Source organism: Anastrepha ludens, chromosome 3 (genome assembly GCF_028408465.1).
Source record: "Anastrepha ludens isolate Willacy chromosome 3, idAnaLude1.1, whole genome shotgun sequence".
NCBI classification, from domain to species: Eukaryota; Metazoa; Arthropoda; class Insecta; order Diptera; family Tephritidae; genus Anastrepha; species Anastrepha ludens.
In genome coordinates, this window is record NC_071499.1 from 68149647 (window position 1) to 68726362 (window position 576716).

Consider the following 576716-nt stretch of genomic DNA (forward strand, 5'->3'; position numbering starts at 1 on the left):
AAGCTTTGCGAATTGAGGAATGCGCGAAAAGTAATATGAGCTCGTTTACTTTTTCATCTATTAAAATTCAATTGCTCTAAGTGGAAGCAGGTTGTTGTTGTTGGTGTAGAAAAGAGGCTTTTTTAATTCAAGCTTCAAATAACTTGTATAGAAATTATTTAAAAAGGCGAATGAAATAAATAACGCAGCTCGCTTAGGCTTAGACACTCACTAATATTTGGATGGTGACTGAACACCGGCATTGAAATAATTTCATGATAATTTTTAATATTCTTTGAATAACAGAGTTTCAACATTTAGCGCTCTTTCTCTCAAACATTTTGAACTGCAGATACGCAAAGAGCATAAAAGTCGGGCAAGTAAGAACAGACGTTCCTTCGACATAACAAATGTTCCTGCGTTACCGGAACGACCCAAACTTGTATCCGACCAAATTAAGTTACTCCAGGAGCATTCCTTAAGCATTTAAGGGGAATGCGAATATTGTTGCTACAACAACAACAAAAACTGAAACAAAATATTTATCAATTATAAATGACTTTCTCGCATATCGGAACGAGCGCTTTTGGTTTTGGCAGGCAATTGAGAAACTGAAGCGTAAATCGACACTTTGAAGTTAGTATTAGTAAATCTCACACCTTTTTGGAGTGTTTAAATTTTTTTCGACAGATTTCTCACGGACTCGTGGTAGTATACGATAGATTCAACGATATAACTTATATTGGGACTATGACAATAAAAGCGTGCAAATTTCAAAAAGTTCGGCCAAAGATTTATCCCAAGATATACATATATACAAAATTTCCAACAATTATACACATGTGTGCATGTATAATATAATGGTGGGACTAGACTCTGCTAACAGACGAAAATACAGATAAATATGACGGAATAATAACTCTATTACGACATTGATTATTTAACCAATTTAAATAAAGATGTTGCAAATTCTTTGATTTGTTATATCACAACCAGAAAATTATAAAAATTTGTCCATGCTAATGTGTATTTATTATACATACATTTTCTATAAAATAACTTAGAAAAGAAATTCACTGGATCAGCACAACAAAAGTACCCGCAATAGCTTGTGTGAAGGGCAGTGCGTAGGTTATAAAACATAGCTACAAAGCTATTAGATTAATTTAAATCCCCACATACACATGTATATGTACATATATTAGGTAAGTTTAAGCATGTGTGTGTGTTTATATAGTTATAGGAAAAATGGCATTCGAATTGTAAGTTGTAAATTTGGCGGTTTCAATTAATACATGTCCGCAGAATGTATCAATATGCAGGCATATGTGCGTACGTACGTATACATATCTGGATATAGTATTTGTGTTGGATGTTCATACTACATATGAACAGTTCTTTTTTAATGCCTATCGTTTTTGACGTACTTTAGCTATATGAGCATATACATACATATGCGTTGTATGAAAAATTATGCAATGCGATCTTTCATAGGTACATTTAAATTTTGATGTATTTTAAAACCGAATTTTTCAATAATTTTGAATTTTGTATTTTAAAATTGAAATTTTTAATAATTTAAATTTTGCTGTATTTTAAAATTGAATTTTTCAATAATTTAAATTTTGTATTATAAAATTTAAATTTTTAAACATTTAAATTTTGCTGTATTTTAAAATTCAAATTTTTAATAATTTAAATTTTGTTGTATTTTAATACTTGAACTTTTTTTCGTATGGAAACTATTAAGCAGGAATAATGTTTCGAAAACTTAATGCCCAGCGAACACTTTGCTGCTAGAAGGAAAACATGTATATTTCACGCCAGCCACATACATATGTATGCATACAGTCCCATATATGGATGTGTGTAAGCGAGCATTCGTGCGGACGCATGACAGATTTTTTTTATGATATTTTGTAATCTACATGCATGTATATATTTCTTTAAGCGGCTATTATACTGCATTATATAAAAAATTAACGCCCCTATTTGCAGCTAGCTTTTTACGCCTATTTTCGATTATTTTATTCCAAGCTTTCCAAGGCTTAAGGAATTTTTCACTAATGCAAATTTATTTCATTTTAGTTACCGTCTTTTATATCTGCTTTTGTTTTTCTCTATGTCGCTGTTATTAATTTTCGATTGTATTTTTTTTAATTTTTTTTTTTTAGTTTTAATTAGTTTATTAACTTAATTATAAATATAACTCGCGTCAACTGCTAATATTATTATTTATGTTTGTGTTATTATTTTATCTTCAATAAATTGCATCTTTTTGTTTACTTTTATTAATTTATTTTAGTTTTCCTTTTATTTTTACTCACATGCGTATTGTTCATACTTTTTCCTTCTTTAATGTATTTTTGCTTTAAATTTTGAATTTTTAAGTTTTTGCTTTTAGTTTTTTTTTTACATTGAAGAGAGCGACACCTGATTTAATCGATTTACTTCAATGTCGTCTTTTAATTGGTTTTTACCATCATCACTAGAATTACGAAATCGTTTCTTTGTTATTGAAATTATGTTAGTGTTATTAAAATTGCCATTATTACACTTATTTACGTTTCTATGCTATAGGGAGCCAGCCGGAAAACTTGTAGAGCTATTACTATGCGCTAAACTGATCATGGACCCCGATAAGCTACCCTCCTCGTCAGGGTATGTTTCGCGCGACACCTCGCTGAGAGATAGGGCGCTAAAAATTGAAGAAAAAAGAAAACCAAATACGTATTAGAATATTACTAAGTTATAATTCATATAATATAACAACATAAATCTGTATCAATATGTTCAAAATTGTAGTGCTGTGCCATATGCTAGGTGGACTTGTCCTTATACTTTCAATTACAATCTGCATGGCAAGATATTGAAGAAAAAAAAATTAGATAAAAGACTTGGGTCTGGAGCATGTAGTCTGTAAGAACCTCAGTAGACGAATTAGTATATAAATACATGCTGATTCATTCAAATAAAATTATCTTATTAAACATTTTTGTTTTTATATTTTACAAAAACAAATTATGGGGACTATTATCTGTCGATTGACTTCTCCACGTTTTCAATTTCTGCGGCCTAAGGTTTCGTATATTTGTTAGCGGCTGTTGGAGGTGAGACAGAAGATTAAGGCGATTTCCCCGAAATGCGCAATATTTATACTAAAATATGCAAGAAAACGAAAGCATTCAGATTGCAACGTGCAAAGCTACAATAAAATAAAAACAACAAAGAACTGAAAATATGATTGTCGTTCGGTGCTGTCATTGCATGGCATGCGAAAGTCTGTAATTCGTATAATCCGCGCAAGGGTCGTACTAGTAAAGGGACTTTCAAAAGTTACACCTAGATGTCAGTAGATAATAATGCCTATCCAGTAGCCAGATGTACAATTTTTCACGATGGAACAGCGCATTAAAGTCATTGAAACTTATTATGAAAATCAACGATCTTTAAGAACAAACAGATCGCAAAATTCGTGATTTTTTATTTAATTGTCAGAATAAGTCGACAATTAAAGTTGGGTGAAAAAATTTAAAGAAACTGGTTCTGTCTAGGATAGAAAAAGGAGTGGCAAGCAAAAAACTGGACGTTCTGTTGAGAATATTGCTGCTGTAGCGCAAAGTGTTGCTGAACAACCTTCATGAAATGACGAATAGCCGATCTATTTTACTATATTACACATTCTTTTACCGTGACATTCTAATGCAAAAAACGTTGTTGTTGGTCTAATACAACCACCTTTAATAGATTCGCCTTCGTTTTGTTTTATTTTTGTGTATGTACTATGAGCGTTAAAATAAAATGCACACCACATATTAATAAGTTTCTAAATCGTATTTTTTTAAGTTTCTAAATTAAATTTTTCTAAAATTTTCATCAAAATTACCAACTTTTTACTCAGAATTTTTAGAAAATTTTCGAGAATGTTGTTTTATATATCTTTGAATTTTGGCATAATAAAGTGCCACCTTAGACGAATGGATTGGTGCGTGACTACCATTCGGAAGTGCGTAGGTTCGAATCTCCGTACATGAAACACCAAAATGATAGAAAGAACAATTTTTTATAACGGCAGTCAATGGCAAAGTTCCGAGTGTATGTCTGACATGAAAAAGCTACTCTTAAAAAACAATCCAATTTGTGAAACATCATCAAGACGCACACCACAAATAGAAGGGTAAGCTCGACCATATATTGTATATTATAATATATATACATATGTATATATATTTAAGTGCAAATTTCAAGTGGTTCAAAAATTGCATGCATTTTTGGAAATTTTTTTTGGGTTTTCTTTTATATGAAAAAAAAATAGAGTAGACGTTAAATTCTATAAAATCAGCGTAACTTGCACTCTATTATACCATAACGCAATGATCTATAAAACTGCATACTTGAAGTTTTATCAAAATTTCAGAAAAATTTAATTTAGAAACTTAAAAAAATCAAATTTAGAAAGAAAATTTCCGAATTTTTATAAATTTGATTAAAATAATTGAAATTAAAAAGTAAATAAATAAAAAGTCCAAGCGTGTCAATATATGGTGTACACTTTTTTGGACATTGATTGTATAGTGTACAATGTATACATATCTAAACTTTAGACGCCGGCTGCCAAACAAATTGTCTGTTAGTGATAATTGTCATTATTTAAATATTTCTATAGGCTGTGTGAATTTACGTTTTCTTGTCTCCAAATTGATTTACAGTAAAATTTAAAATATTTAATGTTATCATTATTTATCTTATTTATAGGCCAAATAATCCTAAATTATATTTTAAAACAGAATAAAGATAGCAGTTATTTCTTGCACAAACACCGCTTTCACATTCACGAATTACAAAATTCCACTTTAAAACTTGTTAGCAGGCATCCAATATTGTAACCGTAAGGTTGAATATAGACATTTTAACTTGTTGGAGGTTTTTTCTTTGAAATCAAAAATAGAAATTTTTGTATGGAACTTAGAACAGTTTTAAGAGTTAAAATAGTACGATTCTCTTGAATTTAATATTATCAAAAATAGTTCACACACACATCCACCCATAAGTCAGTGGAACCTTATCAATAAAAGAGTGAAATTCTGTGTGATTTGTGGAAGTTATTAAAAATCTAAATTAAGTTACCCTATTTTACCTTTTCTTAACTAACACTCATTTTTTTGGCAGTATTTTATTATGGCATCTGCTAATGAAAATGTTTCTTCCCAATGTTTCATTCCGATATCGATTAAAGATTTTTGCTTTCTTCTAAGAACAATTGGAATTGATAAGCTATGGTCTCAAATAAAAATTATTGCTCCACATTGTAACTTTCGCAAAATTTAAAAAATTATTCTTCGCACTTAAATTCCAAACATTATTTATCAACTCATCAACATTAAATATTGTTATTAAAACTAAATAAATATTTCAGAACTAAAAAAGCCTTACGCCTTACTTGGTTTATATTTATAGGAATTTAGCAGCCAAGAACCATTTCTTAGAGTTAAGCTTTTAAAGATAGGGTCACAAGTGGATATAACAAAGTTTGCTAAAACTCTAAATTTGTAAATCTTGAATACCCTTACCTGAAACCTAATGCAAGTGACTCCTGATCGAAAGCTTCCAGCTCTCTAGAATGCTTTTCTTGTTTAATGCGTAAACGTTCAGCACGTTCTTGATTGAATTGCTGCAATTCCGCATTCATCTGTATAAAATAAAGCATACAAAATATGTTTAACAAAAACAATGGAGATGTAGCGCCACATTACCTTGCTCTCCAGTAAACCTCTTCGCACGTTTACACGATTTTCCAACTCCTTGCGCTCACGATCACGCTGCTCCTGAGCTTGTTTCTTGTTTTTATTTTGATAGGCAGTGAGTACTTCAAGTTCGTACTCCAACTGTTCGTTGGTACGATGGCACTCAATCACTTGGGTCTCATCCAATTTATAGCTCTGACTTTGGAACATGTCAGCAATACTTTGTTCATACTGCAGTTGCAAATGTAAATTCAAAGTGAGTGATTCTGAGGAGGAGACAAAAATTACTAAATTACCTGTTCGCCGAGAAGTGTTAATTTTCGATGCTTCTCTTCTTTCAACTGCTTAATAACTTCCTTCTGCTGCTCCTTCGGTGTTGTTTGGAGAATTTGTGCCTTATACCGTTTGTATTGTTTTGTTTGAGTTTTGCACGTTTCGCGGAATTGTTTACGGATTTGCAATTCTTTTTGCTAAACAATAAAAAAAAATAACGAAAGGATTGTGAGAAAGTATAATACGAGTCTAAATGCAAACTCGGGTATTAATCATATAGTGGTTGACTTCTAAAATGTAATTTGCCGCAGAACAAAATATTTACAACATTTTTTTTACATGTAGAGCATTTCGAAAGACTTGCTGAAAGCAATAAAAACACGTTACCATATCAATCAGCGCATCAGTAAATAATAATACATGCAATTCAATGGTACGTTTTAGAAGTCATCGATTAGGAATACAAATTGTCCAAATGTGTCCAGAACGTAAAATATGTAATAATTTTGGATGCCACTAGAATAGTAGCAATTATGGTAACGTATACCCGATCAGTTGTTGTTGTCGTTACAACATAAACATTCGCCATAAATGTTTGGAGAATACTGCTGGAGTGACAGCCGGATCGTTCCGATAACCTAGACCCGAACCGTCCTCTTGTCATTTTCGAGCATTTCAATCCCTGGCTGATATTTATCAAATGCTACTATGATGCACACATTTATACACACCTTTAAACTTTTAGGATGTTGTCTGATTTCTAGCGCGTGCTTTCGCAGAAGCTCCTTCTTAACTCGCTCCATATAGTCCTTTTGGTTCTTCAATTCCGTGTCGTGCTGAGTATTTATCTGAGCAGAAATCATAAATATAATAATATAGTAGTAAAAAATTAACTATGAATGCAAGAAAAAAGTTCACAAATTCTTATACCTGCTCCTCTCGAAGTTGATGTACGCTTTTCTGTTGTCGATACTCCAGTTCTTGCGTTTTTTCGTGATGTTTTAGCAGCATAGCATGCGCCTGTTCAAGTTGGTGTTGCTTTTTGCTTAATTCCTAGATATATACAAGTTCTCATAAAAAAATAAAAAGCAACTATGCGTTAACATCTCATCACTCACATCACGCAACAATTGATCTTCGAGTTCGTGAAGAGATATTAGACGCCTTCTTTTGAACTTGCGCATCTCCAATTCAATATACTGCTTTTGTACTCTGAGCAAACGCTGTTCTTCCTGCGCTTCCGCTTGCTTCAAATTGTCTTTCTGCGATTGCAACGTTAAATCACGTTGACGTTTAGGTGTCGATTCATCCATGGAAAGTTCACGTTTCCAACGCTCCTTATTCGCCTTGTATTCTTTTTTGCGGTTCAAATCAAAGGCTTTGCGGTCGCTTTCCTGTTTTAGCGAAATCTCTTTAAATAGTTTCTTTTCAGCCGCAGATGTTTGCTTTTGTCGGCGTTCCAAATCCTGCTGATGTTTCGCCTGAAAACGCATACAAAATTAAGCATAGCTTAAAAAACAAAAACACAAAAAGTATGCATCAACGACGAACGCACCTCTAGCCGTTCCAGTTCCCTTGTAAAGTTATGCAGTAGATTATCGTATTCCTTGTCTAATCCGCCCTTGTGGGCCTCCATTTCCAATTTACACTTCTCCTCGAGCTTCACTAACGCAGCCTGATGTTCGCGGCGCATTCGTTTATAGCCCGACATTTGTTCATGCATTTCCTCCTGTACAAAATGGGGACAACACATTATTAGATTGTTTAGCTGTATCTTTTTTTTTTAAATATATATATTTTTCTTTAAGTATTTTAACAGTTCTTTTTCTATAAACAAATTACTATCCAACTAAATCTATCCAATTCCTCACGAAACGAAATAATTAAAAGTCATTGTGAAACAACAACACTTTTAAGGTTACAAACACTTCAATGCTAAATTAAGCACAAGATGATATGCAACTGTCACGCAAAACTAATGCAAAAGTATTCGAAATAATAAAAATCTAAATTAGATACAAAATATTGCTTATTGCTAGCCACCTAAATAAAACTAATCCTTTGACATTTATTTTCATTAATTTTCATATATTTAATCGAATCGAATTTAAAGATATCATAAAGGACACCACAACGGTTGCCGTTATATGACCACAGAGAATTACTGATTAGATTAGATTAGATTTTCTACGAGGTTTGCACTTCTTATTAAGGCATCTTTTGGGTCTAGAATTTCGAAAAAATCGATTTTATTTTTGTTTTCATGTTATGATAGTTTATACTTTCAAAAAAATACTTGCACAAATTTTTATATTGAAATTCGTTGTAGTTTAGAGGTTACAGTCCTTTAAAACGATACCAGTTTGGAGTACGACGCCCAGGTATAAGCGCGTCAACCGTGTTTTTCTCGAAACTATTTTTTCCGAGTTGGCGTTGGTAATTTCTCAAAAAGTACTGAACCGATTGATTTGAATTTTTAATATGTTATTGAGTAGACTTGTGGCTCTCGCGGGTAGTAGAATTATAATTTTATAATCAACTTTTCTTTTTTTTAAGAGCGAGAACGTGAAAAAAATCCTTTTTTTTTTTGTTTTTCCAATAAACAGATAAAATATTTAGAAATTTTTTTTTTCAATATGCTACCCACATGGCGGCATATCTCCTGATCAATAATCGACCGTACCTGAGGAGGTCAATCAATTATGTCAATGGCATGTGTTACGTCAAGGGAAGCAATTTTTTTATTATTGTCATTGAATTTTTTTTTTTTTGTAAATAAAGAATTGATCTAATGAATAAAAACGATTTTCAATAGATACCGATTGTTTTTCTTCAATTTTCAACACCTTCAATTTTCACGTCTCTAGGCCAGAAAGGTGCTTTAAACTCAGGATAGAGCTTGGTTGGATTGATCGTCTGTGCCTTTCTTCTGACTGCTGTTGGCCGAGATGTCTCAACTTTCTCCTCGCTATAGCGCTACATTCAAGGAGAAGGTGCATTGGAGTCTACTGAAGTTGGTCGCAGAAGCGACTAGAGTCAGAAAATTACAAAATAGGCGTTGAAATAATTTCCAACACCATTTTTTCCCGTTCACTTTTTTAAAAAATGCTTGAATTGTGCAAGATTAGTCCAGCAACAAACTATTTCTAATCCGTAAAAAGTAGGGAAAATAGTACTGCACTCAAAGTTCACTAAGTCGCGTTGAAGAAGTTAACAGATTTTTAAGAAATTAAATTTAAAACCCCATTTTTAAATATACTATAAAAGTATCTGAGCCGGCAAAAAACCAAAAAGCCATCCGTTTGTGTGGAAAAACTTATTTTGTTCTTTAATATAGTATATTCTCTCACAATTCTTTTTTTTGTTTTTTTTTTTTAGCAAAAATTAAATTTTTGAAATGGATTAATTATTGGATAATTGGACTAATTAAAAAAAGTTTGGGATTGCGATTAAAATGTTTAGGTTTTCAAAAATAAATATTAGAAATAATAATTCACTCAAATAATCAAACAGCTGTCGGGAACTGAAAATGTTTAAATCCTCCTTCGATTGAAAATTAATAATTAATAAAGCGTTATTCTCAAGAAAGGCACATTATTTTTAATATGACACGATTCGTTTTTACTGCGGACGTATTTTTTAGGGCAATATAAATTAAAAGACGTAAGCGCTTATGTGTTTTACTACAAAAAAACTTTCATTAAAAATTAAAAAAATAACCAAAAATCTCATTATTAATGATATCATCAAATGTTTATGCACTAAAAATTTGTAGGTATGTGTGTATACAATGACTAATGTAATTCTTAGTTTTTTCATCAAAATGGACTTCAAAATACAGTTGGAACTGGATACAGTAAGTTTGCCAAATATAGACAAAAATATTCTACATAATATATAATTTATATATTTTGGTTTCAGACAATTAACGAAAAAACAGTAATAAAACATTCCTTAAAATCACAGACAATGTTTGAATGAAAAGGCAGAACAACTAGCCTTTATGATTTCGATTTGATAAGTGTGTAAAGCCAGCACCAGTTGTATTTGATCTAAGCCCCAACACATAGCGATTGAAGCGTAATAAATGAAATAGATTAAACGTAATTTCATATCTCATTTTAGATGGAATGAAAGCAAAATTTAAAGAAATCGGCAGTGTTGTTACTCAAACAGAATGCGTGTGACTTTTTGTTTTATTGCGGCCATCAGGTGTTTTAAATTATCCCATTCGCTCGTATTGCACATCCTAATTAGTTATGAGATTATACAATTGCCACTTTCGCCGCATTTGGATGGGCACAGGACATAAGAGTACGATTCCTAGCGGGAGTAAGGTGGAATTAATTTTCAGGATATATATTTTTTTACAAATAAACATGATGCATGTGAAAAATGCTTCAATGAAACAAGTTATTGTAAGAGATTCTTTGTTACAATTACTTCAGAGTAGTTTAATGTCAAGTACATTTATTTCAACCCAACCGGCTACAGCCAAAATATTTCAAATTTAATTATTAGTTCCAGATGGCATATTAAGTGAAGAATTGAAAAGAGATTGAAAACAAAACTGCCTCTAACCAACGCTAAATTATAATAGAAGAACTATATAATTTGTTATTATTATATTCAAACATTATTATTCTTGCAAATCGTTAGAAAATGATTGTTTTAGCAAACAAACGAAAAACTTCCCGCTCAAACAAGTCACGAAGCATTTGAAAATAAAAGCTGTTTACTATACAGGACAAAATATTCGTTGGGAAACAAGTTTTCGGCACCGAAAAAAACAACCGCTCACACATGGCATTTAGGAGAAACTTTTAAATAAATATATTAGTGGGAAAACTGTTCGTTTAACATAAAAGAGGAAACGTAAAAAAAAATTCGTTGTGATGCAGTAGTTATGTAACCAAAAAACACTTCATAACTTTTCTTTCTAAAACATTAATTACTCTAAGTAAAGTCGTTATTCTTATTTTACTATACTGGATAGCCAAATTTATTTGACCCCAAAATCTAAGGCGATAGTTATTATAACAGTCACGCAATTTATCGCCTAAAGTAACACAATTTTAAAATTCTGAACTCTTGTTCTAGTGCAAAATTTTAAGTAATATCGCAAAATTTATTCACGTGTTCTATTAACATCAAATAGAATTTCAACAATTGACAACAAACATAAAATGTTCAATCGTGAGAATAATGTGCTTAAAAAATGTATATAGAAACAAAAAACGTTTAAGATGCATATCGAAAATTGAATGACCGCAAACTCTCGAAATATTCAAATTTTTTACCTGCATATGTTCCTTTTGTTGTTTTGTTACAATGCTTGTAGTTCGAATTGTTGCAAAATTGTTCGGTCCATGCTCATTTACAGCGTTTGAGATGGCTTGCTGTGAAGATGCTGCGTATACGGCGGCAGCGGCAGCTGGTGATGATAAATAGCGCGGCATACGATCACCACCGCCGCCAGCACTTCCAACGCCAACACCAATAGCCTGCGACAACATGCCAGTGCTCATATTTGCTGTTGCTGCAGGGGAGCCTCCGCCACCAACTGGATGACCTGTGACCGACACCGGCATTATAGGCGCTGGTACGACCGAAGTTGAGTTCGTAGGTGTAACATTATTATTCATATTGTGCATTATATTAGGTAATGGTGGCAGATTCCGCTGGCGTGAAGAATTTCGTGCTGCAGCTCCACTCACAGCCGCTGCTTGGGCTGCTGCCGCCGCCGCGGCTGCAGCTGCTTGTTGCTGATAATTTACAGCAATATGCTGCTGTTGCGTCAATATGTGGTTTTGAGCGGTGGGAATAGAGTTCGACGAAGAGCTCTACAAAAAGAAAGACATTAGTTGGGCACATTTGTACTAAGACATAGGTTTGAGATGGCTGTACTACTTGACTACTGGCCGCCGACACACCCACCGAATGTATGGAGTGTTCTGAAGTAATACTATTACTTTTGCTGCTATCGCCACCGGCGTGTTCGTCTTGTGTATCATCCGTATCGCCAATGGCGCTCTCAGTCTCGCAGGTGTCTACCATAAGAATTTTCTTCATTTTACGGTAGTTCAAATTATCTAGTTCACGCACAGCCGCCTTTGTACGGGCGATCAGCTCCAACAGTACAATATCTGAACGTGGCTGCGTCAAAAATGTATGTTTTAGCAGTTTCGATGACGAGGGACGCTCCACGGGCATTTTTTTAAGACACAACTCGACGAAATTGCAAAACGTATCCGACCATTCGTTTTTCTGCAAATAATATATATTTTTTATTCGTTATACAAGTCTATAAAATATGCAATCTTACCGATAAGGTTGGAGAATCATTTTGAGCAATGTGATAAAGAGCAGACATTGCGTTCATATTAAAATATGGAGGTTTTCGTTCAGCCAATTCAATGCAAGTAATACCTAATGACCACACATCTACCTTGCCGTCATACTGCCCTTCATCCATAGCCAGAATTACCTCTGGCGCCATCCAGTACGGCGTGCCGACAAAACTATTAGCCGGACATTTAATGGCAGCACTACCAAAATCTGCTAATTTGACAATACCATTATCCGTGAGAAGGATATTCCCTGCTTTTATGTCTCTATGTATGCGCCCTAAGCTGTGTAAGTAACTTAGACCATTCAAAACGCCATCACAAATTGCTGCAATTTCATTCTCATGTAATGGCTTCTTGTGCACTTCAATAATATCTGAAGCCGAACCGACACAATATTCCATCACCAGCCACGCCGTAGATTCACGTAAATAACAACCCTTATACTCAATGGTGTTCGGATGATTCAATTGACGCAGAAATCTAAAATTAAATTATTATCAATTGACAATTTGCTATAAAGAAATTAAAATAACATTTAACCTGATTTCTTTAAGAATGTCCTGCCATTTTTCAAGGCTTTGTTTGCCCAAATAGGACATCTTCTTGATGGCCACGATTTCTTTGGTAAGATTGCATCGCGCATAATAAACGGCGCCAAACGAGCCATGGCCAATCTCGCGCAGATCCTCGAATATTTTTTCGGGATCATGTTTGTTGAAAAGATCGGCAATTTCCGGATCCTTAAGACTTCCAGGACGTGCTGGTGGCATCGTTGCTCATGTTATTTGCTTCTGTGAAGGTGCTTACGAATCCTAGTTTTTCTTGTAAAGGTGCTTAAAATACACCCTTAGCTTCCTTTAAGTAAATTAATTAAAAAATATCGAGATAAAATATATGTATATCCAATATCTTAATAGCAATAAAAATAAATAGGGTCATATATCGTTAAAATGTATTTATATTATTCCAATAAAATTATATAGCATTGAGTTTTAATGCCTCCCATATACTCCGAACTTTCAATCGAAAAAACAAGCCACATTGTTTGTTGTTTTCCAAAACCAATTAAATGTTTTCTTCTTGTTTTACTTTGGGTGCGACAACGTCGGCGCCGTCGCTTCTTACCATTGACGTCGAATCTCTTCTTACTTGAGAATTGATAAAAAGTTCTGCAATATTAAATGAAAAATTGTACTCCAATGGAAATTGAGCATTTGAAACATAGCAAGTGCTACACCTTTGGCCAAATCAAAAAATGGTCTCGATAACGACAGCAACCCCATAGGCCAAAATATTTTATTCGCCTTTGCAGCTTATGTAAACATATTCAAATTATCTCTATAATACCAAAACAAGCAATTCTTATATAAATATATTTGATTTGCGGATAAAATAGTTATTTCTCCACATACTTAAAAAACTAAATTGACTGAATACACCTTAATCCATTATATCCCCAACGCACTGCTTTATACACAAACCTACATACACAACCACAACTATATTCGTCATTCATCACATACTCTACTTGAGTTTTCTTATCGCTCGAACTACCCTAATATCATTTTTTATATAACTTACATTCCCAATTACTTATTTGCACTATTTCTTTTAAAATATTTTATTTTCCGATTAGATTCAAGTATTTAAACAGAAATCACAATTCTGATTAGCTCTAACGTCGTCAACTGTCGTCCGTCGACGATAGTCGAAAAAATTTATCAACGCCTTTTCTACCACACTAGATACGAAGACGTCTACTAATTCGCTCCCTGTGTTCTGCTTTAATTTCTAAAACTGTCTGGAATACAATCCATACCTTTCGATTAAGATCAATCACAAATCATTTCGAAAGTCATATCACTATTAATCATAAAACTTTATCTTTCACTTTCTTCAAAATTCTCTCCAATTTTAAATCCAATCTGAAATTTGAAGCAGATTTGTCTCGCCTTCTTAAAATTTTCTATGCACCCAAGTGGTGAAAAATGCAAAACAAAATGGCGAGTAACTTCACAGCATTGCCAGTTTCTAATTATATATTCTTGATTAAAATATTGCAATGAGTATGATTTTCAATAATAATAATAAAAAAGATATTAGGTTTTAATTATACTAATCTTTTTTAATTCTCAAACTTTTAAACAAGTTGTACTATTCGTCAGAGCTATTAAGTAATATTCAAAAAGTTCTTTCCATAACTCAGAAAGAAGAAACTCAGGAAATCAGAAGAATAGAGATGAGCGTTTCCTATAAATACATTCTCATGTATATTTTCAACTGAGATTAAGATTTGAGCTACAAAATTTTGCATATATCGACCTTTATTGGCCTTATTAAAAATCGGGAGAAACGAACTTAATCTTATTAAATGCTTTTAAAAACGAAAAATTCAGATCTTTATTGAACGATAATTTGGTATTTAGAGATGAAACAAGCATTAATGTCAAAAGGGGCAATGACATCCAGAACGCATATAAAGTAGTTCTGTAAATCCTCTGAAACTCAAGGCGAATTTATTACAGGTGACAGCAAACACATATAAGTAAAACCCTACATGTATTTGTTGTTGCGTTTGGTGCAAGCATCATGTCAAAATCAGCAAGCAAATGTAAACATACGAATGTAAACATACCAATACATACAAACAAAGCATATCATTTTGACGTAAGCCATACCTACGGCGAAAAATTCAGCTGGGTGAATGCTGTCACCTTATTAAATCCACCTTGTCTGAAACTGCACAACTACTATCAAGGCGAACATATACAAGGTGGTGAAGCCAGAGCAACAACGAAATTCACATATATTTTGTTTTTGAAATTTGGTACTTTGAATGTGAAAATCTGAGAATCCAAACAAATAAAAAAAAAAAAACACAACAGCTAAGCTTGCCCCTTTGACGTAGCAAATCGCAATAAAAAAAATCAGCTACTCTACCATATCACCATATATAGATTTGCTTCCACTACGGCCCCAACTCAACTACCATCGCGATGTCAAGCTTGACAAAGTAAAAATCAGCTGTTAGAAGTCAAGTTGAGCCAGACTAACAAAAAGACTACACGGCATCCGGAATTAAGGTGTCCTCAAACATATACAATACTACCTGCATGGTTTAAGATCGTATTGGGGGCTGATGTGATAAAACGAAGGCCACTCGAACTGATGAGGTACGGCACGGCCCAAAGAAGGCTTTAGGGATTCAAAGCAATATTGTTACATATACACTTTTTTATATCGCATTTCTTGCTATTTTGTAAACAAATTCTATAATAATTAAGAATTTTGTAAATGAAGAGAAAAAATTTGAATCTCTTACAAGTTCAAATTATCCTGTGAAACAATATATATTTGATTTTAACTTTCTGTTTTGTATTCCTCTTTAGGAACCTCGATATTTCTGGATAAACATTTAAAATTTTAAAAAACCTGGGAAAATAACAATCAAAAATGTGTATGAAAAATTCTTTTTAGAGGAAGATAACCCTGAAAAATCTCTTGTATTTTTCAGTGTGTGATAAAAGTAGAGTGGTTAAAACATAATTTACTCACATTTTTGGGGTATCTCTAATGGCTTTACTGTTATATTCTCCCCTTGGTTACGAGGTTATAAAACGATACGTTTCTAAAGACTGCTTCGACAATCTTCATGATTTTCCACATTTAAAGTAGTCTCTCAACTAAAATATCAAATACGCACCCCAAATATTTTACACAAAAAAAAGTACCTTCTTTATTTCCTCATAACTGGGAGAAATATGAGAGATATCTGACCTGAATATTATTAAGTACTATTTTATAAAAAATTAGCTGTATTAGAAAATGGTCATGTGTTGAACGTTTTTCTATGTAATACCGTAATAAACCACTAAGGTGAGCTCTTCAGTGCTAGTCTTATATGTAAAATATTAGGTTTATGCATGCATCTATGCAATCTCATATAAGAAAATTAAAGTTTGCGTATTTCCCTCCTCTGTGTAAATGTAACATACATCCGATTGCGATGATATCTCGTTAAATTGTTCTACGCACACGCGAATAGGATTTTAAAATGGCCAAAGAATTGTAGCCTTCGGAGCCAAATAAGTTGGTGCTTGACAATAATTTGGAAGTCCACTCTTCGAAATCCAGGGCACGAAACGCCAATTGATAAAACAAGTTTTTTTTAATAACAGTCGCTCCTCGGCAAATGCAAAATTTTTTATTATTATACATCCTTGAAAAAGCTCTTCATATAAAAATATTTGCCGTTCGGAGTCGGCGTAAATTTGTGGGTCCCACCAATTGTGGAAACATCAAGACGCACACCCGAAAATAGGAGGAGGAGCTCGGCCAAATACTCAAAAAAGGATGTAAGCGCCAATTATATATATATTTATATATAAAAGTTTATAACTTTAAATTCCGGTCTGTGCAACTCAAATGAGCCGTTTATACATAGCATAACACTTCTCTTCTTCGTGAAAATCATTCTGGCAACGTAAATAGAAATAAACGAACAAGATTTGCCAAACCATTTGGATTTCACCTCAGTTGAAATTTTTCAAGCAAATAGAAATGACGAAATATAATTTTTTGCTTAGTGCTGCAGCGCTATTTTTACTAATTCTTTGTAATATTAATTCGGGAACAGCAAGTAAATTTGATGGAAGTAAGTGTATTATACAAGTTTTCAATAAACAGTTAGTTTTGATCCAATAAGAGATAATTAACAGTGAAAATGTTAAGAAATATGATGTGTGATTGTGAGAATAAGGCGAATGAAGAAACAACGATGACCAATGAATAATAAGATAATACAGGGGTAAAAAGCAAAATGACAAGTTACAAAAGATTTTCTCGATTTTTAATTTTTTGGGGTGCTTTTGGTTGCGAATTCATTGTATTAGAGGTTTTTGTGGTCGCAGTTCGTTTAGTTAAACATGGTATAATTTAACTACCAAAGATTGAAAGGTAAAAGTGACAGTGATCTAAATCTAAACGCGTAGAAATATCTTTTTTTTTAGAAATGTGAAATCAAATATGATTTCCACAAGGGTTTGTTCTTGATTAACCTATAATGCAACTACGCACAAGAACTGCTAGTTTTGATCGGAGTGCACTGACTAGAAACGTGCATCTATTGAAACAGCAAAATACGTGAAGCTGTCGCGAGAAACGTGAATCATTTGCTTTGGTAAAAATAAAAAGAAAATTTAATAATATTTAAAACAGGTGACGTTGCTGGCTACTTCGTGTCTTGATACATCAACATTCGTTACTTTGCGCGGCGTTTATATGAAATTATTTATCAAATAACGAACTCTTTCGTTTTATTCGTCTTTATTTTCATTAAACGATTAAATGGTTTTATTGCCATTGCGTGCGCCTCTTTTATTTCATATGTACAATATTTCATCGCAGTTCAAGTTATGCTCCATTTACTCCAACCATATACTTATACTTATGTTCATTCTATACTGCGGTTCATCCATATAAGAAGACTTCGAAGTGTATAGTTTTTCGATTAGATTGCATATCGCATAAGAAGTTATTGCTGGAGTATTAGTTTTTTTAAGTAAAACATAAAATAATATGTACGAGTATAACCGCAGACCTCAAGCCTTGGTTATAGGGAAGGAAAATTTTGATTAAAAATATGGTCGCTTTCATTTTAAAGCGTATTTGAAAAATTGACCATATTATTTTGGCTCCACTAATTACTAAATAGAATATTATATTATGCGACTTCTCGAAGTTAGATTTAATAAATACGTAATTGTGTTATTGGACTAGGCGGTTGTGTTAGATTTAAATGTTTTTTATTGAAATAATTGCATCTATAAAGTAAACATGTAAAGTGTCGTTCAGATATCGAAATTCCAATATTTTAATACAATACATTCAATAAAGTTGCTGCTAAAATTTGGAATTCGGCTAGAAAAATAACTCGGGAATCGGACCCACAAAGGCTATAGAACCGGACCAAACTTTCTGTCAAAAAAACGAATTGCTAATTGCAGTCGGACAAAAATATACTAAATAGTTAATATACGGTATGGGACATTTGCTACTGAAATAAAATAATCTAAATACTCTCGATACCACAGAAATTAAATGCCTGTGAAATTATTATATTTTTATTATAAACAATGGAAACAAATTCCGCAGTTCATATTAAAAAAATGCAACGGCTATATTCAATGAGGGAAATTAATTCCAACATAAAGAAAGCAGTACATTTTATTAAATAAATTTAAAGCAGAACTTTATATTTCGTGGCAAATCCATGGCTCCCAATAAGTGTCATGTACCATCTCTGCAATAAAATTTTCGACGATGGTCTGGGGCATGGCGGTCATATTTGGGTCTGGGTATATTTCTCTAAGCTTCCAGGCATCTTTGGGAAAAATTGGTTAGCATTTGTCACATTACTGCGATCAATTCTCTTTTTTCAATTTCCCAGGCGTTTTCTATAGGGTTAAGGTCATTACGTCCACTTTATTATTCCGAAACTAGGATTTAAGGACCTTTGCCATAGGCTTCGGGTCATTGTCCTGTTGGTGGTAGCATTACGGATTTTATAATGTGTATGTAAACATACTGATTGATTATTTCATTAATGCAATGAAGCGGCAAGGATGATAGAATGCAAGGTTGCGCCTACAAACAGAACAGGATAAGCATCCCCAGACGATAATGTAGTATGATTTTTGAAGACGTTTGCTTCGTGGGCTGCCATTACTTCCTACCAAATTAAATTTGCACTCGTCGCGGGACAGTTTTCCACTTGTTTACAGGTCAGTTTATGTCATCGTTTGCGAACTGCTACCGTTTTTTGCTGGATACATTTACTAAGCGGGGGGTTTCTTTGCGAACCGGTAACTGCACAAGTCAGTCTCGGTCAGGCAACGAGCAACAGTTCTTGAAGAGATTGGTGACTTAAACTCTTTTAAACGAAAGTTTCTTTATCTCTCTTACAATCCCAGCAACAGTTTTTTGTCCGTTTTTTTTTAATCGGCCTACAGGATGTACTACTGCAATAGTTTTGTTTTTTATAAAATTCGAAATAATGAATATTAATTAATTAAATCAGTTTAAAAATATGACTAGTATATTTTATGGAAATGTATTTTTGAGAAGTTCCGTTATTAAAGTCATCAATAAACGCCCGCGCAGTGCTTTACTGAATTTGTTTGGAGCAGTTGCTTACTTTACCATAATTTCTTAAATAAATCGAGTTACCTCGACAAATGTACACAGCAAATATCTCGATAAAAATAAACTCAATACAGTTAGAATGCGAACCGAGGGATTGAATATTTTTACCGTTATATAGTAAAGCAAACAAAGTTGCAATATTTTTGTCGCGCGAGATTGCCATATATTTTAACCTTTTTTTTCGAATATAACTGAAAAAGAAAATAAATCTCAATAATCATTTTAAAATATGTTACCGATACTCTCTACTTTCCGAGACAAGAAATAAGAAACATTTTCAACGAAAACATGGCTTTGTTAGAAAAAAAATGTAAATTAGTTGTCCGATACTGTAAGTAGGAGCGTAATTCACTAAACCTGTTCAAAAGTTATTAACAAAAACCAATTCCGTATTAGTGGTAATTTGTATCATTAATTACTCATTTAATAATGCACCAAACTGCTATATTACACAACTTCAACACTAATTGCACTGTATATTTGATATTTTCAGGAAAATATTTTACTAAAACTATTAATTATTTCAACTAAGTAATGATTTCTGGTATCTGTAAAAATTTCTGGTAATGCCACTTTAGTGAAGTAAAATATTAAATCAATATTATTTATAAAGTGCCTACAATATTGAGAGCCACATTTATAAAAGGGCAAAAACCTATGCCTTACCGTTTTAAAGGAAAGCTTCATACACCTGTATGTTAATCCTTTCTAGGTATAAACTCCCAAAAACACTGAAATACAACAGAAAAAAAAAACGGAACGAATTTGCACTATATTTATCCAATAGATTTTTATATAAAAAAAAAACAACACAAAACAGATAATAAGTACCAACGTTTTTTTTCGTCGTGAAATTTGAGTTTACATTTTAGTTACTTAAATATTGAAATAATTAGCAAAATTTTTTTGCTGAAAATATCAAGAATGCAATTAGTATTCAAATTTGGTGCCTTATTGAATAATTAATTAATAATGCAAAATACCCATTTTACTAAATTGTTTTTTGCTAACTTTTGAACGGTGTATAAAACGACTCTCCATTTTCGTAATATTAATATTGGAACCAAAACACGTTGATATTGACAAGTTTTGAAAAATTTTGGCATCCGGGCTGTAAGCTAGATAATTATCAAAATGTGATTAAACCACCACAGTCGGTTCTACGTTACGGTAACTACTAAAATTTATATCCGGCCAAGAATTATCACTCCAAAAGTGTTTTATTATTGTTTTGTGCGGCAACCAATAAGATTATATAGGTAAACAATAAAAAACTAAGTTTCGGTATTTATGAACTTAAAATTTCCATTGAGGAGGTCTTCATAAAATTTTGGAAGAAACAAACAGTTTGTCTAATAGTAATGACAGAAGGGCCTTGTGAATAAACCAATTCCATAATTTCATTCTAACTTCAGTGAAGTTTACCAACAAATAGAAATTCAGGAAATGTAACTTATCGAGAAGTGCAATTGGTTCAAAAGAAAATACGGTTATAAATTCTTTATTTGAAAGTGTATCTCTTTTAGGGATAAGTACTTGAAGATAACCAAACCTTATTCCCAAACAGTTTTGGTACCGATTCTCTAAGCAAATGAAAACAATGAAATTTGCGGAAATATCCATCCATGTGCATACATACATATATGTATATAACCGTATAACCTCTGAAGGCTTGGAATGTAACTTAACTGTTTACATATTTCACACTGAAAGTTTATTTCTCAATTGTTGAACTCTTACACACCAATACGCGTATATACATATGCATGTACATACACAGCTAATACTCACATACCATACATACACTTATTTCGTATCAGCAACTTTCTCGCTGAAATCTCTTATCAGGTATTATAAATAAATTTACCTGTGGAGTTAATTTTGTATTTCAATTACTTCTAGAAATTGCACAGTAGAAATATGTATATGTTCCATTTGTTGGACGCAACAAACCAACAGTATCTTTTATTTATTGATTTGAGTAAAAGAAATAATTTTTAAATATTAGCTGTATTCTGTTTTAGCCGACCTACAAAAGAACGTTCGAACGCGTTAACTCTTAAAACTCTTGGAACATTTTCTGCCTTGCAAATTAAACTCGTGTACAATGTTTTCTTGGAAGTGTATCAAGTAATTCACGATTTGTTTTATTTCTCAAAAAAAATATAATATAATAAATGCTACGAATCGTGAGAGCGTTCAGAAAAAAATTTGTCTTGATTCGCAACAGTCGCTTATTTGCTTTGATCGATATTCTTCTACTGGATTGTAATTATGTATATGCATATATTCAAGCATAACTCAATTATAATATCGATAACCAGTTTTTCACAATTAATAATTTTTGTTTATAAATATAACTTTTTACATTTATACATTTATTTGCCATCTATTCGAAGAAGAATAATCACAATATGACTAACATTATCACTAACTAGGTGAGGTCAATAATAATATACTTGTATTTTAACCAAACATATGCTTATGTATAATATATATTAACTTTTTAATACGTTGGTTTGTTTATAGTTATTTTCTAAAAGATAGATATCTATATAACTTGTTGTCTTTAAAGCTTAATAATTTCATTGAGAATGCGTAAATTCAAAATGCCGAAAAATAAATTCGAACTAATATTTAATGGGCTATAAAACTGTGTACCTGGATCCCCTCGAATGAAGGGTCGCGATAATATCCCTATTCAACTCGGCGATTTATATCCCCATTTATCGGCATCTGTTGACATTGAACTATCCATTTTCCTGCAGGAAATGATTAGGTTGTCGGCAAATTGTTTGAGTGCTAGACACTCGTCAGTGATACCGCACCACCGCGGTGTAGAGTTCTTTCGCCTTGCTTTTTAAATTCTAAATCTTGAATGTTTTGAAAATTTTGATGAAAATTTGAGGAAATTTATTTAATTTTTTTGAATTTTGAACAAATTTTGTAACTTTGGCTTTGAATTACAAAAATTTAGCTAAAAAAATATTGCGAATATTGTAAAAAGATGCAGTAACTTAATTATAAGTAATATGTATGTACATGAGTAGTATTTTCATATGTATGTACATGAGTAGTATATGCATATACAGTAGGTTCTGTTTTTATGCGGTAGATACGTTCCGCAAGAAACAGCATAAAAAAAGCTACTAGTTCTATAGTAAAACTATAGATACGTTTCAAATGCTAAAACCGCACAAATCTGAAATAATGTAATAAAATCGCATAAAAAAGGGCACTAGTCCCATATTATAACTATAGATACGTTCCATAGACCGCATGAATGAAAATAATTAAATAAAATCGCATAAACAAAATATTGTATTTTTGAAAATTATATCTTTATATTTCTGATGTAATCTGTGATGAGTTTTTGCTTAGCTGGTTTAGAATCTTGTTTATATGTACAATTCCCGATAGGTCGACATGCATTTTGTAATTAAAAAAAAAACCGCACTATTTCAAAACCGCATAAAAACAGAACCTACTGTATAATATATGCATATAATTACGTTTTTCGTCAGCGTTCGGCCATTTCACAACTCAAATCAATTGTTTCAATTAAGGCAAGTTTACGCTACTTCACGCTTACTGAGGGTTAATCGATCTCTTGATGCCTGTATATGCGAGAAGTACATATCAAACGCATTAGGTTGACCTCTTTATTAAACTACAAATAAGTAAGAATACATATGTATGTACATAAATGTAAATAAAAATGTTTTGTTCAAGGGTAGTTTTTTTGATCTCTTTTTTGGCAATACTTCATATTTTAAGAATATTTGGCAAATTACATATGTTTAGTTTTACTATAACAGTTTCTCTCAATTAACAGTTGGGTGTGACCACAAGGAGTTGGATGTTGTGGGAGTTTAAATGATCGCGTGAGAAGGACATAGTACAAAGATCACATTCTTCATGTAGAAGGAACAGTTGTCATATTTACAACTTTCTATTTCTACATATGTATGTATGCATGTATGGGTGTGGTCCTATGAATCATTATGGAGTAAAAGGAATAAATATGTACTCGTACATATGTAAAAATCGACTAAAATGGCCAATCATTTAATTACTTCTTTTTTTCAGTTCGTATAAACTCTCTTTTTGTAGCATTGCATTTTTGAATACTGGCATTAAATTCAACATTTTATATTAAATAATTGGTTATAAAATGACTCCGATTGAGTGGCTAATGAACAATTGTTCACTGCTACAGGTAGTCAACTCTTTATCGATAGACGGTGCCGCTTGCTTAATGCCTGTAAGTCATTCTTCAATTTTGATGATTGATTTTTTTATTATTTTATTTTGAATATTAAATAATTGCAATGTGTGGTACATCATTGTTTAATTTTGTTTACCAAGAAAGTTTGCTATGCCGAATTCGAATCAGGCAATTTAGGGGAAAGTTAAAAAAAAAATAAAAAATTCAGGATAAACAAAAATTTTGGGATTTGAAGCGAATGTTCGCTTGGTTGCTTGCATTTAATTAAATTTTTTTCAAAGGCACTATTAAAGTGCCATAAAAATTCAACGTAAACCTTAAGTTGTAATCAGAGTAAATATAATTAGTAGACCATTGGTAAAACTTCCAATAATGTTCGTGAAATTATCGTGATAAATTGTAATAACTTCGCTTCTCCTATAATTTTTCTTCACGCACCTGTATATTCGCATTTATGGCGCATGCTTTCAACGCCCCATAGATATATTTATGTACACTTTTATTGCATATTGTTATAATATATTGTATATTCAAGATGGCGCAGAATTAATCACCTTATCGAAAGATTAATAATTTTGCAACTGACGCCGTACGTCAATCATATTTTTCACTTGTAAAGTAGACAGCTGCAGTATACAAACAGGCAAGCAATGGAGTGGGTAAAGATCAAAATACATATTTCCATCACTCAAAATCATTTTTTTATTTATTAAAAAAGTTATTCAAAAACAAATTGATGACATTTGGTAAAGCGTTTACCGGTTGGTACTTTTGGGCGCGAAAAAATTGATATTATGTACATATGTATGTATACGTGAAATAACATACAAAATGATGGGTTTTACTTAAGGTGGAATAAAAACAGATTCATTATTTTTGTTTGACATTGAAGGCTTCATTTATCATAGTTAGAATGAGTAAATTTGGGTAAAATATTCAACATTTGGTTTGAAAACTTGTTACACACGTAATTCCATTATTCTTCTTTTATACTAACTCTCGTCCCTATCAGTAAAAACTTTAACAGTCGATTTTTACAAGTCGAGGCGAATGTTCCACCAGCAAAATCATACACTATAGACAGCAACTGGTGGTAATCACTTGGTGTCGGCCGAACTTTAGTATAAGTTGGATGCATAAGAACCTCCAAGCCCGAAATAAGTGAATGGTTGTAGGCAAGCAGTTCGGTAGATTATTTTCTGGACGTCCCGAAAGTTGCAATACTTTTCTTGATCTAAAAGAAAACGACTTTTCCTTAAAAATTACTCACCCTAATGTACCGCATTTGATTTACTAAATTATTATGCCTTCGTAAGTGTTCAATATGTATTGCTTTATTGCATACATATATAAAAATATAAATTGAAAATGAAAACATTGATTTGAAGTGCGCTTTTGAACATGACTGCATGGCACTAACGTGATAGTGTAATAGTAATAGAATGTTCTTATACGCGGATACACCGGTAAAGAGAAGGTCTTTAAGAATTCTTCATGAAGTTTTGTCTTTTTCTGACAAAAAAAAAAGTGTGTTTGCAAAAACCACAAAAACTTAAAAATGCTCATTGCCCATAAAAAGTTGTGTACTCAAATTCACATGGAACAACAGTGTTTGGCCGGAAATAAAGTTCATTCATCCTAATTTTTTTTTTTCAATTGCTGTTTTGAGAATGAACGCAAAAGTTGCAGATTTTGAAAAATAGTATGTATATATCAAAATTCATATATACACTAGTGCTCACATAATTAACGCACTTTATCTTTTTACAATATTCGCAATATTTTTCATGCTAAATTTTTTATAAAAATATAGTTCTTGCATAACAAAAATCTTTCTAAACTTTGTAAAAATTTAACAAAATTCAAATTTGCCAAAATTGTCACCCATTTTTCAACTTTTTATCAAAATCTTTCTGAAAACTTCTGGGTATGCAGTTTTATAGTCCATTCACTTTTAGTATCATAAATTTGGGTTTTAGTCGCGTTCATTTTTGAAAATTTTTTCGCATACAATGTAAATTGTAAAAATATAAACTGATTTATAATTCACACCTCTATGGTTTTAATTCGCATTCAGTAAATTCAAACGCTTTTTAAAATTTGTAAAAAGGTTTTCAATGTTAAGAAGAGTTGAGAGAAGAACATTTAATATTCTTGCATTAACTTAAAGGGAGCAAAAAATTAAATTTGCACTTTCAAAATATCAAACTTTATAAGAATCAAGAAATTTGCATTAGTATTAAAATCTTCTCAGAGTGACCTTTTTTAACCTTCTTTTGTTTAATAATACAGTTTGTTTTTTAACTTACAGTTTCGGTAGCTTTAAATTAAAAACAAAAAGAACAAACACCAAACTTAAAAATTTTCCCATTTTGGGTATATAAAAAAGCACTAAATTTATTGTGAAGAGCAAATCTTTGGCAACACTGCACAACTTGGCAAAAGTGACGTCACGTACTCTCTGATGGGCGCAATTTTATTTCTATCATTCTTGTATTATCTGGCTTTGGCATTTGTATACGGCAAAAATTTATAAGAGAAACCAAAAACCGAGAGACTACAGAATGTGCCTGGAGAAATCACTATGTCAAGTTATTTTTGATGTTTCTTTTTTCGTATTTCTCTTTCAATGTAAGCAAACTATCAGCTGACTGTGAAACTTGCAATTTCTTACTGGTTTTCTGTTTATTTACTGTTTTGAATATTTTTGAAAATCTTTGGCGTCCTTTGATTTGACTGTAAGAAGATGATTTCTAATTATGTGGTGGCCATCAAACACAGCATAACTTTATATAAGATTTTAGTCTATGTGTACGGGTCTGAAATAGTCGATCAATGGAGGTAATATCGTGCCAAAAGTTAGCAAAGGCCGAAAAAATCGCCCAAAAACCCCTGATAAAATGCCCTCCTTAACACCAAATAAAACAAATTGATTGAAATGCAAGAAATTTATTAGCAGCCACATATTGTAATAAGGAATAAAGAAGACATCGTTCAGTCGGTTCTACGTAACCGGAACGATCCGGATTTATATGCGGACAAGGACTGTCACTTCAGCAGCATTCCTCGTATATGCACGGGGAATGTTTGTGCTGCTACAACAACAACAACATCGGGGATAATATTAATATTCTGCCAGTCTGCTTATATAGGCCGCCGTAATAGCGGCATCAAAACTTATGGCAAAGTAAAACTTGCGATCAGATCGAGCTTTTTGTCACTGCAAATAACAAGATGTCTGAACCTCAGAACAACGACAGATTCTCAGATCTCCTGCCGTAAAATTTAAAATGTAAAATTGAGAAAAGAAACACAGAGGAGCAATACTTCCAAAGGTTTGTAAATAAGTTATCTATTCATCGAGTCCAAAAGTATTCTCTATGGAAAGAGAAAAAAACATTAAGCCACCAATGAACACTGTAAAGACACTAAGAAGAGATTGGGTTCGAAGTTTAAAGGTAAAGGCCAATTGCTTTGCAAAATATTTCGAGACGGGATTTCAACCTAGGTTAGGTTAAGTCAGGTTGTATTGGTTATCTACTATGGGATACACTAAGTCTTATAGCCCATTCTTGATGTTTTCAACCTAACAAAAAGAAAAAGTTGCAAAATTGATTTTTTTGATTAAAAATAAATTTGTCTATGATTATGCATATGCCTATTCAAATGTATTAAAAAAAAAACAGACAGCACTCGTTAATACCTTTCCATTAAGCCTAAGGTTAAATAGATACATATTTATGAATTTTATAAGCATCTTTTGAAGGCATGCTAGTGCTCTGTTCATTTTTTTGCTGTTCTACGGTATTATTAAGACCATTATATGGTTAGACTTAGTGGTTTTCCAAAATAATATAATATTTTTTACTGTTTTTCAACAAAATGAATATTCTTGAAATGTTGTGATTTTTTATGAAAAATATGAAATGAAAAATTTTTAAATAATGAGGAAAAATTTAAATCGATCGAGACAAGATCAAAAATGTTCAAAAATTTAGAATTGCAAGGAAAATTGTATTCGACTTTATGTTACATACTTAACAGACCTTCCTATTTCTGCTTCTTCTGAACGGCTTTTATGAAAAGTTTTTTCATGGCAGATGGGTTAAAAACCAAAAAGAAAAAACCTTTCGATTATTCTTTTTGCTATAATTACGTATATACATATACATACATAGTAAAATAAAATGTAATTATATTACCTACACTCATTTAATGCTGAAGAGTTTTTATTTGCCGACTCAATGAATATGTGCGTAATTTTAGAAATAGTTGCCTACAAGCACTAAGCGCAGCACCTAAACGCAAAATATCGATTTTCTATTTTTTGTTCATTATAGTGGTGATTACCAATTACATACACGGTTGACGACGCAACACTCGTCCCATGAAGCCATTGCAATTACAAAGCATATTTGCACATACACACATACTTGTTAGTTTGTCACCTTAATTTCTCTTATTGATGACGATTCTTATGAGATTTATTGTAATTTGCTCATTTATGGCACAACAATAAATTTTCTGCCGCAGTACCAATAATGCCAGATAACCAAGATAAAATATGTGAAACTATTGAAGGGATTCAGAGGAAGTTTGAAGTTTGTGCAAAAAAATTAAAAATTACACTCTAATTAAAATATTATTATATGTGTCCAGGCTTTTTCCTCATATTTTTATTTATTTATTATTATTATTATTTTTTAATTAAAATATATTTAGCAAGCCCTTTCACAAATAATATACCTTTGGCTTTGAATTGATATTTAGTCAAATCAATTCTAATAGAATTCCATAATACATAGTTTTCTTTTTGGGTTTGGAAGCCTCGAGAGTAGATAAACTATTATGGGGATAATTTCTTCGTCCATAATTCTTAAATGCCGCTGCACTGACGGCGCATGAACTCTGACTAAAATGATTGACATCAACTTCAACTTTTCTACGCTGCATACTTTCGCCATCAAACTCCCATGAAGTTGAAAAAACTGTCTTTCTCAATCGAACGATGCCAATTTTGACCTAATTAAGCAAAGTAAAAGTATTTTCCAAGTATTTGTATTTCTTTGTTATAAGAAAAATAAACAAACACATACTAAGAAAATAATCACACTTTGTTTTCATTTTCAGCCGAACTATATAGTGTGTCACCACAGTCGCCATCAGCTGATGACAAGTCAATTTCTTTTGTAAAATTACGGCACAAACGACAGGCGCAGACGATTTATTCAAAAAACCAGTATGAAAGTGTATCACAGAATACCAATACAAATGGCAGTGATGCTCAGAAACCCGTGGAAACGCCAACAACATCGAACATATCATCCATTGTAGTGGCATACAATGCAGCCAACAAACCCCTATTGGGAGTAAATGGTACAGGCCAAAGGCAAGATTCTGGCTTACAACTGTCACAGCCGAAGACCACAGTAGTCTCTGATCCTATTCAGCCGTCTCTTGGTGCTGCGGCTGGTATACTAGCTGCAGGCAACAAGTCCACCTCAGTGCAGGAAAATGGCAGCACTGATCAATCGACTGAAACTCCCGAGGAAAAAGTTATTGATAATGTAGATGTGCCGGATAATGAAACGATTAGTGAAATAGAAAAAACCAACTACACCGTCAACGTTACTAATGTAAACAATGTGTTTGTTAACACGTTTTTAACTTATTAATGATCTTCCATTATTCTATAGGATCATCACATCTACTATAACAGCTCAATATATATCGACAGTGCGGAAGCAGATCAGGTTTGGGAGCAAATCAAGAATACAGCGCACAATTCAATGCTATCGCAGTCCCACCGACGAGCTATGGTATGAAAATAACAAATTTCTAATAAATGATAACTTCTAATATGTCGTATGAACATATACAGTCAACGTCATGAGAAAGTGTGTACCACATCTTGATAAGCTTTGACTATTTATTTATTTAGCTTGTAATTTCAATTACTTTCTTTTATAAAAATATTGTTCATACTACAACAAAGACAATATAAAGTAAAGTTTCGAACTTAATGTAAAAATGCGGTAAATTTGCATCAAAATTTCTAACTTTTAACTCAGAATTTTTAGAAAAATTTCGGCTATTATAGATCATTGAATTGTGGCATAATCAAGTGCAAGTTTCAAGTGGTTCTATTGCGTTGATTTTTGAAACATTTTTGTGCTGGCGGAGTTTTCTTTCATATAAAAAACTAGCAAACCCGGCCCCTTTCGCTGGGCACACTAAAATAGAATAGATATGGTTCAGAACAGAAAATATATGATTTTCATATTACAGTGAAATTCCCCATTACGGACAGTCCTTATAACCGGACAGCTCCAATAACCGGACAAATTTTGGGCACACAGGTTTTTCATTCATTTTTTCATACAAATATCATCCTAATCAACGGACACTCTAATAAGCGGACGCGGACAAAGTATTTCAAACCATTTTCATAAAAAAATTTCTCATAAACGGACAAAATTCAAAAATATCACAAGCAAGCTTTGTTGTTCATTATAAAAATGAAATAGGTGATTCCCCTTTTAACATGTATGCACTCATTCAAGTCCTGTGTTTTAAATTGAGAGTAGTTTTCCATTCAGTTTGTTAAGTCAGTTGCATGCGAATGGTTGCGTTCAAAGGTTTTCTCCAAATGGATCAAAATGCTTTCACTGAGGACAACAATATAGAAGTTGAATTTGACCAACAAGATGATACTATGGACATAAGTGATTCAGAAGATGAATTTTCAGAAGAAATAAGTGAGCCTATAACATCATATGATGAGGCTTTAAAACTTGTTGCGGGCTTGAAACAATATGCAAAAAATGACTATGTAGCTTTTCAGCACATTAAAAATATCGAGAGTCACTTTGAAAATGAACATTTTAAATTAATGCAATCAAGCATTACCTAATTTTTTCAATGAAACTAGTATTGAAATGTAAAGACTTGTACAATGTACTTAATCGCTATATGTACATACATACATATATGTATTTATATGTAATACTAAAGTATGCAAATATTCTTTACTTCCAAAAATTTCTTAAATAAACTATGTACAATACAATTCATATGTGTGGTATATATTTTGTGACTTCATCCCTTATAAGCGGACATCTCCCATAGCCGGACAAAAACACTGTGACGGTGAGTGTCCGGTTATAAGGAATTTCACTGTATTTATTTCTTTATTCTTTATTCAAGCGCTTTGGCATAAACAATATTTTTTGTTTTTCTATTTGTTTTTGAGTAAATATAAAATATAAATTGAAAATCAGGAAAAAAGAAGATTGTTTTTAAATTTCAAATCAACGTATATGAATAAACAATCGTCTTTTTTCCTGATCATCCATGAATTTTTCGTTTCAATTTATATGTTTTATTAAGCATTGGAGCTTTTTTAACCATTATATTTTTCAAAAAAAAAAAAAAAAACGAAAAAAAATTTTTTTTCCACGAACACATAATTTCATTCGGATTTCAATTAAATTCTCAAATTTCGTAAGAAATTATTCACTGTTCCAAAATCCACTCCAAAAAAATTCACAAACAATTTTTACATGTTGCACTTACGTTTTTTCCTTATGGCATCCAAATCAGAAAGAAATATTGACACATTGCAACTCACACTGTCAATTTGACAGTTCAGTTCCGCCCCAAGCGTTAAAAAAGTAAGCAGCATTATGGCTGGTTCAAAAGAACGCTGTACCCGTTGCCAGTGCTCCGAATTACAACCAAACTTTACGAAACCCATTTTCAATACTTAACAATGTGTGTAAGTTTGGTTTAATTCGGTTAAAGACACGGCGGGTCCACGTTTTGGCATATATTTTGAGACCCTAGTCATCAATAGGTATGAAAATTACCCCGTATTAAAGCACTTATCAACAGCTTTCATTTGATATCCATATTGTACAAACACATTCTAGGGTCCACGTTTTGGTCTCTATCTCGAGACCCTAGTCACGGAGCGGATGGAAATACTCTGAAGTAAAGCATTCACCAACAGCTTCCATTTGATACCCATATTGTACATACACATCCGAAAGTTACCCGGGTCCACGTTTTGACCTATATCTCGAGACCCTATCTACCAATAGGTATCCAAACTATACGGAAACCATCTTCAATACCTCCTTAACAATGTGTGTAAGTTTGGTTTAATTCGGTGCAAAGACACGGCGGGTCCACGTTTTGGCATATATTTCCAGACCCTAGTCATCAATAGGTATGAAAATTACCCCGTATTAAAGCACTTATCAACAGCTTTCATTTGATACCCATATTGTACATACACAACCAAAGGTTACCCGGGTCCACGTTTTGACCTATATCTCGAGACCCCAGTCACGGAGCGGCATGAAAAATACTCTGTACTAAAGCATTCACCAACAGCTTCAATTTGATATCCATATTGTACAAACACATTCTAGGGTCCACGTTTTGGTCTCTATCTCGAGACCCTAGTCACGGAGCGGCATGAAAAATACTCTGGACTAAAGCATTCACCTGTATGCCGCTATGTCTGAATTTGGTATCCCCGCAAAACTAATACGGCTATGTAAGATGACGTTGCTCAACACCAGCAGCGCCGTCAGAATTGGGAAGGACCTCTCCGAGCCGTTTGATACCAAACGAGGTTTCAGACAGGGTGACTCGCTGTCGTGTGACTTCTTTAACCTGATGTTGGAGAGCATCGTACGAGCCGCAGAACTTAATCGCTCAGGCACAATATTTTATAAGAGCGTACAATTGTTGGCGTATGCCGATGATATTGACATCATCGGCCTTAACAACCGCGCTGTTAGTTCTGCCTTCTCCAAACTGGATAAAGAGGCAAAGCGAATGGGTTTGGTGGTGAACGAGGACAAAACGAAGTACCTCCTGTCTTCAAACAAACAGTCGGCGCACTCGCGTATCGGCACTCACGTCACTGTAGACAGTTATAGTTTCGAGGTTGTAAAAGACTTCGTTTATTTAGGAACCAGCATTAACACCGATAACAATGTCAGCCTTGAAATCCAACGTAGAATCTCTCTTGCCAACAAGTGCTACTTTGGACTAAGTAGGCAACTGAGCAGTAAAGTCCTCTCTCGACGAACAAAACTAACACTCTACAAGACTCTCATCATGCCCGTCCTAACGTATGGCGCAGAAGCGTGGACGATGACAACATCCGATGAAGCGACGCTTGGAGTGTTCGAGAGAAAGATTCTGCGTAAGATTTTTGGACCTTTGCACGTTGGCAACGGCGAATATCGCAGGCGATGGAACGATGAGCTGTATGAGCTTTACGGCGACATAGACATAGCGCAGCGAATAAAGATCCAGCGGCTTCGTTGGCTGGGTCATGTCGTCCGAATGGATACAAACGCTCCGGCTTTGAAAGTATTCGATGCGGTACCAGCTGGTGGTAGCAGAGGAAGAGGAAGGCCTCCTCTGCGTTGGAAAGATCAGGTGGAGAAGGACTTGGCTTCACTTGGTGTGTCCAACTGGCGCCGGTTAGCACGAGAAAGAAACGACTGGCGCGCTTTGTTAAGCTCGGCCAAAATCGCGTAAGCGGTTATCGCGCCAATTAAGAAGAAGAAGAAAGCATTCACCAACAGCTTCCATTTGATACCCATATTGTACATACACATCCGAAGGTTAGCCGGGTCCACGTTTTGACCTATATCTCGAGCCCTATTTCCAAAATAAAATATAATCCATGTTACTCGTGGATGATGTAGCTTTCGAATGGTGAAAGAATTTTTAAAATCGGTCCAGTAGTTTTTGAGCCTATTCATTACAACCAAACAAACAAACAAAGTTTTCCTCTTTATAATATTAGTATAGATGTGGAGTAGGTACTAAATGCGGAAAATGCACAAGACCGCGTCCGAAAAACTATCAAAATTCCGTTGCACAATCAAAATTGAATGATCTATAAAACTGCATACCTGAAATTTTTCTAAAAATTGTGGGTAAAAAGTTTTAAATTTACAAGTTTTATACCAATTTATATTGTTTTTGTTGTAGTATGAACTATATTTTTATAAAAAAAGTAATTGAAACTACAAAGCTTTTTAATATGATGTGTTCACTCCCTTTTGACGCTCACAGTACATATGCAGCTTATACATATATGGGTTTTCAATAGGATGACAATATTACTTTACGTTTACAAGGCCCATTCAGAGAGGTATTAGTGACACCTCATTTGTATAATTGCCAACATTGTTGTAATTGCTCTACATGTGATCCCCGGTGGTACACAGAGCACGTTTAATAACCCGGATTTATATTCGGTCGAGGACTGTCACTCCAGCAGCATTCCCCGTACATGTATGGGGTATGATTATGCTGCTACAACAACAACAACAGATCGACGATTGGTGACTATACTATACTGGCAGGGCTTGATAAACTGCTGCAACAACAACAAATTGACAAATAGTTCTGAGAACACAACTTCCATCAATTTTGAATACATTTAAACCTATAGTGGAATAGATTTTGCGAAAAATATTGAAGCAATTTGCAAAATATCAAAAATATTTGGAAATTGTAGAAATGTTCTCAGATAACTGCAGATATTAAAGGGATATTTCTATTCAACGTTAATGTATTGTCTACCGAGGAGTTACCGATATTAAAACAACATTATATATCTGTAATGCTTCATATTCATTTTTGGCATGAATCAACCGAGTGGTAATCACGTACAAGGCCACTCGAGTACAGTAGCCGCAACTAATATTGAAAGTCCCCATTCTATATAGCTACTTTTACAACAACTTTTGAACATTCACGGAATATAATGCTATTTTAAGATTACATAGAGATGCAATACTATGATTTAGGCGGATTGCGTGATATCTGCAATTTTTGGGATTGATCTTAAAACATGAACCAGCATTCTTTAACTTCGAAATTGCTCGAAACAATAAGAAATAACAAATTCTTTCTTCCATCTCTTAGACCGTTGAGTTGAGCTTCGATTTTCCTTTCTATGGTCATCCTGTACGGAATGTTACAGTGGCAACAGGTGGTTTCCTCTACACTGGTGATTACGTGCACTCTTGGTTGGCAGCAACACAATACATTGCACCCTTAATGGCTAACTTCGACACAAGTTTATCAAATGAATCCTATGTACGAGTTAAAGACAATGGTAAAAGAAAATAAAGCGCTAAACTCTCAATATTCTAAAAAAAATTGTTTTTAGGCACTGCATTCACAGTGATTTGGGAGAAAGTCTCATTGCAAGATAAACAAGATGTGGGAAAGTTCACGTTTAGCGCGACTTTGCATAAAAACGGTGATATTGTTTTCATCTACTATTATGTTCCAATTGACATTAATGCCATCCAAGATGATAAACATCCCGTCAAAGTAGGTCTCTCCGATGCTTACATAATTGACAAAACTGTGTTCTGTAAGTAAATTATGTATTTAGTAAATAAATCATTTAAACTGTAAATAGAGCGCATAAAACTCAAGCATCATTTAAATTAAATTCCTTTTTTTTTACATATAATATATATTTCATTTGCAGATACACGCAGGAAAACAATTTATGAATATCATCGTATAAATTTATCAAATACCGGCATATCAAACTCAACAATCATTTATTTGAAAGCTTTGCCCAGTTGCCTTGATTACAAAGACTGTGCGGCTTGCAGTAACCACAAGACTTCATTTGATGTAAGTTTAATGTCGATAACATTTGGTGATAATTCACTAGAAACCAACATTTTTAATGTGTAAAATTGAAACTTATTATAGTGCGCTTGGTGTCCTACTTTAAACAGATGTTCGACCGGCACAGACCGCAGGAAACAAGAATGGCAACACAAGGGTGAGATCTTTAAACAAATTAAAAGAAATGAAAACAAATCTTATTCGGTTCCTTTTTTTTTTTTGTCCTTAAAAAAAGGTTGTGATCGCACACAAATTATGGACGCATCTGCGTGCCCCCCTCTGGGCCAGAAGGGAAACAATGCGATTCAAGGAACTAGCAATAGTAGCTCCAACGGCAGCACCAATAACACTACACCAGTAAATTTGCCAAGTGATAGTGTAAACAACAAAAATGACCCCCAGAAAATAAATGAAAACAGTGAGCATGCAAGTGAAACAAATAGTGCCACTGATACGCCGGTGCACGATGACAACCACGCGGCGAAAGTAGTGAACGAAGTTTTAGAAGCACACTCTGAGTCGAAAAGCATGGGGCTTGCTCTTGGCTTCCTGGTGCCTATCTGCCTAGTGCTAACTGTGATTCTATGGGTGTTTTATGCATACAGAAATCCGCACACCAAAAGCGGACAACTCTTAATTCAGGTATGTATGCTTGTGACGCAAAAGTCTCTGTAGGAATTAAGTGTATTTAAATGTCATTATCTAAAGCATCGAAGTCCTAAAGAGAATTGATTTTTTTTGTTGACAATGTTGAAGCTTAAAAGTAATATTCAATTTACACAGCGTAGTTTTTTTTTAATTTGAGACTTTTAAATCCTGTTTCATTATCATTGAAAAATCCTGCCTCTATTTTCAACAAAAATGAGCATTATTTTATTCCATAAAACTATATTCAAGCTTTTATTTATAAAATTTTTTTTATATTATATTTACATGCAGTCCAAGCACTTGCATCAGGTTTGTACAAGTAATTTTTCGCAAGATCTTCACCCATCGCTCACCATTTCATTGTACTTCTTGTTAAACGAACGTAATATTAATTTTGTGAATAGAGTTTTCAAACTAATTCATTTTGTATTGCAAACTGTGTTTTACTGTACACTTACCAATTCTGCGTGTTTATATTTGTTTCCGAATTTATTTTAAAGCTAATAGAACTCATAAATTATTCGTAGAATGTATGTTTCTGATAAACCCTTGAACGATTTAAAAAGTATTTTTTTATTATTATTATCAAACTAAATAAGTCATTAACCCACGTCTGCCTTAAGGGGTTATACGCAGTTATGAAGCAAATAAAAGACGGGTTGTCAAGGATTTATCCTGAAGAAACTTCAGAATATTTTAATTTGAAAATTTTTGGCGGTTATAAAAGCATCCTTCAAGAACGTAACAAAATTTTTTATTTATGAAAATGTTGATTATAGAGCGCGCTGCAGGTGATTTCTGGAACCTCCTTTAAAAAAAGACGATTTACGGTGTACATCGTAACTCAGGATTGGATTATCTGAAATCAAAAAACCAAACAAATTTTGTTAATATATTAGATTATCTAGTAATTAATCGTTCGGCTAATCAAAATAGTGAATTTTCACAAAATGGCAGCTTTTAAAAGAAATGATTTCGATTTTTACGTTAAAATTAGGCCGTAAATTGATTATAAAATGGAAAATAAGTATCAGATCTACAAAAGGAACGATTAATTACTAGAAAATGTATCTTTAAAGATTGAGTTAAAACGGTTGACCGATCAAACAAGCCGTTTTCGAGATATCGTGTACACCGACTTGAAAAATGTCGTTTTGAAAAAAAACACGATTAAAGTTTCAATACCTACCTTAAAACGTGCCGAGGCATCTCTACATATTTAGGTATAACTCCGAAAGTATTGCTTAGATCTACTTCAAATTTCGTGCGTTTACTTTTGAATATACATATGTACATTACAAAAATGCAATAAAAAAAAATCGATTTTTTTTAAAGTCATAACTGCTTATAACCCCTTAAGAAGGCGAAAATTAGTTTAGGCTCGTAATAATTGTTTATCGGGACTCTAATAAGATCCAGTAATATAATGTACTACAGAATTCAAAATTAAGATTTCGCATTTATTTCTCCTCTCAAACAACTAATCATTAACCATAGTACGGTGAAGAAACGTTATTTACAACATATAAGGCAATTGAGTAGCGCAGTATAAGCTGGGCCAATGTGCTCGCCGGACATTCGCATCGTGAAGCACTCAGGAGTTGTCTCGTGAAAACATGTGTAATACTGGTGCAATTATTTTCTGGATACTGCAGATGGTTGAACTTCTATTTGTCGAGAATAGACACCTGACATTAGAGTTCTATGTACAGTCCATATTACTCACGAACTGCTCTAACAAAGTTTCAGCGTTTCCTATTACCCCGAAACCTGATTTGTTAAGTTAATTTGATCCTGAGGGTGTAGCCGTATATATTTATATATATGTATAATAGCTTATTGACCAGAGGGAAATGGGTTTAAAAGGTGTTGTTTAAAGCGGCAAGTGGACAGGTAATTCTTTTAGTGGGGATTCTTTCATAAACTACATTAAGGGCACAGTATTACAATGATTTATTTTATCGCTTTGGTAGAAATGAGCAGAGAAAAAATGATGTTTCACTATGATAACACAACCACATATTGAACCAGAATTTTTGCTACCAATCCACCGTAATGGCGAATTCTTTCCGATTACATAGAAAAAAATACAAAAACTTTCGTGTTTACTACTAACACTGATACTTTTCATCCGATCCCCGTACCGAGGCAAAAATATTTACGTACATATGTATATTTTTTGGGTCACTAATCATAGTCAAAAATATTCGAATAGCTTTCATGATTTGTTCTTGCATTTTCTCTGTCTTGCTATTTTCTCTCCCTTTTATGCACAGTCATTAAATAGCCATAATCATACATCTATTGTACATTAGGGTGCCTCACAAAAAAAAGTTGCATTTTTCCAACGGAGTTATAAAAGTTGTTTACTTTAAGGCTTCCGCCAAAATATTTCGAGAAAATATTAAGATCTACGTGGACTGGACTTATTTGAAAATATTATACCTTAAAAAATCAAGTTTTTTATAAATATTGATATTAATATTTATAAATGAAAAATATAAATAAAAATATTTATTTTTATTTTTTAAAAATATTTAAATATATTTATCTTTATAAGTATATTTATATTATTATTCTCAAAAATATTTTCCCAAAAAATTACCCCGGATGATAGAAGAGTTTAAGCTTAAAAAGTCTGCATGCAAATGTTTAAAAATTTTGTTAACGGTATCAACGGAACGGAGATGTGTTGATATTTGTGAAAAAAATTGGGAGGTGAATGGGTTAATTTTCTAAGAATAATTAAGAATAAATTTCAAGTAATAAAAGCTATATTCCAAAAAAAAAAAATAGCGTAGGCAATCTTATGACTTTGAGTCCGTTGTTAAAATTTTAAAAGTTTTTATGCAAACCTTTTAAACTTAAACTATTTTATCATCTGAGGTGAATTTTAGCAAAAAATATTTTTAAAAACTTGTTTTATTTATTAAAAACTTAAGTCGATCCACTTCACGCTCAATTTCATATTCTTCCGAAATACTTTAGCGGAAGTCTTAAAATATAATAAATTTTATGATTCCGATAGGAAAAGAAGTACCGAGTTTTTGTTATATAGAGAGTAAGGCACCCTAATCTAAATACATATTTACATACATACAACATTATTTACATTCGTATTAATATTTGTAAAAATCATTAAATTGAAAATTGTAATTTCAGTACCGCCCAAGTCAATGGTCATGGCGACGTGGAGAGGCGCGTTACACAGCCGCAACGATTCACATGTAATGTATAAATTTTCCTTTCCCCCCTCCTTCTCCCGCGTCTCTGGATGCCTCGAGTAAATACTTTTAAATTTTGCTGCATTGTTCGGAGCGACTTAGACATTTCGTTAATAATTAAATTTTTATCTTTGTCATTTTATTATTGAAAACGTTATAAAAAAGCCAAAACTATTTAGTAAGCAAATAATAAATCATCTTATATCTGTATATTATTTTTTCGTTATTTACCTACTACAACAATGCGCACTACCCACAAAGGTAATTCCGATGTATGGTAGTGAACACTATAAACTATAACAGAAAGTAAAATGCATATGGAAACAGAAAGAACAGAGAGAGATATTTAATTTTAGCAAATGTAAAAGACAAGTCCTGCATACAAGCAAACAGCAACAACTAAGCTGATGCTGCAGTACATACTCGTATTATGAGAGATGGCAGCCGTAGTCGTTGTTTTGCTTTGCTTAATACTTATATATGTATGTATGTTTGTATGCACATTTGTTTGTGCTTTTTATTATGATTTTTGTATGTATGTACTAAGTAAATATTTTCTTCTCCATATTTTCTTATTTTAAAATTTTAAAAAGTTTAGTTTAAATATCTGTGGACTTTTGGCATAATAACTTATGTGATTTTAATAGGTTTTGCTTTAAGGTCTATAAATTCTGATTTGTAATAGTAAAATTTTGTATTTTATTTAACCTTTATTAAGATTGTGTTACCCAAGCTACGGCTATAAATGATTAATTGATTAAATATTTCGAGAAAAACAAGCAATATTTGGTGCCTGACAGAAAAAAGTGCTAAGCCGACTTAAGTTCTTTTATCAAACGTACACAGGTATATATCATAATGTAAACTAATGTTTGTAATTTTCATTGGCATATTCGCAATATTTATTTATGTTTGTAACTTGTATATCTATATTCATACACTATCTTTATTATTTTTGTGAATTTGATTGCTAGTTCTTAAATAAATTTTATACTATATACATAACATTGGATGTGTAAATTTTTAAAATGATACGGCAACACATGACAGAATTTCGCCTGCATTATTCAATGCAAGAATAAGATGAGATATAAAACGATAAATAAGCTGAAACACTTACAGTTAATATTCCATACTTTGGTGTGTGTGCATTACTCTCAATAGATTTTGAATCACGTTAATCCCATTAGTGAATCACTATATAATAAGTTTAATAAATGTTACTCATGCAATAGCAAAGCAAAGCTCATTTGCTGTACAATAATATTAACTGTTGGTGTAAGCCATGCAATAAACTGTAGGCAGTGCAATAAACTGTATATATGTATGTGCATGTGTGATGCAGGTGTAAGTACAGTTCTACTCAACGATTCTGGATTCGGAAATGTATAGGCAGCCTTAACGAAGTTATCGATGTGCTTTTATTTTCGCAAAATGTTAAATTAGTAAAATTCATAAAAATCAATATGCGCATAATAATCAAATTCAAAACCTAGATCAATATTGAAACTGTGTATTTGTATGTCAATGTTTGCAATGCTTTCATGGCTCTTGGATAGAAAGCAAGATACATTCGAGCATAGGCATTAAATTTGTAATGATAGAGTAACTTGTCATGCAAATGCGTCGAGGATGGCTGATCTTTGGAAATAATTCGTGATGAAGTTTATTCATATATACCTACATACATACATATATACAAATATGGAGGACAAATAGAAAAGCAATTTTCTTTAAAATGTCGTCAAATCCGCGTCACTTATTTTTGTATTAAAACAATTAATAAAAAAGGCATATCATGAAATTTATCTGTCGTGTGGTTAACAGCTGCATTTACAAATGTGTGTGGTTTTGCGTCCAAATATCAAAAATTATATAGTGAGCAAGAAAAAACGATGTTGGGTATTTCTACACTACGACTCTACATACATTTTTTTATATTTGTGATACCGAATAATAAAACGTTATCAACGCCGAATTGGGTTGTATGACGCTGTACTAAATATAAACAAATTTATTTGATAAATTAATTTTCGAAATTATGCACACCATACGTACACGCATTTGAGGTTAAATACACATTTTTTTGATAATTTAAATAAAATAACTACTCACTACGGCCTTTGTGACATTCGGAAGTGCACAGGTTCGAATATCCGTGCGTGAAACACCAAATGACAAAAAAAGTTTTCTAATAGCGGTCACCCCTCGGCGGGCAATGACAAACCTCCTGGTGTATTTCTGCCATGAAAAAGCTCCTCATAAAAATAAAAACACCTGTCGTTCGGAGTCGGCTTAAAACTGTAGATCCCTCCGTTTGTGGAACAACATCAAGACGCACATCACAAATTGGAGGAGGAGCTCGACCAAGCACCCAAAAAGGTTGTAAACGCCAATATAGCTAATCACTCCTCTTAGTAATATATTCGTCCAAACTTCGTCCGTCATTGCTATCAATCCTTAATGCCCACAGAAACCATAAGAACAAGATTTTTATATTTGGATTTTTGGAATTTTATCTAAGCAATTTTCCACCTAGAGTTATCAATTAACGTTTTCATAAAAAAAAATTAGTCAAAGAAAATATTTGAGGTAATGCATATAAAACAAGTGATTACCAAACACCACACACGCCTTATGTACGAGTATATTTGTACATATACATATTATATTATATTGTAACTACGGTTTATATCAGCTTAAAACACCAGTAATTGAAAATCTCATTTTTGTATGCAAAATGCAACAGAACTTTTAAGAACATGAAACAAAAATGGATTATACTAGCAAAAAACCAATTAAAAACAATTTACATATAAATAGTTAAAAAAAAACAAAAAAAAATCGGTGGGTTAGAATGTAAAACATCTGTATATTATAACTAAATATCGGAATTTTTAAATCTAAACATATATTTTAATAATAAGTTAAGTATCTAAGCAAATGATGGTTGCAAATATTTTGAGTAAATCAATATGAATAAAATATTATGATAACGTGAACAAGTATACTTCATCTGGGAAATGGGGGCAATGGTTTTGTTCTATTGAACCTCTCGAAATTGTTCGTAAATTTATCAAAAATTAACCGAAATCATCGTTGAAATTCATGGAATCGGAGTTGAATATCTCCAAAACATCGATTTATCGCATTTTAACTCATGATTTCGACTTACGAAAGGTCTGTGCACGTTTCATTCCGCACAAGTTGACTGAGGACCAAAACTTGCTCTGAATTCAACATTCGAAAGACCTCATTAAAGAGGCGAGAAAACACGATAACTTCCTTTACAATATGGTAACTGGTGATGAAACGTGATGTTTCCAACATGAACCTAACACTAAGCGTCAAAGTACCGAATGGAAGGCCCCAGACGAGCCACCACCCAAAACATCGTGTTTATACCGACATCCTGAAAGACATTCCGGTCAATGACCTGAAACACTCTTTCGAAAAGCTTTTAGATCGCGCAAAACAGTGTATCGAGGCCAGAGGGGACTATTTTGAATAAATTAACTCGAAGTTATGAGAACAAAGCTGTTGTCGTTTCTAAACTCGTTTCGACTAAACTAAAGTCTTGATTATTTTGGATTTCACCTTGTATATCAGGCACGTTACCAGGACAGTAGGTTCTATGTTGCCGGAACGACCCGGATTTATATCTGACCAACATCTGTCACTCCAGCAGCCTTCCCCGCATGGTTTTTGAAGTGCATATATTATATTTACAGTTTTAAAAAATTGTATATAGTAGGTTATGTCCCTTATATCTTTTGGAGTATTTGAGAGAAAGATTATGTGAAAGATTTTTGGAGCTGTATGAGCTTTATTTCGTCATAGACATAGCGTAGCGCCTTCGTTAGCTAGGTCATGTCGTTCAAATGGATATAAACGCTCTGGCTCTGAAAGTATTCGATGCGGTACCAGCTGGTAGTAACAAGGGAAGAAGAAGGCCTCTTCTGCGTTGGAAAGATCAGGTGGAGAAGGACTTGGCTTCACTTGGTGTGTCCAACTGGCAACGGTTAGCACGAGAGAGAAACGACTTAGTTAAACTCGGCCAAAATCGCGTAAGCGGATATCGTGCCAATCAAGAAGAAAAAGAAGGTTATGGCCGATTTAGCCCATACAAACTTACCTTACATCAAGCTCGTTTTTTTTCAAACTCTCCAGATATAATATTTATATGAGCGAAAGCCTTAACTTATTAACTATAAACAAGCAATATCCGAATTTTAAAGAAAAGCTCGCTGTCGGTCAGTTAGTTGCTTGTAAGACAAGACCAATTTAGGATAAAGAACGAATGCTTTCAATTTTTTTTAATAGTAATGAAGACGGCAAAATCTATATGTATATATATATAATTGGCGCGTACACCCTTTTTGGGTGTTTCGCCGAGCTCCTCCTCCTATTTGTGGTGTGCGTCTTGATGTTGTTCCACAAATGGAGGGACCTACAGTTTCAAGCCGACTCCGAATGGCAGCTATTTTTATGAGGAGCTTCTTCATGGCAGAAATACACTCGGAGGTTTGCCGTTGCCTGCCGAGGGGCGACCGCTATTAGAAAAATGTTTTTCTTAATTTGGTGTTTCACCGAGATTCGAACCTAAGTTCTCTCTGTGTAGTTCTCTCCGAATGGTAGTCACGCACCAACCCATTCGGCTACGGCGGCCACCTTAATTAAGTGAACCATCGTAATGTGTAACTATGTGCCCAAAGCCCGCGCGATAGCAACTAATAATAATAAAAATAATCGCAACATAGCCTAGAATGACAACTGGATAGAGAGGCCCAATAGAGGTTTTAAACTATGCTGCGCCCGTCTGGTCGCCTGGAACCAGTTATTCGCAGTGGACGAAGCTACAGACTTGTCAAAATACTGCCATTAGGACTGCGACAGGATGTCTTCTGAGTTCTCCACTTCATCATCTACATCACGAGGCCCATATGCTCCCTGTATAGGAGCATAAAAAACTGCAGAGCAATTCTTGTTAGGGTGTTACCGCAGGACCCATCCATGCAGACACCTGCTTGAGCCAGAGCCGCCTCCCAGGCATGAAACATCCTCAACTACGCGGACAAGATCCAGGACAAAACAGACCGAGCACTACTATATCGGACAGTGTACAGACAGACAATTAACGATATTCATCGGAAGACTCTTACCACCTGCTTAAGCTCCCGACCCCCGAATGCCGTCTTCGGAGTCCAACCACGACCTACAGCAGATGACGAGCTCCAGCTTCCCCGTGAGACCCTCGTAACACTGGCACAATTACATTCTCGATACTGTAGCAGGTTAAACTCCTACTTATCCAGAATCGGCCCCGACATACTAAACATATGTTCGGCATGTGAAGCCACCCCGCACGACACTAACTACCTTTTCACATGCTCCATCAAACCCACTCATCTAACACCTCTCTCCCTCTGGACCCAACCTGTCGAAACAACAAGTTTCCTGGGCCTACCGTTGGATTAGCTAGACGAAGACGACCGGTGATTATACTACACTGACAGGGTAAAGTTACTGTTACAACAACAATAACAACCCAATAGCGCACCCAAATTAATCACAGTACCTCATCCAAATCCAGCTCTTTCAGTTAACCTAACTCCAGAGGGTAGGGCTAATAGAATATGTCTTTCTTTCGACCGCATCCGCAAGATGTCTAATCCTTCCTCGCACTAGAGCATCACATTCCAGAAAAATGAATGTCTAAGTTTCTGGGGATTGGTCGCAGAAAAAACAGTTCAGTTCAGTTAGTGGATCATGTCTCAAGCCTTTGCAGAGTGAGCATTCACAGTTTTTTGCTTGAACCCCTTTTAATTATGCCACTCAGTAAGGACTTCGTCTAGTGTAGCCCCATAGTTTAGTGTCAGCTTACGTCTCGGAAACCTAGCTCACGCTTCTAAGTTCCTCATTGATGGTGTGTTATCCCTTGACATGGGAGCAGTTTAAGGCCTTTCCAGCCAATGCATCCGCTACTTCACCTGAATTTCTTCTCATATTTTATAACCTTAGTGATATCATCTCTGGGTAGCTAGACATGTGGGAGCTCCGCCCTAAACAGTTTTTTGTTCTTAGATGAGAATACTTTTCCCTTACCAAAAAAAAAATATTCAGAATTTTTTGAAAAGACGTTTATGAAGGTCCACTATTTTCGCAGTCGATTTTAAATATTTTTTAATTTCATATGGTTCGCAACCAAAGTTGAACTCATTTAGCAAATTGTGTTATTTAATAACCACCTCCAGCATCAGGCTAATCACCTACCCTGTCAGAAATCAAATAGATTAACGTAACCAACGTAAGACAAATGTCTTGCCGGGGCCCTAAGCTCCAGAGAGGAGTGAACCATGAAAAAAAAAATAACCACCTTCTTACAAAAACATTTCAGACAGAACGTTGCATGCACCCCCGGTTTCAAAACCGAACCGTTTCAATAACGTAGACCCGACTGACATGATAACGTCGTAGATTAAGCTGGTGATGCTTTTGTGTAGACTGAGGGTATATTCAGAAACGCATTATAATGCGCAACGTACTTTTGCAGTGTTGGCAATGCGTTCAGAAATGCAAATATGGCAGTACTGCAAATGCATCGCGTTCCAAAACGCCATTTTTGTATCAAACGTCACGCATTATTTGCAGGAAAAATTTTAATACTGCCGCTGATTACGCTAATATGATGTCTGATGAAAAGTGAGTATAAAACTAATTTTTTTAGCTTTTAATGCAAAGATATATTAAATATACGTTATTAAAACAATATTTTATTACATTTTTCTTGATTTTAGCGATTATCTAAGTACATCGGAAGTAAAGTTGCTTCTCAGAGTCCGACTGAGCATGGAAAGTGAATTTGCTTCAGGGAGGAGGAAAAAGAGTGTTTTGTGGAATAAGGTGGCGGAAGAAATAAAAAAAGTGAAAAAGATTTGAAAATAGACGGGCAAATCGCGCAGCGAAAATTTTCTAATTGTTTCAAAAAAAGATTTTTTTTTTTTTTTTTTTTGAAAATTGGAAAAGTAATGAAGTACAATCACAATAAATTAAAAAGCATTAGCGACTAGGAAAAAAAAATTTATTTTTTGGGAATTTTTCGTTTTAATGAACATCTTACTATATGTGATCTTCTTTTTAGCTTTACACGTCTTTTTTTCTTAAATTTAGCAAAAAACTATCACTTTTTACTTCAAATATATCGTCAACAACTAAACTCAATAATACTTCCATTTTAGTGTAAAACGCGTTCATAAATGCAACAAATCTTTTTGCAAATCGTTAACAAATCTATCAATTGCATCACTTGTCACATTGGCAGTGTTGCCAGCGCTGCAATTACTGCGCATTTATAATGCGTTTCTGAATATACCCTGAGAAAAATAATACTACGCTGGTTTCACTCCTGTTCTCATACTCACCGCGACTTCACCATTTCGCTAACTTGCGTTAGCTAACTGCGTTGCCTGTGCCGATTCAAAGCAGAGTGTTAGATGCGAGAAGCTTGATAAGATAACCGAAACAAACATAAAATATTTGCTTGTGACTGGCTTACAAACAGGGAGGGAAATTCTATGGGTAAATTTGTAAACGGCCTACAACTCGTTGGAAGCCTCCGATATTTGGAAACCATCGACTAAATTAGACTGAAATAGTATAATGATTGAATACCTTTTCGGAACTTCTTTAGCACATGATCTCAAGCTGGCTTATTTTGATTGACTTGTTCCCACCCAAGACATTCATTTATTCTAAAATTTCAATTTTTATGCTCAATTTTTATTAAACTATTTGATCCGATTTTTTAGCTACTTAGCTAAATATTTTCATTAAATATATACATTCAAACAAAATAGTTTTTCTGACTTAGCATTTTGTCATTAACAAAAGCAATATATTTTTATAGAAATATCGTTAATAACACAATTGCCAAATCGCAAAATTCTGTTGCTTTCGGGCCACAGTAGAATACAATAATTGTTAAAGTAAAATACATAAATATGAGCAAAATAATCAATACATCGGGTTGCAGATAGCTTTTAATATGAATAATGAGGACAAAAGGTCAAAAAGCTACTATTTTAATGAAAGTTTGAAACAGCATCGTTTGTGTAGTAGTTTTACGAATTAGGCTATTTATTCAAAACTTTGAGGCAAGTCAAAGTGTTTGAAACATCAAACATTTACATCAATGTAAATTCTTGATGGCAATATTCAGTTTCATTTCACTTAATACGCAAATTCAATGAGCTAAAAGTCGCGTACGCAACTAATATCGACACATTAAACGCATGCATTTCGTAAGTTACAACTAGTTTATCTTAATGTAATTATTTTCGAATATATCTAGTTCATTTTGAATATAGTTGGCCTTGTTGCGCAACAATTTAAGCTGCTTCTGATTCGACTCCAGGACTGACAGTTGTGATTCAAGGCTTTTTAGTTCTTCGTTCATGTCTGTTGTGGCATTATCAACCAAACGACACAGGCGGGCAAATGTACTTGACAATTCCCTGCAAAATTATACATAAATATTATTATATTATTACAATATATATTATCTATTATATTTGCCAAAAGCCAAATACGTAGTTATTAAGTTCATAAAAACTTACTGTTGCACTTGATGGCTGCAATTTGCCGACGTGAGATCGACTATCATTTTTAACTTTTTGGTAGCGTGGCGCACATATTGCGATTTGAAAGTTCGCTCCTTTGCTGAATTTGTCCATGATAGGCGCTCATATAAATATATACAACCATACAGAGCACCAACTCCCAATAGTACACGCCAACCGATTGTTTTCAGCATCTATTGGTCAGCAAAGTATATAGTAAAAGTATTGGCAATATTAAACTCATATAAACCTACAATTCCAGCGACTACGAGCCCACCTACAGTACCCTGCGAACCTATTGAGGCCATTGCAAATCGGGAAATAACCGACAACTGGTCTTGTGTAATGCCTCCAACAGGTCGTGGTATCAGACATAACGGTGTATCGGTGCCAGGTGTTGAAGGTGACAGATTCTGTAATATTATGTAGACAGATTAACAATTATTAACAGTATCGATACAGGTTATATTTTTAGAAAATCAGGTCAGTTACAATTATATCAATTCGGGGGAAAATAAATCCTTTACTTTTGCGCAAGTGGTTTAAAACTGTTTTATGGTCGATCTTTAGCACCTGGGCGATGCTACGACTAATAATATGCTGGTCAATCTCAGTTATGACGGCCGGAATTAAGAGATAACGTAGGTGCGAATCTCTGTGAAAGACCAAAATGAAGAAAAAGTTTTTTCTAATAGCGGTCGCCCCTCGGCATGCAATGGGCGTTCGTGGTTGGCTTGAAACTGTAGGTCCTTCCATTTGTAGAACAACATCAAGACGAACGCCACAAATAGGAGGAGATCGGTCAAAAACCCATAAACACCATTCACAATTTCAGCGACCTTGCTTGCATTGACGACTTAATCAAAAAAACTATAAAATGTTCCGATTTTTCTCTTTGTTGACTTCCATTGTTAATACCCTGCAACTGACAACTGAATGGAACAAACTAAAAATAGCAAAATAATTTTTTTAGCGTGCAATGTCACCTTGACAACGGGCATAAACTTTAAATTGTTTGATCGATACTTTACGAGAAACCGATCACTTTTCACATCTACCGAGAAAATAATGGATTTCTTTTTCCTTCAACATAATTTTCTCTACTTACTCCAACACTGCTTGGTCGATTTAATAGAGCTGGCGCTCCTTTCTTACGACCTTTCACTTTGCCTGTGAAACGTTGAATCATCGCCGTTATACCCCAAGAGAATTTAAACTCCAGGTCTTCCTGAAAGTCAGCGCACAAGTTCTGACAATTTAGTGAATATAGCATTTCAAAAGGCTGTGTGCGTGTGGCTATCTTCGTTTGGACGACGACCTTTTCATTCGGCACTAAAGTGTACATGCGATCTGTAAAGGTAAACAATAAATGTTTGTTTCTTTGGCACTTCTATAATTTCCCATCTTACCCGTCATTTCCCTTTGAGCCGATTCTACATTCATTGCTAATGCCATTGAAAGTCTAGCTCTCAAATTCGATCCCAAACCCGATTCTACATGCGAATTCAGCTCCTTTTTGTAGATGTTCAAGACTAAGGGCTCCGGATGGAATGGCATATTGAATTCGTCGATTAATACACCTAGACGCCAGATTTCCTCATTAAGCGCCTTCGATACCTTTTGTTCCACCTCTTCCACCATATTGTGTATTTTCAGTTTCATATCCCTTGTCACCTGCATCATTTGTGTCTCTGTACCTTGAATACGCTCCGTAAGTAACGTCTTTTGGTCAATTTTTAGGTTTCGGAATATAGTGGTACGTTCATATATGTTATCCAACATTGAGCACATATCTGCTGACAAACTTTTACCTCGCGAACTGTGTTGCTCAAACTTGGTTTTCACGGCGCTCTGTGAGATGCATTCTTCGAATTTCCGCTCAAAATCCTGGAACTCGAAATAACGCACCTGGAAACCTTCCGCTATCGCGCCCAAATGTGGAGGATTTCCTTTTGCCTCCTCAAGACGAGCCTTTAATAAAATGCAAGAAGATTAAGCTTAACAAGATTCGTTCAAAAACAAAAAGACGTTAAATTTTAGGCTTCGTACATTCGGTTTTAAATTTTTTGTTTGTTATATTAATACCCATGAGTCTCCCAAACATGTGGATATTATCAGAAATTTTTAATTTTTAGTTTATATTTGAAAGTTATAAAAGATACCCCGAGTGGGTAACTTGAGGAACGTTGAAGAGCTGTTTGATGACGTTCAGATCTATCCAAAAAGGACATAAAACATGGGTAAATGACGTTGAAATCAAAGTCGAATCGTCCCAATGGAAGAGGCCAGAAGAGCCAAGATCGAAAAAAACATGCGTAGTTTTGTCAAATGCTAAGGCTCACTACTTCACTGGTTCATCTTTACTTCTTGCCAGAACGACGTAAAAGCATAAAACATTCCTTACAATTTTTGGCGAATGCTGTTGAAGTGACAGCCATTGGCCTGAGTTTAATCGAATTTAAAAACTAGGTCGTTCTGGTAACGTAGAACCGACTGTCTTGTTATTGCATCACGACAATGCGCCAGCGTACACGTCACTTCTTATTTCTGATTAGCTGACCAAAAACAACCACCATGTATTCACCGGTAGCAATTTTTCTAATTTACAAAACTTGAAAGACTCACGAAAGGGCGGAAATTTGCCCCAATTGAGTATCTAAAAACCGCTGACCATGTCAAGAAGTGCTTCGAGAACTGGGAAAGATGTTATCATGGTTTAGGTTGAGTGGCTGCAAGCCGACACACTTTGGCCTGAATTGACCCATTGTGATAACACTAGTCCTTTACACTCCTTTCTGAACCAACCTGTGGATTTAATAAATTTTGTTAATTTCGGCAACCCTATTTGAGATACCCCTTCAATGCTGTAAATAAAAGCGAATCCGAGCGTGGAAAGTTTTTCTATATAGAGCAATACATGTACACAGGAGATGTTGCACGATTTCCTCTTCTTCAGTATCTTGACAGCTTCGTTAAAAGTCATTGGCCCCTATTATGAGTTACATTCGATCTTCGATATTCGTTGGTTGTCGAAGATCGAAAATCGAATGTCAATTTGGTATTATGAGCGGTGCAGCCCTGTCGAAATTTTCGTTGAATACCGAATTTAGAGTCGAATGCAATTTTGCTTTCGATTGCGTTGCGTATTGTTGGTAAACTTGTTAAAATGTAAGTTGTTTGCGATTATTTATGGTTTTAGAGTAACCAAATAATAAATATATACTAATGTTGTTAATTTTATGCAGGTCGAAAATCGTAAGTACCAAACAGCAATTAGAAAGGCTAGTTGCATTAATGAAAGAGAATCCACAATTCGCAAAAGGGATTTGCACCAAAGTTCAAGCAGCAAAAAAATGGGAGGAATTTACAACGGAGCTGAATTGCTTGGGACCACCAGTTAGAACGGCAGCAAAATGGATTAAGGTTAATAATTGTTTTTTTTTCAGCCGCCGTAGCCGAATGGGTTGGTGCGTGATTACCATTCGGAATTCACAGAGAGGTCGTTGGTTCGAATCTCGGTGAAAGCAAAATTAATAAAAAAAAAACAAAAACATTTTTCTAATAGCGGTCGCCCCTCGGCAGGCAATGGCAAACCTCTGAGTGTATTTCTGCCATGAAAAAGCTCCTCATAAAAATATCTGCCGTTCGGAATCGGCTTGAATCTGTAGGTCCCTCCATTTGTGGAACAACATCAAGACGCACACCACAAATAGGAGGAGGAGCTCGGCCAAACACCTAACAGAAGTGTACGCGCCAATTATTTATTTTTTTTTTTATAGAAATACATTTTTATTTTCCCTTGGCAGGTATGGGCTGAAATACGTAGAGGAACTGAAATATGTACATATTTTTTTCTAATGACGAATAATTGAATAAAGAAAATTTATAACAAAAATAAAACAGAAACTGTGGCGTAAAGGTTTCTATTTAATACTTTTTAGATTTTTCTATAACATTCTAAGAACTTCATTCCTTATGCTGTATTTGCTATAAAAATGTGCTTTTCTTTGTTGAAGATCAGCCTCTGTACTACTAAATTGTATCCAGCTTTGGCAAATATAATTTTCCAGGACATCTATTTTTTCCGATAGCACAACAGACACAGTGCGTTGAGCAAGTCCTAGCATACCTTCATTACCAATACTCAATTGGTACGATCCCTGAGCATAAAATCGCAGAACTGTGACTAGCTTTAAAATATTTGGAAGATTTGGCTCGGGTGCACTGCTGCAAGTGGTTTTCTGTACTGGACAGTAGGTCCATAAACGCCTCTTTAGATGATCTAAAGTTCTTTAAAAATCTGTAAGGAAATTTATGTCATATTAAGTACGTCAACACATTTTGAAAATTCTAAACGTACTCAGTGGAAGCCATTTCTAAGGGGTTGGATGCGTCCCTCAACTGTTTTCTACTTCTAGCTAGTTCCGCTAATCTTTTATCGTCTGATAAATCATCGAACCACAACTCCGTTGTACTCATTTTCACAAAAAATACTTTTTTTAACTTTTAAAAATGTTGTTAGCAAATTTCAGCGAATTTCAATACAATACAAGCGAATTTCAATACAATCGGTTTTTTCCTTTATTTTGATTTGCTGTATCACCTGAGAAAAAATTATCTATTGTAAATGCGTCGAGCGATCGAAATTCACAATAGTCCTATTTTTCAACGAATGAGCACCATAATACCAAATGAAAATTCGTTCGATCAGCATTTTCGACTATAGTCGAAGATCGAATGTTGCTCATAATAAGGGCCATTATATGGATCCCCCAGTCTATTAGCATGCCTTCCCATTAGGCAATGTCCTTTTAGTACCCCCAAGTTTGGCTGCTTATTTGGCAAAAAGGTGATTGCCTCCAACGAGCATTAGCAGCATTGATATACGAGTAGTGTCTATCATAGGTACATAGGTTCATTGACACATCTAACTGCATTTTCGCCACAAAGAAAAAGTCATAAAAGAATCTGCCGTTCAGATATGGAGGTACCAAAGGATGTGGGCGCCGATAATATATATAATCAATATAATGTGCTTAGCTGCTTCAACACTTCATTCCGCGTTCAAATACACTTGCAAAAATGCAAGTTTGTTATTAAATATATTAATTTAATTGCATATCAGGCTGATTAAATTGTTCGCTTCCGTTTTAAAAAAAATAGTTTACCTCTTGAAGTTAGTTGTGCAATTAACCACACAATACTGTATATATATTTACAAATGTTTTGCATTAATTATTATAAAAAATTTTATTTCTTAAAAGGATACTTTATTATTTTACCTGCAAGGTTTCACGTGCCGATACGAAGAACACTCGTTCAGCTGCTTCTTTTTCATTGCTAACTTTCAATTCTTTCGTCAAAAAGTCAATACATCGCTCTGTATGCTGCGACTTTACCTGAAATTATATAATAATTCAGCCCATATGAACTCATATATGTAGTTCATGCGCAAGAAAATAATGTAATGGAAGAAGCTCATTCGACATGGCATGCCTGTGCATATATGTATGTATATAAAGGCTAGCTAAGGTATGCTAACATGTTTACCTTTTCCAGATCCTGCTTTCGCAGTTAACATCAATAGTGTTTACACATTTAAATGAAAAAAAAATTTTAATTACAAACTACATTACAAACTACATGAACATATAGCATTAACATTACACACAAAGGTTTAAATAATACTACATACCGAATCCTGAAATTCCGGTTCATTGGCCGATGCATCCCAACGATTATTTAGTATAAAAATATTTGGTTTAGATAGTTTCTGTGAAACTGTGTGAAAGAACTGTTTCTCTGCTCGAGTCATAGTTGATTCCGCATTTAAAACAAGCACAAATACATCGGCGTTGATGCAATGATTATCGATCCAATCATCTAAATTCGCTGACACGTCCACTCCAGGAGAGTCAACGAAGACAACATCATCACGCAACAAACTGCAACGTTCTCTAGGCCAAAAAATTCGTACCAATGAACTTTCGCTTAGCTTTTCCTGACAAAGTGCATTTGCTAATTGTTTTATGTTCTAAAAGAAATATGTAGATATGGTAGGTTCTTTAATTTAAATTCCTAACAATTTAAACGTACCACCACGTTGAGTTTTTCGTCTGAACCTTCCTTCATCAAATATGCCTCCTGTCCATCACAGCCTTCAACTTGGCAAAAACAGTTTGTTGTATGGCCAATACCACTAGGGAGAATTTTCTCTCGCAGCATAGCATTAATTACTGAACTCTTGCCATTGGAGGTGCGCCCAAAGAAAGCAACCTTCATGTGATCCCTAGTGAGAACCTCACGTATAGCCGCCACTTTATGTACATAACTTTCAAATAACTCTCGCTCAGCCTTATCCACGATTTCTGCCTCAGCATGTAGAGCTAATTAAAATAAAGATATTGAATATTCTCACCATATAAATAAAGGTCAAAGGAAAATAGTATCTTTGAACTTACCATTAATGAACTGTGTGGTTTCCATAACATACTCTTCAATCTCGCCATATATGTCATTGATCTTTTTCTTAGCTCTCACAAATACCTGCAGCGGTGATTTATCAATTGCGTGTTGCATGGTTCGATTTTCCACCAACAGGTCGTTCGGATTATAGTTGGAAGTCGTTGCGCCCGCATTTGGATGAGCGTTGGCGCCATTTCCAGTCACCATCGAAATAGTGCGATTCAAATAGGCCGCCATTATTACAAAAATAAAATGTTCTTAATATAAACAATGCAATCACGTTTTGATATCCTTCTACTTTTAAACAGCTTTACATGTACACATAAGTAACAAAAGATCAAGGGAAAGCTAGGAAAATCTATATCGAAATAAAATATCTTTATATATTCGTTCGTCAGGCAAAATAATGAAAAATGTGATAATAAAGTTGTCAATGCCGAACAATTTTTCAAAGCTTATAGAACGAACTCGATAGAATATAAATGTTCACTCTTCTAGATTTAAGTGGATGCTGCGCGATAGTGGGAAAACCGAAATTGTGGAAGAAACTCAATTAAAAACCAGCTGAAAACAAAAAATAAAAAGTCATAGAAACACAAAATAAATAATCGTAATAAACATATTAAATAATCATAATTTTACAAATTTGCATATGTGTTAGAGTTGAACAAAAATATATGGTAGTCAGGATGTTATTCTTGTGGTAAGGTATATTCGCGATGACATACAAATGTATGTATATGTATAGGCGACAATAACATTTGTCAAATATCGCAACAGGAATACACGTATTGTATATACCACATGTTGACATATTTTATTGAATTATTTTATAACCGAATGGCTTTCAACACAACTGTAGTGTATGTATTATGTTAAAAATTAGGAAAAAATCTATGCTCTATAAAACTACACTATACCTTTAAAATTTCTTACTTTAATATGTCAATACACGAATATACAAAAAAATTCAGCAAAGAAATATCAAATTAAAGACGCAAAAGAAATTAATTCGAAAGCACGCATACACTAACAACTTTTAATTTAAATATTACGTCGTTAGACATATCCCAAACTAATGTACTTCGTGGAAAACACCAGATTATTATCGTCATTCGCAAAAAAAGACAAGCTAATGATGAACTCAACTAACCTGATTATTTTCGGACATTTTAGGCGCGTCTACCGCTCATTCACCGCTATGGAAGCGAGGCAGACCACCTAAGGCAATTTTTAGTTAAATTTTTCACTTATTTGATTATTATTTGCTGAAATAACACGATTTTCCACAATATTTTCCGGTGTACGTATTAAATGATGTAACCAAAAACCCCGTCGATTTTAATTTGACAGTGGAATTGTCAATTTCAGACAAAATGTGAAATGCGTTTAATAAACTTGGTAATCAATTTATAGAATCACCAAGATGCCAGCCTGAAATTTATATCGGTTTTCTCTGAAGGGAATATAAATATGGCGCCATTCGCAAACCGCTATTTTGCTCTGGGTAAATTTGTCGCCAAATAAAATAACAATTTCCCCAAACGCTTTGCTCTTTTATTTGGTATTACAATTTTACATGCGCATAGCTTTTATAATTTTTTGCAACCTCAATGGCCGCTTTCTTTGGATTTCTTCCAACTGCTTAGTATTGCCGGCCAAAAGGGCATTAGCATATGAATAATACTTATCTACTGGTTATAAATTTACGGGGAGCTGGGACTTATGTATCGTAACCCATTCTTAAAAGGCTATAACGTTATAAACGTAAATTATAAATAATAAACCAATAGTATCATATGGTGAGGTCGCGTGAATATCAAGGATCATGATTCAATTATACAAGGTTAAGTAAAGTTTGACAACTGATTTCGAATGCTACTTAATCCATTGATGCAATTTGGAAGCAAGGGAAAAAAGGGCATAAGTTTATCCCATTTCTGAAAATGTAGTAAAAAATTGAAAAAGGTCGTTGTAAACCATAGAATAATTTTATGCTATTTTATAAGTGGTACTTAATTACAGTGCACTCGCGGTAACTCGAATAGCCGCTAAGTCGAACGACGTGCTAACTCGAACACATTTTTTTCCCTATTGACTTCTTTGTAACTCGAACAATATTAAAGCGCTATAACTCGAACAAAAAAACAAATTTATTTGTACACACATTCTTTTCAAACATGTACATTTTGTACATACATACATATGTAATAGTATATGTATATAAATTATATGTATACTAGTTTATTGTCCATATGAATATGTCGACGTTAATATCCCGTTAGGTTTCTGGGAACAACATCTTGCATTGACCAAATTGCTTTAAATTTGTCATTTGTAGTGTATCAGTGCATGTGAGTAATTGATCGTAAAAGGTTGAAGTGTTTAACATTAAAAGAGAGGGCTGAAGTCCTTAACAAAATTAAACGTGGACGTAGTGTTACTTCTCTAGCGAAGGAATATGGGGTAGCCAAGTCCACCATAAGTCTTATAAAAAAGAAAGATACGGCAATTTATGGCTTGCACTAACGCTACCGGCAACCATAAGCTTAAACTTCTCGTTATTGACAAAGCAAGAAATCCTCGTATTTTCAAAAATTTTAACTGTCCGGTGGAGTACGAAAATTCCAAATCAGCCTGGATGACTTCGGCGATTTTCAAAGACTGGTTTCATAACTCGTTCGTGCCGCAGGTAAAATCCAGATTCATTAAAACAATTTTTTTAACCAAGTTAAATGACTTTAATATTTAGGTAAGAAAAAATTTGAAAGATGGGGGACTACCTGAGAAGGCTCTTCTTCTAATTGATAATGCCCCATCACATCCCAACGAAATCGAATTAAAGTCCGAGGATGGTTTAATTTTAACCATGTTTATGGCGCCGAATGTGACACCATTGATCCAGCCAATGGACCAAAATGTAATTCGTATAACGAAACTATACTACAGAAATTTTCTACTGGCTTCCATTTTCAACAATCGATCGAAAAATCGATATCGATGACTGTTTTTTTAACATAGCACACTCAATTGATAAGTCGAACAAATTCGATAAATCGAACAGCGCCTGTTTTAATTAGTTCGAGTTATCGCGAGTGCACTGTATTTATATTTTTAACTTAACTATTCCCATGGATTTGTGTCATATATATATGTATTTTGACCATGCATCGGATTGGAACCTATATGTGCCACTTGTAAACCTACACTGAAGTAATAAATAAAACAACTTGAGAATAGTGGAAACTCTTAACAATTATCTTATTGAATGCTCATTGTTCTCTTCTTTTGTTTATTGCACCGGTTAAGATTCTTTATTCGAAAGTGTATCCGGCATTTAAAAAAAATTAAAAAAAAAATTGTTCAACATCATCGCGTAAACTCACGTTTTCACTTAATGTGAACAATTTTTGTAAAAATGATATCCCACCGTAAAGCTCCCTGCCGTTGAACTGGTTAAACGCTGATTCCAACATTTTAATTTTGTCCAAAAACTCGGTGCTCGGTTTAACTAATCCGCCCTTAGATAAAGTGAAACCCAAGTAAATGTAGGCTCATTGCAGGAACAATCGGTCAACTTTAATTCGCGTATTATGTAACTGGCAATATATTCAATGGCATCTTCGTGTAAGCTATCAAAGTCAGCGTCCTCATTTAATGAATCGTTGGCGAAGAGAGAGTCGTCTGAAACTATCTCATCTTCCGTTAGCAAACTTTGTAAAGTTTCTAAAGAAGTATCATTGAGACGGAGCCAGTTAGTTTCGTCGGCCTCAGCATTGCCACGATCAACTAATATTGAAGTATTTCGTGCTGTTAATAGAAAGCGTTAAGTTATTCAGAAATGAGTAATATATGCATTCATTCACCTAATAAATATCTTCGTAATCTATATTTAAATTCCACAGGACAAGGATTGTCATACAACCCGCCTTTGGAACGCATCGCCCCGAAAAAATGCTTCAGTATATCCTTATTTAATCGATAAGTCAGAATATACTGAAAGCAGTACTTTTCCTGAACATAACGATATAAGTCCCTGAGGGACTTGTTGCTTAGTTTTCACAGTTTCCGCAGAACTTTCAATAGAATTGAAAGATGCGAAAGTCTAAGCAAAATGGAATAGGCAAAACAGTATTGCCTGCTAACTTTTTCAGCAAAAGTTTTAATTTCTACGCTTTTGAGTACTTTTTCTTTAGAATTTGCTCTGAAATAAAAAGTAGCTTTTCCAAGAGGACAACACGGATTTATTAAGTAGCTTCAAGATGGCTAACACAGGGTGAAAACTAGGCTACTTACATCACCTTTAATTATTGCTTCATGATCAAGGATTGCTTTTCGACCGCACGGAGAGCACTGACTAATCTTCAGCGCCTAGCATGTGTGTGTATCACGGCAGCGGGTCGTATCTACCCTACAACTGCGATGGAGCTGATGCTTAAGCTGGCACCGCCTCATAACTGAACAGAATTGGATGATGAAGTAAGTCGGAATACACCTGCTCCCGAAAGGAAACTCCAAAAATGCACCCTATACTTAATTATATGGCCCCAAAACAAAACGGTCTGTGCCGATGAGAATTTTTCCCAGCTTCTTCCAAGCGGAAGTGTATGTACTTAAGTTGTCCATTGTGGGCGACAGACAGGTGGCATTCGCAAGGTTATAAACCTATGAGGTTAAGTCCTCATTAATCCTTGAGTGAATCGAGAAACAGAATTGGATAGAAATGTACAATCGTATCTGTTCAAATCATTTTATTTAAGTAACTGACTTCAAATTTTGAAAATAGAATGACATGTCAAAGTTACGACAATATGAATTTGTATACATATACATATGTTAGTGTGTATGTTCACAAACAATTTGTATTCTCTCTTTACTACAGAGTCGCATTGGAAACGGATTTATTTTCAACAGCATCCGTCTCATTTGAGTCTCGTAACATAGGAGTATAATTGAGAATGAAATAGCGGTTGCATTGACTAAAGAGGCTGCGACCTGAGCCCTTCCTCGTCATAGGATAAGACGCAATTCATTAATCAAAGAGGAACTTTGAATCGAAGAGCTAAGACACGTGAGCTTGCACCAAGTTATAGAGTTACGTCAGGCGATTGCACAGTCATCTGCACAGGTTTGAATATAATCCACTGACTCCTGCCGTTTCTGCGGCATCTTTCGAAACCTCCCATTGAGAAGAAGATTACGGTTTAACACCAAATACGTGTTTTGAAATATTAATCCTAGGCAACGATATTCTTTTCCACTTAAGCCGTTTATCCAAATGAATGCCTAGGTATTTAGCATTATATCATTGTGGAATTGTGGTAAAGGTTACATATGAAGATTTACTTTCGTTCACTTTCAAGCGCCAGCTCCGAAGCCGTTTGGAAATTTTTTTTATGTCCATTTGGACCTTAGAAGAGGCTTTGAGACAATTATAACAGATCTGATGCATGATCCAAATTTATTAATATGATTATCGTTAGTCGTTTTTTTTTTAATTATTTTATTATGTTTAATTCAAATTCAATACATTAAATATAAAACTATCGCGGGATTGAAACTCGCTATTATGCCAATGGGTAACGTATGTAAATGTCAAATCAACGATTATCTCACGCGTCATTTGCGCCATTTGTAACAATAATCCGTTATAATCGTGTAATTTAGTCAATCGCCAAATTGTATTTCTATTAATTGTTAAAATTTTAAATATTTGTTCGATTGTTGTTATTCATTGCGATTTAATGATGGCAGAAATCGATGATTTAAAACGCCTTGAAGATCAATTATATGTATATTACCCCAGATTGAAGCAAGATAGTGAAGGTTTGAAGTTAGAACGACGTAAGCAGTTGTCTTTGCAGTTAAGGTCAAGTTGCCCTGTGGTGCAATTGCCAACATTCGATGCGGTATCTTCTCTTACAAACATAAAGTATCTTTTAGAAAAGTGTCAGGATTGTATGATCGATCAGCGTGGAAACTATTCAGAAATGGGGGAGGAATCACTCCCTATGTCACTTTTGGAGTTGAGTGGCGATGAGCTCTCAGGGACCCAAAAATTCAGACACCCGTCACGCAAACGAAAGTCTAGTTTTGCATTAATCCATCCCTCTGAAATTGAAGAATCTCGAAATGGTTTTAAGGAGCAGGATTCACCACTCTCACTATCCATATTAATACCTCAAGTAGTAAAGGGCTCAGATAAAATGGAAATTTCGATTGATTTAGGTGGTATTGATGCTTCTCAACGATTATTTAGTAGTCGTGTTGACGGATTATTGCGCAATCGTTCAAATAGTACTAATATGATAGAAGAAAAGCCCAGTTCATGTAACAAAAATAAGAATTTACAATTGTCCGTCGAGGCATCAAATAATATTGAAACTGTTCCAGAAAATAATGAAAAGCAGGAAGACGAAGTGTTATCCCGTTTGATATCCCAAGTGCTGGTAGACAATCAACAGTCTGAGACTTTGCAAGCGACCAGCGTACTTGATAATATAAACGCTAATGAAAGCACAAACTATGATGCTTACGTCCCAGTTCCAATTGAAACATCGAAGGAAGAGACTAAAAAGAAGAAACGACAACGGAAACCGAAAAAAACCATAGTGGAAAAAGGACCATCTAAAAAACGTGGACGAAAACCCAAGAAAATCTCCAGTAAGAAAGGCACCGTAGAAAATGCCGGTATGCCTAAAAGTGATTTGGCTAAATACGTTGAACTTTTTTCCGACACATGCAATATGGCAGGATCAGCAACACCAGCTGCATCTTCGACAATATCTCAACAGTTGGTGACCTCCACGACGCATTACCTAGACTCAAATGAGCAACAACCTATCACGTACTACCTTGAAGGTGATTGGGAGAATGGAGGCAGCTGCCAACTAATACAAACAGAAAGTGCTCAAATCGATAGTGGCCAGGAAGAATTCAACATGGCTGAGTTGGTAAGCAAATTTATACCGGCCAATGTTTACTATATATGCACGTTTTCGGTAATTTTTTCAGTAATAACGGCAACAATCACTTTTTTTGTCAAACTACATGCACCTTAGTAATTTATCACTAATTAAAATTAACGTTTTTAGAGATTTTAAAAGTCCATAATGAAAAACAAAAACCGCTTGTACAATAACTTTAAAATCTACTTAATTAATTCCAGGGAAAAATATTTGTTATCTTTTACAAAATAAAGTAACTAGTTAATGAACTTCCTAAATAATTCAGACTATATATGATAACCGCAGTGCATGGAAAAAGTTAACATCGAAAATGTAAAACCTAACTAACCTTTTCTACTTTGTTGGATTCTACTACATATGTATTTTAAATACAGTTTATTGAGCACGAATTTGTAATTTCTTAGATATGATCTAAACTACATACATATTCACATATGTTACCGTGGGAAAGAATACGAGGAGTGAGACATTTTTAAACATTATGGTTATTAGAGGTTTTGAATCAATTTTCTTCTTTGGTAAGCAACAATAATAGTAGTCCAGTCAAAAGAAGATTTAACTTAGTAATTTTAGGAGTATGCGAGTTTATGGTTTTATTATGTAAAGCCCATCACTGTGAACTTAAGTTTGAGTTTTCGGGGTCGGGGGTTGTGTCCCGCGGCCGCCATCTTGGAAATAAGGGTGCAACTGGTTTTTGCGATTATCTCGTAAATTTCGAATGTTACGAAAATTTTGTTAAATACTTTTTTGTAGATAATAATATTATCTACAACTTTCATTCAAAACTTTTTATTGTAAAATTAATCATAAAGAAGTTATAAACAAAATTACGCGAAAAATTAAGGGATGAATTTTTTTCAAGCGTAATAACTTTTTTTTTTATTGATTTTATGAAAAATATACATCAGAGCTTTTTTATAGAGCATTCTTTTGTGAACATTTTTGTCCATAAGTTTTTTTCGCTATCTTTATTTAGTCTTATGATTTTGAGCTGCTAAGCGGAGCAACCATTACATTAGCGAAGCGCGTAAATGATTACACAGGCCGACAAAATTTAACCAACATTCAGACCCAGAAACCAGACTATATATTTCCGAAGGTTTATGATGCGCTGAATCCAAATCTGGCCTCAGAATTGCTCTATCAGCTCTGGTTTTCGAGATATCCTAACTTAAAAGTGCAAAAACACCGTTTTTGCCCATATTTGAGGTTATGTAGCCTTACAGATGTTTTCTTTCACCAAAATTAAAGAATGGCATCTTTATATAAAAGCCTTCTTTTTTCAAATGGCGTTGAGTTTGCTCAAATATCATTTTTTTTTCGCTGAGATATCGCATTTAGAAATTTTCTTGTTTCTAAATTTTCCTACACCTGAAAATAGATTGAGATAACATAGACATGATATAGTCGATTACTAATTTTCTTGAATTGAGTCTTATTTTTCTTAAAATTTTGTCTCACACCATAAGTGTGCTAACTCACCAAACTCCTACACTATCTAACCCACGGGTACCGAGTCAGACACAGCCTTAACCCCTAGAAACCACCCCTACCATACCGCAAGCAAGTGTAGGGGTGTGGTGAGTCAGTACTTATGGTGTGAGTGTTGTTTTGTGTGTGAGTGTGTGTTTTTGCACTTTTAAGTTAGGATATCTCGAAAACCAGAGCTGATAGAGCAATTCTGAGGCCAGATTTGGATTCAGCGCATCATAAACCTTCGGAAATATATAGTCTGGTTTCTGGGTCTGAATGTTGGTTAAATTTTGTCGGCCTGTGTAATCATGTACGCGCTTCGCTAATGTAATGGTTGCTCCGCTTAGCAGCTCAAAATCATAAGACTAAATAAAGATAGCGAAAAAAACTTATGGACAAAAATGTTCACAAAAGAATGCTCTATAAAAAAGCTCTGATGTATATTTTCCATAAAATCAATAAAAAAAAAGTTATTACGCTTGAAAAAAATTCATCCCTTAATTTTTCGCGTAATTTTGTTTATAACTTCTTTATGATTAATTTTACAATAAAAAGTTTTGAATGAATATTTAACAAAATTTTCGTAACATTCGAAATTTACGAGATAATCGCAAAAACCAGTTGCACACTTATTTCCAAGATGGCGGCAGAGGGACACAACCCCCGACCCCGAAAACTCAAATTTAAGTTCACAGTGATGGGTTTTACATAATAAAACCATAAACTTGCATACTCCTAAAATTACTTAGTTGGCTATTTTTTTTGTCTCTTTTGACTGGACTATAGTACTTACTGGTATTTGGTATTCCTTTTTTAATTTCGTCGAGCATTTGTTTTATGATAGTATCGGATAGAAAATAAAATTTTACATGTGTAAGAAGTTGTCTCGCATTTCATGTTTTAATGACAACATTTAACTATTAAATTCAAAGAACAAGCAGGACTTGGAAGGACAAGCTATGCATTCACTTTTGCATCGCTTTAAACGCCACAAATTGGATAAGAAGTTTATTCTACACTTCATACCTAAGAATAAATACTTTTTTTCTTTCAGTATTGTTTAATTTTGTGGTAATTACAATCATTGCTCATAGCTCAAAATAGTTGGGGTTTTTGTACATTTTTGTATGTTATGCGCACTTTAACAATTTGTATATGCATATAATACATATGAGTTTCCACGGTATGTTGTTGTTTTCGTGACAGCTTAAAACACGTTTTGGTCGTTCGGGTAACAAAGACCCGACTGTCTTTTATGACGCTGCTTACATGTTTATTTCAATTTTACAGTAGTGCGTAATTCGTTAATATATAAATATATGCTTTTTCAATCTTAGGTAAATTACATAGACAACGTAGGAGACACTGCAAATGTTATTGCGCGCGTTCTAGATGGACCAGCTACACACCCCATTACGGTACAAGATTCACAATCACAAAACAATACGGTTGTTCCCCCGCCAGCTCATATATCTGATGTTTTATTAGATTTATCTAAAAAATCCACTATAGCTGCAGATGTTACTAATAAGGCGGTCGTAGTTGCTGATCAAGATTTATTACCTCTAGATTTATCTTTGAAATCGTCTAGGTTAAACGAGTGTTCAATTGCCATTAATAATGGTTTGATGCCTTTGAAAAGTGTCGTTGCTTTAGGAAAGTTGGGGACTGCGACAGAAGAGGTGTTCAATAACAATGATTACGATTCTTTTGGGGCAGCACTGGATATGCCACTTATAGACATTGAGGGCAATATTGATGCATTCATGCAATTGACCGATAGCCCAGTGATTACCTCAGCAACGGAAAAAACTGCTCCTTCGGTAGTTTGCAGTGAGTTTAGTACAATATTATTTGAAAATAGATTTGCTAATAACGATTTCTATAATATAGCTTCATCTATTGGGGCGAACACAAGTAATACATTACCCGACCCTGATTTTGAACTCAATGAAGTTCTTTTAAATATCAATAAAAGGGTAAACTCTACAAAACATGGTCAAAGCGGTAACGATAGTATTACTGAAATTTCCCAAATCGATAAAAGCGCGGAGCATCAACACTCTGATAGCGTCAATGTCCGTGAGGACTCATTTACCTCTATTCATCCTAACGCGAGTTCAACTCAAGAAGTTCCTGTAAGAGAAAGTTATAATAATACAGTTTTGGAGAATACTATTAAGGAAACTAACATCTCACATAATGAGTCGTCGAAATCAGAAGATATTGGAGCTTGTGGAACTTGTAAAGATAAAATAGAAAATCATATTTCTTCGCAATGTGTCGATCATGTTGATGGAGATTCAAGTGATAAGTCTTCTCTTGATGTCCTGTTCGTGGACACTGAATCTCTTTTAGCCAATAAAACGAAAATTTCTTACGATGAATCAGCTATTATTTCAGAACTTGATACCCCCGGGGAACATTTAACTAGGACCAAGCAGGACCGAACTGCTAACGTTGCTGATGAGCCACAAAACTTCCAGGATAATGATGAGATTTCTTGCGATTTGTCCACAGAGTACGATCATTCTAAGAGTATTGATTTGGTAGAGGACAATCAGGAGCATCATGTTAGTGTTCATTTACCAATGCCACAGTTAACTTTGATGGAAAATAATTCCGAAGATTTCAACTCCGATTATGAGTTTGGATTGGAAAACAGTGAAGAAAGGGAGGCTATTTCCGAGCAGGCAGAAAAACAGCAACACGATGAATCCCAACAGGAGATTAGTGATGGAGGGGATGCAAGTAAATTGTATAAAAATGAGGGGACTGGTAAGTAAATAATTCAGTTTAGTTAGAGTAACCATACGTGTCTGATATTTTTAACAGGCAAGGTTTGCAGTGATTCTGGTATAGAATGCTCTCTATTTAGCACTGAGTCAATAACGAAAACTCCATTAATGTTAACCGATGGTGAGCTTATCTTAAATTAATAATTACAATAGTTGATAATGTTTTTTTATGTAAAGTTTCTGGTGCAACTGATATTGAACGTATCGATAAAAACAAAAAGGAGGAAAATACTTTCGAAGAGAAACATGTTACAGAAAGTAAAATGCAAATCGTAACTGTAAAGCTTTCTACTAATCCCTTTTTTTCACCTTTATCAAACTAAATTTGTAGATGAACACAAAGAAACTTCTACTTTTGAGGATTCTACTGTATGTTGCGAGCAAGTATATGGAAATGCGAACAATAAATTGGAAACAGGTGCTTTATTTTGCTTACACTTATTAATAAAAACTGATTTTATGTTCATATATCTTTCGTTGATTCACGGCAAGATCGTAATCGTACATTTATTGCATATCAGTTAAAATTGTGGAAATAATTACTGAAAAAGTGTTTAAATGGTTCTAATAATATTCTGAAAATAGTTAATTCACCCTTTGCCGCTAATAGTGGCTTTTGTTTGGATTTGCTCGATTCGTTTTTTTACTATATTGATTTTGTAGTCAACGAGAGACTTGTATGTTCTTAACAACTTAATTAGAAAGCGATTAATAACACTGATTTGTCAAAAGGAACAGAAGAGCTGAAGCAACGCAATAACCTTGAACGGAACGAAAATATCAACATATCCGGCTATAAAAAATTGTATTTAGAAGGACCTGAAGACGTAATGCAATTAAAGCAGAATTGTGCAGAATCGGATAAGACGCTGTTTAAAACAGCACCGGATACGGTTGATGAAGCTGATCTTCTTTCAGGCTTGTCTGTGTTGGAAATGGACTCAAAACTCGATGATGTATGCCTAGATTTTGACGAAGAAATCGAAGATGACGCACTTTCCTTGGCCACATCCTGTTTTAAGTAAGTAACATTGTGTGTACGTGTATGATTTTCATTTAAACATTACTTTTCTAGTTCCTCAGATGATGAGCGTTGTCCTGATCTTAATAAAACCTCTCTTGAAACCGCTTCAAATAAAATTAACGAAGATAACGATTCAAAGACGATTAGTAGTATGGAAAATAGCGAAAAATTAGACGATATAATTAGGGATATTAAAGTAGAGCCCACTCCGCCGATTGACGCGTCAAGTGATATTTTGAAAAAATTTAAAATACCTAAAATTTCTATGACCACAGCAACGGCGAAGCACGGCAATCCGGCAGCCACTGTGGTAACCGCAGCACCTTTACCCATGGTCATACTGCCCCCAAACGTGTTTAACAGACAGCTCATTAAAACGGTACCGGACACCATTAAACCACCGAACTTCGAAAAGATAACTCGGACTGTCCAAAATGTGTGTGCGGTAACACCCTTAACGCTACAAAATCTGAATGGCCCCGCAACTTTTTCCCAAAATTCTTTTGTCACAGTGCCACCGCTTATTCGGGACATGCTGCAATTAGCACCGTCTATTATCAAAGACGACGAGCAAAAATTAAAATCCTTCAATACAAAGCAAGTACCTTTTAGCCGTGGAGAAATTGCAGGCAATGGAGGCGATGGTACGAATTATGGGCCGCCCACAATCGTCGTTGCTAAAACTTTTGGTGTCACATGTTTGCCCTTCCTGGTAAGAAGGTGTTTTACGTTGACATCCTGTAAGTTCTCGCACTCATTTCTTGACCCGGAATCAGTCAGAAATGTTTTGAACACCTTGTCAGAGGTGGACCTAAATATAGCATATAAATTTGCCTATAAACATGAATTAGTATTTCGCCAATATATACGCGAATTTTGTAGGGTCTATTTTGAACGAAACAATCGAATGAAGTTATTGCACATGGTGCGTGACTGTGAGCGGTATAAAGGCGGCGAAGAGATTTTGATTACAATATTCCACAACCTGCTGTACTGTGGGTTGAATAAGGTCAATGCCTGTCGGCAAATCTTAAGCTATAGTCGCGACAGATCACGATCTACTATAGATGCGTTGCTAAACATAATTTTTGAAGCGGACTGGACTATGTTTTGTGACTACATCGAGAAATTTAGCGATATTCCATCTTACCATTTTCGACTGAATGTCCTACATCAGATGGCATCGACAATTTTGCGGGCGAACGATCAACGAATGACATCGCTATTCTTTAAGTGTCTTGTAAATTTGGATCCTAACGATGTGGGACTCGTTCAGACCTCTCCAATTCTTATGCAATTGTTGGAGTTAATAAAGAATGGACAAGTTTGTAGATAGGTGCGTGAGCGTGTTATGGTACTGAGCTGGATGTACATACATTTATTATTTTTTCTTTACTGTTTTCAAGACTTACCCACCTATAGAGGTATTAAAATTCAAAGGATAAAATTTATTTTCCAGTTTAATAATTATTGCCTCTTGGCGATAAAAATGGATTTACATTGTACTTTATGATAGAAAAATATTTATTTAAAGTATTATTTCATCGAACAGAATTGTTGTAGAAAGCTGAATAAAATAAAACTTATATACATAAATGGGATTTGGAATAATCAATGTATTAAACGGGTTTTAAGTAAGGCGAAGATTAAGAAATATATGCAAGAGCGTTCGCTGTTGTAATATATACAAAAATTATCAACATTGTTGTAGATAGACCGACCCAACAACCAGAGCCAAATCATTTTTGTGGAACACTGATGAAGTGATAAATACGATTCATTCCGGCACCAAAGAAATACTACTGCCGGAATGACCTCTTTTACAAAGTGGTATATTCTTAGCCGTAGAGAAAAGTCCAGGACCGGAGTAAAATATTATATGTGGAAATAAATGCTCTATATTTAAGTGGAAATCTTTAACGAAGTTTTTCGATTTTTTTCAGTTATTTTGCATTTGAATGCAAAAGATATTTTGAATATTTAAAACCTTCTGCCACCACTAGCAGACATCGTGAAAAAATTAAAATTTTTTTCAATAGCTTTATTGATACGATCTCGTTTGTTTGACCCTAATATTGTAGACAGAGGTAGAGTTAATTTGCATTTAATGCCTAAGTGTAAGGAATGCATCGTAACGTTAAATTTAGCGTTCATCCAAAAAGGACAGTCATTTCTGTTGAAAAGATTCAGTTTATTATCGTTTAGGTACAAAATATCTATCTGTCCGTTTTAACGAAAAATGAAAAAAGCAAAGCTTTCAGTGTAGTTTTAGGAAACAAAGTGAAAATTTGTTGTAACATCTAAAAAACGCCCCGAGGAGCTTAGCTTTCTGCTTTTGAAAAAGGCCAAATTGCAGCTGTACAATTAAAAAAAGCCGTCAAGCGCGCGGTATATGCAAGCGCCAATGGGGCTAACAGGAGTTTATTACACGATCCGAAGCTCGTACCGGGATTGCTATTGATATTTCTTGGCTTGAGCAGTTGTAGTGTTGTCAGGCGCCATATAACGTTTTCAGTGGAAAGTTTTTTACCATAAGCGAACTCGGAACGTTTTGATGTGTGAGCCATATTAGTGTTTCTTACAGTGGCTTTAAAAATTCATCACGGCAAAAAAAAAAAAAAAAAAAAAAAAAAAAAAAAAAAAAAAAAAAAAAACAATTCAACTATTAATATTTTTCGTGCAACTAATTTATCACAATTTGCGGCGCGGATTCGCAAGAGAAGAATGCATCGTTGAACCCACTTTCGTTAACTTTTTTCTCTTTGGGAAAGAATTTATTACGCTCTTGATTGAGATTGATGGCTTACTTTATGATCCAATACAACTATTTATTATTTCCCTTATACATATATCACATGAACACGACGAAAAATTTTGTATTTCTTCTTTTAATACCAAACCCAACCCGGCCAACGGTTCAGATTTCAACGCTTCAAGCAAGTAACGACCACTAATAAGATAATGCCACGAAGGGTCGTTGCCGCTACTTATAGTACATGTTGATACTTCAAAGGTTATCTATGCCTCACACATTGGCGAAGTAGTACTAATTACTAATAATTACTTACCCTACACATTTTTTTGCCATCTGTGAATACCACCTTGATCAAAAACTTCCCGGAATATATTCAGAGAATTCAAAATACAAGTTTATTCCTCAATAGCGCTTTTATCGTCTTCAAACTGCAAACTGCAACGGATTTATGCCAGCTCTCGAAACATTTCGGAAACTCTATTTTCGGTACAGCCAGCAGAGTCGACATTGATTTTTGCATTACTTCCTTTCGGCTGTTAATACGCGTTCCCCCGATTCCATCAAACAGAAAAAATCCCAGGGATCCGTATCAGCTTAATGTCTGTTGGATGATATTCGTTTCGTTCTGGGTCAAAAATTCACGGATAGTGATGACACTGTGTGACGGTGCGTTATTATAGTGCAAAATCTACGAGTTGTTTTTCCAAAAACCCTTTATTTTTTTCCCAAATTTCGTCACGTAAACGTCTCATAACGCCCAAACAATAGTCCTTAGTAACTGTCTGACCTTCTGGAAAAATTGTGTAGTATACAATACCCCTTTTTTGACTGAAAACGAAGTCCTTTTTTGAATTGATTCATTCGCAGCTCTCCACTCATTCGCCTGATTTATGTTTGGTGTTTTTCGTACTCATAAACCGACGTCCCGTCTTCAGTAATGATGCGTTTGATGAATGTTGGATTGGATTCAGCCTTAGAAATCATGTCTTAGGTCCTTAGGGATCAACTTAACCCTAATGGTACCAGAATTCACCGACGTAAATGCAAGCCCCTATCAGCTGTTACGATGAAACTAATGAGAGCCCCATGTAAATGAACACAGTTCTGTTCCGTAGTATCGTAGATGGTTCTTTCATCGTGTCAGCTGATACGGGCGTACGTTTACGTTGGTGAACTTGAGCACCATAATCATTAACTGCAATGTCCTGAACGGATTCAATATTCAAGTGTTTGTTGTTGTTGTAGCTGGTAAGAGTCTTCCGATGAATGTCGTTAATTGTATATTTGTACACTATCCGATCCAGTAATTGTCAGTCTGTTTTGTTCTGGATCTCGTCCGCATATTCAAGTGCTCTTCCAGCTCTCTGATGGCTAATTTGAGGTTATTGATCAACTTTTCTTAATTTAAAGGATCACGTTCGGTGTGAAGTTCTGGGAGTTTCGGCAAAAGTGTCGCGTTCTAATTGTCAAAAAATCGGGCAGTTTTGTGCGTAGTCTTTTAAATCGGCATCATAAAACTTTGTTTGCACGATTGCTTCATTCTTACTTACCGTCAATATCGGAATTATCAAGGAAAATAATTTAGAAATTTCCGTTATTTTTATTTACCTATTCACCCTTTTCTATCAATGAAAAATAAAAGCCGAACATCAGAAAAGTATCAGCTTAGCATTCACAACAGGGTTGCAAACGTTTATAGGTGATGCCGCTTTTCCTAGGTGTCTTGAACAAGCGCTTTATCATAAAATAAACAGTAACAGTTATTATTTTTTTTTTTTTTTTATCAAATAGACACCAAACCTACATGATGTTAGTTTTCAGAGGATAAATGGCGAAAGCTGCACTTACTGTTAACGATCTTCTTCGTCGACTTGAGCCACACAAAGTTTATGGTCGTAAAAGGAACATGTCGCTAAATACAAATCCTGATTATCATCTACTTTGCGACACCAATCCGCGCCATAACAAATACTTTTGTGTTCATAAAATTCGCCAATGAGTTCAGGGCCATCCAACAGTCCATCGGCAAGCTGAACAATACTAAAATTGTGGTACATGCATGCAGCTAAAATAAGATTGCGCTTGACTGGATCGTTCTTGAGGCGCCAAATTCCACCTCCTAGATTCAATTCTGCCAATGGACGTTTCATTGAACGTGTGTCAAATGTACGCAAATGCTCATCATAGCTACCAGTCAGCAATAGATGTTCCCGTAATGAATGGCTTAGCAAGCAAGTAACTCCGGCATTGTGCGATTTGTTGGTGAAAATTCGGGAGCACGATCGCAGATCGTAAGCTTGTAGAAGCACATCATCACCACCACTATAAATACGGTTTACATCCCATCTATCGAACGCACATGTCCATGCCTCGAATCCATGCGCAGTAATAACATTGGCTTTTTTGAGTCCACACTCTGGTTCGTAATCGATCAGATTTACACAACCTTTGGAATCTGAGACTAATATTTGAAATCGGCTAGCAGCTAAATTTTCCGAATGCCGCCAATCCAAAGACAATGCCAGTAGATCATCACAGTCGGGATTTAGTTCTAAGCTGCTGATCACTTTTAATACATCATTCTCTAATTCATATAACTGGAGTTCACCGAATGAATTGACAATAGCTAACAGAGGATTTTCACTAAGTTGTCCGATTAACCATTTCATGTCTAGAACAGCAGCTGTTTCCAAACGATAGACTTCAACCAGATCCTTTCTAGACGTACAAAACTTATAGATGTAGACACGACCCTTTCGTTTAACGCGCATAGCAATGTTGTCGCCGGAGATCTCTTCTAATTGATAGGTGCCGCAGGCAAAGTAGGATTGGAAATGTGGATGTGGGCACCATTCTACCGAATCAGCTGAATATTCAGTATCAACTGTGTGTAAAGTGGTGAATTTAAGCTGAAATCAAATAAGTATTAATGAATTAATTTTTTAACATATTTCTCATAGATTTTAATACGACTTATATGTACATGTATGTATGTATGTATTGTAGGTATTTATATTGGTTGTTTTTATTGTAATAGCATAAAACATTATGCATAAGCGGAGTATGCGGCAACCTCTGAAAGGACTGATGTGCAGTTCTAACTCTAGTTAAAAAACCATTTTCGATCTCTGGCTCATCGTTTCTGCTTTTTTTGTTACGATCATAGGTTTAAAAGTATACAAATACAATTCAATTATTTGCTACAAAGTAATAATTTTTCATTGACCTTTATTTTTACGCTCATTTTTCGTTTTGGCCATTAATTGATAACTTTTTTATTAAAATATACAAATTATAATTTTGTTGTTGTTATGATTTATTTAATTTACAGCCTTGTTATTATGCTTAACATTTTACCAATAGAGCAGTACGGTAAGCAAACAGCTGCCAAAGCAACTCTCAGACTCAGACAAAGAGGGCACTCCTCAATTTTAGAACAATTCCCCTTCATTCCCAGCACAACGGATTTCTGTAGGACCAAGGACATCAATTTCGATAAATCCTTTGTCCCAGTATTTCCTTCCAAAGAGGAATGGGATAACGGGCTCATTGTTAAGATAAATGACTTAAACATCTACACAGATGGCTCAAAACTGGACAACCAAGTAGGTGGAGGGGTCTACTCCGACAAACTCGGAGTATGCCAATCATTTCGCTTACCTGATCATTGCAGTGTATTTCAGGCGGAAGTCACTGCCATAGAAGAGGGACTTAAAGAAATAAAAACGAGAGTATTATCCGCAAATGAAGTCTTCATTTACTCGGACAGTCAAGCAGCAATAAAAGCGCTGGAATCAAAAACACACTCCTCAAAAACAGTTCTAGAATGTTTTAAACTACTAGATGACGTATCTAAGCGCTACAAGGTGCACCTAATCTGGGTACTAGGCCACAGGAACATTGCAGGAAATTGTAAGGCGGATGAACTTGCAAGAACCGGTACAACGCTCGATCTCGAACCGGATAAGGCGCTGATACCCATGCCCATAGCCACTTGTAAATTACTTATAGACAGGGAAACCATCAAAAAGGTAAATACAATCTGGCAAAACCTCACAACATGCGAACTAAGCAGACAGACATGGCCGAACTGGAACAGCGGTCGATCGAAGATCTTGCTAAGATTCAACAGAGAATCTATAAGAAAAATGATAGGTGTTTTAACTGGTCATTGTTTAATAGGCAGCCACGCTAGAAGGTTAGGACTCCCTTACTTCGATTTCTGTAGAAGCTGTCTTAAAACAGAAGAAGAGGAAACAGTCAGACACCTTTTATGTGAGTGTGAAAGCCTAGCTATAAGAAGGCTGCGCACTCTCGATACAGCATTTCTAACCGATGTAGCGGACATAGCCCATCTAAAACTAACGAAGCTCTGCTCGTTTATTAAAGCAACCGGATGGTTTGAAAAGGAACACGTAGAGTAAGGATAAGCTCCAGTGGTATCACAATGGACCTGCCGAAGGTCTAAGTGTGTCTTACGACAACCACCCTACCTACCTACCTACCTAGCCTTGTTGTGGAGATGTTGCAGGAGAGATATCAAGAGGCATCACGGGCTGTGCTGATGGCAGAATTCTGACAGGTCTGAATCTTTATCCACCTCGAAGCACTAGTACCAGGTGTCCAGACGGGCGCTGCGCAATTTAGAACCAACCGACCAATTGCTTTAAAAGTCGCCAATAACATTTCTTTGCCTTTGCCACAAGTGCTACCGGCTAGCGATTTGAGGACCTCGTGGCGGTTTTGGTCCTTAGTCGCAATTGCGGTTATATGGGCCGAGAAGAGCAAACTGTCGGAGGAAACCCCCAAAATTTAGGGGTTGCTTATGGTCGTCGACTTTCAGCGTTAATTGCAGTTTGATTTCCCTCGTCCTGGTAAAAAGGGTCGCCATGGAATGAGCGAGGGAAAGCTAGAGACTACTCGCAGAGAAAAGCGAGAAATACTGGCGTGGTAATCGTTCACTTTGGACAAAAAGCCATATATTTCATTACCGGACGTCATTATCAAGCAATCGTCAGCAAGGGAGGCTAATAAATCTCCCTCTGCCTCCCACTCATCAAACACCCTTATCCCTCTGGACCCAACTTATCGAAACAGCATGTTTCTTGGGCCTACCTTTAGATGAGTTATACGAAGACGACGGGGATTGCTACACTACACTGACAGGGATTGTATTGCTGCTACAACAACACCCGTGCAATTGTGCCATCGTCTGGTAACTGTCGGTGGAGGATGTAAATAAATTGCCGGCTCTTCGCGAAATACAACCACCAAAAGTGATTGCCATCCTGTCATTGTGCTTCTTGATTGGCGCCAAATTTCACTCTTTTCACCAAATAATGAGTGAATTTTTGGGGCACCGCATATATAATATTTAAAAGTTAAAATATGTTGGAAGTTTAGATAGTTATTTTATCAAAATACTTACCTTAAACTCATACGATACCTACCTTGATGCGAAAAAATGAAAAACTTACTTATTTTGTTAAAATAAAAAAAGTAAAAAATTCCGCGATGGGCGGAAGAAAGTTGTGCAAAAAACAAAAATTTATTTCAAATTTGAAGAAAAATTCTATCCACCGTCAATGATAAAATGCAAATGTGTGAATTTATCACCAAAAAAGTGAAATTCATACATCAATTTATGCATAGCTACGCACAAGAGTAACCTGAGGTGTTATAGTATGAAAATTACTTTTTAACCATATATTATTCTTTTGCCTTTGAAGTAAGCACATCCAGTAGAATACAACTAACAACTATGTCAGCGACTGGTCCAATATTCCTTACATTTTTCGTAAGTTTGTTAAATTTTTTTTCGAAACGTCGTTGCAAAATCCATGTCCAGCCACCAATTATGATGAATCTCGTGAAATTGAGGTGCATAGAAGGCTACTTTGGATGAAGTACACCTTACTCGGAACTAGTCATAGAACTTCCTTTTCACGAGCTCAGTCTACATCACTTCTCTCCCTCCTTCGAATCTTGTATCGAAGCTGTTGTAACTGCTGAAATAACAGTACTTATATATATATAAGTATATAACTGGTGCTTACACCTTTTATTGTGTGTTTGGCAGAGCTCCTCCTCCTATTTGTGGCGTGCGCTTTATGTTATTCCACAAATGACAGTACTTGGCCAGATATAAATCCAGGTCGTTCCGGTAATGTAAGACCGACTGTCGGCGGAACAATCAAATCGAAGGTCTTCCTTTCGAGTTTCAAACTTTACATTCATTTTTGTTCATTACATTCACTTGGCGAATGTTGGCCCGCAAAAAAGAACACTTTTAATTTTAACGAGTTCGCCAATATGATTGTTTTAGCTATATGCATACCATTTTCCGCAGCTGCGCTAAGGTAAATAAGTACATCAATTTGTGTGTTTAATCTACTTTAAAAAAATTATTGACTTTATTCTTTACTTTACCATGATCATTATTATACTTATTACACAGTAATATTATTATTATGTTTACACGAGCTCTACATACATTGAGTGTTACTAGTGTATATAAATTTGCCATAATTATGTATGTAGTATATGGTATACTGCATGAACATAAAACTTACATATGAATATATGTATATATGTGTATATATATGTATGTACGTATGCAAGTACCCGTCATAGGTATAGTTAATCAAAACTGTTATCATTCCAATTGCTACTGCTACTTTTTTTTTTTCTTTTCATTTCTATAAAGAATTTTATGTTAATTGCTGCTTCTAGCATTTTGTGGTGACTTCGGTGATATATTGTAGTTCAAGCTACCACGTGTTGACATATGATCATGTTTCCGTGGACGTCGTGAAGATGTATTTATCATAAACTGTGTTTTACTGATAGATTATTGTGTATTTTTTGTTTTAATGCGTACTTGCTAAATTTTTATGTAATAGTTAGATTTATTTTGTTTTCATTACGATGATAGGTTCGAGGATCTTAAGCATATCATTATTCTCAGGCTGGGTATTATATTCCTTGCACGGCGGTTTACCGTAGGGGGCGTTGTTAGAGGCTGACATTTGTTGTTGTTGGTTCTGCTGTGGATCTGGCTGTTGAGGTGCTTGCGAATTGGCTAAAGCTAAAAAACGCTGCTGTTGTTGCTGCTGCTGAAGTTGAGCTGCGACCATATTTGAAGAATCATTTGTATGTAACATCTGCTGTTGAAGCGGCTGTTGTTGTTGTTGCTGCTGTTGCTGAAGTATTTCCTGTTGCTGTTCTTGTGGCTGAAGTTTACTGTTAGCGGTGGAGTCATTACCGTCACTAGAAATATCGACATCCTTTTTAAGTTCCTCGTAAAGTTCGCGTGCTCTGTCTTCAGTGCGGCGGCGAGAATGACTTCGTAGACGACGCATTCGTGCGTACTCCGCCTGCTTCGATAAACGTGTTTTTCGTTCTTCTGTCGATTCGGTTGCTCGTATTTCTGCACGTTTCAGACGGGCTCGTTCACATAGCTTTGCTAAACGGACTGCCCGCTGTTCAGGGGTCTCATTCGCCCTCACCTCCCTTTGATGTGCTGCCATTTTGTCCAGTCGTCTTCGTTTGTCTTCATCGGTTTCATATTTGTGCCCGCTGCCCCGGGTCGAGCCGGTGGGCGAGGAATGTTGTTGACCACGTCCGCGGCGCTGTGTCTGCTGTGGTGATGAGAGCATCTGATTGATTTCCTGCTCAAGCAAAGCGCTCACCTTTTGTTGCCGTAGAGCGTCCTCCGGTGATTCAGTGGATCCTGTGGGCAGCAGATAAATGCCGTTTTTTGTGTCTCCCGTGCTGCTCGGAGTAGAGGCGTTGTTGACTGTGCCAGTGCTCGAGAAGATGATTTTTCTAGGGCGACCGCGGACCGGTTTTGGAAAATCCTGTATAGCTTGTTGTTGTGTAGCGGTTGAGGCAACAGCTGCTACGGCTGCAGCAGCAGTTATAGATGTGTTCGCAAGCAAATTGTAAGCTCCGCCAACTGTAGATTGAGCAACTTGTCCAGACGATGGCGATGTCCCGGAGTTGGTCGTATTGCTAGTGAAATGCACGGGCGTGAATGGGGGTGGTACTGTATTCGGTGGAATACTTAGCTGAAATCCATTGTGATACATAGGATAATAGGTAGCTTGTGCAGGTGTGCTAGATGGTGAAGTCACAACGGTCGATCCAGTGTTGGCTGCAGCTGCTGGAAATGTAGCTAAATAAGGAAATTGATTATATAGCGGAGTAGGAGGGTTCTGTATTTGAGGATGTGAACTTTTTAATTTCTGATTCTCACTGTTGGACGTGGATGCTACGATCACCTTTGAATCGTTCTGCAAATTGGAGCCCCCAACAGATCCACTGTTATTCGTTGAATTGTTTGTCTGTAAATGAAAATTATTATAGAACTCCCTCATCCTTTTTAAATGTTGAATATGTATTTGCCTGCCACATACCGCCCGAGGAGCGCAACACCAAAAAAAAAATAAATATTTCTACGACTTGTGGTTTTTGACAAATAAAAAAAATTACAAATGGAAGCGTATAAAAAACCGACTACCATATGAAGGGGTTTTATTTACACAACATGTATGTATCTAGCATTGGAAATTCAATGTTGCCATATCCCAAAAAATTAAAAAAATTGCACATGTGAGTAGCAATTTTAATGTAATATTGAATAAAATTTAAATCTTTCAACTTCTCAACATTAATAAATACAAATATCCCACTTCGTGTTTGAAATTGAAAATCGAATCAAAAAACACGGAAATCAATTAAAGAAAATGATTTTGTAAGTGTCCATTAATAAAATCATTTGTATTTGGAGTTACCTTTCACTAACTATATCTTCACCATTCCCTTATGTGGGGACTTTCTATATTAATTCATAATCTCGACACTCAATTGTTCCTTTTATAACTGCCAAATTTAATTGAATGCGATGGAAATATTTTAAGTGTCTGCATTGCCATATTATGATATCGTCATGTTGAAAAAGTCGTCAAGTAATTTAGTATGTTGTGGCCGCGCTCTTTATTGTTTGATTCATACGATGAATAGGAAAGAATGATCCCGATATACGGGGTAAGTCCTATTTGCAAAGAGGAGAAATGCACTGTCTGGAAAACTGTGAGTGTCAAAAAATAATACCACTTGGCTGGCAAACATGCAAAATGACAGCCTATGGTTTCACAGATGTTGGCAACATAAGACTTAAAATATTTCATGATATGAATTGCCGAATTCATTCAATTTGCTGTCTGGATTGACAATTTCATTGAAAAAAGCCATCACAAATTTAGTGCGGAAATGTCCAGCAACATTTCGTTTTCAAAATGACATCAAGCAAAACAGATCGCTGAGCTCGCACGCAATAAAATGATAACTGAGTTGCCAAACTAAGAAATTACAGTCGATATTAAGTCAGTGATGGTAAGAAATTCGGTAAAACAAATATGTATGTTTTAACATTGGAAATTAGTGTGCTCGAACTGACATTTTTGTGTTAACAGAATTTTTTAACATAATATGTAGCAAGTATTGATGTGGAGTAAATTGCATTCAAGACCAGAAAAATGAATTTAAATATGAATGTATATAAAATAACTGAATGTTATGTAAAATGTAAGCAACTTTGCATTTAATGCAAATATTTAATTTCGATAGAAAAAAAACTTTAAACTTTCATACATTAGTTTCTAATTCACAATATTACTTGAAGATTTCAGACAGGTTTCACTATTAATGCACCGTTGACGAATGGTATAATTGGGTTACTGATATATTATTCCTATATCTGTGAATATCAATGAATATTGAAATATTAATACTAAGTTTTTTTAATATTGTATAATAAATTATTGGGTGGCTCAGACTACAGGCACCAGTAGTCGCAGTTTTTCCAAGTATATGCTTCCTAAAAAAAAATTAAGCAAGCAAGTCATAGTTTTGCTAACTTCACTTGACAAGCGATTAGCAAGTTATTATTTTTTTTTGCCTTTTGCTTTTTAGATGGATGTTGCGTTGACTCTCTCAGCTGGTGTTCGCCATTACAAGCACTTATACATATTCACAAATGCGACAATTCACGACATAATACATAATAACATAGAATCGCCTTTGAAACCTGCTCCGACAAAAAATCATCTGGCAACGCTGCTGAAGTACAAAAAGGAAAAAGCATCATCTTTATTAAAACCGGATTCATTTTCTCCATTTTGCGTATACCAACGTTCGTTTGCAACACGTTTAAATAGGAAGTTGCCAACATTTGCCACTTAATGTTTTTTGTTTTTTTTTTTTTTACAGAACTTTCTACATAAGCTTTATTAATATCATAAAACATTGTAGATTTCGCTCCATTTTTTGAAATTACATACCAACCAAAAATTCCTTTTTTGTTTCACTTTTGCTATGCATCGGAGTTCTGTACCTTCTAGTAGCTGTACTTAATAACGTTATACATACATAAATATATACATACATGTATGCATTTATGTTGCGCCCATTCCCATTGTTTATAAAATTTTAATTTTTAAGCTAGATTTGTTAAAAACTCACGAGTTAATTTTGTTTTATTTATTTAAAAGACAATTTTACTGAACGAATCTTAATTTTTAGAATCTTTACACGCTTAATTTTGGAAAAGAGACACTATGATTAAGGTTAAGTTATTGTAATATTAAGTTTTTAGTTGAACAATGGGGCAGACAAGTAGATATTCGTGTACATTTGGGTATCTATGCACCTATTTAGTATCGTTTATACTTACCTGAAGTTCCTGCTTCTTCATATATTTGTTTTGATAGAATTCAAGGGAACTGGCTATAGTGCTGAATTGTGGTACATGCGCTTGTGGCAACTTAGATGATGTTGTTGCAGTCCCATTACCCGCCCCTGGAGGTTTCTGATCATTGTCATACAGTTGTTGAGGGAACATGCTATTTGATTCAGAATCTAGTATTGTTTGTTGCTGCTGCTGTTGGTGTGTAAAACGTCCTTGCTGCATTGATTGTTGTTGCTGTTGCTGCTGTGCTGTCAATTGCTCCTGTTTAAGTAAAGCGGGTCTCAAAGTTGCCGGACTCATGAACATATTCTGATAGTACTCTATGGGATTGGTCAACGCCGTCTGCTGTGGTTGATAAGGTGCTAGTTGTTCGTCATTGGATTGTTGTGGTTGTTGTTGCTCTAGGTTGCTGTTTGTTGCGACTGTTGATTGCGGGGCTGCCTGGTTCAAATTGATATTTTCATTAGTGGAACTGGCAGCAGTACTTTGCAATTGGCTCGAATTCTGCGAATTCTCACTTTGCTCGTGCTTGGATTTTTTCTTATTTTCTCTGACCTTTTTTGCATATTCGTTTAACTTCCTCAGTCTCTCCTTGCGTTGATCTGAAGATTCACTTGCAATGCGTTGACGTGCTCGTGCTGCCATTTCTGCCAAACGTACTTTTCGCTGATCTGGTGTCTCATTAGCACGGTAGAGGCGCATACGTTCAGCAAGCTTCTGAAGTCGTTTAGCCCGCTGGTCTGGCGATTCCATTGCTCGACGAAGTCTCTGCCTAGCTGCATTACGCACAAGGCGCATTGCTCGTTCCATATCCGACTCATTTTGGCGGCGCAAACGATTCGCCTCAGCGTTTCTTGCGAGACGCTTACGGTACTCCTCTTCATTTTCGCGGTTACGCCTTTCACGCATCCTTTCAGCATTGCGTGCCAACCGACGAGCGCGGGCTTCAGGGCTTTCGTTCCAGCGTTGAGCTGCTGTACGTGAGGAAGTAGACGATGTAACTGATGTAGGACCGTGTGTTGTGGTAACACCCCCGGGTACCGGGGTTGAGGCGGGCTGTTGCTTTAGTGAAAGCGGTTGCGGGTACCCTGGTAATGTGCTTAACTGTAGTTGCTGTTGTTGTAATTGTTGATCATGTTGTTGAAAGTGGTGCTGTTGATGTTGCTGATGTAATTGATGCTGTTGCTGTTGCTGCTGCTGCTGGTGCTGCTGCTGTTGCTGCTGATGAGACAATGGCACCAGCAACGTAGACGGGTGCTCGATGAGAAGCCGTGCATTGTGTCCATTCAATGCTAGTAGATGTGTTGCGTACTGTGAATGCTGCTGCTGTTCTAGTGTAGGCTCTATTTTTATCCCATTGGGATTTGATTCCATTATTTCGAAAACGTCACTCTCAGGAACTGGGAACGTTTGTATAAATCTTCACCTTGCTCTTCCACATTTATTTGCCTTTGGCCCTCACCTCCGCACATGCATTCCCACCATTCACTGTTATTATTCTTTATTAGCTTTTGCGTATTTGCAATTGTTGCAAATATTTACAGAGTTTTTCTTACTGATGTCATTTATTGGCGGCGATTGTCAAACTTTGACATTTTGCACTAAAAGTCTCAAGCAAACAATTCACAGCGTTATATTCCATATATTGGAAAGATGTTGTTTCACACACATTTCCAGCCTAACTTTCCAATCGATTTTTCACATGATTTTCTATGGGGCTCTTCACATATTTTAGCTCGAAACCTCCAATGCACTTACGACACAATCATAATTTCATTCACAAAACAATATCATACTTTTTTTTTGTTTTGTATATTGTTAGTCGCCAATCTCAAATATCTGAATCGTTAAAATTACTCTAGCTTTAAATATAGTTAATGCACCAACTTTTAACTTCAATTCAATTTAACTCACTTTCCACTTTTCTAAACATTTATATTCCATAGAATCAGTTATTAAAGGTTCTTTGCATTAATGCTATTTTTTACTTTAATTTTTTATTTAACCATAAAATTTCCGTAGGCGGTGAGGCCAAAACCAGCAACGGCTTGCGAAAAAAATGTAAATACACGAAATTGCGTTGGAACGAGCCGCTTTGTGGAAAATGGAAGTAACACCAAGAGAAATTTGTTAGTTGTTTTAAAAACTCTTAAATATATAATTAGTTACGGTATATTAAACCATTGTTAAAAGATATATTTTCAAGTGGTTTTTATTTACCTAAGATGTATTTAAAAAATTAAATTTGTTTACGCATTTACAATTCTTAAAAAAATCTACTTTATATATCCAGGTCGATTTCGTCTGCTGATAATTGCCTTGATCTTGTAATATAATTACATATTTATAATTATATTTCAAGTAAATAGATAAATAAATTAATAATACTTCATACATGAATTAATAGATCATTAAATTAAAAAATTTACTTAAGTCTTCTGCAAGTTTTTAACAGAATCTTATTTGTATATACATATTTATTTCGACAAAAATAAACTTGATAGTTTCTAATTTTGACGAATGATTTTTCGTTCTTTGTACCTTTATACTGAGTACTTTTAATTTCGGCTCAAAAAAGGAATTATAGCGTTCTAAATTGGAATAATGTATGTATATACACACATTTTCCAATGAATAGATACGCATCGACACACGAACACCCTCGAACGAGTATTCGTTTAAACGCCTGGAAGTGCAGTGCTACCACACCGTTTCGCAAGAGGACGCACGCTTCATGATTAGGGAATTACTGAGGGTATTATTTAAAGTGAAGTTAACGTCACATATTCACTGGAACTATATAAGCGTACATATAGATACACACGTCAGTATGTCCGCATATGTGTTCTGCATGTGTTACACGCATATGTGGATATTACTAGATACATACATATGTGGTTTTTTGTGTACCCACGAGCTGTAGCTTTCTTTAATATATTTGGCGCAATCAACCAATCCGCTTTCATATGGACGATACATGCGCACACCAAATATGCACCTACATATATGAGATTTTTTTAATTTTCAAGCTTATCATTTACTCAAAAAAATCTAGATACCTGATTTTGTTTTTGTATATTGGAAGCATTTAATTTTTAGCTAAGCTGAGTATTAATTATACCTTTCATGTAATGCACATCGATGACTGTATGTATGAATGTGTGCATGTACACATGATTTAGCTGTTCAGGAATTTCTGTATCACCAAAATCATTTACATCCATGCATACAGAAATAAAATTTGAAGGCTACCGAACATGAATCTTAAATAATAAGGAGTAAAAAAATAATTTTTCTTTACTTATACTGTATATGACTTCCATGGACACTAATTGACACGATGCACATCTATACACACATGCACATACATACATACATGTGCATGTGTGTATTATAACTAAACATTTTAAATGTTGGTATGTGTTGCTTCGAGACTTGATATATACATATGTATCTATATATGTAGATAGTTTTAAGTTTTTCTACTTCTTGGTTGAAAGGCAATATGTATATGGTATTAAATTTGATGTAATGCTTCCAAGTTTGGACTACCAGATGTTACTGGCTTAAGTCAAGCTTATTTAAAATTCTGAGTTATGGAGTCGGTATTTCAGATACGAGGTACTTTCGATAACAAGCATTGTTAGCATTTCTAGTTTAGCGAACACAAATATTTTGTTTGCATGGAAATAAATACCTCTGCAAATAGCATTACGGGGCACGTAGTTTCAAATAAACTGTCCAAGACTATTCAAGGGGTGGTATGAAAACCACAATTGCATCAACAAATTATTCGATGTTTGTTTCCTGAGCCCACACTTTTAGATTTTATTTCCTTCAGAAAGAACCAAGCCTAATTTACTTTAAAAATGTGAATGATGCAACTTTATTCCAGCATAGAGTGTACATATTACATAATGTGAAAATATTTATTAATTACATCAAACAATGAAGATAAAAGTTGAATTTTGACTAGAACTTAAATAAAATTGAAAAAAAAAAATACGTAGGAGTTAACTTGACTATATGTATTGCGTATTTAATAGTAAAACATCTCATTACAGAATCGAATTTTATGTTGAATTATAACTACATGTCATTTACGGAAATGTCTAGAGCATCAGCACAAATGGGAATTTAATTAATTAAGGAGCTTTTTAGCGGGCTTAGATTAATCTGTTGGAGATTTAGATATAACGCTATAGGTGCTACATTGTAGTTATAATAATGCGTTCATTTGTGTTTGTGTGGTTGTGGTACTAATTGGTGTGTTTGTTTGCTTGTTTGTGTGACCGACTACATTTACATATGTACGCTTCTATATATTTGTTATATTATTATTATTATAATTATTACATTTCATTTTATATCAATGTAATGCATGCATTATAAAAATACTTTATTCCATAAACTTAATTAAATTTTCGGATGAGGGGCGTATATGGGTTGCCCCTAATTTGCCTCCTCTACCCTCTGATGATACGATCGCAGTGAAAGCCAAGTAACCAGGACTTATGCCAATGCGTGTGCGACTAAATCCATCCTTCTGTTCAAACCTTTCCCTTTTGCATCTTGTTCTGCCTACTATCCAGCTGATTTGTTGTGTTACTAATTTATTATATTAACGGTTATTATTATAAGTTTGTTGCGTCAATTATAATTGGTTGATGGTTTATAACATCAAAACCATACGTCTTCTGGTCCATGATGAGATAGATCTGATGCTGGCTGCAAACGTATATGTATATATGTATATTTAGTAACCCTTAAGGCGATCCTCCAGTGGTGGCTTATACACTTTTGGTGCATTAGCTCGCGCAGTTCGCATACGTTCAGCAGCTTTAGCTAGTCGCTTTTTGCGTTCATCTTGGGTCTCACTAGCGCGCCGCAGCCGCTGTCTAGCCGCATTTTTCATCAGTCTTAGGGTTCTTTGTACTTCATTTTCATTCTGACGTCGTACACGGTTCGCTTCCGCATTTTTCGCAAGCCGAACCCGATATTCTTCTTCACTTTCTTTGGCTCGTTTTTCGCGCATCCGGGCAGCGTTTCTTGCAAGTCGTCGCTGACGTGCCTCCACTGATTCGTTGCTTCGCCGACGAGCTGCTTTTTGCGCTCTACTTGATGGCGGTGTGCTGACGTGAAGTTGCAACGGGTGCTGTTGGCCTTGCGGCGTTTGCTGCTGGCTCGTAGATGAAGCGGTTTGTTGCTGTTGTTGAGATGACGAAGATGACGATTGCTGTGACTGAGGTTGTTGAAAAGTATTTTCTAAGTTAAGGGCGGCGACAGCTGCAACGGCGTTTGTCGATGTACTGCCGCTATTACTGGCTGCTGCTACTGCAGCACTCGTATAGTTGTTGTAGTCGATTAAGCCCCTGTTACTAGGGTAGAGGTGGTGCATGGGATTTTCATAGTTGAGGTATTCCGGCTTGATGAAAAATGGATCGCGCGCGGAAAGCGGTGTTGATGGCGAATTGAGGAAATATAATCGGCTGTGGTCAGTAGTGATGCTGCTTCCTCCGCCTCCCACTCCAGTGGACATCTGGGGTTGCTTCACGACTGTCTTACCAATCGTGCAGTTCGTCGTCACCTTGGAAAATATCGGAAAGCCGCGGATGTTACACCGTTTTTTAAAGTATTCACGTGATTTTTTAAATCAAATTTTTTTATTTTTCAACACAATTTTAGGAAAATTAACGGGTAAACAACAAAAGCGACATAACTAATCAATATGGAAAAAAACTTCCACGGCAGGCTGGAAGTGATTAATGGAAGTTAATGCGCAAACGTCGCTCACTTCCAGCGTCGGTGGCATTTCCAGAAATTGCCATATCGAAACAATTTTATGCAATTGGAGTTGTCATGCCGCCATGTTTTTTTTGCGATAACTTTGAAAATGCTAACGCAAAATTCGACTAAAAACAATTTCGTGACTATACGACCAAACATCTAATTAATTTGAAGGTGAATACATTCCCAACAAAGATGTTTGCATCTTTTTTACAAATGTCATCAGATCTATTCTACAGATCTTTATATTTATATCATATACCGTCTATACGCGTATACTTGATATGCATTATTATTAAGTTCATTATATGCGAGTATTGAAAATTTGTATATTTTCCTTGTTTCCTCCAGATAGGAAGGACTGTAACAAATTAAATAAAGACCAATGATTGAAAGAGCAGCATCGGCATAAGAAAAAAATGTAATTTGTTTTCTTGGCTCCTGCGTAACAATTATATTTTTTAGACAAGTAATCCTTATCAGTTTTTATTATACTTTTAGCATACTTCATTACAGAGTGATACGAAATAAATAGATGTAAGCCGTTCTTCTTACTAACCAAATGTACAATAATGAACAAATTATTAGTACATGCTTCTGAAAAGTTAGGTAGTATGTACGTATCTTGTGAGTTTTCATAATAAATAAATAGTTATAACCAATTATGTAACCAAGTAATTTGTTTTGTAGCTATAAGTTTTGATTTTCGATTCGGTTCAAGACCAGTTATTTTGCATTTCAGCATCTTTTACAAGCACAGGACGGCAATATTTGCTCTTATATGAAAAGCCCTTATAATATACGGATGTTAAAGTAAAGTAAATATATTCTTTTTCGGATGTCAGTTAAATCGGAATTTTTGTAAAATCGTTTTGGTATTATGTTTACGAGCTCGATAAGAGCGGTAACATACATCCGATTTTATTGTCCGGCTAGTGTTGTTGTCGAATGTGCGATTTGCTATAGAATCAAATGTGTATGAAATTCATAAAAAAAATTTATTTTGAGCTCATAATTGTCGAATTTGTCTACCTACTCTAATTAAGCTACAAGAAAATTGGATGTATGCTGTAAGCTGCAGGACTGAATACGAGGGTCAGTTTCTTTGAAAACTAGAGACCCAGTGTTATTGCAATTAAAAAAATAAGGAAATGCTTGGAAAAGTAGTGTTTCATAATCTGGCAACTTTTGCTTTGCTTCCTGAGCACGAATTGGAAGGCTATTGGTTCTATTCGTTTGAAATCGCGACCAAACGCAAATTACGTATCTTTATTAAAAAATACTACGTACCTTTTGCATTTGATTAGTGTTGTTTAATTTATGCGATGGTACGGAAATCACTTTAATTAATCCAAAAAACACGTAGCTAGGCCGTTTAATGTGGAACCGAATAAGCACTGAACACACCTACACTGAAATTGAGCGACATGTGGGTTTAACCCGTTGGTAGCTACATAAATCTTAACAGCATAATAGAGTACTATAGCCAAGGCACATGCATTAAAGGTGGTGACACTAGACCAACAACACTTAAATACACTTGATTGTCAAAGGAAAGTATTGAGAAACTAGAAAACAAATAATGAATTCGCCTTGTTTCATTCTGAGCTAACAGCCGCATGGACACAGCGAAAGAAAAAAACAACTCGGCTGATTTACCAACACCACCTTTAATAGATTCGCTTTGACAGTGAGTTCTACCTATGTTACTGTTCCATGATAGTGATTTCTATGTTACTGGAACGGTCCGGATTTATATACGACCAAGGACTGCCACTCAGTAGAATCCCTTAAATATATAATGAATAAATAAATGGCGCGTACACTTCTGTTAGATGTTTGGCCGAGCTGTTATTCCAATTTGTTCGTCTGTTCGACAAATGGCTGCTGTAGCCGGACGGTTGGTGCGCGACTACCATTCGGCAGTGCGTATGTTCGAATCTCCGTGCATGAAACCGCAATTGACAGAAAAAGTTTTTCTAATATTCGTTGCCCGTCGGCAAGTAATGGCAAACCTCCGAATTTATTTCTGCCATGAGAAAGCTCCTCCTCAAACGAATATGTTGTCACAACAACAACAACCATATCTTAGATCCAGTGGATTGTGATCATGAGCTTGATAAACAATTTCAATCCAAAATAACCACAATATTTTTATCCAAATATTTCATCCATATACATTTTTGATAATAATTAGTAACACTAACCAACAGAATTTATAAATTCGCCGTAGCCGAATGGGTTGGTGCGTGACTACCATTCGGAATTCAGAGAAAACAGAGGTTCGAATCTCGGTGAAACACCAAAATTGAAAAAGTTTTCTCTAATAGCGGTTGCTCCTCGGCAGGCAATGGCAAACCTCCGAGAATATTTCTGCCATGAAAAAGTTCCTTATAAAAAATATCTGCTGTTCGGAATAGGCTTAAAATTGTAGGTCCTTTCATTTGTCGAACAACATCAAGACGCACGTCACAAATAAGAGGAGGAGATTGGTCAAACACCCAAAATGGGTATATGCGCCAATTATATATATCTATATATGTATATATGGTATGCACAATTTTCAATTTGATTTCTTCGTGGTGATAGAAAACTTTCATGTTGCATATGATCTTGTTAGGGAGTGCTAAGCGTAGTTAATGTTGGTACTAACTTTTATTAAATAATTATCGGTGAAGGGGTTAATAATGTGTTCAAAAATGATTTAAGCAAGTAAATGGCAACTCTTCCTATTGATAAGAGCCAAGAAAGTGGTGAACGACACCGATGCTCTCCGGAAAAATTACACTAAAGAGCGATAAAATTAGTTTTGTCAGTGTTCAATGGCATGGTGTTCAGTCAGTGCTAAAATGAATGGAGCTAAAAATGCATTGTTTCGTACGGAGCTCCTCGAGTGATTATTGTTTATAAATAAACATCTAGTTTCATAATTCGCATTTTAGGGAAGATTCAACGACTATTATTTAGTGTTTTGTTGGTGCAGCATTGCAACCATTGAATGTGTTATAAATTGCTGTGTAAGTTTAAGTTATTTATTAAAGCAACTAAAAATATGAGCAACAAAGTCAGTAGATTAATTAGTGATAAGCACATTTATATAGTTTTCAATTGCGTACTTATGTTTATTAGATCAAAGTGGAGTAGTGTCTTGACATTTTTACATGCGTACAAATATGCGTACATATTTATGTAAATATCTGAATGTATGCGGGCGGTTCTATTCAAAGCAGTTGGACAAGAATTTGACATATGCGAATGCATACATCCCTACACACTTTTTATAATAAGAAAATTTGCATGCGTGTGTTTTTGGTTGTTGGGTTTTAAAGCATTCCAAACAAATATTGATTAATGTTTGTAACTTTATTCTGGTAGATTGCACATCATTCAAGGTACGTTCATAACTTTTATTGAATGGCCAAGTAATACTGCAATAGAAATTAACTTACTGTGTTCTTACCACTAAAAAGTCGAACTAACTTTCTTAGTTGTTAACCGGAAAGTATGGCTTCGTACATATTAACAAGAATTGTTGTTCCAGTACTCTAATACGTAAGAGCTAATCGTATTTACTCGTGTTAAGATTTTATTGTTTTGGTGTGATAATCATAATTCGTCTCCGCTTTTGTGGTTGTTAGTTTTGTTGAAAGTGTGGACGGCGATCGTTAATTTTATTACTCATTTTGCATTTAAGATGCAGTGTACAGTGGCGACTCTTGAATTAAGTAAGACGAACTCAGATTTAAAAATAACGTTAATGAATAATTTTAAGGCCCAAATGTCAGAAGTCGAAAATACATTTGGGCCTGGATATTCAGGGTATATACAGAGAGAGGTAAACTCGCTGTGCAGAGGTAAACTCACAGCGAAATTATTTACTGTAATGCCATTTCCATCGCAGCCTGTTTTGTTTGTGTTTCGTCGGACCCAAAGAGATACGCTAGCTTCTTTTTCAGCCGACAATTCATATTGCATTCGCCGGTAGTAATTCGCCCCTTAGATACTTTCACCAGCGATAAAGTTCAGATAGCCGCCAGGAAGCAAAGGCCCTGGCCCAAAGGGAGTGATGTATCTCACCAAGGTCTTCAATCTGTCCATGACCATTCTTATAATTCATGGTCATTTCCGGCTTTCCACCGTGTTTTGTTACCACAATAACAACAACAACTGTAATGCACTTAAAGCTCTATCATCAGTTGAGGTAACATCCTCATAAGTCCCAGTGCCTCGAGATAGATTAATATCCCAATGACGCATATTCCTATAGATCTGAGCCACAAAAAGATGTAAACGAAAACAGGGAAGGTGATAAAATAGATAGAGAGGCTGCGACAGAGAGGAATCAAGTTGTTCTTTTTCGGCCAAGTCGATGGCTTCGACCTGCACAGTGTATCGTTCCCACGACAGTCGGTTCTACGTAACCGGAACGACCCGGATTTATATTCGGCCGAGGACTCAACAGCATTCCTTGTATATGCACGGGAATGTTTATGCTGCTACAACAACAATCCGCACAGTGTATATATGCATGTATGTATGTATGGCAAACTAAAAAAATAGTGGCGTGTTTATAATTTTGCAACGGGGTGTATATGAGAAAATATCGCTGCCAACACCCAAAAAACTGATCCGGATCGTTCCAGTAGGAATCGATTGAGATACTGGATAACCTAAGAAAACACGCGATTTGTTTATAAAATAATAAATTTGTTTATAAATAATAGTACCTTGCAGTTTTTTTAAACCACTTCATATTTATGTATTTATATACATAAATTTGCCACATCGAACTAAAAAACTGATACCAATTGACCTCACGTTATGAGTGACTTTTTCATTGTAGGGTAGCATCTGCTTACACACAATTTTATCTAATTCGTTTAGTGACGGCCACGAACCATTAAAATCAAATAAATTTTGCTTCTCAGGATAATTAGAACTTGCAAGAGATTAAAGATTTTTTAGCCACTTTTAAGAAATGAATTATAAAAAAATTTACGAACCAATTAGGCAGCAATCTTTTTATATAACTCTATAGCATTTTTTCGTTAATACCTGAGACGGCCAACCGTCCGTATTATGCGGGACCATACCTAAAAGCTGCTATAATCCCGCTGTAAAATAATTTTTAAAATTGTCTCGCAAAAACCCAATACGTCCCGCATATCGCGCATTCTAAACGCGTTTATTGAAGCAAGTTGGAACTTACGTGCGAAGCGTTCGTTGTCTATTCAATATTTATTCTTTTTATATCTCTCAGTGATTGCGAGTGAGAGGAAGCTATTTTTATGAGTTGCAAGTGCTCAAATATCCCTTTCCGGGGCTTAATATTGCTTGAATATTTTCCACAGTAATGCTTTTGTCTTTGCTTTAGCTTTGAAAAGAAAATAGCGAGGTCAATAGCACATACGTACATACATTACTCTGCAGCACGATCAGGAGGCTGTTGCTTTGACTTTCAACAAAATGCATATGACAAGGCTGCAGCACTCTTCGGTTGTTCCAGCTGGCATTTTGAAAAGGAAAAATAGCAACACGTAGCAAGTAGTAAGATATGCTGCACGGCAAATAACAGCAAGAGGTTTTTTAATAATAAATCAGATGAATATTCCGATTATTTACAGAGCCAATATATGTATAGTAAATTATAAATTTGGATGCATGTAATATTTTATATCTTAGCTCCTACACTCTAATTTGACTACGACAAACGCAAAAATATTTTAACATTCTAAAAATGTATGCATTTATTTAAAAAATGAAAACATACTTCGATTTTTTAATTTTCGACAGAACACTATAAAAATCTCGTGCGCCTCAGGGTGTTTAATTTTGTTTAGAATACGTCAGTTGAACGCAATGTTACATTCTTGCTTCGGCTGACGGTCTTCCCACCGCTATAAACGCAGCTGACCATCATTATTATATTTTCATATGTGTCCAAAATTATGTAAAAAAAATTTCAATCGGCATAAAGTAGTTTTACTTTTTAATATATTTTACAAGTTCGCCTGTTCAGCTGACGTATTTTCCCCCCTCTACGGCGCAGCTGACTTTTTTTTTGTATTCTACTAAATGTCAACAAAACACAAAAAAAATTTCAGTCGGTATTAAATGAGTTGTTAAACATTTTTTTCAAAACGTTTCGCAGCATTCCACGCACGTACCCATCGCTACTGGACCAGGTGACGGTTGGTTTCGTCATCCATTGGATGGCGTCTGCCTTCAGTATTAAAATCAGTCGGCATGAAATGATGAGGTCAAAATGACCCCTGGCTCTCGGACTATAAGACCTTCAGAAACATTAAGCTCCCTCGCAAGGGCTCTCATTGATTTTGAGGGGTCCTCGTCAACGATCGCTTGCACTTGTTGAATAATCGGGTGTCAGAGCGTTCCTTGTGTTTTTCGCGTTTTGCAAAAAATTCTGCATCGCCGCCTAATGCTTCCAATTCACTGCGGACCTTATGAACGAATGAACGGGCGCACTTAAGAAAATTAGAGATTTCTAAATCGGTTTGGCGATAATTGCATTTCTCCTAATTGCTTGAGCTAAGTTTTAGTTCTGAAAAAGAGCAAAGAGAAAAAATAGAGATTTCGGGAAGTCATAGCCACCTATATCATCTTAGGATCACAGTCCTTGGTGAACCATAATTTCATTCAAAACCTTTCGCCACCCGTCTCCATCTAAGGCTACTTCAACGTCTTCGAGCCACCTCTTTCTGGGGCGTCTTTGTTTAGGCCTCCAAAAGGGCTCAATTCAACTGCCTTTCGAGTTGTTTTCTCTTTGAGCATTCTAAGCCATTCCAAGCCATCTTATCCTCTAAGATTTTATAAATCTTTCACAGTTTCATTTTTTGCTTAAAGTTCTAGCTCATGATTATATCTTATTCGATAGCCACCTATATGCATGTACTCAAATACTGTATGCACTAGGCCGGGTCGATTTGTGGGGAGGAAAAAATCGCTCATTGCCCTGTAAAAACATATTCTAGGGATCAAAATAAGAAACTTTGCCGAAGGAACCATACCTCTAAAACGAATTCTGTTGTCCCCCAATTTGGGTCGAACTATTTGTTTTAGTTTCTTTTCTCATGTAAAGCCCAAAAATGGTGATATTTTGAAATGATTGTATGGGGAACCCCCCAGGGGAGTTCCAGGGGGTATACCACTGGCATGGGTGGATCGGCCGTCCAAAGTTAGTGGGGGTCGGTCATACATTTGGACTCGATTGGAGCACTCTAAATGGGTCAAAGTGGGATTTTTCGTTCGACCCAAATTGGGGGACATCAGAAGGTTTTAGAGGTATGGTTCCTTCGGCAAAGTTTCTTATTTTGATCCCTAGAATACAATTTTCACAGATCAATGAGGGATTTTTAAATCGACCCGCCCTAGTATGCACCCTGTATGTGTTCTTTTACAGACTCGAAACGTTATCCCAAGAGTATTTGTTTGGTTCGTGTCATAGTTTATTTAGTAAATGAAATTAAGTTTATTTTGTATATTTTTATTCTATATTTGCTTCCAACTAGAAAGATATCTCAGAAAGTTAGTGCATGGCTTGAAATGGCAACGCTATCTGTTATAAATTTCAAGGACTTATTAAACATCATCGTTCATTAAGACTCCCTTTTAACAAGTTACAACAACAACAGCGTGGGTAGTACACAGCGGTTATAAAAGGGAGACAGTCAGGGACGGTACCTATAACTCTTCTATTTTGTACAATTGCATTTAATTTGAAAATATATACAGTGATGGACAAAAGTCTACATACACCCCCTATTTTTTCATTTTGTATGTAGGCTTTTGTCTTTTTATTTCAAAGAAAGGAGTTTTTTTTCAGATTATTGTGATTAAAACAAGGTCTTAAATGAAACTGTAAAATAAAGAAAAATTTTGGACTTTCTAACCAATGGAATGTGGGGTGTATGTAGACTTCTATCCATCACTGTACATATGCATTGGAATTTGAAATTTGAATTGGAAAGAGGGTAGATAGTCAAGGAGGGAAGGAGAAAAGTATCAGAGAAAGAGATAGGAAAGAATAGAGACTGAGACAGAGGTGGTAAGTCCTGTGAGAAATTTCCAGATTCTTTGGTAAATCTGTAAATATCCTCCAGTTTTAAAGAACGAATATTTGTCGTTCTCACGACATCAGAGTACACTGTCTGAGATGCCCAACCTTTCCATGTGCTTCGCCCACAGAAAGTGGTCCGTCATCAGTCCAACCAGCCGTCTGCACTCCCCTCTGCTTAATGACAGAAGGGTTTGCGACAGTCGATCGGACATGACAAATAACATCAGTTTAGTCCATTCAGCCTCTCTCAGCCTGCCAAGCTCGCTTGTGGGTGGTAGTTACCCATTTGCTAACCGTGGCTGTAATGGCCGCAGAAGGGAGGGCCAAAACGGGCTCTGGGCCAAAGAAGTTGGCCTCATCTTAGCTAAGGAGTCAGAGGTCTCGTTACCCGCGATACCCACGTGTCCCGGAACCCATGCTAGCATCAGGCTATTATGTCTACCGACAGCCTGGATTTACAGGACTTGACTACCCCTGATGTGGTTGGGGGGCTGTCTAAGGTCGTAAGCGTAGCTTGGCTGTAGCTGCAGACACATTTAGATCTGACAGGACACTCACAGAGAAAGTGCTCAGTATTATCCTCCTCCTCCGCAAGACAGGCACATTGGGTCCTCAATGATCATATGTTGACCCAATGAGTTCTATCCTGTGATAATACCAACCATAAACCGAACGTCTTTCCTTCCAAGTTTTAGTAGAAAGATTGACAGTTTTCTGTTCGGACTAGTCACAAAACACTGCAATTTTACAACGTTCTAGATCGGACCATCGCTCTTTATGTAAATTGCATACATAATCGCTGATCCAAGTCATGATTCCTGCGGAACTGTTTCCGATTATTGGCTCTGGTCCTTGTGGGGGAACCGCTGATCCACGGTTGGCTAAATCATCGGCAATTTCCGGAGAGTCCTGGAACCCATATAAGTACAAGCCTGTTCTGTCTTGCGACAGAATTAAGCTTCTTCTTACATTCTTGAACAATCTTTGAGGTTTGCTTCGCGTTCTCCAGGGTCTTCAGTGCAGCCTGACTGTCACCAATCTGTTTCCCGCTCTATCTCCACTCGATTATCCATTCGGCTACTTTCAGGATGGCAAAAATTTCCGTTTGGAAAACAGTTGCCATTTTCCCCATAACATAGTGATACTTAATACTACGTTTAAGTACTATCCGGTTCCAGACTCTTGGACCCATCGGTAAAGAAAATATTCGTCAAACCTCTCTGAATGCATTCTGGATTGCTCCATTGTCTGAGCAATCTGACATCAAATTTCCTTCCAAATGAAACTATGGGTATCAGGTCGTCTTTGTGTGCCAAAAACATATGCATCAGTTTAAACGTTTTTTAGAATCTTGATGAAATTGCGTACACTTAAAATTCCATATAAATCAAAGTCAATCTAGTCAAAAAGCTCATGAAGGGATCGAGTGACACACAATGGGCTAATAGACCCTGGATATGAGTGATTTTGCATGAGCCATACTCGTATAGTACTTTTTTTAATTTTTAAAGGCAAATATGAGTACAGAACCATCAGCTTCAGGTATTTTAAGTGTGTACATATGTACATAATTGGTTTTAGAAATATTATTATTATTATTTTTAGTCGATTTTTGTTTCAAAGGCGTATTTATAAAAAGATACTTACATTTTTTGTGGTGTGAGTGCCGTTGATAATTTTTCATTTCTTATCGTCTTTGAACATTAAACTAATATTCTATAAATAATAAAAGTGCCATTTTTCGGAAAAATTCGGGTTTATCTGTTGATGATAAAGTAAAATACGATTTGCTACGCTTAGTTTTTTGTTTAATTAAAAAAGTGTTTTTCCCGATAAAAATGATATTTTTTCTCATAAAGCATTTAACATAAACCTTTTTTCTCACGATAATGCCATATTTTTCTAACAAAAATAATTTAATTGCCTTTGTAACATCGTCTAGAATAAGTTGTATAATGAAATAGACATGAAAAATATATTTTTCAGCTTTAAAAACGGTAATAATTTAATTTTGTTAGTGAAAAACCATACAAAATAGCAAAAATTGTACGACTTAAATAAAAATGAATTCCTTGACTCCGAAGTGAGATACCACAAGTATCCAAAGAATTGCAGAAAAAAAATTAATTAATCGAATTTTACTACATGCGGTTTGCGGTATGCAATGTGTTTTAAAAATCATAACTTTAAATATGTATGTATGTATGGTACGTATAAAAAACCCTATCTATAGGCTAAAAATTCTTTTGGGATATTGTTTTTGACGTGTAAATTTAAAAAAAATTCTTGCACTGCGCTATTATTAATAATAAAAAATATTTATAAGCGTAACAACTAAAGCTTCACTTTATTGATAATATTATGAATTTTTGGTATTTATTTATTTATGGTAATACCATAAAAACCTAAATAAAATTAAAATTTGCGACTATACCATTTTCGGATTTGTTTTTGTTTCTTACTTTGTGTTATTCAAATTAATAAAAATATTTCAAACTAAATGTACGTACAAATGAATTCATCTAATTACAATACAGTTTCAGAATCGATTATCACACTTTGCTATGCCAAGTTATTCCAATAAATACTGCCTCTCATTAAAATATATCCATTATAGTCGAGCGATTATTATAGAACATTTTCATATTTTTCGTTGGTACTCGTGAATGAAAGTTTTCGAATAACTTAAAATTTTTAATATCGGTATTTGCGTGCAGATACACGTATTTAGGTATAATATAATTTGCTACATATAAGTGCAAAATAATGTATAAATATGTACATATACATGCTTGTGTATGTATCAGTAAAGATTTCAATGAACTCGCTAATGAATAACTACTTGGATTCGTTTATTTGCTTCTCAACTACAATTCCATCTAAAGAAATATGGAGAAGGAAATAAGTAATAAAACGAAAAAATCGCACATTTCATAGATTGTTGTATGGTCTACACAGTCGAAGTCACAGTCACAGCAGTAATCTTCATACATTACTTTCAACGATTTTATGTAATTTACGAATACTACAAAAATAAACAATTCCATAATTTTTATCTAAAGCATGCAAACAGAAACTTCGACTTCGGCATCGACAACGGCAACGTTTCGTCAGCACCGCCGTATGTTAAATAAAACCCTCTTTGGCAAAAAATGTATTCAAACTCAAAATCCACTCATTTAGAATAATTATTGCTCTTTTTTTATCCGGTAAAATCAGCTGCCGCAATCGAATGGGTTGTGCATGACTATCATTCGGTAGGACCAGGGTTTGAGACCCACTGTTGGCGCATAACACCAAGTGATAAAAAAGTTTTTCCTAATAGCTGTCGTCCCGTGTCAGGTTCTGGCAAACGTCTGAATGTATTCTTGCCATGAAAAAGCTCATCATAAAAAACCATTTGCTGTTCGGAGTCGGCTTAAAACTGTAGGTCCCTCCATTTGTGCAGCAACATCAAGACACACACAACAAGTTTGAGGAGGAGCTCGCCAAATACCTAACAAGGGACGTGCCAATTACATATGCATTACATTATTTATAAATTATAAATAAAACTAGTTTTTAAAAATACTCTTTTCCAAAAATTCATCTCAAATGAGAATCTTTAAAAATGTTATCAATGGAATCAAAATAATTAAAAGCATGTTTATGAGGGCTAGACAGGGAACGCTGGAGATAGCTTCATCGCAAAACGAGAGGATTGGGGTTCTCTTCAAAACCTGTGGTCTACTCCTGGAAAGATGGGCCTTGCGTCCACTCAGCAAGCACTGAAACAGCAAGAATCCTTCTGGCCACAGGAAGGTCGAGGACGCTTGAGGGCACTTCTAAGGCTAACAAAGCCGTAGCTCTCGAATTTGGTGAGTATCCTTACCGTACATAGTACGTTAGGTGACCATGCGGTGAGACTTGAGGTTGCTTCAAGTCCTTTCTGCAGAAGTTGTCTGAAGGATGAGATGGAATCGTCTCTGCACCTTCTTCTGAGCTGTCTTGTTTTCGTCGGGCAAAGATTTAGACATCTGACCTCTCACTTTTTTGAAACACCTGCGGATATTGCGAGTTTGAATGTCATACACCTGGTGAAATTCCTCAGTAGCATGAAGCGGTTAATACGAACGTAGTTAGTCATTGTTGGTCGCCATCCTTTAAACCAAGCCCCTTTTTCCTTTTTCAACCTGTTTGGTTATTTTTCTTCTGTTTGCCCTGTGTGGTATCATAACCGACGAATTTTGATTATTTGTCCAAGAGGACCCTTATGGGTAAACATTTATCCTATTATGTCTTGTTGCTTATTATAGCTTAAAGCTGTACCACATTTTTCATATACTGTTTGTGATCCTCTGCTGAAGTCTGGAAATATTGGACTGAAATTTTACACTTCTTGATTTGAGTACTCGCTAAAAGGCGTTCTTATATATTATTTAATATATATTATATTGTATGCTACCTAGAATTTAACAAAAATAAATGACTAATAAAAAACTAAGTTTTACATAAACACTTAAAAGTGCTAATTTTTATATACATACATACACATATTTTATTATTTCTTCAATTTAATATGCGCTTTTAATATACAACTTAAAATCGATAAACATTTTTATCTAGCTTAGAGAGATTTTACTCTAAACATATTTGGTAACACTACACCCTTATCAAAATCATTTTGTTGAACCAAAATTGTTGAAGCAGGTTATTTTTTTATTATTCAACAAATCGAAGAAAATACTAGTAGACTAGGATCGATTTCAGAAGCTTGTTAGAACAACAACAAGAGTTGAAACACAGTGGCGAGTTGATAACCTCTTTCTTTGAAGTCGATTAAAAACAGGCTCAGAAGAAAATACACACGAAAAACGCACGCATACGCACACCAATGCATCGTTGTGAAAAAGAAGATTATATGGAAAAATGAGTATGAACGAACATGAAACGAAACGAAATTTGAAATGAAAATATTTGTATTTCATAAAATGTTTTTGTTGTCGTTATTCCTTTTTGCTTCATTACATTGGAGTGCCAGCTATTTAAAAGTGGGAATAACTAGTGAGCAAATAGTGAAGAATGCAGTCCAGCCAAGGGAACAAAGACCAGCTTAAGACTATGTTAGAAGTCGTTGGTGAGGAGAAGATCTAGTCGAAAGCCGGGATAGGCAGATAGACAGCCAATAAGCGAACAAGTACTTTTGAGAAAATTCCTTGGCTCGTTGTTGTTCACTCTTCCGCTCGTATGCTCGGCCATCCGTTAGACGCCTTTGTATGTAGCGCTGGAATAAGTTGCAGATATCCAAGCAAAGGCAATATTGTTTTTGGCCCGACAATGTTACCTGCAATAACTTGTATTGAATTGGTTTGAGTGGATTTAATTTGGTGCGGTGTGGCTCGTTTACATTCGTTTCGGTTCGGCGTTTATTATTTCGCTTATTTGGTTGTTTCAAGCCATGAAACCGCTTGGGATAACTAGTAACTCTGGTTAAATTTATTACTGCATCTTCAACACTTTATTGCATGTATCAATTTCCCTAGGTCACGGCAGAGATGCCAATGGTACGGTAATCTGTGCTGAATTTTGTTGCGTTTGTTGCACTTAATAAATGCAACTGAAGAAAGAATATAACCATTTTGCACTTTCCTAAAGTAATATTTTGAGGGAGCCTGACAATAGTAGTGCACTAATGTTTTATAAGTTTGATCAATTAACGGTTGTTTGTAGCAACTTAATACGAAATACTTGGAATAAATTAATTTTCTAATGAACAAACTTAAGGGGTTATACGCAGTTATGACTTTCAAAAAAATCGATTTTTTTTATTGCATTTTTGTAATGTACATATATTCAAAAGTATACGCACGAAATTTTATTTATTTTTTTTTTTTGTCGTTTATTTGCAATCTATTTTTAAAATAATAAGCAAATTATCTAACTATTAACAATTTGACTTATATTATTGAGCTCCATTGAGGTCAATAATGATATATATGTATACTACGATTAATGTACACTTATATTCAGACTTATGTGTTAGATTTTAATACATTTTAATATTAGATTTATCTATCAGGTTCTGAATGGAATGTCTAATACATGATGTCTTTTAAGTCTATTAATTTCATTAGTTTCATCAAGTAATGCAATTGCTAGCGGGTTATCGTGATAACTTAATCTCTGTAAATATTTTGTGGTAATTTTTTTAATTTCATCTTTTATAAAGGGAATTTTTAGATCAGTATGTATGGCTTTATTTGTGACGAACCAGGGTGCACTTGTGATAAGCCTTAAAGTTTTTGACTGATATCTTTGCAGAATTTCTATGTTAGAATTGCAAGCAGTTCCCCACAGTTGTACTGCGTAGGTCCATACTGGCTTTAGTATAGCCTTATATATTAATATTTTGTTATTTAGATTAAGTGTTGATTTTGGTCCTAGTAGCCAGTAAAGTTTGTTTGTTTTTATCTTTAACTGGGTTTTTTTTGCTTGAATATGGCATTTCCAGGTTAGCCGTTTGTCCAAATGTATGCCAAGGTATTTGACCGTATCATGTTTGGGAATTATATTACCATTTAGATAGAGTGAAGGGCATTCTTTCCGTCTCAATGAAAACAAAACATGCACAGATTTGTTTGTGTTAACTTTTAATTTCCATCGGTCCAGCCACGTCTGTATCTCGTTTAGTTCTATCTGAACTAGATTGGTTGCATCAATTGGGGACGGACTTGAAGCTAGTATAGCGGTGTCATCAGCGTATGTAGCCATTAGGACATTTTCGGTTTCGGGTATGTCAGATGTAAAAATCGTATAAAGTATAGGACCGAGTACGCTACCCTGTGGTACTCCAGCTTTTATGTATCTAATATCAGTTATTTCTTCATTTACCTTAACGTAAAATGATCTTTCGGTGAGGTAAGACTTTAGTGTTAGATAAAATGGTGCAGAAGTATTTTTTTTTAATTTATATAACAGGCCTTGATGCCATACTTTGTCGAATGCCTTTTGTACATCCAAAAATACGGCTGAACAATATTCCCTTCGTTCAAAGGAGTCGGTTATGAAATTAACAACACGGTGACATTGTTCAGGTGTACCATGGTATCGGCGAAAACCAAATTGATGTTCGGGTATGACCTTATTTTCTTTCAGTATTGGGAATACTCTGCGCAAAAATAGTCTTTCGAATATTTTGGAGAATATTGTCAATAAGCTGATTGGTCTGTAAGAGGATATTTGATTTTCAGGTTTTGCCGGTTTAAGGACCATAACTATTTCGGCGCACTTCCACTGTGTAGGAAAATAGTTTAATCTTAATATTGAGTTATATAACAGAGTTAAGAACATAACTCCTTTTTTCGGCAAACACTTGGCTACTTTGGCGTCAATTTTATCATATCCAGGAGATTTGTTGTTACACAGGTTTTTAATTTCAGAGCGAATTTCATTCGGTGTAATATGTTTGATCGGTAGAGATAGTTGACATGGGGTATCGAGAAATGCTAACACATCATCATCGTTGTTGCTTTGGTTTATAAACGGAGAAAACATTGCCTCTAAATATCTAGCATATGCATAAGCCTTACTCTTGTCTGTCCTACACCAAACGTTGCCACAATCTTTTATAGGCGCGTTTCTCTTTTTGGGATGTTTGAGATATTTTGTAGCATTCCAAATCTTATGATCATCAACATTTCTATCGTTTAGGCTGTGTATATAGTCTGATACTGATTTATTTCTAAATTCGTTTAGTTTTTCTTTGACTTCAGTTGTTGCTTTATTTAGAGCAGTTTTGTCTCTTGGATTCCTAGTAGTTTGCCATTTTTTTCGAAGGCGTCTCTTATGCTTAATTAATGCTCTTATCTCTCCACATACATGTATACGGCTACGATATTTGATCTCATTACCTTTTTGGGGAGTAGAAAAAAAGGCCGCTTCATGGATTTTATTTGTGAAATATTCGACTGCATTATCTAGCTCAATTGCTGTTTTAATTGAAATATTAAGTTCCAAATTTTGGGTTAGCCAATCTTGAAAAATTTTTATTTGACTCTTACTAGTTAATGTTTTGTATTTCTGTTGCCGTAGGCTAGTTAGAGTGTCGTAACTGATAATGACTGGAGAGTGATCTGAGCTGAGTTCTTCAGAACTGACAACTTCCAGTAATTGGGCTGGGATACCATTGTATACAGCAAAATCTAATAAATCCGGAATTTTCGACGGCCAGTAGGTAGGCTCCCCCGTCGACGAAATTTGAAGTAGATCTAAGCAATACTTTCGGAGTTATACCTAAATATGTAGAGATGCCTCGGCACGTTTTAAGGTAGGTATTGAAACTTTAATCGTGTTTTTTTCAAAACGGCATTTTTCAAGTCGGTGTACACGATATCTCGAAAACGGCTTGTTTGATCGGTCAACCGTTTTAACTCAATCTTTAAAGATACATTTTCTAGTAATTAATCGTTCCTTTTGTAAATCTGATACTTATTTTCCATTTTATAATCAATTTACGGCCAAATTTTAACGTAAAAATCGAAATCATTTCTTTTAAAAGCTGCCATTTTGTGAAAATTCAATATTTTGATTAGCCGAACGATTAATTACTAGATAATCTAATATATTAACAAAATTTGTTTGGTTTTTTGATTTCAGATAATCCAATCCTGAGTTACGATGTACACCGTAAATCGTCTTTTTTTAAAGGAGGTTCCAGAAATCGCCTGCAGCGCGCTCTATAATCAACATTTTCATAAATAAAAAATTTTGTTACGTTCTTGAAGGATGCTTTTATAACCGCCAAAAATTTTCAAATTAAAATATTCTGAAGTTTCTTCAGGATAAATCCTTGACAACCCGTCTTTTATTTGCTTCATAACTGCGTATAACTCCTTCAGAGTCTATAATTTTTTGTCTGATAGGGTGGCTCTTGGATAGTTGGAGAGAAATATTCTGCGAAATATTTAGTAAGTAAAATAAAGTGTTTTCCAATAAGATGTGTTATTTTGATAAAAGATCAATGGTTTCGTTGCTTGTGTGGCATGTATCGCCGTCTTGTTGAAAATAAATGTTGTCCCGATCAATACCATCCAATTCCGGCCATAAAAAACGTTAATCATCTCTCGATAGCGCAATCCATTCACCGTAACTGTTGCTCCAGCTTCATTTTCGAAAAAGTAAGGTCCGTTGACTCTGCCGGACCATAAATCGCTCCAAACGGTCACACGTTGAGGATAGAGAGGCTTTTTAACAATAACTCTTGGATTTTCTGAGCCCCAGATCCGATAAATTTGCTTGTTGGCGAAGCCACCGAGGTGGAAATGGGCCTCATCACTCAAGATGATTTTTTGATGGAATTCCGGTTCATTTTCATGCATTTCAACGAGCCAATCAGCAAAGACATGACGTTGTTGATGATCGGCCGGCTTGAGTTCTAGTGTTAACTGGACTTTATAAGCCTTAAGACCCAAATCTTAATGCAAATACGGTGTAATGACGTTTGAGGAATGTCTAATTCCAAAGAACGACCAGGAATGGACAAACCTGGGTTTTCTTCAACACTTTCGGCTGCAACAGCAATATTTCCGGCTGTTCTTGAGCGACGTGCACGGGTTTTAATCTTCACAACACTAAGTCTTGTCCCAACAGCTCGAATTTTTTCACCAATTTCTGTATTGCGGTCCGACAAGGTGCTTCACGATGACCCAAAAATGTTCGAGTTTTACGAACCGTCTCTGCCAAATTTCAATGCGTGGTTTAAGCGTGTATCGTTCCATTTTTATTAATGGCGTAGTTCCTACTTGTCAAATATCAAAAAATGACAGCTTCAAAAGAACATCTACCGAAATAGCGGGCTATTCAAAATAACACCTCTTATTGGAAAACGCTTTATAAAATATTCTTTAAAAAAATCATCAGTATTAATTAAATGATGCTTGGTATTGCCACTCTATTGAAATGTAGCAAGAATTGAATTTGTTTGCAAGATTCTAGAGGGCCAGTTACTAAATATTTACTAATGTATTGGCGGTAAAATTATATACAGAGTGTGTACGGCATCTGAGGACAACTTGAGAGTAAAACTAATTAGCTTTGATTTCGAACAAAATTTGATGAACGTTCCTCGTCTTTTTTTGCAACAGATGCTTCCAATTCACGGCAAACCTTATGAACGAATGAACGGCGTTTCCAGGACAGTCGGGTCTTCGTAACCGGAACGACCGGACTTATATCCGGCTAAGGACTGTCACTTCAGCAGCATTCCCCGTATATATATATATATGGGGAGTGTTTATGCTGTTACAACAACAACAACGAATGAACGGAGGCACTTAAGAAAATTAGAGATTTCTAAATAGGTGTGACGATAACTGCATGTTTCTTCATTTCTTGGGCTAAGTTGTAGTACTCCATGTCTTATACGATTAATGGTTTCAGGAAGTTATAACCTGAAGGAAGTTATAGGAAAAAATTTATAGAAATTGTAGAAAAATTATTGACTAAACATGTCTCAAAAAGATTAAAATGTTTTAGTTTTTTTACAATGAATTTCTTAATATGTTGCTTTCATTTCGTATGTGTACGGATACTTTTTCTACCAAGTGTATATATGTATGTATATACGTGTACATTTATGTATGAGGTTGATTAGGAGTGGAAACATATTCTTTGATTTACTGTTTGGTGGATGTGTGCACGGTCTTCCAAGAGGTCGTACTAGGTGCTACCTATTCTTTGGGACACTTAATAGTGTCTCTCGACTGCGGTCCTACACTGGAACAAGAAACATCTGCTTGCTCCCCCTTTCCACACTACCAAACACCCATTGCTCTCGTACATTCTTGCGATTGTATTTTTGGCCAGCCCATTTTTGCTTCATCTACCACCACAAGCCCTTCGCCGCCTAAACGAGTACCGCAATGCATAAGGACTTACCTTATAAATGAGATCCAGTCGCTAGACGTTTAGGAGGCTATGCGTATATCCTTCTGGGCCATTGCAGTTTTAGGATAGTTGGTTGTAGCAAATAGTACGACAAAGCGGCTAGTGTGCTAACCATTTAAGAGGGAGCCCGAAAAAAGGTGTTTGTTCGGCAACTATGCTTGAAACTACAGTGGATTGTTTTCTTCCCCATTCTTTGTACTCGTTTCTGGTATTTTCGTTGTCTTTGGTCAACAACTGACCAGATTAAAATACCTAGGTGATAGGCCAGTAGAGGGCAGATTCGATTTCTTTGCGAATAGGAAGTTTGTGTTGTGTTTCATCAATACAACGTCATGCCGCACGTGTTTTTAACGACGAGTCAGAAGCTCTAAGAGCTCGCATGGGAGGTTTTATCATATCTGGCGTATAGTTCTATAGTCCATGCCTGGGACCAAGCGTTGATCACCTTTTGAAACATTTGCAAAACTCTTGTGTTGGTGGAAAAATGGCCAATTGAGCTGGTCAAGTTTGTTTTTTAGGACTCCAAAATGGACAAAATTCACCCAATGGAACGGCGCATATTTGCTATAAATCGTATGACCTTAAAATGCTCAGAACTAATACATATGTACTGGTATTAAAGACGACAGTGCTAAAACAACAATATCAAAATTGCAGTCTTTTATGAAATTCGGCATCTTAAAAACTCTTCATTAATATACATACTTATTTGTGATATTTATTCGTGAAATGTTGCTTCTGCATTTACTTAAAAGAATATGAGGCCGAGGTACATTCGACAAGTGATTGTAGAAATTTATGGTTAGTTTTCTGTTTCCCCACTCGTGTGGGGAATGAGATAAACTCTTTGTGGTGAAGGCATTGATTATTTCGGTATGAAAATGGAGGATAAAGAAGATTGAAGTCGTAAATTTTTGTCATTACTGGATGAAGGATCCGTACCGGAAGCATTGGGAAATACGTGGCAATTATCCACCAATCAAATAGCGATTGGCTACGAATTGAATTGGAAAGGTGTCGAGCCACAATTTTCACGTGTGCCCATTACGGCAGGCGAGAAAGCGAAAAAAAGTAATGACATCATTTTTATGTCTGTGTATTTTGTGGGATCATCTCGGCTATTATGAACAGTTGCAACCTGAGGCTGCATTGAGTCGCGAGTTAATGGCAAAACGATTACAATACAAGGAAAGACTTGGCATAGCGATTTTCCAAGACTGCAAAGCCTGGTCACATGTTGGTTGTAGTAAAAAGTACGAAGTATGTGACAACAACGGCAAAGCTTTTAAGAACCAGTGAATAGCGTGAACTTGAAACTTTAACTTTAGGCAGCGATTTTTTATTATTTGCACATCCAAAAGCTAATTTATTTTTGCTTAAGTAATTCAAAATTCTTTCGCAAGTGAGGGAATATTTAAAATTCGTTTCCTTTTAACTCAAAATTTCTATTTTATTTAAGCCTATACGTTGGCAACAGTATTTTTAGTTAAGGTTAATACACTGCCACTGAGTTCTATGTACTCCATTCTTCCTCAAGCCAGGCCAAAACTTTGTTATTTGTTTCAACATCTAAGTTGTTAGTTTCATTCGCTGAGGCGAATGTACGGCCATGTGTTGAACGAACAAACGGAACGGAATGAATTTCTAAAGAATTCATAGCGGAAGAAGGAAAATGTCTCATAATATTACAATTAAGGCACTGAATGAGAGATAGAGAGGGAGAGCGCTCGCAAACGCTTATAAGAGAGTTAAATTAATGTTTATAAATGTTCGTATGTAATGTCTTCGCTTATAAAGTAAATGAATCGCTTGCAGAAGAGTAACTTTTCGTGAGCTAGATGTTTGGGGCCGGCCAATATGTGGAACATGCCAAAGTCAGTACTGAGAATCGTATTCGATGAGACCGGCAGGTGAGCGTTCGTTCGCGTTGCTACGAGAGCCAATAAACGCGGCGTGTTGCTGCAATTTCAATTCATTTTCCAATTTATTATGATTTTAGTTTTTCGCATTCCGATTTAATATACAAGTACATGCGGATATTGTATTTATGTGTATGTGTGTATAAATGTTTGTTTATGTTCGTTCATTCCGTTTCATCTCGTTTCGTTGAGGATTTACGTAAATATATACTTATGCATACATTCATATGTATGTATGTATGGTATGTATGAATTTATTTTAAGTAAACCAGTAGGCAACTTTGAGGCCGCCGATTGGCGTCCGTGTGTTCAGGAGCGCGCGGGAATGCTTTAAGGGTATACTCATACATGTACATTTGAGTGTATTTATTACGTATACGTATTTCATATAGTAGTGCTTGTGTGTATGTATGTATGTTTGTGTGTGTGTGGGTACTTAAAGCAAACAGAGCCATTAAATATTAAAAAGAAAATAATACGGAGCAGAAAATTTTTGTGTGAACAGTTGTGGCAACCGCTGCGATTGAGGATGTGATTTAGATGGAGGTAGATTGGTCTTAGATTGGGTTTGGGGTTAGGGGGGCAGTTGGCAAGTAATGAACACATTCACCAGCCTCGGTGAAAAATTATACGCATACAAAGCTGATGTGTAGACATGGAATCAAATCACTATTTTGTAGATTTTCTCAGCGGTATGAAAATGTGTGAGTGCAAGTTAGTTTTTACGTGTGATGTATGTATGTACATATGTTTGTATGTATGTATGTATTTGTAGGGAAATAATATGCTAATCTGTACTTTGTGAATATTATTTAGGACCAAGCCCATTCGAAAATAATTAAAGAAATTAGCATCTTTCAATATTAAGCATTTACAAATATATGTACATATGTATGTATGATCTCTCTCATTGAAAGTCGGACATACATACAATTTACTCGAACTCACGTGAATTTTTTACGGTCAGAATTATTCTTAATCAATTATTTAGTTTCTCATAAGCCACCAGATTGCGATATTCTTTTGGCTTGTCAACTTCTTTTTCACGTAATCTCAAACAATCTACTTTAAACTCGTTATTTACCTCTAGTCAAAAGATAACAGAGAGCGCAAAATTGCCAATTTAACACATTGAGCATCTTATATGTACTTCCTGCGGTGTCACGTGGCCCGAAGGCGTACGACAAGGGTTGTTTCGTACTTGACTTTATTGTGCGCTTTCGTGTGACACTGCAAGGAATTTTTGATATTTTTACAGTAAGTTAAATTGCAAAATCCAATTTGGTCCAATTGTCATAGTCCAATCATGTTCCGCATACGAAAGTCAAGTCGTACAAAAATATGCAACTTAAAAAAACAGGCCCTGAATGGGCAACAAAGCTGGTCGAGAATGGCTTGGGCTCCGGTAAAGATTTTCGTCAAATACTCTTGGCACTAAATGTGTTAATAAGTAAAAGCAAGTGAACGCTGTACGACATAAATAAATATATCCATAAAACTCGCTCCTTGTGTTGCTTGTCCTCTGCCAGCATCTTCTTGTGTTCTCGTTTTTCTCAATGTTGTCGTTGACTGTAGATTACAAACTTACTATTGCTAGGTGTGTGAACACAGCGCGGACTTCCAAAGGGAATTCACAAAGTTCAAATATCAAAATCTGCTCTGTATGAACTCAGTCTAATGAAACTTGCCAAATATAGGGAAAGCCAATTGGTAGCATTGAAAAGAGTTGATTTCGAGGGATGAAGAGGGACAAGAATACACAAGTTCAACGGGAAATTGAAAAGAACTCTATACTTCTGCGTCTAAATTCGTCACAGCTCTAAAAATAATTTTAAGAAATCGTCAGAAGATTAAATAGTAAAGGGTTAATAATTTTAAAAGAAATGCTGGAAACAAAAATTTGTGTTAATGATTTTAATATTCAGAAGGTTCGTTTTATGAGAGTGCGGAGAAGTTGGGCGTTATTGGGAAATTGAAATTGTATCGAAATAAGGACTCAAAGCACAAATTGCTGTTGGTAATGTGTTTAGGTCTCAATAATTGTCTTAAATTGATACCCAGCGACTAATTGAAAAGTTTTGACAATTTTTTTGTTTCTTATTTAATTTTAGTAATTTTCTATGAAAATATAGTTCATTCTCCAACAAAAACCATATAATAATGGTTTCAAAACAAAAACAGTTTTTTAAATTTTATCAAAATTTCCAACTATTTGATCAAAATTTCGAGTATGCAGTTTTATAGCCCATTGAATTTTGGGCTAATAAGGTCTAAGTTTGAAGTGGCACAAAAATCGCGCTGATTTTTCAAATTTGTTTGATTTGTTTGATGGTGGTCTTGTGAGTTTTCTCCATTTAACGAATGCTCGAATTCTTGGTCGAAAAATGTTACTGAAGAATGCATATATATTTGTACAATATAATTCTTGTTTTTGAATAAAATTCACTTTTGAACGCTGTAACACACAACTGAAATACGTTTGAGGCAGCACTGTTGAGAATGTCGGAGCCAAAATACTATATGAACTGGTGTATTGATGTTCAAGAAGATTATACTGAATAATATGCACGAGTATTTTATATCAAAAATTGCAGTTTCCTTTCCGAATCGTAAAACTTATTTAGTAACCTAGTATTAAACAACAACATATTCCTATAACTATAAGTAGATTTTTAGGATACGGGTGCATATTAACCTGCCAATATACTGTCCATTAAGGAAGGGCGGAAGGATTTAAATTTCTTAGATGAATGCAAAATATCTCAAGAATATTATGTCGAAATTTCAAATTGATCGGAACAGAATGAGTTTTTGCGTGTCTGTTGCATACTTACCCGCAAAATTTTAAAGAGTTTTTCTGAAACTTGTTATTTTTGAAGTCCGTATACGCCATAACTAAAAATCGTTTGGAAATTTTGTACGGCACTTTTTCTGTACATAATTCACCAGGTATTCCTTGATTGTTTGTAATTTTAATCTAATCTTATTGATAGCCAATGTTTTTTTTAGCGAAAGTCAGTTTTGTCAAGTTTGTTCTTAGTAGTGGTAAGATTTGTAGGAAACATTGCCATATTATCCCATACATTGCCCCAAAGTTGCAAATCCTGCTTTAAATCAAAATCATGTTAGAGCCCAATCAATACTTGCCTACCTCATTTGTGTTTTTGTTGTTTTTTTTTAGGTGATCGGACACCATTCAGGGGCATTTGTTCTGAAGTCCTTTTTTGATCTTCTTATTGTTGTTGAATTACTGTATAGTATTCGAAACCTTCATTTAGAGTAGTTTTTATATTCTGAATATTTCATATTATTTTTACTCAACAATTGAAATACGCGCGTGTGTCGCAAATGTTAGTCAAATTTAACCTTGCTAACAGAGGTGACTGGCATGTCATTGTTAATTAACTAAGCATAGCTATCCCTGTGATCAGAAAGTACCGGGAATGTTTAAATAAAACAAAACAGACTTAAATTTCAGGGAAATTTATTTTATCTCCTTCAAAATATGACCCGTCTGAAGCAACACACATGTGCCAACGTTTAACCCAGTCCTCCATGCACCCCTGGTAGGCCGACGAAGGGATAACCTTCACCTCCTTCGTCGCATTCTCTTTGATCTCCTCTATCGACTGAAATCTCAAATTGGGAAACAAAAGGAAGTTGCATGGCGCCATATCAGGTAATACGGTACTTGCCCGATGGTATTTACTTGGTGTTTAGTTAAATAATCCAGCACAATTTGGGCTCGGTGCGATGGCGCGTTATCATCATGCAAAATCCAAAAATTGTTTGCCTACTTTCCAGTATCTCTCAAACGCTTCAAAACGGATAAATAAAATTCTTTATTCACTGTCTGGCCCGATGGAAGGTACTCATGGTGCGCTACGCCTTGGCAATCGAAGAAAACAGTCAACATCACCTTTCCGGTACTTTTTGATCATAGGGTATGTCTGTGAGTATTATTTGTTATCCTTCCGTCGTTTCGTAGGTTTTCCCGGTGCACGTCTTCCGTTTGGTTTGGAATCTCTAGCAATTTTTATTATTCTCATACCGAGTTCGTCTTTTGTCTTTTAATTTTCATATTTTTTTTTAAATATAGCTCAATCTACAACAAATATCGTATAAGTCAAGGTTTCAAACTTTGTAGAAAATTTATAAAAATGTCCATCAAAATTTCAAACTTTTTAATCAGAATTAAAAGGAAATGTATTTAAATTTAAAATTAAAATTTTATAGCCATTAAATTGTATGAAGTTATAAAGTGAAAGCTTAAAATGGCTCAACATTTTCGTTGATTTTTTATAATTCTTTTTCCTGACGGGGCTGGGGCCCCACCCCCCATATAAAGCAAATACATGTCGTCCATCGATAAGAGTAATAGTGGGAAACTTTTAAACAAAAATCGTTTTCCTATATTTTTTACGGACTTCTTATTCAATTTGTTTCAGATTATCAGTGAGAAGGTGGCAAATGTATATGTATCTATTTGTATATTAGTTGTTGTGTTGCCATGGTAATTTGCAAAAGTCATGCCAAGTTGTTTGCACTTATTTGTGAACTCTCCTAATACAAATATGTGCGGTACAAATTTGCTCAACTCCTTTGAGAAATCTTTCAATCAATTGGAAAGCTGTAACTAAGACGACTAAATCATATCTTTTTGTTATTGTATACAATTAGGGTATTCGCAAGGGTGTCGTATTTTTGTACGTCAAAAATTTTAAATAACTAAAAACATATTTAGGAGTTTCGCAAGGTACCTTATTATGAATTTGGTAGTGGCTTGGAGTCCTCTAAACATTTATTTAACATTACGACATTTATGACAACTTGTGAACCTAATTATGTAAAAAATAAAATAATATAAAAAAAAAAATAAAAATATAAAAAAAAATTTTAAATATAAAAGACAATAAATAAAAAAAAATTAAATAAAAAATTAAGTAAATCAATAAATACAACAAAAAAAACGAATTAAATAAAAAAATAAAACAGAATAAAAAAATAAAACAGAATAAAAAAATAAAAAAGTATAAAAAAAATTAAAAAATATAAAAAAAACAAAAAATACAAACAAAAAAAATAGAATACAAAAAAAAATAGAATACAAAAAAAAAATTAAATAAAAAAATAAAATAAAAATATAAAAAAGTATAAAAAAAAATAAAAGCAATGAAAAAATAAAAGAAATAAAAAATAAAATAAAAAAAAGTAAGAAATTGGTATCTCATTTGTTTTTTGGCTATTGGAAAAATTTAGGGTTTAGTATGAATAAAAAAAAAATTAAATAAAAAATTAAGTAAATCAATAAATACAACAAAAAAAAAAAAACGAATTAAATAAAAAAATAAAACAGAATAAAAAAATAAAACAGAATAAAAAAATAAAAAAGTATAAAAAAAATTAAAAAATATAAAAAAACAAAAAGTACAAAAAAAAAAAAATAGAATACAAAAAAAAAAGAATACAAAAAAAATAAATAAAATAAAAAATAAAATATAAAAAATATAAAAAAAATAAAAGAAATGAAAAAATAAAAGAAATAAAAAATAAAATAAAAAAAAGTAAAAAATTGGTATCTCATTTGTTTTTTGGCTATTGGAAAAATTTAGGGTTTAGTATGAATATGAGTATTTGTGCAAAAATATGCTTGTTTTGTCCATTTCCTGCATTGTCACAGTACCTATCAGTTTAGGATTGTTGATTAAATTTGTTAAACTCGAATCGTTATTAAAATTAAATTGTTATCTAAGCATGCATACCTATTCGTAAATACTCGTAAACAAATATCACATCATATGTACACATGTATGTGCTTATACATAAGGACTGAATCATTTCTGATAAATATTAACATTTTTTTTTAATAACACATTTTTGTTTTGTTGGTATGTACCTAGCGTTCTTGACGGAGAATAGCTCATATTACACGATAGACTAAATATTTTGCATATAATGCTCCATAGGTATATTACTAGTCCAAAGAAATGCCATTGTTTGTGATCAAATTATTATATAGCAATTGAAAACTTAAAGTTACTATTAATTTTCAGTTTTTAAAACTAATTAACTAAACTTTAAAACTTAAAACTAATTAATAGCTGCTCTTCCTCATCAGTAAAATGAAAACGGTTCCGTTATTTATTGAAATTTATTTTATTACCTTCAAAGTAGTCTCTAAAGTAAAATGTGTATTGTATTTTCTAATACTTCCACTAATCTTCAAAATACTTTTCAGGGTTGATTTTAAAGACGCTTTGGTTTCTGTTGCGCCTCTGTCCATTATCGCCACTTTTCAGCGAAGTGCAAAGTGAAGTGAAAAAGTCAGATGATGACTTATATGAATGAGCTATCATTCTAGTAGTGATGAAGCCACGATTTGTTTTAGTGGCACACCGATTATTGTTGGTTCACTTCACTTTGATGTCATATTTATTAATCTATAGCTTAGCACAGACCGCCGTTGTCGAGTCGGTTCGTGTGTGACTACCATTCGGTAGCGCTCGGGTATGAAACCCCAAATGATAAAAGTAGTTTTTTCACGTAGCGTTCGTCCCTCGGCGGGCTATGACAAACCGTCGCGTGTATTTCTATCTTGACAGAGCTTCTGCGATTTAGAGGCGGCATAAAACTGCATATCGCCCATTTGTGCAAAAACATCAAGGCGCGCACCACAAATAGGAGTAGGAGTTTGGCCAAACATTCAATTATTATTATGTCTTGCCACCGCTATTGATGAGTCCGATACAATTTTGGCCCAGAGCAAGCATTTCTTGGCTTTGCTTGAAAGCTGCTCAAGCTGCTGTTAGAGTAAAAAATTCAGCATCCTCGGCACAAGCTGCCTTCCAACTCGCCTTATATCCAAAACATCGGGGATAACGCTATGCACCGATTCAAACAATAAAGTAATATTTGCCCACACGATCTTCGAGTAGAATTTTCTTAACCAACAATAAATAATTCCCACGACAGTCGATACTACGTAACTTAACATCTCGACACTAAATTGTTGGTAAATTTTAATGAATTTGCAGTCGAGATAGCGAATTGAATGTAGTTGGCAATTATCGTTATGAAATACTTTAAATCATATATTGCCAATATCTGTGAAGCAAAAAGCTACCATTTTGCATGTTTGACAGTCATTTTGGTATTTTTTTTGTTACGTTCACATTGGCAGCATCTTTGAAAATTCTAGTTTTCCAGACAGTGCATTTCATTTCTTTGCAAAAAAGGATTCACACAGAATCTCGGCGTCCTTCTTGCCTCTTCATCTTATAAATCAAAGAATCTAGAGGGCGGGTGCAACGTATTACCTTACTTTACGACATTTTCAATATGACGTTAACATAATATGGCAATGCCCAAACTTAAAATATTGCCCTCGCGATTCAATCAAATTGACAGTTATTATAAAATGAACAATTGATCCGGCTAAGGACTCTCACTCCAACAGCATGCCTCAAATGTTTATGCTGTTACAACAACAACAATCAAATAGGCTTCTGGTAATAAGCCTGCGTCTCTTGCGAATCTAAGTAAGCTTTGAAGCTCTAACCCCGAGATACATTCTAAACTGTCATATTGTAGAGCTCATAAACATTTCATTCGGGTTCTAGCTAATGCAGGGCCAGAACATATAGGGTGGGCCATGTAAAATTTGCTTTTTGAATCGGCTATAAAAAAAAAAAAACGAATCAATATTTTTTCAAACTTTTTTTTTTTTATTTTGAAGATTGAGCATTGTCATTTATGAATGAAAAATATTATCGTTCAAATGACCATTTGAACAACCCAATTTTTAAGCACATTTTCGATTGTTTGGGCCCCAATTTCATGAATGTCAACTTCGATTTCGTGTTTTAAAGCATCAATCGTCTCTGGATGGTTCGCATAGCATTTGTCCTTAACGGCTCCCCACAAAAAATAGTCAAACGGGCTTAAATCACAGCGCCGAGGCGGCCAATTGGTATCGGAATTTCGGCTGATTATTCGGTTTTCAAAAACGGTAGCCAAAAGTTCGAGTGTACCTTTGGCAGTGTGACAAGTTGCACCGTGCTGTTGAAACCAAATGTCGTCCATGTCATCTTCTTCAATTTTTGGAAACAACTCGTTGAGCATGTCACGGTAACGCTCGCCATTTACTGTAACCGCGGCTCCTCGCTCATTTTCGAAAAAAAAAATGGCCCGATAACGCCGCCAGACCAAAAACCGCACCAAACAGTGACTTGTTGTGGGTGCATTTGCTTCTCTACAGCAGCGTGTGGATTTTCTGAGCCTCAAATCCGACAATTTTGCTTATTGACGTAGCCACCGATGTGAAAATCAGAAAAGAAGAAGAAGACTCACCACTTTGGAAATAGGATTTCAATATTTCCCAATTTTGTTCAACCGTATAGCGTCCCATTTCGTAAATGTCAAACCTTTAAGTAAATTATGAACACATTTGACATGTCATTTGTGTTACAATTCTCAAAAAAATAAGTGGTTCAAAAGGCAAACGCTATATGGACCACCCTGTAGAAGGTGTCTGAAAGTTTCTCTCTCTTCTAGTTTATTGCAAAATCTGCAGCTATCATTGTTCGCAATTCCCATCTTGTAATATGATATTTCATATTAGTTTATTGCCTTTATTGTCGCTTGACTGTCAACGTATATATTTATGTTGGAGTTGCTCGAAATCCTTGCTAGTGCTATTTCTGCAGCCTTTCCTACCGCAAAGACTTCTACTTGAAAAATACGGCAATAGTCAGGGAGCTTTATTGGTCGCCCGATGCCCAGTTCTGCGCAATAAATCCCTGCACCTACTCCGTCCATCATTTTCGAGCCGTCGGTAAATATAGTAATCGTATTGGGGTTAGGTTTCATACCTCTTTTCCACCCCTCTTCTTCTATTGTTGTTCGGAATCTCTTCATCCAATTGTATTTCGCAGTCATATAGTCCGTATTGGTCCGATAACTCATACCTATTGAGCTATGTCCGAATATTTTACAGGTTAATTCACCCATTGCGTTAAGCCTTGCGGCAGATCTAGCTTCTAGACATTCTGCCCAATGTCAATCGGTGGTAGGTTGAGTATTCTTTGAAGTGCTGCCGTACGAGTAGTTTTAATTGCCCCTGTCGTGCAAAAGCCACCAAGACGTTGAATACTTTCCATAGGTGTTTTGTGTGCCATTTTTATCAATGCAGTCCACCACACTAGAGCACCATAGAGTAATATTGGCTTTACTACAGCTGAGTACCACCAAGGAGATAGACCCATAGATATAGTGCGTTACTGGCCTTTTTCTTCCTTTCCAATATTGTGCTTTCATAATAGTTTGCTATCCAAAATTACTCCAAGGTACTTTGCGTGGTCTTTAAGAGTCAGTTCTACACGGTTTAGCTTCAGGGGTGCCAATTCGGAATCTTGTACCTTCTAGTAAAAAGTCTCATATCCGTTTTATTGACGTTTAACCCCAAGCCGTACTATTCATTATGTCGTAAAATTATATTAAAATCGCAAGCAAATTTTGCAGAAATTAAAAGAAATAGGCTGCTCAATAAATTTCTTCAAATGTCTGAAAGAAATTCATATAAAAACTTAAAATAAACTCAAACTGAATTTATTTTAATTTATTGAAAAGTTATATAGTACATTTTTTAATCATTAATCATCAATCAATCTGATGGTTTGCACCGTTTGCAAAGTGGTTCCAAATCACCTTCATCATCAGAAGAGACTGTCTCTGCCATATATATTTGCGGTAAAGACGATGGATTTTCACAAACTTTTCTGATAATGTAATGGGTAATTAAACTTAAACCGCACAACTTCAAAATCGCATAAAAATAATCCGCATAAAACGGGATACAAAGCACACAGTTAAAAATAGATTTTATGAATATCTCAAGCGCAGTTTTGGGTAATTTTTCCACAAATGGTAAATGTTGAACAAATGACTTCCTCGGTCAACTCAAAATTTTATCGTTTAGCAAATCCGACTTCTATTAAATGGTATATCTGCTGATCCTACTTATAACTATGATAATATTTTTTATTAGCATTCTTGACCTGGTATTATGTTCCTTATTTATGAGAACCGGTTAATGGAAGCAACTAGCCTTTTTACGTGGATTCATGCTGATCGACAGCGGTTTGTTTTTTGGAAAACATTCTTTTTAATTTATTCTATCAATAATACAAAGGAGGCAAAGTGAATGCCCTTCATACCCGCATACATATGTTCATAACTAAGGGGTGTATTTTTAGACTTGTAGAACTTTCGATAGGGATTTCCTTGAAAATAGCTCTCCAAATAAATCGTTGCTTTAGATATTTCTCTTAAGTATATTCTGATAAATTACCAAGAGTTTTATCCGAACAAACTAAAAAAAAAATTAACAAAAAATAAAATTTTAATTGTTTTCATTTTTATTATCTTGAAATTAAATAATTAAAAAAACTTAATTATTAAATTAAAAAAATAGTTATTAAATTAAAATGAATTAATTACTTGAAAAAATTATTTTTACATTAATTAAAAATTTTAAATAATTAATTAAATGAAAAATTAATATTTTTTGAAATTTTTTTATTATTTTGACAAAAAAAAATGTTTTTTGCAAAATTCGATTTCTGTGCCAAAGATACAGGTCTCTTTCCACTAGGTGCATATCGGTAAATGTACTGGACATAGTCTTGAGGTTAATATTCATCCAATACGAGCTCTTACAAAGGGGACCGATAAAACATTGCCGCTGTGGAAGCTTGTAAATTTGATGAGTTTTCCAACAGCTGGCTCTCTTGCCCGTCCACTACATGGAATAAAGTTCTTGGCTCGAGCTAACGCAGGAATTGAACCTTTTAATCTTAGTTAGCGTCATAGGTTCGGTAAATATTCTGAAACTCAAATGAAGGTTAGAACCGCCTTTTTCTTGGTGAATGTGTCTTTAGATGTAGACGTGCTGATGTGAAGAATTTTTTTAATTACTGGCATGTTTCGATAAATTTGGAAGCCAACTTTCGCCGCTTTCTTATCGAGACGCTGGAAAAAGTAGTAAAAAGTGTATTGGTTCAATGATCTTTATAAGGCGTAATTAAGGTAACCATATGCCTAAAAATGATTCACATATATGTATGTTCATACTCACATACATACAGACACTACAAAACACCCTTTATATATAAATAAGTTTCAATTCAGTTTAGTTTTTTCTCACAGCACACATTTTAAGTCTCTTGACTTATTCGCTGCCGTACACACACACATAGCCATACATAAATATGTGTAATTTGCCTTATATCTCAACCCATTCATTCATACGTACATATATGTCAATTTAGTTTCTTTGCTTTGCTATTGTGATGGCGCATTGCTGATGATAATGTTGACGATGATTACGTTGTCGTTGTTATTAATGGTGTTATTAAAGATGAGGGGGTGTAAGCGGTGCCGGTAATGGGTAGTTGAGTTTTTGAATAGGGAACGAAACGAGCACAAATGGAATTTTTAAATTTCTGTATAAATAATTGAAATTTTGAAAGCCCACAAACTAAATGTCGATGGAAACACCAAAGTTGAAGTCGAAATTGTCCAAAGCGGGCGAGCCAAGTCGTCGTGTAAATATAATATTTGTATATATGTATCTACGTATGTACGTAAGTTTGTATGTGCATACATACTTTCCTAAGAAAACGGAATATGGAATATGGAATATGGAATAATAGCAACAATGAAATATTGTATTATACGAGTAAATAGTAATTGTGTGTATCACATAGTTGAATAGTTGGCTGGTTGGTTGGGCCTGTGCAACTTGACTTCTCATACTCGTTCATATCTATGAATTAAGTATTTGTAAAATTTTCATTGTCTCTCCGCCGCTCACCACTTCTAGTCGACACTAGGTTCCAACGAGCGTTGCTTAAAATACTTCTATTTGTTGTTTACGTCTTGCCGCTCCACTTTACTTACTGGCTCTTTCTCTTTGCCGCCAGCTGCCAGCCGCTCTGGCTTGTTTCTTTGTAATTCTTATTATTATTATGTTGATTTTTGTGTTTTTTTCTACGAGTATTATTTCTTGTTCGCATTTTATTTTCTTTCCCATTTGCCTTTTATTATAGTATATGCTGTTGCTCTATAGCTATTTATATTGTTATAGTTGTAGTTGTTGTTGTACAAAGTTTTGTTTGTTGTGGTTGTTTTTGTATGTTCATGTATATTTATTAAAAAGTTTTCATGTTCTCTACTTTTCCAGTTTTAGAGTCAGAGTCAGAGTCGGCCGGTACGTTGATTGGTTTGGTTCGTTGCGTTTTCGGATTGGTTTGATTGGATTGAATCGTATTGACTTGAATTGAATTGGCAGTTGATCAAAACGGATCAGATCATATTGGATTACTTACATACATAATTCATACATACATATGTATATGTATGTGAAGTGCGTAAAGTATTGTTCGGTGGAAAAGTGTTTGTAATAGAACGTACTGTTGTGTGTGAAAATTTGTAACAGTCTACGATTTTGTGAAAACGTAAAAAAAGGAATGAAATTCACAACTAAAGTATGTAGTGTAAATCTCTTGATGTGTAATTGAACATTTTCGACTGCTTATCAATCGCGCAGCAGCAGCAGTGGCGCATCGCACACCACACGTACCGTACGTACACCTATACGCATGCATACATCGTACAAATAAACATATTTACGCAACACGCACGTATTCACATAAATACAAGTAAATTCTAAGGTATAAACGCACACGCGCCCATCCACCCACCAGCGCGGCCAATTTGATAAACGAATGTTTGTGACGGTGTCGTCGGTTTCGTTGACGTCGTGTCTCGTGAGTGAAGCATTGCAAACCGCATTCACACACACGCCCAAGCAAAAAGACTCGCACACATCTACATACACGCATCGGTACGCAACCATGTTATTTAGCGATTCTGAGAGAGTACTCGTATTTTACGAATTCTCCCAGCCTCTTTGAGACGTCGATTCTTACAAATTAGGAGAAGCGACAATAAGGCAAAGCAGAAGATAGGTAGCAGTAAGCAGCGGCAGCAAGTGTTCATGCCCGTGTCTCTGTATGTGCACATTGTTGGGATAAACTTGCAGTGCAACAGATTCGCGTAGTTGTGTCTTCTTGCAGCTGCCATCATCATTCTTTTCTTCGTTCTCGTTAACTTTGTTGTTGTTCGTATTCGTTGTTTTTGTTGTGTTATCATCGTGCAGAAGGGGCGCAGCGTTAAAACTAGCGCAAATGCCGCTGCGGTCGTCGCCTGCTGCAAAATGGAAACGAATAATGTGCAACTTTGCCGCATCTGCATCTCGGCGAATGTGGGCTGCACGCAAATGATTTCGATATTTGGCGAAGATTCGCTGTGGCAAAAAATCACCACTTTGGCCGCTGTTAAGGTATTTAAATGCAGACATTTAAATTAATCACATTTACGTATGTATGCATGTATGCAAGTATGTATGTATGTGGAAATACATATGTATGCATATTTAATTAATACGTTCTTATTGTATAAGTATTATTGTACTCACATACATATCTACAGTCATATATATGTACCTACTATGTATAGGCACACGCAGCTGGGTATTTTATGTGCTTTAAAATTTGGATATTACATACATTTATGTCTTATTATATTGCATATTTAAGTATGTGGGTATATAAACGTGAGAACTTCTGTTCAAAAAGTATCCCGAGTTTCTCATTGTACAAGCCGAGTCTGAGATATTGCCAAAACATTTTTTTTCTAATCAGTTGCTCACATGTTACTTTTGGGCGCAAGTTGTTAGATATTTCGAAACTAATTACGAATTTCGAATATATTGGGAGAATATTTTACGTGAAATCATGTATTTTCCAAAAAAATCATTTTGAAAATATGAACGGCTTAAAATGGTTTGTAACATGAATGTTAATTTGCCTTAGGTCGGTTGGTCAGCTACCTCTGCGATTGACGATAACATTGAAAAAGTTAAGAAAATTGTATTCGAACATAGTTGTGTGAGTATCAAGGAGATATGTAGCGTGCTTCTTACATTACTTAGCTTAGTGCCACGATCAATTCCTACTGTAACAATCCGAATTATTTGTATGGGTTTTGACAGCACTGGTATACAACTTCTGTTTTGCTAATTGTTTGCTGTTTTGTTTATTCTTCTACAATCATTTTTATCGTAAATGCATTCGGGAAGTTAAAACAAAATTTAGACGATTACTTCATTTTAAGGAATATACAGACTTGGACTTAATCGTTCAAATACTTATATGTGGATGTATTCTACACAATATTTGCTGTTTGGAATATGACATCATCGAAGGTGAAGGACTGCAAATAATACCCTTTTTCAGGAAAACGATATTTCAATTGAAAATCAACGCTATTCAAGAGCTTATCAATTCAAATATTATCAACTTACCGGTATAGTTTATGGCTCATATCGTAGGATTAAAATTTCTCAAAAAAATTCATTCAACATGGAATTTATCTCAGAAATAAAAGTTTTTCTTATTTACTTCATATAACTTCAGGTTTATGTTTACATTCACTTGCCGGTGCTACTAATTATAAAAGGCTGTGCTGCTAAACTAACAAAACAAAATCAACAGAATGGATAATAAATTGAGCCAGATCACAATCAGGATCTCACATCGTTGTTGTTGAATTTGCGTGCAAAATTTTTTTTTCCGAATTCCGATCATTGATCGCTGCAGCTGGGTTCCAATGTTGGTGCAAAGCGTCATGCAAAATGTTTTGGGAGTAGAGACCAGTTGAAACGCAGCTTGTGATAGAAAGCGCAGAATTTTTTCTAAAAGGAATATCATACTGCTATCGCTATATATGTAACTGTTTTTCTTTGGTCAAAATCTTATGGAAATCATCATTACTGATGACCAGATATGGATGTATGTATAAGACACCGAACCATATCTACAATTTATGGTATGATGCTTCTCAGACGAGCTAAAAACCAAAAATCCACCATAAAGTCCATCGAGAATTAAGGCTTTGCTTATCGCTTACTTACACTGCCGTGGTGTGGTCTACTCTGTTCTCCTTCCATTTGGCCAAAAAGTAAATAAGGGGTATTATGTTTGCATACTAACGCGTTTGAGAGAGAATGTTCCTCGCAAGAGGCCGGATTTGTGGAGAACCAACACGTGATTTTTTGTTTTGCTAGTTACGTCATCTTGTATGTGACTATTTAACCAAAACCAACATTAATGCCGTTTGCTTTGATCCACATGTTCCTCATCTGATATGACCCACGAGTCAAGTTAACACTTCGACTGCGTCGAAACATGATCATTTCCAAAAGAAACTGAAGGCGATTCCAAATTCGGCGTCTGAAAAGTCTTTTGAATGTTAAAATAATCCTTTGAAAGTTATGGAGATAACCTCGAACTGTATAACATAAATGTGAATGAATGATTGAACCTTCGTTTTATTGACAAATTTCGAGTACTTTTTGAACAGAAGTTACAGTGGAAGAATTAATATGAAAAGTTCTAGCTAATCTATGTAAACAACTATAACACATTATAGCGTAAATTGCTTAATTGCACATAAACAAGACTATATCATTGATTTTTTTGGGGGAAAAATCACAAAATATACATAAGTGTCGCTGTGTAAATACGACAATACGAAAAAGACTTCTTATGTAGACTTTCGCTGCCTTCTCCCTTTTTGTTTCTCCATTTTTTATTTCGTATTTTTTGGTTACTAAGCAACTTTACGCAAAAAAAATTAGAGCACATTTGTAAAATAAACTGGGCTGGCTTCTAGTTTGAGGTTACATGGCCAGGTTTCCATTCAATTGGATAATGGTTGATAATGGAATTTTTTGTATTCCTAGGATAATGGAATTTTTTATGTAAGTTCAGTTTAAGCTAGTTAAGAAGAATTCCAAAAATTATTGAAGTCAGTCACTTGCAAGGAGTACCTGCCAATAGTAAAAATATAAAAAAGAATATATCTTAGCGAAATTCGGTACCTAAGTTACTCATATGAAAGGAACCGACGACATTAACAACCACGCCTAGTTCTCATATAGCGCTAGTTTTCAAACACGCAATAAAAGAGATATTGCAATTGCTGTATTCTTTTCCATGCGACCTACAAAAGAACGCCCAAAATCGGTTAAATTTTACATATTCTTACAGCTGATCCATTTTCTCAGGTTTTGTTTGTGTATCCAGCAGTGGCACGTTTCGCTTTACTCAGGGCGAACCCATACAAGGGGAGAGCAGTACAACGAAAACAAAAACGTGCTACATGTTTTTTTTCACTTATTTTGATTTTGCAATTTGTTGGTTTGTGTGTCAAAATCTCAATCAAAATATAAACAAACAACAATAGAAAAGCAGACTATTTTGCCATTGAAACTAACAAATCGCACGAAAAAACAAATCAGCAGTTCTACTGCTATCAGTTCCGTTTTATACACAGAGACATCTGTAAGAGAGACTCTGAAAATTCTCTTTTTTGATGTTTCATTCGAGGTCACACTGGCAAAGTGGTTTTTGGCCCATGTAAATGAAAAATTACCATCCTTCCCTTCTGAAGTATCGTAGATTTTATCGTAGAATTTTGGAAATTTCCGTAGAATCGTGTCAGCTGATTGCTTTCTCACCACACAGTGTTGCCAAACAGTACATTTCGAAATCATTTACAAAGTAAACTTAGAAAAATTAATAATTTTTATTAAAATAACTTAAAAACAATGCTGAATAATGCTAATTATAGATAAATGAACTATTTGCATTTGGTGATTTATGGCTTTGGTTTATTAAACAATAAAAATTGGAACTGATAACGCGGATGTGTGAAAAAGTGTGTATGCAAAAATATCAATGGCAACATTGTTTCGATACAACCAAACATAAACACACACAAACCGATGTATTGTGTAAATATGTAACTAAAATATCGCAGTTGTTCTCTGCGGCATGAGTTTTTCTCAATTTTGCTCTGTAGGGGCTGCGGTAAGGGACTACGATACGTTGGTCAATGTGCGCACCATAAGAACCACAAAGCGTGTCGCTAGTACGGCAAACAAAAACTCCCTCTCTCTTCCCCATCCATCCTTCTCCCACGAACAAAATGTTTCACTTTCAATTGTTTCCCTGTGTAAATCGGGACTCACTTGGACTCACTGGAATTTTCTAAGTACTTTTCAGTAGAATGCTCTCTTTTTTGTTGCTTTACAACACTATTAATTATATACGGCCATAATTTCCATTTATGTCAACTCAAGTAGGATATTTTGAGTTGTTGCTTTCCACGTAATGAGCTAAGTTTCCTAGTTTTCTTTTGCAGGTCGGTTGCACTTATGAAAAGATCAGATGATGGAAGCACCTGATTCCAAACGACAATATTTGTTGAAGTTCTAAAGCATTTTCTTGGAAACCTTGCTGTAAATAAATTGTTAATAAATTATTATTACATTATCCCCAAATAAATAATCTGAAGCCTATAAGTATGCACCATATTTTAATACATTATTGCATTACAATTCTCGTGACTTTTCTCAGAAAATTTATAAGTTTGCTTAGCGATTGGTGATAGGCGATGATTTTTTTCACGTAAATCAACATAATGGACTCTTTTTCATTTATTTGTAGTAAGAAGACCGAGCCTACATAATTTTTTTCCAAGGAAAAGTGCAAACGCTGTTTATTATAATGAAATTTTGATTCGCGCATATTTTTTGAATCGTTTACGCGAACAAAATAATTTTTCTTGATATCGCTAAGAAAATGCAGTTTTAATAAAAACACCATTAAAATTTTGTTAAAAAAATGTCTTGCATATATACATATATGCCATTGAAATTATCTGTTCCCGCTGTAGAATCCTTTAGTTTACTCAGATTATTTGAAGACAAGATATTTCTTTTGAGAAAAAAACATTTTGTATTTTACTTAGTCAGACTTTGAAACTGCATCATTAGATTTTTGAATACCAATGGTCAAAAATTGATTTTTTGCCGCCAAAACACCACTATGCTGCATCTTCAAAATGGCATTGCCTACCAAATTGCTTGCAGCCTACATCATAGCTTGTAAAGCTGTGAGTTTGGGCATTCTCTTATAAACAATAAAAAATTTAGTGTTCCATAATAATGCAAAGCAAAAATGTTACGAATGTCTAAGTATAGCATTTCGAAATGTAGACGAAACGTAATCAAAACGCGTTGTCATAGCAACCAGAGCATGGGTAATTAAATATATGCATTGTATTTGTAGGTATGTATGTACATATGTATGAACACAATTTAAATACACTTAAGACTGTATACAAAGACCGCATTGATATATTTTAGAAGACAGTAACTTAGTGGCGGCCCCCGTAGCCGATTACCATGCGGAAGTGCACAGGTTCGAAACCCCAGGCACGAAACATCAATTGATAGGAAAGAGTTTTTCTAAGTGCAATCTTTCCTCGGCAGGCAATGGCAAGCCTCCGAGTGTATTTCTGCCATGAAAATGCTTCTCATAAAAACCATTTGCAGTTCGGAGTCGACTTAAAACTGTAGGTCTCTCCAATTGTGGAACATCATCAATACGCACACCACATATGGGAGGAGGAGCACAGCCAAACACCTAAAAGCTAACACCTGTAAGCGCAATTTATTTATGTACTTATATACAGTAACTCAAACATTTGTTTGTACCCGTGATAGATGAGGTGAAAGTGAACTGCTCCATAAATAATTTTGGCTACAAGCTGTCTCTCAAAAATTTCTACAAAATGTGGCTTTTTATGTACTTAAAATATTTTTTTTGAATTGTGGTCCTTAAATTTTGGGACTCTCTCAGCTTGATGCATACCGTAGGGAAAACTTTAAAGGCCATTTTATCCTAATAACATTTTTCAGGTTGTCCGGATTCGTAACCCCAACAAATCTTGTATATTCACCATTACAGTTTGATTGGAAGTATTGAAAGATTTGTTTTTTTTTTAATCTTGAACCTTTGTTTAAAAAAATGCGACTTTATCGTAAAACTTAATATATTGAAAAATCCTTCACATAACATAAATGGTGAAAAGATTTATAGCGGTGTGGCCAAGATCGGGCCGTTAAACGGCTCCAAGCAAATTTGAAAGAATCAGCTGATTGGCTGATGTCATATGGGTCATGACAGCGGTTGGTTTACGAAAAAAACTGGCAGTTGAAGCTGCTCGCATAATTTTGTTTTTCACCATAGCGGAGGACCAAACCTGGCAATCTATCCTCCTTGATTCACATGAACATATAATCGAGTAATTGTTTTTTGTTAATTCGGCTACGTGCCCTCCAAAAATAGGTTTCATCGAAAAACTGTGCAGCCACTATTTTATTTGAACTACTTGAAAAAAAAATGTAGTAATAATCCATACAGTTCACGCAGATTCCAATAAAGGACCTCTTCGGTGGGGTATGGTATTCTATCCAAATATTCCTCTTGTTCTTAATCAATCGGTATTTTATTTTAATGTACGAAAAATTGTTTGGCTTTGAAATGCTTATAATTTCATACACAAAATTTCCTTTAAAAGGCTTTGTCGAGCTTACATTGCAAAGAATTTTATTTCATTTGACACCAGTTTTTTTGTTTCATTCGCTATACAATTTATGGATCTATTCACTTATGTATGTATGTACCTATGTACATACATTTCTTCGACTATCAACCGTACTGTAGGGACAATTGTGTGAGTTGCCATGTGTTTAGCTTAGGAAAAGTAAGGGAACCGAGGATTGAACGAGTGTTATCTGAGCGTCTAGAAGAACTCGTTTAGTGTTTTATTTACATGAGATTGATAGCTTGTATGGTTTTGTTGGTATGTTTTTCGTTCACATCAGTGTGTTGCGCAGTCTGCGGTCTGTAAACATTTTTCTAGTGGTAGATAAGTCTTAGAAAGTGTGGTAAATTCCGAAACAGTGTGATATATTTACGGATAAGTATTAAAATAGCGAAATATTTTAGATTATTATATGTTTTATTAGTTTAATAAAAGTACAATACTTTCAAATTTATTACTTACTATGTAAAAAATACGAACTCGTATTTCATCGCTCCGTAAGTAAAGAGGTTTTATTTTGATAAGAGATCAATGGTTTCGTTGCTTGTGTGGCACGTAGCGCTGTCTTGTTGAAAATAAATGTTGTCCAGATCTATACCATCCAATTGCGGCCATAAAAAATCGTTAATCATCTCTCGATAGCGCAATCCATTCACCGTAACTGTTGCTCCAGTTTCATTTTCGAAAAAGTAAGGTCCAATGACTCCGCCTCACCATAAATCGCACCAAATGGTAACACGTTGAGGATAGAGGCTTTTCAACAATAACTCTTGGATTTTCTGAGCCCCAGATCCGACAATTTTGCTTGTTGACGAAGCCACCGAGGTGGAAATGGGCCTCTTCACTCAAGATGATTTTTCAATGGAATTCCGGATCATTTTCATGCATTTCAACGACCCAATCAGCAAAGACACGACGTTGTTGATGATCGGCCGGCTTGAGTTCTAGTGTTAACTGGACTTTATAAGCCTTAAGACCCAAATCTTTATGCAAACTACGGTGTAATGACATTTGTGGAATGCCTAATTCCAAAGAACGACCAGGAATGGACAAACCTGGGTTTTCTTCAACACTTTCGGCTTTTCAGCAATATTTTCGGCTGTTCTTGAGCGACGTGCACGGGTTTTATTCTTCACATTACTAACTCTTGTCCCAACAGCTCGAATTTTTTCACCGATTTCTGTATTGCGGCCCAACAAGGTGCTTCACGATGACCCAAAAATGTTCGAGTTTTACGAACCGTCTCTGCCAAATTTTTACCATTTTTATAGTGAATTTTAATAATTTCAATGCGTTGTTTAAGCGTGTATCGTTCCATTTTTTATTAATGGCGTAGTTCCTACTTGTCAAATATCAAAAAATGACAGCTTTAAAAGTGACATCTACCGAAATAGCGGGCTATTCAAAATAACATCTGTTATTGGAACCCTTTATTAACACCTATTTCATAAAACAATTTTATACGTTAACGTATTTATTCAAATCATGTTTTTTCTAATCCACAAAAGATTATAATAGTCAAATAATAATATTTTGTGCTTTATCATTTCTTATGATGTATGTATGTATGTACAGTGGCTCATTAAAGAACTCGGACACCCAAGTGATATGGTTTTAAATAAAAAAATATATATAAAAATACAAATCGAATGCGTTTATGTGCCACATTTATTTTTGTTCTTCAAGCGTATTTTTCAAAACTATTGTACAAATTACATTAACATACGTCAACTAATTCCTACATAGAAAATACAAACATAAAAACTTAGCAAAGTACATGACAAAAAATAACTCGGACATTTATATAAAGTAGAGTCTAGCAAATACAATAATATTTAAGAAAAAACAATATAATTAATATTTGTTTGGGAAGTCTTTATTTTTTCTTCTTCAGCATTTTTTTTTTTTGTTTTTGATGGGACAACTAGCAAGTGCAGCACTCAGACACAATTAAGTCCATTTTATTGCTTTCGGATTTCATTTTAATTTTCTTTAAATCTACCCGACCTCCGAGGAAATCTGAGATCTTGTGGTGCCAAGGAGCCAAGATTGTCGCTTCTTAACACATCAGTGCCAAAGACCTCAAACCTGATTCGAGCGAAGGCGGGGCAGACGCACAGGAAGTGGTCCGCCGTCTCATTCTCCTCTTCACAAGCTGGGCAGAGTACACTGTCTGAGATTACTACCTTTTCCATGTGCTTCGCGCACAGAAAGTGTCCCGTCATCAGTCCAACCAGCTGTCTGCAGTCCCTTCTGCTTAACGACAGAAGGATTTGCAACAGTCCGTCGGGCATGACAGGCAACATTTTAAGTCCATCTGCAGCCTCTCTCAGCCTGCCAGCTCGCTTGTGGGTTTTAGTAACCCATTTACTAACCATGGATTTGATGACTGCAGAAGGGAGTGGCAAAACGGGCTCTGGGCCAAAGAAGTTGGCCGCAGAGTCCATCTTAGCTAAGGAGTCAGAGGTCTCGTTATCCACGATACCCACGTGTCCCGGGACCCATGTTAGCATCAGGCTATTATGTCTACCGACATAGTTCACAGCCTAGATTTACAGGACTCGACTACCCCTGATGGGGTACTTTACAAGTAATATTTGATGGAGCGTACGAGTATTAGCTGGGTTTTTCTTTAAAAGGTAATAACAAAGCATGACTAAATGCTGTTTTTTCGGAACGACGGAGACATTTTTAACGTGAGATAAAAAAGGATCTTTACGCTTCAAACGAATGTCAACTGCTGCGACCGAGACCTCACATATACACCTTCAAATCACCAGTTTATTAATAGAGCGAACACAAAAATATTATCAGTAGCGACACCTCTTTTATGATGGGGGAAACTTATTCCCCCCATACCCAATAAATAATTATAAACAATAATAATTCTTAGTATGAGGGCAGCTAATACCCGTATTTGTTGCCTGCGATCCATCCAATAAGCAAATCGGCTGTTCACTAATCCGCGTAACAACTGTCTGTTACACTACAATTTTAATCAGACTTAACTGCACCGGTAATCGCGATTGACACCGCCGACTGTCTATTCTATTAGAATTAGGTTCAAATCCTTCATTCTAAAGTATATTCGACATTTATAAAAAAATTGTTTGATTCTATCGTATGAATTTATCGTTAGAATTTAATTTCAATAATTAAGCTATTAAATTGTTGCAGTGCGAAATTTCCTTTCCAGTAATTTTAATAAAAAAATTACTTATATTTTTAATGTTCACAAATATAAACCCATTCCTGTTTTGCTTTTATCAGACCATCATGTGAAAATTGGCCTATCCATGTATAAGGTGGCAGATTTTCCTTTCATATTCGGTAATGGGTAATTTAGGCATAACAAACTCACGCACAGAGTCTCCTAATGACAGACCGCAGCTATTTACGTAACGCTGTCGTTTGACTTCACAATTAGGATAGGCTAAAAATAACGCACATATTTATTGTCCTGGCTCTTGCCACATAGCACATACCATTTTTGCAATTCTTTTTCATTTATTATTTTAAATTTTTCGCGCAGCTCTCAATTTGAAATTGAACAAATTAATATGGGCAGTGTCCATGAAGCAATAGTTAAAGGTTCTGTAAGATGTCAAATTTTCACCCTGTGTCAGCGATCTTGAGCTATTTAATATATCGGTGATGCGTTCTTGGAAAACCTATTTTTTATTTTAGAGCAAATTCTATTTTTTCCTACATATTTTTTTTTTCAATATTAATTCACTGAAAGACAAAATGAAAAGAAAATATTGGGTAAAATCGTGCGGCCTATCATTGAAACCAGGCGAAAAAGTTTGCTTGTATCATCTTTCGGCAACGCGACGGATTTCGAGATTGGGTCAGATCGGAAGAGGGCGATGTTATCAAGTGATGTTCTTCCGAAGCCTATCGAAATTTTGCATTGCTGGAAAGAGCCTGAGGCGGAACATAATTCGGTTGACGCTTCTACATAAACAGAGTAAATGCCTTTTTTATTTAAAAAGTGTAGCTCGTTTTATTTAAACGAATTTTGGTTAAGATCAAATACAGAAACGACTTGTGAAACTGGTTAAATTGAAATCCCATGTCAGTGAAATACTTTCTGAGTGGCAGATGAGCATTGGGCTTGGGACGATATGGCAATATCCAAAAATCGTACATACATATATCTATTATGAGAATGGGAAAAATATCTTTCTGTCATAACTAGGCACTTATGTAGATGCCAATTGCAAGCATTGTCAATATATAAATATAAATGCGTCAAATCCACGGATATGGTTAAGTTGAAAATATAAATAAGTAATGATCCAAATAGGGAGGATTGGATCGAGGGGAAAATCTGCACCGAAGTTTGCACCTTTGCCTTCACTGATGGTTCCAAGATGGAATCGGGAGTCGGAGCAGGGGTTTTCTCTAAATCAGTCAATTTATCTATCTCCTTTAAACTGCTGAACACTGCTAGTGTTTTTCAAGCAGAAGTCTTTGCGAGGGAGATGTTAACATTTTCTCCGATAGTCAAGCCGCGACTAAGGTTCTGACGATGCCATGGTGCAGAACGAAATTAGTAAACTCCTGTAAGGAGGAGATCAAATCTCGTGGGTGTGCAGGTAACATTTGTCTGATCTGGGTTCTAGGACATAGGAACATAGAGGGAAATGAAATTGCTGATGAGCTTGCCAGGAAGGGGACTGAATTGGCCTTAGAGACCTCCTACCCGGGCATCAGCATCCCCCTGACAGTTGTTAAAGGGGAACTGCACAAATTATTTCTCAGGAAAGCGCAGAATAGGTAGAGCTCCATTTCTTCACGTGTTGTTTCGAAATCCCTTTGGCCCCAATACGATATACGAAGGACTCAGAAAGTAATTGGACTCCTCGCCATTCAATTTCCAAACTCGTAGCTGTGTTCACCGGTCACTGGATTGGACAGCAGAAGCTGTGGGGACCTTTCAGAGAAGGAGACTGTAGAGCATTTTCTCTGTAAATGTCCGGGTCACTGGGCGCTCCTTTCTTAGACAGCCTGGGGCAGTGAGCCAACCTAATTCCCATCAATCTTCTCCACTATATCTACAGCTCTGGCTGGCTGTAGATATCTGCTTGTTGGGGTCTCACAATGGTATCAAAACGGCGCTTTAGTGCTACCTGAGGAGTGCCAGACTGGCACTTCAACCATTTAACCTACCTACCTCTGTTACGGCAGCAAATCAGCTGAGAGCCGGTCACCGGTCTGGTGTTGGTCACACCTCCTGTATTCTCTCCACCGTGTATAGTTGCACGTATTGTAAGCTTTAAATTTAACATTTTATAAGGCCTTTGAGAAATGCAGCGATCAGCTCGGTAAATAAAAAGCGCAATTTGCTGCATATTTACAGGCGAGAAGGAAATTAAGCTGAATTAAATAAAATGCATGTATGAATTTCCGTCTTAAATTCCGGCGTTCATACTGAGCCTTAAATGCGCATTTAACGCTTTCGAACACAACGTTTTCGAATTGTCTAAATGCACTTATGTACTAGAGAAAGATTCTGCGCACGATTTTTTGATTTTTGCCCCTTGGCAGTGGAGAAGGACTTGGCTTCACTTGTGGTTTCCTACTGGCGCCGGTTAGCACGAGAAAGAAACAGCGTGCTTTATTAAACTCAGCAAAAATCGGGTAAGCGGTTATCGCGCCAATTAAGAAGAAGAATTGTAATAAATTGATATCGTTTGTCGCGGCCTGTACTGGGTTGTTGAATTTTACGGTTCGATAAGGAAAACATAATTTTATGGCTTGAAATACACTTCATCATCCATCCCTGACACAAGAACCTGGAAGGGCTGAAAAATACCTTCCCACAGCTATTATGAGCTCATCATTTGATGAAAAACGCTTTCTATGCATACAATTTTTTGGGTCTGAGAACATATGGAAGTCGCTAAGGGTCAAATCCGGTGAATACAGTAGATGCTCCATTGCAAAAATGATCCTGTGATACGCTGCATTGTCCTGATGGAAAATAATTTTTTTTACTTTGCAAACTGGGTATTTTTAAGCATTTTTTCTTCGCCTGCTCTAAGAGGTTACAGTAATGTTCAGAATTTATTGTTTTACCAGTTTGCAAGTAATCCACAAACGAAATTTCGTTCGCATCCCTGATGCTAATACCTTCTTGGCCGATTTCTGGACACGAACTCGTTTCGGAGCGGAAGAACCAGGTTCATACCACTCTTTACCCTCTTATTTTGATTTAAGATCAAGGTGATAGACCCAAGTCTCTTCCACCGACGCACAAAATACATTTTATCTTTTCGAAAAAGCCCTATATGTTGCTGCGAAAGTCATATTCGAATATGTTTTTGTTCCATTGTTAGCAAATGCGGCACCCATTTTGCTTTTTGAAACTCAATACTTCAGACTGCGAAATGAGATGCCTTCTATGGCTTCTACTAAATCTATTTCAGTCACTTGACGATTTTTCTAAACGATATCCTGTATTTTCTCTACGATTTCTGGTATTGTTGCTCTTTTTGGACGTCCTTGGCGCGGATCGTCTTTAAAACTTGCACGACCACGTTTAAATTTAGCAACCCATATTTCTACTGTATTAATTGATGGCGAAAAGTCCTTCCAAAAATAAAAATCCAATCACTGCAGGATACTTTTTTTTCATTGTAGAAAATCTCTGATACGTCGATAAACTTGCTGGTAAACAAAGAAGGAATTGACAGATTGAAATGAAACTTCACAATACGTTCATATGAAGAGCGTACCAAGATACCAAAAAATAGTTTACGGTAGTAGCAACCCTCTCTCTTATCGGAGCGCAAAACTTATTGAACAACCCAGTATATTGAATTTGTGCGAGTCGCTAATGCGTGTAAAATGTTGATTCATATTCCTGGGTATGCGAATTGTTCAGTTCTGAATTTTCTACGCCCTCACTTTGGCTCCTATCAAGACATTTCCTAGCTACTAGCGTTTTCTACTGGGAAGAACCGTAGACAAATAAATCGAAATTATGTACATACATACATCTGTACGTATTTATGTATGTATCTACACGAAATTTCAGTTTTAGAAAGTATTAAAATACTTATGGAAATATACATATTTGTGTATGTATGTGCGTTTTTTTAATTGAATTCTCTCTGCCACGAATTTCCTTTTCAATTTGTGCCAGAAAAGTTCAAATATTTGTAGGCACAATTGTATGTTTTTTGTTTAATTGGGAATGGAATACCGAACCTCTAAATGCATTTCTAGCATGAAAATGCTACCCATACAGAAATCATCTGCAGGAAAACAACGAGATGTACGAGTATACCACAAATTAGAGGCGGAAGTGTACGGCATAAAGTTTTCTACAATAAGTCACGAAATTATTACTTTTTATTAATTCAATTTGCATAAATATGTAGTATGTACACACATAACATACATATGTATGTAAACTCGACTTACGTACAATGTAGTTACATAGGTATGGGTTCTTTATACAGTACCCGCATACGTATTGTTGAAAATTAAGTAAATATTTACCTAAAGATTTCAAAATAATTCTCATACTATTGGTTCGTTTTTTTTTTATTTTTATTTGTATAGGTACATATATGCAGATACACTCATGGGAAATAAAATAGGTGTGCAACAATTTGGCTAGTTGTGACTATTTTACTTTTATTTATTATACAATTCTAACTCTTTGTGCACTAAAAAATTATTTAAACCGTTTTTTTTTTTAATTTTCTGCAAAAATTATGAAAATTCTGCAAATTTTCATAAAATTTTCAAACTTTTTTAATTAGAATTTTTAGAATAACTTTTTGCTTGCAGTTTTATAGCCCATTCAATTTTAAAGGGTTAAGACTAGTCAGAGGCCCGAAAAAATATTGATTTTAAATAATTTTTTTGCTAGTCAATTGGTTTATTTTACAAAAATAAAAACATATCATTAATAAATAAACAAAATTTCAAAAAAAAAAAAATTGTAAAAGTTATCGCTGTTTATGTGGAGCCCATTTCTCCAGAAGTCCCTTGCGGTGATCATCACAAGTCCTTGGAGATTTATCTAAAATCAATCGGACGAGAGAGATTAGTTTTATTAATAGATAATCTTTTGTCTGATCGAAGCTCTTTTTTTTCAAAATTAACAATATGGCGGCCTCAGGAATTATTTTTCAGATTTTCGAGAAAAAAACCGACAGTTAAAAAAAAATTGAAATTTTGAAAAAAAAATTCCTTCGATCAGGCACGAGTTTGTTATGTTTTTCAAAAGCTGTATAAATTTTATTTAAATCTACTAAGCGGTTTTTAAGTTAAAGTGATCACCAGTTCAAAAAACATAGTTTTGAGAAAAACGCATTTAAAGTTTTGCTATCGATTACCGGAGCGCCCGAGCGCCCTTTGTTAATTGTTGAATAACTCGAAAAGTATTTGTCGGATTCACTTAAAATTTTCACACAATATTTTTAGAAATTATACTATAAGAAAATAGTATAATAACACAATAAAGTGCAAAGTGCAAGTAGCTATAAAAAACCGCTGATTTTTTAAAGTAAATTTTTTAAAAGTCCCATGCATTTTCTGCAATACAAAACAAAATATTTTCTGCTATATACAACTTTTTTCAACAAATTGTAAGGCAAATAAAATTGCTTACCAAAAATTATCCTAAAAATAAAAAGTTTTTTAATTGTAGTAAAAATTTGCAGAATTTTCATAATATTTGCACAAAGTTTGAAGCATATAAGTTGCTTTGTTTTTTGTTGTTGTACGAAGAGTTAGAATTTTATTAAAAAAAATTAATAGATACCAAATAAAATTAATCAAAACGTCGCACTCTTATTTTACTGTCCATGAGTGTATGTACATACATACGCATATACATATATCCATATTCCATATTAGTCTTAATATTTACACAGTAACAAAATACGCGCTTGCGCATCCGCACTAATGTGTACGTGCCCTCCAAAACTGTCATCTATTTAATTCTTGAATAACTTTTTATTCTTTTTAGTTTTTAGTCCTCCCGTTTTTCGCTGCCCTCATAAAGACTTAACATATTTATGTAGATACATACATACTGTATGTGCATGTATGTGTGCATATTTTTGAAATCGTTTCTAAATTATTTTATTATTCTTTCCAATTAATTTTGGGTATGTGTGCGTGTGCACACAACTTGCTCTGCGTATTCATACTGAGTACGTGTGCATGTGTATATGTATTTGGTGCGGTACTAAGAGACAGAATATACGAATATGCATTTACATTATAGTTTCTAAGCATGTATGTATGTATGTATGTGTACACAAATACTAGGGCTCGCAAAGAGGCCTGTGTATGTGTGGTTTGATATTCAATATTAACGTAATTTGTGGATCGGCACTGTTAACATACTTACATACATACATACATACATATGTACATACGTTCATACAAGAAACATTCAGTTGTTCATATCGCTTTTTATAATTTATGCGTTTCAATTTCTTTTATTTGATTTTTGGATAGGTATATGTGTATGAACGAGTATGTATGTATGTTTGTTTGTATGGATGTATAACAGACTTTCGTAAAACTATATGAATGCCATCGTAAAACTATATGAATGCTTTCGTAACACTATAGGTATTCTTACCGATATACTTTTGGATATATGTACATACGTTTGTATGTAGGCATGTATGTATGTATGTATATGTATTTGCCTTTATTTCGTTTCACGTGTGTATTTATTTCATTACTATAAGTTTTCTTGCATATTTGATTTCGTTGTTGTCTTTGATTTTTTAACGTTTCCATTTCTTTTCACATTTAATATTTTTCTCAAGTTTTCTATTCTCACTTACACACACATATGCATGTAAATATATGTAAATGTGTAAGTGTGTTTTTGTGTGTTGAACTTCTAAAAACATGTGTACGTATGTATGTAAGTCTGTATAATTTCATCGTACCATATTTGTTTGTCCATGCCCATGCCCGGATTAATGCTAGTCGCTAGCACTCACTTTGTCTATTTAGCTGTCGCAATGCTTTTTTCTTCATGATATTTACCGTTCGAATTACTGTTTCTAGATTTTTATATGTACATGTACATATGCACACTCATACGTATACATTTGCTGCCATCATAGCATTTTTATGTTGATTTCATAAATTCAACAACTAAAATGTTCAACGTTCGAAACACGCTTCCACATCTGTCGTGGTTTAATGTACGCCATAATGTGTCTAAATACCATTCGCCGCTTTGTATGGCAAGTGCTGAGTGAAGTGTGGGGAGCAATATGGGGATTGTTTCGTATGGAAAGAGGTGCTTGTTTGTATGTATGTATATATGTACATATGTACATAAATGCATATTTAATAAAGTTTGCTTCGTCGATGAGTTATAGTAGTTAGCAATTTCCATACATACTAATAGACATATGGCTCATGGTTTATTGTACATGTATGCATGTATGTATGTAAGTAGCACAATTTAAAAATTTTACTTGTCTGTGAAATCAAATAAACCTGCGAACATTTGAAAATCAATTCCACCCTCTACCACCTACCACATTGCCGCCCTTTCACTTGGTTTCAGTGCATGGTCGCAAGTTGCAGGTACGCGCATACATACTTACATACTTCATCCATACAAGTACAATTGTAAATGTGTAATTTTGTAAGCAATATGCATACATACATACACATGTACATGCTTGAATTTCTTCCATTCGTTTCTAGAAAATTTATTATATGAATTTAATTCAACTTCTTATTCATTTCTTGTGCTGCTCATGTTTTCCGTTCGTACGAATATGAAATATGCGGCGCACCGACGACTGGAGCTGAATATATTTACTATGCATTGTATGATTTTTGTACTTATGCATATGCATGTGTGCACTTACATGTGTATGTGTAGAAGTGAATGTATGTACATACATACATATATCTCCGCATGTTTGCGCACATCGGCATTTTCATACATTTTGCGTTTTCCGTTCCCGTTAATTTTTTATTCAAAATAGTTATTGCCTAGTTTTTGCGAAGCTTCAGTGTGCTGGATAAATTTTAATTTCATTTCTGTTAATATTTCATGCATGTGTGTTTGTATGTACATACATACATTTGTCTAACACAATCGAATTTACGTAACTTCTGCTGAGTAAAAAAGTCTTTGGCGGATTTATTTTAATGACATTACATGATAATATTTTCCAAGACGTATAAATCAATTATTTTTATAGCTAAAAAAACGTACAGTACATACATATGTACATACATTGAGCTCACGAATAGAACGAGCGATGTTAGTATTAGATGAATAATTATTTCTCATGTTATCCCCAACGAACGGAAGTAAGTTACGAAAAGGGTGTAGGGGGAACATGAACTCTTATTCGCCCTGCCAAATGTGGATAATCAATTGTATTCGTCGGACTCAGTAAAGTTTAAGATGGAAGAACGATTTGAGGAATTATTTTTCCAACACGCTCAATTCTATTGGTAGCGAGGTGATTGGACGGTCTCCATTTAACCGCTCAATGATTTTGAACGAACAGTGCTTCCGTGCGGTGGACATAACGCACCAACCCGAGTGCTGCTCGTAGGTTTCGACATGTTTTTATTAACCAACCACGAACCGTGGTTGCCAATCGCTACTTGTTATTCGTTATTTCTAAACAATATAAACTTTTTAAATACGAAATAAACAACTCGTGGTTTTTGGTTACATTTTCGTAAAAAAAATCCGAGCGCCAAGTGATTAAAACGAATGTAAAAAGAAGCTTAAAGGAGAAGGGATCAGAAAACTTAGAGATATGCTGATTGGAAAATAATCTTTTGTTGAAATCTTTAATATAACTAACGTTCTTTAAGACACAATTTGATTAACTGTAAACTTCAAGCAAAATATTAAAAATATATTGTATGAGTAAGTGAAAGCATTTGTTCGAATTCAAAAAAAGTTACGACTTCAGGTATCATAAGTCGAGAGATGGCTGCTGGGTACTTTAAACTAACAGTACGCAAAAATGATATGAAGAAGTGCACTAGTTGGTTAGGTTATAACAACAAAATATTACGTTAAAAGGTTAATTTTTATTTTTTTCGTAGGCTGTTGATATTATTTTATCATATTACATCATGATGTCTACCATAAGCGATTCACAACCGACGAATAGACATATCTGGTTATCGCTTTCTACATTTACTTGTGTCACTCGTCGAAGTTTCGACCAATAACAAATCCTCTATCTCTATCTCTATCTCTATATCTATCTCTATCTCTTTATCCTACATATTAATTTATTCTTGTACTTTGATTGTAATAGTAGTTATCTAAATCATATTCTTAAATCACCACTTAACACGTTTATTTAGATTAATATCAATATTAAAGCATACATTTAGGAGGGATCTGACATGCAGATATGTAATGTCAGTTGCCACTTTTTATCTGATTTTTTTTTATTTTTTGGGAATAACTACACGTTTTTTTTTATAAAATTATATATTTTACCAAAAGAAATGATAAATAGTCGTTTATAAATTTATATCGATTTATCATTTTTGAAGTTGGAATAAAAATGTGAATGAATAAAATGTAATGTTTTCATAGCTGAAAAAAAATTTGTTTTGTTATGAATGCAAAAATGTCCACTAGTCATCTTTTGTGCTGTGTGTGTGTCATTGTGATATCTATTAAGAGCGCCTTATCAGGTGAAAATATGCCATTATTTTTACTGAGGGTGACACAGTAAATTGAAAACTTTGCAGCCGTTTTTCTCGAAATTTATTGTAAATATTTTGATTTATGACGTTCTTCCAGCAAACGAGCGACATGTAAAATATACAACTCATATATCGTCATCATCAAATTAATTTAAAATGAATAAATCAAATTCAATTTTGTAAATAATTGCAAAAATAAATAAATAAAATGCCGCGAGAAACATTTCGTTCTTGCCTTTACCGACTATTTGATCTGGAAATAATCAAAAATATAGTATATGTACATACGTATAATACGCGTACGTTTCAATTGACGTAATTTCATTTCCAATTTTAACATACATATGTAAAGGGTGTTGCTTGTAAAGAATGTTTTTTTTTGAAATTTAAATAGAAATAAAACACAAGAAATGGTTTTAATATCCTTCATAGATTTATATGACAGATATTTTCATGGCATTAATGTTTGAATACTGTGGCCCTATGCTCCAATGAGAGATAACGAGAAACGACGATGATGATGATTATTTGAATATGATTTCGGGCATGAGGCTGTCGCGACTTGCGCGTAGATGGCGGAAAACATTCCGGTCCAATTTTCACACACCCTCCCCAGTAAATCAAGCTGTAATTTACCAACAAGACAACAAGTGCTTACTTGTTTTGCGTTTTTCGGTGTAGACATGCGACCTTACGCACATTCGTATGTACTCGTATACCTGGTGCAAATAATATAAAGGAGTCAAGTGGCACAAACGAGATGGCCAGTTATTCTATTGCACACAGTAATGGTGCGTTGTCGACTATCTTCGCACCTTGAATGGTTTTTCAAAATATCAGATTTATTTACATGGTAGAAAGATTTTTAAAGGTGTGCTCTTTCACATACCGTTATTCGGCTCTGAGCGAATTTGACGGAATCAGCTCATGGGCTGACGTCACTTGGAATGTATTTACCCATGATGGAAAGAATAATGAGATGGCGCCTATCGTGGTACCGTTACTTTGCGCTCAGCAAATTTGACAATGAGTCGCATCGTATTAGCACCAGTATGACCAGATTACTTGATTTAACATTTTTTATGTTATTTAGTCTCGGAGTTTTAGTTCTTTCTTCATGAAATTTTCTAGCCCGTTCTAATTAAAATGTAATGTTTATAATTTTGTAAAACATACATTTTTTAAAAATTAGTTCAATAACTCACTCAGTGTTATTTAGCTTTACTTTTTGTAACATCTGCCCGCATTGCCCGCGGTTGCGGTTATGGTTGGTGTTCTGCTTTCAGCAGTCAAATCTCTCTCTCGCTACTGCAGTGTTGCTTAGCTTTGGATATAAAAAACGCACGAAAATGCCCATTAAAAGAAAATAGAATACGAAATTTTTATTGAATTACTTAAAAAACTTTGTTTGTGTGACAAATTGTCTTTAAAATGTGCGTTTTTAAATAAATGTGTGTCGTTTGTTAAGGGAACGACTTTTTTGCTATATTTCAGGTTATGTAACAAGCTAAGGTACCCTTTTCGTAAAAATGTCGTTATGGTTTCTTCAGTATTTTCTGGTATTTTGTTGCTTATTTTTAGTATGAATACACCTCTTGATGCCCTATGTCGCACAAAGGATTGAGGACCGGAAGAAACGATTATACCTCTATGGTTTTAATTCGCATTCAGTAAAGTCAAACGATTTTTAAAATGTGTAAAAAGGTTTTCAATGTTAAGAAGAGTTGAGAGAAGAAGATTTAATATTCTAACATAACCTTAAAAGGAGCAACAAATTAAATTTTCACTTTTAAAATATCAAATTTTACAAGAACCAACAAATTTTCATTACCACTAAAATCTTCTCAAAGTGACCTTTTTTAACATTATTTTGTTTAATAATAAATTTTTTTTACTTACAGCTTCGGCTTTGAATTAAAAAAAAGCAACAAACCCCAAACTTAAAAGTTTTCGTATTTTGGGTATAAAAAAGCACCACATTTTTTGCGAAGAGCAAATGGTTGCCTTTACCTGAGAATATTCCAACACATGTGCTACCGGAACGATGGTCAGTAGTTACAAAAAAAACGTAGTTATAGATTGAGGTTATGTAAAAAAACAAAATTTTCTTTAAAGTAATTTGTTGTTGGAACGGGTTTTTTCTTTGCCAACTTTTAATATAAAGATCACTCTTGTTCTTAAATTATAAATTGCTTCTTCATTTCATAATACACACTTATTTCGAAAAAAATGCAACTTTTTCTTTATTTTTAATGCTGGTCAAGATTATATAATATAGTAAATTTTTTTTATTGACTTACATATGTACTCTATAGGTATACTTGTGTGTATTTTTTACTAATATAAATCCATGTTAGATTTTACACTCATGCAACTCAACTAATCGAAATTTCTATCGAAGAAAAAATATTTCAGAACAAGATTTCATCTAAAATTTTTGTTTGAATGTATATATATATATATATATATATATTGTATATATGTATACTTGGCGCGTACCCCCTTTTTGTGAGTTTGGCCGAGCTCCTCCTATTTGTGGTTTGCGTCTTGATGTTGTTCCACAAATGGAGGGACCTACAGTTTCAAGCCGACTCCGAACGGCAGATATTTTTATGAGGAGCTTTTTCATGGCATAAATACACTCGGAGGTTTGCCATTGCCTGCCGAGGGGCGACCGCTATTAGAAAAATGTTTTTCTTAATTTGGTGTTTCGCCGAGATTCGAACCTACGTTCTCTCTGTGAAATCCGAATGGTAGTCACGCACCAACCCACTTGGTAAGAAAAAAGTTATCAATGAAAAATACAGTACTCCTTTTTTTGTAAAAGCAAGCATGTGTGAAAAGAAACATTTTGATTGTGATTAAAAATAGCAGTAGTTCGCGTATTACATCAAAAATAAATCATAAATGAATTCATTTTACAACACAAAATAAGACTTAATGTATTAATATTCCGTCCATTGGCTCTTGTTATGCTGTACTGCTGCGCACTTACGCGGCATAGAGTCTATCAAACCTTCTACGCTTTTCTCAGCACCTTCCAGAGCTCTTTGATATTTGTGAGATTCTCTTTGCTTACAGCTGCTTTGACATCTGCACAAAGATTTTCAATGGGGCTGAGGGCAGGTGACTGAGCCGGCCAGCTCATGACCTCAACCCCGTTTGAAAAGAAAAATGTTTGCTATAAGTCACTGCCATTTTTTCGAACGGAGTTGTACATACCTACATACATACCAATCTTTCATAGGCGTCACTGACAATTATACTACTAAGTCAATAATAAATAATATTTCTAGGCTACGCTAATTTCTTAAAATGTTAGTATGTAAACGTTAATTTTCAAGATTTTGCTTATTCTAGTTGGTTGAAGCTTACCCCATTGAATGTTTGCTTATCCATTATTACGAAATATTGTGAAGTGCGTATAGGTATTTACAAAAATGTTAAAAATTCGAAGGTATTTGTTTCCACAAATTGATTTTCCTTCAGTTTTTCGTAAGTTATCGGCGCACAATTTTACATATGCAGCTTTGTATGTTTTTCCATCTAAGATATCTCCGCAACAGTCAGAGATATTTATGGCATCCAACTGAACTGTCAAAAATTTAAGTATAATTTACCACTTTTCCGTTGTACGGTTCACGCAAATTGAAAAGTAAAATCAATGCTCTGGCATACAAGTGGTCTTGCTGCAGATGGAATTTGTTGACCGTATCAACTCGCCGCTGCTATCATGCGATTTTACACCTCTCGATTGTTTTCCCTGCGGCTGCATTAAGTTCTGCCAGCCACTTAAAAATATCTTGAGGCTAATATTCGAGAAGTCGTTGCCCGGATAACGATATTATCAGTCAACTATCTAGGTATAGGTATGCAACTATCGATACTCTACCGTAACTGTCAATGGGTTTTGACCATCGCGAGGCTAGCTTCCATCCACAATGATACAAGCCTTTTGTTACTTAGGCTATTTGTGATATAAGGGTAAAATTCCACCGAAAGGCGTTTAACGATACTAGTGATCCAAAGCAATCGAATTGATTTTACATCATACAACCCACTGAATTGTGTCAGTTAGGTTAGGTTAGTCAGTTCGCTTGTATAAGACAAGACACTCGGTGGCCGCAAGGCCCATTGTGATACCTATATTTGATTTTCATCCCCTAACTAAGTTGCTTAAACCACTTAGATCTTTTTAAGAAGGTAAATAGGCCCTCCAGTGAGACATTTTCCTAGGTCTTCAAATAAATAATCGCCAATATATTTGACACTGGTAGTTGATCTGTTGAATCCAAACACGCATTTTGCCCTTTTAAGATTCAGTTTTGGCCAGACGTATCGAAAAGCGCCTTGTAGTTAGTAGTCAAAGGCCACTTTCTATTGGTTTTCGCAATTACGCTCAAGTCAATCGCAGCATACAGTTCGTTTAGAGGAATGCTTATGTCCTCTACCACTCGTTGAAGGTCAAGTTCAGAGCCTTTCCCTGCACACTCATCCGCTCTTTCATTACCCTCCCTCCACTCCAGACTGGTCGGGGAGCCAAGAAAGTGTGGTGTTGTGTTGTTTGATAAGCGAGAGCAACCTCCTGCATACAAGTCCTTTTTCGCCCAGTCCTTCCTGGTGATCTAGCGCTCATGAGTGCGCCCCAAGCGATCTAGTTCTAGATTGATTCGTTTTGATGTGGGTTGTGGGGAGATGCTCGTCCATCAGAGTGTCCAATGTCCTTCTTACGTTATCTTGACTGTAGCATCCCTAGGATGGTGGTGATGTTAGCCTTCTTATGAGAATACCAACCGGTCTGACTGGACACAAATTCTCCACTAAGGCACCAGATATTCCAGGCACATGACCCGCTTTTCCACATTGGAGTTGTTTAAGATCTTAAGTAGAACCGAACATATTCATTTGCATAGCCATTTGTATTACGAACATTCTCCAGAACCTATTCCGTTTTTTTACGAGTATTTGTAAATATATTTCTTTGTTACAGATTGAAAAAGGTGACACCCTCCCGCAACAAGTGTGTGTGACATGTGCCAAAAACGCGATTTCTGCGTGTCTCTTCAAGAAGAAGTGCGAAGATGCCGATAATTTCTTTCGACAGCAACTGCTCATACAAAAGTTCGAGAGTAGGACTTCGGTTGGGAATCATGTGGCGTCCGTGCAACCAGAAGTCGACTCCACCGATCAAGTTCCCGAAGTGGCCGCAATGGAAAGCTATGGCGGGAGCGACTGTGAAGAACAGCCGAACCATCCACATATCAGTGCCAGCGGACATCCTAATAGTGCAATGACCGAAGAAGATGATGGAGAAATAAAGTTTCCTTATTGCAAGCAACCATTCGATTTCCATTCGATACGCCTAATGCACGAGTACATGCAACAGCAGCTAAGCAAAATAAATGGTTCCCATAAGGGCGCGGGAGCTAGCAATAGCGGAGGAAATTCGGACGCTTGCGCTGACGATGATGAGGATCCGCTACCGCTCATACCTGAAGTCGAAATGTTAACACCGTCCGACGAAGGGCCCGTCGGTGGCAGCAACAACGATAACATGCCGGCGTACGGCGGCGTCGAACAATCTGCATTGCGTGGCTACCAATGTCCTGACTGCTTCCAAATTTTCGAAATGAAACAGATTCTCAAGGCACACATGCAAAGCGTACATGGCACACAGGGCCCTGTATATGAGTGCACGAATTGCAAAAAGACATACTTTTATAAGCGATTCCTGGAGAAGCACGTGCGGCGCGGACGTTGCGTCAAAAAGCGACGCAATCAAACGTGAGCGCAAATTTTACGATTTTGGTGGAAAGAAGAATTACTAAATAATATAAATTATTTTATTTTAGCCGTCCGATGCAGTGTTCTGATTGTCATGTTTTATTTCCCACTGGACATCATTTAGGTTGGCATAAACGCACGGGCTGTCCATCTCGGGCTGCCAAAATGTAAGATAAATAGTTTACTAATTTTATTTTGCGATGTACAATATAATTGCGAATGTGTATGATTGCAGGCCGTTGCAGCAGCTTCTGAAGCAGAATATAGTGGAATACAACAACTTTCCGAAACGCGTTGGCATACGAAAACCGGAGAATGCGCTTTACCTGCATAACAGAAAGTGAGTGAGAATAATGAAAAAGAAAAAGTATATACATATAAACAAGTATTTTTTCTGATAGAATTCATATAGCCAATAGCAAACGCAAGGGACGTACTCGTATCAAGCTGGATTCGAAGAAAATTGCTTTGGCGAAGCAGCTAATTCTGCGCGAGGCCACTACTACCGTCATAGCCAACGAGCTGAATATTTCTCGAACATTTGCTTGGCGTTTGCGTAAGAGTCTTGTGAATGGGGTGAGTCTGCATGAGCGCGTCATCGACACCAATGGTGAAGAGGGTGATGAAACCGCGGCTCAACCTATGGTAGCAGACAGTACTGAGCAGCTACCGCAGGCATATCCTTTCGCACAACAAACCGAACAAGTCGCTCATGTTGAGTGTATGGTGAAGCAAGAGAAATCAGAGAGTGATGATGAGTCCGAGGAAGATGTAGATGCAGAGGTGGGTTTTACGCGAAATAATGAGGCAGCCCATGGAGAGCAGGGGGAAAATAATGAGGCGCACAGTAGAACATTACAAATGTCTCGACAACAAATTTATTCAGAACAGTATGGCCTAACAGTGGACAAGCAGCTACGCATTGAAGAACCGGATCTATCTGGTAATAGTAAAATAATGAAGCAACAACTGCTGCAATTGCAACAGCAAGAACAAGCGAATAATGCGAACGACGATGATGATGACGATGATGACGACGATGATGATGATGATGACGATGACGATGATGACGATGACGACGATGATGACGACGACGGTAATGAAGATCAAAACGATGGCAACGATGATGATGATGATGAAGATGAAGAGACTGATAATTCTGTTGAAAAAAATGATGATGCTGAAAACGCTAAACAAAGTGAAGCACAGAAACTACAAATACAACAACATCAACTACAGCAAAAGTATCAACTGCAGCACCCACAAATAAAGCAAGAACAAATTCAAACAAGCACAGCTCTTTCTCACCAACTAATGCATGGTACTGAAACGCCAGGACATATAAGAAGCAAGGATCCTACAGATCATCGCCAACAATTGTCAAATCATGGTAAAGAAGATGTTGCTCAGCCGAATTTGCCAGTTATAAATCAATTTCCGTCCACAGTTTCTGCCGCTATGTAAGTATAAGTCACACATTTTCCTCTTTCTTTATTGTGCTCCATAGATAATCGCACCGAATTATGACAACCCTGATCACATTCACAAATTTGGTGCCAGTGTTGGTTTTATTTTTCACTTAAAATTCAACAATTATGAATTCCCTTCAACCAACATGCGGCACTGTCGACATCATTACTATCTAATACGAGTACGTGGGGCGTAGAATAACTGATTCCCATGACAGCCGATTCCATGTACCGGAATGATTCGGGGATTTCCCGAGCTTAGTAAACTAACCCTGTTTAGGTTGTGTTTTTCGTCACTGGAACATCTTTATGTAGTCGGATGGTTCCTAATACTTCTGATCTGTGCTGGCATCGAGCCAAATCATGGATCCGAAGTACACACGTATATTACTACTAAGTTTACCAAAGAATTTTCTCTCTCAACCCAACTTCGATTAGATGTAACCGTGGGTGGAGCCACCTTAAAGCTCATAGGAAAACAGCCCACACTGTATGTGGACCTCTGCTTCTCTCACTATAGTTCGCTCAATGCACCGGTGCCTCACCAAAGCGACCACAATTTAATCCTCACAATTTCCTGAAGCTCACTAGAGCAGCATAAATACTCCTCTCGAGCTTCAGATGCTCTCGTGAGATGTTGAAGCAGGTTAAACTTCTTCTTGTCCAAATTTGACGCAAACATACTCAACATATGCCCGGTTTGTGAAGATACCCCACCTGATACTAACAACTTCATCATATGACTCCTTAAACGCACGCATCTAAAACCTCTTTCCATCTGGTCCCACCGTTTAGAAAGAGTATGGACGAACACGGAACAGACTTCACTGCCCTTTGCGGAGTTTTGTAAACTGCTACAACAACAGCAATATAGAATAACTTTCAACGATGTAATTGACTAATTCACCAATTATTGACTTTTTTCAGACATCAACTCCCAGTGAATTTATCCATTCGTCCCATCCAAGGCGCACAAAGCAATGAATCGGAGAGCATGTAAGCGACATTTCTTTAAAATCGTTTATTTGTCAGAATCTAAAGCAACATCTTTTGTGATTTACTAAAAGGCGGACTTCGACGTCAACAACAGCAGGTCAGGTAAAGAAGCCGCGTAAGCCGAACGTTTTCATTGATGATGAGAAATACGCGATGGCCAAGACGCTCGTCGCGCAGAATTCATCCACCATGGAGATAGCACGCGCTCTCAACGTTTCGCAGATGACAGCTTGGAAGGTGCGCGATGCCATTGTCAAAGGACTGCCTCTGTCGTATCGCAACAAGAGAGACGGGCGTAGTGCTTCAAATGGGTCGAGTGTTTGCGGTGAAACGACTGGAAGTGCAGTATCGGAAAGCGTGGAACAACAGATGGCTCATCAATTGCTATTGCAACAGCAACTGCAACAAGAGAAATACCGTCAGGAGCAGTTACAATTGCAACAACAGCAACAACATCAGCAACAGCAAAAACGATTGCAGCAGCAGCAACAACAAGAACAACAAGACCGCTTGCGTTTGCTGCAAAGACAACAAACGTTAAAGGCACAACAAAATATTCAAAAACACCAGCAACTACAAGATCAACAACAACAACAGTCTCAACAAGACCAGGGACGAAATGGGCAGCATTATGCGACATCACAACCATCATCGTCGCCACGATACGAACAACCTGCTACCAGTACCACCGCGGCAGCCACGGTGAAATTTGTGCATCCACGACGTCGTTTGAAAGCGGCCGAGCGAGAGCAACGCGATAAGGAAATCACACGAGAAATACTCGAGCTCATACGCGAAGACAGTAATATTCAGTATTGGAAAGTATCTGCGCGTCTTGCCGAGAAAGGCTTTCCAATTTCGCCATCGTCCGTATGTCAAAAACTCAAATCCATGGGCATACATCGACGATGGAAGCCGGGCGATAAGCCACCAATGATGGTAGACATAGAGCAGCTGAAAGCGGTGAGTGCCATAGCCGGCAATCTGGTGCATCCACCAAACTCTGCCGATGAAGGCTATGACCATCAATTCGACATGGGTGGCGCACACTTTCTTAGTGCCTTTACGCGATGAACCAGAAGCGAAGTGTCAAGAAAAAAAGTTCAGCTATTAAATTAGCGTAAAATTTTGAACAAAGATTATACAAACATATACGTGCGTAAACGCACGTTGCGTTGTATACACACGCACACATACAAATGAATTAAACAGTATCTTTTCGAGGCAACATACAGTATACGAATACTTAAAATACACATAAAAAAGTGAACAAAGTTAGACAAGTATAGTAAAAAGTATTCGAGTTTCAAGTAGTGTCTTGATTAATTGCACAATTATAGTTAATCTTAAAAGTATTTATAAAATTGAGTTTTAAGGTGAAAAAGTTTAGAGTTCATAACAATGTATATGCAAAAAGTAAAGATGCAGTATTTGCAGGGATGATACTAGAATTAGAATTAGTATGAAGTGAGTCATTAATCAGCTGTATTATTAAACACAAAAACTCCTAATGGATAAAGCATTCCAATTTTTTTTTCTACACACGCCACTTAGCATATCCACTATTGAATTATTGCACAAGTTCAGTACTTGAAAAAAAAAAAATTTAAGCCATTAAATGGCAAAGACAGCTTCCATTTTATGTACGCATACATACGTAAATTTTGTTCCATACACTTATATTTTAGTACATATGCAGCTAAATGTGTATTTATTTTATGTTAACAAAAAGAAATGTCCATCAGAAAAAGGAAGTTAAGTTTATAGGTAATAAGTAATTAAAGGTTTACCTAAATATTACACTAAGAATGCACTTGAAAGACTAGATTGATAGACATATAAAGACATTATCAGACTCTTGTACGTAATAGTTACTTACAGATATTATTTTTGTTTTGTTGTAACTCTTCATTAAACGTTGAAAATGCTGTAATTGCAAAGCCTTTTCAATTTATTTTTAAGCATTTGTAGAACATTTTTAAATGTGACTAAAATTGCGTAATGCTCGAGTTGAATTCTCAGGAATTCAATTTACATACATACGTATCTGTAGACTTCTGATGACTCCGCTTAAATCGACTTAGCACTTTTTACCTTAGCACTACTGCTAGGTGTTTGGCCGAGCTCCTCCTTCCTCTGTTTTTTTGGCGTGCATCTCGATGTTGTTCCACAAAGGGAATAGAATAGTATAGAACAATGGGAGGTTTGTATTTGGATAAAATGGTCTTTTATGCCCTTAACTCATTACAATACCCCATCCGAACCCAGTTGTCTCAGTGAATATAAGATGCAGCTGGGTTAAGCTGAGCGTATGTGCCTTTCTTATGGTCGTACCAGGCCGAGATGTTTAATCTTTTCTCTCGCTATATGTATGTATAATTTAGGAGTCCATTTTAATAAAACTGGCTTTGCATACAACTACTAAAGTTTTCAGTGTAAGAACATAATTTATTAAACTAAGTCTAATCAAAACCTGTTAAAGTCAGAGAAGTTATTTTTTTCAAAAGTCTACAGATATACATAAGTGTCTACTCAATAAGTTTTAAGTTGAATGTGCAAAGATAATTCATGGAAATATTTACCGCTTACAATGTATAAAAAAAAAATTTTTTTTGCTACAAATTCAAACTAAAAACGTTAGTTAAATCTTTACGTACCTTTCTCACAGTTTCTTGTTTATGGAAATACGGAAAAACGTTTGTGCCGTCACATATCATTTGATATGAGCAAAAATAAAATTAAAAATTTTTGAAATGTTATCACCGGTCCCAACGTATCTGCCTTATAGAATATCAACATTTTTGTAAGCATACGATTATTTTTTAATACGCAAAGCATACGCCATAGTTGTTGAATTTCCAAAATTCTTGAAATCATGCAATCCAAAATTGTAGAGAAATGTTTCAAATGAATTCCTTTTGATTTAGACTTGTGTATGACTACATACTTACATATAAACGTTATAGGTACAGATATCCGTCCGATTTACAACACAGTTTAGTTCTGCTAATAACGACTTTTCTGGCTAAGTAACAAAAAGGCCGAAAAATCACAAGCTTGTATGAAAGTGAATGGAAGTGTTTGTAGTTTATTTTAATTTACGCCTCAAATGTATAACAAAAACGAAAAAAACAACACTTCCAATACTTGAAAATTATTAAGTTGCAGTACAATCCTAGCACGCAAGTAGGGCCATTAACGCATTGAAATTCGGTAACACCGGCCAATATGTACTTTTTGCTTAGCTCCTTAGTGTAAAATTTTGATTTGTTTCGGGTAAAAGATAAAGGGGGAAATAGTCATATTAGTTAATGTTTGCCACCTGCTGCAACGGTATATTATCAATAAAAAATAGCACAAGCTTTATGAGATTGAAGATGAAAATTTAAAAATCTTATTATTTCAAATGCCTAGAATAAAAATATATGCATTAAAATATACAAAAAAAAAGAACTGTTACTGTTTCTGATTTTCCCATAGCAAATTGAGGCTAAGCTTGACATAAAATTTAAAAGTTTCGGATTATAAATGATAAAAAAAGGTTTTAATTTTTTAGAGGTTCCAAGTCATTCTAGACTTATGATTTCTTTACCTGAACATTTCTGATGGCGTTGTTGTTATTGTAACAGCATAAACATTCCCCATAAATGTTTGCGGAACGCTGCTGGAGTTAAATCCCTTAGGCGTATACGAATCCGTCTACCGCAACTGATCCAAAAAATAGAACAAGTCTCAGTTTGAGAGGCAAAGCACTTCTCATGAAAGCCAATGTTGTTCGAAAGCGATATAAAGTTATAAAACCTACACCATAATTACACTGATCGACAAAAACTTACTTTTAATTTGTCATATGCGCTTTATATATGGTATTTTTTACCTTACTTTGACTCCCTAAGGACGAAAACAGGTGTAGGAAAAATGTGTCACCCATTAGGACAGGAATTTTTTTTTTTATTAAAATTTTTTTTTTATAAATTTTTATTATTTTACTTGAACTACAACTTGAAAACATATTTTTAAAATCCATAAATTATGATTTTCTGTAGTGTTTGACTTGAGGCTGATCACTTGCAAGTGTCAAAAATTAAACTTCCAACATCAGAGCACCCCATTTGCCGCTGTATCGTTTTTCCATGCTGGTTATATCCTGATGGAGCCTTTCTCAATGTTAATTGCCAATGTCTTCTAACTTATCGTAAAAAAATTCGAGGTTGATGTATAAAAAGTGAATATTTGTTTGTTTGTTTTGGCGCCTTATTCATTCCATTTATATTAGGCAATTAGCCAAAAGTAGCAATCAGCAAGCCATTCTTCGCGTTCTTTTTGCTCCGCCTGTAAGGTTTTTTTCGCATATCGTACAGAATGTATATGTGATGCTAAAAAATTACAAAAAACCAAAATAATCACGATAACCCTGATTCACCATCATCATACTGGCATTACGGTGCGGCATAGGCATTGCCTCCTCTATCATTTATCTCTACATTCCGCTGTCGCTCTATATTGTGGGCTTCTCATTTTTCGTATATCATCTTCTACGCCTTGTAACCATCTTCGGTGCGTCTTCTAATCGTATGGGGTCGAATATTTTCTTAAGAATTTTTCTTTCAAATCGCAGGATCCATGTCTCCCAACCGTAGTTTAGAACCGGTCTTATGATAATTTTGTACATCTGCAGTTTTCCTGTGATATCAAGGAAGATTTCATAAGTTTAGTTTGCCCAAAATATGCTCTGTTAGCTGCCTGCATGCGATCTTGCGTTGATAAGGATGGTCTTTATTTATGCTGAGTACTACACCCAGCCATTTAAATTCCGGTATAAGCTCAAAATTACACAGTGCGGCCGATTCCCAAAAAGCTGGCCAAAAGTCGAAAAAAAAAGTTTCTAGATAGAGTTTTTTTGTCTTTGGGTTGGCTACAGTAATGCCTTGAGTAGTGAAAACCGTTCATAGCAACGTCCTGTACCCTAAGTATCCTCTGTATTTTCAGTCGCAACGTGGCCTTCGTTTGAGCATCGTATTACTGTCGATGAATAGTGAAAGTTGTACACATTTGAAAGATTTTGTAATGGAGTAAATTGAACAAAACCAAATGGAATCATCTTCGGAAGGTTAGTAAAATACGAGAAATCTTTAGTACATATCAATACCTCGACACAAAATTTTTAGCTGCAGCAATACGTAGATACATTTTTTGCAATTTTGTTTATAAAATTTGAGTTTTCAAACTGTATAGTAATACAACGCCGTCATATGCTGCTTTGAAACCTATTAAAGGTTACTCAAAAAAGTAATGGTTACTGAATAAAACAAGATTCAGCTGCTACCACTTGCTACCTTGCGACCCCGAAAACATATAAATTTACATGCATCTTGATTATGTTCTTGAATATACGCTATTTCACGTGAGGGGGTGGCCAATAGGGGTGGAAGGGGGTGGATTTTCAAAATTTTAAGATCAAATTCGTAATCAGCGACCCCGACAACCCCCGAGTAAGAAATTTTGAATCAATTACTTAATTTTTTGAGTTTTGGCCAGCTTTTCGGGAATCGGCCGCACTGTGTGTCGCAACAAATCTCTGGGCGACGGAAAAAAAATATTTCTGTTTTAAAATAAGGTTATGTAGTAAAGTAATAATTAGCATACAGACTCCGTGTGGCAACAATCTTGTCGATCAGTGCTATTATTATTTCTATGAAGACTTTCGAAAATTCACTTTCATACCAACTGGCAGCTTTGAGCAAACAAAGAAAAAAGAAGAAATATTCCGTTGTTTTACATATTTCATTTTAATGTTATAGTTTATTATTTTAATTTGCAAAAATTCAGCATTTTTAAACACATACATACATCCATACAAACTCATTGATGGCAATAAATTGTAAGCCTAATAAAACAAAAACAAAACCAAGAACAAAGTAAAAAACACAAATGCTACAGTTTAGGGGCGCATAGTTATTATACAACATTAATCAGTGAGAATTAAGCCTTAAAGTGCAATTAAATAAAATACACACAAGCATACATACATATACACATATGATATATAAATAATATAATACAAGAGAACATACAAATGTACATATGTTCAATCTGTTGACCCAAACATTAATTTGGCAAATACCGCAAAATGGCTGCTCTCAAGCTTACATATGCATATGCACATAAGTTTAAAATCAAGTGCATAGTAGTATACTTACATACATCCGTGAAATTAAAAAAAAATTACATGTACATTACAAATACAAATACAATACTCGTATGTATGTATAGAGAAAGTATTAAGTATGTGAACTACACATACGAAGAGTATAAAGGCTTATATATGTATATAGTGTTAAGCATTAATTGTTAAACATATACAAGGAAGCATACATATTTAAATATGTATAGGTATGCTAAGACAAAACAAAGAGACAAACAAACAAACATATGTAACAAAAGGAAAGAAATTATACGAACTGCAGACATTTATATATACTTACGTGCTCTTATGAAATTATTTATTAAAGTAATGTCGGAAACAAGCAGCAAATGAAGTATCGCATCGACTTATGTACGTATGTGCATGCGTATGTATAAATGAAACGCTGTAATCGAAGCTATCGACAGAAACCACACCAGTTTTTGTTCACTTTATCTTAGTTTTACTTTTTATTTATTTATTTTTTTCTATTTTATGTGAGATTTTTTCATTTTCAAATATCAGCATTAGTTATATTTAATTACTTTATTATTTTTTAATGTTATTTATTTTCCAATGCGAAAAACGTGTATTAAATTCGATTAAATTACATGCTAGTATGTAAATACATATATGAATCAATGGTGTACATAAGTATGTATATACATATTTACATTCTGGGTTTTCTCATACATATTGAAACTGCAAAAGGTGTTTTAAATCGGATGACGGTTCGAGGATAATTCAGTAATTTTCCAATTGGTTCGTACAAAGCTGTAGCCGGCCAAGGGCTGTCAAGCCAGCAGCGTTCCCCAAAAATTTAAAAGATATATTTTGCGCTGCTACTAAAATATCAACTCGATAACTAAAAATAATTCACTTGATTTATCCTCTATTTGTTTTTGTCTATTATGTCGTTTATTGCGCTTTTTTGGAACTTTTCATAGTTAACCACATGACGCTCGGGGGTTTTTCACAAAAATGTAACCAAAAACATCAGGGCTTTTTATTTTGTATTTAAAAAGTTTATATTGTTTGAAAATAAAAATAACCAATGCCAAGTACCAATTGGCAAACACGATTCGTTCATTTATCGTATGTAATACAAACATGTCGAAACCTGCGAGCAACCAAGGCGCATTCATTAAAGGTGGTGTCACTAGCCCAACAACACTGTTCTGTACGTTTTATTGTCAAAGCAAAGTATTGAGAAACTAGAAAACAAATAATCAATTTTCCTTGTTTCATTCTGAGCTGACAGCCACAACGAAAGAAAAAAAACAACTCAGCTGATTTACCAACGCCACCTTTAATATATTCACCTTGCGAGCAGCACTCGGTTTGGTGCGTTATAGGGTTGTCACAATGGGCCGTTTCCGTCTGTTGCGACAACGCATTTGACTGACCACAATTTAAGTATTGCCGCATATAAACAAAAAAAAAAACAACAGATATTCTTGTCGTGGAACAAATATCATATTTCGTTGTGTATAAACAGGTTTTGTTGGTTGTGAAATATCCAATCCAATTAATGCTTATTGAAGCGACCATAATCGGGATCGGGATGTACACATTCATTTTTCAGAGCAACTTGGTTAAAATTTGCCTTTTCTCTACTCTTTCAAGCGTTTATTGGAAATATCGGAAATATTACGGTACATTTGAATTCACTCAACTCATTTAACATGCATTTATTTTCTGCATTTAATTTGATATAAAAAACACACCATCGATAAAAATTTGCCCGATACAAAATTGTTCTTCTTCAAACAGTTGTCATTTTTGTCGCACTTGTCGTACGCCAAAAGTAGAAAGTTGACAATTCTTATGCATTCCGGCATGGCGTACGGCAGGTATGTGGCGCCTTCCACTCAAATACACATAATCTATTTTGCTCTCAGTCAAATTCGTTGCCGTAAAGGACGGAACGTATCCATTGTGACGGCCCTATTAGAGTACATATGTCCGCCGCACGCGAGTGCTGTTCGGTCAAATTCATTAAGCGGTTAAGAAGAGCGAAGCCGTGCCAATTTTTTTATTTTATTTAGATATCTTTACTTGCTCTCAATAATGAAATTTTAAAGCACTTGTCAAGTTCAAGTAAGTCATAATTCTGCGACAGTCAGTTTTACAGGAACTTTATTTTTTATAAAAGAATTATTTTAATTGAACTTAAACTTGAAAATATGTTTTTTAAATTCAAAAATTATGATTTATTATAGTATTTGACTTGAGGCTGATCACTTGCAAGTGCCAGTTTTGTATACCATTCACACACATTTACGTACCCTTCCCAAATAACGCGTTTAGAAGATAATTCGTTTTATTTAAAAAATAAATAAATACCCCAACGAAATGCTAAAGAACACGAGCATTTGATATTATAGAAAAACGAACTACGCTGAATTCACAGCACAGAAAAGTATACGTACTGTATAAAAAAAAACTTAAATCTATTTATAACTAATGCTAATGGTTTGATAGTATTTAGGTGGGTCTACCTTTGTCTCTGCTACTACCCTAAACCGATTTTGCATGAAAAACAACTTCTTCTTTGTTCTTTCTTTGTTGCTATGGCTGTTTGGTTCCATTTACACTCCAAACTATCCTTAATTTCTTGTTTCTTGCTATAAGTTCTTATTCGCTGTTCTAATTCATAGCCGTATGTATTTCTGCCTTGAAAAAGCTCGTCTTAAAAAACATTTGCCGTTCGGAGTCGGCTTAAAATTGCACGGCCAAACACCTTAAAAAAGTGTAAGCGCCAATTATTTATTTATTTTATTTTAAGGGGTAGTCAGAGGCCTGAAAAAATGATGACTTTCAATAATTTTTTTTTGCAGTCAATGGCTTTATTTTACAAAAATAAAAACAAAGCATTAATACATCATGTTTCGACTTAACTTTAGCAAAATTTCAAAAAAAAAAATTAATAATTGTAAAAGTTGGCGCTGTTTGTGTGGAGCCCGTTTCTCCAGAAGTCCCTTGCGGTGATCATCACAAGTCCTTGGAGATTCATCTTAAATCAATCGGACAAGAGAAATTAGTCTTATTAATAGATAATCTTGAGCCTGATCGAAGCTATATTTTGTGTTTTTTACATTAACAATATGGCGGCCTCAGGAATTATTTTTCAGATTTTCGAGAAAAAACCGACAATTAATTAAAAAAAATACGAAATTTTGAAAAAAAATTCTTTCGATCAAGCACGAGTTTTTTATATTTTTCACAAGCATTATAAATTTTATTGAAATCTTCCAAGCGGTATTTAAGTTACAGTGATCACCAGTTCGAAAACCACAGTTTTGAGAAAATCGCATTTAAAGTTTTGCTATCGTTTACCGGAGCACCCGATCGCCCTGTGTTAATTGTTGAATAACTCGAAAAGTATTTGTCGGATTCACTTCAAATTTTCTCACAATGTTTTTAAGATATTATACTTTAAAAAAATGCAAAAGAAAAAATTAAATTTTGTGAAAATTCTGACTACCCCTAACCTCTGAATTCATCCCATAAATGTTCTATATGATTGAGGTTCGGTGATTGGCGTGGCCAATGGACTTGTTTTGCTACGTTACAAAGCAACCATTCCTTTACTATGTATATGTGGCGGGTACTTCGGAACGTTGTCCTGTTGAGAATACGATCCACTACTCAGACCCAATGTGCTTGCGGATTCTTTCAAATTGCATTTCAGAATGTGTAAAATAATGCAATTTATCGACCCCATTCGCTTACATACATCCCCATACCATCACCGAACCTCTGCCGTACTTCACAGTTCAGATAAGGTTTTTCGGTTGCAGGCCCAATTCGCTTTGCGCCATATTTTCAATCTTTCATCATAGTCGAATAAATTCAATTTACTATCATCACTAAACAACAGCTTCTTGTAGAAATCAGTCGATTTGTCGGCATACTGTAATTAGAATTCGAGCCGTTTCTTTTTCTCAATTTCGTTTATGAGTAATTTTTTCTCGGCACTTGGCTATTATATGCGTTTCCTCTCAAAAAACTCCGTACTGTTTCATTAATATTGTGGTCGGTTTCTAGGGATGTTTTTCTCTTTTGTCCACAAAACTTTTTTGGTGTATCGCTTAATTCTTTTAGAAATTTTAGGTGGGCGATCACTTCTAGGTTTGCTGGCTAATGACTTTGTCTGAAATTTGTTGTTTTATTGCTTACAGTCGGCACTTAGTAGTTTTACCCAGCAGCGCTCTCGCTCTACCACGAAAATGCTTCTTATGAAAACAATCCGCCGTTATAAGTCAGAGTAAAGTTGCTGGATACTAAACTTGTTAAAAGTCAACTGCATTTTTAATTTTATTTACCAATTTTCTTGGTACATCAGCTAGAAAAATTATTGAATTTATGCACAAATTGAACCACATTTTTGCATGCATAGAATAATAGATGGCGCAAAATTGGTTTTTGCATTACTTTTTTACTAAATAAAAAACGATTTTGAGTGCTGGAAATCTTTATTTGGACCGATTGGGTGATTAATTTTGCGCCACCTTGTATGAAAAGGCAACTGTTTAGATGCCCAGAATTATTGAGTATTGAGGAAACCCGTTAAACACATATACATACATATATGTATACTATATATATACATACATATGTACATGCATATGTATTTACAAGCACTCAAACGCGTTGCAGATTATTTTCATTTTAACTTTTAACGATTATAAGCACTGATATTTATTTTACAAGAACTGTATAATTATAATTACCTAGTAATATAGTTCATTTATCATTTTTAACGAGCAACAATAACCATATACATATACATACATACATATATACCTAAATAGTTTCGTAAGTAAAAAAAATGGCAATGAAATGCATACACACATACATACATACATTCATATGTACATGTAAATTTACATAATTAAGTATCTGTATATGAGATTGAAATGTGCACGTATGTAGAAAATTTTAGCAAAATTCTTTTATTGCATTGCCTTGTATGTTCTTCTGGCATTAGCGTACATACATACAAACATACGAGCATAAATGTATACATACCTACTATGTGCATAATTAATATACATAAAGATATATATAGAATATATCCTTATATCTGTGTAAATGACAAGCGCACGGTTAGGTATGTGCACTATAATATATACAAACATACGTAAGTGGAATCATATATATATATATATATATATATACAAACATACAAATAATATGCACATCCATGCAAACAAACAATACATCCATATAAAACAATAAACATTTCTACCATAAAGTGTTGTGCCTGAATGTAAGGTTTTTAACAGAATATATTAAAAGTTGTGTAGTGAAAAGAAAACGCAGAGAGCTTTTAAAAGGGACAACTTCAACAAAAACACCAACAATAGTAACAAAATGGGAAATTACTTTAATAAATGCAAAATATTATTTTGTTGAAAAACAAAAAAAAAAAAATACAAACAATGGTACGTAGATACATATATTGTTATTAACATTCCATAAATATAAAATAAAAATAAAAAAATAAAATGTTTCCTTGTATTGGAATTAAGCGTGTTTTATTCGAATGGCGTACGTACGGGTCGAAAATGTGCTAAGCGTTAAGCAATGAAGCGCGTAAAATTCACAAAACGCTGTCACGACCTGCAAACGTCTAGCAGGAAGACCGTGCAGCCCAAGAATCCTGAGATGAACGCACAATTACATCATGATAATAAGACCAATGATAACATATGGAGTGGTTGCTTGGGCATCGAGAGCCACTCTCTCGACAGTGCGGGAAGCGTCAACGGTCTGTTAGTTGGCTAAATGACAGTCCAGAGTATCGTTTACAAGCGAGCGGAAACATCTTGCCGAGAGTAAACGCGAAAAAAGAAAATTCGTGATGGATTTCAAACGTAATAGTGCGATTGCATTATATTTGACTGGAAAATCACAGCCAGCGATTGTTCGTGAGCTCGGGCACCTTAAAGTAAATAAAGCTTTTGTTTATCGCACCATCACTCGTTTCAATGATACGAGTAGCATCGCGAAACGTAATGGAGGTGGTTATCAAAAGACTGCAACGTCGCGTGAAATGGTTCAAGAAGTGAAGAAGCGGCTTGAGCGAAATATCCGACGAAATGCCAATCAAATGGCGAAAGAACTGAAAATATCTGACCGTTGCATCCGCCGCATACTGAAAAATGATCTTAAAGTCAAGCCTTACAAGATCCAAAAGACGCGTGATCTCACATCAAAGCAGCAACAAGTCAGACTTGTGAGAACCGTTCCCACGACAGTCGGTTCTACGTTACCGGAACGATCCGGATTTATATCCGGCCAAGGACTGTCACTTCAGCAGCATTCCCCATATATGTATGGGGAATGTTTATGCTACTACAACAACAATAACTTGGGAGAACGAAGGAGTTGCTTCGCTTGGCCGAAAGCGGTAAATTTCCGAACATTGTGTTTTCTGACGAGAGAATTTTTCAAATTGAGCAATTTGTAAACTCACAAAACAATAGGGTTTATTTGACCGACCGTTCATACGAGAATTTGAGTCATTAATTGGCCACCAGGAGGCAGCATGCGCCACAGGTAATGTTTTGAGCCGCTGTAACTGCAGATGGCTGCTCTCCAATCATTTTCATCGAGCCTGGCGTCAAGGTAAATGCGAAATATTATCGGGAAAGTATTCTGGAGGTTTCTTTGAAGCTGTGGGCAGACAAACATTTCGAAGGCAGACCGTGGACTTTTCAACAGGCACCGTCTCACGAAGCACGAGTGAACCAAGAATTGCTAAAAAACAACGTTTCGAGCTTCATAACGCCACAATGGCTCTCAAATTAACAAGACGCGAATCCGATGGATTATTTTCTTTGGATTCATCAGTCTCGAGGCGCTGAAAAAAGTCATTGTCCACGAGTGGGCCGAAACACCTGCAAGTCACATTCGGGCAACTTGCGATTCGTTTCTGGACCATCTTAAGGCCATAGTCAAGGCAAACTAAATTGATTCTTAATTTTGTATTATTTTCACACATTTTTTACTTTGAATTTAATAAAAGTAATTTTCGAAACTAAATGTGTGACCCTTTTAATTGGTTACACTTCGAGTGCCGGACTCGGGAAGCTTCAGCGCTTAGCATGCGTGTGCATGATGGGGGTGCGGCGGATCAGCGCTACAGCTGCGATGGAGGTGATGCTTGAGCTGACTCCGCTCCATATACATATTCAGCAATCAGCCAAGCGTACTCTATTGAATATTACCAGGGAAGGCTTCGGGAGAGGAAAAGTGATGTCATCTAAAAATATAAAATTGCTGAGGCTGCAGCTCCAACTTACGCAGCTACATAGAGATGATATCATTAAAGTCATTAAATTCGAAAAAAAAATTCAGAATTGAACTGGACGATAGGTTAAACTGAAATAGAGCTGCATTTCAAAAAAAAAAAATACTAGATGCACTGGTACATAGATGGCTCGAAGACCCCAGAAGGCATAGGCGCTGGAGTATACAGCCTACACTGATGGGTAGTTTTCCAAGCATCTTCCAAGCTTAGACAGAAATTTCTGGAATGAGCGAATTGCCATTCTAAGCGACAGTTAGGCGGTACTCATGACTCTGTCATCCTGTGAGATTAAGTCCTCACTGCTCCATGAGTGTATCGAGAAACTGAATCTACTAGGAACGCACATTCGCATCGGGATAATTTGGGTTCCAGGACTTCCAGGACCCAAGACCTTCCTTGCTATGGGACAACACCATCCAAGAGAATCTTAGGAGTGAAGAGCTAGGGCTAATGGAGGTTTGCTGGAACCAAACTATGGAACTACGCCACGCGAAATCCTTATTGGGAGGGTATAACCAAAACAGGTTGAAAAGACTCATAACCCTCCGCAAGGATGAACTGAGAATGCTGGCGGGCATTTAGCCCAGCTCTATCTTAAGGTTAATAAGGAAACTGGGTCTGGATGAGCTACTGTATTGAGTATTAGGCACAAAAGGCCATGAGGTCGAAGTGCGAACCTCGTAGAAAATCTAATATAATCTATAATCTAATGTTCAGTAAAAAGTTATTAAAAAAAAGACTAATTTTAATATAATTTTTTATATTTATTTTCGGCCGCAGTAGCTGAATGGGTTGGTGCGTGACTACCATTCGGAATTCACAGAGAGAACGTAGGTTTGAATCTCAGTGAAACACTAAAATTAAAAAAAAGTTTTTTCTAATAGCGGTCGTCCCTCGGCAGGCAATGGCAAACCTCCGAGTGTATTTATGCCATGAAAAAGCTCCTCATAAAAATATCTGCATTTCGGAGTCGGCTTGAAACTGTAGGTCCCTCCATTTGTGGAACAACATCAAGACGCACACCACAAATAGAGGAGGAGCTCGGCCAAACACCCAAAAAGGGTGTACGCTAATTATATATATATACATATATATGTATATATTTTTTATGTTTCAGCACCTTTTTATAAGGTGTCACAGTTACGGTGGGTATGGGAAACCACTTTTTGGAGATTTTTCGACAAATTTTGTTCAAAAGTCTTAGAGAAGGCAATTTTAGACCAACTAAAAAAAAACAATTTATATCTATTATTTTCTAATTTTTATGAAAAATTCATAAAAACTTTAAAAACAAAAAAATGTATGTATTCAAATTCGGTTTGGCATTCTCTTAATGTAGGTTAATGTTTGACCGTGAACTGACATTCAGTTTGACCCAAGAACAAGCTGCCAACGAATTCGGGTTCGGGTAAATCAATTTTTTGAAAATTTTCCGGTAAATATTATATGCTTGACCGTGCTAGATACCATAATCTCCTCCGAGCTTAAATAATCTCTTCCAAAATCATTTAATCAGTTTTAAGCCGACTTCGAACGGCAAAAAAAAAAAATTTTTTAAGTTGTAAAAAAATTGATCAAAATAGGTCACAAAATTGGATCCTGTAGCCATTTTTGAACAAAGTCTGTTGAAAAATCTCCACTGTGCAGCGTGGGAACCGAGGTGATGGATCCTTTATAATTGTCACAAATATTTAAAGACACCACCACAAAGCCCGGACATTATTCCTATTGAACATTTGTGGTCGACTTTCAAAAAGCAGCTGAAATATTACTAAATAAGTAACCGTGAAGATTAAAAGGGATCTATAAAATGTGAATAGAGAAAATGTGCTCCAAATCTCACAAAAAATTGGTGGAGCCTAAGCCGAAAAGATTATGTGCTGTTCTAAGACAACGAGGATATTCCATAAAATATAAATTCTTTTGCAAATTCGCTTTTTTGAAGAAGACTTTTTAAATACATAGATAGATTTAGATTTATTAGAGGTTTGCACTTCGACCTTATGGTCTTTTGGGACTTCTACTCAACACAGTACTTCATCCAAACCCAGTTCTCTTTATTAAACTTAAGATAGAGCTGGGTTGAACTAAGCGTATGTGACTTTTTTCCGGCTGCAAATAGGCGAGATGTATCAACCATCTTCGCACTGTAGCGCTACGTTCAAGGAAAAGGTGCATTGGAATCTCCTGGGGTTCGTTACAGAAATGACAAGGGTCACTGGAAAAATTCATTGATAGATTAAATTAAATGTGAATTTTGCCTACAATGGAAGGAGTTTTTGTTTATTTTTTATTATTCAATTTTATTGAATTATCTGTTAAACAAATCGATTTAAGAAATATGTTTCGAAAAATATTTGAAAATGTTAATATTGTAATGTTGAAAATGTAGCGTTATTGCTAATTACTTTAATACTGGTAAATTGGAAGTTAATTACCACCAATCCGCAAGGCGAAAAATATTGACTTCACGTGCGGAACGCAACATAGTGCATTAGTCGCGCAAAATTCCCAACATATCCTCCACGAAAGGAGAGGATCGGGATCCCCTTGACAACCTGCGCTCTACTTCTGGAAGGAGAGGCTTTGTACCAACTCAGCGAGCGTTGGGCAAATACACGAACGTGTAAGGTCGCGAAGTCCTTCTGGCCACGTTTGGATAGGAGGCGTTCGAGGGCTATTCTGAGGATGACAAAATCTCATCTCTCACATTTCGTGGGCACCCTCACGGGGCACTATCCGCGGGGTATACATACCGTGAAACTCGGAATTACTTCGCGTTCTTTTTACGTCAGTTGTATGGAGGATGAGGTGGAATCATCTCAGCACCTGCTCCCTAGCTTCCTAGCTCTCACGGGACTAAGATTCAAGCATCTTGGTTCTCACTTCTTTTCTGCGCCTGCTGATATACCAGATCTTGATAACAAAAATCTGATGAACTTCATCAGCAGCATAAAGAGGCTAACACAACCGCAAATTAGTCACCGTTCATAGTCCATAAATATTCAACCCTCCCCACCTCTTTCCTTTTTCTCCTATCGTTTTTTCCTTGTTGGAGTTCGTCAATTGCTATACGAGTATAAATGAGCCAGACTATTTTTGAGAAAACGTCATATTCAGTGATGAGTCGAAATTGAATGTTTCCGGATCAGATGGGCCTCCAAAAGTTTGGCGAAAAGAAAATACAGAACATAATGAAAGAAATCGTATTCCTACCGTTGCTTTTGGAGTAGGAAAAATGGTTTTTATTGATGATAAAATGGACAATTTGCATGATAGTACTGTTAAACTTGGACTGATTGCTAGAGGGTTCTTGTTCCAACAAGACTATGACCCAAAGCCTCATCTTATTTCATGTAAGAATGGCTTATTTACCACTGCAATCAGCGTAAATATTCACCTCAATCACCGGATCTGAACCCAATTGAGCATGTCTAGGAGCTCTTAGAAAGGAGAATCAGAAAGCACAAAATAACATCAAAGGCGTTACTAAAGACAGCTTTAAGTGCTGAGTGTGAGAAAACTGCAGCTTATGAAACCAAAGTATCAGTAAAAAGAATGCAACGACGTTTGGAAGCAGTTATTAAAGCTAAAGGCGGCCCAACAAAGTACTAAATACTAGTTTTTTTCATTATTTTCTTTTTAAATAAAATATTCCTTATATGACTATGTACGAATAATATTTTTGCATAAAATTGTGCCTTTTTTCGTTATTGCCTTAAGGGGTTATATGCAGTTATGAAGCAAATAAAAGACGGGTTGTCAAGGATTTATCCTGAAGAAACTTCAGAATATTTTAATTTGAAAATTTTTGGCGGTTATAAAAGCATCCTTCAAGAACGTAACAAATTTTTTTATTTATGAAAATGTTGATTATAGAGCGCGCTGCAGGCGATTTCTGGAACCTCCTTTAAAAAAAGACGATTTACGGTGTACATCGTAACTCAGGATTGGATTATCTGTAATCAAAAAACCAAACAAATTTTGTTAATATATTAGATTATCTAGTAATTAATCGTTCGGCTAATGAAAATAGTGAATTTTCACAAAATGGCAGCTTTTAAAAGAAATGATTTCGATTTTTACGTTAAAATTTGGCCGTAAATTGATTATAAAATGGAAAATAAGTATCAGATTTACAAAAGGAACGATTAATTACTAGAAAATATATCTTTAAAGATTGAGTTAAAACGGTTGACCGATCAAACAAGCCGTTTTCGAGATATCGTGTACACCGACTTGAAAAATGGCGTTTTGAAAAAAACACGTTGGGACTGATTGGTTTAAGGGGACTGATACCTGTAAAATTTCGAAAAAAATGTTTTTTTTTTCATAAAATGTGAATATAATCCTTTAAGAATATGTCACAAATTTTTAGGACGTTAATTTAAGTATTTCTTATATTATAGATCGTCAACCGTGACGACTCTATTCTACATACCCGTATCTAAGTATGGGGAATGTTTATGCTGCTACAACAACAATAACTCTATTCTTTGCGTTCGAGCGCTGGAAGAGGTATAGTTATGTTGCCGACTTTAGACGCGTTTTTCTCAAAACTATGCTTTTCGAATTGGCGTACACGATAACTCGAAAAGTTATTGACCGATCTCCCTTAAATTTTGCACACATATTTTTTATATTACTTTCTATGTGTTTCAAGTTTTCGAAAATTTTTCGAAAAAATAATTTTTTCGAAGCAAAAATAGTAGGAAAATTTGCCCCAAATTTAATTTTTTTTAAGCATTTTATTTTGCGAATTTTTTTTTCATTTATTGTTATTATTATTATTATTATTTATTAAAATATAATTAAAATTATAGATTAATCTAAGATAAAAGCTCTAGCTACCAGGGCTATCGGCTTAACATTTATTGTTAATTCACACAGAAATTATGACATTAATAAACAAAAAAATTTTTGGTTTTTTTTGTATTCAGGTCACTGATGCCGATGCTACAATGCCCGCCGATTGAGAAGCCCCGCTGCTACCTTCCTGGAAGAATTGAGGGTACATCCGCCATTTTAATCATTAAAATAAAAAATAATAATTTATATTATTTTAATGTATAAATAAACTGTATGCCAATTTAGAAAAGAATATATTGACTTTTTCACTTTAAATAATTTTAATGAAAATGAGGGAAAATATGGCCGTTTACAGGTATCTGTCCCCTTAAACATGTTAGTTATATCCTGAGGGTCTACGCCTGTAAAGCATTCATGAAATTTTATGAATGACTTTTTTATTAAATAAAATAAAATTATTTTGAGTGATTTTATTTTGACCTTACACGCTTCATTGCTTGAATGTTTGTATGCTGTCTGGTTTACGAGTGCCAAATATGATTGACGTATCACGCCATTTGCTAAAATTATAAATCTTCCGATGGGGTGATTAATTTTGAGCCACTCTATGTATTTAAAAAAGATATTGCTAAATTTCCTTTCACATTGGAATTACCATTTGTATTGCCTTACAGTATATTAGAACTGGGGGGTTAATGGGAAAGTGATGCGAACAATATAGCCACTCCTCTCCAATTGGCAACCTCTACCCACTGTCCAGGACCTGATGCCCTGGACTTGGTACTCCCAGTTTTCGCTAACGAGGCTCTGTCGACCGGTGACAAGGCGGTATATCCTTGTCAGCACTTTAAGCTAAGGTGTCGAGGTACCCGTGCCGAGAGCTGCATGGCTGGTAGTGCCTAAACAACCAGTCTTTAACGGTCCCCTCCGGCGCCCAGGCTAGGTCGGTTGTATTAAGTGCCTTACCACGGCATGCCGGCTCTGCCGTGGCGGACCATCCCTTCCGTGCCTACTCGTGGGACCAAAAAGCTGGATTCTAAAAATAACACAACAAAGGAAGTAGTTAAGGAGTTGACGGAGAGTGTGCTGGGCACTCTCTCCGAGGACGATCTTCTGGCCTCCAGCCAGGAAACGATCGTCGAGCCATGTTCGAGCGGTGCAAAACATAGCACCCCGCTTCTACGACCAAGCCTTCTCCAGGCGGCTACCAAGACGACCTCTGGTGAGGAAATCAAGGCGGCCTCTGGAAAGGTTTCCTTGGGGGCCTCTGGTAAGGCCGCCAAGGTGACCCCTGGCAATGCCCCGGCGACCACTGCGAAGGTCACCAAAAAGAAGAAGAAGTCGTCCGGTAGCCTGCTCAAAGCGCGCTACCTGAGGGCGAAATTCATTCTGGCAAAGATTGCCAAGAATGAACAAGCCGGTAAAGCGCACGAGCGGGACGCTGAGGACCGGGTGAAGTACGAGGCCGCGATCAAGGAGTACGAGGCCGCGTCTGCAGCAAAATTAACCCAGCCACAACAACAACCACAACAACAGCCAAAACCGGCACGGAGCTCGGCCAAACGTAACCGCTCACAGGATGTGAGTGAACGTGTGGCCAAAAGGAGCAAACACTCCTCAACCCAGGGGGCTGGGGGTCCTTCAACCAGTGCGGCAGGCGCGGCCTCGAGGGCGGCTTATAGTGAGGTGGCCAGAGACCATCTCCAAGTCGCCCTCGTGGACGCAAAAACCAAAAGTGGAAGAGCGGTGTTACCCCTTTTGGATGCCATTGAGGGACGGCTATCGGGGATGGTCGTCAGACACCTCATGGATAAAAAAGGGCCAGCACCTCTCTTCGACTCGGGTGAAATCTGTCGGGGCTGTAGGGTGATAAAATGTGCCAATCAGTACTCGAAGGAATTTCTGGAGAAGAGCCTTGCTACGGTTAGCAACGCCTGGGAGGGGCTTTCGCTAAAGCTCATCCCTGCCTCAGAAATTCCTAGGCGACCACGAGCCAGAGTCTGGTTGCCGAAAATGGAGCTGGACAGTTCGGAAATTGTCCCGTGCCTCAAGCTTCAGAATCCTGAGGTTCCTATGGATGACTGGTCTGTCATCAAAGTAGAAGAACCTCAGCAGCACAGCTCAGCCATATTACTGCTGATTAACAACGAGTCGCTGGAGGCTCTTGAAAAACAGCAGTTCAAACTTCGCTTTGGCCTCAGGTTGGCCAAAGTGAAGGTCTTCCCCGCCTCTGTCGCCCTGGACGATGACCTGGAGAAATTGGGGGATGACACCAAGAAGCTGCTCGACGATCTGCGGCTGTCTGGGACGGACGCAGATTCTGAACTGGGGGAGCAGTCATAAAGGTAAGTAACACTTTTGAACAGTTTGTTAAAAGTATTACAAATTAACCTTCGTCATTCCAAACTAGCCACAGACAACCTAAGAGTCACCCTCCGGGAGGAGGACATCGATGTCTGCCTGATACAGGAGCCTTGGATCTGGCAGCACAAAATCATGGGACTGAGAGACAGATCCTATGACCTCTTTTATGTCCATACTGATGGTAAGCCAAGGGCCTGTATCCTAGTAAGGAACACAATTAATGCCTTTTTGCTATCTAATTTCAGTTCACCGGATGTGACTGCGGTCAGGGTGGAACCATCCAGTGGTAGTTGCTTCTGCTTGGTATCTGCCTACATTGCCCCCGACAGATCGGCGCCTCCTGAGGAGTTGCAGCATCTAGTGGATACTCTCCAGCCCAAGAGGGAGAACATCCTGATCGGATGCGATGCGAATGCCAGACACACCATTTGGGGCAGCAGCGAGATCAATGAACGGGGTGAGTCTCTGTTTGATTTTATACTAAGCCGTAATCTACTTATCTGTAACAAGGGCAACACCCCAACTTTTGTCTTCCCGGCATCGGAAACATCAAATGGTTGGGAGGAAGTTCTTGATATCTCTCTTTCTACAAACTCATCTGCTGTTAGGGTTGAAAATTGGACGGTCTCCCAGAGGAACTCGTTTTCGGACCACAGGTTGATCCTCTACGAAATCGATTTCATTCGGGAGACCTTGCTACCCCGCAGAAACCCTAAACGAACAGACTGGTCTCTTTTCCACAGGGTTTTCTGCAAGAAGCTGAATAGGAGTAAGTTCTTGACTACCACTAAGGAACAACTGGACTCGCAAGTTAGACACTTAGAAGGGTCTTATCAGACTGCCTTCAAAGTGGCCTGCCCAGTATCCTTTAGCAAGAAAGACTTTCCTCCCTGGTGGAGCAAAACGCTGACCGACTTGAAAGAGAAGGTTAGGAGAGTCTTCAACAAATGTTATCAAATAAGGAACTTTCAAGATTGCCGGGAAATTTTGAAAGTTTATAAGAAAGCCATTAGAGATGCGAAGCGCAACTCTTGGAAAGAGTACTGCGAATCCATCGAATCCGTAAAAGACTCGGCCAGACTCAGCAGGATCCTATCCAAGGACCACTCCTGTAAAACTCTTGTCAAAAGAGAGAACGGGGAGTGGGCTGAATCTGCAGGCGAATCCTTAAAAATCCTTATTGATGCCCATTTCCCGGAAAACTCTATTGATCCGGTCTGTAACGAAGACCCGAACCGGCAGGAGGGGTTACCTGTGATGTCCCTGACACCGGTCTTGTCCGTCAACAGGATAAACTGGGCAATCGAGAGTTTTTCCCCTTTCAAATCTCCAGGCATCGATGGTATCATGCCAGTAATGCTTCAGAAGACTAAGACCGTGGTGGTGCCCGTTCTTCAAAAGATCTTCTCGGCGTGTATCTCGCTGAACCACGTTCCTGCTAGCTGGAAGAAAACCAAAGTGGTCTTCATTCCTAAGGCAGGAAGGAGGGGCCACGTCCTGGCCAAGGACTTTAGACCTATAAGTCTTACCTCCTTTATTCTCAAGGTGCTTGAAAGAGTGATCGACTGTCACATCCGAGAGCACTGTGAAACCAGACTTTCTCCAGCCCAACACGCCTACCGAAAAGGGAAATCTACCGAGTCAGCCTTACATGAGGTAGTAGGGACTGTAGAGAAATCTCTGGAGGGGAAACAATTCACTTTGGCGGCCTTTATAGACATAGAGGGCGCCTTTAATAACATTACGGCAGAGTCAATTGTCACGGCTCTAAACAGGCTAGGGGTAGAAACACCTATCTACCGCTGGATCTCGTCCCTACTAGGTGGTAGGGAAATAAATGCGGTGGCAGGAGGGGCTAGAATCACCAGATTCGTACATAGGGGCACACCGCAGGGCGGCGTCCTCTCGCCCCTCCTTTGGCTAGTAGCTGTAGATGAAGCCTTAACTCGTTTAAACAGGGGGGGGGGGGGGGGGGGGGGGGTAAAGGTGGTAGCATATGCCGATGACTTGGTCCTGATGGTCTCAGGTCCCTTCCCATCAGTAATGGCTGAAATTTTGGAAGGTGCACTGGCTACACTCAGCAGGTGAGCCGCCAGTAGCGGTCTCAGAGTCAACTCTGACAAAACGGAGTTGATGCTATTCACCAGAAAATACAAGCCCCCATCGTTTAAGCTTCCTAGACTTAACAACCAGTGTCTTACTCTTTCATCGGAAGTCAAGTATCTTGGTGTAATACTTGACCCTAAGCTCCACTGGAAGCTGCACATAGAAAATCGAGTTAAGAAGGCTAATATAGCCTTCTATGCCTGTAAATCTATGTTCGGCAAAAAATGGGGCCTCAAGCCACGTGTCATACTCTGGATGTACAACTTAGTGGTTCTGCCAATTTTGACATACGGTTGCCTAGTTTGGTGGTTAGCTCTTCAGAAGGGCTACAACTTCACTAAATTAGAGAGAGTGCAAAGAACTGCATGTGTGGGCATCACTGGTGCCTGCAGAACATGTCCCACCGCTGCGCTCAACGTTATACTCCACTTAATTCCTGTGGATCTGCAGGTTAAATCCATTGCTGCTCAGAGTGCTATCAGACTGAGGGAGTTTGGCCTTTGGAGACAACTCCCTGTTGGGCATAGCAGCATCTTGAAGCAGATCTCCCCTTCCTTCTCTGATATTCGCACCGACCTCTCCATCCGCAAACTGTGCTTTGAGGGTTGTGCTAGGGCTATCTTTCCGAGCAGGCAAGATTGGAAAGAGGGGAGAGTTGTTGCGGATATAGAGGCCTCTGTTTTCACTGACGGATCCAAAATGGAGTCTGGAGTGGGAGCGGGGGTCTACTCCAAATCAGCCAACATCTCGGTCTCCTATAAACTGCCGGAGACAAGCAGCGTCTTTCAAGCAGAGGTCTTCGCGATCCTGCAGGCATGCAAAATGCTTCGGGATCGCTGTTGGGAGGGAGACATAAATATTTTTTCCGATAGCCAAGCTGCAATCAAGGCACTGTCGTCGCCGCATTGCAGCTCTCTTCTCGTAAACTCCTGTAAGGTGGAACTTAAACGGCTCGAACGGGCAGGAAACATCTCCCTCATCTGGGTTCCTGGGCACAGGAATATAGAGGGAAATGAAATTGCCGATGAGCTTGCCAGGAAGGGGGCGGCAGAACCGAGTCCAGCTGCCCTCTTCTCAGACATCGGTATCCCCTTGGCCGTCGTTAAAGGGAAACTACACAACTTCTTTCTAAGAAAAGCGCAAGACAGATGGAGGTCTGTCTCATCGTGTGCCATTTCAAAAGCATTATGGCCTCAATACGACATAAACAGAACGCTTAAGGTGATGGGAACCCCCCGCCATTCAATTTCCAAACTCATCGCGGTGATCACTGGCCACTGGGTGATCGGCACTCACGCGGAGAAGCTTGGAATTCCGTACAACCCCCATTGCAGAAGCTGTGGGGATCCTACAGAGAAAGAGACTGTGGAACACTTTCTCTGTAGATGTCCGGCTTTGGCGGCTAGGCGCCTGAGATTCCTCAGCGTCCCCTTTGGGGATGACTTGATGAAATTCTCTTGCCATCTTACCTACCTACCTATATTAGAACTGATTTCATACTTAACAGGAAAATACAGAATAATTGGGGCCAATTTTTTTCTGGCTTACGCCAAAGGTTGTGACAAACAAAATTTTTCCATAGTTTCTTGGATTTCCGCATGCGGGCCTATCACATATTATTTCTCAACGGCTCCGATTATTTTAAATAAAATATATGTATGTGCGTAATTACTGTACTATGAAGGTTTATTTGAAACAATCTATTTTCACTTATAATGTAAAAAAAAAAATTATATAAATATATTTGTTAAATATCGCATTGAAGAATGTTTTGTTTTATACCGGAACAAAAATGTGCCATTAAATCTCATTCTGTAAGTGGGCTTTTTGTTGGCCTTCAGTCCACGCCTTGGCAATCATTTGTTTTGTTTTCGAATCACCGCTGTTATACATTTTCTTCATTATGTTCACAAGAGCATTTTCAGGTGAAGCATCCTCGGAGTTTTCGAATTCAGCATCCGACTTTTGCTTCAAACGCTTCTGTATGGTGGTTAGGTGGTCCCAATGTTTGCCTTCCTCATTTTTCTTTAAATAAATGGCGACCATGTCATTCTTAACTTTGCGATAGCTCTTCTCTATATTTATACTATCGAGCAAGTTGTTGATAGTCAAACCATAATCTTTGCCCTTTAGATCGCTGACTTTCAATACCAATGAATTTTCATTGAATGTGACGTCAACATTCGATTCGTCAATGTTTTGGACACCATCCAATGTAACAAACAACTTTACAAACTTGTCACTCTGGTCCCAGGCGTATTCAGTCAATTCCACCAAATATCTGCCCGCAAAAGATGGGAAAAATACATAAATTATTAACATTTCTCTACATGTCTCTATATAGAATTACACACTGCAAGAATTAGTATAATAGCGTGGCGCAGATGTTTCTAGAATCCTATAGTGTGACCTTAATGAAGCGATGCTAAAATGCGTGTAATTACCTTTTCGGTGTTGCAACTGCACCTCCTGCTTTCTTTTGGGTGGCAAGGTGCTCTTTCATCTCTAGAGTAACAATTTCTTTCTCAATCTCGGCTTTTGCGGCAAGTAAAGTATTTCGAATACGAGGACGTATAACCCCCTCTAGCAGTTTATTCAACTCCGTTACGTCTTGACGCAACTATAGGAATACATACATACCGTTTAATGAAAACCCATATATAAATTATATAACTTACTTCTTCCATAGACATCTTTAAGTTTGGTTTGTTTTATATTAGTAAAATAATCTTTCTCTCAAAGGATTTTTGATCGCAATAAAAACGCAGTTGTTCACAATTTTAAACCCCAAAAATGTGTGAATCTAATAACAGGGTGTCTATGATGGACTAAAATGGGGAAACAGTGTTAGTAAAATTATAAAACCGATTTAATATCGAAATGTCGATAAATGTTGAAAAATGCTAATAATAATAATTCAAACCCGCTATTTTTTATTACTTAATAGACATCCGTAATTTGTGTTAACTGCTTTACTTTTTTTAATTTTATGAGACATGAATGGGACTGCATTATTACAAAACCGCATAAAATAGGGAAACAACCAGGTCAAGATTTAATGTTCTTAATTTAATTTGCTGCAAGCCCTTCCATAAAAATTGTAAAGCTTTTCAACTCGATAAGTTGTTGCTCAGGAAGTTGGTGAGAAGATAGTGTTACAAAAACAAAATACTAAGTCAGGAAAATTCTGAGCAGAGCCTGAAATGCACCTACATTTTTATATTCTACAATTTTATGCTTTCAATTAATTTTGCCAAAGTATATATTATTTCTAAGATATAGGATTTAGACAAGGGAGTGGGTGCATTACATAAATTTTCAGCAATACCAGCCGTCATGCCAAGTTATGGATTTTTCGTCATATTCAAATATCAAAAAGTAAATAAAATATTCGTTGACAATAAGGGCGCATATATAAAATCATGTTTATTTTTCGGGCTAATTCTTAGGGTTTAAAGGCGATAGAGCAGCAATATTCCCAACATAACGTATAGTTTTTGGTCTGACAGTCCTTTTCTCCTCTTCTAGACAGAACCAGTTTCTTGACATTTCTTTTACCAACCTTTGAATTGTCGACTCATTTGTTGATTATTTATGCAAAAACCATCAAGATTTTTGCTGTATGTTGTTCTTGTAAATGGTCCATTTTCATATCAAGTTTCAATAAGTTTAACGCAATGTTATATCGCGTAAAATTGTGCATCTGCCTACTTGGCAAATCGTCCCCTTTCTGTGTTAACCTAGTATCTACAAAACCATAATTATTAGTAAATCGATAAAAATGTTTAGAATTACTTAACTTCTATGAAAAGTTATAACTTATTTGATACGATACTTAAGTAGATACGACGTTTTTGAATTCGAACATGTAGATACGAGAAAAATCGAAACGCTCTGAAAAAATTCTATAATAATTATGAACATTCTATGTTTTGTTTTACGTAACAGGAGTGATAAGGAGTGTTTTTCACTAAAAATTTCAATTTCGAAAAAAACTGAGGTTACGACGTTAACACAGAAAGGGGACGAAATGTTAAAGATGACATAAAAAAGGCATCTAGACTTCACCTTTTGAAAGATCCTTTAGTGCCCATTTACACAGGGAAACATTTGGAAGGCAAATATTTTGTTCGAGGTAGGACGGCCGCGGAAGAGAGAAGGGATTATGTCTCCCGTACTGACGGCACGCTTTGCGCTTCTTGTTCGTATTTCCAATCTTGAAGCAATTTTTGACAGTTGCTTCATTCGTTTTCTTCTTTTGAGGGAGAAAGTTCTGAGGTCTGTGTTGGTTTTCAGCCGATTGGAAGAAATCAACTTTAAAAACTTATGAGGCATGTATATGTTGAATTCCAAATTTACCCCATTTCATTTTGCCGTGTGACCGCGAATGAAACACGAAAAGAGAATTTGCAGTGTCTCCATTCCAGATGTTTCCGTGAGTAAATCGGCACTTATTTAAAATTGTCATACATTTTCGTAGCAAATTATCGATAAATTTGTATCGATTTGTACTGAAACTGTCGTCACTGGTTGGATATTGTTGGCATCATGTAGGCTGAAATTTATGGAAAGAATAGAAATGAGAGAGTGGATGCTATCAGCTGTCGATAAACGAAATTCGTGCTGCCATATTTAACAAATTGAATTTGTGTCCATGATAGCATGGTTTATAGATATGAAATAAGTAATTTTAAATGCCCTGATAAACTAATTTGCTTAGTTTGTTGTACTTTTATATTAACTTTTGACGTTGTTACCTTTGTAATGCACATTTCTGAAATTTTAATCGCGTATTGATATAAGGCAAACTTGAATACACGTGTGAATACATTTGTGTGTCGAAATATTGCCGAATAATGCACATATAAATTAGGCCAAATGAAATTTTTTACATACATCTGTTTGTGCACTGAGAGTTTCACACTATGTTATCACATCTAACATTCCCTAATAAATTCATGCGGGATTTTCCTTTTCGCTGGCAACATTGTTGCTGCCTGGCGTCGTAGCAGCAGCGACGTCGCCTCATGTTGATCTTTGAATTTGCGTTTGAATATAACAAATGCGCTCGTCGTCGCGATTGTTAAACGTGATAGGGCGTCGCGAGGTTTCCATCTTCGTCTCCGTTTGCGGTGTTTGCATTTGCGTTTGCGCCTAATACAATATTATCGCTACTCAACCAGTGTTTTAAGTACAAAATCAATTTCAAAGACGGTTTATGAAATTTTATAAAACTTCGTTGCAAATTGAATTCGGTGTAATTTTAAAAGTGGATTCGCTAGTGATCACTTTATAAAAAGCATAAAACTACTATTTCACTATCATATTATAAATACAAATTTGCAATAAATTTTATGCTTATGAATAGTGTCTGAAAAAAGTGAGATTGCAGTTACTTTCCAAGAGTTTTTATAAAAAGAAGTGGAAATTTAAATTTGCGGAACCGGAAAGTGCTGATCAACTTAGCAACCTCATATGCGGGAAACACACGCACATACGCAGGCATAACCGTGCGCCCGAAAGTGATAAAGGAAACGGAGGAAGAGAAAAGGTTTGCCAAAACAAAGAATACGATAATGATGATAATATGTACATATACATATGTAAATGTACTCGTATATGTGTATGCACGGGAGGGTTTGCTAAATGTGCCCAGTTGTATTTATGCATTCATAAACATTTACTTGTGTGTGTAAGTGATTGGAATAATTCGCTTGCTCGTTTAATTAACTCACATTTCTTATCAGAAGTGTGTTTTTGTTACTGTGTAATTTATTGGAAAAATAATGAGCGCATGGGAAATGAAAAAAGTAACAACCACGATCAGAACATTTTTGTTCGCTGCAGCAAATTAATCATATTTTCTGTTAATGTGTCATTGTAGTTGTTTACTTTATTTTTCATATGTTTTCTTACTGAGAATAGACACAACACTAAATTTTTTTGGAATTGTGTTACTTATTAAGCAAAAATTAAAAATGAAAGGTAGCGTTGAGCCACAAATTCGGCGAAAATGTTATTGCCTACAGAGGTTGTAAAACTTAGCTTCTTACAATATTTTTTTTTATGTATGTATGCATGTAGAGTAAAAGTGTTGGTATGGTAGAATGAGTCAGTTTGGATGTTTTTTTTAAGTAAATCGTTAAAGTGATTAGTTTTTGCAAAGGCTAAGCTTCTTCGGGCGATGCTGGGGTTGGCTTTCCATTGCTACCACGATAAATTTTCTTATGATGTCTATGTGCGTGGATCGAATTTAAAAATTATAATACACAAATGTAGTCACTATATTAACCTTTTGATTTATAGCACTTTTTATAAATTACCATTAAGAATTAATAGCAATATTCAACATTAAAAATGCTTAATTTTTGCATAACAATATTCACTTATAAACACTCCTTATTAATTCAAGATTTGATTTATAGCTATTTTTACTCAATTATATAGTACTACGAATTTTATTAAAATTCTAATATTTACTTTTGTAGTTTTTAAAAGAGTTAAACTAACCTTTGGCCTTCCATAAATCATTATTTTCAAAAATAGTGAAAATTTGGACGTGATAAAATTATAATTTCATAAAAAGGGAAAATTTGGAACACAAAATCGAGCGATGAATCGATAAATCATTATTTTCAAAAATAGTGAAAATTTGGACTAAAAAATCGCGATAAACAAATATTTCATAAATGGCGCGATTTTTTATTCCGAATTGTCGCTGCGGCGCGTTTTTGTTTGGAAATGTACATATGTAGTACGAGTATATGTTACAAAAAAAAAAAAATAAAAAAAATTAAAAATAGGGAACATTTGGAATAAAAAATTGCGCGATTTTTAGTCCGAATTTTCGCCGGCGGCATATTGCAAAAAATAAAAAATTTGTTATTAAATAAAATTTTTATTAAAATTTTATAAAAATAATAAATTTTTCGCCAGCGTCACTTATAAATTTAACGATAACACAACATTTTCATAAATAGTATGAATTATTAAACCTAAGTTAAATGCTTGGGTAGTTAGAGGTCCGAAAAAATGATGATTTTTAATATTTTTTTTCAGTCAATGGCTTTATTTTACAAAAATAAAAACATAGCATTAATACATCATGTTTCAACGTGACTTTAGCAACATAAAAACAAAAATTAATGATTGTAAAAGTTATCGCTGTTTGTGATCGCGGTGATCATCACAAGTCCTTGGAGATTCATCTAAAATCAATCGGATTTCAATAAAATTTATACTGCTTTTGAAAAACATAAAAAAAGCTCCTGCCTGATCGAAGGTTTTTTTTCAAAATTAACAATATGGCGGCCTTAGGAAATATTTTTCAGATTTTTGAGAAAAAACCGACAATTAATTCTATAAAAAAATCCAAATTTTTGAAGTTTTTAGTTTTGAGAAAAACGCATTTAAAGTTTTGCTAGGCGGTCCGGAGCGCCCTTTGTTAATTGTTGAATAACTCGAAAAGTATTTATCGCATTCACTTGAAATGTTCACACAATGTTTTTAAGATATACTTTAAGAAAATGCAAAAGAAAAAAATGCAATTTTTTGAAAATACTCTTAGCAACGCTCTCGCTCCCAATAAAAAATTAATAACTATATTTTATGTTTTTATTTACATGATCTCTTGGTTTGTACTTATACATAGGTACATGTATATATTTTTATTATATTTATATTTATTTATTCGATAAAAAAATTGCGATATTATATTCCTTTCGACTGTGTAAAATAGCTAAAGCTAATTTTTAAGGATGAAAATATACATCCAGTAAGCGTTTACATTTTTAAAAATTCCGTCAAAATATTTCTAAAAATTTTTTGTGACCTGAACCGACTTCAAAATATCAAAAAAACCCAATTTTAGCACTCCATTGACAAAATTTGTATAGCGATCTTTGGAGCGTAAACTCTTATATCATCTAAGGTAAATTAAAAAAAAATTTTGTTTAATAATTTTATTAATAAAAACACGATATTCGGCGGTACTTTCAAATTGGTCCATCTTGTGAAAATCTAAATATTTTTACGAAATATTGTGGTGGAGGTCTTGAAAATATTAAATAATTTGAAAATTCTATTGGAAAAATTATACCAATTCTTTTTTTTTGTTTCTTTTTTATGCATGTAATAATTATATGGTACTTCAGCAGCTTTACTTATCCTTTTTCCTTTTACAAAACTCCAAATAAAATTGTATTACCTTGAATATCCACTTTTCTTCCACTGTGTACAATGGGGGCCAACATGTATTTGTCACTTTTATTTATAATATCTTCACTTTTATTTGTAATGTGTTGTTGATAAACTTGATGAAGCTAAACACTATATTGAACGTTTTCGGGACATTTTTCTATAGCTTTGAAAACGTTTTCTGTTTTAACTCGCCTTTTCTGTTCTATGGTCAAAACGTTTTCCTCAAAAGTATTTCGAAACTCTTTATCTGACACTGTGTTGATGGAAAGTGGAAAATTACCACCATGACCTCCCTTACAGGACAATATCCTTTTCTTGAAATTTTCCATAACCGAATTGCAAAGTGGCTGCCCTATGTCCTCGATAGCCTCACGAATTCCATCTTTGAGGTCTTGAATCGACCCTGGTCTGTTGGCGTAAACCTTCTCTTTCACGTGGCTGCGAAGAAAAAAGTCACAAGGTGTTAAACCACAAGATCTCGGTGGCCAATTGAGATCACCTCTTCGAGATATAACACGGCCCGGAAACTTTTCCCGTAAAATATCAATGGTTTCGTTGCTTGTGTGGCACGTAGCGCCATCTTGTTGAAAATAAACGTTGTCCAGATCAATACCATCCAATTCCAGTCATAAAAAATCGTTAACCATCTCTCGATAGCGCAATCCATTCACCTGTGATACCTGTTATTGGAAAACCCTTTATATATGCGGTTTTTCGCGGATCCTATGCCTTCGCATATTGAACGTTTAGCGCTGCTCATTTTGAAATCGCTCCGCAAAAGAAGGTCAATATTATTTTTAATTTTCAGTTTTTGTATTATACGAGGAGTTTTTGACTGTCTATCACTATTAGAAATAATAAAATTTAATCTTCCGCGGAGGTATATTCGTGCTTCGTTGCTTTTCTATGCAGATTATGTTAGAACGAATTATGCACGTAATGCACCTATTGGAACGGCTATTTGCGAATTTAGCCAAAGTTCAACATCTATCGATCTTGATTTAGCTTTGCCTTAAAATTTGTTTTACTGACCTGAATACGATGCCCTAATGTGCGTATAATTGTTAATTAATGTGTAAGAAATTATTGTTTTACAGACTAAATATGCAAATAAATAAATATATACAGTTTTTTCTACTTCCCTCAACGGCAAATATTTCGAGTGAAAATTATGCGTAGCACAAACCTGTTAAAGACCAGATACAAAGTTAATTTTGAGTATTACAAAATTATTATAAGAGACATTTTTACTCTTTTCTTTAATTATTTTTATACTTAAAAGTTATACTAATCAATTTATATATTGTTTATTTTATATGTTAGTAAACTCGCCCAAGTCGCACTTAGAGAGCACATCCACCAATAGTCGAATAATCACGCTCAGAATGTTTGCCTAGTCATACACTACCACTCGGTACATGCGCATAGCGTGCACTCTCTCTTCCAGGTATCGAAATAGAAACCAAAATCTCCAAAAATGCGCCCTGTGACAGCTGTCAACCCCCCAAATCAGCTGGATTTGTTTACTGCGGCATGCGGTAGCAGCCGCTCACGGCCAGCCTCGGAGAGATTTAATCGATGTGACTCTATGCAATTATCAGTGCCTTCTTTTATGTTTTTGGTCTACCTACCTAGCTTCTGAAAAAAGTCAGCTATCGACTGACGACCACGAGGTGAACGTCGATGATGACGACGCCGGCGACGGCATTTTTGCTGGAGAGTTTGCAATATTCTGCGATACGATTAAGACGTACGCGGACGCTCGGCGCGTATCCGTAAAAATATTAGCACTGGGACATTTGCGGATGATTTTGTTTGCTACTATAAACCTTAGTGTAGTTCATGTTGTTGGTGTTTGTTTTTAAGTACGTTCAAACACATGTACATAAGTACTACGTAGGAACTTTTTTCCATGGTAGCCGCAACATTGTTAGATTCTTTCACTGGAGTGTCTGTTATTGCGATATACTTACATATACACACGCACACGTATGGTGCTGGGATGGAAACGATTGATTCTTGAAATGCCTTAAAGATTAGCTCCTCCAGTAAATGTGATTTAAAAGTGAATTGTTTGGAAGAAATAAGTGTTAATAAAATATGAAAAAGTAGTGTGGGAAAATGTGAGTAAAAATGCTTATCAATGCTTTATGTGTATGTGCAAACAAAATAAATGTATGTTGCTGATTGGTATGCAAAATACGTATACTTGTATATGCATGTAGATATGCGTGTTTAAGTACATATAAATGAGTTATCACAGCTCACACATTGGTTTGTCGCAAAGCTAATTTTTCCAATACATATCAATAATCATTTAATAGTCTAGCGGCAGCACCCAGCGTCTTTAGAGAGAGCTGGGGACGACCGCAGTCCACTTATATGTTATGTAGAGTGTTTAGTCACCGCCAGTAGCTTTATCGCTAAAGTTCGGGACCAAGCGAAAAGAAGAAAAAAAAAATGCGTTATCGACAAGTCAGTCGTCGGTATAGACGGCAGTGCTGGTGATATACTTACGTTCAAGAAAGTTTGTCAAAACAAAATATTATTATAAAATTCTACACATTTTTACAAGCAACTAATTTGTGCGCTTGTCAAGGAAATATTCAAGAAAACTGAATTCAACTGTGGTATTTAATTGTAAGTACATAGAACAAAAAAGTGTAAAAATACATAAAATGTATGTTTTGTATACTTTTCTACATAAAATAGTTTAAACACCTTTCACTACCCCGCCAGGATTGATATATATAAAATATATAAGTACTTGTATAGTTATGTATTTGTTGCTGTCCTTAGGAATTCGTAACCATGGCTAGCTGGCGTTCATATTAACTACATAATGGGCGTATTTCACACAACGGTGTTCTATGTGCTATGAAGTGCCAATTGGTTTCTCTTCCGATAGTGCTCAATTATTTTCACTACTACTCTATTATTTCTACTAGAGTTGCCTACTACTAGAGAGCCCAAATGTAGGGAGTACACGTTCCCTGAGTAGATGCCCTGCTGTTTGAATATTTCGTATTGTTTTTGGTGTAGATGGATAGATGAGTAACTGTGACTACTTTCCCCTTTGTCAAGAACAAAGGCACACTTAAGCTCAGTGGGCTTATGACATACCGTTGTTGAGGCTAGCAATTTTAAGGATTAGTAAGCGTTAAAAATTCGTGGATGTTCACTGCACTCAGGTCTGTTAGACAACCAAACAAGTAGACCAGCTTTTCACGCTTCTTCTTGTTACGATCTTTCTAGAAAAGCTAAGCTTCTAGGCTAATGTCATTATTGTGAAAAATCACAAATAACTTAAGTTATAGTTGATTGTCAAAATTTTCCTCTGCTGAGATGAACTGATTCAGATTTCTCTTTTTGTGGGTAACATTTGCTTTGGCGAATTCTTTCATTCTAATCCTATTCGAGCGGTAATTTTTTCATTATAATGTTACACCGTTGACGTTTCATATTCTCATCAAATTACACAAGATGAGCAATCTGAGGCTATTAAGTTTACTGCATCATTTAGAAAACTATTCGTTGACTATTGACATAAATTGTTGACCTGTTCTTCTTCATATTGAGCTTCTAAATGATCTTCCAAAAGATCCGCCTAGATGTTGTGATAAAATAGACGCTGTAAGAATGGATATTCCTTCAGCTTGCACTATTTTTATTGAAAATGCAACCCTTAACAATTATATGTGAAAAATGACATCATTTAAATGTCCACCATGCGCACGTCTACAGGTAAAATCCGCCAATCAGACAATTTATGAATGCCTAATTGTTGGGATCGATCGATATCGATGTTTTTGGGTATAGGTTGTACAGCAACACTTTCCGTTACAGCGGTAACATTCTCAAAATAACGTTCAGTTTTTGATATGCCAGTCTGTGTTTTCTATCCCCGATAGAACCAGTATCTTGAAATTTTTTTGCAAGCATATAATAAGTTTCAATAATTTTAACGCGTTGTTCCATCGTCTAAAATTGTAGGCCTGTTTACTTGGTACTTTTGAAATATCCTTTATTCTTCTTATCTCAGCGACCAGCAAAGTTTTTGAGGGTTTGATTCTAAGCGGGGGATGCGGGGAATGCTGTTGAATTGATAGCCCTTGGTTGGATATAAATCCGGATCATTCCGGTTACGTAGAGCCGACGGACGTGGGAACGGACAGAACTGCGTCTTCCGCTTTCGCTTCGGCCATGTTTGGCTACAAATATTCTGTTCAGCACACAGAAAGTCGAACCATAGCTTAGGATTAAAAAAAAGTTTCTCTGTTCAAAATTCGCCTGAACTTTTAGTTTTTGTATAAAAATATTCCTATAGTCTATACTTATATATTTGCTCCTCGTTCAGTGCTTCAAGTCAGCTTTATATAGGTAGACGGTGTCGCTAACAACGTGAAAATGTCGATAACTTAATGTAACAGCACATTATAAAATTCTTATTAAAAAATTACTTGTAAAAATATGTTTTTTTTTTTGATATTTTTACAAACGGGTGTTTACAAATTTTAATATCATGTGTTTTTTAATACAAAAAAGAAATATTGTTGCAATGAAATTTGTTTACTAAAATCTGGTACATAATGTCATGGCACTGCTTTTTTGAATATGATATCCGGCATATATCCCCAGCGGCTACGAGTTCCATGGTCCATTCTATCAGTCCAATTGTTGAGTACTTTTTCCAATGGTGGCTTGAATATTGCAATAAATCGATTGTTAAGCGCGTTGTATAGCATGTTGCACCATCTTTTTGGAACTAAATGCCGTCGACGTTTAGCTGATTAATTTTTGGAAAAAAAATTCAGACAGCATGGCTTGAAACCCTCGCCATTCACCATAGCGATAGCTCCTCTCTCATTTCGAAAGAAATAAGGACGGATGATAACGCCAGTGTTGTATGAACAGATTTATTTTTTTCAAAGTAAATTTCCACAATTTGAAAGCGTTGTTATGGCGTCAAACGATTCAGGATGACTTGCCAAACCTTACTGAATAGAAATATCAACACAGTTTGCAGTTGTCTGCAAATCGGAAACTTTATTTATTAATAAAAATACTGAAATTTTAAACAGGCTTTTATTACTTGAACATGAAAATGTTTGATTCGGTTTGGCTCGGCCTTAAAAGTCGTTGTTCGGTTGAACTCTAATTCTAAGCATCTATCATTTATCTAAAATAAAAACCTTTGCTGCTTAACTTTATCTGAAGGCTTGTGAACGCCTTTGAAGTTTATTGAATAAATTTATTTATTATCTTTAGTATCATCAATAAAATATATACAAGTACAATGTGGAGAACGTCAATTGCACTGGGCAAACATTTCCAAAAAAGCAAATACTCGTATTGCTATACAGGGTCTATATAGTATGTGGCATTTTATTAAAAAAAAATGAATTAATAATTAAGAAATTTTTTTATTTAAAAGGGTAAAAGGGGAATTAATAGTAGCCCATTCTGTCAACCCAATTTTTGAGTAAACTGTCGCGAGTTTCGCCACTTATCCCAACAATTGCAATTTCAATTTCTTGTTTTAACTCTTGAATCGTTCTTGGATGGCTGACGTAATATTCCAACTTAATGGCGACCCCCAGAAAATGGTCTAAGGGCGACCTATTGACATTGTCTCAGGTGGTTATTCGATTCTCGAAGATTTGCAAATGTTTAAGCCAAAACTATCAATTCGAATTCCAAACGTTAGATGGACCACCATGAGCATCTATCTTTGTGAGATCAAAATAAATTTGCCCATTAAGCTTAAGCGAAAATGCTGTACTCACATACCGTCGAATATATAGATACTGATTCAGGACAACACGTACGAGTATGTGCTCACAACTTTGTTGTTGTTTTATACATATAAAAATAGTCATAATTTATTAACAATAATAATAGTACAAATAAAACAACTGGAATGAAAGAGACCCTCCTTTAATATTCAATGATCTTATTTATTTCCAAAGAAAACCAGCCAGAAAACGAGTGGCATGAAACACTCCCTTAAAATTTTCATGAAAATAATTTATAACAGAATTTATAAAAAATTTAAAAAAGCCATGGGAAGTTCACAATTTGGTTTCAAAAATGGTATGGGTGCTCGAAGTTCTGTTTGCTTTAAACATCGACGCCGAAAAAATACGTCAAGAAGCTCTTTCGAGGTCAATGACGTTATCATAAACCAAATTAGATATGCCGATGACACTACACTTTTAGCAAACGGTATGCCTGACCTGCAAACATCAGGTCACCAATAGCAACCAACAATTCAGCATCAAAAGGTACAATTGAGGGAAAACGATGTGTTGGCAGAAATCAGCTTTCGGGGAACTGGAGAGGCCTTGGCAACATAGCTGAACTATGGAATGCAATTAAAGATCGCGATCTTTATAGGGAAATTGTGTACAATATAAATTAAATTTAACTATTGTTCGTACATAGTAAAAATTTTATTAATGCAAATATAATAAAGAATGATCGCTGACATTCAAAATCAAATAAGTAAATACAGAAAAATAATTTATTCTGCCTTGATGGTCATAAATGTACAAATTTTCCATTTCTGTTCTTTTAAATTTAATTTTTTTTTAAACCAGCGGAGGCAAAATTATATAATTTCAACAAATACATACATGCAGGCTCTTTAGTAATATGTTGTGCTTATATTTTTATTCAAGTTCACGTATATATATAAGTACCTATGTACAGTGAGTGCCACTCAAAACCGTACATCGTTTTTCATAATGTGTAATATGTTTTTTTTCGATAATTTTTACTGAAAATATAAATTATTAAAAAAACAATGTAAATTGAGGTCTCAAAAATTTTAGAAGAGTTCCAAAAAATCGCTAAATTTTGCTTAACATTTTCAACACTTTAAGCAAAGTTTTGGAATTTTTCGAATACGAAATTTTGTAACGCTTTCAATTGCAAAATAAAATCGGAATTAGCTATTATCAACAGTTCAGAAGTTAATAGGTTTGTTTGCTAAGAGTTTTGCGCGTTCGAGCTGCTTACTTAAAGACGAATTCACAAAAATATGAGAACATTTTGAAATTTTGTTGAAATGTTTGATATTTGTTTTCAGTTTTCTACAAAGTTTGCTGCCTTTATTTACTCTGACTTTTGTAAAATAGGTATGTATTAAAAAAAAAAATGAAAACAAAAAAAAACATTATAATAATTATACGATTTTTAGTGGTAACTACTTGTGTGCTACATGCATTTACCCTAACTTAACCCTTATAGCACGAAGTGGGGACTTTAGTTTTTCTTTAATAACTCGTAAATAATTTCTTTCTCTCTTTTTCCCTTTAGGTAGTCGAGTTTTATTTTAAATCCTACAATATATAAAAACGTGTCGTTTTTTAATTTACTAACGGTCTTTGTAATATAAATATGCCAACTTATAAACAAAACAAAACAATTTTTGTGTGGGGGACTTTAGTGACCCCACTCCGTCCTTTATGTGCTTCTTACTCTAAGGGTTAAATAAGTATGTATTGGAAAAATTGTAAACATTCGAAACAAATAAAAAAATAATTGTACGATTTACAGTGGCATTCACTGTGCGCGCATGCAAGCTTATCGGTATTAAATTAATTAAATAATAAAATTCGATATGGTATTGATGACGTAAAAGATATGTAGACGAAATGTAATCTGGACGCATATAATATTTATGTGGTTCTTTTAGATTATTTATAACCATCAAAATTATAGCCCCGCTATAGACATTTTATTTGTGCATACATACATACATGCAAACATCAAAAATATGTGTAACTCATATGCATGTATAAGGGCACTTACATATCTAAGTTTGAATGATTGAATTTTTGTCTTTACTGTATTTGATGTACTTTTGGTTTAAATAATTAAATATTTGCTCCCCCCTCATCGGTTTTATGCAGAAAATGTATGGGAAATTTATCAGAAAAGGGTAAAACTATTAAAATCCTGCATAATTTCTAATATTTCATTAATTTAATTTAATATTCCATTATTTTATTTATAAAGCAAGGATTAGAATAAACATTTTGTTGTCCTCTAAAAATATCCTTAGGTTATATAATATTACACCCGGCTTCACCTTTGAGAATAATTTGAAACATGACTCATTGGCTAATAAAATTCACCAAACAAAAGTAAGCAGAAATATGCAAACATGCAAGTAGATGGTTTCATATTTGATATACTTTTACACACACATACATGTATAGTTGTATGTGTGTGTCCGTGTTTTCATATAGAAGTATGGATGTAGTACATGTGTAGACACTTCTTATCCAAATATGTATTTATTTGACAGCGATTTGTCATGCCACCATGCTCACCAGTTCTTGCTACAAAACAAAAACAAAGTTTCTTTGTCGGCACCGACGATGAGGTGTCGGAGACCAATGGAGCTCCCGCTGTAACAATAACGGCAATGTATTGTATCAAAGTTGCACTGTTGAGTCATTTCCACGAAAAACGAAAATATGCACACACTCGCACACACATACCAATGGGCAATGTCTGTAATGTGACCATACCAATGTATTTAACCTTGTATGTCTGTATATTGTTCATGCGGCGGCTGCCGTTTCCAGGTTTCGTGTTCTGTTTTCCACGTGTGCGCACTTTTCAATTCAATTGCATGTCTGCAGAATAAATAAATAACTCCCTAATGGCCGAAAGTAGTCGAGTGTGTGAGTTGCGACTAGCATTGATTTTTCCAAAACGTTCTAAAGGAAATTAAGAACATATTTTGGCGAACGAAGCCGCCACAATTTCCGTTTTCGGTAAGAAAGGTGAGGTTCAGAGCACTAGACAGGGCTAGTTTATTGGAGTGACTGCTATTGGTTGGGAAAACCCCGAGTCATTCCGGTACTTAGTTTCGAATAGTTGGGTTAGTGAATAGTAAAAATGACATTTTGACGTGATAACGTCTTATAATTCGATTTAACAGGCTGCACGCACGAAAAAATGTGTCGTTACCTTGCTCATTTGTCGTTACCTTGCTCATTTGTCGTTACCTTGCTCATTTGTCGTTACCTTGCTCATTGCCGTTACCTTGAATGAACTGCAAGCGAAAGCGCGGAACGAACAAAGCAAACGAATGGCAACCTTCGACATCTTGCTCTCTCCTACTTAAGTGAGCGTATATATGTATGTATATGCGCATATGTACATATATAAATTCACGTATTTGTATTTGCATATGCCTTCTTATTGATTATTATTAATTTGATTTACTTGAAGAATTTAAAATAAAACCAAGTTTGTTAATAATACCTGTTGTCTTAATGTTATTATTATTAATTTTTTTATTATATATGAAGGAAAAAATGTATGGTAATATTTACCATATACCTTATAAGATATGTTGTATCCTAATATATGTATATAAACTTATTGCATGGTTGACATATACATACATATACAATTTCGCGAAATTTTCAAAAAGAACAAATCTATATGTAAAGATGCATACAAGTCATATCTTCTTCTTAATTGGCGCGATAACCGCTTACGCGATTTTGGCCGAGATTAACAAAGCGCGCCAGTCGTTTCTCTCTCGTGCTAACCGGCGCCAATTGGACACACCAAGTGAAGCCAAGTCCTTCTCCACCTGATCTTTCCAACGCAGAGGAGGCCTTCCTCTTCCTCTGCTACCACCAGCTGGTACCGCATCGAATACTTTCAAAGCCGGAGCGTTTGTATCCATTCGGACGACATGACCCAGCCAACGAAGCCGCTGGATCTTTATTCGCTGCGCTATGTCTATGTCGTCGTAAAGCTCATACAGCTCATCGTTCCATCGTCTGCGATATTCGCCATTGCCAACGTGCAAAGGTCCAAAAATCTTACGCAGAATCTTTCTCTCGAACACTCCAAGCGTCGCTTCATCGGATGTTGTCATCGTCCAAGCTTCTGCGCCATACGTTAGGACGGGCATGATGAGAGTCTTGTAGAGTGTTAGTTTTGTTCGTCGAGAGAGGACTTTACTGCTCAATTGCCTACTTAGTCCAAAGTAGCACTTGTTGGCAAGAGAGATTCTACGTTGGATTTCAAGGCTGACATTGTTATCGGTGTTAATGCTGGTTCCTAAATACACGAAGTCTTTTACAACCTTAAAATTATAACTGTCAACAGTGACGTGGGTGCCGATACGCGAGTGCGCCGACTGTTTGTTTGAAGACAGGAGGTACTTCGTTTTGTCCTCGTTCACCACCAAACCCATTCGCTTTGCCTCTTTATCCAGTTTGGAGAAGGCAGAACTAACAGCGCGGTTGTTAAGGCCGATGATGTCAATATCATCGGCATACGCCAGTAATTGTACGCTCTTATAAAAAATTGTGCCTGAGCGATTAAGTTCTGCGGCTCGTACGATGCTCTCCAACATCAGGTTAAAGAAGTCACACGACAGCGAGTCACCCTGTCTGAAACCTCGTTTGGTATCAAACGGCTCGGAGAGGTCCTTCCCAATTCTGACGGCGCTGCTGGTGTTGAGCAACGTCATCTTACATAGCCGTATTAGTTTTGCGGGGATACCAAATTCAGACATCGCGGCATACAGGTAACTCCTTTCCGTACTGTCGAATGCAGCTTTGAAGTCGACGAAAAGATGGTGTGTGTCGATTCTCCTTTCATGGGTCTTTTCCAGGATTTGGCGTATTGAGAATATTTGGTCAATGGTGGACTTTCCAGGTCTGAAGCCACACTGATAAGGTCCAATCAGTTGGTTGACGGTGGGCTTCAGCCTTTCACACAATACGCTCGCTAGAACCTTATAGGCGATATTTAGAAGACTAATCCCGCGGTAATTGGCACAAATTGCAGGATCCCCCTTCTTATGCATTGGGCAGAGCACACTTAAATTTCAATCGGAAGGCATGCTTTCATCCGACCATATTTTGCATGTTTGAATAGCTCAGCCGGCAGTCCGTCGGCGCCCGCGGCTTTATTGATCTTTAGACGCGTTATCGCTATTCTCATTTCGTCATGATTGGGTAGCGGAACGTAAATTCCGTCGTCGTCGATTGGGGTATCGGGATCTTCACATTCTCTATGACATGCGCAGCTGTCACCGTTTAACAGGTTCGAGAAGTGTTCCCTCCATAATTTAAGATTGCTCTGTACGTCAGTCATATACAAGTCATATGGACATATCAAATATACGAATCTATTCCGTACGCAAGCAAATGTAAGCTAATGTGCTTGAACTGCAAGCGAGAGCGCGGAACGAACGACAAAGAGCACAATCGGCCCCCGCGTTCGGCAACGTTCGACATCTGGCTCTGTCCTACTTGAGTGAGCATATATATGTATGTATATGCGCATATGTAGGTATATAAATTCACATACTTGTATTTGCATATGTCTTCTTCCTGTGTGCATGGTAATGAACCATTTCTCTGTTGAGAATAGGACGATGATAGAAAAAGTAGGATATGAAGGGGAGTGTTTCGAGTGCAAAGTGTCTTGAAAAAGGCAAATCGATGATGGTGCCTCTTAGTGTTTTTGACTTATTAACGTCTGATGCACAATCGAAATTGAAGATATCTTTCATGAACTTGATAAATGTTTCGTCATTTTTCACGTTTGTGTGAATGTAACTTGACCTATTCCTCCTCTATATCCATACAAAATATCTATCAAACAAATAAAATTAAAATTTTGTTTTAAAAATTGCAACCATTCCATCAATATTTTCTTATGACGTTGTCACGTTAAACTATCGTCAGTAAACCGACTTTACAGACAACCTCTTTTTTTTTAATTTTAATTGTTAATAGTTGTTAAGAAATTATTACTTAACATTTTTTTTTATGTTTGCTTGTGTGTTGATGGAATGATAAATTGTGTAAGATATCTTTTTATTAAACAAAATTTTATAACTTATTATAATTTCTTGAAGTTTTGTGCATACATCCACAAATAAGTGTTCTTGGTTTTTTTTTATTAAGAAAAAAAGTTTGGTTAAAACTAACCACAATTAAAAAAAAAAAAATCAAGTCATAATTTTAATATATCTAATAACGAGTACATGTCGCTCCATTGCTAGACATTTTTTAAAATTAGTACGCAGGAATTACCACCAGCTCTAATTTTGTGCTGTGAAAAAAAAAAAAATACATGGTAATATTAATTAACAGTATTTCACTAGGCCGCCGTAGCCGAATGGGTTGGTGCGTGACTACCATTCGGAATTCAGAGAGACCGAAAACGTAGGTTCGAATCTCAGTGAGACACCAGCAGGCAGGCAATGGCAAACCTCCGAGTGTATTTCTGCCATGAAAAAGCTTCTCATAAAAATATCTGCCGTTCGGAGTCGGCTTGAAACTGTAGGTCCCTCCATTTGTGGAACAACATCAAGACGCACGCCACAAATACGAGGAGGGCAGCTCGGCCAAACTCGCAGAAAGAGTATACGCGCCAAAAATATATATATATATATATACATTTCATTAGATGCAAATATGTCTTAAAGTATGTAAAAAAGTATGTCTTAAAGTAAAGTGAGTAAAAGTCATACTGCACCTCTCAGTAAATTGAAAACTTTGAAGTTGTTTTTTTCGAAGTCGAAGACAAGCAATGGGACGCGCAAAGGTCAAAATGAAGATTTTAATCACTCAAAATCATTTGTTTTATTTAGTAAAAAAATATATACAAAAACAAAATTGTAATGATTCATTTTGCTCCATCTTGTAGTTACAGTCTATGAAAATAATTAGTTATTTTAATTAATCTCAACGATTTTAACCAGCCAACTATTCGGAACCGCGTAAGTTCGAATCTTGATGCGTCAAATCCCAAAATGAAAAGGTTTTTTAATAGCGGTTTTTTGTAATTTTTGGAAATAAATTTTGAAAAAAATTTTGAAAAAACATTTTTGTTGTCATATTTGGGGAACAACTTTCTCGCACTTTTTTCTTATTATTTAAAAATTATTTTTTTTGTTTTAATTATTTGAATAAATTTTTTTTGTAAAATTTTTTTAAAAAAATATGTTTCTTTTAAGTTTTATAAACTTTGTTTTTTGTCAAATAATTAAAAAAAAAATGTTGTTGTCATTTTTGGAGAGCAACTTTTGTACACTTCTTTCTTATCATTTAAAAATTCTTTTTTTAGTTCTTTAATTTTTAGAAATACATTTTTTTTGTCAAAAAAATTTGGAAAACAATTTTTGTTATTAATTTTGGTGAACAACTTTCTTAAATTTTTTCTTATCATTTAAAGTTTTTTTTCGTCAATTTGTGATGCCGAAACACAAAACAAATACCGAAAGGGGAAGAAGATTAAGAGGTTGATAACCAAATGGTGACCAATTACGTAAACTACTTCAATCTGCTGATGAAATACCTGATGAATTTGCTATAACCGCAGATGTATCAAAAAAGTGAGAGCCCAGATATCTGAATCTTAGATCGGCGAGAGCAGGGCAGCTGAAGAGAAGGTACTGAAATGATTCCACCTCGTCCTACTATGACACTTAATTTGGCAAATAATAATCTATTTATTCAGTATTGTTTAATATTTCTAATCTACAGGCTAACCTGGAAATTTCTTTCCAAATTTAATGTTCACTCAATTTTCATTTCTGGCCTTTGAAGCTAAACTGATCCATAGGTTATTACAAAGGGTGACAGATCATAAGGGTGGGCCATCTGAAGCAAAATTGTGAAAGTAACTTCGGCTACAGAAGCTGTCTAAATAAGGAAGAAGAAGAGACTATCCCGCCCTTTCTATGCCATTTTCCTAGTCTATACGACGAAGATTCACCATTTTACGTAGAAAATTTTTTAATGAGTTGGAAGATCTCAATACCGTGGAAGTCACGGATCTTCTAAAATTGTCTAAAAAAAGTTCACACAGATTTTAAAAGAAATAAGGGCAAGTTCTCTACGCGGCATCACTTGACAACCGCTCCAATCTAATCTAACTTACTTCGACTGCCACGCCATCGGAGATTCTCGAGCTCATTTCACACATTTTTTTATGTTTTCCAATAAGTCGTTGTTCAGCCAGCAAGAAAGTAGCATGGGTGGAGATTGCGTTGATTTTTCCTCATTTCACCGACATAATCTGAGTTTTTTCGTAAACAAACCACTGTCATGACCCTCGGTTTCATGAGCAAATCACCCATTTCTTCAAAATCGCTAAGAGCCGGTTAACGGTTGGTCACACCTCAGCATTCTGTACATCGTACACCGCATGTTTCCAATCGATATAGCAAGCATGGCAAGGGCTGTAGAAAAATATATTACGATTTATGTATCTACTGACAATAACTAAATTTTAATTTAATTTCAAAATTTTAGAAAACCTCACAGAATGGCATGTACTTATATTTCATAGTAATTTAAAACCACTTCCGAGTTAGTTCATAAACTCTTAAATGCGTATTTAATGAAATAATAACAATACAAATAATTCACCCCCTTTTGCCCACATTTTTTGTTATGACATCATTTCTGATTACAAGAAATACCAACAACACCAAGTTCCGTCACTTTCATGACCAACCACATTGACCGTTGGCGTCCACAAATAAAGTAAATACCATCCAAAAGATGGCAGACGTGCACACATACACACACTCAAACAGTAGCACTCAATTAATTAGAACACACAAGGCCATTGTCGCTGACATTAAAATGAAAATCGAAGAAATAAAAAAAGAAGAGTGCAGATGGAAAATAGTGTTGACCGCATGACGCACAATAAATTGGCGTACAATGGATTAATTGGCAGCGCAGCAACTATTGCAGTTTCTAAACATATGCGCGAGTATTTACATATATGTGTGTATGTATGCTGTTGTACTGTACGGGATATTCGGCATGCAATCTGTGAGCAACAAAACATTTCTGATTGACATCTCACTGCGATTGTCCAAAAAACAGACGGCAATTGTGGAACATTTGTTGTCACTGGTTAGTTCACAAACATAAATACATACATACATACATGCATACATACATACATTGGTATATACATATGCCATGAATTAGGCTAACGAGTGTTTGAGTGCCGCGCTCTGTGGTCTTATACGAGTACATACAATGTTTATTGCCTCAATCGGAACGTTGCAATATTGAATATTTTCGAATAGGCCTTCGCATAAGTAAATGTTTCACAACTTCACATTTTGATGATTCCATTCAAATGAGTGTTATGTTTTCAAAGGAATGTTACTTGCGCTCTGTTATCAAATACTGTACTAGGCGCGTCATGCGAAATTTGGCATATTGCCATTTTTTTGTTGTTGTTCAAAATTTATATTGGGGATTCTTGACCTACAACACTTCGGCATATAAGTTTGCTTTTTTTTTAGTGTATGTATTCACATACATATATGTAGATAAACATTTAGGGTGGGTGGCAGAATTTGACATCAGCTCTAAGCCCACACTCATGCATACAAATATATACATATGTAAATGTGTATATGTATGCTCTCATTTTCATGTGCTCATCAGTTGCAATGTTTTGCCGGCACTGACATTTGCGTTTATTTATTTATACTTATAATTTAGCGTTGCTATGCGTTACTCAGAAAATATACACACAAAAAATGATTCATACGGAAATAAAAAAGAAATGGGTCGAATGATTATTTTGAGTCAGTGGAATTAAATGGGTTGTGCTCTAAGTTAATTTAATGGTTTGGGTAAAGCGCGCGTAGTAATAATTTATTTGGGTGGAATGTTGTAGGTTATGGTTATGAACTTTTGCAAGAGATTTAATTTCTAATGTACAAAAAAATTATTTATAAAATATATGATCTCAAGCGGAAGAAACACAAGTTTTTAGAAAATTCCTTTTCAAATTAACCCTCCTTTGGACACGTTTTTTAAAATCTTCGGTTGGGCACTCGGGTCTGCCCTTTTTTCGTCCTTTCAAGGATCTTTTTTGAAAGGTTATATCCATAAATCAATAGAAAATTAAATTTTAGGAAGCTACTTGTAAGCTTATGTCGTTAGCTATAATAGAAATATCTTAAATTCACGTCCAAAGTCGAAAAAGTCTGGCCAGAAAAGTTTGGGCTTTTATATTTTTTTTATCCATTAGTAGGATTAGATTTGAACTGCAGAACTGAAAATTTAAAAAATTCCCCACATTTTCTTTATAAAATCGAAGTATAAGCTTACTCCTTATCCATTTTTCGCCAAAAGCGGATAGTTTCAGTTAAAAAGTATTGTCAAACTTCACAAAAAAACCAAGATTGGAAAGGATTCTAATTCACCTGGTAAAATTTTCACATCCAAACAATTATAGTGTAGTTCTTTTAACTATTAGGCGAGTGCCATTAACCAACCCCTCACACGCATTAAGATTCCGGACTGACATGACAACTATTCCAACTTTAATTCATAAGGTGAAACTTCACTAAAATTCAGTGAATTTGATAATTCTCTAGGAAATCTGACTTGGTATACTCGCTATAATAAACCTTTTCTTCTTTGGGCAACATATGAACCATTTAAATAGTAATTATCGAACAGTGCTCATTATTTGAAAACAAAATTGCCCGATCCTTCAAATGATTTTCATGAATTACACCAGGTTGAGGTACGAATACCCAAACGACTAAATTCATTTTGGACAATCTCACATAATAACCGTTCTAAGCCTACAAAAGCAATTCCAGGAAACATACTGACTTCGTCCCCTATTATTGCCGTAGAAGATTTGAGCTAAGGGGTTAATGCTCGGAAGTATTTCATGAACTTCTTGCAATAAAAACTTGTCACAATTTGATTTGTGTTGTGTCCTGTTATTGTTTTGGTTGTAGCAGTTTACTAAGCCCTGCCACGGCGGTGTAGTCAGGGTCCAGAGGGAGGGGGGTGTTAGGTGAGTAGGTTTGAGAGGTCTTCACATGCCGGACATATATTAAGTATGTCGGAATGCAATATCCAGAACGTAATTAAGCCAAAGTTAGACGGGTCTCATGAAGCAGCTGAAGCTCTTCGTCTGCAATAGCTGGTTGCTCTTCGATAACGGTATTCGGGGCCGGTAGTTTAGTAAGGTGGTAAGAATCTCCCGATGAATGTCGTTTAAAGCCTGTCCGGCCCAGTAGTTTTAATTGTATTTTGTCCTGACTACTGTTCTGACTAGTAGTTGAAGAGATGCATTCTTACATGGCTGGGAGGGGGCTCAAGCTCTCACAAATGTCTGCAGAGATGATGACTACTGTAGCACCCAAGTAAAAGTTTCTTGCTGTGCTCCTTAACCGGCCAGCATGAACGCCTTGCTGTGCTGGGAGGACATCAGGAAGCATCCCGTGACTGTACTGATTGCAGTATTTTGCAAGATCTGGAGCTTTGTCCACTGTGTATCACTGCTCCAAGGCGAACATACGAGCACAGCATAATTCAGCACCGGCCGGGCAATTGCTTTAAATGTCGCCAGCAACAGTTTTTTTTATCTTTGGAGATTCCTTGCAGTGAAAAGGTAACAATAAACGTTCACATACTTTGCTTAGGCTTGATAAGACCTGAAAAAAAGGCACATACGCTTAGTTTAGCCTATTACCATCTTAGTTTTATTGAAAGGACTCGGTCTGGGTGAGGTATTGCAAGGAGTAGATGGCAAAAAAGAACTTAAGGTTGAAGTGTTGATCTCTATTTTCATATCTAGACCCATCTCTCCTCTATCTATAGAATGAGCCTGAACCTGAGCCTGAGCTCCGAGTTAAAGCAGAGGAGCTCAGCTCTTGCCAAGGAATTCGTTAGAATTTTTCCCTTAGTTACGTCTCAGCTTCATATGTATGTTGAGATCATCCTTTCATGGAATGAACTCGATTTCAAATTTCAAGCCCATTTGATTGTATTTTTCTTGCTTACAATTTGCACTTATTTTGCTATTAGAGAAAAATACCAGGCATCTTTTGTCTTATTTTGTAATTTCTAAATTTTTTTAATATAAAATAAAATAAGTAATCAATAATAACCAATGAATAAAAATAAAATAAATATATAATTGGCGCGTATACTTCTGAGGTGTGGGTCTTGACGTTGTTCCAAAAATGGGACCTACAGTTTTAAGCCGACTCCGAGCGGCAAATGTTTTTTATGGGAAGCTCTTTGATAGCAGAAATACACTAGGAGGTTTGCCTTAGCCTACCGAGGGGCGAGAGATTTTAGAGAAAAATTTCTATTGTTCGATGATCATGCGCGGAGATTCGAATCTAAGCACTGCCGAATGGTAGTCTCACGCGCCAACCCATTCGGCTACGACGGTCGAGCAATGAATAAATTCTAATCGCAAAAAGGAAACTTCCTACAGAAAAGGTGGGCTCAATTTTAAAATTAAATAGAAATAATTTCTTACATGCGCTTTTTGCAAAAAATGTTGAAAAAACCGAAATTCAGTAATTTTCCTTAGTAGGTCGATAAAAATTTGTATACTTTTTTCAGTTCTTCTCATGGCAATTTGTTTAATAAAATTTCTCTGTGATGCCAGCGGGGCTTACCTTTAAACCTTACATCTAAAATCATGAAACTGAAATACTCATGGTGTAATAAGTCTGTGAGGAATTGTATATGTTTTAATATGAGATCCACGATGGGATAATATCAAGACTGTGCAAAGGCTTTTGGGTGTAACATGCTGATATTCTCTCCTAGAAACAAGATAAAACCATCAGACCTACTACGTTTTTGCTTTCGCGAATGGCATCACATTTTTGTCAACAAAGTCATTGTCTGTTAGTCCTCACAAACACTCGATAAAAAATCAATTACTATAAGAGGGCACCAATTTATCAAACCGTTACTGTAGGGAGCTATTACTATTCCATTACCAGACCTAATTGGCTTGGTTTCCAATACAAATTCAAAACTGTGATAATATTCGTGTCATAAGAGTCAATAAACTCAGTCATGGAGGGGAATGAATGGGCGCATAACAGCGCACCAGCTCTTAAGGAGCACCAGCACTGCACATTTTAGTGTTGCGGCTATGAAATTGCTAACAAAACAAATGAGCAGCACTTTCGTAGACAAGAACGATTTATTAGTTTTTGTTACGCTTCTGAAGTCAACTCCTAATTCTTGGCATTTTTTATAAATTAGCTACAGCTGAAAAGTATTAAAGTGGGCATGCAGGGACTTAAGTTAGGCCTTCATACATACACACATATACATATACACATGAACATTACATATATTATGCGTTGCTCCCAAGAGGTCTTTAGCCTGTCAACAATATCTCTTCACAAATTCCACAACTGTCACACATACTAATTTACTAGTACCGACAAAATTATAAAATTATTGTACACGAAAAAAGCCACAAGGATAGATTAAGTATTTTTTGGAGTACGTATGAATTATTATCATGTGTATGTTTGTATGTTTGTATTTGCATCGATGCTGAACTGGGAGATGTACGCTTCTAAGCTGCAGCAAAAGATTTATAATGGCGTCTCCCTGCAATAGCAGTCATTGGGAATAGAATTTATGAAGTGAAAAACTTCATAGACGCGCATACGTGCAAACACTTACATATGCACATCACTAGATACGGTTGCGGGCATATAAACCTGTACGGGGGCGCAAGCTTGCCTTTAACTAGTATGGGGTAGAACTGGAAGAGGATTTAGAGGGTAGAAAAAGACAAAATTAATGCAGAGTTCACAGAAGGCGATGGGATCGAAATTTGTTTGGGCACAGCTCTTCGAAGGCCTCATGATTCTGTTTTAAACACTCGGCGAGCTTTTGACAACTAAAAAGTCCTCGTTGGTTGAAAAAGTTAACTGCAGTTGATTGTAGAAAAGCGTTTTTGTTTTCTAAATAGTCCCAACTTAACCTTTTCAGGACAGCTTTTGACAACGAAAAAGCAACTAAAAACTTTACGTTGTTTAAGAATTGAATTACAGTTGATTGTAGATAAGCATTTTTGTTTTCTAAATAGTCCTAACTTAACCTTTTTAGTTCCGACGGTATGTTGTACGTAAAGCAGAAAAAGCAGTAGACTCCGTAGGGATGTGGATGTTCGACTATCATTACACAAAATATTAGCCATATGCTCCGTTGGTGATTTTCCTATAATTGCGTAGGCCAACTGACCCATGACTGCCATGAAAAAGCTCCTCGTAAAAAATATCTGCCGTTCGGAGTCGGCTTGAGACTGTAGGTCCCTTCATTTCTAGAACAACATCAATACTCACACCACAAATAGGAGGAGGAGTTCGGCCAAACACCCAAAAGGGGTGTACGCGCCAATTATATATATATATGTATAAGAGGAGATAGGTAGGTAGGTGAAACGGTTAAATTGCCGGTCTGGCACTCCTCAAGTAGCACTAAAGCACCATTTTGATACCATTACGAGACCTCCAATTGGTAGATATCTACAGCCAGCCAGAGCTGTTGATATAATGGAGAAGATTGATGGTATTTAGGTTAGCACACTGCTTAGGCTGTCGAAGAAAGGAGCACACAGTGACCTTAATCGTCTAGCTCCCAAACCCGGACATTTACAGAAAAAATGCTCAACAGTATCCTTCTCTGAAAGGTCCCCACAGCTTCGGCCATGAGGGATAAACCTAGGGTAACCCTAGCTTTTCCACGTGTGTGCCGATCGTCTAGTGACCGGTAAACACGAGGAGTCCAAAGAACTTTCTGAGTTCTTCGTATATTGTACTGGAGCCAAAGGGTTTTCGAAATAGCACATGAAGAAATGGAGCTCCATCTTTTCTGCGCTTTCCTGAGAAATAATTTGTGCAGTTCCCCTTTAACAACTATCAGCGAGATGCCGATGACGGGGTAGGAGGTCTCTGAGGACAATTCAGTCCCCTTCTTGGCAAGCTCATCAGCAATCTATGTTCCTATGTACTGGAACCCAGATCAGAGGAATATTAACTGCGTACCTAAGAGATTTGATCTCCTCCTTACAGGAGTTTACTAGTTGCGTTCTGCACCATGGCGTCGTCAGAGCCTTGATAGCGGCTTGACTATCGAAGAAAATGTTAATATCTCCCTCGCTACGGCATGTAGTAGCGAATGATAGCGGCAGGCTATACCAAAACCTCCGAGTGTTATTTTGCCATGAAAGAGTTGCTCGTAAAAAATCATCTGCCATTCCGAGGCGACATAAAACTGTAGTTCCCTCCATTTGTGGAACAACATCAAGTCGCACATCACAAATTGAAGGAGGAGCTCGGCAAAACTTATATATATATATACAAACATATATTAATGAAAAAAAAAAAAAACAAATATCACGTAAAAAGTGGTGCGTTAAAGGATAAACTTTTGACATCCTCTGGATTTTTATGCCCGCAACTGTACCTATGTGCATGTACGCGGATATACTCACCCAGAGCTGCATCCCACAACGCGTCGTGTGCGACATTAAGCCGCATAAACGTCAGCAGCAAGCATGAACATTTTATGAAAAGAATTTCTATGCGATTCGCTGCTCAAAGGCCATTAATTAAACAGACGATACATGCCACAAATGCATTACCGAATACAACTCCGAATACACGTGCCCACAGTTTCGTTCAGCAACTCTTCAATAGATGTCCCATTCAATGGTGCACCACTACCATCACCTCTGCACCGCTTTATTGCACTGTTGCTTCGTGGTGTAGGTACTTTGTTGCTGTTAGCCCCTGATCTATTTTTTTTTTTTGCTATTTTCTTTTGCTTACTTAACTTCACTTATTTTGGGCATTTCTAATTTTAAGCGTTGCGTTGCATTGAAAATTGCTCACAAACCCCCCCCGCTTAAGGCAAACTGGAAGTGCTACAAATATAGAAGCATTGGGCGCTACAAGTACCTTTACCATGCAAGTTATACGATTCGGAATTTCGAACTTTCCTAATAAAGATATGAGTGTCTTCATGGTTGCGTAAATGGAATTTCCAATTTCTGTCGCAGCGAAAAATACAAAAATACACAGAGCATATGCATGGGTATGTATGCTGCTTCTGAAGAATGCTACACATAAATTTCTCGTACATGAAAGTGTCCGCTTCCAATTTAAAGCAAGCTCCATTTTATCGGCCTTAAAATATGTGGGATTTCTTCGAAATTAAAGTGTGTGTGAATATTCAGTTAAAGAGTTGTTGGTGCTTCCTTTTATAGAAAAATTGGATGGTAATAACTATATTTATCACCCTTAGTCTGCAAGGCAATTTTCTAAGAAGAGAAAAAAGTCGGAAAATCAGTTTTATAGGAACTACTACTTTGTTCCTATGCCCTCGTACTTCTTGTAGCCGAAGAAATCATACCTTCTTCACATAACCGTTGCCATATACAAGGTGGCGCAAAATTAATCACTCTATTGGATGATATATAATTTGCAAATGGCGTCGTACGGCAATCGTATTTGACTTTTGGGAACTGGACAGCTGCAGTGTATAAATAAACAAGCATTGAAGCACGTAAAGCTCAAAAAAAGATTTCCATCACTCAAAATCATATTTTTTTTATTTAATAAAAAAGTTATACAGAAACAAAATTGGTTCGAATCTCGGTGAAACACCAAAATTAAGAAAAAAGTTGTTTCTAATAGCGGTCGTCCCTCGGCAGGCAATGGCAAACCTCCGAGTGTATTTCTGCCATGAAAAAGCTCCTCTTAAAAATATCTGCCGTTCGTAGTCGGCTTGAAATTGTAGGTCCCTCCATTTGTGGAACAACATCAAGACGCATACCACAAATAGGAGGAGGAGCTCGGCCAAACACACAAAAAGGATGTACGCGCCAATTATATATACATAAATACCTATGTGCATCGAAATACATATTCAGAATAATGAGAAGAATTGATTCAGCAATCTCTTGTACGAAAGTATGATCTGAAAGTACCGGGAATGTTTAAATAAAAAAAACAAAACAGAGTTAAATTTCAGGCAAATTTATTTTATCTCCTTCAAAATATGACCCGTCTGAAGCAACACACATGCGCCAACGTTTAACTCAGTCCTCCATGCTCCCCTGGTAGGCCGAGGAAGGGATGGCCTTCAGCTGCTTCGTCGCATTCTCTTTGATCTCCTCTATCGACTGAAATCTCAAATTGGAAAACAAAAAGAAGTCGCACGGGGCCATATCAGGTGAATACGGTGCTTGCACGATGGTATTTACTTGGTGTTTGGTCAAATAATCCAGCACAATTTGGGCTCGCTGCAATGGCGTGTTATCATCATGCAAAATCCAAGAATTGTTCGCCCACATTTCCGGCCGGCCAGGCAGACACGGATGATGCGATGCCGCCAAAAAGTGACAGATGTGTGTCTTATAGTCCTACCAACATAAGAAAAAAATATAGACCGGTTCACGCTCGACTCTAAAGATGATCGTTTTTCGTGAGTAGTTTTTTCATGGCAGAAATACATTCGAAGTTAATTCATGCGTACAAGGGTTTTTGGGACCTAGGCATACAACCCCTATACCCTATGATCAGAAAGTACCGAGAATGTTTAATTTAAGCAAACCCCTTGAGCTCATGAATCACCTTCGAATGTATTTCTGTCATGAAAAAACTACTCATGAAAAACGATCATCTTTTTGGAGTTGAGCGCTCACTAGAAGTTGGAAGAGGATTCAGTTAAACACCTAATGAAGGATATAAGCGCCGATTATGGATACGCATGCGCAAAAATAAAAATTTTCCTTTGCTACTCATTTTATGAAATAAAACACATGACGACAATTAGCGCAGCTAAGCAGCATTCATGCACATTGGCACTTACACTCAGTATGTATTAGTTGTGGCCGCGCATGCGCGCTCTATTTCCATCTATCCAAACATCAGTCATAAAGCGTTTCAACCCGCACCACTAAGCGATTCAGCTCTTAACCGCAAAATAAGTGTTTGCGGTCTTGCCATGTGCAACTGCTGGCAATTGGCAAACTAATTAGCTCCACGAAATAGACATAACCATGGCCAATGACCAACTTATTGGCATCTTACACGGAAAACGCATTTATGTTGGTCTTTTGGCAAGGCTTGAATGCGACAGCACGCAATACCACCAATTTCGTGTTCACTAAATCAATACGTGTATTCGTGTTATACTCGTATATGTATATATAGTATTATATCTATGTATGTACAAACGTGTATAGTACAAAGTGAGTTTCATAACTATAGCACAAGGGCTTACTGACAAGTTTTGACAGCTCATTTGTTTCTTATTTACTTTTGATCGTTTTTTGATGAAAATATAGTTCATTCTACTACAAAAAAACATATGAATCCAAGTTTCCCACTTTGCGCAAATTTGAAAAAAATTCAACAAATTTTTCATCAAGAACTGAACTTTTTTAATCAGAATTTTTGGACAAATTTTTGATTTTGAAGTTTTATGTGTGCCTAAACTGAACAGAGGCTATGAGGTTATGAGTATGGTTGGGGCTATGAGAACTACCCCTATTGTGGGATAGAAGCGCAATAACAATACAAGAGGTGGCAGCTTTGGAAGCACTTTCCTTTCATATGAAAGGAACATTTAAACAAGGACATCTTACTGGACATCTCATCCCTGTTTAGGATACAGATTTGAACATGCAGCATGCTTGACCTAAGCAAATCACCAAACAGAACCCGTACTCAATTTCATTAAGAGATACAAGACTATCTTCCCGTCTAGGGAAGAGTGGAACACTAGCCCAACATGGCTACATGCATAGTGGCTCGTAAAAATGGTATACAAATGGGTCCAAAACGCTCTAGGCGGTAGGATCAGGAATAGTGGGGCCTAGAGCACACAAATCTTTAACACTGGATTCAGATACTACAGTTTTCCATTCGGAGCTTTTCGTCATAATGGAAACAGTGGAAATCGTATCAAAAAGAGGGTTCGAAAAAGTAAACATTTAAATACTTTCGAACGCTTTAAATACAATAGCTTTACGTTTAATTCAAAAGTCCTTATAGAATGCAAAAATTCACTCAACAAACTTGGGGACTCTTAATCAGGTTTCTCTGATTTGGGTATCAGGACATGCTGGGCACAAAGGAAACGAGAAGGCAGATTTTTATGTCAAAAAGGGCGAAAATAAACTTAAAATGTGATATAAAACTGCGTGCTCAAATATATATAAGGTGAAGTTCAAAATAAACGGGACTGAGCTAAAATAGAAACGACAGGAACTTTGTTCTGATAACTTTGAGCTTATTTATTCAAAATAGTCCCCTCTGACCTCGATACACTGTTTTGCGCCATCTAAAAGCTTTTTGAAAGAGTGTTGCAGGCCATTGATTGAAATATCTTTCAGGATGTCGGTATAAGCTCTTTGGATGGCCTCTACGGACGCAAAACGTTTCCTTTCATTGCCAAGTGCAATTTTTCGAATAAGCAGAAGACACAGGCCATATCAGGCGAATACGGTGAGAGACTGATAGTTCAAATGCGATTTCTAGTCAAAAACTCAGTCACAATAGTGGATCGATGAGTTGGTGCATTATCATGCAATAGGCGCCAACTTCCTCCTTCGCGGTATTTAGGACGAATTCGACGAATGCGATGCAATAAACGCCTCAACACGCCAAGACAGAAAATTGCACTAAGGTTTTGGCCCATTGGAACGAACTCCTTGTGGACAATTCTCTTGGAATCGTAAAAACAAATGAGCATCGCTTTGATTTTTGACTTTTCCAAACGCGATTTTTTGGGTGGTGGCTCGTCTGGGGCCTTCCATTCGGCACTTTGACGCTTAGTTTCAAGATCATGTTGGGATTACCACATTTCATCACCAGTTGCAATGGTGTAAAGGAAGTTATCGTTTTTTCTCGCCTCTTGAATGAGCATGGAGAGGTTAGGTAGAGGTAGAAGGTTTTTTATGGCGAGCTTTTTCATGGCAAAAATACACTCGGAAGTTAACCATTACCTTCCCAGTAAGACTGCTATTACAAATATATATATATATATTTTTTTTTTCTAAAAAATGTTTATAAATTAGGTACAAAGTCTTAAACTTTGATTTTAATGGTGTTTGTTGCAGAATGAACTAAATTTTTTTTAAATTGAATAGAAATCAAAAAAAGGACGAGCGTATTAAAAGCCGGTCAAATTATGGTGTATTTATTATTTTGACCATGAGTGTATATTGTTATATATGTCATATATTGTATACACACGTGCATATATGTATGTATGTACTTATAATTTAAACTGCCGTATAGTCAATAAAAAAAATTTTAATTTACAGGCATTAAATCAGCTCCATCCGTCATTTGCCCCTTCGCGTCCGTGTCTTAGGTTTCAATCAATCGTCGCCATCGATTTATCGTTGGACGCGATCGCGTCACAACAAGAGAACAAACAGCCAGTGCGTCAACAACGCGCGTGCGTAGGTTATCAAATGTGTGGCACAGAGTGTGTGAGTTGCGGTGGTGGACAACTGATTGACCGACTTCAAACTGACGTCACAACGCGCAATGTGCTGGCTGATTTCAAGCCAAACAACAGGCCTGCTTCGCTATATGTAGACCTCTTTAGTAAGGTCCCGTATAGTAAAATTTGATTTGATTTCATTTAAAAAAATAGGCATAATTGAAAAATACAATAAATAAATTCATTTGGCTTATTTTATTCTAGATGGGTTCATGCCAGCTATATTTTACAATCGTTTAATTGAGCGTCTATTTCATTGATAGCTGACATTTAGATCATTGAATGGCGTGTTTAAGTTTGCTACATCAACGTTTTATTACAACATCAAGGCAAAATGGGTAATAAAACTTCCGTTCCATCAAAATGATTCCATATAAAAACGGAGAATTTCAGATTCTTAATTTCTTAGGCTCGTTGAATATTTGACTATGGAAGGGCATGACGATAAATGATTGAAATAAAAGCATTGACAAACTTGCGTTTAGGAACAATTAATACTTGTGGTCAGACTTCTGGAACTCGAATTTTCTTAATTTGGAAAACATTTCCATTGAATAATGACTACTCGTATTTTTCTCAAGGTCTTTGGTTGCTGACCATTTGGAGCTTTTGTGATTGCAATTGTATATTGCTTTCTAGTGTATATACACTACCGGTCAAAAGTTTGGGTTCACTTGAGAAATTGTAAAAAAAATTCAAATAATCGTGATTTTCTGCGTCAAATATTTTTTAATATTGTTACTTTATAGAAAGTAATTGTGTTTAATACAAAATATGTTAACTTTTAAAGAAACCCGCAAGTATTTGTTCATATTTTCGATTCCTCGAAATATCCGCCTTTTGCTCGTATTACAGCATCGCATATTCTGGGCATGCTATCAATTAATTTAAGCAAAGATTCTGCTGTTATTTGATTCCAGCAATTTTGCAGAAATGTCCAAAGTTGTTTTGTATTAGTAGGTTGCAATTTTCTTACTACTCTGTCCAACTCGTCCCACAGCAACTCGATCGGGTTACAATCCGGCGACTGAGGAGGCCATTTCATATATTTGAGTTGTTTTTGATTTTCTTAGGCTGAAATGTAATCCTGCAAAATTTTGAAGTGTGCTTAGGAGTGTTATCCTGCTGGAAAACGAATCCGCTGCCCACAAGTCTTTTCCCACACGGGAAAGCGTGCCGTTGAAGTATGTTCTGGTAGACCTTTTTGTCGATGATACCCCCAATTTGCACAATGTTTCCAACTTTGTCTCCAGCAAAGCATTCCCAGACTAACACTGACCCTCCACCATGCTTAACTGTGGGAACAACACATTGGTTCATCATGAGTTCACCGACAAAAGGACGAACATATTAGCGGCGTCGTTTGTTGAAAATTTCAAATTTGGACTCGTGCGTGAACAAGACTTTAGACCATTGTTCAGTTGTCCACTCTTTATGTTTTTTAGCCCAATTAAGTCTCTTTACTTTAGGGTTTTTTGACGGCGACGCACCCTTTTAGGCCGTAGTTTCTTAGTCGTCGCTGTACCGTCGAAACAGATACTGAAGCTTCGCGCGAGGAATTGAGTTGTTCGCGAATTTCAGGGGCTGTTAGAAAGCGATTTTTTTTGCTTACAACACATATGAACTTATCCTCTCCTTTTGACGTAGTTTTAGGCCTCCCAGAACGATTACGACTCTGATTGCACCCAGTATCGCTCTTTCTTTGTAACTTTCTCATGACAGCATTTTGAGAGACATTACATTTCGAAGCAATTTTTCGCGTTGAACATGTAGTGCTACAATGACTGCTCGTGTTTCTACACTAAACTCTGCTTTCCGATGCATTTTTCTACAAATAAAACAAGAAATATGTAGTTTTATTTAAATTTTAATAATTAGAAGATAATTTTTGTATAACGTCCACTTGTATGTAAGTTTTTGTAAAACAGTTACTTTTTGGAATACAAAAAATTATTTTACTTACCTTTTTGATAACAAAGATGGCACCAACAATTAGAAATATAACTCTTGAAGTGAGTTTTGCAGCAATAAGTTGTTACGCGTAATAGGCACTAGACGCATTGACAGAATGCAGCAAGTCATAACACGTTCATGCTTTATCTACGCGTCTCCCACAGTCACTTTGTAAACAATAACAATCTCCTAAATTCAAACTAGTAGCAGAACGCACGTTTTTAAGAAAAAACCACTAATAAGCCGACTTGATTGTGTAAAATTCCAAAATAATGTAAGTGAACCCAAACTTTTGACCGGTAGTGTATGTATGTATGTTTGTACAAGGTGGCGCAAAAATCATTTTATTTTGTTTTTGAATTATTTTTCTACTAAATAAAAAACAAAATGATATGAATGATGAGAATCTTCATTTCGAAATTTACGCGCCCGGTGCTTGTCTGTTTGTTTACTGCAGCTGTTTATAGTAGTTCACAGGTGTCAAATATGACTGAAAAAACTTAAATCTTTCGATAGAGTTACTAATTTTTAGCCATACAATTACTTACGAAATTCAAAAGATGCCCAAATTTATCTAAAAAATTAATTGTGAATTTTTTTAAAACATAATTTTATATTAATAATAAACTAATAATATTAATAAAATAATAATAATATATTCAACCGTTGCTCTCCTCTCACACAACCGACACGAAGGCGTTAATTTTTGTTTCGGCGTTGGGCCAAGAAAGACAGAAGTTCGGATCAAAAAGTGATCAACTAGAAAATATTTATCAGCTGCAAGAAAATGTGAGAGTTATAAGATCGCTAATCATTTATCGTTTTATTAACGGTAAAAAAGAGTACGATTTATCAAAGATGATGGAATAATAATTGAAATCTTGGCATAATAATCGAAATTGTTCATTACTGTTCATTTGATAATGCGGGTACCAGACTAACGAATGATATTCCTGTATCGGTCTTGTGAAAATCGCTTTAGTAACATACTCTCTAGAATTCTTTTAACCAGTAATACGAAGATTAAATTTAAGTTTAGTATCCATTGGAACACCTAAGCCAATAAACAACGACAGTAATCACTTACCATATTTTAGAAGAAGCTGGTTGAATAATATCCCCCGTTCGTTGCCATGCCTCACTGTGTAAAAACTTTGAAATTTTTACTTGTTATATACTACTAAGAAAGCGGCTAGTTATTTTTATTCTTGGAGAATTTGGTCATCTCTTTGCCTTATCACTGGTTATAGGCTAACTTTTCAAAGAAAGCTAACGTTTTTCAGTTTGATTAAACTTATTACCTTGTTTATGGCTTAATATTTCTTGGCTGTTCAAATAAGATCTGAGTAAAAAATCATAGTTCAACAAAATAAATAAAGATGATTTTAATAGAAAAATCATCACAAAGAAGCAAAAAATAAAATAAAAAATTTAATTAAAAAGAAAATAAATAAAAAAATTTGGCAGTTATGAGAACTGCAGCCATGAGTGAAAACTTAAACTCCTAAACAACAATGAATTATCAATTTAAAAGTCATAGCAAAAATTAAAATTTTGTCATAAAAAATAAAAAAAAAATTAAAGTGTCACGACAAAAAGGTGAAATCATTATTGCATTTAATGAGTTTTGAAAGATTTTCAGAGCTTTAACACGAAAACCAAATAAAATAAGGTAATGGTAATAAAAAAAGTCTCAATAAATTTACAATTTTTATGAGACAACTCTGTATATAAATCAATATTTAACGGCTTTTAAAATAGCAAATAATTAGTTTAATAGGATTGAAATCATTCAATTTGTTTCAAAATCAATACATGCTCCCATATTACATACATATGTATTTGCGCTACATGTAATCGACAATTAACAACGTACATACATATATCTGCATACAATGTCTTCATAGCCAATATATACATATACGTACAAAAGTAAAATATTTGTACAAATCAAATCAAGAAACACACAAAGACAAACAAAAAAAAATAATAGTTCCGATCATCCTGCTTGCTGAACTTCCTTCAAAAACAAATTTTATTCGTAAGCGTATTGGACTCTGCGCACCATTATCTCTTTGGTAAACCGATCTACAAATACAATTTTTATAAATTCTCTTGATATGCTCGCACTCTACTTGTCGGTTCCGTTCGTTTTACGAGTACATGTTGTTATCCAACAGAGAAGCTATTGCAAATTTACTGTTGCTCTCTGCTGCTTTTCTGCTAATAAAAACGAACAGTTTACAGTTTACGAACACATATGTAAATGTACCACTGCAAAAATTTCAAATGTGCCTAAAGAAGTTTTTTTCACTTCAAAACTGAATTATAATATAATGTCTTTGAGCATAAGTACGCGCGGATTATAATTATCTACCACTCTGCTCATTGACGCCATTTTGAAGATGCTTGAGGTAGGTATACTCACATAAAAATAGCGAGCAACAGCTTACGTATATAACATATTTATGGCTAAGCAACCCTTCGACTACTATTGAAAACACAACATTTAAAGAGAAAAAAAATCTAACCTTACCTATTGCAAATGAAGAAAGACTAGCGATCCATTCTCCCCCTGAAGAAACTTCACCTCACCGCTTTCAATATGTCACAAATTTTTTGAGTGCACTTCTATATACGTAGCATATCCATCTTCTCCTATCGGCAGATAATTCTTCATCTTGAAAACTTCTCATTAAATTATTTTTTATAAATAGCTGGAACAAATCGGCATTTAGCTGGGGGAGAGAGCATGAAGCTGAGAAAGTGGTAAGCAGCCGACTTTTGATTCAGTTTTATGTACTTGTACATAGATTACGCGCCAATTATATATATATATGTATATGTATGTATATATTATGCATTAAATTATATTTCGATTTCTGTCTCATATCGCTTGAAAATGTGTTTGAATTTCTGTTGCAGTTTTGGTTCAAAAATGGTTTAGATCCTACACGGAAGATCACTCTCCACATGTTGCATGTGAAGAGCTCATGACAACATGCAGTTACGCAGAATCGACGTACATAAATATGTTTAACATACTCCTGTTACTGCAAAAATTCCCCTTTAACAATAATCAACTATTCGTCTGCACTTTGAACCTTACCTACATATGCACCTATGTTTTATAATCCCTTGCTGTATTTCAAATTTTACAATTTCGACGTTGGATGTCTTTGATAACAAATGAGTTGCATAATTTTTTGTAAGGTCGTACCATTTTCCGATTGTGTATAAACAGTTTAGAAGCAGTCTATTCATGTCGCCTATAAGCTTTCCAAGCTGCATTTCTAATTCGCCCACAGAATAAAAAAAAAATTACGAATAAAAATACGCTGATAAAAGACATTCAATAAATAGATCTTTTAACACTTTCATTTACTTTCTCCCGTAAGTATGTATATATTTCATGCCGTTATAAAGTAACATCAACACTTTTCTCCAGCCACTTGTTAATTGATTTTTAATAAATAAATCATAGCCTGACAATACTTGCCAGATCCCTTTGATAGTACCCACTCCTGTTTATTATTCTATCAAATGCTTATCAATTGTTGATTGTCTGCCACTGATTTGTTCTATTTTTGTACTAATCGATCTGCTCAACACGCCATAGGCAAATACATTTTCCTTGCAATACATGCATAAATGTATGTATGTGCTTACACACTTACATATGTTAATATGTATATATGCACTTTTATATATTTTTTACATTGTCATTTAAATAGTGTTCATGTTATTTCCCGCCATGTATCCGTATGTTAACCCAAATTTAGCAAGCCGCCACACTTCTACTAATTTCTAATAACACACACGCACACACATAAATACGAGCTTAGCATTCAAAATATCTACATACATAAATAAGTATGTACAAATGTGTATATACTTTGACTTGCTTGGCTAAATAAACAAATCGCACATTAGCATCTTTACCAACTTGCCGGCATGCGTGACTCCGGCACTCACTCAGACGGCAGCATTGGTGGCTGTTGGTAGTTGGTAGCTGCTTGTTGCTAGTTGACAGTATGGTTGCCTGCTGAGGATGCACTCAACATATTCGTCAAAGATTGTGATCACGCTAAATGCCAATATCCGGCACTATAGCATATTTATCGGTCTGCAATGCCGTCCGCCTATACGACTAATCGTAGGACTGCCTGACGTCATTGTGTGTGTGTGCCACTCGTTGTGCTTGTCCACTCTGTCTATTTGTCTAGCGCGTTCCATTAGCTACTACTAAAATACTACATATTGCTAAGCAACTAACGCCACATTGCCGCCCGCTCTTTCTACTCCATTCCACTCCATCTTCCATGCACATCTCCATTGCTTCTCTTATTGTTGTTGTTGTGCAAAATCACTAAAGTCGATCTTGCAGCTAAGCGTACACGCACATTAGCATAATTTCGTGTTATTATCTCCGTATTCCGCCCATTCGCACTCACTTGTGTTGCCCCTATCACGAGCGTCTGTACGTTTTAGTGTTTCTTGTTTGACTTGTTTGTTGACAATGTTGTCTCTTTGAAGCACTGCGTTCAGTGGGGAAGTGGTGAATTAATCCAATAGCCGTTGGCACTTAATTTTCACTTGTTAGCGAATTATGTTTTGATTGAATCATCAGGCGATGAGAAATGTGTTTGCCTCAATTCAGCTAGACGTACAGGTCTTGAAGTTGAGGCTATGCAGAAGGTCCATCGAGAGGGTACAATCGCGGACAGTATGCAGGAACAAGCATTCGAATGCATTTTTATGATGATAAGACTGACGATGAAAGTCGTCTGCATTTATAAGACAACGCTCAACAGAAGTTTGATGACTATGAGAAGAAAAAAAGTTAGGCAAACTTCAAAGAATATGCACAGTGCTGGACAAATGTTTTCGGCATCACATCATATTAATAAATAATAGGAATAAGTAAATATTAATTTATGTTAAGTGGAATTAAAGACGAAATATCAATACTAATGGATTTTACTTTTTAAACATACTAAAATTAAATTTAAAATAATTTAAAATACCAAAGTGGCGATTCTAAACTTCTTTATTATGTTTTGAATGGTTGTTTTTGGCCTCGAAAACACTGTTACGCATCTTCTTAACGCTTTTTCCTTATTTAAATAAATATGCAATAATATTACATTCTACACATTCGTGAATTTACTCTTTGACCACATTTTACACTCGCTACCTCTAAGCCATTGTACAGATGCATAAGTAAAAACACTCTCAGCTGGTCGTAAAAAAATGCCCACAGCTGAGATCATCTGATTCCAAACGCTCTTTTTTGTAACATGCTTGCATAAAATTATTAAATTTCATAGAAAATTGTTTCAAAAAGTTTCAAAAAATTCGTACAAATTTACATAGATATTTCTCAATAAAAATTCATTATTATAGATAAGAAATATATTAAAAATATTTGTTATTCTCAGTTTTCCAAATCAAATATTATTTCGTATTTTTTGTTGTCGATTTTCTTTTTTTTCATTATTACCATAAAAATTCTAATTTGGCGTATCAATCCCGCTAATGCGCTCAAGCAAAAATACCAAGCACTCACATCATCACACCCCTAGGAGTCGTTCAAAAAGTAGGAAGAAGAAGAGTGCTTTTACTTGTGCATCATGTTGCGACACTTTGATCAATTTGCAAACGAACGTTATTTACCACAGTACGTATGATGGCACTTTGCTAGAGCTGTATTTTGCATTGATTTTTCACTGGTTCGCTGTACCTGTTTGAATATAACACAAAAAGTTGATGAAACTTGCAGGGATTACCTAGCATAATCTCAGTTTTTGATGAAAAAATTAAGAAAAAAGTTTGAAGGGCGGGATTTTTCAAAATGACCAAAAAAAAAAAAATTTTTTTTAACAAAATTTATGAATTAAAAAAAAAAACAATTTTTAACAAAGTTTATTTTTTCCACAAATTGTTTTTTTGTTTTTGTTTTTAAGTATATTTTAAGCTTGTAATGATAAAATTAAGATAAACGTCTTAGGGGTGGCTTTCAAAAATTGGAAAAAAACAAAAAACAAATTTTTAACAAAATGTACTTCTTTTTCCAAAAACTGTTTTTTAAAGTATATTTTCAGCTTTTAATGATAAAATTAAGATAATAGTCTGAGGGAGGTTTTCAAAAATTGAAAAAAAAATTAACAAAAAATAATTTTTTAAACTGTTTTTTTAAGTATATCTTATTCTAAAAAATAAATAAAATGAAATTGCTAAAAATAACATAATATATTTCACTTTAAAAACCCCTGATTGGTTGGTTGAAGGGGTGATTCATCAGGAAACCACTTAGCGCTTCCGCACCATTTTGTTGCTCACCCTTGCTACGAACAAGTTATACGATTATTCTTTCACGACTATATCCAGTCTGATTGAGAAACCTCATAAGGTTGTTTACGTCTATACCATAGATATAAAAAACCCCTATGCCAAAATATTTGACGGGAAAATACCCATCCCCTACCCCGTATGTTTAAAAAAAAGGGAATAAGGGGGGATAGAGGGGGTATTCTACTTTCTAAAAGTGAAAACCTCACTTGTAGGCGACTTGTAGTTTTTAAGTTATTTGATTTTAAAAATTGTAAAATTGACCAAGAATCCTCCTATTTTGGTTACTACAACCAATAAACAATTTTAGAAGATAATAAATGAATAAGAATACAAAATTTTACAAATTATTTGTATATTATATACGTCTATTCATATATATATCATATAGGTATATTTATGGATATATGTACATATATATTTATATACATATATATATTAATGCCTGATTTTCAGTGAAGTAATATATGTTTGATTGTATGCATTTTGAGTTTACAGATTTGTATTTGCTGGGTGTATTTAGATTTGTATTCAAACAAAAAAAAAAGTTATTTATTAATATTTCATACATATATATGTTGTATTTGATAAAATATCATATATTAATATTTGATAGATATATATATTTATACATATATTTTATTTTAAACAAAAATACGTCAAATTTTCACTATATTATGAATATATGATATATATATATACATATATATATTTAAAAAAAAAAGAAAAAAATAGCGCCGCAGGCGAAAATTTGGAATAAAAAATCGCGCGATTTTTAATTCCAAATTTTCACTATATTATGAATATATGATAGATATATATACATATCGTCCCCTTAGTATTAAAATAGCCTATAAATTTTTTGATGTTTTGAGAAAATGAATTTCAAACTTTTTGTCGAAAGTAGCTCTCACTCAAATCTCGTTATGTCTGTAAATATTTATTATTTTTTGACTGACGTTTTGACCCACTTTGTGGAACTAGAATTTGACAAAACTTTGACCACATATAAAATCGACGATGGAGAATCCAAAAATTCAATAAAAAATTAATAGCCTATGAGCACATAGGCTATTGTTATACTAAGGGGACGATATATACATTTAAAAAAAAAAGAAAAAAATAGCGCCGCAGGCGAAAATTTCTAATAAAAAATCGCGCGATTTTTTATTCCAAATTTTCACTATATTATGAATATATGATATATATATCGTCCCCTTAGTATTAAAACAGCCTATAAATTTTTTGATGTTTTGAGAAAATGAATTTCAAACTTTTTGTCGAAAGTAGCTTTCACTCAAATCTCGTTATGTCTGTAAATATTTATTATTTTTTGACTGACGTTTTGACCCACTTTGTGGAACTAGAATTTGACAAAATTTTGACCACATATAGAATCGACGATGGAGAATCTAAAAATTCAATAAAAAAATAATAGCCTATGAGCACATAGGCTATTGTTATACTAAGGGGACGATATATACATATATATTATTAAAAAAAAAAAAATAACCGGATACTAAACCGTCTATGCTGTCCACAGTATTTTTGTGTAAAACTTTCTTCTGCGTAGGCGGCCTTCGGACGCACTTCAAAAAAATAACCCTTAATAGTGCCACACCGTCTCCGCTGCACATAGGAGTTTTCGTGAAGCTGAACTGTATTTCAAAAATCATATCGATATTGTATTTATATAATATATATTTATGAACTCAATATATACACCTTAGAGGTTGTAAACCCCCATTCCCTCATTATTCTAACAAAAAAGAGTGTGTGGAAATTATGTTCCTATGTTACTTCGTTTTCAATCGCATTCTATTTGTTTTTTTTTTTTTTTGCTTCTGGCAGCACTCCATTCAGCCATACTTTTCAGTTATTGTTAATTTAGCTGGCGCGTCAAGTGTTTGCAAGTTATAAATGCAATTTAAATTGTTAATTTATGGTATATATCCATAAAAAGAGTTAAAAACGTGTTTGTATGTTAATGTAGTTTGAATAATTATTAAAATAAATGTGATAAGTGCACTTATTGTATCAAAATTTGGTGAAGGTAAAAGACAAATTTTATCAACAAATAACTTAAAAACTATTATTAACTGAATAGTGTTGGTGCTAGTTATAGCAAAATAAGCACAAAATCAACATCTCCTGTGAATTTCATTGGAAAATTCGTAATATTTATCTCAAAACAAAAGAGGGGGTAGTGCATGGAGTCGGGGCCTATTTGACATTGAATAGATTTCTAAAGGATTATTTTTGTTTTTCAAAATATATTAATTAAATTAAAATTAATTTCAATTTACTTCTGTTTACACTCAAACTTACAAATAAACCAATTTTTTGAAAAATTTACAACAATGTTCAAAATATCTACTTAGATCACTTGACACGGAATCGCTCTATGGCAACTTTACCCCCATCGTATTTACTACCTACCATACATCTCAATAAACAAAAATAGCTGCAATAGCAACAAAATAAATACAAAATAAAGTCGTAAACTAAAATCACACAGATGTTGTAATATATTTATATATGTTTGTATGTATATGTAAATATGTACACATACGACTCTGTGCATATGCGTGTACGCATATAAATAGAATGTGTTTCTTCACACTTGTTGATTTCCCACAAAATGTTAACACATATTTTAGCGCCTTAACGAAACAGTTCAATTAATGCGAAAAAACAACCAGTCATACAATTATCAATCCGTTGGTAAAGTATAAAATTAAGTACATATCATATCTTGTTTGCTTATAGGTTGGTGCCTCTTTGACCGCAATCCAATCGTTATCGTCATTTTTTAGTGTTCTGTTTATGCTGCTCGACAGTTTTAGATAACAACAAAAATATACGACCATGCATGCGAACGCGTAATACCATCTCATGGACAGTAAAGCAAGCAGCAAAGAATGTGCTTGATCCCAGAGCTGTCATGTCATCCATCTTTCGCTTCAATGTATATTCTCAACATTTCGTTTCATCAATTGAGGCTAGCAGTTTCAAAGTACTGTTTGTTGTTACAATTTGTTTTCTTTATCTTTTGCCCAGAAAATAATTAAAAGTCTCGTTTGGCAATCGCATTATTCCCCTAATAGTTATTCGGTCAAAGTGCCGGTATTGGCCTTGTTCTTACCTTATTTAGGCTATGGCAATTGGTTATATTGCCTTGTTTACCACAAAAATGTGTACATACATATATGTATGTAGGTATAGAAGTGGGGATACTATTAACATCTTCGATCAGTTTGTTTATTGTTTGTATTAAAACAATGTATAGGAAGTAAAAGCTAAGGGTGTTTTCAAGTAGAGCGAATTGGGTTCCAAGCATCTAAGCATCTAATGAGTGGGAAGATCTCAGTACTCTAGAAAATAGGGATGTTCTAAAATGCTTGAAAAGTTTTTAGGAGAAGTTTCTCGAGAGAAATGTTTTTAGGAGAGAAAGGTTTTAGAAGAGATAACGACAAGTTTCCCACGCGGCATCTCAATGGGCTACAAACCTGAGTGTGCTCCATAGTGTACAACCGCTAATACAACCTAACCTAAACAGCCCATATTCGTATGTGGGCTCTACATCCCTTCTTCTGTTTGCCTATAGGAGGAAATTTCTTTAAGTCAGAGTTTGTAATATGTTAGCGGTTGGGCTACATTATGAAAACATTTTATATCGTATACAAGAGCTCCTGAGCTTCATCATAATGGGGTGATTCTCTCAAAAACCTTCTTCGTTGCAGCTTTTGCTCGGTAAAAAATACTCTCGAAGGTTTATTTTTGCCTGTCTAGAGGCATCATTTGTTGTTTCTTGTTCACTATGGGCTTCCAATTCGGGATCAAGCGCATGGTAGCCACGCACAAATCGGCGGCCGGTGTAATGTTGCTTTGGTTTTAAAGGCGGATTTACTTCTATGGAATTTCCTTCAGTTGAAATTGCTGAAGTAAGAAGTTTGCAAATAGTTTTGACCATTAAGTTATCTATATCATCACAGGTGCTATGCGTACGTCATCCTGTAATGTCCTTAATGCCATCCTGAACTTGCAACCTCTAGATCTTCAAATTCGAAAGGAAGCAATGAAGGTGGCGTACAGACTCAAGTCAAACGGTGTCTGGGGAACCGAAGGAAACACTGGCCACTGTCAGATTTGCCATTATTTGCCACTTTATTAATATGAGTTGTCGGAGCGATGCACACTGTTCTCAATGCCAGCGGACAATCGGGTGCCTTACGTTGGCTTCGGTAGGAAGTATGACGATTTGATCCCAGATAGAGAACAATGGCTAAGTCCAAAGAACCTATTAACGGAATATCAGCACACTTTCTACACCGACGGATCCAAAATCAGTGATGGTGGCAGATGGTACTTAGACGAAGACACTAAGTACTTCTACGCTACAGGACAGATGGCTACGGTATTCGTAACGGAAGTCTATGTCATTAAAGGTAGCATATTTGTAGTCACAGTCAAGCTGCATTGAGAGCCCTTGCTCTTCGAAAGAGGTCGGTGAATGTAAGACAAAAGTGAACAGTGTTACAAGACATAACAAAGTTTATCTTATTTGGGTGCCTGGACACTGCGGTATTACAAGGAACGAGTTGGCTGATAAACTGGCTAATGAAGGCTCTGCAAGCACACCGCTGGGCCCTGAACCCTTCCTAGGAGTCAATTCTGCATCGGCTCAATTATGGATTGACGACTTCATGAAGTCTTCCCATAGAAGGCGTTGGTCTGAGTTGGGGTGAGTGCTTTGTGAAACAACGAAACAGGAAATTAGCGACGTTTATCCTAAGCCTTAGCAGTACTGGTAGGTGTTATCACAGGGCACAACGCCTGTGGTCAGCATAGGGCTACCATGGGAATCATCGACGACCCTGTCTTGCCGTGAAAACGAGGACACTGCAGAGTACTTTTTTTGCAGCTGTCCGGCGTTCTCTAGAATCAGAATTAGGGCATTGGGGTGCGATGTCCTCAGCATGGCTAAAGTTCATACTCTTCCTCTTTCGGATCTCTTAAGATTCATCAATGAATCCAAAAGATTCGCGGAAGAGTGATCTCCAAACAATTTGCCCGTCTTATCATCATCCATTGTATCTATCCTGTCTTTCTATTCCTTCCACTGTAGAACAATGGTCTTCCTGACTTGTCTAGCCTCCATAATCGAATCTAATGTAATCGTCTAGTCAGTCCAATTTAGTATAAATTTTTTCCGTATAACCGGCTTTATATCGCTATATGCTGATTTTTGGGTTCCAAGTAATCAATCCTACTTGGTTTATCAGCATAGACCAATCCACACAAAAAGTAGTCTTAAAAAGTTTCATGACCCAATATATCACATTATAGGCCCATTCAGTTAAGAGGTCTTGTGGTTTTCAAACGATAGTCTCAATAAAGTAGAAGATTCACGCGTTCTATGGCTTTTTGCACCGTGTCTTCCTATTGCCTGAGTCATGTTTCGAATAGGTATAAGAACACCAAAAATGTTTCTGAAACTCAAATCACACCAATATGTGATTTTCCCTGGATATAATGGGGAGTCGAGAGTCCCGTGGTGATTGTTTACAATATTGTCCAATTATAATAAGTTTGCATATTCGTACACTGATCAAGCCAGATGAGCTTCTAGGCGTAAAATGTTTTCACCTTGAAATCCAGTTCATTTTCGGGCAAATTTCGTACGAATTCACTGACGCAAACAATGACCAGCGCCCAGCAGTAATCGAGCAAAATCGCAGCTTTTAGACGGCCAATTAACATTACCAATTCGATTGATTCGCCGATTTTCGTAGACAGTGCGCAGAAGATCCAACACAAGGTTGGCTCTGTTTCATATGGCACCTGGTGAAAACCCATGTCGTCCATGACATCCTCTTCAAATTGGAGAACCCAAAAATTTGTTAACAAATGGCGATAAAGCTCGCCGCTGACTGTAACGGCGGTTTCTCGCTCATTTTGCACCATTCCCATGACGCCACCCGATTAAAATTCGCACCAACTAGTCACTTATTGTGGATACATACTTACGTACGATTTCTACAAATGGATTAACTCACCTGCATAATTTACGGCTTTGTAGAGGTCAATGCTTCAAACTGTCAACGCCTCATGACGGAAGCTTTATTAATATGAGAGGTCTCAGCCGTTAATAGTCATAATATGTCAAAGCTGAAAAAGAACTGAAACCAAAAACAAAAAAAGCCGCGGCAAACGGAGAAGCAACAGTGTAAAACGAATATAGTGGACCATTGACACTTGAGAATCCAATGCTTGTTTTCTGTCATGTTTGTTTCTACCCTCAAGTTCAGTCTTTGAACTTCAAATTGTTTCAAATTACAAAGGAGACGCAGCCAAGTCGTAGCAAAGTGGAAAGTAAAATAAGTGAGGTGTGACAACATTAGCAAAAATATTTTGTACAAAAACGATTAGAAAATGACGGTGAATATTCCAATTAGACAAATGAGAAAATAAAAGAGGAAATGAAAAAAATGGATAAAAATATAAAGCCCCAAAAAATGAAATGTTTAAGTACGCAACAAATAAAACAATAAACCATTTTTCGTTGAATGACCGCATACACATTAAAATAAATATTTAAAAATGTTTGCTTCTTATGAATTTGACATGAAATATTTCTATAAAAGAGGCGAGAAAAACGCAAGAGTATAAGCGTATTAAGCGGGCCTCCGATCATCTCTTTGTAAATACGCACATTTATACAAACATAACATAGATATCTGAGTATTATTAAGGTGTTTTAGTGCCGAAAATTACCATCAACATTAAAAATATATCCGACCACCATCAACCATCATTTGAGTAATTTGCACGTCTGTCAAAAACCCACTAATCACCACACTCTACGCACTCTGGGCGAGATTAACTGACTAACCTCCTAAAAGTTCTACTGGCTATAAGCATTTTTTGCTACATGTTCAGCAACGCCTTAGGACAACAAACATGATGTAAGCTGTGAAGAGTTGAAATATTTTTGTACTATTAGAAAGAACTTAATAAATTGTCTGGTTGTTTGTATCTACGTAATTATGAGTCTATTCGTACAAGTAAGCATCTCATTATTTTTGGCTGCGCATGCGTTATTTAGTGGACTTGAAGCAACGAATTCAAGCCGAGCTTTTTGTGCGTATACAAATATGGGCGGTTTGTGTTAATTATTTCAGACATGGACTGACAGGTGGTTTAACAAAATACTTCTTGATACAGCACAAACATAGGTATGATATAATATAATAATAGACAGGCACAGACGAGTACATCCTTGAAAGATGTTGAGGCAAAGCTTACATGCCCATTCGTGAAAAGCAGAGTGCCTTCAGGATTATACTCGTATGTCGGCTCTGAATGGTAAATGGAGTTTTATGCAAAGCCTTTCATGGCGGAAATATGCTTGGAGGTCTGCCAGATGAGAGGTGGCCGTGGTTAGGAACAATTTTTTTATATGCAACGTATACGGTAGGGAGTGAAGCTAAAAGCTCAGGAAAACAATAAAAACCGAAATAATAGAGGTGTACAAATATTATCGATCTTCTTCCTCTTGCTTGGAGCGATAGCCGCTTTGCAATTTTGACCGAATTTAAGAAGTTGGGCCAGTCTTGCATGGAGCAATGTACTAACCGGAGCAATTGAACACACCAATCCTGATCTTTCCTACTCCTCTGTTCTGCTACAACCAGCAGGTAACGCTTAGACTACTTTCAGAGTTGGCTCGTTTGTATGCATTCGGAAAACATAATCTAGTCAGTGGACCCGATGGATCTTTATTTGCTGCACTATATCGCCTACGATACTCGCTATTGCCAACGTACAAAGGTCTAAAAATATTCCGCAGTATCTCGAAAACTCCAAGAGCCGCTCTATCGGATGTTGTCATTATCGGAGCTTCTGTGTCATACAATAAGACGGTCTCGTTGAGAAACATACAAAGTGTGATGTTTGTTCGTCGGACTTTACTCTACAGTTACCCATTTACTTAAAAGTTACACCTGTTGGGAAGAGCAATTCTCCGTTGGAAGGTTGATATCATTATCGATGTTTTAAAGCTGGTTCCATAATAAACGAAGTGTTTTGCTATTTTAAAATGATATGACGTGGGTGCCGATGTGTGAGTGCATCGACTGCTTTTTTGATGCCAGGATGTACTTCGTCTTTTTTTCATTTATCACCAGATCCATTCGCTTCGCTTCTTTATCCAGCCTAGAAAAGGCAGAACTAACGACCCGCTTGTAAATATATGATATTTTCATTAGGTACTGTATTATGATACTATGACCTAAAAATAGTTTTTTTTTATTACTACTATTTCATGAGTCTATAGACAGTGGCCGCCCTAGGTTGATGCGTTACTACCATTCGGGAGTGCGGAATGAGGTTCGAATCTCCGTACATGAACATCAAATAATAGAAAAAGTTTTATCTGTTAGATGTCGCCCCTCGGCAGGCCCTGACAAACCTCCGAGTGTATTTCAGGAGCTCGGCCACACACCTAGCAGAAGTGCACGCGCCAATTATTATTATTATTTATTTTTTTATTAATTTATGAATATCCACACGTTTCTTCTACTATTACTTCAAACTTGTAGTTCTTGTCATTGAAGTAATCTTTTTGTTAAGACGATCTCCTAGTTTGTAGTGCTCTCACAATCGCACCTAGACTCCGTTAGAAAGAAAATATAATCACTTTAAAGTTAAGCCAGCGGGCTTGAGATTCATCTCGAATTTTAATTGTAACTCTGAGTTGTGCCCTCTGAATTTCAACCATAAAAGTTCTGAACCACATTTTGGTCTATACATAGTTTTTAGATAGCTAACCGTTTCGTTGTCATAAAAAATACGTTCCTGGATTCCATAGAACCGTTGAGTGCAAGAGTCTTGCAGTTTTCCAGGAGTTTTAACGCATTTTTAGAGGGTTTAATGCCCTCAACACAGATTGACTACGATAGAAGAACACCTGCAATGCTCGCAAGTGCATCAGTTGATTAGTTGATTCAGTTTTGTCAAAATGATTCATCTGATGAAAATTAGGTTGAGGTGGCTAATGACGTTCTCGCTGCCAGCATACATTGGTCCGACTTGGGCCTTTTGTGATACCACTTGGATCCCAAATCCCTACTGCCTCTTAACCTAGCAGATAGAGTCAATGAAGCCTTGAGCACTTGTTAACTTTGTCGCTGCATTTATTTCCCTTGAAAACATTGCATTCGCTTCTGTCGGACGCGAGACACTTTAATTCATTTCAACTTTTGTTTGTCCTTGCTATCTCCGTTTCTATAGCTCTTCCCCAGGTTAGTGATGGCCTGCCCCTGCGTCGGCTTCCTTCCAATCGATTGAATTGCGAGATGTCCTTCGGCTCTCTTCTTCAAATATGACCTTAAAATGTGTAAAAGAGTCACCTTCACCTTCTTTTGACTATTTCTGTTCGAATTGCAGTTTGGTTTGTTGTACCAGAAGATGCGAAGTGCTGTGCGGAGACAACAGTAAACAAAAACGTGTAATCGCTGGAAGTCTGTGGCTGCAAGATTCCAAGTGTCGCAGCCTTACAGTAGGGTGCACTTAACATTCGAGGTGAAGATTTTAATTTTGGATTTACGAGTGATAACAGGGGATTTCCAGACAGCTTTAAGATAGCCAAAAGCCTGTTGTGCTTTATTTATGCGGCTTGTTACATTTTCTTTTGGGTCTCTGCTTGATGATATAATTCTACCCAAGAAGCAAAAGGAGCTGACTTCTTCAAGCTCGTTCCCGGACTTAAATCCGGCCAAGGACTGTCATTTCAGCAGCATTCCCCATATATGTATGTATGGGGACATTCAGCTGTTACAACAACAACAACAACTTCTTCAAGCTCAGTACGGTCGATTTTAATTTTTGTGTATGAAGTGTACGTAGTTTATGCAAACATAGATGGTTTCTGACCCTTTTTCGTTCTTGCTGCTTTTACTAAAGCCGTTATGAGGCACCGTCTCGCGTTAAGAATGTGGCTTTTAGATAGCCCAATGGCTATGGCCTGTTCTCTTATTTAGTTCTGAGTAGCTCTTATGATTTCCTCGTGTTTCACTCGTGTTTCACTCGGGCTAGACGAGGTTGACTGTGTTGTATTTACTGCTGAGTTTTCACTTGGTATCTGATTCTTTTAGAAAGAAGTTTCTAACAAAAAGCTTCAAGGAAGTGTCGACTGATTTTTCCGCTTAATTCAATGACCTATATTTGAGGTTTGCTAATATTTCGCTAATATTTTCACCTCTTTTAGAATGCATAAAATGCCTCCAAGGTTCTGTTATCTCAATGTATTTCCTGACTTGTGTAAACTAATTTTCAAACCATTCCAAAAGCCAGTAATATGAGTGAAATCCCGTGCCAAATAAAAAATTACTTCTAGATTTCATTTGAAATCCGCATTTTCGCTTGTCAAAACAATCCAATAACATTTTGATTTTATACGAACGCACATATGTACATAAACATTGACTTCAAAAAGATTAAAAATAATTGTATATAATTGTATTCTGTGCTTTTAAAATGCGCCATCCACTTGGCATAGAATTAAACAATAAATAAATTCGCTTTTTTTCTCGCTCATAATCTGAGCGCGAATTTGCGTGGCTGTTGAATAAAAAATATATAAAATACTTAAATAAACAAAAAATCAAAAAATGTGTGCCTCTTAAAAAGATTTTATTTGTATGCATATACATATGTATGTATGGTGTGTGTGAGTATGTGGCTCCTATTAATATGAGGAGGAAGTTGCCAAGTTGCCGCACGCGATGATTCACTTTGCCTTAGCTGGGGACTGAGCCCAACTTATTATGGTTTCGTTTTGCTTGCATAGCTAGTAGATATGTATGTATTTATTGAATGGAAATTAAAATGCAAAGACAAATATAAAATTTGAGTTGAAGTTCTTCTTGATTGGCGCTTTATTATGCAGATAATTTTTAGCTCTTCGAATTGGTATTTTTGTCGACTTACGGTTTGGAGGTTGTGTATCGGCTATTGTAAATATCGTCGCTATTGTTTTTAAAATTGTGGTTAGAAATGGATTCAATTTGGTAGGAAGTAAAAAGACAAACTTTTAATTATTGATATTAAGATTAACGGTTGTTTTTTAGAAGTATAGAGTAAAAATGCAAGAAAATTAAGATTAACGGTTTTTTTTGTCAATTTAAAAACAAAAAATCTTTGAAATGGTGAATATTTTCGCCTTATTAACTTGAAAATATCAAGATATTTAAATTTATTATTAATAATATCCACCATATGGCCCGAATGTTTTCTACGAAGTTAATCGTAGTTGGTCTACCAGCATACACCAGTGTCTTGAAATATCTCTATTAAATGTCCAAAGACATTCACATGGTATAGGCGGCCATTTGAGAAGTTCGGTGCTTCAGAGGATTCGGTGACCAAAAGTTCGTGGTATTGTCCAATGATCAAGAAGGGCTGATATTAAAGAAATAATATCGAATGATAGAAAACGAAATTTCGCATATTAAAGTTGTAGATGATGCAAGATAACTAAGAAGTAAGTGACAAAATAGCGAAGATTTGTAAGACAGTAAGAAAAGTTTGGTTTGGAAAAAAAAGTAATGCTCTCCACCAGCTCATTCCAAATTCACTGTGAGGGAGAATATACATATTTCTTTTATTGTGTCGAAATGGGTGTCATCTCGCTCTATTTTTTAATATACCTATGTATTCTCGGTGTTTAATTTAATAATTTTAATAAAAAGCTACATTACTTAGCGGTATAAATACAAAATTTCACATATAATTGGTGATCAATTTTGAGGTATCGGAGTTTAAATTGAAATAAAACAACGAAAATTCAAATTGATTGGGCAATCTTTATTATTTTTGTGTAGAACCATAAATGACATTTATTTTTTAAGATAATCCCTTTCAAATGTGGGCCGCATCTGCGCCGTAATTCTGCCATCCGTAAACACCAATTTTAAGGAACTCGCTGAAGGACTTCGGTCGGTATCTCGTGACTAACTTTAGTAATGTTGGCTTCCAATGCCTCAATCGAAGCTGGTTTATCCACAAAGCACAAAGCATTTAGACTTTACATAACCCCACAAATTAAACTCCAAAAGTGAGATATCACATGAGCTTGGTGGCCAATCCACTAGTACGAGTCAAGAAATAAACTTCTCAGTGAAACGAGAGATTGGCAAGCATCGCCGTCTTGTTGTAACCAAATATTGTGGAGATCACAGGTTTCAATTTCAGACATCAAAAAGTCATTTATTATGGCGCAATAACGTTCGTTATTCACTGTTACACTGTTGGCGCCAGCCTCGTCTTTGAAGAAATATGGGCCGATGATTCCTCCAGCGCATAAGTTGCACCAAACGGTTGTTTTCAATAGATGTAATGACTGTTCATGAATGGCAAAAAACGGCAATTTAGCTTATTGTAGCAGCCATTAACCCAAAAATAGGCCTCATCCCTGAACGAAATTCGGATCCCAAAATGCGGATCTTCGGCGAATTTTTCAAGAGCCCAACGACTGAAATTATAACGCTTTGGAAGATTGGCCGGCTTCAAATCTTGGACTAGCTGTATTTTATACTCTTTCAAACAAAGATCTTTAGGTAAAATTGCCTAGTAGCGTCAAAAGATGTGAAAAGTTGTTGAGATCGACGCCGAATCGATTCTTCCAGGTCTTCGGCAAAACTCTCATTTACAGCCCCAATATTCTCTTCACTTCGGGCTGTACGTGGTCTAATCGGTCGAGTATCATCCAATTATTCCCAATTTCGCCCATAGTTTGCGAATAGTGCATTTCATGGACAAATGTCGTTGATTGCTGAAAAAATTATGTATTTAGCTTGACAGTAGTCACGCGTGATTTGTCAAAAAACCCTATTGGAAAAAGTACCTCCAATCTGAACACTCTTTATGACCGCCAGGTAGATATGCATTATGTTTTATTTAGCTGATATAGAGCTGATAGACTCGATTTAGCACTTCGCGTGAATTACAGGCATTTCGAAACGGATGCCTCAGATCTGGGAGCCTGAATTTCTAGGAGCATCTGAACATTTTGCACGCAGCCTCGCTGGTGGAGTTAGTAGAATTCGTCACAAAGATCGATATGGTTTACGGACATGTGGGAGGGGGCTGAACACTCCTTTCTTTCTTCGGCAAGGTAGTGGGTCCTGTTAGAGACAATGGAATGAACTCTGTCTCCAATTGACTCTGCCCATATTAAATCATACTAAAATATAAGCACAATTCTCTATTTATATTTTGTTTTTCAACTCTTATATTACCATATTTATTTTACTGAAAGAATCTTTGAACTCATTATACTAATTTTTTTTTAAACGTATAAAATAAAAATAAACTACATAAATCTAATTATCTAATTCATGTTAAATTTAAAATATTCTACTTATTAATGATTTATCGTGTGTGCTGCGTACGGTATGTGAATACCAATAGCAAAGACGTCGTCGAATTTATTCAATAAAACTGTCACGAAAACTTGTTGACCAAAACTCGTTGACCATGAGTGAGTGGCGCGAGCGCGAGTACAAAGCTCGATTATAGGTGACATAGCGTTGACATGCTTGACGCTAATGTGTGTTGGGCTTCATGAATGCTGGTTGACATTTCAGTTTTTTCCTTCAATATATACTTATATATGTATACATACATGTGTACGTTCATATCTTTTCGCTTACTATTTGGTCTATTCACACGTCGTCAATATTGAACTGAAACAGGGACGTAGAGAGGTGGATGCTGTGGCTTTATTATTGCGGTAATTACCGTTTCCAAGCGCTTAGTTGACACAAAAATTGGGCGTCTTGACACTTTGGTTGTCTACTCAGCTGACTGCGCCTGCTCGAAGCATGCGCAGCACACACGCCGCATGCACCGTTAAGGAAACGTGCATAGCGTTAAAAGTTTATTGCTTTGATAAATGCCGCCGCTAAAGTTTTTTTACTATAAACATAGTGCGCTATTGACACTGCATTTTTATTTTTGTTTTCGTATTTCAAAAATATAATCATTTATATTGTATGTTAATTTAAGTTGTTCAAGTGGAGTTACTCGCATGTTTTAAGGACAACAGATTTGTCGGCGATGTTTAACTTAGTATGAGGGAGTGAATTCTATTTTTATTAGTCCTATGTGATGTGAAAATCTTGCACCAGCAGAGCTTCATTGCGACTCTAGGCCTTCCTCGGTATGCACTGCAGTACTCATTAACCTTATAGAGTGCAGCGTGCCGCCTTTTTCTTCATCCTCTTTGAGCTCTTTTTCTCACAGGCGTTTTAATGAATCGAAAGTACATTTTGTTTTCTTCTATTTTGTTTATTTTCCCTTTCGGTTTCCTTTTGTATGCATATTTTATTTATTGTATGCCCTTTCCGGCTTTTAATAGTCGCATTGCTGCCGAGTTAATAAAAATGCTCAAGCGCATGCGCATATGATTTTCGCCCATTAAACGATTGCAATTGAAATAAATGTTCAGACCCTCGTCGCCGCTGTTATTGAAGTTGATTTTCTACGCATTTTTCTCTACATACGCATGCCTTTATATGTAGGTATATGAAATATAATGTGTGTAGTTGTGTGTGCGTTCATATGTACTTTTTTGTATATGCAAATTAATCCAAGAGTTCAATGCCAGCGAAAAAGAGGCGTAATAATTATGGCTCAATAAGGGGAGTATTATAAATTTTATCTGTGAACAAGCCTATGTGTGCACATACAGGCATATGTATGTTTGTATATACATATGTACATATATAAGAATGCAGATAGAAATTAAGATAAATTTTGCTTTCAGTGGTGTATCCTCATGTACATGCAGACATACATTCATATGTGCATTTGAGTCCAACAGTTGTGGCAAACGACCAATTGAATTATGGAAAATTTAATGGGATTATAGTTTCTATATTTTCATAAGTACTTAGCATGACTTTACGAGTTTAGCTGAATGTTATTTTACGCCATCATGGAAGTTTGGAAATCTTATTAAGATCGTAACAACATATCTTTTTTAAAATCGCTATTTAGACTGAACAAAACTGCGGCAAGGGCTCTTACCAGAGTCGTCACATACAAGACCCTTTTGAAGTAGTTGTCCTGGCAAAGAGGATGGTGAATAATTTTAGCTTTCCTTTGTATCGCGATGCAGTCAAAATGACTAAAGCATTTTGTTTTTTCAACGGATTGCCAGAGATTATTTTAATAATTAATTTACAATAAAAGTTCTTATATGATAATAAGTGGTTTAAGAAGACTGCACTTGAACAAATTAAAGCGACCCCGGTTAGAGAGATGTGCCTCATTCCGGCACTACTGGCTATAACGTCTGAAAGGACGGAATTAAAAGAAATATATGTGAGATTGACAGACGCACGAGGGACTACCAGCAGTGGGCATAACTTCTAAACTATAATGTAAAAGCATTAAATTTCATTAAAATTGGCATCATTTGTCGAACGAAGAGAGCTCTGAACCATACGTTAGGCAGAATCGATCGGACGCGTTTAACTTAGCCTTTAATTAATAAATAGAAATACAACTTACTGTAATTTAACTTTCATTTTGCACGGCGAAAAATACAATCGCACTTATATAAAGGGTGATCAATTTAGAGGCATTCGATTTTTAACATCGGAAATAAAACAACGAAAATTCAAATTGATTAAGTAATCTTTATAATTTTTATGTAGACCCTATTTTAACATTTATTTTTTTAAATATAATCCCTTTCAAATTTTCGCTGCAAATGCGCCGTAATTCGGCCATCCGTAAGCACCAATTTTGAATGACTAGCTGGAGGACTTCGATTGGTGTCTCGTGACTAACTTTAGCAATGTTGGCTTCCAATGCCTCAATCAATGCTGGTTTATCCACAAAGCACAAAGCATTTTGATTTTACATACCCCCACAAATAAAAGTCCAAAAGTGAGATATCACATTAGCGTGGTGGCCAATCCACTGGTACGGGACGAGAAATAAACTTCTCACTGAAACGACGACGCAGTAAATCCATTGTTTCAAGTGTTGTACGGCAAGCAGCGACGTCTTGTTGGAACCAAATATTGTGGAGATCACGGGCATCAATTTGCGACGTCAAAAAGTCGTTTATCATGGCGCAATAGCGTTCACTGTTATATTGGCGCTAGCCTCGTCTTTGAAGAAATATGGGCCGATGATCCTCCAGCGCATATGCCGCACCAAACGGTTTTTTCAATAGATGTAAATACTGTTTCTGGTTATTGGCTTGGGGCTGCTTTTCAGTCCAGATACGGCAGTTTTGCTTATTAACGCAGCCATTAAGCCAAAAATGGGCCTTTCGCTGAACATCATAAGTTGGCCTGAGCGCGCGATGAACACTTGTCATAGAGCGTTGATTTTCGTAATAGAATTGTACGATTTGTAAAAGTTGTTGAGGCATACTCGTAAATCTTTCCATGTTGAAATGTTAATGAATGCTGAAAAAACTATGTATTTAGTTTGACAGTAGTCACGCGTGATCTGTCAAAAAACCCTATTGGAAAAAGTACCTTCATTCGATCATCCTTTATAATATGTATGCATGTATATCACAGCTCCCCACTATTGGCGTACTAATTTTAAGCAAATTTTAAACTCATACTGAATAACGGTCACAAAATTATCTGGGTTAGTGCAATAAGTCCACAAGGAATGATTAAACCATTATAAAGTATTTCTTTGTTCTTAAGAATGTACATATGTACTTAATTATTTTGCGGTGCACAATCAACACCCTATATTAAACGAATTTGTGCGTATCACTCATAGTCGTGGGGAGTTCGGCGTCACAGTAGTAAAAAACGGCGAGCTCAATGAAACCCACTCATGCCGGAAATCGTACATAGAACGTGTTTATTTCACAAATGATCGCGACAATAACGCTTTCCTATGTAAATATATATGTCTCTATATGTGTAGGCACACTTACTTATGCACAAATATACGCGTAATTGATTTGTACCAGCGCGACTGGCAGTCTGTCTGGTTTTTGGGTGCGTGTGGAACTGTTCGTCAATATGTATGCGTATTCTTTTAAAGTGAAGAAGAAAAAAAAAACTGGATCTTATATTAGAATGGGAGAAAGGAGGAGTGGTGGATAGTGAAGTAGTGGTAAATAGTGGTAAATATTTCATTCATGAATTGCGTTTATAACGAAGGACTCTGCGCGACTTAAGCGGACCAAACACATGCAACAAATTATAACAATCGGTTGAAATCGGCTTGCAACAGATTGAAATTTGATAAGAATTTTTTTTCTCTTGCAATCGTTTGCGCGCTGGTGTGGAAGGTTGACAATTTTTGTCACTTCCTTTGAGCGAATGAGCGGAAAAATGGCCACATTAAACAAAATATTTAATGGAGGACTAATAGGGTCATTTAAAAGCCAGTTAACTTTTGTTTCTTTACCTTCATTTTGCGCACAAATAAACATCATGCAAATTATTTTCTTTCCACGTTCCGTGCTTACAACTTGAAATGGAAATCGTCAACTGATGCGTAGCGGGTGGCGAAACGAATATCAACGGATTGTTATGATTTGTTGCGTGTTTGCGGGCCGCTTTAGACAGGCTGCTGGATTATCAGTGAGTGTTGTTGCTTTAAGAGTATAAAAGTGTAAGAGTTGCGTATCTCATATTACCCAACTAATCTTTTATTTTCATATGAATTTGAGATGCATTTCATACGAAATAGCTTTTCCAAATCTTCAGCGTTAATTTTAAACAGTAGCTCCACAAGTTGATTATAGTTTTCCCAATTTAAAAGCCGCTTGTTTTATATGGGAGTTTTCTCAGTTATGAAGTTGAGAAATTAGTAATTCACCACTTGCCCTCAAAGGAAATAATCTGTTTTTTAGTTTAATAATTTTAATTATTTTTTTATTTTATTCAATATATTGGCCCTATACGCTTTGCTTAGGTATTTGGCCGAGCTTCACCTCCGATTTGAGGTGTATGTCTTGCTGTTTTTCCACAAATGGAGGGACCTACTGTTTCACGCCGCCTCCGAACGGAAAAGGTTTTTTTTTATACAGAAATACACTCGGAGGTATGCCTTTGCTTACCGAGGGGAAAGCGCTATTTGAAAAAAACTTTTTCTATCAATTGATGTTTCGTGCCCTTTCGAACGATTCTAACGATTCCGGCAATGGCGATCATATCATAGGAATATTTATATTGTTATTTAAATATTCGAGGTCGGAATATTAATTTATACAAATTTTTTTAAATAAAAGTTTTGCATATAAAAATTAAAAGAAAAATATAAGTGCCGAAGAAAGTTGCAAATTATATCTGAAATATATGGTACTTGCACTGAATTCGAGGAATAAGGTTTGTGAAAATCTTTAATTTCAAGTGGTAAAGAATGCTGGAACTGAACTTGAGAACTAATGGGTTATCAAACGTTGGATAATATTTTGTTTTGTGCTTGCTGGGTAATACGCTCAAGTCTATATGTTTATATATGCATACATGGCGTGTTGTTAATTTTTTAATGGCGCGTGCTTCTTTATTTAAAGGTGCTGCCAGACAAGGTAGGGAAAACGCTTTTAGCATACCTGTCAAAGTGGAAAAATGCATAAAGCTATTACAGGCGTAGTCAGTCGCGCTATGCATTTGAAATATCTTTCGGAAGTAATTTTCGACTTCTCAATTTTAATACTTTTTGGCTGGTCACACATCAATAACTGATACTTGCATATGAGTAATGATATTCTTTATTATAAATGATCGGATGTTGATTTCATTATAAAGAGGAAGGTATGCCGTTAATAGTGGAAAATAACATCAAGCAAATGACCACCACGACCACGGACAATATCCTTTTCATGAAATTTTCCATAACAACATTGCAAAGTGGCTGCCCTATGTCCTCGATAGCCTCATGAATTCCATCTTTGAGGTCTTGAATCGACCCTGGGCTGTTGGCGTAGGCCTTCTCTTTTTCGTAGCCCCAAAAAAAAGTCACAAGATGTTAAATCACAAGATCTCGATGGCCAATTGTGATCACCTCTTCGAGAGATAACACGGTCGGGAAATTTTTGCCGTAAAATATCAATGGTTTCGTTGCTTGTGTGGCACGTAGCACCGTTCTGTCCAAAATAAACGTTGCCCAAATCAATACCATCCAATTCCGGCCATAAAAAATTGTTAATTATCTCGATAGCGCAATCCATTCACCTTTAACACCTGTTATTGGAAAACGCTTTACTTGATAGAACTTCAAATGTGTGATTGAGTGTTTGTTTATGCTTCATATTTTAAATTTATATCAAGAACGTGAAAATTAATACTTTAATTTATTATTAAAAAATAAAATTCCGATGAAAATAATTGGGTTGAGGAAGGGGGTAAAAACTATTTGGGAGTGTCTGTTTGGAAGAAAAACATTTTGGTGGATGATCGAGAAAATCTGTATTATAGGGTGTTTATATGAGGCAATTTTTAGTGGAAAACAACTAATCACTAATCATCACTAATCACTTTCACTTGATCGCCTATCAATTTTAGGCCGTTCAACTTTTTCTTCGACTTAGTTTACTCTGTTCTATGTCTGCGTCCATTTTGATAGTGAAATTGTAGCGAGTGGCTCAATTGCGACTGTTATTAATAAAATATATTGGGTGTTTTTTTAAGAGCTTGAGAAATTAAAATGATAATACAAAAGATAAATATTGTTTTTTTATTGTAAACTGTCTATCTTTACTTTTCAACTAATCGCCTCGTGTAAACATGTAAGAGTATCATCTTATTGGGATTTTAAAGTATAAAATTCTAACAAGAATAAATATCTTCGTGTTATTGTAGATTAGTGTAACCACACTGTAATATATGTAATTGGAAAAGAAAAGGTATATTACGGCTAAAGTTCGTTTAAATACTCGAAAATATATTTAAAATCAAAGTATTTAAATTGTATTTGGTTGCAAAAAACAAAAAAAAAAGATATTTTATTACTAATATGCTAAATTAAAAAAAAACTGATTTTACTAATGCGGGTATTAAATATCAATTCATCAACAATGTCATCCGGCAGCCCTCGAATGCTTTGACAACATTTTCCACAAAAATATTGTTTAAGATTAGTTTTTTGACTTTTTTGACAATTTCATGACTCTAAATGAGCTGAAAAACAGTTTCTTAGCCAAGTCTGAACGCACCTTTACCTTACGCAGTTTTACGCAAGTCTTTAAGATGTTTTCACGTTCTGAACTCGCATAGCAAAACACACCAAAAAGTACAAAAAAAGTAGCCATCAACACGTAGGCTCGTTTAAAATAAAGCAAGTCCAAGAGGAAGCGCACATTTCGACTCCAGACCGTGTTTGGGTGGCCTGGACTGGCTGGCCAGCAACGCTCTTTGGTCTGCTGTATGCGATTCTGTGGTGCCAATTCTTTATTGAATGAACCGAATATGGCTGGTTGGTAGTTTGGGGACTTCGAATAACAAGTTCGTCAAAGCCCACGCGTCGCGCTTGCTATGGCGATGACGCATTCGATATTTAGCGGATTACCAATTTACAGCGTGTATTTTTTGTGTTTTTATTTTTTTTATTTAAGTGGCTACCAGTAGTATTGTTGCGCTGTGTTTCTGGGTTTGATTTGCAATTTCCGCTTGCAAACATTAAACTCGTATGAATTGTTTTATTATAAAGGAATTTATTTATTATCAAGCCATTTACAAAAAATAAAACACATTTAAAGCGACAGCTAAAAACTTGACCTCTCAAGAATTTCTCATCTAGCAAGAGTTTTGGAAAGCTATGTGTGCTATTAAAAATATTAAACACTTGAAAGTAACAAATTGCCAATTGCAAACTCGCCTTATATGATTTGAACTTGTCCAAGTGAAGTACATCTAAGAATATGGAATATTAGAGTCAGCAGCTCGCGCTTGCCTAGCTCCCTTTGCAAAAAAATTTTAGGACTGAACTAGAAAATAAAGCAAGATGGAGTACCACTACTTGAAAGGAGACTCCAAAATTGTTTCCCACACTGGTACACATATGGCTCGAAAGAACCCCAAGGCATGGAGCCCGGAATATTTGTTCCCAAAACAAGGTTGTAGATCTAATTGGTAGATTTTCAAATACTTCCTGAGTGAAAGCACTTACGGCTTTGCCATTCTTTGAGGTCAAGTCCTCACTAGCTTAGCAATCTCACTGGTCACCGCAGACTACATAGCTATTTGCACAGGCTCGAAATACGGTTCAACACCACCAACATCTCCAGAAACACCACTACACTTGCTCCTATAATGCGGTGCTGTAGCGAGAAGAAGGAGTAATCACAAAGCCTTGTACACGCAGATTCTTTCTGAAAAAAGACCCATAGTAGGTTTGCCGCATCACAATTGCAAACCGATAAAAGCTCAGCTTGATGGATTTCAAAGCGAAGGGGTCTGACAAGAGATCGGAAACGGGGAAAAATATGTGTACTCTCTGAAAAGGAAGAGTATGATTACTATGAACAAAGTTCATGCAGGACATTGGTGGTGGGAGAACGTGCTAAAAGGCTGGGTAGGAAGACATGATTTCTCATCTCTGCCATCTGTCGTAAAAGTTTGGTTATATCCAAAGAGTTGCTATATTATTCAGTAAAGAGGCAACGGCTTAAGACGGCAACTATGGCAATCTAGCCTAAGCGAGTTTTTTGGGTTTGGCAGAATCACTTAGCAACTTGCCGGAAGCCAGCATCTGATCACTCATCCACCCATCAACCCAAAGTAAGCTAATTAGTACAATAACAACTTTCAAGCTTCTGGAAGACGACCTTATAACTTATAAAAACAAATCGACGTCTATTGCGGAATAAACTTCAGCCAAAAAATTCAGATTTGACTGATACAAGAGGTATAAGTGCTGGACTACCAAAAAGTAGCAGCAAGGTGTCTTCAGCAGATATCACTTTTCGAGCTGATAAGCGGGAAAAGTCGTGTTTTATGAGCTGAAGCAAACAGGAAATAATCAATATTTCTGCTTTCAGCCCAGAGCCGCCGATCGGAGGATGTTCTGTAAGTGAGGAAGATTGTCTTACTGTGAATGAAATTACTTCGTTATTCTTCTATGAAGGACATCTGAATCTCAGAAAACACGTTGGCCTAGTTTCTGCCATTTTGATGACATTTCGGAACTGAAGGAAGCTAAGGTTATTTCTTTAAGTAAGGCGCAGAGTCAGAATGGTTTCAGATGAAAAAAAAAATTACTACTTAATTATATGGGAATTATTTGGGAAAAATAAATCCATTATTTTTTCGGTAGAAGGCTGTAGGGGTCGATATCTCGTAAAGTATCGATCAAACAATTTAAGATTTCTGCTCATTGTGAAGGTGACATTTCACGCTAAAAAAATTGCTTTCCAGTTTTTTGTTTGTTCTATTCAGTTGTGAGTTACAGGGTGGAAGTCAACAAAAAGAAAATTCGTCGATTTCGTTCAGGCATTTTTGATGTTAAAGAAAATGTCGATAAGATTACAGAAATAATCGAAGCTGACCGGCATGGTAAATCGCTCAGGAGCTTAAGATCGACTATAAAACAGAAATGGTGGATATCTTTTTCCCCAAACTAATATTAACCTTATGGAAAATTTGTGGTTCCTGGCTAATAAGTCGCTACCGAACTAAAATATGCGGTATTCGGTAAAGGAAATCAATATCTGCATATCAGGAAATGGCTTTCAATTGGTGAACATACAAAATTTATTACCTGGGTTTTATAATTTTAAATCAATCACCAAAAAACAAAAAAAAACACAAATTTTTCTTCTAAATGCTTTTATTAGAGATTGAGGAATTCTGTAACTTTTCAAATTTTTTCTATTAATTTCTTGGATTAATAAAAATTTGAGCTTAACAAAAAAAACAAGGAAATGATTTTTGATAATTTTGGCCACTACTGTATATTTTTGTTTACATTGGTTACCTTAGTATTTTACTATTTCTATTCTAGATGCATCAACTTATATCAACAATGTGTCAATTTGCATTTATATATTTTAATAAATTTTATTATTACACTTATTTTTACAATATTTTTCTCCAACAAATAATCAGCATTTGTTTACTTGGCTTTTAATTTAATTACATGCAAATTTAATTCACTTTCAAGTTTTTATCTTTATTTACATTTTTACTGTACTAGAAAAGCCATATACAATACATATACAAATGTTTGCATTAAGGTGCATCACTCTAAATGCAAAAAAAATTCGCACTATTCTTCCATCGAAATTATAAAATTTATTTTACTTTAAGACTTCCACCAAAATGTTTCGGAAAAATACTTAGATTAGCATGAAAGTACAAAAAACTGATTTTATTTTTAAATAAAATTAATTTTCAATGATATATATTTTTTTTCAAATCACCTCAGACGATAAAAGGGCGGAAGCTTATCGGAACTGCATAAAAATTAAAAAAAAATCGTCTCAATGAAATCCAAATATTGATATTGTTGGCGCCATTTTCGATTTCTTTTTTTTGAAATATGCGTTTAGGAAATATTTTTGTAATAAAAAGGCTCACATCGCTCAATATTAGGTTGAGTTATTAGTTAGTACTTAATATTAATATAATATTTTTTAAAAACTAATTTTGAAGTACATTTTCCACCGGAGTTATAAATTCTATTGTATATTTAAATATTGAGGTTATGTTTTATTATTTAGTGCGCAACTAAGTTCCCGCTGTTTGTCAATAGATGCCGCCAGCAGTGTGTGCTAGTCGATTCTAACATAACCTAAACGTCATAAACCAAGTTTAGGCATATGGTTAATCTTTTTTGGTTTTGTGAAAATGTCTGATTTTGTGCCGAATAATCGTCATTTGCGGGAAGTCTTGGTTTTCCTCTTTCGTTCGAAAAATACGGCGGCTGAAGCGTATCGAGAGCTACAAAAAGTTTATGGAGATGCTGCTTTAAGTGAAACAACGTGACGAGATTGGTTCCATCGCCTCATCGTGATTTTAATGTAGTCGACCGTCTGCGTGAAGGAAGGCCAAAAACCTTCGAAGACGCTGAATTGGAGGCATTGCTCAATGAGGATCTGTGTCAAATGCAAGAAGAGCTTGCTTCAGTATTAGGAGTTACCCGCCAATCCATTTCCAAGCGATTGCATGCTTTGGGGATGATTCAGAAACAAGGGGACTTGTGTTCCTTATGAATTAAAACCAAGGGATGTTGAACGTCATTTTTTTGCCTGTAAACAACTGCTCCAGCGGCAAAAAAGAAAGGGTTTTCTTCATCGCATCGTGACGGGTGATGTAAAAGGGATTCATTACAGTAATCCAAAGAAAAGAAAGTCATGGGGACTGTCCGGTCATGCTTCTACGTAGTCGCCCCGGCCGAATATTCACGTTGCTAAGGTTATGCCATGTATTTGGTGGGACCAAGTTGGTGTTATTTATTATGAACTGTTAAAACCAAGCGAAACCATCACTGAGGATCGGTATTGACTTCAATTGATACGATTGAGCAGAGCACTGCGCGAGAATCGCTCGCTATACGCGGAGAGGCATGAAAAAGTGATTATACAGCATGATAACGCTAGTACTCACGTTGCCAAATCCCTTAAAATCTACCTGGAAACACTGAGATGGGAAATCCTAACCCACCCGCCATGTTCTCCAGATATTGCGCCGTCCGATTATCTGGAGAACATGGCGGGTGGGTTAGGATTTCCCATCTCAGTGTTTCCACTGGCTCATGGTTTAGCTGAGCAGCAGTTCCATTCATATGAAGACATCAAAAATGGTTTGATCCGTGGATAGCCTAAAAAGATGTACAGTTTTACCGCGACGATATACGAGATCTACCAGAAAGATGGGAAAAAGTAGTAGCCAGCGATGGGCAATACTTTCAATGATTCAGTTGTAACCATTTTTTCAGAATAAAGTTGCACTTTCATCAAAAAAAAAACCGAGAACTTAGTTGCGCACCTAATAAGTATTAAAGCATTAAGACTTCCCCAGCTCACGGAGGAAACATAACCTTAAAATTTAAATATAGAATAGATTTATAATTCCGGTGGCAAAACCGCAACTCTTTTAATAAGTCACCCTAATGTACATGCATGCATATTTATATTGTATTAATTTATACTGCCTATTATCATGATTTATTATAAATACGATTTTATAAAGGCATACAAAATTAATATTATTTCTTACTTGCTTATTTACTTTCAGAACGTTAACGGAGACGCCCCTTCTTAGATCTACAGTCGCTTTGTAAGTCAAGAATTTTTTATTGCTATTTACTCTGTACGATAAAATCAAGCTTTTTCCTGTAACAAGATAACAAGATTCCGGAAATTTATTCTGATGATGGAAAATACTCAGAACCGAGGGGTATAGAGGGTAAAAATTGACCACAAAAAGATTTGTCACAAAATTCTACTATAAGTCTCATAAAACCCTAAAGCGCAAGAGTTAAATTAAACGCCAGAAATAAGTCAAGAGGGATAAGGTGCATTGTAACGTACATACATATGCACTTATGTACAAGTGTTAACATTTTTTTTATTATTATTGTAAGAATGTGAGGCAAACTGAAATAATTTCCTTATATTGATAAAATTATTGATAAAATAAAATAAAATAATTTTTCAATATTTCCGAACTTGAATCAGATACTAATTTTAATCAGGAAATCCTTTGACATGAGTCGTTTGATGCCATTTTTCCTTCCATTATGGCATAACTGAAGTTATTAAAAAACTTTATCGAATTATTTCATCTTATCTCATATCTGGCGTCATAACTAAGATTTGTAGAATATCGCCTTATAGACAAAACACTCTCAAAGTTGCTTTCCTACCTAAAGGTAAACATCTATATATATATATATATAATATAATATAAAATTTATAATTGGCGCATACACCCTTTTTGGGTGTTTGTCCAAGCTCCTTCTCCTATTTCTGGCGTGCGTGTTGATGTTGTTCCACAAATGGATGCACTTACAGCCGACTCCGAACGGGATATATTTTTTGTGAGGAGCTTTTTCATGGCAGAAATACACTCGGAGGTTTGCCATTGCCATTCCCTGCCGAGTGGCGACCGCTATTACAACATTTTTTTCTTTTTTTGGTATTTTACCGAGATTCGAACCTACATTCTCTCTGAATTCCGAATGGTAGTAAAGCACCAATCGATTCGGCTACGGTGGCCGACTATTATTCATAAATATCTTAAATTTCTGCGATAGTTATTATAGGCTACCACCTGTCTAATGTTATAAGTGGCAATAAGCCAATCCCTAGCAAAATGGATGTTCTTTAAATATTGCATACACACAGAATAAAAAGACAGCCTGCCTACATGAGCTTAAGATGTCCCGACTCACTGTGCTCCAAAAGACGGCAGCCTTCGGAAATAGCAAATACTTCGCAGAGTCGGGTAGAGGGAAGGACTCTTACTCTCAATTAGCAAGAGAAGAAATCGCCCGATTTGACGCTTAATCGTTAAGGCGTCGATGCATAAGTGGTGCTTCCAGCCATTCTCTACACCAATCTGGGAAAGGAACGCAAAGGGGTCTACGGAATTCTGTTTTAGGCCGCATATAATCAGTATGACGTTTTACGAGTATACTGGCTGCTAAAGAGAAAGAGTATTGCCATTAATTAGAAAGCCTTAATCACAATTTGCTTCTCATAAAACTATGAGAAGTTTTGGTTTCAGTTGTTCAATTAGTCGTATCCTTTGATAGGTCCAGGGGTTTCACACCCACTGGGCACGTGAAACAGCAAATGATAGAAAATATTTTTCACAACGACAGAGACAAAGTTGAATTGACTTCGTAAAGTTTATTTCTGCTTTTTAAATCCAACTATCACCCTCCTCCCGCCCAACCGACTTGAAACAAAAAGTTTTTCATAAAAATCTCTCTGTCTGAAAAAAAAACATCAAGAAGCCATAACTTGGAGGAAGAGCTGCGGTCAAAACACTTTACAGAGGATTTACGGTCTAATTACATATATGCATAATTTTGAGAAAAAACATGTAGCTTTTAAAAAGTAAAAGTTCCACATTTCAAAAAACAAAAAAAATCGCTCAGCAATCAACGCCCATTCATTTTATGTGTCTGGCTAAACGAAAGGGGAAAACCGGAAATTCCATGCTCAAGCTAAATATGTGTCAGTACGAACACCTGTTAATCTGTAAATCTCCACATCTGTATTGAATGCAGCAAACCAATTAAGTCCATGGACGGGCACATATCATCCATGCTTTCTCAGTCGCAGGTGAGAAGCCGCATGCAGGAGTCATCTAAATAATCTGAAACTCAAGTCCAAGTATGGTGATATAAGATATCGTATAACTCACTACACCACCGCCGTCCCACAGAACCGTCGCGCCCGCCAAACGCTCTAGACCGTGGCGACGAAGTTTGCCTTAGGCATGTGAGGCTTTCCAGCTTCGCTGTTTTAATTGCAAATATGGCAATTGAGTGGCACTGGATGTCGTTCAGTCATCACTGTTGCATCGTCATCAACGTCGGTGGCGCCGCTGCCACATGTAAGTAGGCACTTATGTGCATATGTATGTGTGTAGGTATGAACATAATCAAACACTCGTTTGCAGCGTGTGGCAAGTGGCCGTGTGTGGCGCGTCTATGCGTCTGTTATGTGATACTTTGGCCGCCGTTTGTGTGCTATTGTGTCACGCCTCCATGATGGGACGCAATTACGGATGCGCGTTGCTTGTTGATACTGAGCCGTTTGTCATTGACGTTTGCATCTTTGTCATCCTCATCAACATTTGCTGGTTTTATGTTTACTTGAGAGCTCTTGCTCTTGACAACACCATTCCGGGCTTGACTGCGGCGCGGTTGGCTTGCCATACCACCACAACAGCTGCCAATTTTGTAGCTGTAGCTCTCATTTACTATGCTCGTTGTAGATTGAGCCTTTGTCTCAACTTCACCTATAAAAAGTTGTCGAAGGCGAGCAATGTGCATGGAAGATGTCACGCTTTGTGAGGCAGCATGTCGAAAATGGTACTTGAGAATAAGGTCGTTTCCTTGCTGTTGTGCTGTTCTGATTCTTACAGTTGTCAACTGGACTAGTGTTTCTGTCATTATTATTGTTGTCATTATTGTTGTTACGCTCGTGTGTTTAACCAGTGGTGTGCGTTTAATCGTGCGCTGTCTATTTCATCTATTGGTGTTCTCCTACTCGTATTCCTTGTCTCCGTTTTGGATCCGAGTCACCGACTGCGAAGACGTGGCCAGAACAATATAAATTCAACAAATATGGGCATGTGTAATATTACCTTGTTAGATAAAGATATACTAACATATGTACGTACGTTTGTGCGAATGTGCACATATGTTGCCAATTTACCTTGTCATGGGTTGACAGTTGTTGGTGTTTACTACACTTATGCACCTTCCTATATTGTGTTATTATTAGCGTATTCATTTATGCTTTATTGTCGTGTTTGTTGGTAGCGGATTATGACACACTTTTGCGGCGATTCTGTGGCAGAGAGTAGATTAAAAAGGCTTTTTTGTGAAAATTCTTTGTTGTTGGTCCACTTCAAGGTGCATATGTATTATCATCCACATACTAGATATAGGAATATAAGTTTGTATGAGGTTTGCCTTTAATATTATACGTCCAATTACGAGAGAGCACTGACTTTATTTTTTTTCAAAATATTCTCATTGGAAGTCAGTACACTTCTGCATTCGCTTGAAACAATTTTTAAAACACTTTTACCACTCAGAAAGGGATACCTCTAAAACGAGCTTTTTAAAGAATAGGCGTTGAGAAACTTTGACCTCCATTTTTTTTGATGTTCGGGAACCAAAAGAAGTAATTTGATCTCAATTTATGGGTGGAGGTCGGATGACCAATTAATTCGATCTTTTTAGTGCTCAGAAACTTTTTCATGTGAGCCAAACGTGAGAGCTCACATTGTGTTGGTGAAGAATGATTCGTTTTGCGGCGGTTGGTTTTTTCCATAAACTTTCGGCAACAAATGGTTGTATATCACTCAAAATTTACTGTTTTAAGTTTCTTTAGCGGTATAGTTCCGACATAATCAGATTTTGCTTAGAGGTGCTTCTTCCGCACACAACTTTTGTTGGATTAAGCTCATCTTGGAATATCGATTTCTGTTTTGTTTTCAGCTCATCAGCTTAGAACCAAGATTCTTCACTTCGATCTTATAGACGAATTTCTCGAACATTTCTATAGTCCAATCGAGACAAGTTTTCTGTTCGGCAACTTTAATGCAATATTTTTGAAAGTATGCTGGAATAATTAGTGTCCAAGGATACCTCTATCTCGCGATATGTCACATGACGATCTTGCGTTATCAATTAACTCACAGCATGGATTGTTTCTGGCACAGCAGCCGTTTTGGGACGGCCTTAACGAAATTCATCTTGGAAGGATCGACGGTCATATTGGAACTTGTTGTACCGGGCTTTCATAGTGGCTAAGCCTGGTGCTTCAAAAGTTTAAGTGTCATAAGTGGATCAATGCACTACAATGTCACGAAAATTCTCACGGGATGGAATTAAACCTTTTGGGTGAGATGAATTTTTCAACTCCATGAAAAAAGAAAAAATAAAGCCCATTACTTTTCAATAAATATATCGAAGTACAATTTCATTATACTTAGTATTGCAAATACGCAAAATATACCTAAAAGTCAATTCTCGTATGCATGATCTTGTCTCTGCCTTTAAAAAAGTTTCTAAGTGGTTTTCAAAAAAGGGGAAAATTTTTTTAAAATATATGTCTGGATGAAATGAATTGTTAAGAATATGCAGTAAAATTTCATAGAAAATTTTAACCCATTATCTCCCACCTAAACGAGTCGTTTTTTTCTTACTTTAAGAAAATGTACTGGAAAATTATTCTTTAAAAAATTTTAAGAGGTCTTCTTAGGCAAACTCTCACATAGCGCACGTTCTTAAGAATTCGGAGCTGTAGTAAACTAGCTTTGGGGAAATGGTTTTAAGGTTTTTTATTAAGAAAAGGATCAAGAATTTGAGTGAAAAATAATGCTTATATTGAAATAAATTTGACGAGTTTGTTTTTCTAGTTTTGATGGAACAGTTAAATTTGGATAAGACTGGCTATCCCTTCAGTACGTAGTAGAGACTAACTCTATTATCAAGCTATGCACGATCTATATATGTAAATGTCTATACTACCAGTTGAGCGTAGTATTAGGTTAGGTTAGTGTAGTATTGCTCCCTCCACTCTAACCTCTTAGATTTGTGCGGCTCGTAAAAAAGCTAAATGTTCTTAGTACGCTAGGTAAACCTAGGCTGCCGATCCTCTTTGGAATTTCACTCCCAAACAGCAGGCAGTGCATTCAGAGCAGGTTTCGGCCGGGATCTGAGCGGCCCACTTATGCAAATCATACCATATACTCGTATCTGTGCATCTTGGTGAGTAAATTCAAGTGTGGAGTTTGGTGAACAAGTTTTGAAGAAAAAATATTCATTGGGCGCCTAAAAAGTTCCCCAGTTCATTCGTCATGAGCTGAATTTCGTTATTGCATAGACTTAGCTATACTGCATTGCCATTTATTTATAGTGCAGGAAAATGGGGCAAAGAGAGGACACAGAGAGTAGAAGCTTTGGGATGTGATGGTCTCAAGGTCTTTTATAAAGCACACTTTTTGTTTGATATAAAGCCGTTACCTTCATGCATTACTAACAGTCTGCATTACTAACAGCCAGCTGCAGTAGTTTCACATATTTGTTGATAAATTTAATATTAAAAATCATCTCCAGTACTGCAAAATGAGTCGAAGGGCGCAGCTATAGCTGAATATGGACATTAGAAAGGTATAACCATTTTTCGAATGGCATTTATTTTTACTGCCAATTAGCTCTTTAAAGGGGTATTCTCATTAATTTTTGACTGTAAAATTAACGCTTCAATTCCCAGTGCAACCCACAAGTGATGAGAGTGTAAAGAAATTATTTTTCAAACCAAAGTGAGTCTAGGGTAACAAAGACGTTGGCTATACCTTCCAAGTTGCTTTGCCAAATACCATTTTTAATAGAAAAATATCAATTAATCGTACATACATATGTATATGTATATGTACATGTATGTATATGTAAATATATAATTGGCGCTTGCATCCTTTTATTGGATGTTTGGCCGAGCTCCTCCTTCTCTTTGTGGTGTGCACCATAATGTTGTTTCACAAAGCCGACTCCGAACGGCAAATGGTTTTTTCGTTCGTTTCCGAGGTTTCGAACTCGAGCGCTTCCAAAAACAAAAAAAATGGTGCCCAACTTCTTTCGAAAGAGTATTTCCTGTGTAATTGTTGAACAATAATGGGGAATACGTAGAGTCATTATTGTTTTTTTTTGTTAGTGAAAGAAGGTACACTAGACAGGGCTGGCTTACTGGGGTCGCAGCCCTTGGTCGGGAAAGACCCGAGTTATACCGGTCACGCAGAACCGGGTGCCATGGGAATTAGTATTTAGGTGAAGCATAGTTTTTATTCAATATATTAAAACTTTTTTTAAAACTATTGTAATTTTAAAAAAATTTCTTAAGAACACTAAATTAAAAAAAAATATTTCTTATTTATATATTTTTTGCCAAAAAAAAATTCTTTCGACTCAGTTTGGCCTGAGAACTTAAGAATTTTACAAATCTTAAGGTAGTTGGCACACCCTGTGTATGTTCATATGTACTTAAATATATGTAGAGTTGTATGCAAAATTTAATTTCAATTTTAAAAGCTGTTTTCGCTGCGACAATTGTTTTGTTTTTGTTGTAAATTTTTTAATAGGCTTGACCGTGTAGCAGTTACTTATTACTTTTGCATTTGTGACTTAAGCTCATTTACGAGATTTCAACACGAAGCTGAGAACTGTAAAAGGCCTTGTTAGCACCCCTATAGTAATTGATTAATAAGACACCCAAAAAATGAAAAAGTATGCTCGCCTTCTGATCTAATCTCACCACAGCGACAATCTAATGAATTGAGCGTAACAAGTAATAGAGAATGAAATTATTGTCGCCAAGTCGTTAAGGTGGAAGCGGTTCAAAGCTAACAAAAAAATAAAAATAAAAAGTGAATAACCAAACAATAAATTAGGTAACCTTTGAGAATGAAAAAGGTAGGTAGCCGTAAAGCAATGACGAAAAAGCGAAACCGAAAAGCGGGAAACAGTGTTTGTGTAAACACTGAAAAAGCCACAAGTTCAAGGTCAACTTTTTTGTTTTTTGTTTGTTTATTTCGCTGCCTGTCCGTCAGTTCATGTGTTACTAAAAGTTTGACTTAGCTGCGCATGCGCCAAACAACGAAAATGACCACAGCATACAGCAGTTGAAGTGGAAACAGCTGCGGGGCTTCAAGTTAACCTCTTCACTCTAATAATATGTATGTATGTAGGTAAATGCATACATATCTACATATAAAGGCGACTGGTGGCCGACGGCCAGTGGCGTTGACAGCACACAAAATGCAAGTAATGTTTGAAAGAAGGCAAACAGACGGGCGGACAATTCCACCGTCTGGCGGTCGATTTAGCTCAGGTAGCCACGGAACGCATTTGAAGCGTTTAAGAGTTATTAGTGCGAGCCACAACAGTGCTGCACAAATCAACATGCACGTACGCCTGCATTAAAAGATGTATATTTGTATGTGTGTATGTGTGTATGTACGTATGCGTGTAGGTGCTTGTGGTTTGGAAATGAAAACAAATATGTTGAGATGCGGTTTATTTGTAATGTAAGATGAATAGAAGAAGTTAATGTATTTATGCTTGGGTGTTGGCAAGATTGCTGGTAAGCGCGTGTTGGTTGTGGTCAAGAGCATAGCGGCGGGTGCACAAATGCATGGCTAGCCGGCTCATGGTTGCTGCACTGCTTCTGCTTATGATTTTCATACGCGTTGACCAACATTAAAACGCTAATTGACGTTAAGCTTTTAAATGTGTTTTTTTGTTTTTATTGTAAATATAGTGCACTTTTTAATGCTGACGCGTGTATTTTGTGTATTTTTATTATGCTGTGGGGGTTTACGAGAAAAGGTGTATGCACATTAATTTTATTCACGAGCAGTTTTTTGAATAGATCGTTTCAATAAATTTATGATTCTTATTTACATTTTTAATTAACTTCAATTTTACATATTTGCATTCTGTTTGAGTTGTAGTGGCGACCCTTTTAGTTGATCTACTTACTAACTGAATAAGTTGTTTGTATCATAGTTTCAAGCACTACATTGTTTGGTAAGCATATACGCATAAGGGGCAGCCATCGACTGGTTTCTTTTTATTTAAAAACATAGTTCATTGAGTTGGTCAATGATTTTTGCTTTTTTAGAAAGAGTGGGTGCCTCTGCTGACCTTGCAGTACTCAATTCGGTGAAATAAGTTTTCAAGACCAGGCAGCAAAGTCTAATAGTGTCTAATCGCAGCTCAGCTAGAGCGGGTGATAACATCTTTGTTGAAATAGTCTACGCAGTTTTTTTTAGACAGGTTTCCAATGTATTTTTGTGTCTGGGATACTAAACTGCTCATGAAGACATAGTTTTGGGAAAAATGAGGGTAAACCCCCATAAAAGTGTGATTTTGGGTGTTATTTCAACTACTTTTCATAATTTATACTCAAATTAAAGCTTGAATCTTACACTATCATAGCCACGTACAAAAATAATAATAATTGGCGCGTACACTTCAGAGGCTTGCCGTTACCTACCGAGGGGCGACTGCTATTAGAAAAGCTTTTTCTATCATTTTGCTGTTTCATATATGCAGATTCGAACCTACGCACTCCCGAATGTTAGTCATGCACCAACCACTCGGTTACAGCGGCCTCCACATATGCAGTTTCAAAAAAAAAAAAAGAAAACAAATAACTTTGAATTGGAGTCAACCCTTTAAGGTCCAGTGATTACAATCAAAATGCAAATAATTATGAACTGCTTATTAAGGGGGTTTGGGGCCGCTAATTACAAATCTGTTGCCATATTTTCAAAATAGAAAATGACGGTAATCGAGGACTTTTAAAATAATAAGAGTGTTTAGTTAGTTTGACGATTTTAGCCAAACTTTTTGTTTCTTTGCGCCATTTTGAATTTTCAAAAATTCACCTCGGATTTGTTATGAGTGACCTCAAAAATCACTTTGACTTGTGTCACTATACTGCTGAAGCCATCATGAAGGTTTACATCAGTCCACAAAATTTCGTTTATTATGACTCTATAACCAAATTGATGTTTCCAGCATCATTTTCGAAGAAATGAGCCAATGTGAGCATCACTCTAAAATCTTCTCCAAACCATCACACTTTGCAGATGCCTTGGTTTTCGAATGCCGGTTTTTCTTTATACTCGTACAGCCGTCAAAATGAGACTATATTTCATTCGGAATCTTTTCTCATTGAACGCAAAGTTGAACACAGCAGTTCAATACTCGAAGGAGGAGATGTGATATTGAATTTGTGCCAATTTTTGGAGTGCGCATAGTGGTCAATATGAAAATAATGTGTGATTTAAAAAGAAACCATCGAATGACACACTTTTTATTCACCATTAGTGCTAGTCATTTATCGATTACGCTATAGCTGAACTATCAGCTGTCATATGTTACATTTTCCTAAAGAATTGCAATACATAGTTAAAAACACATAGAAATTGTAGTAAATCTACTAATCTAAAATGGGAAGGGTTAAGTGGAGATGATTCAAACATTTCGTGGATTTTACAGTCATTACACTGCACTGATGAGTTGTATTTTCAAGCATGCTTATGTCGCAAGAAATGGTTTCCAAATTAAAAACTTTTTCCAAAAGCTTAAAAATCGGAAAAAATTTTTTTTTTAACAATTGATAACACTTTCAAATAATTAATTAATACCAAAAAATAAAAAATTGTTTTGAACTGTTGAGCCATTTTTAGAGTTATTTTTTTATAGCAAGCCTATTATTATTATTATTGATTGGCTGTTTGTGCACTGTGACCTGAAGAGATCTATTGTGCAGTCATGTAGCCTACTCAAACAATTTTAGGCTGTTAATAAATTCGAAGGCTTAATTTCTACCAGGAGGTTTAGATCTATAGCCCCATTTCCCAGGTAAATTAGTCTGCATCGTCCCACTGTTGGGCAGTCGCATAGAACGTGTTCTGCTATTTCTTGTGTCTTTTTGCAAAGTTTACAGGAATAGTTTTCTATCCCACCCATCTTTTTCATGTGATAATTATGTTTACATTGTAACAGGACACTGTGTTAAGTTGTAGGTTAAGGATTGCTTCTGCGTTTATCCGATCTGGTGCTCACGCAGAAAGGCACTTTTGTAGCTGTTATTTACCCCGCAGAAAGGTTCAGGACCTATGAAAGGAGTGTTTGCCCCCTTTATCGCTAAAGTGTCCGCAATTTCATGCCCTTCGCGCCTCGCTGAACCCACTTCAAGGTAACAAAGTTTCTTGATGCTAGGGTGTTGAGGATTTTAAAACATTCCCACACCAATTTTGATTGGCGTGGCCCTAAGGCGCGGACCTTCGCCTGGAAAATGGCGGATATAGCCATTGCAATTGCTTTTTTTGAAATGTGATCCGATAACCACATCTGTGCGCCCTGTTTTAAAGATATGACATTGTTTCTCCACGCTGAGCGGTCACTAATGACCACTTTGAATTTCTTGGAGAATTCTAGTTTCCTTTCCATCTTGTCGTGGACTGTCAGGCACGGAGAGTTTAGGCAAGCCTATACTATACCAAAAAAAGCCGTTCGCTACTATAGTCCGCTACAATATTTTAAACTTAACACTTTTTGAAAAGTTTTGATTATTATTTTTTATTTAAATTGTTTTTTCCATAAAAATATAGTTCATTCTAAAACAAAGACCACATTAATGCAAGTTTCGAGCTTCGTACAATATTTATAAAAACTCATCAATATACGAGTATCATCAAAATTTTTATTTTTAAGTTTAATCATAATTTATACAAAAAATGTATGTACAGTTTTAAAGTTTTATACACAATTAAATTCTAGTACAATAAAGTGACTCCAAGTGGCGGACTCGTTCAGTTTTGATACTTTTTTTCTCTGACTGCGCTGAAAATTTCTTAAGAATAAAAAAAATGTCGTGTATTCGTTATTTGGAGAAATTGCGCAGTACCGCTAAGGTAAAACTGATCAGAAATCAAAGTAAATTTTGAGCCGGTTCATCCTTGCACCTTTTTATACTGAAATTAGATGGTCTATAAAACTGCGTACCCTAATATTTTTAAAATAATTTTACCCTATTAGTAAATGAAAATTTGAGCGTGTTGGATGAATGTTTAAAAAAGTTCGCACGAACTCTGAAACTTGAATTCCCACGGTTTGTGTTAAAAAGTGAAATATAATAATTTTATAAAAAACAATTTTAATTATTTGAATTAAACGAATATATTCAAAAGGTTTTATACGGGGTGTCTTTATCACTATGTTACTTTGTAAAGAAGCTGTTAATATACGTTAAACCTACTTGAAATATGATAGTATCTTTCTAAGCTATGCGCAGGTAGCAGTAGAGCAGAAACAATACGAGCAATGCATTTGGTTTATGCTTTTGGTCTCTGTAATGTCAAAATCTATGGCAAATTTAAATTACTAAAACAAAATTTGACAATTTAGAGACTAATTAAACAGAAGAAATTAAATAAGTTGTTCTACTGATACCACCTGTACCTTAATGATATGCGATAAGTTAAGTTTATAATTCAAATAAATTTGATTAGAAAAATTGTGGTAAATTGTTTTAGTCTGTAATTTTAAAAGTTTTGTGCTATATTTTATCGAAAGATCTTACTTTCTAAATACTGAAACTAATTTGATATTTTAATTAATATATATTTCATAGTATTTTATAATTTACATACGTATGTCGCCTATTGACAAGCTTTGGATATTTATTTATTTCTTTTTTAATTCCAATAACTTTTGAAGTGAAACTTCTTAGGCGTCGATGGACGAGCGAGAATGGAGAGTAAAATTTCAAGGCCACGCAACGTTTTGAGCATTTTCGTTCCGCGAGAGAGAAATAAGATATAACGTAGAGGAAAAGGAGAGAGAGAGAGCTATACCTTATATATTTTATAGTAATTTACCTTCATAAATCCATCCATGTTCGGATGATTATTTGCTGTTGACTGCCTGATATTTGACAGTTTATATTTGGTATTATTTTATTCCGCTCCGTGGAAAACATTTTGAGACAATTGAAGTCATAAAAGAGAATTCGAAGAACACACTCGAGCTTGACTTGTTTACAGTAGCACAGAAAACAAACTATGTGACATATCACGCTGAAATTTGCCATGTAAGCTTATAGCAGTCCTACCAAAAAACAAAAAATTTATTTTTGAGCAGAAGGTATATTACGAAAAAGAAACAAATTTGTCCCCGTGTACGTCTGTAAAAAAAGCCGATTGATATTTAGTGCAAAGTTGGATGCGCTTGCTCTATTGTGAATAGTATGTAAGCAGTGCTATTAGGTAAAAGCAAGACACTTATGCCGAAGCAAATTTTATTTCAACGTCGGTGTTAGGTATTCACAAGCCAGATTCTATTGGAAGAATATTTAGGAATTAACGCAGTTAGGGCCTCCGCACACGGGTCGTATGATCAGTGGCTTGTTCGTACACAAAGAAACTATCTATCATAAAAGTACGAGTTGTCAATATGTCAAGCGATGAAGGGGAATTTATTTGTAAATTTTGTCTATTTGTATTCTCTGCAAATGTTGTGAATTTATTTAGATATATATTTTTTCTCTCTCTCTTCCTCATTCTCGCTCGGGTCTCTCCCTCTTTCTTTGTCTGCCTTGAAAGTTTCACTTCTGTTATGTGTACACTGCTACACGCACTTTTTGTAGTAAAAATATAGGGCACACTACAACAAAAACTACATAATAAGCTGTGTATAAAATTTATAAAAAATCTACAAATTTTCATCAAAATTTCAAACATACAAGCATTACTAAGAATCTTTAGATAAAATCTGGGTGTGCTGATTTGTAAAACATTTATAGCTCATTGAATTTTGATGTAATAAAGTGCGAGTTTTAAGTGGCTCAATTATCGCGCTGATGGTTGGCAATTAATTTTTGATGACGGTCTTGGGTGTATATATAACTCCATATAAACAAAAAATGTCGAGTATGCTTTTAAGTACTTTCTTGACTCGTCACTGCGTATACGCAACCAAACGCGTGCTGATTCTAATTTTCGAAAAAAAAACGAAGTGGCATAAAAAAGGGGATTAAAATTTAAAGAACAAAGAATATGATTTAAGCTGGACTACAAATATTTAATGTCCGCACTTTTATTTTGTAAGCTCAATAACTAAATTTGTTCTTTTATTGTTAAACCGACCTTGCGCTCACAGCAAAGAATATACTTCGATTTCTGATATTAGCGCAAGCTAAACTGTGACAGAAAGCTTTAGATATAAAATTCCCAAATTCAATTCAAACATGAAATTCATACGATAACATTAAGATTCCATTTTATCCACAAAATCCATGCAGCACAAAAAACTTACTTGTATATTTGAAATTTCAGTTTATTTATTTTTTAGTTACTACGAAAAAAAAGTAAGAATTTTCTGCTTCCATGCCATGCATACACATATTTCACATATATAAGTACTAAAGTCCAAAATAGAGGTCATCTTGATGACACACCCTATATTATATGTATGTAACAAATAAGTTTTTTTCTAGGTAGTTTAATGAGAGAAGGTTGCTTTTCATTAACGTAGAGTTATTTCTTTATTTTGTTTTTGTGTTTTTATGCATATTTCGAATATCATTTTTCGATAATTTACAACAACCAGCGCCGTTTCTAAAATTCATGGTAATTTGAGCTTTTATAAAATACAAAAAAAAAAGTTATGAAATTTCAATGAAAACACGTTTCTTACTAATTTGGTTTAAAAAATGAATATATAAAGAAATAAGTCCAATTTAAGGGGGAAAAGTTGACAAAAAGACACTTTGAAATTTATAAAAAAAAATAGCTCACAAATCTTAATGAGTTAATTAAGAGCACCTACGACACACATATTTCACCTACAGATCCCCCTAAATACCCGCTCGAGTCGGGCTGCATTGTTAGTATTGATAGCAAGGAACTTCCTCAGGAGCAGGACATTAATTCAACTGACTGAAAACGATTAACTATATTTATTAGTGGATGTCTAGTATGTATTATACTTGTTGTGCATATGTATGTATGTATATATGTATAACTGTTTGCTTGTTCACATCTTCATTAGCCCAGGTGGCTGCTCCCATTTCAACTTTTTTTATATTGTATATTACCTCATATTAATTTCGTTATTTTTAAGGTGAATATAGTGAGTAAGCTATTAAAAATATTCAATTTTCTGAGGCAAGTGTCAATGAGTAGCTACTTATTTATTTATATCGTTGTTTTCTTGTTGGTAACGCTATGTCTTACACCTGGTTGCACTCAAATGAGTTGGAAATCATTTATTGATTTTTCGATATCTCATTTGGCTTTTGATACCTTTTTTTATTTATTATTGATTTACCACATTTTTTTCGCTTGATTTACATACCAGTGCGCCATTAAGGAGACAATGAATGTGTCATCTTTCGCCTTCCTTTCTTTCCAGTGAAAATTCATAATTCTCGCTAAAGGGAGGATATTCGTATCATATACTGGTGACACGAGGGCTTAAGTATAAAAATAAAATAAGTTCCCCTGCCTTCCTGAATCAAACATTTATTGAATCACTGCTGAAGTTGAGATTGGCTTCTGTTTTTTATATTATAGATTTTTTTACGCAACGCCTGTATTGGGTAACGCTTAATATTAATTGGTACTCCTACAAATTTTACTATAAAAAGTGCACTTTTCTTGTACTTTCTCTGTTAATTTTTGACATTTTTGTGTTGACGGTACTAGGCTTTTCCATAAACTTCAATAGGCTTTCATATATGAAACTTCGAGCTTCTGTATTTTGTATGAAAGAAAAGGCGTGACACATCAACGAAAAAAATTCTCAACAATAGTCACTTAAAACTCACACTTTGTTATACCAAAATTCAATGGGCTATACTCCTGCATACCCAGAAAAATTCTAAAAATTCTGGCTAAAAAGTTGAAATTTGATGAAATTTGGAAAACAATTTTGACAATTTTTAAATAGTTTGTAGTTTTGCGGTATAGGGTTTTTGTTGTAGTGTGAACTTAATTTTTTAAAATAAATAATGGTGTGTTTATAGTTCTGTAACGGGACTTATATGGGAAGAAATCCTATGGGTACGGCTTTATAATGGTTAAGGTCGCACCATCACTTGTTCCTTCTCGTTGGGTGAGGTATAACTAAAGAAATTGTGAGTAGAAACTTTAAAAGCCATTCCTTCAAAATTTTTATACAGCTATTGAAAAAACGTAACGCAACTGACTTTTAATATATGAGACAATTAGCTCTACGTATGGGCATAGTGAAGAAGGCTTAATCTAAATTTCTGCTATTAGTCGCTATTAATAGTTTTATTCACACCTCATTGGTAATGTATACAGTAAACCAGTCCGGCCATAAAAGTAAAATTTTCCAGTCCAGCTCCAGGCAGAAATTTTTCTAGAGGTGGATAGCTTTTGGGTAGTAGCTAACTTCTAATGAGTGCTTTAGGTTTTCCAATTGGAATTTATTGCAATACTTAAAGTAGCAGACAGGATAATCAGAGCCTGAAGTGACAGTTAAGCTGCTCTGAAGACCTTAGAAAGCGCTTGTTCTCTTTCAAAACAGTGGAGGAATGTAAGTTGAGGCTGTACGCCGTTACAAGGTGGAATGAGATTGAACTTGGGTGGGTGTCGCTATGCTGTAATGTTCAACGGTGGCTGATGAAGTGGCAAACTACGATTCTTTGGATCGACAAGATCCAATTTTAGGACCAAGCATAGCAGTCGGATCGATCAAGGTTTTCATTATTAAAGCTGATGAGATTCGTTGGTGCCGTACTGATACCTGCAGTAAGTGTGTTCTGAAAAGGTCCGCAAAATTCCTACTACAGAAAAACCTGTCATGCCATAGATGTGCTTTGAATCACTGCGATTGAATTTATTTAACATTTCTGTACACCAACCGAAACAAGCCCGTTTTTCGGGCAACTGTCAATTTTGCGGTATCCAGCGAGAACAGATCTTCTTTATGACCAAATGTTCATGCAATAATGAATGTATGCTGATCTCTCTCCTGTCCAAGATATAGGCATCATCTCACGATATGCCATTTGACGACTTGAGTTATCCATTGACACACAACATCGATTGTTTCTGTCACAACAACCGTTTTTTTTGCGATTTTCTCCAAATCCAGATCGACGGCTACGTTGGAACTTTAAGAATGGTGCTTCAATGCCAAAAGTCGAAATAAGTTGATCGATGCACTTCCACGGCTTTATAATCCACGTCGACTATCGCAATAAATTATCGCACTATAATTTTCACGAGCTAATTTCATCTCTTGGACAAGATACATTTTTCAACTCACTGGAAAAAGAGCGAATAAAGCTCGTAAGTGATGACGTCTTACATATAACGTTAAGCTAAAAAATACCAAAATACATCGAATTACAACCCATCACACGTATTGTTGCAAAGGCAACATTGTTAAAAGGCTATCTACGTAATATATTATGTCGATTACTAAGTTTATGAAGAAAAGTCGTTGACCCTTTTCAACGATTTTAAACCACATTTGCCTTGTTAACTGGCATATAGGTTCGGCAGCCCATATGTTATTTGCCACCTTGATGCAAATCAATTCATCTCTAAGCCGACACTTACAAGAAATTAGTGGAATATCTAACCTTTCCAGAACTTTGCACATAGCTTCACACGTGTAATTTTGTTCACTTCCTCGCTCGCTCGTTCGGGCTAATTTTTCCAGTGGCATAATAATTATCTAAATTCATGTTTTCTTCTAAGTTATTTGCTTCTTTCCTCAGAGCTACTGTCGATGATGTCATTTAAAGGGACATTGAATTTTGGACTTTCAGCAACTGTTTGGTTTGTCTCTTGCAACATGTCACATCTATTTAGATAAAGCATGGAATATTAATGGACTGGTTTCTTTTGCTGGATTTTATTGTTCTCGTACGATTGATTGAACAAAGAAACCACTCAACAAGCGACCAGCACTTATGCAAATTTTTCAAGACACCACAAAGAGCTAAAGATCAAAAGAAGTTAACACCAAACAATAAGCGTACAACCACAGCTAAAGTAAACAACTGAATTCACAGCCTGAGGTTACAAGCGTGGCATTGATTAGAGAATTTTGAAAAAATAAACTGGTGTCAGCATTTATGAATTTTTCAATAATATTTTACGATTGTCATCAATATGTGGTGATTTAAAAAAAAAACGAAAAAAAATGTAAAAAGAATTAATGAGCCAAGTTTTTGTGCTGCCATGCTCGTAGGTGTGACGGAAAAGATTAGCACATACGTTTATTACACTTTAATTTAATGTAATGACATTTGCATGTATTTGATGGATTGTCCATAAACACGTTTTTTATGTATGTATGTATGTTTATATGAATATTTCTTGACTTGAAATTACAAAAAAGGGGCCAATGTAACTACATATTTTTTTATTGGAAATTTACCACATACACTTTTAGCATAAATAAGCTTGTTATGTAATTATTATAGTGCCAATGAATAAATTTGATTGAAAAAATTTGTTTTTATTGCACCTCTAGCTGGGTCATCGATGGGCTGTAGAATTATTGACATACTCGTAAGTTAGGCTCATATTAAAAATACCTGTTTAAATTTAGGTAAATTGCAGGTGGTTTCTTTTAATTTAAAAACTCACACACACATATCAAACTTCTTTCTTAGACAAAAGTACACTAGGCTAAACCCCTGTTGTTTCCGGTTATCACTACACTGGAGTATTAGTGATTGGAGAATAAACAGACAGAATGTAAATACGTCGTCATAATTGCTTTACTGACTCAGGCTTTAATATATTGAACACTTATGCCAGCGAAACATTTCTGGAACTCTATTCTCGGTATAGCCATTATAGTTCTCCTTCATTTTTCTATTACTTCCTTTCGGCTGTGAAAACACGTTCCCCGTTGATTTTTTGGCTCGATCAAACAGGAAAATTTGCAGGGAGCCATATCAGGTGAATTCGATGGCTGTTATGATGGTACTCGTTACGTTCTTGGTAAAAAATTCACGGATAATGAGGGCACTGTGTGAGGGTGCGTTATCATCGTGTAAAACCCACCAGTTGTTTTCCCACAAATCCTTTCTTTTTTGCCGAACTGCTTTACGTAAAACGCTTCATAACGCACAAATAGTAGAATTAAATAACTGGCTGACCTTCTGAAAAAATTGTGGTTTATTTGTCGTAGTTCATTCGGAGTTCTCAACTCACTCACCTGATGTCTGGAGTGCGTGTTATACACATAAACTCACGCCTCGTCTCTGATACTTTCGATGAATATTGGGTCGGATTAAGCCTTGAAAATCATTTATTTGGTCAACATGGTCCATTTTTTGCATGAAATTCAGGTCTTTTGGTACAGACTTTGTGTCAATATGGGGCAAACCCAAACCCAAATTACCTGCAATGTCCTGAACGGATCCGTAAGCAATGTTCAAGTTCTGTGCCAGCTCTGCATGGTAAATTTGCGGTTATTGATTAACTTTTTTTCCTTTCTATTCATCAATGTTCGATGCCGACAGCCTGTCACTATGTTAGTCTTCCTCGATAGACTCACGTTCGCTTCTGAAGCGTTCAAGCCACTCGTAAACATTTTTAAGGTTTCCGCACCACTGAATTCATTTTTAACGCAAAATGTAATACAAACTCGTTGTTGCAAATTCAAATCCATTTCTGAAACTGTAAAAACTCGAAAACACGTGCAGATGTATTGTAGATTTACTCAAGGCGGCGTAACTTTTACAAATGTAAAGCAATGGAGATATAATTTTGGTAGGAATGTTAATCGCAGAAGTGGCATCCTAATAAATAAAAACGAATTCAAATAAGTTGACTTAGGCATCACCTGGCGGATGTTCCGGGAACTTTTTGATCAGGGTGAGGTACAGCCCTATATTTGAGGTTACATATCATTGTGATTTTAGTTTTTTTTTTTTTTTGTTAAAAAAGTCGTCTTCTTTCGAAGCCGTCGAATTTGCTGTTATCTTGTTTTTTCTCGGTGTATTGAATTTTAAAAAATTTCTAACTTCTTGTTGTCTGCGTAGTTCCTTGCAGATTATTGGATATTAGGAAATTTATAAATCAAACATCCGTAGTTTCAGCCAACTGTGTGAATGGCAAGTGATTACTCCGCGTGGACAGCGCAGTGCTACTTCGGTATTTTGCTAGGTATCTAGACATGTAGTGAGATGTCTATTGAGTCGGCTGTTGGCTTTAATTTCGATTGACAATCTTTCATGGTACTTGAATGTATCGAGAAACTTAACTTACTAAGAATGCACAACTGAATCCGGCTAATTTGGGTCTCAGGACACATGGGCATAACTGAGAATGAAGTAGCGGGCGCATTGGCGAGAGCGGCTGCGGCTTCGCCTCTAATAGAAGTCGAGCCCTTCCTTGCCATGGGACAATACACCATCAAGGAGAAGCTCAGGAGTGAAGATCTAGGGCTAAAGAAGGTTTGTTGGCACTAAAATTTGGGCTACGCCAGGCGAAATCCTTACTGGTAGGGTAAAACCAAAAGAGGTTTAAACAACTCATAACCCTCCCCGAGGATAATCTGAGAATGCTCACGGGCATCCTCAAAGGCCACTGCAGACTGCGAAGTCATCTGCACATGATCGGGGTTTGGTGTACGGACTCTTGTCGTTTCTGCGACTAATCACAGGAGACTCCAATGCACCTTCTCTTGGAATGCTATAGCGCTGCGCGGAGAAGGTTGAAAAGTCTTGGCCAACTGCAGGCAGAGAAAAGGCACGTATGCTCAATTCAACCCAGCTCTTTCCTGAGCTTAATGAGGAAACTGGTCTTGGATGAGATACTGTGATAAGTAGAGGGTACAAAAGACCATTAGATCGAAATGCAAACCTCATTCATTAATTCATTCAAAGTTTGTGTCAATGCAGAGCATGCTTTTCGTGAACCTTCTCATGTACTTCTGTACTTCATACTTATACTCTGTAAACTCCCAATGGCGATCAATCACCATATATATTATAATTTGTGTAAGAGCCTACATAAAGTGAGTGACATAATGATAAGGTCAGCACTTATGGATAATATAATAATAATATTTTTTTTTCAAATTTTAACTAAAACCACATAAATGAAACATTTTTTGAACAATCATCCAATTCTATCGAAATTGCGTTTATTAAGAATTAAAAAAAATTGGGTACACAGTTTTATTGACCATTTAAGTCCAGTATAAAAACGTGTAAGTTTGAAGAGGTATATTTATAAATTGTTTTTCCTTGGCGGTATTGCGCATTTTTTTCCATAAAATGAATGTACGACATTGATATTTCATATTGAGGAAATGCGCAACATCGTCAGGTGAAAAAATTAGCAAAAATCAATACTTATTAAAAAGTTTAAAAATTTGATGAGCATTTCCCGAATTATTTATAAATCTTATAAAAAGTTTGAAACTGGGAGTAATTAATCAAAACTTCCCGATATGTGGTGCTTGTATGATTTTGTCTCTATCTTTATCCTTGGTGTTAAGTCAAATAATGTATTTAATATCGTACAATTCTTTTCCTTGCATGTCGGTCCTTAGCCAGACTACGATAGTTGGTAACTACTATGCTTCTTAGATCGTCCCCAACGTCGTTTTACCATCGCTTCCGCAGGCGTCCTGGTGCTAAATGAACCAAATGAATAAATAAAAATCATTTTGACTGATGAAAATCTTTATTTTGATCTTTGTCACTCCACTGCTTGTCTGTTTGTAACTGCAGCTGTCTAATTAACAAGTGCCTAATTGCAAAAATTATAAATCTTCCGATAGGATGATTCATTTTGCACCACCTTGTACATCAGAAACCCTTCCTTTATTCTATTACACCTAATGACAGAGCTTGATATGCCGTTAAAATCGATGATTCGTAATGCACTGGTATGACTCCATTTATTGAAAGTAGCCGTGGTTGCTTTTGATGCCTCAACATATTTTGTGTCTGCGCACATACATTCATACATCGCTGATGTACGCAAGCCAACCTACCTTGACCAACGGAAGCCTCTTAAATTTTTTTTCGCAATTGCGATTTGTTTCGTATTAAGAAATATATCATTCAATTAAATTCTCTTCATCTGGACTTGAGACCTTTGTGGCAAGAAACCATTAATCAAACTTCTAAGCTACTATTAAACGCCCATACTTTGAAATAAAAACAAAACAATTAGAATTATGCAATTTTGCAAATATCAAACTAAATTCGCAAAGAGTTTCGCCTCGACAAGTACAAACACATACATGCATATATATAATATTTTACTGTAGCTGAACCTAGTTGTGGGTCATAAGACCAGCATCAACAAGGCTTTTAGCCGTTAAAACGAATGCTGGTATATATGTATGTGTGTACTTGCATTCTATACTTCAATAGGTGTGCGCACGACTCGAAATCGGAGTGTGAATGTGTAAAAGATGTTGAAATATGAAATTGAAACTTTTGCTAAAAGCGCATTTTACCTTCAACCCCATTCAAAGCTTTCAGTCGCCTTCCGCTTTTCTGAGGACAAATATAGGTGCATGCAAATAGATGAGTGTAGGGTGTGCCATTAAGGTCATATATTTTGAAGTTTAAGTTTTAAAAGAACAGTAATTCTTTGAAATTTCTTTATACTTTTTATTCTCATGAGGAGTGGAGTTAAAGGTCAAATATTCCAAATGTTCGCCTTTTGACGAATTTGTGTGACATTTTGCTTTAGTACAGGCACAATTTCATCACTGGTTTATAGTTGAGGTCATGAATATTTTTTGATTATTGGCGTATATTTTGTTTTTTTATTTTACTTTTTTTTTTCAAGCCCAAGAGCAGGAATTTCCAGTGACATCAATTCACATCACTTTTGCGCAGTATGTAGACATTTTCAATCCAATCATTAAAATATTTATCAAACGAGTTTTCCGTTTTCGATTTCCGTCAACAATCGTCCGAAAATGGGCGCCTCGAAGTGGTAATTTACGCTTTGGTAAGTTGTAGATCTGCGTTGGAAAGATCAGGTGGTGAAGGACTTGGCTTCACTTAGTATTTCCAACTGGCGTCGGCTAGCACGAGATAGAAACGACTGGCGCGCTTTGTTAAACTCGGCCAAGATCGCGTAAAAGGTTACCGTGCCAATCAAGAAGAAGAAGTAGAAGGGGAAAAAAGTCAGCTGGAGTCATGCCAGATGAATATGGTTGTTGATTTTTTGACCGAAAATTCGTTCCTTATTGGATAACGCGGCGTTATCATGACTTTTTTCCACAATGTCTATATAACTCTACTTTTTTACCATCTGACCTTTTATTTTGTTTTTTGAACTTTGAAAATCGCTTTAAACGTTTTTTTTTATGACTAATACCCGATAGTTTCTTGATAGGTTGTAACTACTCAGTTCGAAGTCTACACCTCACAAAATATCTATTCAATTTCTACCTGTTTTACGTTCTTGTATGTCCCTGCGTAGGTGTCAACGTCGTCAAGCTGTATGCAACCGACGCAAAATGTCTAGAAAATGGCGCTAAATTAAAAATAGGCGGTACTAGTGGATCACCCAATACGTAAATGTAGTGTATGCGTATTTGTAAAAATATTTGCTGAATCTTTCGGTGAATGACCTAAAGAAAAACCAATGAATGGCAAAAGGCAAATATTGGTTGAAATACTGAAGGTATTTTATGGGTGAATGCAGCAAAAACAGCAATAACAACAGTAACATATTTGACATCTGCATCTATGCGCTAGTTGTTATTATACGTACATACACACGTATACTTCGCGTCAATCACGGACTTCCATCTTTACGGACACACAATTCTTCACTGTCAATCATTCAAAAGCATCAATTAAACCGACTTCATTCAATAACTCAGATCAATCGATCGTATAATCGATAGTGCGCTTTTGTTATGGGGTGGGGCAACATCGAATTGTTTTCGGTTAAAGTCAAGTGAATTTTATAGTAAATAACATAAAACAAAAGAGCATATAACTGTTCTTGAGCTTATTCATTGCATTAGTTTAGGTAAGCTATTGCTGCAAAACAGGTAAAAATATTTATTAACAAAAATCGATTGTGATTTATGAGCTGTGCTTATAAAATTGGCAATGAATTAACATTTACTCAATAAAATGCTATAGATGTTTGACTGCCGTTCGCTTTGATGTGGCCCTATGTTCATTGAACGCATTAAGCGTCACTTTAATGGACGCTTTTGACGCTTTTCCTTTGCCTTCCGGCCATATCTAACACTGAGAATACGCTACCAGCCGCCAAATCATGTATGCCAATAATAACAGTGACTCCCAAAAAGAAAAAAGCCAATCACACCGTAAATCGAATGGCAATAAATTCAACTTAAATGATTTTTAGTGTTAATCGTTTATTTATAAGATAAATGCATATGTGTGTATGTATGTTTAAAATATAAATGCTCAGCAAAGCGGTTTTGCAGATTTTCAACAAAAGACTTGCCGCAATAAAGAAATGATTGAAAACCTGAACATAAATGCGCACACAATCGACGCTGACATGCGGGAGCTATACATTTTTGATTGGCATTTTCTTCACGGATACGGGCACGGTGCGAATGTGTATAAACTTAGGCACTCTTAGATTTCATACATTAGTTTTAAGAATATTTGTTAGAATCGATTTGATTGAGTGGAGTGAGCAAAACCGAGATAAAGAAATGCATATAATGGGTGATTTTCAAGAGCTTTAGAACATAAAATGATAATACAAAAGAGAAATGTTGTTGGGAAGAATTTTTTTGTTATAATTTCATGACACTTATCTTTTGAATATGACATCGGGCGCATATCCCCCGCAGCTATGTCTTTTAGGGTCCATTCGTTCCATCAGTTCAATTTTTGACTACTTTTGTCAATAAATCTGAACCTAAATCTAAATCAAAAATTCGACAGAAGCGATGGTCATTTGGCATCAATTCGTAAATGAGCTGTATTTTGTAGTCACGTAGGTAAAGGAGAAAGGACAAGCTGAGAACGAGGACTAATCGACGTTTCCGCGTCTTCTTCAACACTTCGCTCTAGGAACTTCGCGAAGGGATTTATTTATTGTTCTATTATTAAACGATTCATAATGACTTGCCAAACCTTATGGAACAGAAATGTTAACACAGTTTGCCATTCCCAGCTGTCAAACTATAGTTATTGATATCCATAGTTCTCATGCAGCTAAAAAACACCCCATACTATAGAGTACTAATATACAGGGTGCACATGAAGAGCGCTGAATTTCTAAGCAAAATGCACTAGAAAGCACGAAAGAACTCTCAAAAAAGCGTCCTGAACTGGTTTGTTCTTTCAGCTTAAATGGAGTATCCAGGGGGAAACTCGGTATGCAATGCACAGCGTTCTAATTTACAAATAGCTGTTATAAATTCGAATTGGGCGGTCTTAATGGGACACCTGTTCTATAATATGCACTTGTATTTGTGAAATAAAAAAAAAGCGGAAACAAAAAACAAAAAGCAAAGTAATAATAATAACAGAGTGGCGCATACAGCATTGATAGATTTAGGTCAAATTCTTCACACCCATCTCACCCATGCTCGTCTTTTGCTATTCCCACAAATAATGAAGCTTAGGTGTGTAAATTCGTACTTCTGTAATTCATATTACGTACTTGTTAAATATTATGTAGTATTATTTCTCCTCTCATATATTCGTTGCTGTCTCCCTATAGCAGATTTGACGATTGTCTTCTATTAGTAGTCTAGTAGAGTTCTAGACAACAATGCGCAGTTAAGCGCTAGTTGGATTCTGGCTGAATCACCACTCTAACCAACCAACCAACCATGCGCAGTTAACAATTGCTGACCTAACATCAATATCATATCATCAATATCAATAACATATCACCCTTAAACTATCAGATATAATTTTCAAGTATGTTAGCCTTAGAAATTTAAGACTTTTCGACTCATTCGGGGCCGTTCTTTTTGTTCGAAAAGCCATGCCCAAATCCTGGCGAAAACTGTAGCCTATACAATTTAATTTGATTTAAATAAGTTATACGCAAAGTCCGAAAAAATGCGTCCCTTTGATCGTATAAGTTGGCATGAGCTCTCAAAGAGCTGAATTCAGAATAAAGCTAGGAAATCGCTGACACTCAGTCGCTGCCATATGGTATGCTTCCGTTTTTTTGTTTTGTTTTTGTTTTTTCTTGTTTTCTTGATAAAATTTACCTTCGTGATATGTAATTATCCGTTCGCTCTTGGGTCTTTCGTTTGTAGGTTTGGCAATAACTTTGGATTTATAAGTATAATTATAATAGATCGGGCGTAATCGATCAGTGCATTAAAAGATTTAAAGGCTGTTTACCTTTGACATGCAACGAATTTTCTCAAGGTTGGTGTGCCCCCACCGACGATTTCTGGAAAGGCCCTTTAAATTCGATTGCTGGGCCAGAAAATATCTATGCTGTGCGCAAAATTTTGAGTAAGATCGTCATGTCTCATACCGTGAGATTGAGGCATCCTGGGGCATTAATATAACTAGCATCAAGAAGATTTTGCATGATCACATTGTGGTATAAAAGAAACTGGTGAGAAACTGTTTTCATAATTATTTTTATTACTCTTCCCCACACACCTCCTGCATACTCCTCAGGTAAGCGCCTCCATATCAAGTAATCCAAGTGTTTTGGATTTTGGTTTTAAATTTTTCTGAAAATTTGAATATTTGTGGGCTTGAGTATACATTTTTTATATTGGTATATTTTTATTTTTTAATTTTTAGGATAAAATTTACTTTTTAATAAATTTTTTTTGGAAAAAAATGTTGAAAATTTTGGTATGGAAGTTTAAAGAGTTTAAGTTTTGTTTTGGGGAAAAACATGTTGAAAATATTGGTGTGGAGTTTTTAAGAGTGAAATACTTCCGGTTATTTTTAACATTTTTATAATTTTTTTTAGTACTAAATAACGAACAAAATAAATTTTGACAATTTTGGTATGGAATTTTTAAGTGTGAAATACGTGCGGTTATTTTCAACATTTTTATAATTTTTTTTTTGAATTTCTGACGATGAAATGTACTTTTTAAATAAAATTTAATTTAAATTAATATTTTGAAAGTTTTTTTTTTAATTTTGTTCTTCACAATTTTTAAAAAATATATATATTTTTTTCATTTGTGAACAAACAACCGCTCGCAATTTTTTTATATTTTTTTCATCTATATTCAGTATCCGGAAAGTTTCATATTGTGATTCTCATAACTTTTCGAGTTATATGCTAATACCTACAGCGATTCAGTAAAAACTCAGAGTAAAATATTGCTGGAGTAAAATGCTAGTAAATAAGATCTAGCATCCAAGATACTCGTGGTAGTGCAGAACATTCTTGCTTTCCTGGTAACACTACTATCGAGATATTTATGAAAGGAAAGAATGAACTTTGCTTGAATCGATATATCTCGAAAAATCATATTGATGTTCTACTTTGATTTTTATTTAGTACATAACAGGTTTTCATGGTTCTGCGGTATAAATAATTATGTTCAATTACGAAAAGGGGTTTCGGACTCTGCGAGCAATTTTACATAGCAATTGGATTGTCTGTTTCTTGGTTTTTTTGCCTGCACTGTGATCACTTTAAAATAATGCAACTTCGTAGCCAATTCTATTTACACACGGAAGAAGCGTTTGCCGAGTCGACTCATTTTTTAAATTATGTAGTCGAGTCATGTTAAAGAAAAAAGTCCAAAAGAGCCAGCAATTTGAGTTATTTCGTATTGCCTCTTCTGGAGCCATTCTTCTCATTGCGAATCGAATTATTTACAGAAGGGTTAATGTACGAACTTTTTTACCAACTTTCTCAATATCTCGCTATAGTCATTTATGGAGAATGTGAAAACAAATTGCCCAAATCCGAAATTTTAAAATACAATAGATATTCTAAAAATATTTATTGATTAATATTTAATTTATTCACATTTGTTCTAACAACGAGCGTGCCAACTGTGCCAAGGAAAAAGAAGAAAAAAGTATGGTCCGGTAACTTGAAATGAATGCTGTTGGCCCACACACTGTAACGTATGTGCATATGTATGGGGATGTATGTGTGTATGCATATGTGGATTGTATAATTTTGCAACTTCATAGCGCAGATTATGATCAATCAAATTTAAATTTGCCACATACATTTACTTACAGTGATACCTGCATAGAAACCTACAATACACCTATGTGTGCCTATGTGTGTGTGTGGTGTTTTGATGCATGCGTACACATACATACGAGTATGTCTGTATATTGAATGTTTGATACACAAATTCAAGTCCGTGTTCTGTCAATAATGGGAAATGTATGTTTATAGAATTTGGGCGAACTACCTGCATAACCGATTTGGCATGGCTTATAAGAAGCTGACAAGCCAAATGCTATTTAAGCCAAATACGTCTGTGAAGTGTCGGAGAGTTGTCAGTTCCCATTTATTTCGGAGATCAGAACAAATATCTAGATACCGAAATTACGTATTATAGCAAGCACGTATGTGTATGTGTGTATGTATATGTAGGTATGAACAAACATGGCATGTGGGTACCTATGTATGTGTGTTTAAATGTTTATTTAAGAACATGCTACAGCTGATTCGCAACACTGAAGTATTTAAATAAAAGTTATCTTTCGATATTCGCTTTGGCGAATGCGAATCTATTGTGTGTGGGATGCGAAACTGGTTTCAATACTTAAAAAAGCATTTTCTAACTGGTTATCTGAAATAGGTACAAAAGAATCGCATGTATAAGTTAATACATACATATACGTATACATATGTATGCAAATACATAAATATACAAATTTGTTGATTCGGTTTTTGGACTTGAAGTCGCTGTGGGTGGACTGTTGCAAGAATATGAAATAGTCACACGTACCCATAAACATACATACCCACTTATATAAATACATACATATGTACGCACATATCAGATTTTACTATCGCGAAAAATGAGTGAAACGAACTTGACAGCGAAACCGTAGCTAGAGATTAGTATAAAAAACCAATAAAAAACTTTTAATAAGCCTGTGCATACATGAAATAAATATTTTGCACTATCGAATACACAGATATGTATATACATATGTACATATACATCTCATCTTGCGCTGACAAATATGAAACATAAAAAGCTAATTAAATCACGCTTTTAAAGTTCATGCGTCAACTCACACTCGTATTATATTTTATCACTGTCAAACAGATGCCTGCATTTCAATGTCGATGGCTTCAAAAACAATAGCAGTATAAAACACAAAAAATTTAAAATTCAGATTGCGCACTGCAAATAGCTACGCAAGCAGACATATTTGTACATTTGTAGAGTGGTGTGGATGAAATTGATGCACCCTTTGCAGTTATTACGCTGCAATTGTCTTTATGCAAGGTGGCGCAAAATTAGTCACCATATAATAAGATTCATAATTTTTGCAAATGGCGTCGTACCTCAATCATAATTGACACTTGTGAATTAGAGAGCTGCAGTATACAAACTGATACGCGATAGAACGCGTCAAATAAAGATCAATCAAAATAAAGCCATTCTGTGCTAAAAGCTCGAGTTTTGTGAGACGGTGCCGAGGCCTGTTGAAACGTGCATGGTCTACCATGAAATGTTTGTCTGCTCATGGCTTCAAAGTAACATCCAGGCTAGATGAAAACAATTGAAGAGTGCCCACAGTGGCCGAAACCATTAACTGTGGCGGGTGCTGCCTCCTGGTGGCCAATCGATGACTCAAATTCTCGTATGAATGATTGGGAGTTGACCGCTTTCGGCCAAGCAAAACTACTCCTTCGCTCTCTCAAGTCTGACTTGCTGCTGATTTGGTGTGAGACCATGCGCCTTTTGGATCTTATAAGGCTTGACTTTGAGATAATTTTTCAGTATGCGCTGGGTGCTACGGTCAGGTATTTTCAGTTCTTTCGCCATTTGATTGGCACACTTGATTTACTTTAAGGTGCTCGAGCTCACAAACAATCGCTGCTTGTGATTTCCCAGCCAAATATTATATAATGCAAACTTATTATTACGTTTGGAACCTATTACTGATTTTCTTTTTTCGCGTTTACTCTCGGCAAAATGCTTCCGCTCGCTTGTGAACAATACTCTGGACTGTCATTTAGCCAACTAACAGACAGCTGACGCATTAGCTGCCCGAGTGGTCTGAAGTTGGTTACACTTCGAGTGACGGACCCTGTACTTTCTTACTTAGCTAGCAACTACAACCGATGGCCGCTATCAAAATGTTGCGCCAATCGTCTCTGCATTGCGTGCGTTGACGCCAGTTAGAAACATCAAGGCTTTTTTCGTGCGTCGAGGGAGCGCTCTACTTTTCCATTGCTAGCCCAAAGTGGTATCTATGAGCAAGAGTTATTATTCGTTGGATCTTTTGGCTGACATTGTTGTGGGTGTTGATGCTGGATCCTAGGAAGACAAAAGTCCTTGACTACGCCGAACTCGTAATTGTCAATCGTAACTTGCTGTCCAATAATCGAAGACTAGACGGGATTATTTTTCAAGAAAACTTAGAAGAAAACATTTTTTCTCTCAATTGGTGTTTCGTGCTCATGACCTCGAATCTGTGCACTTCCGAAATGTAGTCACGCACCAACCCACTTAGCTACAGTGGCCGAAAATATTCAATACATAAAAGATTAATTCAGTTTTGAATCCAATTTCTGAGAGCACTCATCGAAATGAAACTCCCACTTGAATTTTTCCGATTTAGCTCGAATTTCAATACCCAATTCGGCTTCTAAATCATCTTCAAATATCTATAACTTTTTATTTTGCAGTTTATTTTGCATCAAACTAAAAAAATATATATTTTGCCGGAAATGTTCATTGGAACTTCGAGATTTTAGTTTATCAAGTGCTGTGTGAATAAAGGCAAACATGAAACCTATACTTTTTTAACGATATTCCCTGACACGTGTCAAGTTTTTGTTGTTATATTTTTAATTCTAGTGCTTATCTTAATTTGTAAATGCATAAATAACAAAAAGGTGGAAACATTTTTTTCCCGCCATTTTCTCGATTTTAAGAAATCACATGCGGATTTTGCGAATCAGTTTGTTATTTTTTTTTCCTAGTCAATACCTATAATTCCTAGTCAGGCTAGAAATATCCTTTAAACAAGTTGGTAGCGAGGTTGTGGCAACAAAATAGTGCGGAAGCGCTAGTTGTATTCTGGACGAATCACAACTTAAACCAACCAACCTATAATTCCTTTAATTATGCTGAATAAAGGAAAATGAAACTCCAATTCGTTTATGCGGCTTATGTCAAAGATGCATTTTGGGGAAAAGTGCACAACATCAATTTTCAGGTAACATATTTGTGAGACGTTAAAATTCGAATTGGAAACTGCTCGCTTCGATAAGTACTTTCAGAAACTAAGTCAAAACTGAGTCAGCATTTGATGGCCTCAGAAATGTTGTACTTTTGTTCATTTGAAGCACTGTTATATGCAATATTATCTACATATATAGTCGCATACTAACCCTCTGCTATTCTTAATTATCTTTGTAGTTAACCACACGCCCTTACTAACATCTGTAAAATAACACTTACGTATTCTCTTAACTTTTTATGTTATCGTTCAATGTAACTGTAACCATTCATTCCTTTAATGTTAGAAATGAGTTTGAGTTTGTAACAAAGAACAAATAAATAAAGTTGGTCGACTTCATACATAAGTATATTTATAAGTTACTTTTTTTTTTTTTACTTTTGCTTAAATAACGATTTTCATAATTCTACTTAATGAACTGGATTATTTATATCATTAAAATGCACTTTTTATAAAAATTAATTTTTTCGAAGAAATTTCTATTTTTGTCTCTTTGAAAAATTACAAATCTGAAAAACTGCGTTTGCTGTAAAATTGAAAAAATGACCTTTAATTTTGTCTTTTGTCAAAAAATGGGCACCACCTCCTCTCTGTATATTTTTCCCATTCCACACTTTTCTGGACCCAAATATACGTGTGTGTTTTTAAATATATATAGATATATAAGTATATATATTTCATTTTTTTAAATTTTCGCAGTTAGAAAACGATCGCTCTCCTATTTTTCTAAGCTCTTATCAAACTTTCTTCAAATAGCAAATATACACAACTGTATCTGTATGTTCACCATATCGATTTACTGTTCCCCCATTGTGGGGAATTTGTTGACACAAGTGCCATTACCCTGAAATACGTGACAGAGCGTTGTTAGCGATGATATGACTATCATCAGAAAATATAATAGAAAGGTTCTTATGTACGCCTATTGTATGAATGCAAGCTTTTACATACATAGTATGTATGTATGTATGTGTGTATGTATGTACATAAATTGCGTTAATTTACGGTCAACTGTTTCTCATAAAAGAGTTTGCAGTTGGCAATGGTATTGACCACTGAGTAATAATTCAAGGCAATTAGAGTGCTGCTCTCTTTCATTCGTTGAAATTAAAGTTTGTATTCATGCTTTTATAGCTATGCCGTGGCTTCATGTGCGGTTTCCAGGCTTTCAAAGGCATGCACGCATGTGTAAATAAATACATACACACATACATACATGTACATATATAATATTCTTGGAAATAAATAAGTCAGGATATTTAAAAAGCTACAAAAGGAAAAACTCTAAAGGTAGGATTAAGTATCAGGTTACTAAAGTGTTTAAATATGCGTGAAAAAGTGTCACAAGTAATTCATTATATTTTTGCTACAATGCGCAAGGGTCAAGTTCAAGTTCATGCAGTCGTGAGCGTTATTCAAAGTTGCATTAAGAAGTCTCGGGGGTTGCCCTGTGAGTATGAAGACTACTGTGAATGCTGTACTAAAATCGGAGAGTGAATTTTTTTTATAAATTTAATAACTTTTATTTCATTCCCTTCTACTTTACTTAACGTAAAAGCTTGAACGATGACAATACCCGATGAGATGTCCTTAAGAGTGTTTGAGAGAAAGATTCTGTGAAATATGTATTTATGGATCTTTGCTCGTTGACGACGGCGAATAGCGCAAACGATGTAACAATGAGCTGTATGAACTTTAAAATGACATAAACTACATAGGCAGGGAGTAAAGATACAGTGGCTCCGCTGACTAGATCATGTTGTCCGAATGGATACAAACGCTCTGGCACCGAAAGCATTCGATGCGGTACCAGTTGGTGGTATCAGAGGCAGAGGAAGTCCTCCTTTGCGTTGGACAGATCAGGTGAAGAAATAGAAGAGGTGAATCGAAATATACCTCTTTACGCACCCGGAAGTGGCTTAGCTGTATAGGTACTCCGAGCATCTGAGGATCTCCTTCAGTTTTCGGTTTCCCGATTACATAGTGTCTTTCAGGCTGAACTGATGGCAATAATGAAAGCCGTGACACTGGTACAGTGTGATACGATATCTGGAAATGACAGCTACATTTTCACTGACAACCAGGCGGCGATAAAATCCCTCACAAAACAGTCGACAATCTCCAAGGGAGCAATGAAAAGCCGCACATCTCTTAATGAGATGGCTGAGTCATTTCGCTTAAGGTTAATATGGGTTCCTGGCTATCGTGACATTGAGGGTAACTGCGGAGCCGATGAACTAGCGAGACTGGGCACCGAATTGACCGATGAGTAGGTACATAGACAATGGCATGGCCATACCCTCACAAACATGTAAGCTACTCATCCTTGCAGAAATCGTAAGGAAAGCAAACGAAAGATGACGTAATGAAGCCACCTGCAAAATCGCCCGTAAACTGTGGCGACTCTCAATGCTAAGGGGAAGAGGAAGATACAATCTTGCACTTTCTATTGTCCTGCTCAAGCCAGACGGACATTTACTATTCTAGGCAGACAATATTCTAAAATTTTTGAAAAGCACACATTGGTTTAGGGAAAGCTTTCGAAGCGGCATCACAATGGGCTATGAGCCTGAGTCTGTCCCTCAGGACAACCTTACCTAACCTAGTAACTGTGCAGTAACTTTCAAAGCGTGATGATTTCAGCAAGATGGACGATTTAGCATAGAACAACTTGTTTCGATCAATCTTCCGTGAGCATTTCCTTTGAAATTATATTATGCTGACGGATTCTACACTCCAATAAATATCATAAATTCTCAATTGCGTCGTGTTTGGGGATTGGGGAGGAGAATGCAAGTAATTTTTAGTATTGTAAACTAACCACAGCTTTACATTATTTGCCACGTGCTTCTGATCATTATTTTGCTGAAACCAAAAATTGGAACTTGGTTCCAAATTTTGGCTAAATTCCTTTAAATTAGTTGAAAGTATTATAGTTAGTTGCTAGTTAAAATGAAAGTAACCATACACATCTACTGTCGGCCCGATATTTTTGTGCAGCCAAATATCGCGAGACCATCATATCACCTCTCGCATGCCTTACTGTTGGTACGAGATTTTTCTTGTCGAACGCGGTGTCGCTCTTTCGCCATACAAGCTCTCTTGCTTTTCTGCCAAAGATGCAAAATTTGCATTCGTCCGAAATAAGACAAAAAACTCCTCTGGTTAATTTTTGTATACGTTGGTAAAAACCATGCGTTTTTTCTTTTAATTTCCCATTTGAATGATTTTCGACGCACTACACGGGCCCTAGTCCCATTTTTCTTTACGATTTTTCAAATGATATCGTCATGAATATTTTTTCCTATTCTGGAATTTCTTTTCACAGCCTTCAAAATAGTTTTCTTTTCGCGTTCCCTCAAGTTGCTTGGGCACCCAGAGTGTAACTTAGATAAAAGTGATCCGCTTGAATTGAATGATTCTAGCACATACTGCACAGAAAAGTGACTTCTTTCTGCAATTTAAACGATTTCGCGATAAGTTTTGTCTCCCTTTCCTCGATTTAGGATAATGCGCCGCTCGTCAACACTAATTTCTTTGTGGGCCAACGCCGATTTTTAAGCACCAAATTTAAAAACGCTTCCTAGCGAAATGATATCAGTAAAATTTTATGTAAGTGTAGCTCCAGATGACTTTTTCTTCGTCACAACTTATATTATCACTTAGTTAGATACCCAAATCCAGTTCATAGAAGACAAAAAAGAGAATTCGCGGCGAGAAATGAAAGCGACTACAGAAAATGAGTTTGAAGAATAGTTTCCTGATAGGATTATTGGCTGACATATGGAAGTGTATTATTTCGGAAGTGGCCTATGTACTTCGAACGCGATGCAATACATTTGAACGGAAAACAAATATATTTTGTGTTTTTTTACCAATGCCCCGTACTTGCTTGGCAGACATAGATGCATACACACATATTATGATAGTATCATACATACGCGTTTCCACCATAGTTAGGAATCATACAGAACCTAAGGCTGTAAAAATGTGGGCATTTCATTTACATAAATACACTTCTATATACTTATATATGTATGTATATACATATGTATGCATCTATAGTATTTAACACTATTTCGATGTGGGTTGAATCGATCGCAGACGTCAGAAGTCAGAAACTACACCACCTTAAATCTTATAGAAATGTAGGTATCTTGTTTGATCGAACCAACCACAATTGTCAATTGAACCACTAAAAGCACTCAATGGCTTAAATTCCACTTACGGCCAAAATATTGCTGTGGCTATAGCTAATGGTCTTGAGGAACTTCATATTTGCCTCCTCTCATATGTATGTATATACGTACATATGTATGTACATAGCTTTGGCTTGCATTTGGATACGTAAGCGACCAAAAACCAATATGTGACCGAGTTCTGCGAGTGCAATGTTCGCTCGAATTCTGTTTGTACTTTAGTTAGTCGCAGTTGTTTGGTATTTATTTGCTATTTGGTGCTCTAGTTGTTGATTTTAAGTATTATTTTAATTCGTTTATTTATTCGTAACATTTATTTGTATGCATTGCTGCTAAGAATAGCTGATTGCAGTGGTGTTGTTGTTTTTGATTAAATAACTTATAGAATAAATGTAAATACAATTCATTTACTGCAAATGGAAAATGTTTGTTTGTATGTGTGTATGTGTGACACTCGCAATGGTAACGCTAATTCGTAAGCACTATATAGAATATAACAAAAATAATATTAATAAATATCAAGTCTAGTAGTTTACACTAATAAAAAAGTAGTAGTTGAAAAATATTTGTTTTTTTACGCAAATTTTAACAGGTGTTAAACATTAGGGCGGTTCAGAAGTGTTAAATATCATAGTTTATATATCAAAATTTAAGTTTTCCTGATTTGAATTAAATCAAAAGAAAACTGGTTACAGCGTAAATTGTAAATGTATGCATATTTTTTATGAGGAACATTCTCATGGCGGAAATACACTCAGAGGTTTGCCATTGCCTGCCGAGGGGCGGCTGCTGTTGGAAAAAAACTTTTTTTTCATTTTTGTGTCTGACGGAGTTTCGATCCTACGTTCTCCGAATGGTAGTCATGCACCAGCCCATTTGGATATGGCGGCCGCCTTGTTTTTAATTACCGTTACGATCTACACCTATATAAGTGCATTCCTAATGCTCCAATTTACTATATTAGCTTGTAATACTGTATTTACAGGTACGTACATATATTACATACATATACACGTTTTTTATTGACATCATTAATTTCGCTATCTTTTTATCTGCGAATGTTGAGTTTGAAATTCAATTAGCGCCTGCGACATTTGCATTTTTCAACAATTTCCATTTTCGCTTTCAAAGCGTCTTATGTTGGCGTGAACGTTATTGTTGTTTGTTCTTGACTACTACCACCCAGTTGGTGGCAACTGAACTAGTGAGAAAATTGTCTGGTTTAGAACTGGTATGCTATGGAGAAGTGTTCTGAGTATTAGTAGTTGAAAAACTGGTACTTTCTGCGCTCACCTTCCATGTGATTGTAAATTAAAAAAAAAAAATGTAAAAATTACGATATATTAGTAATTAAAATAGTAAAAAAACTTGCCCAAATTTAATGTCCGGGCTGTTATTTGCTTATTGTGAAGTCGGTGAAGAAAGGCATGTTTTTAAGAGTTTTTTTGGCGATACAGATAGTGTTAATTCATAAAAACAATTTTCATTTAATTATGCAACATTTGAATAATATTTCCTTAAATTTTCATTGCAAAAAGCTTTTGTGCGTTATGTTTTGAATTCCTTTGATCCGATTGCATCGTATAAAAGTCGTTGCTTGCTCATTAATCTAAAAACACTAGATATTAGAAGGACTATTACCTCCCTCACTTTACTTTTCGATTTAATAAGTGGGGAGATTGACTCCGCATCGCTACTTCAAAAAATTAATTTGAATATTCCCCAGTGAAGCTTACGGAATCACGATATTTTCTGGCTAGGGATTGTTACAACTAATTGTGAGTATTTAATTCGCTTTGAAATCATATTGACCTAGATTTTTCTTCAACAAAAGCCACTTCAAATTGTTACTAAATGAATTGTTGAACTAAATTCTTAGTATTATCTAATATTTTTTCTCTGTAAATTATAAGAAATGTTACCTTTTCTTTCATTCATTACAATGAAATTTATTTTAATTTTTTGTTTATTTTTGATTGAATTATTTTGCATTAATCTGTTTTTCATGGTCTCTAAGATACCTGCATTTTTCGACTATTAAATGAATGAATAAAATAAATAAATATTGAAAGTTGGGTGAATTTCTGGGGTGCCTCGAAAAAAGGTTGTTTTGCGGTGTGCAGTATAACTCGCAACAGAATTATCTGAAACCCAAAAAATTAAACTGCATCTTTTAAAGGATTTGAGAAATTATCATTCATTTAAAATAAGAAAAAAAAGTATAGATCATATTCAATATTAATCGATACAATTTTGGTGCGTTTTTCGGTTGAAATTGGTTTGAAACGTTATTTAAACATGTGAGTCACATCGTCCATCAGTTGGGAGTTTGAGAGTTTTATTCAATAATTACTTTGATCAAATATGGCGCACCCTGATATGGCGCATCCTGCCATCCTACATAAAAAGTTATATTTCAATTGAAATCAGACCCTTTTAGAGTTATTGTAACTAATTTATGTTATGTTGTTGTAGCGCTAAATTTTCACAAGAGATATGTGGAGAGAACTAGGTCTTATTTGTGAAATCAAGCACTATTTCCAAACTAGGTATGTACCAGTGGATTTACCTCCAGTATATTCGATCACCTATACAAGTATTTTTTTAACTTATCTGCTTGCTTTATTCCATTTGGATGTTTCCTCATTTCTGGTTTTCAAATAACGCTAAACAATATCAGTAAGAAAAAACATATTTGCAGTTATTCACTATGTAGGTTGTTGCCTTGTTGTATTTGTACGATTTAGCTTTTCCATAATTAATCACATTGTAAAATAAATTTTTCTTATTGTAAATATAAATAAATTAAAGATAGATTTCAATCAATAAAATTTACTGACTCGCTAGTAAATTAATTTTGACTTCTTTCAAAGACAAATGCTTATCGCATAAATATTGACACGAATACTAATCCTATATTCAAATAGTAATGCATATTTATATGCAAATAAGTATCATAGTACTTACACTAAGCGGTACTTACAGTTTTACAGTACGTATTTAATTTAATTTTTTTTTTTTGTTTTGTGTTTTTTTGTTGTAAAAATTTACATATCGTAGATGCATAATTGGTTAGATTGATTTATTTCGGCTTTTTTTAATTTGAATCTGAGGTAATTAATCTTTTTAGCAGAATACGGCATGGTTGAGTGGCATAAACTTTTAATTTTACCAGTTAATTGGGTACACTTAATAAGAGAGATTTCAAGCGTACCTGTAAGATAACGGAATAAAGACAAATGTATGCATGTATAATCCATAGTCCGCATGCACACACATACAAATCTGGCTTTATTAATGCCGAATAAAGCCAAGCTGCTGTCGAGAAACTTCGATCAACATTTTTGTCACGCTATTCACAGTTGACGAGCTGTTAACTCCTGTGCACTGAATGGGGTCTTCATATTATATTATTGATAATAATGATGTTAACTGCTCTGCTCTGCTTCGGGTCTTCATGTTATGTACATCATGTTAACTTCACTGCTTTGCTTCGCCGAAGAAAAACAGCTTCGTATGTGGAACATCTTTTATTATACGCTAAGAGATTTTCAAAAAGCGATTTTAACTGAGTAATAAGTATCGGCCGTAAGTAGTGCGGCCGCCGTAGCCGAGTGAGTAGTGTTGACTACCATTCAAAGGTCTCGGGCACGAATTCCATTGTGAGCATGAAAAATTAAATGGTATAAATTTTGTTCTAATAGTAGTTGCCCCTCGATAGATGAAGGTAAATCTCTGAGTAAATTTCTGCCATCAAAAACATTCTCCATTTGTCGTTTGAAGGCGGAGGAACCTTGAACAAAATCAAAGCTACATATTATGAAACTGCAATACAATTACAATTATTTCTCTTATTTCATTACTTTAAGTCTTAACTTCTGTTTAAGAAACTTATATTTTCAGTGTTTTTTTTAGTTTTTTAAATACTTAACCTAAAATTTTTGGAACTGTTATATTTTTTCTGTCTTTTTTTACGTTAAAGGAAAGAAAATGTCTGCTGCTATTTAATTTACCTTTGGAATTGGTCCACAGTGTACAGTATTTTTTAATTTAGTTTTAGTGAAACATTTTTTTTTATATAAAAAAAATCTGCTAGAGCTATTTTCACTTCATTAAGCTTTATTTATCGTGATCGAATTAGCAATATAAAAATGATAATGTTGTGGCCGAAGCTCATTCGTACAAAGTGATATCAGTAGAACAGCTGATTTGTTATAAGTTGTTGATACAGAAAAATTTGGTTTTTGTGCTCTATACTGCTGCCATGTAGTACGGATTCGCTTGACACGTTTTTGTGAAGAAACAATAGTTTCCTGTTTCGCTATTTTTTAATTTTAAACCAAATTAAGCAACAAAACGAGTCGGAGCGCCTAGATATATAGATACTATGTACTTTCACGCCGCTTTCTAAAAAACCTACTTCGGCTCCGAGTGAGATTTTCGTCAAATTCGTTCGGCACTTAATGTATTAAGAAATTATATGTATAAATATAAAATAATGTGATGGGTGGGGAGATAATACTTACCCCAGCGATGATTCATTGAAGCAAGCAACAACTGGAAATTGGCCGCGCTGTGATTAAATTCCCCGTTACAACAAAATTATCCCGCAGAAATTTTGTTACAGAAATGCCATCGGTTCGGTGGATTCTGCAAAGTAATATACGATGAGAAATGAATGGGTTTGGATAGGGAAGAGAGAAAATGTCTAAATGTCGAAAAATTAGTACTGGCTGATCGAAGTAAATAGCAGAATAGCAAAGCATGAATTGGAGGGATTTTACATGAACATTTCCGCATACAAATTAGTGGCGCTTGGATGCCTCGAATACTCACAGCGCTCAGCAAGCAGCGGCGGTTAGAGAGTTGTAAAGTTCGATGGAATCAATGAAATTGACTGACACACTCTACATTCTGTGCCTGGTATCTGGTGGATTCCTCTTTTTTTTAATTGAAAATGTCAATTCCTTTCATTCTTTAAGTACGTAAGGTTGCGATCTTATCGGCCGATTGATTTTGCTTTACAATAGTGTTAACCTTGACGCTTGAATTCGGGTTGAATTAGAATAATGGCAAATAATTTTAACGACTTTTTTTGCAAATTGCTCCACAATACTGGGCGCTCCTGAAAATTTCAATTCTATTGGGTAATGTCTTTGATTTCTGCCTCTCTTTGGACCTCCATTAGGTTTTTACAAACAACCGTTATGTGAGTACAGAGTTTTAATACCATAATACATAGTAATACCACTAGCAAAAAAAAAACAACAACACAGGCTCAACACCAAATTGCCTAGTTCGTACACCCGCTACATCTTTACAACATAGTTGCTTTACTATGAAAGGGTGAACGGTTTTTTATTTATACCTGCTAGATGTAAAAAAATATTTCTTTTTAAGGCTCCAGGCCTTTGAAATTGTGCGAGAAATTTACTATTTAAAAAAAAAAAGTTTCTTTACAACATCAATTGATATATTGAAGAAATTTTAATGAAATCTGTTGCATAACTAGTCTCAACTTACATAAATACCTACGTACATATATTACATACAACGAAAGTGCTGCTAACATTTCCTCACTTACAAACTATGCACAAATGTTTTCAATAAAACTTATAATTGAGCATTAAATTGGATTCGCCCTTTCTTTTGCCAGCCACATTCATGCAGCGATTAAGTTATCGAAAAAAAATTTATAAAATGTAAAATTAGCAACAGAAAAAATGTGTATCTTTTATTATGCGCGAAATTAATTGAAAATGTGCAGATTCATTCCATTATGCTTAATTTTTTGTTGTTGTTGTAGGTATACCTACTTGTATGTATTTCTCCTCCTCCGGCATTTTCATTCTTTTCACTGCAAATTTTATTGCCATTTTCATTAACTGTAATGGTTTACATACGCGCATGCACGTACGTACACAGGTATGAATGTACTATGTTGCTCAATTTTGTTGTCGTTATTATTATTGTTGTAATTAAAAATTTACACTTGCGCTTTTAATTTACGTTGCGGCGCTACATTGGAATTTTACGCCCCGCATACCGAGAGCAATACGGAGCTGTTGTCTGTTTGGGTTAGGCCAATCAGACAAGCGGCGGCGGCTATCGGCTGGGCCGAAAAAAATAGGCAACGGTGTGGCCACCGTTAACCGTAGAGTTGGACTTAATTAAGATCACGTTGGTTCCGCCACATGTGATTACATAAACCTTGGCGTACCTATAAGTATGCGTATATACGTATGTACATACATACAAACATATGTGAATACGCAGGTGTGCTCCCTCGCAATGTTTAACACTTATGTTTTATTTTTATGCTCATTTTTTATTATTTTTTTACATGCCGGTGCGTAAATGTCTTTGGAATTTCTCGAATTTTTCGCATGCCCATAATTGGCGAATTTACAAAAAAACAACTTTATTTAATGGTGTGCGATTAATGGACAAAATTCAGTCATAAAGTGATCGATTATTATTTTCAATTAAAGTTTTCTTACTGAAGTCTTAGAAAAGTCAATATTTACTTAGTTAGTTACTGGTTTTAGTCCACTCTCTTCCATTTAAAAAAAACTATTCACTTTCCACTGAATAGCGTAGAAATGGAATACTGTTTGCTGTTGTTACTGTCAGCTCTTGTTAGATGCTTATAAATGACAGCAGCATTTCAATATATTTATTTAAAGGAAAGCCGACTTTAATATTCCCATCGGATTGCTTAATATTGACAGAGTGTAGAATCGCAGGCACACCCATTCCGGTGACCATAATGACGTTGCATGAAATATCAGCTAACTACACGTATAAGTATCACGCCTGGCGAGGCACGAAGATCTTCTACATACTCGTACCTCACTTACTTGACATTTAACACTTGAGTAGCCAGAATGGTGAGCATTCCACCGTGAAATATTCAAGCGTCAATTATGTGAAATCGAATGCAATGAACAGGCAGAAATCATTTATACTATATACTTATATACATATATATTATAAGTATGCACGTAAAGGGTCTTTCAAAAGTGACGCCCAGATGTCAGTAGTGAATAATTCCTAGACAGTACCATTTTTCATGTCTTCTTTGACATTTTTCATGTAGACAGATGTACAATTTTACATGATAATATAGAACTACGCCTTAAAATTATTCTGACTTATTATGAAAACGGTCGATCTTAGAGAACAACATAGGCAAAATTCGTGATTTTTTTAGTGAAAATAAGCATTCGAATGAGTCGACAATGCAAAGATTGCTGACAAAATTTCAAGCAACTGGTTCTTTCGAGGATAGAAAAAAACCGGCAGAGGGAAAACTAGATAATATTGCTCTTGTAGCGCAAAGTGTTGCTGAACAACCTTCATCGATATCTCGGCATTCTCAACAATTAAGCATTCATTTTTCACTTCTAATTTTCAACAGCCGTATTTTTTATAAAGATAGTGAAACCTTAAAGAATGTAAATTTTTATATTTTAGACAACATCTAGGTGTGTCTTTTGAAAGACCCCACATATGTAAAGTGCATGCAGAGACCAAAACTTTTTCTAAGAACTTTTTGTATTTATATAGGAAATTTTTGCGTATACATATACCATTATAAAAAACTATTACATTAAAATTAAAATGTTGAGTGCTCTCATTCTTTCGCACTATCCTTTTACTTCGTGATAATCTGCATACTTCAGAAGGCTAAGAAAAAAGTTCTTAAACTTCTTCTACCAAATACCACCTCCAATGGTGGCTTATGGATCCGAAAGAGAAAATGGAGCTGGACCGGCCACGTACTGCAGAAGGAAAGAGGCAATATAACAAGTGCTTCGATTGAATGGAACCCCAAAGGAAGTCATAGGCGAAAAAGACTAGCAAACACTCGGAGACGACTGCTGGAGTCAGAAACCCGTGCCATGCACCTTATCTGGAATGAAGCTAAGGGATTGGCGCAAGACAGACCCGAATGGAAGATATTCATTGTGCCCCTTTGCTCCAACTTGGAACTCTAGGAATTGATGATGAGAAGGCTAAGAAAGTTTAAGAGAAGAGGAAAATTTAAATATCGGGTGGTTCCAGTGCATAGAGTTCTATGCCAAGTAAATATTTCGGTGTGAGATCAACTTGAATTTAAGAACTAAGAGATTTCACAAACCTCTAACTTTGATTCCTAGTACTGGCTAGATTTGAGAATCATAGCATTCTCAACAAAAGAAAAATTTTTTTGTATGGAGTAAATTATGTAAGTGGGCAGCCGCCATAGTCGAATGGTTTGGTGCGTGACTACATTCGGAAGACGTAGGTTCGAAACTCCGTGAAACACCAAAACGAAGAAAAAGGTTTTTTTTAATAGCGGTCGCCCCTCGGGAGACGTGGCGAAGCTCCGAGTATATTTCTGTCATGAAGAAGCTCTTCAAAAAAAATATCTGAAGTCGGCTTAAAACTGTAGGTCCCTCCATTTGTAAACAACAGCAAGACGCACACCACAAATAGGAGAAGGAGCTCGACCTAACACCAAAAAAGGGTGTAAGCGCCAATTATATATATATTATATATACAATATATATTATATGAGTAAAGTTGAGAAAAATCTCGTTGCCAACTTCATCTTAATTGTGTTGCTCTCAACTTAATAAGTGATAGTTAGATTTGCTTGATTTTACTCTTACAAAAATAAGATAATAATAGTAAATAAATTAATTTTAAAACTCTGCAAATAACCATATGGTCAATAGCAGTTATATTAAATTAAGTAAATAAATCAACTGGCGGCCTACAGAAGAATTTCGAAAAACTATCCGCGGTACTGGAAATTGTGACCTCATCCATCGAATAAATTGAGGTATTAGGTCAGATATTAATTAGATAACGTCTTGAGAATTATATTTAAATTTTTCATAGACTGAAGATCCTACATAGAATGAAAACCACAAAAATGTTAAGTTAGAGGGTACATTTTAAATTTCTTTGAAGGTTTGATCGAAAGGCAAAGGTTTGCCTTTAGTAATTACACGAATAGTAGACTACATTGCAAAATTTGGATATTTTTATGATTTCAATTGATTTTTTTTATAAAAATATAGTTCATTCCATTCATTCTCCGAATGTTTTTCTGAACATTTTTCTTTCCAATATTTGTAGTTTTGCTTTATACTTTTCACTTAATGTCCAGGACTCTAACCCGTAGCACAAAACTGGTCGGACTACAAATTTATACATCAAAATTTTGCATGGTCTATTCAGCAGCTTTGATTTTAAGAGTTTAGATAGTGAAAAGTATGCTCTTTTGGCTGCTTGTATGCTTTTGACGATTGTGATGTCCATTAAGCTTCTATCAAAAACCTAGAAAAGCTTTTAATAGCTTGTTTTTCCTGCTACAATGTATTCAGAACTGGGATAAAAACCCTCAATTTCTCTTAGTCTTCCTGAAAATCCCTTAATCTTTTAATGGATATTAGTCACCATCAGTGAATAATGAACTATGTAATGTTACTTTTTCAAAGATATTTTTTTCATATTTTCTGCTAACCTGCTTTCTCTCTAGCCTGCCATAACCAGGGGCTCGCAATATCCCTAAAAATCGGCTCATATAATGTACTCAAGACCGCGTGCATACCTTTGTTAGTGGATATGTTGCAAGCTCTACAAGTTCGGTTTTTGTGACCGTTGCACGTATCATACTATGAGACATTTCAGTTTCAGAAACATACGAATTTTTAAACATAAACCTTTTATAATATGTATCAGATAACTATATGTAGCATGCAACAATCAGTTACTAATCAATTAACTCTCCAAGCATACCTCCTTTGAGTTTTTCCGTCAGCTTTGACTTTTCTTAATTGGCAAATGTAAACCCATACGCTCGATTAGCTACTAAACGCTTAATCTAACACTCTGCGGTTTTACGGCGTTTCACAATACATACATACATACATACAAACCAATTAAGCTTTCTCAATTAAATGAGGAGCATAGCGATTACTACATACAATCATACATCTGCATACGAGTATTCTCATATATTTTGCACATATAGACACACAAATTTACATACTTTTACATTGGCTGCATCAGAAATTCTCTATGGGGAGTGTTGGCCGATAGCCGGTTCGAAGTTTTTTATTGTGTATTTTTAAAAGGATCTTAAAGTATAAATATAAAAAAACGCTTACAGAAATTTATCTCCTCGCCCACACTTATGTGCAATTTACCAACGCGTCATTGTAAATTTTTTTTTTATTATTTTTTTTTTAATCTGAGAGGTTTGTGTGAAGACATTAAAAATTGGGGTTCTTCTAGTTCTAGTTCTATGTTACAAATTAATGAGCCTATCGGAAGATTTATAGCAGTATACAAACATACAAGCAATGGAACACGTAAAGCGCAAACTAAAGATTGCCAAGTTATGTTTATTTATTGAGTAAAAAGGTTACCCAAAAACAAGATTGGATAAATAAATTTGCGCCACCTTGTATTAGTTTTTATGATTTAAACCGTTTTAGAGGCCTCCAAATATTTAATTTTCATATTTTTATTTTGTGAGCCCAAAAACTAAGTTGTTGTTCTCATACCAGTGAACCAGAAGACATCTTCTTGTAGTATGCGGAAGTTAAAGATATTTTCTTAAATCTAAAATCCTCTAATGAAAAATAAAAATTCAGAAATATGTGTGTTTGTAATTTAATTTTTATATTTTTAGTAAAGTATGCGTGGAATTGTGTAAAATCATGACCATAGTGGGCATTGAACTCGAAATCAGTTGGTGGTAGCTCCTCACTATCTCACTCGGCTAAGGAGGCAGCCACGACAAAGTTTGCTGCATTTCAAACATTTTTCTTTAATCATTTGCTGCAATTAGTCTGACGAAATTTTTTTTAATTATAAATTTTAGGTACATTTTCATAATATTTTTAAAGAAAGTTTTTTGATTTAAAAAGTACTTATTTGTCCACTTCCCTGGCATATAGTTCATAGTTAACTGTGAATTTATTATCGTTCTAAGCCATGACGATGCTCCAATCTTATACGATTTAAAAACCAGTAGAAAAGCACGGTTCAGGGCAGTGGAACAGGGTCTGCGTATTCTTTCAGTAACCCTCAGAGCAACTTACAGACTTCCAAGTTAGTGTAGCGTTTTTCAAGCCGAGATTTATACAAAGCGGGTACGCATGAAAGACTTCGCTGCTTCAAAACTCAGTTTCCATTTAGACTTCTAGGCTGCCATCAAAGCCTTTGGTTGGTAACAACCAACTCGAAGTATCATAGAAAATGTCGAAAACCCTTACAATCTTTTCGAAAGCATAGCATCAATGTTTGATGGGATATAGTGGCGTTTTGTGAAATGAGAAATCAGGGCTCGAGGAAAGGTTCTGAGACATGATTTGGATAATCGATTGCAAGCATACAAGCTCCGAAAGGCGCTCCTGGTTTTGCTACATCAGAATAGCATAGTTTAAGTTTAACATAGTTTAAGAACATGTTGGACTGTGAAGATATTTTCTGGGCACCACAATGTGGCGTTTATAGCCAGTGCTTGAACTCTTTCTGAGAACACCTAGTATAACCTAACCTATAGTATAAATATTGTATGTATGTACTTGAGATGTCCGTCTTGATGTTCCGCAAATGGAGGGACCTACATTTTTGCGCCTCCTCCGAACGGTAGATGGGTTTTTATGACAGAAATACATTCAGCGGTTTGACATTGTCTGCGGCACGATCGTTATTAGGAGAAGCTTGTTGTATCACTTGGTGTGTCATGCACAGAAATTCGAACCAGTGCACTTCCAAAACCATTCGGCTATATTTAAATATAAATATTTTATTATTTAATTTAAAGAGGCAGCTATACCTCTAAATCCCTTCATTAATCAGTTCCGCCTTTGAATACATATTTACATATGCACTTGTCTATATCCATGTGTTGCTTATGTTTTCATTAGCGCTGGGCTTCTTACGCTTTTCAATAGTAAATGACTGACCGTGATATTCAACACGCATTGACAGTATCGTATGACTTGATCCCTCCCTCTTTATTCTCCCAACAGGTATAACTCCCATGCAAAAATTGGCTTGCAACTAAGCACATTGTCAAGCAAGGCGGAAATATATACACACATACATACATATAATACATAAATGTACACATACATACACACATATGTACATACATATAATATGCAAGAAACGTTTAACGCTTACTAACAGTTATAAATGAAATTGAAATGTAAATAAATACGACTTAATAAAATATTTTCCACTCCACGACAAATGCTAATTATCTTATTTTTGTTTCGTTTCTCTCGTTACAGATATTTGAAGTAAACGCCCTAAAAAAATATATAAAGTGCGCGGCAAAGAACTTTGAAATTACGAAAAATAGTTTATTATCAACCAGTATCCAACTAGTTACTTTAAAACTAGTGTCACAAAACGATTCGCCCTTTTTACGCTTTTCCACAAAATTTATAAACCGTTATTTTTTACCTAGTAATAAAATATAGATATGTGAATAACACGAATGACGAAGTTGGCACGCGAATTAAAGTCATAAAAAGCATTTTCTTTATTTTTTGCATTGGTTTTTTTACAAATAGTACGTAAATCTTGAATGCCTTTTAAGTTTAAGAAAAAAGCGAACCAATAACTCACGAAAAGTAAAAGTAGAAATTAAAATTAAGTAATTTTTAATTTCGAACACGATTAACGTATTTTCGGTCAGTATACGAGTTTTATATTAAACAAAAACAAGTTTTATTACGAAAATGGCAATGCTCGAGGCGCGGCCTTATCGGCCCTTTAAGTCGAGTGAGGAGTACTTAGAGGCGATGAAAGAAGACTTGGCCGAGTGGTTGAGCACACTCTATCCCGATTTGAACATCAATGCGGAGAACTTTATGGATCGTCTAGATACAGGAGTCGCATTATGCAAGGTAAGTTTAAGAAAACAATGCACATAGAATAAAATGGGGTATGAAGAACTGCTGATAGTGGATATAAAAAATTTGTCTCACGATTACCATTGAAATTGGATGCCTTTGCTTCCCGTATTTTTTGCCTAACATTTAAGGTGTTATTTTAAAAAAGCGATTACGTAGTGCTACTCCTTCACTAAATCTCACAGAATTGCAAGAGTACTTTAATTCCTTCAATGCCTCCATGGAATTGTAAAAGTAATTGAGAAGCTGAAAGTTCATCTACGAATGGAAATACTAAATTTTTATTGCTTTCAACGGCTAAGATTGAGAAAACATATTGGACATTTTGGTACCTTATTTTTTACCAAATTTCAACTCATCAATCCACAAATTATTTAATACATTTATTTTCATTTATAGAGCATGGAGCGATGTATTGTTAATTCGCGCTTTGATTTCTTTCTCCTATTGGTGATGTGCTGCTTGATGTGATTCTACAAACAAGAACCCTATAATTTTATTTCCTCTCCAAAAAGAGAGGGAGAGTTTTTTTTTAATTGCAGAAGTATACTGTGAAGTTTACTTGAAAGTTTTTCTTTCTGAGGTCTATTGGAATAAATCTCTTGAAGTTGAGTGTCTCCCGTAGGGATCGAACCCCGGACAGCTGTTGTGGTTGAACATTTTCTTATCTAAATATACTATTTTTTAAACAGGAATATTTATTTGTTGGTGTTTTCTGGGTAGGCTCTCAAGCTACTGAACCGATTCACTTACATAAAACTGCGGTGATTTCGAGTGTCATATTTAGCCAAGTGGCTATATTTTGTTTTAATACCTGAACAAATTTTGAAGATATAATATATGTATGTAAAAACGTGGTCCTGAGAAAACTGAAAACGATGCTTTTCGGCAGAATGGCACTATTATACTACAATATGGGTATTAAACCTAAAATACTTTAAAAAATTTCATATCCATACTTTGAGGGTTTCCACATTTTTAAAAAAATTACTTACGCTCAAATAGTGAAAAAGTTAAAGAGCATTAGCAATGGAGTTTCCATCTAACTCGATTTTAAATCTAATTGAATCCATATTGCCACTAAATTTAATATAAGAAATTAAATCCGGATTTTAAGTTAGTCATTCCAATGTGAGATTCTGATTAAAGGTTTTAAAGTTAAATAAATGTATTGGCCAACAATTCACTCGACAGGTGACACTGGGAGTGAGACATTTCCAAAAATTGTTTTTATTGTTCGATTTGCTTCAACGAATTTCAATTTTCTGCGTTTATTGTTGCAGGCGTAGCAACGTGTGCCGGGTATTTCCTAGTTTATTCATAATCTCTTATTTATTTATGCGTGCCTTCAAATTAATCAGCTATGAAAAATAACGACTTCACTTTCATCAGCATCATAAATTTTTCCTACAATCTTAATCCATTAAAAATAATTTGAATGCATTTTCCATTTTATTCGAACAATAACATCGCGCACAGAATTTAATTACGCTGGATGCCACTACTAAACCTCCAGCTTTTACTTTCATTTCAACTCACTTCAACAAGCTCAACAGATGAGAAGTGCAAATAATGACAATGCATAAATTTCACCACATCATCAGTGCGAATATGCACCTTGCAAACGACGGCCGGCGGCAAACTTGTGCACTTGACAATGAACGAATGAATGTACGCCGCATGTGGCACATTTTAGTAGCTAACACGTTGCATGCTGCACGTACAATTTGAAGTTTCGTTCATAAATAAAAACACGCATAAATACATACATACGAATACAAATGCAAATACATACGCTAATAAAATATTTGCTCCCATAGCTGTGAACTTCTTGCGTACTGCAAGTATACCATCTTCAACATTTTTGTGTCGGCTATGCTGTTGCTGTAGCTTGGGGCTGCACTGCAGTCGCATCTCCCCCACTGCGTCAATTAGTGTAATGTCAGTTTAATTTATTTGCCGCCACTGTTTGTTTGTGCGCATTAAACATACGGTACTTATTGCTGCAGCTGAAAATGTTTTATATGTATTTTCTGTTGGGGTTGCTGCTTCTCTGCCAATGGTTCTCATGTGGCGCTTTGCATTGAAGATCATATATGTACATATATGTATGTTTACGGCTTTTATTGTTGCTGTTGTCCCCATGAATAGGGCGTTTCTATTGTCGCACTGGATCTCATTTCATGGAGCTATCTGCGACATCCGATTTTACTGGTTTTGCCTCTGCAGAAAAGTTGACGGGGTTGAAGGCTTGTACAGCAGCTGATAACTGCAGCACAAAGTGCATCATTGCCTAAGTATCTATACATACATATGTATATTCAAGTGTATGTATGCAAAAAGTGCATATAAGCTGAAATATATCTCTCTCGATAAATGTACAAATTGGAACAATCCCATGAAAGGACTAGTTGTAAGCTACGCATTACGTAAATGCCTTTGTGCTGATAGAAGGCGGATACTTCCTAGGCTATATGCACATGTTGGGAAATTTAGATGGGCTGCACTTAGAAAGTGTTCACAGAAACCCTAGAAAAGATTTTCTCAGTCCTATCTTTACATGTCTTCTTTGAATCTAATCTGCCGCTCTAGCGAGACCATGCCTAGATACCTGGGCACACTTAAATCTTTTTAGACCGTTTTAAAAAACATTTTTTTCTTTGGATGTTTGGAAGTACCATGTAATATCCTGAACGAACAGACTCCAGAACATAAAAAGCATACGCTACGCTGAGATACCCTGACATTTTCTTTTAAAGGATTTTATACAGAAATGCTTTGTGCACGAGCTCCAAATCATTATGGATTGAACTGGCTTCTAACTAGTACCAAATAGATGCAGACGGGCAAGTCTCCACAGCTAATGGCATCGTATGTGTGGTAGTAGTCTGGATTACTGCAAGGCGCACATACAGGCGTAAATACGCATGTGTAAATATATTAATTATATCGTGCACCCTTTATGACGAAATAGCGGGGAACAGTGCATTGCTCTCAACTCCCATCATCCGGTTCACAGAAATTCTCGTATGCGTCTTTTAGGAGTAATTGTTGCTGTTGCTGATGCCGTTGTAAATGCAATTTTGTTGGGTTTGCCGTCCGCTTGATTTCATGCTGTTGCTGCTCTCACACTGATTAAATAAATTATAATTCATATGCTTCTCAAAACACTGAACACTGAAAATCTCACATAACAATAATTCAAGACTTTAAAGTACGAATGATGGGAGCATTTAAATTATTATGCACACAATTCATTTATGAGCACATGCGGTATCATGTAAAATCTATGCGGATGTGTATGTAGAAAGAAACATAATAAATATAGTAAATTTATGCTAATTATCGATCACCAAGTCTTAAATTTGGTTCACAAATTCTAAATGTTGTTTATGAAAGTGTGGTTACATGAAGCTCAGAAGAACCTACATATACAATTTGTGAACAGCCTGTATTATACAGTTATACATTTTTGAAATGAAATAATCACATAAATATCATCCCACCAGCCATAGTAATAATATTATTGCAAAGTTTATCAAGAATTCAGGAAAATGAGCGCCGCAGCAGGTTTGAATGAACCGCAACACAAAAGGCCAGTTGACGTACACCTTTTCGAGTGACAAGCACCGCATATCAGCAATAACGCAACGCGGTGGATATTCGCTTCCAAATGGTCCATCATTGTTGGTGTACCGGTGGATTAGCGATTTCATTACAGCAAATTTAGACAGAAATTAATCAAATTAAGCCACAAGCAATTATCGCTAAAAAAATGTTTTCGATGGAAATGTGTACACAAAATGACCGAATATCTGATAGTTAATAATGACGTGCCTTTATCTGTTTCATCAGAAGGTTTTAGTAAACTATTAAATCAAAATCTTCTTGCAATATCTTCCAAAAAGTGATGTACACAGCTCAAATTTCTACGCATAACGAGGAATCACCTCAGTCGGGATATCCTGGGCCTAGCACTTCAGAGTAGCAATAATTTCTTCGGTACGCAATGGATGAAATCTCTCTGGAAATAGATTATCAACTAGTTTATGCAAAACCAGGAATACTTAATCGAATAAGTCGCATGGATGTAAAATTAGGATAACCACAAAACTACGCGAACTGCACCACTATTTTCGAAATAAATTTGCAAGCTTGCAAACGCCGTTCTGGCGAAAGTTTTTCCATGTTGAAATTCTATACATATGCATACTGAGCGCAAACTGGCTCACTCACTAGTCACTGAAAACGATGTTGCTAAGCCGAAAATAAACCAACAAAATATTTTAGTTATGGAATGCACATTCTATGCTATAGAAGCAATTTATTCCATGCCAAGTGATCCAGGTATTTCGGACCCTGTCGTAAATTTTTTTGCTTGTATGAAGGCTTGAGTATAATAAGAATTAAACTGAAAAAATGTTGAAAAGAAATTGATCATTTTGAGATTTATTCTATGTCAAACATTTTTGTATGGAGTTTTTTAAAGTGAAAGTTCTGCGACTCTTTTAAAAAATTTTATATTTTTTTTACGAGTTGAAAGTTTTTAAGAGTTTAAGTCATTTCTTTTGGAAACAAATTTTGGGCATTTTGGTATAGAGTTTTTTCAGCGTGAATTCATATTTAAAAACTTTCTTTTTATATTTTTTTAGGACAAAATATACTTTTTAAGTAGAACTATTTCGAAAAAAAATATTTTTGGAAAATAAGTGCTGAAAATTTTGGTATTGGGTATTTAAGAGTTTAAGTTTTTTTCGGAAGAAATGTTGAGCATTTTGAAGTCGTTTATAGTGAAATATCATATGTTATTTTTTACATTTTAATAAACAACATTTTGAAAAAATGTTAGAATTTTTGGTATGTAGTTTTTAAGAGTTTCATTGTTTATTCTGTTTGGAAATTTTTTTTTTTTTGGCAATTTTAGCACTGAGTTTTTAGGAGTGAAATATTTGGGGTTAGTTTTAACATTTTTTTTAAGTTATTACCTTTTTTACTTTTTAAGGATAAAATATGTATATCTACTCTTTTCCCCTTTAATTGTGATCATTCTTTTTCATTTTATTTTAATTTATATATTAAAATTTTAAAAATTTTATCTTGTTTACATTTTTCTGTTTACATCATTTTTTTGTTTGTTTAAAATTTGTTTGAAAAGTACACTCCTCAAATTAAAAAATTAAAAAAAAGCTCATTAATAGCTGAGGTCATGCCCAGTAATGCCTGAAAGTTTCATAGTGAGGTTCCTATAACTTTTCGAGTTATATTCAGATATTATTTACAGATATTAAGGCGCATTCAGTAGCAGGTGGGGATGTGCGGTTATTACTTGCCATTTGACATGATCTGCAAATTGACCCCACGCGCAGTTCTCTTGTGAAAGACATTTTTGATTTCCACTCCTCGTGTAACAGCTAACTCGAGCGGAAAGTTCCAATGCCTGAACGAAAATAATTTAAAATGAAAAAAACACGCACGGAGTATAAATACGTATGTACATACAAAAAAATTCACTTTAGACCATTCACGTCTAAGACAGTTTATTATTTTAGGCTTCAAATGTCACAAAATGTTATTCATGTCAAAGTGTTCCCAGAAACAACAGAATGATAAATACAAAAATAAAGTTTAATCTGCTCACATATGTATGTGTGTTCGTGCCTTAAAATCGTTGTAAATTGTTTCTTTTACACATTCACATGTGCACATACATACTCATGTGCATGCAATGCATTTACGATATTGTTAAAATTTCCATTTACTGAATATTTGTGATTTTGATTTGTGCTGGTTTAGAGATGACAGTGCGCTTTTTACGAAGTACTTTGCAGAATTCAATACATTTTTTCGATCCCAACAATTAGTGAAAACAAAAGGAGGTAAATTTTAACTAAATATAACTTGAGGTCTAAAATTTTCAATATTAAATAACATCAACGATAGTAACCGATACTGTTTGGCATACAGACGATAAATTATCGATGCTTATCGATAGTGTAGAGTATTGGCAAGAAAAAATAAGTAGCTGTTGTTTACACAAGCAGCTATTATTTCATTAACCCCTTGTACTCGTCAGGTCTTTCACTTAAATTACGGATTAATTTCATAAGTAATAGAAAAAACATAAATTGCATATAAAAAAATAAATGTGAGTAAGTAAAAGGGTAAGCAATCAGTCAATCTAGATCTAGCGGTCAGAAAATGATCTCACCTAGACAGAATGTCTCCATAATGTTACTAGAGACCTTAAAGACTTTCTTAACTAACAGATATCATAACAATAATATGTCTGTCGCCTCCCGCCTATTTCTATTCGGTCATACTAAACAATCGCTTTCGACTTAGTGGGGGGCTTCGAGATGTTATGCATTGTTGTGCATTTTCAATAACTTGGCGCGCCAACTATTTTACGAAGTTCAAGTTAAAATTGATTTGTTATTTTTCGTATTATTATTTTTAAACTACTTGGCGGAGGTTTAACAACAAAACGGCATCCAAGAGTTCCTGAAGATGACTTCTAATTCTGATCGAATTATCGACAAATAACTAAAAACAATTATGGAATTTGTTGTTTCATTGAGCTCACAAAACTAAAAATAAAAAATAAAAATATTTGGAGGTCATTAAAATACTTATTTATTAATTAATTCTTTAGCCGTCGTAACGAATTTAAAGCTATTTGCACTGACTTCGCAAGGAATTTCTAAGGTTCAGCTCTCCTATAAGGAGAATTGCACAGAATAAATGCTTGATTTTTTTATATAAAACAAATTTTTTTTTTAAATTAGCGGTATTTTTTAGTCACTTGCAAAATGCACTTTCAATTCGCTTTTACTGGGCAATAAAACTGTACATATACCCAAAAAAAATTTAAAAAATTCTGTTTAAAAAGTTTAAAGTTTTGATGAAATTTTGAAAAACTTTAAATAAAGTTTGAAACTTTGTATTTCCATAGAGAAATAATCGTATGATTATAGTTTTGCAACGGGGTGTGTATGAGAAGAAATCGTTGGGATACGAATTCATAGTGGTTAGGGCAAGTATATTATAAAACTAACGATTTCTATCGATGGTACTGAAAACTATCGTTGGCTTTACAAATGAAGGTCATAACCCATCGATAGTGGCGACGACATGCCATCGTTAGCTTCAGACTTCCAACTATAATTCATACTCCTCTTGTTAATGCACTAACTAACAGAGATGCATTGCTTGAGCGAGGAAATTGCAATCCAGACAGCGCATGCCTTATTGACGCAAGCAATTAACATCACATTTACAACATAATAAAAAAACGCTTTTACCCATTTTATGTCGGTACATTTGGCGTTCGCAGCTCTGGCACCAATCAAGCGAAAACAAATAAGTACATATTTCAACATCTGCAACAACTCGATGGCTTATATACATACGCACTCGTATGCAGATAAGAAAAAGCTGTGCCATGAAAAAGGAAGTGGGAGCGACGAACGAAAATTTCAGAGCTGCTATCGGCCAGCCTTTATAGCGCGCCGCATACTGCATCCATCAAATTTCGATTAAATTACTGGCTGTTTACTTAACAAAGACCCATACAAATGCATATGTACTCGTATGTATTGAGGTATGTACTCGTATGTACAGAAGAAGTTATGGGAGTCTTTAAAAATGTTCACACGTTGCGTAGCGTTCACTTTTGGTAGTCAAGTTTTTACACTACCAGGTCATGCCCCCTATCACTCCCCCTCAACTGTTGCTAGTCGCTGAAGTTATGTGGCATTTTTGAGGAAAAACAAAGCTGCAGTGTACTGAATAAATATTGGTATTGGGTAAGCGTAGAGTTTACTTAATATTCGATTCTCCTACTTTCCCCACTAAAACAACAAGAAATCATAAATGTGCCAAATACTCGTACTCATATGTAATCGCGGAGCTCAGTGGTGAGCATAAGCAAAGTAAATCCCCTCTAATGGATTGCATGGATTCAAAGTTGTGAGATTGTGCAGCATTTGCCATATGTTCTGGTGGTATTCAAAGGAGGCCTTTGATGTCATTCGTTACATGAAAGGTCATAAAAACGTAAAACCAATGTTTGCCCAAAGTTTGTGATGTTTGTTTTTTTTTTAGTTTTATGCGTTTTTCCTACACGAAAGTTAGCATTTTCATGAAATTTTAAAGTTTTCACAGAACAAAAGTTTTGCCTCAGTATTGTACGATCTCCAAATTAACAGCCAGGATGCCAGAGTGCAACAATAAAAAGGCGAAAGAGATTGATGTTTGGCTTGTGGTAATTAAAATCTGGTGTACTTGTTTTCAGCACAAAGTTAAGAAAAAAAACTATTTTTAAGGTAGAGTTATTCAATAGGGGCTTAACACATCTCTTTTGCATAGCCGAATTTGAAAGGTTTCGGCATTTCAGATAATTAAGAGCCTTCATTACTTAAACTCATTTATTCTTTTAGGCGGTTAGACTAAGATTTTTTCGAAAATTACTCGACTATGCAGACTCAGAGGTTCCCAAACCATGTCAAAGACATGGAACCGACTGACTTGGTTTATTGCGAATTGTCGTATTTACAGTATTTACAGTAAATTTAGTGAAACAATAAATTTGGACTTGAATTTATTCATTATAGCACACACAACCTGTCTTGCGGGACGATTATTACGACCGAAAGTGGGAGTAAAGCTGCGATTGATTAAGAATTTCGCACGTCTTTCTTCCAAATATTGCTCGTTCGTGAAGGCCACCTTTATACAAATGTAGACCTAAATGACGTTTTGACAGCGCTAGATCATAAAAAGGATTAAGGATGGGCTTTTTATGTTCTTGGTACGCATTTCTGCCCAAAAATTAAGGACTTCATAGTTTCCTTCTAAAGTGAGTGAGTTTTAACGTTAAACGTAGTAAATTCGGAGCCACCGAATGAGAGTCAACCCTGAATACACTCAGGAAGCTCAAAACTCTTTAAAAGTAGCTATGAAAACTTTGCATTTTTCTTTGGGCGAACAAAAATCACACTTTATAAGTCTTTCACCATGTCCGTACTACAAGTATAGTTGGGCGCAGAACCTTGGGCGATGACAAAATCCATTAAAGTTGTCATTGGAGTTCTCAAGTGAAAGTATTTTTTCTCACACTTGTTTGGGATCAATCAAGAACTTCTCCATTATCAGAGCCACCGGCAATTAAAAAGTTAAACTAAAAGAAATTGTTTTTTGCAATTTTATTGCTTTTAAATTTTGTGCAATTTGCTTACCCAAATTTTAGTCCCTTATCCCAGGTGTTTTGCGCCAGTACAAGTGCTGTGTGTCTAATAAAAAACTCTCTATAAGGTGGCTCAAAATTAATCGTCAATTTTGTTTTCGAATAACTTTTTTACTAAATAAAAAAATAATAACTTTGAGTGATGGAAATCTTTATTTTGAACTTTATGCGCTCCATTGTTTGTTTCAACGCTGCAGCTGTTTGGCTCGCAAGCGTCAAATATAATTGACGTACAACGCCATTTATAAAATTTATAAATTTTCCGTTAGGATGACTAATTTACGCCGTCTTGTACTGGCGAAGCTGGATAAAAACGATAAAAATCGCTGACATTGGAACTATGGTGAAAAGATTTCAAAGGTGAACTATCAGAATCAGCTGATGGGCTGACGACACTTGTGGTCACGAAGCTGTTTGTTTACGAAAAATGTAAGACTTTGTTAGTTATAAACGAAAAAAATAAACCAATCACACTTCGTTGCCGTCTGAACGATTGGACTGATTGGACGAGTATGTGAATATGTGTGAACTGACCGTGCAGAATTCGGGTGCCGAATGCACAAGTGTCGTGGCAGCCAAAGTTCCCCTCACAATATTCTCTTTCACCTAAATAGCAAATCTGGTAATCTTTTATCCTTGCATTGGAACAATGAGATGGGGCAACGAATAAAAATCCTACATCTTGGCTGGTCAGTTAGGTCATATTGAAAATATTTCATTTAATACCTGGAGGTGGTAGAGAGGAAGAGAAAGGTCCTTTGTATTTGGATAAATTAGGGAAGAAGGGCTTGACTTCAGTTTTCATTTATTTAAAATTGCGATATTCCAATAAAGAAAACTGTTTACATTTGCACTAATTTCCTAATAAAATTTTTTATTTCACAGCGCGACAAATTGAATATATTTATCAAAAAAAAAATAAAATCATACAATATGGAATACCTATTCTAGTTATATGTGAATTTTTATTAATTGCATGAAGTTTTTGTGAGAGGCGATATATATATAATTGCCGCATACACCCTTTTTGGGTGTTTGGCCGAGCTCCTCCTGCTATTTGTGATGTGCATCTTGATGTTCCACAAATAGAGGGACCTACAGTTTCAAGCCGACTCCGAACGGCAGATATTTTTTATGAGGAGCTTTTTCATGGCAGAAATACACTTGGAAGTTTGCCATAGCCTGCTAAGTGGCGGCTATTAGAAAAAAGTTTTTCTATTCACGCACGGAAATTCGAACCTGCACACTCCCGAATGGTAGTCATGCACCGAACCATTCTGCTGCGGCGAGCGCCAAGGATGAATAGACCTTGGTAAATTCGAGAAAAAAAGATGGTGACTATTTGAAAACAACTTTTGGACTTTAGCTAATAATGCTTTTAGATTAATAAACCACGACATTTCACGGAAAAATTTAATATACAAGTATTCGTTCAAATTTTATGAAGATGAATATCTAAGCCGAACCATGAATCATTTGTGCATTGCAGTGGAACCCAGAACAAACAAACAAACACTAAATTGAGGGGTAAAATGTTCTAAGTCGATAATAAGGTGATTTGTCAAAAGTTTACATTTATTTTATACAGCATAACATAAAGTAAATGGAACTCAAAGGAAAAAATGTTTTTGTCAAAACAAAAAAAAATGAATTCAGGATATGATTGAAATTGCTTCATTATGGTTATATTTATTGAATCTATTGTATTTTGTTGTTATTCTGCGCACCGTCAAAGCACTCCCTACTAATGAAAAACATTTTCATTTTCAATTTATTGAAATAATGGGTTTTCCATTGCATGCGCACAAACACTAATAGCGAAATCCGGCTGGCGTATTGCATTTTCTTCTTCTGCAAATGACAGCCATTACTTGCATGCTATTTGGAGCACAGCCAAGTATCCTCTCGGAGGCATTTCACCAACAACGCCTTGGCTTGCCTATTATGCCTAGTATGCTTTGATAAAAAAAAAACCTTCTACAAACACATCCATGCCACTGGACGAGTGGTCTGACATTTATTTATTCTGTTGCTGTGACAGCATGTCCTGATTCTACCAGCTATTTGTGTTTTTTTCTACATAATTTTTCCTTATTTAGGCTTATGGGTTTTAAACGTTAAAGTGATGGCAGTTCGGCTACAATAATAGCGCTACGGTTTTTCAATTATGAACATTTTATTTTCTATATTTTATTTTATGAAAGCATGCCACTTCGCGTTGCAGGCACATTTTAAATATTACGACGGACGCTGATGTCTTTCCGTAAAATGTACGTATGCATGTTCATATATGGGAACACACATATGTAGACATCTTTATGTGACTCTTGAAGCGTTCATGCATATCCCTGGTGTGCTCATGGCTACAAGGCAGTGTGTCAGGCATAAGTTGCAAGGACATGGCTGCAATAACCGCTGCAGTGGCTCAGTAGTGATTCTGCTATCCTGTCACGGCTGTTGCTGAAGCTTTTGTGAGGCAGGTGAATGCATTTGGTGCTTCAGTGATGGCGCTCATTAAATATTTGCACATTCGTCTACTTTTTCTCCTTTCTCCATTATCACTTTTTTATTTATATTTTTTCTAAAAACATGCTATTACTTGAATTTATTAATGGCGTTTTTCGCTCCAACATTTTCGTGTCGTCCTTCGCTAAAGCAGCACAGCAGTCGCATTAGAGCCCATTGAACGGAAGATGGAGGTAGAGTGTTTGTTGTACCGGAGCGTATAATTTTAGCAAGGACTTTTACGGTATTACAGACTTTTGGTAGCGTCAAGGGCCTTTTGTGGAGTGAGTGAGCACTGAATTGTGTCACTTAGGTGAAATGCATTTGCATAATTTTTAAACATAACTTTAGACCAAAGATTCATATGTAGGCGCTTATTCGTATATGGAGCAAGTTTATATGTATGTATACGTATGTGTATTTGGTTATGCAGCGAAAAACTATTACAAAATAAATAAATTGCAAAAGAATAACTTTCACGAAGTGAATTAAAGCGCACAAGTGCCTATGGTATCTTCTTCTTCCATGTAGTAAAATAATTATATATATGTATGTGCATATGTATATGTACGTGAAAGGATAATATGTAAGAAATAATTAGGATTTTGTGTGAAAATGCATAATGGGAACTCTATGATTTTACTTTTTTAGAACTGAAATGCCAGAACTGAATGAAGGCAATAGCAACAAATTTTGTTGAATAGAACAACTAACAAATAAATAAACCGTTGTTAGGAAAAATACATTTCTTGCCTCACATATGCCAATATTAGCGAAAAATTTAGGTCCCGGGATTTCGGGATATTTTTAAAGGAATTCCAGGATCTCGAAATTCGTCCCGCGATTCACATTTGAAAACAAGTTTTTTAATATAGGGAGAATTAGTAACGACCGCCGTAGCAGAATGGCTACATGTGGGACTACCATTCGGTAGTGTCAAGGTTTGTATTTCTGGGGATAAAACCCCAAATGATAATTAAAAAGTGTTTTCTAATAGCGGTCGCTTTTCGGCAGAGATTGGCAATGAGAATGGCTCGTGACCTTAGCGTGTCTCACGAATTAATTCGGAACATTTTACATCATCAATTGGGCACGCGTGGCTGCTCGAGTCTTTTCTTTCAAAAAATTCATCGGAATAAGGTGACACAAGACATGCTTGAGCAAGTGAATTCGCACCCAATGTTTAGCCAGCGCATCATAACAGGTGATGAGAAGTGGGTATATGAGTTTGACATGCAAACCAGTTAACAAGCGGCTGAATGGCGCTATCCACATGAGCCGAAACCCCAAAAACCACGTCAACGTCGGTCAAAATTGACAGTCATGCTACTTGGTTTCTTTGATTATCATGTTGTTGTGAATTGGGGATTCATTCCAAATGGTTCTACTGTAAATAAAGAATATTATTTGGAAGTTATGCGACGTTCGAGATATAATGGCGTAGGAAACGGCCCAATTTGTGGAAAGAAAACTCATGAATCTTACACCATGATAAAGCACCGTCTCACAAGGCTCATATTGTGAACACTTTTTGGACCAAAAACTCGACAAATATCATCGAACAACCACTGTATTAACCGGATTTAGCCCACTGTGACTTTTTTCTTTTCACAAAACTTAAATTGCCACTCCGCGGACACCACTTTGAGTCTATAGAGGCCATTAAGGAGAATTCGCTGAAGGAGCTGAAGAAGATCTCTTCAAACGCGTTTAAAAAGAGCTTTGATGACTGCACTTATTGCGTATTGCTACGAATGGAGCCTATTTTGAAGGCGACAAAATAAATGTTAATGATTAAACAATTATTTTGCGTGTTATTGAACAATTCCCGGTACTATTTTGACGGACTGTATATCTAAAAACCTCTTTTCATACCGGAATCAATTTTATTTTCCATGAGTCGGGAAAGAAGACTAAGTAGTTAAGTAGGTAGAAGTGTAGGTAGTTAAACCAACTCACTTAGACCGTTACCGATCCATTGTATCATAATATCATAGTAACAGTTTACCTGCAACTTCTCGTTAAATGATTTTATTTTAAGTGTAAACCCATTGATTTGAGTGGTACTAAATATTTAAAGTCATCAGTATCATTCAAGAGCGATAAACTAAAGTATCTAAAACTAGTGACACGCAGGGCAGTGTCAGAGAAGATGTCTGACAGACCCTTTCTCCTCCTCATTCTTGCAGCTTCTGCAATAGTCGAAATGAGTTACGTTCAATCTCTGAGCATGTCGACCTACGAGACAGTGGAATGTGCTGAGAGCAACTAAAAAGAGGCCTTTTTCCTTGACCATTTAGTAGCGCCTTTTAGCGGCTGACGTCCCATTTTGGCCAGATTCTTTTTGTAGCATTGCATGTCAAACTATCCACCCATCTCGTGTTGGCTGAACTGACAATGCTACTTGCACTAAGCAGTTTGTAGGTTAAGAGGGGTATACTTACAATTTCATAACCAAGAAGGAGGCGAGTGGTAGTGGCCTCTCTCGCTAATTTGTCTGCGGTTTTTTTTTGTCGGGACACCTAGCACTCAGACATTAATTAAGTCCATTGTACTACACTTGGATTCCCTTTTCTGCCTGCCTTACAATTCCCTGGTATGTCACTATGCTCTGGCACCCATATCAAATGGATGCGGAAATATTCCGCCATCTCGCTAAGAGATGCCCGGCTTTTACGAGCAATGATAGAATTAGGGGCAATCGCACCAAGGGATTTAAAAGCGACGATTAAAATAAATATACAGGATGAACGATATGAAGTGTTACCAACTTCACACTGCTTGTATCTGTAAAACAGCTTATGACATCAACGTCAAAATTGTTGTAATGACAGTTCAATATATTGTTTATAAGCCATCAAAAGCATTTGCGTCTCAGTTTTGTGGAATTTTTTTTTTCTGTGATGGAATTCAAACGTAGTAGTGTGATTGAGTTATATTTGGCTGGAAAATCACAACCACCCATTGTTCCTGAGCTCAGTCACCTCAAAGTAAATAAAATGTTTGTGTATCGCACTATAAAACGTTACAATGATACATTGCAAAACGGTATGGAGGTGGACCAAAAAAACCGCAACGCCAGAAATGGTTCGGAAAGTGAAGGCTCGACTTGAACGAAAACCACGTCGAAGTGGAAGAAAAATGGCCAAAGAACTGAAAATATCGCAAGACAGCATTCGACGCATATTGGAAAATGAGGTCAAGGCCAAGGTCAAGGCTTACAAGTTCCAAAAAGCACACGATCTTTCACCCCAGCAAAAAAAAATTCGGTGCGAAAGAGCAAAGGAGTTGTTGGGCTTGCACGAACGTGGCGAATTTCCTAACATTGTGTTTTCTGATGAAAAAAAATTCCCAATTGAGGAGTTCATAAACACTCAAAACGATCGTGTTTACTTGACCGAACACTCATACGAGAATTTGAGCCTACGTATGGCCACTCAAAGCAATTTCCCATCGCCAGTAATGGTTTGGGTCGCAGTGACCGCCGATGGACGCTCTCCAGTCGTTTTTATCGAGCCTGGTGTCAAAGTGAATGCAACTTATTATCGGGAAAATGTTTTAGAAGCTGCTTTATAGCCGTGGACACGCAAACATTTCGGTCGTAGACCATGGACGTTCCAACAAGACTCGGCACCGTCTCATAAAGCTCGCGTGAACCAAGAATAGTTAAAAAATCATGTTCCACACTTCATTTCGTCCACACAATAGCTTTCGAACTCGCCAGACGCAAATCCGATGAACTATTCCATCTGGTCCATTTTGGAGAGCAAGGCGAGGACTAAAAAATATGCCAGTATGGATGCGCTAAAAAAGCGATTATACGAGAATGGGCCAAAATACCTCAAGATCACATTCGTGCAGCATGCAACTCATTTTTTGACCCTTTGAAGGCTATAGTCAAGGCAAAAGGTGGTCATATCGGGCTAAAGTGAATATATGTTAAAATTGTAATCATTTTTGAACAATTTAGGTAAAACTTCATATCGTTCACCCTGCAGAATCAGAATAAATATAAATGTCTCTCATTTTTGCTTAAGATGAAAACGACTACTTTATATAAAACAATGCACTCTCTATTAGTATTAAAGTTGACATCTAAGGAAGTGCAAACTTGATGTTCGATTTGCGAAGGTGTGAGCCGTAAGTTTTACCACGGGCACAATTCCTTCGACCGATTACTAGCCACGGGTCGTCAAAAGTGGGTGACAAAAAAAGTTAGTAAAATAAATGGCAATAGAATTCCTGTGGCTTTAATAACCTCCTTTTTGCAAACTTTTGAAAAAGCACTGCCCCATCAACCACCTCCTTTGTGTGAACAAAATGCTTATTTGGTTTTGTTGAATTCCAAATGACTAACGACCAGAACAAAGCAGCATTTCGAAAATGCGGTTGGCTATGCAAAAGCAGCACCACCAGCGTCTTTGCTGGTGCAAAATACGTCAAATGCGCGTATTCAGCAGATGCACTCAATAGAGAACACTCAGCAAAGGCGCCCCAAAGCTAAGCTACAAGCAACAAAACGTGGACACAAGCAACCACAAACAAAGAAAAGATTTTTGCGTAAAAATACATCAGCAGCATTTCTTTTCCAGCGCCTTTTTTCACGCATTCACCACCATTTCTCGTTGTTGGTCTTTGTTTGAAAATGTTTTTTGTTTTTTTTCGTTTTTTTCTAGTAGAATCTTCTTATTGCACTCCAAGAATTTGCAAAGTTGACAGATGCCGACAGCGCCTCCCTACGCTGAACAATCACAAATAAAATAAAATTAAGAAACACCAACAAAAATAAATAAACACATTTGTCGCTTTCTACACACAAACTTACAACACTTATGTACATGTACCCCTGCAGGGAAAAGAATTACCCAGTAAAATATTGATTTTTACATAAAATGGTAGTTGTTTGAAAAATAAAATCAAATTTTATGAAAACGAAGGACCTTAACTTGTTTATAGTAATCGTAAAAATCAGGTGTTCATTTCATCATACAAAAGTAGTTTTCCACAAATTTCTCTTAATAATGCCGCATTTATGCGCAGTGCTTTTCGTGCTCTCTTCTCAACATACCCATAGGTTTCAGGGATGATAGATTACAAGGTTTGACCATTCGTAGCAAACTTCTTAGAGCAACTTCTGCTGCCACGTCATAGAAGATTCGGTAACAGAATACTGTCCTCCCGTTTCACACGTATTCTTACGATCTTTAAATCAGTTGTTGTTCAGACGGCAGCAAAGCAAAATGAGGGGACTGCGTAGATTTTCCCTCGTTTCACCAAAATAATCTCAGTTTTTTCGTAAACCAACCACTGTCACTTCCCCTGTTACATCAACCAATCGGTTGATTTCTTCAAAATCGCTGAGAGCCGGTTAGGGTCTGTTGTTGGTCACTTCTGAATTCTTGAGTGAGTGCTCTTTTCTCAAACTAGTGCGCTCTGACTATACAAATGTCTGCTATTTTAGATATTTTACAGCCCTTATTAATAATGGATTTCTTTCTATTTGCATAGTTATATCTTTGTCTGTCCAAAGGTCATTGCTATTAAAAACTTTCTTCCATTTTTACTACTTCAAATCAAAGAAGTTGGACAGAAACAGAAAATATAATATATATCTGTCTGACCGTCATAAATCCGTTCGAAAGACAACCGGGCCCACCGATCTAGACTTATGTTTATCAGGTCAAGGACTGTCATTTCAGTAGCATTCTTTATAAAAGTATGAGGAATTTTGTTAGGCTGTTACGCAATTATTATTATTATTTTAAATACTTATTAAGTGTTGACCTCGTGAAGGAATGCCACAGTGTCCCCAGACCGTGAAGTTCATGACGGCAACGAACAGGCGAGAGAACACGGAATTCATACGACACCGGATAGAAAGACCACGACAGAGGCAAGCAAAACCATTTATCCTCCCTTCCAGAGGAGTGACCTCACGAACTCTGACTTGATACTATACGGGACGTTACGGATTTCGTTATCATTTCAAATAACTAAAATTAATAGAATAGCTCGTTTTGCGAGCTGGGCGATGAAACACCAGAGCACATCCTCTGTGAATGTGCAGCTCACGCATAAGGAATACTTACTTCCCTGAGTGATGTGACTCTGAGTTCATTGTAATATGAAAGCAAGGCCAGAAGAAGTGCTCAAATTAATTAGAAACTTTCAATTATAAACTTGCGCCCAAACAGCAATAGACCACATAAGAGAGAGTACTGCACTATGGTCCAATAAAAGTAACTAACTAATCACCTGGTACCTAGCTTTGAAAATGTTACATCTGGGCTAAGCGCTTTAGTCTTGGGCCTCCAGAGGATATTACAGTTTACTTGATGGGCTGCATTCATGAGAATAGTTTTGTCTGTTTTGTCAGCTTCTCGTTATTAGCAAAGTCTAGATTTACTGTATGGTAATTTTAGAACTCTCCTCTAAATTGGGCTGATACTTCCAAGCAAATGCATTACACACCACTTGTCTACTCAGCTATTAGCAGCAGATGCCCTTAAATTTTGCTTTACATGGCTTCAATATTGTTTCAGTCCAAAAGCATTCTCCAGATTTTCTGCGTTAACACAGTTGAGAATTTTAAAGTATTATTGTTTAAAAACTTTCTCTTGCAATTCAAGAATACTTTTATTTTAAAGTATTTATCCTTGTTCATGCTGAAGCCTTGATCTACTGTGGCTCGCTGGCGTTGCAATATATTTTCAGCTGCCGATTTTTCTACACCATACACCATCTTCTTTTCGAACGCATCCATCGTCCATCATCACCACCCAAATTGACTGCAACGCAATTTGTAATTCGCTTAATTGCGGCATTACTTCGTGTGCTTCGTTGCATTTCTCGAAAACACTCCAAAAAAGATTGTTTGGCACTTCAGATGCAAATTTTTCGATATGAAATTTTGCTAGACGATACGACATGGAATGGGTGAAGGAATCATTTGCACTTCCTGCTCATGTAAATGTGAAAAATAATTATTTCATTAAAATCTGCAGCTAATGTGGCAATTTCAAGTTAAAAATGTGAGCGCCTTGCAACATTGTAAGCATTTTAATTAGGCTGTTAGCATTCGAGGGAGGTGCAACGGACTGCTATATTTGATGACAACATCATTTCGGTGAAATGTGGCGTGAGCAGATTTTGTTAACAAGTTTTGCTTCAATTGCTGTGCTATCTTCTGTTTGCTTCTGACCGAAACCATGCGTTGAAGAAGAGTTCACATTCTTCTAAATTCTACCGAATTGTAATGCATTACGAAGAAATAATTTATGTTAAGAGATTTGGCGAGTAATGAGAAATTCCAAATTCAATATTATTTTTCCAAAACTTTTGAAATATTTAATATACGAGTAGTATTATATTATTTTATGTAAAAAGATTTAGATAATAGGCAAGGAAAATTAAAAATTTGAATGAATTTTTCTCGACATTTTGACTTTTTGAATTATGGAACTATTGAAGTAAATGATAACCTACATCACTCCGATATTTTTCAACATCTCGCTCATTTGTCGTCCAAAGTGAGAAAATTCCTTTATTGAACGCTTGGTTCAGACTTAAATAGATAACTACCATAGTGAAGATATAAAAAAATTGAGTTAAAGAGTCGGAAAATAACTCATCCGCAACGAACTCTCCCCTAATTGATTGAAGTAGATCCACTAATTCGAGACCTGGAACGTAGTAGTTTATAGAACTGCCCTTCACCACAAAAAATCTGTTAGGCTATATGGATATCTCTAGATCGAAAAACTCGTGTTATTTTTGCCGAAAAACAAATCGCCCATTGCTTTGGATGTAAGTTCTATTACATATATGTAGGAGCATTAGGTAGCCAAGAAATTTTGAAATGGGAGCTATTTATGTCTCGGCACTATAGGAAGTTGAAAAAGGAATAGAGATTCATTTCTCAGAATAAATCCTCAATCGGTAGTGAACAAATAGGCTAAGACGAAATACGAATAGTAATGGGGCGATCAATAAGGGCAGGAGTGAGCTAGAGGAACCTCACCGACAAAAAACTGATTAACCTTATCAGCGTGGGATTAGGCCTAGTAAATTTACCATCGTTCAGATATTAGGTAGGCTTATGAAAGTATAGGTCTACTGAAAAAGTGCTGCGAATAACACAGCCACTCCTCTCCAAACGACAACCTTCACCCACTGTTCTAGACTTGTTGTTCTGCGCCCGGTACCCTCTGTTTTTGTTAACAAGGCTCTGCCCACCTGTCAAGACGGTATAATCTTTCCATCAGCGAGACAGAAATGCTTACGCCTCGCCAGCCTGGTAGCAAAGCCGACAGCCTCGGACTCAAGCTCGGATGCAGAAGGCTAATCCCCTACTCATCTTAAGCTTATGGATTACTGAAAAGAATTGGGGATCAAGAGAAAATATGCATATATGTATATACTGAACCTTCCAGTGTGCCCATTAAGTATTTTAAGTCAAGTCCTACCATCTGATTTAAACTCATTTAGAAATAGTGACCTACTTTTATAAAGTACAGTCCATATAATTTAATGTTTCAAGATTATTTCATGCAAAAGTTGACTGCGACTGCGCTTCAAATGGTCATCCGCTTAGTCCAATTTTGGCATACTCTTTCCAATGTTTCGGCCGGTATCTCACATATAAAAGCTTTAATGTTGTCTTCCAATGCGTTAATTAAAGCAGGCTTGTCTGAATAGACATGAGCTTTAACATAGCCCCACAAAAAATAATCTAAAGGCGTTATGTCGCACGATCTGGGTGGCCAATTGACAGGTCCCGAACGTGAAATAAAATGTTCATCGAACTCGCCTCTCAACAAGTCCATTGTTACGCAAGCTGTGTAGCATGTGGCACCGTCTTGCTGAAACCACATGTCGTGCAAGTCAAGCTCTTGCATTTTGGGCAAAAAAAAGTTGGATGTCACTTGACGGTAGCTCTCACCATTCACAGTTACGTTACGATTCGTAGCATACCTCCAGCCCATAAACCGCACCAAACTGTGACCTTTTCTGGATACATTGGTAGCTCTTGCAATTCTTCTGGCTGATCTTCACTCCAAAATCGACAAGTCTGCTTATTTACGTACCCATTGATCCAAAAATGAGCTTCGTAGCTGAACACAATTTTTCGATAAAAAAGTGGATCTTCGGCCAACTTTCCAAGAGCCCATTCACCAAAAATTCTGCGTTGCGCTATGCCGTTCGGCTTCAATTCTTGCGCCAGCTGTATTTTGAAAGGCTTCACACCTAAATCCTTTCGCAAAAATTTCCACGTTGTTGAGTAACAGAGGCCAAATTGCTGCGAACGGCGACGAATTGATTGTCATCATTAACACTGGCCGATACAGCTGTGATATTTACTTCAGTTCAGTTTGATGTCCAATAATGTAAATTTGGTTCTAAATTTAGTCACAATAGCTCAAATAGCCGCTTCAGTGGGTCGATTAAACTGACCATAAAATTGAAAAAGCGCGTGATAAACTTTCTTAACAGAACACGTATTTTTATAATAAAATTCAATGATTTGCAAGCGTTGTTCGTTTGTAAGAATAAGTGTTTTGTTATACATATGTACGTATATTAGGCGGCATTAAAAAAAAATAAATAAATAATTGGCGCGTACACTTCTGTTAGGTGTTTGGCCGAGCTTCTCCTCCTATTTGTGGTGTGCGTCTTGGTGTTGTTCCACAAATGGAGGGACCTACAGTTTCAAGCCGACTCCGAACGGCAAATATTTTTATGAGGAGCTTTTTCATGGCAGAAATACACTCGGAGGTTTGCCATTGCCTGCCGAGGGGCGACCGCTATTAGAAATTTTTTTTTTTTTTTATTAATTTTGCTTTCACCGAGATTCGAACCAACGACCTCTCTGTGAATTCCGAATGGTAATCACGCACCAACCCATTCGGCTACGGCGGCCGCACTACTCTCCATAGGCCGGCATTACTCTCCATAAAAACAAAATCGGTACTGTTTTTCCATCAAAGTATAAAATTTATTGTATTATATTCTAGGGAAAAGTCCAAGTATTATGATTTACGTAAGCCCGACCGTATTTTTCCATATGCTACCGTCGAAAAACAAAAAAAATTCCAAAATCAACGGTATTTTATAGTCACCTGACGCTTGATCTTCCTTGTATTAAAATTTAAAGGGTTATAAATCTGCATACTCAGAAAAATTCTGAAAATTCTTGTTAAAAAATTGAGAGTTTTTATGAAATTTTGAACAATTTCGCACAAAGTTTGAAACTTTGCCTCATATGGGTTTTTTTTTTGTAGTATGAACAATGTTGTATAAGGAAATAGTGGTGGGTTTACAATTATTCAACGGGGTGTATATGAGAAGAAATCATAGGGGTACGGATTAATAGCGGTTAGGGCAAGTATACCATATACATATATATGTATGTATGTATGTGTGTACTTGATTGTCGGTAATGAAATTATGGTGAAAATAGTTTTGTGAAAATTGAAATGTGACGGCTAATCCCTTTGGCCGCCATATGCTTACAATTTCACCACCCGCCGTACTTCCTATACAAATAAATGCAAATATTTGTGCCTACTAACATCAATGCACACATGCATACGCACATAGAGTACATAAAAATTAACAACATATTTTTTTACGGCCTCCGTACGATTTACGACTGCTGTGCGCGTTGTTTTTGAAGGAACCAATATTCATGAATTATTGAAATAGCTGTAACAGGATTCGGATGTCCTTATCAAGTGAACGCGATCAGCAGCCAAAGTGCGAACGCAAGGATATTCACCGCAATTATTTTTATGGATTTTGTTGTTATGCGGGTCATAGCGGGTTGAATAAATAAACTGTCGTTAAGTGAGGTCGCGTTTGTACATTCTCGTATATATGTCTGTACCTATATTACCTATATAATATTTCCTTATTTGCGTTGCGATATTTGAGTTTCAATGAAATCGCAGCGTATTGCCTTTTCAACTTTAAAATAATCGCTGTTGCCCCATCCCAGTTTCATGCTTATCGGATAATATTTACGAGTGTCAAATGGTTTGTTTTTCTTTAGTGGAGGGTAAACATTACAGTATGTAGGCATTTGTTCCGTAACAGGAAGCAGGACCAAATTATCAAAACAGGGTGGATTGTAAATAAAGAGTAATACTTGTCCACACGCACACACACCCCCACTCATGGCGATCAACTAGTTAGCAAACATTCAAGCCGACGAACATTTAACGCCAAAAGTGCTTCTGCTTTTTGTGTTGGTTTTGTTGCGATTTTGAGACTCGATAAGCAAGCATTTACTGAAGATGAAGGGATCTGACGCTTCTGTGTGTATTCAAATTCCAAGTGCCACTTGGGCGTCAATGACATTGACGTATAAACCGGGAAAATGTAGGGGAGTACAAGTAGATTCTTTAATATTTATTTATTTTCACTTTTCGATATTGTTTTTTATTTTTGCTTATCGCTTTGACATACTTTCACTGCGGCATAGAGGTAATGGACAAAGCTAATGAAATCAGTTGGTATTGAATATACCCGGCTGGATATGTACTAGTAAGGAAGTGGTTTTCATTGTAATGGATTTAGAACCATAACTGGTTTACGTTTCTGTTGGTCACTTAATTTATGGAGCAACATCACGACGCACACTACAACACCCAATAAATGATACCCGCTCCTAAAATTCAACAGAAAGAGCCGTAAAATAGGAAAATGTGTTATACGGCTCAAAATTTTAATCCAAGCAGATAATGTAATAAAAATAATTAAATATCGCCTTCTCTAAATGTTCAATATGTCGACGCTGTACGATAGATACAATGTCCAGAAATCATTAAACAATATTCTCTATAAAAATCGTATAATTCCATGGATTACTTCCAAACACATGAAAGAGGGAAATCAGTCTTCAGATTTCCGATTTTCTGCTTATGACATTTGTTTGCCTTTTTCAACGTTACTGTATTATGAAAGTATGTAGTATTCAACTCATTTCAAATAATTATTTTTGCGATAGTTATCTCAATAAATATTTCTCGAAGAGTTTTAATGATTTGAACTTCATTGAGATAGATGCAGTGTCTAGTACAGAACTTATTTTATATATGTATGTATATATGTATATATGCATATGTAAATAATGACACCCACTTGCCATCTAAAAGCTTGGTTTGGTACTGAATACTTGTTTTTTCCGCCGCCTAGAGTGGAATGCAGTAAAGTGGTTCCGTATAGAAAAAATATAAGATAAACATAGTTATAAATATTTTTCAAACAACTCCCTACATTCATGCCATGTACGATATACATACGTGTACACTAGGGCAGGTCAATTTTTTTCGAAAAAGTTTCTAGCAAATTCGGATTCTACATAAAAACCGAAAAAAAGTCCCACAGATCATAGCTCTAAATTCATGCTCGAGTTTCCCAAATTTTAGAAGAAGCTTTATTTAATTAACATGAAGTTACTATGAAGATTTATATTGACCAAAGTAGAGTACCTTTCAAAAGACGTGCCTACATGCTGTTTCAAAATGAAACATGCAAAAATTTTGATTATTTTAGGTTCCACTATTTTTATTCAAAATATAGCTCTTAGCAATTATATGTGGAAAATTACATCCTGTGAAAAATGTCTACCCTGAGCACGTCTACAGGTGAAATCCACCAAACAGTCGATTCACGAATGTCTAATTGTTGAGAACGTCGAGATATCAATGTTGTTGGGTGTAGGTTCTTCAGCAACACTTTGCGCTACAGTAGCACGTCCAGTTTTTGATCTGCCAGCCTCCCACAGAACAAGCTTCTCGAAATTTTTTCACCAAACTTTGAATTATTGACTCGGACGATTATTTCCACCCAAAAATATCACAAATTTTGCGATATGTTGTTCTTAAGGATCGGAAATTTCCATAATAAGTTCCAATAATTTTAAAGCGTTGTGCTATTGTGTAAAATTATGCGTTGATCTACTTGACAAACGACAAATATTACATAAAAAAAGTTCCGTCTAATTCCGGATTTATTCACTACTGATATCTGGACGTCTTTTTTGAAAGACTCCCTGTATTACAAACTTATCCTTGGAATTTTTTGCTTCGAAGAATTTATTTTCGATATTCAATTTTTAAAAAAGAACACAATTTTTTAAAATTGTAGTAGGAGAAGTGCTGTATGTAATTCTTTTTATATGTAAATCAAATTATAGCTTGCCAGTTAGCAAAGCAAAAAAATTTTTACAAAATTTCAAAAATTTATTTTTACCATATTTGTCTAACCATTTACAACGTATTGACATTTCTAATTTATTTACATTGCTTTTAGATCCTTTTTACTTCCCACAGGAGATGTATTTTTTCTGCTTTCTACAAGGTGACGCAAAATGAATCACCCTTTCGTAAGATTCACAATTTGTGCAAATGGCGTCGCACGCCGTGCATATTTGACACCTGTGACAGCTGCAGTATACAAGCAGACAAGCAATGGAGCGCAGAGGAGTCAAAATAAAGATTTCCATCAGTTAAAGTAATTTTTTGTATTTAGTAAAAAGTTATTCAAAAACGAAATTGGCCGATTAATTTTGCACCACCTTGTATCTGTCTTGCCATACAATTTTAGTATTGATTACATACAGCTTCTTTTAAAATTCAGGGGATCGAATTTGACTTTAGCGATATAATCTAATTGACATTTTTTTTTAGAATTTAATGTATAATCCGGTGCTATATCGAAAAAATCGTTTCATACAGCCTGACCCGCTCTAATGTACACGCATACATATACTTATATGTAAGTGCATATGAATAACTAATAACAACACCTCGATTTTGCTGTCGCTCTAGGGGCCGTGTGACATATGCGCTGGAACACCTACTACAGCAATAGCCCCTCGCCAATGGGTCTCTGACACAGCATTTATCAATAATTTATGCATTGCGCACACAGCACAACCAGTTCATTTGATCGTGTCCGACGCAACGAGTCCCCAACGCCATCAATGCACAGCTAAGTCTTTTCCGCTACTTTACCACTTGCTATCGCCTGCCTAATGGTAGTGTGTGCTCGTATAACTATACAGAAGCCATTGCCAATGGCCACCATCTAATGGACAATTCTGATTACCTGCGACTACGTAATGACCGATCACCAGTGGCCGGTCACCGAGATAGCACCGACCCGTGGTGCCATTGCCATAAATTGGTAGAGTACGTAGCGTTAATTTGCCAGCAACAAATCGTAAACATTTGCGATAACTTCTGCTCAATCATGATTCGAACGGTAGGAAGCTGTCGGTGACGACAACGCTGATTGTTGTGCTACTGCTGTGGTGAATGGCGTGTTGAGTACGCATGGGTTGTTGCTTTTATTGTACTTATCGCTTAAATGTTATCAGCTTCGGTAATTTGCACTAACTAAGCGAAATGCCTAAAGGCACTACAATTTCAATTTGCCAATCGAAAAATTTGCGGTATCGGGCGAAATTGGAATGGAATGCAATAATTGCGCCAATGAGAAGGCGTGAAGTGTATGAAATATGTATGCAAAATGCATATATGTATGTATGCATATACACACAAAGTAACAAAAACCAATTGGCAGGTGTACTTCAGTTAAGCTGTAAAAAGCGAGTATTGCTATTATTTGGTTATGGTACAGTGGCCAGTTCGCAAAGAGCAGCGGCGCTTTTTGCAGCACTCAGTTTGCTGAGGGGATAGCGGAGGCACTAGTACGTTGTACTGTTTGAGTTCAGTAAGAGTTTGAAGGCACGTATTCTCATATGACCTTAACAACAGTGACGCAGTCTTCTACCAGCCTCGATGAAATTACGTGAGACTGTAAAGCTCTCGAATTGCCTATCTGGCACACTGTAGAAAATATGCTGCACCAAATACCTGGGTGTTTCCGAAAAGAGTCAATATTTGGATGAGTTATTAAAGTTTCTTGAACCTATCTTTCAAAAAAAAGGGCAGTATATTTATTGGCCATTTGGCCTCGCCTCGCCTCCTATTTGTGATGTGAGTCATTGCGTATAGTTTTACGCCGCCTCCCAACGGCAGATGAATTTTTATGAGCAACTTTTTTATTGCAGAAATACACTCGAAGGTTTACCATTGCCTACTGAGAAAAAATCCTTTTTCTATCATTTGGTGTTTCATGCCGGAAGATTCCAACCCGGACACTGCCGAATAGTTGTCACGCACGGTTGTCCCATTCGGCTACGGAGGCCGACAAAAATAACATAAAAACAACGCAATATTTCTATTCCGTTGATACAGTTTTTAAATATTTTAAGTAGAACTTTTATGCTTAAACTCTTCTATAATCTGAGTTTGTATTTTGGGGAGAATACTTTTAAAATCTAATTTTATTTATAAAAAAAACTCGTTTTTTGTACGCAATTTCAAGGCTCACGTAACTCGATATATTTTTCAGAAATATTTTGGTAAAGGTCTTAAAATATAGTAGATTTTATGACTCTGGTGGGAAAACAGCACTTTTTTTTGATGAGGGGCAGTAATATACACGCGTAAATGTATGATGAGTTGAGGCGTTGGATCTCGGAATTCTGTGGATATCCAAATATCGATTTTTTACTAATTTGTGCTGTATGCAGCAGCAGAGCACTGAATGCAATAATTCTGGGTTGCAATGGCTTTACTCGGCTCTACACTGATCGGTCCAGACTCTTCTCCAAACTAGAGAGAAGAATTGGGAGAGACATCTACACTAAATAAAGAGGGAAGCAAGTGTCGATTGCCTTTCAGACCACTGCAGAATATTTTAGGTCCGAACTAACGGAAGAGAAGAAGTTGTTGACAGCCTACAACTAACTGAAGGCGCAACAAATAAGATTTCAGACAGCCAAGCTGCCAGTCATTTTATTTGCTGTAAAAGTAGCAAATTGCCCCATGTTCCTCAACGTGGTAGCAAAGTGGGTGTCTGTTCATCTGGTATTGATACCAGAGCTCAATTACAGACCAGGTTATGAGAAAGCAGAGGAATTTGCAACATAGATATTTCCATGCGTCTTCAATTGATCTGGAAAAGGTTAGACATGCAACTCGTCTCCTGGAAACTCAGCATGATGGATGTTTTCTTCAAAACATGTGCTAAAAATGAAAATATACCAGCCGTAGGGGCTTAAACTCACTTAAACTCATGTATACAGGCTGCGAGACACCAATAATGACTCTCGCTCTAACAACTTTTAAAGACACTGCTGAGAAAAAAACTCGTAGGCATCTACGATATGATTATCCTGTGCTATATAACGTAAGACAAAAAATTTAAGGTACTGGATTTTTAAATGAGATAAGTGCAGCTGCTGAAGTTCATTGATTCCACGAACTGACAAAAGGAGCAGTCTTATTTTTGGATTGTTGTGTTATCACAAAAGGCTCTATCTGTGTCAGCAGCCAAATTAACAAACCTTCCCTATCCTCAACCCTTTTTAAATGGCCCCAACAATTGTGAGACAGACAGTATTGATTAGGCCGTACACGACCACATTCGATCGCGGTAAAATAGTTCAAAGTCGTTACTTTGTTCCATAAAGTAGACTGGGTGTAAATAGTACAGGCGAAGCTTTTTGGTGAAGCTGGAAGTACTGCGAATGCTTTAAAAAGAAAAACGCTATTAGAAAAACGTTTTCTATAATTTGTTGTTTTATGTCTGAGGTTATACATTTATGTACTTACACTAATTTGACTTTGTACTTTTGATAAAATTACTTAATTCGGGTTAGCACTTTTTTAAGTAAAATACTAAATTGCTTATTTTTCTCGAAATATTTAATCAATAAACCTTTCATAGCGGTGACTTGAGTAATCATCTAGGTAAAAGTTTAATAAAATATTAAATCTTACAATGATAGATCAGAATTTATTGACCTTAAAGCTAAACCTGTTAAAGTCACATACATATGTGTGTGTTTAGCCAAAAGTCCACATATACATAATTAAAAAGATTAAAGTAGCACCCATTTTGGCAAAACATTTGCAACCAATTTTATAGACGCGCAACAGTTCTAAAATACTTTGAGGCTTAGAATATTTTTGTTACGGGCTTAGTGAATTCCGATCCAAATGGTGAAAAATATGTCCCTGCAACTATAGAAGTTGTACATAATTGAATGTCAAAAATGTTTTACTTTTCATATTTTTTGCGTCATTTAAATGGATTAAAGATCAGCTGCACAGTTTGAGACTTCCTCCTTGTGCACTTAAGTATGCATATTTGACAAAATCTGACAACACTAAATTGGCACAGTTCTACTTAAATCTGTCTGAGTCCGACAGTCAATGCCAACCGAATTCAAATAATTTCACAAATTATTAAAGACCTGCGAAAGCATTCCAAAGCGGCCTCAATTGAATTCGCAGAAGCACACTCATACAGACATACACATGTATGTATGTAGATACGAGAATTTTTAATGCGGGGTTTCGGAATGCGACAATTAAGGAAATATTTAATTAAGGCGATTGGCAGTTATGCGTTTTTAAAAGATAAGTCCAAATGATTATTAATCCACTTTTCGCGAAATAGAGCATTGTTATTGATCGGGGTTTAAGGAGGTATTAAAACAAATATTCAGGTAGGTGTGGCATATATGTATGTATGTATGTATACTATATAACTGCCTGCAATTATGCTTACCACTAGTTCAGATCTTACTTGCTTTTGCAGTTGAAGTACTTCGTCTTCTATGTTTTTTTAATGCAAGCAACTGGTATTTCCAACCTGCCGATGCCTTACGATATAAAAAATCTAAATGATTACAAGTCGCGGATTTTTTTAAATTCATTTGAAATAAGATCTTTTAAACCCGTCTCGTATACGCACTTAAGGAAGAAGAATATTTGTTTTTCAAACACTTCCAGTCACTCTCGAACTAGTATGACTTCTTCCATCGAATACGATTTCATGAGCTAGAATGTTTGCTAAGTACTTTTGTGTCATTTTTCACCGAAGGTTTCGGTCCATTGTGTACAAGTGTTTCAAAATTTCCATAGATTTTTGATAATTTATTTATTTTTGACGGCTTTGTGCGTATTCTCCGTATAATGAATGGTTGAAATTTTTTGATATGGAAGAAAATGCGTAAACTGTCAACAAAAACATTTTTTTTATCATTTATATTTATTGGGTCACAAAACTGCAAGCTCGGAATTTTTCAGAACTTCCGGATTTTATATTGGTTTTAAAACTTCATATCAATTTTGTACAAAGTTTGAAACTTTGACTTATATGGTGTTTGTTGTAGTATGAACTATATTTTTATCAGAAAAACTAATAAGCAATTAAATTAAAACAAATTAAAAAAGTGCGTGTAGCGTAGTACACATAACAGAAGTGAAAATTTCAAGGCAGGCAAAGAAAGAGGGAGAGGCCCGAGAGAGAATGACAGAGAGAGAGAGAGAGAAAAAGAATATGGTATATATCTAAATAAATTCACAGCACTTGCGGAGAATACAAATAGACAAAATTTACAAAAAACGGAGAATGGTCGACCGGTGTAGGTAAACGCCGGACACAAATCGTGGCAACAACGCGCACTACTCCGAGCGTTTATCACCCGCATAAACGCAGCGATTCCAGGACAGCAGCAACGGCACAAATTACTGCAAAGCAATACCAATAGATCCGACGCCGGAATGGATAGCACTTTATAGTACGCACAAGCACTAGCCAGGAAACGGAAATAAGCCCCCAAAAAAACACGCCAAAAAATTGGGACCAAAAAACACCCAAACAGTGGGCACCAAGGAAATATAACTCCAAAAAGTAGGCACCAAAAATATATTGCCAACAAGTTTGGACCAACAAGCAAGCGCCAAAAAGTAGGCAGTATTATTTCTCACTAGAAGTTCGCAACCACAAGGAAAAACTCAGGAAAAATAGCCCAAAGTGTATCTAAGATATATATAAGGCTTTCCCTCTACGTTATATATTTTTTCTCACTCGCGGAACGAAAATGCCCAAAACGTTGCATAGCCTTGAAGTTTTACTCTCCATTTCCGCTGGTCCATCGACGCCTTAGAAGTTTCACTTAAAAAAAATAGACGAAACTCGGGAAATTTTCGCGCTGCTATTTTTTTCACCTCCACTGTATAGGGAAAAATTGCGGAAGCTTTAAACATGCACAATATTGTACTAAAATTTAATGGACTATAAAACTGCTCACTCAGAATTCTTGTATAAAGCTTTTACTAAAAGGTTTGAAATTTTTATGTACATTTTTTTAATGTTTTTGTAATTTAGTTCAAAGTTTGAAACTTTGAGTTTTACGGGTTTTGTTATAGTATTCCATATTTCTAGAAAAAAGAATAGTAGAAAATTAAATAAAAAATAAATGAAAAATAAAATATGCTGTCAAAACTCGGCAAGATTTCGCGCTGCTATTATTTTGACCACCCCTGTACATGAGAAAATCGTAATTCGGATCTTCCCATTTTCGAATCTATGCGTTTTTGTTTTGTTTCAAAGTTTCGAATCAATTACAGATACGGACTCGTGAGTGCTACATTTTCGTATGTAATCAGTTCCGAGTAAGAACATATTCTAGTAAGAGAGCAATGCATTTGATTCACATCCCAAACTATTTACATATGTACATATGTATATATGTAAGTAAACGGCGGGGGCGACACAACAACGCACCCAGCTGACAGTGCCCCCATGACGATGTGTCTGGGTAAATGGTTTTGCCATTGGCCTCCAGCATGACTAAACGCAACACTGTGACGGATGCTGGCTGACGACTCGCCGGCGACGATGGGCGCTGGTGCTAGTGGCGCCAAAAGCCTAAACATGCATGCATGCACATACATATGTACATTCTCAAGCACTTACCAATATGTACGTGGAGTAAATTGCGAAAAGAGTTCAATGTGCGAATGCGCTGGCAATGTGAACGATTGCACAAAAGTGTAAAGTAGCAATTAAAATTGTCGCAATGGCAGACAGAATTCCAGTGGCAACAAATTGGCATTTAATAAACCGGGAAAAAATGTGTGCAACTGTACATACATTAAAATTAGAAATATGAAATAATTATGAATTTAAAGACTCGATTGCAAGATGTAGATGATAGATTTTTCCATGAAAAGCGGCTGCCCCTTATTGTAGCGAATATCAAACATTCGCGTGCATTTTTGGTGGTTCAGATATGGCTTGGAACTGTACATAAATTGAGAGAGACAGAAGAGCGGCTCAAGCACCTCTCATGATAGATGTACATTGACTTTCAGATTTGCAAGGTTCCCTGGCCAAGAGTAGATCGGAGGTGGACGGGTATGCTTCTGGTTGTAAAGCCACGGTGAAAATAATTCAAAAGTTTTGGCCAACATCCGACCGTTAGAAGTCTTCCAACGATTTTGAAGGAATCAGCTGATTTACTGACATAATGGGAATGTAACAACGGTTTGTTTACCCAACAGAGGTCGGCAAAAACCTCGTCTATGTTGGTAATATACGAACAAAATCAAGGCAGTCTTTACACATGTTACTTCGTTGCCGTCGGGACAATGACTAAATCGACGACGCATGGTCAAAAGATTTCTACAGGTATGCCCAATACCCGACCGTTAACCGGCTCTAGGCGAATGTTACAGAATCTGCTAGTGACGTGGCAACCGAAGTTGGTCGCACAATTTGGTATTTCACTATAGCTAATGGAAATCCTGGTAAATGTATCATCCTTGTATTGGGTAATTGTGGGAATAACGTGGGAATGACGTAGCAGCCGAAGATAATCTGACAATGCTTAACATAATTTCAAGCCTCGGGGGGTGATGAGGCTGAACCATCTCAGCATTTCGCCAGAATAAAATTTTGCAATTTTTACACTCATTTTTAAACTAAACATACAACAAGAACATTTTCTCTTACGCAATTCCCGACTAGTCACCGTTCATCCTCGTCTCTAATATTTCTTCTTTTACTATGTGTCTTGAGACTCAGCTTAATAGTAGCGCAAAAGACGGCTTCCTCTATCCCACTGCCTAAATATGCATCCCTCCTTTGCTTTCTGGGCAGTTACATATTTTATCAAGCAAACTCAACCCTAGAACAACATAATTTTTATGCAATTTCGGAAAAAACGATCATGGGAAATTAGGGTATGTCGTAGTTCTTATCCTGCTATAATAGCTTATTGTATTGCAATTTGTTAAAAATCCTCTCTCTTTCACCGCCTTCTTGAACACTCCAAGGCGCACCTCATCGAGTTTTATCATCGTTTCTAGCTTCTGCGCTAAATACAGTAGGACTGACATTATTAGAATCTTATAAAATACATTTGTCGAGGCAAGATTTTATTTTTCAGTTAGGATTTATTAGAAATTCAGATCAACATATTCAGTATAGAATATTCCTGCTCTAGTGAGGTACCGGTCGAAATATCACAAATATCACACCCATAAGTACTTCTGTTAAAAATTTACCGAGACAGTCAATTTCACGATGTTCACGGAAGTTGGGCATCTCTCAGTTCTCACTAAGCCTTTTGTTCATTTGCAGCGCCAGCTCTTTTTCGCTTGAGCTCTGTAAAGATTTTGTTTTGCTGCTATTTGAAAACCTTATATTTTGAATTTTAACATTTTACTTTTATGGGATTTTCGTCAAAATGGTAGATTAAGCATTAAATAGTTATTTTTTTTATTTTGCACTCTTGTCCACAATTGACAACCACCGACAGCTGTCAATGGAGCGACAATTATCTTGAACACGCCACATTTGTCATACAGATCGAAGCGGCGAAAGCAAACAAACATCTTATTTATAAATACGTACGTATGTACACACACACACACATACTCGTTCATTTGTACATGGCAAACTTGAGGAAAATTAGACCAAATTTTTAATTAAAAGTGAAAAATTCGTTGAAGAATGACTGTTCGCTCGCACCATGCTGCCTCAGCGCTATTTCGTCGCTTATCGGATGTTGATGGTAACACGTGCCATGGACTTGCCACCGGTAGAGCGCTGCTGCAGCCATTTATTGACAGCCCATCGGTGCGACAGCCATAATTGCTAACATGTTGCAGCTGCTGCACTCGTATACGATGCTATTCCTGCTTTTCGTTCGTGCGCTCTTTTTTGACTGAGAAGTCGTGACCGATGTCGGCGTTGGCTTGTTGACTACTTCACTATCGCTCGCATGCTGTCATTTGTCAACGATCGTTGCTGTTGCTATTGCTGTAGCTATTGGTGCAACAAACAACAACCAACGAACAACAAATTGCTGCCATCACACCGCCTGACGACAATGCTGCATCTATGGCAATTGCTGTTGCCGCAATCTCTATTAACTTAACAAATTATCTTCGTGCACCTTGTCATTTACCTCCGTCTTCTACAGCTGAACAGTAATTAAGACATGATCACAGACGCAATGTGTTGCTTCTCAAATTACTACAAGTGAGTACGTACTAAAATTCTAGCCGTATGTAGATGTGCATGTATGTATGTATGTACATATGTTTAAGTATCCACAAAACGAGTATGCTGAGGCAGGTATTTACCAAGGCAGTTTGAGGCGGTAAGAGGTGTAGCAACTAATGTAAGTTATGTAGTTATGTTGACCTTGAAGTTAAAGACTGCTTATATACGGACATACGAGCATACACATGTGTACAAAATAAATATGCATATATACGTACATAATAAATTATATATTTAACACTTATGAAGTACTTAACAACATCAAAGCTTTGAAAGGAAAAAGCAAACAATTTCTGTTTTAGTTGACATTCTTTCATTTTAATGTTTATATTTTATATCATAACGGGATTCCAATAAATTTTGAATTAAAAAATATGATATGTTGATCAAAAAATTATTTTTATGTTAATCAAAAAAATCTTATTACTTAAAATATTCTCAATAATAATTTGTGTGCTACAAACATCCCAATACTTACTTCGCCTGTATGATTATTTACCATTTGCCACTTGAGACTTAAATGGCAGCGCCATGCACAAACAATTTTAGTTAAAGTCTGTTCATTCTTTTGGATATATTTTATTTTTACCCGTATCCTAACCTCCAATTAATTTTTGTTATTAATTTAAATTTTTCTTTAAAATGAGAACACCTTTCAGATCAAAGCAATCTTTATTTTTATATCGATATATGTTTGTATTTATGAATATATATAACTTTTATAATTAAAATATTTTCCCAAAAGTTTCAATAGGTGGCAACACCAACTAAAACTATTTTTTTTATTAAATACATATTTTATGTATATCTTCATGTTGATCTGAACTGTCAAAACCCCGCTATTTTTGCAAAAAAAATCAGGTGGCAACATTGGAAGAAAAATTGAATAATACCTTTTTAAATATTTACCTTTATACCCAAGCAATAGCACAGGTGGAAATTTTTTTTTTTGAAAAACTACTTTTTTTAATACAAACAAGTGGCAACTCCAAGTTTTCCAAATGTGTAAAAAATACTAAAATCGATGCACACCAACATAAAAACGTGCTAGAGAAGTATATCAGAACCCTCCTGCTCTAATGCTCTCGAACACATAGTTGGCGTATCATGCTTACAAAGCAGACATCGCCTCTTCAGGCGTTGAAAAACCTTGATCTCCAATTTTATTTGTAATTTTCGGGAACAAAAAGAAATCGTTAGGTGCCAAATACGGGCTGTAATGCGAATGAGCCATTAATACGATCTTTTGAGTCCCCAAAAACTCGCTTTTGGAAGCCGATACGTGAGAGCTCGCATTGGCTAGGTGAAGGATAAATCGTCTTCGGATGTTGATTTTCCTTGATTCTCTGAAAATTTCTGGCAAACAAATGGTTGTGTACCACTAAGAATTGACTGTTTCCAGGTTATTTAGCGGTATATATGCGACATGAACAAATTTTCCAGAAAAAAGGCGATCATTCGCTTCGAGGTACCGCGAACAATTTTTGTTAGATTGAGCACGTCGTAGAACACCTATACTGTCGATTGCTAACGACGTTCTTTGCACCATCGCGGTCGAATTTCTTCAACTTTTCTATACACCAATCGACACGAGTCCTCTTTTGTTCAATTGTCAAATTACGCAGTCAGCGTTTAACAGCGTCTACGTATGGTGAAATAATTTTATCAATTCAATCGATAGTCCCCATCGAAAATCATAATAAATCATCGCACATGTTGCAGAGCAAGCAGTAGAGGTCTTATTGATTTTAAGTCAAATTCTTGCTGTTCTCATATTCAGTGGATGGAGTAGTGTGGCGGGTACAACGTCTTTAAACGTTTTTGTGGCTTCTTTATTTTCAAAATTTTCACAGGTGTCGCCATTGATCAGTTGAGAAGTGCTCCCGTTGTACCGAAATCTATATCCTGTACTTCTAAAATACTACAGATTTACTACACAGAACCCGTTGTACAACGAAAGTTCAAATGGAGGATGTAGAACTACTTTTTACATTTCTTTTATTATTCTAATCTATCTAACCTATTAACTTCAGTAACAAATTTTACTCCACAAGCCGCTTGGCGCATCTGAAAGTAACACAAAAATAATACAAATATCTTAGTTGTAGGCAATTGAATATGAATGCTAAAAGATTTAAATAAAAATAATATTATATAATGTAAAAAAGGGTAAAGAAAACCAAGGTACGTATGGGAATTCATTTAAAATGTCCCGCCGTGTTGGGCTTTTTGCTTCAATTGTTGCGCAACATTCTTTGTCTGCAATGTTGCCGACAAACGTCAACAGCAGCAGACACAGAAGTTACATGGGCCACGACTGCGGCACTGCAACGGAGGCTGGGCGGGAATCCACAATGCCGCATGGCACGTTTTTGACCTAACAAATTCCATACAACGCACAAGATTAATGAATGAAAAAGGTAAAAAACAAACAACAACAAAGGCACAGGAATTGAGGAGTGCGGACCAACGAGAAAACGAACGTGTGATGGAAGCAAACCACAGAAAAGGCAACCACGCGCAGGTAGAATAAAGACAAAACAGGACTGAGCGTCATGGTTTGTATGCCAGCGCTTATGCTTATGCCGTACATAACTACATACATACATACATACATACACATGTACGTCACATGTAAACAAAGCGAAACACACCACACCTCAAACGAGAGGGAAAATATCAGACTAGACCACATCATCATATGGCCAAGAGACGCCAGCCCGCCGCCACGCCGCCAAGCCACGTCCCATGTCAGACACCAAGTGCGGTCTAGTGAGTTGTAAGATGTGGCCAACAAGCCCACCGGCCAATTACGAATGACAGCAGAAAAATCGCAAGCGCGTGAAAGATGACGACAGCCAACATCAATTGGTGGATGCGCGATTCGCCGCAGGCAAAATAGACGCCGCTGAAGAGTTGAAGATTCGGCGCCCAACGATGTCGCTGCGGTGTGGCAAGCAAATAAAAAATAAAAGCCAATTAACGCGGAGGGACGGATAACAGACCAACGACGTGTGCATGCAGGTGAACTTATAAAAAATCATTTTGCATAAAAAAGTAATCATAAAAACACAAATATTTCATGAAAATGAATATTAGCAAATGATTTATTTATTTGCACTCGCTCACTTGACTGTTTATTTGTTTGCGTAAGCAATTAAAACGTACACGAAATCCATTTGCATTCATACACATATGTGCCCGTGTATGTATGTGTGTGTGCTTACACGCAACATTTGATGCAATTATTGTGTCATATTAAAAATTAGCATAAAACGATTTGCGGCCACAGCAGTGACACGACGCGACGCTACGCTAAGCCGCTATGCCGTTAAGCTGCGCAACCCACATGCTGTGCGCATATGCGCATAGCGCTGAAGCCTGAATCTGCCCAATGTTGCCAAATAATATAAAATATAATGTGTGTATGTATTTGTGTGAATTTTTAACAAACACATTTTATACCCAATGCCGTTGCGCCGCCGACGAAACTAACTGCATCATTTTTCACTTGTTAAGTTGTAAATGTTGTAGTGATTTTCGCACAAATTCGCATTAAAGCACAACAAATAGCAAAGTGAGTGCCTTGTCAACCAGTCCATTGGTTGACTCACCAAGCCCCAACAACCACATACCCGTGAATAAATGACAGCCAAATGATGGGCTAACTGTCGTTTTTGATACGTGCGACGATGTCAATATTTACACTTCTACGCAATGTCATTTGCTAATCAAAATTTCTTGCTGTTGGTTTTGTGATCATTGTTGCTGTGAAGTACAAATTATGAAATCGTGGTAATGAAGTCGTTTGGCAATCACCCGCCAACCAAGCAACGGGGAACAAACAGCCTTCCAAACAACGAACTAACTTGTTAGGCCAACCACTGAGATCATCATTTGAAGTGGCTAGCCAGCCAGCAACAGCAGCAGCAGCGTCATCATGCGTAGTTTCATCAAGAAGCATGTTTGGAGAGATATGTGAATGATAGTTATAAAGCACGGCGATACTTGCCAATTTTAGTTGTTGGGGGACCTATGCTAAGTTAAGGCGAGTGCAGGAATTCTAAAACCTTGAAGGGCTTATTATGCTAATGTAGCAGAACACAGCGTGCAAATGCAGCGCATTTATGAAGCATGAAACTGATTCGCTGCCGTAACCTGGCCGGTATTATATTGATATATGCCAGATTATCTCAATTTTTCGCTTAACTTCTTAATCTGTAATTAAAAAAGGGACTATACACAGTGAGAGACAAAAGTCTAAGCGGCCATACTCAAAGAGCGCATAATAGAAACTCCTCCTATGTGGAGTGTGTGTCTTGATATTTTTCCACAAATGGAGAGACCTTATGCTAGATGGTTTATCATGATAAGCTTTTTCATCCTCTCAGAGGCTTGCCATTGTCCGCCGAAGGAGGACAGCTATTAGAAAAAAAACTTTTTATATCGTTCGTTAGTAGCCCGTGTGGTTCGTTAGTAGCCCGTTCGGCTACAGCAGTCGCATTATAGACTCTCTTCTTCTTCTGGATTGACGCGATAACCGCTTATACGATTTTGACCGAGTTTAACAAAGCGCGCTAGTTATATCTTTCTAGTGCTAACCGGGACCAGTTGGGCACACCAAGCGAAGCCAAATGTTTCTCATCCTGATCTTCCGAACACAGAAAAGGCCTTCCTCTTCCTCTAGTACCACCAGCTAGTACTGCATCGAATACTTTCAGAATCGGAGGTTTGTGCCCATTCGGACGGCATGACTTAGCCAACTGAGCCGCTGGATCTTAATTCGCTTCACCAAGTCTATGTCGTCGTAAAGCTCATACAGCTCATTGTTCTATCGTCACCAATGAGTAAATATCCACTTTTTCTCTCAAACACTCAACAAACGCCTCATCAGATAATGGCATCGTCCACGCTTGGACATACTCCAGCAATTGCACGCTCTTATAATAAATTGTGCCTGAGCGATTAAGTTCCGCGGCCCGCACAATCTTTTGTAGCAGCAGATTAAAGAAGATACACAACAGCGAGTCACCTTGTTTGATATCAAGGGATTAGCATTAGGCATTAGGGATTAACCATACAAAAATCCGTCTTCGTAATCCCGCATTTAATAATAATAACTTGCTTATAACGATCACTTTTGAAATGAAACTCTTTGTTTTCATCTTCAACCATTTGTTAGTTGAATTAGTTTAGTGAAGCAGAGGAAAAACGTCAGAAAAAAAGTGACCGAAAATAGACGAATGTTAGTTTTTATTATAAAATATAAATATATAATAAATTGTGCATGTGTATTGCTGGAATAATCCTCTGCAAGGCGACGACTAAGCCTATTTCTAGCATCTTCCAATTGCTGATTACTGTCGCTTAGTTTGGCCATTTAATAAGTTGCAGAATTTTTTTTAACTTTCCTTATTATTAATATCCCAAGTCGCCCGCATGGTCTCGATATTGTCCATTTTATGGTTCTTTTGTCGAAGTTAGCGCTGTTGAGAGTCACTTTGAAATAGGAATTTGTCTTTCTCACTAGCCCGAAGTCACCCAGAAAAAAGTTCATTCGATTTTGTAAGAATTGTTAAATTGAGTGGTGAACTGTTTTGTGTAAGAAGCAGATGAATTTAAAATATTATAATACTAAACAACAGTAAATGAGCTAAAATGGCAGCACGACTACTAGCCAAAAATTACCATGTGCTCGCCGGTTTGAATTCGACTTTAGTAACTACGCTTCAATGGTGACTTCTGCAATAGATTACATTTATGCACTCGTAAAAATCAGGTAAATAGAAGGGTATTTTTCCTCCTAGGCAGGCCGTATGCTCCATGTGGAGAAACAACCGCGATTATTTTTAGGTTTTTTATACACATACATATTTATGTTGTGCTGAATGTCTTCGGATGTTGCACAAATGAATATTTGCTATGATTGCTAAGGAGATCCCTTTTTGGTGATTTTCTATTTGCCACTTAGCGCCCTATTCATAAATATATGATAATTTCGATATGAAAGGCAAATGATCCCAAACTCAAGAGAGCTCAAACCTGTTAGTCATACAGTGCACTACGCGTTAACTTCATTCTAGGCATGAAACGAAAGTGAAACGGCCTTCCAACTGCAGAACTGTAAGAAAACAGTTTCCTAGCAAAATAATGGCTTGTTTGTACTTCTATGCGAACACTTCGAGTTAGAAATATAATATTATTTGACTCTGATGAATTTAATTAAAAAATGCATCCCACCTGGTTCTCTGATATGATATTGTTTACGTATCAGTAACTTGTAGCATTCCAGCCCATGGTCTTGATTTTGGTACTGGTAAGTTGCGTATAAAAGTCATTAAAATAATTTTGTTGTAGGAAATTATTTTTATATTCTTGCTGTTGATATGCAGGTGCACTATTTTCTTAGTAGAATTCTTTCGCAGATTGCATACCTTTATATTTATATTTATTTTCGCATATCACACCACATATCCTATGTAAGTCATATGACAATTTACGACTATGTGCCATTAGATTTTTTTAACTGCAACTCGTTAATATTCATGGGACAATTGCTCAACGTACGACGGGCTTGAAAAATGGACGGACCTACGAATTTAAACAAGTGTGGTAAAACGAAACGCGGTGTGGCCTCTGCGGCATGACAAATGGCATGCCACTTGGACGACTTGAATGTTAGACTGCTCAAACATACATAGAGTTTTATGTGCGTGCGTATGTAGTATGTAAGTTCATATTACATGGCATGCGTTCAGTGGCGGATCAAGAAAATGCCTTTGATGGCGTTCGAAATGATAATTGCCAGAATAAACAATTGCTCTAAAAAATATTTTTGTACTTCGAAATACTGTGGGAGTTAAAAGGCAATATCCGGAACTGAGCGATTTAATAAAAAATTTCATACATACAAAGCGCATGAAAGCGATGTATGGAGGAATATCTACAAGACCGTCAACAAAAAAATATTTCAAATCAATGGGATTTTCCAGCTACTTCAAACTTGCGCTTTGTTACACTAGAAGTGGATGAGCTGCAAAACTGCATACCAGCAAAAGGCTTTCATTAAAAAAAATTCGAAATTTTTGAAAAATTTTGCTGAAAATTTTACTGAAATTTTTTGTTGAAAATTTTACGAATTTTGTAATGGAAGTTTTTTTGCTGTTAGGCAGTTTTGTTGAAAATTGTACTGAAAATTTTACGAATTTTTTTAATGTTGCATAAAGTGTGAAACCTTAAAACACGTGTTTTTGTTGTAGTATGATCTATATATTTTTTAAAAAATTAACGAAAACAAATAGGCATAGAAAACACTACGAGTATTGTAAAGAAACTTATTGTACAAAAACTTTTTTGACACACTGTGTTTGTAAAATTATGAATTTAAATTTTCAAAATTTGTATATTTACTTTTTCTTAATTTTTTTTATTATTTTAAGCTTCAACTCGTCGCTTGAATAATTCAAATCCAAAGTGGAGTATACACCGTAAAACCCCTATGGATCCGACTCTGTCCCTGTATGTGGTAAATACACTCCTGCAACTTGAAAACGTACCAAAGTTGAAATGTAGAAACGCATTTGAAATGCAAACAATTTTTTTTATGAATTAGTCCACATAAATACATTTTCGCATGTGTTTAATCCCATACCGTCTTGGCCCATGCATGCTTTAACGGCCCGGCCAGCGTTCGCCCGTTGGTCCGTCCGTCCATCAGTCAGTCACACCTTAATTTGCATTTAATTTACGAGCATATCGTGTTGATGTCTGCGCTGTTATTTCACTATACACTTTTGTGTTGTATCAAAGAAAATTCTCAGCTTGTTTTCACGAAAAAATCCACACAAAAAGTTCTAATGCAAACAAACAAGCGCGTCCAGCAAATAAATTAAAATTTTCAATGCAATGCAAGACCAGACCCAATAAGACAAGGCAAAGATGCAGGATGGCGGGCGTACGCACGAGGCACAAAGTTACGTGCGCCGGCCTGAATGTCTGGGCGCTCGCGAAGGTGGAAAGGTGGGTAGTGCGGACAGGCGCACAATTTGTAGCAATGTCACGTTCCGCAGATACTTTTGAGTGACTTTTAACACTATAACCCGCCGTCGACGCCACTTCCCTGATCATCACTCCTCCATGCCCAGGCGAATTGTGTCCGGGTTGGGCTGAAAAAATTACATTTAAGATATGCGTTCGCCACCCGCACCGTCAAATGTTCGCCATATAGTGGGAATGAATTGTTATATGTGTGTATATGTATGTGTGCACGCATGCAAGACTTTGCATACAAATCAGTGTAGTATTTGGTGTCCGGAGTGGTGACCAAAAAATGCACATTTATAATCGTTCTAGTGGTGAGTGGTGAGTTTGTTTTTGGACTGGCCTAATAAATCTGTCAACGCCAAAATTTTAAACTTAGTACTCAACAATACGCACATACAAGTACACGCTTGAATACATACATAAATAAATGCAGATGAAATATTTTGTTGGCTGTCATTTTGACAGACAGTGACAGTGACACTGACAACAATAGTTCGCAAGACAGATATGTGCAAATGTTTCATTTATCAAACGGTATTTAAAGGTGAATTGACCATTATGAGAAAAATGGTCGTAAATTTTGCCAAAAAGGTTTTATGACCATCATAAATCCATGTAACTGACGTTCGGAGCGTACTGGAGACATTGAGGTACATATGGGTTCACCACCCTCATATTAATCGAGGAGGAAAAACGCGAGCACAATGACTAAGACGAGAAGCGCATAGTAACAGCGTAGCTCATATGGATATTAAGAGCGACCTTTAGTTCGTAGGCACTTAAAGCAATGCACCTCCTCCATCTTTAGGCTTGAGGGCGCACTTCCAGCTGTATAGCGAAAAAAGTTTACTTCAAAAATTTTATTTTAGTTTTTCATGAAATAGTAAATGTTTTTATGAAAACAATTTATTAAATATTTAAAAAAAATATGTATGAAGATCAAAGTTACATCCACCGGAAAAACATTTTTTGCGGTGACCGACATTTTGAAAACCTCCTTAGGTGGTAATGGAAAATGTAATGGATTTACTTTTATTGCAAGATTATCTAGTGACTTATCGAAGGATTTACCAAGATATGTCTATTTTAATAAAAAGATGGCCTGTCAAAGTCGAAAGTTTGATTTTCACTTGAAAAAAGTGACTTTTCAGAAATTCAAAAAAATGTAAAGTAAAATAATAATAAAACTGGCTATTCTCCTTGGAAGTCAATACACTTCCTCATTTCCTTATCTGCTGTAAGGCAGATGAGCCATTAATATGATCTTTTGAGAGCTCAAAAACTCTTTTGTGTGAGTTTTGTACCGATACGTGAGAGTTCGCATTGTCTTGCTGAAGGATGATTCGTCTTTGATGGTTGGTTTTCCATAATTCTCCGAAAACTTCTAGCAAACAAATGCTTGCGTACCACTCAGAATTGATTGTTTTAAGTTTCTCTAGACCAGATTAAAAAAAAAAACAGAAATCAGAAATCGAAAACCATTCGCTTTGAGGTGCTTTCCCCACGAACAACTTTTGTTGAATTAAGCTCGTCTTGGAATACTCATATTGTCAATGCATGATTGCTATTTTGTCGCTGGCTCATGTGCATAGATCTAAGATTAGTCACCGGTTACGATGAACTTCTGAATTTCTTCAACATTCCTTTACATCAGTCGACGCCAATCCTTTTTTGGGCATTTGCTAAATAACGCATACCAGCGTTTCACAGTGGCTTACAACTGTGCTTCAACGCCAAAGTCAAAGCAAGTTGATCCATGCATTCCGATCTCGAAAAGCTACGTCGAAAATCGTAATATGTAAATCATCGCACAAAAATTAATTTCATCCAGCGATATCAACTTCCGTGGCACTAGAACAACAACAACATTTACATACATTTTTATTTTTATATTTTTATTTTATTTTTTTACAAGAAAAGATAAATTCCCCTTGAATAAAATATACACAAATAAAAACTGTAGGTGCCCCTTTAAGAGGCATATAACTATAGAAAGCTAGAATGCAAGACTTGCACCAGCAACGTAAATAAATTCGATCTAATAAACTATGAATGGAATCTTCCCTCCTCCAAAAACAACTCAGTATTGTTATTTTATGCGAAACAACTAAATTCCAATTGATGAGATGAAGGAGCTGCCGCGTTTCTTATCTCTGACATTCATGCACTTGATTATTCATTTTCAAATATTTTAATTTAAATAACATTTCTTTTTAATGGCATTTCATAAAAATGTGTTTATCTAAAAGTTTATTGTTAATTTCACACAACTGCCTGCCAAATGAAGCCGGCTCATATACACCCAACCTCGTTTCCCTACAAAATCTTACGCTTGCCAGTTGAAAAATGTTTTGTAGCTGATTGCAGGTCTCAGACATCGCATTGATTTAACTTTATTAGCGCCACAAATTCGCATTTAATAGCACAGCAGTTACTAACTAGCCCATTTGCCACATGCCACTTACATACATATACATAACTTACCACTTGCCACATTCAACACATTTGCCACACTTTAGAACCACCGCCACCACCAATTGCTATGATTGTGCTCCGCCCATTTCGGCTCGACTGGCCTATGGCATTGGTAGTCAGCCAGCGTTGCATGTGTGCTTAGCGGTTTGTTAGGCGGAATGTCCATGCTTATGCATTTAAGATCGTGTCAAGTCATTTTTTCCGCACCTGCAGCGCCAACAGTGGCAAATAGCTCCCGGCCGAATACTTGGCCACTTGGACAATTCGTTCGTCTCGACCGTCGCGCCACATTTTCCACGGCTGCAGCCAATCGTATTCATCACCGGCTTCTGGCTGGCGTTGGTTGGTAAATTAACTCGCTTTGACTTGTTTATTGTCGCCTGATGTGCGATAACACTAATGCAACATTATTGTCTAACCAGCATTTTTGTACTTACATACTTATATTGTAGTTGTTTTTGCATTCGAAATGTATGCTTTTTCTCTCTATGCGATCGCTCAATAATTGTGATTTATTTCGTGCTCGCCTAATTGAGGCTTTGCGGCTTTTCTGGGGCTGCTATAAAAACCAATAAAATCATTGTCAATCTATAATCCATATGTGTGTATATTTATGTAAATATGTATATAATAATTGCATGTGTGTATGTATATATGCATGTAATTACGAAACAAGGTGTAATTTATTAACTGGAACGGTATATTTGCAGCTAATTGAGCGCTTGCATAATGTTTAGTGACAGCAATTCTAAAATAATTAAGCAACTACATCGGGTTTAGGTAATGTGCGCAATAAAATTGAAATGGCAAAAAAGGTAATTTTGCTTCGGGCTGCATTTGAGTCAACTAACTATAAGGAAAATCAACTTACATAAGTTTTTGATTGATGTTGGTGCTCGTAAACATTTATGACAAATTCAGAACGATTGAATGAGTCTGAACTCATAATGATGTGACTAAACTAGATTTAAAATTGTGTTGGAGCCTGTTGATAGTTTAACTGCAACATACGCTGATCAGCATTTTCAATTTCCAAAAACAAAAACAACACAAATCGCCTAGTTACATACCTGTAAGCGCATTTGGCGTTAGCTAAGCCAGTACGCTTAGGATTACGTTAAAAATTCTCTGTTGAAACAGAAACCTTAGATGGAGGCCACTAATTTCACTGTCTTAACGAAATTCTTGCCATCACTGCCTTAACATTAGCTATTAGATTTGTTTGTAATTTTCTGCATGTGCTCTACGAAAATAATTTTCACGCCCCTCTGCATAAAAAACATTGTAAATGTTGTTAGCACCTACTGTATGGACGGATTTGTAACTCACTGTATTAAGCAATGATGTAAAAAATTAGAAAACAAAAAAACTTAAAAAACAAACGTAATTAAAATGAATCCTCACAAAACAACCTCCAAAGTAGCAATGATATGCCGCAGATCTCTTAATGAGGTCACTGAGTCCTTTCACCTAAAGGTAACATGGGTTCCTGGCCATCGAGACATTGAGGGTAACTGTAGAGCCGATCAACTGGCGAGACTCAGCACCAAATTGACCTATGAGTACATAGACAATGACATAGGGATACCCTTACAAACATGTAAATTACTTATCCGTGAAGAAATCGTAAGTGCAGCGAACGAAAGACGGAGTAATGAAACCACCTGCAGAATCACCCGACAACTCTGGCCGACTCTCAATGCTAAATGCACAGAATCTCTACTAAGCGAAAATAAGCATAGTCTTATCACACTGATTTCAGTCATAACGGGGCACTGCCTAATAGGTAGACACGCCCAAAGAATGGGTGTGCAATCACATGACTTCTGTAGAAATTGTCTAGATGAGGACGAGGAAGAGACAATCTCGCATCTACTGTGCCACTGTCCTGTTCTATCCAGACGTAGGTTTACTATTCTAGGTAAACAATTTTTTAATGAGTTGGAAGATCTCAGATCTGCAGAATTCAGAGATATTCTAAAATTTCTGAAAAGCTCACACTGTTTTCAGGAGAGATATGCACAACCTCCCCACGCACAGGACAACCGCTTTAACCTTACCTAACCTAACTAAAATGAATGTAAATTAGATTTCATTCATCCTTTCTTTATTATTGTTGTATATTTAGATTTTGCTTTCCTGGAGTTGCCAGATTTGTGTTAATTATTTTCAAAAAAATAACTCGAGGTATACTTGCCCTATTCACTATATATTCGAGCATGTTTTTTGTATGCAAGAAACTTCTTTGCACCTTAGCAAAAAAAATTGTCAAAACTCAACGGCATTTTGCAGTTACTTGAAACTTGCACTTTGTTATACAAAAATTATATAAAAATTCAACGGGCTATAAAACTGTATACCCAAAAAAATTCTACAAGATGGGGTGGCCGTACAACGAGAGATGTAGAAACTGCAATCAAGAAGAATCGAAGGAAACAGTCTTTGACTATCTGTGGAACTCTCGATGGTTAACTTGAAAAAAATCGCAAAAAGAAAATAAACGATATAATCAGATTCATAGTCAAATGAAGATGGGTCGCATAATAAAAAGCAGTGGCGCCAATTGGGTGTGGGCTGTGTCACTCAGACGACACCTTCGCCAACACCATGAAACTCGCCGAATTTTTGACTTTCTTCATTAGCAGGGTGGTCAGGAAATTTGCCTGCTGCCTGTGAGCTTCTAACTAAACGACAAGTTTTACTTGAAGACTGCAACAACAATTCTGCTTTGGTGTCAATCATTTTTTCGATTTGATTCACCTTCAAACCGAAATAGTAGTGACATCTGGGCTTTTATCACACCTTCAACATAAACACCTCCACGAAGTGTAGAGTTTTCGCTATGCATTAGTCCCTGATCTCTTCGCTATCCTCGCCATTATCGAAGCTCCAAACTAATGCTATGTTCACCCGGCACATAATTCGCTTTCTCATTCACTTTGAAATTACCCTTCGAGTTATGTAAATCGCCATAAAAAAATGGATTTGTAAATAATTCAGTCTAAATTACATACCTTGCGCATTACGAACAAATCGTTCTTCTCCCTAATTTTTCTTGGAAATTTATCGAAATCAACTGTCAATTCAAAATAAAGAATTTTCTCAGCTCCTGTACTATAGGGTTTTCCAAGCAGAGGTGTTATTTTGATATTCAAAGAAAAATGCTATTTTTTAATATAAATGATCGGATGTTTATTTCATTATAAAGAGGAAGGTATGCCTTTAATAGTGGAAAATAACATTAAGCAAATGACTACCACGACCACGCTACAGGACAATATCCTTGTCATAAAATTTTCCGTAACCCAATTGCAAAGTGGCTGCCCTATGTCCTCGATAGCCTCACGAATTCCATCTTTGAGGTATTGAATCGACCTTGGGCTATTGCGGTAGACCTTTTCTTTTACGTGGCCCCAAAGAAAAAAGTCACAAGGTGTTAAATCACAAGATCTCGGTGGCCCATTGTGATCACCTCTTCGAGAGATAACACGGTACGGAAACTTTTCCCGTAAAAGATCAATGGTTTCGATGCTTGAGTGGCACGTAGCGCCGTCTTGTTAAAAATAAACGTTGTCCAGATCAATACCATCCAATTCCGGCCCTAAAAAATCGTTATTCATCTCTCGATAGCGCAATCCATTCACAAATAACACCTGTTATTGGAAAACTCTTTATTTCTAATAGTACGTGGCTGTTTTGTGCCACCTAACTTTTTTTTTATTCTCGCCTCATATTTTTATTAGGGCACTTTCGCCGGCCTGCTGTCAACTGCTAGCACAAGAGTAGATGTTCTTCCTTGGCTGGCCCGATACCGCAATTTTGATCCTTGTGCCAGATTATTAAGATGAAAATCAACAAAGAGAATTTCAAACCCAGAGAAGAACTGCTTGAAACTACATAGTCTGGGAGAGGACAACATTCATATTTCGATATCTCTTTCGCCCAAGAGAAGTGTCAGAATAAAAAATTTGCTACTAAGTACTGGCTTCTAAAGTTTTCGTTTATCAAAAGGGCTGCTCCAGTTATGTATATTAAGGTTTATTTCTCAAACGTTTCTTTACGAGTAGTTTTCACTTTTCATTCATGAACGAAAAAATGTCTTACGAAAAAAAAAAGCACAATGTACCTCTATAACGCCGTTCTCATACAAACATTTACGATATGAAAAAAATATTAAGAAAGGTACTTAAGTCTTGCTCAACACTCTATGTAGGTACATATTTCGTACCATAAATTGACTGCAATACTTGTTATACATATGTATGTATTGTATGTATGTGCATACTTCATGCCTTAAATGAATCGACGAATAATCTAGTAAATATCCACTTATGCCATCATTCAAAGAAATCACTTGACCCCAAAAGTCATGGCCTCCTGCACCCATTATAGATACATAACAGGGCGACTGCATTAAAACTCAATTGGGAAATATGTATGTGGCTTTTTGACTGTAATTTGCTGGGACTGCTGTCAAGTGCCGCTCACTGACTGAACCGCCAGACGATGATAAGAGGTGTCTCTATCACTGCATTCATAATTAGTAGACAGCGCCAGCCAGTGCGAGCGGCCGTCCATCCATCGAACAATTAGATGCAATTTTCACTTTCCTTTGTAATTTATATGCATAATGCGTTTTTCGTTCGATTTCTATGAACCCTTATTTACTTACTGGTACTCGTATTTCTTCATCCATTGATATGATATGAATTATTGGGAAAAAATGAGAAGACAACTTATGATCGGTGCATAGATAAGCTTCAATGACATTTCACTTTGACATCTGACAAATGATTGAGTGCATCGAAAACAAAAATAAAAATAGAAACGTAGAAAAACAAAATCACTTACTCGAAGAAGTATTAAAAGCCAAAGGGTGAGAAAAGTGTGTTGCCACACAAGTAAACAAATTCAAGATCTGGTGACTATTGGTTTGCCATAGATGCTAAGTTTAGAGACGTACGGAGGAGAAGCATTTAAAATTCAATTGTTTTTTTTTGTTTTTAAGTTTTGTTAGTTGATAAAAACTATATGCAAATACATGGTTTTGTGTGTATGCTTACAAATACATTCATTCACACACACACTCTGTAAATACGTGCGGCTGAGAAAAAGTGGAGTCACGACGACTCAGTCAGGGGTTTTGCATAATTTATGGCTTATGGTTTTGTTAATTATTATTTGCTTATCTAATTGAAGACACTTGTCGTACGAGTGTGTATGCATGTACATTTACTTAGGTCTTCTACCCGCTCTGAAATCGATATGTTCAGCGGTTGTAAGTTCTATTTAAATATTTGCAATTCACATATGCGAATTTGGCTCCTCAGTGGAAAATGAATGCGATGAAGTTTGAACTTTTTAAAGCAAATAAAATACATGCACAGGGTAGTCCAAAAAATATTTAAAAATTCGAAAAAATTAAAAACAATAAATTTTGTTTGGTAGTCTATACGAAAGGGCGAACATTCGCAATTAATGAACACAGTTTCGTTCATGTTGCTGCCTCGACTGGCTGTTGCGCATTCTGTTAACATAGTTTGTCAAGTAAAGTTGCTAACTCTATCTCACGAATGGCTTGCTCATCGCCTTGAAGGTCTGAAACTTTAATGAACAAAGAGGCCAACGGTGTCAAATTATAGCTCTGAAGTTGCCTATTGACATCACAGCTGGCGACACCTGCTTTCACGATTTGGCGCGCATAAGATCGATTGTGGCATGGGCTGCGTGGCATGGCGCTCCATTGTGCTGAAACCAAAGAACGTCTAAGTCCATATCTTCAATTTCTGGCCGCAAAAAATCGTTTATCATTCCTCTGTAGCACTCACTGTTGACCGAAATGGCGTTTCCAGCAGCATTTTCAAAGAAAAATTAACCAATGATGCCACCGTTCCAAAATCTACACCAAACTGTCACTCGCTGAAGATTCATTGGCTTTGCTTGGTAACATATCCATTGAGATAAAAATGCGCTATGTTAGAAAATATGATTTCGACTTCTTTTCAGTAAACGTACTGCCACTGATTGTGGAAATACATAAATTTGCAATATTTGCCCTTTCGTTCCACGGAGATATGGTACTGACTTACTGTTAAGATTCCCAACGGGAAGGAGCTGTCACAGTCAAAATAACGTATGATTTAAAAGAAAATATTATATAAACCACCCTGTACATGCGAATGCGCACAAAACAAAAATTCAGAGGTTTAAAATGTTAATCGATGTTTCCTATAATAAGACATTTATTGATATGTACATATTTGCAGTAGCTGAATGCAGTTTTATTTAGATTCCTGCTGTGGAAATTTTTAATTTCATATTTACTTCGATATACTCGGACACACATGTTACTTTTTTTCTAAGACCTAGTTTCAATAGCTTGTTTTGTAGATTTGTAGATTCTGCTTTGTGGAAATTAAAAAAAAAATCTTTTTTTTTTTTGTTTAAAATACTAATTGGTTGAAAAGTATTTAAAGTGATTCCTGCTAACCAGTAGAGGAAGCAGAATATACACATCTTTTCCATGATGGAAAGAATACATATCTATCATTCTTGCATCTTTTCAATATTTCACCTTTCATTTCAAAACACACAAAATTTTATTTCGATTTGTCAATTCGTTCTTTATTTAAAAGCCATTTGAAGTTGACGTGTCAATGGAAAAATCGAATACTCTGCAGTGTCAAAATACCTTGCTTTGGAAGGTTCAGCAGCAAACAGAAATTCATAAAAAAAATTTAAGTTGTTAAAATGGTCTGCTCTTTCATTTCCAACTGTGCGCCGATGAGCTTTAGAATTTAAACAAGGTTGTACAAGCGTTGCAGATGAAGCACGTAGTGGACGTTCAAAACGTGCATTAACGCCAAATATCATAATGAAAGTATTGCCGATGCCATGGGCAATTTAAATAAATAAGTACTCCATATTTTACACGAAGAATCACTAAAAATGGCATAATCAAAGAATTGAGGCAAAGTTTTTAGATGCTTCTATTTGGAATTTTGGTGTAACCTGATTTGCTTTGAATTCGCATGGAACAGATGAAAATAGAAATGATTGTTCTTGATATATTCATAGTTCTTTTACAAATAAATTTCAGATTATTTTTTGTTTTTTGAAAATTGTAACCTTTCTGCTAAAAAGGTTTAGTTTGGCAGCACCATTCACTCATTCATTCACCTCAAATTAATAAATATGGATCGAGCTCTGATACCGATCTGTTGGTGTTTTAAGAGTAAATATGCAACTGGAATGCATCGAATATTTTATTATTTCTGCGCACTCTTGATAAAACAACGTACATCGACTTAGCACTTTTTTCTGTCACCAATTAAATTCACATAAGTTGTTTTGTCAAAAAATCACAGATTTCTTCGTAGAGACATTTTCTGCGTTAAAATTCTTATTATAAAAAAAAACTTTCGGAAAAGTATAGTCTGGTTCTCGGTACAAAATCTGTGTCAGCCTGTGTTATTTTTCTCTGTCATTGTACAACCATCACTGCATTTATCTAAGTATATAAATATTTATATATACTTATATGTATGTGACATTTAATAACTGATTTTAACCAATTTAGGTAAGTTTTATTGAACAGCGTTACTAAAAATACGTATTTATGAAACGCTGAGTTGCCGCAGAAAATAATAGAATGTGTATAAAGTTGAACACCTCAAATATGAGCAAACATATCTGGCCTGGCTGCACAAATATAGCACGTTGATATGGTCGCTGTACCACTTAATTAAGTAATAAACTGCTTTGATTCACCATTTTTGGTTCGTTGAGCGCCGTCCAATACACCGACGCATTTGTTGTTGCCCAAAGTTTGGTCGATAATTATAGTGCGGTGCATACGAAACGCGGCTACATAAATAGTAACAACAATGACCTTTCCCACAAGACGTGCATATATGTGCATGTATGTGCATAACTGCAAAACACGAAGTTGTTATTTTTATTGCAATTATTATTGGCACACGAATGTTACTAATAGCGGTCACACAGAATAATATAAAAGTGTATAGAAGAACCTGTTTACATTACTATTAGAGCATTTTTACATACACACTATACATGCATATCCTTTAAAGAGACTAAAGCTTGAAAGGAGAAAAAATTCAGTCGGCCCGTGATTTCTCTTTTTTTATTAGGGTATCACTGTGTTGTAATTGAATGACGCATTTAAGATATTAAATTCCACCACTTATTTTGCCTTGAAGGGCTATAAAGAAAGGATTACCAATTTAAGTTTCAATATTCGCACTTTTTTGAAAAATAAGATATACTCGAATACGCCCACCGAGGAGCAAGGCAGTATATGTTTTTCTTTATAAGAATAGTGGATCATATAAAAATTGTGTGTGCCGCTATTTCTGTAATTTGTGATATTGTTCGGGACACCCTCTGAAAATACGAGTTTGCCACGAAAACTACTGAATATGAAATATTAAGCTAATCGGCTAAGATTTAAAGGTTGGAACTTGAACATAAAACTAAAATATTTTAAATTTATTTTTAATAAAGACTTATAATACAATATAATGTAAAAAAATGAGTTAACCCTTTTCTTTATTTTCCAAACAATATTGCAGTCAATGCGTTAGATCTATTCTCCAGATTTATAGTTTCATAACTCTTTTTATAGTCAGAATCAAGATATGAGCAACGATTTTGTAGTATTTTAAAAGGCGAAGCGAATAAGGGATTCAGTGAAATGAACTACCCCAGCGTCACAACAAGTGCTTACAGTTGTACACTGGTGCTTCGCTGCATGTTCTTGAATATAACTCTAAAAGTTATGGGAATCACGTTATGAAACTTGCTGGTATTACTGAGCCTAGTCTAAGCTATTATTAAAAAGAAGTATGACTAAACAAAATGTTTTTTTTTTTTCAAAACGCATTTTTCAAACTTGAGGCTCTAGACAAAACCTCTAAATCTTCTCTCATAAGCGTAAAATGTATTATTTGATAGTTTTTTTTGAAAGTCTGAAATTCGTACAGAAATTGAATCAGCGACAAGACTGCCTACACGAAAAACTTTATAAAAAAAACTTTATGTGACGTATATAATTTTTTTCCCCCAATTTTATTGATGTGTCCTTAAGACTTTGAAAATTTGACGCATACTGCTTTTGTTAGAAGAAGGAACCAAATTTTTAAAATAAATTATCAAAATAAAGTAAATATTGAACATATTGCTCCACTTTATACTTAGTAATGTACTGAAAAATATTCAAAATGCTAAAATAAACGCAACCCCCCAAAGGGATTTTCTTGATCCGCCATTGCGTACGCTTATTTGTACATATGTATTTGTGCATGCGAGCAAATGTGAGTGCCGATTTTTCACTGGTGCTTCAATCATTTTATATCCCCATCTGGCAGACTTGCCTTGCTTACCTTGCCTTTTACGAGTGCACTACTCCCCCAACTTGGTAATTTCACTATTTCGCAAATTGTTATTATTGTTTGCAGTGTGCTGTGTCTGACAGTTGAAGTGCCAATGAATCACCCTGCTCGGCTGATAATTATGTCCGCCATATTTGGTGACATTAAAGCGGCACACACGTACTTACATACATACATGCAACTACACTAAAGCTGAGGTAAGGTGGATGGGCGTATCGACAGCGGTCATCTCATTTTCACTAAATTATGGGAATGTTTTTGTGAGCATGTCAAAAGCTCCTGGTTATAATTGACAGAGCTGTCATTTTAATGATGATATATTACCATAGAAGTATCTAAAAATAGCGCAATCAAAATCTTTCGGGATATATATGTATACATATACATATATTTATTGCAAAAAGTAGTCTGAAATGTGACTGATCGATCGAACCAGAACCGAGGCGACAAATGCCGGATATCATATTAAAAAAATAAATGCCGTGAAATTATCTATCAGATTATAATAACAGAAAAATTCTCTTATGTTTTATCATTTTAAGTTCTCAAGCTCTTAAAAAAACATCCGATATATGTGAGATGTACACTCCTGATGACTGAATCTGATTACTTTACACTGAAAACAAAGAGTGAAATAGTGATACTGTACATTGAAAATAGTCATTAAGTTGTATTAACTCAAAGTTTATATCGCCGATATGATAAAAAAAAAAATTGCATTCCTTAACCCCAAAAACCTTATCCTTCCAATCCTTACTCCCGCTCAAAAGTCAGCGCATTACTTGCATTGTGGCGGGCAATCGCGGTAATAGCGCAGATACACCAAAATTTAGCGAAGTCCTCAACCATCTGTGTGATCCTTCAGGCAGAAAAATGCGAAACACTGATGACGCTCTAAACAGTTAGAAGGCCTTGTTCCTAAGCAACGACAGGTGGACATTCCCACTATTTAGGACTGGTAGCGGCAGGCTAATCACCTACCCTGCTAGAAAGCAAAATAGACTAACGAAACCAACGCAAGACTGAGTCTTGTCGAGGCCCTATGCTCCCGAGTGGAGTGAACAAGGAAAAAAAATGGTCAAAAAATATTAGCTACCCCATTGTCCAGATCTGTCCCTCCGGGCATCTTTTTGTTGGATTATTTAAAAGGCAAATTGTACCCAGCAAGCCTCAGACCATTGACGAGTTTAACATTTGTTCCGGAATCATTGTTCCGGAGATGCTCGCAAAAATTATGGAAAATGCAGAAAAAAAAGTAAATTTTGCTTTGACTAATAATGGCGACCACTTAAATTTTAAAGAACCAAATTAAATGAAAATACCTCATAGAAGGAAATTATTTTTATTTATTATTTTAGAGTTTTTCCATGTTCACATACCGACATAAAAGATGGCGCAAACAATGCATGCATATCTATTTTTAAACTCCTTTTTCACTTCCAACTGGAATGAATATGTAATTGGCGCTTATATCTTCTGTTTGGGTACTTCACCGAGCCCCTCCTGGTATTTGTGGTAGGCATCCTGATATGTTTCTACAAATGGAGGATCTACAGTTTTATGTCGCTTTTGGACGGCAAATAGTTTTCTACGAAGAGTGTTTCATGGCAGAAATACACTCGGAAGTTTGCCAGTACCTACCGAGGAGTGAGCGCTATTAGAACATTTTCTATAATTTAGTGTTTCATGCCTGGGCACTACACATTCGGCTACGGTGGCCGTCGTAAGATTTAATTTTACCCTGTATTAAACACTTGATATAGTCACCAGCCCCATGGATTGATGCAATCAATGGTAATAATGGAATACTAATATTATCTTATCGGCCTCGGTTTTATGTATTGCAATACCTTTATTTTTTGGAATGATGTCCCAAAAAGAGATCGGGGGCAGAGTTCAGCTAGGTTAGGTTAAGTTAGGTTAGGTTGTAATGGTTGCCAAGAAAGTGGGTCCACTTGGACGAAAGAAATTTAATTCATCCTTTGTGATACCCTTGCAAGGGGGAAAAAGAGGTGAAGAAAAACGATAGGACTAAAAGGAGAGGGGGCGTTGAGTATTTGTGAACTATGAACGGTTCATCAGATTTTTTATATCAAGACCTGCTATGTCAGCAGGCGCAGAAAAGAAGTGAGAACCAAGAGGCTTAAATCTTAGTTCCGGGAGAGCGGGCAGCTAAGGAGTAGGTGCTGAGATGATTCCACCTCATCCTCCATACAGCTGACGCAAAAAGGACTCGAAGATATTCCGAGTCCCACAGCATGTATGCCCCGCTGATAGTGCCCCGTGAGGATGCCCACAAAATTTGAGAGCTGAGATGTGGTCATCCTCAGAATATCCCTCGAACGTCTCCGTTCCAACCGTGGCCAGAAGGATTTGGCGACCTTACATGCTCATGTACTTGCCCAGCGCTCGCAAAGCCCATCCTTCCAGGATTAGAGCGCAAGTTGTCAAGGAGATCCCGATCCTCTCCTTTCGCGGGCAGAGTTCAGCTAAAAGCGGCCAATATTTCAATTAGTCTTGAAGTTTTTCGATACTCAACGCCAAAGCAAGGCAACTTATTGGAGAATATCCCTAATAGCTGGCCTCCGGAGTCAGTTAATATTTGGTCGAAATATGAGTATAATTCTTTTCAGTATGCCATGAAGGCAGAGTATATTTGAATTAAGCTAATAAACTCCTTTTTTTAATATTTTATAAACAAAAATATTGGTTCAAAATTAACATATTTCCTTATTTAATTTCAGGTACATTATATAAAGTATTGCATCACAGTGGTACAAATCTATAGCGTAAGTTTGACTGGTAAGTGGATAAACACACAAACGGCATACCCGCAGCAGATATTCGCAAAAAACGCAAAGGGACTAGCTAAACAAAATTGGGCATGCATGCACACCCATATACGTACATACATTAACGGCAATGCGTCAGTTTATTCCCACGCTAATTTTCAGACCTTGTACCTTGCATCGTACCGCAACTAATTTACAATACTACTTGTAGCAAAAAAAAGTCATAAAATCACAAAAGGCGAAGAGTAACGTCGCTGGCCTTAACTTAAAACGAACATCAAATTGGAAACGTAAACAAAAATGTACAACTGTCACGTTTCCTATTTTACTGCTATCTTCTCCATAAATAACCACATAGGTAAAATGCACATACTCATATACATACATACATATTTGCACGAATACAAATATGAAATTTCATAAAAAAACAAAATGTGTGCGTACTTCTGCGGGTATGCGAATATTATTGACTTTTGGCCGCTTTGCCCATTTTTTGGCACGCACGCCAGATACTTGTACTGTCGTGCGTACCAAATTTTGCATTTAAATACGTGACATTAAGAAATACCGAGGGATGCACTAAAAGGTTTTGCAATTGACTTCCATATAAATAAATTCCATATTTTTGGTTTATTACAATTTCTACAAGTTATTAAATATTTGTACATAGGTAAAGGGGCTTTCAAAAGTGACGCCTAGATGTCAGTCGTGAATAGTTCCTAGACGATAACTTTTTTATATCTTAAACGCCTTAACAACGTCTTAAAACTATTGAAACTTTTTATGAAAATATTCAATCTTTGAGAACAACATATCGCAAAATTTGTGATTTTTTTGGTGAAAATAATCATCCGAATGAGTCGACAATTTTAAGGATGGTAAAAAAATTTCCAGAAACTGGTTTTCTAGGATAGAAAAAAGACTGGTTGACCAAGAACTGGACATTCTGTTCAGAATATTGCTGCTGTAGCGTAAAATGTTGCTGAACAACCTTCAACTTCGATATATCGACGTTCTGAACAATTAGACATTCATGATCCGACTGTTGGCGGATTTTACCTGTAGACGTGCTCATGTTTGATGTAATTTTTCACATATAATTGTTAAGAGCCGTATTTTGAAAGACTCTTCACATATATGTAGATATGTATGTAGATGCGGTGCATTCATAATGGGGAGCAAATGTGAGACACGGCATCAATGGAGGTTCTTCTTCAACTCACACTTCTGCACATTCACAACCAATCCAAAGCTACCATTAGCTCCAACGTTCATCAAAATCGCTGGACGGTTGATGTTCTTGCTTTACTTACCCATGAGATCTCAATGCCATGGGACATGATGCTACCTATGTTCAGTTTTGGCAAACTATTCAAGACTGATCTGGGCAATACAAAAATTTGGGAAGGATTCTCCAAACCAACAGGCAAACCAAAACATGACAAGACGGTACACAGACGGAACTCTCACCGAGGGCGGTGTAGAAGCAGGTTGTCTGCTGACCCGAGAAAATGTACCAGGAAAAGCTAGGAAGGAATACAAAAATATTTCAAGAGGCAACTATCAAGTTTTTTAAGAGCTTGAGGACTTAAAATAATAATATATCTATATATATATAATTGGCGCGTACACCCTTTTTGGGTATTTGGAGCAGCTCGGCCTATTGTGGTGTGCGTCTTGATGTTGTTCCACAAATGGAGGGGCCTACAGTTTCAAGCCGACTCCGAACGGCAGATATTTTTATGAGGAGCATTTTCATGGCAGAAATACACTCGGAGGCTTGCCATTGCATGCCGAGGGGCGACCACTATTAGAAAAATGATTTTCTTAATTTTGGTGCTTTCACCGAGAGTCGAACCGACGTTCTCTCTGTGAATTCCGAATGGTAGTCACGCACCAACCCATTCGGCTACGGCGGCCGCCGTAAAGTAATAATACAAAAGAGAAATATTGTTTGATTGAATTTTTTTTACTATAATATGGTAGATAATTTCATGATATTTATTCTATGAATATAATATCCGGAATGACCCATTTAATTAGTTAAATTTTTTTCTACTTTTTCCAATAAATCTGGGCGTACGGTGTCAATGGTGGTTTGAATATTACAATAAATTGATTTTTAAGCTCGCCATGGCAAGTTGCACCGTCTTGTGGCAACCAAATGTCGTCAATACTTAGCTGATTTGATTTTTGGAAACAAAAATTCTGTCAGCATGGCTCGATAGCGCTCGCCATTCACCGAAACGGCAGTTCCTTGCTCATTTCAAAAAAACAAGAATCGCTGATGCCGTCAGCGTGTAAACTGCACGTAAAGTGGACGAAGTGCTCTATGAACTTCGCGAACAGATTATTATTATTATTTTTTTTTCAAAGAAAATTTTCACAATTTGGAAGCGTTGTTCTAGCGTTTAACGATTTATGACGACTTTCCAAACCTTTCTGAACAGAAATATGAACACAGTTTGGCATTCTTAGCTGTCAGACCATAGTTATCGATATCGATAGTTCTCATGCAGCTAAAAAACACCCGATATAACAACAGAATCATAGCTATTCTTATTCATAGCCAGGCAGCAATCAAGGTTCTGAACTCTTTCCAGGTTACTTCAAAACTGGTCCAGAAATGTCTTGATACGCTGAATATCTTAGGCCAGAACAGATGTGTATCCTCCAAGTACCCGGGCACATAACATTACTGAGAATGAAATGGTAGATAAATTAGCCAAGAAAGTGGCGACCTCCACATTTATAGGCCCATAGCCGTTTGGTGGCCTATGAAAAGGTAAATTCTCCTCCCTTATTCAAAAAGTAGAAAAAAAGACAAGGAAGATCATACTTGGACAATCTGTTGGGTTCATGGCAATCAAAATAAATCAGAGATAGTTTTTATCTAAATCTATTTAAACATTTTATGGAATTAAATAAGATTAATTTTAGAATCATCAAGGAATTCTAACAGAACACTGTAGATTGAATTACCATCTTACTACATTGGCATATAGGTAGGTAGGTGAAATAGTTGAAGTACCAGACAGCTTCTGCAATTGGGATTGAATGGTAAACCTATCTTTGTGCCGATCATCCAATGTCCGGTAAACCGGTAAACAGCTACGAGCTTGGTAACTGAATGGCGTGGAGCCACGGGACTTTCTGCGTCCTGCGTTGGCAATATACTCCAAAGAAATTTGCGGGCTAAGTAGGGAGGAAGATGAAACCGCCAAACGCGTGCTGATGTAAAAGCAGGTCAAACGAAAAAATAAAACTCAATAAATTAAGACAAATACTAAAATTTATTGTTTATCGTTTAAATTCTGGTTTGAAGTTTGACGTTTTGTAAAATTTTTTCAAATTTTTACAAATCTTGTACAAAGTTGAAAACTTTGATTCATATGATTTTTGTTGTAGAATGCACTATATTATTACAAAAAATTAATGAAAATTCAAAAACAGAAGAAAAGTAGCCAAAACTTCTTAGTAATTATAAGCACTTACTATATCTTGGTACGACCTTCTAAAGTACCATAGATCCTTGATAGCGATATTTTTTTCTTATTCTTTTATGATTTTTTAATTGTTGTTTTCAAAAAGTACTGCTTTTTCTATAGAACCAACCAAAACAGTTGTTATTTAATATTATATTTTAAAGTAAATTCGATTGATTTGTGAGTATTACTTTGAGACAAATTAATAAATTTCCATATGAATGCCTGTCTCTCACTTTAATCTGTATTTTATCCAACTAATTGCAAAGCAAAACAATTTACTAATGAAACGAATGTATTGTTGTTTTTATTGTTGTAAGTAAATGCTTGAGCAATACAAATTTTATAAAATATGACCAACTTGTCTTGAATTGAGCGAGCGCAACTCTCAACCAAACAGCCAAGTTGCCAACAATTTGCGAATGTGGGTGAACTTGTAACGCCAATCGAGGCCACAACAACCGTAAAAAGAGCAAAACACTAACACAACAAACGACAGAAACACACAATGAATGTCGGTTAAAAATACCAAAATCAACAACAAATATTAAATGTTTTTATGTTGTTTGAATGTTTGCAGCACAATAGCGACAAAGCCAAAATCAGCAATAAAAGACAAAAAAGAGCTGGCAGATACAAGTATTGAGTTAGATTTTCTAAAAGAAGATAAATAAATTGGAGCAGAGACACAGTTTCGAGTGGTTGTTTTGTCGTTGTGAGTTCGCGCGATAGCGGGACCAGTGAATGACGATCGCTGCGGTCAATGGCTGGGTGTCAAGAGTAAGGCATTTAATTCCGACTCATTTTCTAAATACCGAAATTTCGGTATTATCAAACGGAAATCACGAAGTTCCGGGACTTTTTCAGAAAATTTCTAAATATAAATTCCATTGATTTTTAGCAGAGTTCTGGTAACTTTGCTAAAATGTATAGAAAAAATGAGAATAAATTTGGAATTTCGAAAATCAACAAATGGCGAAAAACGAATTGGTTTTAAATAAATAAAACCCCATGCGAACTAGCCAAATTAGTACAAGATCGGGCGGTTTCTCCTAGCAACTGTCACTGCAACAACTTACGCACTCCCAAGCAGCAATAACGTTTTGGTTTTCCAGGCCGAAATATATGGTATGCCCCTAATACTCGTATGGTGACAAAGCTAGTAAGCATGGTGCGCCTTTGAATTGTTGACGCTTCGGCAAGGACTTACCAGAAATGTATTCAAAAATGTCGCATATACGAGTATCTAGAACGCCTTCGGCAGCACAGCTTAAATATATATTTGACGCCGAGCGTGTTTCATGAAATGATAAAGCAGATGAATGTGCAATGAACGGGTATGAGATAGTGAGAAAGATTCGGAAGTCGTTTCCAAGCAAGCAAGTCTTGCTGTATTTTCTGTTTCCACAAGTTGAGGAGAAGACTGGAACAGAACTTATTTGAACACGGGCGCTCAATGAAAAAAGAGCCAGCACTCGATGAAAAAAGAACCCGCTTCTGCCTGAGGCTCTTGAAAATGAATATATGTTTTCATATATCAATATTAACGAGACAATTGGCCATATGTTGCGTAAAAGCTATAGAGAGGAGGAGACCGAAATGGTATGTACGAGTGTAATGACATTTAGGGATGTGCAGCACAATGCTCTGGCCTAACTAATATATTGATAATGCGAGTAACTATTCAAATTTGGAGATTATAATTCAATTTTATTAATAAAACATTGAATTTTAAAATATAGGGTGTTCTTTTAAGAGCTTGAGAACTTAAAATGGTAAAATAAAACAGAAATATTGTTGAAATGAAATGTTTCTTGTTTATTATAATCTGGTAGATAATTTCATGGCACTTATTTTTTGAATTTGATGCCCATTCGATTAGTCCACCTTTTTACTACTTTTTTCAATAAATCTGGCCGGACGGCGTCAATGCTGGATTGAATATTGCAATAAATTGATTTTTAAGCGCGCCTTGGCAAGGTGTTCCGTCTTGTTGGAACCAAATGTCGTCGTTGCTTAGCCAATTAATTTTTACAAATAAAAATTCTGTTAGCATCGCTCGATAGCACTCGCCAATCACCGTAGCGGTAGCTCCTTCCTCATTTCGAAAGAAATAAGGGCCTATGATGCCGTCAGTGCTCTATGAGCTTCACGAACAGATTTTTTTTATTTCAAAGTAAATTACCACATTTTGAAAGTGTTGTTCTGGCTTTAAACGATTCGTGATGACTTGCCAAACCTTACTGAACAGAAATGCCAACAAAGTTTGTCATTCTCAGCTGTCAAACCATAGTTATCGATATCTGGTGCAGCTAAAAAAACACCCTATACAAATATATGAATATCAGGATCGCAACAGACTTACCTTGAGAATACACAGCCCCCGAATCCCGGTTGCTCGCTTCCGGTATTAAACGCTCTAGCCAGGTGGAAATAACGAATTAAATGAAAGTAACTAAGAAGAAACAAAGCAACACACATTCGTAGGGGAATAAAAGTAAAATATTTTTGTTGTTAGAGAAGCAGAAACTGTCAACAAATCGCCAGTAGATCCAATAATTGACGATTATACTAATCAAAAGGCCATTAAATTGGTGCCGGAGGCGCAGAAAAGGGAAATAAAAGCTGGGAGATGCTGGTGCTGCTGAGCCATATTGCGGTCACCATATACATAAATACCTACAATAAATATGTGCATACATATGTACATACATCCGTATGGTAGCTAAAAATAGTAGGAGATGAATACAGTGCGTTTAATAAATAAAGGACAGGGACTTGTTAAAAAGTTTTAACAATTTATTAGTATTTTACGTAATTTTAATGATTTTTTTAAGAAAATATAGTTCGTTGTACTGCAAAAAACATATAAATCAAAGTTTCACACTTAATACAAAATTCAACCAATTCAACAAATTTTCATAATAATTCCAAAAATTTTAGAAAAATTACGATCAAAAAAGAGAAAAAAGAGACAATCTTCCATTTCCTCTGTGAATGCCCTATGGAAGGACAGAATGTTAATCCTGGGCAAACCGCTGTTCGAGAGTCTCAAGCAACTGTCTGGCTTAGACGTCAACAACCTAATAAGGTTCCTAAACCGCACAGACTAGATATAGTCCTGCTGTAAATAACTGTTAAACAATTTGGTAACGAAGAGGTGGCAACAAAATGGTGCGGAAGCGCTGGTTGGATTCTGGATGAATCACCACTCTAACCAACCAACCAACCAACGATCATGCAGATTTATAGCCCACTACATTTTTGTACAACAAAGTGAAAATTTTAAGTGGCTCGCACACAGCGTTGATTTTCCGAAACTTTTTTTTGCTGGTGACCTTTTGCATTTTCCCTGTATAACGAATGCTTGACATATTTTTTAAATCATCAGTCATTTTTGGCAGCATAACTGATAAATTTGAAAAACTTGTTTTAAAAACAAACTTTTTTTTATGTAAATATAATTCATGCTCCTACAAAAATTCAAGATTAAAAAAATTCAAAAAAAATAATTTTAAAAATGAAAAAAAAATTTCACAAAAATATCGAGTATATAGAAGTATAGCCCATTACATTTTGCTATAATGAATTGTTAGTTTAAAGTGGCGTGAAAATCGCGTTGGGTTTTGCCAATATTTCTTTTTTTTTAAGAAGGTATTTGGTGTTTTCTGCTATATAACTAAAAATCGAACATTCGTTATATGGAACACAAACACATGGACAAGCCCGCAATATGTATGTGTGTATGTATGCATATATCGCTCGTTTGCTGGAAGAATGGCATGGACGCCGTTTTGGAGGGATAGCGGAGGAAGGATTGTTTTGGTGATCACACCACTCAATGCAGTAGACGACGGTCGCTGTAAGCGCGAAGGCATTTTGAACCCTACCTCACCGAACAACAACAAAAAAAATTATGTCATAACCACAAAAAAACAAAAATAAATAAATAAAAATAAAAAAATAAGTAAAAGAAAAATAAAAAAATAAGTAAAATAAAATAAGTAAGATAAATATGCAATTGAAGAATTAACTCAAGAATTAAATTTTGATGGATTTGAAAGAGCTATAGCCTGCCTTAAAAGGGCTCCAGGGGTTGATGAATTACCTTCAAATATTTTTAAACATATGTATGTGCCAAACATCCCTGAGCGAAATATTCACCATATTTAAAAAACTTAGCAGGATGACCGTTTGCCTGAACAATGGGAAGTCGGAATAATCTGCCCACTTCAGAAGAAGGGAAATAAATCCAAGTGTGAACTTTATAAACCGACGCTATAAAATATTCGCTACATATTACACGAATGGCTGCGCCCATTTACTGATAAGATAGTGGGAAATTATGAGGCTAGTTTCAAGCCAGGAAGATCCACTATAGGCCAAATGTTTATCCTAAGACAAGTCTTTGAAAAAACTCAAGAAAACAAGACAACCACATTTCAATTGTTTGTTGACTGCAACGCAGCATATGGTAGTATTATACGAACCCATCTCTTTACTGCTATGGACGAATTTGGAATCCCATACAAACTAACTTTGACTAACAAAATTAACACTAGCAAACCTTAACAAACCAAAATTGCAAAGTCGCTGTTATCGGAATTCATATAAAGAAATGGCCTCAGACAAGGTGATGGCCTTTCATGCCTGCCATTTAGTCTCGTCCTTGAAAAAGTAGTAAAGGTAGCTGGTATTACCATAGACGGAACTATATTCTTCAAGTTGGTACAAATCCTAGCACATGCTGATTACTTGGACATTATAGCGATATCCCTTGATGGCCTTAAATATATATAATATTTATATATATATAATTGGCGCGTACACCCTTTTTGAGTGCTTAGCTAAGCTCCTTCTTCTATTTGTAGCGTGCGCCTTCATCTTCCACGACTCCGATCGGCACACATGGGGAGCTTTCTCATGGCAGAAATACACTCGGAGGTTTGCCATTGCCTACCGATGGCCGACCGTTATTAGAAAAAACGTTTTCTTAATTTTGGTGTTTCTCCGAGATTCGAATCTACGTTCTCTCTGCATTCGGCCTGACTGAAGTCAGGCACCAATCCATTCTGCTATGGCGGCCTTTCATAAGCCTTTTAAGCGGCAAGAAGAAGCGACAGTGATAGTCACTTTTTACAGACAAGACAAAGGCAATGGACAAGCTGTGGAGAACATCGGCCAAAGTTTTAAAATAAGTCCATACATTTTCGAAATTGTTCAAGAATTCCAATATCGGAACCGGCAATTGGAGAAACCAATTAAATCACGAGCATCAAAGGCTGTATAGTATAACCACCCGGATATTGTCATAATATACCATAGCCATCTACGATGGGTTGGTCACATTATAAGGGTAGACGAAGTATACCCGCCGCAGAAAATCCTACTGTGTATGTGCAGAAGAAACAGAGGTAAAGGAAGACCTAAATTCCGATGGTTGGATGGCGTAGATCGTGACGCTGAGCTATTTGGTATATGTTGCCGGAGAACTCAGGCGAGCGATATATCGAAGTGGAAACAAATTTTACAGCAAGGCAAGACCCGGACGGGGTTGTTGAGCTAGCGATGATGATGTTGACGTAATTCCTTTCCACGACAGTCGATTCTACGTTACCGAAACCACCCGGATTTACATACATACGGCCAAGGACTGTCACTCCAGCAGCATTCCCCGTATGTAAGTATGGGGAATGTTTATGATGCTACAACAACAACAACATGCTGACGTAATTGACTAGCAGCTCTGTTTTTATGTTGTATAGAAAAAATCATAGCGATATCAATTAACAGTATCGCAAAGTCACCATCTATCAGTGAAAATAGCCCTTGAGGGATTTGGCAATATTTACATATGTATGTATGTAATTGTGCATAGGTGGCAGATATAGGAGTTTGGCTTTACAGTTATAAAATGTATTTTGCTTTGATGTTACGCTACTTAGTTTATCAATCACTCTAACTTGTTTTAATGTCAAATACATTTATCATCCAGTATTGCGAGAAATGAGGATCATGTCGACTTGGGATAAAATATGCAGGTGTACATATGTATAGAGTATATCATTAGTATACATGTATGCTTTTTCTCCTAAAATTTGTGTAATTATCAAAGTGAAACGCATATTTTTCATATTAAGCGACAAAAATTCCCTCTGGGGGGCATGGGCTTTGAGTTGCTAGGCATAAATATTGACATAATTAGGCAAATTAGCTTGTAATGTTACGCATGTCAGCAATTATGATAAATCCTTAAAGCCATAAGCCAAAAGTTATGTGAAATTGTACGTACATATTTCCTGAAATCTGGAAAACAGCATTCATTTCTAGCCGCATGGCTATTCAAGCAGACTACGGACGTGTATATGCATGTATGTAAATATGTAAATATGCATGCTCACATACTCCGCACGTATCGTCCAAATATCTGTGGAGTCTTCTGAATTATGCATATGTTTACATAATACATTTCATTGAATAAACATCTGCTTTTTATTTTGCAGCTTATTCGCCCACCTGAATGCGCGCATCCTCATTTTACTTATTTATACTTGTTAAGTACCATAAGTAATTATAAACAATACCTACATACATACCTATGTATGTTCATTTAGGTAGATTTTCAGCAACTTAGTTGGCTTCATTCGATTTTATGCCAGACATATTTAGGTTACCTAATTTTCTCAGCACTACCGCGTTTTCTATGATGTTATTGTTATTAGCTTCACTTGCACCTAATATAAGCTCCAGAGAGAAAAACATAAACTCACTTACACTTACACTCGCACCAACACACGAACCAATCAATGCACAAACGAATGCTTATGGGCATTCATTCTTTTGCACTTAAATGGAATTACGTCAGACAGTAATAGGTACCCTTTCGCTGCACACAAGAGCATTTGTGCAGATGAATATGTAGGTACTATTCATACGCTGATGCTCATAAAGGGTCTTTCAAAAGACGCGCCTAGATGTTGTTTTAAAATAAAACATGTAAAAATTTAGATGCTTTCAGGTTTCACTATTTTTATTCAACAACGGCTCTTAACAATTATTATGTGACAAACGACATCATTTAAATGTTCACCGAGAGCACGTCAACAGGTAAAATCCACCAAACTGTCGATTCATGAATGCCCAAATGTTGAGAATGTCAAGGTATCGAAGTTTTTGGTGTAGGTTGTTCAGTAACACACTTTGCGCTACAGCAGCAATATTCTGAACAGAATGTCCAGTTCTTGGTCAACTAGTCTTTTTTCTATCCCCCAGAAAACCAGTTTCTTGAAATTTTTTCACCGTCCTTAAAATTGTCGACTCGTTTGAATGATTATTTTCACCAAAACAATCACAAATTTTGCGATATGTTGTTCTTAAAGGTCGACCATTTTCATAACAAGATTGAATAATTTTAAGGCGTTGTTCTATCGTGTAAAATTGTACATCTGTCTACCTAATAAATGGCAAAAAAGATATAAAACAAGTACCGTTTAGGAATTATTCACGACTGACATCTAGGCGTCTTTTTAGAAAGACCCTTTATATGCATCCGCATATGCATGTACATATGTAAGTGTGTATTCGAAACTGACCTTATTCAAGAAAAGTCCACCTAAAGGCTGTTGAGATGTGATGCTGCGCAATCTTCATCATTCATTACCTCTTGAGCACTTTTAACAATAATAGTAAATTTTTTTATATGCATGTTTATGTATACCTATATGTATGTATGTATGTACACAGGCGCGCACAAATAGGATTTTTTTCGGGGCTTCGCTCAACATTCGAAAAAAATTGCTGGTAAGACAAAAAAAAATAATTTTTTAATCGAAACAAATTAATTCCAAATCACAATTGAGCAAATAAAGACATTTAATATAAAGGGTGGTTAAGTTTCATGGGCCGGTGGTGATTTTGAATAAAATACAATTTTTTTAGGAAATTACTGTCATTTTTCTTTATTATGATAATATTGGTATAGCTCAATTACGTATGGAACAAAATATCGGCCAAATGGCCGCCGCGATCTTGGTGGCACACCTCCATCCGATGGTTCAAATTTCGATGACGCTGAGGCATAATTGAGGTTCTATGCCGTTAATGTGCCGAATTATCTCATTCTTTAGCTCTTGAATTGTTGTTGGCTTATCAACGTTTCGACCTTTTCTTTCAAAAAACCCCAAAGAAAGAAGCCCAACGGTGCCAAATCACATGATCTTGGCGGCCAATTGACATCGCCGCGACGAGAGATTATTCGGTCATAAAATTTTCCGCGCAAAAGAGCCATTGTTTCGTTAGCTGTGTGACAAGTGGCACCGTCCTGTATCGTCCACATCCATATCTTCCAATTCGGGCCATAAAACGTTCGTTATCATCTCACGATAGCGAACACTATTCACAGTAACTACTTGACCGGCCTCAATTTGGAAAAAATGATACCGCCGGCCCTTAAACCGCACCAAATAGTCACTCTTTGTGAGTGCATTGGTTTTTCGGGAATCACTCCTGGATTATCATTCGCCCAAATGCGGCAATTCGGCTTATTGACGAATCCACTGAGGTGAAAATGTGCCTCATCACTGAAGATGATTTTCTTCGAAAATTGGCCATTCACTGTTGCCATTTCCTGCCACCATTCTGACCATTGACGACGCTTGAAATGGTCAAAGGGTTTTAGTTCTTGAGTCAATTGCACCTTGTAAGCGTGTAAATGCAAGTCTTTATGCATAATGTTCATCAACGACGAGCGTGAGAGGTGCAATTATTGGGCACGACGACGAGTTGAGGTGGACGGCTCTTCAACCACACTATCGCGAACAGCAGCAATATTTTCTGCAGTACGAACTGTACGAGCATGCACTGGTGTTTTCACATCTCCTACAGACCCGGTTTGCTCAAACTTTTGCACAATTTTTCCGATTTTGATTTGAACGCCAGTTTTCATAATAAGCCTAAATAACTTCAACGCGTTGCTCGAATGTATATCTTTCTATGGTTCAAATTAAGTTAGTCTGAAATTGAAAAATGTCAAATGAAATGCAGAAAAAAACTTGATGTTAGGTGTGGTTTACATTCAATATCGGCCCTTGAAATTTAACCACCCGTTATATATGTATAAGTATATATAATTTGCGCTTATACCCCTTATTGTGTGTTTGAACTCCTCCTCCTCCTCTAGTTTTTGGTTTGCGTCTTGATGTTGCTCCACAAACGAAGGGGCCTACAGTTTTATGCCACCATTAACGGTAAATGGTTTTTTATGAGAAGTTTTTTCATGGCAGATATAAACTCGAAGGCTTGCCATTACCTACCGAGAGGTGACCGCTATTAGAAAACACTGTTTATGTCATTTGGGGCTTCACGCCCGGACATTCGAACACATGCGCTATCGAATGATAGTTATGATTCTTCGCTTGTTTTTAGCAAATTTTTCGGAAGTTTTTTCCACCGTGTTTGAGTCGGAATTTGAGCCTCTACGTATGGATGTAAGAATGTGCTGCTCAATTTAATCGCTATTTTATATTAACATCGAGCTTCTTAAATAAATACGCTCCCTCTCACTTGACTTTCTTTTATTTTTGTGTCAAGTTTCTTTTCAGAGTCGTCAAAAAAAATTGTTTCTGCCAATAATTTAATTATGTTCTAAGAAAAATGATTGCTAAAAAAATCATCTTCTCTCAATGTTAGTCGTAAACTAAAGCCCGTTTTACCTCGACAGGTGAACATTTTTGTTTCACTTAATTAAGAGCGCAGAGGAAAATGAAACAAAAAAAGCGATTTGGTATAGAGTCATTACGTCATTTAAGGTAGGTAAAGAAATCATGGACCCATCGCGTGAATTACTAAAATTTTATTTTTAAATTGTATTCCATTCTCATGCACTTTTTCTCTCATTCTCACAGTTTGTTATGGGAAATGTTGCTAGAATAGCATCCCCTCAGTGTATATTTCCACCACAGTTCCATGACTTTGAAAACTGTTTTTGCCCTTTCCTCGGACTTCTTATTGGAAATTATTTTATGACAAAGATTTAATTCCATCAAAATTTCTTCGAAATCTTCTAAGTCATCACTAGAAAAAATATGAAATTGTTTTAAAATTAGATTAGATTCGAGGTATTGTCGGAATTATACCTCTATTACACCTGGGTTTTTGTTAGAAAAAGCCATTCATTTCAACTTTAGCATTATTACTTCTAAATGCAAGCATTTCATCGCACTTACACAGTGTTATTGTTGGCGTTCCAGCACCTAAGCAAACTGTTTAGTTTTCATGCCTTAGCCGAAACTATTTTATATTTTGTAGAGTATAATTTTTGGCCAATGATTGTATACTTTCAATTGTTTGCTATGTCAAGTGCAATGAAAAGTAGTAACCCTTATTTGTATTAAAATTTCTGCGAGGGCTTGAACTATTTATAAACCCCTTGGTTGCTCGCATGTACTTCTACATATATATAGCCTGAGGCTCTTAATAATGACCCTATTTAGCGTTCCTTTTTTTTGAGACGTGTACTCCACCGTGAAACAACATTGCACTTTTAATTATGAGAATACTATTCATAAAAATGAGCTCTGCAAGATCCTCGGAAAGTGTCATTACCAACGCCTCTAGAAGTCTCGGTGACTTGCAGCTTTACCTAACACAAGAAAAAAGAATAAAAGTGGTGCCGCATTAATAGTGCCTTTTTCTAAACGTTCACTGAAGTATCACTGCGCGGCGACGACTGTAGCCGAATGGACATAAAACCGTAAGTTCTTCCATTTTGGAAGGAAAAGCTCTGCCAAACACCCTACCAGGTATTACACGCCAGTTGTAACGGGTTTTTCAAAAAGCCAATAACGACGCCTAAATACCAGCAGTAAACAATTCCCATACGGTACCCTTTTTTATCTCATATTTGACATTTGTCTAGTATACAGAGGTACAATTTTACACGACAGAACAACGCGTTAAAATTGTTGGGACTTATTATGAAAATGAGCGTTCATTAAGAACAACATATCGCAAATTTTGTGTTTTATTCGGGTGGAAATAATCGTCCGAATGAGTCGAAAATTCAAAGTTTGGTGAAACAATTTCAAGAAACTTGTTCTGTGGAGGACTGGCAGATCAAAAACAGGACGTGCTGCTGTAGCGCAAGGTGTTGCTGAACAACCTACACCCAACAACATCGATGCCTCGACGTTCTCAACAGGCATTCATGAATCGACTGTTTGGCGGATTTTACCTGTAGACGTGCTCAGGGTAGACATTGCATATATAATTGCTTAGAGCCGTACTTTGAATAAAAACAGTGAAGTTTTTGTATGAATCTAAATTTTTAAAAAAACTTGAAACCCCCTTTATATACAGGATTGCCGAGAAAGTCGTTCTAGATGCTTAAGGACATTATTATTTAGGTCATTTCTGATTAATTTGGCTATACAAATTTGCAGAATAGTTGAATGTATGAAACATATTTTTTTTTAATAATGTAAGGTAGGAAACATTATTAACTGTCAGGGCTTGGTTAAAATTTTATTTATGATTTTTGTTAATTCGCTGAGGTGTCACGCTTTGCCTATGCCACTGCTCCATCCAGATATAGATTCAATATTTAAGGTAGACCATTTTTTAATGAGTTGAAAGATCTGTGCCGTTTTCGTATCTGGAACCGCTTTCGTATAACTTCAGAGTGGCGTTCCATTTTCCTCATTACAAGGCCTGTGCATGTGTGCCTGCGTCCAGGTACCGCTTTTGTATCCAGGTGTCGCTTTTTTCCGCGAAACCACTGATGATTCCAAGTTTCCTCGCTGTTTAGCATATTTTCGACTACATTGTCAGTGGTTATGTGGCCGACTGTGTGCGTGTCGCTAACCTAATCTAACCTCACAATGTCATGCACAATGGCTCGATCACCTGCAAAAGCATTTGTATTGCTTTTCAATAGAAGGAAAAAAATTAGTTTATGTGAACTAGGAATAATATTGGGCTTACCTTAGGGTACGTTGAGGTGAATAAATGGTGAGCTCCTGTAGTTATTTACCACTTTTCCTTTTCTGGTTTGTTGGTCAGATGGGATTTAAAGCATTTATGCATAAATTAACGGAATCCAGCTAATTAAAAAGTATTTCTCTATCAACCATATCAAAAGCTTTTGTAACATCAACAAATAGTCCACTACATTTACTGTCTAAGCCCTTGTAAATATGCGAACAAAAGAAATAACAGAAAATTGGATCTATCGATAGAACAACCCTCAAAAATTTAGAGGTAAGGCATGCGGCTCCATTGCGGTGCCAATAGAGAGGAAGCAAAACTTACTTTAAAAATTCTGCATGTATGTATGTATGTATGTATGTAAATAAATGCTTAACGGTTTTTTTGTTAATAGTACGTCACAACGCGTGTCTCACCTTGTACTAAACATATTTATCCCTCACCCGAACACTCTCATATCTACAAAATATGCAAATTAAGGCGGAATGGATTTATTTGCTCAATTAATTTAACAAATTACCGGCCATTACGCAGGGGCGGGAAGTTTTAAATAGTTGTTGAAAGCAACGGATTAACAATGTTTGTATTTCTCATTAAAAACTGACAACTGTATTATAAACACAAAAGTGTGTGTGTGAGTGTTTACATATTTTATATATTTACTTGTGTGGGTGCGATTTTGCCATAAGTGTGACAATTTGAAAAGTGAAATTTGATTTTTTGCCCCTCATAAATCGCTCATAATCATTGGAAGGTAGCTGAAGCTTTCATGGTTCGCGCATTCACAAGTCATTACCCCGAAGCGTTGTCATTAGGCTGACAAAGCGAACAAAAAATTTCACGGAAGTTACTACGGACGGTAAGACTTATTATGTGCTCTTCACATACATATGTATACATGTAGTATATGTACTTAGCCAATACAATACTAATGCGCCCATTTAAGTAAGTCCCCGAATGTCGGTTCATATGTATCATATGAATGCTCTAGTCAAACGGTAAACTTATGCTTACATAAGGATATAAATGTGCATATGAATGCATATGTATGTATTCGCATGGAATATTCATAAAATTTGTTGCATTTAAAAGTGAACATCACATTACTGACACACATTCTCCTAACCTAATCTAATTACCTGGCAGTACAGGTTTCTGCGTCGGCGACAATCCATCGCAATGCTCGTGTGTTGGAACGTAATGATTTGCTTTGCTTTGGGCCTGTTTTATAAGTTAACTTCTTGGTCGAGCGAGCACGTCGAGCACCAACTTCCTACACTTTTTGCTGGCGTTTGTAAACAATTAATGGTAGTAGTAAAGAAAATAAAGCAAGAAAGTGGTGAAAATAAAATTAAAAATAAGAAAAATGCGTCTGCTGGTGTTTCTGCAATATTTGCAGTTGCATTAAGTAGGAAACTTTCTATAACACAATGCCTTCCTGCACTTTCGTATGGCGTAACAGCTACAAGTATTTATGCCTGCAGCACCTAAAAAGCAAAAGGCAACGATGCGCATAAATATTTAATGCAATCAACTTGCTCGCGCAATTATACTCGTACAATATATGTATGTGCATGTATGGATGTGAGACTTCTGCCCAAGTATAGGGTAACTTCATTAGGGGGGTGGGTGGTTAAAGTCGCCAATGAAAAGCTATTAAAAACTGATTAACAATGCATGATTACATACACTGTGCTTGTATGCGTAGTTTGCATTTCATTATGACTGCGTTGTGTTCTCAGATATCTGGACAGAATAATGAAATGAAATCGAATAGAAAAACATTAAAATGAACTAAAAAATATAAAATATAGCATAAAATTGAATGAAACGAAAGAAAATAAATTAAAATAAATGTATTAAAGTAAGTTGAATAAAAAAATCAGTCAGTCAAAAGTAGTTATTAGTAAAATTAGTAGTAAATGAAATATAAAAAAAAAAAAAATTTTAAATAAATAAATACAATAATAAAAAACAATTGAACTAAAAAACGAATCGAATTAAAAAATTCAAAATAAAATCGTCTAAAATAGAATCATATAAAATAAAATATTGTAAAATAACACAAAAATAAAAGCATTAAAATAAAATATAGTAAATAAAAACAAAATAAAAAATAAAAGTTTTAAAATAAATATAGTAAAAAATTGAATAAAACAAAATAAAGACAAAATGAAATAAAATGATATAATAAAATTATTAAATAAAAATGTATATTAACACAAAATTTTAAATAAAATATATTAAAAAAAACAACTAAAAAACAAAAAATAATTAAATTAATAGTATAAAATAAAAGCATTTAAAATGAAATATGGTAAAATAACACAAAAATTACAATAATTAAAACAAATAATAAATCACCAAAAACAAACGTATTAAAATAGACATACTAAAAATAAAAAAAGATAAAATATAATATAATAAAATTAAACAAATTAAACAAATTAGAAATCAAATACAACCAATGAAGAAACCCAAATTCTAATATGATATAATATATCGCCCCCTTAGTATAACAATGTGCTATGTGCTCATAGGCTATTTTTTTTTTTTTTGAATTTTTGGATTCTCCATCGTCGATTTTATATGTGGTCAAAATTTTGTCAAATTCTAGTTCCACAAAGTGGGTCAAAACGTCAGTCAAAAAATAATAAATATTTACAGACATAACGAGATTTGAGTGAGAGCTACTTTCGACAAAAAGTTTGAAATTCATTTTCTCAAAACATCAAAAAATTTATAGGCTATTTTAATACTAAGGGGACGATATATAAATATGATAAAGTCAAGTGAAATAAAAGTTGATAAAGTCAAGTGAAATAAAACATAATAGAATAAAAATTAAAAATTTAATATTTAATAAAATAAAAAAAAATCACATGAAATAAAGACGTAAGATTATATTATTATAAAATATAATAATTAAAAAATACTCAAAATTTTACAAATGATCAAAAAATAAAATTGAGGCAGAGACTTTAAATAAAATGCAATAAAAAACAACTAAAAACTTAAACACAATATAATAGAAAAAATATGAACTAAAAAAACAGCTAAAAATAAAATAATTCATAAAAAAAATTTAGAAAAATTTTGTAATATATAATGAAATAAAATATAATAAATTAAAAAAATTAAAAATAAAAATTTTAATGTAAAAAGTTAAAAATAATTTTTTAAAATAAAATATAGTAAAAAATAAAATAAAGTATAATTGAAGTAAAAAAAGTAAAACAAATTGGAAAACAGACAGAAATTAAATATGAATGAAATAATATTAAATATGAAATGGAAAAGAATTTGTTAAGATGCTATTAAATATGAAATAGAAAAATTTAAAAATAAAGCATACAATAAGTTAATAAATATAATATAATGAAAAGAAAAGTTAAAACATGTTTAATAAAATTAAATAAAATCAAAAATTATACAATACAAGATATTATATAGTAACTTTAGAAAATTAAGTAAAAAAATTCAGTAAACTAAAACATAATAAAATAAATAAAAAACCGATAAAAATTAAAGTATAAACTACATTAAAAAAAAATAACCAAAAAAATAAGAGAATTGAAAAAATATAAACGTAAAACATGAAAAAAAAATATGGTAAAAAAATATTAAAAGTAATAAATATAAAATAAAATAATATATAATAAATATATAAATAAAAAAATACAATATAATTGAATTAAAAAAAAAACCTAAAATAAAATAAAATAAAATAAAGTAAAACAAATTAGGAAACAAAAATTAAACAAAATGAATTAAAATAAAAAATATTGAATTGAATAAAATAAAACCAAATAAAATAAAATATAATAAAATGGAAAACTGAAAAACAGTTTAATAAAATAAACTAAGATAAAAAAATAAAGTTTCGTAAAATAAACAAATATTAACAAATTAAAAAAAGATTAAAATAAAATGAAATGAACTAATAAAAGGTGATCAATTTAGAGGTATCCGAATTCAAATTGAAATACAAAAACGAAAATTTTAATTTATTGGGCAATATTTATTATTTTTGCGTAGAACCATTCAACACGTTAACTTTTTAAGATAAACCCTTTCAAATGTTGGCAATTACTGCGCCATAATCGGCCATCCGCACACACCAATTTTGAGTGACTAAGTTTAGTAATGTTGGCTTCCAATACCTCAGTCGAAGCTGGTTTATGCACAAAGCATTTAGAATTTACATAACCCCACAAATAAAAGTCCAATAGTGTGATATCACACGATATTTGTTGCCAGCCCACTGGCCGAAGTCGAGAGATGAATTCCTCACAGAAGCGACGACGCGGTAAATCCATTGTTTCACAGGCTGTGTGGCATATAGCGCCGTCTTGTTGGAAACAAATGTTGTGGAGATCACGGGCTTTAATTTCCGGCATCAAGAAGTCGTTTATCGTTCAATCGTTCATCGGCAATTCTGCTTATTGACGTAGCCATTAAGCCAAAAATGGGCTTCATCGCTGAACACCAAAAGTTGACCTGAGTGTGCGATGAACACTTTTCACAGAGCGTCGATTTTCATAATACAATTGTACGATTTGTAAACGTTGTTGAGGCGTACATCTTTTCATGATGAAATGTCAATGAATACTGAAAATATTATGTATTTAGTTTGACAGTAGTCACGCGTCATCTGTCAAAAAATCCTTATTGAAAAAGTACCTCCAATCTGATCACCCTCTACAAACCAAGAATTTGTTAAAATAAAATTTTTTCATTGGTAGCAGCGTAGTCTGACTGTACAGGTATAGCCGTGAACCCGATTAGCACATGAAGTGCCATTTTGATACGGTTTTCTTCCAAGAACCTGTGATATAGTATTGCAACTTGAACTAGACAATAAATCTACTTTTATTAGTTGACGAGTACATGAAGTCTCCTTCAAATTTTCGGAGATTATGGTAAATTTGTCATAAAACTACTTACTATTTATTTAAATCAGTCGTATTGATTAAAGTGGAAAACAACTGTGAATATTGCATACTGAATGTACGAGTATTTCACATCTTCGGCTCGAATATTATTTAAATCCAATAATTTGTGACAGTAACAAAACTGTTGACAATCCAAATAAGTGAAAACGCCTACGTTGATAATTTACATACCATATGCTTGCATACATACATACATATAACTAGACAATAATCTAACATGTGTCATATTGCAATAGAAGTATTATAAATTCATTTTCAGTTTAAAGCAACAGCATAATTTGTAGGCAAAAACTTTCGATTTCATCTTGGGCGTCAAATGAGTTTAAATCGAAAGTCTAAGCTGATTGCTGTCAAGTGGGGAAAAGAGTTCGGTTTCTTGTAACCACAATATACTTAATAAAGATTGAATTTTCATTTATTGATATAACAAATTGTGGGCGTCGCATTATTGAACCTCGGTCAATGTATTGAACTAGGTGTTGCAAGTGCAACAACAACCTTCAATGCTGGGCAACTTAGCTAAACGTAGAGAAAAAGTGACGGTGGACGTTGAATGATAAAACTTCAAGTGCGGATACGTGCGCATTCCATCTCCCGTCCGATTAATAACTTCATTAGTTATAAACTTTTTTATAGTTAAATGTAGGTTTGCACGAAATGCTCATAAAGTTTAAGAAAAACAAAGGCGTGAAAGACATTTCTAAATATTTATTCATGTCCAATAAAACTGTCACTTAAATAGTTAATAAGTTTTGTATTTTGATTGCTTTGAAAAGAGAAATTTATAAAATCTCAATGATTCGCTGACAGCTGGTCAAGTAGATTGAACTTGCGCATGCGTAAAGTAGACTCTCGTCATTTGTCCGGCAAATCGTTTGTATTTTTCCTTTTTGAATCATAGGTTGTTTTGACACCGACAGCTTTTCCATGCTTGAAATCTTGAGTATAAATTGGTCGCTTTGCGCTTCAAAGCGAGCATAAATAAAATAACCAAAAGATTTTGACAAAATTTGAATTTATTATTAGAAAATTAACAAAGTAAAATGTCACATTTCAACTGCAAACTCTGCAACCATCGACCACAGCTCGGCCTCCCACGTAGTTATGCATAGCTGCATAGCTAAATAGCCAAAGCCAGATACAATAATTTCTCTAGCACTGAAGTCATTCGTGAATAACTTACAATAAAAATTTTCTTCCTTTGAGATGCAACAACATCGACCAATTTTTATCAATTTCATATAATGGGAGTTGTATGATACTTCTCAGGAATTCCTTCTCCCATTGGCGCAGCTTGCTCGGTGTGCTAAATACAATCACCGATAGAATCAAGTAAAATCAAGAAAAATCAATATGCTTACCTTTTGATATACTGTATATTTTGGGAGCAAATCTTGTGACCTGTAAGGCTTGTAACATTTTCACCTGGCTTTAGAAGCTCATACGCACATCGAATTTTTTCATTAAAAGCGCTAAAACTTTGGAATTAACTGAAAAAAAGTTAAATTATTCTTTTTTCCTATGCATTCTGGCATATTATTTCTTTTAATTTCGCGAAAATGACGATCACCGTTTGCGCATCCTAGTCGAGCACTTTCGAAAGACATCTTCGCATAAATGAGGCTTAATTTCATAGAGAACGCCAGTTATGTTGGCTTTCGACGCAGCAATCGTTTGTAGTTTGCCTACATAGACCAGATATTTTACGCAGCGACATAGAAAATTGTGGAGCAACGTTAAATTACTGGATTTTAATATCCAGAGAAGTTCGCCGACACGCGGGATGACGTAGCACTCGAACCTCACTTCAAGTAAATAAATTTTTTTCCATGCAACAGGGCAAGTAGCGCCGTTCTGTTGAGCTCACATGTTTGAGGCATCTATACCATCCATCCTATGTCACAACAAGTTTGTTATCATCGATGTCATTCGATATCGGTCGCTAAAAACAGTGAGTGCAGATGAAATAAGTGCCGATGATACCGCCGAACCAAAATCCACAATAAACAGTGAGTGAATCTGTCCTGGGTGCCTCATTACAAATCCAGCAATTTTGCTTGTTTACGAACCCACTTAACCAAAACAGAGGGTCATCACTGAAGATGGATGGATTAGTGTTCTATGACTAAATTTCAAAATTTTGAGATTACAAAACTACTAAATTCAATATCGTTGGCATGTCCGGGTTTTAATGTTCAAAGCTCCACATAAATAGCATAGCAAAAACGTGTTTTCTAGAAAAATTTACTTATTGATAATTTTATTGTTGTATACGGCAGGGATTAAAATCATAATAATACAGGCTTGAGACAGTGCGGTGATTAAAAAAAATGAATTTAGATTTCATAGACAATGGTTCTAAAAATGGCCAGTTTTCACACTTTATTTCATTAGTTAGGAAAAACTATGGCTTATATAAAGTGGGGCAAAATTATTCACCCTATCGGGAGGCTTATAATTTTTGCAAATGGCGTTGTACGTCTATCATATTTTACACTTTTGAACTAGACAGCTGCAGTATACAATCAGGAAATGGAGCATACATAGGTCAAAATAAAGATGTCCATCACTTTTCTATTTAATAAAAAAGTTATTCAAAAACAAATGATTAATTTTACGCCACCTTCTACTTAGACTTGCCCAGGACAAAGATTCCTTGTTTTGCTCTGCTGAGCCGCGATTCATGCATGTTTCTGAACTTATGATTCATGCGTGCTCCTACCACAGGTATTTGAGCTAAAAAAGATGATATGACAGATTATCTACCGAGACTCGGGCTAACCAAATACAACTCAATTTCTCACCATTTTGCCTTGGCAATGAAAAATACAATAGTTCATATAATTAAAGTTAATAAATATTTTGGGTACAGTTTTGAATTATATATGTACATACATACATACATACAACATGTATGCCTTACTACCTCACGCATACCTACCGCATATACATATACGCAATCGCATCTACAATACTATTCGTCATTGTGCTCAATTTTAAATGGACCGCATCCGCGAAAAGTCTCAGCTCTTCTTCTATGCCTGCTACGTACGCATCGTATTCACTTTCGGTTGCTTGGTCATCAGCCCCATCTAATGAAGGCGCAACGTTTGCCAATTGCTGCGGAAAATAGCCAATTCACTGATACTCGTAATCCGCGCGACATGTTTATTTTATTCACAGCGTTTTTCTGTTTATTTGTCATTTTTCGAATACCTGATATACATAGGTATGTACATGTGTATGTATGTATATAAATGCATACCCTGCATGAAAAGTCATTGGCTTCGAATTCGTACGTTTCTAAATGGCAACTAATGAACTTTATGGCTTTGAAAAATTTTATATATTTATTTTACACAATACTTTAGTTAGAAGGTAAGCAAATATAAATGAAGGTGCAGCTAAATAATATTCTAGAATAGCACCACGAGCTGTTCCCCTTGGTTTTGTATGCCAATAACTACATATGAAATATTAATTCATATGACTTATTAATTAATTTTCAGAAGATTGCTTAGAATCTTCACATAAAGGCATTAGAATACACATTTTTTTTACTTAAAGAGTGTGCAGGCCGAGGGTAGAAAAGAGAGAAAGCAGTGTGTGAGTTATTAGCCAGTTATTTGATGGTTATTAATTAGAGCTTGACAGCATGGACGGGCTTGGTGCTGCCAATGAGCAGTCTGCAATCGCCAGATAGGCAGACTAAAGCCAGCGGTAATCGTCCAGAATACGAAGGTTGTTGCTGTTGTAACCGCACAAACATTTTCCATAAATGTTTGAGAAAGTGACAGTTTGCTGAAGTCACAGCCTTGGCCGCATATACTTAAATCCGGGTCGTTCCGGCAAAGTAGAACCGATTATTTAACGAATACGAATAGAAAAAAAACAGTAATATAGGGTGGGCCATGTAAAATTTGCTTTTTGAATCGGCTATAAAAAAAACACTAATCAATATTTTTTCAAACTTTTTTTTTTATTTTGAAGATTGAACATTGTCATTTATGAATAAAAAATAATATCGTTCAAATGACTGCCACGACTGGCTTTACAGTAGGCCATTCGATCAACCCAATTTTTAAGCACATTTTCGATTGTTTGGGCTCCAATTTCATGAATGGCAACTTCGATTTCGTATTTTAAAGCATCAATCGTCTCTAGATGGTTTGCATAGCATTTGTCCTTAAGGGCTCTCCACAAAAAATAGTCCAACGGGCTTAAATCACAGCTCCGAGGCGGCCAATTGATATCGGCCCACCCTGTATTAAAATTTTACTTGCATGAATTGTAGGCGTGGCAATTGGCCAATTATTGCAGTTTTTGATCAAAAAGTTCCTGGAATATATTCAGAAACCTCAAAATACAAGTTTATTTCTATACCTATCAAACAGAGAAAAATCGCAGGGAGCCATATCAGGTGAATTTGATGGCTATTGGTTGGTATTCGTTTCGTTCTTAGTCAAAATTTCTCGGTTAATAATGGTATTTTTTGACTCGATCAAACAGAAAAAAATCGTACAGAGCCATATTAGGAGAGTTCGATGGCTGCTGGATAGTATTCGTTACGTTCTGGGTCGAAAATCTTAGATAATGATGACACTGTACGACGGTGCGTCATCGTTCAACACCCTCCAATTGTTTTCCAACAACTCCTCTCTTTTTTGGTGAAAATATTCACCTAAGCGTGGTACAACACCCAAATTATAGTCTTTATTAACTACCAAAAATTCCATAAAAACCATGAGCAGCGCTTTCTTTTTTGACTGAAAACAAAGTTTTTTTTTAATCTTAGCTCTTTCGCAGCGCTCACTCACTCGCCTGATGTCTGGATTGCGTGTCGTACTCATAAACCCACGTCTCGTCTCCAGTAATGATACGTTAGATGAATATAAGGTCGGGGCCTTGGAAATCATGTCTTTGGCGATATCAGCGCAGTTCTTTTTGCATGAAATTGAGGTCCTTTGGGACCAACTTTACAACAACACGGCGTAAACATAAATCATTAACTACAATGTCATGGACGGATCCATAGTCAATTTCTTAACATTTCAAAGGTATTCGCACCTTTGAATCCATTTAAAATAATCGATGTGGCAAGGTAATAAAGAAAAACAGAACTCAAATCAGTTACTTAGAGCGTCACCTAGCGCTTGTTCCGGGAACGCTTTGATCAAGTAAGTCATATAGTCATTCAAAGACATCTGATAGGCAGTCAATGAAACGTGTTTGTAGACAACAGCGTCGCATCTTAGCCAGAGCTTTAACACTCCCAACTTCCTGCACGTTTCTGCAAATGCACATTCTATTACCGATATCCCTACAGGTATACTTCCCATGTCTTTATACTTGGAGAAGCGACCAATATCGCTAAGTCAAGGCTTGCAGAGAAATTAATGAGATTTCTACATTTTTGGCAAAATCCACCAAGGATAACTTAACACCTTTTCTTGCTAACACAACTACCGATTAATTCCCAAGGATGTTCCGTGAACAGAAATCCACCGTGGTCGCCTCTTTGGCCTCCGAGGTGATGTAGGGGAGTAGACATTCAATGGCATATTGGCTTTTAGAAAATAGAGTAAAATGTGTAAGCCCAGAGCAACCGCTTTTATTGTTGCCAATTCAGTATAAACTCAATCTACTCGTCGTATTATTATACCAATATCAATAGATATTACTTTTATATAGCATTTTTTATTGTTTTTTTTTATTATATAGCTTCTTTTGATCTGATGAGGATCTCGTTACTAAAGAACTAATTCGCATTTGTCAAAACAGTACCAACGGTGGGTCGGTGATATGCTTCACTATTTCAAGTACAGTAGATTCTGTTTTTATGCGGTAGATACGTTCCGCAAGAAACAAGATAAAAAAAAACAGCATAAAAAAAGCTACCAGTTCTATAGCAAAACTATAGATACGTTTCAAAAGTGCTAAGAACCGCATAAATCTGAAATAATGTAATAAAATCGCACAAAAAAGGGCACTAGTCCCATATTATTACTATAGATACGTTCCATAGACCGCATGAACCTGAAATAATTAAATAAAATCGCACAAACAAAATATTGTATTTTTGAAAATTATATCTTTATTTAAGAAACGTCGGAATCGAAAAATAAATTTACATCGTAAGAAATAGAATCAGACAATACCCACATGTTGCGCATTCGTTTAGGATTTGGCATAAAATCACTTTCGTCACTTGAGGAAATGTACACGTCTGATCTAGATAGTTATGCAGGCGGTTCCATACTTGTAGGGTTAGCATTTCTGATGTAATCTGTGATGAGTTTTTGCTTAGCTGGTTTAGAATCTTATTATATGTACAATTCCCGATAGGTCGACATGCATTTTTTAATTAAAAAAAACCGCACTATTTCAAAACCGCATAAAAAAAAGCCGCATAAAAGCAGAACCTACTGTATATTCTACGGGGTATATTTCCGCCTATTTATGCATACATAAATACATTTGAATTTGTATGTAAGTGTATGCGTATGCATTAGAAAGTGTTAGTAATTTTATTTGCGGAGCAACTAACACGTCAACCTAAAAATGCAGCATTCGCAAAGCATACGAATTCTTTGGTATTTTTGGCATCAAACAAACTTACGCATTGATTTCGACATAAGAATTGCACTAATGAGTTTATAGATAGTACATACCAGTGTGTGTTCGAGTGCGTGTAAATTTCGATGAGTGCATTAATTTGCAGCACAGGTTGAAATATAAGTATGCACCTCGTTGTTGAATGCCTTGTTTTCCGCCTCATTACTTTTACATTGTTTTGACTATTTTCTGCTTAAATAAATGAATCGTATTTAATTTAATTTATATTTTCTTACTTCACAGCATGCGAACTACGTACGACAAGCGGCTGAGGATTATTTAGCTCGCCGTCAAGCCCGCAACAAATCGATGACACGCTCAATGACTTCCGGCCTGGCCGGCCCCATTCTCGCTATGGGTAACGTGCATTATTTGCCAGCAGCAAAGAGCGGAACATTCTTTTCACGCGACAATGTATCAAATTTCATAACCTGGTGCCGGTAAGCTTAATTATTCTGCATATAAATATTATTTTCTATAAAAAGTTTGTAATTATTCTTGCTTGTCATTTACATCACAACTACTATATTCCGTGCAGACCAATACTAAATATTTACCCAAGTCATAATTTTTGTGAAAACGTTCACCTTCACTTATCTATAGTGGAATGAGAGCAAAACCTTATGAGACTACCTTGTCCCACCGGCAGCCTCTTGATGCCTCTCGATTTTCACTGAGTGAGGCCATAGAATAGCCTAAATAGAAGTACCAGAGTTGGATATTGTAAATTTTTCCTCATGGAACAAATTTTACTAATCCCATAATTTTTCATAAACAGCATTGCATTTATTGATTGCACTTTCGTATTTAAAATTTGAACTTTGTTTGATCGCCAATGAGCCCCAGCTGAACTGAATCGCGCTCGAGATAGGAATTCGTAATTTCCAAAGGGACAATATGTTTACCTATTATTTCTTTCGCCTTTCACTGTTATCTGAAATTTTCAGCCAATTCATGAAATAAATCATAAAGCGTACACTGCTTCCATCTTCTGCTTCCCATCAGGGAACTTCCTTCCCAAAAGCCCCGAATTGCAAAGCTCAACTACTTTTTAATGAATTACTTAACCACTACGATTTGTTCTCATATACAACCCGAGGCAAAATTATAAGTACACCACTATGTTTAATACTAAAACTTTCAAACTTTCTGCGAAAATTTTAAAGACTTTTCAAAATATCATAAAATTTCAACTTATTAATTTTCTGGGTATGTAGTTTTGTAACCCATCGAATTTTAGTAAAAGCAAAGTGCAGGTTGAATGTATTGCAATGAATTGTTCCAAGGAATAAATAATAATAAACTGCAAGTTTCAAGAGACAAGAAAACATCGTTAATTTTTAACAATTTTTCCTCCTGAGTTGTCACTACTTTAATAATTTTGTATCTGCAGTGTGCCCAGTGGCCGACACCTTGGCCTAAAAGATCTTTTGTGTCCATGTGCGACCTAAAAGATGTTTGCTACCATAGAAAGTACATGCTCGATTCTTTTTATAATTTAAACAAAGCAACAACAAATAAGCAGGCCACTTTGTCATCGAAAGAAGAAAAAACTAATCAGCCGCTCTAGCGATGTCATCCTGTATTTATGCGCCTTGGAACTACTATTAGTCGCAACCAGTGTTGCAAGAAAAATTTTGTCGAAAATAAATCAAGTGAAAAAAACTTAGAAAATTTTTTTTTTTAATGCAGGAACAAAATACGGAAGCAGCCTGCTCTTGCCTGGTAGGCAGACTAAAGCAAACGGCAATCTTCCAGGATACGTAGGTTGTTGTTGCTGTAACAGCATAGGCATTTCAAATACAGTAGGTTCTGTTTTTATGCGGTAGATACGTTCCGCAAGAAACAGCATAAAAAAAAAATAGCATAAAAAAAGCTACTAGTTCTATAGTAAAATTATAGATACGTTTCAAAGTGCTAAAACCGCATAAATCTGAAATATTGTAATAAAATCGCATAAAAAGGGCACTAGTCCCATATTATAACTATAGATACGTTCCATAGACTGCATGAATCTGAAATAATTAAATAAAATCGCATAAACTAAATATTGTATTTTTGAAAATTATATCTTTATTTAAGAAACGTCAGAATCGAAAAATAAATTTAAGTCAGAAATAGAATCAGACAATACCCACATGTTGCGCGTTCGTTTAGGATTTGGCGTAAAATCACTTTCGTCACTTGAGGAAATGTACACGTCTAGTTATGCAGGCGGTTCCATACTTGTAGGGTTAGCATTTCTGATGTAATCTGTGATGAGTTTTTGCTTAGCTGGTTTAGAGTCTTGTTTATATGTACAATTCCCGATAGGTCGACATGCATTTTGTAATTAAAAAAAAACCGCACTATTTCAAAACCGCATAAAAACAAGCCGCATAAAAACAAGCCGCATAAAAACAGAACCTACTGTATAGGGTTTTCCAATAACGGGTGTTATTTAGATTAGATTAGAGATGATTAACGATATTTTATGGCCGGAATTGGATGGCATTGATCTGGACAACCTTTATTTTCAACAAGACGGCGCTACGTGCCACACAAGCAACGAAACCATTAATATTTTCCGGGAAAAGTTTCCGGACCGTGTTATCTCTCGAAGAGGTGATCACAATGGGCCACCAGGTTCTGGATTATTCATTTTATTTTTTCCTTTAACTCCTAGCATAAGGCGTCAACTACGCCTCTACGCCAGCGGACACAGTTTTGAACTATGTAACCCAGTTCGTTCCACCTAACACCAAGTTCATTTCAGCTTCTGTTAAGCGTCTCCAGGTGGTACGTAACCTAACCACTCCTCGGCCTGGGCCTGCCGAGCAACATTCTCATTATTTTTTCAACCATATGCCCCATCCACTACCACATGCTTTCTCGAATTTCAGTCGCTACGGCGAGTTGGTTACCTCTTTGTAGCAGGTCCAAGTTAGATATGGTATGGGGCCAAAAATTCGCAAAAAACGGCACAGACAGCGGTTCACAAATGTTTGCATTCGTTTCGTAATTGTTGCGGTTACTTTCAATGTGGTACGGCACAGATTTGATAGTTGACATTGGTGTTTAATATGCCCAATTTAGTATGAAGGATGTCGTTATTTTGCCACAAAGGCGCAAGGATGCCAAAAGAGTCCAAAGGAGATGAAATATCTTTACTAACACTAACTTAACATCTACCTCAGTCAAGAGAGCAAAATTTCTCAATACTTTCATACTTTTGTTCGCCCACTGCAACCGGCTCTGATGTGGCTTCATTGAGATGCAGTGCTTTCGTTTTTCTAGCGTTGATCTTGAGTACGGATGATAGTACAAAAAACTTACAACTATGTGGAAGTGGCTGATTTTCACATGATTTAATTCGTTTCCTAGGCAGTATAGAAGCTCAAGAAAATAAAAATAACTCATACACCCATCTCATATTAACTCAGCGTTTTTCTACCTGCAACCGACCCTCTACTCTCAAACAAATGTTTTTTTGTAATCCTTGTAACTTTATTATCATTAAGCAATTTTTTAATAAAAAAATTTTGTTTCTTTTTTTTGTTTTGCAACTTCTTTATGCTTCCTAGAAAGAGCCTTAAGATAATCGAGTGCCTACTATTCGAAACGGACGATTTGATAATGCGAAAAAACGAGAAACATGTAATCCTTTGCCTACTTGAAGTGGCGCGTCGCGGCGCAAAGTTTGGTAAGTTTTGCCAATGCTCCCAACACCATTCATTTATGCCTGCCAATATTTGCATTATTGTTGTGAATTTGTATATTAGTCATATGTATCATACTAGCAATACGGCATACATACATTCATATATGTAAACTGTACCTGTAATTGCATCGTATTAACAGGTATGCTCGCACCCATGCTGGTGCAGATGGAGCGACAAATCGATCGAGAAATCGCCGCCGACAACAAAGCGAATGGAATTGGGTGTGGCACACAAACAGACAACGCTGATGCGATTGGCACCCAAACCGAGATCGGCATCAATACCGATAATGTCGCCACTGAGACCGACATGTTCGATAGCGATTCGGAGAATGAGGATGATGACGATAATAGCCCAATGCTAATGTACGGACCACAGCCACAAATTATCACCAACGATCTGAAGAGCCTGGATGAGATGGTAAGTCAACTATTTAGGAGTAGTGAGTGAATAAAATCTAAGACGAAAACAAAAAAATATGATCATTAACCCGAATGTATGTAATTTGCGACGGAATTAGGCTAAACTATGCGTCATTAACTTTGCGCATGCTCAGGAAACATTAACAAATATTTACAAAATCTGATAAGCTTACAACTACAACTTGCATATATGTAGGTGTAGGTAACACATGTATTATACTTGTACTTATGATGAATTTGGAACCCAAAGAAAGATATAAAAACTTACATACATATTTTTCATAAATGAGCAGATAAACTGCAATATTTTAGCACATAACATCTTCAAAAAAACATTAGAAAGAAAAAAAAACAAAGAAAGATATAAAAACTTACATACATATTTTTCATAAATGAGCTGATAAACTGCAATATTTTAGCACATAACATCTTCAAAAAAACATTATAGTTGGTAACAGTTGAAAATATGAAAACAGATTATCGTTTGATATTGACTTAATATTTTGGCGTCATTTATTTTTTTCAATTTTCTTGCAAAGTAACACGTCTTGGCTGTTTAAAAATTGTATGATTGTAAGCTGTAAAAAATATTTAAAGTATCGATCAAAAAATTTAAAGTTTATGGTCGTTGTCAAAGGAACATTTCACACTAAAAAAAATCATTTTCTGTTTTTTGTTTGTTCCATTCAGTTGTGAGTTTCAGGGTGTTAGCAGTAGATGTCAGCAAAAAGAAAATTCGGTACATTTTACAGCTTTTGATAAAAGCGAACATGCAAACCAAGCCGCGGAATTTATGAATAGTGTTCATAGTGACGATACTCTAACAGCTAATTACAGTCGATTCCGTTCAGGAATTTTTGATGTTAAAGAAAATGTCGATGATGTCGATAAAATCACAGAAATAATCGAAGTTGGCCAGGATGTCAGTAGTCGTAGTATAGCCCAGGACCTAAAAAGCCCATGAAACCGTTTTAAACCATTTTTGGAGAAAGTTTACGCAAAAATAATGGATTTACTTTTCCCTGAACTAATATTAGAAAGCGTTTTTTAATAGCGATCGCTCCTCAGCAGGCAAAGGCTGACTTCCATGCGCCTTTCTGGCTTCCATGCTTCTCATAAAAATCATCTGCAGTTTGAAATTAGCATAAAACTGTAGATCCCTCCAATTATAAGTCAGTCATCAAAACGTACGCCATGAATTGGAGAAGAAAATCGACCAAACACCTGACGCAGAGGACGCCAATCATTAGAGTAAATGCATACAGTTTATCATATCAGAGCAAAATTCATACTTGTATAGCTTTGATCTGGTCTAACCACGAACTGAAAGTTAAAAAAATCGGAAGGCAACTATGGTTAGCTTACATACGAATTATAGCTAATATTTTAAATGTAATAAAAAAAATGATTTAGTTTAGTCAATATGAGATCAAGGCCTTTGGGTCGACAACGACCAGCTCAAAATGTCCTCAAGAATGGCGAAGATCCCTTCTGACAGTACTCGGTCGTGGAATATACACCTTGAGTTTTAAAAAATTAGGAAGAATGCGATTGTGTGGGAAAATGTACTGAGACAGAATTTCAGCTGTACTCCCTAATATTATAATAAGAAATAGGACCACATTTACTTGGAAATTTTATACTAATCAACATCAATATGGGCCAAGCGTCGGTTATGTACTGAACATACACTTACCCCCATGTTTGAGCAGATATATGAAAATCAATACTGCACACAATTTCTGTCAATGTCTATGCCAATTTGCGCTTGTTTTCGTTAATTGATTTATGATACAGTTACCCAGTGGTTCCCAACCAATGAAGACTTTTGATTTCTTGGCTACTTGGGAACTAGCATTTCATCGAATAGATGATATCCAGTAGTCTAATACCTACTGCATTACCTCCAATCTCTTTTAGCCATGTAATGTCAAATTTTTGTATAGCTGATAAAGTATTGGCGAAGTAAAAGTTCTAAATGGTTTCCACTAGATATCTTCAAAAACTGTTATTTCACAATTTTCTGCTTGGTGAAACCATCATCGCCATAGTAACGGATTAATGCACATCCTCGGTGGGTCTGAACGCGACTTTCTCCAAACACATTCCATCAATAGAAGAGTGGGCGGAGTGCAGCATTTAGAGACTATCTTCTTATTCCTCTTTGTTTTTTGTTATAGGCTTCTAGCCTATTTTTCTTCATGCAATATATGTAAATTACATTTCATTACACGAGTAAACATAAAAATCATTAGAATCACAAATCCAATATAATGAAATAAAAATAAAATATTATATGATAAAAAGAATTTTATGTGTCTTCAATTGTCGTAGATATCTAGCTCTCCTTCCATCGTTTTAGAGTTCTTTCCGGTGCAGTTTTCCATTTGGTTTGGAATCTCTAGCAATTCCTATAACATTCCAAGCATGTTTTTGCAATTTCCGCTCGCATAAACATTTTTACGGGTGGCTCGAAGTCGAACGGAAGATTTAAGGGAGGAGTAATCTACAAGGAGCTCACCATTAAACTGAAATTCAGACTACCGAACCACTGTAGTGTTTTCCAAGCAGAGAGAGTGTTTTCCAATCAAAGAAACAGTTTATTGGTTGCTTACTTGTGTAACTACTGTAGTTGGTTGGTGCAAAGTTGTTAGATTTTTTTGGCCGCGAGTAGATGGAGGGCTCTTGGGGGACTTCGAAGGCTAACAAAGTTGGAGCTCTTGAATTTTTTGGTTGTCCTTACCGAACATGGTCCGTTAGGTATCCACTCGGTGAGACTTGGTATTGCTTCGAGTCCTTTATAAAGCAGAATATACCGTTTGCTAAAAAGGAATCTGATCCGTTGCATTTTATTGCTCTTTGCGTCATTTTACTAATCGGCACATTTTAAACTTTTTCTTTAGGGCTGCTCAAATCGAAAGGCATTTTTTCCAAAAAATTCAACCAAAATTGGTAAACCTTAAATATTTATGCAGTGTATGTGTGTAAAAGGCTAATACACCACGTAAATAGTACATATGTAAGCCTGTAAATTTATGGATTTTTTTTTTTCAGAGGCATCCGTGCTCTAAAGTTTTTCATTTAGATTTGAAAAGAAAAACGTTACTTGTAAATTAAAGCGACCAGGCAATTGAATAAGTACGGATAAGTACTTCAGGGGACATTGGCGGCTTGATTTTATTGATTTTCACAGGGCTGTAGAAGTTGCCGTTATTTGTTTTCATTTCCATTTTTACAGTGTTTCGTGGTCACGTTTTCTAAGTCGGTTGCGCGTGCGCAATTTCGCCAGACAAAAAACGCCGTTCGCATGGACAAAGCGTAAAATGTGATGTTGCCATAATGTGTTTTGTTCCCAATCGACTAGCCATGTCTTACTAACAACCGGTGGCCATAACGGCCAACAACTGACATGTTCGTTTGCACAAATACTCGCACTCCTCGTACCCATATATCCATATGTAGGTATGTAGGATTGTATGTATGTATATATGCATACTAATGTTACTTGCAACAACAAATAATCAAAAGGCTTTTTCAATTTATTTAGATTTTCATTTGCTACATCAAGCTTTGGGCCGATTTTCATTTGAATATTTTCTGCTTTCTCGTTTGTTGGTTTTATTACTGAACCGCTTTAAGTACAAGAAAAAGGGAGAACTACGCAGTAGGCGCATAAAACTTTTCTTTGATCATGGAATATAGAGGAGAATTTATGAAAAGATTGGCAGAGAAAATAAAATGACTAAAGTAGGAATCAATTGCCAATGTAAGCCACGAATTGCACTTTAATACACATACATACATATGTACTAAGCTGTTTTGCATTTTTTCAACAATATTAGCAAGTTGTTTGTACTCTCTTTTTCATCGAACTGCTGTTATTTGCACCTATGCTTATGTTTATACATTTTTCACTTGGCTTATTCTTCTCCTTTCTGACCCTATGCTCCCACTGGAGTTAAGGGAAATTATATACCCTTTATTGGCAATTTTGAATGTGTTCACAGAAACAAACCTTTCGAATCTTCTTCCCCATGTTAACTTAGTACCCTTAGGAACAATAAAAAAGGCCACATCGTTTTCATTTAATCCTTCCAACGCAGAAGATACTTGGTTCTTTCTTCGACTCCATCAGCGGTTACCGTTTCGAATGCAATCAGGTCTACAAGCCACGGTATTTAAATTTGCAGCCCAACCTCTGTGCTTCGTCCGTTCTACATTCAGTACGAGTATTACGTTGCCTGTAACCTCGCTTAGTACAAGACGGCTTTGTAAGGTCCTTTCTAATTCTATTCTGACTGGTGCTATTAGATAACCATAAATTAGAGTAGCTGTCCTAAGTTTTATAGAGCCTCATTTCAGCTGCTTAGCTCTTTGTGTTCTGTTAAAGTGGAATATCTTTGAGCGTCCTTTTTAAAGCTCGAAAAGTTATGAATATAAGTATGCTAAGCCGAGACTTGACTATATTTGGACAGCGACAGAGGTAATGTGCCTCCCTATCCACCTTCTCAGCATGTCTGTGGTTACGACAGAAATCCTTTGATAGCAAGCCCTCTTCTTCCTCTTCCCCAAGCTGGCTTCTTCTTATCATGTAGACCCATCTGCCAATGCCTTATTATTATGTCGACTAGCAAGTTAAGGAAGGAGCGATAATATGTATTATCGATCTTAACCTTTTGCATAAACTCTAGTCCATATTTGATTCCCTTCTAACAGGTGTATTCGTCGCTTCTAATCAATCTAAGCCATTATTTACACGATGATAGTGGCATACATCCATCGAGCAGATATTTACAATACGCCAAGTGGTGATAGCAGAGGAAGAGGAAGACCTCCTCTGCGTTGGAAAGATCGGGTGGAGGACTTGACTTCTCTTGGTGTTTCCCTCTAGCGCCGGCCGAAATCGCTTAAGCTGTTATTGCGCCAATGAAGATGAAGAAGTGGTATATATGTATGTATATCCCTATGCGGAGTTTACCATAACTAATTCTGTCCAAACCCTCAAACATCGTTAAATCATGGTTTCATTGTATTGAAAAAAAATGTATAAAAAACCTTTCGCGCTTTGCGCTACTCGAATGTTAATTATGTTAAAATGTGATAATAAATTTCCTTCAGCCTCTCTAATAAAAACCAAAAATTTTTTGCTAACCAAATTTCTAATTCCTAGAATGATTCAATCTTTGACTGTCCAGAACCGAGCATTCCCACAAAATGAATGCAGCCGTTCCATAGCCTTCAATACAAAGTTGGCATTTCATCTCAGTATACATGGCTGTGGAAAGCAGTCGATTCTGACTAGTTACATAAGTAGCGAATAAGTAACCTGATATACACCCTACTTAATAATTTGATGTATTCGCTGCTCAAGGAATAAAAAAACAATCTTCGTCTGTCTGAACCCCTTTCCGGTCCTTTGCGTATACCCACTCAGTTACTATACCACAAGATCACTTAGCTAGCCAGCAAAATTCGCATCAGAACAGTTGTTAATATTCCTCGTGCCAGCTCATCGCCAAACTCGTTACATACAATCGCGCAAGGGCCAGATCTGGTAACTGCGTCATTTCCATTTTTCATGATACCAGAAGCTGATGCACACCTTGGCTTAAACATTATTATTCGATTTATTAGTGCAATGATGGCAGTTCAGTTGTGTTAAATGATTACAATATATCTGGAGGCTAAAGCGACCATAGTACTCGTTGGTTAAGAACTTCCTCCTCAATGGCCTTTCCCTAATCATTAAGCAAGAAATCCGCCACGGTGATTTCACACAGAATATCTAAGTAATCTTATTTGTAAAACATGTCCCGTCAAATGTACGCAGTTATAGCTCTACTGCTGACATCCATCAGAAGAACAAACGCCAGAGCCGCAGTTGAGCAAATTCTTTCATCAATCATGTGACCGGAGACAGGCCATTCTTCGCAGTCTATTTGACTTTAGAAGGCGACATTTTGTTGTAATGTTTTCGGACACCATAGTAAAGATAAATTACAATCGGGCGGACGATTGCCCAATAACCACAACAATAACAATAACAACCAAGTAAAAATCAAAAAGCGACCGATACCTATTCTATAAATTTTTACTGAAACTTTTATATGTGGTTGAAAACTAAATTCTCACGCTTGTATGTACGTGCAGCGGAAAACCGTTTTCTGACAATTCCATATCTATCAGCAAGTACAGTGTGTTTATTTGCTGTAATTAATTTCATTCAAACTGTCCGTATGCCATTCCCTCCCCGGAAGTGTGTGCAAGTACTGAGGCAATACATCACCTCACTAATTTGACAAGACATGCGCAGATGAAATGTCACTTCTAGGCAAAAAATAAACGCCATCACCACCTTCGCCACCACCAATACCAGCAGCTGCTGCCGCACAACCCGTCGCAAACTCAGTTCGTAACAGCGTCCAATCAAAGAGATCTTAAGATTTCCGCACGCCCGCAGCAAATTTGCCGACAAAATTATCATGCCTACATGGCAACGAACAAGCTCCATTGAGCAAGGCACAAGTATATACGTATGCATGTATGTTAAAATATGTGTATTTACGTAGCTACCTATGTGTAGATATGTGATGAGTGCTTCACTATAAATTCCCGCCAAATAAAATATGCGCAAGCGCGCAGACAAAACATTTTGTAAAGTGGCCAGTCAGAGCCAAAAGTCCGATACGATACCACTTTTACTCTTATTGCGGCAAATTGGACACCACCACTACCACCAACAACAACAACAACAATGATACCGACGACAGCAAGCATTTAAATCGCTGTCAGAGGATCAAAACATTACAAATTCTTCGCTGTCAAGCAAGCGATGATCAATGCTGTAACATTGTTGTTGTTGTGTGCGTTTGTCTTGTTTCCATTTTCTCATTTAATATTCCGAAAAATACCAAAACGGGCGTGAAAATGTTGAAGCGCCACTAAGCGCCGTCAACGACGACGCAATCACAACACCTAACTCCCGACCGCAACAACAACAACATCTACAAAGGCAAGTGAGCAACGTCAAGTAAACTGGCGAGCAATAACAAATAGTCGTAACGTTTGCAACATGCTTCGCTGCGAAACTAAAAGCAAAGAAGAACAACAACTACACAATAGCAAAGGCACCTAGCAAGCGGCATCATCAATTCTGTTTGGCAACTATCGTCAAAAGGCATCGGTGGCAACAGTAATTGCTATACTCGCACATTTTGTGCAAAGTGATTGATTTCCGCAACTCCAATGCAACATAAACTGCAAGTCCCGGTATATGATATCGCTCTCTTCACTCATGTAACTTCAACTCCTGTACGTCCGTACTCCAGTGCCAGTTGTCCACTGGTGTCTTTGCTGTGCGTCAGAAGTTGATGTTATTGTATTTGGTTAGTGGTTGGTGGTTGGGGGTTGGCGGTTGATGATTGCTACCCATGACGCCGATGGTGATCTATGAAAAACGTTTAGATTTACAGCGATTGCGGTGCATGTTGCATGCTTCATGACTTTGCATGTGGCATGGTTATCAACACACACTCAAATGTATGTCAAAGTATGTTACTGGACGTTCACTGCACTCGATTGTTCTGCAGTTGAATTGACTGCATTGTGTTCTAATAATACAGATGACATTTATTTTGATTTTATGTACAAAAATACTCAATACTTAATCATCCTCTCAGTACTAAACTCCACAGATATACAATATTGGGTAAGCAATTCGACCGAGCCCAAACAGTATTTCTACTTTTCCAAAGAATTTCATGGGAGTCTTCATTTCCATTATCCATCCAGCGTGTTCATTGGGATATACATAGATTCTTAATGCAATTCGCTAAGCTCAAATTGCCACAATTGAGATTGCGACATCCGGGTCATATTGAAAGTCACAGAGTTCTCTATAATGACGGCTAACAACTATTGGCTGAACGTATGCTTATAACGAAATTTCTGCTTTACATACATGAAACTCCCATGAATACCGATATACCGGCGTAGCAGTATGCATAACTTGAAGCACACAGCTGCTCCCATATAGTACTTAATCCCTCAGCACTAGCAACCACTCTCTCTGCGGAACTGCCAAAAAGATATTACCTCACGGGCTGGTTAACTCCTCATAGTAATTGTTGATATCTGCTAAAGTTTGTGCGCCTTTGTTGCTAAAGGATTTTCCAATAACAGGTGTTATTTTGGAATGCATTGCGCTATCGAGAGATGATTAACGATTTTTTATGGCCGGAATTGGATGGTATTGAACTGGACATCGTTTATTTTCAACAAGACGGCCACGTAAAAGAGAAGGTCTACGCCAAAGGTCGATTCAAGACCTCAAAGATGGAATTCGTGAGACTATTGAGGACATAGGACAGCCACTTTGCAATTTTGTTATGGGAAATTTCATGAAAAGGATAAGGGTGGTAATTTGCTTGATGTTATTTTCCACTATTAACGGCATACCTTCCTCTTTATAATGAAATAAACATCCGATAATTTATATTACAAAATATCATTTTTCTTTGAATATCAAAATAACACCTCTTATGGGGAAAAACTCACATTTTTGTCGCCCGATCATTGCCACATCTACCAGAGCCTAAAGTGCAAGGATCAACGCCACTGAGGATCTCGTTAATACCGAACTCTTATGATATCTTCATCTTTCGTGATAGGCAAGCAGTACTTAGAGCACTGGACTCCTGTACGCTCAATTCTAAGCTTCCGGTGGATTGTCCAAAATCTCTGCAAGAAATTGAAATGCAGTCAAGAGCGTATCTCAATTAGATCTTTGGTCACAGCGGCATAAAGAGAAACACAGAGCATGGCAGAGGAACTTGGAAGCCAAAGTATGATCTAACACAAGTGTAAATACTGGACGTTATTGTCTTTATTACAATTTCAGGAAAGTAGAACTAGTAGAAACAAGCGTCTGCCGTTTTTGCACTGGACGATAAAACTCTAGAGCACATTCTCTGCTAATGCACAGCTGTCGAAAGACGAAGGCTCGTACACCTAGGCGGTGCGACTCTGAATCCACTAGTGATAAGCTCATCAAAAGCCTCAAATATTAAGCTCGCGGTGAAGCACAATAAACACTTCAGTGCATTAATAATAATAAATGAAATATAGGAAATGGTGCCGAAATAGGCAAACTGCTAAATATTTGGGAAAACTTTTTATAGACAAGGGGGTGAAAGCACAGTTTGAGGAATCTGTATGCAAACTTCTTCAAAATACGAACGATCTGAAAGTCGAAACCATATCTTCTACCATTGGATCTATCCAAATTAAGCGTCATGCAGAAAGTCAAAACGTATATTTCCGAAGTTGCTGCAGCAGTCTGTTAGTATACGAGGAAGGTACTCGTAAAACGATTTATATTCGGTGTCTGCATCACTTTTTTAGCTAGCCCATATTTAGTGGTTAGCATTGCTTTAAGAGTCTGAGGAGATTTAACAGAAGCACTGGATAGTTCGAGAGAGGAAACTAAATTCAAGCCATGCTATCTATCACTAGCGGTATTTAGGAGTTAATAGAGTACTAATACACAACTATAATGGATCGCGTAATCACAGAGCCGGTCATTTACGATATTGTTGCGAAAAAAATAATCCAGCTGATATAGAGGCGCTACAACCCTACACTTTTTAAGATAACTAATCGTTTCAGCTTTACATTTAGGCAGAAGTCGCTGCCATAAAAGAGGGACTAACGGTAATAAAAACGAGAGTATTACCCACAAATGAACTCTTCATATACTCGGACAGTCAAGCAGCAATAAAAGCGCTAGAATCTAAAACAAACTCGTCAAAAACAGTCATAGAATGTTTTAAACTTCTAAATGACGTATCTAAATTCTATAAAGTACACCTTATAGCAGGGAACTGCAAGGCAGATGAACTTGCTCGAACCGGTACAACGCTTGATCTCCAAGTGGATAAGACGCTATGCATATGTCACTTGTAAACTTCTTATAGATAGGGAAACCATCAACAAGGTAAATACAAGTTGGCAAAACCTCACTGAATGCGAACTAAGCAAACAGACATGGCCGAAATGGAACAGCGATCGATCAAAAAGCTTGTTAAGATTTAACAGAGAAGCTATAAGAAACATGATAGGGGTATTAACTGGCCATTGTTTAATAGGCAGCCACGCTAGAAGGTTGGAACTCCCGTACTTCGATTTCTGTAGAAGTCGTCTTAACACAGAAGAAGAGAAAACACCTTTTATGTGAGTGTGAAAACTTAGCTATAAAGAGGCGTCGCACTCTTGATACGGCATTTTTAACTGATGTAGCGGACATAGCGCATCTAAAACACACGAAGCTTTGCTCGTTTATTAAAGCTACCAGATGGTTTGGAAAGGAACCCATAGGGCAAGGATCAGTTCCAACGGTATTACAATGGATCTACGAAAGGTCTAAGTGTGCCATTCCGATAGCCACCCTACCTACCTACCTACCTCAGCTTGACATTGCAGAATTTTTAAAAATTGATTTCGAAAATATCTCCAACGTTCTCTAGGCAGCTTTTCTTCTTTCCACAACTCCACAATTGTTAGTAAGCTTGGGCTGAGATCAAGACGCTTTGACGCTATCTCCAATTTTGGCACATTAAAACTTCACTTAACACATAATAATGTCCATGCCATTGTTAATCTCGTGCATTTCATGGTTCTATCTTCATCAATACTTATCGCCTATGCGAATAGGATCTTGATTCACTTATAGTGAATACTTACATATGTGTGCTTTTTCAATTACCTAAGAAAGTGGGCTTTACTGGTAAGAGTTCTCGCAATAAAATCTTCAGACTGACATTATCAGTGGTAATGATTTTTATGCTAGCTAATATTCGAGTGCACCTTGCTCGTTTCAGATGAGAAATGGTTTCCTAGATATCTTCCGCTTTTAACTCATTTATCCCAATTTTTCAGCCTACGATATATAATTTATAAACTATTTCTCTCCAGCTTCTGTGGTTCCGCTTAAATAAATACAAGTACTTATTATAAAAAAATCATTTATATTAACTGAGTCATGTATTCAATTCCGATTCCGCATTTAAAGCAATCAACTGTCATTACTTTTTCACATTAAAAGCATCACTGTGCGGTGTCTCGGGTTGCACACAAAAATGATCGTGTTGACGGTACGGCAGCTTCTTTTCGTGTTTCCTTTCATTTTGCTGCTGCCAACTTATTTGTCGAACTGTTATAGGCGAATTATTGGTGCTGAATTTGCATGACCGAAGTAGTACTCAATGTGGCGAGATTATGATGATCCATCCATCTTCGCTTTTCTTAACTGAATGAGTGACTTGATACAGGACTGTTTTTTTTTTTTGTTTTTTGTTTTGTTATATGATTGTCGCCCCTGGGCAACGTGGCAGTTTGGCATTAGATGCATGCAATTTTTTACTGTTATAGTATAACAACATACAAAATAGCAAACTCTTAAAAAGTACAGAAAAACCGTTTGTGCTACAAATATTTAAATGAATGGTGTAGTAGACCAAAAGCATGCAATAGTTCGAAAATCTCTTAATTTTGTAGGTGGGAAAGTAAAATATTTATTTACTAACTATGAAAAGAGTACCAAACCTGAGTGCATAGCATATATGTTACTCTAGTGTAAAAAATATGGAATACATATAGGTAAAATGGTGTCAATCTCGAGGTAATAAGATCACAACTCGTAGTTCGAGTGGAGAATCAGAATATACGAGGTTTCTTCAAAACAAGGTGACTTTTTAAAATTCGCGAGCTGCGTACATTGGATTTTCGAACTTTAGTGGTGCACGTACCCATAAGTTGAGACTATCAGCGATTATCCCTTTTAATTGTTTGACAGTTGTGTAGGTTAAACCTTTTTGGTATAATTTTTTGCTAAATTTCTACTAAAACAACCGCAGTATGAGCATTGTTCAGGGGCCGAATGAATAACATCAATGACAATCCAGATTTGCTCAAAAGGGCGTACAATAGGGGCGAAACAAGGGTTTATGATGATGACGTCGCAACCAAATTCCAATCATCCCAATAGAACCAGACAGAAGCGCCAAGACCGAAAAAAGCACGCCACGCTCGGTCAAATGTGAAGGCTTTTCTTAATTTTTTTCGATCTATTCTTACCAGAAAGTCAATAAGTAATTATATAATGAAGCCATGATAGAAAAGTCAAAGAAGTCAAATCGCGGGGAATTGTGAAACAACCAGTCGTGAATATTGAAGCACGTTAAGCACCAGCTCACACGGCATTGCTTGTTTGTGCAATGTGTGTTTCGGCAAAAAATAACAGCGCAGTTATGCCTCAGAACTGCAACACCACCGAACTGCAACTTTTTCCTGTTCCCAAAGCAGAAACCACCTATAAAAGAACGAAGATTTGCTGCGATTGAAAATATAGAGAGCGCAAATGTCCAAGGTCATACCAAAGAGAGAAGTGCTTCGAGCGATGACATAAGTTAATACACTCTAAGTTAATATACTATCAGAGTCAATAACTTTGAAGGGGAAAAAATAGATATTGATGAGGCGTATTTATTAAAGGTGGTGATACTAGACCAACAACAATGTTCTGTACGTTTGATTGTCAAAGCAAAGTATTGAGAAACTATAAAACAAATAATGAATTCGCCTTGTTTCATTCTGAGCTGACTGCCACATGGACACGGCGAAAGAAAAAAAACAAATCAGCTGATTTACCAACACCACCTTTAATAGATTCACCTTGTGATGAATAAATAAATATTTTTCGGGAAAAATAAAAAGTAACTTCGTTTTAACAAACTTCGTAGGTACAGAAAGGTAGCTCGATTGGATTGAAAGGCTAGATTAGATTAGGTTGTAGCAGTTATCCACTTGCAATTATTTGCTATATGCGGCTCTTCAGGCTCATAACCTATTGAGTGATTGGTCTGATCTCTCCTAAATCCAATGTGAACTGTTCAAAAACTTTAGAAAATCCCTGATCCAGCTCATTAAAGAAATTCCTACCTAAAGCAGTGAATTTTCATCTGAATAGAACAAGACAGTGGCACAGAAGGTGCAGAATCGTCATTTCATCTTTTCCTTCTAAACAGCTTCTATAGAAGTTAAGTGCCTGCGCTCCTAGCCTCTGGTCGTATCTGCCTTTTAGACACTGCATCGCTATAACAGAAATCAGTGTGCTAATCCTTTACTTATTTTTGTTCAGCAAAAACGCTCTCTGCGTTCAGCATTGAAAGAGTCGGCCACAACTGTCAGGCAATTCTGCAGGTGGGCTCATTAAGCCATCTTTCGTTTGATATTCGTATAAATTTTTCAAAAATAAGTCGATCGCAACTCTGTAGTAAGCGGTTTGGTGCCTGGAGGTCTCGTTAATTGATCCCATTTCCGGTTTACCTAGTCCTTTTTGCGGCTTTGTGATTTCGGAATCAATGGATCGCGAGGTGTGATCTCTCTCATTAATTACTTTGTAGGCATATTGCACAAATCTTCTACAGTTCTAAAACAACTTAAAACATCTTTGGGCTGTATTTAAAAGCCTCGAATCCCCATTTGCGACTTTATACACACCATTTAATTTTTTTGTTTGGTGCAAAGGTTTAAATATAAGCAGTAGGACACATTTTTCTTAACACCTTCCTTTTGTCCATGTCATCCTAGTACGTCGACTTCATATTTCACTCCTCTGCTCATATTGTTGAAACTCAAACTAACAATTCTACTTGAACGCGGCTGTGAACGGGGTAATTACTACGCATGCACAAAAGATTTACGGAATGAAGGACTGAAATGTCAAAAGGGCATAGATGTTTGTTGCTAATTTTATTAATACGTGTATTTGTTGTAATGGCATCTGTCGTTGTAAATGCCGCACGAACAGCCATTTGTCCGGTTATTTGTTTAAGCAAACAGAGGCGCGTGAAATTATGCGCAGCGGCATCATCCAACATTCAGCATTCGTTGCCATGTTGAACGCCAGTTCAACAGTTCAACGGTTCAACGCTTTGCCACGCCACTACTGGGCAATCAAGCCCACAAACGCAAGCACATAAAGCTTTTCTGTTATGGTTAATACTACATAGTGTTAGCAAGAGCAGCAGCCATAACAGCAACAGCAACCGCTGCGCTCCTCCGTCAGGTAGTCAGTCGCATGCGCCATCAGTTCATTATCGCTAATAGGCTATGCGCGTCGTTGATGTTGGACGCTGATGTTGTTGATGATCACAGTTCAGTGGTGGCAACTGTTTGGCGTTTTGTGCAGCAATGTTGCACGCTTCTTGAAATGTTTACCTGATTGCCTTTCCCTTGCATTTGCTGAGATCACAGCCAAGTGGAAATGGCAATACGTTAGTAGGTTTGTATTATATTTACGCGAGCCAGCAGCCAAATAAATGGACAACGAATGGGTTGGATGGCATGAATAGACCTTATAATGGATTTGAGATGCCGCAAATTTTAATTTGCACAAAATTAATGATGTTACGTGTTTGATGCGTAGAAGAAAAAAAATTATCCTACGGAGGAGAATTTCGCTTTTCAGGAAATTTACCGGCCTGTGATCGCATCGGGTTCCTGCATAATAGCAGTCCCAAAACACGCAAATTAAAATAAATGCAATGTAATTTAGCTTTCACCTAATTTAATTTTTCCCTTTTTTTCGCTTCCATAGGTGCGAGATTTGGTGGAGAAATGCACATGCCCATCACAGTTCCCCATGGTGCGCGTGTCGGAGGGAAAATACAGAATTGGCGATACAAAAGTGTTGATCTTCGTACGGGTAAGTAAGATTATGTTTATATATAAAGTTTTACTGCAACCAGATTACAGATTATCCATTAACATATTAATAGATTAGACAGACGGTGGGATTAACGACTTAATTCGGAATTATCTCAGGACTAGACTAGACTTAATTCTCATAATTTAAAAGGAGTAGGGGAGTTTTTAATAGCAACATTGCAGAAAAATTGCTGTTAATATCTATTGTGAATGAATAATAATGAAACTTTTAAAAAGAACAAGAAAGACTGGATGCAATGCTGGTTTGCTCTAACACTTTCGAAATCATCACATCAATTATTTTGATATTTTGGGGCAGTTTGAGAAGGTGCAATTAAAAATTTTTTTAAATAATTATTTCTTAGTATCAAGACATTTAATACCCGTATTTGTTGCCTGCAGTCCTTCTTTTACTGACAAAACTATCCAATACGCAAATTAGCTGTTCACGAATCCACGTAGCAGCCGTCTGTCACCCTACAATTTTAATCAGAATTAACTGCGCCGCGTCGTAATTAGCGCCGCCGTCCGTCTAGTCTATAAAAATCAGTTGCCAAGAATATTTTAAAGTTTTCTTTATAGTTTTTTTTAGAAAACTAAGTTTTTATAGTAGTTTGCTTAATCATCTATTTGGTGTTAGCGTATTTTTTGATTCAAAACGAATGCCCAAATTTCATTTACGCAGTTGTATGTACCGTACTATTATTTTTATTTAACTTGACAGTTAACTAGAATTTGTTTGCATCATCATCATAGTTGGCGCGACGATCCGGGTTGAACCTTGGCCTCCCTCAATAACTTCGACCAAGAATCTCGATCCTTTCCAGACAGCTTCCAGTTTTCAGTCCAAAGATATTGGCGTCGTCATTAACTGTATCAATCCTGGTTTTCTTTGGGTCCATCCTCAAAACATGTCCAGCCCACTTTAGCCACTGAAAATTGATGTAGTCGGCGATTTGGAACTCGTTTAGCTCAACTACGCATTTATTGTTGTAAAGTACGCGATAGTTGGCGTAACGCACCGGTCCAAGAACGCGGCGTAGAATTTTTTGCTCAAATATGTTAAGCTTTTCTTCAGTCGCTTTATGCATCTCCCATGTTTCAGACGCATGCTATAACATAAGGCCTAACTATTGCTTTATAGAGTTTCAGCATCGCTCGCTCAGAAAGAAACGAAGAACCTAGAACGAAGATTTTATCTTGAAAATAGGTTCGCTCAGAAAGAAACGAAGAACCTAAAACGAAGATTTTATCTTGAAAATAGGTACATTTGCGTACCGTTAGTTTTTGATAAAATGTGATAATTATCAGTTCGAACGTCGCACACTTAAAGCAGTTCCTTTATTAATAGTAAAGTACCGTAAAGGCTTGCCCGCATTGGAGCCTACCCATAAAAAATTTAATTCACATTTTTTTAATTTTTTCACATTTTTTTTCTAGATTCTACGCTCCCACGTTATGGTACGTGTCGGCGGTGGTTGGGATACCCTGTCTCATTACCTGGACAAACACGACCCTTGCCGTTGTAGAGTGCAGCACCGTTCATCTGTGGCCGCCCGCCTAATACCACGCACAACCAATCAAACCAATGGTGGAATTGAGCTGCACAAAGCGCAAGTGATCTATGAACGGTGAGTGCAGGGAATGGAGATTCAAATTATTAAACTACTTAAAACTTAACTTCATTTTTGCAAAAGTAGCTAAAATCACAAAGTGGCATGTAGCGCAAAATTCTGCCACTTTCCAGTTCATCTCGTACTGATTTCTGTGATTATTTGTAATTAGAGTTGAATTGGCGTAGTGAAATATCAAACATTAAAATTCCATTTTTATTAATTCATACATTCTGCTTTATATGTGTTTATGTATGTAAGCAGAAGTATAAGTATTTCCATGCACTAATACGAGCAGATAAATGTGTGTTTGTACATTTGTACATACACTTTTGGTCACGTAGTTAGGAGCAGCTTTAAGTTATTACAAAACTTTAGTTTTCTAAGTATTATTTTTTTTGTTTTTGTTTTTGGTCCACACCGCTTATTCCAACTATTCATTTTGTGTAGCAAGTATCCAGCTTTTGTGAAGAAAACACACAATATATTTAAATTTTAATTCAACCTTAATTTTACCGCTTCTTCCGAAGAGACCCGCATAGGTCAACGCTTGACCCAGCCATTTCAATCAACTCCTTCAACAAATTTTCTTACACTCCCAATCGACTTAAAACACCTCGAAATGGTAATTTTAACTTCGGGAACAGGAAGTAATCAGAGTAATTTCTGGTGAGTACTTTGGTTGGTCAATCGGTCATATTCTATGGGTTTTCTTTCGAAAACTTGTGTGTAATAATAGTCGTGGTGCGTCTTTCACAAATCTTACTATTTTCGGTGGAAACTATAAATCAAGCACACCTTATTCACCGCTTGCTTCTCTGGGCACAAAACCACGGTAATTGTTTTATTTTATTTTTTACTTTAATTAAGAGAAAAAATCATAATGCGTAATAAGACCTTAGGTGAACGATGTTGTATTACTTTCAAGGCTTTTGCAAATACTCGTACAGCCAAAAATGTGTTCCTAAGGTAAAACTATTGTAAGGATGCTGCAATAAAATCTAAAGGGAAAAAAATAAATTATATTGTAAGGAAATTTCTATTGGAACAATGAAACTCGTGCTGTTCTAATGGTCGTCGCCTCAATATCTGATTAACATTGCCTTTAGTCAGTCATTTCGTAACCGAATTACAGCTTAAAATTACAAATTCTTCTTTCTCATACGCCAAGATCTGGTTAGCTGGCATCGGGTTAGTTCGATCTTCGTGACTATTTTACAAATTAATTCACAAAAACCCATTATGAATGCACGAAAACTGCACATCAGTTGAATTTTCTTTACAGCTGTGTGTTTCGTGTGGAATCGGCTAGCTACAAAATTTCTTGAGCGCCGAGTAAAAATGTATATCGTGGCTCTTTTATTAATAATAAGAGTATGGACTCGAAGCGAAATTAAGTCGCTCCATTATTTAAACAGAAATATTTCAGTATAACGACAGTAAAACAAAATATTATTTTCACGGCCATCAGCAGCCAGTTTTTGTTTTGGTTAGCAGCTCATCTTCCTTTGAACTTTATCAGAAGTTAATTGACTCGATAGCTGAACATTCAGGAAGCACATTTTTACCCAACTGCCGGTTATGTTCTGATTAAGCGTTTAATTAGGCACTTGTCTAACGCCGACTCCCTGAATAATAAGGCCACTTTTTCAAGCCGCAATCGGCTGTCGAAGCCGAATGAGTTGGTGCGAAGCTACTATTCGAGAGTGCGTAAGTTTGAATCTCTATGCATGAAACAGTAAAATGTTATAAAATGTTTTTTCTAATAGAGGACGTCCCTCGGCAGGTTATGGCAAACCTCCGAGTGTTTTCCAGCCATAAAAAAGCACCTCATAAAAACCATTTGTCGTTCAGAGTCGACTTAAAATTGTAGATCCCATTTATGGAACAACATCAAGAAGCGCGCCACAAAATAGGAGGAGGAGCTCGGCCAAACTCCTAATAGAAGTGTACGCGCCAATTTTTATTATTACTACTTTTTTTCAATAAAACTCGTTTCACCTTTTCAGGGCACAAGAATTTCAGTTTATCGTTTGGTCAAGTTCTAAAAGACTATAAAATAACGATATTATCTGTTTCATAAGTTGAATTAGACGATACAAATGTAATATTGGCGTTTCTTTAAATTCTAATTACATACACAGGTATAATTTGGCACCGAAAAGAGGCCAATTCTAAAATTACATCATAAGTAGACCATTTTTGTAGAACAAAATTGTAGTCCTGATACGTCGTGGGACGATGTTATCACACTCTAGACATGAAAAGGAGTTTCAGAAGTATAGCTTCCTTTTTTATGGCTAAATACAGCCCATTTAACATCTTCTAAAATTTTCTGGAAAATAATTTTCATAGAGCATGTTAGTCTTTAAATGTCTTTCTAAAAGCATTTTTTGGATTTTTCTTAAAAACAGAGGCAAATTTACCCGTTAAAAGAGAAGCTAGGGAGCTAAAATTATTCTAATGATACTTCATTGACAATAATATTTCCTTCAAAAATCGCGTTATAACGCTTAAGGCGTTAGGGGTAGTCAAAGGCCCAAAAAATGATGATTTTCAACAATTTTTTTAATTACATTAATACATCATATTTAGACTTGACTTTAGCAAAATTAAAAAAAAAATTAATAATTGTAAAAGTTATCACTGTTTGTGTGGAGCCCGTTTCTCCAGAAGTTCCTTGCGGTAATCATCACAAGTCCTTGGTGATTCATTTAAAATCAATCGAACAAGAGAAATTAGTTTTATTAATAGATAACCTTTTGAATAATCAAAACTTTTTTTTCAAAATTAAAAATATGGCGGCGTCAGGAAATATTTTTCAGATTTTCGAGAAAAAAACCGACAATAAATTGTTTAAAAAAATCGAAATTTTGGAAAAAAATTCTTCGATCAGGCACGAGTTTTTTATAAAGCATAAATTTAAAATCTACCAAGCGGTTTTTAAGTTACAATGGTCACCAGTTCAAAAAACATAGTTTTGAAAAAACGCATTTAAAGTTTTGCGAACGCTCCGGAGCGCCCTTTGTTATTTGTTTAGTAGCTCGAAAAGCATTTGTCGGATTCACTTCAAATTTTCACACAATATTTTCAAGATGTTATACTTTAAGAAAATGCAAAAAAAGACAATTTTTTGAAAATTACGACTTCTCCTAACCCCTTAAAATAAAGATTTATGTGACCAAAATGTGGAAATTTGACTCATTATAAAAGAATTTAGTCCTTCTTAACTTTCTTCTAACTTATAATATTTACTTCAATAGTGTCATAATCAAAAAATAAAATTTTATAAATATGCAGAAATTACCATAAACTCTTCTTTTACGCTGTGTAAAAAATTCATTGCGATAAATATTAACAGTAACTCATTAGATAAATATACATCTTTACTTTTACTGAGGTAGCCATAGTAGATTGAGAACTCTGAAGCCGTTTCTCTCAACATTTTTTTTATTACGACACTCTAGCACTCGTAAATGAGCGATTTTCGCACTTTTCTATTCCAATCAAAAACTCTGCATTTGTTCTCTATTAATATTAGTTGGGAAATAGTAAATGGGGTCCCCACTCTCATGTCCCCCAGTGTACAAGCATGAATATGTATACATACATACATATGTGCATAGATATGAATGCATGTACATGCATAAAGAGGTAAGCAAATCAACATCGAGCTGAGCTGGAGTGTCGGCGCAGAATTAGCGATATGCATTGCAAGTAAATAGATTTATTATTGTTAAAAACACATAAATTCCTTCAGTAATAATTGTAATTTGCATTGGCAGCTGCTGGCTTGCGCTGGAATGCGTCAAGTTGATTATCTCTCTTGAGAACTTATGCATTAATTTTTGCGCATTTATAGCCAACAAAGTGACAATCTGATTTTTATTAAAGAAATAAAATCGAAAATACCATATCACTTGTAAAAATAACTTAACGAAGGCAAATTCATTTTCATTCAAGTGCATTCATTTCAATCAGGCATGAATTTTGCCTCCGGCAATAGTAAACTGTATTGGAGTTTGAAGACTGGGGGTATATGAATAATTCAAAAGCTTCCATGTGAGCGCTCGGCGTAACTGCATTGCTCGAATTAGGGTACCCTTAATATATCAAAGCAAACTGCATACTATTACAGGTGAAATTGAGCCTGTACGATATTGCAGCTTCCAATATATAAATTCAGAGTTTACTTAGATTCGCAAAAGACGCAGCCTACGACAAGGAAACGTAGCGGTCAAGCTCCATCTCTCTATGTGATGGCTCTCAGCCAGTCAGGTCAACCTAACCTAACTTATATAAGTACAGTGGTTCACGGCTTATCTCGTGCAAAAACAAAATACAGCATAAAATGGTCTCACAATTTATTTCTTATGTTTTGATAAATTTATAAAAATTGTATGAAAGTTGTACCAGGAAATATTTTGCAAGGTAGCCTTTTTGTTTTAAAATTTATCTTAGTCGAGACTGCGTAGGCCTTACAAGTTTTTTTTAATATTCGGGTGTTATTTTCTCCCACTATTCTTGTAACGCCGTTTTTAAGTCCTTTTAAGAAACCGAATGATGTTTTCTTAAATTCCATAAATTCTCAATTATCATAGGTACATTAAGATCGTCCGATTGCGCTGGCGTTTCCACCACATGAAGTCGGTTTCAGATAAGCCAACTAGAAGTAAAATTTCTGTCTTCAGACTTTTGAAATAGAATTTAACGAGGAAATTTTTCATACTAGATTTGGGCATTTTTGACCAAACAAAAACAACTATAATAAAAAGTGGTTAAAAAAACAATTAGAGTGTTAGAATGTGCCACAAAAATTTTACGTAGACATTTCTAGTGAGGGTCGCCGAAGATGAACAACTCTCACGGGTTAAGATAAGTGCGTAAGAAAGCTTAGTTCAAGCTAATGTTTACACATTTAACATATATACCTTTCGAACACTTAAACTTATGAGTATTAGGGTGGATCGATCTGTAGGGAGTGCCATATTTAGACCTCCTCGTTCTTCTCCCTTGTTAGAGTATACTAAGGACGATGTGACACAGCCGTAAAGAAAATAATCGAAGGGTGTCAAGCCACATCTGCGCGACGACCAATTGATAAACGCTCGCTGTGAGACGAACTAATCGTAAAATTTCTCCCTCACATTTTCGAGCATTGCTTCGCTTGTATGGCATGTAGCGCCGTGCTGTTGAAACCACGGCTCGGATATATCGATGTTATCGAGAATTGGTCACAGAAATTCGGTCTATACAGAAGAGCCACTGACATTAGCCTTGTCTCCTTCCTCCTTTCAAAAAAATAAGATTCAATAAAACATTATTATAGAAAAATGTTATCCTCTCTATGATTCTTTTCGTCCTCACACTGTCACATATGTAGTCCCATAGTAGTTCTCAGACTGCAATGGAAAGCACTTATATATTTTCGCTTTTATTTATCAGATCGCCGCCATCTACACGCAAAATTATTTCCAACTTCAACAATCAAGCTGCGGCTTCCTCAGCCCACTCTCCATCTGCTACTAGCAACAACTCATGCAATCTGTCACCAAATTTTGGCAATAACAACAAGCAAAACAGCCGAAGTCCCACACCACAACGCAAATTTTTGAATCATCTTAACGCACCAAGTCCAGCAGATTGCACTAATCAATGTAATAATGGCGAAAAATTGGCTCCAACCAATGGCACAACTGGTAGTTCGACGTTATTCACCTCACCGAATTTGGCACGCCGTTCTATGTCACCCAGTCCACGACGCCTGATCGACATGCGTAAGAAGCAAAACTCATTGGACTCGAGCAACGGCAGCGGTCCCAAGTCGTTGCCTATTTGCAGTGAAACCGTTAGTAACCATGTGCAATTCGATGAACTTAATTATACGGCTAGACAAGCAGAACAGAGTACTTCACAAACAGTTGGCGGTAACTCGGATTGCAGCACAAACGGAATAAGCAACAAATTCGAAAATATCAGCGACAATGGCAGCGAGATAAGCGATGAGGGCTACCGGAGTCTGGGCGTAATACAATCGAATGCTCAAAAGCGTGAATCACTACACAGTCAAGCTTCGGTGGAGGACGCTGAAAGCAACGGTAAGAGTTCGCTCGCTCTATTCAAAATTAATATTAAACTATTGTAACCCTACGATCTATTTTCAGCGCGTTTTGATCAAACTTCCAGTGATTCACAACTCTCGCCAGTCGACGACTTGACCATATCTAATAAAGGAGCCGATCTACTGGCCACAGACGATAGCAACACTACACTAGAACTCAACATGAATTCGGGTCCGCAATCGCTTCCAGCCGTTTTGACCACTTCTCCACAAAATTCTATCGAAAATAGCCTAGAAAATAACTTCGAACAATCAGGCATCTTCATAACCGATGAGGAAATTACCGTAGACGTTGCCAGTGCCACTGGTTTGCGAAAAACGGGATTTTCTAACAAAATATTCGGTGGCGAAGATACCACAGATAGCAGTGCTCTCACCACCAAGCAGTCAAAAGGCACAACAGACAAAACCAGCAAAATACCACGTTCGCCAGTGGCCCAGCGCCGACGTAGCCTGGATAACAGCAACTGCAGCAGTAGCAGCATGTTGGACCTTTCAACACGCACCGGCTTGCCTGTATTCCAACGTAAACAACCCGTTTACCGATCTGTGCGTCGGCCCGCCAGTGAAATGCACAGGAATAGCGATAACGCCTCCACCACGTCGTTAGCACGAAAATCTGCAATACCACCAGTGCGCGAGGTCACAAACACTTGGAGTGGTCGAGCTGCGGCTGGCAAAAAGCGACCAACTCTCAACGCTGACACATTTACGCCCAATAACGGCGCTTCAACACCACCTACCGCCAACGCCTTTGAACGTAACACACGCACGCGCTCCTCTCATATACTTTACGACAGCAATGGGCGGCGCGTACGTGGCTGCACCGCCTCACTCACCACTTCACCTGTGAAAAACTACGCTACTTCGCCACTAGCGCAACAGCTACTAGAGGCGGCTAGCAGCGCTAAAAATGATGCGCAAATATTAGAAAAAATGAAGGTATTACTCTCGCGCTATTCGACCAACTCTAATAGCAATAACGGTACGACGCCTAACGCTAGCCCCAATTCCAAAAATGCCGCCACCAGTAATAATAAAAAGCCTGTATACGAGGATTTCACATCCGCTTGGGTACATAGTAATGGCAATCTAGAGCGTTCCAATAGTTGCTCGCCTCCCACAAAAACTCTCTCGAAACGCAGTTCGGCCGCTTCGTCCACGGAGAGTACACATTCGCGAGAAGTGTCGTCGGTTATTGTGTCGCCACGCCGCAATCGCGGTTTGTCCAAGATTCCAGCACCAACACGCCAACATACCGAGCTTTACTAACACAGAATACAAGTGCCCGGCAGGGTGCAAATACAGCATAGGGCAGCAATAATGCTACAACAACAAAAAAGACATACATAAAAAGTATTTGGATAAAAGCAAAAGTAGTTGAAGTGCGATGGTTTGGAAGAGTGAACCTTTTTTTTCAAAGTAATTTTTTTTGTGAAGCAGCGTGAAGATTTAAAAGTTGATTACGGGGAACATTTAATCCAAAGAAATGTGTTATACTTTTTATATTCCTTCTGATACACCATTTATTTAACTGACTAAACAACTATTTACAATAGCAAAACCGTAAAGTGGAAATATACATATAGTAGCTTGGAATCCTTTCTTGAGTTTGATATTTACGTGAAGTGATCAACGTGTTGGCCAGAGCCCATTGAGTGCTGAATTAAGCCAAGCTTCTTCCATACTCACATGATGCTTTGGTGAAAAGTAATCGGACTCTGTGCATTCATTTGCATTTGAGTGCTTGCATACACATATGTCTTTCCTTGTAGTAATTAAGTCGCCTCTATACCGCTGGTAAAATAAAGTTAAACAAAATATGTCACAATTGCCTAAAATGAAAAACTGAAAATATATACATACATACGTATACCAAAAAGGATATGTATATACATATATACATACATATGTTCCACACAGTATTGGCCTCTGCCTCTTTCAGTCACAATTTGACTTTGTTAGTCAACATTAGTCTACATCAGCGGAAAAAGTCGCACGAACTATTGCAATTCCACAACATTCGTAGAAAATAGATAAAAAAAAACGTCGTACATATGTTACAAGGTTTTCGCAACAAACTTCGGCCGTTTGAAGATTCATTTTTGTTTTTCGTTTTTGTTTTTTGTAAGCAATGAATTTTCACACAACAATCTAACAATTATTAAAATAACGCAGAGAATTGACGTTTAAAATTAGTTATAATAAATGCTGTTTAATAATTATTTATTGAACGCAATAATCAGAGGCTTAATTTATGTTTATAAACTTATCGTTTTCAATACCTTAGTGTATAATAATTGAGAAGTTTGTTGTGAATTCCCCGCTATAGTTAAACAAAATCTAGAGCATCGTGCCAGCCGCGTTAAACCGAAATAATACTCCCCTACGCAAATGTACAAAAGCACATATACACACAATACATATGTATGTACATATGTGGAGGCATAAAAACAAAAATATGTATATCACAAAAAAAATAATAATTACAATTTTCTTACAATTAATGAGATTACTAAATTTTAAATAATAACAACAATTTTACAAAACATTTCCATATTTTAAACTACATACAACATCACTCATCCATTAAGATTCTAAATAAATTTAACACCAATTAATGTATATACAAAATAAGGAAAATCGAAAATGTATAATGGTAAAGAAAACAATCCGGACTCTAGTAACCTCAAAATTTTACAAGGCTTTTATAAATTATAGACATTATAAAATATAAGGTTATGAAACCATTCAAACATCTTGTCAACTCGTCAATACAGTTTTAATGCCAGTAGTGGACATATAAAATAATAGAGTTTTAATACAAAAATAGTTTTCTAGAAATTTTACATTCAAATATAGAAAAGCTAACTTGTATGTGAAACATGAATAACAGTAAACACTTTTGTAAAAGCACACACACACACTTGAAGGTAAGAAACCAATTCACCTTTACTTGTGAGTAGATGTATGCCAGAGTATAGGTATTTTATTTACTACATATATTATATTATATATGACAAAAAAAAGCTTAATTTATTTTTTTTTTTTTTTAATTATCCATGCCCTCATTCACAAGCGAAAGTGAATAGGTCTGTTAAGAATTTATCAGGAACTAGTAAATCCCAATGAGAAACTGCGCCACTTTGACGATACTAGATTAACTAGGGTTTTCGGTAGTTATGTGTGTAAACATGGCAGTGCGAGTCACATCGATTGGGCTCTATGATGAAAAGGAAAGCGTCGAAACGAGAAAATGTGTATAAGACCAACTATATTATTGTGGTTAGAATTTATTTGCACTTGCTGAAAAATGTCCTTGAGTACCAATCTCCAAAATTCCATAATTAAAATATTTGTTAGCATATAAAATATTAAATATTAAACAATTCTAAAATAGAAAATGCATTTAGTAAATACGAAGCAGGTATTCACGAGACAAACAAATTCGTCTTCGATTCGCGATGCGTTAGCAAGTAACGAATAGATTAAGCAATTGGTATAAATAAACATATGGTGATAGCTCTGGAAAAGAGTTGTCAAAAATTACTTTGTTTTTAAGCACTCGAGGTGCATTCATTAAAGGCGATGGCACTAGACCACCAACAACATAGTTGTGTACGTTTGATTGTCAAAGCAAAGTATTTGCAAAGTAGCAAACAAATAATGAATTCGCCTTATTGCATTCTGGGCTGACAGCCACGTGGACATGGCGAAAGAAAAAAATAAATCAACTGATTTACTGATACCATCATTATTAGATTCGCCTTGGAAGCACTCACGATAGAGAGTGCCGATCGTGGTACCGCTACTTTGCTGATTTGTGCCCAGTATCACACTCACTATACAGAAATCCATAAACCATCATTTCGTTGCGAACGTCGTACTGTTAGCATGCGAGACAAAAAAGCGGATGACGCGATTCCTTTTGCAGTTATTTCCATGTGCAGTAAGAAAAAAAATTAAAGACAGGTTTGGGTGAAAGAATAGTTGCAAAATAGAAGCAATCTTTCTCATATTGAGTTGCCAGTAAATATGGAAATGAGTGTATACAGAGGAGTATAAAATTTTTTTTTAACACTTGCCAGTTTTCCGTTTACTCTTACCTGGACGACGGTCAGTAAAAAATGAGAAAATCCTCAAATTGCGCCTCAAACTTACAACAAATCTCAGGTAAATGAAAATTTTCAATTACTTGCAACAATAACCGCAAAAAATCGGTGGAATTGTACCCTGTTTGTGGCCAGCTTAAGCCGCATTCATACAGGGTAACATTGGTAGCCTAAACTCGTTAATTGAATGCTCATACTCAGTCAGCAGCAATTGCAAGCAACATAAAATTGCCTTGTCTGTGAGCATGAGCACCAAAAGAGATATCGCAAAGTTGTGGCAATAAAATTTGCTTTGTCTTAGTCCAGTTTTATGAGGTATAACCATAGTCGCTAGCGGCAAATCTTGCTTTTCCGTTGCTTTCACCTGCAAATTTTTCGTCCAAACATAGCGAGCGGAGAAGTAGCGAATTGAAAGCAACTCAAGTGTGATGAATTTGATAGTTGGTTGAAAAATCTTATCAGACTCCTAATATCTATAAACATATTGGCGCAAAATTAATCATCCCATAAGAAGATTTATAATTTTTCTATTGGCTTCGTACATCAATCATATTTGACACTTTTAAACTAAACAGCTATAATATTTTCATGTATGTTTCATACTTCAAAATTTAAAGGTCACTGAAAAAATGTTGTTTAATTGTAAGATAGCTAACCTACCTTTGCGCATATTTGCATATTGCGTGAACCCTGCTATTATTTTCAAATGCAGGTGTGTCATTAGTTAATATTTTAAGAAACTCTAAAATATTTCTTAGTTTCACCGTCCCACACATGCGCACGTTTGTAATGCAGAATGTCTGCTGGATGGCGCAGAATTTTACGAGGCCATTTAGCATAGCGCCTGCTCAACTTCATTAATGCTTCGTTCAAGCTCGTTCAGAATTTGTGCTTGATTTATTCAAAATACCCGCAAGAAGTAAATCCAATGGCAGATTCAAAACTCTCGCCATTTCGTTAATGGATTTCTCTCTGCTCATTTGACACTTTTCAAGATTTTAAAAGAAGAAAAATTCACACTGAATTTTGTAACTGCTGACTCAGATAAATAAATATTACAATATATTAAGTTTTCAGTCATAAGTTTTTTGGCTTATAAGGGCAAAGTTGCAGGAAAATCTTCGCAATAAACATAGAACACATGATTAGACAGATTAAAGTGGAATTTTGAAAGAAATTTACCTTGACTATTGCCTTCACTCTGTGAGAGTGAACCAAGAGTGGAAGAAAAATAAAGAGAAAAATGAAAAAATTAGTTTAAATTAAAGGAAATTTGTAAATAAAAAATTTAATGTCCTTCTAAAATGGCAACAGACAAATCCTGTAAAACCAGCAAGTCTGACGCATAAGAAAACGTACTGAATTAGAATAGAACACAGTGTAAGATGAGAGTTGACAAGTAACGACACTGCACGATCAATGTGTTACACATTAATGCACTGCTACAACAACAACAGCAACCAATGTAACACAAGTGGTTGAAAATAGTGAATAGTTCAAAATAGATTTCAACTTGACATGCATTTGATATGAAATAGCTTTTTCAAATATCCAACGTTAGTTCTCAACAACAACTCAACAGGTGGGTTCAAGTGTTCTCAACTTAAAAGTCACTTTTTTTGCATGGAGATTTCCTAAGTTAAGAAGTTAAGAAATTAGTGATTCTACACTTCACCTTAAAAGAATTTCCCTAAATGGTAGCAAATGGAATAATCTTTTCAATAAAGAATACGGTTTCAGAATGATAAGGAATGCTGAGACTTAACTTGAGAACGAAGGGGTTGATAAACATTGGATAACATTTTTTCTTGTGTTTGCTAAGAGGCGCTTTAAAAGGATACCTAATATTATACAAACTAATGCTATACTGACTAAATAAAATGTGCAAATGTCTTAAAATAAATTCTGTACTTACCGATTTCAATGTTAATTATGGTGTTTTAGAAGTGTACGGTACTCACGGACAAGAGCTTTGAAAACAGTCTTCTGAATACTGATTATCCGCTATCGCTTACATGCTACATGCATACATACATATGTTTGTAAAGCTACAAAAATATCTAAATATAATTCAATTCTGTATATGCTAGTAAATATATAAAGGTACGTATGCTTTTAAACGTTTGTCTATTTAATGAATACTAGAAACCTTATGGAAAATCACATAAGCGAAATAGATTGGTGCTTTGTGCCGCAGATTTTTATCTAAGGGCATATTAACTATTTTTTTGTTGATTCAAAGAATGCATATAATTATAAACAGACAATTACTGACTTACATATGTAGGTACATACATATATAATTAGTTTAGAAGACAAGTGAACGAAGTTATGCATACTGCTTTGACAAAGTTTTCAGCAGCTCTACTACGAGTATATATAAGTATATCATATAAATTAAATCACTAAATTAAATCTTAAACTTCTCTTTTCCCACAGTTTACGTAAAACACCCTTGAATAAAGTTTAAACTGATCTAATATATTCAATAAAATATAGTTATAAAGAAATATATCAATAATCACTTTGTACAATGATAAATCACATTATAATGTGACGTTTATGCACAAAACCGTTATCAAGAGTTGTGTTTATTTTTATTTCAATTTTTACATTTTTCTTTCTAATGTATTATAATTAAGCGTTTTTTACTTTGAATTTAAATACCGAAGAGAATTGCATACAAACATATGTTATAGAAACCAAATGGAGAAGCAATGCATATGTATTACATAAATATATGAGTGTATATGGATGTATGCGTGTATGTTTAATTATAAAAGCTATACATATTAAAATGGAATTTAAAATTCGATTTAAACTTAAGAACATTTTGACACATGGCTACATACAATATGAGTACCATTTTGTTTCATTTCTTTCTTATATACCACATACATACATACATATTTCCATGCTATTTAACTTTGTTTTGAATTTAGTATATATTAAGTGTGGGCTTATAATATTGATGTGTGTATATCAAAATATTATGAATTAATGTATTTTAAATGCATCTAAAATTTATTATTCAAGAATGCAACACTCATACATACCTCTGCTTGTGTATGTAGGTATGTATGCATTTACAATTGTTTCAATTCGTTGCAATTGAAGTTTTAATTGTTTAGAACTATAAGCAAATTACACTGGTTGATAATAACAGTAAAGACATAAATAAACAATAAAAATAATTAAAAACAAAAACAAAGTGAATCTTTTAATCGGTTACCAGTTTGAATATTTAGGTTAACTTCTTATGGGTGAGTATTGAATTTGGATCAACAAACTTGCAGTGGCGAAAAGCGGAAAATGAAAACATTTGGCATTCAATAGCAGCGGAATGCATCTTTTTTGCCTTCTTGAATAGAGAATCTCATCTCCTTCTTTCTTTCTAAATAGTTAACCGTGGTTTCATATACAGCTATAGAGCGAACAGCGGCTTCGGCCGTGTTGGGCCGAAGTTCAGCAAGAATGATAGAACACAGGGAAGGTGCAGCTATAGAAAGTGATATCAGTAGAACAGCTGATTAAGGGTATATATAGAGTAGAATGGGGTAAGTTAGGTATGGGGGCACAATAGGTAGGTGGAGTTTTCGTCGCACTGTTTTTGCAGAGGTCACTCGTCTTATGTGAATTGAATACGTGGTGCGGAACAACGTTCGCGACTGTCATTTCGGCCGTCACCATTGATTAGTTATCCTAGTTCTGGCGTCGTTTAGTTTTTTGTGAGCTTTTCTCCGACATAGCATTTTTTTTATTCTACGGTGCAGTGCATTTAATGTATGTAAATATTTGTCAGGTGAGTTTTATTTTACGTAGAAAATAATGCTGAACACGAATAATGTGTTAGTTTTTTGATATTTTTGTTTTTAAAAAAAATATCGACACTAACATAAAACATGGGCTTGGGGGCACTATAGGTCAGCCGTCTGGGGGCATTATAGGTCACTACTTTTAATTGAATAAAATAAATTTTAATTGTTTTTGCAGCAAAATGGTGCGTAATTATGTGCGAAAAACGCCGAAACGAAGTGAAGAGGACGTAAAAAACGCAATCGCGGCAGTCCGAGGCGGCGCTAGTGTTCGATCAGCCTCTAAACAATTTAAAATTCCGTTCGAAACATTACGTGCTCGTGTGATGAATTAAAGAAAAATTCCTAACTTTTATAACATGTGCAGTGTTCATACTCTATAAATAAAAGTTAAAACGTTAATTTCCAAGCCATGTACATTGTTCTTTTCCCCTCACATATAGTGACCTATCGTGCCCCCCGATTTTGAAAATATCGAAAAAAAGTACCTTTGTCTTATTGAATGCAGCTTCCAAAATATTTAGCCAAACATAAGTCAGTATAACCAAAATGTTAGCAGATAAATAACCTTTCAAAATCTTGCTTATTTTTCAAAATCAATGCAAAAACACCGTAGCAAGAGCTCTACAAAAAAAAATGACCTATCTTACCCCATTCTACTCTACAGTTAAAAGGCCGAAAACAAGCGAATTTTCCAGAATTTTTTCTGAGAAAACTTTGAAATGTGTTTGAAATAGTGTTAGTAAAAATATTTATTTGGAAAGGAGTTATAGCTGATCTCCGGGAGATCCTCTCAAAAAAGACGTTTTGCGGAACTGGATCCTCTGAAATTAAAAAACCCAACAGATTTCGATAAAGTAAATAAATTGTTTTGATAAAATGGTGGTTTCACAAAAAAACAAAAAATGATTTTTTACCAAAATTTCGGCCTTTAAATGCTTATGAGAAAAAAATATTTATCGGTGAGAAAAAATCTTCGGTTAATTACTAAAAAATATATTTAGGAAACTCGTGTTAAAACTTGAGACTAATGAAAATTGAATAGCACTTTACATAGGATAAAACGCCTTTTCAAATTTGCGTGTAACTTCGAAAATATTCACCCCAACGATAATAAATTTTCTGTGTGTATTCTTAAATATATGTACATTAAGAAATTAAAATAAATAAAAAAAATCGAGTTTTTGAAAATTCTAACTGTATATAACCCCTTAATTCGCCTTGAGTACTTATGTCAAAAATGTTTTTGCTTACAAATTTCGTTGTTTACATTGCTATATTAAAGGAAAAATTTTTATTCGAAGTAGAAATAATAGTTTTATTTTAGGTAAGAACTTAATATGCGCAAAAAGAATGGAAGGAAGTGCTTTTTTTTAAGTACAGTCGGTATGGAATAAAGCTTGTTTCATGAAATTCACAGAAAAAGAGAGGATATGGCCCGATCACTTCAGGCCTTCAGATTGTGAGTAAGTAATAAATGCGAGCAAAGTTTTGCTAATTATAATACTAAATTACTTCGAACAATTCTACGAGAAACTCGATAGACTTTGTGTACGTTTCTATATTATAGTTTTCTTTATTTAACCAATTCGCCTTGGAAAAAATCATTTTGACAATGGAGCCCTAAAAAGCAAAAACAAAATATATGCAACTTTAGATTCGCCTGAATACAAAATTGCGCCTTCCAAATTCGCTGTGGCGTTAAAACTGCTAATATTCAAACAAAAGGAAGATACATATTTTGTTTGGGAAGCGGAAGCAATAGAGACTACCAAACAGAGGAAATTATACTCACACACGCTTTTTTGCCGCCAATAAAAATTTATCAAGCGCCAATCTACCCATATTCTAAGCGGAAGTGCTAAATATATTATACTATTATTAGATGTTGACGACATTTTGACTTACATATGTACATAGTTACTATCTGAGTACGTTGCTCTAGAGTCTAGACAGTGGAAAAGTAAAAGTTGAAAAGTAATTTAGAGCACAAGTTAAATTATAAAAAAGTAGATTCAGCTGCTCTACTGTTTGTTCACGTGCACTGATCGCTATGAAGCTTTTACTCAATGTACTTACATAAGTAGCTGCGATTATTCCTGCAAAGTTTTCTTATTTGCATAATTTGTTTTTGAATTATGACCTTCATCGAGCAAATGGGAGATGTGTGTACTTACGTATGGTATATTACAAGGGACAGCCATGGAAGTATACATTGTATCTGGATATGTGGGAGATCCGTGCATGAATAAGAATAGACATTGAAATCAATACAACAATAAAATCAGAACAAATATTCAAGTATAACGTCAACAATTCAGCTGATTCGGCCAAATTCACTGAGCGCAGGACAGCAGTTCCCGGATGTCACAGCCACCATATAAAGATAAAATTTATAAGAACCTTGCTAACAGATTTCCAAAATAATAAGCCACATTTTGAGCCTAACATTTTATGTTATTTCATTACTTTTTTCGTAAAGTCACCTGTAGTCATAAAGAAGGTAAAATCAACTTTATCGCCACTGAAATAGATTTTAAATCTTATACGATTGTATTGTAGGCCTGGACGTTGAAAACCATAAGCATACACCGACTAGAATCTTTCGAAATGTGGTGCTATAGAAAAATGATGAGAATAAGTTGGAATGACAAAATATCAAATGGCATAGTGCTAAATGGAATACAAACCTTTAGAAACATGCTAACGGACATTAAAAGAACAAAAGCCACTTATTTCGGACACATAACAAGAGGTGACAAATACGGTCTTTTAAAACTGCTGATACAAGGAAAAATTGAAGGACTAAGAGGAATTATTAGGAAGAAAATAACGTGGATAGACAACATCAAGGAGTGGACAGGTCTCCAAACAATCAGCGAACTAACAGTGAAGAAACAGATACAAATCGCGAACATCCAGTTACTCCGATTAAGAAGAAAAAGGATATTGTAAATTATTGTGCAAAATCATTACTTTTTTTGTAACGTCGCCCGTAGTCATAAAGAAGTTAAAATCAGGCTTTATCTCCACTAAAAATAGGTTTTAAATCTTACAAGATATTGTAAGTTCAGAATAAGCGGAATACTATTCTAAACACAGGTTTTAAGTCGATCTTATGTATGCTGTCATATTTTGAAATATGGACATTATATTAAAATATCTATATAAAATTAAAAAATAAGCTTCGCAATCAAAAATTGCTGTAAGAGTTTCCACTCTGCTATAATCCTAACTAGAAAATCAAAGACACGCTTATGTAAGCAAGAACAATGTAGCGATTTTCAGAAGGTTACCCTTTGTATTCTCTATATCGTGTATTTAAAGTATTTCACAGACGAATTTGTTCAAGGTGGTGCATTCCATCAAATGATCGGTACCTGATTGTCGAAGTGGGAATATTTGTATATTCTTTCGCTCGTCTTCCTTCAGTTGGCAATAGACTACCAAATTGTTGTACTTGTAGGATCGACATAAACTTCTTTGTTTCTGTTGTCTTGATTTCTAGACTTCAACCGTCACCCATACTTTTTTTATATATACACTCAACGCCAAGAAACATATGTCTTATATATTTGAACTCAGGCGGCCATTTGGTTCTAAAGTTTTTGACCTTCTTACATCTTAAAATACATGAAATATTTCACCGAAGAAAAAAATGTGTATGGCTTTAATTGTAGATTGGAGTAGTTAAGTTTTATAATCCTAAATTACCGAAGGAAGTGTGGCAACTCTTATTATGTGTAGATAACCTTACATTTCTTAATAATTTCGGCTTGTGGCAATCTTGACTAGTGAAATACAAGGTAAACAACAACAATAATTGTAACAGTAGCTATCTCTCTCTTGACAAATGTCAAAAGGGAATGAAAGATTTCTATGTTCACTCTGCTTGTCAGTGTTCAGAAAGTAAGAATAGTGTGTGTGCGTGATTGTGTAGTCCATTTATCAAAATGTCTGACTTAAATTTGAAGTAAGTGAATTTTCGTTCATTAAATTTTGTAAATATTTACAGTATTTGCTAAAATTTTTTAAATATTCATTAAAAAATCTGTAATATGAGCATTCTAGTTTTTATGAGAAATGAAATATATTAGATTTTGTGCGAGAAATCTACAAAAATATTAGTGAAAAATGTGTTCAATGTTGGGGGGGTTGATTTTCGCCACATTATAATGGCAGCTGCAGAAAAGTCCACCAGTCACGCAATTTTCATAAAAAAATTTCTGTAACTCTTTCAGCGACGACTTGTTAAATTACGAGTTGGGTGACGATATTGATGATCAAGCACTATATGGGGCTGACGAGGATGAGCTTCTTTTGTCAGACGATGGTGAGTCGGATATCTTATATTCACATATAATATGTAATAACCCTACTCTCAAATAATATAGAACTTGAAAAAGATGTCACTAAGGAAGTTAAACAGCAAATAAAGGCAGAGGCAGAACAATGGGTTAATGAACGTATTCAGGAAAAAGAAATAAAACAAAATGTTTCTAACCAACTCAACACAGAACAAAATATATCCGGTGTAGGCGGTTGTACCGTTTCTACAAAAAACAATAAAGACACTATCAAACAAATTTCGGGAGACGCAACTGAGGTAACTTCAACAGCGACGCCACATTCGGGTGCGAATAACTTAAAGCATGGTGATGTAACAGATGATGTCTCTACCAGTGAAAGTTCTGCATTATCGGTTGCAGAGTTCAAAGAGCCTACACAGTCACAAATCCCGAAAGAGCTGGTACAGCAGGCAGTACCTGCCCCTACGCAGAATCAATTACTTAGCACAACAAATAGTGATGAAGTAACGTCAAGTAGTAGCAAAGAAGCTGAAGGAGATCATTCGTCAGTTATCAGCTGCAGCACTGGTAATATGACAGATTCCTCTTTCATACAAAGTTCTCAAGAGAGCTTGGGTGTTGCTGCTCTTAGCGCCAGTGACTTTTCTGATCCCAGAGAAGATATCGAAGATGAACGTGAAGCACGTACAAACATAAAGACAACAAATGAACGAGATTTTGATAGCGGAATTAATGAATCAGCAGGTAAGAAAGTGTTTCAAATTAAGGATTCTTGAAACTATAGTAAATTAAAATTATAATATGAGAAGTATAAGGAGAATAACCCTGCAAAATTTTACCTAAACTTTCCATTATGGCCACAAATTATTTGGATGGTGGGCGGAAAAGGAGGGGTGTGTACCCGTTTCCACGACAGTCGGTTCTACGTTACCGAAACGACCCGGATTTATATCCGGCCAAGGACTGTCACTCCAGCAGCATTCCCCGTATGTAACTATGGGGAATATTTATGCTGCTACAACAACAACGATTTTTCACGATCGTATTTGCTTATTATACTGAAAAATCGTTGAAGAGAACTGTATAACGCTATTGTTAGTAAATATTTAACCTCGGTTTTATAATTCAAATATATAAAAAAAATTTTAAACTAGAAATTTTTTATGCATTTGTGTAAAAATGAAACTAATACTTCAGAATGGATGCCTCTAAACAATCAAAATCCATAAATTCAAATGCAGATAATAAAATACAGGCACAATTAGTACAAAAAAAGCGCATTGATTTGTCTGTATTCTGTTTGTTAAATATTCAGTAAAATACTGTTTTACATACAAAATAAAGCAACAGGCGAAAATCACTCAATTTTTTATTCCAAATTTTCGCAGTAAGTATAAGTGTAAGGATACCGATATATATTGCCTATATATATTTATATATATATATAAAAATATCCTTATATATACATATATATATACACATATTAGGGGTTGTAAACCCCTATCCTGTCATTGTTATTAAACCACTAACAAAAAAAGGGCACCTAAGTTTGGTTTCTATATTGCTTTGTTTTTATTCGCAATCAATTTATTTTGTTTGTGTCTGCAGCACATGCTTTGTTTAATTTTTATATGTACATATATTATTATATCTCTTATTAATTCGGCTGGCGCGTTAGGAGTTTTGCAATTTAAATTGTTATTTATTTGAAACGTGTGTGCATGTTGAAAAGATCTAATAATGATAAAGAGGAGTTGGTTTTCTATTATATCCACAGACATTCTGCTTATAATGTCTAAGTGGGTGTGGACTTACCTTAAAAATTATTAAACAAAAATGTAGTCACTGTATCACGCTTTCGATTTATAGTATTTTTTTTATAAATTATGTCTAAGAATTAATATGAAAATTTAACGTTAAAAAAGCTTGTTTTACATAAGTTTCAAAAAATACCTATTTATTCAATTATAAAAACTCTATTGAATGGATAATTGACTTACAGCTTTCTTACAAAATAATATGTACTTTGAATTTTATTAATATTCTATTATTAAGAATGATCTTCTAACACTTTGTGATACTGTACAATTTACCTGTACAATAGTTGAAATAAAGAAGTAAGAATAAAACGAAACAAGAGAGAACCCCGTCAACTAAATAGGAAAAAAATTGTTTTTATTAATTTTAGAAAATATTAAAATTTTAAAAAAATATGTCTTATTAAAGGGTCAGGAAATATTTTACTATTGAGGGTTATGATCCTCGGTTATTAGCGACATACCTATTTGTTTATTTCGATTTCCGGAAATAGAGAAATTTTGAAATTAAAAAATCGCGCAAGTTATTATTCAAAAGTTTCGCCTGTCGTTTTTTTATGTAGAACATTGTTTTAATATATTTGAAAATGTTGCAGTTTTTGTTCTGTTGTGCCTCATTGTCTGTATTTGTATTTATAGATTTTAAGTGCCTGGAGGTCTCCATTCTAAAATGTTACCTTAATTTTTTTCAAAAGGTACAAACACTTTCTAATTCAAAAGAGTTTCTTTTTTATTTATTATGAATGATAAAACCGTGGTTAAATTGCGTTATACAGTTCTCTTCAACGAATGGGTTGCTGCGTGACTACCATTGGAATATCCGTGCATGAAACAGCAAAATGAAAATTTTGTTTCTTTTAGCGGTTGCCCCTCAGCAAGCAATGCCGAACGTCCGAGTGTATTTCTGTCATGAAAAAAAGCTCCTCATAAAAATATGTGGAGACGGCTTAAAACTGTAGGTCTCTCCATTTGTGGAACAATATCAAGACAAATAGAAGGAGAGGCTCAGCCAAACACCTAGCAAAATGGTTGTGAAAAAAACTTAATTTCTAATTTCTTTTTATGAGGATTGCTTATAGATCTATATGAATCCTATATTAGAGTTTTCGTAATTATTATATTGTGTCCATGTTCTTTCCGATTGGTGTGGTGGACGGTGACATGCCTCAACCTCCACAATGGAAATGACACATGCAGATATCTTGATTGGTGTCCTCTGATTTTTGTGTAAGCATTTGAAGGTTAAATATTGTTTCTCGGTTTCTCCAACGTTCTTAAAACCAAATAGCGTTGTTGGTCCCATAATGGCTTCGCATTTTTTAAATATTCTCTTATGGATGATTTTTAGGAAAAATTTAAGTGTATATCCCATATGACCTATTAGCCGATAGTGCTTACATTGTTTTGCATTGGTATTTTTGGTATAACAATAAAAGTAGATTTCAACCATGACCTTGGGTAATCCGCTTTTTCATATATTCATTCTGTTCAATAAAACGCAAAATAATTGTTTAATCATCAAAATTTATTTTGTCGCCTTCAAAATAGGCTCCATTGGAAGCAATACGCATATGCCAACGATTAGTCCAGTCATCAAAGCACCTTTTAAACGCATTTGAAGAGATCTTCTTCAGCTCCTTCGGCGAATTCTCCTTAATGGCCTCTGTCGACACAAAGCGGCACCCGCGGAGTGGCAATTTAAGTTTTGGGAGAAGCAAAAAGTCAGGGAGCTAAGTCCGGTGAATACGGTGGTTATTCGATGATATTTGTAGATATGTCGAATTTTTGGTCCAAAAAATGTTCACAATATGACCCTTGTGAGAAGGTGCTTTATCATGGTGCAAGATTCATGAGTTTTTTTCCACAAATTGGGCCGTTTCCTGCGCACATTCTCTCTGAAACGTCGCATTTACCGTAGAACCATTTGGAACGTATTCCGAGTGCACAACACTATGATAATCAAAGAAAACGGATAGCTTGACTTCCACTTTTGATCGACTTTGACGTGGAGTTTTGGGTTTCGGCTCATCTGGATAGCGCCATTCACACGCCTGTTGGCTGGTTTTCATATCAAACTCATATACCCACGTCTGTTATGATGCGCTGGATAAATATTGGGGTCGAATTCACTTGCACAAGCATGTCTTCATTCACCTTCTTCCCATGAATTTTCTGAAACAAATTCAACTCTCTTGGAACGAGTCGAGCAGCCACGCGTCTCATACCGAATTGACGGTGTAAAATGTTGCAAATTGATTCGTGAGACACGCTAAGGTCACGAGCTACCTCCCTCAAACTTAAATGATGGTTTTCCAGCACCATTTCCTTGACTTTGTCGACGTTTTCATCCGTTGAAGACGTTGATGGGCGACCGAATCGGGGCAAATCTTCCGCGAATTCTCGGCCCTTTGCAAAAGCCTTATACCACTCGTAGACCCGTGTTTTTTATAAAGCACACTCTCCATAGGCTTTCTGCAACATTTAGAACGATTGGGCACACGAATTCCCGTTCAAAACACAAAATTTAAGACAAATTCTTTGTTAGATATTTTTATCCATAGTGAAAATTGCAGAGCACACCTGCGGTTGACTGGTATAATTAAATGCCAAAAATAAACTAATTGGCAGATCATGCTCAAACTCGGCGACACTATAGAGGACAGTTGTTCTAACATTCCAGCAAAAAAATGTAAACATATGTGTAACGCGCACTTTTTAAATGAACAATTCCCGATATTTTTTTGGCAGAATTTATAGAATTGGTCTTCCACTGCCGTATGTAAGTTTTAAAATACCCGCTGAGATTTCTTCACAACCTGTTTTTGATTTTGATGTTTTGATAGCATTCCTTATTTCTGACATAATTATTTTAAGTTTATATCGTTTATTCTAGCATTTCCATGTTTTGAGTCGCCTTTAAATAATTGATTGACGTACAGTCTGTCTAATAAAAGTGTGACCGCTTAGAAACTTGTTGGCCAGTGGGCTTATAATATTTATGTCTTAATTTGTGCCCAAGTTGCGGTCAAATGTGCCTTGATAAATTGTCCATACTTGTTTTTCTTGAGATTTTACTCAACTATTGGCCAAACATTTTCAATAGGGTTGGCATCTGGCGACTGTGAAGGCCAATACAATATTTAAATCGGATTTTGCTGTTTCCACTCTACCCACCTCCGGCTTCGATGCTTCTGATCGTTGTCTTCTCGTAAAATCCAAAGTTGGCTAGTTCTAAACATCTTCGCATGGCAATAATGTTTTTTGGTAAATTTTACTCATCAAAACTACATTCAAATAAAGGGCCAAATCCTTTTTCGGAGTAGCGGCCTCAAGCATGAACCTTAACTAGATGCTTAGCAGTTCATTAAAGTTGTCGATTATCAACAGTACACCAAGACCGACGTATGCAACTATTTGCCCAAAGGAATATTCGTCCGTGAATCTTAAGCTTTTTTCAATGTATGATAATGAGAGCAGCGGGTTTTTCAATGTGCTCCGGAATTTAAGGGCTTCTGCACGTAAACAGTCTCGAATTGTGTCTTTAGATGCATTAACACGACACCACTTATAACTGTTTCACTTCGCGCAACGATAGGTTCGGCTTTGTCACAAAAACAATTATCTCCTGATCTTGTTTCGCGGAGGTACTTTGTTTAGGGCCTGATACGGAGAATTCGTCATCGTTTTTAACTTCGTTATACAGTTGCACACATTTATTTATGAACGCTTTCTAAATTACTCACAATACTAAAAAATTGCACAACGCGTGTTTCGAAAAAGATGCGCCTATTTAGTAGCATTTGCACTTTTTGTATAACGGAACTCTAAGTATGAATTTCGTCGGTCACGCTTCTACACAGACTGTATTGTATGATTTTCATTTTCGTCTGTTATAACTTTGTTGTTTGCTTCATGTAATGGATTTATTGCAGTCTTCTATCTTTTTTTAATCAAGATGTTAATTTGGTAACGTTTTAAAATTGCCGTTTCTCTATTCAAGTATAAATTTTGTTTATATATTGTATAAGTATGGGTTTTTAATACCACCTATATTTAATACCCCCTTTCGCAGAGCGGCCCGAAACGAGTCCTTTTTATACATATATAATATATAATTGGCGCGTACACCCTTTTTGGGTACTTGGCCGAGCTCCTCCTATTTGTGGCGTGCGTCTTGATGATGTTCCACAAATGGAGGGACCTACAGTTTCAAGCCGACTCCGAAAGACACATATTTTTATGAGGATCTTTTTTATGGCAGAAATACACTCGGATATTTCCCATTGCCTGCTGAGGGGCGAGCTCTATTAGAAAAATGTTTTTCTTAATTTTGATGTTTCACCGAGATTCGAACCTACCTTCTCTCTGTGAATTCCGAATGGTAGTCACGCACCAACCCATTCGGCTACGGCGGTCGCCGTCCGTTTTGCCCAAGTGAAAAATCATAGCATTTTAGATGTAAATATAATAATATACATATTTTCTATCCATTTTCTCTATATTTTCAGATAAACATCATTCGCGTTTCGTACATAGTAAACGTGGTGGTAATCCACTGTTACGGCCCCATTCACTACGTGGCTCTTATCATGGCCAAAGACCGCTTCTGCGTTACCCTCCATCACACGGTAATTTCCTATTAACGGCGCACGGGTTTCCCGCAGCGAGAACCAGTATCATTTCTACAACACTAACTCATACAACCTCCGCCATCATTCCAGGTCAATTCCCGTTACAACAACCACCCTTACCTTATGCACCACATAACACAACACACGGTCCGCCTTCTACAAATCCTGGTACTATGGGACCACAATCCCAAAATCCTAACGCACCGATTCCTCTCCATCCACATGATCCCATGAATCCTCTTATTTCTCATCGTCCACGACATCCATATACCGGTTTTCGTACTGGCGGACCTATGAGTTTTCGACATCCGAATCCAGTGAATATGTACCCCCAAGCACAGCATGATTATAATACGGGCAATGGGTTGCCCTTCAATCAGAATTACGGACATATGTCACATCCACCAAGAGCTATGTTTCGTCCTGAACTTAGTGCCGGGCCAATGCCAGGTGCAAACAATGCCAGCCTAGGCCCAGGCGGTGGACCTATAGGAATACGGCCAAATATGCGTTTACCGCGACCACCGTTGTCAAATTTACCACCTCAAGGTTTAGCACCAAACTTCATAAATAATCCGACTCATAGGCCTCCGCAACAGCAACAACAACAACAAGCTTTGCCGCCTCCACAAGCTCCCCTACAGATGCCGCAAAGCGGTGTACATTCAAATACCGGCGCGCTACCATCGCAATTGCCCGGAAGTAGTAGTAGCAGCGGCCCTATAGCATCCACTACATTGCGCCCTGGTAAAGTTCTTATCAATCCTAATTTTAAAGGCGGTGTTCAAGCAGCTACAAATAAGTTTATAAAGGAGACTCAGTTTATGTCAACAATAAGCAGCCATGTTTCGCACTTACAAAGCGACGATGAGCTTCTTCGCCAGCAAGAAGAATTCATTAATAAAAATCGAGAGCACATCGAGAAACGTCGACATGAGCGTTCACCACTCACTTTGAGACGTAGCCGTAGTCGCAGCCGTTCACGAACACATTCACGTGAGCGAAGTTTCACACCTCCAAATAAACGAGGAGTTGGAGGTACTGGCGGTGCTAGTTTGAACTTCGATCGAGAACGAGAGCGTGACCGCGATCGTGAACGAGAGCGAGACCGAGAACGAGAACGTGATCGATTGGATCGTGAACGAGAGCGAGAACGTGATCGAGATAGGGAAAGAGAACGTGGGCCAATTGATCGCGAGCGCAGTGGTGGGGGAAGCGGAAATGGTAACTTAGGACCAAGAGGAAATCGTTTTCGCCGTGGAGATAGTCGAGATCGCAACTATGATAAAAGAAGTGGAAGCTATAGCAAGCGTAGACGCAGTTTATCTCCATTGCCCCGTGCTGGCGGAAATTTTCGACGTGGCGGAGACCGCGATCGTTTAGATGTATGTTTTATTACCCATAAAAACAGCATTTAACTATAGCAATAATTTTCTTTTAAAGGTTGAAGAAGACGAGGAGACACGCGCTTATCGTTTGGAAATCGAAAAACAGAAAGCGTTGCGGGAGAAAATTCTCAAGGACAAAGAATTAAAGCGAAGGCGTGCTGCAGAGGAGAAACAGTATGAGGTAAGTTCTTGAATTAATGAAATCAATCAATATGATAACCTGATTTCGCAACGCCTACATTTAAATATGACAAACTTAGAGCTTTTATGCAAAAATTCAAATAAAGTAGGTTAATGTAGTGAATTTTCGCTAAGTCTTTGAACTTTAAAGTTCAACATTTTTAAATGTGCAAGACAATTATGGGAAGTCGATGTAACCACATTGGTTGCCGCCTCAATTATTAAGGCTTTTATAACTCATTAATACCATATCGACCGATTGTACCCCGTGATTCACCAAATTAAGCAAAGTTAGTTACTGGGGCGGCAGTGCTTGGTCCAGGAAACCCCTGAGTTATTTCGATACTTAAAAGCAGCTGTCTTTGTAAAGAACCTACCACCACTAAAGCCATAATTGCCATTCTCAAGGAAGTCAAACTCCAACTGGAAGTGATGGTCGATGGCACACCAATTTGAATTGCAAGCAACCCAAAGTTACTGGGAGTAACTTTTGATAGTTTGCTCTTGATAGTTTTATTAGTTCGCGCTCCTTCTGCACACAATCGCAATCAATACTGAGGTCCAGGACGGCAATAAGTCGGTCAGTCAAGTCGCTACCCGGTAGTACTTCGGGGCAAAGGTAAAAAAAGTTACAAACAGCCGGCCGTGTACACATCATGTAGTACCCATTTGAACGCCGGGACTAGTGAGAGGCAATGGATGAAGCTACAGATAGATGACAACGATGCATTAGGATCGAACACATTTATAACTACTGGATAGTTTACAAACAGGCACTAAAAGCCATTCATCGAGAGTCTTTTACCACCTTCCTAAACTCCCGCCCCTGAATGCCCTCATCGGACTCCAACCACTACCCATCGCAGACGAAGAGCTGCAGCTGCATCGTTCCCACGACAGTCGGTTCTACGTAGGATTTATATCCGGCCAAGAACTGCCACTTCAGCAGCATTTCCCATATATGTATGGGGAATGTTTACGCTGCTACAACAATAACAATCCCCATTACTTTGACCCAATTACTTTCAGGTTAAACTCTCACCTATTCAAAATCGACCCCGATATACCCAACATATGTCCAACAAATGAAAGTACTGCGAACGAAACTAACCACCTATTGATATGCCTCCTTAAGCCTACTCACCCAACACCCCTATCTCTTTGGACCCAACCTTTCAAAACAGGTTGTTTCCTGGGCCTACCGTTAGATGAGATAGACGACGAGGACCGATGACTGCACCGCACTGACAGGGCTTGATGAACGACTACAACAACAAAAACAACTGATAGGTAGAATTTTACAAACTACTACAACAATAACATTGTCCCTGTCTTATCTAGAATCCAACCAAATCCTTTTCTTCTATTAAAATGCGATTAATTTCATTACGATCAGTGTTGACAAAACAGAAATAAGAAACGTTTGATCGCATAATCTCAATTTAATTTGAAACAGCAATCACGAGTTTTGTCTCTTATGTTGCTTCCTCTAAAAATTGAAGATTGGCTTCCTTACTGCTTAAGCTGGAAATTGGCGAGCAATTTACAGTCTTGGAATCTTTTGTAGCTCTAGGATCACAGAAGATCTGCCTTTTCCTTGGCGTGTCATGTTGGCTCTCACCTCCTCAATATTCACCAGTCTGTAGCCGACATGCTTCCAAATTGTGACATATTAATTTAATCAAATGAAACTTTAAAATTAAAAATATTTTTACCGTAGGATATTTATAAATTTAGTAAAGTCACATGTTTTCCTAACCAAACATTATTATAGGATCATCGTACCACGCAGCCCAACAATAATAATAGTAACAATAGTAGCAACACTTCCAATAGTGCCAGTGAGGATCAGACTCAAAAACTTAAACCAATTGTGGTAACAGAACGCAAAATAATATCATTAAAGAAGCGACAACAACAGCCACAATATTCCGATGACGACCTACCACGCCCAAAACATCAGCAACAGTCTCATCAATCTCAGTCGCAGTCACAGAATCCTCGGAAACAAATTCCAACTGCTAAAATATTGCCAGAAGCAAAACGCAACATAAGCGATCATATAACGCATGTCACGAGCAGCAGTGGTGGCGGTGGAAGCAGCGGTAGCAACAACACCGCCATAATAAAGCCAGTTCCGAAGAAAGAAACTCATACACCGACGCCACCGCCTGCAGCTCTTTTAAAACAACCTCGTCGTCTATCGTCACCGAGTGATGATGAAGTCGAGCTTGACTATGATGAAGATGAACTGATGCTCGAAATGGAGGATCGATTATTGGCTACACCAACGCCATCTCCACCACGAATGGCAATATCACGTACGCCTACTCCTGAGCCAATAGCTCCGCCATCATCTAGTAAAACAAATTTAAAATCTAGCCGCAGTAATAGCAATGCCACGTCGCAAAGATCATCAACATCATCAGCACCATTCAGTTCTAGTAATCGACGAGTGGTACTAAAATCGTCATCATCGTCGATGTCAACTGCTTCAGGAGGTGGTAGCCGTAAGGATAGCGAATTGCACTCATCTGATGGCAGTCGCAATCGACGAGCCGGAGGAGGATCTTCTCGTAGCAGTAACAGTAGTAATTCACGAAAGGGTATATTTGATCGCTTGGACTCCAGGCGGCAAATGTATGACAACGCAGGAAACAATAGAGACGGTGGAAATAGCGATGGAAAACGTAGCAAGGGTCAGCGAATTGTTCTAAAAAATGACTAAAGTCTTGGCAATTTAAGGAAAGAGATGGCAAACCATCATTATGCTTGATAATTTAATACCTTTTCGAAGCTTTCTATAAATGTGTAGCTAACATTAAAACTACACAAACTTCTTATAGGAATATTGTTGCGGTATTTCTAAAATCAAAAAAGATAATTTTTACTATGTCGTTGTAAAAAAACAACACCATGGATCAGTAAAATAATTAAAATATGAGCCGTAGGGAAATTGCCCTATATTTAAAGTGAAAAAATATTGTGTAATAAGGTAAAACTACATAACACTTATTCATATCCCTAAACAATTTATCTTTACATTGATTTCCTCACGCACAGGCCTACATAAAGCAAAAAGTAGCTTTGAAGGCATATATTTAATCCTGACTATAATTATAATTACTTTAATAATGTTCATGGTTAAACGAAATAAGAAGAAAGGAATGCTAAATTTGTAAAGTAGTTTTTGCTTTTCTCTGTCGCATAGTTTGGACTTGTAATTTTATTGTAATTTGTCATCCCTATCTACATATAGTATATATGTGATCAACTTTAATACCCCTTATGATCTGAACTCCCACCAAAACAGACCCTATCCTCTGTAGATTGCAAATTATTCAAATTCAAACATGCCAGAGCTCCATGTTGACTCATGAAACCTTTAGCCATATTCAGGTTTTCAAGTTCTTTAGAAGGTTAAGTGTGCAAGCAAATAGGTTTTCTTATACTTTTTTTTCAAATGAAAAGAATATTATTGACTATTTATATTTTTAAAATTGTAATTAGTTTTTGATAAATGCTGAATTCGATATTTTCAACATAAACACCCGTTCGAATAAGTATTAATACAACATTAGCATGAGTTTAATTAAATTTTTTTTTTTTTTTTTTTTTTTTTTTTTTTTTTTTGTTAGCATGTATGATTTTTGAAGTTACACCTATTATTTACGTATCATTTATGCATTTAATCAGCCTCATGCATTAATACTAATTCATGACCTGAAACCCAGTTATTATCCTTCAAAGTGACGTTTCCTCAATCGGAAAATGAAAACATGAAAGTGAACATGAAACATGGACCCAATGTTTTTAATACCTATTTCATATGTTACCACAAAAAAACTAGGGTGTTCTGACAACGGCTCGGATTTTATTAATGCCCCAATAGCGTAGAATGAATAAGTTAGAAATTTTGTCACATTTTTTCGTCTATACAAGATTTTTTCCACCACTCACCACTCATAAAATCATTTGAAAACAAAAATTATAAAATGAGATTTAACAATTTTACTGTGTAGAGCATTGAGAAATCGTAAATTACTCGCCGCAAATCGCCATATATATTTGTTATCACATCTTCATACATATGATAGTCAATATTTTAAAACCACTTATCAATTCGAAATTGTTTCTGTATATTTTTACTACAAAATATCCATATCCTAGTTGATAAATCTGTTTTAATTAAACATTTGAAATTTCTATTTGGACGCCTGGTGACATCCTTGACTTGACTTTCAAAAATTTTTATTTTATTTATTTTACACCTGGATTTGATAACAGCATTTAGACTTTAAGTTGACATTATTATTTTGTAGTTCGTATATTGTAAGGATATACAAAGTTCAACCCAATTTAAATATAATTTAGTGTATAAGCTATAAAAGTACGCAGTTACACACCGGCTTAAAGAGCTTCATTAATACTAAATTTTAAAGTTTATAGAAAAATAGCAAAATTGATGCTTTAGGTCACAGCAGGACCCAAACAATATAAATACCCACACCATATTTAAGAAAATAAAAAAGACGATTAAAATATTTTCAAAATTGTATTTTTGTAAGCTACAAATAAAGTTTAGCTGCTAAATTTGAGTATGTTTTAGATACTAACAAAATAAAGATTCAAAATTTTATTTTAAGTGAAACTGATCAGTTTTTCGGCGAAATAAATGACTACAATGATTATAACAAAAGAAAAATTGTTAAATAGTATTTAATTTTATTAAAATACAAATTAGCATTAAAAAAAATCCATATTTACTAACTAAGTAAGGCATACGCCGTGCTATCATGTAATAACTGGTCGAACACAGCCATCGATGTGTAATGAAGGAGTACTAAAAATGGGTTTCCTGTTTAATTTGAATATAAATATTGATCAAAATCTACATTTGCATATAATCCCAACCATGCAGCACTATACGCCTAAACAGAATCCGTTGTAAATCATTGTTGATAAATTAAAAATTATTTAAATAAATTTACCCTATCCAACCAGGTCGACGCAAAACTTGCAAAAAATCATGTAGATAATCTACTATACGCATAGGTATATATAAAATACATATGTATGTACATATGCATATATATTCATGTTGTAAAAACAGTGTTGTTTGTAGGAAATTTACAAAATCTCGTATAAAAATTATCAAAAAATTAAAATATAACACTTTAAGTCAAACTCTCGTATAAAAATATTCTATAAGTCCTAATCTTATCTGCAGTGATGTCAGAGGTGTTGTACTTGACATTACAAGTGTTATGATAAATGCGAAAGCGAATATATTCAAACAAAACCTCTAATATAAATTTGGAAAAAGGCGTATAGTAAAATGCTAAAAGCGTTTTCAATTGTTGCTAGCTGGTCGAGAACTGCAAAACTTATTAAAAGATAAATCTTCACACAATTAAAGTGATTTAATAGGTTTAAATCGGTGTGAGCGCAAGAAATGTTTTGATGTATGCAAAATTTGCGAAATTAGAAAAGAAAACTGCAGGGAGATAATTAGTAAAAAAATTACATTTAAAAAGGTACTAACTTATAAAAGGCGCGGAAATGTTTAAAAGTTCGGTTTTGAGCTATGCGAAGCCAAAATAAAAACTTTAAGCATATGGTTAAATGAAAAAAAAATGCATATTACAATTAATTATGTAACCGCATTTTACTGTGGACTAATAAGTTTTTCTTAAAAAACTTCAAATATTTGGTATTATTTATACATATTTCATTATGTTAAATTATTTTCGAAATTCATACAAATTATTCGAATGCTAAAAGGAATATAAAAACTAATACAGTTACTAACAAATATTATGTTAATATGTACTCTTGTAGAAATAAATTTAAAACTTATATAGAAATAAATAAATTATGTATGCTAAATATATTATCTGGATTATCACAATAACCAACATATAAAATCCAAAAAATTGTTACTGTGTACTTTTAACTCAAAAACAAAAAAAAAAAAAACAACATAAAAAAAAAGAATTCTCCACATGTAATATTCATGTTGAACTGCCCTGTACAAATTAATAGTACAAACAAAGTGATATTTGGCAACCGATAGGTGCCATTCCATGTGATATTTTCTACATTGTTATAGATATATATTGTTCTGATGATAGTTTTTTTATTATTTCAACTGAAAGTGCTAACTTTGTAATTGAACATAATATTTCCGACGTGAAATAGTGCTCCCGACTCCAGCAGAATTATCTCACGTGTGGTACGCGTCGCTGGAGAAGAACTGAACTTGTTTGTGGGCAACAAATCCAACCGTCGGCCGCCAACCATCTTAACGAGGCTTCAACGGCACCTAGAATGCATGCTGTTGATCGATACAATAAAGACTACGTATTAAACGGAACTTTGGCATGCTGACATCAAAAAAATAAATACCCATGAAACTACCCTTAAATCTGCGTAAGGGATATTCGAACATTGAGATGCTGCTACCTGATTTATAACCCTGCGTAAAGAAGTACCTGGTGGACATCGACACACAACACAGTTAAAAAGTTTCTAATCTCTTCTTGAAATACCTCAGCAGAAGTGCTATTTTGGCTGAGAATATATACTCGTATAGATACATATATAAATATCCTTTACCTAGATTAACAAGTTTGTGCCAATAATTAAAAACAAAAGACTGAACGCTTGTAAGTTACTCACTTCGAGTCGCTGTATATTTTAACATTTTTACGACTTTTGTTATTTATTTTGATACATTTATTTATAATTTCAACGTCAAAGATCAGACTATTTTATTTGTAGAAGACTAATTTGAAGTTAGATCTTCTTTATATAACTTCTTTATTTTCGGGAGCATTTTTAAATGTTACATACATACATCCATCTAGGTGTATGTTGACTGAAGCTAACAAGCTTTTTTTTATTTCAAATTTAACTATTTTAATATGTTTGTTTACTTTTAAATGAAAATGATGTTTTTATTATTGTACAATTATTTTTTGCATAAAAAATATTTTCTTCCAGCCACTCTCTTTACCTCTTTGAACATTGTTTGTGGCTAAAAACGAAGAACCAATAAATACACCAATATTTACTTTTTTACAGCATTTCATAAATGTTTGTGTTTTATTTTACAATAAATAAAAACAATGTACGATAATAATAATGCTACGAATTGATTTGTATCAAAGGAGAGATCTTTTCTGAGAATGCAATTTCAAACTTCGTCAGTTGCCCTTCTTTCTTGGCGAAGATGAAAAAGTAGTCGATGCTTGTGCCAAGGTACAGTGGACAGGTAGTAAACGTAGAGCAGCTGATTTGATTGGATTCTATTTATTTGATCTCTAAATTGTCAAATTTGGTTAAAATTATTCTAACCTGGAAAAGTAAAATAAATTGCTGATGTGGTTTTTGATCTACTGCCGCTACCTGTTCATTGCGCCTTGACTTGTACGGTTCATCGTTTCAAATTTCAATGAAAATGTAAAGAAACAAACAAGGCAACTACAATGAAGCAGGACACTTTGGCATCCAAAATACCAAATCGCAAGAAAAAAACAAATCAGCTGCTATATCGAGGTCATGGATGGTTTGTGTGGATTCATTTTGGACAAAGTTGAAGCTTGTGCTTATAGAAAAGCCGTATGGGATGATTTCCTTATTTTCGAACTTTTATAGGTTTCGAAATACTTTTAAATCTAATCGATGGTCGGTTTTCCACCACGCGCCACTTCTCTGCTCGACTAACTTAACGGAAAATTTGCAGGTGAAAGCAACAACAAAGTTATCAAGTAAGACACTAGCGCGTATGTTTATAACTCATTCAACCAGTATAACTATCTTACAAACTCATGTGATTTTAAGCAGCTCTATTCCAGCGTTGCCAAGATATGTTCATTTATACCAGTTACTTCATCTATTCCGGAGGCCTAAAGTTCCATTGTTTCATAAATTACTATCGGCAAAACCTTGCAAGCGATATTAATCCGGTTTGTACTGAGATAATTGACGCTACTAACAGGTACACCCTTGTTGGGCCGAATACCTTGGATACAAACATTGGCCATCATCGTCATTCATCCGATTAAGTCATGTTTAACAGTTTGTGAAAGCACCTAATCAACCTCACCGACGGCTTTTAATCAATCAAATCAAACACTGTGTACTGCTTTCCCAACGCCTTGTGCTTTCTAAGTCACATTATTACTTTTCTGATTCCTTTTTGGTCAAGTACCGAGAGTCTTGAATTCCACTTGTGCATTATTCTATATAGTCTGCTTGTAGAAATCACCTCGGGATTGAAACAGATAAAACCATTTATGTATTTATGTACTGCATTACGTAAATCGGGAGTTCAAAATTACAAAAGGAATGAATTTAGCCTCAAATATTTTTAAATTTTATAACAAAAATTGGTACATATTGGGGTTTGGTTGATGAACCAGAAATCTACAATAAATCTCGACTATAAAGTGCTACTATACCATTTCATTATAAATCCAATATGGATGTATGGTGTACAGTTTTAAGGCACTACCTACAAAGTGTACAATCCAAGATACTTAGAATAAGACCGTCAGCGCTATGGCGTTTCAAACCTCGAACATACACAGAAGTCATTAAATCTTCATGGTCGATGACGAAAGCAAAAATAGCGGAGAAACATATCTTGGAAATTTACAGACCCACCCGAACCCTCTTATTACTGCCCTCTATTAGATGGAGATTCGTAGATCAGGATGGGATCCAACGAGTTAACAAGCAGTTAGATTAAGATTTAAAAAAATAGGCTATGTATAGACCACGGCCCTATGTTCCACACTGGTGATGATGATCTATTAAAATAGAAATGTAATATATATTCATCTTAGTTTAGTCTCCTTGTTCCCCAACCATCTCCAGAAAAAACTAGGTTCACTACTTTTAAAGTTTTAGCGTTGCTCTTAGATTTAGATTTTTTTGAATGGATTGCATTTCAACCTCATGGTCTTTTGTGCCCTTTACTCATCACAGTATCTCATCCAGACCCAGCTGCCTTATTAAACTCAGGACGGAGCTCGGTTGGATTGCTCGTATGTGCCTTTCTTCTGGCTGCAGTTGCCCGAGATATCTCAACCTTCTCCGCGCTATAGCATTACATTCAAGGAGAAGATGCATTGGAGTCTCCTGGGATTGGTAGCAGAAATGTCAAGAATCAGTGGACCATATCCCGATCATGTGCTGTTGCTCTTACGACCTAGCCTATTATTTATGGCTATTAAAGTCTATGTCTTATTTCTAAAGACAGTCCGATCTACGCTGCGGGAATGACCTGACTGACATAAACTGAAAATTTGCAGCTTTGCCCAAACATTTAGGTGGAATGTTTTATGAAACAATAAAATTTCGCCAGATCATACCGATGGCTTAATAAAGCTGGTGCAGTGAATCGTTCCATCTTTTGCAGTATTAGCTACCGCGAAGATGTCTATATACATGCGTTATGACGGACATACCCTAAAGTAATGCATTCAGGATATCTAAGGTGTCATTCGCTGTGTGGCACACTGCATTGCCAGATACATATCGTTAAATTTAAACCAACAGAAAGTGGTTACTATCGATCTGTAGGGGACGCGGTTGATCTCACCAATGTTGTTTTTAATCCCACCCAAGGTGGTTACGTACAAGGTGTCCTCGTACATTTTAGGTACCACCTCCCAACTATACCAAAATAGACAAATTATTAGCTTTCTCTATACTTGAGGCACTAATATTTTTTATGGAAAATTTTGGCAATATCTGTACATACAGTGGTCCCACAATTTATTCGTACACTCACAGTTTATAAACAGTTGCAGATGCAAATTTGGACATATTCGGAAAAAATAACATATTTATTCAATATTTAAGGAACAAAAAATTCCAAATTCATTTCTAGAATTAGAGAACTGAAGGCAATAATGAAATAAGGCACGATTTTATGCAAAAATATTATTCGTACGTAGCCATATAAAGAATATTTTATTAAAAAAATAATAGAAACAACGAGTATTCATTACTTTGTTGGGCAGCGTTTAGCTTTAATAACTGCTTCCAAACGTCGATGCATACTTTTTACCAATACTTTGGTTTCATTAGTTGCAATTTTCTCCCACTCAACAATTAAAGCTGTCTTTAATGACGCCTTTGATGTTATTTTGTGCTTTCTGATTCTCCTTTCTAAGAGCTCCCAGACATGCTCAATTGGGTTCAGGTCCGGTGCTTGAGGTGGAGTTTTAAGCTGCTTCCAGTGGTAAATAAGCCATTCTTGCACGAGATAAGATGAGTGATTTGGGTCATTGTCATGTTGAAACAAGAACCCTTTAGCATCCAGCCCAAGTTTAACGGCACTATCATGCAAATTATTCTTGAAAATGTGTAAATACAGATGTTTGTCCATTTTATCATCAATAAATACCATTTTTCCTACTCCAGATGGAACTATGCACCTCTAAATCCTTGCATTTCCTCCTCTATGCTTAACGATAGGAATACGATTTTTTTTCATTCTGTTCTTTATTTTCTTTTCGCCAAACTTTTGGAAGGCCATCATGTCATCCGGGAATATAAAATTTCGACTCATCACTGAATATGACATTTTCCCAAAAAGAATCTGATTTACTTATATAGCGTTTGGCGAACTTCAATCTCTTTTTTCTGTTAATATCTGAAATGTAGGGCTTGCGGTGTGCCACTCTAATATGAAAACTAGCGTTATGCAGGCAATTACGAACTGTTTGTGGGCTCACATTTTTTTTGCAAAGACTCTTTTTGGATTTTGCGCGATGATGCTACTTTGTTGCGTTCCTCACAGGGAGTCAATATTTTTCGCCTTCCGACTTGGTGATGATTAGCTTCCAATTTACCAGTATTAACGTAATTAGCAAGAACACTTTGCACCGTATAATGTCATTTGCCATTTTTTGTCGATTTCGCGCAAATAGTTGTTTTCCAAGTACAGTTTAATAACAATTTTACGCATTTCTAATGGTAATCCCGTTTTGTTACTTTCAATCGAGATATTACGCGCAGCTGAAACTGAATCGATGAGAAAAACTAAAAATAACCTATCTTATTTCGGTTTCAGCAATATTAGTAAAAACACAAACGATTTTTACTGTTACTTTTGCAGCAACAATATCATGAGCCGAAAGTGTACGCATAAATGTTTTGCAGCATTTTGCTACGTCTACCTGCTTTCCTTGGAACCCCTCAGTCTGATTTGAAATAACGGATGTTTTGTTTGCGGCAATTCATCAGGAATGTAACATTCTTACAATGACCCAAACGAAATATATTATCACAGCAAATATTTTGCGCAAAGCTAATTTTTTTTACGTACATACTATGCTAGGTGTACGAATAAATTGTGTGACCACTGTATATTTCTTAGGCTACGAAAGGTTGTTTTTAGCACCCTAATGGTATCTCTATTATATTTTCAACGTATTCGGACAACTTTTGTAACTCACTTCAGAATGAATTTTAATACAAATGCCAGAAAATTTCAATGGAATTCATTTGGAAGTGAGTTAAGAATTCAAATCAAAGTTAAGTTGAGTTGAGATCAATTCAGCTTTTACAGGTATCAGAGAACGTAAATTCATAACGTTCAATTTCATAAATTAAATTTACGTTCTCTGCAGGTATAAATACAGGGTAGTCATCAGCCTTTTTGCACTCATTATAACTAAAAGTTTTATTACAAAGTAAATTCATGTCGGATGTCAAGTCTAATAAAAATGCTTCATAGTGGATGTTTTGGACAACACAAAAACTTTTAATAGTTATTCCTAATTTTTGCAAATACGCGTTCGTGAGCACCAAAATAATAGCCATCCTTCAGAAATTGAAAAGGCAAGAGAGACGTTTGTTTTGTTCTCATGTCCTTGCGCTGGTTCGTAACTTTTACTTAATAGTCGGGCACAATAAAATGTGAAATATAACAGTAAAAAACGTGAGTATATAAAGTTATTTAGAATAATTTTTTTGAATAATACAACATATCTTGAAAAAATCAGCGGATATGTATTCATCTAACAGTTTTTGAAAGTGATAGTGTTTCCATCACAGCTTACATTTAGGTTTGCTGCCGCTAGTGTGTTTAAGTGTAAACATTAGTCAAAGCATTTGTTTGTATTTTGTTTGCATGCATTAAATAAGAACCAAAAAGAAGGAGAATACAAAACCAAAAGAAGAAGTTACTGTTACAACAACAACAACAAAATATTGTCTCAAGATTTTTATTTAAAAAAAGATGAATTTTCGCATATTAAGTTACTAAAGAAAGTGAAACTGTCATCACCTGCAGAACTAAAAAAATCTTTTGAATCTATTTGTCTATAAATTTTAAGAAGTTTTTCAAAAGCCTCTCTTCTTTTTTGAATTGGTTTTATATTACTTTTTTATACTTTTGGCATTCCAAAGCTCTGCAAGCTCTCAGGGTGCCCAAAAAAATTCTTTAATCCTCTGTTTGTAAGATTAATGCCGTATTTACCCTTCTGTACCCACAAAATAAATCATGTTACATTTTTTGTTTCCCACATGCCTCCAAAAATTTTAATAAATTCAACCGTAACTTTAACTATGTTTCAAACATGCCCATACACAGGTAACATTGACCGTAAAATCGTTCCCACGACAGTCGGTTCTACGTAACCGGAACGACCCGGATTTATATCCGGCCAAGGACTGTCCCTTCAACAGCATTCCCCGTATATGTATGGGGAATGATTATGCTGCTACAACAACAACAACAACCGTAAAATTCCATGTTTATAATTTAAATTTGAAACAATGCTCCTCGTGCATGCCACGCTTAACACCCATGATTTGAAGTGATGCCGGTGATAGCTCATCTTGATGTTCTTGTTATCGAACACAACTAACATCAAATGCGGTAGATCGATTTTCAGTAAGAAAAAATAATTAGGAAGTAAATAATTCGGTTTTTTAAAAAACCGATTTTTTTAAATACCCATGGCCTCTCTGGAAATGGCAAAACGTCAGAAAAACGTGGAGGTTTGTTTTGATTTTGGATAAATAGAATTGTGAAGCAAGTTTTTTATATTGTGGAATAAAATGGTGAGCCATAAGAAGAAACTGCGATCTGAAAAGGCTAAGGTCAAACTAAAAGCAACTAAGTTGCCCAAAGGCCTTAATGTTACAAAAACCGAGTTCAAGGTCCGTAAAATTACTATACGTGAGCAATTGAAGGAATCACAATTCGATGATGGACAGCGTCAACTAAATTTAAAAGAAACTATTTCGCGTTTGAAACACCACAGTTCAAATGCTCGGTCTGATGCCCTGCGAAATCTACGAGAAGCCGTCATAGCAAGGTGTGTAAATCTCACAGGTTATATGAATAGCCTTGTTCAAAGCGTATCTGCTATTTCACTCGATGTAGATAAGGATACGAGAAGGGACTCATTTAAAACTTTGAAATGTCTCTTATCAACTTTGACTACGGAAGAAATTGTGCCCTTCTTCCATATAATTTCCTCTTATTTACGATGCGCCATGACGCATATCCAGCAAGCGATACAAGAAGACTCTCTACTTATGCTTGATCTGCTATTGGAACATGTGCCACAATTGGTAGTAACTCATAGTGTTAAAATCATTCGCAATTTCCTTGAGATGATTTCTCGTGTACGCAAAGAAGGCGATCACACTAGTAGAACGTTAGCTGTACGTTTAGGTCAGAAGCAAACAACAATAAAGTGGCGCACCAAAGTATTGGAACGTTTGCGACAAATGCTCGCTACATTAGCAAAAAGCAAACTGAGCACTAATGATGGGAAAACTATAAAGAGTTTTACAAAAATAGTCACATTTAATCCAAATGCTCCACAACATTACTCCTTGAAGCGACCGTATCTTAATTCCGCACACGAAATCGACTTATTACCGCTTCTGAGACCGTCGCTGAGTAGCAACAGTACTGATGCAACCGGAGTCACTGAAGAGGAAAGGCTGCGAGAATATATCAATCATTTGTTGCCTTTGCTTGTCGATTCGTGGATTGAAGTACGGCCACAGGATCTAAGGGCTGGAGTAACAATAACCAATGAAGCAGCGCAAACATTGAAAGTTGTATTAGAAATATTGCAGGATCTTTGGCAGCTAATTGAGTTGCATGAGCAGGAAGAAAATACTTATCTACTGAGTGCTTGGTTCCAAGATGAGTATGCCGCAATTTTTGATAGCAGCTTTTTAACTGAAGGATTTCCGTACCAACAGAACGAAACAAGTGAGTAGCTCTTTGTGATTGTTGTTCCCCATTTTCAATCGATTTTAAACGTTTTGCTTATGTACAAACAAATCTGAGTAATTGCTTCTCTATAACTTAAACTCGATTGAGCCTATAGAGCATATAGATGTATTTCTATTGGTCAATTACTAAATTTATTTATTTATCGGCAAATTCTGTAATTCACTTCTTGCAATTGCCAAAAATATCAACTAAATTCACTCGGAAATAAATTACAGAACTTGCCCATACATTCTAAATACCGCTATCCTAGCGTCTCTTAGTATATGTATATGCTTCCATTAGTTGGTTTCACGTTAGTTATCGTCTAACCTATTATATGAGCCAAATGGGGCCAATCGGGAAGTTAGTTTAAAATCGATTGGAAAATTTATATCTAGCAGATGCGAATAAAAGCGACGTAATAAAAATGTTTTAAAAACACTATTAAATTTTCCAGATGCAGAAGTGAAGAAAAAAACCTACAAGAAGCATTTAAAAACTCTTAGCTCAAGCGGCGGTCAGTTATGTTTAGAGCAAAATATATGTATAGCCTATCTGATGTGTCAGTTTTACAAATCGCACAGATCGCTACAGAGCCCGACTGAAAAATTTGCCACATTGTTGAAATATCTGGAGGAAGTGGTTTCAAATCTGAAGACGCACCCTTTACAAGATTACCATGTGCTAATAATGGCCTTGCGTATTTGCTTACTGGAAAACGATATACATTTTATTAAGTTGCATATTAATTTAACACAATCGCTGTTAAATAGCACCGTGGAGACATTTCTACAGAACACCTTTCCTGCCAAATCCAACTCAGAAACAGAAGTGCTCACTCTGTTTTGTGATATCGTACAATCACCGCATTTAAGGCAGAGCTACGGAGAGGAGGCGTTTGACCGCTTTTTGAAATATCTGCCACAGCTTTTGCTCAGACAAAATATTCAATTGTCTACGCTAATTGCTATGTCAGTTTTAGCCAAACAAAAAAACCAAATTTTCTTGTGCGAACTTGGGAATAAAATCGAACTAATTATAGAAAATCTACAAAAAATTCAAGTTTATGGAGCCGAAAATGCGTTTGAGGGAAAGAAGCATATAATAAACTTATTCTACTGGACCGAAAAGAAGTTTACACCGGAATATAAATATCAGTTGCATGAAAATATTGATAAACACATTACTGACAAGCGGATTGTAAACTATTGCAAATATATATTATCCTGATTAAGAATACAAATTAATACGTATATATCTAAAAAAAATCATTTGAAGCACACGCATGTTGCCACAAAGTCTTGGAAAATTAAAAAGATCGGCGTAATTCAAACTCATTGTACAAAGCTTGGTAATACTAAATAATTTATAATCAATTCACTTCTTTCTTATGGATACAGTTTGTTCTTACATATTCTTGTTACTTCTTACGGGCAAAAAGGTTTAAATTACTACAGCAAAATCTCGTTTGAAAGTAATGTTGGTCTCGTAGTAATGTTTTCACGCACATCAGTGATGTGCCAGTACAGTAACGTATCAGTGAAAAATAAAATACATTGCTTTAGTATCAAATCAACATATTCAGACAAATCAGACACAGTGACTTTTTTTGGCATAAGTAAGGAATACCGACTCCTGACTCCAGAGAAAGGGTAATTCTGGGCTGATTTTAAAGGTATATAAAATTTCTTGTGCAAATAATTAACATGGGATGTAGAGGGGTGGAAAGGTGAAAAAATCGAAACTTTAAAATATCTATATTTCGTAATGTACTAAACCGATAATTAACGAAATTAGTGTTATTCGACAACTAATTAAAAGCCATGCGGCCGAACTCTAATAAAACAAAAGTTTTTAAGAAAAATATGTAATGTCATGGTCTAAATCAAAAGTAGTTTTGTTTTATGCGTAACCACTTTTTTAATGGGGTTACCCCTCCGTCAGGCACCCGGGTCTGGCCAGACTTTCTCGACTTTGGACGTGAATTTGACATAGTTCTATTATAGCTAACGGCATGAGCTTCCGGATAGCTTCCTAAAATTTAATTTTCTATCGATTTATGGATACAACCTTTTTAAAATGATTCTCGAACTGGACGAAAAAAGGCCAAATTTGGTTGCCCAACCGAAGGTTTTAAAAAAGGGGTCCAACGGAGTTACTTTCGATTTTTATTTTTGTTTTTTAGGAAAATTTTTATAAAAAAGTGAGCTTATTAGTTGTTCTCTTTTTATAAATCTATATTAAACCTAAGCGGCCGAAAAGCGCCGCAACGGGGACATAGTACTTATGCGATAGAAAACGAAAGATTCCAATACGGGGACATGAAAAGAATTCAATTTCATTTATATATCATCGCTGTAGTTTTTCCTTAACAAATATTGCAACTTTATACAGTTTGTTGATCATATAAAATTATAAATCAAGTAAATTTATTGAATTCATATCTAAATAAATCAGTTTAAATGTTTAGTTTAAGTTTTCATCCTTATAAACGTTTTAGAATTTCACCTAATATAATTTTCCGTCGTCTTATGGTCGAGTATTACAAAAAAATCTCTCGGTTGTTAAGGGTTAAATATGTATACATATATATGCACTTAAGCACATCAGTTAAAAATAGTTTTAATTGCCTGTACAGGGACTGTACACTAATTTCGTTAAAATCAAAATACTGATGTTTTACGATATATAGGCATTTAAAGTTATGTAGTGGGACAAAATGTTATATATACCCTTGAAATCAGAAAAAGGGAAAGGGCCCTACTTTTTAATTTTTCTGGGGTGAGAAATCGCTATTCTGCACCTGTGCCCTTTTTTACACTTTTTAATAATTCGTCGTGTTCCTGTTATTGCGAACACAGGCGTACATAGGCGTACATATTTTCGGGCTTTATTTTACCAGTTGTAGATAAATGTTCAATTCCATTAATTTGCAATATTTTTTCACAATACCAAAATGTATTAAAACACTTCGCACAACCCAAAATAAAATAAAGGCTTGAATAAAGTACATAAAAATATGCACTGTATATAAATAGTAAAAAAAATTATGCTCGACTTATTATTGTAGATACAATTTTTGCCTTAGTAGAGCAAATATTGAAATGGGTCCCCTATAACAACAACTGTTGCGTATTCTTTTAATTTGCTGGATATTCGCGTTCCTATACACACGATAAGTTGAAGTGATGCAATTTTTTCAGTTCATATTATTTATTTTGTCTTAAGTTTATCTCCAATTTTTACAGCTTAGATCAATCCCAAGTGACTTATTTTAAATTATCACTTTTTCCTCGCGGTTTTAGGCTTAAATCGATCAAGTACTTTTGGTTCACTTGTTTCAAGCGGTATAAAATCAGATGCGTCGTTTGGCTTCTGCTCGAGGATGCTTCGCTTTGATTTTTTAATATCTTCAATAAACTCCTGTAAAATATATCGAAAGTTGTATAACCATTAATTAAACATTTAATAACCAAAACATACTTTTCTTTTGAGGTCCTTAACAATTTGCTTGTTGCGTGAGGCTTTTGCACTTCCTCCACGACCCTTCATTTTATGCCTTGATTTGAAGTCTATTTTTGGTGGTTTCAAATGGAATAGTGCTCGCTTCGCATCAACTTTTTCTTGTAATGTGGGCACATCTACAGCGGCAATTTCATTTGGATCTAATGTAATCAACTCTGGCGGTATTTTCTCCAAAAGTGCATGAACTTCATGTTCACGACGTTGTGACTTGGTCTGATAAGGATTGTCTTCCAATGCGTCGTAATTGGGCTCGCCAGAACCCGGAACAAGTAGTGACTGAAATCCTTTAGCAGTAGATATACCAAGAACATCTTCATATGGACAGAAACGCATTCCATGCACAAAAGCATCACATGTCTGGCGTAGGTACGGCGTTTCTGCCTTTTTGCCCAATAACAAATTCGACTGAATTTCACAATATGTACCCTTAAAAAATTATGATTAAAAAACTGTTAAGAATTCTTTCCCTTTTTGTTTTTACCTGTGAATAAGCCAAAGTTCCGCGTTGTGACACTTCAACTTGATTAGCTGGTAACCTTAATCTATAGCTCGCCAAAGGCCCTTTTAAAGCACGTATATCCCAAACTTTAACCATTCGATCCTGACCTGCCGTAACCATATATTGTCCTTTTGGGTCGACAGTCAAAGCACTCATAGGTGTGGAATGACATACCAATTTAGCAAGTGGTTCACGAACTTTTGGTGACCACATTGACACTACACCTTTTGCTCCGCCAATACACACTACGCCATTTCCAGGATTTTGACGCATTAAACGTATGGCCCCAAGTTTTGTGTCGAAATTGCTTACTAGCTCGCCAATAGACACATCTAACCAAGATGCATAACCATCTTTATTGCCAGTTGCGAGTAGAAAATGGTAAGGCAAGAACTCCATACGGTTGACTCGATATAGACGTTTCACGCAATGCAGTTCTGTACCTTGATTGTCGTAAATGTAAACGAAATCTTTTTGTGCACATGCAAACATGGTGTTCACATGCAACCACGAGACATCCACGACTTCCTCCATAACATTCATTTCACAAAGTAGTTTTTTTGTTACCCAGTCAAAAGCTGCAACATGCCCGCGGCGTCCACCAAGAAGCAAATGACGGCCATTTTTAGTGTAACGCATAGAATAAGGACCGAAATCAAGATTTAACTTAAAATGCTTCGATGCAGCAAGAATATCAACCTGAAGAATAAAAGCAAAAATTGTTTATATAACCACCATATCACTAAAGATTTAACTACTTACATTTTGTGCAATTTCTTCCTGCCTGTATTGTGCTGTGATCTCTTCCTCTTCTGGCTCAATGAAACCTTGTTGCTCCGTAAGCAATATTTCAGTGCGTGCTGCTTGTTCTGTTGCATATTCCAAATAAACTTCTTTACGCTTTAACTTTTCCTTAAAAAACGTAGTTTTCACGCCTTTCGAATTGACCTTTTCTCCCTTAGAGTATTTTTCAAGACCCTCTTTTGGAATTTTTACCCTTGCTTTCAAATCTGAAACATTCTTTTTAGATTGGTTTGGTACTCTAGCTTTGCGCAGATAAGCTTTCCTAAATGGAAGCTGCTTATCTTGCTCAACCTTTATGATTTCACCGGAGAAATTTTGCTGGCTAACACTTTTCAATTTAATTGGTTTCACCTCATCTTCAGAAACAGGTGACTGAAAATAGCGCTTGGGGCCAGCTTTTTTTGCTATGACCGGAGGCTTTTGATCCAATCCTTCATCTTTCATCATGTTAGAGGATATGCGGAACACCTTTTTCTGCGGTTTAAGTTACTCGCGTCCCCGTGCAATGGTAGGATAATTATTTTTTTTTTTTTTTTTTTTTTTTGGAGTTTAGGTTGCTTCAGTAAGGATAATTATTTGAAATTATATTTTGAATAAATATTTTGTTTTCAATTTTAACACAACGTGCTCGACAATGCTGCCATATCTTGTTCGTACAGATGGTTATTTTGTTTTGTTTATGTTCCTTAAACACAATAATGTCGAAGTTTTTCTAGTTTAGGATAGAAATTCAATAAAATATTCAGGATGAGTCTTTGTATTTTAGTACAAACATTAATAATAAAACAAAAGTTAATAATCTTTTTATGGTGTGAATGTTATTATATTTCGTCCGTTGGGGTAAGGTAAGTGACGGCGCGTTCCATAAAACGTGGAGAGATGCCACAAGAAAGAATGCCAGTAAGCAAACGAACCCTTTTTGATTGGCTGCAAATCAGCTGATCTAAATTCACTGAACCTTGGCGGAATAGCAACGCGAATGAATATATTCCTTACGCATTCTTCGACGGTCATCAGATATAAAAAAAATTGAATTATTATATTTTAGTGTTTTTTGCAGCTTTTTAGAAGCATTGTGTTAAAATGAAGTAAACATTGAAGTTTTAAAACTTTAAATATTTTTTTACTTTACCTTATGTTTGTTGTTTTGTAAATTTTTAAATTTATATATGTACATATATACAATATAATTATGTTTCACGTCTTCATTATTTTTGCTTTCACTGTTTGATGATTTCTTTTAAATCTTAAATTTTCAATTTTTCCCTCATTTGTGTATTTCAAACTGATTGTGCTTATTTTTATTGTATGTATAAATTTTGAAATTTTTGTTTAAAAAATACCCAATAAATATTTCTTCCGAGGTGGCATCATTGTTGAAAGTTATAAAAAAATACACATTTCCTTTACATTTACAAATGCTCCCTCGAGGAAAAGAGTTTAACAACTACTTATTTATGCCGTAAACTGAAACCTCTGAGGAGTTGGGATTTTTTGTAAAAATCGTGTCTACTGGTTACTCCTTCTAAATAGGGGTGCCAGATGTTTAAAAAATAAACTGAATAATACACAGGGATGTATGAGTGGAATTGTTTCATATATACAATATTTCGCTACAAGTTCCTTTAAAATAATGAGTATTGTTGCCATTGAGAAATGCATGTTTGGGGTCAATGAAGATAGCCAGCCGTTTTTGGCAGTAAATGGTACAGACTCGCCGTAATCACAGCCAAGGTTCGAGACGTTTTGTGTACACAAAAACACAAATCACCACTCATGCCAACTACAAAAACTCAAAAATAGAATGCTGCGTCTTGTAAATGCCTGAATAACTGGTGAGGGGTATGCTTACTTGTATCAAATTTAGAGGATGATACGCGAGACTTTATACTCCATCTGAGCCTATAGCTAGGTTATGTTATATTCAAATTAAGTACTCTAAACTTAACTGCTCTTTGTTTCTGAATCGAAAGATATATTTCATTTCCAGCAAAGGGTATGGTTTTTACTTATTTTTTTGCTTTTGATTATTTAACAACAACAAAAAATGGACCAAAAAACTCTAAAAGTTAATTTTATTATATTATGTATGGCTTAAATTTATATATGTAGTGCATTTGAAATAGTAAAAGTTAAAATAAATTTTGATGAGATTTTATGAATTATACAGAAATATTCCCGACCAGTTAATTTGTAGAATTTATTTAAATTATAAAAAATAAGCAATTTATGCATTTTTATTTGTACTTTCTTCGTTTGCATCATATAAAAGAGGGAAAGCGAAACTTGTGGATGTAAATGTATCAATGGCAGCAGCACTGTACTTAAGTAAGTTAACAATGAACAATTATCGGCTGCTTCCTGCGAGTACGCTAAGGGCACCAGTAATGGTCAAATTTCTAACCATTGCTTCTCTTTGTCTTTTCTTTATATCGTTAGTAATAATTAAAAAAGCCAAACACACTAAAATATTCCACTAAATCAATTTATATGAAGAAAAACCTTCCAAAACAGTTTTTATAGCTGTTTGTCAATTTTACAGCTAATCTGCCATATATGAACTGTTAGATTATTTTTTGTGGATTTATTGCTGCGCATGTGATATACTTTTAGCGTGTTTTTTTTAGGTTATCTAGCTCAGTATCTCGACGAATTCCCACAGAAACAGTCCGCATAATTATTATGGGTGTTGGCAGCCCTGCTATAAAACTTCTTTTTTTTTATTTTAAAAAATCTACTCTGTACTCAATAACTACAATCCTGCGATCAAGGCGAATTTATTACAGGTGACAGCAAACACATATAAGTAAAACCCTACATGTATTTGTTGTTGCGTTTGGTGCAACCATCACGTCAAAATCAGCAAGCAAATGTAAACATACGAATGTAAACATACCAATACATACAAACGAAGCATATCATTTTGACATAACCCATACCTACGGTGAAAAATTCAGCTGGGTGAATGCTGTCACCTTAATAAATTCGCCTTGCCTGCGACCCTGTTACTTACTTACGTACTCCATTTCACCTCCGCTTGATTAGCTAGTGATGACCACAGATTATTGTCAACATTTTATTGACAAATCGCTTGATGTTTGCATCTCATAAAAAGTAGCACTGCCGTAATTATTACAGCCCGAACACAGCCCATATGGTGGTATATTTTATATAGATTTTATTCATTCAACACGATATTTATCGCGAAAATAGAATGATTTCCAGTTTATTTCATATTTCTCATCATGTTTGTTTATACATTCACTTGCCAGTGGTACCAGTTGCAAAAAGTTTTGCTGTTAAATTAATAACCTAAGCTACAACAAACAGAACGGATCATAAATTGAACCAGATCTCCAGTACCCCATAGTATTTGCGTACAACATTTTTTATTTGCATCCCGATCATTTACCGTTGGAGCACGTTCACATAAATTCTGCGGTCTTTTCTAATTACATCGTATGAAATAAAAGTCCGGTCAATTATTTCATCTTGCGTGTTGTCATTTTTTTATAACAGCAGCAAACTTAATTCATATTTCCAAAAGTTAAAAAAGTTTCTTTTAATCTGCCTTCTATTTACCCCTTTAATGTTGTAACAGTTCAATCTGATTATTTTTATTTTGCTGATGGGTTCCTTCCTATTATTCATAGTTAAACTTATTGTACTTAGTTATTTAGAACTTTCTGTAACATTTAGTCTGAAAGGGCCCGGTAGTACAGCTTAATATCCACATGAAACAACTCTTGTGGAGGTCGAATAACTGAACTTATGTCAAATTCGGACGACAAGTTACTAATGATTGCCAGTGCATCCATAGGATAAGATAGTGCTCAACTGAACGAAATATACCAAAATCATAAGCTTTTTGAAAATCCCTCAGCCATTTATTTCAACTATACGATGCTGGGGCCACTTTTCTTAATATATTTGTAATATATAAACCGTACACAATAATCATTGTAAAAGCTAGTTACATGAATAATACAGAGAATGTAATACATTATTAAACAGTCAGCTCTTGTTTACGTACAGCTTGACAAAACGGTTGAGGTAACCGGAGGAACTAAAGCAGAATTTGAAAAGGAAATAGTACTGAAAAATGCTACGCTAAACATATGGCAACATAACACTGGTGGACGACTCTCCCTTTGAATTTTTCTCTCTTGTGAAATTTTCTTTTCATTTTCATTTTCTGTGGAGTGTGGCTGGGGCAAAGCAACAATAGGTGAGTGTACCGTTTTAAAAAGACTAAAATTAAATTAAATGTGCAAAAGTGTTGAAGAAAGACTTGCGGAAAGATACAGAGTTGTGGAGGGGCTGAACATCAATTAAAATATAAATAAAAGCGTGAAGTTGTGGTGGGAGTATTTTTTTGTGTGCTTAATTGTAGCCGTTGAAGCGGGGGAAGAAAACAAGGAGGCATTTAGATGTCTTGCATTTTGAGTTAGTGAAGCAGTCAATCGGTTGATTAATCCGCTTTTAGCGTGTGTACCGTACCTTCCCATATTGTGCGCTATACGGTAGACACGTTTTGCGTTTTTCATTTTGGGTTTGTTACATGCATGAGCAGGACAACTGAAATCATCATCGCCATCGCCGTAGGTAGTGTTGCCGTTGTCTGAAAAGAAGGATCATGGGTAAGAGGTAAGGTGAAGAGAAAAGTTAACGAAAGACAGAACAAAGCGAACAGGATGATAAAGAAGGGTCCGAAGAGCGAGGCATAAAATATTTTATTCATTTTCGTGGCTGCTGGCAAAAATGTCGGAATTGTGAATGAAAAGCGAATTCCAGAGCTCGTTTATATAGTGTTATAGTAAAAGAAAACTAAAGAAAATTGCAGAAAATCTATAGATAAACGTCTAGTAGAAAGAGTTTTGTTTTGTGTTATTAATTTTTTTTGTTAATTTTGCAAAAATACTACCCCTAATGTACGTATAGCTAGTGAAAACTTAAGTAAAGCGTACAAAGTATCATGTGTCGGAAATAGACTAACATCGTTTGCTTTCGTTCGTATTTTCCTTTAAATTTTCAGTAAAATGAGCAGTTCCGAAGAAGTCTCTTGGGTAACATGGTTTTGTGGACTGCGCGGCAATGAATTTTTCTGTGAGGTAAGTATATTAATTTAAAGTTATTAACTATATGTGGCCAAAAATTAAACTTCGAAATTATTTTCAATTCCTCTTTGTTATCTAATCACTATACTGATCACAATGTGGGAATGGCAGAAAGCAGCATACAGAGTATTCCAATTGACGACACTAGTTCTTTAAGTTGTTGCCATATAATTCGATTTAGCATTCTGCCACCCCTAAGTACTGCTGAATTTAGCATTCCTTGACTGTTTTAAATATTGTTGAGGTTACACACATAGATCTTGTTGCAGTTTTATATAGAAAAAAATTATGTATTTGAGTATATTTAATAGGACATTGCACGAAATATATTTTTCTAATTACTATCTTAATTCATTTGAAGGTCGATGAGGATTATATACAGGACAAATTCAATTTGACCGGCTTAAATGAACAAGTACCCAACTATAGAAATGCACTTGATATGATCCTTGATCTCGAACCAGGCATGATACAAATGGTCATAGTATATAATATTAAATTAATATAACCCATTTTACAGAAGACGATCTGGAAGAGAATCCACTGCAGTCGGATATGACAGAGCAGGCAGCAGAAATGTTGTATGGATTGATACATGCTCGATACATTTTAACAAATCGCGGAATTGCGCAAATGATCGAAAAATACCAAACTGGTGATTTCGGACATTGCCCACGTGTATATTGTGAAAGCCAGCCCATGTTACCTTTAGGTTTGTCATCACACATATACATATACATAATGTGAATATATAAGTAATTCGAAATAATTTACAGGCCTATCAGATATACCTGGTGAGGCTATGGTAAAAACCTATTGTCCCAAATGTATTGATGTATATACGCCAAAATCGTCACGTCATCATCACACGGATGGTGCTTACTTTGGTACAGGATTTCCACATATGCTCTTTATGGTACATCCTGAATATCGTCCTAAGCGGCCGACTAACCAATTTGTTCCAAGGTAAGTGAATAATTAATTTTAAATTATAGTACTTACACATAAACGATAATTTAAATGAAAATAGTTAAATATTAGAGAGAGGAAAACATACTACATTAACTGGTACAACTTTATCTGTGTCCTTATTTATTACACCTGCTTTTTTAGCAGCTCATAAATCTACTTAGTGCGGTGTAGCCATCATTTATTGTAGTCGTATTTGCAATCGTTTTATTAGTTTGGGGAAGAAGCAATCCATTATTTTTGCGTAAAATTTTCGCGCAAATGGTTTAAAACTGTTTTATGGTCGATCTTTAGCAACAGGGCGATGCTACGACTACTAACATGCCGGTTAACTTCGTTTATTTCTGTGATTTTTCCGACATTTTCTATAACATCAAAAATACCTGAATGGAATCGACGAAACCAAAATTGCACGTAATTGGTTACGGTATCTACACCATAAACACCATTCACAATTTCAGCGGCCTGACATGCATTTTAACCTTTGTCAAAGAAAAATTAAACTGTACCGAATTTTCCCTTTGTTGACTTCCATTGTTAACACCCTGTAACTAACAACTGAATGGAACAAACAAAAAATAGCAAAAGAACTTGTTTAGTGTGAAATGTCACCTTGACAACGAGCATACACTTTAAATTATTTGATCGATAGTTTACGAGATATCGATCCCTACAGCCATCTACCGATAAAATAATGGATTTCATCTTTCCTAAACTAATATTCATTCTATGTATACGTGTCTACATAAAAGTCCCCGCGTCTATCTATTGGTTCGCTATAGAAAGTTACTTGTTAGCAAATTTGGCCAATGACGGTATGAAATTTACTCAAAAGACTATTTCCATTTAATGAATATTCAATTTAACGCTTGCTGGAACATATTATTTATGGATTTATCATATTTGCTGGAATTATTGGAAAAAATTGTGAATTTCAAAAAATTGTGAATTCTTAAAAAATTGGCTGCCAATACTACCGCAGTTTTTTTTTTAAATTAAATTACTAAATCTCTCAAATGAGTTATTATTTGATCAAACTTTGTGCAAACACGTATGAGTACCATTATCGTTAAAGTTCATCCAACAAAAACTAAATGAACGCTGATAAGTATATAAACATGCTGAATTATTCTCAGGCAACGTTGGGGTAGAATGGGGTAAGGCACGTCTGTACTCAGAAAGGTCCAGTAGTTGTCAGATGTGTATCTGGATCTCATCCGACAATTGGAAGAGATGACTGCTGAATTTATTATTCCTCTTCTTGATTGGCGCAATTACTAACCAATTATTTTTGGCCAAAAATAATTAAACAAAGCCGGCAGTTATTGGGTAGTCTTAAAAGTCTTTGTTAATGAACTTTCATATTATTATTGTTATTTTTGTTGATTTGATTACAATAAGCGAACATTTTTTTTTTTTGTAAATATATATTATGTATATATAATTGGCGCCGTACACCCCTTGTTGGGCGTTTCTCCGAGTTTCTCTTCCAATTTGTGATGTGCCTCTGCGTGCGAATTCCCTAGAATATTTATTTTATTGTAATCCAATGAAACAGAATTTACTCTCCTCTAGTTTTCTGGTGTAAAACTTGATTATAAAAGTTGGTGAATAACAAAGTTCGTGCTCTGTGGCGGTGTTTTCAATTCTAAGAAAAATTAACTGCACTATTATGTATTTTATAAAAATAGCTGATAAGATGGAACCACCAAGACTAAGTGTTTTTTACTTCTGCGTTGAAAAGTTGCCCAAGCTTTTGTTGTTTTAGCAGCATAAAGCATTCACCAAAAATTGTTAAGTCGCCTTAAGTTGTAACATCTAAAGTACACAGATATATTCTTTATTATGTATAAGTATATAATTATTGGTAATGCAATGTGGTAAATAATATTTTTTATGTATATTTACAGACTTTACGGCTTCAAAATTCATAGCTTAGCTTATCAAATTCAACTGCAGGCTGCAGCCAACTTTAAAATGCCACTACGAGCGGTAAATTTAAAATGAAATTTCTTTGCTCACCAATTAAACTTTAATATCGTTTTTCCTTTTTTCTTTTTATTTTTGATTTTTCTCATGATTATTGCATTGAACATACAATTTTATAAAAAAAAAAATTACCTTAAAAACAGAAAAATTAATAAAAATTAAGAATTATAAACCACAAACAACTCAAGCAAACTTAAAAATGTAGAGATCAGAATGGAAATTCATTTTGTTTAAGAAATACAATTGAAAGGCAGCCAAAAACACACAAACATTAGAAACTGCGATACAAAAACCAATCAGCACAAATTGTATTGAATTTTACATGGCAATCGTCTTTCGCTATACGCGTTAAAAAGTTGAAAATGTCAGCCATAAGCAATTTCATTATTAACATATACAAAAATACGTATTGCAAGAACACGATTCACACATTTACTATCTCAGTCAACCTACAAGTCCTAGTATTGAATTTTTGTATTGATAAAGCATGTAAAAAAACATCCATTAGTCATTACTCACTTCATGCTATCCTTCCCAACACAAATCTACCATAAAAGTGACGAAATTCAATACAATCTAGCCCTTTTTCTATTACGCTGTAATTTTTTTATTTTTATATACATACAACTCCTCTGGTAGGAACTAGATAACATTCACTGCTTCACATCAACTTGCATTCTGTTAATGTAGTTTTGAATGATGAATAAATTTTAATATTAGAAAATAATAGTTTTATATACAAGTTCGTAATGCAAGGTAGAATTTAATTGGAACTAAAAGCAAAAGCTGGCACGTCTTCGCTAAGGCAAAAAGATAAAACTTTTCTATTTCATAATCGTTATAAAACTCGGAACTAGTTTATGAATAGTAGAGATACCATTAAAATAAGTTTGTAATAATTCTAGTAATATATTTTGAAACCGGTTGTTTTTTGTTATATAACAAGAACTACCATCAAGGTGTCATCTTTGATAATATGACATTTAAATGGAATGTTTCGCATCGATACACGACGAATTAATAATGTCCAGAAACTATCAAAAATATAAACGTAAAAGCTGGCAATGCATATTAATGTATTCATATAAAATAGAAAATGGAAAAATTAAATTTTGAAATGTTAAAACGAATGTAGAAAAATATTTTTGCTGGGGTTAATAACAACTCAATACTAAATCATATTTTCATTTTACAGAAAAATTTGGCGAGCATATTTATATTTGTATACTTCAATAGAAAATATAGTTACCATTAAAATTTAAATGACAATTGGTTTGAGTTTTAAAAGGAGTACAGATTCCATGAGTCACTCGAAACATAAAATATGTATGAGCATCATGATAATGAGCTGTTCAAAGCTTAAACTTCTCTCACTGCCAGTTATAAGATATACATACGTGTGTAACTTTCTTGAGTATTTACTTTCATAGTTTATAGGAGACACTCAATTTTTACTTGGATCCCACCGAAAATACCAGTAGACTTGTGTTTTCATTTCCTAATGAACACAATGAATTCCTCCGATGAACACACCTATGTTTTCGTACATATATGTCTATGTATGTATGTATGTACACATTTGTTTATGCGGCTAATTGTGTTTAGATGTGCTATGTTCTAGAAGCTAACGGCTATATATGCACATCTCAATGTTGTCTGCTCTCCTCATGTAAGTGAAATGGTTTTAATATAACGACTTCTTGTGTTCCTTGTTACAAGTTTTGTTATTGAAATTCAGTAATTATTTTAGATAAATTGCGTTAAATCTTTTTCCTTAACTTCACAGGACTACATTGCTCTTTGTCAGGAAATTCTAAGCCGCCCAGACCCCGAAGCTGAAGGGGAGTGATGGATTCATTTCACAATAGCCATAGCCCTCAACAGGCGCCAATGTTACATACAAAATATATATATTATATATGTATATACCTACATACATATTACCTGTATATGTATGCATTTCTAATACTTGGGGACAATAGTGTATCCCATACGATTCGTAACATGTCAATTTTATGCTTTTGTATAAAATAATTATCTTTTGATTGATTAAAGTCAAACTGAAAAACATAAAAACCTTTGCTCTCATTTCGTTCTTGTCTGTTGGTGTTATGAGGAAAGATCCGTATTGGTTTGTGTGGGTTTTCGTATTTAGTGTTCGGAATTTTGCCCAACTTAAAGTGCCTACTGCTCGCTCATATTGAACAGTAAAACAAGTTCACATCCATTCGATAGAGAATTCTATAAACTTCTACGGTGTTTAAACTGAATTGCCTACAATAAATACTGGAACTGATAATTAGTCGGGTGTTTTGCAAGCAATTGAAAAAATAAAAAATAATAATTGATGGTCTAAATTCAATAAAAGACGATTATAATTTTTTATATCTTTAACTTAAAACATGTTTTTAACTTAGTTACATGCCTACGATATGCTTGTTGTAAATACTTGAGCGAGTCAATTTGTTCTTAGACAATATGACCGGCTTTGTTTCGGCGACTGTAGGGTTTACTGGGAATTCTGAACAAAAAAGTTCCTAGAAGCATAGTGCTGAAATGGATTTCGAGCGTGCTTACTTTTAATTTGAGTTATTCACTAATAAATATTATTTTTTTTTTTGTACATTTTTTTGGAAGGAAAAGTGTGTATGTGGTTTCTGGGTAGGAGAAATTTATTTATGTTTTTTTTTTTTATTTACTCAGTTTAACTATTTTTGAAGGGAAAACGTCGACTCTTATAATAAAGCAATAATTGAAAGTGGTGTACGATGCCTAAATTTCACCTATGCCTTATGTGTCAGCCAACTTGAGCTACTTAATAAATCCGTGATGTGCTCGTGGAAAAGTTCCTTTTTATTTCAGAGCAAATTCTAAAGAAAAATAGAAATGAAAATTTTTGCTACAAAATTTGGGCTATACTGTATTTGTTGTGCCACAAATCGTGGGCAAAATATGGCGTTAAGTTTGCTCATGTCCCAAAATGAATAAAAGGCAAAATGAAAAGAACACATAGGTTCAAATCGTGCAGCACTTGATTGAAACAAGGCGAAAAAGTTTGTGGGTATCTTTTTTCGGCAATGGATTTCGAGATCGGGCCAGATCGGAAGAGCACCAAGTTGTCTATTGATATTCTTCCGATGCCTATCGAAATTTTGCATTGCTGGAGTGAGCCAGAGACGGCCCATCCTTTAGTTAACGCTTTTACGCAAAGAGAGTAAATCTTTTTTTATTTTAGTTTTATATACACAAATTTTGATACAGGTTGTCGTGAGTTTCACCTGGAAAAAGAATTGGTCCTTCTTAAGGAACAACTTGTGAAACTGGATAAATTCAAATCCCATGTCAATCAAATACTTTCTGAGGGGCAGATTAAAAAGTTGGAAGACCCAACCAAAACAAATCATTGAGCTTTTGACGATATGACACAGCAGGTTTTGGTTATCACAATTGTTCGTCAAAATACAAGTTTATCAATTTAGGATCTTAATTTTTCTAAAACCTGAACAAAATCATAGCAAATTTGGGAAACATTACTAAATTAAAGCTTTACAAACAAAAATACCGTGAAATATAGTATGTAAAGAACTCGTTAACTACGCACATATACATAGATGCCAATCACATGGCAACACATCAATAAGTGAAAAATTCAGGGGAATGGTTAACTTAAAAATATAAATAATTAAGTACCATTCATAAAATACCATGAAATTATTCGATGGTTACATTGACCTTTTGCCAATTTTTTACTACCTTTTCAGAAAGGGGATAAACTTATGCCCCTTGTTCCCTTACTTCCAAATTACATCAATGTAGCATCCGAAATCAGTTGTCAAACTTAACGCAACTTTTGCCATTGAATCATGGATTTTTACTACTTTTATTGAAAAAACAAAACTTTTTATTGACAATTTTTATTTAAAATTATTAAAAAATATATATATAAAAAGCATTAAGTATTTCGTAAAAAAACTGTAGCAGTAGAATGTTGCAGCAAGAATTATATTCCCTGTAATTCACTATAATATTAGACTATGACACAAAACAGATTTTGAATATACTTTTCCCAGGCTCAGTCAAGTAGAAAAACTACATAGAACGTATTTTGAATTGATCGTCGAAAGCTGGACTCAAGGTCTTAATGTAAAGGAATGCCGGAGCATGAATGTAAATCTTAAGAAAATATTAAATTTTTTTTTTGCTTAATTTTGAGAAGTTTTTTAAATAGATAATACCATAAGATTATATGCGAATAAACTACAGAAACTCGGCGACGAGTTTATTTCATTATGAAAAAAATCACGGTATATATTCTGAAAACAAAAATGGAAAATCGATACAGTAAACAATTTTCAGATACTGTCCATAAAATACGCAATGGAGTGATATAATGTACTAATCACACAAACAGTGGTCGTAAAATTCTACTATAAACCCTTAAGGGGTCCCGCTGGTCTAGAGCTCGAAAATTTAGGGCATTTTCAGAAATTTTTTTTACAGCAAAAAATAAAAAACGATACTTAAATTTTTTATGGCTTTTATTTAACTTCTTTACATACAAAAATGAAAAAAAAAAAAATTAAATTTTTTTAATTTTAATAATTTAAAAAATGGCGCTAAAGTTGACCCTCCTGAAAAATTGGACCTGGACGTTGTTATCCATTTTATCTGAATCACAAAAACCAAAAAAATGATTAATCAGTATGACTGTAGCTATACACCATATAAGAATAAAAAAAAAATCACAAATTGTGCGCGGGTTTGAATTTGATCGTAATCAAAAAAAAAAAAAAAAATGAAATAATTTAAATAATAATATGATTCTAGTACGGGCGATAGCCATTGATTTGATCACAAAAAGTTTTTTTTTTTTTGACAACACCAGGCCAAAAAAGTAGTTTTGAGATAATTCAGTTCAAAGTTTTGAGATTGGATATTTTCCATTGATGCCGCCGCGTGACGAATTTCACTCTACCTGATAAAACGGCTGTATGTGGAATCGAAAATACTGGGAATATCCTTCCAAATATTTGACAGTAAAGCCTATACTTTCGAAATATCAAAAAAAAAAAAAAAATTTTACAAAATTCTAGACCACCGGGACGGAACAAAATCAAAACTTAAATTAAACGCCAGTAATAAGCCAATATGGAAAATACGTTTAAAGGCGAATTCTGTTAGATACTAAGAAGGACCATCTATTGACGAGATAGAGGGTTACAATGTCTTACATAAATCGTCCCCGTTGTTTTTTTACATGGAACTGTTCAACACATAACACATCTAAAATGTAAAGATCACATAGTTCCATGTTATTTACCATATGAATGCGCAAAATTGTGAAAACCTTAATCCTTCCTTCCTTCAGACGTAAACTTTCAAATCGCCGATACAGACTATATTTTTCTCCGCTTTACCAGAATCCATTGTCAGAACGTTTTTTTTTGTTGTTGTACAATTTAATTAGAGGAAATATAATCCAAAATACCATTACATTGATTGTTGTGTCTTCTATATATTATTTTTAATGAGTTGACATTTCGTCACCTATCGAAAAAATCGAAAACAAGTGGGCTACTGCCCTTAACTGACACGTTGGCCCACAGTTGGATTAATATGAAAAACTGCAGGTTGGAACTGATGCTATGCTCTCTAGCGGAGAGTTTTAAGCAAAATAAACATCAGAAATGAATTTCTCGTACTCCTGTAATTTTCATCCAAAAAAAATTTAACAAAAAAAAAATTGTTTGGAAATTAATCACTATAATTAAAACTAAAAGTAAGGAGATTCGAAATCGATTTTACAGTTATGCTTCTATGGAATTTGTTGTTCAATATTCCCAGTAGAATACTTCAGGCGCCGGAACAAAATAGAAACAAGAAATTTAACTTCCTTAATAAATACATTTTGGAACATTTGGAATAAGTCAATAATTAATGTTCTTAATAGGACAAGCACAAAAAATATATGGCCTACATCAGCTGCACGAAAGTCAAAGGAATATAATTACATGTTTGTGGTGGTTTCAGAAGCCTCAATGAAATTTTAGCAACAGATCTGTTGAGGAAATTCCAAATTCTGTGTAAAAAAATTCTGTGGTTAAAAAAATAATGCACTAGGAACTTATATTGAGAGAAACGCAAGAATATAATCAATTCTCATGTCCTTTAAGAAAATCGCAACGATGCCAAATAAGAATCTATCAGCAATACCGAATATATTTGGACGTTTCAAATGTGAGGGTTGCCTTGAACAGAACAGCAGAACTGGGCATCAACCAAAATTCACGAAGCATATACAGAAGTATATGCTTTCCGAAAAGCTGTAAAAAATAGTGCTGAAATCGACGAGACTCCACATTACAATGTGCAAGCTGATTTAGACCATTTCATAGTAAAAAAAACATACTGGCTGTTCACATTTCCCGAAAGGCACATCAATCGTTCAATTAAGTTCTGACGAACTGTAATTTCTTCAGATTAATCAAAATATAGTTTCTCTCGATCGGTTGGGCGATATAAAGTTTAAAGTATGTATGAAATCAAGAATTTTGAAAGGACCAGGGGAGACTTAAGAGGTTTAATTGTTCGCGGTTGAATGATAGCAGCAAACGTCGGCAAGTTGGCAATTAAGAATTATAAGAAGTATCTCGTCGTGATATCCGGACTAATCGAATAGTAGTTACGTGCTAACCCACTCGACTATAACGGTTGACGGTTCTTGCCTGAATGGACATAAATCCGCGTTGTTCTTGTAACGTAAACCTACCTATCGCGTTCAGTTCTTTCAAATAAGCGCTGCTCTGAACAAGGATATCCTGGACCGATGAGTCAACAATTAGACGGGTAAAATCTGAACTATTCCTATGGGCTGTCGTAAGAATGAAATGTTAAAAAGCAAGAACTGTCGGTAGATCCTTTTCTAAAATGAAATAACTTAGCTCTATAACTCTTATAAAGCTGTTGTTGTTGTTGTTGTAACAGCATAAAACATTACCTATATGTATATTTGGGAAATACTGCCGAAGTGATAGCCGTTTGCCGTTTATAGAGCTGTTCGGTCCGATAACGTAGACCCGACTGCCATGGGGTTGCTGTATTTGTTGGTTAGTGTATATACTTGCTTTAAGGGGTTAGAGGTAGTCAGAGAACCGAAACGATTATGATTTTCAGTAATTTTTTTTGCTAGTCTGTTTTATTTTACAAAAACAAAAAACATAGCATTGATACATCATGTTTCCACTTGACTTTAGCAAAATTTCAACAAAAAAATTTAATAATTGTAAAAGTTTTCGCTGTTTTCTCCAGAAGTCCCTTGCGGTGATCATCACAAGACCTTGGAGATTCATATAAAATCAATCGCACAAGAGAAATTAGGTTTATTAATACAATAGATTATCTATTTCTATATCTTATGCCTGATCGAAGCTTTTTTTTTTTCAAAATTAACAATATTGCGGCTTCAGGAAATATTTTTCAGATTTTCGAGAAAAAAACCAACAATTAATTGTTTAAAAAAATTGAAATTTTTGGAAAAAAATCCTTCGATCAGGTACGAGCAGTGTACATTTTTTTAAATCTACCTAGCGGTTTTTAAGTGACAGTGATCACCAGTTCTAAAAACATAGTTTTGAGAAAACCGCATTTAAAGTTTTGCTATCGATTTATTCCGCGTGAAGTTCATTGAAGTGTAGTTCATTCAGTGTAGCTACCCCTGAAATCCTACTTCGTTTGATGCCACTTTTTAAATTTTAGTTCTTGTTGAAAAATTACCCATTAGAGAACTTCCTCCCCAGGTAAATATTCTTCTCTCTTCTCTGCTGTTGTTGTAATAACGTTAGCATTGACTATAAATGTTAGGGGAATCCTACTCAAGCTGGGTATAAATCCGGGTATTTCCATTAGTGTAGAACAAACTAGCGCCTACTTTCATTTAACAGCTATTTTTGTTCCTTATGCAATTTTTCTCAGTTGCGAATATCTGAATATAAGCTAAGTATTTGAATGAGATGACTCAACATCATACATACATACACATGTATGAGTGAATGCTAAGTAAGAATGCTTTACGTATTAGTGATTGTCGTAATCTCGATATCTCGAGTTATTTATGAAGCGAATTGTACCGGACTCAATTTTACTAAAATGAGTAAAAATTCAATACAACAAAGTGTTGTTTATTATATGTATTTACCATAACAATTAGGTATTATTGGCAAAATCCATGTAATGATATTACATAAAAAAGTTTGAATAACAATTCTAGAAATTAGGCTTTGGATAGGATTATAAAAAATAAATAGTTTTTGAACAAACAACTTTCGTTGAAACATATACATAAGTATTTAAAGGCACAAGGCTCATATGTAACAAATATGAAAAAACAAATCGCAATAAAAGTGTAATTATCCAATTTTTTTCTTTTAAATAAGTACATAGAAATGACCACGAGCCCTTTATTTAAGCTATGTAAAAAAATTCATGGCGATTTCTATTAGTAGTATCTCAGTAGAAGAAAATACATCTTTATATTTTACTTAGGGAGTTACATACATAGTTAATTGAAAATTTTGAAGCCGTTTTTCTTAAATTTTTCAGTTTTTAATTTGCGATGTTCTTGTAGCAAACGAGCGAAACGTAATACTTACAATGATAGTTGCTATTCAACTTAATTATTATTATAATATTTGTGTAAAACATATAGTATTCACTCTACTCTAAATGCATCTCAAATATACTTAACATTTTATCGAAACGTTTTTGATGACTATGATTCTCCCTCATAAATATTTTCTACACTAAATAAAGATAATAGTTTTTGTTATTTCTTATCCAAAATTAGTTTTGCAATAGATTTTATTTTAAAAGTATTTTTATACTTACGTGCAAGAAATATTAGATTGGGGAAAAGAAGCCCATTATTTTCTTGGTAGAGATGGCTGTAGTGATCGATATCTCGTAAAGTATCGATCAAACAATTTAAAGTTTATGCTCGTTGTTAAGGTTATATTTTACACTAAAAACATTATTTTGCTGTTTTTTGTTTGTTCTATTCGGTTGTGAGTTACAGGGTGTTAACAATGGAAGTCAACAAAGAGAAAATTCTGTATATTTTACAGTTTTTCTTTGGTAAAGGCGAAAATGTAAGCCAGGCCGCTGCAATCCTAATTCAAATGCACTGAAAGCATTAGATGAATGAATGAGGTTTGCACTTCGACCTGTGCCCACTGAAAGTATAATGAACTGCATTAATTATAATTCTTATAAGTATAAATAAAAACTTCGGATTCTAGGCGGCAGTTCGCAAATCGTAGAATAGAACTTTAACTTTTATAATCGCATTGTGGACAAAAATGTTGGCGCTTTATTTATTATTATTATTCAAAACAGCTGATTTCTCACGTTGTACTCAAGCGTCTAGCCGCGAGAGCCGGACATTTGCAGAGAAAGTGTTCAACAGTCTCTTTTTCTGCAGGATCCCCACAGCTTATGCAATAGGGGTTGTACGGAATTCCAAGCTTCTCCGCATTATTACCGATCACCCAGTGACCAGTGAACACCGCAATGAGTTTGGAAATTGAATAGCGGGGGATTCGCATCACCTTAAACGTTCTGTTTCTGTCGTTTTGAGGCCATAGTGTTTTCGAAATAGCACACGATGAGACAGATCTCCATCTGTCTTGCGCTTTTTTTAGAAAGAAATTGTGTAGTTTCCATTTAACAACGGTCAAGGGGAAACCAATGTCTGAGAAGGGGACAACTGAAACCGGTTTTGTTGAGCTCATTAGCAATTTCATTTCCCTCTATATTCCTGTGCCCAGGAGCCCAAATAAGGGAAATGTTTCCTGCACGTTCGAGATGTTTAAGTTGCAGGATCGCGAAGACCTCTGCTTGAAAAACGCTACTCGTTTCCGGCAGTTTAGAGGAGACCAAAATATTTGCTGATTTAGAGAAAACCCCCGCTCCACCCCAGATTCCATCTGGGATCCGTCAGTGAAAACAGAGGTACCTATATCCGTGCCGTCTCTCCCCTCCTTCCAATTTTGCCTGCTGGGAAAGATCAGAATTTCTCTAATTGTTTAAAACTTTTTGCACAAGGGTGTGCAAAATTAACCATCCAATTTTGTGTTTGAATCACTTTTTTTACAAAATATAAAATAATGATTTTGAGTGATGGAAATCCTTATTTTTTTATAAAAGCATCCTTCAAGAACGTAACAAAATTTTTTATTTATGAAAATGTTGATTATAGAGCGCGCTGCAGGCGATTTCTGGAACTTCCTTTAAAAAAAGACGATTTACGGTGTACATCGTAACTCAGGATTGGATTATCTGAAATCAAAAAACCAAACAAATTTTGTTAATATATTAGATTATCTAGTAATTAATCGTACGGCTAATCAAAATAGTGAATTTTCACAAAATGGCAGCTTTTAAAAGAAATGATTTCGATTTTTACGTTAAAATTTGGCCGTAAATTGATTATAAAATGGAAAATAAGTATCAGATTTACAAAAGGAACGATTAATTACTAGAAAATGTATCTTTAAAGACTGAGTTATAACGGTTGACCGATCAAACAAGCCGTTTTCGAGATATCGTGTACACCGACTTGAAAAATGCCGTTTTAAAAAAAACACGTTTAAAGTTTCAATACCTACCTTAAAACGTGCCGAGGCATCTCTACATATTTAGGTATAACTCCGAAAGTATTGCTTAGATCTACTTCAAATTTCGTGAGTATAATTTTGAATATATGTACATTACAAAAATGCAATAAAAAAAAATCAATTTTTTTAAAAGTCATAACTGCGTATAACCCCTTAATGGAGCGGTCTTGACTGTTTGTATACTGTAGTTGTGTAGTTCGCAAGTGTCAAATGTGATGGAAGTACAACGCCATTTGAAAAAAGAAATGTAAATCTTACGATAGGGTTATTAATTTTGTGTATTTGTATTTTAGAATTTAGAAGAAGCCTTTTCTATGAAACTTCCATTTCTGTTGGCACGTATTGTGCTACCTAAAAACCAATGTAACAAAAAAAAAACTAAAATTGAAATTTAAAAATTAAAAAAAAAAATAAAATAGGCTTACATTGTAAAACTTACTAATGTACATTATATAGTATTATATTATAAATGTTAGCATACAAAGCTGCTTTTCATTTGTGTCAACCTCGAATAAGAAACTTTGAATCCATATATGTAGGTCTTTAGTAGTATTGATTTCCATTAGTTTCTGACACTTGGCTACTTCGACTGAACAATGATTCATGTCTTCCATAAAACTTTACATCTTCTCACGTAAAATGCTTGCTTTCTATACCTTACAAAAACCTTTTAAGTTAGAACGCCATTTCCAGCGTTCCAGCAGCTATGGCTTTCAGCGCTTCATGCAGCTGATAAATCTTAGGGGTGGATAAGGCGCTGAAAGCCATAACGTCGCAAAAGTTTGGGATAGAGTTCTTGTTGTAGCCGTTCTAGCGCTACGCTTTGACAGAAGTTACACTTCTGTGGACTTTTGTGAAATCAATTTAAGTCAGCTTGGCACTGTCTAGCTTTTACGCAGCTATGGTAGCTATTTTTGTGTTTTACAACAATTATTCAAAGACTTGGCTTAAGCATTCGAGCTAAAAGAGGTTTAGTCGAAATTTGAAACTTATGTACTTCTGAAAAAGAATGATTTATTAGGCTAAAATCAAAACCTGCAAATGTAAGATAAGTTGTTTTGTTAAAAATCCATTTATGTATGTACATTAGTGTGCCTCACCAAAAAAAGTGGCTGTTTTTCCACCGCGCTAATTTTTTATAAATAAAATTAGTTTCTAAAAATATTTTTTCTCAAACAATCACCACAGAGGATAAAAGAGTTTATGCTTAAGGGGTTAGGGGTAGTCAGAGGCCCGAAAAGATGATGATTTTCAATATATTTTTTTTTTGCTAGTCAATTGCTTTATTTTACAAAAATAAAAGCATAGCATTAATACATCATGTTTCGACTTGACTTAAGCAAGATTCCAAAAAATAAAAATGAATATAATAATTGTAAAAGTTATCGCTCTTTGTGTGGAAGCCGTTTCTCCAGAAGTCTCTTGCGGTGATCATCACAAGTCCTTGGAGATTGATCTAAAATCAGTCGTACAAGAGAAATCAGTTTTATTAATAGATAATCTTGTGCCTGATCGAAAGAAATATTTTTCAGATTTTCGAGAAAAAAACCGACAGTTAATTGTTCAAAAAAAAATCCTTCGATCAGGCACAATTTTTTTTATGTTTTTCAAGAGCAGTATAAATTTTATTGAAATCTACCAAGCGGTTTTTAAGTTACAGTTATCACCAGTTAAAAAAACATAGTTTTGAGAAACACGCATTTAAAGTTTTGCTATCGAACCGGAGCGCCCGAGCGCCCTTTGTTAATTGTTGAATAACTCGAATAGCATTTGTCGAATTCACTTAAAATTTTCACACTATATTTTTAAGATATTATACTTTAAGAAAAGTATGCAAAAAAAATCAATTTTTTGAAAATTCTGGCTGCACCTCGCATCAAAATGTCTAAGAATTGTATCCATTATAATCAAAATATCAAATTCAAAACAACTCACGTAATCTTAATATTTTTCTGAAATATTTTGACGAAAGTCTTAAAATATAATACATTTTGTAATTCCGATGGAAAAACAGTTCAGACTATGTTTTTGTATGAAGAGTAGGGCACCCTAATGTACATGCACACATATGTTTTAAACTGCTTAAAATTTAATATTTTCCACGATTGGTTTTTGCGTCAAGTTAAATTTTTTAAATGATTTAAAAAAAAAGATTGCCATTATTCAATTCTTGCTCATCGATGTTCGCAAAGCTTAACAAAATTTTCAATTTCGAAGTGTTTCTGCCGTCATTATTATTTCATTATAAAGACAACTTTTTTTTATTTATATAAGCTAAACTTTGAAGCAACTGCAAATTATGAGTTTTACTCTTAACATCATCGCATTTAGTGGCTAATCATAAATCGCACTCCACCGCTTACCATTCAAGTTTCTCAATCATCTTCAGAATTTCATATACAATACATACATACATATGTATATACGCTATTTTTCCATATTTTAATTATATGGGACTCATATATTTTGTAAACGCAGTTTGCGTATCTGAGCAAATTATTTTTCATCTTTGCTTCTCTTCTCCTTCTCTTTTTTTATTTTCCCTAAATTCGCTCTTTTTGTAACGTTTTAATAATAAAATGATAAAATAACTACATCGTTATAAATTTTCTTTTTTCTTTTAATTTCTTCTCCCTCCTAATATTCTCGTTCATTCTGGTTGTGTCACTGTACGTGCAATAACAATTATTTGGCTACAGCGGACTCAACAGAAGGACGAGGAGGAAAATAACACTAACACCATGGGGGATCAGGCGTATCTAAATCTGAAACAGGACTAAAAATAAATAAAAAAAGAAAACAAAACAAAAACGAGATTGAGAAAATTGAGAATGAACACCAATCAGGCAGGAATGCAGGCAGGCGGGCAGGCGGTGGGGTGATGGATATGATTGCGAGTCAATAGCGTACCTTAATTCATTTCACACATTTCCATTTTGAATATTCGAAACAAAAAAGGAAAATGTTTAAGTTTAAGACAACGGAAACGCGAAATGAACGTGAAAACAACTGACCGCTAACTACAAAAAATCGTTTCCGTTTTTCATTACAACAAAACTATCTTTAATTGTTTGTAAATTTGAACGTCGATTGAAATGCAGTACTAGAACTTATTTTAGCAATAAATATACCACACACACACACACATACATTTATAAATACATGTGGAGTTAAAAAGTGTTAGTTTGCCTGTGAAAATCAGAACATTTATTTTTAGTAATTTTTAATAAAATACTTAGCCTTTTTACTATCCGTAAGCATTAATTACATCAATTTGTAATTAAGTACACATAAAGAAGATTTGTAAATGAATACTATGAAAAAAATACGATATGCAATAAATATATTGTTTATACATACCTAAATATATTAAGCTACATATAATAAATAAATTGAAAATGAAATAAAAAGTTACATATTCGCATATACGGTACGAAATATACATATTTTTACTAAAATTGGGAGCTGTAGGCGGCACCACTTTAAACGTCGCGGGTGTAACATCAACGGTCTTGCCAGACCTTAAATGGGAAGTTATAGTGAATTATTATAAAGGGAAAATCATAAAATAGAAAAAGTGTTTTCTAATAGCAGTCGCTCCTCGGCAGGCAATGGCAAACCTCCGGGTGTATTTCAGCCATGAAAAAGATCCTTATAACAAATATCTCCATTTGTGAAACAATGTCAGGACACTCGCCACAAATAGGAGGAGGAGCTCGGCCAAACACCCAAAAACTATGTAATCGCTTATTAGACTATTTTAGGTTTCACTAGTTTTATTCAAAATACGGCTCTTAATAATTATGTGTGAAAAATGGCATCTTTTAAATGTCTACCATGAGAACGTTTACAGGCAAAATCCGCCAAACAGTCAATTCATGAATGCCATTGAGACATCGATGTTGAAGGCTGTTCAGCAACACTTTGCGCTATAGCAGCAATATTCTCAATAAAACGTACTCTTTTTTGGCTGTCAGTCCCTTTTCTATCATCGCCAGAACCAGAAATTTGAACTTGAAATTTTTCACCAACCTTTGAATTGTCGACTTATTCGGACGATTATTTCCATAAAAAAAAATTACAATTTTTGCGGCAGTCGGTTCTTCGTTACCGAAACGACCCGGATTTATATCCGCCAAGGACTGTCACTCCAGCAGCATTTCCCGTATGTAAGTATGGGGAATGTTTATGCTGCTACAACAACAGCAACAATTTTTGCAATATGTTATCCTTAAAGATCGTCAATTTTCTTAAAAAGTTTCAAAATTTTAAGGCGTTGTTCTATAGTGTAAAATCGTACCATCCAAGGCGCATTCAGGAACAATGTTTTGTACGTTTGATTGTCAAACAAATCATTGGCAAAATAGAAAACAAAAAACTAATTTGCTTTGTTTCATTCTGAGCTGACAGCCACATGGACACGACGAAAGAAAAAAGCAAGTCAGCTGATTTACCGACACCACCTTTAATAGATTCGCCTTGGTACAAATTTCAAAGATGACAAAAAAGGTACCGTCTAGGAATTATTCACTTCTGTCATCTAGGGTTCATTTTTGAAAGACCTTTTATTACAAAATACACTATACAGCAGCTAAATAATAACAAGAACGGGATATAGCATTTGTGAAATAGGAAGAATATTGAACCCCTCCCGTTTTGTTCATAAACGTCACAATTTGTTTTACGGTATACTTAAGCTTTGCTAGTTTGGGCATAAGTTGATTAAATTATTAAAAAAAAAAACGTTTATAAAACTACATTTACCTCAATATTAAGTCCTCAAGCGTCTATAATAAAAGTAAATGTTTTTTTTTTTTTGTTTAATATGGGGTTCCTTACCAGTGCGGGAAATTTACCCATATTTTAAAAAAATTGGAAAATATTCAGTTTTCAGCATCTATGGAGGGTTTTTCCATATTGTCCGAAAAATTTCACATTGCCCTGATATTTCTTGAAGTTTAAGGAATTTTGAAGCAGTAAGCAAAAATATTTGCATTCAACTTTTTTGTGCTGAATTTATTTTCTTTTGATTTTACGCAATTTGTGGTATACTCGTACCATCATATTTGTTGCCGCTATTAAATTCTTTAGTTTCGGCATCCAAGCTTTTCCTTTGAAGGCACTCAGTTTCCCTGTTCAACGTCACTTAATGGAAACCGCCACTTTGCACGTCCGATTTAGCGGGTTATTGCTTCAGAAAGTAGTCCATATTAAAATGGATTTTTTAAGTGACTTTTCCACATAAGTAGCAATAATTGTTTAGTTTTTGCAATCACTTATTAATTTTGTAAACAAATAAGTTACACAATTAATTTAATTTTTTTTATTCTACGTTTTGTTCGCTTTACCATCACATTTGCCATCACTACTTCTGAGCTTCCTATGATAAATATTTTAGCAACTCCAACATAATGGCAAAAAATAAAATAAAATTGTGACGTTTAGGTATTAACGCAAGGTTATCGAATATTCAACAGCTCTTGTATTTTATAATTTCTAAACCGTATTTTTGACTTTCTTTGTCCCTCTTTGTTGCACGGTGTAGTTAAGGATGAGGATGGCTGTTTTGTGAGTATGTTGGTGTGAATACTAACAGTGTGCAAGAAGCTAACCGATGCTGGCAAACTTTTTTATTTGCCTCTTGGTACTAAAGTTAGTGACATTTGTGCCAAATTTCTTGTCAATGTAATCATTAGTCAAACGGGTACAGTTGTAAACATCAAAATAGCAGTATCATTCAAATATTAGATTTTTTATTATTATTTAGAAATATCATTTCTATTCTTTAAGGGGCTAGGAGTAGTCAGAGGCCTGAAAAAATGATGATATTCAATCTTTTTTTTCTAGTCAGTTGCTTTATTTCACAAAAACCAAAACATAGCATTGATACATCATGTTTTGACTTGACTTAGCAAAATTTCAACAACAAAAATTTTATAATTGTAAAGGTTATCGCTGTTTGTGTGGAGCCCGTTTCTCCAGAAGTCCCTTGCGGTGATCATCACAAGTCCTTGGAGATTCATCTAATTCAATCGGACAAGAGAAATTAGTTTTATTAATAGATAATATTGTGCCTGATCTGACCATTTTTTTTCCAAAATTAACAATATGGCGGCCTGAGAAAAAAGCTGACAGTAATTGTAAAAAAAAATTGAAATTTTGGAAAAAAACTTTCGATCAGGCACGAGTTTTTTTATGTTTTTCAAAATTGTATTGAAATCTACCACGCAGTTTTTAAGTTACAGTGATCACCAGTTCAAAAAACCTAGTTTTGAGAAAACGCATTTAAAGTTTTGCTATCGATTTCGGAGCGCCCTTTGTTAATTGCTGAATAACTCGAAAAGTATTTGTCGGACTCACTTCAAATTTTCACACAATATTTTAAAAATAGTATACTTTAAGAAAATGCAAAAAAAAAATCCAACTTTTGGAAAATTCTGACTACCCCTAACCCCTTAACTTAACACATATTTAAATCAATTCTATAACGAAAAGGAAAACTTTTTATAACAAAAGATAAAAATTTGAGGTTAACCTTAAAATAGCAATGCTCATATGTATAAGTAACGCACTCTGACCAAGATTATAAACAAATGGATGAAAAACTGCATTGACAAAATTTGCCGATACAAAGTTATAATTAATATTTAGTAGAATTTCTCAATTACGGCAGCACAACGACTGGGTATTGAGTTCAAAAATTTCAGCCATGCATCTTTAACAATTTCCCAAAGTTGTTGATTGTTACTCGGTTTGGCATTATGTACAGCCTGCGCCATAATATGAGAAACATCCCCTCATCAATCTTTTTGAGCCCCATGGTTAATAGTTTTCAGAGTGTATTGTGGCCGATTTTCGATGCCAAGTGGACGTCTAACATATTGTCGTAATCCCGAGCCGCCACACAAAACTATTTAGACTCGTCAGTCTATAAAATATTACGTCCCATGTCAGCTATGTAGCTAGTACGTTTTCTTGCCAATTTCAAGCAGTTTGCTTTATGTTTTGGTGTCAGGAGTGGTTTTTTTCGTGGACTGCGACCTACTTGCATATTACTGTTGTATTCTTTTTCATTGTTATTGTTATTCACGAGCGAATTCCCTCTACCACGCCATTCTTTTACTTATTCAACTATTAGTCATTGCCAGAAATACTCTCACTTGGATCGATGCAAATGATCCGGAAACAACCAACCAATTGAGTGCAATGGTGCCAAAGGCGAGGCAAGAGCATTTGAGGTGAGCACTCTCGTATTTCTCTTCTCATGGTAGGCTCTTTAACTTCAACCCGATGCACTCTGTTTACTGATTTGCCAATAGAGCTGTTATTTCCAATCTCGCCAAAGTCGCTCGAAAGTCAAGGTTATGCTACTAATTTTCTTCAATTATCTTGGTGTTTTGCATTATGACTTTCCACCGCCGAACCAAACTGTCAACAAGGAATATTATTTGCTTGTTTTACGTTGTTTGCAAGAAGAGCCTGAATTTATCAAAAGACCACTTCTGCTTCTTGTATTACAATAATCCACCATCTCTCACGGCATTGATTCTTCGTAAATTTTCAATAAAAATTATACTCGTATTTTTCCGCAACCGGCATATTCGTATAGTTTAACTCTATGTGACTTAAAAGCTCGCACGGGGAAGAGTTTCAAAGTGATTCGATGCGTGTTATGAAGGCTCTACCGAGAAACATACTTTTGGCATGCTTTGGCAAAAACGTAGTCATAAGCGCATTGGTTCGGAGTAGGATGAATAAATGAGGTTTATTAATTTTTTAACAAAATGTACCTTTCTTTTTGCACACAGTAGTAAATCGTTTATAAGACTTTAAGTGTATAATAAAGAGATGCATAAATAAATTTACTTTTTCAGCTTCATTAAGTTTGCTTTCCTTTGTATTACACTCAAAGTAAAGTATGTATAAGCGACTTTTTTTCGGCACAAAGCATTTACTTTACATTGAGAGTACAAATACTAGCAGGCGGCAGACCGTTAGCATTTTGAAGGAATCCGCTGATTGGCTGGCGTAACCGAGGTGAACTGCCAGGTTCGGCTAGCCGAAGCAAAATTGTGAGATTAACTTCGGCTGCCACGTCGTCATTTACACGTATTTACACACTTATCTAATCTATCGAAGTCTGTATCAGTATGAAGTTGATAAAACTTTTATTAAAGATGAATATAGGCGGAATTTTTGATGCATGAAATATTGAAGTACGAGTAGATTCTTAGATATCTAGTTCTACTTTGTCCACCTGTAACAGGTTATAAATAAAGGAAATAATGCAGATAGGAAAAGCCTTCTCTACTATATAAAAAAATTTTTTGAGAAAAAATTTGTATGATGATTTCGAACTTTTGCAGTGGTGGGATAGTCATAAAAACGACTTCCCAATTCCCCTACATAAACGCACCTGTCAGATTTTTGGGAATGTCAGCATCTTCAGTTACTTCTGAAAGAATATGTGCTGCCGCCCGTAAAATTAAAACTGAAAAACGATGCAGCAATAATTGTAAGAATAAAAGTGCAATAAAGGAGAACTTGATTATTCAATAGTATTTCTGTAATTTTAAAAACTAAATTTTATACTTGTTAAAATATAAAAAAAAATTGTAATAATTTAATTGACCTAAAAACTACTCGCATACAGACTTGTATATGCATACAAAATCGAAATTAGTACATACATATGTGGTATTTCTTGGTTGACTTGATTTAAAAATTGGCAGATGCTTGTTTGGATTTTTTCCTCAGGATACACTTTTATCGACATGGGGCTCTCTCAGCTTTTGAAGAGGTAAGGTATCTTCTAATGCTTGAACAGCATTCTCTGTGTTTATTTCACCTTCGATCTCGCTTTGTTCGGCTTCTAAATTAATGCAAACCGGGTCGGGGTCTACATCGATTTCTGGTATCAAATCGTTTAAGTTTTCAGAGTCAACATTTTTGGTAGTCGAATCTTTTGAAGCAAGTTAATTATTTGGTCCCGTGTACCACTGTAAATGGCAACTCATCCTCTTCATCTCATATCAGATTTCAAATCGCTTTCCTAGTCTTCTTTACTACACTTCATAGAAAAAAATTAGATGCTGTACCAAATTTAAAGAAAAACAGTAAACAAAATTTGAAAAATATATATTTTGTTTGGTAAAACAAATTTAAAGAAAAAAATTTAAAAAAATAAGAAAAACGATTTGGTTTGGTAAAAAGAAAACTTGTAAGTGCTGACTGAACCGTATTCCCTACGTTTTCCAGATTTAATGCATTACAATTTTATGAAGCATTGAATTTTCAAAATTATCGCATTGACATTTTTATTGGCAATAAATTTGAAAAATTAAGGGGTTATACGCAGTTATGACTTTCAAAAAAATAGATTTTTTATTGCATTTTTGTAATGTACATATATTCAAAATTATACGCACGAAATTTGAAGTAGATCTAAGCAATACTTTCGGAGTTATACCTAAATATGTAGAGATACCTCGGCACGTTTTAAGGTAGGTATTGAAACTTTAAACGTGTTTTTTTCAAAACGGCATTTTTCAAGTCGGTGTACACGATATCTCGAAAACGGCTTGTTTGATCGGTCAACCGTTTTAACTCAATCTTTAAAGATACATTTTCTAGTAATTAATCGTTCCTTTTGTAAATCTGATACTTATTTTCCATTTTATAATCAATTTACGGCCAAATTTTAACGTAAAAATCGAAATCATTTCTTTTAAAAGCTGCCATTTTGTGAAAATTCACTATTTTGATTAGCCGAACGATTAATTACTAGATAATCTAATATATTAACAAAATTTGTTTGGCTTTTTGATTTCAGATAATCCAGTCCTGAGTTACGATGTACACCGTAAATCGTCTTTTTTTAAAGGAGGTTCCAGAAATCGCCTGCAGCGCGCTCTATAATCAACATTTTCATAAATAAAAAATTTTGTTACGTTCTTGAAGGATGCTTTTATAACCGCCAAAAATTTTCAAATTAAAATATTCTGAAGTTTCTTCAGGATAAATCCTTGACAACCCGTCTTTTATTTGCTTCATAACTGCGTATAACCCCTTAAAGTACTTATTTGGTTTTACATTAAAAAATTAATGCATTTTTTGCAACTCTGGCATATAATGAGACGGAAGTTGCTAAAAAATAATCAAGTTGTCAAAAATTATTAATAGCTGCAAAGAAAGACGGATTATTGTATCTGCTCAAGTGTCCTGAAGTGATTTTCAATTTCAATGTTGCAAAAAAACCCGTTTTTTCATAGTGTGTCAGGAAGCAATGACATTTATTTTCAGCATGTTTCAATTATTGAAGGATTACCCAGTTGTGATATTAGAGTTTTGACACTCTTTGTAAGGGAGTGTCAGGCTGCATTTAAGAAGGGTGGAGAAAGTAGAAAAAACTAAACCGCTTTTAGCAAAAATTGAAGCAAACTCCTAACGATTTAAAAAATAAATTAAATTAAAAAAATTTAAGAATATATATTATATAACACATCTTATGGATCTATTTCATATTATATATGTAAATATTTCATGTGTACTCGTATAAACAAATAGAAATTATTAGCAGAAATTGCCAAGTGTGATTTCAAAACAAATGTTGGTTTAACTTAATCCAAGAATTACATATACTTTGTGAATTAATTTTTTAAATTTAAATCAAATCGCGAAGTTCCGAAGTTTCGCTCTAATGAAGCTATTATGTTACCGAAGCAAAATAGGGTCATAAAAGAACTGTACGTAAGTTTGAAGTTTTGACCTCGAAGCCACAATTTTTCTTATAATTTTTTTACTATTTTCTTACTAATTGCTTGACAAACTACCTGTATTTATTTAAGTTCATTATTATTATATTTAAGGAGCCTTTTAATTCTTTTTATTTCGAATTGATTTTGAGTAAATTTTCTATTTAATTAGTATATTCTTGTTTGTAAAAGAGAAAAGCTTTTCAATGTTGGTATTGGCATTTACGTGCTCCGAACACGCAATAAGCTTTTCCAGGTAGCTGTCGCAGTGCCGAATAGTTGTATAGTTAACGGGTTAGGGGTAGTCAGAGGCTCGAAAAATAGATGATTTTCAATAATTGTTTTTGCTAGTCAATTGCTTTATTTTACAAAAGTAAAAACATAGCATTAATACATCATGTTTCGACTTGGCTTTAGCAAAATTAAAAAAAAAAATTAATAATTGTAAAAGTTATCGCTGTTTGTGTGGAGCCCGTTTCTCCAGAAGTTCATTGCGGTGATCATCACAAGTCCTTGGAGATTCATCTAAAATCAATCGGACAAGAAAATTAGTTTTATTAATAAATATTCTTGTGCCTGATCGAAGGAAATATTTTTCAGATTTTCGAGAAAAAAACCAACAATTAATTGTTTAAAATAAATCGAAATTTTTGAAAAAAAAAAAAAAAAATCCTTCGATCAAGTACGAGTTTTTTATGTTTTTCGAAGACAGTATGCATTTTATTAAAATCTACCAAGCGGTTTTTAACTTACAGTGAAAAAACGCTATCGAACCGGAGCGCCAGAGCGCCCTTTGTTAATTGTTGAATAACTCGAAAAGTATTTGTCGAATTCATTTAACATTTTTATACAATATTTTAAAATATTATACATTAAGAAAACGCAAGAAAATTCAATATTTTTAAAATTCTGACTACTCTTAACCCCTTAAAACTTTTGAATACAAGCTCCAATTTTTTTGGCAATACTCAGAAAGCTAGTGCTTTGTTAAACCTCCTCCGGACACTTCATCCACCCATGGGAAGGTAGGCGTATTGGAAAAATATTCTGTCAATCCCAGATTTTTTATAATGAAGCCTCCAATGTATTCGATCGCATCCCCGTGGAGATAATCTAATACCTCTCCTTGTTGTAGCAAAACGGAAGTTCTTTCTAAATTACCTCATCATCAGAAAGAAAGTTTTTTTTTAAATTTTTCACTGATGTGTCACTTAGGCGAAACCACTCTTAGTTTCTTATGTATTTTTAAAGCCACCTAGTAAGTAGAGGATCTTTCGTGACGCCGATATGTCAGTAGTGAATAATTCCTTGGTAGTAATTTTTTTTTCTATGCCATCCTTAACAGTTGTCAAGTAGACAGATGTATGATTTTACACCATAGAAAAAAAATGTATAAATTATTGAAACTTATGGTATTATTAAAACAGTCGATCTTTATGAACAACATATCGCAAAAATCGTGATTTATTTGGTGGAAATAATCATCCGAATGAGTCGATACTTCAAAGGTTGGTGGAAAAATTTCAAAAAACTGGTTCTGGTTCTATCGAGGATGGAAAATAGCAGATATATTGGCAAATCAAAAATTGGACGTTTGATTGAGAATATTGCTAGTGTAGCGCAAAGTATTGCTGAACAACCTACATCCAACGACATCGATATCTCGACATTCTCAGCAATTAGGCATTCATGAACCGACTGTTTGGCAGATTCTTTTTTGGCGCGTCTTTTGAATACCCTTTACTTCAGCAACGTATGTATGTATATTTGAAATGCATCGGCCTCGGATTGCCAAAAAGTGCACCTTTGCGCATTGCCTCAAAAAAAAAAAAAAATACTCTATGATATCCTCATTTAAGCGGTACGTCAGGATGCATTCCCAATTATATACATACCGGTGCAAACCCCTGAGAAGTTTTGCTTAAGCACACCCACTTTTACGTAAAATTTCCAGAGTTAGTAACGCAGTTTCTTGCTAAAGTAGCGTATTTATCAAGAGGTAAAGCAAAGCTTTGTGTTTTGCTTTGTTTTTTTAATAAAGTTTTAAGTCAATGATATCTTGTATTATAGCTGTAGTCTTTAACAGCCAACCTGCAAAAGGCATTAGGTAGGTCATTCAATAACGTGAAAAGCAACAACCTAAAATAATCTATTCGAGTTGATATAACCAGTTTGAGTTGAACATGCTTAACAATATCCTGATTAGTAGCGTTGCAAAGCAAAAAAACAAATATGTTAAGTAAAAGCCCATACTATTGTGAATGGGCCCCTTCCCTACTTAGAAAACTCCAGCTAAACAATCTGCTGAATACACAAATAAAACGAAACAAAATGGAGTAATTGTAAGTAAATGTAATACAGCAAATGTTGTAAAGTACTGCCAGAGAACGTTATGTAGCTGCCACATTGTCAATCACGTTTTTCAGTCATCAGTTTTCACTCCTATTTTAGATGAAACGATCAATGAAGCTGCGAAATTTGGATATAGATATAAGAAAAGAAAATTGGTTAAGGTTTACTAGTTATTCTATTAATGTATGAAAAATGCAACAAAAGGAACAAATTGGTAAAGCGATAAGTTGCTAATAGTAAAAAAATATGCCCCGTATATATTTTACAAGCAATCATGACTGCGAACTCAAAATTTGGTTGATACACGTTGCCAACACCGACACCAGAAAACTCGAATTTTTTTATTCCAGAGATGCTGAACAAATATAATTAATTGATTTCCTTTATTAACAAGTAAAAAAAGCGTGTTTCAAGAATTTCGTTGCGTTTAAAGTAAAGAAAAAGGAACAAAATTTAATTAATTAACTTTAAATCGAAATAAATTAAGAAAAAAAAACTCTTTAATTTGTAACTCTACCGGCAACATGTAACGAAATACTATAGATTCTTATTTACTTTTTGCTAAGCTATTCACAACTACCTCATTGTCTTCGTCACTGTCTATGATTTTTCGAAGACAGTAACTTTTGGCAAATGACTTTTGACTTATAACCCCGTACAAAAACTTAGAAGTCCGAAAAAAGCGAATTTTCCAGAATTTTTTTTAGAAAACTTTTAAATTTATTGATCTAAAAATTAGTGCTTTTAACTGTATTTTGAGACTTAGTATTAGTAAAAATATTTATTTGGAATGGAGCTACAGCTGATTTCCGGGAGCTCCTCTCAAAAAAGACGTTTTGCAGTGACCACTGGACCCTCTGAAATTAAAAACCCAAACAGATTTCGTTAAAGTAATGTTAAATCTGCGTTAGATCTGCGTCTTTTAACAGTATATCTTACAGGTCACTGCAGCCTGAGGTATCATCTAAATAATATTGGTCTATCTGAGACCAATGTCTGCCGCTTTTGCGAAATGGACATAGAAAGCTCAGAACATGTGCTTTGTGAATGTCCTGCGTTGGACAGACAGAGACTTCACCACCTCGGTGGTATCGCAGTATCTCCATGCAATCTTTGGAACAACAAACCCAAAATTGTGCTAAAATTTTTAAAAAGCCTAAAACTCTAGGGTTACAAAATAGGCCTTTCACAATAGATCAGCTCTGGTCGCAGTGCGTAATGGCCTTCTAATAATAATAATAATGTTAAATCTAGTAATTAATCGAAGGAAGAAGCAAAATTAATTTTGTTTTTGTCAAAATGGCGGTTTCTCAAAAAAAAAAAAACATTTTTGACATAAATTTCGGCCTTAAATTGTTTATAAAAAAAGATATTTATCGGTGAGAAAATATCTTTAATTAATTACTAAAAAATATATTTAAAAAGCTCGTGTTAAAATTTGAGACTAATCGGTTTAGCCGTTTTCGTGTAATGTTGGTAACCGACTTTGAAAAAATCATTGAGAAAAATGCGCTGCCTTGAACTTTCAAGCGCTCTGAAACGCTTTTCAAATTTGCGGAGGAATTTACTTTAGTGTGGAAATTTTGGTAAGTGTTATTAAAATATTATTGTAATGAAAGTTAAATACTCGAAGGCGTATGCCTTTGCATGTATTCATAAACAAGTAAGAACAGCAGGCTGGATTTTTCAGAGTTTGGCCGTCGGAGAAGTTTTGAAATAAAATTCAGAAGGAATAAGAACTTTTATCTTATCTATTTATTAAAATACGATAAAAGAGTAAAGTGTGAGTATTAAACTTAGTAAAAATGTTGCTTTTTTTCAAGAAAATTACTTGTATGCGAATGGAATTGTTACTAGAATCGTTACAAGAAAATCCCGACTTTTAGATTACACCAAACGCCAAAACGACGAAGTGGAAAGTTTTTGGAAACATTTGGCAGTGGAGTTTAATAGCTTGGGAGCGAAAATTTTCCTTAGTACTGAAACCATCTCCCAATGTTTTCCGCTGCATTTGTAGTACTCCTCACTTTTGCTGTTTCTCTTCATTACAGAATATTATTAAAGCACCGTCAATGGAATTCATTTCTTTCTCGACGTAAGTAAAAAGGAAAATAGGTGCCAAAAAATCGTTTTCTAAGCTAAAATAGGTTTGTTTTCTATGCTAAAAATTTGGCATTTGAATTTGGCAGCACTTTTTGCGAGTCCACATGAATTCAGTTAAGGCGAATCTATACAAGGTGAAGCCACTATAGCAATAACATCATTCACATGTATTTTGCTTTTGCAATTTGGGGGTTTGAATGTGAAAATTTCAATTGGAATGGAAGCAAACAAACGAAACAACAAAGAAGCTGATCACATCAACATTAAGCCACCAAATCGCAAGAGAACAAGATCATTTTATATAAATCCACTTTGAATTCAGTGAAAGCAAATTTTTCGTAATCACAGCGCAGGGTTGTATTCAAAGCACATTAAGTACGTAGCAGCACCAGGGTTGCGGTTTTGATTTTTTCCTATTTATTTGGTCTCTAAATTGTAAAATTTTCTTTAAATTAGTTAACTGTCAATTTATTTAAAAAAAAAAATTGCAAATACAATGAACTTGTTATTTTCGATGTGCTGCTAATACCTGTTCAATGTGCCTTGGTGATATTTGTAACTTTTTATAACGAACTCTGTGGTAAGTTTGACTGCGTTTACGAACAAACCTACACATAACGGGGGGTTGGAAAGTGGTTGTTTCGTACTTTTGTGCATCCAAAAATGCATACGCAACCGAATACACGTTTAGAGAATTAAAAAAATTTTTTAAAGCAAATTCATAAAGTAAAGCAAATTCATATGTAAATATTAGCTCCAATATTCCAATAGACACAAAAACTTTATAAAATACATATGACATTTAACAATAACAGCAAAAATGTTAAGAAATTTAATTAAATGAAAAATTAGGCATTTAGTTAACAAATTTATTTTCCTAACATTTTCTACTAATAGCCCAACAGCGTTTTATTTTCAATGTCTATATTAATAAAACATGAAAAAGTACTCTTGGGGCAGTATTTTGTCTTTATCTGCAGATTATTAAGGCATCTTGTTATACACCAGGATATTACAATGTTGTTCACTTAACGCTCGTAACAGGCATAAAGGAATCGGGACAGATATATGCGTATATGTTCAAAAAAGCTCGAAATGATGAAAGGCATCGATTCAGCCATGTTTATCCATCCGCCCTCTAGACTCCAGCAGAAATTAAAATACGACGCAAGTAAAATTTTCAAAAATGCGCGGTGATCACTTGGGCAAATGCGTGTATTTCGTTAACGACTTAAAACATCGTCGGAGAAAAAAGCGAGTAAGGAAACTCATCATTTTATCGTTGTCAATTTATTTTTCTTCTTTTGGAAAAAGGTTGATAAAAAAAGGAATTATGGCGTTTGTTCTGCCGTTTATTATTTTCTGAAGTAAGCTTAGGCAACCAGTTAAATGCTCATCTCTCTAAATTTTAAACGCAAATTTAAAATCCTATATAAAACTGTTTCACATGTTTTCTAGACTCTGAGAAAGCTCTTGCCGATTAATGGTATGTTCAATTAAAAAAAAATTCACTGCAGTTTTCTTGTAAATTGATGTCGGCATAGTTCGAAGCGCTGTTGGCAAACCGTTTAAAAACGCTAATTATCTTTGGCATAAAAATAAGCATCCGGACTCCTATCATTAAATATTTTCGCCGACATCGCTTCGTAGAACTCGAACTCAGGAAGGGCTTAGCTGGGTTGCTACAACAATAAACAAATAATACTTAGGTGAGAAACCCCTGACGTTGGAGAAATAATGTTACCACGACAATACAGCCTAGAGTTAGCAGTTAGAGCCGTATAAACTAGCGATGATTAAAACAAAAATTATACATTTATTTTCTTGTTTTATTTTTATTATATTTAATTATTTTATGTGATAAAACTCTTCGTAAAATCGAAGAGTCTCGCTCCTCTTCAATTATTTTGCATTTAGTAAAAAATTAAATCACTTATTCCATGCGATACAATTCATGAGTGTGAATGAGAAATGTACAATTGCAAAACTTACTTAAGTGATGGGTTTTACATCGAGTACAAAAGTAATTAGTATTGACCTGCATTCTGGACAGACTAACTGGAATGTGAAACACATTCGAAAATTTTAAATACAAAGTGGAAACCGAAAAAAAAAATAAATAAATAGCATACAAAGGTAAGTAAAATGCTGCTAAATGATTTTCTGTACAACGGAAAATTATGAAATTTGGGCAAAAGATTTACATATATATGTAAAGCTGACTGATCTCAAAAAATTTATATTTGTGTAGGTAAGTCATTTATTTCTCGACTTTATGGTTTTTCTGTCTTTCTTTGAATTTTCTTCAAAATTTATTAAACTTATTTTGTTTAAGAGTGTATCAGTCTGAATTTTTCTACATCAGTTTTAAAAACTAAATGAAATTAAAAGTAACCATATTATGTACTAATAAATTATCCCGCCCTCCTCTTACAGTTCATCCTTCACATCATCATCACCCTCTTCGGTTGGTGGTACTCCACCAGTTCCTTGGTATAGTTTGGCAATAATGGGTTGCACAATAGCTTCCAAATCCTTCTTTTGTTTTTTGTATTCCTCTGGATCAGCATCGGAATTCTGTTCCATCCATTTAATGGTATCATCGATGGCACTTTCCATTTTGGTCTTTTCGTCATCACTCAACTTACCACCCAATTTATCTTTATCGCCAATTTGGTTCTTTAAACTGTAAGCATATGATTCCAGCTCATTGCGAGTTTCGACCTTCTCTTTCAATTTCTTGTCTTCATCCGCGAACTTTTCGGCATCACGAATCATACGATCAATATCTTCAGGAGTCAGACGATTTTGATCATTAGTGATGACTATCTTCTCCTTATTGCCAGTACCCTTATCTTCGGCACTAACTTGCAGAATACCGTTAGCATCAATTTCGAAAGATACTTCAATTTGTGGAATACCACGAGGAGCTGGTGGGATGCCAGTTAAATCGAATTTACCAAGCAGATGGTTATCCTTGGTCATTGGGCGTTCACCTTCATATACTTGAATGGTAACTGTATGTTGATTATCGGAAGCAGTAGAGAAGATTTGCGATTTCTTTGTTGGGATAACAGTATTACGAGGAATAAGTTTTGTCATCACACCGCCAACAGTTTCAATACCCATAGTCAATGGATTGACATCAAGTAACACAATAGCATCAGTATCTTGCTCGCCAGAAAGTACACCAGCTTGGACGGCAGCACCGTAAGCAACAGCTTCATCAGGGTTAATGCCCCTTGATGGTTCCTTGCCTCCAAAGAAGTCTTTAACAAGTTGTTGCACCTTAGGGATACGAGTAGATCCACCGACCAAAACAATTTCATGTACATCTTTCTTATTCATGTCGGCATCTTCCAATACCTTTGTTACTGGCTTCAGTGTTGAACGGAACAAGTCCATATTTAGTTCTTCGAACTTGGCACGGGTTAGTGTTTCAGAGAAATCTTCTCCCTCAAAGAATGACTCAATTTCAATTCGAACTTGGTGTGAGCCAGACAAAGCACGTTTCGCCTTTTCAACTTCACGGCGCAATTTCTGTACAGCACGGTTATCTTTGCGAATGTCCTTGCCCTTCTTCTTTTTGTACAATTTGATGAAGTGGTCCATTACACGTTGATCGAAATCTTCACCGCCCAAGTGAGTGTCACCATTGGTGGCAACCACCTCGAATACACCATTGTCGATGGTTAGAAGCGAAACATCAAAAGTACCACCGCCCAAATCAAACACCAACACATTTTTCTCTCCTTCCTTCTTATCCAAGCCGTAGGCAATAGCGGCCGCAGTGGGTTCATTGATAATACGCATTACATTCAGACCGGCAATAACACCAGCATCTTTTGTGGCTTGACGCTGAGCATCATTGAAATAAGCTGGAACCGTAACCACTGCATGAGTAACCTTCTTACCAAGGTATGCCTCTGCGGTTTCTTTCATTTTACCCAAAACCATAGCAGAAATCTCTTCAGGCGCAAACACTTTGTTACCCTGAGATGTGGCTACGCTGATATGTGGTTTTGAATTCTTTTCAACAACTTTGAATGGGAAGAACTTTACATCATGCTGCACATTTGTGTCCGACCATTCACGACCAATGAGACGCTTTGCGTCGAACACTGTGTTTTCGGGATTAGTTGTCAATTGATTCTTTGCAGCATCACCGATCAATCGCTCACCATCAGCAGTAAATGCAACATATGAGGGCGTGATACGGTTACCTTGATCGTTGGCAATGATTTCTACACGACCATTCTTATAGACACCAACACTGTAAGGGAACGAATAAAAATTGTATGATAAATTATATACAAATATTTATAAATTATACACACATGTATATGCATATTGATATAAGATAAAAATTAAATGTATGCTCCAACTTACCAAGAGTATGTTGTGCCCAAATCGATACCAATCACTGTACCAATGTCTTTCTCCTTTTCTTTTTTCTCTTCACCATGTGAGAGACTGACAAAGGCCACAACGGCCAGTAGCAATAAGCAAACTTTCATTTCGAATGCAACTTCTTTATACTATGTTTATAAAATTAACTGAAAAAGAACAAAAAACAAAGAAATTTATGTATTAAATATGTACATATATGCAATTGTTCAGGAACGGTACAGAAACAATCAAAAAATTGCTTACGTCACACCGTTTCGAGAATTTTATATATGTATTGTACTAATTTATGTATGTATGTAAATTATTAAATAACTGTAAAAATAATATAAGACGACTTTAAAATTTCACTTCCATATTGAATGCTTAAACACCCACCACAAAATTATAAAAAAGCAAAGAACACGTCAACTACTCTTCACTAATAAATTCTGACTGGCATTGATAATCAAAATGCGAGGTGTCTTGCGTGTGCATATACATATATGTATATGTACACACATACGTATGCGCCCCAATACGTTTGTATGTTTGTGTAAATATGCGGCCCCTAATTCCAAATACTTCAGGAAATCTCTCACACATATTACATTCTATAAACTCAGTAACCACATACACGTTGACCGCTTTATTGTAATATGGCGTTTTATACACAGAACAAGACCTAAAATGATAGAAAAGTTTTTACCAACAATTTCTTGTTACGTGTACACTTTCCAATGGAATTTGATGTAGGAAGAAAGCCGGGAGCCGGTTAGAGCGCACACAAACGAACAACGTGTGGAGGTAAAAGCGAAAGAGAGCTTTTAGAGCTTGTAGCCAGTAACCCGTAGCTGAAAAAAACCCTTAAACTACTGCTACAGTCTCAAACCCTCCAAGATTAGCAAAAGAAAAAGTGCATTTACAAATGTGTACATTCATATTAAATATGGATATAACATACATTTTTGTATGTTTATTGCACATTCAATAATCATGATTTTAGGAAAAATTTATTTGAAATCGAAATACAAGTTTTATTTAAACGTTTTACTTGTTTTTTACAGGTTTTCCTATTTTGCACTATTGTTAGCTTACTAATTTGCCTTGTGGAAGTTATTAGTGAAAGTAATTTAAAAATTGTGTAAACAATGTAGCTGACCCAAATACTATTGGAAAATGTTTTAAAGCATAAACTGACGTGTACTTTGCCTTAGCGATTCCGTTAAAGCCGAAATCAAATATATGACGTGTACAAGTTGTGGCTGAGCGGAGCAGTCTCTGCGCTCAATTGTAATCTATACAGATATAAATGCATGGCCAATACACGCTTACCTTATTTAAAACAAATACACATATGTACCTTGGAGTATGTATACTTAGTAAAGGTGCATGTAAGAAACATTTGAAGCCAGATTTTAATGGATTGTAGAAAATTAGCAACAATTATTTACGTATGCACATTAAATGTATTGTAAGAAGTTCTTATCCTTTAGTGCTGCTCAACGACTAATATCCAATCCAGGCGGGTAACTTTAAAATTTATAAGCTCCGAGCAATGGACAACACATTCATGGCAGAAAAGTGGGAATTTCCTTTCATTAAATATGAAGACTCCTACGACCGTCTGTGCGTCACACAATCACAGTTGTATATTTGAACTTGTTTAATTTTCAGAAAGTAAAACTTTTAAATTCAAAATGAACATTTCCATTCTTGACAAAATTCAAGTTTCCGGAAAGCAAAATTTCTTACTAGTTTGTAGCTTTCGGTTATTTACAGTGTGCATAATACATTTTTCTGATACTGCTTTGATTGGCAACACCCGACACTATAGTTGGCAACACTTCACTTAGCTCTCTTTGCACACGTCAAGAAGTCAAGAATCTTCCAGAAATTTTCGGTTTCACTGGCAATCACACAAAAATACAATCATTCCGAATATATTGAATGTAATTTATGTATAAACCGCTAAAGCTAAAAAGGTTTTTATTACTTATAACTATAAATATGCCACTTTCACTATGACTGCCCACCTACATGCGAAAGTGCTTGTTCAGATTCCGTGTGTATACGCGGGTATGCTCAACATAAGTACGTGCACAAATTATTTCACTAATTAAATCGCTGAAATACTTACATTATCTATTAATATAAAAATTATTTGTCCTGTACGAAACAGTTTATTTTCGCAGCTTTATGCTATTTTATTTTTTGCTAACTTCACTTTAAAATATATTCTTTATTCTCTGATGTGTGGATTTGAACTGAATGTTCTCTCTGTGTCGCCGGCTATTTTTACTCCTATAGTTTTGGCGTGGTGTTTTCTTATTGGTTGTTCGGTTGTCACTTTTGTTGCAATCTGATTGGCCCACGTTCGGAGAGAGTGAGTGATGAGTTGTTTTCATAAATGGAACAGAACTTTCGACAAGGCTCGCGAAATACCAGCTGTTTTTCATGGCCAAAATGCTGCCAAATCTGATGAAACCCTGAGTAAAAATTTGAAAACTGATAAAAGCGAAGAGGCGAATCTCAAGCAGATCTCAAGGTGCTGATACTGGTGTGATTGGGAGCAAAATCTATACGTAATTATTGGAAGTGCGTGTGTACGTTCACATATGCAGTGATTAGCAATAAATCCACAAAAATTAATCTACCCGTTCACATATGGCAGATTAGCTGTCAAGACTGTTTTGAAAGGTTCTTAATAGGAATTGGTTTGGTGGAGTATTCTATTGTTTTTGCTCTGTTTAATTATTATTAACGATATGCAGAAAAGGCAAATAGAAGCAATAGCTAATTTAATGATGCAATTCGTTGCTAGTAATAGACAGTACCTTTTCTAGTAAGCAATAGCAGGCCAAATCGGCTATAGACACAGGTTTCTTTTTGTAATATGGCTGCATAAATAATAATATCTAACAAAAAATTTATTAGGATTATGCCTACCATCCTCTTTTCTTTGACGGCGTCCATTTTATTTGGTTTTCACATTTACGTTTCTCCTTACATTTGTAATTATAGATAACACAGAAAACACAGGACTGTATAGCAAAGAGTATACAGTATTTCGCGAGAGAAATTTTGTATGGGTAATCTTGTGTAGTCGGCGCACTCGCGTATCGGCGCCCACGTTACTGTTGACAGTTATAATTTCGAGGTTGTAAAAGACTTCGTATATTTAGGAACCAGCATTAACACTTATAATCCTGGAAGCCTGGAAATCCAACGTAGAATCTCTCTTGCCAACAAGTGCTACTTTGGACTAAGTAGGCAAATGAGTAGTAAAGTCCTCTCTCGGTGAACAAAACTAACACTCTACAAGGCTCTCATCATGCCCGTCCTAACGTATGGCGCAGAAGCGTGGTCGATGACAACATCCGATGAAGCGACGCTTGGAGTGTTTGGGAGAAAGATTCTGCGGAAGATTTTTGGACTTTTGCACGTTGGCAACGGCGAATATCGCAGGCAAAGGAACGATGAGCTGTGTGAGCTTGCGACGACATAGACAAAGCGCAGCTAATAAAGATCCAGCGGCTACGCTGACTGGGTCTTGTCGTCCGAATGGATACAAACGCTCCGGCTCTGAAAGTATTTGATGCGGTACCAGCTGGTGGTAGCAGAGCAAGAGGAAGGCCTTCTTCGCGTTAGAAAGATCAGGTGGAGAAGGACTTGGCTTCACTTGGTGTGTCCAACTGGCGCCGGTTAGCACGAGAAAGAAACGACTGGCGCGCTTTGTTAAACTCGGCCAAATTCGCGTCACTGGTTATCGCGCCAGTTACGAAGAAGAAGAATCTCGCATATTATTTGCAGATTCGGAGTTGAGCTCGAAAAAGTGGATAATTGAAGTTTATTCGAACCTATTATTAATTAAAGCCAAACGTTATTATAATTTTGTTCACATAACGCTTGTATGTAACAGCATAAAGGAATCCAGGTAGATATGGACTTTCAAAAAGAAAAGAAAGAAAGGTTATAGCAGTCGATTCCGCAATGCATCCGTCCGACTGTCCGAGAATGATAGGTTACGGAACTAAGCTAAAGTGAACAGAATACAGAAATGTATTCTGTCATTCTTGAGATTTGGCCGTTCAAAGCAAAGATGTGAAAGAAATTTTGGCTTTTCCGCCACATGGGATTTGACAAGTTTAGACGGCGACGAAGTAAAATGGGAAGAGGTAAAGAATGATAGAATACAAGATTGGTCCTTCTGATTTTGCTGTAATGCCAGTGCTAAAGATAAACAAACAAAATTAATAAAAATTACTTGATTGTGAAGAGAAAGAATAAAATCAAGCAATGGAAACTGTCGAACACAAGAAAATACACACGCATACACACACACACCAACAATGATGGAGCACATGATTGCGCACGGTCTCTCGAAACAAAACAAAACCGAAACTTGCTTTGCAGAGAAACAAGATAAGAAATAAGATAAAGCAAGTCCCGATTTACACGAGGAGACATCTGGAAGGGAGACACTGGAAATTCTCTTTTGATGTTTCATTCGCGTACACACGGGCAAAAATTTTTCCGCGACATTTTGACATTTAATACTTTAGCATCGTCTGGTTCGATGTATTCTAGCACGCGCTTATTTGTAAAGCAGAGAGCGTTTGACAACAGTTTCTTAAATATATGAATGAAAAATGCAAACTGGTTAAATAATAAATAATTTGTTGTTTTTTTTATTGAAATATATTTAAAAAATCCTTTTACTTGAATAAAAAAAATTAAATTAAAAATACTTCATATGTAAGTAATTAACTTGAGTATCTAGAAATGCAGGGAAAAAATAGAAATCAACATAAACATGTCCCATAACTATTTTAAACTATACCTACTTTACTAGCAAAAATAATCGTGCATTTCCCAAGCAGCGTTCGGATGTTTGCCAAAGAAGAAAACGAATGAAGCAACTCTCAAAAATTGCTTTAAGATAAGAAATACGAATAAGAAGAGCGAAGCGTGTCGCCGAGTGCGGGAGACAAAATCCCTTCTCTCTCCCCCGACCGTCCTTCGCCCTTGAACAAAATGTTTCCCTTCCAGATGTCTCCTCGTGTAAATCGAGTCCAATGGAAACTGTTAAACACAAGAAAATACCCATACATACAAACGCTTTCTTGTCACAGGTTCATCGGGGAAAAAACTGTGTTTGAAGGTATTTTCATAATTTGTACTTTCACAATTTAACACGCGGCATTTTATTTTGACTAGTTTGTGTAAAAATCACAAATCTTAAAATTACATTATCACCAAGCCATGCACTGATTACACAGGTCAACAACGTTTTGTTCTAGGAAAGTGTAGGGTCATTTTCGAAGTAATTTTTTGCGTAGAATCCGGGGTTTAAATTGCTCTATCACGTCAGGATTTTGAGATATCCTAGCCTAAAAGTGCAAAAAACGCTGTTTTTGCCCATTTTTGAGGTTATGTAGCTACGCAGATTTTGCTCTTCATAAAAAAGTAAACATAGTATTTTAAAGTATCAAAATGCGATATCTCAGTGAAAAATTAAGATATTTGAGCAAACTCAACGGCATTTAAAAGAGGAAGACTTATAATTTAAAATACCACGTCTACTTTTTTATGAAGAGCAAAATCTTCGTAGCTACATAACCTCAAAAATGGGGGAAAACAGCGTTTTTTGCGCTTTTAGGTTAGGATATCTCAAAGTCCGGACGTGATAGAGCAATTTAAACCCCGGATTCGGATTCTACACAAAAAATTACTTCGGAAATGACACTACACTTTTATAGAATATTCCGAACCCATTTTTTTGCAGACCTGTGTTATTTACAAAGAAGTAATTTCTCTTTCTTTTGTTTTACTTCAATTTGAAGTCAAAATCGCGAAAAATTAAGTAGTAGTTTACGGAAGACGCCATCTTTAGTATTCTGTTGACCGTGGGCTTTATGTGTATATCCAGCAGTTTGACGTTTAGTTAAAATTTTCCAAGAACTTTCCAGCGACCCATTCACAATAGTATTAGGTGCGCAATTAAGTTATCGCTATTTGACAATAGATGCCGCCAGCAGTGTGTGCTAGTCGATTCTAACATAACCTAAACGCCATAAACCGGGCTTGGACATATGGTTAACAAACTGCTTCGACATATTAGTGATTTTGTTTTGGTATCATATACTTTTGGTTTTGTGAAAATGTCTGATTTTGTGCCGAATAATCGACATTTCTGGGTATAGTATTTTTTTTTACTTTACAACACTATTAATGAGGAGGTCAATTCTCGTTCTGTGTAAACCTGAAATGAAAAGTTTTTTCCCGTTTTCATTACACCTTCGATTCGCATTCCCTGAAAAAATTAAAAGCAACGCCAAAATGTTTTCACATGAAAATAATAAAGGGGAATGAAAAGAGTATCTGTGAAAAGGAAATTGAAAACTTCTTTCTAACTTTTCTCTTCACGTTTACACAAAACAAGAATTGACCTCCAGGCCGAATATATTTATATGTCCGTTTTCATTACGAACCGATTATTTCAAATCAAATAGGTTATTTTGAGTGGTTCCTTTGCCCGCCATTTGCTAAATTTTCTAGTGATCTTTTGCAGGTCGTATGCAAAAAGAATACAACTAAAGGAAATGGGCACCCTTATTACTCTTTGGTATTGACAACCGGCGAGATCGCTCACATCCAATAAAAAGTTAATTAAAAAAACTCAAAAATAGAAATACACAAGAAAAATTTTGAAAAATTGGTGGTGTCAAGCTCACTTTTAGGTTAAAGATGGCATTTCGCTAAGGACCCAAATTGACGCAAATATACAAATCGGTTTAAGTCACACCACCTTTTTTGTGTTAAAGCTAACTATCTGCCCTTTCGTATGATGTTACAAGCCCACTGTCTATGAATTGAATTTGTCTGAATCCAAAAATGAACAGCCAGGCCAAGTTAGATTTTACTAAACTATGAGTACATTAAAAGTTCCCCAACGATCCCAAAGCCGCTTAAAAGTCCATTGGTTAAAGTCATTTAACCTCGTAAGTTTTTCTCTGATTTTCTTAAAATTTTGATACAACATTGCGGAAGTAATATGATTTAGTAGAAAGTAGGAAACTGAAATTCGATGTTCTAAAAATGCGTCAATAAAATTTGTTTCAAGTTTCCATAGAACTCGTTGAAACTAAGGCGTATCTATTAAAGGTGGCAGCAGGAGGCCAGCTGATTTGTTTTTTTCTTCCGCCGAGTACATTCGGATGTCAGCACAAAATTGAATTACGAAACGTATTTCTTACGTAACCAAAAGACTGCAACGTCTCGTAAAATGGTTCAAAAAGTGAAGAAGCGACTTGAGCGAAATCCCCGACGAAGCGCCCATCAAATGGCGAAAGAACTGAAAATATCTGACCGTAGCATCCCCGCATACTGAAAAATGATTTCAAAGTCAAGCCTTTCCAAGATCCAAAAGGCGCATGATCTCACACCAAAGCAGCAACAAGTCAGACTTGTGAAAGCGGAGGAGTTGCTTCGCTTGGCCGAAATCGGTCAATTTCCGAACATTGTGTTTTCTGACGAGAAAATTTTTCAAATGGAGCAATTCGTAAACTCCCAAAATGATAGGATTTATTTGACCGACCGTTCATACGAGAATTTGAGTCATCGATTGGCTACCAGGAGGCAGCACCCGCCACAGGTAATGGTTTGGGCCGCTGTAACTGCAGATGGGCGCTCTGCAATCGTTTTCATAGAGCCTGACGTCAAGGTAAATGCGAAATATTATCGGAAAAGTATTCTGGAGGTTGCTTTGAAGCCGTGGGCAGACAAACATTTCGGTGCCAGACTATAGACGTTTCAACAGAACCCGGCGTCGTCAATGGCTCTCAAATTCACCAGACGCGAATCTGATGAATTATTCTTTTTGGGCCATTTTGGAGAGCAAAGTCCGAACTAAAAGATCACCAGTGTCGAGTGGGCCAAAATACCTGCAAGTCACAGCTTGGGAATCGTTTCTGCACCGTCTCAAGGCCATGGTAAAGGCAAAAGGTGGTCATATCGAGCAAAAGTAAATTGATTCTTCATTTTGTATTGTTTTCACACATTTTACATATGTACATACATTAAAATTTGAAATTCGAAAATTGAAATTTTATAATGAATTTAAATTCAAAAGTTATTACGAACATTGTAAAATATTTTCCATACGATAAATAAATTTAATATCTTTTTCTATTTTGCCTTCACAAATAAATCACTTCTTTGTTTTCCATTTTGACGTGACATTCTAATGTATGAAATACTTTTTTTGACCTTTAATTAAATTCCGAAGTCCCGTCGTGTAGAATTATATGTGGGTACCTAGATACCTTCATACACGGGGTAACGAAGAAAAACACCTGCGTAACAATTAAAAGCTTAAAAAGCTTCACTGGGCGATAGGTGAAAAGCAGTTAGCCACGATTGCTGGTAGTATTGATCATGGGGCGTAATCCATGGGGCAAAACAGAGTCCTACCACAGGCATCATCGAAAACCCAATATGTGTCAACTGTCGTGAGGAGTATGAAATTTGAAAGCACTTTCTCTGCTTCCAGGTTTTTACCACACTAACGAGGCGTAGATGTATTGAAAATGGAAGAGAGGGATGTTTGTAGAGACGTTTATTCTCGTCTCTATACAATTCTCCTATCCATACATACTTCCTGTCTTCTATGCATCTAATATTTAGATAAACATTGACCAGCTCATAAGCATATAATGAAGTGGCCATTCACTCCAAGCTGATTTTTTTCCGTCGGCAAATGATTCTAAGTTTTCTGATTAATACTCAATTCTTGGGCAATTGAATATGTGCTCAAATGCCGGTTTTACTCGATAATTTCTATGACTTTAGCAACATTTTAGACAATTTCGGTACTGAAATATTATTTTCAAATCGCCTTACAGTATGCAATGTATGTATGTATTCAACATGATACAGTGGCGAGCATAACTGAGTGCATGACGATTTTTTGTTTAATATTTACAATGATTTTCGAGCCAAAATTTGTTTTTTTTTAAATTGTTTTTTCTTCAAAGCTTTATAAAAAATTTAGAAAAATTAAAAAGAATTGCATCTAAATTTTGAATTTTTTAATATGAATTAATGAAAAATTTCGAGCATGTAGTTTATAGCTCATTTAATTTTGTTATAATAAAGTACAAGTTTTAAGCGACTAAAAATTGTGTTGATTTAATTTTTTTTGGTGATGGCTCTTGGCGCGGCTACAATTTTTAAGGATTGGTGTTGATTATTTTTAATTTTAATGGCAAACGATTTTGCGCGTTTTTTCACAAGAAATTCATTATTACATGGAATCAAATGCTAAAAGTCGGCAAACAAAATTTTAAAATTATTAAATTACTAATTTAAAAATTATTAATTAGCCGCTTAAAACTTACATGTTACTGCGTACATCAAATTTTTTTCAAGATTCAGATCGACAAGTCCAAAATTAAATAAAATTTGTTTTAATTTTTCCAAATTTTTTATAAAGTACAAAAGTTTGATTCATATGGTTTTGGTTAAAGAATGAATAATATTGAACAAATTAACAACAAAATTCAAACTTGAAAGACAAATGATATATTAAAAAAAAGAAATCATGATGCACTCAGTTATGCTCGCCATTGTACATACATGGCTCACCAAAGCCATTTAGCAGAAAACATTGCAATTTTTTATTTCACCTATTTACTATAGATTATGTTTGAAAAATTTCGGGGAAACAAGTTTTTTCATCAGACAATTGAAACAGCACGTTATCCTTATCCTATCTTTCCATCGAGGTCTGTTATTCTGAAACTTCACTGTATGAATAATATCCAAGTGGTAACCGATTAAACGCAGATTGTTTTAATGAATGGTTTTGATATTTTTTATTACGCGTAGTAGCCATTGCTTGTGGCAACAAAAAATGCTTTTGGTTACAAAAAACGCTTTTGGCAATAAAAAATGGGAACAAATTTCTCTCTAAAGAGAGCGCTTAGAATTTTCTTGCAACAACTGCTTTGTAATCGATGCGTCTAATTTATATTTGTTTTCGTTTTTTCCATTCATTCTACAAAAATTTAACAAAGCATTCTATAGTGGCTTTCCTAATACTATTTCCATACAGATACATACATACAAGCATGACATCGCCACGGCTATTCACCGACAATTTTAGTGCAGTTTGTTGTTGGCAAACTGTTGGCTTGTAATAATAAATGAGTTGAGTGACAATTTGCCGAACAACCACTTTGCGACTTTTCATACAACAAAAATCAAGCAATACAAACAGAATTAGGAAATAAAAAAAGGAAATCAGAAAAACAAAAGTAATCACTCGGCAACAATGATTTATTATTTTGTCTACCACGAAAAACAATTTAGGAAAATACCTCAATGTGTTGCTTTTTTGGCACCGATCCGCATGTGTATGTATGCACCTATGTGTTGTTGTTTACCTAATCTCGGCAACAGTTGCTCAAACAATTTGCTGTTGGATTAGGGGGCGACGGCTGCGGCCTATGACACTTTTTGAAGTTAAATGGCGAGTAAATTTGTTAAGGTATGTAAATAAATTATTTAGAAATTAAAACTGACAGAATTTCTATCGTGTAAAAGTTGAAAGTTTTATTGTTTTTGAAATTGTAAGAGTTTCCGCTATTTTAGAATTTTTCCGAGGTTACTGCTCGGCTGGCACTTATAAAGTTTCTAGTTTATTGTACGGGTACTTTTGTTTTGTGCATTAAAAACACGCTTTTCGGAGTCGGCACTAAAAGAAGGAGGTAATAAATTATGTATGTAGTTATATGTAAAAGCATCTCAGTAATATTCATTAAATATTGTACGAATGACCAAATCACAGGGTGCCTACAGTATTTGAGAAAACCATTGTTTTGTTTGTTTTGCTCTTTGCAGACAAGATATGCAGGGCTACAACGTAGCTCAAGAAATGAAGAGACATGCAGTGAGGGAGCTTAATGTTTCTGAGGGTCATATCTGTTGAGTTGTTCACGAAGATCTTCCGTATAGATCCTACGTTATGCACAGAAGGTAGCTTATGTCGCAGCACACACGACACCGATCAAAACGCCTTCTAAACAAGATTACACGCCTTGAAGCGCCTAAGATGTTATGGTTTTTCTGACGAAAAAAACGTTGACCAAGACCAAGACAGATGACTTTGTGCGAATCCTGCAGCGGCAGCCCGTACAACTTTCAGCAAGACTCTGCTTCGTCACACAAAGTGATGGCAACAAAAGATTGGGTTGCTGAAAATTTCCATTACCACAAACCACCGAACTTGTGGCTGCCTAACTCCACAAATCTGTGGGAAAATACGCAACACTTTTAGAGGAGAAATCTATAAAAAATCAAAGAGGATTTTTAGCTACTTCAAACTTTTATTTTATTATACTAAAATGATTAAATATTTTGATTGTTGATCCCTGAGCTGGTGGTTGGGGCATTCTGCCATCTGAGTACGTTGCGGTGAAACTCAGCTGAAATGGCTGGTGGGATAATGCCGTGACTGCTCCCGCCTCGTTAAATTCCTGGCAGGTATCGGAGTATAAAAACAAACTCAATAACTGTAGTCTCATTACCTATGGTAAGATGGGCGGAACTGCCTTCTCTAATTGATACGAGGGACAGCGTCGACGGGCAATGCGAGTAGGGGCGGAAGAGCGTCGAAGTCGACGCTCAAAGCTTTATCTGAGCGGAACTCTGGGGTGAAGACGAAGTCGACTTCGAGCATTATCCCAGGGGGTGTGAGTGGTAATCTGCTTCACGTAGGTAGGTAGCCGCATGCGGAACCGCTTGCTGCTCGTTGTGACGTAGGGCTGGAAGCGATGACCGGCAGCAGTAAGGGATTTTCCCCAAGTTTTTCGGGGAACTCTCTTCAGGGGTCCTCTGCAAGGCCTAAACGGCAGCCAAGACAGAGCAAGTGAGCCTTCTCTGCATTAGCTGCGCATTGGAATCGACAGTCAAGCGGCAACCCTGGACCTCCACCGTACTTTGCAAGTGCCAGAAGTTGATGTTTGAGACATAAACCCATAAAACACACTGAAACACTTCCAAAATTTAGAAGATGAGTGTATGGATTCACTTGATTACCTATGGTCTGTTTTTGAAAGGTGAGCGTTGAGCCAATCCAGTAACCACTGGGTAAGTACACCGGCTTGCAAGTGCGTAAGATCCTTCTGGCCATATGTGAATTGGAGGGTCTCGAGAGAACTCCTATAGCTAACAAACCAAACTAACCTATGGCTTCTTTCTTTAATGGTACCAAAGTGGTATCGCTATAGACGAATTTAGATTTATCATCCAAGTAAGTCTCGCGTGGTTGCAGGCTGTTCGATTTTAGCAAATAAGCGTCAAGCGCTAGAATGTTTGCTCAGTTGGCACGACACGATTAGGAAATCGACGTTAATATTTACGCTGTGTAAGTAAGTACGCAGCGCCAACACCCGCGACCGATTATTAGTAAAAAAGATTGATACAATTATTCTATGCTCTTGCGCAGTATACCGGTCCATTGCTTGTCTGTTTGTATGTTGAAGCTATATAATTCACAAGGGTGATTAATTTTGCTCCACCTTGTATTACTGACTCTGCTCTATTACTTAGATACTAACAAAAAGTTTTCAAATCTTAATGTAGTATTTGTTATTCATTATTTACTTTACATGTGCTTTTATTTATTTAACTTGCTTTGGGACCCTGTAATTTCTACATAACATATGGGCTGAAAAGTCCCGGGCGTAACACATATGTAGATGGCACTAGTTTTATTGCATTCACCTCTTTTTTAGTTAGTACTACCCTTAAAAAGACAGCTCTTGAATTATTGTTCTAAGAGTGATGCTACTTTTTTATTTTCAAAAAAAATGGATCAAAAAAATTTGGTATTTTAATTTTACACTGTTTCTTGAAGGAGAAAAATACCGTTCAAGTGAAGCAATGACTTGAAAACTGTTATGGGGACTCCGCTACATTAGAAACAATAATAAAACGATGGTTTGCTGACTTCAAACGGGGTCGTAGAGACACGGTAGAGGCGGTAGCACCCGAAAACATAAAAAAATCCACAAACTCGTTTTGAATGATCGAAAAGTGCCGTTGCCTGAGTTAGCTGACATCGCAAAGATATCCAAAGAACGTATTGGCTTTACTTTATATTGCATGAGCATTTGACTATGAGAAAGTACTGTGGCCATGAAAAACTAAATTATAGAAAAAGGATTTTCTCATAGCGGTGGCCCCTCAGGAGGCAAACCTCAAAGTGCATTTCCGCCACGAAAAAGCTCCTCATAAAAAACCATCTGCCGTTCGGAGTCGGCATAAAACTATAGGCCCTTTCATTTGGGGACGAGCTTGATCAAATACCCAACAAAAAGGGTGTAAACACTAATTTTAAGACTGATACTGGAATATGATTCGATAGTCTGGAATTTCGCGCTATTAAGCTTAGGTAAATACGAAACTAAAATTTATATAAAAACAGAATTTACTTTTGATTTAAGAGGTTTTAGATGGGATTTTCTATATCTATAAACTTTTCCCTTATAATAGTCGCTTAAAGTTTACGTCTTGATGTCCCGTTATAAAGTATTTTTGCAATGATTTTTATTTGGCTTTAAAATTCGATTAAGAAATTTAATTAAGAAGCAATTGTTTATTATAAAGACACACTTGGCTGTTGTTATCTATAAATACGGAACTCACATGCAAACATACAGTTATATGCACAATAAAAAACGCGCGCATTGAAAGAAGACCAGGCAAAAAAGCATTCATTGCCAATATAAAAACTTGGATCACGTGCCGATAAAAAAGGTGCAGTAAAGAAAGTATGAACAGAACACAACAAAGAGCTGGGAGAGGTAAGGTGCAATAGTGAATAAATGGCAGTTAGTTAAAGTGAAACCAAGAAATAAAACAACAAAATCACTTACATACATACATATATATGTAAGTATGCAGTGTAACTGCAGGTGTGAGGGTGTGAGATTCATAGGTTGATTGGTGGTTTACCACGTGAGTTGCAGTGGATAAGTGATGAGTATAGGTATATTACGAATAGCAACGACGAAAGCCATTCACAAACATACTCACTCGTGGGGGTTAAGAGCGAATGATGTGCGCATCATAGAAGGTTCACTATTGACGGCGAGCAAAGTAGCAATTTGAGCTGATGAAGTGCATAAAACCACAATGAGAGGAGGGCATGTAATGGGCACATCAAATAAGGTATGCGAGTAAGCAAGTACACTTGCTTAAAAGCTTATTTATTGTAGCACATAAGTTAATTTATATATATGTACATACATATATGTGTAGTGTTCTCGTCGGTGTGCAGCATAAATCAACACAAGAAAATCACGTGCGCACAATAAAGCGCCGCCGCTACTCATTGAATACGGACCTGACCATACACAACGCAAGCGAAGGCGGAAGTAAAAATAGATACGTGCACATACACTTTCATAAACATATATGGTACATATATACGTACATGCATACATATTGTAAATAAAAATACATTTAGAAATATAAACATTTTAACGTTTCCGCCGAAAAGGGCAAACGGGAGTTAGTTGGCTTCACGAGCCAAACAACACGTTTTCTGCAGAAGTTTACCTAATCCTATTTTATTAGGCCACAGTAATCAGCCGAAAGATGAAGTAATAAAAGAGTGTAGATCAACTTTTCGCTATTAAAACTGCACTTAAATGCTAAATAAGCTTATTAAAGACAGGTATGTGCTGGTAATTTCTGTTTTTTTAATTTTTTTTTTTTGTGTAACTTCCATTTCTTCTTTGAAAGTTTTTGCTCCTTTTTATCTGCACTCGCTGCCTTTGCAATAATTTCATCATATGCAATTCACACGCACACTCAGAAAGCACACTCACCTGCGATGCTGCAGTTATCAAAGTGCTCACACTCTAAATATTTTACGCTCAGAGTCAGCAGCTGAGAGTCTGCTGAGAATTGTTGATAAGGCTGAGAGCCGAAACAGGTGAAGCAGTAAAGCAAATTTTTCAAATATTAACCCAGTGTTGATGTTTGGGGTATAATTTTTACATTCTTTTCAGCTCAAAATTGGATCTTTGTGGTGTTGATTGGATTCGTAATAGCATTTTTTAATTTTGCTAGTCACTTAAAATTAGTTACGTATATTAAAAAATAATAGTAGTTAAACACATTTTGGACAAAACAAAGTTTTAGGAAAAAAAAAATGTATTAGCTATGAATAATACAAGTATAATACAAGGCTTCTTCTATTCACAATTTCTCTACCCGCTATCTCTCTGCTCGGCTCAGTTGTCGAAAAATTTGCATATAAAAGTAAGAACAAAGTTATCGAGCAAGATATTACTAGCGAGTGTGGTGATACCTTATAAAATTGGTCACTATTTTACAAACAAATTTAATTTTAGGCGGCTCTATTCCAGCGCTGCTAAGATATGTTTATTTATACCAGTTGCTTCATCATTCGCCACTTTGGCGAAAAGAAGAGGCCTAATATATAAGTAATATAATGACTAGAAATCCTCGAAGCTTAAACCTTAACATAATAGTGTGACACATCCTGCCTCCAAACGCCTTAAAGCCTTAAATCAAGCTCTATCCTACCCTCTAGAATGCTTGTAAAATAACTCTATCCTTGAAATAGTCAAGAACTTATTGTCGCTATCTTTTCGCATAAGCAGACATCAACAGACACCTTTGACTCGGTAATAGTGGCACTAAGCATTGCATAATAGTTAAGTGAATGGAGTACGTCTCGGACTTCATGCATCGACACGACTTTAGTCTGATTTCTGCTATAACACTCCGTAACATTCATTGTAAAAAAATTACAGATAATCTAACCACTCCACCTTCAATAGCTTAGAGTCAAAAGTTTCTTTATTTTGCGACGAGTTTCATCCATGGCCGAATGTTTAACACTCGCTAAGATTGGCTAATTGTATGTGGAAGTATCTATAATCCTCCTGAGGATGCAAGAGTCTGTGACACACTTACTTACGTTACCCGATTTTCAACCATCAGTATGAATATAAGTACATACTGTCAGACTTGGATAGATCACAACATCTTAGGTCGTAGATATAACCTCCTAGCGGTGGAAAGAATATTAGAATATCTTTTCAGTAATTTATTAATATTCTTCGAGACTGATAATTCAGCATATCATATCTTAATTCATTGAAATTCTTAGGTCTCCAAACTTCATAGCAGGAATTTATTGGAAACAGGTTACTTTCACATATTTGTTACAGTTTTCGTCTTTATGTTATATTGCAAGTTATTAGTATGGAAATCATAGCAATCCGCATACATCAATTGATCCATCAATAACCAACCCTCAAGCCAAGCTTCTTGTCCATATCTGGTGTCTTGATATTTTATAGAAATGAAGGCTATACAGGTTTTATATTATTTGCGAACGGCCGACAATTTTATTAATCTTTATCATTTAATAATCAAAATAAGTACATAAAATTATCTCAGATAATTTCTGAGATGACGATCTTTCTGGTTCGTAGGGACGCTTATCTTGTGTAATGACAAATGCCACTAGTGTGCAGTCGCAATGATTAAAGTATAAGAACTGCTCACTCATCTAACATTCTCACCAGTCTTGGGGTCCCCTGAGACTATCTGCTGCTTCCTTATTTGAGGCGCGGAGATAAGAGACTTGGATTGAGTGAAAAGCTCATCGATTAACGAATATTTTAAAGACCTCGAGCAATTTTTCTATTTGGAGCGACTTCGAGAAACGTTAGATGATGCTTTATGGAGCTAAGATGCGATATGGAGCGTTCTTTAGAAAGATTCTTTAACCAATGACCTCAGTTACTACTGCTGATAGTATTTATTTTAATTTTAATGGTAATATTTGTAAATAAAGAAAAGAATAATAATAGGATACTTAAGGATAGGCATCCATGTACACTACTGACAAGATGTTTTAAGACTTTTAAAGTATTAAGCCGCTAATACCAATAACAGATTTTTATTTCCGAGGAACTTCAATTTTCACACATGGTACCAGAATAGAAGGATTACAAGAAGTAGTCACGGCATTCAATTCAAATACCATTAGCTTGAATTATTGAAAAAAATAAATAAAAAATAAAATTGAAAACTATTTAATAAAAAATATTTTAAAAACAAATATAAAAAACTAACTCTAAGTAAAAACAAAAGCTTTTTTGAAAATGGAAAAGTTTTGAAACCCATATAATATTTATCAAAGCCAATGCAATGAAGTCCTATGTAAATATTGCTTTACTCCAAAAACAAGAGTGAACACGATGCCATTCGACTCACGACTCTTCTCATTGTAATATGCAATCGAACCAATACAATACGCTCTCTTTCTCTATGTCACAAAAATAAAAAAATGATGAGCGACGTGGTACTCAAACATCTCACTTAATGCTATTATGTAGCAATTGCAGCAACAAAAACAAATCATCAGTGCAAGCTTTTATAGCCTGATTGCTGCTTTGCCGGGTAAACAGCGCAAGGAGAGGAAAAGCACCTGCTAGTGCTGCTGTTGCTGAAGAGACCGGTGTGAGGCCTCGTGCTGTGGGATAGTCAGCTGTCAGCGATGCCGCAGCAGCAGCAACAACAGATAAAACTGAATATTTGCACACAGCCATGCGACTGCGGCTACCAGGCAGCAACAAACAAACGAACTAAATAAACAAGCGCGCAGCCAAGTAGCCAGGCAGCCAGCGAGTTGGCCCAGTGTCAGAGTGTTTCTCGCTACAAACGAGTGTGGTTGTCTGATAAATACGAAATTCGTTTCGAACGACGCTATATGTGGTAAAGAGAAAAAATTAGAAAAAAATGGGGGAAATATACAAATATAAAATATAAGCTTTAAAAATAAAAAATAAAAAAAAAATTTGTTTTGTATGCGGAGTAAATTTCAAGTTACTATTCTAAACAATAAATTAAAGTTGTAATGCGAATAAGTAACTTTTCATAAAAAATCTGTTTAATTGAAAAATTTAAATTTAAAGTCAAAAGTGCAAAAGTTTAGTGGCAACTATTATGTTTTTGTTGCATTTTTCGCAAAAAAATCTTCATTAACGGTTTAAAAAACACTGCAAAAAATCAGCAACAATAAATGCCTTGAAGCTGCGCGAAAATCGCAACAACAACTACATCGTTGAAACAAAAGCAAGCAATATGCAAAAAATTAGCAACAGCCTTCACGACTACACTCGTATACACACATACACATACCAGCTTAGCTTACCATATATCCATATAGGTTTGCAGCACTTACTAACGAGCAATGTCTGCAGTGATTGGTGATTATCACCTACTATCAAATTATCATCGTTTTTATCGAGCGACCAACAGCACATGCAAAAAAGCAAAACACAAAAAAGAAAATTAAAAGACGTAAAAAGTGAAGAAGCAATAAAAAGCAACAATAAATACAAGAATCATAAACTTACAAAGTTCATTTTGCGATAGCATACGAATACATGCATATGTGTTCATTGGCAAGGTGTTAAAACGGTGAAGTTTCGCGGTTGCTGCAGAATTTACATCCCTCCTTGACCACTTCAGCTGGCAGCTCACACCCCGCTTCGGTGCATAATTCACATGTACATATGTATATACAAAATACATATACATGTGTGTCTGTATGTTCGCCCTCTATACACTGCTGATTCAGGTGTTCTGGTTAATTTATAACTAAAGGCATAAATTATACGCTTGTAAAGTTACCATTTCGGCAAACTACTTATACTGTTAAGCGAACTACCAGTGCATTTGTTCCTGCCCACCGGGGCGTATGAGTAATATCAGTTCTCACTCGCTTTCGCAGTTGGCTGCATTTCAACACTACCGAGTATTTATCATCTCAGGTGGTAAATTGGTGGTACTAATGCAGGTCAACTACATTTTTCGAGTGAATGTCTCTAGTTTTTGTGCTCTTATATGCAGTTGTTGATATTGACGCTACTTTACATAGAATTTTGAAAGTTTTTCGGCAGTTTGAGTGCAAAAAAAGAGACATTGTTATTTTTTAAACTTGAAAGCAGAATGTTGGAAAATTTCCATATGTATTATAGAAGGAAAATAGCAAGTGCATTGAGGTTTTTTAGTGAAGCAAAAAAGAAGACGCTGAAGATGGCAGCGAAAAATTTGCGAGGGTTCATGAAAGAGGTTAAATTGTTAAAAGTAATTTTTTTTATAAACCTATACACAAGTATATGGGTTTTGTAAAGTTAAATAAAAAGTTTAACATTAATTTTTCCAAGTATTATATTAGAAGTCAAATGAAAATCTTATTTTTTATGTAAGTCTCTTAAAAAATTGGAAATTATTTATAAAAAGTTTGAAAGTTTCTCAAATATATGAAAACATGTATGAAAATAATGAAATTTATGAAAATAAAAAAATTGATATAGTTTTAAAAAAAATTTGTATGTTTTATAAAATAAAAAAATTAAAACTTTTTTCAATAATTTAATTAAAAGTCAAATTAAAATATAATATTTCAATACTTATTACTTTTATTTTTAGTATTTTATTTATAATTTTAAGAATTTGTTAGTTTTAGAAAATTTTTAAAAAAACTTAAAAATTAACATAAAATTTTTTCTATAAACTATATTAGAAGTATAATGAAAGTATAAATTTCCCTTTTTACTTATTATTTAGATTAAAAAAAATTGGGTATAGTTTTATAAAAAAATTGTAAGCGTTATAGAGCTTTTCAAAAACTTAAAAAAAATTAGGGCTACATTAAAAGTCAATTGAATATTAATTTTCATTCTTACTTTCTATATAAAATAAGAAAGAAATACGACTTTACTTTGTTAAAAAGGTTGTGAATTTTATAAAACTTAAAAACAGACTTTTTTCCAAGTATTGGATTAAAAGTCAAATGAAAGTATAAATTTCCCTTTTTCCTTATTGTTTAAATTAAAAAGTGGGTATAATTTTATAAAAAAAGTTTGTAAGCCTTAAAAAACTTGTTAAAAAGTTTAAGAAAAATTAGAGCTACATTAAAAGTAAAGTTGAAATATTAATTTTTAATGTTAAGTTTTTCAAAACGTAAAAGAAATAAACGTATTAATATATGATATCTCTTTTTCATAGAATTATATTAAAAATTTGTGAATTTCATTTTCACTTTTTACAAAAATTAAACAAATATAAGTACTATTTTATAAGAAATTTGGTAAATTTTATAAAAAATTCATTTATTAAAACATATCTTTTCCAAGAATTGAAGAATTGTATTCAAATTATATAAATTGTTTTCTCACTTTTTATAAATATTAAAAAAAAATTTGAAGCATATTCTTATAAAAAAGTGCGTAAGTTTTATGAAATTTAAAACAAAATAACATGTCACACTTTTCTAGAATACATTAAAAATATATAAATTTTTGGAAATCAATGAAAGTAAAAATTTAAAAAAATCTAAAATTGTTTCTAAATTATAAAAAAATTAATACTTCTTCTTACTATTTCTGAGTAACTCCACAAAGTTGTTTTGCCATGTTTCAAACTTTTTAAATATTGCCGTTTGATTTTTGGCCTGAAGAAGGACTGACAATTTAACCTACTGCTCCTTGTTATTTTAGAGACCAAAATTTACCAAAATTTACCAAAATTTGTTAATTAAATTTGGCTTAAACTTGGTTACAGAGCTATTAGGCATTTGCATTTTTTTTTCCTTCTTCACCCCTCTCGGGAGCATAGGGCCTCGACAAGACTCAGTCTTGCGTTGGTTTCGTTAATCTACATATTTTGATACTTGATAGGGTAGGTGATTAGTCTGCCGCTACCAGTCCTAAGTAGTGGGAATGCCCACTTGTCGTTGCTTAGAAACAACGCCTTCTTACTGCTAGGAGCGCCATCTGTGTTTCACATTTTTCTGGCAGAAGGATCGCACAGATGGTTCGCTAAATTTCGAGTGTCTGCGCTCCTACCGCGATCGCCCGCTTCCTCTTGCTGGCGCCACTGATACAATGCCACTAATGCGCTGACTATTGTGCGGGAGTAAAGATGGAAAGGATAAGTTTTTGGGGCTGTGGAATGAATTAAAAAAAAAAAACAGGGAAAGTAGGTAAATTTGGAAAAGTGGGAGGACCGTGCTTTATGTAGGATTCGAACCCACAACCTCTGGGATGGCAGGCTAGTACACTTATGCTAGATTACAGTCTCCTTAAAAAAAATTGAGTTGAAATGGGAGATATGTCATTGGTTTTATAACCTTATTGGAAGAGAAGGACGCCAAATTTATTTTATCTGCACTTGCTACTAAATTTTCATTAAACTCAAGCAGCTACATTACTGTGTCTATCCATTTTCATCCATATAATATAATTAGCGCTTACATTCACGGCCGAACTCCTTTTGCTATTTGTGGTGTGAGTCTTGATGCTGGGGGAGCCTACAATCGGCCCCGAACGACAGATGGCAGAAATCCACTCGGATATTTGCCATTGTGTGACCGCTTTTGGAAAAAAAAATTTTGTATCATTTGATGTTTTATACCCCAGGTTCATCAAATTATCCTATACAAATTTTAGGAAGCCACCCCATACCATCAGAGATGTGCCCCTATCCTCCACAGAATTGCATAGCTTGATTTTCGACTTATCGGACAAAAATAACTTATTCCAAAATAAGCGTGGTTTATGCTTTTCACAGTTCAGATTCCCTGTGATCTCATTTTTACAACCCAATTTTTTATTCCAATGAGCTAAAATTTTGATTTAACACTTTATTAGCATAAAAATAATTCGCTTGGAAATGAAACGACATTATAACTATACTTTCACTTGATGCCTAGATAATACCCATCACAAGTATATAACATGGTTTGTACAGCGGACACCTGCTATTACCTGATGAAAGAACAACACTTTTTTTTAAATTTATTTTCTAAAAAACTTTACTTTCATATTAATTCCCAGGGAACCAATTTATATTCTAATTATAGGTCCTATCAAACCATAAATAGTTTTTTTTTAATATCTCCACTGCAGCGCCACCTAGCGGAGCCAAACAAACTTCAACCAATTCATACTCACAACTCCTCAAAATTTCGTTAGAATTGTTTCGATGGTTTCGGAGTCTATAGGCAACAAACACGTACATAAACCTATTTTTTTGGAAGCATACATACTGTGTAAAGAAGTTCCTATTTCGAAAAGTTTTGCAGTATGCAACCAAGTTTTGTCTCATGGGTTCTTAAGAAATTCTTTTGTTTATTTTCAGCTTATAACTGCTTTTGTTTCAAAAATAGCGAGCTTCATGTTGGCGACATTAATAAGAAAGTCTCTGAAATTGAAATTAAATGCAGCGTCTGAAGTTAGCCTTTACGGGAACAATCCGGATTTAAATCCAGTCAAGAACTGCCACTGCAACAGTTTTCTCCAAAAAATGTATGAGTAATGTTTTATGCTTTTACAAAACAAAAGCAACAAACGTACCTGCCGTATTCCCCTCTACTAAACACATCCATTCACGAGAAAAGTAAGATTAAGTTCAAACGGGGAAGGGGAGGTTTTATATCACATCGGCATGATAGATGTTGTTTTTATGACATAATTGTAATCGGTGGTCTATGATTGCCATGATACCATTGCGACACTAATGCTGGCATTCACACAGTAACCACCGGTGCCCACATATTAGGGACTTATTGGTTGTTAGACTTTAATGCAGCTAGTGACTATTTTTCATCTACGAGTATTTTTTTTTTGGTGAAGTGAAAATTCCAATGAGCGATGCATAGTAGAATGCTCGACTTGCAACCTCGCAGCTGCATCTGTGTACTAAACCACTATCAACAATCCAATAACTACTCTTTTTTCCGTGGGACTCTCATGAAACGTCTCACTAGTAACTGCCGTCTGTAAATATTTTGAATCTTAAATGTTTGGAAAAAGGATTACTAATAATTTTTACGTTAAAAAGGTCTACAGAATGTAGTTAGTTAAATATGAAATATAAAACCTTCTAACCCTTAAATGACACACACCACAGAAATCTCGTATGTATTAAATGGCGTCAGTTTAACCCCAACTCGAAAAAATCAGTAGTAGATAAATAGTTTTTAATGACCCTTAAAGCAAAATATCAGGATATACTTTTCTAATAATAATATAATAAATAATCTAAAGTTTTGAGTTTATATAATTTTTTTTATTTTCGACTAAAAGCATAACAAATATTTTTTACTAAAGTGGAAAAAGCTAGATTTTTTTTTAATCTTCAGTTTTTGCACTAAAAATTTTCTGTTATATTCTTAAGCAAATTTTGTTCTATTAGTGGGCTTTCCCAAAAAAAAAAAAATCCCCAGAATGATTATTATTTTTCAAAGAAATAATAACATTGTGTGAATAGTGAATTTTTAATAAAAAAATTGAAGAGAAATATTTATTTTGACAAAGGTGAATAAATATAATCGCTAAGCAATATACATATTATATGTTATAAATAATGGATAAATATATTTATCAGTTGGCTTTTTATGAGGATTTTTTCCATGTCAGACATACACTCGGAGGTTTCCCATTGCCTGCCGAGGGGCGACCGCAATTAGAAAAAAACTTGTTCTATCATATGGTGTTTCATGCCCGGGGTTTCGAGCTTGGCCACTACCGAATGACAGTCACGCCACAACGGTTACGACGGCCACCTTAGGATATTAGTACTAAAATTTAAATTTTTTCTCAAGATTTTTCTTTTATATGATATTAAAATTTATTTCACATTAATTACACGGTGCAACACTGAAAATACACCTGATAAATTACACACTGAAGGTTGTTTATATGGTCGAATAATGCATAAAAATATTTTTGTTATATTTTTTGTACCCTCCAATTTTTATTTATTTATAAAAAACCATTTTTTCAGACTTTGCGCGGTAATCTACGGATATCTCAGTAATTTTTTCATCGATTTTCAATATTTTATATGTTTTGAAAAGGATATTGTCAGACCTTTCAAATGATGTACAACAAGTAATTATTCAAACTAGTTAGTTGTGATTTATATTTGATTAAACCTGGAGAAGTGCTTTTTTTATCATTTCTTTAATTTTAACAATTTTTTATTGCATAATTTTACAACAACATTAAAGATGTTTGTTAATATTCTTTGAGTGCATTTATTAACGAAGAAATTAATCTATTCCTTTCAATAATTATTATAACATAACTTTTCAGTTTTTTTGCATTTTTTAATTATAAATTCAGCCATATCAGCTTGAAGTGATTCCTATTAATAAACGGCTGACTGAGTATCTCAAGATTGAAAGGTCTGACATAAAAAAGAAAATGTAGTTTTGCGGTTTGACATGGTTGAAACTCGATATAGCGCACTTTGAAGATTTTAAACTATTTTTTTTAACTGTAAGCCCTTTTTAGCTTAGTACGACCTACTCACTTAGATCTTACAGGTCTGTTGTGTGCGTCATGGGTACCTCATTTGTTTTCTTCGTGGAACCATTTCGTGGCTGTTATGAAGCGCAGGATTGGTCCCATATCCACGCCAGATAATTTCGTAAGAGAATTGTGAAAGTATTTATCTAGAAAACCTGCTCTGATTTTAGCTAAGGCTATCGGTTATCGTGTACGCCAATTTGAAAAATTAGTTTTGAGAAAAACAACGCGTCTAAAGTTTGAATACAACGCAACTATACCTCTCCCAGCGCTCGAACGCAAAGAATAGAGTCGTCACGGTTGACGATCTATAATATAAGAAATACTTAAATGTAAGTTCTAAAATTTTTTTGACATATTCTTAAAGGATTATATTAACAATTTATTAAAAAACAAATTTTTTTCTCGAAATTTTACAGGTATCTGTCCTCTTAAGAGTTTCTTCTTCTTCCGCATTACTAAAACTTCTACAATATTCATGGGAGAAAATATTGATCTCAATGAATGCCTTCAAAATAGTCAATGACCGACTTTCGAGATATTCTCTCTTGAAGGCTAAGCAGTTCCTTTGTTTTTTCTCATTTATTTGCGGTCATTGTAACCTAACTGTTACGCATGTGTCTTCATCACTCCATGCTATATTGGCCTCTTAGATACTGTCAGTCTTAATTATTAATTTGCTCGTGATCATAGGTTTCCCAATGGTTTTTCTTTAAAAAGGTCTTAATAATAGTTAATAATTATAATCACAGCTCATGTTATAAAGACGTACGTATGTGCAGAATAAGCTAGCCGAATAATTTTTTCTGAACCATGTCAAACAGATCGTAAAACTTTTTTTCGAGAAAATCGCGTTAAAATCTTCGTTCTGAGTCTTTAAGATGCTTTCGTTGCTTCGCATTTTTCAACCTGTGCTCGAACTTTTTTTACCAAAATAATACTTTCCTCTACAAGTCTACAAATGTTTACTTACCGCTTGGAAGATGCTGGCAAAACGACCCATCGGCACAGCCGCTTTGTTTCGGGGCCATATATTTGTATACCAGAGCAGGGTACACTTTTCCTTGTTACGGGGACTACAAGCCGTGTAATTCATACACATTTTTCATCATATAAATTAAAATGTCATATCATATAAATTAAATGAAAAAGAAGAAAAATCTATGCAAAACTCAAAATTAAATCCGCGTCAAAATATCGAAAATTCATTAGCTTCGATTTCTACACAAATTCAACCAGATGCCACTTTCACGTCAATGACCTTTACCGCATATCCTAATACATAGTTTTCTGCCTAATTTAATGTTGGATGAGGTGACTAGTTATAATCCCAGTGGGAATAATAATTAGCTTGGCAATGATCTGAAGTAAAAATGGCACTTAGAGTAATTTAAGGGTTAACTGGCCAATTTAAACACTACAATTGTGCGTTATTTCATAAAAAATCTCATAAAAAATATCTACTGTTCGGAGTTGGCTTGAAACTATAGGTCCCTCCATTTGTGGAACAACACGAAAACGTACGGCAAAAATAGGAGGAGGAGGTCGGCCAAACACCCGGAAAGGGTGTACGCGCCAATTATACATACATACATTGTGCGTTATTATTGTGATAACACAGAAATGTCTTTAATTTTTTTTAATGAAAAATATGAATGTAGGGATCGATATCTCGGAAAGTATCTATTAAACAATTTAAAGTTTGTTCTCGTTGTCAACGTGACATTTCATACTAAAAAACGTTTGCTGTTTTTTATTTGTTCCGTTGTGAGTTACAGAGTGTTAACAATGGAAGTCAACAAAGAGAAAATTGGGTACATTTTACAGTTTTTCTTTGATAAAGGCGAAAATGCAAACCAGGCCTCTGAAATCGTAAATGGTGTACCAGCTGTAACAGCCAATTACGTGCAATTTTGCTTTCGTTGATTCCGTCCAGGCATTTTTGATGTTAAAGAAAATGTCGATAAAATCACAGAAATAATCGAAGTTGACCGGCATTTCGGTAGTCATAGCATCGCCCAGGAGCTAAAGATCGGTCTAATATTAATGAAATAAATAAGTAAGCAATTACTCGAATCATTGGTGCTCACCAATACTGATTAGGGACTACTGTGCCAACTCAAAGGATGTCTCAGGATCCCGGGATTTCGGTATTTTTAGGAAACAGCATTGACTTATGAATTTTTGTTTTCGCTTTTTTTTTTTTCAAAAGCCATACATCACCTTAGTCGACACAATGATCACCTCAAAGTATGCGTGGGATAAGAGCGAGGTTAGCGGCAGTTAAACAGACGACACTAGGCAAAGTACCGAAAGCTTGAAGTTGACGTGAGACAAGTATGGTGGGAGAGGACGGATAGGTTCAACTGGGATGATTTCTTTCTAAACTAAACAAAACTGTGGAAAGATTAGTAAAGCGTAATTCCCGTAGAGCCCTCACACGGAGTCTCGACGATTTATTTTACTATGTATTTATGTAGTACCGGAAGGGATCTGTACTTAGACGGTAGGACGTTTAGTTTGGGTTAAAGTCTAACACTCACGGCGATGAAGGCTTTCGATGCTTATTCTTGGTAAAAAGTAAAACAAGAAAATACCTCTGCTGTAGAAAGTTGTATTGATTTATTTGAATTTTATTTTAACAAAAATGAAAAGCGACGCAATGGATGGTCACTTGGATCCAATTCTTGCATGAGCTGTATTTTATAGGCATGTAAGCCATACTCTTCGTGGTTAGGACTTCTGGACTCCAAACTTAGCTGGGAATTAAAAAAAACTGACTACATTATCCCGACGGTAACATTCAATAGGAATTTTGCCACTCTCTTTCCATCTAAGGAAGAATGGAATAAGGGATTCTCTCTAAACAACTTCGACACTACAGTCTATACAGATGCCAGTAAAATGGACTGCGGTGTTGGAGCTGGTATATATTCTCACAGACTTAAAATTGAGAAATCTGTGCGCCTCCCTAATACCAGTAGTGTCTTCCAGGAGGAAGTACTGGCAATTGGGGAAGCCTGTAGGCTACTAATCACAGATTTCTCTTTTAAGGGCAATATCGCTATTCTTTCGGATAGCCAGCTGCAATCCAGGAACTGGATTCAGCTACAACAAGGAATAGAAATAGTCTTTCAGCCTTGAGCGAAAACCAAAAAGTTACCTTAATCTGGGTCCCGGGACATCGGAACATTGAAGGTAACAAAAAAGCAGATGAACAGGCAAGAGGGAGATCTGCCATGGATAACGCTCTTGCAGAATCGGCATTCACACCATTGGGTGCAGTCAAGTGTACAATTTCCCAAAAGTACCTTCCACCTACAATCCGTAATTCGTGGATTCTAGGTGGAAAGACCAGACGAAATGCAAAATTAATTAGCATTAATAAGCAAGAAACGACGGGACGCCTGGAGACTAATGACAGTCATAACTGGCTTTTGGTCTATCGGAGAACAAGCAGCTAAAATGGGTATCCCTCACAATACATACTGTCACAGTGGTAAACAACCGGAGACAAAGGAAACAACTTTCCATTTCCTCTGTGAATGCCCTGCCCTATTGAAGGACAGAATGTTAACTCTGGGCCAACCGCTGTGCAATAATCTCGAACAACTGTCTTACGGCAACAACCTAACAAGGTTCTTAAACCGCACAGATTGGATATAGTCATGCTGTAAATAACCGTTAAACAAGTTGGTAACGAGAATGTGGCAACAAAATTAGAATCCAGTAAACTATGGCTAGTTGGATTCTGGAAGAATCACTACTTTAACCAACCAACCAACCAAGCCATACTCTTCAGGGACCGTCGTAGCTGAATGGATTGGTATGTGACCACCATTCGCGAGTGCGTAGGTTCGATTCTTGTTTCTAATAGCGGTCGCCCCTTGTTAGGCAATGGCAAACCTCCGAGTGTATTTCTGCTATGAAAAATCTCCTCATAAAAACCATTTGCCGTTTGGAGTCGGCTTAAAACTGTAGGCCACTCCAATTGTGGAACAACACTAAGACGCTCGCCACAAATAGGAGGAGGTGCTTGGCCAAACAACTAACAGAAGTGTATGCGTCAATTATTTATGCATTTTATTTAAACCAAGATGTTTACGTCAAATGTTTCACGTAGTCCAAAGGCAAAGGCCAACAAGTTGAGAACGACGACGAATCGACATTTCAACGTCTATGAACTTCGTGAACAGATTTATTTTTTCCACAGTAAATTTTCGCAATTTGGAAGCGTTGTTTTGCCGTTAAACGATTCCTGATGACTTGCTGAACCTTGGTTGGTTGGTTGGTTTAAGGGTGACCCCTCATCGGAGTCCACATAGATCGCAAGTTGGGTCCGTTGTGTTGCCCTAGAGCTCATTATTTTAAATGATTTCCCCACCTAACCGAGATTTTTATTGTAGATTTTGGTCAAAGATATTAATTCGTTTCGAGAATTTGATGAGAGATTCGATTTTCAGGTCCGAGAGTACTGAAAGATTGTCAATTTATGTAGAGCCTAGAAGAGCGAGTCGACTTCTGGCTAGACCGGGACAACTGCACAGCAAATGTCTGCTCGATACGTCCTTATCTTCCTCCTCGCAGTATCTGCACAGGCTGAACCTTGCTGAACAAAAATGTTAAGACAGTTTGTCATTATCAGCTGTGAAACTATAGTTATCGATATCGATAGTTCTCATGCAGCTAAAAAAACACTCGATATTTGTTATTTACTATATAGTAGGAGACTTCTCAAATAATATTGATGCTGTTTTTTCGAGTTAAGTTGTTGCAAAATAATGAATATCTAAATTACGGGACTAGTCCCGGAATAGCGCTATTGTAGTTGTTATTAAATTGTCGTATTAAATACCATTAAACGACATCCTTCTAGGGTTCTTTGGTAGCACCTCTTCACAATCCACAGCTAATTTTTAATTCAAATTACCTCTGCGAATGCGATTACCCATAATTTCATTAAATATTCTTTTGTTTTGTTACATTGCCATTGAATTTTAATTTCATATGTTTTCTGACGACATTTTATCGAATTAAAAAATTCAATCGATTTGTCGTTAACTTTGCGCGAAGGGTCATTAAAAATACATGCAATGCAGAGTAAGAGGAAAACAAGCTCAAAAACTGTAAAAAACAAGAACAGCACCAAGGGTGCTGGCGCAAAGCAACAACAAAAATACACACATTAGAAACATCAAGTGCACGAATGACAAATTCCCCTTAGCACGAATTCGCATTAATTACCCTAATTCGAGCAATTTCAGTGCCTGCAACTAAGCACGAAGTAGCAGAGCATGAAGACTCTTACGATAGCAATGCTCTTGAATAAAAAAACAAGCAAGAAAAAGGCAAAAAAAGTATATAAAACGTAAAAAAAAAAATGGATAAGGGAAGCACACAAAACACTAGAGCAACAATAGACGATGCAAAAAAAAAACAACAAATGTAAAGTGAAAAAGCGAAAAATGAGAAATCAAAACGTAGCAAGAAAAAAAGCGCAACAGAGTAGTTTGCAAGCGGCGCAAAACAGAAAACGTTTTCAATTGTTTTAGCCACTTGTCAACACAATCTTCGCCATTGCTGCGGTTGACAACGGCTCATATTGCTGTTGTTGTTGGCTATGGTATTGCTATCGCCAGCTTAGTTATGCTCCCACAAGCGATAGGCTGTTTTAGCTCTTCGCTGCTATTTTCGTGGGCGCTGACATTTTGTGAAGCTCTTGTGCTCACATGCCATGTTACGTTTGCTGCATTGGCTGCCACATCGTTACACTATCACCCGTCCACCCTTTTGCTAGTTGGCGGGCAGGCATCATCGTTGGCTGGCTGCCTAACTGACTGACTGGCTGACAGATTGACTTAACCGACATTCGACTCATCGCCTTGCAACGCCTACAAATATGCTTCAGACGAATGCAGCATTTACCTTCACAACCATCAACACTTCTCAAGTTGAGATCACGTAAACGTGAGGTAGAGGCGCAGTTTATTCCTGCTACGGTAGTACTGTAGGTGTGTGGGTATTGAATTTTTTTGTGACAAGACTGTTTAAATGTTTAAATTTCGCTGCCACTTTGTTTGCAAGTCAACAAGTTGACTTGACCTTTCGTTGGCTTTCGTATATATTTGTAATTAAAAAATTGTGGTTTTAGCTGGCGTAAATAATTCGAATTTATTTAAATTTTGAATGCCTCAAGTGATTCCAAGATGAAAGTTAAAAATGTCTATGGAATTTATTACAACGAAAAAATCTGAAGGGAAGCTAAAGGATTTAAGATGATTTTTATTAATTAATTACACTATAAAGTTCTTTAGGTTCACTTTTTATTTTTTGTGTGTGTGGAATGTGGTGCGTGTGTCTGTAACATGCACCACAAACCAGTTTATGATAATCTGCTATACGGATGGGTCAGCTCGGGAAGAAGGTGCCCTGATTGATGTATCTGAACCCAGGCTTAGTTACCCTGAAACTATGGAAAAGCAAACTTTCTTCTTTCGGACTAAATTATATGCAATAAAATATGAGGAGCAATTACCCCATCAACCTAGCGATTATTAAGACCCTCGGCAGCCAGTTTTACGTTAGCGGAACGACCCGGATTTATATATGGCCGAGGACTGTCACTCTAGCACCATTCCCCGTGCATATATGGGGTATGTTTATCCTGCTACAATAACAACCACAACCCTCACATCCAATCAGGTAACCTCTAAACTCAATCCAATCAAACTTGGATTCTCAACTCCAAAAGAAGAGAGCATCAGCTACCTTTATAAACAAAGACCGATTCTGCTTCTGCTTGGAAAAGTGGACACCATTCAGTATAACAAAGGAAGAACAAGCTCATAGGGAACTACATTGTGGCAATCTACCAGATTTGTGCCATCTGGTTTATTGTCTATGGTCTGACAGCTGAGAATGGCAAACTGTATTTACACTTCCGTTCTGTAAGGTTTGGCAAACCACCATTAATCGTTTAGCGCCAGAACAACGCTTCAATATTGTCGAAATTTACTAAAAAAAATATTCTGTTCGCGATGGTTCGATCACCAGCCCAGACGAAAGCGAAAGCGTTCGCACCACAGTCGGTTCTACGTAACTAAGCTTCATTGAAGCGCTTAAAACCAACAAATGGCTAGGACTAGACAATATAACCACCGAGCTCTCAAAGCTGACCCTCAAGAAAGCGCACGATACTGGTTTCCTCTGCTGCCAAGTATCATACTTGGAATTCGCAAAAAATGCCCACCGAGCTAAAGGAATGCGTTATTACACTCTTACCCAAGAAGGAGAATATAGCCGTATGAAAAACCTGGAGGGGCATCACATTGCTCGGATTGGTGAATACGACTATAGCTCACATAATCCATAAAAGATTATCTGACGCACTGATCGTTGACCTGAGGGCCGCACAAGCTGGCTTCCGACCACGCTGTACATGTGCTAGTCATACAAACACGCTTAGAGTGATCGTGGAACAGTCGGTCGAATGTCGTGCGTCGCTTTACCTCTGCTTCATCGACTTTGAAAAGGCATTTGATACTATTAACCATGGAAGCTATTTAGAAAGCCGTCATTTGCAAAGCCCACAACAAGTCGAAGCAGAAGCGTTACAAGCAGGTAGCTCTTGACGGCAAGCGTAATATAAAACCAATTTTGAATTGCTTATTAAGGCCCTATGTTTCATTTAAGAACGTCAGTTCATAGTCACATTTTATTCATTGGTGTTGAGGAATATAGAGTCCAGAAGATTCGTTATACAAGGCAGTAGGTCTTAGGTTTAATCAGCAGCAGCATTAAAGAGCATCTGTCGTTCAGAACTGGCTGCGTTGTCGCTTAGAACTTCCTATTTGTGGAATAAAATCATCCCAACAAATCTTATATGTGAAAAGTGCGATTATGAAAGAAGATATTGAATTAAGCTGGGCGCGTATCAAGTAAAAATGAAATCAAACAAAATCTAACGAAAAATTATTTCTCATTTTGTTAGTTGTATCGCTTGATAATACGAATTTGGATACCAGAATATTTTCAAGTTAATTTATCTAATCTGCTTGATGCTCTATGACTGAGTACAAATCAAATAGTTTTACCACATGTTTTTGTGTTACTTTTTGATAAAAATATATTGGGTTGCTCAGAAAGTAATTTCGTTTTTTTGTGGTGAAAATGAAAGACGATCTTCGTATAATGAATAAATATTTAATTAAATTATATATTGGCCTCTCTGAGGATTCCACGCTCCTAAAATTTGGTCTTTGCTGGCAAAAAACTGATCCAGGTGATTCTGTGTTCCTTTGAGGTTAAGGTTTTACCGTCCAAAAAATTTTGCAGTGACCGGAACAAGTAATAATAATCCGAAGGGGCCAAATCTGAAGAATATGGTGGGTGTGGCAGTACATCCCATCCAAGCTGTAAAAGCTTTTGGCGAGTGACCAAACTTGTTGAGTAATTCTGGCTATTTCTGTTGAAGTGCATCGTTCAGTTAGTCCAGCTGATGACAGTAGAGTCCCGAATTAATAGGACTATGAATAAGTTCGTGCGGTTTCACAACAGATGGCGTAACTTGATTATTATTCCATCGATCCACATTTCCAAACATTCATTGGAGAGCTACTGTCGTAAGGCACAAACGTCAGTATAAGTTTTTTATTTGAAGCGTAAACAACAATATTTTTACCACACTTGAAAATGTCGAATTTCGTGCCAAATAATGTGTTTTTGCGGGGAATTCTTCTTCATTATTTTAATATGAAGAAAAAAGCAGCCGAAAGTCATCGTATCTTGGTGGAAGTTTATGGTGAGCATGCTCTATCTGAGCGAACGTGCCAGAAGTGGTTTGCACGCTTTAAAAGTGGTGATTTTGGCTTGGAAGACGAAGAACGCGAGGGTGCGCCGCCAAAGTTCATGGATACCGAATTGGAGGAATTGCTCGATCAAGATCCGGCTCAAACGCAAGAAGAGGTTGCAAAAACTTTGGGAGTTGATCAATCAACCATTTCCAAACGTTTAAAAGCCATGGGAATGATCCGAAAGGTAGGCCATTGGGTGCCGTATGAATTGAAGCCAAGAGACGTTGAACGCCGTTTTATGGCATGCGAACAACTGCTTCAACGGCACAAAAGAAAGGGTTTTTTGCATCGAATTGTGACTGGCGATGAAAAGTGGGTCCATTACGACAATCCAAAACGTCGGGCAACGTATGGATACCCTGGCCATGCTTCAACATCGACGTCGGCGCAGAATATTCATGGCCTGAAGGTTATGCTGTGTATCTGGTGGGACCAGCTGGGTGTTGTGTATTATGAGCTACTGAAACCGAATGAAACGATTACGGGGGATGTCTACCGACGACAATTGATGCGTTTGAGCCGAGCACTGCGAGAAAAACGGCCGCAATACGCCGATAGACACTACAAAGTTATTTTGCAACATGACAATGCTCGGCCACATGTTGCACAAGTGGTCAAAACATACTTAGAAACGCTCAAATGGGATGCCCTACCCCACCCGCCGTATAGTCCAGACCTTGCGCCATCCGATTACTATCTCTTCCGATCGATGCAACATGGCCTGGCTGACCAGCACTTCCGTAATTACGATGAAGTCAAAAAATGGATCGATTCGTGGATTGCGGCAAAACCGACCGAATTTTTCACAAAGGGAATCCGTGAATTGCCAGAAAGATGGGAAAAAGTAGTAGTAAGCGATGGACAATATTTTGAATATTAAATTTGTAACCATTTTACGTCAATAAAGTTTCAAATTTCGAAAAAAAACGCACGAACTTATTCATAGTCCTATTAATTGTTGTGTTATCCGGTAAAAGCTGAAAAAAGTGACTCCTTTAATATCTCACCAAACAGACAGCATCACCTTTTTTTGATGGATATCGGCTTTTGAAATGCTTTGAGCCGGTTCATCATTTCTGCTCCATGATCTCTTGACCATGTAATATACAACCCGTTTTTCGTCCCCAGTAATGATGCGCTTCAAAAATGGATCATTTTCGTGACGTTTAAGGAGTTAAGCGCAGACGTCAACGCGGCGACACAAATTTCTCTCCGTGAGGACATGGGGAATCCATACATCGAGCTTCGAGGTTAAGCCCTGGCCTTTCAGATGGTCATAAACAGTTGAATTCGATAAATTTAACCTCTCACCGATCTCACGTGTTGTTATTCGCCGGTTTGCATCAACTAATGCATTCATCGCGTCTTTATAAGCTTCAATCGGCCTTCCAGAACATGGTGCATCTTCGAAATCAAAATTGCCGGATTGAAATTTTGCAAACCAATCGGGAAAAACGAAATGGTATAATAGAAATTCTATAAATTAAAATTCTTACCTTTATACAAATTTCAAAAAAAATTAACAATTTTATAATTTTCTAAAAAATAACATCAAAATTACAAAAAATTTAAAACAGAATTTTTAGAGAATTTTTTGAATGCAGTTTTATGACCCATTCAGTTTTAATGCAATTAAGTAGAAATTCACAGTCGCTTAAAAATTGCGTTGATTTTTGACATTTTTCACCCGTTCGGAAGTCATTTATAACATCTTGATCAAAAAATTACCGGAATATATTAAAAAAATTCGAAATAAAAGTTTATTCCGCAAAAGTGATAGTATCGTCTTCAAAGTACTCTCCATCAACTGATCCACCTCTCGAAACATTCCGGGAACTCTATTTATTTCGGCTGTTAAAATGGGTTCCCCGTAGTGGTTTTTTTAATACCATCAAACTGAAAGAAATTGCGGGGAGCCATATCAGGTGAATTCTATGGTTGTTGGATGGTATTCAATTCGTTCTTGGTTATGGGCACGGATAATGATGGCACTGTGCGACGGTGGCTTATGATGGCACAAAATTCACGAGTTGTTTTCCGACAAATCCTTTCTTTTTTAGAGAATTACCTCACGTAAACGTGTCATAACGCCCAAATAATAGTTCTTATTAACTATCTGACCTTCTGGCAAAAGCTCGCTAAGTACAATACCGTTGTAATCCGTAAAAACCGTTTTTGACTGAAAACGAGGTGTTTTTTTCGTCTTGGTTTATGCTAGCTGGAAGCTCACTCACTCGGCTGATGTCTGTATTGCGTTTTGTACTCATAAATTCACGTCTCGTATCCAGTAATGTTGCGTTTGATGAATTTAGGATTTCGCCTTAGAAATCATGTCTTTGGCAATATTAACACGACCGCGTTTTTGCTGAAATTCAGCTCCTTTGGGACCAACTTTGCGCAAACCCAAATCATGAACTACCCAAATCTTGAACGGATCCATAAGCAATGCTCAAATCAGATGGTTAGTTTGCGAATGTTAATAAACTTTTCTTTCACTTTATTTATGTTTTCAACAGTTTTCAACATCGACGGCCTCTCATTGTGTTCGTCATCCTCGGGGGACTCACGATTTCTTCTGAAGTGTTCATACCACTCGTAAGCGGTTGTTTTCTTTAAAGTAGCATTACCGAAACAGTTCTTTAACATTTCTAAGGTTTTCATACCATTGTATCCATTTTTAACGTAAAATTCAATACAAACTCGTTGTTGCAAATTCAAAATGCAAAGGTGGATTTACTCAAGACCGCGTTACTTTTACAAACGTGAAGCCATGGCCACAGATGTGGCAACCTAAGAAAAAACGGAACTCAATTAAATTAACTTAGAGCATCACTTGCCGTTTGTTCCGTTAAATTTTTGATCAAGTTAGCATTGAAGAAAGTGCTCAATATCGTATCAAGGCGAATTTATTATAGGTGGTATCGGTAAATCAGCTGATTTGTTTTTTTCTTCGGCGTGTAGATGTGCCTGTCAGTTCAGAACAAAACAAGGCTAATTAATTTTTTGTTTCCTACTTTGCTAATATTTTTCTTTGACAATCAAACGTACAAAACATTGTTGTTGGTCTAGTGCCACCACCTTTAATAATGTGCCTTGATATCGTATCCAACCAAAAAATGTTTTCCGACATCTATTTTCTATTTAAGGAATCGGAGCATGATGCCGCAAAGCAAATACTCATTTTTTATTATATTTTAATACAAAAAGCTACTGCATGTAATTTTTGTTTATTTGTTAACGGAATAAAACTTTCAAAAAATAAAATATAATATATTTAACCTTTAGCGCCATGTGGTGGTTTTCCAAAAGAAAAATAGATATAAAAAACGAATTCTTAGTACCGAAAAATTCTTCAACAAAAGTTTGTATTAAACACAATAACATTTATAGCACTTAATTAAATATTAATCTCTATATTAATTACTGACAACTTCTTTTAAAATTGGTGTGGCTCAAAACTGACTTTAAAGCTATGCTTTTGCGCACTTTTTTCTCATAACTTTATGCAGAATGCAAATCAGCGAGGACCGATGTTGAAGCAAAAAAAATCACCCACCCTAGTGCATATCGAAGAGATTGTGGTTGCACTAGTAGCTTTATATCCAGTAGATCCCTATACTCGTACAATGGCGGCTTCTTGCATTCTTAGTAGCAAAGCTTACGCGTCATCAGTGCCCTTGCAAGCGAACATTGCGCCTTTTGCTCTACGCCAATGTCACTTACTTCGTAAACATGCCCCCGAATGCTCGCCTCTCTGCCCAAAAAAAATACAAATTTACATGCACACATATATACATAAAAGGTATAAAGGTATGTATTTCAAGATGCTTCGACATGCAACCAAGCCGATGCTGCAGCTCAGTTCAAGCGATTTGCTAGCGACCGCCCAATAGTAGATGGCTAAAACCGAGTAAAGCAAAATGGAGAGTAAAATTTGGGAATAAAATAGAAAATGATTAAGTATAGCGTAGAAATAGAGTTGGAGGCATAGAAAGACAGAGAAGCAGAGAAGAAACTGAAAAGTAAAATGCTTAGAAAATAATAAGGTTGGAAAATAATATAGGAATAATTCAATGAAAAAAAGCATCAGCGCAAGTAAAATTGCATAAGTGTGTCCTTTTTGCACTTTTTTTTTCAATTTTCAAAGCTATGAGCGTTTGTATGTGTGTCACATTATGCGTTAGAAATTCCAAATATATGTATATATGTAAATGTGTTTATGTGTGTGTGTGTTGGTATGGAAGCTGCCGCTAAACCGACGATTGCACATCGATGCTGCCGCTTTCACTCCCGTTATGATTCGTTGCATTGGGGGTGTGTTGTCCGAATCGCTCGCTATGCGGTGTTTAGAGGACTCGACCAAAATATTCGCAGCAGAGTGCGGAGAGCATATAACAGCCACAACGAATCGCATGCTACGGCACGAAGCATAGTTGTGGCCTAACCGTTAAGTCAGTCGTTTGCGTTACGCTGCGTGTGTTGATATCGCTTACAAATACGGGTAAAACTAGTTGTAGCTGGAATGGAATGAAGTGCAAAAAGTCTGCAATAAATCAACTGCAATCGAGCAAAATTTAATGCGCGTTAGTCAGATACAAAATGAAAATCGAATAAAATACTAAAATTTATGGCAAAGTTCAGTTCCATTTGATTTGTGGAAATGTGCAACCACAAATCTAAAATCGAAATTTGCGAATGGGAAAATGTGATTAATATAAACGATTTGAAATTTCTTGATGCATTTACAGGTGCAGTAACCGCAGCAGCGTCTATGGGAAACACATTTTAAAAAGTAAATTTTTTTTAAATTAAAATTAAAAAAAAATCAAATGCAAACATATCTTTGAATGTATTCATAAATGTTAAGTCCATTAAAGTGAAAGCAAAGGTGAAAAAAAGAAAAAAGTAAAGAGAAAAAAATTATTCTAGCTAAAAATTATATATTAGTAATTAAAAATTATTCTCTTTCAAATTTATTCTAATTAAAATGTTACAAGAAATGTAGACTTAATATAATTATTTTCGATTACACAATACCGCACATATATATATATGAGAAAATGAAGGCAGTAATTTGACAAAAAAAAATATTAGCACACAAATGATAAAAATACATAAAAAATATATATGCTTCAAAATTTAATTAAAATAACTAGTAAGAGTAAAATAATTCGAAAAAGAGTTTTGAAAAATTAAAAATTTCATAAAAAAATACATACAAAAAATACTTAAAAACTAACTGAATTTAAAATAAATAGTAAGACTAGCATAACTAAAGAAAAAAGTATATTAAGATATATAGAAGTGTGACAAAAAATAAATATATATACGCTGATTACTTTTTAATTAATTAAAATTAAAGAAAAGTAAGTGTAAAACAATTTGAATGAAAAAAAGGATAGAAAAATATAAAAGGTGGAAAAATATATAAATGAAAATATGCATAAAAATGAATTAAAACTGAAGTGAATTCCTGCTGCAAGAGTAAAATAATTTGGGAAAATGAATAATAAATACCAAAAAAGGCCGACAACAGAAAATCTAAAATAGGCCTACAAATTATTTAAAATTAACAAAAGTGAGCAGAAAATTTAAATAGAATAATAAAATATTAAATAATTTATAGGAAATTTAAATGTGAGATTTATTATAATTGAAATTAGATTAATTAATAAGGCGAAAAAAATTGAAAAAAAATTAAAAGAATTTCAACAGTGTTGAAAAGCTTGAAAAAATAATTGAAAACATATAAATACAAAATTTATATATGAAAATTTATAAAGAAAAACTTAAATATAAATAACGCAAGCATATAAAGTGGCAAATAAATAAAAAAATTATAAATAAAAGCCACTTAAGTTACAATAAGAAATAAAATAAACTGAAAATAAAATCTCAATGCAAACTATATTTTGGTAAAATATTCAACACAACTCAGCAGAAAAAAACTCAAAAATAATTTGTAAAATATAGAAAATAAAAAATTGAAAATTAAATATAAATAAAGAAATAAAAACGGAAGTTAGTGAAAGTCACGCAAAACACGATTTCAAGAACTTTTCTCTTTAAAGTAGTTATTTGAAATATATTAAAAGAGTATTCACTGCAAATTTCAGCAAACATAAATAAAAAATTATAAAACATATAACAGTATTACAACAACTTTTAACTAAAGTTAATGGAATTATTAAAAAAATTAGTAAGTGGTTGCCAAAAATTTACAAAAACAAGGAATGAAAGAAGCGCATACAACGTAAGTTAATTTAAAGTACTAAATTAAACTTTTTAAATGAAAAATAAGAAAAATTCAGCTATAATAACTAATAAACAAAACCACTATAAACAATTTAATTAAACGATACACGTTTCGGTTGAAAAGAAGAAATAGTTGACAAAGAAAAACAAATTCATAAATTTCTATAAAATCAATGCGTAAAAATATAATTAGTAAAAAAAGTATAGTACTCAAATAAATAAATAAATAATCAAACAAATTTGTTGGCAGAATGAATGCAAATACGCGGGATGTTTAAGCAATTATTAAAATAAAAATATCAATAACAATACAAAAATTAAAAAAAAAAAAATACATTAAAGCGTTAAAATATTTTCTCCGGCCAATATAATATTAGCAAAAATAATAAAATGCAAAAAAATTTAACATTTATAAAGATATTAAAAACACTAAAAAATTAAAATTAAGAAATATAGATAACAAAATAAATTAATTAAAAAAAAATAATAATAAAAAATTATTTAGCTGAGCAGTGCCAATTAATTGAGTCGTGCACAACAAAATATACACAAGTGAATTAAAAAAAAATTGAAACGAAATTCTAATGAATAAAATATTCGCATGAATAACAAATTATTTGCGTATGCCAACAAAATATATTAGAAAAAACACTAAAAACTTAAATAAAACAACAATTTACCTTTTGTCACGCGCCAAACCAAACATATTATATATTGAAGTGCATTCGGAAAAAAAAAATTACAAATTCTAGCACGAATAGCGAATGACTAAAAAAAAAATAAATAACCACTAAAATTAAAATCACCACTAAATAATTAAATTAAAAATAAGCACACCTATTCATATCAAAAATTATTACCGTTCCAACTTCAAAATTTTGAAAGTCTAACCATAACAGCCAAAAAGCGCAACTAAAATAAATAAAATAAAATAATAACTAAAAAAAAAGTCACTAAGCCGAAAACCACAATTCCACACTGAATTAACGAACTAATTGAAAACTTCGCAAAGGCAGCCAGTGCGCACTAATTACACAAAATACAAAAAAGTAGCCTTTCACAACAGAAAAATAAAAAACAAAAAATAGGCCAACTAGCCGAACAAATGTTAATTCAGTAATACACGGCAGTCAACGACAAGCAACACGAATTAATAAGCAAAATTAGCGAAAGCAACAAAAAACAAACAAGCAAAAAACCAAAAATAAACGCACCATATACAAATAAAAGTAAACAATACTACCCAAGCTAATCAACAATTCCAATTGTCATCCACAAAACGAGCGACTACTGCTCCCGCGCTCTATCCTATCTGTCAAATCGTAGCGCATAAACGCCGACACCAGCAGCAGGAGCAGCAGCCAATGCTCGCATATTAATGGTGTCGAACATCACACTTGTCAACAACGTCTCACTTGCGTTGCGGTTGTAAGTCCTGATGTTGGCAGTTAGTTTTTGCTACAACACAACCGCCACTAACATCATCACCACCACGGCCACTAATCATTAGAGGCTGCACTCTGCCCTTCAAATGGGTCGGTCATTAATGCCAACAGCGCATCACAACCACTGACCTGAAAATATTTAATAATAAAACTAAAAGGCGAAAAATACAAAAACGTTAAACAAAGTTGTAAATGACAACAACAAGAACAACAGCAAAAAATAAGAAATTCAGCAACCCTGAAGTAAAAGATAGAGCTATTCATTCTGTATGGAACAAAGGAATTCACCATTGTGCATCAGTAAACATCAGTAGAAGCTAATCATATCACATCAAATCCAAAGAAAAATCATTTGCTGGTGAGTAAAAACGGCTAACTATGTAATTGGAGGGGAGTTTTTGTGCGTATATAAAAATGTGTTCAGGAGTGGTGTTCTTATTGTGGTTGTGAGGGAATATGTGATTGTTTGTTGGGTTCGTTGCAGAACCCAGTGGTAAATTATATTGGAAGGAACACTGATTCTGCGGCATGGGATTTGTTGGTAAATTTTAGGTAAATATGGGCTGCTAAATATGAAAATGATAATAATTTTGTGGAATTGGTTATAAGTTTTGAGAGGAAAAACAGAATATTTTTCAATCGTTATTTTAGTATTATTAAATGGTTTTAAACAAAGAAATGGCTATAAGTGGTACAAAGAATAATAAAATTAATCGTAAAAAAAGTGAAAGTCTATCAATAATGCCTTATAAATGAATACACCACAGAAGACAGCATCAAACAGTTGTTGCTGCTAAAAATAAATAACGTCCTATAAGTTCCTATTTGCTTGCAATTTGCTAAATAATTCAGAAGCTTTTCAAATAAATAAGCTGTTACAGGGTCCGGCACTCGCAGTTTAATCAATTAAAAAGGCCATACATTTAGTTTGGAAAATTACTTTTATTCAATTTAAAGTAAAAAATGTATGAAAATAGTACAAAATTAAGAATCAATTTACTTTTGCTCGATATGACCACCTTTTACCTTGGCTATGCCTTTGAGACGATCCAGAAACGAATCGCAAGCTGCCCGAATGTTACTTGCAGGTATTTTGGCCCACTTGCGGATAATAGCTTTTTTCAGCGCCTCGAGACTGGTGAATCTTTTAGCTCGGACCTTACTCTTCAAAATGGCCTAAAGAGAATTATCCACCGGTTTCGCGCCTGGTTAATTTGAGAGCCATTGTGTGGATGTTATGAAGTTCGGAATGTTGTTTTTTAGCCATTCTTGGTTAAAAGTTCGATTCATTCGAGCTTTATGCGATGGTGCCGAGTCCTGTTTACACGTCCATGGACTGCCACTGAAATGTTTGCCTGCCCACGGCTTCAAATCAACCTCCAGAATACTTTCCCGATAAGATTTCGCATTTACGTTGACGCCAGGCTCGATGAAAACGATTGCAGAGCGCCCATCTGCAGTTGCAGCGGCCCAAACCATTACCTGTGGCGGGTGCTGCCTCCTGATGGCCAATCGATGACTCAAATTCTCGTATGAACGGTCGGTCAAATAAATCCTATCGTTTTGGAGTTTATGAATTGCTCAATTTGAAAAATTTTCTCGTCAGAAAACACAATGTTCGGAAATCGACCGCTTTCACCCAAGCGAAGCAACTCCTTCGCTCTCTCAAGTTTGACTTGTTGCTGCTTTGGTGTAAGATCATGCGCCTTTTGGATCTTGTGAGACTTGGCCTTGAGATCATTTATCAGTATGCGATGGATAGTACGGTCAGATATTTTCAGTTCTTTCGCCATTTGATTGGCACTTCGTCGGCGATTTCGCTCAAGTCGCTTTTTCACTTTTTGGACGATTTCACGTGACGTTGCAGCCTTTTGATTACCACCTCCATGACCTTTCTAATCTAAATCGCATATGTTTGCATTCAACAACAATTTCGGAAGCCTGGGTGATTTCAACGCTCTTGAAATATTTGCTTCACAATTTCGATGTCTCGGTAAAACCGTTTTGTTCTCCACTACGTACACTTACAGAATATAGTACAAATAAGTCTTCACTATTCTACAATATTGATATTGGTCTATACTTTTTGAAATGACAAAGAATAGGGGGTCACGCTTTTTTTTAATAAGTAACGCTATTCTACATATGCTTGCCTCGTAAGGATTGTTTGTGATCATATCGTTTTCTATTCAGTCACGTCATTGTGTTATAAAACAAAGTGGCCATCTACTCGACCTCCGAAGAAATCTGAGTTGTGGTGCCAAGGAGCCAAGGTGGTCGCTTCTTAACACATCAGTGCCAAATACCTCAAACCTGATTCGAGCGAACGCGGGGCAGACACTCAGAAAGTGGTCCGCCATCTCAACCTCCTCTTCACATGCTGGGCCTCTGCCCTGTCTGAGATGTTCACCTTTTCCATATGCTTTGCCCATAGAAAGTGGCCTGTCATCAGCCCAACCAGCCGCCTACACTTCCCTCTGCTTAGTGACAGGAGGAACTGCAATATTAGCGATTGAGTAAATGTCAAAAATTATTAAGAAATATAATATTAAAAAAATAGATTTTTACTTTATTAGATACGAAAATTTAAGCAATCACCACTGGAGGAACGTAAGGTTATATAATAGAAACGCATAAAAATGGCGATTCGAACAAAAAATACATATATTTAAAAAAAACGCATGCGGCTAAAGCAACGGTTCTTCGGGCACACAAGAAGTGAACGGGCAGGTCACGAAATATGATCAAACGAGTTTTGGCTAGACTTAGGATTGAAGCGAATTCAAATCCTTTCATTTAAGCTCCGAAAATTCGAGTCCAATGGCAGGGTGAAGGACATGAAACTCCTTTATCACAAACTATTCGTGTGTGAAGAAGGCGAACATGGACGGGTTGCAAGGAAGATCCCGTACGTTATAATGAAAAAAAATTCAATATGAAAAAAAGAATGGAGTTTTTCCAAAATCATGCATTGAAATCACAAGAATTGTGGGAGAAAATACTTTGGAGAGATAAATCTATGACCCGGTTGAAATATTCCTTTGCCTGGGTCTACATGTGGATGAAGCAATAAAGTGTATTATAAATTTAAGGCGGCTGATATTAAAGTTTAGGGATGCATTTGCGCAAGAGACTAGGCAAATTAGTGATGTTAGAAGGAAAAGTAAGTGCCAATATTTACTGAAATACCTTTAAATCGGTTGTAATACCTGAAGGAAGGAGGCAGATTGGTAGCAATTTTATACTACAACAGGATAATGTTCTGATCCACACCGCGAAACAAGTAACGAAATACTTAGAGGAACAAAATATATAAGTAGACATTTTGAAATGGTCACTGAAAAGTTCAGACCTATTACCTATTGAAAATTCTTTGACAATATTAAAACTGCGCATAACGCAAATAAACACCTTAAAACATTAGCAAATTAAAGAAATGCATTTATGCAACTTGGGATAAAGTTATATTGGATGATTGTAATGAAGCTTGTAATCGTTTAGTTAAAATGTTTTCCATAAACGTGGCCCATTATGGCTTTTAATTTTATCGTCAGGTCCGTATTTAATGAGTAGCGGCGGCGCCTTATTGTGCACACGTGATTTTCCTGTGTTGATTTAGGCTGCACACCGACGAGAACACTACATTCATATGTATGTACAATACATTAGGCCGGGTCGATTTGTGGGGAGGCAAAAAAATCGCCCATTGCTCTGTGAAAATCATATTATAGGGATCAAAATAAGAAACTTTGCCGAAGGAACCATACCTCTAAAATGAATTCTGATGTCCCCCAATTTGGGTCGAACTTTTTAGTTTCTTTTTTCATGTAAAAGCCAAAAATGGTGATATTTTGAAATGATTGTATGAGGAACCCCCCAAGGGAGTTCCAGGGGGTGTGCCATTGGCATGGGTGGATCGGCCGTCCAAAGTTAGTGGGGGTCGGTCATACATTGGACTCGATTGGAGCACTCTACATGGGTCAAAGTGGGATTTTTCGTTCGACCCAAATTGGGGGACATCAGAATTCGTTTTAGAGGTAAAAATCGCTCATTGCTCTGTGAAAATCGTATTCTAGGGATCAAAATAAGAAACTTTGCCGAAGGAACCATACCTCTAAAACGAATTCTGATGTCCCCCAATTTGGGTCGAACTTTTTAGTTTCTTTTTTCATGTAAAAGCCAAAAATGGTGATATTTTGAAATGATTGTATGAGGAACCCCCCAGGGGAGTTCCAGGGGGTGTGCCATTGGCATGGGTGGATCGGCCGTCCAAAGTTAGTGGGGGTCGGTCATACATTTGGACTCGATTGGAGCGCTCTACATGGGTCAAAGTGGGATTTTTCGTTCGACCCAAATTGGGGGACATCAGAATTCGTTTTAGAGGTATGGTTCCTTCGGCAAAGTTTCTTATTTTGATCCCTAGAATACGATTTTCACAGAGCAATGAGCGATTTTTAAATCGACCCGCCCTAATGAACATCTATATAAATTAACTACAATAAATAAGCTTTTAAGCAAGTGTACTTGCTTACTCGTATACCTTATTTGATGTGTCCATTACATGCCCTCCTCCTACTTAGAAAAAGTAGTTCAGCAAGCGGTTACTATGGAAACTATTGATATTATAAAAAATACATATTTGGCCTGGTGAAAAGGGACAAAAAAAATTTTAATAGATGGATGCCTTTTTTTCGTTTGATTTCCAAATTAATATTATAAAGTGAGTGCAAGTGTTTAAATTCTTTTTTTTTTAATTCAGTCGGTCGAAACTTTAAAGTCTTTTAAAAATTTAGATGAATAAGAGTGTGAAAAACTGGTTATGGATCATTACTATACGAGTATAAAATCTATTGTTTCACATGCATATAAAATTTCTCCAGGATAACAAAACAAGTGAATTTTACGCAACACCCATCAGTCCCTGGTAAGAAATGTTAATTTGGCTCAACTTAAAAAAAAAATAATAATAATGAAGTTAAGCAATAAAAAACGGAAAAGTAAGAGATGTCTGTACATTATATTTCTTCTTTTTTTTTTGATTGGCGCGATAACTGCTTAAGCGATTTGGGCCGAGTTTAACAAAACGCGTCAGTCGTTTCTTTCCCTTGTTAACCGGTGCCAGTTGGAAACACCAAGTGAAGCCAAGTTCTTCTCCAGCTGATCTTTCCAACGCAGCTCAACAAAATTTCACAATTTTCAGTACAAATTCTAAATGACATGTTTGGAAGTAGTTTTTTACGAGTATATGGCAGAAAATGCTCAGATCACTATAAAAATCCTACCTACTTACTTACAAAGGGCCACATTAACGAATTTCTCAGGAAGTGGGAGGAGATGAAATTCATTGCACACTGGCGAAGTTCTATAGGTCAGCGACAAGCGAAACAAGAAAGAAAAAGGAAGGGGAATTTCTGATAAGCTACCATCACTCAGCAGAGTAGATTTCAGACTTTACTTTACAGGCCACGGTAGCCAGAGATACCACATAAACAAAATTGACCTTTCTGAGACCGTCATCAGCCGTTTCTGTGAATGGACACGGAAAATTCAGAACACATTCTTTGTAAATGTCTTGCTCAAGGCAGAAAACGCCTACACCACCTTGGTCGTATTGCCGTGCATCCATATAAATTGTGGAACAATAAACTTCAGAATGTGCTAACATTTTTAAAAAGCCTTAAAATATAGTGAGTTACCCTTGAGTTAACCAGGCTTGGCACAATAGTTAAAATCGCGGACAACGATAAGTATCTATACCGTTAAGCTTCGAGAAAGAAGCACCAATGAGGGTGGAATAGTAAAAACCGTGTATTTTTTATAGAACACTTTGTTATGGGAACTGCAGGCAATTCGAAGAAAATAATTTATATGCAGAGCACTTCATTCCCGGTATTTTCTAATCATAGGATATTACTGCTATATATTAAGTATTGGGTACACTGCGCTTTCGCATTGAGATAAATCAAAAAATCAGGATAATCTCATTTTATTCGATTCGGTAACAGGCGCCATATTTCTAACATTTTAAGCATTTTTAAAGCAGCTATGATAAATTTAATTTTTTGCACTTCCTAATGCACTGTTTCTATTTTTTGCTTCTTCGCTATCTATTTCCACAGTTACCGTAGCATGCAAAGGTCTCCTAATTTCTAAATTTTTTTCACGAAAACTACTTTATTTGTTTGCTTTCTGAGAAAAGGCACTTTGAAAAATATTGTCGTGCCAACAAGCATAAACACTTTTTTCCAACCTTGGGAAAATTTATGATTCTCAAGATGATATTTAAAGTTGTTCATTTTTAATATAATATAACCATAAATATTTGCTTTAAAAATGGCTTCTATGGAGCAGAAACCTTAGAAATGTTGGGAAACTGTTTCGGTAATGATGCTCTAAAGAACCCAACCGTTTACGAGAGGCATGAACTCTTCAGAAGAGATCGAGGACGACGAATGTAGGACAGGCCGTCGCTGTTGAAAAGTGATGGTAACATAAATAAAGTAAAAGAACATTAGTTAACCGCAAACTAACCATCAGAGAGCTGGCAGAGGACTTGAGCATTGCCAATGGATCCGTTAAGGATATTGTAGTTCATGACTTGGGTTTGCGCGGTGTTGCTGCAAAATTGGTGGCAAAGGACCTAGCCGTGGTAATATCGCCAAAAATATGATTTCCAAGGCAACCCGACATTCATCAAACTCCACATTACTGGATGTGGATTTACGAGCACAATACGCAATACAGACATCAGGCGAGTGAGTGAGCTGTCCAGTTGGCATAACCTAAGTCGAAAAAAAACTCTTCGTTTTCAGTCGAAAAAGAAAGCGAAGCTCACGGGTTTTAAGGATTAAAATGATATTGTACACCACGAATTTTTGGCAGAAGGTCAGACAGTTAATAAGAACTATTATTGGGGCGTTATGACACGTTTCCGTGAAGCAATCTGCCAAAAAAGAAAGTATTTGTTGGAAACCCACTCGTGACCAAGAACGAAACGAATACCATCCAACAGTCAATGAATTCAGCAGATACAGCTCCTTGCGATTTTTCTTGTTCAATCGATTCAAAAAACCACTACGCGGAACGACTTGGGCGTGACAACCGAAAGGAAGTAATGAAAAAATTAAAGGCGGCTCTGATAGTTATACCGAAAATAGAGTTCCAGAAATATTTCAAGGAAGGCTCATAAACTAACCTAGCCTATAAGGAATAAATACAGAATTAGGTCCTTCATCAATCTAGACCGGCCTCCATTAATACAGTGGTTGGGATCATTACCGGGCACCTGCCGAATGAGAACACATGTGAAGCGTATAAGGTTTCTATCTAATGCTTTCTATCACAATTGTAGAAACGAGATGGGCGTGGAGAGTATTGAGCACTTTATCCGCCACAGCCCCGCTCTCGCCAGAAAGCGATATCGCTGGCTAAGCTCTTACTTACTCTTTGGAAGTCTGTAATACATAGTTGAAATCTATAACCATCCACATTGTTTCATCGTTTTTTCAGAGAGACAAAATAGTTATATCATATCTGGAATTAGAGGAGGAGACTTGTGCTCAAGCAGCTGGTACAATAATGTGCCTCCAGGCTTAAGTGGGTCCCTCTACCTTCGCATGAAGTGTGGCAACCCCCGTATCCTAATCTATACTACCTACCTTTGCATGGATAGATGTGGCTGAATTTGTACTGGGTTATTTTTACTTTGAAGGAATTGGTTGATTGCGGTTTACTGGCATAGATCTGCGATTTCAGAAAATGCCAGAAAAAGGAGTAGATTTATCGTTTCCAAATGATGGCTGTTCAATTGTGTAACTTGACACGGTGGTTTTTGCACCAGCGTCTAAACAATAAATAAGAGATGTGACAGACAACATGACCACAAGCATGTCAAAATCGGCCCGGCTCTATTAGAACACCCTATACATAACCAAACTAAAACATGTGTAATCGGATTCGCAAGTTTCTTGTAATCCCCTTTTTGCTGTTTTGGTTTTTGCTGTTTTGGTTGCAACGGCTAAGGCAGTTGTTACGTATTCACTGACACACTTGCATAAGTTCTTAGTTGAGTTTAAATCTTAATCTGACACAAAGATCCCTTTTCTCTATTTACTATTGACTGGTCATAAACACATGCTACTCTTAATGTTATCTTTGTTGTTCTTGTTGCTGTTGCTGTTGCTAGTGCTGCTAGTTGCCACTAAATTGCCATATTCTCCCATTTCGGGGCATTGCTGAAAGAAAATAAATGGTTAATATAACATATAAATACATACACATATACATACATACAATTAGGAGCAGACATTCAGATAAAGTCATTAATGCTACGTGTAAGAATACACTCTTACATATGCATTTGGTAACTCTGGCGCCCCCTTTTGTTGGTTGATTGCGCGTAATGAAGCTGTTACCAGTTGTGTGTTGGTGATGCGCCCCCATTTTTCCTTCGTTGTTGTCTTCTATTTACATTGTTGTTGCAATTGCTGACTTCTCATTTACGATTCGGTCGCTTTGGTATTTTTCGGTATTTTCTTATAAGCCCTTGGAGCTAAGTCAATGAGTGGTCATAAACAAACATCAGAAAGCACTACAATATATTGTATATGTATGAATGTTTGTATATATGCAAGTACCGCTTTAACCCTGTAGGAAAAACCTGAGCTAGAGAAATACATTCCTAGCCTAACGTGAGTATGATTGTGAACCACTTCCCTACGAAGGCAAGTGTAGTGACATCTCCGTTCAGAGAGTGCTGGTAAGAGGATTTTTTTAAACGCAAAAATTTAACAACTCGAAGGCTTCGAAAGCTTTTGAGGCAGTGTTTGAGGAGATACTTCTTTTTAAATCGTGAAAAAATTGCGAAATTCGGACAAATGTAAATATTCTCTTTTCTGTTTCTTTTTGCTAGCTGGTGGCGCTTTAGCTTCGATATTCTTCCGCTGACCATCTCCATGAAAGAGAGGTTTGTTTTTTCTTCCAAAAATAGTAAGTTTTTTAAATCCCTTATTTTCTGTTGTTCTTACTGAGTGTTGCATACCTCAATTTCAAAATAAATGCTGCGTACTATTACTGTGAGTATTTGTGTGATAAAAATTAGTCGGGAAATGCCAGACTGCCTTTTACGGGTGCATCAGAAGACTTCAATATCAGCTTCATAAGGATAACAGGTCAAAATTATATTGCAAGAAATGCCATGGCTGATGAGCTGTCTAGGCAAAAGATCTGTAAACTGGTATCTGTCTGCAAAGTGTGCCTACAAGTGTAGGCTATATATATCCATAATCCATATTTCTTGCCATAAATTCTGTGACAAATTTTTGAACGCGTACAGCGAGAACGAATTCGCAGAAAAAGTCTCGCTTTTTTTCTTTTGTTCGCATGCATTGTCTACTCAAAATTTCGTCTGGCAAATTTCGCTTGTTAAGAATGGAGTAGGGAGCTATCGAAAATCGCTTTGCACTGATTGCATTACAAAAGTGTTGTAAAAGTGCAAGAAAAATTTACGAATTGCTGAGAAAACTTAATACTTCGAGAATGTTTGTTTACCGCACGATCAAAACGATTGAAGTGACAAAAAACGTCTGAAGTGACAAACAGAACCACGCGTGGTTCGAATTAGTGCAGCCATAAAAGCCTTTGGGGAAAGAATTCGCAGAAAATCATGTCCAGGGAAACGAATGTAACGACCAGATCCATGTCAAGACTAATTAGAGATGATCTCCCCATGAAAGCTTTCCGCGCTCAACTGGTTATCTTTTGACAACGCGCTTGAAGGAAAGTTAGACTCGACAGATGCAAGCAGCTTCTCCGGTGGCATGAAAATATTATTTTCACAGATGAGAAAATTTTACTCTTCAAAAAATTTTTAATAAACAAAATGACAAAATCTATGCTAAAACTTCTAAAGACTTATTTGGTTCAAGCAGCAACGTCAATATCCATGGAAACCGTGCGTGCTGCAATAGCTGAATGGCCTAATCGTTTGAAGACTTGTGTAAAGCAAATGGTGACCATTTCGAATGAAAATTTTTTCTTTAACATTTACATGATTAAATAAGACTAACCTCATTAATAAAAGTATTATGATTTCATATCTATAACGGACTTAACTTGTAACAGAACTTATGGCAGTAGTAAGAATAAGTATATACAACTGCCGCTTACATTCTTTTTGGCTGTTTGGCCAAGCTCCTTCCTACTTGTGGAGTGCATCTTGATGTCGTTCCACAAAATGGAGGGACTTACCGTGACTCCGACCGGTATATGGATTTTTATGAGCAGATTTGTTATGGCAGAAATACACACGGAGGTTTGGCATTGTCTGTCGATAGGCGACCGCTATTAGAAAAAAGTTGACTACATACTTTCGAATAGTAGTCATGCACCAATCAATGACTTACGGAGGCCGCCAGATATATAAGCTGCTGTTGGAAAATTAAGAGCTTATAAAGCTAACAAATGCGCATCTCTCGATACGGGTGAACATTCTAATCGAACATTGTCCGTTAGGTATCCATGCCGAGAGTCTTAATATAACTTCGAGTCCCTTTTGCGGCTGAAGGGGAGGATGAAGTGGAGTCATCTAAGCAACTACTACTAAGTTTCCCTGTTGTTGCGAGGCTGAGATTTACGCATGGTGGCTCTAACGTGCTTAGTTCAAGTTAGGAGTTTAAGCAATTAAGCGACATTAACAATGGGATCAAAATCCCAGATGATCGAGCGGCAGAGATAGCTGAAGGAGTGGCTGAAAGCGAGGTCACTGTAGACTTTCGCTAACTCATGAAAATGAGGGAATCGGTGGCGCTGAGAACGAGCTCAAGGCGTTCAGGCAACTCGAAAGATGAAACCGCTAAACGAATACTGGCATCGTGCCCAGCACTGATTAAATAAGAGGTGTAAACACCTGTGTAAACATATTTAAATAGAATACGTAATAAGACTCAATAAAATAGAACAAATATACTAGTAAAATTTATGAAAGAAGTTGTGTTCAGAGAAAGGCTTTGAATTCAGAAAGGGGGTACATAAGACCTTTCTGGGCGCAGGGCTACGTCCCCTCATAATAATAATTATGGTAATAATAAAAAAACACCATAATAAACCATATTTTTTATGAAACAGCACATAATGCGAGATATTTCGTGAAATAACAAAGAATTAGTTTGAAAATTAAAACATTCTAGTATACATATTTACATTGCATGCAATCAACAATAATGTACACGCTGCTACACACATACAAGGCCATCATAACTCATATACCTTATGATCAGAAAGTACCGGGAATGTTTAAATAAAACAAAACAGAGTTAAATTTCAGGCAAATTTATTTTATCTCCTTCAAAATATGACCCGTCTGAAGCAACACACATGTGCCAACGTTTAACCCAGTCCTCCATGCACCCCTGGTAGGCCGATGAAGGAATTCGCCGCACACTCTTTGATCTCCTCTACCGACTGAAATCTCCTTCCACGAAGTGGTAACTTCAACTGGGAAACCAAAAGAAGTGGTACGGGGCAATATCAGGTGGATACGGTGTTTGCACGATGGTATTTACTTGGTGTTTGGTGAAATAATCCAGCACAATTTGGGCTCGGTGCGATGGCGCGTTATCATAATGCAAAATCCAAGAATTGTTTGCCCACATTTCCGAAGGTACTCATGGTGCACTACGCCTCGGAAAACAGTCAATATCACCCTCACGGTACTTTTTGATCATAGAGTATGTATCAGTATAAATATTTCTACTTACATAAGCTCACAAGTAACTAAACAATGTACAGTAGGTTCTGTTTTTATGCGGTAGATACGTTCCGCAAGAAACAGCATAAAAAAAAACAGCATAAAAAAAGCTACTAGTTCTATAGTATATTAAAACTATAGATACGTTTCAAATGCTAAAACCGCATAAATCTGAAATAATGTAATAAAATCGCATAAAAAAGGGCACTAGTCTCATATTATTACTATAGATACGTTCCATAGACCGCATGAATCTGAAATAATTAAATAAAATCGCATAAACAAAATATTGTATCTTTGAAAATTATATCTTTATTTAAGAAACGTCAGAATCGAAAAATAAATTTACATCGTAAGAAATAGAATCAGACAATACCCACATGTTGCGCATTCGTTTAGGATTTGGCATAAAATCACTTTCGTCACTTGAGGAAATGTACACGTCTGATCTAGATAGTTATGCAGGGGGTTCCATACTTGTAGGTTAGCATTTCTGATGTAATCTGTGATGAGTTTTTGCTTAGCTGGTTTAGAATCTTGTTTATATGTACAATTCCCGATAGGTCGACATGCATTTTGTAATTTAAAAAAAACCGCACTATTTCAAAACCGCATAAAAAAAAGTCGCATAAAAACAGAACCTACTGTATGTATATGTATGTGTGTATGTAAGTAGTTTTTATTATTATTTAAATAAATGCAATTAATTGCCGTCAGAGAAATTTTAAAGCGCAAGCGACAATATTTATTTTTGTGAAAGAATTAATTACAAAATTCCACAGCAAAACTAACATTAACGTAAAAATGCTTCAACTATGAATACATTTTTGCAGTAGCTATAAATAATTACTACTTTTCAGGTTTTACTGCACACATTCAGCAGCGAGTGGGAAAGAGAAATTAAAGACTCACAGTGAAAGTGGCCCACCTTGCAACAAAAAAAAAAAAAAAATTTATTTAAAAAATGGCAATAGTCCACCTTTTAAAAGCATTAAATTTACAAAAGTTACCGCATGAAAGTCGTAAAAAAATGAATATTTTGAAGTTTGTCCTACAATTGCCAATCTATAAATTATGGTTAAAAAAAAATTGAATTAACATACAATAATTTTTGATCTCGATTTGAGAACAACAAATTTAAAATTAAAGATTAAAATTTTTTTACCTTACTTTTAGACGTAGCCGAATGGGTTGGTGCGTGATTACCATTACCACGCTGAAACATTGTTATACTTAGTTTTGTAATATATGTTATGAGTTTTGAAGACCACCTGCCGGTTGGAGGGAGCATAGAACTGGAGGTCCCTCCATTTCGGCAACAACATCAAGATGCACACCACAAATAGGAGGAGGAGGAGTTCGACCAAACCCAAAAGGGGGGCGAGCGCAACTTATATACAACCTTGGGCAAAAGTATTAGGCGCCCCATTAATTACTGAATTTTTCATTTAAAAAAATTGAAGGAATGATCTTTAAGACAAATACGAGGTGTGTTCAATAAGTAGCCGTGTTAGAAATGAAGACGCCTTAAAAAAATATTTTTCAACAGAAAGATACATTTCTCCCAACGCTCCGGCCATTTATATATATATTATATATATATATATACATATATATATCATTGGCGCGTACACCCTTTTTGGGTGTTTGGCCGAGCTCCTCCTCCTATTTGTGGTGTGCGTCTTGATGTTGTTCCACAAATGGAGGGACCTACAGTTTCAAGCCGACTCCGAACGGCAGATATTTTTTATGAGGAGCTTTTTCATCGCAGAAATACACTCCGAGGTTTGCCATTACCTGCCGAGGGGCGACCGCTATTAGAAACAACTTTTTTCTTAATTTTGGTCTTTCACCGAGATTCGAACCTACGTTCTCTCTGTGAACTCCGAATGGTAGTCACGCACCAACCCATTCGGCTACGGCGGCCATTTTTTCAACGCACTCGCGAGCCACATCTTCCTGTTAAGAAAAAAGTCACAGTGAGTGAGATCGAGTGAACACGTGGGATACGGCAGTAATACATTACGCAATTCATGCAGCTTGCCGGCGACAACTCCGGGTGAATGTGCTGGTGCGTTATCGTGGTGAAACAGCGCCTTCTTTTTCCCCAAATGTAGCCGTGTCTCCTTCAATTTTTTGTGAAAGCCGTCCAATAATTCACTGTAGTATTGTCCAGTGATCGGTTTTCCGTTTTTTCTAAAAAATCCATGAGGATGACGCCGTTCGCATCCCAAAAAAATCGTCGCTATGACCTTTCCGGCCGATGGAACTGTCTTCGCGTTCTTTGGAGCAGATTCACCGGGAGAACTCTATTGTTTTGATTGTTGCTTAGTTTTTGGTGTATAATTATGAATCCAGGTTTCATCAACGGTGACCATTCGACGCAAAAATTTAACAGCCGCAACCGCTTGATGTTGCTTGTAGGCAATCGCGGCATCCATCGGGCCGACAATTTTTCCATCGCCAACTTATCGTGTAAAATATTAATTGCTGTTCCGGTCAACACACCTATGGCCTCTGTTACTTCGCTCACTTTCATTCGTCGATTAGCGAGAATCATGTCGAAGACTTTTCGAATGATTTCCTCGGTAACCACGTCTGCCATGCGTCCTGGTCGCTCCTCATCAAAAACGGATGTTCTCCCACGTTTAAACCGATTTTGCTTTTATCTCCTCGCATTTTTTACATCCAAAAACAAAAAGCGAATTACTGAACGATACTGCTCTTTTTCCATCTTAGCGAAATTCAAGAAATTCGTCTTACTCGAATAGCTACCAAATCCAAGTGAACCTATCAATCAGTCTGAAATTTGTGTTGTCCCGTGTTGACTTCTTCCTTCAGGAACGCCCGCTGTCATCAAAAGCGGGTACTTATTGAACTGCCCTCGTAAAAGAAATTAGTGATAAAAATATTAACATCAACAGCGTACAAGCTTTGCTTTAGATCTAGAGGCCAATATAATGTTTTGCTTCTAAATCAACACATCGCACTTCTGGCTGTTCATGCGACACTTGCAAATGAACCATGAATGAAGCCATACAGCCCCAGATCTTATTGCTGCCTCTCCCATGCTTAATAGTGGGCACCATGCAATCTGGATGGTATTCCTTGCCAATCCGTCGCCTCACAAACGTCACACCAGGTGTTAAAAAAAAGTACGACCTGTCCAAAAAAGTAGTGTTAAATTAAAAATGCGCAGCCTTAATGAGTCTCCCATTGTTTTTTCTCCCAGCATACATTTGCGCAAGCAATTAACAACAACAAGCGCTTATAATTACGCTCCCTTGGGGGCATATAAATTCTGTTTAATGAATTTTCACTCAATGGAGTTTTTCAGTTATTGACTTTTTTTAAGTTAAAACATCAATGACTTTATTCCATGCTGCGGAGTTAAATTTTATGTCATAATAAAAATAAAATTCCCGTTAATCACTTAGATAAAAAATCCTTCCTTTGTGGCTGGTTTGTTTCTTATGAAACACGAAAGTTAGCAACAATGGGTCATTAAAGGACGATTAGCACTGATTAAAACTAATAAAAATAAATAATTGGCGCGTACGCTACTGTTTGGTGTTTGGTCAAGCTCCTCCTCCTATTTGTGGAATGCGCCTTGATGTTGTGGAACAACAAGGAAGGATCCACAGGTTTAAACCGACTCCGAATGGCAGATATTTTTTTATGAGAAACTTTTTTACACTCGGAGGTTTGCCATTGCCTGCCGAGGGGCAACTGCTATTAGAAAAAACTTTTGCTATAATTTTGTTGTTTCATGCAGGGAGATTCTAACCTACGAACCTTAGCACTGATTAAACCAGATTAATATGTTTGTGAGAAGGCGAAGCATCCCAGCATAGCTGGTTGTGCGCTGGGTTTGGGACCCGTCACTTAAAAAGCCCCCCCAATGAAAACAGCAACAAACGCCCCGACGGAAGAGAAGGACGATGCGACCAAGGATTCTTTCTATGAGCGCTTGGAACGTTCCTATGAGCGCTGCCCCCGCCACGACATAAAAATCGTGCTTGGCGAGCAGCCAGAAGATTCGCCACTCGACTCTCACTCCTGCTCTCGGAGAGCACTGCCCAACACACCGGCATGCGCGAGCAATGGAGCAACATTTCTCGTTCCCTACGTACCGCCGCCGAAGAAGAAATCGGTTTCCGGCGAGCCCGAAAAAACAATTGGTACGACGAGGAATGTCATGCTGCCGCCTAAAGAAAAGATGGCGCCTATAGAGCCACGCTGCGATCGGGCGCAACGCGAGCCATGTGGGATCGCTACAGAGAGCTGAAGAAGGAAGAGAGACGTATTACCTGTTAAACAGTGACAGCTGCGCATGTCATAGAGAAAGTGAAGATCCCGATACCCCAATCGTTGATGACGGAATTATCGTTCCGTTACCCGACCATGACGAGGTGAGAATAGCGATAACGCGGCTAAAGAACAACAAAGCCGCGGGCGCCGACGGACTGCCGGCTGAGCTATTCAAACATGGCGGCGAGGAGCTGGTAAGGTGCATGCATCAGCTCCTATGCAAAATATGGTCGGATGAAAGCATGCCTGCCGATTGGAATTTAAGTGTGCTCTGCCCAATCCATAAGAAGGGCGATCCTGCAATTTGTGCCAATTACCGCGGGATTAGTCTTCTAAATATCGCCTATAAGGTTCTAGCGAGCGTATTGTGTGAAAGGCTGAAGCCCACCGTCAACCAACTGATTGGACCTTATCAGTGTGGCTTCAGACCTGGAAAGTCTACCATCGACCAAATATTCACAATACGCCAAATCTTGGAAAAGACCCATGAAAGGAGAATCGACACACACCATCTTTTCGTCGACTTCAAAGCTGCATTCGACAGTACGGAAAGGAGTTACCTGTATGCCGCTATGTCTGAATTTGGTATCCCCGCAAAACTAATACGGCTATGTAAGATGACGTTGCTCAATACCAGCAGCGCCGTCAGAATTGGGAAGGACCTCTCCGAGCCGTTTGATACCAAACGAGGTTTCAGACAGGGTGACTCGCTGTCGTGATGTTGGCTGTTTTACAAAAACGTAAAAAAGGAGGCTAACTTTCTTCCTATGAATTAAAGTATACGCAATGGATTCTGGCGAAAAGTAAAAACAATATTTTTCCTGGATAACGAAGAAGGTTACTTTTTATTGCGCAGTGTTGTTGGTGAAAGAAAGAATGTTGCTTTTTATGGTGTATGTACAGGGAAAATATTAAAATTCTTTTAAAAATTCACTGTTTAATGACGTAGACTAATGGCGTTGTGGTCAACGTCTAACACATGATGTACATGACATGAATCAGCATAAAAAAGTTTTTTGCCAACGGTGTTTTCTCATAAAAGAATCCACGAGCCGTTCTGAGGTGATATTCCATTCCTTTCGATACGTCGATAATGCAGAGCTCATACTGGATAATACTAAAATATATACGAAGGGCGGCTGATAATATAGGGTCCGCCATATAACTTTACGGAATTAAAAATGCTATAAAAAAGAAACTACTGACGACGATAGATGGCGGGCTCTTTATATGTAGTCCCTTTAGGGATAACTGCTTAATAACCAATTAAAATTGGGGTGTTATTGTTACTATTTTTATTATACTTACACCGCTCTGATGAGACCTATGTATTATCAGTAGAGTCTCCCTCGTGGGAGTCAGGAAGAGCTTATCGAAACTACAACGCACTGTGGTCATCTGTTGCACCGGAGCTTTTCCGACTACTTCAGGCCCGGCATTAGATGCTCTGGTTGGTCTACCACCACTTGATGTTTTCATCCAAGGAGAGGCCTTCAAGGCCATCTGCAGGCTGAAACACAATGGGAATTGGTACGTCCCCTGTCCGGTATAGTACAACATGTAGTAGGCATGAACTTCGATCCAATGATCCTCACCTTGCTCCTTTGAATCCATGTCATCCAGGGTCATGCTTGGCTTGACAAACAGTGTGGTGCTGCCAGAGGCTCTACTGTGGTCAAACTCAGAAAATGAGTCCGGAAAACACTGTCTTTGTATTTTCACGGATGTCTTCAGGGCCGAGCACGGCTCCGGCTCTGGGGTCTAAGTGGAATACAGCGGGACAAAACTGCACTTTGCTCTTGGAATGTATGCTTCTGTGTCTCGAGCGGAGGTGTATGCTGTTCAAGAAGCAATAATGAACTTGGAAACTGCAAAAAAGATGGATAGGCAGATCTATATGTGTCCGCAGCGACCTGTAAATCCAGGCTGAACTATGTTGGTAGACATAATAGCCTGATGCTAACAATGCTCCCAGGACTGGGGGTTTCGCGGGTAACGAGATATCTGACTCTTTAGCCAGAATGGGCTCTGTGGCCAACTTCTTCTGTGGCCACTTCCACTGATGTGTTAAGAAGCGACCCTCTTGGCTCCTTGGCACCATAAGATCTACTTAGATTTCTTCGGAGGTCGAGTAGATTTAAAGAAAATTAAATAGGGAGCCCGAGTGCAGTACAATAAACTTAATTGTGTCTAAATAAATATTTAAGTACAAGCATCCAGGGCTATAGAGGTGTTATTTCAGATACTAATGAGAAACGTGAAGTACCTCAGGTCGCTAAGTTGTCGCCCGTTCTGCATTGTATATATGAGTATAACTGAATTTGGAGCCGCTTTGAGATTTTTTATTTTAAGTTTTCATCGCTATTTACACATATCCCATGCGTTTACGTTACAAATACTTTTGAGTTGATTAAAACACAGATTAAATTTGTAATTGAAAACATAATTTATTTATTTTTTTCTTCATTATACTTTTAAGTTACAAAAGCAAATCGAAATTTATTTTTTCATAACTGTAAGTAATTGCAGCAACATGTAAATACAGGAGCTAAAAAGTCTGCCATATTTTCTTATTGTTTTATGACATCGTCCTATATATATTGTAAGTACGAGGTGTGTTGAAAAAATAAGGTGAATTTTTTTCAAATAATACTTACAAAATTTATTCATCAATTTCTATTTTATCTCCTTGAAAGTAGTCCCCCCTCAGATATAAAACACTTATGCCAGCGTTTTTTCCAATCCTCGAGGCAGTTCTGTTATGCACTTTTTGGTATGCCTTTGAACTCTCTCAGCAATTCGGTTTTTATCTCCTCAATCCTCGCAAAACGCCATCCTTTCATGGGTCTGTTAAATCTTGAGAACAGGGAAAAGTGGCAGGGCGTCAAATCTGGTGAATACGGTGGCTGAGGCATGATAACGGTGTTGATTTTGGCCAAATAATCTCTCACAAGCAAAGATGAGTAAGCAGGTGCATTATCATGATGCAAAAGCAATGCATTTTTTCCAAAACTTCAGGCGTTTTTTTCATATTGCTTCACGCAAATGGCGCATAACTTCAAGGCAATGTTGTTTGGGACGATTGATCTTTGGTTTCGATGTCATATACCAATGATTCGTGACCCTTTTAGCAAATATGTATCATCGTTTACATCATTCAACAATTCCTGAACGATGCTCATGCGACGTTGTTTTTGGTCAAATTTCAGCAATTTTGGAACAAACTTCGCTGCCATACGCTTCATGCCCAAAATTTCCGAAAATATTGCATGACATAAGCCAATCGATTGCCCGACATCCGCAACAGCTTTTCCAATTGTGATTCAACGACTCTCCTTAACAATTTTCTTCACTTTCTCAACATTTTCATCGGTTGTTGATGTGTTGGGCCGTCCAGAACGAGCGTCGTCATTCACATCTTCTTGCCTTCTGTGAAAAGCTTGTATCACTTGTAAACACGTTTTTTTTTTACCCAGAGTACTCTCAACGTATGCCACTGTCAACATTTCGATGTTCAAGTGCTTTTGAGCACTTAATTCCTTTTTTTACACGAAATGTAAATGATGCAACTTCTTTGATCCAATTTTTTCGAAAGCCGAAAATCGCGAACACACAAAACACTTGTCTTATTTGTGCCTATCACAAACAAACTAAACATGCGAAATTACTAAATCCGTGAACATATCTACGAGACGCGTGTATATATGTATATATAATTTGCGCGTACACCTTTTTTGGGTGTTTGGCCGAGTTCCTTCTTCTATTTGTGGTATGTGTCTTGATGTTGTTCCACAAATGAAGACGAGTGTATTGTAAAAAAAATTCAACAAATTTCTATAAAAATTTTAAAAATGTTTACTACTACATATGTAATCTTAGACATAAAAGATTATTTTTCTATAGTACTTTATAAAACAATATATTATAAAAATCTATTAGAAATAAGTTAGGCCGATAGCCCCAGATGCTAGTTGCCTTACTGCTGTAATGTAATTATTTATAATTATATTTCATATAAATAAATGAATAAAAAATATTGAATGACATACCTATGTATTGTATGTATATGAATATAAAAATATGCTTCGACATTTTTATTAAAAAATTTAATATTCATAATTTCAGCACCCATAAGGCAAAAAATATCACTTTCCCATAAACTTAGAACGCTGCATGCACTCTGCACTGCATAACAATTAGCTGGATTCCGAAAGGCACTAAAATTGTCAAGCGCACATATACATAGATATAGGAATGTATATGTATATACAAAAATGCAATGGCATCCCTGCAGGAAAAACTAGTAAAACGCACTGTTTTATGGTAGAGATGGGTTAAAAAATAATTGCTTTCACTTCACTTAATTCATTGTTTTTTAACTATGTTATTTATATTTTTTGAAGCCTGCTATAAATAGAGCTTGCACCAATCTCTATTTATTGCATGCGCATCACTATTTTTGAAACATTGCAAACTTGCCACTATTGGCTTTACTAAAAGGTTTTTCAAAAGGTACGTAATATAACTTTTACAGATTCTAAACGGAAAAGTTTCAATGCTCCAAATAATTCCTGAGTTAATTTGAACTTGTAAGGCTGTATGCCAAGACCTTTACCCGAATTTCGCTAAAAGGTGAACTGAGCTTTTCCCAGCTTCTTCGAATGTCGTTAACTATGTAATTTGGTTAGTTCTTCAGGTAACTAAGAAAGTTGATGCGTTTTCAATACAGAATAGATAATTTTAAGGCTTATCTTTACGGGTCTCAATGCCAGTCGAAAGGCTGTGAAACTATTTTGGACTTATTTGTTCACTAGTAGTATTTACCAGAGATGCCAATCCCGGGGTCTCACCGTTTTTAAGCTCCCGTAAATCTCGGTATTAGCTTGTATTAATCCAGGGATCCCGAAAAATTTACAATAGCGAATTAAAAGAAATATAACTTTGCTTATTATGAAATTTCATCACCTTTAATGCCTTTTTCCCGAATGGAACATAGGGCTTCAGCTTTCAGTTGTAGACTATTTCCATATAAAGAGAAATTCTGCATTTCCAAATCCGAAGTGCATGCGACGTACAACTTAGAGACTGTGTACCTCTCGGGTTTGAATTCATGTTTTTATAAAGGGTTTTTCAATTGGCGCGGGTCGATTTTGGCGCCCTGTGGCAGCCATTTTGTTTTGGTGACATCTGTCAAATCTTTTGTTTATTATTCAGTTGTTTATGCCAAATCATCATGGTAAGTAACACGATTGAACAGCACGTTCAAATGATAAAACTTTATTATAAAAATGAGTGTTCATTAACGCAAATGTTGCGCGCATTGCGCCCATTTTTGGACCTAGACGACATGTGGTTCCAGGAGGACGGCGCTACGTGCCACACAGCAAACGCTATTTTATTCCATTTCAACATCTACCCGCCCTAATTGAAAAACCCTTTATCTTAACCTCGAAAAACGAGGAGTACATCCATAAGTTATAAGCCTAAGAAAGATCTGCTGAGCTTCACAAGTAAGATGACTAGATTCTCAATAGCGTGAGGCCGCTTCTAATCTAAAGAACATACGCCTTTTGCAGCTGTTTGCTTCGAGACAGACGTTGAGCACTTCGGGAGGTATTTAAATTATATGTATATGTCATAGTAGTCCCCCCGAAGTTTATAAAATGCGGATTGCTTAAACTCCCCTACACCCCAAAATTTGATTACAATAAAAGCTTTACAATAAAATTGTTTTAATTTACTTCTTCAATATGGTCTAAATTGATTTGAATTGAAAACTGCATTATAAATATTTACAGATGAATCTACTCTTTCAGTCGAAGTGAGCAAGTTTTTGTTGTTTACAAATTTTTATAAATCAAAATTAAAAAAAAAGTGATTTTAAAATCAGCCTGTATTTAAATTTGAAATGGTTTTAGTTTATTTTATTTTGAAAGACTTTCAGGTATTGTATTTTAAAAATTACGCCCCAAATAGAGCGCTGAAATAAGTCCCGAAATTTCGGGATTACTTCAAAAAATCATCGGATCAAATTTTTCCACTTCTTTCCCACTTCAAACTCTCCACATAAATTGTTTGCAGTTTCGGCATCCTTTGTATCCAATTTGAATTCGTACATAATTTGAATTATATCTAACTTACACAGGCATGCGCAGTTTCGAGTTTCTGAACTTCTAATGAAAAAAATTTTAAGATTTTCAAATCCACAAATTGTCAATTGTTACGCCCCTATTTAACAATGCTATAGTCCCCTGTATGTGTCACTCACTATATAGGATTGGTTCAAAATTTACTTTATAGAAGAACACCACTTCGAAATAAGTGAATTTCCGGCAGGGTTATCACAACATATGGTGTGTAATGAAAAAGTTTCAAACTATAAATTTGGGGCTATCTCCTTTGCAACTTTCTAGTACCGTTTTGTGTGGCGTGTGTCCAGAATTTATGAATTTGTATAAGTACACGCACACTAACACATATGTACATGTAAGTAACACTTTACAGATATGAGGCGTTCAAAAGTTTTGCCTAATTTTTTCTTCCCCCAACCCCGCAAATTCTTTAAAACTTTTAAACTCATACCAGATAGTAACTGGCCAAATGCCAATTGTTTGCGTGTCTGAAATGTGAAATTAATAATGGAAGTTTATTGAAAAGGCATTCATGCAAACTCGTATTTCAAGCCAAACTCACTCACTCACTCGCTCACCCAACGAATCTCACACTCAACACACAATATTACTTCACTTCATGGTCGTACAGAAAATTTTGACGTAAAATCGTTGCCTATCGTGTGGCAACGAGGCAAAATTTACATTGTGACAGGAAAAACTTTCCTTTCTATACATCAAGGCCCTACCAAAAGCACTTGGAAGGCATTTTCAGGGCGGTTGGTATGCAAAATTCAATATTTAAGTTTAAATGGCCTAAGAGTAGATTTCCATTTTGCAGCACAGTTTATTAGTGTTTGCTGCTTAATATAATATTTACATATTTACTTAAAATGTAGTTAGTATTTCATTGAAATAGCAAAATTTAATTTAATTTGATTTACATGCGAAGCGAAGCGCATTAAGCTTTCCAGCAAGAAATGAGAAATTATTGGCAGCATAAGGTTGCTAAGGACGAACAAAGTAGATTTGATTTGTGTGCTTACTTTGGTTCTGCGAATTGTGCTGCTTTGCTTGTTGAGTAGCTGAGCGAGGCCAGCAAAGGGGGGGTTGGTAAGTAGTTCTACGCTGTTGTTCATAGCAGGCGAAGCCCTTTTGCAAAACTTTCAACATGATATGCAATTATTCAACTATGGCATATTTTTGGGTGTTTAAGAGTTTTCGGTCGTGCCAATTTTGCAATGTTCGTGCAAGTGAAGGCTTCAAATAAGAAAAGATGAAATGTTCAATGAAGTTTGCTAGAACCAATATCCAGTTTAGACATTGTTAAATCGACAGCTTGCATTATACGAGAACTGTATTTACACCAGAGCGAATCCATTTCAAGTAATCCACGTATTTTGGCCATTGTTGTAAATTTTTCTGAAAATCGATTTATTTTTAGGCTTGGAGGTAGCAGTAAACTGAAAAAATATTGAAAAAAGTTTAATTATTAGGTGCGCAACTAAGTTCTTTTGATGAAAATACAACTTTATTCTGAAGAAATGGTTACAAGTAAATCATTGAAAGTATTGCCCATCGCTGGCTAGTATTTTTCCCATCTTTCTGGTAGATCTCGTATACCGTCGCGGTAAAACTGTTCATCTTTTGTGGCTATCCACGGACCAAGCCATTTTTGATGTCTTCATATGAATGGAAATGCTGCTCAGCTAGGCCATGTGCCATCGATCAGAACAGGTGATAATCGGACGGCGCAAAATCTGGAAAACATGGCGGGTGGGGTAAGATTTCCCATTTCAGTTTTCCAGGTAGGTTTTAACGGGTTTGGCAACGTGAGGCCGAGCGTTGCCATGCTGCAGAACCCTTTTTCATGCCTCTCCACGTATTGCGGCCGCTTCTCGCGCAGTGCTCGGCTCAATCGCATCAATTGAAGTCGATACCGATCCCCAGTGATGGTTTCTCTTGGTTTTAACAGTTCATAATAAATAACACCAACTTGGCTCCACCAAATACAGAGCATAACCTTCGCAGCGTGAATATTCGGCCGAGGTGACGACGTAGAAACATGACCGGGCAGTCCCCATGACTTTCTTTTCTTTGGAATGCTGTATGAATCTGGATGAATCCATTTTTCATCCCCCGTCTCGATGCGTTGAAGAAAACCCTTCCTTTTTGCCGCTAGAGCAGTTGTTCACAGGCGAAAAAACGACGTTCGACATCCCTTGGTTTTAACTCATAAGGAGGCCAAGTCCCCTGTTTCTGAATCATCCCAAAGCATGCAATCATATGGAAATGGATTGGCGGGTAATTTCTAATACTGAAGTAAGCTCTTCTTGCGTTTGACATGGATCCTCATTAAGCAATGCCTACAATTCAGCGTCTTCGAAGGTATTTGGCCTTCCTTCACGTGGGCGCTCGTCAACATTAAAATCACCATCTTTGAAGCGATTTAACTAATCTTGGCACGTTGTTTCACTTAAAGCAGCATCTCCATAAACTTTTTGTAGCTCTCGATGCGCTGCATACGCCGTATTTTTCGAATGAAAGAGGAAAACCAAGACTTCTCGCAAATGACGATTATTCGGCACAAAATCAGACATTTTCACAAAACCAAATGTATATGATACCAAAACAAACTCACTAATGTGTCGAAGCAGTTTGTTTACCATATGTCTAAGCTCGGTTTATGGCGTTTAGGTTATGTTAGAATCGACTAGTACACACTGCTGGCGGCATCTATTGACAAACAGCGGGAACTTAATTGCACACTTATATTTTTGAAATTTATTTAAAGATGAATAATTTGGTATAAAGTTTTAAAATACCTTTTTTTTACCATTTATATTTTAAGAAAAAAAAATTATGAAAAATGCTGATACCATTTTTGTGTTCGCTCTAGTAATATACTAGTGATTTGAAGGTGTATATGTAAGATCTCGATCGCAGTAGTTCTGATTCGTTTCAAGCGTAAAGATCCTTTTTTATCTGACGTCAAGAATGTCTACGTCCGTCCAGAAAACAGCATTTGCGGGAAGTCATGTTTCATTATTACCTTTTAAAGAAAAATGCAGCTGAAACATGTCGTATATTGATCAATATTTACGGTATCACGCTCCATCAAATAAAACTTGTAAATAATGGTTTCGACGCTTCCAAAGTGGTAATTTCGACGTGAGTGATAATGATCGCAAAGGGGTACCGAAAAAGTTCGAAGATACTCAACTACAACAATTATTGGATGAAGACGCACGTGGAACCGTCGAACCCTTGATGATATGTCTAAAGAGTTGGATGTTGACAGACGAATCGTCGGTAAACGGTTGCATGCGATGGGAATGGTCCAGAAAGCAGGTAACTGGGTGCCACATCAATTGAAGGAGAGGGATATCGAGAGACGTTTGGTGACGTGTGAGATGCTTCTTGAACGGCAGAAAAGAAAAGGGTTTCTGCGTCGTCACTGGTGATGAAAAATTGATCTATTATGATGACCCTAAGCGTCGAAAATGTTGGAGCCTGTCAAGTGAACCAGGTCTATTGACAGCGAAAAAAAATCTTCATGCTTCAAAGGTTACGTTGTGCATCTGGTGGGATCAGAAGGGTGTCATCTATTATGAACTCCTTAAACCATCTGAAACCATCACTAGTGATCGTTATCGACTGCAGCTAATACATTTGAATCGAACTCTCAAAGAAAAGCGACTGGAATGGGACGGTAGAAATGACAAACTGATTTTGCTGCATGACAACGCCAGGCCACACGTAGCAAAATTGGTCTAGACATATTAAGAGGGACTCAGTTGGGAAATCTTGCCCCCACCAGACATTGTACCTTCGGATTACCATCTGTTTCGATCAATGTAGTCAGCTTTATTGGAGAGCCGTTCCCTTCTTACGAGAGCATCGTAAACTGGCTGAATGAATGGATTAAAAGAGCTCGAATTTTTCGTAAGAGGAATCCGTATGCTGCCTGAAAGATGGAGTAAAGTTGTAGCTTCCAATGGCTCATAATTCACATAATATCATGTATTATTTCATTGTTTAAATAATTCGTAACTTTGGCTAAGAAAGGATGGAAACTTATTCCTATACCAAATATTTACATTGATTTCTATTTTCGCAGACGGGTTGAAGGCTTAATGTTGCTTTACTGATTACTTGATGACAATTTATTTGTAGCAATAACAAATCAGTATATATAAGCAAATAACAAGCAAAACATATTTGATTTGTAAAAGAAAACCTGGAAATTTAGATTAAAATTAAAAAATTAATAAATAAAAAAAAAAATAAAAAAAAATAAACAATTAAATTAAAATTAAAAAAATAAGTGGTTTTGTTTTGTAACAATGAGCTTAAACAGTATACATAGCAAACGAAGCGATTTCACTACAAATTATTTTTACTGTAACCACAAAATATCAGCTGAAAACCGTCCTGTCGTAATAGTGTTGTCCGTCGCCGTCATAATTGAGTTTAACTGACCGAATTTTGGGACGGAAATCGATCAGCTAATCAACACCCGTCAACCTGTTACCCGCCGTCCCGCTGCAATTCTGTTTCAGACCTAAATATCCACCATGAGCACGTCTACAGGTAAAATCCGCCAAAAAGTCAATCCAATTGTTGAGAACGTCGAGATGTCGATGTTATTGAGTGTAGGCTGTTCAGCAATACTTTGCGCTACAGCAGAAATATTCTCAGCAGAGCGTCTAGTGCTTAGCCCCCAGTTTTTTTCTATCATTAACAGAACCAGATTCTTGGATTTTTTTCGCGATCTTTTGAATTATCGACTCATTCATGTTGACTAATGAGAAAAATAAAAGATCTAGGAATTATTCTCTACTGACATGTAGGCGTCATTTTTAAAATGCCTTTTATTATACATATTTTTCCCCAAAATGAAGTCATAAACTTTTAAAGCTGGGAAATTCTAATTTTCTATTTCACTAACAGAAATCAATCTCATAGCATTTGACTGCAAAAGTATTTTAATTTTGTTTTTGATTTTGATTTTGATTTCTATGCATACAAAAATAAATAAAATTGCTTACATTCCTGCATACTTTAAAGATTCTTAGTAAACTCAATCAAAAATCCATGGGCTCCAAATTACAAATTTATGAATATTTTCAACCTGTACTGACTAGAGCAATTGTGAATATTTTTTGCAGCAGACAATTAGGAATTTTGTGAATGCTTCTGCAAGACGACGTCAGCACCACTACACAGATGTTCGAAGTTTATAAGATTTTTTTGGTTATTGAAAGAATGCGTAAGGGAGTGTGTCTAGTGGAAATGCAATATCGTAATTTATGTATGTACATATATAAAGTAATATTTGGACAACTGAGAACAGCAACTAGCTTGGGCTTATTTGCAAATTAAAAATCATACAGCTACAACTTGGCACGCATGTTTGTATATGAGATTGATAGCGGTACTTGCATGCAGTGAAAATGTGGTCAGCATTCTAATACTTTTGTAGTCTGCCCGGTGCACAAATAGTTGCATACTATGCATATTTCATATCTCAATATTTTTGAAAGCATAAGCAATAAATCCAAAAGTAGCAGCAGAAATCAAAATATGCCTTCGCTGAGGAAAAACGGCTGTAAACTACAAAAAACAATACCGTAAAAATGTTCTAAGTAACATTTGAAAGATGACTATAAAGATGAAGTTTATAAAATTTGCGTTTTATATTCTACTAAAACTACTAGCTACATTTCGGTAATAAGTTTTCGGGGAAATTAATTAGGTATCATTACTAAATTCTTCCTATAAAAAAATTAAAATTGCAAAAAATATATACATTTTATAAAGGGTGTTTTGTTACTGACTCTAACACTTTAGGATTACATCCTGTGGCCAATTTCATGGCCAAAGAGATCTGAAAGTTGGGCTCCAACTCGAACCCCTTAGGGTGGTTGGTTGGTTAAAGTGGTGATTCATCTAGAATCCAACTAGCCCTTCCACTAAATATTTTATAACTATTTTTCCATTGCTTGTAAAATCATAAAAGTATTTATTGTTTGTCAAAAACTATCATTTATAAACGAAAACTCGATCCGACTAGTCGGTTTCACAGTAGTGTTGTGGTATAACCTTTCCCCACCTGTTCGTTAAAAACCTGGCATTTTTTATATTTGAGAAAATCAACTACACTTTTTCTCTGACTTAATTGGGATTTTTGATCAAAATTTAGAAGAATTTGCGTAGTACTTCAGGCTGCGCTCAAAGTAATTTGACGCTCCCTTATTCACTATTCTCTTCTCATATCACATATCATATCGAAATGAGAACGAAATCGGGAAGTATTGCAATTTTTGCAGGTCTACATAACTGTAGGGAGCATACAAATAAAAAAATTTGATCTTTGATAAATCCGATTATTAATACGATGGCTCTAAGTAGATCGACTCTAGCTGTAGCTGGGTGACTAGCAATGGTGACTAGTTTTTTTTTCAAGCGAATACATTTTTTGGTAATTAATTAAAATTGCAAGTATGACCCAAATTGGCCCATAAAAACAATTTTTTCGAATAACTTGACCATAGCGCCAACTAAGGGATCTGAAAAAGCTTCTAAAGCTTCCCGTTCGCGCCAAAACTCGAAAGGTTGTGGAATCTGTAAACTGCAAACAGGTCTGATTAGTTTAAATGGTTGTTGGAAGAGGGCCTACTTGTAGGAAAAATCAGATTCGTTCTTTGTGATGCTAGGAAAGAAAGAGGAGGAAAAATAGGACAAAGAGGAAGAGGGGCGTTTATGCTACTGATGAAATTTATCAGATGGCTTATATCAAGGCCTGCTATATAAGCAGGCGTAGCAAAGAAGTGAGAGCCATAATGCCTAAATCTTAGGCTTACAAGAGCAGGACAGCTAAGGAGAAGGCACTGAGATTATTCGACGTCTTTCTGCAGACAGCTGTCGTAAAAAGAGCGCGAGGTAATGACTGGCCTCACAGCATGCGTACTTTGCAGTGAAGGCCCGGTAAGGGGATACACAAAATTCGAGAGCTGGGGCTTTGTTAACATTAGAAGCGCCCTTGCAAGAAAACAAACCAATAGACTCTTTATGTGTAAGATTATTAACCTAACTTAAGTGAAATATCAGTTTGTTTGGCTTCTTTTCCTTTGGCTACACTATAATCAATATCCTTGCCAGTTGAAATCAATTTATTATCCACTAAGCCCATTACTAAAGTAAAGACCAGACGTCTTAAAAAATAGTTCCGTATATCTTCTACCTACTGATAATATTATATGTGCTTTAAAGTAGTAATTGGAATTTTTGAAAAAAGTCAGCTCGATCCTTATCGGGAGCCCAATCGAGGGACTAGTTTTGGAGTTTATAGCGGTAATACATATATATCACAAACAATCAGACACTCTGGGGTATGCATACCTATGTATTTGTGGATCCAATAAATACATTCGAACGCTTAATTCTTTGTACACCTGTGTTCACAAAAACAGCAGTACGACATATCGAAAAGTTTTGAATATTTATTTTTATTTTTCTTTTTTTATTGTTTTTTTTTTGTTTTTTACAAAAATAAACTTCGTACCACAACAGCAACTATATAACCCAAAGTTAACCCAGTCAATTCAACAAATTTTTTTCAAGATCAAAATTTGTCAGTCAGAGTTTCTAGAAAACTTCTCATATGCGGATAGTATTCTCCCAGCCTAAAGTGGCTCGAAATTTGCTTTTTGAGTTTTGATATTCCTTTTTTTTGGTATTATGTATTTCTTCCATACAGTGGATGCCGTCTATATGGGGAAATATACAAGACCGCCAACAAAAAAATTGTCCAAATTCAATGCATTTTTTGAGCTAATTGAAATTTTACAAAATTGAATGTTCTATAAAAATGTTTTACACACAATTTTTATAAAAAATTACTGATTTTGTTTCTAAGTTTAAAATTTTAAGTTTTTCTGTGTACCAACTAAAAAAAAAATTGAAAATTAAATAAAAGACAAATGTAATATATATTCGAAATTTGCAACATGGCACGTTGCTATTATTGTGAGCACAGGTGCATATGTGTGTATGTATAAGTAGATAGGTATCTCATTTCGCCAACAGTTTTAATCCTCAATCAGGCTTAAGCGTGTCCTGTTAATTATGCCGCACTGTATTAGCACCGTTCATCTTAATGATATCAAATTCGTTTCGCTTGTCATGAAGCTGATAATTGAAGTTTCAATTAATTGGCAATCGCTAATTTCAATGGAACTTACAATACCATGACAATGCCTGCCTACGTACACGCATACACCTTCAATATCTGATGCTACAATTCTCTCAATTTCTTTGTATTCAATGGGCGGCTTAACAGTGCTGACAACTTCCTCACCACCACAGACAACAGAGACAAAGCAAAGGCGTTGTCGACCTTAATTTATTACATCCTTGCTTAAGAGCAAAAATTTTATTGTTGTGAAAATTAATTATAGGCAAGATATAAATACATTGTTACATACAGAAATCTCTATGAAATCATTGCAGGAAAAATTGGTGATATTCCCCTAAAGAACTAGTTTCATACCACATACACATTTCATGCCTATCTCCGAACTAGTGTGAAACGTGGACTAGCTGATGGCCGATTTTGCGATAGCAGCGCCACTATCTTCATACAAATGTTATTCATGTTGTTCATGTTGTTAGTGTGAAAGTAGAAAAGTAAGATAAAAAAATGTTTTTCATGCGGAACAGGTGAGCCATGAATTAACTACTCAAGTATGATAGATTTATCAGGTATATCATACGCACTAAAATTGTGAGAGTGACGTCGGTTGCCATGCCGACGGGGACTCCACAGTAGAATTATTTTTACTATCCCCGCGTATCGAGGTTATGTTTAGTTAGTAGCATTTCTTGAAAGAGCACACACCAAGTTTCAGTCAAATGGGTATATTTTCTTCTGTTTGGCATGCGTTTGAATCGAGGAAGTCGAGTGATTTTCTTTTTTCTTCAAGACAACACATCAGCTCACGTAGTTGTAGTCGCAAAATTAATGAAAATAGGATTCCAACTTGCTTGATATCTCCCCTGTTATCCAGACAAAATACTCTCGGATCCCTTGGACTACTATTTGCTCTCCAATTTGAAGAAAAAGATTTTAATTTACGAGGAGATGATTGCAGAAACGAATGGCTATTTTTCAGACTTGGACAAATCCTATTATTCGGAAGGGATCCACAAAGTAAAACATCGTTTAACGAAGTGTATAAGTCTTAAACTCATTTAAGGCTTTTAAGTATGGCTCGAAAAGTGCAAACCAGTTTACCCCAAAAAGTAGTTTTAATTTTTTTACGGACTTTTGAAACGACCATCGTATCCCATCTATTTCCTACAGATGCAGATGTATGTAATCCAAAGAAATATGTATTTGCATACCCTAAACATTAATTAAACAAATCAAGAGAAGAGCAAGCGTCTTATTTTAGTTATCATTCAGTTGAAGGTCAGTGGAATATATTAAACGTAGTCGTAAATATTAAAAAAAAAAAATTGTTTTGCACATTTTTTCTCTGATGGATTTAAAACATGAATTTATTTACAAAATAAGTACGACTAGCGAAAGTGGAAAAGCGGGAGAACGAAAATTCGATTTTGAATGGAAATGACCTCTACAAAGCAGCAAAGTGTGTACTAAATTAAAAAATAAAATTGTGGTTTGATCAATAAATTCGTATTGAAAATTATCCTGTACCTATACCGTGAACGATCACCCTAGTCGAATGGGTTGGTACCTGACATGGTACACCAAATAGAATAAATGTTTTCTAATAACGAATGAGAATCATCCGATTTCCGCCTTGAAAAAGCTCGCCATAAAAACCCATCTGCCGTTCGGCGGCGAGATATATGATTGTTTAAATATTTTTTGGTTATGTTTAAAAATTATTTTTAGTTTGTTTGTACTTTCACTTCTTTAAATGTTAATTCAAGGTTCGGTTTTTTTCTGTTTTTAGTAAAAGGATTTGTCAATTAATCAATCATTAAAAAAAATTTTAAGAAACTAGTAACTTTTGGTCGAGCGGTGCCTCGTGAAGGCTTTTGAGTTTCCGATCTACCAAAAAAAAACTAATTTAAACGAGAAACTCTGAGAGAAAAAATAACGCTTAATAAATGCGTTTTATTTTGTGTCAATTATTATTAGAAATAACATGCCATGACTTGAAAATGAGTTATATTAAAAAAAAAGAATAACATTTTCTGAGCAATAGAATAAAACTCTGAGTAGTAAATCACAGGCTATCAAGAGAATCCCAATCCTCTTATTTTGCAACGAGTCCTGGACCCTAATTGCCAGAATAGATATTTGTGTCCTTTACAATAATTACCGAAATAAGCAACCAATCCACAGTAGTCCGGAAGCCTAAAGTTGAGATTCGAGCCATCCGTAAACCTGTTTGCCATGCCACTCCAAATATTGCTCACCGCCCATTGCAAATGCAACTTTAGGTGAGAGGCCCCATATTTTGCCAATAGCGCCACTACATTCATACAAGGCGAGTGTTGCATTCCTGATTAACTCTTGAATGTCGGGGTTAGTCCTCTCTCAACGATGAGTCCCACGTATTTCACCCTCAAGAGGACCAATGGAATATCCACTATTGAGCGAAGTTGAGCTCCAGGTAGCTTATATTTCCTCGTAAATAAGACGAGCTTCTGACAATAAAGGGCAATGAGCTAACTATGGCTAAATTTAACTAGATTGAGGTGCGTTCCAATCTAAATAGAAGACCGCACTGCATGTGAACATAGCGAGATAAGAAAAAATCAACACGGTAATTGTTACATGATGGCTGTCTGAACGATTGATGGGACAAGTGGGTAAATATGTACGTTGCGGCTATTGAGATTACTCTCAAAAATTCCCTTCGAATGGCCAAACGTTGTAATCTAACATCTTAGCCTTACCGTCTCTTAATCAATACATTAACCGCTAGTTCCAAATAAATTTGATTTACTGCATATATACCTTCTGCTCAAATATGAACGAGACGTTATCAATAAAACGGTCCGCGGATGACATATGGCAAAAATAAATTTTTTGTTTTTTGGTAGGACTGTTATAAGCTTACATGGCAAATTTCAGCGTGATATGTCACATAGTTTGTTTTCTGTGCTACTGTAAACAAGTCAGAAGATATATATATATATATATATATATTTATATCATAAAATATTGTATACCTCTGTATTTGTGTATATTTGTGTGTATTCGCGGTGTCTTTATAATTTTATCGTTATTTTTTAAACATATTTCCTCTCCCACTCACATTGATTTAAATACGTGCATACTCGTGTATGTATATGTAATTTGAATGGTTTTACGATTATTGTGTGTTTATTACAGTACAACAGCTGCAAGCGCAATGCAAGCGAAAGATACACTGTGTAAGAGGAAGAGTAAAATGTAAGAAATTTCGTATTTCATGGAACAAAAAATATTTATTAACATACAACTACATTTTATACAATCCTCCAGCACATACATATGTCGCATATGAGATACTGCAGAGTAGAGGAGAAATCAAACAACTTGAATTTATGATGGACAGTTATTGGGCCGGTTTAAATTGACACATATAAAAAAATATGTACATATTTTAATTCAAAAACAATATTGTAACGATGGGAAATAAGTGAATAGTCGAGAAATATGAGTATTTAAAGGTTTTTATTACAAACATAAATACAATATAAAATACATAACAATGTTTGTTGACACAGCAACTATGTAGTTACAAATAAATTAACGAGCAGCAAAATTTTCGTAACATAAAGACAATGTGCGAAGAGGTGTTGAGGAGTTTGCTAGCTTCCTCTTTCACCACCGTAGAGATCTTAAGTTTCTTATTGCGAACGAACCAAGGTAAGTTGAGAATATGTCGAAGGATTTTATTTTGGAGTCGTTGAATTACAAGGTGAAACCCAAAATAAACTAGACTGGGGTCAGAAAAATGTTTTGGAAGTTATTGTACATCCCTAGCTGACTCCAGTGAAAGCTTGGTGACATTCGGTTCAGTGGAAGCGAAATTATTGCATCTAAAGTGTCAGTATGTTTGTGTGATCGGTACAAGAATGATTTTCGAACAAAGAGCTCATATCAAATTTAGTTTTAAAATCGGTAAAACGTTTACCGAAACATTTGAATTGATGAAAAAGTTTATGGCGATGATTGTCTACCTCGTGCCAGAGTTCATGAGTTGTTTACACGTTTAAGAGGTGGTTGGGAGGACATAAATGACAATCAACATGGCCCGTATGACCCAAAATCAGTAATTACCGAAAACTCCATCGAAATTGTTTGTAAATTTATCAAAAATGAACCGAAATCATCGTGGAAATTCATGGAATCGGTGTTGAATATCTCTAAAACATCGATTAATCGCTTTTGAATTGATCATTTGGGCTTACGAAATGTCTGTACACGTTTCATTCCGCACAAGTTAACTGAGAATAAAAAATTGCTCAGAATTCAACATTCGAAAGATCTCATTAAAGAGGCGAGAAAAGACGAGAACTTGCATTATAACATAGTAATTGGTGATTAAACGTGGTGTTTCCAACATGGACCTGAAACTAAGCGTCAAAGTCCCGAATGGAAGGCCCCAGACTAGCCACCACTCAAAAAATCGCGTTTGGAGAAGTTAAAAATCAAGTCGATGTTCATTTGTTTTTACGATTCCAAGGGAATTGTCCGGAAGAAGTTCGTGCCAATAGGCCAAACTGTCAAAGCAATTTTCTATCTTGCCCTTTTGAAGCGTTAGTTACATCCCATTCCTCGAATTCGCCCTGAATACCGCGAAGGAGGACTAGCGCTTATTGCATAATAATGCAGCATCTCATCTATCCACTCTTGTGACTGATTTTTTGACTAGAAATCGCATTTTAACCATCAATCACTCACTGTATTCATCTGATAGGGCTCCCTGTAATTTCTACCTATTCGGAAAATTGCATTTGGCCATGAAAGGAAAACGTTTTGCGTCCGTAGAGGCCATCCAAAAGGCTTGTACCGACATCCTGAAGGACATTCCGGTCACCTGGGACACTCTTTCGAAAAGCTGCAAAACAGTGTATCGAGGCCAGAGGGGACTATTTTGAATAAATCAACTAGAAATTATCAGAACAAAGCTCGTGTCCTGATATCACCTAACAGCGTGATATCTCACAAGAAAATAAGTCCATCAAATCGCAATTACGAGGCAGCCAAATGACATCGCCGAAGCTTCTGATTACACGATTACTAAACTTTACACGGAAAAGCCCAATTGTAGCATAGGCTGTGTTGCATAGCGCGTCATTTTACTGAAACCGCAGATTGACAAAGACCACGCCTTCAATTTCCGTCCGGAAAAAAAAAATTTACTAAGCCCCTGAAGCGCTCAGCGTTAACCGAAATGGCGTTTCCAGCAGCATTTTCAAAGAAAAATGGGACAATGATGCCACCGCTCCGAAATTCGCGCCAAAGTGTCACTTTCTGAAGATGTATTGGAGTCTCGATGATCATGTGCGGGTTTTCCGATCATCAGATACGCCAGTTTTGGTTGTAAACAAAGCCGCCGGAATGAAAATTTGCTTTGTCAGAAAAGATGATTCTGCTGCTCTAAGGCCCAAACTGGGAAGAGATACCGATAGCCAACCATCCGCTCTCGGTGTCTTCGATTCTAGAGTCTACGGGCTTTTGTAAGTGACTAACGCTAGACCTTTGTGAAAAATTCGCATCAGGCTGGTGCATGAAGTGTTTAGTTGTTAAGATCTATAGCTAGTCAATGTTCCAGGACTGAGTCGCGCACTTGTGGGTACGGCAGTCACCTGGTCCACCTGTATTGTAGTCTAACAAACTTTTTGCACAAATTTCTTTTTAGCAAGTGCGGTGTGTGCCTCTTTTCAATAAACTACTTTTCAATAAATTCATACACTCACAAACTCTGTCGACATCGAAAAGGGATGAAAACATTGATAAAATGAAAGAAAGGTTGATCAATAACCGCAAAATAACCATCAGAGAGGTGACAAAAGACTTGAGTATTGCTGTGTGGCTACAAAGTTGGTCCCATAAGGGATGAATTTCATGCAAAAAAGGGGCCGCCTCGATATCGCTAAAGACATGATTTCCAAGGCTGAATCCGACCCAACCTTAATTAAATGCATCATTACTGGAGACGAAACGTAGGTTTATGAGTACCGCATGCAATCCAGATATCAGGCCAGTGAGTGGAGAGCTGCGAATGAACCAAGAGCAAACAAGCCAGATAGTTTTCAGTCAAAAAAGAAAGCGTTACTGTTTTTATAGATTACAACGAATTATGGATGGCACTAATTTTTGCCAGAAGGCCAGACAGATAGCAAGGGCTATTATTTGGCCGTTTATGTGAAGCAATCAGCCAAAAAAGAAAGGTTTTGTGGGAAAACAACTCATGGATTTTGCACCTTGATAACCCAAGCGACGCTTCATCGGATATCATCATTGTCCACGCTTCTGCGCCCCACATTAGGACGGGCATGGTGAGAGACTTATGAAGTGTTAGTTTTGTTCGGCGAGAGAGGACTTTACTACTTATTTGCCTACTTAGTCCAAAGTAGCATTTGTTGGCAAGAGAGATTCTTCGTTGGATTTCAAGGCTAACATTGCTATTGAAATTCTAATAAAATCTGTTTGTTTGATGACAGGAGATATTTCGTTTTGTCCTCGCTTACTACCAGACCCATTCGCTTTGCTTCTTTATCCAGTTTGAAAAAGGATGGTTCCATACGTAGAAGTCCACGAAAGTGGGGAAAGTCACTGATCACCATTCACTTGGGGGTGACCAGGACGATTCTTCTACATATGGTCCAAATAAAAATCATTCGTTAGCAGCAGCTATTGAATAAAACCTGTACCTGCTTGGTGTATGAGGTAGGCGTGAACTAGTCGCGACTGCTTGATGTGACAGTGCACAGCGAACTTTTTCTGTTTTCAGCCAACGACCTGTGGAAGCATCCGTACTTTTTCAGACGTGATCCTCATGTGATAGAGGGAACGGAATATTGCTAAAGTTGATTTTTATTCGAAAAAAGTGGTAAATGAATCACCCAGTGTTGGTACAGTGTTCTTTTTATTTAATTTTTTTCTTATAAAAATATAATTCATATTAAACAAAAACCATATAACTCAAAGTTTCACACTTTGTAAAAACAAAAATTAAAAAAATTTATTCAAAATTTCAAACTTTTTAGTCAGAATTTTTGAGAATTTCTGGGTATGCAATTTTATAGCTCATTCAATTTTAGAGTTAAAAATGTTCAAAATTCACACTGAGTTTAGAGATAATTTTTTTTATTTATTCTTTGCATATTCTGCCACGAAAAGATTTCACTGAAAAAACCAAATGCGGAGGTGCTAAAAACTAAATAAAGAAAAATCAAAAAATGCTCTTCGAAATTTCAAAAATTCTCACTATGCAATTTTATAGCACTTTAAGTTTTAGTATAAAATTGACCAAATTCGTGTGGATTTTTCATAATGTGAGAATGAGTAAAAGGGTGGCAGTGAAAGTGGCCTTAGTGCGAGAAAGCGAATAAAGAGCAAGACAAAGAGTTAAAAGTTGAACCATGAAGAATGAAAACGGGTGCGGAGTTTATTTTTCCATTTTTACAAATCCTAAATCACAACCATTCATATTTTTTTGAATACTTCTTAATAATTTTTAGTATATTCTATAATCCATTTTATTATTTAATATATTATTAATAAATATTAATAAATAAATATTTGAATTAGAAACATTTTTTTTTTATTCTTATAATGTAATAAATATTAATAAATAAATATTTGAGTTAGAAACATTTTTTTTTATTCTTATATTCTTCCATAGAAAGAATGCTTGAATGTTTCATGGCTGAAATACACTCGGAGGTTTGCCATTACGTCCCGAGAGGTGCATTTTAGGGACGCATATTACCAAAATTCTATCATTTGATGTCTCATTTCCACAATGGGGTTCGCATCTGGGCTCTACCAAATAGTAGTTACGCGGAAACCTATTATCTCCTTTGATACGATAAATTATTTCACTTCCTTGAAGTAAACTAAAAGCAAAATAGTGAAAATTTCGAATTACTGGTTTGGTGCTTACGAACTACTCTTCATGAGAAGAAGTTCATCTGGTGATCAGATAGTGAAAGGAAAATATGTAATTTTAAAACTTACTTAAATAATTTTACGCTATGTGCCAATATTTTTATTTATTGATTGCCATATTTACTATATATATGTATATATTCGCCTACATGTTATCTACAAAATTTTTTTTTCTTTGCAAAAATTAAAAAATAATTAAATTTCACTCCATAGATTTCTCTCCACATGCTGCGACACATCACTTAGAAAGAATATCTGCAATCAATAAAACTTTTTCAATCTAATCTCTTTCATAAAAGAAGCGCAATAAATAATCGAATAAAGTATGATTTCAATTCATTTTAGTTGCACGATTGCCTGCTTGCATGAGAGCTTTCGTTTGTTACATAAAATACTTATGAAATTATTTCTATGTGTGCGCTGGATGCAAACAATATGCAAATCCGGTGAAAAGTTTTCAAACTGAAGAAAATAAAATAAAATGGAATATAATGCAATACAATACATTTCTACTGACAAAGGGAATAAAAAGCGAATGGTTGGGTAAAGCAAAGTGGTGGGTAGAAGGAAGGGGTGGGTAGTGAGGTTTGAAAGATGGTTATGCACACAGATAGACGGAAGGACATACAACTAATATCTGCAGTAAGTTGCATATGCTCAACACACCAATCAGTACACATCAATGGCGGGAAAATATACCCTGTAGAGAAATAAAGCCGCTTGAGTTTATCAGCGTTGTCAACGGGTATGCCATATCAACATATAGATACATGTGGGATATTCTTTTAACAAACCAAAGACCTCTCTGATCGACGCATTTTGGATTTAGTTGAATTTTTTTAGATTTTTTTTTGATTTTGCACAACTTTTTTTTCTGAATTTTTTATAAAATTCATAACTCCATTTCACCTGGAGCTGGAAACTATTTTGCTTATTTGGTTTAATTTTGAAGCTCAAAGCATAAAGTAAAAGAAGTATTTTATAAAAAATATTTACAAATTTCTGCTACAAAATAGAAGTATAGAGGGAGCAAACTTAGGCCTAAGGGCCCATTGTGGAACTAACTAATTTGTACTTAAGTTTTTTCTTTAACTCCCAATGTGGTGCCTACATCGTCTCTCGGAGAAAAGATAAAATGCTGTGGATAGCTGCCGATGCCAAGTCTGCTAGACATCCCAAAATAAAGAGTTTAGAGAGCGGTCTCGCTTTTTATAATGCCAAGAGCGGGGTAGTGGCAGAGAAAGTGTTCAACGCTCACCACCTCCTCTTCGTTCCTGCAGCTGCGACAGAAGCCATTTGAGGAAAACACCACGTTTCCCACGTGTTCCCATTAAGCAATTAAGCAGATGATACCAACTAACGGTCCAATGGAAGGTCGGTCTAGATTGCTGAGGAACCTAGTTTTGTGCTCATTCCTTGTGGGCCAAATCTATTTAGTTATCTCACAAGTGGGCTCTGTGGTTCATCTACTGTTTGCTTGCGCGATGTAGACTGACGTTGTTCGATGATAAAGAGATGCCTACATATTGAGCAGAACTGACCTTTTAAAGATTCTCTCTCAACCGCCATGAAATTTCCAGGCATGGCTCTGTGTCCAGCAATCCAGACAACGTTTGTGGTTCTCCTTCTACCCAGCTCTTTAAGAATGGCTCTATATTTAACTGTTGCTTTGGAAGAAATATTGCTGCACTGTAGATTTCATGGAAGCTTGACTGTCGCAGCAGATAGTGATCGGTTGCCCTGCAACGGATGAGTTCCTGACCCACAACGCAGCCTGCCGTTCATAGCTTGAAAGACGCTACAGTAGTCAGGTAGTCGTAGACTTGATTCAGCTGTAGCATTTCTGAGTGCATGCCGCTCACGACCTTATTATTTAGTCTTGAGTAGCCAGTAAAGATAGCCACTGACCCTGACGTAACATATAACATAAGCAAATTAAATCTTTAAATCGGTTTTCAACAATTGTTCCCACCTCGTAGCTAGTTTTCAGTATACTCATGGCATTTCTAGTCCGATTTTCTATAAACAACGGAAAAAATAAATTTATCTGGCGCGTCATATCCTCAAAAACCCACTCTTCCCTAAAATAAACATTATCCATTTTTCAAGTAAGCTTAGCTTCCCAGAAGTGATGTTAGTGCCAAAATGCGAAGGGATGGATATTTGAAGATAGGAGATGATTTAGCTTATCCCTTTTCCTTTGCGCGGTGGTTAAAGCCACCGGATTTACGTATCAATATAGTCGGTATACGCCAGCAATTTTGTACTTTTATAAAATATGTTCTAGAGTTCGAAAAATCTTTAAAAGCACTAGAAAAAAATGTAACTTTAACTGAAACGTTAGGTTTGGAGAGTTTCTTTTTAACTCTAATGAAGTTAGTGATTGTTCTTAATGTTATTCTTCACGATTGTATTGGGTTTGCCAGATAGATCAACGCTTTACCATTCTGTCGAAAATCTACAAAGATTTTATGCGCGCCGAGTCTTTTGCGACAGTTCTTTTTGAAGATTTCACGTAAAGTAAGAACAAAGACGACGATCTGGGGACTGACCCCTAGAGCATACTTAAATTCTGGGGGGAACGCTTCTCCAACTATGTTAAATAGTGATAGGTGCGCATGTCACAGAGAATGTGAAGATCGCGATACCCCAATCGTTGATAACGGGACTGCCCTTCAGCTACCCGACCATGACGAGGGGAGAATGGCGATAACGCTACTAATGAACAACAAAGCCACGAGAGTTGACGGACTACCGGTTGAGCTATTCAAACGTAGCGGCGAAGAGCATTCGACCAGATATTCACAATATTCAGAAGTCGCTTAGGCACATTTTTCTATAAGAGCCGCACAGTTGTTGTCGTCTGCCGATGATATTGATATTATTTTCGCCACCAATTAGTACAGTAAAAAGACGGGTTGCTGGATTTAAACGTGGTCGTATAAGACTTGAAGACGATCGACGTCAAGGACACCAAAAAATCAACAACAACACCTGAAATCGAGTGACTGAAAGAGGTTTAGTAGAAGCCCTAGGTATCTCATTGGGCATGTAAGCAATATTTTAACTGAAGTACTGGGTTTCAGAAAGATGTGTGCATAACGGGTGCCCCATTGTTCGCAAAAAAAAAATTATTTTCAATCAGGACAGCATTTTGACAATGACTGAAATCCATGAACTAAATTTCGGATTGTTGGAGCATCCACCGTATTCGCCAGTTTTGACCCCTATCGACATCCATCTATTTCCAGAGCTAAATAATGCATCCGTGGAAAGAATTTTTCACTAAATGAATAGGTCATAATAGCTGCGGAAGTGTATTTTGTAGTGCTTCCAGATTCTCACTTCAGGGATGGAGTTCATAAATTGAAATCTAGTTGGAACAAGGGTATTGGTATTCAGGGAGACTATGCTGAATAAGTGTATTCCAAACCATAACCATAGAGTTTTTCTTATCGAACCGCAAATCTTATTGAGCAACCTAGTAATTAAATTAATTTTTTTTCTTTTAATAAAAATATTGTAAGCTTAAGATCGTGGATTTAAGCAAATTGCAGATTTCTAAATAGGTGTGATTTGTATTGTATATATAGCGACATATGTAGCTGCATTTCACTTCATTTCTTGAGTTAAGTTGTAGTCCTTCATATCTTATCTGAAAAAGGGAAATAATGGTTTCGAGAAGTTATAGCCACATAAGAATATGCAAGTTCCCAACTACCGTATGCACCCTGTGTTAATATATATTGTCAATAAGTCCCAGTGCTTTAGCTATTTAACGCTGCATTTGCTTGAAAAATTGAAATTTGAATAGGTCGAGCCAAGGAGCACCAAGAGATTTGGTGACTCCTAAAACACTCAGGCTAAAAATCCCATTGTATTTAGAGCTCTGGAAAGAGAGTAGATAGTCAAGGAGGGAAGGAGAAAATTATCAGAGAAAGAGATGGGAAATAATAGAGGCAGAGATAAAGGTGAGAATTTTCCAGATTCTTTGGCAAATTTGTAAATATCCTCCAGTTTTACTCATTTTCCCGACATCGAAACCCAAAACTCGAGGCTTGCTCTAGCAAAGGCAGGACACTCACAGAGAAAGTGCTCAGTGCTATCCGCCTCCTTCAAGCCAGACAGGCACATTGGCTCCTCAATGGTTCCAATGGTGGTCATATGTTGACCCGATGGGTTGTGCCATGTAATAATACCGACCATCAACCGAACGTCTTTCCTTCCAAGTTTTAGTAGAAAGTTTGACAGTTTTCTGTTCGGACTTGTCACAAAACGCTTTGCAGTTCTGCAGGGACCATCGCCGGGGGACCAGGGACCGGACCATCGCTCTTTATGTAAATTCCATACATAATCGCTGATCCAATTCATGATTCCTACAGAACTGATTCCGATTATTTGCTCTGGCCCTTGTGGGGGAACCGCTGATCCACGGTTGGCCAATTCATCGGCAATTTCGTTTCCTTGAACACCGGAGTGTCCTGGAACCCATGGAAGTACAGGCCTGTACTGGCTTGCGACAGAACTAAGCTTCCTCTTGCACTCTTGAATAATATTTGAGGTTCGCTTCGCGCTCTCCAGGGCCTTCAGTGCAGCCTGACTGTCACTGAAAACTCCAATCTGTTTCCCGGTCCCTCTCCTCCGATTATCCATTCGGCTACTTTCAGGATGGCAAAAATTTCCGTTTGGAAAACAGTTGCCATTTCCCCCATAGCATAGTGATACTTATTACTATCGTTTAAGTACCATCCGGCTCCAGACTCCATTCCATTCTTGGTCCTACAGGCAAAGAAAATATCCGTCAAACCCCTCTGAATGCATTCTGGATTGCTCCATTGCTCACGCATATGCTTAAATTTGAAACTGCTGATCTCATTAGTGATTGAATTCTTCGTTTGCTTAAAAGCTAAAGGTGGAAGATGCATAGTTAGTAGCACAATTTCCACTTCAGAACCTAGTAAAAATCGCATATGGGTTCTGCTTGGTCCCTAAGGATACATTGTACATACACACAAGCAACGCAAGCAACAATGACGCCTCGAGTATACTAACAAAACAGCAACAAATATTATTTTTCGCAGCTGGTTTACGGCGCGGCAGCGGCAACTTGCATGCAGCAGTTGTGAACTTCAAAGTTAGTGAAATGTTGTAATGGTTACGGGAATAAAGCGTAATAACTGCTGCCTGCTGTGGTGGCAACGGAAACTAAAAGCACAAGAAAATGAAAAAAAAAACAGCCAAACATAACATCAAACACACGCATACCTTGATATTTATATACATACTCGTATGTGCCACTTCGCGTACATAATTTCACTTATCGCTCATTTGTTGCAACGGCTGCGCTAGTGTGTATGGCAGTGCGTGTGAGAGGGCTTAGGAAGGCGATGACTGTTGTAGTTGCGAAACTTTACACAATTGCAACGAAATGTATTTGTGCAATATATCGCGCACGTACACCCACATACACAAACACACATATATGCATATCCATATGCCCTTTTTTTTTGCAAAACTGCTGCTAATTTTATTGTTTGCACTTTTCAATCCCTCGCAGTTACGCCCGTCTCTACGCTACCAGCTTGTTGCTCATGCTTGACGATTTAACAAGATGCATGGCAGATAAGCAGTACAACTCGCTGTTGCATTAAGCAGCGTGTGGTGATGCGCCTGTGCATATGCAATGACATCGTACAAGCTTTATGACAGCCACTGATCTAGGGATACACAGCCACAGTGGTAGACAAAGCGACGTCAACAACGGTGATAAAAATAAATACCTAAGTACATACATACATACATACATACATATTCAGGCAACGAGAATAGTACAATTGAGGTTCAACATTGAAAGTTGCGACAGTTATGCACGCATACATACACACGTTTACCTTACATGCAGTGGCACAAGTGTAACGGATGTGCTTATGTGGTGGTACAGCGCAGTGAACGTTGTTAGCAGCAACGCCATCTTTTGTTACTGAACATCAACAGCTGCATAATTTCAAGCGAAAAACTTTTTAAATGATATAAATTATACGAAATTGCTGGCAAAGCCGGACGAAATAAAACTGTCAAATGATTTTTAATTCATTCGAAAATCTCAGTGCAGAAGCGAGAGCTGAGAAAAACACATAAAAACTTTTAATATAAAGGGAAAAAACATAACATTAAAAAAATAACACATTTTTCAAGCGAAAAGCTTATAATGTGAAACGGTGCGTATAGCAATTCATTTTCGGTCAATGCGTTCAACTTTGATGAGAAAATAGTTTCATAGAATTATGTTGAGGTACTCAAATCGTACCATTCACACCCAAATCGATTTGGGCAGTCACTGTGTTCATGTACTCAATGGCTACTTTGGCATTGGCAAGAAATTTTTTCCTCTTTCTGCGAGTTTCAATGCAATTAGATTTTCAGTAGAAATGAAACGTTTATTCGGTATTTGGTTGGCTAATTTGATCAGAAAGTAAATGGAATATAAGCATTATAACATTAAGGGGCCATTCCGTGATATTGCTTTTTCGGGGGGGAATTTTTTCTGGGGAATTAAAAGAATCGAAATCTCTTAAATCGTATTTGAGAAGCGCCGCTGATAAGTTCACGGGCTAAGGCATGCAATGAATGAAATGCTTCGCTTACTCCATATAAAAAAATGGCGCAAAATTAATTAGCCTATTGGAAGTTTTCTAAACTTTGCAAATGACGCCGTGCATCACTCATGCTTTAGACTTGTAAACTAGACAACTGCAGTACAGTAATAGACAATCAATGGAGCGCGTGAAGCTCAAACATATTTCCAACACTCAAAATCATTATTTTATTTAGTAAAAAAGTTATTAAAAAAGTTATTGGATGATCAATTTTGCGTCACCTTGTATGCATATATATTTTATTTTTTCCATGCATAATTTTTCAAGTGAAATACACTTTTACTTTGTGGATATATTGTTTTTTTCCTTGTTCACTCCTCTCGGGAGCATAGGGCCTCGACAAGACTTGTCTTGCGTCGGCTTCGTTAATCTATTTGATTTCTGACTGACAGGGTAGATGATTAGCCTGCCGCTACCAGTCATAAATAGTGGGAATGCCCACCTGCCGTTGCTTAGGAACAACACCTTTTTACTGTTTGGAGCGCCATCTGTGTTTCACATTTTTCTGCCAGAAGTATCGCACAGATGGTTGAGGTCTTCGCTAAATTTGGTGTGTCTGCGCTATTACCGCGTGCATTTTTCTTTGTTTTTGCTTGTTTTAGCAGCCACAATGCAAATAATGCGCTGACTATTGTGCGGGAGAAAGGATGGGTGGGTTTGAAGATTGAGAGTTTTTTTGTGTTTGGTTTTTTTAGAAACAGAGAAAGTTGGTATCATAAATTTGGAAAAGTGCGACGACCGTGCTTTACATGGGATTCGAACCCACAACCTCTGGGATGGCAGGCTAGTGCACTTACGCTAGACTACCAAGCCCTCTTTTGGCTTCTACGCTACTCGTTAAACTTCAAAATGAATTTCTACGTGCGTCTTTATATCAGTATCGTCTGAAAATCTTCGTCCGCATAAATTATTCCTTAAATTTGAAAAAAGAAAAACCCACTGGAGCCAAATCCAGCTGCATCACGGTGGAGAGAATACTAAAGGTAGTGACATCCGCTAACCACTATCTCGGCCACTGTGGATTTGCCAAAATCAGCTGATTTTCTGACACAAAAATTGACTTTGCTTTTCGATTCACTGTTTACACGCAATTCCTTATTATGGCGCCCACTTATTGCGCATTTATTGCTTAAATAAGGCGTTAACGAGTGATTTATGGTACTTAGCTGTTCTCTTCCTTGTTTGCTTAATTGTTGCGTCACAGCCAAAATACCCTCGCTGGTATCCCAATCTTGTTATCTATCATTCTTGGGTAGGTATGGCTGGTGGGTGGTAAATTTTGTGAATTCCACAGCTTTTAAGATATCCCTCGCTACCCGAGTGATGAGTAATGAACGCCTTGTCTTGCAGAAATAGCACTCCGCTCCTCAATTGCCACCTCTCTTCTGTGAGATTGCCTCAAACGGCTGACTCAGTGAATTTGCATAGCACTGGCTGTTTATTCCAGTTCTTTTAGATCAATAATAAATAAATAAATAAAAGCAGCACAGACTTTTCGTATGCGAGACTAACTATAGGGGGCAAAAGAATAGAGAGAGTAAAGAGCTTCTAATATCTAGGAGTATGGCTGAATGACCAATGGGACCATGATCATGAAATAAGAGGCAGAATAGAAATGGTTAGGGCGGCCTTCATGAAAATTGGTCAACACTCTTGTATGGATGCGAAGTCTGGGCGTTGAAAACCATAAGTATACACCGACTAGAAGTCTTCGAAAAGTGGTGCTATAGAAAAATGATCAGAAATAGCTGGCCTGACAAAATATCAAATGACATAGTGCTAAATAGAATGCAAACCTCTAGGAACATGCTAACGTACATAAAAAGAAGAAAAGTCGCTTATTTCGGACCCATAACAAGAGGTGACAAATACGATCTTTTAAAACTGCTGATACAAGGAACAATTGAAGGACAAAGAGGATTGGTAGGAAGAAAATGACGTGGCCCGACAACATCAAGGATTGGCCAGGTCTCAAAACAATTGGCGAATTTACAGTGGCAGCGAGAAACAGACACAAATTTAAAGACATTGTTAATAATATGACCTGACAACCGTACGACTAAGATCAAAATAACGTTTGTATGTAATCGCGAACATCCAGCATAGATACGCCGATTAAGATAAAGAATAAATAAATAGTAACAGAATTAATAAAATTGCCTCGCTATCTCAAATAATTTTTGACGCCGCCGTTTGTACTTTGATTTTCTTTCACTACATTTTTCCGCTCTTTTTTCACTACTGCGACTCTCACTTTTGCTCTGGATAATACGGACGAATCCAAGTTTTATCAATGGTCACGTCAATATTACAAATTTTGTTAAAATTTTTCTGAGATAACCGCGAAAAATCTTTACGTCTCTCGTCACATCCCCCAATTGTGCCAAAATATACTTTGAACGTAAGCAAACTATTAAGGAAATTATTTCGAAATACAGAAAAATCGTCCTTGCTTGTCGAGCGATATGAGCATTAACAGTACCTAACGCGCATTAATTTTTTCAAGCGCAAATGTGAATAAAAAAATTCGTCAATTCCTTATTTCTGTAATTTGTAGTTCTTTTGCTATTTGCAGTAATATATTTTTTCGATCAACTAAAGGTTAAATTATAGGTGCCACACCATGCCACCATCACCTTAGCCGTTACATATTTATTGATATATGTTTTTCATTTATTTGTTCATTTCGAAAGTGCAGAAACGAAAAACAAGAAAAAAATGGCAAGATGAAAAGTGACGAGGAAACTAGTATTTTATTAATTCAAATATTGGCATTATATACCTTCTTTCTTTTTGAATGTAAGCGATGGCAGTAATAAATTGTTCATTAATTTTGATACAAATGTGATAAATAATTCTTTCTACTTTTTACATTCGGCAAAATTTTAAAATGTTAGATATAATTTTTATGGTAATTGTCTCTGCTTCGTGCCGCTTTAATCAACTGCCTAATTTAAGGACCACTCTCTCATGTCACTGTCCACTCTCGTACGTTACGTATCCAAGACATTTGCTTTATCCGACGCCTTGTTTGACTTCGATTTTACCTTGCACAATCAGTTGCAACAACTCATATTTAGGATCACCCATAATATGACAAAAATAGGCAGTTTGCCGTGCTTTATCGTGCAACTCTCAATCCTTTCTAAGTTTCGTTAAGATTTCTCTGTTACTAACTTTGTCTGTCCGAGAGCATTACATGTCAAACGCCTCTAAGTTATTCATACTTGGAACATTTAGTGTCCATGCCTCCACACCGTATAATAAAACATACCAAACGTAACATTTAAGGTAAGGACGTAATCTCATGTCCAAGCTTTTACTGGAAAGCATTTTCCTGTAATTGAAGAAAGCTTCCCTCGCTGTTTCAATCCGACAGCAAATTTCTCTGTCATTTGTTCACTAAGCCAACATCCTAGGTACTCAAATCGTAATACTCTTTGGATGCGATTGTCATATAAATGAATGTTTTAATTGATGATTTGTTGAGAGTTTTTTGAAAAAACCATGAATCTGGTTTTTTGGGTGTTAATACTTAGGCCGTATTGGATACTTTTTTCGCTGACTTCTTTAACGAGCAGGTCATTGATTTTGTCAGCCAATATTGTTGAATCATCGGCAAATTGTATATTATTCATTGTTTCACCGTTGACTCTTATTCCTAAGTTGACTGATAGTTTTGTGCTGTACCTTATCAAAAACGTTTTCATAGTCAATGAAGCATATACAAATATCTTTCTGGACGACTTTACAGTTTTGTACTAGGACTTGAAGGCTGGACAACGCTTCGCACGTTTCCATAGCTTATTTGAATCCAAATTGTTTATTTATGGCTGTGAAGGATCTTAAGAAACATTATATATTACAATGCAGCAAATCAACAATAAGCTGCTTATGGTTACGGCAGAAAATCAAAATTCAATTGGTCTGTACGGTTACGGTTACGGCATTATGGCATGCCACTTAGAGCTTACAGTGTTGGAAATTTCTGGTTCGATCAGCAGAATCAGTCTTAAGTTATGTGTGACCGCATCAACGCATTTTTTTTCCTTGATCACTCTTCTTGGGAGCATAGGGTCTCGAAAAGACTGTTCCATCCTACACTATTCTGTGCTCTTGTTTTTGCACCATCCCATGAGATGTCTGCATCTGCTAGTTCGCGCAACATCAACCTTCTCCAAGTGTTTTTTGGTCGACCGCGACCTCTGCCGAGTCGTGCCAGTGCGTGTGAGTCGAATATTCGTAATTTAGTGCACCTAGAGATTTGCGAACTCCCCATACTGTATGCATTCGCCCGAATTCCGCCCTTGCTTTGTTTAGCCTGCAGTTGACATCTTCATCCGCTCCACCATCTGCTGTGAAAAAAAAAAAAAATATATTAATAATAATAATAAGTAAACTCAGCGAGAGTTCAAACCATTTCAGATTGAAAAATCAAAGGGTGAAGTAGTACGCTTATTGCTAAATTGCTACAAGAGCGTCGTAATCCACAAAAATTTAAGATAATTATAAAGAAATAACCACAGGCTCTTCCTTTACACAGTATTTTGTAAGATGAAAATATGTACTATCATATATGTCTCTACTTGTACTTAGAAAGGCATACAAACTGATAACTTTGAATCTGTTTTTCGCTAAATTTTTGATTTTTTTTGGGGTATGATCCTCTTGCAGAAAATGATCGATATGCTGAGCTATTATTTTTCATACTGAAAATTGGATTTTCGACACGTTGTTGAAAGTTTTGTTATGAATTTTCATAATATTTTTCTTTTTTTCGAGTGTATTTCTGCCATGAAAAAGCTTCTCAGAAAAAATATCTGCAGTTCGAAGTCGGCGTAAAGCTGTATGTCTCTTCATTTGTGGAAAAACATCAAGGCGCTCACCACAAATAGGAGGAGGAGCTCGGCCAAATATCTAAAAAGGGTGTATGCGCCAATTATATTTATATATACCTATGTATGTATAAGTATATAATAAATTATAGTGCATCCAGCACCTATATAATAGAAAAATATTACATACAAATTAGGACAAAATTCTTTGAATAATTTATTTGGTTTAAAAATTCAATATAGAATTTAAAACGATTTTTTCAATTCCTTTATAGTCTGTGCATTACCTCGTTTCTTGAAATTAAAATTGTTTTATCTGAGAAAATTCAACATTTTTGTTGCGTTCGGAAATTAAAGAGCACCAAAGAGCGTCTGCTATTGAAATAAGTCAAGCGTCCAAATTATGACTGACTGATTGACTGATTTCATATATTTCAAATACTTACTGGTCTGTTCGGGCATTTTGGCCTTCCGTGTAATAAATCGCCTTGCATCTAAACTAGTTAATTTTGTCAAAAAAACAAAAAAGCCAAATAAAAAACGTTACTAGGAGGTGTTTTAACATTATTTTTATTTTAAACTGTCAACTCATGAAAGTTGTTGACCGCAGAGACATTAACCACATACCATAGATGGGAATTTTTCAGCAACATTAACCTTTTGTGGTCGATGCCTCGACAGTTGCGGCATTCGCAAGTCGTTGTAAAAGTCATGAAAGATCTCCGGGATCAGTAGAGTAGAGATCAGTAGCTTTGTTTTAAAATTTAACACAATAAATCAGTTTCAACGAATTCTGTGTTTTCTAATATCCATATATTTGCTTTAAATCACTGAAGGAAACATAAGAAAAGTTAAATTTGTTTGGTACTCCCATCAGAAACATTTGCGGATCGCAAAGGGTTAATCTTGTTCTAATTCTAAAGGCTGCGTGCTGCCTGCTGTGTAGTCAATCAATTAAACTGCCTCTCTCTTTTCAAAGTATGCACTGAGTGCAGCTGTAATGGAGATGCATTCGAAAATTACCTATTATGCCAAACATCTCTAGGGGCATCATTACAACTACAAAAATTATGTAAAGTGTGCATTTGGGGAATTCGAATTTATTAATTTTTGTTCCTAATTTTGGCTAGCTCTTCAGATTCTTCAACCTCTTTGCAGTGGCTTCAATATCTTCTCTATCTGCAGTAGTTATGTTACATAAAAACTATTTGTTGTTAGCAGCACACTTCTTAAGGAAGTCAAATATACGCTAGGCAAGAGATAATTACACACATACGAACGTGACAAGGACACCTAATAAATATTAAGTGAAACTTTCTTGCTGGCACTCCTTGTATTTGTTCTCATAAATGCGAATGGTTGTTTACTTAGTGAATACTGAATTACAAACAATGATGGTCCTTGTGCATACTCTATACCTATAATTAATTATTGTCACACATTTGAAAGCTGCTCTGCGTATGGTGCATGTAGATGTAATTAAGCATACAAATACAAGGTGGCACAAAATTAGTCATTAATCATCAACAAAAGTTTTTGCGTGATGGAAATCTTTATTTTGAGCATTGCTTCACAAGTGTCTGACGTCGCGACGTCATTTGTAAAATTTTAAAAATCTTCATATATATATACAGTAGGTTCTGTTTTTATGCGGCTTTTTTTTATGCGGTTTTGAAATAGTGCGGTTTTTTTTTAAATTACAAAATGCATGTCGATTCTAAACCAGCTAAGCAAAAACTCATCACAGATTACATCAGAAATGCTAACCCTACAAGTATGGAAGATATATAAAGATATAATTTTCAAAGATACAATATTTTGTTTATGCGATTTTATTTAATTATTTCAGATTCATGCGGTCTATGGAACGTATCTATAGTAATAATATGGGACTAGTGCCCTTTTTTATGCGATTTTATCACATTATTTCAGATTTATGCGGTTTTAGCATTTGAAACGTATCTATAGTTTTACTATAGAACTAGTAGCTTTTTTTATGCTGTTTCTTGCGGAACGTATCTACCGCATAAAAACAGAACCTACTGTATACATATATATAAATCTATATAATTGGTGCGTACACCCATTTTTAGATGCTTGGCCCAGCTTCTCCTCCTATGTGTGGCATGTGTTTTGATGTTGTTCCACAAATGGAGGGACCTACAGTTTCAAGCCGACTCCGAACGGCAGATATTTTTTAAGAGGAGCTTTTTTCATGGCTGAAATACACTCGCAGGTTTGCCAATGCCTGCCGAGGGGCGAGCGCTATTAGAAAAATGTTTTTCTTAATTTTGGTGTTTCACCGAGATTTGAACCTACGTTCTTTCTGTGAATTCCTAATGGTAGTCACGCACCAACCCAATCGGCTACGGCGGCCGTAAAGTGAAAAGCCGACAAATGTTTAGTGAAGTGATTAATTTTCCGCCACCTTGTAAATGTATGTATAGTATATTTGGTCTTACATTTGCTTGTAATTAATTTCAATATGTCTGCTCTCTTACAATTAAGTACTTACGCTGCAAAATAAAATAATACATGCGGGCGAATACTAACCAGCCTAGCAAACTAAATTCATTTGACCACTTTAAGAGATTGCAGATATACTGCGAGTTTCTTGGAAAGAAATTAAGTAAAAAAATCACCACTCACTCATAGCCCCTCTTCCTTTTTCCCTTCTGTTTACCTTATGTTTTCCGCTGTATGGCATCACAAAGGAGGAATTGGATTTTTAGCCCAAATGGGTCCTTCCATGGATAACCATTTAGCCTAAGCTAAGCTAAAACCATATACATATAATTGAAGATATTCTATAATGGGTTGTGCATCACTACAGATTCTCTGCTTCATTAATAAGATGTGATTTGAGTTTTTTTTACTAATAACTCTGCGCTACATAATGGGATAAAAAAAATATAGAATGCAGTGTAGTAATTTTAAAGAGCATGAGCTTTAGAATCTTGAGCCACATGCCGTTTTATCTCTAAGACTGTGTTCATAGCGCAACTGCCTTTTAAACATAACACACTCATGGGGTTAGGGGTATTCAGAGGCCTGAAATTTCACAAATCTAAAAACGTAGCATTGATATATTATGTTTTGACTTGACTTTAGCAAAATTTCAAAAAAAAAAAAAAAAAAAAATTATAATTGTAAAAGTTATCCTTGTTTGTGTAGAGCCCGTTGCTCCAGACCTCCCTTGCGGTGATTTTTACAAATCCTTGCAGCTTCATCTAAAATTAAAATGATAAGATAAATTAGTTTGATTAATAGATAATCTTACCCTGACCGAAGCTTTTTTTCAAAATTAACAATATTTTTTTCAAAATTAACAATATCAGGAAATATTTTTGAGATTTTCGAAAAAAAAACCGACAATTAATTGTTAAAAAAAATCGACATTTTTGACAAAAAAAAATCCTTCAATAAGGCACGAGTTTTTTATGTTTTTCAAAAGGAGTATACATTTTATTGAAATCTACCAAGCGGTTTTAAGTTACAGTGATGACCAGTTCAAAAAACATAGTTTTGAGAAAAACGCATTTAAAGTTTTGCTATTGATTTATGTAGTCATCTATTCCTGGGCCATATAATAGTTCTTCAGCCGACATAGCAGCTTCCAAAATATCGATTTACTGCATTCTACCTGCTCGACTGTTATCGTTAGCGCGCTAGCGAGAAGTCGCCTATGTTCATTGTTAAATAACTCGAAAAGTATTTGTCGGATGCACTTAAAATTTTCACACAATATTTTTAAGATACTATACTTTAAGAAAATGCAAAAAAATAATTCTTGTTAAATTCTGACTACCCCTAACCCCTCAAAGGATTTGGGTGGCATAAATACCTAAATGCTTCTATTTTGAATTTTGGAGCAGCCCTTTCTAGTTTGAGACGACCCGTATAGATAAATTTAAAGAGTTTGTTTTTTCAAAACTGCATTTTTCAAACCGGCAGAGCCTCCAACATGGAGAACTCTTTACCAATGAACCTTTACCTTGAAATTTTAACCGCCAGCCGAATGTAGTGGTGCTTGACGACCATTCGGAAGACGATCATTCAAAACGCCGGATACGAAATATCAAATAGAAAAAAAGCAGGAGTGATCGCTCCTTGGCATGCAATGGCCCATCTCCGAGTATATTTCTGCCCTTAAAAAACTTCTCATTAAAAACCATCTGCTATTCGGAGTCGGCATAAAGTTCTAGGCCCCTCCATTTGTGGAAAAACATTAAGACGCACACTACAAATAGAAGTTTGAGCTCGGCCAAACATCCAACAAAAATGATAGAATCGCTAATTGCATATATAGAAAGTAGCGAGATCTTAATAAATTTGTGTTAGCTCGTTGACGTCTAATTAAAAAAATGGTCGTCAAAAATGCCCATAGCTGAGATCACCTGATTCCAAAACGCTCTTTTATGTAACAGGGTTGCATAAAAAATGATTAAATTTCATAGAAAATCGTATCAAAAAGTCTAAAAAATGCCGTAGAAATTTAGATTTCTCAATGAAAAAGCATTTTTATTATTTCTCAGCTATAAATGGTTGTTATTGTAAATTTGCTTATTGTTAAGATACAATATTATTTCGTATTTTTTCCGTAGATATTTTATTGTTTTTAATGTTACCACCAAAATTTTAATTTGGTCGTAAAAAATCATCAATATCCAACTAAATTTACCTTTTTAATACATTTTATATAAACGTATGTAAGTAAGTTTTTATGCCTATTATATCTTTTGTTGCGAAATATATACCTACACAAAGAGTTTCTATGCTCCACAATCTTAATATTGAGTGTGTTTTTAGCTGTATGAGAACTATCAATATAGATAACTATGGTTTAATAGCTGAGAATGACAAACTGTGTTGACATTTCTATTCAGTAAGGTTTGGTAAGTCATCATGAATCGTTTAAGGGGTTAGGTGGGTTTCAGAGGTTGAAAAAAAGAAGATTTTGACTATTTTTTTTTAGTATATAAAATCATATATTTTATTTAAGCAATTCACTGTATCTAAGATACATATATAAAAGTATTTTGTGAAATTTTTATTTAAAAATTTCGAAAACTCAGCCGTTGGCACCTCATCTTCCTTGACGTCTCAAAAAAAAAATGCTCTTGCCGTGGACAGCATAGCTCATTATTGGTTCATCTAAAATCAGAAAACCAAACGGATTTCGTTAGTACATAGATAAATCTCGTTGTTGTATGAAGGAAAAAAAAAATCAAAATTTGAATTTATGACAGGCTTTGAACCAAAAAACACATTTTTTAGTGAAATTTTCGACATACATTGGCTAAAAAAAATTGTTGTAATTAACAAAAAAAAAAATCCTTCGTTCAATAACTAGATAATGTTATTTCAAAGATTTGTACAAAATTTGAACTAAATCGCTTCATAACTTTTCGAGATATCGTGTCCACCGACTTAAAAAATGGAGTTTTGAGATAAACACGTATACGAGCGAAGCGCTCAACTGACGTGGCCCAATGGGCGGAACTTCTGAAGGGTCTATCTCTTAGAATTTTACTCGGATTGACTTAAAATTTTAGGAGAGTATTTTAAACATACTGTACTATTTAATGAGACAAAAAAACAAAATTCGATTTTTTGAAATTTTCAAACCCACCTAACCCCTTAACAACAGAACAACGTTTCCAAATTGTGGACATTTACTTTGAAAGCCATAAATCTTCTCGTGAAGTTCATAGAGCTCTAGTGGCATCATCGGTCCTTATTTCTTTCGATATGAGGAAGGAGCTGTCATTACGGTGAATGGCGAGCTCTATCGAGGTATGCTGACAGAATTTTTGTTACCAAAAATTAATAATCTAAATATCTACGACATTTGGTTCCAACAAGACGGCGCAACTTGCAATGCAGTGTGCTTAACAAACGATTTAGTGCAATAATCAAGCAACCATTGGCGCCACACGGCTAGATATATTGGAAAAAACAGTCAAAAATTGGACTGATCGAGTGGACCATGCAACTCATGCCGCTCGCATGCTGGATATCATATTCAACCACATTACAATAAAACAAATTCATTCTAACAATATTTCGGTTTTGTATTTTCATTTTAAGTTCTCAAGCTCTTAGAAAACATCGAATAGTTTTGAATGGGTTTTCGTTCTTCTTAACCCCTTGCCTTACGATTTAATTTCGAAGAAACGTGCGTGCTCAGACTATTTAATTTTAATGCAACTCTGTGCGGGTGTTATCAGAAAATAAAACTAAAATATTTTAACTTTAATATTTTAACTTAAATTTACTACTACTGCTTTTGAAACATTTAAATATGCGGCGCGCATAGCCCGTCAATGTCGAATTTGGCACAGAAAAATGTTTGCGGGCGACACTCGTCATTTCCACTTAAGGGGTTAACAGTTAAACGCAATATTCATAATGAACTTTACTTAGATACAAGCAACAAGCAAAAAAAAAACAATTAAATTAAATTTAGCAGTCACACTGAATGAAAATAAAAAACTGAAAAAGGTGTTTCAAAAAAAAAATCGGATTTTAAATATTTCTAGCATTTAGTGCACGAAAGAATCGGAAGTTTTGTTCTGTTAGCAAATATGGCTTTTAACACTACGCCACTTTTAAGTTCGACACAAAAGATCACTTGCTTGGAAATTGGCATTAACCCGCTAAAAACATTATCGCTGAAATCCAATCACTGAAATCAAAGGTAGGAACTGCTGCCTTGGGCTTAGTAAACAATGCACAGCAAAGTGCTCTCTTGACATTAAGGAGGATTCATTAGAAGCTATAAAACGTTAGAGATCCAACCTGCTGACCTTAAAGAAGAGATAGCCACAATAAAGTAAATTGTAACCCAGTGGATTCTCAAAATCGTACGAGTTGATTGTTCCTGTCGAAGGTTGCCATGTCGTACTGGATAAGCACTTTGTATTGCTTGAACTTTCGAATTGATGGCAGTTGACAAAGGAAAGAAAAACAAAACAAACCTACCGGTTGATAACCTTTCACTCCTTCTACCACAGGACAACAGCGATTTCCGCTTTTTAATGGAATTAAAATAAATTACGAAGCCAAACAGAAATTAATTAACCATAGCTGTGCTGCCTCCCGTGTGCGTTTGTATCCTTTCTTCTACTTATTTATTGTGTTCACAGGGTTTTAAGAGCATTTCATTTATATTTTAATTATTCCAACAGTGATTTGTGGGTGTAAAATTTCTGAAGTCAACGAAAGCTAAATTCATGAATTTTCACCATTTGCGCAATTTACATAAAATGCGAAATGTTATTGCGTGCTGAATATTCATAACAGATTCTGTCAGTGGTGTTTCCGTTTGAGTGGGGCAAGAAATTAAATGCTAAGAAATAAATGAAAGACAGGAAAATATAATATAAATTTTTAGCTATTGTGAAAGCTTAGAAGTATAACAGGCTTAGGCCGATTTTTTGGAGTTATCGATTTCTTCCGATTTTTTGTTATTTTCGATTCCGCTTCGAGTGTTTTATTTTTATGTTGAATGTTTTTTAAGGATTTATTTATTTTTATGAAATATAATTATAAATAATTACATTACAGGAGTAGAGTAATTAGTAACTGGAGCTATCGGCCTGTTTTAACGATTAATTTGGGATTTTTGTGTAAGAAAATTTATTTTCCAATGCTTTTTTTTATCTATTTTCGCTTGTGCCCAAGGGTATTCTAATTTCAAGATTCAAAATTGATATAGACATACATAACATATACGTACAGTAGCGAGAATAACTGAGTATATGACAATTTTCTTTTTTTTTTAATATTTATACTATTTTTCGAAACTTTTTTTTTAAATACTGTTAATTCTTCAAATCAAACTTTCGAGCTTTATACAAAATTTAGAAAAATTCAACAAATTTTCATCCAAATTTTTAATATTTTATTCTGATTTTTTAGAGCAGTAACTGGCTCCCAACATTTTAGTAAATTAAGTGCAAGCCTTAAGCGGCTAAAAAATCGCTTGGTTTTATAATAATTTTCTATCTGAAAGGCCTTTGACGCTTTATTCAATTTTGCTTTTACAGGCTGTGTCGAAAGAAAAAATGCGTTTAGCTACATAATAGTCCCATTCAAGAGCTACGACGTCAGTGTTAACTCAGGTTAGTGTCGTTCGAAACTTTCCCGTTAACGCAACCAAACAAAAATGAGTGAGAAGTATGCGAAGCAGTATTTTTATGCACGCACTCGAAAGGGCCGAAATTACCTTACGTCGCGACTGTAAAAGTGATTAAAAAGTCAAAAAAGTTTGTTGTGATGTGGAATCAGCGGTATAAAGTGTACAAAAATGTTGATGATAATGACAAAAAAGCGAGATAAGGTGTGAATAGATGTGAGTATCAACACTATCGAACATCGACTGAAGGATTCGAACATATCCCACCGTCCGACATCATCAAAACCACTGCTCTCAAAAAGGCACATTGAGAAACAACAAAACAAGAAAATGGCGTTACAGTATTGGACTGGCATTCCCAGTCCCCAGATGCCAACCCCATTGAAAATGTGAGGGGAACCATGAAAACGCATCTTGCCGGAAGGCCAGTCCATGATTTAAAGCAACTCGTGCGTCAAGTTGCAAAATCTGATCCTCTTTGTCGACGAGCTATGCAGAAAAGCTGGTTCGAAGCATGCCGAGAAGATGCCAGGCTATACTTGATAACGATAGAGACTACATACACGGCTTATTGAGTAATTGCGACTCGTAGTTTTGTACATACTTTCGAGTAAAAAAATTTTAAATATGTATATTTTATACTTCATGAATAATCGCAGTTCCTTTTTTGTAACACAGACTGTAACGTAAATAAAAAACAAAATATTTTGGGTGATGGAAATCTTTATTTGCCCTGCACGCGCTTCATAGCTTATTTCTTTATATACTACTGATGTCTAGTTTACTAGTGCCAAATATGTTTGATGCATTACGCCATTTGTAAAAATTATACATTTTCCGATAGGTGGATTAATTTTGTGCCCCTTTGTAAAAAAACTCTTTTGGAAACCTCGTTTGGTATCAAACGACTCAAAGATGTCTTTCCCAATTCTTGCGGAGCTGGTACTTTTTCTTAGCGTCATTTTGCACAGCCATAATAGTTTAGCGGCTGTATTGGGAGCTTTTTCCGTTCATGTGTGTTTTACAAGCCCCGCGTATAGTGATTTTCTGGTCAATATATTAGTCTGGTCATGAGTTACATCTTTCAAATGTTGATTAATGAAAAAACTTATATACGAAACACAACGAAGGAACGCACAGAAATAGCGCTACTTTACATTGAAAGTATCTATCTATCAGTAGTGTTGTTGTAGTACCTTGCAAAAGGGATGAAATTTGCCTTTGGCAAAAGAGTCGTAGATAAAGATCGTACAATTTTTTTACTTGTAAATATATTATATAAATTTATAATTGACCTATCTTGATGAAATTTTATGCACCTTCCTAGAATTTAATAGCAAAAAATATAAAAATTTCTGGCTATACTCATTGGGTGCAAATGTGACTACCGAAACACATCCCAAAAGGGAGGAATATGAGTTGTTAAACACATTACATATAAATATTTGAACATTAAATTCCTTTTAATTAACTCCTACAATTTTTTTATAGAAAAATAAGTGATTGGTATTGTTTCGCTATCTCTCTCTCGCTCTCTCTTTATCCACACATTTTCCTACAGCTTGCTTTGCACTGATTTTTTCGCCGGATCCAAACAGCGGTATCGTGGGTGATGCGTTGTTTTTATACGCTCATAATATCGCCAGTAGTCTCTTGTGTTTAATAACTGTGCATTACGAACACCATAATGTTAATAAAGTGGTCATAATAATGTAATTTTATATTCGCTCAAGTGAGTATGCGAAATAATGAAGGCCAGCAGAAAAGCTTTTGACCATTTACCTGTGTGGGTGCACTACACTTGAGCTATAATTCGAAAAAATTGGAAAAAGATAAAAATTATAGAGTCATGCACATAAAAAATGTCTAGTATGCATATACGATTTTAATGATTTCTTACACAGTGAGAGTGAGTGCTCAGTTGTTATGTGAAAGTAGATTGACTACAAAGCACAAATTTAATCTGAAAAAAGATACGTAATTAAACAACACTTGCATCAAGCTATGAGAATATCAAATCTGGATGGAGCTGCGTTTGGTTTTTTTGCTCGAAAATATATTCTTTGTCGTAGAGTTGAAACCGTGCCATACAAAGGAATGCAAATATAATCTGAAAATAATATTTATAACTAGGGGAAAAATAATAATTATTTTTGAAATTTATTAAAAACAACAACTTTTTTTATTTTTCGAGTCTCTCCAGTAAAAATTATAAATAATATTTAAAATTTGAACTTTATTTTTTCTACTCGAAAGTAGTTATTAATATTTGATTTTTAAATGTCCGCTTATGAATTATGATTTCGCTTTGATTCTAATGTGTTTCATCAAGAGTAATGATTATGATTCGATTTTTATTTCACTCGAGAATAATATTCAACTTGGGATTTTTATTTTTTCACTCGAGAATAATATTCAACTTGGGATTTTTATTTTTTCACTCGAGAATAATATCAAGCTTGCGATTTTTATTTTTGCACTCGAAATAATATTCAGCTTGCCATTTTTATTTGTTCACTCGAGAATAATATTAAGCTTGCGATTTTTCTTTTTTCCCTCGAGAATAATATTCAGCTTGCAATTTTTATTTTTTCACTAGAGAATAATACTCAGCTTGCGATTTTTATTTTGTTTGCTTACAAATAATTATTATAATGTGATTTTTATTTTTTCCCTTACGGGGGTTGTTTGAAAAGTCAGCGAGATGGCACTACAAGCACGTATCGAAGCTATTTTTAGTTAGTAGTATCTCTTGGAAGAACTCACACCAAAATTCAGCAGGGTTGGTCTATTTTCTTGTGTTTGGTATTCGTTTGAATCAAGCAAGTGGAATGGTTTTTCTTTTATATCACGAAAATGCACCACCTGACGCCTCAGCAGTTGTACAAAGTTAATGGAAATGGGATTCCAAATCATTTCACATCATTCCTATTCGCTAAACTTTGGTTCCTCAGATTCCTCGGACTATTATTTGGTCCTTAATTTAAAGAAATGGGTGGCAGGTAAAATATTTTATTCGAACTATGGTAAGAGGTGATTGTAGAAACGAATGACTATTTTTCGGACTTGAACAAAACCTATAACTCGGAAGGAATGAACAAACTAGAACAGCATTGGACGAAGTATATAAGCTCAAAAGAAGACTATGTCGAAAAATAAAAAAAAAATTGAGTAGTGTTTTTTTGCTTTTGCACGGTAATAGCAATGACTGCCACCTAATTTAAATTATTGCTTTCAAAACATAAACCTCAAAATCTTATGCAGCTTAGACTGTATAAGCTATTGAATTGAAATTTCATGGGAACATAATTTTCATCATTGGGAACCTGGCTCTGTTATTAAAAATTTTTTCGATCTACTCTGAAAGGAAATTCTACTCTATATATAATACTAGGCTATCGTATCAAGTCTACTTTTCCTTTGACTACTTCTGTTTTTTTTTTTTAATTTCAATAATTAAAAAATTATTTAATAAAAATATGGTTCATTCTACAACTGACACCACATAAATTAATGTTTCAAGCTTTTGTAAAGATTCAGAGAAATTCGACAAGTTTTTATCAAAATTTCAACGTTTTTAATTCCGAAACTTTCTAAAATTAAATGAAATACACAGTTTTATTTCCCGTTTGAGTTCTAGTACATACTATAAATGGCTCTAAGTTCTAGTTTTTGTCCCGGATGATATTACGCATTTTCTTCATATAGTGAATTTACGACTT

At 35.6% G+C, this 576716-nt stretch overlaps 15 protein-coding genes across 33 annotated transcripts; 7 read left to right on the forward strand and 8 right to left on the reverse strand.

Moving 5' to 3' along the window:
• Positions 1–2108: 2108 nt before the first annotated feature.
• On the reverse strand, positions 2109–14339 carry LOC128858163 (serine/threonine-protein kinase Tao). 5 transcript variants are annotated; one of them, XM_054094202.1, is made up of 14 exons: positions 14166–14339; positions 12887–13201; positions 12322–12826; positions 11904–12263; positions 11297–11839; positions 7552–7725; positions 7115–7477; positions 6927–7049; positions 6728–6844; positions 6020–6193; positions 5733–5954; positions 5550–5668; positions 2545–2677; positions 2109–2467 (listed from the first exon to the last, which is right to left on the reverse strand). In XM_054094202.1, the coding sequence occupies exons 2-13, from the start codon at positions 13114–13116 to the stop codon at positions 2554–2556; spliced, it is 3054 nt and encodes a 1017-aa protein (XP_053950177.1). In that variant the 5' UTR covers positions 13117–13201; positions 14166–14339; the 3' UTR covers positions 2109–2467; positions 2545–2553. The 5 variants fall into 5 exon arrangements, with proteins under 5 accessions (XP_053950177.1, XP_053950176.1, XP_053950178.1 ...); XM_054094201.1 differs by having other exon boundaries at positions 2535–2677; XM_054094203.1 differs by having other exon boundaries at positions 2109–2677; positions 11907–12263.
• Positions 14340–16850: 2511 nt separating this feature from the next.
• LOC128858164 (plexin domain-containing protein 2) lies at positions 16851–41145 on the forward strand. Its single transcript, XM_054094204.1, has 9 exons — positions 16851–17000; positions 28908–29413; positions 29474–29596; positions 34740–34932; positions 34987–35196; positions 35317–35468; positions 35550–35622; positions 35701–36107; positions 39276–41145. Exons 1-9 carry the CDS (start codon positions 16907–16909, stop codon positions 39342–39344), a joined length of 1827 nt encoding a protein of 608 aa, XP_053950179.1. The 5' UTR covers positions 16851–16906; the 3' UTR covers positions 39345–41145.
• Positions 41146–47094: 5949 nt separating this feature from the next.
• Positions 47095–55771, reverse strand: LOC128858165 (transmembrane GTPase Marf). Its single transcript, XM_054094205.1, has 10 exons — positions 55574–55771; positions 54417–54984; positions 54052–54341; positions 53651–53989; positions 53238–53354; positions 49365–49926; positions 49064–49305; positions 48210–48368; positions 47953–48149; positions 47095–47850 (listed from the first exon to the last, which is right to left on the reverse strand). Exons 2-10 carry the CDS (start codon positions 54655–54657, stop codon positions 47649–47651), a joined length of 2349 nt encoding a protein of 782 aa, XP_053950180.1. The 5' UTR covers positions 54658–54984; positions 55574–55771; the 3' UTR covers positions 47095–47648.
• Positions 55772–60045: 4274 nt separating this feature from the next.
• LOC128858166 (uncharacterized) lies at positions 60046–68284 on the forward strand. Of its 2 annotated transcripts, none has more exons than XM_054094206.1 (8): positions 60046–61373; positions 64199–64694; positions 64755–65639; positions 65697–65780; positions 65837–65917; positions 65991–66077; positions 66392–66680; positions 66735–68284. In XM_054094206.1, the coding sequence occupies exons 1-8, from the start codon at positions 60165–60167 to the stop codon at positions 68017–68019; spliced, it is 4416 nt and encodes a 1471-aa protein (XP_053950181.1). In that variant the 5' UTR covers positions 60046–60164; the 3' UTR covers positions 68020–68284. The 2 variants fall into 2 exon arrangements, with proteins under 2 accessions (XP_053950181.1, XP_053950182.1); XM_054094207.1 differs by having other exon boundaries at positions 66398–66680.
• A 2717-nt stretch (positions 68285–71001) lies between these two features.
• On the reverse strand, positions 71002–87421 carry LOC128858169 (diphthine methyltransferase). Of its 2 annotated transcripts, XM_054094213.1 has the most exons (4): positions 87266–87421; positions 71630–72347; positions 71243–71569; positions 71002–71172 (listed from the first exon to the last, which is right to left on the reverse strand). In XM_054094213.1, the coding sequence occupies exons 1-3, from the start codon at positions 87272–87274 to the stop codon at positions 71289–71291; spliced, it is 1008 nt and encodes a 335-aa protein (XP_053950188.1). In that variant the 5' UTR covers positions 87275–87421; the 3' UTR covers positions 71002–71172; positions 71243–71288. The 2 variants fall into 2 exon arrangements, with proteins under 2 accessions (XP_053950188.1, XP_053950187.1); XM_054094212.1 differs by having other exon boundaries at positions 71003–71172; positions 71243–72347; positions 87266–87419.
• Positions 75819–82252, reverse strand: LOC128858167 (putative uncharacterized protein DDB_G0271606). 4 transcript variants are annotated; one of them, XM_054094211.1, is made up of 4 exons: positions 80744–82252; positions 80174–80629; positions 77675–77783; positions 75819–77614 (listed from the first exon to the last, which is right to left on the reverse strand). In XM_054094211.1, the coding sequence occupies exons 1-4, from the start codon at positions 81560–81562 to the stop codon at positions 76347–76349; spliced, it is 2652 nt and encodes an 883-aa protein (XP_053950186.1). In that variant the 5' UTR covers positions 81563–82252; the 3' UTR covers positions 75819–76346. The 4 variants fall into 4 exon arrangements, with proteins under 4 accessions (XP_053950186.1, XP_053950185.1, XP_053950184.1 ...); XM_054094210.1 differs by having other exon boundaries at positions 77696–77783; positions 80174–82252; XM_054094209.1 differs by having other exon boundaries at positions 80174–82252.
• Positions 84046–85944, reverse strand: LOC128858170 (capping protein-inhibiting regulator of actin dynamics). The gene has a single exon (XM_054094214.1). The coding sequence runs from the start codon at positions 85725–85727 to the stop codon at positions 84945–84947; it is 783 nt and encodes a 260-aa protein (XP_053950189.1). The 5' UTR covers positions 85728–85944; the 3' UTR covers positions 84046–84944.
• A 1344-nt stretch (positions 87422–88765) lies between the features above and the next one.
• Positions 88766–159608, forward strand: LOC128858171 (uncharacterized). The gene is made up of 8 exons (XM_054094215.1): positions 88766–88992; positions 119136–120296; positions 144165–144958; positions 145027–145125; positions 145194–145298; positions 145360–146418; positions 147355–147423; positions 147495–159608. Exons 2-8 carry the CDS (start codon positions 120171–120173, stop codon positions 148495–148497), a joined length of 3255 nt encoding a protein of 1084 aa, XP_053950190.1. The 5' UTR covers positions 88766–88992; positions 119136–120170; the 3' UTR covers positions 148498–159608.
• A 12260-nt stretch (positions 159609–171868) lies between these two features.
• Positions 171869–173032, reverse strand: LOC128856532 (calcyclin-binding protein). Its single transcript, XM_054091836.1, has 3 exons — positions 172886–173032; positions 172652–172827; positions 171869–172488 (listed from the first exon to the last, which is right to left on the reverse strand). Exons 1-3 carry the CDS (start codon positions 172898–172900, stop codon positions 172008–172010), a joined length of 672 nt encoding a protein of 223 aa, XP_053947811.1. The 5' UTR covers positions 172901–173032; the 3' UTR covers positions 171869–172007.
• A 2252-nt stretch (positions 173033–175284) lies between these two features.
• LOC128858172 (GAS2-like protein pickled eggs) lies at positions 175285–399134 on the forward strand. Of its 3 annotated transcripts, XM_054094216.1 has the most exons (11): positions 180027–180529; positions 180731–181046; positions 238288–238329; positions 285178–285798; positions 369997–370193; positions 373317–373435; positions 373594–373874; positions 388533–388640; positions 390083–390273; positions 395701–396353; positions 396420–399134. In XM_054094216.1, the coding sequence occupies exons 4-11, from the start codon at positions 285631–285633 to the stop codon at positions 397646–397648; spliced, it is 2946 nt and encodes a 981-aa protein (XP_053950191.1). In that variant the 5' UTR covers positions 180027–180529; positions 180731–181046; positions 238288–238329; positions 285178–285630; the 3' UTR covers positions 397649–399134. The 3 variants fall into 3 exon arrangements, with proteins under 3 accessions (XP_053950192.1, XP_053950191.1, XP_053950193.1); XM_054094217.1 differs by lacking the exons at positions 180027–180529; positions 180731–181046 and adding an exon at positions 175285–175758; XM_054094218.1 differs by lacking the exon at positions 180731–181046.
• A 9055-nt stretch (positions 399135–408189) lies between these two features.
• LOC128858173 (daf-12-interacting protein 1) lies at positions 408190–423726 on the forward strand. Of its 2 annotated transcripts, XM_054094220.1 has the most exons (7): positions 408190–408276; positions 408545–408636; positions 408698–409357; positions 414939–415058; positions 415152–416446; positions 416505–416630; positions 418404–423726. In XM_054094220.1, the coding sequence occupies exons 1-7, from the start codon at positions 408257–408259 to the stop codon at positions 419355–419357; spliced, it is 3267 nt and encodes a 1088-aa protein (XP_053950195.1). In that variant the 5' UTR covers positions 408190–408256; the 3' UTR covers positions 419358–423726. The 2 variants fall into 2 exon arrangements, with proteins under 2 accessions (XP_053950195.1, XP_053950194.1); XM_054094219.1 differs by having other exon boundaries at positions 414939–416446.
• A 5915-nt stretch (positions 423727–429641) lies between these two features.
• Positions 429642–432755, forward strand: LOC128858174 (testis-expressed protein 10). The gene is made up of 2 exons (XM_054094221.1): positions 429642–430886; positions 431347–432755. Exons 1-2 carry the CDS (start codon positions 429713–429715, stop codon positions 432117–432119), a joined length of 1947 nt encoding a protein of 648 aa, XP_053950196.1. The 5' UTR covers positions 429642–429712; the 3' UTR covers positions 432120–432755.
• A 604-nt stretch (positions 432756–433359) lies between these two features.
• On the reverse strand, positions 433360–437121 carry LOC128858175 (uncharacterized). Its single transcript, XM_054094222.1, has 5 exons — positions 436850–437121; positions 435676–436429; positions 434896–435612; positions 434373–434840; positions 433360–434312 (listed from the first exon to the last, which is right to left on the reverse strand). Exons 2-5 carry the CDS (start codon positions 436162–436164, stop codon positions 434172–434174), a joined length of 1815 nt encoding a protein of 604 aa, XP_053950197.1. The 5' UTR covers positions 436165–436429; positions 436850–437121; the 3' UTR covers positions 433360–434171.
• Positions 437122–439843: 2722 nt separating this feature from the next.
• Positions 439844–457768, forward strand: LOC128858176 (casein kinase II subunit beta). Of its 6 annotated transcripts, none has more exons than XM_054094224.1 (7): positions 439844–439945; positions 440753–440828; positions 441196–441298; positions 441355–441546; positions 441611–441800; positions 443714–443795; positions 457162–457767. In XM_054094224.1, the coding sequence occupies exons 2-7, from the start codon at positions 440757–440759 to the stop codon at positions 457240–457242; spliced, it is 720 nt and encodes a 239-aa protein (XP_053950199.1). In that variant the 5' UTR covers positions 439844–439945; positions 440753–440756; the 3' UTR covers positions 457243–457767. The 6 variants fall into 6 exon arrangements, with proteins under 6 accessions (XP_053950199.1, XP_053950201.1, XP_053950198.1 ...); XM_054094226.1 differs by lacking the exon at positions 439844–439945 and adding an exon at positions 439965–440357 and having other exon boundaries at positions 457162–457768; XM_054094223.1 differs by lacking the exon at positions 439844–439945 and adding an exon at positions 439965–440364.
• A 13711-nt stretch (positions 457769–471479) lies between these two features.
• On the reverse strand, positions 471480–476328 carry LOC128858177 (endoplasmic reticulum chaperone BiP). Of its 2 annotated transcripts, none has more exons than XM_054094229.1 (3): positions 476198–476328; positions 474061–474227; positions 471480–473944 (listed from the first exon to the last, which is right to left on the reverse strand). In XM_054094229.1, the coding sequence occupies exons 2-3, from the start codon at positions 474186–474188 to the stop codon at positions 472102–472104; spliced, it is 1971 nt and encodes a 656-aa protein (XP_053950204.1). In that variant the 5' UTR covers positions 474189–474227; positions 476198–476328; the 3' UTR covers positions 471480–472101. The 2 variants fall into 2 exon arrangements, with proteins under 2 accessions (XP_053950204.1, XP_053950205.1); XM_054094230.1 differs by lacking the exon at positions 476198–476328 and adding an exon at positions 474457–474556.
• Between the last annotated feature and the right edge of the window lie 100388 nt (positions 476329–576716).

Bases quoted from the DNA above. Each gene is read 5' to 3' on its own strand.
- LOC128858163 (XM_054094202.1), bottom strand. From the start codon at position 13,116: ATGCCACCAGCACGTCCTGGAAGTCTTAAGGATCCGGAAATTGCCGAT. The intron at 7,726-11,296 runs GTAAAAAATTTG...CATTTTGTACAG, and splicing joins AACAAAAGGAACATATGCAG to GAGGAAATGCATGAACAAAT. The intron at 2,678-5,549 runs GTAAGGGTATTC...TTCAATTTTTAG, and splicing joins TCACTTGCATTAGGTTTCAG to CGCCCTATCTCTCAGCGAGG.
- LOC128858164 (XM_054094204.1), top strand. From the start codon at position 16,907: ATGACGAAATATAATTTTTTGCTTAGTGCTGCAGCGCTATTTTTACTA. The intron at 35,197-35,316 runs GTAAGTAAATTA...TTTCATTTGCAG, and splicing joins AATTGACAAAACTGTGTTCT to ATACACGCAGGAAAACAATT. The intron at 35,469-35,549 runs GTAAGTTTAATG...AACTTATTATAG, and splicing joins ACCACAAGACTTCATTTGAT to TGCGCTTGGTGTCCTACTTT.
- LOC128858165 (XM_054094205.1), bottom strand. From the start codon at position 54,657: ATGGCGGCCTATTTGAATCGCACTATTTCGATGGTGACTGGAAATGGC. The intron at 53,990-54,051 runs GTACGTTTAAAT...TATTTCTTTTAG, and splicing joins ACGAAAAACTCAACGTGGTG to AACATAAAACAATTAGCAAA. The intron at 48,150-48,209 runs GTAGGTTTATAT...GCTGACCAATAG, and splicing joins GGCTCGTAGTCGCTGGAATT to ATGCTGAAAACAATCGGTTG.
- LOC128858166 (XM_054094206.1), top strand. From the start codon at position 60,165: ATGATGGCAGAAATCGATGATTTAAAACGCCTTGAAGATCAATTATAT. The intron at 65,640-65,696 runs GTAAGTAAATAA...TATTTTTAACAG, and splicing joins GTATAAAAATGAGGGGACTG to GCAAGGTTTGCAGTGATTCT. The intron at 65,918-65,990 runs GTAAAATGCAAA...CTAAATTTGTAG, and splicing joins AGAGAAACATGTTACAGAAA to ATGAACACAAAGAAACTTCT.
- LOC128858167 (XM_054094208.1), bottom strand. From the start codon at position 81,562: ATGGAATCAAATCCCAATGGGATAAAAATAGAGCCTACACTAGAACAG. The intron at 77,784-80,173 runs GTAAGTATAAAC...TTTCATTTACAG, and splicing joins TGAAGAAGCAGGAACTTCAG to ACAAACAATTCAACGAATAA.
- LOC128858170 (XM_054094214.1), bottom strand. From the start codon at position 85,727: ATGTCCACTGGAGTGGGAGGCGGAGGAAGCAGCATCACTACTGACCAC.
- LOC128858171 (XM_054094215.1), top strand. From the start codon at position 120,171: ATGGAAACGAATAATGTGCAACTTTGCCGCATCTGCATCTCGGCGAAT. The intron at 144,959-145,026 runs GTGAGCGCAAAT...ATTTTATTTTAG, and splicing joins AAAAAGCGACGCAATCAAAC to CCGTCCGATGCAGTGTTCTG. The intron at 145,126-145,193 runs GTAAGATAAATA...GTATGATTGCAG, and splicing joins CCATCTCGGGCTGCCAAAAT to GCCGTTGCAGCAGCTTCTGA.
- LOC128856532 (XM_054091836.1), bottom strand. The intron at 172,489-172,651 runs GTAATTACACGC...TTTTGCGGGCAG, and splicing joins GCAGTTGCAACACCGAAAAG to ATATTTGGTGGAATTGACTG.
- LOC128858172 (XM_054094217.1), top strand. From the start codon at position 285,631: ATGGCAATGCTCGAGGCGCGGCCTTATCGGCCCTTTAAGTCGAGTGAG. The intron at 388,641-390,082 runs GTAAGTAAGATT...TTTTTTTTCTAG, and splicing joins AAGTGTTGATCTTCGTACGG to ATTCTACGCTCCCACGTTAT. The intron at 396,354-396,419 runs GTAAGAGTTCGC...ATCTATTTTCAG, and splicing joins GGAGGACGCTGAAAGCAACG to CGCGTTTTGATCAAACTTCC.
- LOC128858173 (XM_054094219.1), top strand. From the start codon at position 408,257: ATGTCTGACTTAAATTTGAA. The intron at 408,637-408,697 runs GTGAGTCGGATA...CAAATAATATAG, and splicing joins GCTTCTTTTGTCAGACGATG to AACTTGAAAAAGATGTCACT. The intron at 416,447-416,504 runs GTATGTTTTATT...TTTCTTTTAAAG, and splicing joins GAGACCGCGATCGTTTAGAT to GTTGAAGAAGACGAGGAGAC.
- LOC128858174 (XM_054094221.1), top strand. From the start codon at position 429,713: ATGGTGAGCCATAAGAAGAAACTGCGATCTGAAAAGGCTAAGGTCAAA. The intron at 430,887-431,346 runs GTGAGTAGCTCT...TAAATTTTCCAG, and splicing joins GTACCAACAGAACGAAACAA to ATGCAGAAGTGAAGAAAAAA.
- LOC128858175 (XM_054094222.1), bottom strand. From the start codon at position 436,164: ATGATGAAAGATGAAGGATTGGATCAAAAGCCTCCGGTCATAGCAAAA. The intron at 435,613-435,675 runs GTAAGTAGTTAA...TTTATTCTTCAG, and splicing joins AGGAAGAAATTGCACAAAAT to GTTGATATTCTTGCTGCATC. The intron at 434,841-434,895 runs GTAAAAACAAAA...TAATTTTTTAAG, and splicing joins GAACTTTGGCTTATTCACAG to GGTACATATTGTGAAATTCA.
- LOC128858176 (XM_054094223.1), top strand. The intron at 440,829-441,195 runs GTAAGTATATTA...ATTCATTTGAAG, and splicing joins GCAATGAATTTTTCTGTGAG to GTCGATGAGGATTATATACA. The intron at 441,801-443,713 runs GTAAGTGAATAA...GTATATTTACAG, and splicing joins ACTAACCAATTTGTTCCAAG to ACTTTACGGCTTCAAAATTC.
- LOC128858177 (XM_054094229.1), bottom strand. From the start codon at position 474,188: ATGAAAGTTTGCTTATTGCTACTGGCCGTTGTGGCCTTTGTCAGTCTC. The intron at 473,945-474,060 runs GTAAGTTGGAGC...GTTCCCTTACAG, and splicing joins TTGGGCACAACATACTCTTG to TGTTGGTGTCTATAAGAATG.